The 534,060-nt window shown below is 40.3% G+C and overlaps 5 protein-coding genes and 4 long non-coding RNA genes across 12 annotated transcripts in view; 5 read left to right on the forward strand and 4 right to left on the reverse strand.

Moving 5' to 3' along the window:
- Positions 1–2,558, reverse strand: part of LOC141282048 (uncharacterized) — a 13,796-nt gene extending 11,238 nt beyond the window's left edge. The window contains exon 1 of the long non-coding RNA XR_012336590.1: positions 1,768–2,558. This is a non-coding gene — a long non-coding RNA (uncharacterized lncRNA). The remainder of the gene's footprint in view (positions 1–1,767) is intronic.
- The window catches only part of chst10 (carbohydrate sulfotransferase 10), a 149,112-nt gene extending 140,783 nt beyond the window's left edge, over positions 1–8,329 (forward strand). The window contains exon 2 of the mRNA XM_065254847.1: positions 4,910–8,329. Coding sequence (XP_065110919.1) covers positions 5,072–6,841 — 1,770 coding nt within the window. The 5' untranslated portion in view covers positions 4,910–5,071 and the 3' untranslated portion in view covers positions 6,842–8,329. The remainder of the gene's footprint in view (positions 1–4,909) is intronic.
- Positions 8,330–23,907: 15,578 nt separating this feature from the next.
- On the forward strand, positions 23,908–34,560 carry LOC135736078 (uncharacterized). 2 transcript variants are annotated; one of them, XR_010527760.2, is made up of 4 exons: positions 23,908–24,063; positions 25,075–25,210; positions 26,648–26,741; positions 34,336–34,560. It is a non-coding gene; the product is annotated as an uncharacterized lncRNA (long non-coding RNA). The 2 variants fall into 2 exon arrangements; XR_012336662.1 differs by having other exon boundaries at positions 25,133–25,210.
- An 8,928-nt stretch (positions 34,561–43,488) lies between these two features.
- On the reverse strand, positions 43,489–47,103 carry LOC135736060 (uncharacterized). Its single transcript, XM_065254852.2, has one exon. It carries the CDS (start codon positions 47,052–47,054, stop codon positions 45,474–45,476), a length of 1,581 nt encoding a protein of 526 aa, XP_065110924.1. The 5' UTR covers positions 47,055–47,103; the 3' UTR covers positions 43,489–45,473.
- Positions 47,104–67,945: 20,842 nt separating this feature from the next.
- On the forward strand, positions 67,946–70,215 carry LOC135736093 (uncharacterized). The gene is made up of 3 exons (XR_010527778.2): positions 67,946–68,712; positions 69,357–69,431; positions 69,577–70,215. It is a non-coding gene; the product is annotated as an uncharacterized lncRNA (long non-coding RNA).
- A 20,549-nt stretch (positions 70,216–90,764) lies between these two features.
- Positions 90,765–180,149, reverse strand: pspc1 (paraspeckle component 1). Its single transcript, XM_065254861.2, has 7 exons — positions 179,671–180,149; positions 146,512–146,813; positions 146,141–146,236; positions 145,845–146,041; positions 96,955–97,039; positions 94,424–94,527; positions 90,765–92,996 (listed from the first exon to the last, which is right to left on the reverse strand). The coding sequence occupies exons 1-7, from the start codon at positions 180,028–180,030 to the stop codon at positions 92,986–92,988; spliced, it is 1,155 nt and encodes a 384-aa protein (XP_065110933.2). The 5' UTR covers positions 180,031–180,149; the 3' UTR covers positions 90,765–92,985.
- A 5,749-nt stretch (positions 180,150–185,898) lies between these two features.
- Positions 185,899–436,596, forward strand: dis3 (DIS3 exosome endoribonuclease and 3'-5' exoribonuclease). Its single transcript, XM_065254845.2, has 21 exons — positions 185,899–186,244; positions 232,051–232,208; positions 233,551–233,744; positions 233,901–233,974; positions 234,059–234,226; positions 246,444–246,605; positions 246,806–246,922; positions 313,796–313,933; positions 319,345–319,491; positions 322,709–322,825; positions 322,925–323,026; positions 323,148–323,212; positions 323,329–323,413; positions 323,487–323,614; positions 323,705–323,791; positions 337,242–337,398; positions 338,047–338,261; positions 426,344–426,512; positions 426,601–426,759; positions 428,176–428,298; positions 436,265–436,596. The coding sequence occupies exons 1-21, from the start codon at positions 186,026–186,028 to the stop codon at positions 436,331–436,333; spliced, it is 2,853 nt and encodes a 950-aa protein (XP_065110917.1). The 5' UTR covers positions 185,899–186,025; the 3' UTR covers positions 436,334–436,596.
- Positions 436,597–481,862: 45,266 nt separating this feature from the next.
- LOC135736083 (uncharacterized) lies at positions 481,863–486,641 on the reverse strand. The gene is made up of 3 exons (XR_010527766.2): positions 483,815–486,641; positions 483,590–483,664; positions 481,863–482,255 (listed from the first exon to the last, which is right to left on the reverse strand). It is a non-coding gene; the product is annotated as an uncharacterized lncRNA (long non-coding RNA).
- A 587-nt stretch (positions 486,642–487,228) lies between these two features.
- Positions 487,229–498,371, forward strand: LOC135736087 (uncharacterized). 3 transcript variants are annotated; one of them, XR_010527771.2, is made up of 4 exons: positions 487,229–490,467; positions 490,585–490,623; positions 497,620–497,730; positions 497,856–498,371. XR_010527771.2 is itself a non-coding variant. In XM_073814424.1 (2 exons), the coding sequence occupies exon 1, from the start codon at positions 492,770–492,772 to the stop codon at positions 495,146–495,148; it is 2,379 nt and encodes a 792-aa protein (XP_073670525.1). In that variant the 3' UTR covers positions 495,149–497,730; positions 497,856–498,371. The 3 variants fall into 3 exon arrangements, 1 of the variants encoding a protein (XP_073670525.1); XR_010527770.2 differs by having other exon boundaries at positions 487,231–491,658; XM_073814424.1 differs by lacking the exons at positions 487,229–490,467; positions 490,585–490,623 and having other exon boundaries at positions 492,770–497,730.
- Positions 498,372–534,060: the final 35,689 nt, after the last annotated feature.

Below are 534,060 nucleotides of genomic sequence, written 5' to 3' on the forward strand. Positions count from 1 at the left end.
GAAACTCACATTTACATGGAATTGTGATACATTTTACTTTTAATTGTCCCCAGGAGTGAGTGCTGGTTTGACAGTGGTAAACTGTTATCATGCCACAATCCTGAAGGTTTATAACCCAAACAAGAGCCCTTCAACACCTCACACCATACTGATTTCATTTAACTGAAAAACTGTAAAATGATGTACAGACGAGTTCAAATTGTAAAAACAGTAGTAAGAAAACTAATAATGTTTAACTAGTACAATCGTCACTTATAGTTTTGTCATATGATGATGATATGTTGTTTCATCTTTCAGGTGTTTGTTGAAGTATTTTGGCACAACTGTTTATTCCAATCTTTAATCAGCCATACATGACAAAAGTTTTTTGTTCTTGTTTATTTTAGTTTAACTCATCACACTAATTTATGCAAACATAAATTGTAAGATTTCATGTTTTCAGGATTCAAGTGCACAACACATTGCGATTACTGTCTCAACTCGTTCTCTGATTTATCTAGAATATCTACAAAGTAACGATTGTTAAGATCTTCATGCACAGGGCTTACCCACAGAGTGTTTGCTCTGGTCTCATAAAAACAACCATTTCACTCAAAACCTATGGCTTCTCTGTCTTAATGTCATCAATTTATTATTTTGTCTACATCATCACCAAAATGTTTCACTATAAGAGTGTGCAAACTGTTTTACTTCGGTCTAGATTTTTATAGAAAGCTTCAGAAAATGTCGGGGTGCTAACATTTACAAGAATGATGAAGCATTTTACCTTTAAATGGTCCAAAGAGTATGCCCTGGTGTACAAGTACTATCTTTGTTGCAACCATCAAGAATATTATGTTCGTAACAAGAATTATATCAAACATATGTTGCGCCAGTGGCGGAGCTAGACTTTTAAAACAGGGGTGGCAAAGGGGTGGCGAGGTATTATTTTGGGGGGTCAATATACAAAGTGTTCAAGTACACTGTATATAGATTAAATTAAAGTTGTTTATTTTCCAAAATGTACACAATTATATATGTATTAAGTATACAGCAAAAATAGAACAACTGGGATCTGTTTGGACCTGATCTGCACCTGACTTTTGCTTCTTTAGAAAGAAGTTGGTAATATCGTCCCTATAGTTACACACCTCATGAAGAAACCAAAATTTTGAACAATTTGCTTGTTATTATTTACCATAAGTACACCGTTACTAATAATACAAATATTAAAATAATACACTACGACAAAATCTGAGTATATTGAGGTCTAGCCTATTTGACAACACAAGGAAAATTGCTTACAGACATCTAGACATGTTATGTTAAGGGAGGAGGGAACTATTTTCCGTTAACTTTAATGTACTTATGTAAATAGACTTCTGTCCCTCACATTAAGCTATGGAATGGCTTCAGATGACTTTGTGAAATTATAATCCAACCCTCTCAGACCCAAGTCACCCAAACTGACGTTTAAAAAGCGTGAGGCGCCGAAAAGCGCGCTGTTTACAACCCTGCTCTATATCCACGGTCGTTTTATTAAGTTCAATATGCTGCATTACACGTGACAATATGAATAAGCCTACCCGATTGTTGCTGAACATTTGCTAACGACAAGTTTTTTATTGTTTTAAGCATCTTCACGCAGGCGTGACAGTATTAGTCAGTTTCACAAGACTAGTAATGCTCATTGAAGTATTAATGCTAAGCACTACAGTGCAATGTCTTCCTTACTTCCCGTTAAAACAGTACTTCGTTTAATTTAATACCAATAAAAGCCGTACATACCAGCAAAACGCTCTTCATCGATCATGTGCGTGTTGGCGCGTTATGTTTTGGAGTACGAAGGAGCTGCGTGTCAGCTTAACCAATAGGCTTGTTCGACGTCATGCGGCGCCGCGAGAATAGACAGCTGCATTACGTCAAAGTACCGCGAGAGTGATTCGCGAAATCATACGGAGGAGTTTGCTTTTAAATCGCTCTCGCGGAACTTTGACATCATCCGGCAGTCGGTTCTTGCGGCGCCGCATGAAGTCGAACAAGCGTAATGAAAAGATAGCAGCAACTAGTGATGGGTAAATGAAGCATCGAATCAAGCACCGATACTTCCCTTACTGTTTCGAACCATGATTCGAAGCCTCAACGAGGGTGTCGAAAACAGCGCCATCTTTTGGTTAATAAAACATATAGCACTTGCTTCTGGAAAAAGCTCTGTCAGTGAAGCAACAAGCTGATGAAATTCAGAAGAATATTAATATTATGTGTACAAATAAAGCTTAGACAACATGTGTGTGAATGGTCAATATAATAAATGTATTTACTCATTAAAGGGTGGCAATAAATTCCAGTTTGAGTTAACATTCACATGATTCAATACTGTATTGTACAGAATAATGTTCACACGCACATAATAACACACGCGCACACAAGTATAAGTAAATACAATACTATATATACAATAGTATGTGGGACCAAAATGTGAATAAGGCAAATACATACCTGTCAAGTATCCCGTTTTGGCCGGGAAAGTCCCGTATTTTACCCTCCTTTCCCGCCGTCCTCCCGTATTAGTTTTTTCCCGTAAATCTCCCGTATTTTAACCTCCGTTTTTACAAAAATAATAATGCCCGGGCGGAGTAATAAAAACATTCCCAATCTGAGCTCTGTCACTAGCCTCACGCAAAAAATCCACAGATTCCGCTAATCCACTTCGTGTTTTCCCGCCCGCTCCGCAGCATCTCTGCGTCCACTCTCTGCCTGGAGAGCGAAGACGACAGTTTCTGAAGTTCGTTGCATTAACAGGTAGATTTATTACATTATATCAGTTGTTAAACCGCAGAATTACAATTTTGGAAGTATTTCGTCCTGTAATGATTTGCTGTCGGTGTTCTAAAAGTGCTTACAACTTAGCAAGCAAACTACAACAAAATAACCACATTCTAACGCTTGTCTAATGGATTTAATGTTCCCGATCAGATCTAAGTTAATATAAACACGAAATATGCTGTTGTTGGCACACTTTGTAGACAAAAAAAAAACAAAAACACAAATGCCTTCACAAAATAAAGACAGAGAACGGAAAGGGAGGCTGCTATAGGCATTTCAACATTGCAAACATGGATTCAAAGCTTTATCAAGCCAGCATAAATCATAAATATTTATTGTCACACTTTAATTCTTGTTATTTATTATATATCCCATTATAATCACTTGTAACCACTTGTCTAGGTTAATGCTATAACACATATAATACTTTATTAAAACATACTAATAGTACCATCCCCCTTAGTGCCCTTTTTGGTTTGGGCCACTGCTCCATCTAGCATTTTAATTTTCTAAATGACTGTTCTCATTACAAAGAAAAGTGAATGGTTTATAAATAATTTTGCCATTTAAGGTATAATGCAAAATAAGTTAAATTAAGGCTTTTCAACCTAATGTCAGTGAGTTTTGTACAGATGCAAATTTGTGTGTATAGTATGTACAGTATGAGTGTGACTTATGAAATGTAGTTTTCACAGAGCTGTGTGTTTCACTAGTTTTCTTGCTAATAAATTAGTTTTAATTTTAACACAAATATCGGCACACTATGGTTTAAAAAAATTATCCGGCCCTCACACATCGTGCCGTTATTTACCATCCGGCCCTCAGCGTAAAATGAGTTTGACACCCCTTATATATACCATTTTGTGTTGTCATTTAGGCTATAGCACCAGTCTTAAAATGTAAGGGATACTGGAGCTTGTTGCGTTGGTAGGACTGCTCGCGGTGGGCACCGGGAAAATTTCCCTTATTTTCATATCCAAAACTTGACAGGTATGCAAATAACTCATAAAAAACCTCTAGAGTTCGAACCTTCTGACACGCAAAGCGAAGCGCGCACGTGACTGAGCAGAAAGTGAAGCTTCGTTTGTCATTGGTCACGTGATTTCAACGTTAACAACACAAGCTTCGAATCAAAGCTTCATCTGACACGCCCACTTTTGCTCGACACAAGCTCCGAAGCCTCGCTTCAAATGTAACATCACTAGCAGCAACACCACGCTTGTGCGTGCTGCGTGGGATGCATTCACGTCCGCTGGGAGATTTGAGAAATGTTCGTAAAAATCAAACAAAGTAATGTTTTCAGCGGGGTGGCAACAGGGGTGGCAAGGACTTCGTCTGGGGTGGCAATTGCCACCCCAAATAGCCCTCTGGCTCCGCCACTGTGTTGCGCGTGTTCTAAACGATGATATTGCAGAGAAACTATTCAAAAGAGAACCAACTTTAACGTAATTTTATATGGCCCCTCGATTTTAAAAAACAGCAATAATGTAATATCCGATGAAAAAGATGGACTTTATCTCCGCATTGAGAGAGAGGGGTGTTCCAGAGGAGAACCTGACAAAAATGGAGGAAGATAAGGCAAGTTGCGATATGATTAATGTTAAGTGTTGTGGTTTTTGGAATCCTAAGCTTGAGTACGCACGTTAGCGTTAATAACACTGAATTCAGTTTTTACTGTAAACGAAGATCAAATGTAAGCTCTTGACTGTCAGTTTTTTGTAAACTAGATCTGCTGTAAGTTTCGAGACGTTTCACAGCTCATTGTACTATGAATATGTACGTGGGTTAGGCTAATAGCCCTTACGAAAATTAACCATATTTTTACTTAAGTTAAAACCAAAAAGCCATAGTTACTGTAGTAAAACCATGGTAACCACGGTTATTTTGAGGTTACTATGGTAAGTGTAGTACAATGGTTGCTGATAGTAATCTATACACCAAAAATGGTTACTACACTTTTACCACAATAAAACCATGGTTAATTTTCGTAAAGGATGTAATTACTATATTCATAATGTTAAAAATCTAGCATATTAATGCTCTTTCATCTTTCCAGCTGGATGCATGCATACAACACTAAAAATGTTATGTTGATGTGTTTCAGATTGATCCTAATGTTGCCAAACTACTGAATGATAAAGAATTGTCAAAGTATATTCCTCGATATGGTGACAGGGTCTTTGCACAAAACTGGCTGGAGTTTAATAGAGAAGAAAATGGAAATGAAGAAAGAAAACAGAAATTGATTAACCGATTGAGAGAAAAAATGAATCTACCAGCAATTTCCAATCAGAAAAAAAAGTATGGACATGGCAATAAAAATGCTGAAACCAAGACAAGGAAAATTGAGCTTGGCTGGATGCACTACCAAAATTGTAGCTACAAACAGGTAAGAAGACCCAATGGAGGTGGAACACGAGAAATTGTTGTTAAAAAAGAAGACACTGTGTCATATGTTCTGGATATTGGAAAAAAACTTTTTTTTCCTGAAGGTGAATCAACAAAAGGGAATGCTGATGATTCAAACTTTATGTTGTGTGTCAGTGGCTCTGAAGAACCACTTAAAGAAAACCAGACAATTGTCAGCTTGTACGAGGCAACACATTATAAAATCCTTAGACTCTACGTGTGCACAAGACTCAGAGATCAGGATTGTGATCAGAGTAAAGAAAATGACAGACATTTAACATTAAAGCAACCCCAGCTATCCTCCACCCCAGATGTAGCTCCGAGTACCTCATGTCAATATCTGCACACTCCTCCCTCTACGTCTATGAACTTAAATGATGAAGATGAGGTGGTGGTGTTTCTGGGTAATGATTTAGACACTTCCTTTGACATGGTCTCTGACACGCTTGTATACTCACCTGTACATGTTGATCATGTGGTGACTGACACATTTCTTGAAAGTGTTCCATCTGAGTCAGGTTCAGTCTGCATCCTAGAAGAGGTCATGCCAGTAACAGAAGATCCACTCCAGCCAACTGTCTCCCAGGAACCAATAAACAATTACACATTCTTTGAAAATCCTAGAAATGTGACTGAAAGTGAAACAATTGTTGTACGCAGAGTTCACTGTGTACATGATATGATTCAGGCTTTCTCAGACAAAAACATACTAAACGCCAATATAACATTTAAACGTGTACTTGAAAATGGTGAGGAGGAAGCAGGCATTGGAGATGGAGTGTTCCAAGACTGTCTTACTGAATTCTGGGAGACATTTTTTGCAACAAGGACTTGTGGAACAACGTATAAGATACCCACTTTGCACCACACATATCAAGACAGAGAGTGGGAAGCTGTTGCACGAATTTTTGCCATTGGATGGCTGCGCTTTGGCTACTTGCCTATTCAGCTTGCACCTCCTTTTCTCAAAGAAGCACTTTCCCTTCCATCATCAGAGACCAGTCTAATGGAGGTGTTTTTCAATTACATTAGCCCAACAGAGAAGGATGTCTTAAGTGAAGCGCTTCAAGACTTCCAAAGTGCTGACATGGATGAGGTCCTAAGTGTACTTAGCAGTCACAACTGCTCTGTGCTTCCAAATCAAAATAATCTTCAAAAAATAATTGAAGAAATTGCACATAAAGAGATGATGCAGCAACCAGCTTACATAATAAAGTGTTGGCAACCCATTCTGCAATCTATTGGGGAGACCATGACTGCAGAAAAACTGGACCAGATAACTGAAAATCTCCAACCAAAAGCAAGAAGTGTAGCAAAGTCAATTAAATTCCCACCAACAATGTCTCCATCTGAAACAGCTGTATCACATCATCTCCTGCGATTTGTTAGGGAAAGAGACCAGAGAGAGCTTGGTCTTTTTCTCAGATATTGCACAGGGTCCGATTTATTTCTTTCCAAGACAATTCAAGTAACATTTAAAGAAATGAATGAGTTTTCAAGAAGGCCTATTGCCCACACTTGTACACAACAACTGGAACTGGCATGTGACTACAGCACCTATGCAGAATTTAGGTCAGAGTTTTCCTCAGTGTTAAACACTGGAGTTTGGATAATGGATATGATATAGATGCATACATACAAGTGTTTAGGCTGAAGTGCCAGCACCAAGAGTGTTTAGTTTATTGTTTTTTCATCTTAATACATTATATCCTGTTAATGAAGTTTCTGTGAACATTTATTGTTAATGGAACAATGTGGTTTTATAGGGGTTTTCCAATGTTGTACTATTTCTCAGTATAATGTTTCATACTAGTGTTATGTGTTATTAAGCTAATGAAGTTTTATTTGCCAATGAAGTTTTATAAAGCTAATGAAGGTTTATTTGCAGCAACTGAATATTTTTTTATGTACTAAACCATCCTACACTGAAAGTAGTTTTTGTGTTTAAACATTTTATTGTTTTATTTCTAATAGGAATAATTTTATTTTGACTGAAATAGCAGGCCTATGTTTGTATTTTCCGATCAGTCTTTTTCATTTACAGTATACACGGGTATCTGTAATAATCTGTCTTTTTAAGCAGAACAGTTGCACTTGAATTGTTTTATTTGCATCAACTCATATGTTTGCACATATTTTTGTTTTAAGTTTTTATAATAGGGTGCAAGTAACATTTTAATGTTTAAACGTATAAATCCTGTTTTCAAAGGCTTTTCCAGTAATGTACGTGTGTACATCAGGTAACTCATATGTTATCGAAGCAATACATTTGCACAAGAATTGTTCAGTTTGCTTTAACTGATTTATATTTTTGTACACTACAAACTGTGTATGGATCTTTCAGTTGCTTTTATTAAAACTCTTTAATTTGCCCTTTGTTGAAATTACTTTGCTATTGCTTTAATAACATATAAAAATGAAACGTTTCTTTTAATGAAATACAGCTAATGAAAACATTACATGACATAAGAATGACTACATTTTATACACATACACTTTTCATGATTGGTCTTTTTCTCAGATATTGCACAGGGTCGTAAGGGTGTTGTACTATTTCTCAGTATAATGTTTACATAGTGTTAAGCGTTATTAAGCCATTGAATTTGTATTTGCCAATGAAGTTTTATAAAGCTAATGAAGCTTTATTTGCAGCAACTGATTATTTGTTTATGTACTAAAGCATCCTACACTGAAAGTAGTTTTTATGTTTAAACATTTATATTGTGTTTATTTCTAATAGGAGTCATTTTATTTTGACTGAAATAGTAGGCCTATGTTTGTATTTTCCGATCAGTCTTTTCCATTTACAGTATATGGGTATCTGTAATAATCTGTTTTTGAAGCAGAACAGTTGCACTTGAATTGTTTTATTTGACTCAACTCAACTCATATGTTTGCACACATGCAAGTAACATTTTAATGTTTAATATAAATCCTGTTTTCAAAGGGTTTTCCAGGAATGTTTGTGTGTACTTCAGGTAAATCATATGTTATCGAAGCAATACATTTGCACAACAATTGTTCAATTTGCTTTAACTGATTCATATTTTTGTAAACTACAATCTGTGCTGTGTATGGATCTTTCAGTTGCTTTTATTAAAACTCTTTAATTTGCCTTTTGTTGAAATTACTTTGCTATTGCTTTAATTACATATCAAAATAAAATGTTTCTTTTAATGAAATACAGCTAATGAAAACATTATATACATGACATAAGAATGACTACATTTTATACACATACACTTTTCATGATTATGCCATATAAGCATCATCTATATACCTAAAAGTTCTCTAATCAGAGGGCGAATATTTTTATAGAGTCTCAATGCCTCTGGAGCTGTTGCACTTGGTTGTAAATTATTCTCCTCCATAACAAGAACACAGAGGTCATACAAGTCACGGTCACAGGGTATGTCTGATTTCCACAGGCAGACATTTTCATTGATGATCACATCCATTTTTTCAGGATCTATAGGATTCAAGTAATCTTTTGATAGATACAGTTCTGGTAAGTTGTACATGAGGAAGGGTTTCCCATGTTGCAAGTCACGGCCATTGCTACGTCGAATTCGGTGGTTGTTCCACATGTTTACAACAGTGTCCAGTTCATCCTAAAAACAAAGCACATTAGGGATAAATAGAGTAACCTAGTACAATGATACAAACATACTTTGATACTTTGACCAACAATTTGTAAATATCATACATTTTTATATTGAAAATTATTAATCTGGAAATTTGTAAGTAAACAAAACTCTCACTGGTACATTGCGCCTTACGAAGCAAAAATATATCGCAATATACTAGAATTTATTGCAATGCATTCAAAAATATATTTCAATGTATCAGAAACTTCCTCACATATTTGAAAATATATAGAAATATATGGATGGACAACCTATTGCTATATATTGATTCATATATTAAAATACATTGATATACAAACAAAACGGTATTACATTATTGCATGTATGTTTATTGAAACAAAGAATTTTTTATGAGTTAAGCAAGCTCATGCGTAGGTTTAGAGAGGTTGATTAACAATAGTCAAAATCAAATTTTTGCATGACATTCATTATATTTTACATTATATAGCCATATGGATGGACCATATATGACTATGTATTGATTCATATATTGTAAAATGTACACTCTTAATCTTTTGTCTTTACATAAACAATGAAGTAAATATCACTTAATATTTTTTTTTTTTTTTTTTTGACCAATGCTCAAAAAGTTTAGTTTATTTAACTTTTTAATGTACAAAATTACTAGTTTGTTATGTGAGGAATACCCATAATCCTTTGCACCTGAATATTTTGATTGTTTTCTGCTTTTTCACAGAATAAAAATTTATAAGAATTTTCACAAATTAAATTTTTGTTAATAAAATGTCATAGAGGTTTAAGCTCTTATATTATTGATGTTGTTTTGTTGTAAATTATAATTATGTGAAGTCACCGCTCAGGTGATCATTGTTTTCAAACGCTGTTCAGCACATATGGGACCCTATTTTAACGATCTAAGCGCATTGTCTAAAGCGCACAGCGCAACGTGTAAATGGGCGTGTCCGAATGCACTTTTGCTAATTTAACAACGGGAAAAATGGTTTGTGCGCCCAGCGCATGGTCGAAAAGGGTTGGTCCTTTTTTTTAAATGAGTAATGAGTATTTTGGGCGTAACATGCAGTAAACCAATGAGAGTCTCAGCTCTCATCCCCTTTAAAATCCCCTGGCGCTATGTGTAATCCCTATTTAGAAGACGGACTTTGTAAACTGAAAGGGCCCTATTTTAACAATCTAAGCGCATTGTCTAAAGCGCACAGCGCAAAGTGTAAGGGCTCTATCTTACACCCGGCGCAATGCAGCGCAATGCGCGACGCAAGTGTCTATCGCTAGTTTCCACCCTAATTTTCACGTTTAGCGCCGGGTTGTTTAAATAGCAAATGCATTTGCGCCCTCTTTACGCCCATGGGCGTTCTGGTCTGAAAAACGAGGTGTGTTCACGCGCATTGTTGGCGCGTTGCTATTTTGAGGCAACTATAATAGACTACGCCATTGACCAACAAAAACCTAGTCTAAAGTCAATGGCGCAATATGTTTTATGTTATTTAAAGAGCGCATTAGTAATATGCGCCTATAAACGGGAGGACAACGCGGGTTTGCTTATCACAAAGTACATGAATGCGCAGCAGCACAAAAATGCTTTTAAATATGGAAGATTAAAGGATTGAATGTAAAAGATTATTATTGAGTCTCTTGGACATAAATGAGGAATTATGAGACGTTAAAAGGCACAAAGAGCTGCTTCACCTGTAGCCTGGTAAGTAAATAAATGCTTTGCTTTAAACAAATGCATCTGTTTTTAAATGTTTTTAAATGCTACCTCACGGATTTATTGTATATGATGACTCTGTACTTGTGGATATGGTGAGATGAGAAACATTTTTAAGTAATGCTAAAAAAACTCTTTGCTAAAAAACGCTGTCCAAAGTGCTGAAACGTGAGGATAGCCGTTTGTAAATTCTTTATCTCCTGTTTGTTACAAATAAAGTATTTTTAGAGCACAAACCTTATCTAACATAATTGTAAATTATTTTTTGATGATATTGGATAGCCATACATTTAAAGCAATTAAAAGCCTGCTTTTTTACTTCCATGACTAAAAGAAAACGGGTTTTAAAGGTTTTAATAAAAAAATTAACAATTTCAATACAAGTGAAAAACAACACAATTTTTTTTAACATTAATCTTAAACTGGGGATCTTCTTCCTCCGCTTAGTTGTTCAGTTTACAAAGTCCGTCATCTAAATAGGGATTAGACATAGCGCCAGCGCAACAGGCTTTTAAAGGGGATGAGAGCTGAGACTCTCATTGGTTTATTGAACGTTACGCCCAAAATACTCCCATTACAATAGGACCAACCCTTTTCGACAATGCGCTCGGCGCACAAACGATTTTTCACGTCGTTAAATTAGCAAAAGTGGATTCGGACACGCCCATTTAGACGTTGCGCTGTGCGCTTTAGACAATGCGCTTAGATCTTAAAATAGGGCCCTTAATGAGCGTGTCCGAATGCACTTTTGCTAATTTAACGATGGGAAAAATGGTTTGTGCGCCAAGCGCATGGTTGAAAAGGGTTGGTCCTATTGTAATGGGAGTATTTTGGGCGTAACGTGCAGTAAACCAATGAGAGTCTCAGCTCTCATCCCCTTTAAAATCAAGTTGCGCTGGCGCTATGTCTAATCCCTGTTTAGATGACGGACTTTGTAAACTGAAAAACTAAGCGGAGGAAGAAGATCCCCAGTTTAAGATTAATGTTAAATAATTGTGTTGTTTTTCACTTGTGTTGAAATTGTTATTGTGTATACCAGGTTTTTGTTGGTCAATGGCGTAGTCTATTTTAGTTGCCTCAAAACAGCAACGCGCCAACAATGCGCCTGAACACACGTTTTCAGACCAGAACGCCCATGGGCGCAAAAGGGAGCGCAAATGCATTTGCTATTTAAACAACGCGGCGCTAAACGCAGTGTTCGAATTATGTCAAAGCTTATGGGGGGTCCCCTATCTAAGCCCCACCCCCTGGCCAAGCCCCACCCCCTTATCATAGGGTCGCTGTGATTTCACAAAGTAAGATGTGATCGTCCTTGATCAACAATCATCTGATCATGGTTTTAATCAAACAAACCCCAAATTACCCTTAATTCAAACCCTAAACATTTTTACCCCTCAAATTAGTGTGAAACACTGGCAAGGCCAGGAATTTTACACAGAATAGGGGTAAAATAGGGTGGACCTCATTCTTAAATTACATAATTTTACTATATAGTAGTGGTTAAATGGATTACATTGCGTTTTTGAGTCATAGATCGAATACTTTTCAGATCAGCAAAACTGGGGGTGGGAAAATAACATAAGAACAAGTTAAGAAATTATGAGCATAAAAAATAGAAAATAACAAAGTTACAAATAAAGTAAGATATATTTAGGTACATAAATAGAATCAAATGAATAATAACACTGTCTTCTTCATCGTATAATTAATCTTTTTTTAGATACAGAAGTGATTTTCCTTTGTTTTCTGTTGTTTAATTAATATAAATGACAGAAACACAAGCAGATAAGAACTGCTACTTTCAGACCAACACAAACATCTGATTTCTTTCTGAATTGATTGCACTCACTTTAAAACATAACTGAATGTTTTTATGAGAATAGGTGCCAAGACTGTGGTATTTCAAAATAATTTTGTGTTTGCATGCTTTAGGAAACGTGTGACTCCATGCGTCCGCTTATGAGTGTTGCGTCCATTTAAGTTTGTGTGCGCGTCATTGTCTTTGCGCACATACTGTACATTAGCTCACTTCAACATCTTGTGCTCAAATTGTTTAAAATCGCGTGCATGTTAACATTTGCAAGGTTTAAAAAAAACACATGCGAAAGATACTGTCTATAAATATAGTTATTTATTTCTGAATGATGCGTATTTGAGCGATAAACAGGGCCAGCCGAAATCTGCGGACTTTTTTTGCTTTATCTCTGCAAATGTTTTGGAAAAATCTGCGGAATTCTGCGAAATGATTTTAAATGTTTTAAAAATTATATTAGATAATTTAAGCTATAAATATTACAAAATTGCATCTAAAAGAATTACTTTTAAGGCTTACAATGAAAATGAATACACCAAAGCAATGAGTCCTCTGAATTAAACCGGACCAACATGAAGCAGATAATGTGCATGTCAAGATAGAATTATAGTTTGTATAAAAAATGACATGTATTAATACGTTCTCATTATGAATTAAGCACGTATGAAGATAATTTCATCATTTTTACAACGCAATGTAAACTTCATATTTAACATAACAAGAGAATTCATCTTGTAAAGTAAACGGATTTGAAATGATGATGTGCTGCTGAGTGCCGACTCACATAGATGACAATTACAAGTAGGATCTGCTTAACTTAGTGATAGTTTTATTTAATCTTAAATATCAAATGGTTTGTGCTCTCTATCATTAACAACAATTACAGCAAACACGCGCAGGGTTTATGTAATTGTCAATGCCGCTCACAAATGTGCGAATGTATGGCTATGTATGTGTGCTTGTCATCAATGACGGTTGGTCACAAACACGCTCAAGTGCAGTTTATTTGCCCTGGTGTGTTAAGTATTAAAGAGACTATCATTTATTATCATTTAAGGGTGATTTCTTCTGCTTTCCAGCCGTCAGTCTGAGAGGATAGCTTTGCCACTGTTTGTCTGTCAATTCCTCCAGAAAACAGCATGAGGCGCACTTGCGAGTTTATTTATTTCAGACAGAAGTCATTTGAATTAGTTTATTGCGAAATTGGGACAAATAAAGACAGTTTCGCTTTGTGACACGCAACATGAGAATTTTAAATTCATGTAGTATTTTAATTTTAATAAAAACCAGGGGACCCCCCTACTTTATATTTTTGTGCTTTATGGGGGGTCCCTTAGGGCTTATAGGAGGTCCGGGACCCCCCCCAGACCCCCTTCAATTCGAACACTGGCTAAACGTGAAAATTTGGGTGGAAACTAGCGAAAGACACTTGCGTCGCGCAAGAGCCCAAAAACTAAGCGGAGGAAGAAGATAATAATTGTAATAAATAATTGTGTTGTTTTTCACTTGTATTGAAAATTTTATTTTATATTAAAACCTTTAAAACCCGTTTTCTTTTAGTCATATAAGTAAAAAAGCAGGCTTTTGATTGTTTTAAATGTATGGCAATCCAATATCATCAAAGTAGGCTATGGAAGAAAAGGTTTATAATCTAAAAAATACTTTATTTGTAACAAACAGGAGATAAAGAATTTACAAACGGCTCTCTGCGCGTTTCAGCACTTGGACAGCGTCAGTTTTTTTAAGCATTACTTAAAAATGTTTCTCATCTCATCATATCCACAGGTACAGAGTCAATAAATCCGTGAGGTACCATTTAAAAAAAAACATTTACAAACATATGCATTTGTTTAAAGCAAAGCATTTATTTACTTACCAGGCTGCAGGTGAAGCAGCTCTTTGTGCCTTCTAACGTCTCATAATCGGTCCTCATTTATGTCCAATAATTTATCTACTCAATAATAATCTTTTACATTTTAATGCTTTAATTTTTAATATTTAAAAGCTTTAGTGCTGCTGCGTATCCACGTGTGTGATTAGCAAATCCGCGTTGTCCTCCCGTTTATAGGCGCATATTACTAATGCGCCCTTTAAATAACAAAAAAAAAAACATATTGCGCCATTGACTTTAGACTTTAGACCAGGGGCCTCATTTATAAAAGTGCGACGTAGGAACTATCCTACATTTCATCTAAGACCATTTCTGAAATGATCGTACGTGTGATTCAGAGAAAAGGAGTGTGCGCACAAAAAAACATGTGTACGCCTCTTTTCCAGATGTGCAGTTTATAAATCACAAATTATCTTAAAATTGTGCGCAGCCGAATGCTCTTAGAACTCCGCCTTGTAAACGCCCCTAATTTAATTCATTAGCATATAAATATTAAATTATCAAAGGCCAAATTCTCTGATTACAATGGCAGTGGTAAAAAAAAAACATCTTTGTTGTTGATTGCTTAAGTTTTTAATATTTCTAAATTCTAACATGGAAACTTTATTGATATCACTCGAGTTAAGGCGATTATTAGTGGACCTTAGTACACTGTATTAGTGGAATACATTTGTTACAGCATTTATTCATCTTTGTTAATGTTAGTTAATAGAAATAAAGGTTTTGTCCATGTTAAAAAAATTGAATTCGCATTCACAGTGCATTAACTAACGTTAACAAGATTTTAATAAAGTATTAGTAATTGTTGAAATTAACATTAACAAAGATTAATAAATGCTGTATAAGTGCAGTTCATATATTAAGTTATTAAGTTATCAAGTATTAAGTTATTAAAACATTTAAAAAGTAATTGAGCAATAATGAAAATTATACAAATATTATTGCACATCGGCTGAAGATCATTAGCCTAAACAAGCTTCTGCTACAAATTCGAGTCATTCTATAGGTGACATTTCAGCACTTGACGAATGGATAGCGACTCATAAGTAGCACTTAAAACCCACCTGCGAGCGATCGTTTCACGTGCATCTTTGGAAAACGCACATAAATGAACAACGAATGTTCGTTAAGTAGCTCGTAGAAAACGCTCTTAAGTGCTAAGTTCAATCGTTATCGGGGAAACCCAGCCCTGATCTGATAGACAAATTCATATCCAGCCCTGCCTTATTTCATTTCAGATGCCGGTTTCACTCGGATATATACGTCACCACGTGGAAAATAAGGCAATCTTCCGTTTCATGGCGACTTTAAGTATACACCTAAATAATATCTGTAAATTTTACACAAAATTTCTGTTTATTTTTTAGTTATTTATTTTGGTTTGTCCAACTAAAAAAAACACCCAAGGGTTGAAGTGACATAAAGAGATTTTATAAAGGTATTTTAATGATTTAAAGCCACTGAATAATTTTTTACAGTGATTACTGCGTCACATTAATGTCCCAATATGTTTTTTTAAATTCTGGGCAGGAATTCATAAAACTGAATATGTATATGACTCATTAATAAGGTATCTAGTGATTTTGATCTTTTAATAACACTGTATTTAATGCATAAGCATGCAAATTAAGTGTCATAATGTCCCAAGGTTTTTTTAAATACTGCGCAGGAATTAATAAAACTGTATATGTAGTATCACTCTTTAATAAGGAATACAGTAAACTTGATCTTTAAATAGCACTGTATTAATGCGTTAAGCTTTACATTAATGTCCCGATGTTTATTATTATAACCGTTTAGGAATTAAAAAAATGCAAGACCCAAGATGTATGAATTTGATCCTTATATAGCATTGTATCAATGTGTTAGCTCTATGTCCCAATGTTTTTTATGAAATTCTGGGCAGGAGTTAATAAAACTGTATATAGGCTATATGACCCATAAGGTGTATGAATTTAATCCTTAATAGCACTGAATGCATTAAGCTGCGACGAGCGTCACTATTCCGATGATTTTAATAAAATTCTGGGCAGGAATTTATAAAACTGCATGTAGTATGCGTCAATAATAATATGTAGCCTATAGTAAATTTGATTTTTAATTTGATTCTTCGAATTGGGACGGCCTTACTGACTTAAAGGGCGTGTTGAAGGGTAAATTCATATTTTCTCATTTTATTAGGTTTACCTTATTATTTTAGTGGGAGGACGAAGGCTAAAATATCTTTTAATCCATTTAAACCATATTTGGTAACAAGGAAGCCCCACCCTCTTGATAATCTTCGATTAAGTTTATTGAGGCGGTTTGTCTATACATTTAATTACAGTAATTTTAAAATTCAAAACGGTATTTAAGTCGCAATTTGTTAATTTGTTAAATACGAATAGGCTAGTCGTTTTTACTTTTCGAATAATAAGCTATAAATGACTCTCTTGTCTAATACAATTTAATACCAACAACATAGGCGTGTGCTATGATAAGTTGTTTTATAAGTTATATAAATTGTAATAACCCTTACGTAAATTAACCATGGTTTTATTGTTGTAAAAGTGTAGTAACCATGGGGTTTTGGTGTATTGATTGTGGCTACCCCGGGTTTACAGTAACCATGTTTTTTTTTGTGTTTAACCATGGTTAATCTTCGTAAGGGAAATAAGCAAGTTAAACAATGTGCAGTTACCTGAATTAATGAGAGAAAACAAAACTGTACAAGGCCTTTGTCAGTTGCATCGCCAGTGAAATCCCCAGTTGATTGCAGCTCTTTGAACATGTCCATCCAATATTCTGCATTTTGCCGTCTGTATATACCCCACCAACTTTCTATTCTTTGGTTCGCCTGGCTTGTTCCTTGAAAGACACAAGGTCCATGAACACTTCCCGTCGAATCTTCACGGAGAAACTGCTGAAGCCTGTTAACGTGTACATTTTCAGTACCAAAATCTGACCTGATTATTTGAGGACAACCGACTCTTTCAGCAACGGCACGGATATAATACCCAGCAATTACTCTTGGGTTGTTATTGGTGAAGTAGGCTTGCATCCATATGATGTGCCTTGAGAAACCATCAATGCAGCCATTAATTCCTATGCCATAAGGCTTTATCTTGTCATATGAATCCAAATGCCACAGATAGTTAGGGCCAGGTACTCGGTAATGTCGCCTCCGCAACCTTCTACCTCTTCTTTCCTCCACACCTAATGGATCCAGACTTAACTGTATATCGCTCACCATTTCTCTGGTCAGCCGCAAACCATTTAAACAGCATCTTTCAAACATCATTCTGTAACCATGCAGACGTCCCGGTCCCTCAAGTTGACTGGCAATGAACCTGACAACACGTTCAGGGTCGCTATATTGTCTTCGACGATAAAGATGTAAACTTGACAGCCTCCTTCTCAAATGTCGAACACTAATGTGAAAATTGTCAATCACTGACAGACACAAAGCAATTTCAGCTTGAGTGAGTCCCTGATCAAAATAGTAACGAATTTGTTCATCCATGTTGATTTCGCTTTTGTCGCCTTCCAAACAACAAACACGTTCTGAGTGGTTGTTATCAACTTATAATCTCGAGATCACGAGAAAATTAGGTTGTGATCACTAGAAAACAAACTTTTGTTATCTCGAGATCACGAGAAATTTAAGTCGTGATCACGAGAAAACAACTTTTGTTATCTCGAGATCACGAGAAAATTAAGTCGTGATCACGAGAAAACAACCGTTGTTATCTCGAGATCACGAGAAATTAAGTCGTGATCACGAGAAAACAAGCAAGAAAAAAAAATAATAGTGCATGTCCTCTCTCGGCTTCCGTACAATAGTGATTTCATCTATCTGGAAAACTTTTAAAAAATATACGCACATGAGCTCAAATAGTAAAATCAGTTGCAAGATATACTATTAATGCGCAACTAGTACATTGTATAAACTGTTAGTTTGTATAAATGACATGTCGCGTTTATAGGGGTTGATGACATATTTTAGACGCAAGTTGTTTATTCTAATCTTTAAACATTGTGTATGACAAAAGTTGTTCTGACTGAACTGACATTAAGGAACGGTACTGAAATGCTAAAACTAGGTAGATACAACTTCAACACAATATAGATGTTTTTAATCTATTGGTACCGATTTTAAATGTGTCCAAACTATTTCAAACATTACTAAGTTGTAGATGTTTGCATCTTAATTTACAAGGTTTTTAACAAACAAACACACGTTCCTGTTTTGTCTTGCTCTGTTTCATAGCATTGCAACTACATACGTAGGTACACCGCATTATGTTGAAAGGATTACTAAGTTAAAGCTAAACAATCTTTATTATGCTATAGACGTATATTTTCTATGTAATTGATGAATTTACATATTCAAACATTAAATTTTTCCTATATTTACTGTTTCACGGTGAAGGTTTTAGTGAGTAAATCTAAAACACACGTCACTGTGTTGCTGTGTTCCCTTAATCGTCTAGCAACAATTTTCAAGAGATTACCAACATGTATGATGTGCTAACTGTCAGGGGATCTGAGATGTACTTTATTATTTTCTGAAGTAATTAAAAAGTTAAATCTAACACTTACTGCACAATAACTTAAGCGATAAAGAGTTTGACAAATGTTACATAACCTATAGAAACGAAACAAACTGAATTACAAAGTCACTGACATAAAGTTTACACTTACAAAGAAAACAAATCACGCAGATGTTTAAAGTGAAACAAGATTTTATTTCTCAGCAAGTAAAAGAAATACATCATATGTCACCAATGTAGCGTAGAAATGTATACACATCACAACGTTTTTCTCAAGGATGTGAGCATCCGTCGGCTCATTAATTTCACAAACAGCAGTCCGATCATTATTTGATATTGTAAAAACACACACAAACCACATAGGTAAGAGTTTTCACAGATGCTACAGAGCGCCTTTAGCTTTTTGTCAACAAGTTGCAACAGAAGTATCACGACGTTTGCTTTTATGATCTTGAAACCATCAGTCTGTGGAATCGATCTCGCAAAGTGTATTGAGCAGACTGTTGTTACAGTGCAACCACACTGAGTTGTGAGGAAAGTCAGGGTGCGATACCACAGATCCATGCAGAACTCATCCAGCCATTAATTGTCAGCAGGCATCGCAGGGGCCTTCTTGAGGGCACAGGTCCATTGGAACATCATCAGGCATTACTGGAGACGTACAAATGGTGTTGTTGTAGGGTGATGGACCTCCATCAGGCTTTGCAGGGGACGGATTGGCACCAGGCATTGGACGGGCCTTCTTGAGGGCACAGGTCCAGCTGTAGGTTCTCTCATCCTCATAATGCTCTGGTGTGGGTAGCGCAAATGTGTTGGTGTAGCAGTAGGAGTTCATCGTTTCTTGAAACTTGTTAAGCGAATACGTTGAATGATCCAAACTTGAACCGTTTTAATGAATGTAATAGGTAGGCGGAGATAGGAGTCCTGGAGTTAGGGACACACCTCTCTGGGTGGAACAACTTCACTTTAAACATCTGCGTGATTTGTTTTCTTTGTAAGTGTAAACTTTATGTCAGTGACTTTGTAATTCAGTTTGTTTCGTTTCTATAGGTTATGTAACATTTGTCAAACTCTTTATCGCTTAAGTTATTGTGCAGTAAGTGTTAGATAGTTAACTTTTTAATTACTTCAGAAAATAATAAAGTACATCTCAGATCCCCTGACAGTTAGCACATCATACATGTTGGTAATCTCTTGAAAATTGTTGCTAGACGATTAAGGGAACACAGCAACACAGTGAAGTGTGTTTTAGATTTACTTACTAAAACCTTCACCGTGAAACAGTAAATATAGGAAAAATTTAATGTTTGAATATGTAAATTCATCAATTACATAGAAAATATACGTCTATAGCATAATAAAGATTGTTTAGCTTTAACTTAGTAATCCTTTCAACATAATGCGGTGTACCTACGTATGTAGTTGCAATGCTATGAAACAGAGCAAGACAAAACAGGAACGTGTGTTTGTTTGTTTAAAACCTTGTAAATTAAGATGCAAACATCTACAACTTAGTAATGTTTGAAATAGTTTGGACACATTTAAAATCGGTACCAATAGATTAAAAACATCTATATTGTGTTGAAGTTGTATCTACCTAGTTTTAGCATTTCAGTACCGTTCCTTAATGTCAGTTCAGTCAGAACAACTTTTGTCATACACAATTGTTTAAAGATTAGAATAAACAACTTGCGTCTAAAATATGTCATCAACCCCTAAACGCGACATGTCATTTATACAAACTAACAGTTTATACAATGTACTAGTTGCACATTAATAGTATATCTTGCAACTGATTTTACTATTTGAGCTCATGTGCGTATATTTTTTAAAAGTTTTCCAGATAGATGAAATCACTATTGTGTGAGGTCTTCAAAAAGATTTATGTTTCTAAACATTTAGGATTGTGAAGTGATTATAACTGTTTGTTAGAAACACTGGGTACAGCTTGCTGTTTTTTAAAATCAAGGGGCCATATAAAATTACGTTAAAGTTGGTTCTCTTTTGAATAGTTTCTCTGCAATATCATCGTTTAGAACACGCGCAACATATGTTTGATATAATTCTTGTTACGAACATAATATTCTTGATGGTTGCAACAAAGATAGTACTTGTACACCAGGGCATACTCTTTGGACCATTTAAAGGTAAAATGCTTCATCATTCTTGTAAATGTTAGCACCCCGACATTTTCTGAAGCTTTCTATAAAAATCTAGACCGAAGTAAAACAGTTTGCACACTCTTATAGTGAAACATTTTGGTGATGATGTAGACAAAATAATAAATTGATGACATTAAGACAGAGAAGCCATAGGTTTTGAGTGAAATGGTTGTTTTTATGAGACCAGAGCAAACACTCTGTGGGTAAGCCCTGTGCATGAAGATCTTAACAATCGTTACTTTGTAGATATTCTAGATAAATCAGAGAACGAGTTGAGACAGTAATCGCAATGTGTTGTGCACTTGAATCCTGAAAACATGAAATCTTACAATTTATGTTTGCATAAATTAGTGTGATGAGTTAAACTAAAATAAACAAGAACAAAAAACTTTTGTCATGTATGGCTGATTAAAGATTGGAATAAACAGTTGTGCCAAAATACTTCAACAAACACCTGAAAGATGAAACAACATATCATCATCATATGACAAAACTATAAGTGACGATTGTACTAGTTAAACATTATTAGTTTTCTTACTACTGTTTTTACAATTTGAACTCGTCTGTACATCATTTTACAGTTTTTCAGTTAAATGAAATCAGTATGGTGTGAGGTGTTGAAGGGCTCTTGTTTGGGTTATAAACCTTCAGGATTGTGGCATGATAACAGTTTACCACTGTTAAACCAGCACTCACTCCTGGGGACAATTAAAAGTAAAATGTATCACAATTCCATGTAAATGTGAGTTTCTGAAACTTTCTATAAAAATGAATGGTGTAAACTCAAAAATATGACATACAGTATAACAAATAACGGATAATTAATAAATACGTTAAGAAGGTTTTAAAGGTAAATGCATGTTTTTTATGAAATCTGAGAAAGATATACAGAAGAAAGTTGACATGAACAGATCAAAACTATGAAAACAAAAGATTGTCTAAATAAATACAGCTAAAAACAGCAAAGACATAGGTTTGGTGAAAGTGTTCAGATGAATAACGTTCCTGGTTTGTTTCCAAGATGAATTTTGGGACTTTGGGGGCGGGACATTGACTGATGTCTCCGCTTCTGTGATTGGTTGTTTGATTTGATTAGTGACACGCATGATCTCTTGTTCCACTATCCGTATCTAGTCAATCTAGGTAGAAAAGACACGTTTATATGACCATTATGTCGGAGCACGTAATTTTAATGATTGCAAAACCAAACAACATTGCCAATTTTATTATGTTTACTGTTTATCATCTATACTGTAGGCTACTGACATTGTCAGGTCACATAGTTGGTTCGGACTTAGCATTAGCAAACTTTAGTATAGTCCTGTACAAAACTTTATAAAAAAAGGTGATATTATCTAACAATTGTAATTTTAGTGTACCTTATCAGCATGACAAAGACTGTACATGTATAGCATTTTCAGTTGGGCTGTGTACAAATAAAAGAAATAAATGTAAGATAGTTAAAAATGTCAAATGGAACAGTAAGATTTTTTTAAATATACAAAACAAAAGGTAACGCTTTAGATTACAGCCCGGAAAGTACTGCGTAAGTACAGCGAATTTACAGCGTATGTTTCTGTAATTATAGTGTACTTATGAAGTAGGTACGTGTAATTATAAGGGAACAATTTATAATATTGGTGGAATAAAGGGGTAACAACCAGGATATATGCAGTAAAGTACTGTGTAAGTGCAGTGAATTTACAGCGCAAGTTTCTGTAATTATAGTATACTTATGAAGTACTTACGTGTATTTATAAGGGAGCAATTTATAATATTTGGGGAATAAAGGGGTAACAACAAGGATATATGCAGTAAAGTACTGCGTAAGTGCAGTGAATTTACAGCGCAAGTTTCTGTAATTATAGTATACTTATGAAGTACGTACGTGTATTTATAAGGGAACAATTTATAATATTTGGGGAATAAAGGGGTAACAACCAGGATATATGCAGTAAAGTACTGCGTAAGTTCAGCGAATTTACAGCATACATTTCTGTAATTATAGTATACTTCCCAGCGGGCACCTTGATGTCAATTTGACGTCAAATATTAGGCAAGATTTGATCAAGATGCTGCAAAGCATCATTTCAAAGTTAGATTATACATTAAGTCCTTCTGGTGGTTAATTTGTGAAAATATGAGTTTTATTCCATACTGAAATTGATTATGTAAGTATACGGGCCAACATGTTTGACATTGAATTGACGTCAAATCAACGTCATGTTAGGTGTTCAGTTGATGTCAAATTGACATCAAATTGATATCAATGTAAATTTAAAATAATAAAATAATTAACTGGGGCCTCAAAATGCATCCATTTGGCACATATGTTTTGAATCATATGTTGTTGGAATTCTGCATAAAAGTGGACTTCTGCAACTTCTGTGGGTAAAACAAATAAACAAACAAAAAAAAACTATTTATGTGAATTACTGATAATGAAATAATTAAGCGAACAGTAATTATTATATTTGACAAAAAAGGGCAGCATTTTTGCTGTAACCCCACATGAAGTACTTATTTTTTTTTAATCATTTTTTATTTTTAGTGATATTATATACTTTAAAATTAAAATACATTTGCTGTAATTGATAATGAAATTGTAATACCCTATAATGTAAGCATATAAAGTATTACAACTACATGGTAATTTATGGAAAATTTACATTAGAGTTTTCATAGTGAAAATGCTACATATTTTTAAATTATTTAAATTTTCTTGTCTTTAACTGATAGATGCAATGCTAGGGTTCTTAAAAAAATCATATTTGTTTAAAAAAAAAAAATTTTTATTATGAAAAATGTAGGACCTACAATGCCTATTTATATTCTCTATTCCTAATACCACCTGTAGATGGCGCCATAGCTTTTGGACATTCTTGGGTTTCTCTGCAGCTAAAGAATGGACTACAACAATTTATTTATTTATTTTTGTATGTAAATTGATGCAAACCTAGGATGACAATGTTATACATGTATACACGGAAAAACATAAAATAAAAAATATTTGGAAGATTTATGACGTTGATGACCGTTGAAACGCACGTCATCACGTCAGGCCAGCTGTGAGGGAGGGAAGTCGAAGCAGCTCGAGAAAGTTGGCGTTTTTATCAGGTAAGTAATAAACATCTCATGAAATAAAACATAATTTGGTGACTTTAAAAACTTAGAAGATTGTATTTTGATTAAATATTTGACGTTGCAATGATTAATTTGTTCTTTTTGTGAATTGAAATTACCCGTTAGTTAATGTAACATTACTGTGAAGGATTCTGAGGTAATTTAACAGAGTTAGATCCATTAAGCAGATAACTTGTTTTTTTTTTAAATGTCTACGATTTTGAAATGTCGCGAGGAATGTTAGTTTTACAGTTTTTGTTCGTACTAATAACAGTGATTCAAAAAATTGTCCACTAAAGTTGGATGCGAAATTAATATGACGTAGCGTAGGCAACATCATTGTTTTGCTTTATCAGTGCAGTTGGATCGTTGAATCGGTAAGTTAGGCTATACTGTAACTGTACACAGCGAGTTCCCCAGTACGACGTTCTCGCACACGAATGACATTTGAACCGCTTCATTTAAGCTATTGATTTTTTTCAGTCATATGTCGTGTTGGTAGTAAAAAATCTTGTGAAAGTGGTGAAAAAGGTAGTAAATTCATCTCTATGATTCCTGAATATACCCTGATTGAATCATTTAAAATAAACCACAGAGATTGCAAGATGTGAATGAGCTTTGATCATTTAGTAAAACTGGTTAATTCAGTTGGCCATTGTGGGCTAAAAAGTTAGTTAAAGGTGATAAAAAGCTTTATTTTATTAAAAACATTCCTATTTGGTAAAATAATTAATGTTTTATATACATTTTTACTTAATAATTGTCATTTTAATCAAATTTTATTAGAAATAATAAGTTGAAGTCACTTTGGGTAAGCCACTTTAACGTACGGTAGGCCTACGTGTGTGTACTAGTTAAGATCAGGATGACACCACCCCCGCCTCCTTTTGTGCCAGGAAAAACCCTGAAAATAAACCTTATGAATGTAAATGACAGTTTTAGGAGATGTAAGCTGCTGCTCATTCCCCCTGATATTTAACACCCTGTCTCTCTTGTCTTTGTCAGATCGTTTGTTTGGAGTCTCTGTTTGTTCCAACCATTGTGTTCCTTCATGCTCCTCCAGAGACTACTATCCGGATTGTCCGTGCCAGTGTTGTGACTCTTGCATCTTTCACCGTGTGATGTTGTCCGGGGCCCGAGGGTGAGTGGGTGCTCTGAATCTCTCCCTGTGATTTGCTTATCCAGGGTTTTTTCCTCTCCTTGTATGTTAGCCTATATGTGCTGTTTGGTGTAACAATGGACCGAGTTCCACATAGGGCTGTCGCGGTAACCGCAATCCTGTATTTCCGCACTGCTGAGAAGCTTAACCGCATGAATGACACGTAACCGCAACAACCGCGCTTTTCACATTAAATTCATATATAGCTATGCCCTTCTTGTTTTTCACATCATACATGTATAATAAAGGCCAAATAGATTGTCAAGAGTTAAGAGAGTAACTTGTTTTTCGTAAATTTCAATTCAAAATGTAATACTATACTATTCATATTTCGTTAAATCATACAGTGAATGTGTGAAAGAAGTGAAACTAAGATGACAGAATAGCTGCGTCGTCTGCATCTAGATGTAGTTTTAAAGATTAAAATTACTTTAATTTAACTGATCAACACAAATACAAAGCACCATAATATAACTGATTGCTTACCAGCATTAAAACCACTTAAAATAAAAACATTTAGTTTTTTTCTTTGTGTATCTACAGCGTCCGCTCCGTGGATGAGGAAACTGCAGCCATTAACGCCGGTTGCTTTATTATTAACTGACTGAACACTTGACTCTTACCTGGACATTTAGATATTAAAGTTTTTTGTCACCAGTCTCTGCCTGAAACATTACAAACATTGATGATCATCTGCCGACCTGATTGTTTCTGCACGTCCTCTATTTTACAGAGAGTTTGCTTAATTAACGGCTTTTCGTTCAGTCCGCGTGAGCTAAACATTTTTGTTCTGTAATTTGTTCTCGCATAGGCTATATTTCTACATATTTTTCGACCAATTTACACTCGGGATATAATTTAAGTTGTTATAGATAGCATTTAAGCTTGATCTGAAATTATGACAAATCAGTCTAAAAATGATCTATCCAGATTAAATTAGCCAAAACAATGATTTATTCGTTTTCATACTTAATAGATACACGTTAATTTATCTACTAATATACTATTGAAATTGCCATAAATAAATATTCATTGCCTTCTATATTGCATTCGTTTTGTACATTTACAGGTGCATAAATACGGTCTAATTTACATGTATTTTTAAGACACTGCTTTGTTTTGTATTTGCCGATGCTATGTAAATTTGCACTTAAAAAAACTTCTTGTTAAGAAATTGTTCTTCAATTTATTTTAGTTTTTTCAAAAAATATATTTATATAATAGTATAGCTTGTTAATCTTTTTCTCATAACGGAAAGACATTTAAAACCGCATAGCGCGCTAGTGAGCCACGCAAAATCACTGCAAGGGAAATTCCTTCACCACGACAGCCCTAGTTCCACATCTTTCCCCTCACCAAACACATAAATACGATTACTGTTATCATGTATATAATTGGTTGTCTTTTTTCTTTTATCAGAGTTCTTACAAACAGATTGATGGCAACAATGTACATGGATGGTTCAGGGGTGAAGAAGGCCTTTAAAAAACACGGCTATGTTGTGTTATAATAGGTACTACATTACTTCTTTTGTATGATTAGATGATGTACTGTTGTGTGTCTATTCAGTGTTACCCATTGTGCGGCAGACTTTTATCCATCACAGATGCACAGTGGCTATACTGTAGGGGTGTAATAATTAATTGTACAATTATTATGCCCAGTTCCCTTTCAATACGGTTCACTTCGCATTGCGTCAGTTTAGCTGATGCTATGGGGGGAAACTCCTGTTTACTCCGTGACTGAAGCCTATTGGTTAACGTCTGTACAAAGTACAGACCAATGACGTTTGAACCCGCGCGTGGGATGCACACGTCCTTATATAAGCGCGGTTCAATCGTCAGGAGCTCATTATTTTCTCCTTCAGCGCGAACCTCTCGCTGCTCCAAAGAAAAGAAGAAGCCTTACCTCGCCGTTGACAAAAGCCCTGCAGCGGAGTCCAGGCCTAGCATCTTCCCCTGCCGTTTTCCGGCTGAGAACAGAAGATAGCAGAGTCCAGGTCTAGCGTCTTCCCCTGCCGCTTTCTGGCCAAGAACCGAAGATAGCCTTCGCTTGCCGTGGTACGAGCCCTGTGCAGCGGACACATGCCTGACGAGGTCTCCCCTGCGGCCGCCCGGTAAGATCAATATTTTTAATATAAAGCTATAAGCTAAAAGAGCAGGCGCTGTTGTAATAGCGTCCAGCACAGCGGCTCGGTGAGCCTCTCTGCTATGAATTTCCTCCGAGCGCGTTACTGGTCTGGCACCTCCCACGCCGGGACCGCGCTTATGCTTTGGTTGTCTTATCCATGTTTCGTGCTCCCCCTGCTGTTCCTCTCTCGCCGAGATGAACACATGGCGAGCCATGAGACTAGATGGATGCATAGACAAGCACACACGGACTAACCCCCCTGTGTTCTGTCACACCGCAACCGTTCATGCTTACAGAGTCCCTTCGCTCCTCACACATTCAGTGGCGAGATCTCTGGCACATATATTAATCCCCCGAGTGCATCGGGTGATACCGTTCATACGACGCATGGCTATTCTGTCTGTGTTGCTGCTCCCCTCTGCCGTTCCTCTCTTGTTGAGATGAACAAGCGGGGAACCGTAGAACTGGATGCATACGACAAGCAAACACGGGCGGTCTGCCCCTGTTCTCTGTCATAGCACAGCCACTCGTGCTCCACGCTCGCGGAGTCCCTCGCTCCTTTCCCCACAGTGGTGAGGTCTCTTAACGGCTTAGTTAGCACGCGGTATTACGGCTCACTGCCTCTAAATGCAGCTGTCTAGTGTTCAACGATTACAGAGCTTCATGCCCCTCCCCTCCTGGAGCGGCACGATCTCATTCGTCTGCTCGATACGGCGGATTCGCCGCTATTGGAGCACCAAGAACACTCATTATAAGAGAGCTTCATGCCCCTCCCCTCCTGGAGCGGCACAATCTCATTCGTCTGCTCGATAAGGCGGACACGCCTCTATTGGAGCGCTAAAACACTTATTATAGAGCTTTACTGGCCTGAGCCTGTCTCACTTCGGATAGCTCACTGTTCGTCTGCCCGGTCATTTCTCTCTGGTTTAGACGGAATCAGAGGCAGAACGAATTTGTTTATAATATACTGAGGCCTGAATACCTCCCTTTATTCAGTCCCGTCCTATATCAGTGCGCTGAATATTGGTACATTCTTATATACCCGGTTTTTCTGCCCTTTTAATAAACTGCAAAACCGCGGGCCTCACGGCAGACTTCCTCTCTGCGATGGGTTCAGTCTGACATTAAACCACCTAGACATACTGCTCTGCTCCGTGAGCCGTTCGGTCACCGTCACTACTGAGGCTTGTGCACCTGAACGGCTGAGCTCTGGTCTCCGCAGCACAGCTGCATCAACAGAGAACGAAACTGTCTGGGAGAAAGGGTTAAGTCGCGCCTCGGCTGGACTGCCCTGAAATGTTTTCTGTGTGCTGTTTATCAAAACATACTGTGTAATACTGTCGGTTATGCGACCTCACTATAGTGGCGAACGGTATTTAATTCCTCTAAAAAGAGTAATTTCCGTGCTTAGTATACTGTGTATATTGACACCCACGGTTGTACGGTGTCTCTAAACACTTTATCGCCTTACTAACAAGCAATCAGTAATACGCACACATGGCCCGCTGTCCATAATTTTTATCGACGCTTGCCGAAAAAACCCCGGATTGGCCATATACTGTGTATTGACACCCGACGACTGTACGGTGTCTCTAACACCTTTCTGCCAAATTCGCTCGCAGCCGAAAAAACCCCGGTTTGGCCATATACTGTGTATTGACACCCCACGACTGTACGGTGTCTCTAACACCTTTCTGCCAAATTCGCTCGCAGCCCGCCTCAGTTTCTCCGCTACGATGCTGATGGCGCAAACGAGCACGGTCTTACGGCTGTTATTCTCTCTTCCTAGAAAGACGACAGCCTCAGACTTTTGCATGGCTCCAAGCGTTTGAATCGCGCCCTCTCCGGACGGCCACTCAAAGGCTTACAGCCAAGCGGTTTATGACGTTTTTCGTCCATATAGCTGATTTATATTAGCGGATCCGAAGACGCTCACACCTCCGCTCCAATACTCGGAGATATTAAGGGTAATATCAACCTCAAGTGAGCTTGCTACCCGCCACAATAAGTTTCAAAGCTCAAAGCGCGCGCACAGTCAGACGCGCGCGGCATCTCGTTTAGGACGGACACACGTACCCCTCTAACGAGCCTCAGAAAGCTGAATATCGTGGCATTCTGTTCATAAGTCCACTTCAGTTTGACTAAGCAAAGGTCCCGCCCCGAGCTGACGGCCGGGACGCTTATGCTTAAGTTACACACGGCTGCATGAAGTGCTGTCATTACGAGCTAGCCCAGCATCTGCTGTGGGTTGAACACGCTTTACGACGGCAATCAGCCTTCGGCGCGTGGAACGCCGTTTGTCTCATATCAATCACCTTGTACTGCGAATACGGTACATTTAAGGGGATGATTTAGCACTGCAGCACTCTCGACCGTGTTATTGTGATAATGCGGTCGGGCAAACTACGGTGGTTTCATTATTTACCGAACCAGACTGAGATCTCACCCCCTGAACAAGCTGACGAGTCATCTCCTTTATAAACTCATTGCATCGCTTTATAAGCTATGTTCAATCAGAGTGATACGCATCTCATGCTTAAACTACCAAGATTCAAAATATTAACCTGCCTTATGACACATTGACGCAAGCTGCTAGGACCCCTTTCACGAGGCGTCCTTATCAAAGTCTGATTCATTCTGTCTAGTGACATTGAAAGTCTAAACCCCCCGCGAATCGTGGGTGGAACACTTTTCTCCTCACTACAGAGGCACGGCGGCTCTCTCCCCTACCTATATCTATGTGGCCGTGATAACAGCGAACCATGCTTTTACGGCTGGCCATTCACTTTATTCATAAGCCTGTCATTTCTCAGATGCGGACGGTGCCCGAGGCACAGCGCTCTGGAACTGTCCAAGGTCCTGTATGACAGATACGTCTAACGTACATCAGACGATCAGCTGTTCATCTGCGTCACAGATCACTCACTAGAGCACCTGTCAATACAGGTTATTTATGGATCGTTGACGTTATCACCTCCCGTGACAATTATGCTCACTTGTCTTAGAGCATGGGCATGGTCTTAGAGGTTTCTCATTTGACAATTGTGACACGGCCGGCTGGTCCCCGCCGTCCACATTGTCAGTTTACAGCTTCGACATCCCTGCTTCGCGCACTACTGAGGTTTGTTGCATTAAAGGTGCGCCCATTAGCTCACCTGTATGCACGATATGGTTTTTAATTATATGCGTCCACTGTGCGCTTAGAGAAGCTCACATGTACACGCTATAACATTTTGGTATACAATAAGATGCGCTTGGAAAAGCTCACCTGTATACACAGCTGTGTTATGCTTTGTGACACATACATTGTTGTTCATCCGTGTACGTTCACGATGCGTTGGGTGCCCACCGTTACGTTCATCAATCATATCTGTACACATTCACGGCGCGTTCTGTGCACTGATTTATCTATACGCATTCACGGTGCACTGAAGAGTTCACCCGTGTGCGCACAATTTATTATCAGAACACATGACGGCGCGCTCGAGAATCTTGCCGGCCTGTGCATTATAACACTCTGATTCATCTATATGCATTCATGATTTATTCAAGTGTTCACCTGTGCCCGGGCAATTTATAGTCAATACACATTTACGGCGCGCTTGGAAAGCTCACCGATCTGTGCACTATAATACTACCTATATGCATCCCGATGCGCTCGAGGGCGCACCTGGGTTCACACTATTGTGATATCTGTATAATCCAACGCTACGAACCGTTCTGCCGCATATTATAGTCAGATCGGCCGTTCGTGAGCTTCGCAGATCACTCACTATACGTATGTCTGTTGCTAACAGTGGTTATTTAGATGGATCGTTGAAACCATCGCACTGGCTCACGCCCCTCTATGAAATATGTCCTATATAGAGCCCACTCTGTGCGAGTTTGGCTTCTTCATGAACTTGGTCTACAGGGGTATCTATATTTGATATCTGCTACACGGCCGGCTGGTCTTCGCTGTCTACGTTGTCAGATTGTACAGCTTAGACGTCCCTGCCCTACGAGCCAGGTTCTCTCGGCTCAATCATGCACGCTCATGCGTTTTATGTGTACACCACGGTGCGCTCAGCGAGCTCACCAACGTGACTCTGAATTTACTTATCTCGCACAGCCGCGGCGCGCTCGGTACCTCGCCGTCTTGTGCTATGTTATGTGCCCCCGGTGCGTTTAAAACCCCACCGTGTGTGCGTCAACAATTTATATGGTGCTTACACATTTGCTTTAAAGCGGTGAATATGCCGGGTATAGGGCCACACGCAGTGTCTCTCCGGTAAGGCACTTCAGTACGTTGTGTATGCACGGCGTGATGGGATTACGTTCCCCCATAGCGTCAGCTAAACTGACGCAATGCGAAGTGAACCGTATTGAAAGGGAACGCTTAGGTTACTCACGTAACCCCGGTTCCCTGAAATAACGGGAACGAAGCATTGCGTCTCTTGCCGTGCTACAAACGTCTACTCAGCGAGTGTTATTCGGCTGCGCGCTTCAGTCGAATAATAAATGAGCTCCTGACGATTGAACCGCGCTTTTATAAGGACGTGTGCATCCCGCGCGCGGGTTCAAACGTCATTGGTCTGTACTTTGTACAGACGTTAACCAATAGGCTTCAGTCACGGAGTAAACAGGAGTTTCCCCCCCATAGCGTCAGCTAAACTGACGCAATGCTTCGTTCATGTTATTTCAGGGAACCGGGGTTACGTGAGTAACCTAAGCGTTTCTCAATAAGTTATGGTCAAATGCTGCCACATCCAAAAGCCAGAGGGCGCTCTCATGCATAAACTCAAAATATGTTATATATGTTATTTATCTACAAATGTTCAGACAATATTAAAAGCACAGGTTTTAAAAGTGTGAAATCTGTTATACCTATGCCACCTTTAGTTAAAGGTCACGTTCTTCTATATCCCTTTTTTTAAACCCTAGTTAGTGTGTAATGTTGCTATAATAGCATTAATAATACTTGTAAAATGATGAAGCTCAAAGTTCACTCCCAGGTGATATATTTTCTTTAACAGAATTCCTCTGAATACCTCAAAGCCTACAGCGAACGGCCGGTTTGGACTTTAGCCCTCTACTTCCGGCTTTAATGACCTCAGTAGAATTTTTTTTTTTACTAAACTCCGCCCACAGGAATACGTCAGTCATCTGCTTAGCTAACGGCAAGCTATGCTGCTATCGAATCACAACACACTAAACAAACTACACAATCAGATAGGGCTGGGCGATAAATCGATTTTATCGATTAACTCGAATGTGTAGTTTAACATCGATTTGTTTGAATTAAATCGGTTTCCTCTTTAACATCCGCTAACACTCCCCTCTGTGCTCCCGTAGTTCCGAGTGGGCTCAGCCCTCCCCCGCACGTTTGCCATAGAGATACCAGGGCTCGCAAAATTTTTTAATCCCTGATAGCCCTTCGGGCAGGCACTCTTTCATTTTTGGTAGCTCGAAATGAATTCAAGTAGCCCGAATAAAAAATACACTGTTTAATGTAGAATATTGATAAATCCTGATTTCCATGTAAGCCAACTATTTCTGCCCATCCCCAGCTAACAATTTGGTACTCAAAACGTTCCCCTAACATTAGTTTTTGGTTTCTAGAATGTTATTTTCCAAGGTTTTTGTTTAATAGCAAGGAATGTTTTCTTAAAGAAAATAAACATTCCCCTACTGTTATTTTTAGGTTATTTTAACATTCCCCTAACGTTAGAATAATTGAATGTTATATTACTGAATGTTATATTATATGAATGTATTATAACACAGGTTATTTTTAATTTAATTTAATATAATAAAATACCTCAACACATATTTAGATAACATGGTATTTTATCAAATATATAAACAACCAGTGACTTTAACACAATATAGAAGACTTAAAACAGATATTTATTAAAAAGGAATAAACATTTAATTCCCTTTAGGTTAACAGATCTTACCATAGCCGTTTATTTTCACTAGAATAATGTTAGACTCTGAATTAAAACGAAATGACAAACACACATTCTATTCGCTTTAGGTAAATGTAATATCTTACCACTGCTGTTTAGTCACCTATTAAAAGCTTCTAACATTATATTCTCTTAATAGCATAGACGTGTCAAATCGATCGGAAATCACTCAAATATATTTTCCTTCTCATATATTTAAGTTACTACCTGAAGAAAGAAAAAAGAAACGCTAAAACAATGTTATTCTATGAGGTAATTTTTTTTTAAATGACTTGAGTTTGCGCTGAGCACAAGAGCAGGCAGGTGCTTGTGAAGAGTGAAGCCGGGAGAAGCGCGTGCAGAGGGTCGCGTGCAGAGGGTGAGCATGTCACGCTTTCTGTTTGTGTCACTGTCACGTATTGGTTACTCAACTTTTTTGTCCTAATTTCTAACCATTGTCGCTTCGGTTTAGGGTTAGATTTACATAAAATTACATCCTTACCTAAACAAACTCTAACCCCAACAGGTGAAATCTGGTTAAAGTTTAGAAAATATAAAAGAATAAGCCTTGTATCTTTTTTTTTATAAACCAATACTTAAAGTGACAAATACTTAAAGTGACATATAACACAAGCACCAAATCTAACCCTAAACCGAAGCGACAATGGTTTGAAAATAGGACAAAAAGTTGAGTAACCAATACGTGACAGTGACACAAACAGAAAAGCATGACATGCTCACGCTCAAACACGGCAAAGCATGACATTTTCACGCTGGTCCATGCGTGAAATAGTCACGTAATTTCGTGATATAGAGTTGGTGTGTCTGTCTGTCTGTCTTGCACTGTTGATGCTTTAGAGTTTCACCCATTCATTCATGCTGTGCACTTTTTTATATCGTGGCTGATTTATAAATTGTACACACACAAAAACATTTTTTTTTTCATATTTTCCCATTCATTTCCTATTATTGTACTAGTGTAACAAGTTTTTTCTTTTTTGACATTCTGCTAAATATATAAATATTTCTCTACTTGTGTGATTACAGGTGGCAATTGCATCAGAGGGAGAAGACTTCACAGTGCCTCCCTATACATGGATGTCAGCTGACGTCAATCACTTGTCTTCCGCCATTTTGAGGACCTGAAGTGGTCGCAAAAGAACTAGAAGCTATGCCTTCAATATGCTGTGAGCATCAAAATCGCTATTTTAACAACACTAAGAAGGCTCAACACAACATGATATTTTGCTCGAAGTATCGCCTATGTCTCTACACGTGAACTCGAGCATTGAGAACATTGTTTGTGAACACAGAGTTAACTAAAAAGAAGGTTTTGAACAACTCACTTTGGATGATTTGGCGTCCGCTCGCCGGTTTCTTCCCAGTCAAGATGTATCGATCTCCAATTGCAACGTAAGGAGGGAGGAGAGTAAAGATGATATCTCCTAAAGCATAGTTCCTTAAAAATGCACGGATAAGTCGTTGTTTTGTTGCAAGTGAAAAACAATATTGACCTTCTAGTTGAAAAAGGAGCCTTATATGAGATTCATTCATTCGCATTCGGAAATCGATTATTTACGTCTGGCAGAGATGACGAGCGGACACCATAACAGCCAAAGTCAGTTGTACAAAACCTTTCTTTTTAGTAAACTCTGTGTACAAAAACAATGTTCTCAATGCCCGCGTTCATGTGTAGAGATCCAGGTGATACTTCGAGCAAAGTTTCATGTTGTGTCGCGCCTTCTTATGTTGTAAAATAGTGGTAGTTCGGTAGCAGCGGACAGCGGCTGGAAGAACGCATCAGGGATCGAGAAGGCATAACACCCTAACCAAGATATATATTTTTTTAAAGTAGCGTTTATTTTCATGACAGTCAAGATGCGACATGTTGTCTTTCGTAGCCCTTTACTGTATCCGTAAGAATCATAGACAGTAAAAGATAAGAAATCCGTAAGTCGTAGCAAGGTAGCCAATGCTTGTCAATAGCCTACTGGTACTCGGTAGGTCCTCAAGATGGCGGCATGACGTAAAAGGTCACATGACTGAAATCTATCTATACTGCAGGGACAACCTTGCAGTCATATGCAAAGGATTTGCTGAAATTTCTTTCATCCTGCCCCCAGCTGAAATCGAAAATTGAAAAAATGAAGGCAGCAAACAAGCTGTTGCCTATAAAAAAACTAATTTAGGGGTTCATTATTTTCAAATAATTAAATTGATGTTCTTTTGTTAAATTGTTCATTCATCATTAGTTGTTTTGACAGTTTCTTGTTATTCTTTTAAAATTGTTAGTATTTAATATGTTATAGTTTGGATAAATATTTTTGTTTTAAATAAACTTGTTTTGGGTTAAATTAAGGTGTTTCTACTATGCTTTTAAATTTGTAATTTAGTTCTTTGTTGATAACTTTGGCTGAAATTAGGTTTATCTACACCAGTACTCTAGTATTGAATTTACCCTATAACTACACAGAACAAGGGGGTAACAAGTGCCACTTTAATTTACAGCCCGCAGATGTCGTACTTAATCTGTAACTACGTGAAACAAAGGTGTAACAAGTGGCACTTTAATTTACAGCCCGCAGTTGTCGTACTTACTCTGTAACTACCTGAAACAAAGGTGTAACAAGTGCCACTTTAATTTACAGCCCGCAGATGCTGTACTTACTCTGTAACTACAGGAAACAAAGGTGTAACAAGTGCCACTTTAATTTACAGCCCGCAGATGCTGTACTTACTCTGTAACTACGTGAAACAAAGGGGTAACAAGTGCCACTTTAATTTACAGCCCGCAGATGCTGTACTTACTCTGTAACTACAGGAAACAAAGGTGTAACAAGTGCCACTTTAATTTACAGCCCGCAGATGCTGTACTTACTCTGTAACTACGTGAAACAAAGGGGTAACAAGTGCCACTTTAATTTACAGCCCGCAGATGCTGTACTTACTCTGTAACTACAGGAAACAAAGGTGTAACAAGTGCCACTTTCATTTACAGCCCGCAGATGCTGTACTTACTCTGTAACTACGTGAAACAAAGGGGTAACAAGTGCCACTTTAATTTACAGCCCGCAGATGCTGTACTTACTCTGTAACTACAGGAAACAAAGGTGTAACAAGTGCCACTTTAATTTACAGCCCGCAAATGCTGTACTTACACTGTAACTACGTGAAACAAAGGGGTAACAAGTGCCACTTTAATTTACAGCCCGCAGATGCCGTATTTACTATGTAACTACATGAAACAAGGGGGTAACAAGTTTGACTTAGACTGTAACAACACAAAATATTGTATATTTACACAGTAACTACAGAAAATAGTTCTAGTTTTGCTTGCTTTGCTTTCACTATAGTTGCCTTGCCTATTTTTAATTTTGCTTGATGACCCAAAAAATTCCTGTACTCTTTTTCTTAAGGTAAGTAACCTTTGTAATATTAAAAATATAGGAATTTATAACTTCGTCACAATCCCCATTTCCATACTCTACCATCTGCATTCCTGTGCTTACTGATAGTGATCGCAGACTATTGTCACAGCTGTTTATTCAATACAGAGGGGGTTAAAGGTGTTGTCTTCTGATTGGTCAGTTAAAAATGTGTCATGTTAGGTTTAGTCACATGGTCAAGGGATAGAGAATAAAGGTCTTGGTTTTCATGAGCTCTGGGCTTTTGGCATTTGCCTTTTGCTTGCTTCCCTCTGCTTTTCTTCTTTACCTGAGTTCTCGGGTTAAGGCCATTAAGATTCCAGTTCTAAATGGTGATTCTCTTTCATCTAAACTTTCTTTCTTTCTCTGTTCTCTATCTTATCAGGTAATATCTCACATACATTGGAAACAGTTAATTGTTTGTATTAAGTACCCTTTCATGCATTTATAGTGTAATCATTTCAATTGTTACTTTAAGTCAGTACTGTTACTAAACCTTTTCATTTACAAATCTGTTGTTTAGTTTTGATTTAGTGTTAATACTTAAACGCTAGATATTGCAATTTATTTATTTACTAGCAATGCTCTCCCACATATCTTGCTATTATATCTGCACTTACCCACATGGAAAAAACATATATAAACATATATGTTTCAATATAGGTTTTGATATAGGTTTTACATATATGTGACATATATAAAATTGGCCGTTTTCCTATATTATATGTACATATATGTATGGTGTATGACTATGATTGAATGAAGACCCAGCGTACGTTACAACCATCTCAGAGGTCTCTTCTGAATCAGCGCAGTTTGTGGAATCCATGTGAAAGCAGATGACGCCAGTGTGATCACCACGCACCAGCTATATGTGGAAAAGAGTATGATCAAGCCAATTCAGTGAATGTGTTTTCTCGCTAAATTACTCTCAAACATAAAATTGTTTTGCATGTAGCCTACGCCATATCACGTAGGCCTAATATTTGAATCGTTAGCCAGAGGTTACTTACTGTATAAATAATTTGTAATTTCCCACGTCTTTAGCATAATATGTAATATTACATAATGCCATGTTATATTAAAATAATTAGCCCTTAGTTATAACATACTGCATATATTATTTGTATTTTTCCTGGTTGTTACCCCTTTGTTCCCCAAATATTATAAATTGTTCTTTTAAAATTACACGTATGTACTTTATAAGTATACTATAATTACAGAAATGTATGCTGTAAATTCTCTGAACTTACGCAGTACTTTACTGCATATATCCTGGTTGTTACCCCTTTATTCCCCGAATATTATAAATTGTTCCCTTATAAATACACGTACGTACTTCATAAGTAAACTATAATTACAGAAACTTACGCAGTAAATTCGCTGTAGTTACGCAGTACTTTACTGCATATATCCTGGTTGTTACCCCTTTATTCCAAAAATATTATAAATTGATCCCTTATAATTACACGTATGTACTTCATAAGTAAACTATAATTACAGAAATGTATGCTGTAAATTCGCTGTACTTACGCAGTACTTTACTGCATATATCCTGGTTGTTACCCCTTTATTCCCCAATATTATAAATTGTTCCCTTATAATTACACATACCTACTTCATAAGTACACTATAGTTACAGAAACATACGCTGTAAATTCGCTGTACTTACGCAGTACTTTCCGGGCTGTAATCTAAAGCGTTACCAAACAAAATAGTAAAGGTGTAAAGAATATGTAAACAAAGATTACCAGAAATGATACATACAAACACCAACTCACTATAAAGAAATTATGGACTGCTGTGTTGGTGTGTATAAATGTGTATGTGTATATGTTTATATAAAAAAAACAAAAAAACTAGATACTAGTTTTGTTTAATATATTAGTTTTATTCTGTATCTTTTCAGGGTTCAAAATAGCATTTAATTTTACTTTGTTGTTGTATTTGAGTTTCCCAATGAGTTTCATTTGCCATAATATGGTTGTTAAATTATCTACATATTAAACAACAAACAAAATGAATACCTTAAAATGAGCATTATTGTTTGGTTATGTTTGGACCCTTAATAAAATTAACCATGGTTTTATTGTAGTAAAAGTGTAGTAACCATGTTTTTTGGTGTATTGATTACTATCAGCAACCCCATGGTTTTACTACACTTAACATGGTTTAACTATGGTTTTTAAAAACCATGGTTATCAAAACCATGGTTATTTTGTGGTTACCATGGTTTTACTACAGTAACCATGTTTTTTTGGCTTTAACTGTAGTAAAACCATGGTTCATTTTTGTAAGGGGAGCTTATTGCATGGTTTAAACAAGACTAATGTTTTAACATAAATTACCTACTCCGACATAATGGTCATATAAACGTGTCTTCTCTACCTAGATTGACTGGATACGGATAGTGGAACAAGAGATCATGCGTGTCACTAATCAAATCAAACAACCAATCACAGAAGCAGAGACATCAGTCAATGTCCCGCCCCCAAAGTCCCAAAAGTCATCTTGATCGAGCGAGCGCGTGTGGTGCAGCTGTGAGAGCATAGAGAGAGTCGAGCGAGCGCTCATCCAAGCCTTTGCTCGCGTGACTACATTTGTGCGCGCTGAGCGGAGGTGCCCTCTCGCGAGGACGCTTTTCCGCGCGCGAACTGTATTCTGCGCACTCGCGGGAACGCTTTTCCGCGCACGGATAGTGTTCTGCGCGCTCGCGAGGACGCTTGTCCGCGCGCGAATAGTGTTCTGCGCGCTCGTATCTCGCGCTCGCGCGTGGTTTTTGTGCGCGCGACTTTTGGGTCTGATTAAACGCCATAGTACCTGATTAAAAATTGTTGGTGACAATTTGAAACCCATGGGTAACTTAGCATATGAATATTGTTTACCAGCATAAGTAAATACAAACAAATATCTACTTTCCTCAGCAATTGGTACACTGAAGAATGCAGAACATAGATCAATCACAGTGAAGTATTTGGCATCAGGGGGGACGTTTGTTAGCAGAGTGTGTGGGTTTGGCACATCAACCTGACTATCCTCTACTATGTCATTTATTGCTCATAGATCATGTAAAAGGCGCCATTTAGTTTTGTTTGCTTTAATTACAGGATAAATTGGAGTGTTACAATACAACAGCTGTTTGTTTCAAAAAGTACTCCAGCTTTCACTAGTCCTTCAATGGTATCTTTTATACCTAATTCAGCCTTTGGGCGTAATGGGTATTGTGCTTTCCTGGGAAGGCAAGTGTTTGGTTTAAGCTTCACTTTCACTGGGCTGGCTGATTTCACCAAGCCCACATTTCTTTCACTTTTGGACCATAGCTCTGATGGGACTTGTCGTTCTACATCCTGTGGTAATTCAGCAGTATAACGCTCTTCTGTTTCAGGTTTTGTCATCATTTTAATTTGTTTCTGTTGATTAATAATTACTTCCTGAGGAATTCCCAACAGTGAGGTTCCATACAGAATTTTAATGTAATTTTTATCAGCAGAATGAAAAATCAATGGATTTTCTGTTGTCTCCCATTGACTTTGTGTAGCCTTTTTCAGCATAGGCCCAACCTATTTTGTTTTCCAATTTTCCCCTACATATAGAGATATGTGTGGTAGAGAATCTGCTATGGTAAACCATTTGTTTGTGAAGTCATTCTCAATTAAGGTTATAGCTGCTCCCTGTTTACCTATTATGATAGAATCTGAAATTAACTCAATTTGTTGCCCTTTGGTTTCTTCCTGCCATCTCATTTCAAGTTCTGTACTTCTTAAAGGGTCAAACATCATTGTACAATGGAACTGAGATTTTGGTATTTGTGCATCAGGAATCTGTGCTTCAATGAATTTACCCCACTTATCAATTGCTTGTGTAAGAATTTTGATTGATCCTGACCAAAAGGTCAGCCCTTCCTGGGAACACAGCATGGATGCCTGAGAGTGCAGTGTGTGTGCCCTGTAGGTGCCCGAGGCAGCAAGGACATCAAAAGAGAACTTTTGCAACACAACAACTTTCCTCCAGGACTCACGGCAGGGGACCAAGACCCCCAAAACACCCCTCTCGGGAACCAGAACTTTATCTCGATTACAGGAGACTCCCTGGAGAGTTACACTTGATTTTCAAACACCACATCTCCATACAAATGATGGACCTGCAGACAAATGTCTGACCCCTCTACCCCTCCTTTCCTTGTTACCTCCTCAACACAGGACAGTCTACAGCACACCAGATGATTATGTGTAAGAAAGGTCATATCAAATGTAAATAACAGTGGAAAATATTCATGTTTCATTTCATTACAAAGGTTTTATTGCGACTGGTACACAGGTCTCATTCTCACATCAATAAAACAAATAGTAAAAAGGTTTAATAGAGTGTAAGGGATCCCAGGTTTCGGAAGGGGAACAAAACTGCAATCGTTCCCCGGTTTCGGACACAATATGTCTGAGAGCGTTGCTAGAGTATGAATATATTGAATTGCCATATGGAGGGTTTAAGTATTAACACTAAATCAAAACTAAACAACAGATTTGTAAATGAAAAGGTTTAATTACAGTACTGACTTAAAGTTACAGTTGAAATGGTTACACTATAAATGCATGAAATGGTAAATAATAATACAAACAATTGACTGTTTCCAATGTATGTGAGATATTACCTGATAAGATAGAGAACAGAGAAAGAAAGAAAGTTTAGAAGAAAGAGAACTGGAACCTAGGCCTAATGGCCAGAACCCCAGTGAAGAAGAAAGGAAAGGGAAAAGGCCAATGCAAAAGCCAAAAGCCAAAGCAAAAGCCCAGAGCTGATAAAAACATTGACCTTTATCCTCTATCTCTTGACCATGTGACTAAACCTAACTTGATACATTCAAATTGACCAATCAGAAGATCACCTTTAACCCCCACTGTACTTGACCAAACCCAACATAATACATTCAAACTGACCAATCAGAAAACCACCTAAAACCCCCACTGTATTGGATAAACAATTGTGACAATAGTCTTTGATCACTATCAGCATAGGGGGCTGTGACAAGTTGTGACCAAGTAATAAATTCCTATATTTATTTTTAATCTTACAATCCGCCCTTTGGCAACATGGGCCATACGTAGAAAGATCCATGATGACACAGTTCATAAGATTATGCTTTCAGTTGTGTGGAGTGGTCATCTTCAGACTTATTGTCCAAACTGGTTGCTGGTTGATGAGACTTGAAGACGTTCTTCTCCTTTCAGCCCTGCATGAAAGGCTTCATCGAATGGAATTGCACCTTTCATAGTTATGCAGATTTCCATCGATACTTCACACCTTCACAAGAACAGGCCCTGAAGGGGGTCTTCACTTTTGTCCTTCTCTTTGAGGCAACACCCAAAATGTGAAACAGCAGGAATCCTGTGATTTAAGCAAATGGCACAACATACAGCAAAGCATATGGCATTTGTTACTCAAGTTTTAAATGGTCAGATTGGTCTTCAACCTTAAATCCCTGTCAAATACATCAAAACATGGTCAAGGTGAGAATAAAAGAAAAAATAATAAAAGCTCTTACATTGTTTTTGGAAACATGTACATGAAATTGTTCTTTTTAAACTTAGCAAATGTTATTTTTAACAACCCACTTTGTCAGTAGGAGCAACAACAACAATATATTTAGTGTAACCAAATACATGATATTAAAGATATTAATTTTCCAGTATAACCAATATAAATAAATTGAACAAAATGAGAACAAAGAACATGACAGTTTTAAATGTCTTGGATAAAGAGCAAATTAAATGTAAAACATAATAGCAAAATTAATGAAATTATTACACATAGAAAATAACTCTTTATCAAGATTTCAGTATTTGAGACATAAAACTAATCAAACTTTTTGAAAAGAAACCAAAATAGATGCTTGACATCAGACATTTTAACATAATGACTGATGTGAGGCGAATTATGTTTTCTATGTGTGAATTTAACTAAGGCTATGTGTGAATACCATGCTGCAACAAAGGTGAGAAAGATAAAATTGTGATGCAAATTTGGTCCTGTTGTTAAAACAGGGAGCCAGTTTGATATTATAAGTATGAGATTGTAATCTGGCTCTGTAAATTTCTCACACCAGTATTTTTAGTTAGGAAGCATGGTAAAAGTGCTACTGGATCTTGTTGTGAGGTAAAACATTTTCATTAATGCAATTATATAACACAATGTAGCCACATGGCATTTTTGTGCTCCTCTTTAGGGTCTGACTGCAGCTATACAGGGAATAGCAGAGTTTACCACTTAGGAGACAAATCTTTCAACATAGAAACACATACAACTTGAAACTGGTAGACAATTTCAAGAGCAAAAGTTAATCCATTAACACAAGACAACTGGTCTAGAATACATGTAGCTTCAACAACCTCTCACTTAAATGTTTTGTCAAACACTTACAGTGGAAACAGTCAAGTGTTATAAGAAATTAACTTCATTAGCCTATGTGTACATACAGTACAACAAACAACTAGAATTTGTGTTCTATAGAAACAACAATGCATTACGAGCAATTACAAATCAGAAAATGCAAACAGGATCATCTATGAGAATGTTAAACACATGCTAACTGGCTGCTAAGCCACTAGCAAGTGAGGTTAACAGCTGGAGTCCTTGCATGAACAATGCAGTCAACTCAGAAAGAGTTTTACCAGCAAAACCAGATTGTTTATTGTGAGAATCCTGGCTTATTGGTATGCCCATCAGATGATGCAAGTCAAATGGTGCAATAAAGTCTCTGCCCCTTTTGGGGTCAGTAATGGTGTGAGACAAGGGGGGATTTTGTCCCCAATTTTATTCAATCTTTACATGGATGATCTATCAGAATGTTTGAATGCCTATAAAACTGGGTGTATGATTGGGAATATGTGTGTGAATCATATTATGTATGCAGATGATCTTGTGGTGTTTAGTCCTAGCAGTGCTGGTCTTCAACAGCTTTTAAATATGTGTTCTGAGTATGGTCTTAAACATGATATTTTATATAATCCTGATAAGAGTGTGGTTATGATCTGTAGAACTAAGGAGGATAAAAGTATAACATTTCCAGTCTTTAAGCTGTCTAATAAGAGTCTTACTGTATCTGTGAAAGTAAAATACCTTGGTCATTTTATCACAGAACATATGACAGATGATGAGGATATAGAAAGACAACGGCGTATGATGTATATGCAGGCGAATACACTTTTACGTAAGTTTAGTTTCTGTTCAGATGAGGTGAAGGTGTCACTTTTTAAAGCATTTTGCACTACACTCTATACTGCTCACCTGTGGTTTAACTACAGAACATCAAGTTTACAGAAGCTGCAGGTAGCGTATAATGATGCTATGAGAATCTTACTTAAGAAACCTAGATGGCATAGTGCAAGTGAAATGTTTGTGAGTGTTAGAGTAATTACTTTTAAAGCACTGCTACGAAATCTCATCTATAGATTTATCTGCCGGCTAAATTATTCTAATAATGAGATTATTGTGGGTCTATCTAATATAAGTGTGAGTACTACACGATATCAGTCAAAGCTTTGGAGACATTGGTATTGTTGTATTCTGTAGCTATTTATTGTGTGGGTTGATGTGTGGGTTGTTTATCTTGTTTTAATGTCTTGTCTGTAGTATTCTTTTGTTTTATCTGGACCCCGAGTCTGTAATAAAGATTGATTGATTGATTGATTGTTTACATCTGCCCTTAGAAAGTGATTTCCTACATTTTAAATAATAAGGTGGAGGTCTGCCCCTGCCCAGTGACCAGCATTTCTCCTCTGTATGGCCTATTTTGTGACAGGAACTACAAAGCCTGTTCATTTTGCCACCGGGTCTGTAGCTTGGTTCTACTGGAGTTTCAGGAGGTCTGTGACTCTCTAATGCTTCATTCACATCATGCGGTTCTGTTCCAGCATGTTGATGCATCACCCCAATTGCTGAAATAGGAACACTTTTCTGGGTTCTGGAAAATACATTCTCTTTAGTACAAGTAGCATCTTTTTTAGTCCCATTGCTGTTAAGCGTTTGGGGAGACCTAGTGTCTCGCACAATTAGTTTAGCCCTTACATCTGCAATAATGTCTTTATACTTCTCACACTGTTTAGCCAGGGCTAACTGCTCAGATGATAGTTGATCTATCTGAGTTTGAAGATTTTGGATCTTTGCCTCTGACTTTTGTAATTCAGCATTTTTGGTTCCCAATTCATCACTTTTATCATTCAGGATTGACTTAATAATTCCAGTATTTTTACGTAGCTGCTTGCACGTCATGAAATTCAAAGCCTCAATGGTGTCAGCATGTTTGGATTTTCTTTGTTCAACACCAACCATGCGCCACCATGTGAGAATATCATCAGTGGTAGCGTAGTAATCCAGACCCTTTCTATATAATTTATAAAGTGTAGATTCAACTTTCTCGCTCCATAAATCAAACAATATATCATTACTGAAGTTATTCCCTTCCATCCCCGAGGAGATAATCTGAAATAATCTCTAACTGTACAACAATGTTAGGACTATTTAAGGTCCTTCTTATTTCCGTTTCATACAATTCATGCAAATGGAGATTTAACTAACCATGCCATGAAACAATGAAAACAGACTTACCCACTGTGTGGTCAGAAGGCCTTTAACCCATTCACAGGATTAACTGTGATAAAGTCCTCATTTAGTTGATCAATCAAAGTAAAACTCAGAAAACTCACCGCAAGGGATCCCCGTACCCGCTTGGCCCCGCGGGAAAATTGTAATAGGGTACCTGCGGGGTCAGACAAAGCCAAGAATTTTTTTTTTTTTTCTTTGGAACACAGGTATCTGCAGTGGGCTGAGGGCAATAGCAGCGTGTGTGGATTCCTGTGTAGATTGGATGAGATGCCTGAAGTAACAGCACTGGAAAATGGTGAAGGTGAAGATCAGGGCACTGCCAATGGCACACCCCCGGAACACCCAGTCCCACCAGGTGTGTGTGTACTGTGCCGACCGAGTGGATGAACTGGATAACAGTTGTGCAGTCTTTCGTGCTAGGTTGATCTCAACCTGCGCTTGGTTGAGGTGGTATTCAGTTTGCAGGATCAGTCTCTGTGTTAGCTCCATCGTGTCAACCACAGCTTGGGTACCTTGTTCATAGAAAGTGTCATCCCACCATGGTGAAGTCTCTGTGTCCAGTGGCACTCTTCCTAAAATGTTGACTTGACCCATCGAAAAGTCCTCTGTTACTTCCAAGCAAAACGAGTGATTAGCAGAGCAGGCCAGTCCTCCGTAGGTAAAAGAGTTCATCTCACTGACCACGCACCACTGTGAATGTGACACCTGGATAACATCATAGTAACCATGCAGTGACTGAACGTTTATAAGTTTGGTGTCATTGGGGGAGAAAGGTTGCAAAGTGTTACATGTACAGATAACATAATTGTGCGTTTCATGGCAACATGTGCGACTGGTAAACAAGGTCTCAGTACCCTTTTGTGTCATGTATCCAGTGAGGTGATCCCATTTAATTACCTGATCCTTCACTACCACGCCCATAGAGCGTATGGTAGTGGAATTTGGAAAAACCTGATCTGGGTGTATTAAAGGAAAACTGACGAAAAACCCAATACATCCATTACATTCATTTCCTGTAAACATCATTATGGTGGATAGTAATTCAGAATATCTTACATTTTTCATTTTTTCTGATTCATACCACCTATGTAGATCTAAGATCTCTATAAGGTCATTCAAAACATGCCTAGGTGTCTTGTACAGACGAAGGTCAAGGATTTCTTGTCTAGCAGCAGTGAATAGATCTTGTGCATATGTCCTACAGGCTAAGTCACGTTCGATGGTACGGGTCTGATTGAATAATGTGTGGCTGATCGCAAGAAGCGCCTGCGCTTCGGATCGAACCGCTTTTATGATATTTTCATTGCTATTTGTGATATGCTGAAAACCAGTGGCCACCTGGTTTGCCAACCATGTTGAGTATTGTGATTGTTTGGTTATTTTGTAGTTGTTGGCAATGGAATTAATTGAGCCGAAGAGACCCGCTATGTTTCCGAGCAGGTCTCGTTTCGAGCGTGCAGGTGAGATTTGCACGGCAAGTCTGTTTTTGTAATCAGAAATTAAATCATCGATTCGTGACTGTAGCCATGCATATGTCTTGTCATTTTTATCACAGTGATTAACATAAGCAGATAAAATGTTGGAAATATTGTATGATACATGTGTCATTACTAGATTTACATCATGAAATAATGTCTTGTTAACATTCCCTTTTATCAGTCCACCAGGAGGAATAGGATATAGTTTCGGACATTTCTTTGGTTTGCTATATCCACAGGTGGTTAAATTAAAACAATGATTCATTATCCATGTGCAATTCTGTGGCCCAGTGTAATTATCTGGGTCATTGACACATTTTCCCACGCAATACATGCCTTCTCTCCGGCTAGTCCATACAAAGGCTTCGGGTTGATTGTTATCAGGTACATATGAAGTTACATCGAATTTATATTCGGTATAACTCATATGTGTATTGTTGATTGTCTCAGTGTGTGTGCACCTATATATTGCGGGCTCTAAATCTTTGGTTGAATAACAAATTTTAGGATCTAATCCATTGTTGGTTTTTTCATAGAGAGTGCGCATGCTCCCAATTTTTGCTCCTGGCTCTGCTTTAAGTTGATACCAGGCTGTTATGTTGTGGAAAAATGTGGGTGCCGGTGTGTCACCTGAAATGTTTACTATAGGGAGATGGTCGGAGCCTACTTTACAGCAAATTTTTGATGTGCAATTTGGTTCCGGTACTACTCCGGGAGGCCACGTGACTAGTTTTCTGGTTAAAAGTGTACTGAAAAATGTGGATGACCTCTTTGTGTATTTCCATACCCATCTCCCGCATTCCACTGTGTGTGTGAGTGAAACCCTTTGACCCAGCTTGATGCAAGCGGGTCCAGAAATTTTCCTCTCGTCCGGTCTCCATGGGATTGCTGCAGCCACCCTAGGAGATGAAACAGAGAAAAATGTTAATAATTATTGATTAGCGGAACCTTTGAAGATTTTGCACTGGGACATGTGGTACCATCTCAACTTCCCCTTGACACTTATGGCCACACAGCTATTGCATATAGCTTTTATCTCATGTGGTCCATGCCACCTGGGTGTGAATGGACCCTGTTTTACAAACACCCGTATCATGATCATATCACCCTCTGTAAATTTGATTTCAGAGGTTGGGTTAAATTGTGCATCATTCATAAGGTCCGACTGTTGCTGTTTTAAAGTGGTTTGTGTTTGTAACACTGCCAGTCTTTGTTGTAGTTGTGTTAGCACAGTCTGTTGTTTTGCAAGCACGAGGGGTCCCAGATCAGCTGGGGTGATTTCTGGGTCGATGGGTAGTTTCATGACTCTGCCTGTCATGAGTTCGAACGGGCTGATGCCTGTTGCTTTGGATGGGGTTGCTCGCAAAACTGTCAGAACTGTTGGCAGTGCATCAGTCCACCTGTTTTGATGCTGCATTATTTGTTTTGAGATGTTCTCTTTAATCGAGCGATTTGCGCGCTCTACCATACCTGAGCTTTGCGGCCTGTATGGAACATGAAATCTTTGTTTGATATGTAGCATTTCACATATTTGTTTCATTACCTGACCTGTGAAGTGTGTTCCTTGGTCCGACTCAATCTGGGTTGGTGTTCCCCAAATTGGGAGGATTTGATTTGCCATTACTCGTGCCACCGTTCGTGCGCTGTTGTCGCGAGTTGGAATCGCGTCCACCCATTTTGAAAATTTATCAATTATGACGAGACAATAGCGATATCCCCCTTTGGCAGTGGGTAATGGGCCAATAAAATCTAGCTGTAAGAATTCCCATGGCCCTTTGGGTGGTTCTGGGCGACACAATTTTGTACGTCCAGTTCTACCCTGGTTGATGGTGGCACATACGAGGCATGTGTCACACCATCTCTCAATGTCTGATGCCATTTTTGGCCACCAGAAGTTTCTCTGTATCAGCTGTTGTGTTTTGGTAGCTGATACATGTGCATAATCATGGTACAATTTGATCACTGGTTTCTGGAGGGCCTCTGGAATTATGTATTTCCCATCTCTGAGAACCATACCTTCTACGATGCTGATTAATTGATCCTGCTGCAGTTGCGGTACAAGTTCTCCGTCTGACAACCATAACTCTTGCTGGTATTGTTTTAAGTCAATGGGAGCAACCTGTATCGCACTCACAGAAGGGGCAATCAGCTCGTCGGGCTGCCATTCACTCCCTTTAATGGCTGCAAGTTTTGCAAGTTTGTCAACGATGTTGTTATTTTTAGCCCATCTATTTCTCTCGCCATTAACTCGCTCTGCCTTGTCCAGCTTTGTTTTTCGTACGTAAACGCTTCAATTTGTGCCCTTAGTTTTTGTAATTCGTCTGAGCGCTCTCGTTCGATTTCTCGGATACTTTCAATTGTTCGCTCGCTTTTGGTTATAGTTGCCAAATCGTTGCGACGCATCAGGTAAACAATAGCGAGGGGAGTCTTTTTGTATTTTGATTTCGTTTCCAGTTTACGGCCCTCGGTAGAATACCAGGATACGATTTCATTATTGTTCCATGTGAGATTTAGTCCCTTCTCTTTTAACAGAACAAGGGTGTTTTTCAGTTTTAGCGCGGCGGTTTCCATGATTTCCTCCTCTACACTGCTTCTATAATGTCCCTGTGAGTCCATGTTTCCTCTAATTCTTGTACCCCACCGGATTTCTACGGTCTCCGGTCTAACAATGGGCTTGCCGGCCCGTTCTACAAATGGTGTCTAGATTGAGTGTGCAAACTTTCCCTCAACACTTCTAATAGGCAAAAGGAACGAACTTACCACAGCAGCTGTAGACAGGGGAGAAGGAGATCAAACCTCATATCTTCCGTGGGAATCCAAAACTGAATAGTCGCGTCGGAAAGACGTCACTCGCCTGTGCAGGTATAGTCGCGTCGGAAAGACGTCACTCGCCTGTGTAGGTAGAGAGATCACGTCCGGGATCACCACTTTGTAAGGCCCTTTTTTCGGGTCCGCCCACAGGTCCAACGACGGTAGCCAATGGCGCGGCAGAAGGGATTCTTACGTGTTACTGTCTTTCCTTCACCCAACAGAACAGAATTGGTTATAGACATTTGTTTACAAACAAATATGAATTAATATACATTACCTCGGTAATTCATCTGACTCCTTGATGAAACATTTAAGAATTTGTTTGTGATTAATAAATTTGGATAAACATTTGGTCATTCTATTTACTCATGTTGACATTGAACTCATTCATTCGATTACCGATGTCATATCAGCCCACATCGGCCGTTGTGTGGATTCTGAAACACAAACTCAACCACGCCAGCGGTCCTGACTTATATAGCCCTCGTATATTAATCACAAATATACTCAACTTAGTTAGGGTTAAATAATTTAACTTAACCGCACCAGAGGTCCTGACTTATATAGTCCTCGAATAATCATTACAATTACCCACAACTTAGCTAGGGTTTAAATAATTAGTCTATCCGTGTAACCAGAGGAAATGGTTGAAGCAACTGCCCCATGCTGGCGTGCCCTTAATTATCATTAGAAAATATTATGCAACCCAGCCAACTATATCCAACTTAATACAGAACTCAAAACTATAATTATAGTAGAGATACTGATCAGAGGTCCTGACTTATCATCTGATAGTCCACATATAGTAAAGTAATGGCTGAACCTCTTAGTTCATCGGTATAGATAATTAGCATGAATTTATACCCCGGTCGTAGATCTATGGTGACAAAGGATATCGTAATACTTATAGTAACTTAGAATAGTCAATGATACAGAGAAATTAGAATGAATACAAATGTAACAATTTATTTACCAGGTAACCGACACAATAATTCAAAGTCAATTCAGTCAATAATTCAATAATCAATTCAATCAATATAGCATATAAACAATTCAAAACCAACTCAAACAAAATAATACATTGATAAATCACGTAAAACATTCGATAATATGAAAGCAAATATTCAATTCAAGTAATATAATACACTGACCAATCATACAAAATAACCTTAATGGTACGAAATGAGAAAGTTTGAAAATGTTACCTGGCGATGCAAACTACACACAGCGATCGTGCGGGATATCTGAATACAGATTCCCTGAAATGTTTTTCAGCTCTCCTTATATACCCAGATAGAATAAACATTATGTAAACATTATTTATCAATGGAAGTTTGCAGTGATTGGTTCTTACAAACCTATGGGAGGCACCTCGTCCTGGATACATTTGTAGTGGGGTGTACGCCCCTTGGGTAGAGTTAAGTTTTCTTAACTCTTGTAAGAATTTTGATTGATCCTGACCAAAAGGTCAGCCCTTCCTGGGAACACAGCATGGATGCCCGAGAGTGCAGTGTGTGTGCCCTGTAGGTGCCCGAGGCAGCAAGGACATCAAAAGAGAACTTTTGCAACACAACAACTTTCCTCCAGGACTCACGGCAGGGGACCAAGACCCCCAAAACACCCCTCTCGGGAACCAGAACTTTATCTCGATTACAGGAGACTCCCTGGAGAGTTACACTTGATTTTCAAACACCACATCTCCATACAAATGATGGACCTGCAGACAAATGTCTGACCCCTCTACCCCTCCTTTCCTTGTTACCTCCTCAACACAGGACAGTCTACAGCACACCAGATGATTATGTGTAAGAAAGGTCATATCAAATGTAAATAACAGTGGAAAATATTCATGTTTCATTTCATTACAAAGGTTTTATTGCGACTGGTACACAGGTCTCATTCTCACATCAATAAAACAAATAGTAAAAAGGTTTAATAGAGTTAAGAAAACTTAACTCTACCCAAGGGGCGTACACCCCACTACAAATGTATCCAGGACGAGGTGCCTCCCATAGGTCTGTAAGAACCAATCACTGCAAACTTCCATTGATAAATAATGTTTACATAATGTTTATTCTATCTGGGTATTTAAGGAGAGCTGAAAAACATTTCAGGGAATCTGTATTCAGATATCCCGCACGATCGCTGTGTGTAGTTTGCATCGCCAGGTAACATTTTCAAACTTTCTCATTTCGTACCATTAAGGTTATTTTGTATGATTGGTCAGTGTATTATATTACTTGAATTGAATATTTGCTTTCATATTATCGAATGTTTTACGTGATTTATCAATGTATTATTTTGTTTGAGTTGGTTTTGAATTGTTTATATGCTATATTGATTGAATTGATTATTGAATTATTGACTGAATTGACTTTGAATTATTGTGTCGGTTACCTGGTAAATAAATTGTTACATTTGTATTCATTCTAATTTCTCTGTATCATTGACTATTCTAAGTTACTATAAGTATTACGATATCCTTTGTCACCATAGATCTACGACCGGGGTATAAATTCATGCTAATTATCTATACCGATGAACTAAGAGGTTCAGCCATTACTTTACTATATGTGGACTATCAGATGATAAGTCAGGACCTCTGATCAGTATCTCTACTATAATTATAGTTTTGAGTTCTGTATTAAGTTGGATATAGTTGGCTGGGTTGCATAATATTTTCTAATAATAATTAAGGGCACGCCAGCATGGGGCAGTTGCTTCAACCATTTCCTCTGGTTACACGGATAGACTAATTATTTAAACCCTAGCTAAGTTGTGGGTAATTGTAATGATTATTCGAGGACTATATAAGTCAGGACCTCTGGTGCGGTTAAGTTAAATTATTTAACCCTAACTAAGTTGAGTATATTTGTGATTAATATACGAGGGCTATATAAGTCAGGACCGCTGGCGTGGTTGAGTTTGTGTTTCAGAATCCACACAACGGCCGATGTGGGCTGATATGACATCGGTAATCGAATGAATGAGTTCAATGTCAACATGAGTAAATAGAATGACCAAATGTTTATCCAAATTTATTAATCACAAACAAATTCTAAAATGTTTCATCAAGGAGTCAGATGAATTACCGAGGTAATGTATATTAATTCATATTTGTTTGTAAACAAATGTCTATAACCAATTCTGTTCTGTTGGGTGAAGGAAAGACAGTAACACGTAAGAATCCCTTCTGCCGCGCCATTGGCTACCGTCGTTGGACCTGTGGGCGGACCCGAAAAAAGGGCCTTACACTTGCTTAACATCATTCTCAATCTGTCCTAACCAATACACATTCGTTTTTGGCTCAGAGATCATCATTTGAGTTCCTTTTATGTCTACGTACACTTCCTCTGTAGAACACCAAATTTGAAGACCTAATTTGCACAATGCGTCTCTTCCTAAAAGGTTGGTTTGGTCGGGTTTGATATCAGGATTGGTAAGGTCACACGGTTGTTTTTAGTTTGTAGACAAATTGGAGCGGTCATTGGAATTAACTGCATTTGTCCCGAGAATCCTTTTGTCTTTACAAATTTTCCAGACATGGGGAGATGTGAAGCACAATTTGAATTTACACATGTATAAACCGCTCCTGTGTCTACCATCATGGGTATGTTTTTGCCTTCTACATCAACCTGTAAAATTGGTTCTTGATTTGCATTAGTGGTTGAAATTGGTAACTGACTCTCCCCAATAGGATTCTCTGGGCATCCCTAAAAATCTGCGTTTGTGCCTACCCAGGGGTTCACAGGACCTCGCACAGACCGCTGCCAATTCTTCCACCTTCTACCCCCAGGGGACTGTGGCCACGGATTGCTCGGGCATGCACTCTTGATATGTCCTCGCTGTCCACACCCCCAACAGTTTACTTCAGGAAATCTGCCTATTCCTCTCCTGTCCCCTTGTGGTGGATTTCTTTTCCACCCCATCGGCCCTGGCGGTTGAGTATATACATTGATGACGAGCATGGGGGTCTGGTGTGCATTAGGAGGGTTTGTTGTGGGCAGAGTCGGCTGGACAGCTGGTGGAGGAGAAGTCACAGGAGCCATCACTGACATCTGGCTGGGTTCGTCTTTCTGTACTGCTGCTTGAATCTTTCTCTTGTTTTTATTTGAAAGTTCTTCCAGCTGTAACTGTGTCAGTTTTCTTCGCAGTTCTTTCTCTTGCATTTTCAGCTTTTGTTCATTTTTTTCTAAATAAGTCCACAGCATGAGACACATGGTCACAAAACTCTTTGTGTGATTTAGAGTTTAGACCTACCACATCTTCTAGTTTGCTTTTTACAGTCTATGGCATAGCATCCACTATGGCAGTTCTGAAAAGTGTGGTCATCAGAGGATCCCCCTCGGGGTCTCCCTCAGTCTCTTGTTTCCATATCTTTAATTGTCTTTGAACGTAAGTGATGGGATTTTCTGTTTCCCCCAGTTCCTCCCCCTTCAATGCTTTGGGGTCGATTCTGGTTCCATATTCAGTTCGTACAACTCGCCACACTGCGGGGCGGTACACATCAAAAACAATCCCATCCATGTCGTAGGAATTCATGGCTCTGTGTAAATTAGCGTCTTGAAGGATTTGATCAGTTTTAGCTCCCCCTACGATTTTCGCTAGGAGGGCTTTGATGTCTCCTACTGCAATCAGCTTCCCAGCTAATTCTTCCTCCAAAATTCTGATGAACTTACCAGCCCCCTCGTGGATGTCCGGGAGTCGGTTGACAAGGCCCTCAAGATCTTGTGAGGCCCAAGGCACGTAATTTCCCTGCGCTCCTTTAATTAAAATGGGGAGCTGTTTTGTTAAAGGTCACAGTGATTTTTCTTCATGACCACTTTCCCTCATCAACCAGGGACTCCGCTCCCTCTTCTCCCTCCCTGCTCTTTTCATATGTTTCATCAAATAAACATTCTTCTTCACTTTCTGCTCTTTTTGGTAAGTTCTCTTTTTTACTCTCTTCTTTTTTCTTTTCTGCCTGCTCATATGATTGCTTTGCACTTGGTGTTTTTATTTTAATATTGTGTTTTCATCTTTTCTAGTGCTGTTCGTGCTTGTTTGTAACAGTCTAACTGTAATGTTTTTTTCTTTTGTTGTAATAGCTGACTTGGTTTTAGGTCTTACAACTTGCTCTCTCTCCTCTTCCTTCTCTTCCTCATCATCTTCTATCTCCACAGTTCCCTTCATCTGCATCTCACCCAAAATCCCAACAGTTCCCTTGAGCAATGGAAACTGACCCTCAGAGGTCAAATAAGGAGGGGGGTCTGCATATTTTTGTTCTTTAGCCTTGGTTTCTTGTTCCACGTCTTTCAACAGCCTTCTGGCCTGTTTTAAATGTTTACGCAGACTTTCCCCTTCTTTTTTGAACAATGCTAACACCTCTTGCTCCCTTTCACGTTTTTCTTCTCTTTTTTGTTCTTCTTACTCATCTCTTTGGTTTTGTAATTTTTAACCAATGTTTCTCCTCACACAATGCCACATCAAAAGTCCCCTCTTCTGGGAATCTGGTGACCATGTTTTTTGTATGTTTTTGCCATTTTTTAGACAGTTTATTTATAAGATCCTTACACAATGGATACTTTGATCCCAAAGTTTCAACAGGACTGAATGCCATGTCTTTATTTTATAACACAAAAAAACCTTAGAACACTTTGTGGGTTTATTGAATTTTATACGTTCAATTGTTTATTCTCCTATATTCTCCCACAGGTTTTTATGTCTTGAAAGGAGATTGTATAAATAGTTTTCATATCCAAAACATGTCAAGCAACAATATCAGCCTTCTTTATTTCTTATCCAAACCTTTATTTTTCATACAGAAACTTTGTTTTGACCAAACCTTCAGTAAGAAACTCGGCATTCGTATCGATCCCTTTATTTATTTGGGCTCCATTTATTTTTAGGGCTCATTCATGCACTATAACCCTTTATTCATAGGGTATAAAATGCAGTCAGACTGTTATCCCTTTATCCTACAGGGCTTATCTATCATACTTATCCCTTATAGGGCTTATCAAACATTCACCTTACACCCACCAGACAGTATTTACACTCCCCCCTTTTTCAGCCCTAGGGACTGTCCAAGGGAAATGCTCTCACTGCCTTTTAGATGCAAGGTTTATATTACACCCACTCACTCACACACTGCAGCTTGCAAACCCACTCAAAATTCACACACACACACACACACACACACACACACACACACACACACACACACACACACACACACACACACACACACACACACACACACACACACACACACACACACACACTCACTCACTCACTCACTCACTCACTCACTCACACACTCACACACTCACTCACACACTCACACACTCACACACTCACACACTCACTCACACACTCACACACTCACACACTCACTCACACACACTCACTCACACACACACACTCACACACACACACTCACTCACACTCACTCACACACTCACTCACTCACTCACTCACACACTCACTCACACACTCACTCACACACTCACACACTCACTCACACACTCACTCACACACTCACTCACACAATCACTCACACACTCACTCACACACTCACTCACACACTCACTCACTCACACACTCACTCACTCACACACTCACACACTCACTCACTCACTCACTCACTCACTCACTCACTCACTCACTCACTCACACACTCACACACTCACACACTCACTCACACACTCACACACTCACACACTCACTCACACACTCACTCACTCACTCACTCACTCACTCACACACTCACACACTCACTCACTCACTCACTCACTCACTCACTCACTCTCACACTCTCACTCTCTCACTCTCACACTCTCTCACTCTCACACACACACACACACTCTCACACTCACACTCTCACACACTCTCACACACTCTCACTCACTCTCACACACTCACTGTCACACACTCTCACTCACACACTCTCACTCACACACTCTCACTCACACACTCTCACTCACACACTCTCACTCACACACTCTCACTCACACACACACACACACACACACACACACACACACACACACACACACACACACACACACACACACACACACACACACACAGAGTACTCCAAACACTTAACACCGAAAAACCACACAGGTTAACTTATACGCCAAAACCATGATTAATAAACAATATACAGATAAACACTGTATATCAACTTGTAATATTGATAAACACTTCCTCAACACAATATTACCTTATGTGCCAATAACACTTCCACCAACATGACACATAAACAATATACAGATAACACTTACTCAACACTGTATATTACCTCATACGCTTTCTCTTCACTTAAGAATCTGTCAATTCACTATGATCATAAAAGCCCCAACTCATCAGTAAGTCAATACAGATTCATGCATGCATACCTTTGTTAAATTATACCCTTGAAATCAAAACCTATTTCACATATATGGTTCTTAAATTTAGAAGAGCTTAAATGTCTCACCACTTTGGGCAATTCTGGCAAACACCACAAACCTAATTAATAAGCAAAAAGTGCTTACCTTAGTTTATGGCCATTCTTGTTTGTGTTGTTCGTCAGGTGGTTCGGTATTTCAGCCCTTTTCTATCCTGTTTGTGACGCCAAAATGTTGTGGTTTCCCCGTTTCTCGAATGAAACAGTCTTCAGTTTTAGGTTTTGATTTCAAAGATGGACTTTATTGTTAGCGAAATAAAGCCGTGAGGAGATCTTGCAAGATCCACTAAAGTTTTACTGTACCACAAGTGGTATATATATATATGGTGGCAACCCCACCCCCATAAATGTGAACTCCATACATGTACTCCATACATGGTCTAATATTCAGAAACATATGGTTTGTATCATATAGAAAACATATGGCATCACTTTATCAAGATCCCATTCCTGGGACAGTACGTCTTTTGTCTCGGCCCTCAGCATGTAGACCCTCACCATGTACATGAACAGACAGCAATGCATGCTGGTAAATTTCCTACACATACACACACACACACACACACACACACACACACACACACACACACACACACACACACAGGTAAACTAAGTGATACATATAACTGGTTATATTCATATAGAAAAACATAATGGTAAAGTAAGATTATACTTAATTCCTTTATATTCGGATTAAAACAAACTTCGTCAGTACCACACACTTATCATGTATATACAATTTGTAAGTACAGTAGTGTTTCTGGTTAGTTACAGTATACATACACTATAAGTATGTATCTGTTATTACCCAGTACTTATCTAGAGTTACATAATAACTACCAAGTATGTACCACTAGTAAGTACAGTAATGAAACCAATGAATTACCATGTAGATACCTAAAAGTAAGTACCACACATTTGTCGGTTAAGTACAACTTATTTACCATAAATGTAATCTGTAAGTACACGTCCTGTAAAATAAAGTGCTACCGAAAAAGTAGTGGCAAGCCACCTCCACACATTCTTAGTGAATAATAGTACGTATGAAAAGTTCCAATCAGGTTCAGGCCCCACCATAGCATAGAGACAGCGCTGCTTAGACTCACAAATGACCTCCTTTTAACGTCCGATCGTGGTGAAATCTCAATCCTTATATTACTAGACCTTATTGCAGCCTTTGACACAATAGATCACACAATCTTACTCAATAGACTAGAAAACTATTTTGGCATCAGTGGTCAGGCACTGGCCTGGTTTAGATCGTATCTAACCAATCGCTATCACTTTGTTTATGTAAATGAGCAAGAGCCCTATCACTCCCTGGTTAAATACGGTGTACCGCTGGGATCATTTTTAGGTCCTATCCTGTTCTCGTTATATGTTACCTCTAGGAGACAATATCAGGAAACACAAGTTTTCACTGCTATGCAGATGATACCCAGCTTTACATCTCCTCACATCCCAGCAAAACACACCCGTTTTCTAAGCTAACAGACTGCATTAGCGATGTTAGTGACTGGATGGCACGTAACTTTCTTAAGCTCAAGTCCAATAAGACAGAGATACATATTATTGAACCGAATTGCTACAAACATAATATGTCTAGGGATGGGTACCGAAACCCGGTATTAAACTGGCCCCGGGGCTAAATTATGAAAGACCGTAGTATCATTAAGATCTGACGCTATCGGTTCTGCTTTCGGTCCTGGAGAAAAAATTAAAATAAATGTATTAAGTATTTTTGCTTAATAATGTTTTCGTGCACATTTTATCTCACCAAACATTTCTAATTTGTGATAAAATCAAGACGTTTGTCTGTGAGATCAGAGAGATCTCTCATGCGCGCCACGGAAGCTGTCTGTCACACACACATACACAACAACGAGCGTGGCGCACGGCCGCATGCACATGCATAACAGTTATGCATTCAACATATTTTCTACTTGTTTTAAAGAATAAAGAAAAATCAGTATGTAAACATTTATTTGGCAAAATGCTCAGCACTTCAAGTTAGTTTAAAAAATAGCCTCCATATAAATATCTTATTTAGAGTATTTTTTCTGCAGCTTTCACGCTGGTGCATTAACAATTATATGTACATTATTTAGAAATGATATCCAGAAATTAATTTGTAATGATGAAATGCAGACACATAATTAACTTAATCATGTGAACATAGGTTCATGATCAAATGTTAACATTGGCCAAAGTACCGATAAGAATACTGTTAAAGTACCGGACCGTTAAGCAGTATCGGTAAGAGTAGTAATACCGTTAAAACCTTAACGATACCCATCCCTAAATATGTCAGATTACAAGTTGCCCATGGATGGCTGCACTGTGGTGCCATCTTCCACGGTTAAGAACTTAGGTGTGATGTTCGACAGCAATTTATCCTTCGATAGTCATATCGCCAATGTCTGCCGCACAGCATTCTTCCATCTTAGAAATATCTAATAAATATGCCATATGCTGTCTGCATCAGATGCAGAGAAGCTTATTCACACTTTTATGACCTCTAGAATAGACTATTGTAACTCGTTACTCGGGGATGCCATGCAAATCAAGTAAACAAGCTTCAGCTAGTTCAAAATGCCACTGCAAGAGTGCTTACTCGATCTAAGAAGTATGACCACATAAGCCCAATTCTGGCATCTTTACACTGGCTACCAGTTAAATATCCCATACAATTTAAAATATCACTAATCACATACAAAGCCTTAACTCTCTGGGCTCTAAGGGGTTTTTAGGGCCCAGGGAAAGTTTTGACATGCACTGACATTTGTGCTTTTTTCAGTTGCTTAAAAACATATTAATGGCAAAAGTCTCACAACACTATGTTCAGCACAAACTGGGCTACAATATTATATAATCAACATGTATGTACATGTTTATATTTTTGAGAGAAAAATGTTTATGCGTGGTTTTTGAAAAAAAGCAAAATTTTTAAGTCACTGATATAAGTCCACAAAACTCATTCTAAACATGTTTTCCCAAGACTTTTCAAAACAGGATCTAGTAGTCTAGAGTTTTTTCTTCAAAATGATGTGAAAATCATTCTGCCTACTCATTCACATAAAACAATATATTGATTTACAATTTTTAAGACACGTTTGCTTGGGAAAGGCTGTATGCGTGGAGGCGGGAAAGCTCCTGAATAATCAGTGATTGACAGCTGAGGAACAAAAGAGTTGAATAATGAGCCACATAATGAGCCTTGTAGGAATGTTCAACAGGAATGTAACTTTCTCTGTAGTAAAACCATGATAAGGTTTACTTTTCAATATAATGTAAATACACACACACACACACACACACACACACACACACACACACACACACACACACACCCACATATTATATATTAGGGGTGTAACGATACACCAATTGCACGGTTCTGATCGGTTTACGGTTTTTGAGCCACGGTTCGGTCCGATTCGGTTCGGTTTGCTGTGGATGTAGGGTTCCTGTCAATGCTAAGGAACAATAGATTAACTTAATAACAACAACAAAAATAACTTGACGTTTTCTTTATTAACTTTGGCAAACAAACTTAAAATCAATTAAACTTTAACTTTACTAATGCAGGACTGTAATTAGCTGTTTATCAGGTGATGAATATCATTCCTTAGCTTAAATGCTGAAAATGTTACTGTTGAAGTCAACAAATGCATGAAATAAATGTACTATGAATCTGTAAATCTGAGAATAATGTAGGTTTATTATCAGTAATGAACTAATCAAGGTAATCATCACACACACGCACGCAGGCGCATACACACACACCAGAGGTCGCGTTAGACTTTCACTTTTAAAAATTCTGCCATCACTTATTATTCGTCATTTCATGCTTTAATTATAAAAATTGTTTTTGTTTACATGTTTATTTTTAATCATGGACTTACAAAAAAGGCATTCAAGTTAAAATGTGTTTAATTATTTGTGAAGAAGAGAACAGATAAACGGACACCATGCATCACTTTACATGTTTAACATCATGAAACTGATGAATTAATGTTTTTTTTCTCACAGTGACAACGGAGGCGATTAAACACACGAACTTGTGCTGAACAGGCAAAAATAAACAAATCAAATCTCTGTTGCGATTAAAATAGCAACAAACGTGTAAACCCCGTGTTTCTACCTCAGACAGATGACGTGTTGTTACATTTTTACTTTTGTTCTGGAGAATGATCTTGCGCTGTTTTATTTCACTTTGCGATCTGACACGCAAGCACACACACACGCGAACGCAAAGTACACGCACACAGGTACGACAGATTGTGTGTGATTTGTCTATGACACGAATTCCATTCCTGTACTCCACTGGAAACCCAAAATGTTCCCACACAAGAGACTTAAATGTGTCCGGGGGATTCTGCAATCTCAGGCGGAGCAGCCATCCTGTGACCTGCGCTCACTCCCAAGTCACGTGACATGACATGCACTTGGAAAACAGAAACTTTGGAATATACTATTTAGAACAGCATTTAAAAAAGCTCTTATTAGTCGTTACTAATACAATTTAATCAAATATATGCAAATATTTTTTTAAATAAATAGATTAGTTAGTCAGAGATAAGTGACGTTAACCTCAACAATGGGCAGCAGGAGGCGTGAGAGTACCGCGACACGACACGGGAGGTTCGCGATTCGTATCGTGGGTGGTGTATCGCGATCGTTCGGTTCGGTTCGTAATATCGTTACACCCCTATTATATATATATATATATATATATATATATATATATATATATATATATATATATATATATATATTCTATTGAAATAATTTCTATTAATTTCACAAATTACCTTTTAAAAACCATAGTAGCCTAATCATGGTAAAGGTACTGTTTGGCCATCGTAAAATTAACACAGGGTTAGTGTTTGGTTGGCCAGCGAGATGTTTACTTTTGTGCAGTAAAAATCTCAAAATAAGGACTGCCTATCGTTGTTTGGACTCTTATTTGTGTTTTTGTAATTATTATAGTAGAAACACAACAAGGGACAAGCGTGATAAACTTATCAATGTTTGTTTATAGCCGCCGCCATTACCCCATGTGTTGATCATGAAAGCAGTGAATGTGTGCACATGCGAGTGATCCTGTGTTTAATAAACTTGAAAAATAAAGCGTCTGGAGATACTGACACACATACGCAAGTAAATAAGGATTTAGATGTCATGTTTGGTGCAATCGGGTAAAACAACAAGGAGTGGAGAGACTAGATTGTGGAGAGACTGGATTGTGGATTGCGTATCCATTGACTGCAGGAGGCACGAGTCATGCATATGGATGTTTCTGCTCGTTCACTTCAATGGCGCAGGGGTGTGGCGATCTCATCTCATTACAGATAAACAGATAACAGGAAAAAAACGATACCTCTCCTCCTTCTCAGACAGTTTACACCGAATGACAATATATGTTTTCGATCTCACTTACATCAATTAAAAGCTGACATTCCAAGCATTATGTAGACATTTAACTTTTGTTTCTATGACAAGTATCGTTAAGTTACAGTTAATTTTTCTGACGCGTTTCTGAAAGGACTTCACTGACGGAGAGAGAACAAAACGCGCATCATGTTTATTTTCTTAATTTTGTGAAAAGCACAACATTCTGTTTTTATTGGGAGTGGATAGAAAACAAATAGACACTTTAACGTTTTAAATGATGTATAAATCATATCTGTATGTCAAAAAACAGTAATTTAAATCTCTTTGCGGAGTGATTGAAAAATAAAGAGTTTGCGGCGCCCGCGCCGCAGTCGACCCCAGAGTGTTAAATGGCCTAGCACCCTCATGTCTTAGAGAATTACTATAATAATACAATCCGTCGCAAAATTCTGATCACTTGATTATCCCTAGAATATCAAAAGTGTCTAAAGGTGGTAGATCATTCCTCCTTAGCCCCTAAGCTTTGGAATGATTTACCAACCGATGTCCGAGAATCAGACACAGTCGATAACTTTAAATCTAGACTTAAAACTTTTCTCTTCAACAAAGCATTCACATAATTTGTCTAGTAAAGGTACTTATCTCGCAATAGTTATTTTTTACAGAACAAAGCACTCACATACCTCATCTGGGTAATCAGAGGCGGTCTTAACATAGACCAACCTAATAAATAAATAAATAAATACCCTTATCAGCATGAACTAAATTTAGTTGACTAAATATGCAAGGTAAATAACGTCTCTGTTACGTATGTAACCCTTATTCCCTGGAGGAAGGGAATGGAGATGTCACAATGTGACAGACGAATTGGGAACCAAACTACTTCGAGAAGCTACTGAAGGTACGAAAGCATATGAAGCTGATGGGGCATTTTCGGGGGTCTTCTAAAAAGAGCACCAAACAACAAACAGGTTCCACTTAAGTGAATAAGCGTCTCTCGTAGACGGCGCTCGCGCTGCAGTGATGATATTAGATAACGCTTGTGGTAAATCAATCAGAACCTCCACATCTCGTCCAGAGACCACACGTGGAGGTTCCATAACGTGCTCCCTCCTTGAAAAAGAAGGTCCTTGCTCAAGGAAATCCGCCAGGTAGGGGCTGTCGTGAGGAGCATGAGTTCAGGGAACCAGTTCCTGGTGGGCCAATAAGGAGCAACCAGTAAGATGTGCTCCTCGTCCTCGCTGATTTTGCACAGATTTTGTGCGAGAAGGCTCACTGGGGGAAACGCATATTTGCCAAACCCCGTGGCCAGCTGTGTGCCAGTGCATCTGTAAGGATGATAAAAATGATGTAATAAATTGAACAGGTTGATTAAAGTCAAAAGATACTTTAAATGTAGATTAGTAATACATTGTTTTTTTTTGTAAATATGTGTTTAAAATGCTGTTTATTTACTTCCATAACATTTTGTGGAAATGCACTTTGAATTACAATATACAGTGTTTGACCGTTTACATAAGTTTCACTTCCTTCTGTTGTAAGTTTAATTATCAGATTGTGATCGATTGCAAATGCCTAGTTCAGCCTGTGTGTCAATAATCCATTGCTGTTTGAGTAAAAGAGGCTAAAGAGATTAACACGATAAAAAGAGGATTTGTGTTAAAATTATGTTTTATTTACTTCAATAACACTTTGTTGAAATGCACTTTAAATTACAATATACAGTGTTTGCTTGTTTACATGAGTTTCATTTTCTTTTGCCATAAGTTTAATTACCAGTTTTTGATCGATTGCTAATGCCTCGTTCAACCTGTGTGACAAACATTACAACATTGGACGTGGCTGAAGCTGCATCGTGTCCGTGTCATATTTTTCTATTTCCTCTTCTACAGAGGCGTAACATTTGAAGGCACAGCTGGGATTGGTGTGCAGCGTGGTTCGGCGTCTCCAACAGATGTCCCCGGCCATCACACATCCCTTTTAAACAACACAGAGCATCAGAAAGCAGCTGGTGAATTAGCGTCAGTGGTATTCCGATTGTCTTGGGCAGCTTGCATGTAATCTGAGGTATTTCTGCATACCAGGAGAGCTGCTAATACTACCTAAAGATTGAAAGGTACCACTTCATTGCTAACACACACACACTCAGCTGGAGAGATGGAGTCGACAGGGTTAGAGGAGTTACAGCTTGAGGTAATAAGGGCGCTGTGTCTGTTACCCCGAGAAAGTTTGGTGGAGCTGTGTGACTATCTAATCATTGCCGGAGCAGAGTTTGAACATGTTATCAACAAGGGCCGAACTGCTCTCATCACGCTAATTTTAAACCACATACAGAGAGAAGAGCTAGATGAGCTTGAGGATAAAGGTATGGCTGACTTACTCTATCTTCAAGACAAAATGTCTGAGCTCCAGATAGTTGATAAAGCTGAAACACCAAAGCACGTAGGCGAGCAACAGAATGGAATTAAGGCCCTGCAGCTTCAATTAGTAAGCACACAGAAACAAAATGAAAACCTTAAGCCAGAAACAAAAGGAATTAAAAGCATTACCCCAACCAGACAGTTACCACAGAGTGTAGCCCATAGTCCTGCACCTCACCCATGGCAAAAGGACTTTAACTCTTTCCCCGGCATTGACGAGATATCTCGTCAATTAAGAGAAAACGCTTCCCCGCCAATGACGAGATTTTCCGTCTTTCCGCAATACCGCTATTCCGCAACTTTTTATAACCGGAAGTATTGTCCTATGGCAAGCTGCTGCATGTCCGTGTCTGTTTTAAAGATCGCTCTGAATAGGATCTCTATGAAAAGTCTGTCACAAAAATGGAATTATCTCTGCTTTTTGCTCAAAATGTGGTGTTTTTGCAAAAACCTACCCATATTCAAAAGCTGATTGCAAAAGAACCACTAAAGGTAGGATGAAACGGGGTTTTTTGTTTGAAAGCAGAGGGTCTGTTCTTTCATTTGGTATATTGTATGTTTATATATTTAAAGAAGAACATTTTCTGGAAGGCATTAAACTTTGGTGAAAATCATGAAAAACGCTGGCGCTGGCTGGCAACTTTTTAAAAAAACGCTGGCGGTGAAAGAGTTAAGATAGCTGGCCAAATCGTTGAGCCCAGTCAGAAAGACAAGCTGACTTTTTCCAGTTTAGCACGTCAAATTGAACATGGCTTTAGAAAAGGGTTTCCCGAACTGGAGATAGTAGATGCAGTGATAAGGGCGAAATCCCCAGGCATGCAACTCCGCAGCTATTCAGAAGGCAAAACCAACCTGACCTTACCCAATGACTGTGATGTCATTATCAAGAGAAAAGTGCAACCGACCTTTATAAGCAGTTAACCTCAGAGGTGCAGGGCATCAAAGAAACCCCACAGAACTTCTTTATTCGCACCTTCGACCTGAGACGAAAACATTTTGTTCGCTTTGCAGGAATCTGAGTCAGGTCTCCAATATGACCCTGGTTTAGTGCAGAAGATGTTTCTTCACACAGTGTTGACTGGCCTGCAGAATGACAACATCAGGCGGGATCTTCAGCCTTATTTGGAGCAAGAGAGGCAGAACAAGAAAAAATTGTCAGGACAGCAAAGACCTGGGGCCAGATTCACGAAAACATTCTTAAGACAAAAAATAAGTAAGTTCTTAAGATAAATTATAAGAAGTGCATAAGAATGTTCCTAAGTGCAATTCTCAAACATTTCTTAAGAAGTTCTCAATTTTTTTCTTAAGAATATCTTAAATTTGTGTCTTAAGAATAAAATGACAAGCTTTTATATGAATTAAGATACTCTGCTAATGAGGTAACAATACACTTATCCATTACTACCTTGCGATCATTAATGCGATACAAACGAGTGATGCATTAAGACTACTACAGGATGTTATTCGCTGTTGTAACAAAGGCAGCTACTATTAAGGCGATGCGGTGCGTAAATATAATTCCATAATATCCCAATCGGTCCGTCATGCGTGTCGAGCGCTCTGGGTATGCGTGCTTCACTCTCCGTGCCCACGGCTTCGTCTCCCGCGACACGCGCTCACGCGTCAAAAGACGGACACGGAGGGTGAAGCGTGTCCGCGGTTTCGGAGCCCTCGACTCACATGACGGAAGGATTACCGGTTCGCCTCTCGCTTAGAGCGACTTTTAGCTGTTAAGTAATTTCACAATGAATTTAGGCTATTACGGAGGAAGTTAAATGTTTGCTAATATTATCACTAATACTTATTTGTGTTTCATGACATATTACTGAGTAATCCAATAAACTTCATTATATGAGTGTGGAATTCCTCTTTAAAGGGACACAAGGCAGCATTTTTATGTTAATAAATCATCTTCATAAGTCGGTATATGGTTAAATGACTCATTACATGACGAATGAAGACTCTCTCGCCCGCCCCTACCGTCTGTAGGAAGAATACCCCACTTGCAAGTTCGCTGTATCCGACCCGGTGTCCTTCAGTCTCGTATAGTCTTAGATATAGAACGCATTTACTCCCAGACACTAGGGGGAGCTAGTAGAGAGATAATACTCAGACTTGCCTTGTGTGCCTTTAAACTAATCTATGTGATTAAATTGCCATTTCAGACTACAAAATACAACATGTCACATTTAAAACAATCACATTAACTTATAACACATCTTACATTTTGAGATTTAAGACTACTGTAAGGTTATCCTAACTTTAAGATGTTATTTAAGACAGTTTATTTTTCAAGAATTGGAATTCTTCTTAAGTTTTTTCTTAAGAACATACTTAAGGAAAAAAATAAGAACTTTCTTAAGAAGCTTTTTTGAGAATCAAAATATTCGTAACTTTTTTCTTAAGCTTGAATTTAACCCCCTGGGGTCCAAAAACGCGGGGCTGCGTTTTGACGCATTTTTTCCTGTTTCCTGTGACATCCACTTAAAATACTCCGTCATTCATAATCATACACATACATGTAATACGTCATTAGAAACTGTGAAGTGTCTACTTTAATGTGAGTGCCTTCATAATAACAACAAAACCGTGTGCTTTTGGCAAATAAAGAAAATAAACAGGGAGTGCATTTCGACATCTCTGTCTCCTTGACCATCTTCCTCAAACACGTTACAAACATGAACTGATAACTCCGCCAATACTTGTCACACGAACATGATACATATGTCTAAAGAAAGCCTGAAATGTCTAATTTTACATGATGTAATTAAAATCTGAAGAACTCATTGTCTGTTTGTGTAATCGACATGTAAGTAAAGAGAGGTACAGTTTTTCTGGCTCGACCTCATTAGCACTAATGTGATCCCACCTACCCACGTGCGCGCCATTCATATGGAAATTACCTGATGCGGGCTATGCAAACAAGATCAACGCCCCCAAACAATTCTTCAAGAAGCAGCAAGTTTTGACAGTTTCATTCACTTATCGATGCGCTGGGAAGATGACACGCTTTACAGGTGAGGAGCTCTACAGATCCTCCTGGACAGCGAGGAAGAGTTCACGGTTTCTTCAGACGAAGAGCAGGACTCCGACGATGAATGTTTGTATTTTGAAGAGCGACTTGATCCAGCTGAGGATATAATTTCTGAAGAGTAAGTTTTACCTACATTTGTTGAAATGTTGTGTGATGTAAACTTTTATATACTGTATACTGACTATTTGCAAGCAGATATTCATAATGACTTTATATAAACGTCTCGTAACTTGTATTTACATAAAAATTATAGTTCTTACATTAAACCGTATGCTGATTAGTGTAATGTGAATATGTTATAAAGCAATATCACTACTATAACTATAGTGTTCATGCCGACTTATCAATAAGGCTTCTTTACGTGATTATTTGCTCGGGTGTAACAATGTGCTGTAAATGCGCCCGAAGATATGTCATGCGTTAAACAGTATGATTGTATGGTGTAATGTAAATATACAATATGTCATAAAACAATATCACTATTTTGACTAGTGTTTATGCCTCAACAAGTCTTGTTTACGCGACTATCTGTTCGGGTGTAAATGTATCGATGCAGTATCGATGTGCTGTAAATGTGTCCGGAGATATGTAATGTGTTAATGTTTAGCCATAAATATGTCCGGTAATGGCCCGTTAACAAAGATATACAGCATATCTATGTACCCAATTATCTTATCTCAACTATGCTTTACCGCCTTAGTATTGCTTTATAAGTTTGTTACTGTGGAGAATACATTATATTAATTATTAAAAACTTTTGTAGGAATGTGGCAGCATCACTCTCCTCTTCAGCGGGCATTTGCAGAAATGCGACGGACATTCATACAGGGTAAGTCACATTTGCGGGATTTTCTGTTTTATTAGTAGACTATTATGTTTTGCTTAGTAATTTGGAAAATACAAGACGCACGGGGGCATGCAGAAACGAACCCGAAATTCATAAAGTGTAAGTTACATTTACCGGCTTTTCTGTTCTCAATATTAGTATTCCTGATGTGTTGCTTGATTTTTTTATGCATACAACTATGAACCTTTTTTTTCTTTTATTCATTCACAATATTTGTATTACTGACATGTTGCTTGTATTACTGACATGTTGGATGTTACATGATAACAGTAAATGTGCCCGGAGATTGTCATCATGCGGCAAATATGCATGTATCTGTTCGGGTGTAAATGTTTCGATGTAGCCTGGTATTGATGTGCTGCAAATGTGCCCGGAGATATGTCATGTGTTAATTTTTAGCCATAAATATGTCTGGTAATGGCCCGTTAACAAACATATACAGCGCATCTCTGTACAATTATCTTATCTCAGCTCTACGGCTTTACTGCCTTAGTTATTGCTTTATACGTTTGTTACTGTGGAGAATACATTATTAATTAGTAAAAAAAAATTCTCAATATTAGTAATAATGCTGTGTTGCTTTGTAATTTAAAAAATACATGATATTAATTAAGATATGTTTTCAGGAATGTGTCTGTAACACCAACTTCGTCTGGTACTCGCACGAGGGCACGCAGATACGCAACTGGGAACAATAAAGAGTACGTAAACATGTACCCATTTTTCTGTTATGCCTGCACTATTAGTATTACTGATTTGTTGCTTAGTACTTTGGAAAATAATATTTTTATTTTATATTTTGTTTTACATTTTTCTAACCCAAACCATTTATTTATTTATTAACAGATTTACCACTGACAGTGATAAGGCACCTGTTGCAAAGAGAGTCAAGACCAACATCCAGGCAAGCAGCAGCAGGTCCATTCTGTCATGGAAAACAGAGGCTGATATTGATGTGGTTCCACACACTTTGCGTTTCTTTCCTGCACGGGAACCTGGACATCAGCTGAGTCATGCAGACGCACACACACCCGAGTTTCTTCAAAATGTTTTTTCCGGAGGATGCAGTTTCAAATCTAAGCCATAACACCAACGCTCAGGCTGCCAGGGTAACAGCAAATGGTTGCAAGTATAAATGGAAAGATGTCAGCGTCACTGAAAGCTAACGCTACATTGGACTACTATTTTATATGGCCATGGTAAAGATGATCTCCATCAGGCACTACTGGAGACAGGACGATGTTTTCTTTTCCTGCCAGAGTAATGTCAAGAGAGAGATACCGCACTATTTCATGGAATGTGCACATGAGTCACCCAGAAGACGACAAACATGTAATGTTCCATTGTGTGTTCAGTTAAATAGGAACTGTTTTGAACAATGGCACGACAACATTTAACTCCATTCTCAAAGAGTTACAGTGTGTGATGGTTTACAAATGTATACCTTAATTTTTATATTGTGAAGTATTTTTAGATGCACATCAAACTGTACATTCATAGCTGACATTTAGAATAATTTTCTTTTAATTAGAGCCATATTGTACTGGTCATACAGAATATTGTTACATGTATTGTTACTTTATTATTTATAATTACAATAAAGCTTCTTAACTCTATTGTATTGTTCATGTTTTTAGCAGTTTTTGCAACCCTATAAGACTTTTATTTTACTAATTTCAGATAAAAATAAAGTCTTTTGAACTTTATTGTAACCTATTTTTTTAAACTACAAGCAAAATATTCTCTTTTTAAGTCTCCCCACATTCATTCTTTTGTCCCAACATTCCTCACTGAGCCATTAGGGGGTTGGGTCTCTGGTGTGAAATACATCAATATTCATAACTATTGACCCTCCCTTGCATATTGCTTTTACACAGCAAAAGGTGTCTTACAAAAGTTAAATCAATGTATTGTTTCATGTGAGTGAGTGGGTTAAATGGTTTTTACATCTTTTTGTAGCAAATTCTCTACTCTACAAGAGTAGATAACTTTTTTGCTTGTTTACAAATGTTTAGGATGTGTTCCTTGGCCTTATTTCAGCAACTTTTTGTTTTCTTTTTTTACTAACCACGCATAAACATCGTTTACTTAAAAATACAAACATGTACATACATTAATCTTACATATTATTATAGCACAGTTTGTGCTGAATACAGTGTTATGTGATATTAGCCTTTAATGTGTTTTAAAGCAACTGAAAAAAGACCAAACGTGAGAGCATGTCAGAACCTCTGACAGTGTCCCAAAAGGGTCGGACCCCAGAGGGTTAAGATAAAAATGGCAGTTAAGAAGATTTTTCTTCTTAAGAATGTTTTGTGAATCCGGCCCCTGTTACCATCCATTCAGTCCAGTCCAGCGATGCTCCGGCTGAGAAGAATGAAAATCCACCAACCCAACAAAAGTCTAAAGTTTCCCCGTCAGTTCTTTCCCAGCTTGAGGAAATTAAAGCTGAAATGGCTCTGTTAAAAGATCTTAAAGCTGAAGTTTCTCACATTAAGGAGTCCATGCACCAGCCCCAGCACATGGTGCATCAGGACCATTTTCAGGTCAGCAAGTGCAGGGCCCGGCACAGGGATTCTGGTTTACTGTGGACCCCAGACGTCGAGAGGGAACTGCTCAGTATCAGCAAAGGTTCGCCCCACAGCCCAGCTTCCCCTCATCAGATCGTGGCCAAAGGAGAAAATGTTTTGGTTGTCAACAAAGTGGAGCCGAAGATTATTGCACGCACTGTTACAGGTGTGAAAGTAGCGAGCACTTTCTGGTGGGTTGTCGAGCAAGGGGACGGAGACAGTTTGGAGATGAGCCTTTAAATGGGGGAAGGTCACTCGCACGGGACAGGGAGTGACCAGTAATGCAGCGATGTCCCAGCAATGTGTGAATTCGAGACATGGGGATGAAAAACTAATTCTGAAGCAAAGTGCATCCTGTAAGAAAATGCTGTACTGTTCTACGCCATGTCAAGTCGATAATGGGACAGCACACAAAAGAGAATGTCAAGCACTCTCATGTATAACTACAAACACCACTCCAGAAAGGGAAAGAAAGGCTAAAAGGGCACCATTGGTAGGGGAAAAGCACATGGTTGATTGCTTTATCCAAGGCCAAAGTGTTCAGGCTTTGTGGGACTCAGGCTCCCAAGTGACCATAATTGATGAGCTATTGAAAGAAACATACCTGCCAGATGCAAGACTAAGAGACATAATAGAAATTCTGGATATAACACAGACTTTTGACATACAGGCAGCAAATGGGGAGAGTATGCCATACACAGGTTGGGTCGAGGTAAGTTTTAGATTAGCTTCAGGGAATGCATCCAAAACAGAAGTTATTGTTCCCACACTGGTATTGAAGGGTGGAAAGCTTGTTCAACCCATCATTGGGTCTAATGTGATTAAGATCATCATTGACAGTGAACTGAAACAGTTAAACACTACTGACAGGGAAGGGTTAAGTAGAACAGTAAGGGCAGCCTTTCCTGAGCAAGCAGCGGCTTTTGTAGAGCAGGTAACTGCCGTTGGACAGAGGGACTCGAACTATGTGACATGCTCTTGAAAGTAAACAAGGGCAGCAAAAAACCCTCTATTACTTTAAGTGTGCAGAATATTACAGATCATGACATGATGTTAGCAGAGAAAACCGTAATGGGGACTGTCCAGCAGGTCCAAGCAGCCTACCCTGCCTCTATACTAGAGGGGCCCCGCCCTCCACCTTCAGCTACAACAAATCACATCAGAACTGATAACACTCAGACTACAGGCAATGTTTGGGATCAACCTGTAGACCTGGAACACCTCAGTGAGTCAGAACGTGAGGTAGTGAGTAAGATGTTACGAGAGGAATGTGCTTCCTTTTCAAGAACGGAGGATGATATTGGTTGTATAGAAAAACTTCAACTCAGCATCTCCCTGAAAGACACTGAGCCTGTCGCAAAAGCATACCACTCTGTGCCTAAGCCACTTTACCTTGAAATGAAGGACTACTTGAATGACCTCATCGCTCAGGGTTGGGTGGAGAAGTCTAACTCGTCATACGCGTCACCAGTCGTGTGTGTTCGGAAAAAGGATGTGAGTCTCCGACTGTGTATAGACTTTCGTGAAGTGGACAGAAAGACCCTCCCTGACCGCCAGCCCCTCCCCAGAGTGCAAGACATAATGGATGGCCTAGGAGGAAATTCGTGGTTCTCCCTTTTGGACCAAGGCAAAGCGTACCATCAGGCCTTTATGGCGAAGGAGAGCAGACCCATAACCGCTTTTGTCACACCATGGGGTCTTTATGAATAGATCAGGATCCCCTTTGGGCTGATGAATACTCCAGCTGCCTTTCAGCGTTGTATGGAAGAATGCTTGGAGGGGCTGAGGGATGAGATCTGTATCCCATATTTAGATGACACCCTGGTCTTCAGTAGAACCTTCGAGGATCACGTTGAGAATGTGAGAACAGTGTTACAGCGGCTACAGCAGCATGGGATAAAGTTGAAACCAAGTAAGTGTGAAGTGTTTAAGCGTGAGGTCCGCTACTTGGGGCACATTGTGTCTGCTGAGGGCAGTAAGATGAATCCGGCAGATACTGTGGCTGTTAGGGCCTTAAAGGAAAAGAGGCCACGGACTGTGAGAGAATTGAGAGCCATCATGGGGCTACTGAGCTATTACAGGCAATATATTAAGGACTTCTCCTGCATAGCCAACCCTCTTTATGCCCTAATGGAATTAGACCCTGGTCCAGATAAGCAGAAGGACGGGAACGCCAGGACAAAAAGAGTGAAAGGAAAGTTTAAAGGGACACCATCACACAAGCCAATAACATGGACTGAAAACCATCAACACATATTGGAGAGGTTGATTGACTGTCTGGTTGAGCCACCAATACTTGGAATTCCAGACTTCAACAAATCATCCATTCTACACACAGACGCTTCACAGCAAGACCTGGGTGCAGTGCTTTATCAAGAGCAGGATGGGAAGCTTTGTGTAATAGCCTATGCATCTCGCACACTGACCAAAGCAGAAAAAAACTACCATCTACATTCAGGGAAACTTGAATTTCTGGCTTTGAAGTGGGCTGTTACAGAGCGCTTTCGAGACTACTTGATCAGTTCATCTTGCACTGTATATACGGACAACAACCCACTCACATACGTGGTATCAACGGCCAAGCTGAACGCAACAGGACAGAGGTGGGTTGCTGAATTAGCGGACTTCGACATAACAATAAAATATCGGCCAGAGAGAACTGTTATGCTGATGGCCTTTCAAGAATGCCCTGTGACATAGAGACAATGATTGAAGAATGCTCAGAGGAAATGTCCTCCCCTTCTGTGCAAACAACAGTACAAGCTGTGGAAATGAATGTTTCACACACTGTTTGGTCCATTATGGCTACTGGATGTACGGAAACGGATGAAGACATGCCTACACCCCTTTCAAGAGCAGCTCTCTGTCAAGCTCAAAAAGATGATGAAGATATTGGCCCCATCATCGCCTGTAAACTGTCAAATGAAAGACCTGTAGGAAAGCAGTTAAAATCATTCAGTGCACAGAGCAGGTGTCTTCTCCGTGACTGGGAGAAACTCAGCTTTGACGGAGATGGGATACTTAATAGAAAGACGGCAACCAAGACACAACTTGTTCTCCCTGAAATATACAAGTCAACAGTTATGAAACAGCTCCACAATGACATGGGACATCAAGGTGTGGAACGCACAACATCACTTGTTCGGGATCGCTTTTTCTGGCCACACATGCAGAGAGAGATTGAACACTATGTCACTCAAAACTGTACCTGCCTTAAACCCTGTAGAGAAACAAGAGCTCCACTCACGCCGATTGTCACCACTCAGCCATTCGAGCTTGTATCCATTGACTTTCTACACCTTGACAAGTGTAAAGGTGGATATGAATACATATTGTTAATTGTAGATCATTACACACGCTTTGCACAAGCCTACCCCACCACATCGAAATCTGCAAAAACTGTATTTTTTTGATATTTAATGATTATGCGCTGAAGTTTGGGTTCCCCCTGAGGATCCAGGATTGTTTGCACAGCTGAAGAGGAACTGTGGAGTAATGGGCTCAAGAACAACGCCGTACCATCCACAAGGTAATGGGCAGGTGGAGCGCCTGAACAGAACGCTACTGCAGATGCTGAGAACGCTCACAGAGAGGCAGAAGTCAGATTGGAGAGAGTCATTGCCCAAGCTTATTTATGAGTACAACAGCACTCGATGTGAAGTCACAGGTTTCTCCCCCTTCTACCTCCTGTTTGGGAGATCACCGAGATTACCTGTGGATTTATTATTTGGCTTGACACCAGAGACTGGGACTGCTGATCATGAGGAGTATATGAAAAGGTGGAAAGAACAGATGCAAGAGGCTTATGAGATCACAACGGCAAATGCAAAAAAATGTGCAGAAAAAAGTAAACTAAATTATGACAGCAAAGTGAAGAGTTCTGTATTGCACAAAGGTGACCAGGTTCTCGTCAGGAATTTGACACCCAGGGGCGGATCAGGGAAGCTCCGAAATCATTGGGAGGATTGCATTCACAAAGTTATCCGTCAGGTGGGTAAAGACATGCCTGTATATGAAGTAATATCAGAACAAGGCAAAGCAAGAGGACGTAGGATATTGCATTGTAACCTGCTGTTGCCATGTGACCATTTGCCACTGGAAATACAATTGAAACCAACTAAAGCAAAAAGACAAATAAAAGCAGGGACCAGTAAAGGAACGGAGCAAAAGCATCAAGGAGCAGACGTTGAGGATAGTGATGAAGATGACTATGGATACTATTTGCCCAGAGATCAGCCTTTCCCTATGATCCAGTCCGATGTAGACACAGACAGTCAGGATGCTGACAAGGAAGCTGAACAACTTTCACAGGATGCTGAACCTCAGCAACAGGACATTTGCCAGTTGAAACAGGTTATTGGAGATACACTGACAGAGAGAGACATGTCAGGACAACAGGAGATTATTGCTCAAGAGGACACTGCTTTGGAGGAGAAACCGTCCATAGTGCAGTCACCTGTTCAAAGTGGAACCCACTGTGCACATGAACAGCTATATCAGCGACAAATCAGGTAGAGACGGCCTCCAAGAGTTTTCACATATGACAAGTTGGGCAATCCTGGTTGTTACAGCACCGGACTCACAAGTGACACCATGCATTGGTACCCACCAGCACCTTATAGAGCAATGCAAGTGGCAAGTGCATGGATGACTCCAGGACAGCACTTTGGCTACCAGCCTGTTATGGTACCAGGGTACTGAGTGTGAAACATACTTACCTATACACCTACACTATACACTCATTGATGGACTGTTGAGCAATCAGAGTGTGAAACATACTTACCTATACACCTACACAATACACTCATTGATGGACTGTTGAACAATCTGAGTGTGAAACAGACTTACCTATACACCTACACTATACACTCATTGATGGACTGTTGAACGTTCTGAGTGTGAAACATACTTACCATACACCCACACTATACACTCAATGATGGGCTGTTGAACGTTCTGAGTGTGAAACATACTTGCCATACACTTACACTATACACTCATTGAAGGACTGTTGAGCAATCTGAGTGTGAAACATACTTACCTATACACTTACATTATATACACATTGATGGACTGTTGAATAATCTGAGCATAAACTAAGGGACAGGCCGAGAGCTAACATGTGCACTACACACACTCCGGGACTTTTGAATAAGCTGAGTGCTTGTATGTACTGTTTAATTGCCTTCCTCATTACCCATCCGTTGGTTGGGATGTCGAGGACGACATCTGTGTTGAAGGGGAGTATGTAAGGATGATAAAAATGATGTAATAAATTGAACAGGTTGATTAAAGTCAACATTGTTTTTTTGTAAATATGTGTTTAAGATGCTGTTTAATTACTTCCATAACATTTTGTGGAAATGCACTTTAAATTACAATATACAGTGTTTGACCGTTTACATAAGTTTCACTTCCTTCTGTTGTAAGTTTAATTATCAGATTGTGATCGATTGCTAATGCCTAGTTCAGCCTGTGTGTCAATAATCCATTGCTGTTTGAGTAAAAGAGGCTAAAGAGATTAATACGATAAAAAGATGATGTGTGTTAAAATTATGTTTTATTTACTTCAATAACACTTTGTTGAAATGCACTTTAAATTACAATATACAGTGTTTGCTTGTTTACATGAGTTTCATTTTCTTTTGCTGTAAGTTTAATTACCAGTTTGTGATCGATTGCTAATGCCTCGTTCAACCTGTGTGTGGAGCGTGCGGCTGAAGTTCGTCCATTACAACATTGGACGTGACTGAAGCTGCATCGTGTCCAGATTCATTTTTCTATTTCCTCTTATACAGAGGCGTAACACATCTACACTGAGTGAACTGTCGGTTAGAGAATAAAACCTTGAAGAAAATTCAAGAAAATTCCTTGAAGCTCTGAAACAAAACGAACAAGTGCAAGATATACAGCCCACAACTCGAGGCAATTGATGTGCCAATGGAGCTGGGGAGCCTGTCGAACGTGACCCCCCACCCCATGGTGGAGGCATGTGTGCATAAGACCGCATGCCTGGAGACCTGTTTCAGGGGCACATTAGCTCGGAGAAATGCTGGGTCTGACCCTGGAGTGAAAGTGAGATGGCAGGGTGGTGTAATGATTACACGATGTGCACCACTGTGCCACACTCTCCTCTGGACTCGGACGTGAAGCCAACGTTGAAGCGGTCTCATATGGAGTAGCCAGAGCGGTGTCACGTTCGCTGCTGCTGCCATATGCCCCAGATCATATTTCTGTGGCATATGGCAAATCATATTTCTTCTGGAATAATGTATGCAGTATCCATCTATCGCGAGTGTGGGGGAGAACCATGAGTCTGATGTTGTTAAAACAAAAAGGGATTTTAATTGACAAAAACAGGTAAAGAACTACTCTACCCAATATTTAAGTGAGATAACGATTAGACAATAACTGCAGCGGTCATCATGAGACGGGGAACCCCGCTATTACAAGTTGTGTTCCACGTCAAGCTGTGCTGCAAAAAAAAAAGACACCAAAGTAAAGCGATAGCGATTCGAGAATTTATACGGAAGTTTGCTTTCAAATGTTCTCATGGCACTTTGATGTCATCCACCTGTCAGTTCCTGTGGTGTAGCATGAAGTTGAAGACACGTGTAAATGATCACTATTAGAACCCATGTACCAATGTTCAGATATGTTCTTCTAAAAATATTTTAAATTAATATGCATCATCATCATAACCTGTTAATATCTGCTGTTTTCAACTGCCATACGCAAAGCTGCCCTGTCTATATATGGACAAAAATTACATCCTTCTCATTTTCAGCGGTAATAAACAAAACCTATTGAATTGACTATTAGGTATCTGTTAACGGCTGGCTAAAACTGACGCTAACATTATGGCATAAGGAAGCTCTGTGAGTATAACATTACCTTTCTTCTAAAAAATAATGTGTAATTGTCTGCCCATTTTCTCACACTCTCTCTCTGGCCTCTGTAGCCTCTCTTTTAGTTTCTGATGTCCAGATTTATATTTCCTTGTCAAAGACATCTTTAATTTGGCAGTTTATCATCTGATCTCACTCAGTAGCTACGTCTACATGGACACCTTTTGCCTCAATCGGGAGAAAATCATTCTGATTTACAAATCCTATCATAGCGTTTACATGAACATTTAATAATGTGATCGGATTGATGCATGTGTTTATATGACACAAGCTTTAAATCAGATTTGATCATTTGCCATGCGCATGTCACAGGTAGGGGTGGACCCAGATGTAAATAAGGTCACGCCCCTTTCTCCACCTCGAGGAGATTCCCAAAGCCACCCCAATGACCAGACACACACAGTATGCATAATATTAAAATACACTTTATTTAATTTACTTAAAATAAAATAAATAGGGGAGAGAGGGAGGGGAACTTAAAATAACGGCCTCTTCAGGCTCTCATTATCTCTCTCTGGCAGGGGTTCACGCAGTTCCTTTCTCAGGTCGTCCACTCGCTCTCTTCCTTCCCTTTCCACAGGCATCGTCGTAAGTACAGGTTTTCACTCTGTTTCTCCTCTTCTTATTCACTCCCTCTCTCCTTTTCTCTCCACAGGTATCGACTTGGACACAAAGCACAGTCAATTTGCTTTACGATGGCTCTCACCTCTCAGCTGGACTCAGCGTACCGTAAGTACAGGCTTTCACTCTGTTTCTCCTTGGAATAATCACTCTCTCTCCTCTTCTCTCCACAGGTATCGACTTGGACACAAAGCACAGTTAGTTTGCTTTACGATGGCCCTCACCTCTCAGCTGGACTCAGCGTACCGTAAGTACAGGTTTCTTCTCTGTCCTTCCCTCCACAGGTATCCGCTTAGCGAAACGTCTGATGGAGTAAGTTGTCCCTACGTGGCGTCGGGGGCGAACCCTCTCGACGGCTGTGTGGTGGCAGGGGGGTGGAAATACTCAACGTCTCACCGGGCCGAGCGCTTCAATTTCCTACTGCCGTCAGGTGTTCGAACGCTGGACAGGGGCGCCCCTTTGTAGAGGCCACGGGACGATGAGAATCACTTCACCTCACTCTCTGCAATAATAAGACTTTCACAGTTTACAGTGTTAAGTAGTAGTAGCCACGAATCGTACTCACGATGCTGCTGCTTCTCCAGCTCTTCGTTGGCGCTCACACCACCCACCAAATGTCTAGGCGGGACAGGATCGTCTCGGGGCACCGTGCTAATTTTCTAAGCTCTGAAACACGCTCACAACATATGCAGGATTAAGTCAAGCTAGGGCCAGCAGCCTCTTGGTCTTCCTGTAGCGAAGTGCGTGAAAGCGGGGGTCTATCAGACAAGACACACAGCAGTCCACAGCAACCCACAGCAATATACAACACCACGTCAAACTTAAAGGTTTTCACAACACAAAGGACTCACCCACCACGCTCAGTGCACAAAAAGGACTCCCGTCTTCCTTTGCTTCACTCTAGTCAGGTCTGGCGATGGATAATGCGGCCCAGCTAACGATGTCGTCGTTGTGACTGCTTCAGTCAAATATCCACTCGGCTCACCCACCACGCTATAATAGGGGTAGGGCCGTTCTCTTTCTCCTGAAGAGAACTAGCATATACCAGGTCAATACAACAATCACTTTCACTTGCTCTGGTACTTACAGCGTTTGTCGGTTTACACATCCACTTTCACTTCGTCTCAATCCGTCATACGTTCGTTCTTCTCATCACCTTTAAGGTTTACAATGTCCTCACCATTTACTGTTCCAGCACTTAAAAGGTCTCCTTCGGGGTGCTCCTTTAAAAACATCCACGACTGGCCTCTCTTTCGCCTCTCGTGGCTCCTGTCCTCTTTCCGCGCGCTCGTAGCGCAGCCCGGATCAACAGAGCCTACGGCAGGGGTCGGCAACTGGCGGCCCGCGGGCCAATAGTGGCCCGCCAGCAATATTTTCTGGCCCGTCTGATTATTTTGAAGTCCGTTTTTTTATAATTTTTTTTTTTTTTATCAAATACTACTTTTATTTTACAATAACAGTTTACAAAAATGGCCCCGTGTATCATTCCTTCATTCATTTTTTTTTAAATCAAAACCAAAAAGAAAATAAAGAAAAACGACTTGTTTTCTATTATTTATTTCCTGAACTAAAGTCAAATCAATTTCCGAATGTGCGCTCAGATCAAAAATAAAAAAAATGAATGAAAACGGGTTCGGACAAATTTTATTTGAACACCTTAGCAGACATTTACCAATGAAATAATTTTAAACAGATCAGGTACTAACAGATTACATTTAAATAAGGGTTTTAATAGCAACCATGCTTTCCATTAGGTCTCATTCGCTTACAGTCCGACTTTTGAACTTTTTTCATTATTATTTTTCGCGTATAACACACTGATAAATAATATGTATTAGATAAAAAATATTTGCACTAAATGCTGCACAAAACTCTTCCTCTAGCCCAGAGGTCTAGCCCAAAAATGCGTATAATAGCTACGTAATAGTTTAATCTTAACGGGCCGCTGTTTCTCGTTCTCTTTCTCTACCAGCGCATCCGCGATCATAACTATAATAATGGCAGAGGTATGAATTCATGAATCATTTGCAAATTTACCTCGCAAATCATGTCAATGCGTCACGCGTGAAGACATCTCCGTGACATCGCAAATGACTGAAAAGTAATTGCAGGCTTTTAGAAACCACAATAAAATATGATACAAAATAAACTCTTTTACTGCAGTAATATTTTAACTAGTTCACTTTTAACGTAGATTTGAAAGGAAACAGTCCTGTGTCAATCACTATTTAAAACATGTGGTAAACGTAAACGGGAGTCTCCATGCCTCCGCGCATAACTGCAACTCCTCCTTCTCATCTTCTCATTCACTACTCATTTTTTTTCTTCTGTTCTGTTACTTGAACTTGGGACTCGAGCCCGACCAAATGGGCAGTCAAATTCGTAAAAAATTAAAAATCCGCCAAAATATGGTTTTACATGTCTATTAAAAGCCATTATTAATTTTCCTAACGCACCGTTCTTTGATCTTTGCCTCCGTTTAAAACGTTATTGGCAAAGGAGCAATTTGTTTTGGACAGCAACTCTGCAACCAACAATGGTTTCGGTTTATGCTGGTTAGAAATTTGAGTGAGAGGCTTTGTCCTATTTAATTTATTATTTATATTACATTATTTTTTCTCTGCTGACAGTACAATGTTAAAATAATATTTATATTGGCACGAACACAATTTTGGTATAGCATTTATAATTGTTATAGGTTACTTCATCTCTCTCTTTTCGTTAGAGACATTTGAATGTGAGATTCTGGAAACGAGATCTAACGTTAAGTTTTGCGGACCCGTCAGGTCGGGAAATAAAGCAAGTGAACACAGAGTGTATTTTAAGCGGTTTACTGAATAGAATCTTGTGGGAGCTGGACAAAAAAAAAACAGTCCAGCGCAGACCTCCATTAACCTTAGGTCCCGTATAAATATTAATAAAAAAGGAATAAAGTTCAAAAGTCGGACTTTAAGGGTCTTTCATGAGAGCATAAATGCCTGTATGTTACCACTATAGTAGCCTACTTGTTTTTTTTTTTAAATGTTTTTATTGATATATTATGCCTGTAAAGGTGTTAAATAAAAAATTTGTCAAATCCAGTAATTCATTTTTTGATCTGAGCACACAATCAGAAAACCCGTGGTGGTTATTTTTTCATTGTTTTTTTTTTTAATTTGAAAAACGAATGATACACGGATCCATAACCATGTTTTTAGCTATTTTTAATGCTGTCTTTTAAATAGGAAATAAAGACATTGTTTCTTGACAAAAGATCAGATAGCCTATACTAGGCTAATTCAGAATAAGACACGTAAGTGTGGGAACAGCAGCTGGCCCGCCATCTACTGGCTAAAAAAAATAATGGCCCGCGGCCAAAGTTACTTGCCGACCCCTGGCCTACGGGCTCTTCAAAAGGTGCGTGTCTTTGTTTCTGCCTTTGGCAAATGAGCTTTCCCCCGTGTCAATTCCTTCTCGTGTCCATCGCTCTTTTACTTGTGTTCCTGTAGAGCTATTTATGGGTCTCATCAACCCCCAGCCTCCAATCACCATCCGCTGCATAATGTGTTTCATCTGTGGCTTGTAAAGCCCTAATTTCGTTGCCCTGGAAACCAGGAAGTGAGAGAGTGCATCGTTAATGTAGCCTGGGCGGAAACCATCCGGGCGGAACCAAACTTCCCTAACTTTGGTTCCGCCCCTGAAAAGATCGTCACCTTGTGACACGCACATTGCACAAATATAGATTCGCACTGTTTCAAGATGCGCATACAATATTCTCACTGTGCGTCTATTTCAGGTCATAATTTATAAAAAATTAACACTTTGTGCTGTGCTGATTATAAACCAGCAGCAAAAACCCATTCACGTGTGCCCCAAAAGCGTATTTGATTTCACGTGGTACTGCAGAGGCCCTCCACGAGAGCGAGTCCAAATACACGCATTTGTGAATCAGAGAATAAATCATGGACTGACCGGACAACACTGTATCACTTCATGTGACTTCCTTCAACAACAAAAGCTCACAATCTTTGTGTCTTACTTCATTACGCCAATTCTACATCATTGCACATGCACTCCAGTCCAGTTGGGGGCGGAAATGCATCTTTTGGCAAAGTGGGTTTGCCAACCGCTATTTAAAAGTAACAAAGAAGATTGCACAGGCGCAGAGCATGCCAGTTTCAGTTATCAATCCGATGAAGTGTTTACATGTCCTTTTAAGCGGATTACAAGAGGCCACCCTCTCAAGCCGATTAGATTTTTAATCGGCTTGGATCTTTTTATTCTGATTGAGGTGTTTATATGGAGCATTTTCATTCGGATTGAACATTTAAACCAATTAAAATTGTCCATGTTAACAACGTGAGCTACTGTAAGAATGTAATGTACTTTAATATCTCGTTGTACTACGGTAAATATAAAAATATACACTGTAAAAAACAATTCAGTGACTTTGTAAATATCACTAAAATAAATTATTAAAAAAACGTAATAAAATCTCTTTATGTCACTAAGTTGATTTTATGAGTTGGACAAACCAAAATAAATGACTAAAAAATAAACAGATATTTTTGTGTAAAATGTACAGATATTATTTATTTAATGGATCAAATAAAATAAGTATTTAACTAACAGATTATTTCTAATAGATATCCTTAATATTTGTTGTAAATTTGAATCAATATATTTGAGAATTTCACACTTACATATTTTTGTTTTTAAAACTGTAATAATTGCTCATTTCAAGTTAAAATGGTAAATATGGTAAATGGACTGCATTTATATAGCGCTTTTAACAGACCTATGGCCATCCAAAGCACTTTACAATTAGCCTCACATTCACCCATTCACTCACACATTCATACACCGACAGCGGTGTCAGCCATGCAAGGCGCCAGCCAGCTTGTCGGGAGAAGCTGGGGTTAGGTGTCTTGCTCAAGGACACCTCGACACTTGGTCCGGTGGAGCCAGGGATTGAACCACCAACCTTCCGGTTTGTAGACAACCTACATGAACCACTAGGCCACTGCCGCCCATAGGTATTTAACATCAACAAAAATTTTTGTAAATTTCATGCATAACTTTAACCATGATTAACTCAATATTTTTGGTGAAACATTTATTAAATTGTATTATCTGAGTAAATGTAGGCAAAAAAATTTAGTAAATCCTGAAAAATCCTGGTAAGTGTTGAGTTTATTAATATTTACACTTGACAACTCACAGTTTCTGACACCACAACGGACGTTCGCTTTAAATAGCGTTAGTTTAGTCAGACAAAGTTTCTTCCAGATGTAAAATATGCATTTGCAGCCTATGTTAATCGTTAAAGATTTGAGACAAATATGTTATTTAATGTTAAACTAAGTGGCGCTCTGTGGCAGCGTCCAGAGTCACAGCGGACAGCCGTTTAAATAAAATTATCTTTGTTGCAGGTACAAGTGCAGTGGTCCACCTGTCTGGGTTCAAGAGGTGATTCTGCATGCTGTGAATTTGAGAGACCTATCAGAGTTTATTCAGCTGATTGTTTTTGTAACATGTATAATGTACATGTATAATGTTTGCCATTTTCAATAAAATAACGTGTACAAATTGCTTTGTTTATCATTGATAATTGATGGTTCAGTATGAAATAAATTTATAACATTAAGTAAATAAAACAAATTTGTTGTAGTTAAATAATATTCACAAAATTTTCAGCTACATCTAAGTAATATTTTTTATTATATATACTAAATTTTTTAGTAGACTTCACTAGGATTTTTTGTTGATTTGCTTTAATATTTTTGATTCCATCTACTCAATTTAATTTGTGAAAGGAAATTAATGTCATTTTTGAAATCTACTTGATTTCACAGCTTTCAAATTTACTCAAATTTTTTAAGTGTAAAAATGTTTCACTAAAAATATTGAGTAGATCATAGTAATAGTTTTTACAGTGTAGGTGGGCAATGAAAATCATTAAAACTAGTTGCATTTTATTAGCTAACGTTACTGATCTAAAGTGTATTCGTAGAACGGACTTCACAAATCTAACGTCAAGCACATAGTAAGCTTACCTGAAACCGACCACTATAACTTCCTTAACCTCTTTCAGTATAAAGCAGCTATAAATAAGATTTAGGGAGGGATCCAACAACTTATACTTACATAAACATTAATTAATCAGCCTCAAATCCCATGAAAATGATAGACAATAAAGTAGGCGTTGTGATTTTTATATAAACAACAAAAACTCAAACATACATTGTACCCCAAGATTGAATAAAGAAAGAACAACAAAAGTATATACAAAAAAACAACAAAGTACACAGGACCTGACTCAGCTATAATTCACACAACTTGGTTTGTTGAAGATGATATGACATGAATGAAAGTCTTATCTGAAGACCAATGAAGAGCAATGCAGTCATGTAATGCTGAAGATCTTAACCAGACCCAAAGCAAGTGCTAGGCAGTCCAACATGTAATTAATCCATACAGGAAAAAGTCATATCCTCATAATTATTGTTCTGTAGCCCCTGAGCTCCACATGCCAAAGTGTATAAAAGGAATTCAAAGAAGTCCTCCTTTTTCTCTCCACACACTGCATGTATATAGTAGGTATGCTAGTGGCAACAAAGAGTCCTTCTAAAATTGAAGATATAAACTTAACATTAACACACCCAAAAAAAAACACATACATGTATTAAACATGAATCCCTACAAAACTAAATGCCTAGAATAACGGAAGAAAAAGGAAACACTCCTTACTTTGATTGAGCTTAAAACCCCAACGTTTCCCAATCAGGACTCAAAATGGTTTGCAGTAGCACAACAGCCATGCTGCTTCTGATCCACAAATCTGACTTACTCTACTACCACCTAGCATAAATACAAATAGACACTAGAGCACCATAGTGCCCCTAATGGTGGGTAGTGGTATTTCCTAAAAAAAAAAAACATAGTAGCAGGACTAAGCCTGTTACACCACCTTTTCAACACCCGGAGTGATTTCAAGTTACTGTAACATCATTGCCAAACCATTACTCGGGATAAGGGTGTTTCCCCCGTCGGCTTCCCGTCCATTAAAATGGGTAAAAACAAACATAAAGGCTCTTGAGTGAACTTTTTAAGTTTAACGCCTTCAGCCACTGCCTCAGCTGCAAATCATCTTTATGTGGCCGGAAGTACGTTGACAAAATGAGTGCAATGGTGCCGCCCTTGTTGTCGTGAAAAAATAACGTCAATAAAATGGTGGTGTGACGTCATGATTGACAGCTGTGATATGTGCATTCTGGGAGAGCGAGGGCGTGGCCTTGATTTTGCAGCTTTACTACCTGCTCACTATTGCGCTGGACTGGTCCCGAAATCGCTACTGCGCAGACTCAAGATGTCAGCGCTGTATCGGCACACTGGTGGCTTTACTTTTCACCAATGGAAGAGAGCGAACGGGCGTCGTCCATCTTTTTTACAGTCTATGGTCTCAACAAACGAACGTGACTCTAGCAAAAGTGCGTGGGCCCTTAGAATTCTCCTAACTTCATCCCTTAGTGGTGCCCATAGATATGTACACTAGATGTCGCCTTGGCTACGGCAGATCATTGGACCGAATGCGTCAAACAGAGCTGCCATCTTGAAACAGGGGAATCCCGCATCAGCGTCATTGTAGGCAATGGTGTAACGGAAATAAACTCACCATAAATCGTCATGAATGCGATTTTCTTCATTTTCTTTTGGTTCGTTTCAACAGTCAGACATATATTTAGCATTGGGTCAAGAAAAAAGTAAAGTTTTAAAATTTTGAAAATCGACTTTTTCTAACTGTAATGCATAGTGCTAGTAGCCCTAACATCCATACGCAGCACAAAGTCCGGCATCGTCCATGAATTTGAAGTACAGGCGGAGATAGCAGCTTTACCCAGATACTTCCTATGACAAGACCCCTGTCCTAAGATGGCGGCGGTTTTGACGCATGCTCAGAACCCCAAGGCGACATCTAGTGTATATATCTATGAGTGGTGCCCCTGTAGGCGCCTATTTTCTCCTTTGATAAACAAAAATGTTTCTATTGACAAAAGTATGGCACAGCTGTATACAGTGCCGCTGCTAGCCATTTTGGTGCCCTAAGCATAATTCCTTTAAAATGCCCCCCGACCGTGAGAATTTTTTTTTTTTGCCAGTTTAACTTTTTATTACCAAACATATAAATTAATAGCAGAAAGTAAAATCTATACAGCTTTAGTCAACAAACACTACACATTTGAAAGTGCAAACTTTTATAGAATAGCAAAATAGAAAAAAATAATAATCCAGACATGTTTTCCCAAGTACAATGTCACTTTAAATAAATTACATTAATAAATAAATTAAATAAACACCAATAAGTAAACACGAATGCTCAATATTCTTAAATAAAACAAAGATTTAGAGAAATAAGTGTCACAGTAATGTTTGCTTCATATCATACATGGTGACATTTTATATTTTTATATATTTAACAGTCAGGAATTGTTAGCCTACCATGTGCACTGACTGCTAACATTAACTTATACTGAGAAAGTATTAACCAGCATCACATCAAAATAAACCACAAAATAAACTACTGCTCAATATCTAAAGAACCGTTGTAAAGAAAGTAACAGCTGCCGTCAGTTATTTGTAAAATGCATATGCATAGGTAATGTTTTACAGTAAAATCTCAATTTAGCTTGCACTGAAGTTATAAATTATAACAACATAGTTTCCTAACATTAATGTCAGCACAGCAAGTTCGAGGCGCATTACGATTAGCAGCAGCTGCAGCACATGCGCATTTCCCTTAGGAGTGAATGATAAAACATGATGGACTTACCTGCAAGTGATGCACGGGCATCATCCCGCAGTTTCTTCTTTTTTCCGATCATGACTCCTGCTGTCTTTTCGGGGCCATTTCCGATAGTTTAGTGTCTGGCCGTTTCTCAATCCGAAGGCTGCAGCCTACGCGAGGTCGCATATGCAGGCTGCATACGTCATCAAGCCTGGTTTATTTCACTGAACATTACATTAGCAAGTCATAAGCATATTACAACAATTTACGATGAACTAAGAATAATAGTCAAGTTTATAATTGTTAATATTACGAAATAAAAACGTTTTGATGACGTATGCAGCCTGGAAATGCGACCTCTGGAGGCTGCAGAATTCGGATTGAGAAACCGTCTCTGTCAAACTTCGTCAGGCGCCCGCGCGATCAACCTGCACGGACCATCAAAGGCTGGGGGGCATACTTTCTATACTAGAGCAATTAAATTATCTCGTTCCCCCTTTTTTGTGACATATACATGGATAAAAAGTGCCAAATAATATTTCTACAGGCTAATGAAATTCTATCAGCATTATAATTTTTTTTCATTAGGCTATTATTTTGGTGCCCTCTCAGGACCTGGTGCCCTACGCACAGCGCGTGATGCGCGTTATGGGAGCGGCGGGGCTGGCTGTATAAGTACAATGTGAGAGGTTTTTCACATGTGTTTTATTCATTAATACACCACTTAATATAGACTAATCAAAATCTTTCATAAAAATAATCTTTTCATAAAAGTTGTTTACCTTGTCTTTGTTGAATAATGGTAGTCTACCCGCATTCACGAACATACAAAAAGTGCTACACATGTTAAACATCTCAGTCTCATAGAAATTCCTCTTTTAGAAATGTCAGCCAGAAAACGGCCGAATCTGAAAAACTGATGCTTAAGACATCACAGGCATCTGACTGCCCCTCCACTTTAAAATAATTGGCTACATTTTTTGAGTGGCAGCAAAGTCAGCCTATCAGTAATGAGATTGCAAGTTAAGCCAGTAGGGGGAGCCAAATAGGTGCAAACCACTTGTTTAAAATCCCCCATCCTAATAGAGCTATCTGAGAGAGGTTTTAGGAAGCTTCTAAGGCATTACAGACCCAAACAAAAAATTTTTTGTCTACATGTCACATCACAGAACAAGGATAAATACCCCGTTTAATCACTCTATGTCACCTTTCAAATGTTGACTAGTATATTTAATATTTTGCATATTTGTTTAGCAGGTAGTAAATACACTAAATGTTGATTTCAAATAATAAAAACATTTTAAATTAACAAAATATTTGGGTAATTTTGCTGGAAATGCAGAAACAAGCCATAACTTAGTTTTATTGGTTACGCTTTGGTAGATACATTTATAATTTCTATTATTTTACCACTATTATTGTTAGACCCCATTCACACAGACCTTTGGTCCCAGAAAATACCCGTAAAATTGCCAGACAAGCATCTGTGTGAACACAAACACATCCCGTATATCTTCTAGGATCGTTGTCGGAAAAAGGACCTAGTCCGATACACAGAGAACAAGAAGCCGAAACAATGCCGTGATGGGCGTGTCGTAGTGAGGATGTGCGCGTCATCACAACAAAAGCTATGGTTCAGCTCCTTAAATTTAAAGAGATAACATGCATATAAACATTCACCATGAGAAATGTTGCAAACTAGATTGAAGCAGTTATCAGGAAATTATAAATGAGACGCATAAACAATGACGCACGTGCCGTAGTGAGGACACGTGTGTCATGGCAACATGAAGTTGGTTCAACTCTTTAAAATGAGGGATTTACAACATTCATGATGAGAAATGTCAGCAAACTGGACTGAAGCAGATATCAGGTAAGTTAGCTCGCCACTTACTGCATTTGAAACGGAGATCATTCAGCAGAATAAAAGAATTTCGCGTCACGTTATAATAAACAAAAATGCCCGCAGGTCATCCCAAAAAGATATATCATTCAGCTCCTCAAAATGCGGGTTTTAAATGCATATTAACAATCACGATGAGAAATGTCTGAAAACTGTATTAAAGCAGAGATCAGGGAGCTTGTCAAATATCCACTCAGAAGCTGAGATCATTCACCAGCATAGAACTGTGCGTTCACGCGCTCCTTGTGCACACGAGTGGTTTCTGGAGAGAGAAATAATAAATAATATGCAAACTTCAGACGCTGCGTAGAAGAGAGGGCAGGACTTTCAACAGGTCACGTGTCTTTCCGGAACCTTGCAGATGCCGGCTATTCATGGCAGTGTGAATGACCAAAAAAATCTAACGATCCCAGAAAAATCCAGGATGCATTTTCCGTGTATTTTCCGGAATGTCTGTGTGAAAAGGTCTTTACTAATATAAAAGAACTCTGGAGGCCGCAAAAGTGTGTGGGCTCCTAGAATTCTCCAATAACCCATCCCCCCCTTAGTGGCGCCCCGTAGGCGAGTCCTGTCTTAAGTGGATCAAAACCTTTCATAAAAAGTTTTCTTTAAATCAATACCCAATACTGTTTTAAGAAAACTTTGATGAACATATTGATCCAGTCTTAATGTTATCTAGTATACAGTATTTTAAATTTTGCATATTGTTTAGCAGGTAGTAAATATACTAAATGTTAATTTTAAATAATAAAAACATTTTAAATTAACAAAATTTTAATTAATAAAAAAGGTTAACTGTGTTGCCAGAATTAGCCAAAAGGCTATTTTACATCTGTTGTCCCTGGACAGATCGCATGATGTCACACCTAAAAAGATAAAAATATTATAACCATACATACAATTTTAATACATTAAAAATGAAAAATATGAGTACAAGTATACAAAAAATAAATACAAATAGTAAATATAAACGTTGACTCGGCACTTTACACGTGAGTGACGATAACACAAGTGGCTCAAGCAAACTTACAGGACAGGAAAGATGTAGTGCTGGCAGTCTTGTTTACTTATTAGCCATTTCTTTAACACACCTGAAGCAGCTAATTTAGGTCTAACTAGGCATACTAGAAACTTTTAGGCAGGTGTGCTGAGGCAAGTTGGAGCTAAACTCTGCAGGACACCGGCTCTCCAGGACTGAAGTTGCCCTTCCATGATCTAGGCGTTTAATCTGTAAAGTTTTATAAAATAATCATCCGGGAAATCTCATGTAAACATGTCAATTTATTACTGGGAAATAATTTTTTGTTGAAAACCTCCAGTTTAAAAGGAAACGTGACAGAGCTTGTGCTAAAACCAGAGCTAATATCTGATGGGTTTTTCAATACTGGCACAGAGATGGCATTTTCCTCTGAACATGCAAGATATCAGCAACGTATTTATGTTGAGCTACACGTCACATACAACATGACAGATCTGCTCTAATGCAGTAAACAAAGACATCATTCATCAGTGCAGAGTAGTATCTGGGGAAAAGCATAACACATGTGCAGAAAATTACAGCAAAAAGCTGCAATTTTATGTTTCAAACAGAGGGGCAATATACAGGCTAAAGTTATGGATTGCAGCTTTAGATTTGATCCTAACCTGTAGGGACAGTTTTAAACAATAACAGTGGTGCCTGTAAACCCGTTAACAAGACTATTGTATTAACAATTACAGTATGCTAATGTTTCTAGCAAATAATTTCTAAAAAAACAAAGCTTGCATGCTACCAACATTTTAAAACATTTACAAATGTATATGTTATTGCAATTTGGGATGTTATGCTGACAAGACACTAGGGATGCTCCGATCGATCGGCCAATAATGGCATTAAATGACTTGATCCGTACTCGCTAAATTTGCCGATCTCATAAACCGATCTTTCTATTTACTTTTGTCATCATAGGGATCCTGAATGCAGCTGCAGTTAGAGAGCATTTTTACGTAGTGCGAGCATTTTTATAACCCGTTGCTCATGTGCGATGTGCAGATTTGAATTTCTCTCTTTGCCTTTACAGAGATATGTGTATTTTCTAACAGATATCTATCGTGGACAATTGCATCCTCATTCCAAGAGTTTATTATTTGCATGCGTTTTAAAGTTTTGACCGTTTAAACTTTCTTTTTCCTCACAGCTGCTCTTGTCTGCGTACACCTGCCATACCTGTGCATACACACAGTAGCCTGTCATCAGTGCACCTGAATAGAGCAATCTCTCTCTCTCACGTCTTAAAGCTACAGTATCCTAATTCATCTCTGAATAAAATCACTCTCTGCTCTTGACTTAGGAACTGTTATATTTCATACGAATGCGTGTATATTTAATTTATACACTAAAGACTGCAAAGTATTTAATTTTCATTACTTTTAAGAGACATTAACCTTTTTAAAGAAATAGCCTTTATCTCTTTGCAGAATAAATATGTGTTGTGCTTATTTATTTGATTCTCTATTAACACAACAATATACCTAATTACTGCAAGTAATATAACAAAGGCTACATCTGTGGTATGACTATCTAGAAAAAAATGTTACAGTCATTAAAGGCGCTCTAACAAATTCACACGTTTTAAGCAATAAAACATTTGTTGTTACATACAGCAAACATCTCCTCACTATCTGCTAGCTGCCTGTCCCCTGAACACACTGTAAAAAGACGCGGTCTCTGTTGACAACCCAGACTCCACAAACGGCAACAAAAACATAGTGGCGCAGCATAACAAAACATAACAAACGTGTTCCAGCCAATAAACGACAAGAAGGATTTGGGGGTGGGGTTTGGGGGGTCAGTGCACATGCGGAAGCATGGAAGGGAGAGGGAGGGGCAAGGGGGAGAGTGAAAGAGAAGGGAGAGGAAGGGGGAGGAATTAGCTACGCTCCGTTTTGTTTGACAACACTTCGAACATCAACAAGAAGTGACGTCACACAGATTCGTTTAGAGCGCCTTTAAAGAGATTGCATATCAGCTTAAAAAAAAAATCGGAATCGGACGATCACGAAGATAACAAATCTGTAATCGTATCGGCTGCAAAAATTAGATCGGAGCATCCCTACAGGACAGACAATTACAGTGTCACACTATGCATAACACAATGCACAATTACAAAGGGCTGACAATTACATTAGGATTTCAGGCTAACTTTGTCTATTTTAATAAATTAACTGATGCTGTAATAAAAAAATTAAATATATGCAACACATGAAAATTTTATTGGAAATAAAATTTTACTGCAGGTAGACTTTTAACCCTAATTAATTGCTAAATGCTATTTTAAAGTCTCACTGTTTTATTAAAAATAAAAAATAAACAATACTAATAACCAGTTTTGAGTCCATCACTAATGTAGATAGAAAAAAACTGTTTTGTCAGAATCTGTGTTGACTCAAAGATATGTAGAGATAGGCATCATTTTGTTTGTAGTCCAGTTTTTTTATGTAGTGTAGCTGTTATTTTGCACCTTGAGAAAGAAAAAAAAGATATAACTGCATCTGCACCTAGTTGACAATACAAATAAAAAACAAGTATTTAAAGGAGCAGAATGTTTTTTACTGTACTGTCCTTGTATAAATAAAGGATAATAGATATCTGTTGCTCTGAAAAACAATGCTATAGACTAGGGCTGGGCGGTATGACGGTATATTCCGTTACCGCGGAATAAAATGTCAGACGTAACAGATTTTTCTATTCCGTCTATTCCGCGGAATGCAAATAAGTGGGCGTGGCTAACTCTGCCCTCCAGCATGTTAGACTGAGTGTGACGGAGAAACATGTAAAATAGTTCACTTATAAAAAATGAACAAGTGTAATTTTTATAATAAGTGCCAGTGAATAGTTCACTTATAGTTCACTTATGCGCAGGTCACGCAGCGAGACTCTTGCTTGCTCGCTCTCGCTCTCCCTCTCGCGCGCGCGCTCTCTCTCCTCATGCAGCAGCCGGCCGGTCTCTCGCGTGCAGAGGTCTCTCTGGGCAAGCGCAAGGAGCTGCGACGCCATTTTCTGAACTTTAAGCATGCTAAGACAAAACTCGCGTTTATATCAGTGACACGTGCGATGATGGAGTGATGTAGTTTGACGCGCCATTTGCTTGTACAAACATATTTGATCGGAAAGACGAGAAAGAGATGCAAGTGTTGAGGTCTAATAGAAAGTAAAGGGCGTCAAGACCTTAAAACAAACTTTATGATCATCACATCATAGCACCTGTCACATTTATAATATCTAGAGCTTCTTCTCTCATATACAGGTATTTATCCTGTCTGTAGGTTTTTGCATATATTTATACCTGTTCATTTTACATATTGCATATGTTTAATGTAATGTATGCATAAATACAAAATACAATGAAGCCATACTATAGCTTCAATAGTCTATAAAGTGAATTACTCAATTAAAAACAAGATTCAATGCTCATATTTTAAAACTGTGGTGAGCATTAAGTTAAAAGCTATAGTGAGTGGTGTATTTCTGTACATTTTTATCATTAAAAAACAATATAAACTGAAAAACATGTATACCGTGAAATATTCCGTTCCGTGAAATAAAATGACTCATTCCGTGGAATAGATTTTTGGTCATTCCGCCCACCCCTACTATAGACAGTTAATCTCTATTTGAATGCACACAACCTTCGAAATGAGCCGCAGATTGAGTTTCACATGAGCAGGTTAGTATTTGCAAACAACAAAAACTATGCAAACATAAAAATTGGCAGATAAACATGCAGTTTAAGGCTTTATGCTTTCCATCAACAGTTGCGATCCTGTAGGTCGTTTTCAATATTTTGAATTAAGACTGCGATGCCAAGTTCAACCTCTAGATGTCAATAATACATACTGCTCCTTTAAAGATCAGAATGAAAGTGAAGCTTTTGTCCTGTACTCACACCCTCTGTGAAACTGGGCTTAAATCCATCTGGTATGCATCTCATGTCATCCTCCTCTCTATGGCGATTTATCTCTTCCTCACGTCTACGTCTTTCTTCCTCATGCCTGAACATACATAACTCAATACATAAGTGCAAATGCTCAGAATACAATCATAATTTGATATTTGAAGAAACATTTTCCACTGAACATTATTGTAAATGAAAATAATAAATAATATTATTAGGGTCCAAGCAATGACAGCAAATTATTACCTTTTTGAAAACGTGAAAAACTTTCACTCAATAAATGTACAGGTTGTGTGTAATGGAATGGGTCTGAACATAATACACATCTCTTCAGGGAGAGAGCACTGGCAAATGTGATAAGGGAGGGACAACTCTCATTTACTGCTGGAAACAGGAAGTGGAATGGAAGTTTGTAACCATATTAACGCAAATGGCAATTTGCTAAATGCTGATGCATACACATTCAGCAGGCGTGAGCTCAAGTTCTAAGTCCACTCCTGATGGAAAACAAATTGTTTTATTTCATTTTTATTTAACAATAAGTGACTTTAATCCATTAATCAATAAATACGCTCTATATGATGTTGGTAAATTCACTATTGTTTTCTTCTGTTTGCAAAATAATTGAATCCGGTCCTTTGAATTATTTGAAAATAATGCACACCTTTGGTGAATGGCGTGCCACATTACCACCTTGGGTGTGCATTATTCTCAAATAATTCAGCAGCCCGTCGTTAATTATTCCTTAAAGGAGTAATCCACTTTATAGATGGGGCCCATTGACTTACCATAGTATTTTTTTCCTACTATAAAAAGTAAATGGACCCCATCTTTAAAGTGGGCTACTCCTTTAAGTAGAATCAAGTAATTGTTTTTTGTTGTTTGCTTTTGTTGTTGTACTTTAGGGAAAATACATTCACATGAGTAAATCGTTTGACCGCTCATTACTAGGAGGCTCCTATTGACTGCTAGATAGCATCAGCTAGCCATAACGTTTTTTTTTTAATACGTCACACAGTCCGTTGCTTATTGGTTGTTTGTCTATCCAATTGAGTGCAGATAGATTTTTTGTTCGGTTGAGACACCACCATAATCACAGCCCAGTGGAGAGGGTATCAGACTAAAATTCTGACTAGAATTGAGTATGACAACGTCAGACTAGACAGACACTAAATTGTGCCGCCAACCCGTTGCTCATGTGCAAAGTGCAGATTTGGATTTCTCTCTTTGCCTTTACAGAGATGTGTGTATTTTCTATTAGGATGTGCTCCGGTCTAAACAGCGCGAGGTGTCTTAATATCCCCATCAAACAGCGTATACAACCGATATCTATAGCAGACAGTTGCATCCTCATGCCGAATGTTTATTATTTGCATGCATTTTAAAGTTTTTACAGTTTAAACTTAAATTTTAATTTTACACCCTGCACACACACACTCACACAGCAGCCTGTCATCAGTGCACATGTACAAAGGGATCTCGCTCACGTCTTAAAGCTACAGTAACCTATTTCATCTCTGAATAAAATCACTCTCTGCTCTTCACTGTAGAATTGTTGTACTTCACACAAATGCGTGTATATTTAATTCATACAGTAAAGACTGTGAAGTGTTTTAATGTACAATAAATATACAAATAAGGCAGTATTATGGACATAAATTACAGATTTTAAATACTATCAGCATGATATACAGATAAGTGTACTACTATACAGATGGATTAAGTAAAAGTATGTATACTATAGGCATATGAACATAATTTACACTATTGCAGTGGACAGTAAAGTGCATAGAAAATGTTTCAGTGTGCAAATGGATTACTCAGATCATACTAATTATAAGTTCTGTTTTGCTTAGTTTTTTGTTAGGAGGTTTTGCTGTCAGTGGACTCATGTGCGATTGCATGTGAACGAGACCCAACATTTGATCTTTTTAGGGTAATTTTTCAGCAAAAAGAATTGTGATTAATTGGAATTAAATGACACATGTAAAAAAAATAATGATGAAGAAAACATACACAAGCTGTCACTGGTTACATTTTCAAATAGTATACCTTTGTACATACGTAGAGTGCATATTAGTACCTTATAGGTAAATGTTGGTACAAGATGTATACATACACTGTAAAAAATCAACACATATTTTTATGTTACTTCAGCTTAAAGAAATGAGTTGAAAATATAGACATTTAATTGATTTTATAAGTTGTCAACTTTTTTGACCAAAACTTAAAATAGTAGGTTTTAATTGACTTAACTACATGCCACATTTTTTTTTACAGTGTATCTGTACCTAAATTGTACACATTAGGACATTTTAAAGCCTACTGCCCCAGTAAAAGCTTTTATAGCATTTCTTCTGAGTGTAGGGCCCAGAAATTACTCAAGTCCTGCCCTGCTTGGACCCTTATAAAAGAAATATGAAAATCCTTACAAATACAATAGGGTTCCAGAACTTCATGCTAGGAACCCTAATTAATATCATTAGTATCAAGTCGTGGGGCCTCCTTGAAATCACAAGCATACCTTAGCTCAATCTGCTTGCGTTTCTGCAGCTCCTGATTTCTTAGCTCCTCCAAGAAACGAAGCTCCTCTTGACGTCTCATGAGATCTGTTCAAAGTTCATAGAAATATTGTCTGATTATTCCATAATTTATGTTAATAAAAAGTGCTGGAATCGTGATAAGCCTCAACTATGTAAAACGTCTAAACAAGTTAACAAACATTTAGGAAAAACAAACATTTAGGAAACATTAAGAAGTATTGTTAACGCTTTAACTTATGTTAATGAATAACCTTTCATGCATCATAACTTTCATGCATCAGGTAACATACCAACAAAACACATTTTCCCTGTATTTATTAATCCAGTGGTTCATAAACTGCGACAAGTGTACTGTCAGATGAATGCTGTAGAGAGCATTGTAAAAATATAAATAAAAATAGGTGGTTCCGTTAAATTGCTGTTAATTTTCAGCCAAAATTTAACAGTATCATCTTGTTATGCTCAAAAACAGTGCATTCATTTTTTTACAGTTGGCAAAATCAAGATGTTATTTAACAGTATTTTGCAGTATTTATTTCACAAAGAAAAAAACAGGATTTAACTATATTTTTGGAACGCAAACTGAAGTGAGCACAAGTGAATTTATGCGTCTTTGTCCTGCGAGTTAATAGGTGAGTGAACTTTAGCTTTTCTTCTTAAACAAAATATGAAATTGCAAGTTGTGAAAATAGCTGTTATAATTGTGTATGCTGGAATTGTAATAATTTTATGCAACAGTTTCAGGGATTAACAACTAGTGGAGCTGGATTTGTAGATTTCCCGATTATGGGGTGAGTTTAAATCAAACTTTTCTTTAAAATAGTTGCATGATAACACTATAAACTCTTTTAAAGGTAAGCTTTTAACACAGTTGCAATGAAAACCATTGCACATTATGTCTTTGTAACAAGCCAAAGTGATTGGCAGTTTGTTTGCTAATATTAGCATGCTTTATTTTGAAACCTGAAAAGTAGACAAAACTTTAATTTTAGTGCTGTCGTGCTTGCAAGTTTGGGTAAGCTTGTTCTGTTTTGAACATAACTTTATTTGGAGTGGAGCTATTGTTTATTCTTTTATGTTAGTTATATTTTGCATCCATCCACCTTTCACAGACCCAAATTGTTATCCTTACAAAATGAAGTCACATGAATTTCACATGTGCAAATTCACATGTAAAATGTGTGTTTTTGGAACTCACACAGGATTCACACAAAAATTTTCCAAAAACACACATTTCACATGTGATCACGTTAAATGTTAAATTCATGCGTTTTTTTGTAGGCAGGATTTATTAATAGAATATTATAATATGAATGTTTCAGTGTCACTGTTTTGTATTGTATCGTAATGTACTTAAAACGGTACAGAAACCTAATCAACATTTTATTGTGATGAACACACCAGCACACATGCACAGACACCAGCACTCAGAAACACAGGCGCGCACACACACAGGTGCACACAGACACAGATATGCACTCACACTCTACACAGGCACATGCTGACACAGGCACGCACAGACACAGGCAGACACAGGCACGCACAGACACAGGCATGCACAGGCACACACAGACAAAGACACCTCTACAAAGACACCCACAGGCATGCACACAGGCAAATATGCATAGGCACACTCTGACAGAGGTAAACATAGCACACAGGCATACACGCATAGGCACACTCTGACAAAGGTACATATAGCAACAGGCATGCATGCACCGACACGTACAGGCACACACAGACACAGGCATACACTGACACAGGAACTGATACTGGCGCACATGCAGGCACACACAGACATCGATGCACAGGCACACACAGACAGGCGCGTACACACACACAGATGCATGCACAGTCAGTCACATGCACACACACACACGCTTAGGCACGCACAGATGGAAATACGCTAATACAAGCTAAGGCACACACACACAGACATAAGCACACAGCACACGGACAGACATACCCAGGTGAAAAAGCAGTACACTTCCATAGTTAATATACTAAAAATTCTTCTTTAGTACTTCTTAAGATAATCTTAAGAACATCTAAGTGTACTTCTCTATGCTTTTTTGAAACACCATGAATATGAACTAAAATTTGCTAAGAATGTATTTAAAAATGTATTTAAGTACCAACTGTAGTAAACTTGAACACATCTTTGTATGAACATGGGGTTCAAGTTTAATAAGTGTTAACTAAAGAAATTTTTAATACAATAATAGTATGTTAAAAGCCTATGTTAGTTGATATTCATGGCGTTTCAAAATAACACAAGTACGTACACTTAAATAATCTTAAGAAACAATAATTTTTTTGTGTATTAAGTACAAAATTATCTTGTAAAAACAGAGCACTTTAAGTACATTATGAAAATGTACTACTTTTCACCTGGGCACAAAGGCACAACCACACATACAGGCACACACACTTCCTTAAAGTTGTAGTGTTCAGAGCTCTTTAGTTTGGAAAGCATTGTCAAACATGGTGATAAGAAGTGCTTTCTTTTTTATTATCTCTTTTATTGTTTTATTTGACAGAAAGAGACAGGTGATTTTACTAGATGATATATCCTGTCAATATGACCTGTGCTACTAAAATCCATGCAGACACAGAGAAACCGCATGTTTAATGAAAGAAAAGACTTGTGGAATAGACTTGGCTATGTTAATATCATGTCAGTGAGTTATTAGTTTCCCCTACAATGATTCTCAATGTACACATTTGTTTTTCAGCCGGTTTACTGGGATATATCTAGCATGAGAATGGCATCAAAGAAGGACGAGTCCAGTCGAAGTGGACAGGAAAGGTCCCCCAGAACAAGAAATCAGTCAATACCCATGTTGCCAGTATACTTAAGAAAATAATGTACTTTAAGTGCACTCTTAGAAAGGATGTGTTAATTTTTTACACATCATTGTGCGGTAAGCTTTTAACACATGTGTAATTTTAACACATTATGTGTCATTTTGTGTTGATTTTGTGTTACATTATATCACATGTTGTGTTAAAAGTAACACAAAATGTGTTGTTTCAATAATGACACAGAGATGGGTGGATTCTGGGACAACGCATTTAGTGTGTTGTCCCAGAATTAACACTAATGTGTTGTTTTTAACACATTCGTTCTAAGAGTGTGGGACATTATAAAAGTAAACCTCATCATTCACTCACTCACACACACACACCACACACACACACATACGCCTTTATCTTTTTCAGATGTTCTTTTTTGAATGCCTACATTTTGAATTTATTCTTCATTTTCAGTAAGCATTCACTTAGTTGTTCTGAGGTCACTTTTTCAGCTTTTTATACATGTAGGTTTATTCTGCCATATAGTTGACTTGCCATAGTTGAGTTTAGTGCATTTACTTACTGACCACTTGAAGTGTTTGATTTTATTTAGATGGCTGAAATTGTTGTCTGTGTTAAATGTGTTTTAGGCTTTTTGCAACTATTTTGTCAAAGGTGTAATAAAGACAGTATTTTAAATGGACACTGCATTATTTGTGGTTATTTATGTTTTAAAGGCCACATTTGTAAATTGTATAAAAATGTATTTTATTGTAACACTGCTAAGGGATAATACATCAAATCAGAAGGTTTTAAAAATACTTACAACTTTTTAGCCTTTTTTATTAGCTGTCCATTACTCAGCTGACTATACAATAAATTATATACTTGTACTGTAGTTGACAGTAAATAATAACACCATTTGAGAAGTATAAACTTTGCTCAACCATACATGCTTTTGACAGTATTTTTACTATTTACAAAATAACAGCTTAAAAATTGTGCCGTAAAATAACAGCAATCAACTGCCAGCACGGTTGTCAGCAAGAAACTGTGTTTTCTGTTGCTGAAATTTATAGTTGTTTGGAGTTTTTGTAAAACAGCAAACAACTGCAAAACTTTAAATGGCACAATTTTTAACAGTGGGAACCAAAGAATGCTGTAGTAGGATAATTCACACTAATATGACAACAAATTCTGATGATTTTACAATTTGCAAACAGTTGCCAAGACAACAAAGGCAAGCACCCCTGCCAACACCATGTAGCAGAGCACAACATACTTGCAGCAGAAAAACTTTTTACTTGTCTCATATAAACAAAAAAACATACATCCTATTTTTCATCTTATTAACCTCAAAATGCAGATCTTGTGTATGTAAATGCATTTTGCAACATAATGCAGACAGAAAGTCTTCTCGTTGCTTCATGAAATAAAGATTGAACCACAACAGACACATACTGTAGACTATTTTATCTATGTCTTTACTGCCTTTCTGAACATTCAACGTGGGAGTTGCATTGTTGTCAATCGGGTTGTCAGAGAGCTATCATTTCATCCAGGGCTTCACATTAACCCCCTGGGGTCCAAAAACGTTGGGCTGCGTTTTGACGTGTTTTCTCCTTATCATGGCAGAATCAACTTAAAATACTTCATCATTAATAATCATACACTTACGTGTTTGACATCATTTAAAACTGTGAAACTCCATGAATACTCGTCACACAAACATGATACACAAATAATATCCAAAGAAAGCCTGAAATGTCTACTTTTAAACAAGCTAATTACGCTACGCCCACATGCGGTACACCCTGTTCACATGGTAATGAACAGATGAACAGTACAAACAAAGAGTAGAGTTTTATCAGATTTAAAGACTTTACCGCATGTTTGAATCATAAACTTTATACTCACACATGAGGTATCTTCATTTATTTCAGTCATAGAGGAAGATAAGCGTTTATCTTTAACATTAACTTTACCTATGAAGAAGAACAATGAAAGGCGTACTGGAGGAGGATATATTCCAGAAAGCAAGTAATTTATCCTCATTTATATTGGCTATCATGTAATATGCTTATGGCTTGTGCAGTTCAGCCCACATAAGCGACCTCAGCAGACTGCACGCTTCGGATTGAAAAACTTTTGCATTGTTTACAAACGAAGATGCGTGAAGTCACGTAATGGCGGATAACTGTTACATGCTGTACAGGGTTAAACACAGTAATTCCATTTCGTATCCTTCATGGCAACTTTCAGTAAAGTTATTTATGTAAGCTTCTGTGGTATTTCTGTGGAGAGTTTATGCTAACAGCTGTTTATAACTCTCTTACAGGTCTGCATCCCTCTCATCAGTACAAAACTATGTAGTGGGAAAACATTCATACTTTTTGGACATAAAGTTATATGGTAACATGAGCCTCATGAAGTTTACAGCTCTGTTGTGTATCAGTTTCTTAGTTTATACAAGTTAAGTTTTTGAATAGGGTTTGTTTCCAAATAAACTGAAAATGTCCCACTGACCGTCATTTCTATTTTGATTATATTGTTAACTTCTTACATCACAAACAAACATGTATATATTTATTTTGTCTTCACTTTCTTTACTGTAGTTCCCTCTCACATGCAAGTCTTTTGTTGCTCAGCTATCAATCAATCCTTCTTGCATACGGCCCCTCTAAACAAAAAGTGTCTTACAATTTCTAAATCAATATATTGTTTTATGTGAATGAGTAGGCAGAATGATTTTCACATCATTTTAAAGAAAAAACTATAGACTTCTATATTCTGTTTGGAAGTCTTGTGAAAACATGTTTAGTATGGGTTTTGTGGACTTATATCAGAGACTTAATATTTTTTCTTTTTTAAAAACCACGCATAAACATTTTTCTCTCAAAAATACAAACATGTACATACATGTAGCTCATATAATATTGTAGCCCAGTTTGTGCTGAACACAGTGTTATGAGACACTTGCCATTATTATGTTTTAAAGCAACTGAAAAAGACCAAATGTAAGAACATGTCACAACCTCTGCCAGTGTCCCAAAATGGTCGGACCCCAGAGGGTTAAAGGGGCAATAAATCTGTTGATTTTATTGTTATAACGGTTGTCTGAGGTCTACTTATGATGTTTGTATGGTTTTTACATTCAAAAACATCAAAACAATAAGTAATAGGCTATTTTGTAACATGGATTAGTGGCTTTCTGGAGAAATGGTTTGTTTGAAGGGGCGGGCCGCATTGAAGACCTGGACGTAAATGCCCACTGCTATGATTGGATAGCTTTATTCCCTGTCATTACATGTGGGGAAATGTTTTAAAAACATTAATGTGTAAAAATAGCAGCCGAACACATATATTTTTGAGCAACAAAAGATTTTGGGTGCTAAAGATGATACACATAAATGACAATCCGTATTGTAAAGTAGAAAAAAAACTTTAAACTTGACGTGACGTGACTAAATTACCGTATTCAACACAGTAAGCGCGCAATAGAATCTAAACCGCGGCTGATAAGTAATTCGGTTTGTGCTTGTGAGGTTGCTCTTAGATGCACATACCGTTACATACCACAGTTATATGATAAAAATGCTTTGTCGAGTGTTGGACCTTTTAAACGCAACTTGTCTAAATTACCATATACAACATAGTAAGCAGGCATCAGAATCTAAATTGCGCCTGGCAAGTCCTTCCTTATCACTAACTTTGTTTCTACCGTTATATTACAGTCGTATTGTTAAGTGTTGCACCTTTATTAATCGTTTAATATTTTTAGTAAATTAAAACAGTCAAACATACGAGTTTAGACACGGATGTTACAACAGGACATCTCTTAAAAAGCAATAGTGAAATGCAGTACCGCTATCTTAAAGAAAGTAAAATGTTTTAGTTACTGTGTATACCAGGGCTCTATGCTAACCTTTATCCCAAGGAGTACATGTGCTCCTAAATAAAAATATTTAGGAGCACACATAGAAATTTAGGAGCACAGTGAATAAAGTTGATTAAACTGCTCAATTCATATGGATTAGTTTTACATACTGTCTTCATTGTATAAATTAAATATAATTATTATTTTTAGAAGTACAGAAGTGATTTTCTCTTTGTCTTGGGTTGTTTAATTAACATTAATGGCACAGAAGTAGGTTAATTGAGGTTACTTTAATTGAGGTCTCTTTAAGACCATGGACTGGTTTCTGACTCTTATCTATACATACACTTAAGACTTAAGCAAATGTTTTTATTCAAGAACAAAAAGATTTTATGTTCGTTTGCTCTAGGTGTGTGGACTTTTGAGTAGGCCTGCATGATTCATCGTTTTTGAACCGAAATCGCGATTTGAAGGGGTGCGATTTTCGAATCGCAAGAGCTGCGATTATTTTGATTCAGAACTATCAAATATAACAATCATCTAGTACGCAGTTTTTGACAGTTTGCTTCATGCGCATTTTACGTTTGATGCAGTTTAACCAATAGAGGGCATTGTAATACTGATGCGCTAACTGAACTTCAAATAACGCCATTTGGAAAACATGAGAACGCGAGCAGCAGTTCAATCCCCAATAAAGTGTAGGGCCCTATGATTTCCGCGAGGCGGAATAATCATACACTTACGTGTTATACATCATTTGAAATTGTGAAGGGTCTTCTTTAATGTGTGTATATTCACAATAACAACAAATCTTTGTGTTTTTGTCAAATAAAGACATCTCTGTCTCCAACAGCTGTCTCTTGAAGAAGTTTGTTTTAATCCAAATATAAAGGAATTAAATCCATAATCTAAAGCAAATATGCGTCTTCTTTTACGTTTATATATATATTTAATTAATTATATGGGTTATGGGTTATATGGAAAACATTGTGTTCAGTACCTCAGATTAGATAAATGGGAGAAGAGAAGGCAGTCTCCTGTGGCTGTTTGAACACATTAAACCACATGTACATTTACACTACAAAAGCTTGGCAAGCCGACCGGACGTGACATGGGGGCGTGGCAGCATTGTCTAAAAATCGCAATCGTTACACCCTTACTCTTGGCTGTTGAAGTTAGAGTGTACACCATGGTGAGATCAAAAGAGCTATCTGAGGTCTACAGAAAGAACATAGTGGAAGCTTATGAGTCTGGAAAGGGATTAAAAAAAATAATCTCAGATTTTGAAATCAGCCATTCCATTGTCCAGAAAATAGTCTACAAGTGGAGGACATTCAAAACAACTGTCAACATGCCCATTTATAAAGCGTGCGTACGCACAAAACGGGGCTAAAAACATGCGAAAGCCACTTCCCACGCAAAGGTTGTGATCTATAAAGTAAAACTTGACGGCAGAATCTCTGACCCATGCGTACGCACATTCTGGAGACAATTAATGGGAATTGGCGACACAGATGGCAAGAAAGTGAACTGAAATCAGATTGAAGAAAGTAAATATGGCAAGTACAATTATAAGTATTGATAACACAAACACGTTTAATTTCACTCTATATATATGTTAGATCCACGTTATCATGACAGTGAAATCCAGCAGTGTTATTTGTGCTTGTACTGAGGGATAATTGTTTCATATACATCTTGTAAAATTCAATCTTAAATCAAAAATCATTTTAAATATTTAATCAGCGCTGTCTCACGGTCACATTGTAATGTACATTGTCATGTAGCTGTCCATCAATGTAAACAATGTGCAAAGTGGTGGAACCAAAAAGTTCTAAAGTAGGAAGTCGACTCTGAATCGCTGAAACAAGTCGTTATATGGATTGGATCTCCTGCCTGACTTTTTCCACGTCACACAAACGCTTCCACGTCACACGAGATACTAATCTCCGCCTACAGCCTTATCTGCGGGAGTAACAAAAACTATGACCTGCCCACAGCTAGTTAGTGTGTAAACATGATATCACGCTGTGTTTTCAGTTTGTGTTGTTTTCACTACCAAAGGAGACTTTTTCAAGGAGGGATATACTAGACGTGTCTGGCTATAAAGAATCAGTGTTTAAAATAAATTTTTAACGGAGGAATTTAGACGTTTGGCAATGAAAGATGGTTCAAGACTCACTTTATTTGGAACAACGTGTCTCCTTACCACAACCTGTAAGTATGATTATAGCTTCATACTTGCTTAAATGAGTGTAAAATGTTTATTGTCGTTTTAATTGCTTGGATTAATGATGAATGATGTCGTTGTTTAAACTCTATATACTGTCAGAGTCACGATAGCAAGCGGTTAACGTAACGTATGCTCACTTAAGGTTTAGCTATGACCCGGTTAGTTTACATAAATGCTTAAATGAGTGTAAAATGTTAGTTACTATCGTCGTTTATACTGCTTGGACTAATGATGAATGATGTTGTTGTTTAAACTCTATAACTTATACTGTCAGAGTCACGAAAGCAAGCGGCTTATGCTGCACTTATGGGTTTGCTATGACCCGGTTAGTTTACATAAATGCTTAAATGGGTGTAAAATTGTTCGTTTCTATCTTCATTTTTATTGCTTGGATTAATGATGAATGATGTTGTTGTTTAAACTCCTAATTTACTGTCAGAGAGTCACGTTAGCAAACGGCTAGCGCATGGTCACTTACCGTTTTGCTATGACCCGGTTAGTTTACATCAAGGCTAGTCAACTGACGGCCCGCGGGCCAAGTGCGGCCGCCAATCATTTTTGTCTGGCCCGCTGGTCACATTTGCCCGTTTCTCAATCGGAAGGCTGAAGACTCCAAAGGTCGCATGTGCAGACTACATACGTCATTAAGTTTAAGTTAACTGAGCATTAAATTCACAAATCATAAGCATAATACAACTTTTTACGATTAACTAAGGATAATAGTCAACTTTATAATTGTTAAAATTCTGAAATAAGACTTATGGCTGACATAACACAAGACGTTTTTGCCAATCTAATGTTAATCTTGCTTATATATAGAGTAGTATTTCATCATTCATATGTCCAAAGAGTCTTTCGTTTTGGCAGATTCGTAAAAGAAAAAACAGCCTTTCCGATTTTTGGAGTAAAAGGTCGAACACTTGAAGGTGTGCGGTTGGATTTACAGCCGACATAGATGGAAATCAAAATTTAAAAAAACTTTTTTTTAAAAATAACCAGCCTTACATTATAAATATGATCCAGAATTGGATACTTAGTCAGTAATGGACGGACAGGAACAATAGCAGCAACGATTACAGCAGGACGTCTCTATCAGGTAATTAATCCTTGCTTGTGTATCCGCTATTTTAATAAAAAAGCAACATAATCCAGTTTTTAACTGCATTTGCCCGTTTTAAAAGGTGTAAATGTTGTAAATGCAATACAAAGTGCTGTTGTTGGTGTTGTTTACATTACATGCACGTATGCGCGATTGCAAACAAAACACGTGAGATTTTGAATTACTTACGTCTGTGACTCCTAAACGGGGTCTTTTGAAGTTTTGACCGTTCCAATAGTTGTAAAAAATGGAAAATCCGGCGTCAAACTGAGCCTTGTTTGTAAAGCAGTCCTCTCCGAAATACAGCCAGGGAACAAACAAACTCATTCGCAATTACATTGCTGTCCGGGAAAAACTAACTGCATCCACTGTTGTCTTACGACAGGGAAAGCTAAATAAGGTTTTCTTCTCCTTACATCCAAAAACACACTTCTTTTGTCGAACTATCTTGCTAAAACAAAGTTGTCGCGTGCTGTGCACTGATACCGGTGACTTCTACTCGACGGAGCAATGCTAATGCGCGTTCTCGCTCTCACTTGACGTGCAGGGCCAGCGTGCTTTTCTGGGGGAAAAGGCCCATAAAAGGAATATGGGGTCAATCAGTCGTAACGGATACCCCCGTTTGAAAAAAACTTTAACTTGTAGGAAAAAGGAGGTGTGAGTTTGGCTCAGAGATACTCTGTTACAAGCTCAACTGCTTTTTTGACACTTTGCTTATGTTTAGCATGAGGACTACAACTCTTAAACTGTGTTAATAAGTCAGAATGCATGAAATAGCATTAAACCTCCCCTTTAATGACGTATGCAGCCTGGAAATGCGACCTCCAGAGGCTGCAGCCTTTGGATTGAGAAACGGCCATAGTCTGATTTAAATTCAGCGTGGTTACTTTTACCTTTCCACTGTACATGACAAATGACGGCCGAAAACACGGAAAGGGAGTCAGAAAGGGGCAGGGTGGGGTGCCAACCGTCTGGTGCATAATTATCTGATCTAATTCGAGCTTTGGATAAATTAAAGAAAATAAACTTGTGCGACTTTATCGCATGTGACACGCCGACCAGAAGTGATGTAGTTCAGTGTTCCAATCAAAACTGTGTGCAAAGTAAAATTATTAATTATTTTTTGTTTCAATTATTGGTAACACTTGAAGACTTTAAAAATTACTGATTACTGGTAAGTAAATTATTAACTATAAATATATTCGTAAGATTAAAGGTTCTTGCGCTGGATTGAGCTTCTCTCCCATGACAGATTTACGATTAAACTGCAATTTCATTACGACTGCCACTAGGGGGCGAACTCCCGACAGTTATATCTATATGTAATGTACAGTGGAAAGGCTGTTTAGAATATATATCTATAAAATATAAAAAAATATTGCTTGGATTAATGATGAATGATGTGTATTGATGTTAATAATGTCTTCTCAGTAAATCATGTTAACACTAGGTCAATACATGTTGCACTATTGTTGGTCGTGCCACTGATCTGTGGTCTGTGCAGAGACTCTGTCAGTTGACCAATCAGAGCAGAATAGGCTACTGAAAGGTGGGGTTTAGGCAGACTGAGTCGTTGAACGGCTTCACACTAATTGTTTGGGGATCTCTGAGAAATGGGGTAATTTTAAATTTATATTTTGAGAAAATGACAGTGTTTTTTGACCTTGCATGCATTTAAACCTGTTGTCCGGGACTTATAAACAGTGATAGGATGCTTACAATTGTCATCTTACTGGCTCTTTAATTACATATTAAGTATCCTCCGTAAGAGCTGTATTTTGCTATATATATATGGTCTCTATTGGCACATAGTTGAAAGAGGACAAGTGCAGAGGGAATGTCAATATACAGGGCACAGAAGTATGTTGTTATCCTCCCCCCTTTTTCTTACAGCCCGTGTTTATTCAGAGTATGGCTGAGCGCTGAGTATCCTCCGTAAGAGCTGTATTTTGCTATATATATATATGGTCTCTATTGGCACATAGTTGAAAGAGGACAAGTGCAGAGGGAATGTCAATATACAGGGCACAGAAGTATGTTGTGCTGATTGGCAGCTCGCTGCCCGTCAGCGGCCATTGGACACAACATCTGAAAACATTAAGCATAGCCAACACATATTCCCGTCATCACCCGAAACAGATGGGGGGCGTGAATGTGTGTGTGGTGTGTGATGCGGTACCATCACTGATTATACGAAGAGCAATAAATGTAGCCTGGATAACAGGCACAAGTATAACTCTCTGTATACGTAACGTTTCTTCTTGTATAATTTTTGCGCAGCTTAGATACATTAATGGTGTATTGCTGCCCCCCTCAGTACGTCCGAAGAATAGCAGGTCCGTGTGTACGTATGACGCTACGCAAAATAGCTCGCGTAGGGACGTGGCCGAAATGCGCGCGTTGCCGCGCCCACAGCGGGGATGTCACGTGGTACAGCCTGAGGCAAGCGTATGTTATGTTAGGCCAGCCGCTGTGCTAGTGGCCGAAAGTGAAAAATCAGCTAGAGCGCACTGTATCAAACAAAGTAGCCAAGAAATTAACATAACGTTACATCCATACAAGTGTGACAGACGGCCATGTCGCAGGTGAAGGTCTTATGAAAGGAGCCGTCTGCACGCTGTGCTCGCACGCGACCGGTCCCGAAGGGGGTCTGTTCATGCTAGCACTGGCCGAAGTGCGTTCAATTACAAAGCAGACACCAGGGTGGGGGTCTAATCATGTAAGGGGAGCGGCCGAAGCGTGCTATAAGTACAGGACAAACACATATGAGAGGGTATTGCAACGGTAAATGTATTGTGCACACTGTGGCATATTCCGCACTGCGTAGGTGGGGAAAGGAAGCCTTGTGGCTTTCCCACGTCCGTAACCTCGGAATACCCTGGGGGTACGAGGCTAAAAGGGCGGACGTGATGTTCTCCTCAGTTTAGCAACATTGCCACCAACGGCGCTCTGGCGGCGGTGGTTTGCTGCCGAGAACGCAGTTATTCGATATATCTCGGAGTCCATAAGATACACGGTCCTTCACTCAAGGAGCGAAACTCAAATCCTTGTAAAATTCTGCCGGAACGCGTGTAAGGGACGCGATCCTTGCGTCCCTCACAAGTGCGACAATCTACGGCGAGACGCTTCAGTCACGGTGAAGAGAAAGAATCTGAGTATTTTGCCGCCTAAACAGGCTATATAGTAGCGGAAGTCCCACCCCTATAAGGCTGTCATGGGCGGCATTGGCCAGTACACTGGCGTTGTTCATTAAAAGCTTCAGAGAAACCGGAAGAGGGAGGAGTTTCCCATAGCGTCAGTGGACGCAATGTCGAGTGACCGCTCTCGAAAGGGAACTGTATGAAGACACATTTTTGCCTATTACACTAAAATAAATATTTACTCACACGTGTACAAGTTAATGCAAGTCTGTTAGGTAAAAGGAAATTACTATTTATGTTTTTACATTTAAATTATTCATTTTTATATGTCTGCTTTTGTATAGCAGAGGAGAACGCTTGTGCTGCTGGAGAACTGTCCGCATATATCAGACACGTAATATTAGGATCAGCATTCAGAAGGTGATTTGCATTGACTATTTATGGTTAAAAATGGGCGTTTATAGGGGGTGATATGAGGCAGATTCACGTATGCACACTTTCAGGTGATCTGTGATTTACAAAAGGAACATTGCTTGCTGGTATGCGCTATTTTTGGCTTTTGTGAATACGTAGACTTTTAGTAAGGATCCTATGCACAGTTTTATAAATGAGGCCCCAGGTCCAAGCAAGTTCACCCCGAGAGCAGACCGCAAGATGCATAAAGAGATCACAAAAAACCCTAAAATGTCATCACAGGACCTACAACAGGCTCTTGCTTTTTGAATTGAGGAGTGGGGCAAACTTTCCTAAGACCGATGTCAGAGACAGGTAGATGACTACAAGAAGCGTTTCATTGAAGTAAATTCAGCCAAAGGGGGTAACAATCGCTATTAGTGGACAGGGTGTTCTAACTTTTTCCTTAATTAGAATACACATTTCTTTCAAATCTTTTGTTTAACCCTCATATTATGTTCCGGGTCAATTTGACCCGTTTTGATTTTTAAGCTGTCGGATAAACCAGTTAACCTGTGATTTTTTTTAAAAATTGTGTGACTTTGAAAAGTTTGGACATGCTGATATGTTTTGAAGTGTACCAAAATAATTTTGAAAGGTGCGAAGCCCTATTGCAGGGGTCGGCAAGTAACTTTGGCCGCGGGCCAATATTTTTTTTAGCCAGTAGATGGCGGGCCAGCTGAATAAAAAAAAAAAAAAAATTATTTTGTTTTTATTTCCTATTTAAAAGACGAAAGACGGCATTTAAAATTGCTTAAAACATGGTTGTTCTGCTGTTTCTTTGTCTGTTTGCACCCGCAATAGGCCTATAATCATGGAATATGATGGGTCCGTGTATCATTCGTTCAATCGTTTTTTCAAATTAAAAACAAAAATAAAAAAATGAAAAAAAAACAACAACTTGTTTTTCCATTATTTATTCCTGAACTTAACACCTTTATAGGCATATATCAATGAAATCATTTTAAGCAGATCAAGTACTATAGTGGTAACATTTTACAGGCATTTATGCTCCCATAAAAGTCTCTTACAGTCCAGCTTTTGAACTTTATTTCATTAGGGCTCGAGCACCGAGGAGCAGGCCAGAATGGCCTGCACCGAAAGGTGCAAAGCCCTATTGGTTTTGCTAGAATTGTTGTTTTTTATTTTTTATTTTTTTTCAACACTTTTGGACATTTTGGATGCCTTAACATTCTCGAAAACTCTTTAAATTTGGCACAGACGTCAGAGTCATCCGTGATCGCAGAAAACCAAAGACTGGAACACGGGCGTGGCAAGGGGGCTCTGTAGCGCCCCCTGTAATGCAAAAACAAACAGGAGTGCGCAGATCGGGCAAACATGTACGCACATGTACGAGAGTTGGTACGCATATAGATCTCATCGACCCAAACAACTTTCGCCCTCTAACATTTTAGCTCCGCCCAACAGGAAGTCGGCCATTTTGGATTGTTTAAAAAATGCATGCGGTGAACTTTTTAATACTCCTCCTAGAGGATTCATGCGATTGACACCAAACGTGGTGAACATGATGCTGAGACATTGGACTTGCTAAATTGCGAAGGGATTTTTGATATCTCGAACGATGTTGCCATGGCGAGGCGACAAATCTATGGCGAATTCAGAGAAACAGGAAGTGTTTAATATCTAAAGCAAAACATGTCTTATTGGGATGAAACGCAGTGTGTATGTTCAGCCAATGATTCCGATCACATCGATGTGCCTATTGTGAGTCTCGGGTATAGCGCCACCAACTGGCACCAGGAAGTGTGGCAGTCACAAAAGGTGGATTTTTTGACAGTTCCATGCGATGTTCTTTTAAATACTCCTTCTAGGGAAATAATGTGATTCACACCAGAAGTTGTCAACATGATGCTGAGACATTGTAGATGATAAATTGCGAAGGAATTTTGGACATCTCAAACGCTGTTCCCATGGCAGCGCGTGAAACTTTTCTTTTATTTCAGGCATATTTAAGGCTCTTGGTGTGCTTAGATTGACTTCAAATTTGGCACACACATCAGATTTGTCGGCTGTTAAGTGTTGACAAAAACGTCAGTTAAAGGTCTATTTAATGGCTCACTAGCGCCCCCGTTTGTCTAAAATGTGGGGTTTCTTTTACCTACAGTACCTAAATGGGTCAGTAGCAGCATGATATTTACCCACTTGATGCACTTGCCCACCGTGCATCGTTTTCTCGGAGGCACCGTGTAGCGGTAAACAAACGTGCGAGGGCCCGCCATTGCTGCTTGCAGCTATATTTTTTAATTATCATTTATTCGGGACACACACATACACACCTAAGGTTTAAGGAGGTCTGCGCGGGACTGTTTTTTTTTTGTCCAGCTCCCACAAGTTTCTATTCAGCAACGCTTAAAATACACTCTGTGTTCACACGCTTTATTTCCCGACCTGACGGGTCCGCAAAACCTAAATCTCGTTTCCAGAATCTCAAATTCAAATGTCTCTAACTGAAAGAGAGAGATTAAGTAGCCTATAACAATTATAAATGCTATACAAAAATTGTGTTCGTGTCAATATAAATATTATTTTAACATTACATTACATGTACTGTCAGCAGAGAAAAAATGTCACAGAAAAAATAATGAAATATAAATAATATAAATTAAATAGGACAAAGCCTATCACTCAAATATCTAACCAACATAAACGGAAACCATATTGCCCTACTTACAAATGAAGTAAGCTATTTTCTGCCAAACTATTTCAAACATAATTGCACAAAAATAATGTTGTTGGCTGACAATGGTTTCATTACCAAACAGCTCCTAAAGCTGTACAGGTGGTCATAATGAAGTGTGGATACGCTGTCACAGGAGGTCTATTGTCAGTCAGACCACCCGCTCCGTCCAAAGTGTAGGTACCCCAGAGTTCCGCTACCGTCTTTATACTTTAAAATTTCATCATGCGCCGCATGAATCCATTTGGGCGTTTCATACAGTATGCAGCGGGGAAATCGCCGCGTGGCTACGGCTTTTCTCAAGTAGGCTAGTGGAAGAGTTTTGTGCAGCATTTAGTGCAAATATGTTTTATCAGGTAATACATATTATTTATAACGAATAAATAATAATGAAAAAAGTTAAAAAGTCGGACTGTAATAGAATAAAACTGGCGCATGGTTGCTATTCAAACCATTATTAAAACGGTTGTAATCTGTTACCACAATAGTACCTGATCTGTTTAAAATTATTTAATTGGTATATGTCTGCTAAGGTGTTAAATAAAAATTTGTCTTAACCCGTTTCATTAATTTTTTCTATTTTTGATCTGCGCGCACAATCAGAAAATCAGAAAACGAGTCGTTAGGCCTATTTGTTTTTTTCATTTTAGTTCAGAAAATAAATAATAGAAAAACAAGTCGTTTTTCTTTATTTTCTTTTTGGTTTAAATTTAAAAAAACGAATGAAGGAATTATAGGAGCCATATTTGTAAACTGTTATTGTAAAATAAAAATAGTCTGATAAAAAAACGGACTTCCAAAATAATCCGGCGGGCCAGAAAATTTTGCTGGCGGGCCACTCTTGGCCCGCGGGCCGCCTGTTGCCGACCCCTGCCCTATTGTTTTTGCTCGGATTATTAGGGTCCGAGCACCGAGGAGCAGGCCAGAATGGCCTGCACCGAAAGGTGCGAAGCCCTATTGTTTTTGCTCGGATTATTATTATTTTTTATTATTAGGGCCCGAGCACAGAGGAGCAGGCCAAAATGGCCTGCACCGAAAGGTGCGAAGCCCTATTGTTTTTGCTCGGATTTATTATTATTATGGCCCGAGCACCGAGGAGCAGGCCAGAATGGCCTGCACCGAAAGGTGCGAAGCCCTATTATTTTTGCTCTGATTATTATTAGGGCCTGAGCACCAAGGAGCAGGCCAGAATGGCCTGCACCGAAAGGTGCGAAGCCCTATTGTTTTTGCTCTGATTATTATTAGGGCCAGAGCACCGAGGAGCAGGCCAGAATGGCCTGCACCGAAAGGTGCGAAGCCCTATTGTTTTTGCTCGGAATATTAGGGCCCGAGCACCGAGGAGCAGGCCAGAATGGCCTTCACCGAAAGGTGCGAAGCCCTATTGTTTTTGCTCTGATTATTTGCTCGAATGGTTCTGCCATGGCAAGGCGACAAAGTTGTGGCGAAATCAAAGAAACAGGAAGTGTCTAATATCTAAGGCAAAAAATTTCTTATTGTGATGCCATGCAGGATGTTTGTTCGTCTGAAGATTCCGATCACATCGATCTGCCTATTGTGACTCCCGGGTATAGCGCCACCACCAGGCGCAAGGAAGTGTGTCAGTCACAAAGGTGGATTTTTTTTGACAGTTCCATGCAATGTTCTTTTAAATACTCCTCCTAGAATGTTTATGGTATTGACACCAAAAGTGGTCAACATGTTGCCAAGACATTGTAGATGATGAATTGCGAAGGGATTTTTGATATCTCGAACGCTGTTGCCATGGCAACCTGTCAAACTTTACTTTCATTTTTAAGGCATATTTAAACCTTACAATCCCATGCAGTAAACTTTTAAATACTCCTCCTGAGGAAATAATGTGATTGACTCCAATAGTGGTCAACATGATGCAGAGACATGGTAGAAGATGATAAATTGTGAAAGGATATTTGATATCTTGAACGTTGTTTTTTTTATTATTAGGGCCCGAGCACCGAGAAGCAGGCCAGAATGGCCTGCACCGAAAGGTGCGAAGCCCTATTGTTTTTGCTCAGATTTATTATTATTAGGGCCCGAGCACTGAGGAGCAGGCCAGAATGGCCTGCACTGAAAGGTGCGAAGCCCTATTGTTTTTGTTCGGATTATTATTAGGGCTGAGCACCGAGGAGCAGGCCAGAATAGCCTGCACCGAAAGGTGCGAAGCCCTATTGTTTTTGCTCGGATTATTATTAGGGCCCTTTATTTGCAGCTATATTTATTATTAATATAGCTGTAAGCAGCGATGGCGGACCCTCGCACGTTTTTTTACCGCTACACGGTGCGTCCGAGAAAATGATGCACGGTGGGCCAGGGCATCAAGTGGGTAAATATCAGTGGGCTATTTATGTTGCTACTGACCCATTTAGGTACAGTAGGTAAAAGAAACCCCATATTTTAGACAAACGGGGGCGCTAGTCAGCCACTAAATAGACACGCCTTTATCTGACGTTTTTGTCAACACTTAACAGCCGAAAACTCTGATGTGTGTGCCAAATTTTAAGTTAATCTAAGCTTGCCAAGAGCCTTAAATAAGCCTGAAATAAAAGTAAAGTTTGAAGCGTTGCCATGGAAACGGTGTTCGAGATGTAAAAAATTCCTTCACAATTTATCATCTACAATGTCTCGGCATCATGTTGACCACTTCTGGTGTCAATCGCATGAATCCCATACGAGGAGTATTTAAAGGTTCACAGCATGTAACTGTCAGCCTTAAATATGTGTAAAAATGAAAGTAAAGTTTGACACGTTGCCATGGGAACAGAGTTTGAGATATCAAAAATCCCTTCGCAATTTATCATCTACAATGTCTCTGCATCATGTCGACCACTTCTCGTGTTAATCGCATGAAAATCCTAGAAGGAGTATTTAAAAGTTAACTGCATGTAACTGAAAGGCTAAAATATGCCTTTAAAATGAAAGTAAAGTTTGAAGCATTGCCATGGGAACAGCGTTTGAGATATCAAAAATCCCTTCGCAATTTATAATATACAATGTCTCGGCATCATGTTGACCACTTTTGGTGTCAATCTCATGAAAATCCTAGAAGGAGTATTTAAAAGAACATTGCATGGAACTGTCAAAAAAATCCAGCTTTGTGACTGACACACTTCCTGGCGCCTGGTGGTGGCGCTATACCCGAGTCTCACAATAGGCACACCGATGCGACCGGAATCTTCAGACGATCAAACACCCCGCATGGCATCACATTAAAAATTTTTTTGCCTTAGATATTAGACACTTCCTGTTTCTCTGATTTCTCCACAACTTTGTCGCCATGCCATGGCAGAACCGTTCGAGATATCAAAAATCCCTTCGCAATTTAGCAAGTACAATGTCTCGACATCATGATCACCACATTTGGTGACATTCGCATGAATCTTCTAGGAGGAGTATTTAAAAGTTCACCGCATGCACTTTTTAAACAATCCAAAATAGCCGACTTCCTGTTGGGCGGAGCTTAAATGTTAGAGTGCGAAAGTTGTTCGGGTCGATGAGATCTATAAGCGTACCAATTCTCGTACATGTGCGTACATTTTTGCCCGATCTGTGCATCAATGTTTTTTGTTGCATTACAGGGGTGCTACAGAGCCCCAGTGCCACGCCCGTGTTCCAGCCTTTGGTTTTCTGCGATGACGGACGACTCTGACGTCTGTGCCAATTTTCAAGAGTTTTCGAGTATGTTAAGGCCCCCAAAAAGTCCAAAAGTGTAAAAAAAAAAAAAAAAAAAATAATAATAATAAAATATAGCTGCAAGCAGCAATGGCGGGCCCTCGCACGTTTTTTTACCGCTACACGGTGCGTCCGAGAAAACAATGCACGGTGGGCAAGGGCATCAAGTGGGTAAATATCAGTGGGCTATTTAATGTTGTTACTGAGCCATTTGGGGACTGTAGGTAAAAGAAAAACGCCACATTTTAGACAAATGGGGGCGCTAGTGAGCCACTAAAGAGAAACGCCTTTGCCTGACCTATTTGTCCACTCTGAACAGCCGACAACTCTGATGTGTGTGCCAACGTTTAGGTTAATCTAAGCACGCCAAGAGTCCTAAATATGCCTGAAATAAAAGTAAAGTTTGTGGCGTTGCCATGGGAACAGCGTTCAAGATATCAAAAATCCGTTCACAATTTATCATCTACAATGTCTCGGCATCATGTTGACCACTTTTGGTGTCAATTGCATGATTATTCTAGAAGGAGTATTTAAAAGAAAATCGGCGTCAACTTAAAGGCTTAAATAAGCCTTTAAAATGAAAGTAAAGTTTGACGCGTTGCCATGGGAACAGCGTTTGAGATATCAAAAATCCCTTCACAATTTATCATCTACAATGTCTCAGCATCATGTTGACCACTTCTGGTGTCAATCGCATGAATATTCTAGAAGGAGTATTTAAAAGAACATCGGCGTGAACTTAAAGGCTTAAATAAGCCTTTAAAATGAAAGTAAAGTTTGACGCGTTGCCATGGGAACAGTGTTCGAGATATCAAAAATCCCTTCACAATTTATCATCTACAATGTCTTGGCATCATGTTGACCACTTCTGGTGTCAATCGCATGAATATTCTAGAAGGAGTATTTAAAAGAACATCGGCGTGAACTTAAAGGCTTAATTAAACCTTTAAAATGAAAGTAAAATTTGACGCGTTGTCATGGGAACAGCGTTCGAGATATCAAAAATCCCTTCGCAATTTATCATCTACAATGTCTCGACATCATGTTGACCACTTCTGGTGTCAATCTCATGAATATTCTAGAAGGAGTATTTAAAAGAACATCGGCGTCAACTTAAAGGCTTAAATAAGCCTTTAAAATGAAAGTAAAGTTTGACGCGTTGCCATGGGAACAGCGTTTGAGATATCAAAAATCCCTTTGCAATTTATCATCTACTATGTCTCCGCATCATGTTGACCACTTCTGGTGTCAATCGCATGAATATTCTAGAAGGAGTATTTAAAAGAACATCGGCGTGAATTTAAAGGCTTAAATAAGCCTTTAAAATGAAAGTAAAGTTTGACGCGTTGCCATGTGAACAGCGTTTGAGATATCAAAAATCCCTTCATAATTTATCATCTACAATGTCTCAGCATTATGTTGACCACTTTTGGTGTCAATCGCATAAACATTGTAGGAGGAGTATTTAAAAGAACATCGCATGGAACTGTCAAAAAAATCCACCTTTGTGACTGACACACTTCCTGGCGCCTGGTGGTGGCGCTATACCCGGGAGTCACAATAGGCACATCGATGCGATCGGAATCTTCAGACGAACAAACACACCGCGTGTCATCACAATAAGAAATTTTTTGCCTTTGATATTAGACACTTCCTGTTTCTCTGATGTCGCCATAAATTTGTCGCCTCGCCATGGCAACACCGTTCGAGATATCAAAAATCCCTTCGCAATTTAGCAAGTCCAATGTCTCGACATCATGTTCACCACGTTTGGTGTCAATCGCATGCATCCTCTAGGAGGAGTATTTAAAAGTTCAACGCTTGCATTTTTTAAACAATCCAAAATAGCCGACTTCCTGTTGGGCGGAGCTTAAATGTTAGAGGGCGAAAGTTGTTCGGGTCGATGAGATCTATATGCGTACCAACTCTCGTACATGTGCGTACATGTTTGCCCGATCTGCGCAACAATGTTTGTTTTTGCATTACAGGGGGCGCTACAGAGCCCCCGTGCCACGCCCGTGTTCCAGCCTTTGCCAGGTCGCAATGACGGACGACTTTGACGTGTGTGCCAAATTGCAAGAGTTTTCGAGTATGTTTAGGCACCCAAAAGGGCCAAAAGTGTTAAAAAAAAAAAAAAAAAAAAAAATATATATAGCTGCAAGCAGCGATGGCGGGCCCTCGCACGTTTATTTACCGCTACACGGTGCGTCCGAGAAATCGATGCACGGTGGGCAAGGGCATCAAGTGGGTAAATATCAGTGGGCTATTTAATGTTATCACTGAGCCATTTGGGCACTGTAGCCAAAAGAAACCCCACATTTTAGACAAACGGGGGCACTAGTGAGCCACTTAAGAGACAAGCCTATGTCTGCCATTTTTGTGCACACTTAACAGCCGACAACTCTGATGTGTGTGCCTACTTTAAGGTTAATCTAAGAACGTCAAGAGCCTTAAATATGCTTGAAATAAAAGCAAAGTTTGCAGCGTTGCCATGGGAACAGCGTTCGAGATATCAAAAATCCCTTCGCAATTTATCATCTACAATGTCTCTGCATCATGTTGACCACATCTTGTGTCAATCGCATGAAAATCCTAGAAGGAGTATTTAAAAGAACATCGCATGGAACTGTCAAAAAAATCCAGCTTTGTGACTGACACACTTCCTGGCGCCTGGTGGTGGCGCTATACCCGGGAGTCACAATAGGCACATCAATGGGATCGGAATCTTCAGACGAACAAACACCCCGCGTGTCATCACAAGAAGACATTTTTTGCCTTAGATATAAGACACTTCCTGTTTTTCTGATTTCGCCACAATTTTGTCGCCATGCCATGGCAGAACCGTTCGAGATATCAAAAATCCCTTCGCAATTTATCATCTACAAGGTCTCTGCATCACGTTCACCACGTTAGGTGTCATTCGCACGAAACCCCTAGGAGGAGTATTTAAAAGTTCACCGCATGCATTTTTTAAACAATCCAAAATAGCTGACTTCCTGTTGGGCGGAGCTAAAATGTTTGAGTGTGAAAATTGTTTGGGTCGATGCGATCTATATGCGTACCAACTCTCGTACATGTGCGTACATGTTTGCTTGATCTGTGCCCCAATGTTTGTTTTTGCATTACAGGGGGCGCTACAGAGCTCCCTTGCCACGCCCATATTCCAGCCTTTGCATGAGCCTAGTGGCACGTGACTTTGACATCTGTGCCAAATGTCCGTTGTTTTCGAGCATGTTAAGGCACCCAAAGTGCACGCCAAGAGCTTAAATATGCCTGAAAATGAAAGTAAAGTTTGACGTGTTGCCATGGGAACAGCGTTCGAGATATCAAAAATCCCTTCGCAATTTATCATCTACAATGTCTCAGCATCATGTTGACCACTTTTGGTGTCAATCGCATGAAAATCCTAGGAGGAGTATTTAAAAGTTCACCACATGCAACTGTCAAGAAATCCACCTTTTGTGACTGCCACACTTCCTGGTGCCTGTTGGTGGCGTTATACTCGAGACTCAAAATAGGCACATCGATGCGATCGGAATCTTTGGCCGAACATACACACTGCGTTTCATCCCAATAAGACATTTTTTGCTTTAGATATTAAACACTTCCTGTTAATCTGAATTCGCCTTAGATTTGTCGCCTCGCCATGGCAACATCGTTTGAGATATCAAAAATCCCTTCGCAATTTAGCAAGTCCAATGTCTCAGCATCATGTTCACCACGTTTGGTGTCAATCGTATGAATTCCCTAGGAGAAGTATTTAAAAGTTCATGACTGACACACTTCCTGGCGCCTGGTGGTGGCGCTATACCCGGGAGTCACAATAGGCACATTGATGCGATCGGAATCTTCAGACGAACAAACGCCCTGCATGGCATTACAATAAGACATTTTTTACCTTAGATATTAGACACTTCCTGTTTCTCTGATTTCGCGACAACTTTGTCGCTTCACCATGTCAGAACCGTTCGAGATATCAAAAATCCCTTCGCAATTTAGCAAGTACAATGTCTCGACATCATGATCACCACGTTTGGTGTCAATCCCATGAATCCACTAGGAGGAGTATTTAAAAGTTCAACGAATGCATTTTTTAAACAATCCAAAATAGCCGACTTCCTGTTGGGCGGAGCTTAAATGTTAGAGGGCGAAAGTTGTTCGGGTTGATGAGATCTATAAGCGTACCAATTCTCGTACATGTGCGTACATTTTTGCCCGATCTGTGCATCAATGTTTTTTTTTTGCATTACAGGGGGCGCTACAGAGCCCCCGTGCCACGCCCGTGTTCCAGCCTTTGGATTTCTGCGATGACGGACGACTCTGACGTCTGTGCCAATTTTCAAGAGTTTTCGAGTATGTTAAGGCCCCCAAAAAGTCCAAAAGTGTTAAAAAAAAAAAAAAAAAAAATAATAATAATAAAATATAGCTGCAAGCAGCAATGGCGGGCCCTCGCACGTTTTTTTACCGCTACACGGTGCGTCCGAGAAAACAATGCACGGTGGGCAAGGGCATCAAGTGGGTAAATATCAGTGGGCTATTTAATGTTGTTACTGAGCCATTTGGGGACTGTAGGTAAAAGAAACCCCACATTTTAGACAAACGGGGGCGCTAGTGAGCCACTAAAGAGACACGCCTTTGTCTGACCTATTTGTCCACTCTGAACAGCCGACAACTCTGATGTTTGTGCCGACTTTTAGGTTAACCTAAGCACGCCAAGAGTCCTAAATATGCCTGAAATAAATGTAAAGTTTGGGGCGTTGCCATGGGAACAGCGTTCGAGATATCAAAAATCCCTTCGCAATTTATCATCTACTATGTCTCGGCATCATGTTGACCGCTTTTGGTGTCAATCGCATGAATATCCTAGAAGGAGTATTTAAAGGAACATCGGCGTCAACTGAAAGGCTTAAATATGCCTTTAAAATGAAAGTAAAATCTGACGCGTTGCCATGGGAACAGCGTTTGAGATATCAAAAATCCCTTCGCAATTTATCAACTACAATGTCTCAGCATTATGTTGACAACTTCTGGAGTCAATCACATTATTTCCTCAGGAGGAGTATTTAAAAATTTACCGCATGCAGCTGTAAGGTTTAAATATGCCTTAAAAATGAAAGTAAAGTTTGACAGGTTGTCATGGGAACAGCGTTTGAAATATCAAGAATCCCTTCGCAATTTATCATCTACAATATCTCGGCTTCATGTTGACCACTTTTGGTGTCAATCGCATGAATATTCTAGAAGGAGTATATAAAAGTTCACTGCATGCAACTGTACGGCTTAAATATGCCTTTAAAATGAAAGTAAAGTTTGACACGTTGCCATGGGAATAGCGTTCGAGATATCAAAAATCCCTTCGCAATTTATCATCTACAATGTCTCGGCATCATGTTGACCACTTCTGGTGTTAATCGCATGAATATCCTAGAAGGAGTATATTAAAGGAACATCGGCGTCAACTAAAAGGCTTAAATATGCCTTTAAAATGAAAGTAAAGTTTGACGCGTTGCCATGGGAACAGCGTTTGAGATATCAAAAATCCCTTCGCAATTTATCATCTACAATCTCTCGGCTTCATGTTCACCACTTTTGGTGTCAATTGCATGATTTTTCTAGAAGGAGTATTTAAAAGAACATAGCATGGAATTGTCAAAAAAAATCCAGCTTTGTGACTGATACACTTCCTGGCGCCTGGTGGTGGCGCTATACCCGGGAGTCACAAAAGGCACATCGATGCGATCGGAATCTTCAGACGAACAAACACCCTGCATGGCATCACAATAAGATATTTTTTGCCTTAGAAATTAGACACTTCCTGTTTCTCTAAATTCGCCATAAATTCGTCGCCTCGCCATGGCAGAACCGTTCGAGATATCAAAAATCCCTTCGCAATTTAGCAAGTACAATGTCTCGACATCATGATCACCACGTTTGGTGTCAATCCCATGAATCCACTAGGAGGAGTATTTAAAAGTTCAACGAATGCATTTTTTAAACAATCCAAAATAGCCGACTTCCTGTTGGGCGGAGCTTAAATGTTAGAGGGCGAAAGTTGTTCGGGTCGATGAGATCTATATGCGTACCAACTCTCGTACATGTGCGTAAATTTTTGCCCGATCTGTGCATCAATGTTTTTTTTTGCATTACAGGGGGCGCTATAGAGCCCCCGTGCCACGCCCGTGTTCCAGCCTTTGGATTTCTGCGATGACGGACGACTCTGACGTCTGTGCCAATTTTCAAGAGTTTTCGAGTATGTTAAGGCCCCCAAAAAGTCCAAAAGTGTTAAAAAAAAAAAAAAATAAAAAAAAAAAAAAAATAATAATCCGAGCAAAAACAATAGGGCTTCGCACCTACGGTGCAGGCCATTCTGGCCTGCTCCTCGGTGCTCGAGCCCTAAATATAGCTGCAAGCAGCGATGGCGGGCCCTCGCACGTTTGTTTACCGCTACCCGGTGCCTCCGAGAAAACGATGCACGGTGGGCATGTGCATCAAGTGGGTATATATCAGTGTACTATTTCATGTTGCTACTGACCCATTTAGGTACAGTAGGTTAAAGAAACCCCATATTTTAGACAAACGGGGGCGCTAGTCAGTCACTAAATAGACACGCCTTTATCTGACGTTTTTGTCAACACTTAACAGCCGACAAATCAGATGTGTGTGCCAAATTTAAACTTAATCTACGCTGCCAAGAGCCTGAAATATGCCTGAAATAAAAGTAAGTTTGACGCGTTGCCATGGGAACAGCGTTCGATGTGTCAAAAATTCCTTTGCAATTTAACATCTTCAATGTCTCAGCATCATGTTGACAACTTCTGGAGTCAATTGCATGAAAATCCTAGAAGGAGTATTTAAAAGAGCATCGCATGGAACTGTAAGGCTTAAATATGCCTTTAAAATGAAAGTAAAGTTTGACAGGTTGCCATGGGAACAGCGTTCGAGATATCAAAAATCCCTTCGCAATTTATCATCTACAATGTCTCTGCATCATGTTGACCACTTCTTGTGTCAATCGCATGAAAATCCTAGAAGGAGTATTTAAAAGAACATTGCATGGAACTGTCAAAAAAATCCAGCTTTGTGACTGACACACTTCCTGGCGCCTGGTGGTGGCGCTATACCCGGGAGTCACAATAGGCACATCGATGCGATCGGAATCTTCAGACGAACAAACACCCCGCATGGCATCACAATAAGATATTTTTTGCCTTAGATATTAGACACTTCCTGTTTCTCTGATTTCGCCATAAATTTGTCAGCTCGCCTTGGCAGAACCGTTCGAGATATCAAAAATCCCTACGCAATTTATCATCTACTATGTCTCGGCATTATGTTGACCACTTTTGGTGTCAATTGCATGATTATTCTAGAAGGAGTATTTAAAAGAACATCGGCATCAACTGAAAGGCTTAAATATGCCTTTAATATGAAAGTAAAGTTTGACGCATTGCCATGGGAACAGCGTTTGAGATATCAAAAATCCCTTCACAATTCATCATCTACAATGTCTCAGCATTATGTTGACCACTTCTGGAGTCAATCACATTATTTCCTCAGGAGGAGTATTTAAAAGTTTACCACACGCAGATGTAAGGTTTAAATATGCCTTCAAAATGAAAGTAAAGTTTGACAGGTTGCCATGGGAACAGCGTTTGAGATATCAAAAATCCCTTCGCAATTTATTATCTACAATGTCTCAGCATCATGTTGACAACTTCTGGAGTCAATTGCATGAAAATCCTAGAAGGAGTATTTAAAAGAGCATCGCATGGAACTGTAAGGCTTAAATATGCCTTTAAAATGAAAGTAAAGTTTGACAGGTTGCCATGGGAACAGCGTTCGAGATATCAAAAATCCCTTCGCAATTTATCATCTACAATGTCTCTGCATCATGTTGACCACTTCTTTTGTCAATCGCATGAAAATCCTAGAAGGAGTATTTAAAAGAACATTGCATGGAACTGTCAAAAAAATCCAGCTTTGTGACTGACACACTTCCTGGCGCCTGGTGGTGGCGCTATACCCGGGAGTCACAATAGGCACATCGATGCGATCGGAATCTTCAGACGAACAAACACCCCGCATGGCATCACAATAACATATTTTTTGCCTTAGATATTAGACACTTCCTGTTTCTCTGATTTCGCCATAAATTTGTCAGCTCGCCTTGGCAGAACCGTTCGAGATATCAAAAATCCCTTCGCAATTTATCATCTACCATGTCTCGGCATTATGTTGACCACTTTTGGTGTCAATTGCATGATTATTCTAGAAGGAGTATTTAAAAGAACATCGGCATCAACTGAAAGGCTTAAATATGCCTTTAAAATGAAAGTAAAGTTTGACGCATTGCCATGGGAACAGCGTTTGAGATATCAAAAATCCCTTCACAATTCATCATCTACAATGTCTCAGCATTATGTTGACCACTTCTGGAGTCAATCACATTATTTCCTCAGGAGGAGAATTTAAAAGTTTACCACACGCAGATGTAAGGTTTAAATATGCCTTCAAAATGAAAGTAAAGTTTGACAGGTTGCCATGGGAACAGCGTTTGAGATATCAAAAATCCCTTCGCAATTTATCATCTACAATGTCTTGGCATCATGTTGACCAATTCTCGTGTCAATCGCATGAAAATCCTAGGAGGAGTATTTAAAAGAACATCGCATGGAACTGTCAAAAAATCCAGCTTTATGACTGACACACTTCCTGGCGCCTGGTGGTGGCGCTATACCCGGTAGTCACAATAGGCACATCGATGCGATCGGAATCTTCAGACGAACAAACACACCGCGTGTCATCACAATAAGACATTTTTTGCCTTTGATATTAGACACTTCCTGTTTCTCTGATTTCGCCATAAATTTGTCGCCTCGCCACGGCAGCACCGTTTGAGATATCAAAAATCCCTTCGCAATTTAGCAAGTACAATGTCTCGGCATCATGATCACCACGTTTGGTGTCATTTACATGAATCCCCTAGGAGGAGTATTTAAAAGTTCATCGCATGCATTTTTTAAACAATCCAAAATAGCCGACTTCCTGTTGGGCGGAGCTTAAATGTTAGAGGGCGAAAGTTGTTCGGGTCGATGAGATCTATAAGCGTCCCAATTCTCGTACATGTGCATACATGTTTGTCCGATCTGTGCAACAATGTTTGTTTTTGCATTACAGGGGGCGCTACAGAGCCCCCCTGCCACGCCCGAGTTCCAGCCTTTGCCAGGTCCTAATGGCCGACGACTCTGACGTCTGTGCCAAATTCCAAGAGTTTTCGAGTATGTTAAGGCACCCAAAATGCCCCAAAATGTAAAAAAAAAATAAAAAAAGTAAAAAAAAAAAAAAAATAATAATAATAAATCCGAGCAAAAACAATAGGGCTTCGCACCTTTCGGTGCAGGCCATTCTGGCCTGCTCCTCGGTGCTCGAGCCCTAATAAAAAAAAAAAAAAATAATAATAAATTCGAGCAAAAACAATAGGGCTTCGCACCTTTCGGTGCAGGCCATTCTGGCCTGCTCCTCGGTGCTCGGGCCCTAATAATAAAAATAATAATCCGAGCAAAAACAATAGGGCTTCGCACCTACGGTGCAGGCCATTCTGGCCTGCTCCTCGGTGCTCGAGCCCTAATAATCCGAGCAAAAACAATAGGGCTTCGCACCTACGGTGCAGGCCATTCTGGCCTGCTCCTCGGTGCTCGAGCCCTAACAAGCAGCAATGGCGGGCCCTCGCACGTTTTTTTACCGCTACACGGTGCGTCCGAGAAAACGATGCACGGTGGGCAAGGGCATCAAGTGGGTAAATATCAGTGGGCTATTTAATGTTGTTACTGAGCCATTTGGGGACTGTAGGTAAAAGAAACCCCACATTTTAGACAAACAGGGGCGCTAGTGAGCCACTTAAGAGACACGCCTATGTCTGACCTGTTTGTGCACACTTAAAAGCCGACAACTCTGATGTGTGTGCCAACTTTAAGGTTAATCTAAGCATGCCAAAGACTTAAATATGCCTGAAATAAAAGTAAAGTTTGCGGCGTTGCCATGGGAACAGCGTTTGAGATATCAAAAATCCCTTCGCAATTTATCATCTACAATGTCTCGGCATCATGTTGACCACTTCTGGTGTTAATCGCATGAATATCCTAGAAGGAGTATTTAAAGGAACATCGGCGTCAACTGAAAGGCTTAAATATACCTTTAAAATGAAAGTAAACTTTGACGCGTTGCCATGGGAACAGCGTTTGAGATATCAAAAATCCCTTCGCAATTTATCATCTACAATATCTCGGCTTCATGTTGACCACTTTTGGTGTCAATTGCATGATTATTCTAGAAGGAGTATATAAAAGTTCACTGCATGCAACTGTAAGGCTTAAATATGCCTTTAAAATGAAAGTAAAGTTTGACACGTTGCCATGGGAACAGCGTTTGAGATATCAAAAATCCCTTCGCAATTTATCATCTACTATGCCTCAGCATCATGTTGACCACTTTTGGTGTTAATCGCATGAATATTCTAGAAGGAGTATTTAAAGGAACATCGGCATCAACTGAAAGGCTTAAAAATGCCTTTAAAATGAAAGTAAAGTTTGACGCGTTGCCATGGGAACAGCGTTTGAGATATCAAAAATCCCTTCGCAATTTATCATCTACAATCTCTCAGCTTCATGTTGACCACTTTTGGTGTCAATTGCATGATTTTTCTAGAAGGAGTATTTAAAAGAACATAGCATGGAACGTCAAAAAAAATCCAGCTTTGTGACTGACGCACTTCCTGGCGCCTGGTGGTGGCGCTATACCCGGGAGTCACAATAGGCACATCGATGCGATCGGAATCTTCAGACGAACAAACACCCCGCATGGCATCACAATAAGATATTTTTTGCCTTAGATATTAGACACTTCCTGTTTCTCTGAATTCGCCATAAACTCGTCACCTCGCCATGGCAGAACCGTTCGAGATATCAAAAATCCCTTCGCAATTTAGCAAGTACAATGTCTCGGCATCATGATCACTACGTTTGGTGTCAATCCCATGAATCCACTAGGAGGAGTATTTAAAAGTTCAACGCATGCATTTTTTAAACAATCCAAAATAGCCGACTTCCTGTTGGGCGGAGCTTAAATGTTAGAGGGCGAAAGTTGTTCGGGTCGATGAGATCTATATGCGTACCAACTCTCGTACATGTGCGCACATTTTTGCCCGATCTGTGCATCAATGGTTTTTTTTGCATTACAGGGGGCGCTACAGAGCCCCCGTGCCACGCCCGTGTTCCAGCCTTTGGATTTCTGCGATGACGGACGACTCTGACGTCTGTGCCAATTTTCAAGAGTTTTCGAGTATGTTAAGGCCCCCAAAAAGTCCAAAAGTGTTAAAAAAAAAAAAAAAAAAAAAAAAAAACAAGCAGCAATGGCGGGCCCTCGCACGTTTTTTTACCGCTACACGATGCGTCCGAGAAAACAATGCCCGGTGGGCAAGGGCATCAAGTGGGTAAACATCAGTGGGCTATTTAATGTTGTTACTGAGCCATTTGGGGACTGTAGGTAAAAGACAAACCCAACATTTTAGACAAACGGGGGCGCTAGTGAGCCACTAAAGAGACACGCCTTTGTCTGACCTATTTGTCCACTCTGAACAGCCGACAACTCTGATGTGTGTGCCAATGTTTAGGTTAATCTAAGCACGCCAAGAATTCCTAAATATGCCTGAAATAAAAGTAAAGTTTGGGGCGTTGTCATGGGAACAGCGTTCAAGATATAAAAAATCCCTTCACAATTTCTCATCTACAATGTCTCGGCATCATGTTGACCACTTTTGGTGTCAATTGCATGATTATTCTAGAAGGAGTATTTAAAAGAACATCGGCGTCAACTGAAAGGCTTAAATATGCCTTTAAAACGAAAGTAAAGTTTGACGCGTTGCCATCGGAACAGCGTTTGAGATATCAAAAATCCCTTCGCAATTTATCATCTACAATCTCCTGGCTTCATGTTGACCACTTTTGGTGTCAATTGCATGATTTTTCTAGAAGGAGTATTTAAAAGAACATAGCATGGAACTGTCAAAAAAAATCTAGCTTTGTGACTGACGCACTTCCTGGCGCCTGGTGGTGGCGCTATACCCGGGAGTCACAATAGGCACATCGATGCGATCGGAATCTTCAGGCGAACAAACACCCCGCTTGGCATCGCAATAAGAAATGTTTTGCCTTAGATATTAGACACTTCCTGTTTCTCTGATTTCACCATAAATTTGTCGCCTCGCCATGGCAGAACCGTTCGAGATATCAAAAATCCCTTCGCAATTTAGCAAGTCCAATGTCTCGACATCATGTTCACCACGTTTGGTGTCAATCCCATGAATCCACTAGGAGGAGTATTTAAAAGTTCAACGCATTCAGTTTTTTAAACAATCCAAAATAGCCGACTTCCTGTTGGGCGGAGCTAAAAATCTTAGAGTTCGAAAGTTGTTCGGGTCGATGAGATCTATATGCGTACCAACTCCCGTACATGTGCGTACATTTTTGCCCGATCTGTGCATCAATGTTATTTTTTTGCATTACAGGGGGCGCTACAGAGCTCCCTTGCCACGCCCATATTCCAGCCTTTGCATGAGCCTAGTGGCACATGACTTTGACATCTGTGCCAAATTTCCGTTGTTTTCGAGCATGTTAAGGCACCCAAAGTGCACGCCAAGAGCTTAAATATGCCTGAAAATGAAAGTAAAGTTTGACGTGTTGCCATGGGAACAGCGTTCGAGATATCAAAAATCCCTTCGCAATTTATCATCTACAATGTCTCAGCATCGTGTTGACCGCTTTTGGTGTCAATCGCATGAAAATCCTAGGAGGAGTATTTAAAAGTTCACCATATGCAACTGTCAAGAAATCCACCTTTTGTGACTGCCACACTTCCTGGCGCCTGGTGGTGGCGCTATACCCGAGACTCAAAATAGGCACATCGATGCGATCGGAATCCTTGGCCGAACATACACACTGCGTTTCATCCCAATAAGACATTTTTTGCTTTAGATATTAGACACTTCCTGTTTCATTGAATTCGCCATAAATTTGTCGCCTCGTCATGGCAACACCGTTTGAGATATCAAAAATCCCTTCGCAAATTAGCAAGTCCAATGTCTCAGCATCATGTTCACCACGTTTGGTGTCAATCGTATGAATTCCCTAGGAGAAGTATTTAAAAGTTCATGACTGACACACTTCCTGGCGCCTGGTGGTGGCGCTATACCCGGGAGTCACAATAGGCACATCGATGCGATCGGAATCTTCAGACGAACAAACACCCCGCATGGCATCACAATAAGACATTTTTTACCTTAGATATTAAACACTTCCTGTTTCTCTGATTTCGCCACAACTTCGTCGCCTCGCCATGGCAGAACCGTTCGAGATATCAAAAATTCCTTCGCAATTTAGCAAGTACAATGTCTCGACATCATGATCACCACATTTGGGGTCATTCGCATGAATCCCGTAGGAGGAGTATTTAAAAGTTCAACGCATGCATTTTTTAAACAGTCCAAAATAGCCGACTTCCTGTTGGGCGGAGCTTAAATGTTAGAGGGCGAAAGTTGTTCGGGGTCGATGAGATCTATATCCGTACCAACTCTCGTACATGTGCGTAAATTTTTGCCCGATCTGTGCATCAATGGTTTTTTTTGCATTACAGGGGGCGCTATAGAGCCCCCGTGCCACGCCCGTGTTCCAGCCTTTGGATTTCTGCGATGACAGACGACTCTGACATCTGTGCCAAATTTCAAGAGTTTTCGAGTATGTTAAGGCCCCCAAAAAGTCCAAAAGTGTTAAAAAAAATAAAAAATAAAAAATAAATAAAAATAATAATCCGAGCAAAAACAATAGGGCTTCGCACCTACGGTGCAGGCCATTCTGGCCTGCTCCTCGGTGCTCGGGCCCTAATAATAATAAATTCTAACAAAACCAATAGGGCTTCGCACCATTCGGTGCAGGCCATTCTGGCCTGCTCCTCGGTGCTCGAGCCCTAAATATAGCTGCAAGCAGCAATGGCGGGCCCTCGCACGGTTTTTTACCGCTACACGGTGCGTCCGAGAAATCGATGCACGGTGGGCAAGGGCATCAAGTGGGTAAATATCAGTGGGCTATTTAATGTTGATACTGAGCCATTTGGGGACTGTAGGTAGAAGAAACCCCATATTTTAGACAAACGGGGGCGCTAGTGAGCCACTTAAGAGACACGCCTATGTGTGACCTGTTTGTGCACACTTAACAGCCGACAACTCTGATGTGTGTGCCGACTTTTAGGTTAATCTTAGCAGGCCAAGAGCCCTAAATATGCCAGAAATAAATGTAAAGTTTGGGGCGTAGCCATGGGAACAGCTTTCGAGATATCAAAAATCCCTTCGCAATTTATCATTTACAATGTCTCGGCATCATGTTGACCACTTTTGGTGTCAATCTCATGAATATTCTAGAAGGAGTATTTAAAAGAACATCGGCGTCAACTGAAAGGCTTAAATATGCCTTTAACTCTTTCACCGCCAGCGTTTTTAAAAAAAGTTGCCAGCCAGCGCCAGCATTTTTTCATGATTTTCACCAAAGTTTAATGCCTTCCAGAAAATGTTCTTCTTTAAATATATAAACATACAATATACCAAATGAAAGAACAGACCCTCTGCTTTCAAACAAAAAAAACCGTTTCATCCTACCTTTAGTGGTTCTTTTGCAATCAGCTTTTGAATATGGGTAGGTTTTTGCAAAAACACCATATTTTGAGCAAAAAGCAGAGATAATTCCATTTTTATGACGGACTTTTCATAGAGATCCCATTCAGAGCGATCTTTAAAACAGACACGGACATGCAGCAGCTTGGCATAGGGAAATACTTCCGGTTTTAAAAAGTTGCGGAAGGGCGCCACCTGGTGGATAATAGCGGTATTGCGGAAAGACGGAATATCTCGTCATTGGCGGGGAAGCGTTTTCTCTTAATTGACGAGAAATCTCGTCAATGGCGGGGAAAGAGTTAAAATGAAAGTAAAATCTGACGCGTTGCCATGGGAACAGCGTTTGAGATATCAAAAATCCCTTCGCAATTTATCATCTTCAATGTCTCAGCATCATGTTGACAACTTCTGGTGTGAATCACATTATTTCCTCAGGAGGAGTATTTAAAAGTTTACCGCATGCAGATGTAAGGTTTAAATATGCCTTAAAAATGAAAGTAAATTTTGACAGGTTGCCATGGGAACAGCGTTCGAGATATCAAAAATCCCTTCGCAATTTATCATCTACAATGTCTTAGCATCATGTTGACAACTTCTGGTGTGAATCGCATTATTTCCCTAGAAGGAGTATTTAAAAGAACATTGCATGCAACTGTCAGGCTAAAATAAGCCTTTAAAATGAAAGTAAAAAGTTTGACGCGTTGCCATGGGAACAGCGTTTGACATATCAAAAATCCCTTCGCAATTTATCATCTACAATGTCTCGGCATCATGTAGACCACTTCTGGAGTCAATCGCATGAATATTCTAGAAGGAGTATTTAAAAGAACATCGGCGTCAACTAAAAGGCTTAAATATGCCTTTAAAAGGAAAGTAAAGTTTGACGCGTTGCCATGGGAACAGCGTTTGAGATATCAAAAATCCCTTCGCAATTTATCATCTACAATGTCTCGGCATCATGTAGACCACTTCTGGAGTCAATCGCATGAATATTCTAGAAGGAGTATTGAAAAGAACATAGCATGGAACTGTCAAAAAATATCCAGCTTTGTGACTGACGCACTTCCTGGCGCCTGGTGGTGGCGCTATACCCGGGAGTCACAATAGGCACATCGATGCGATCGGAATCTTCAGACGAACAAACACCCCGCGTGTCATCACAATAAGATATTTTTTGCCTTAGATATTAGACACTTCCTGTTTCTCTGAATTCGCCATAAATTCGTCGCCTCGCCATGGCAGAACCGTTCGAGATATCAAAAATCCCTTTGCAATTTAGCAAGTACAATGTCTCGGCATCATGATCACCACGTTTGGTGTCAATCCCATGAATCCACTAGGAGGAGTATTTAAAAGTTCAACGCATGCATTTTTTAAACAATCCAAAATAGCCGACTTCCTGTTGGGCGGAGCTTAAATGTTAGAGGGCGAAAGTTGTTCGGGTCGATGAGATCTATATGCGTACCAACTTTCGTACATGTGCGCACATTTTTGCCTGATCTGTGCATCAATGTTTTTTTTTGCATTACAGGGGGCGCTATAGAGCCCCCGTGCCACGCCCGTTGTCCAGCCTTTGGATTTCTGTGATGACGGAAGACTCTGACGTCTGTGCCAAATTACAAGAGTTTTCGAGTATGTTAAGGCACCCAAAAAGTCCAAAAGTGTTTAAAAAAATAAATAAAAAATAATAATAATAATAAAAATAATAATCCGAGCAAAAACAATAGGGCTTCGCACCTTTCGGTGCAGGCCATTCTGGCCTGCTCCTCGGTGCTCGGGCCCTAATAATAAATTCTAACAAAACCAATAGGGCCTCGCACCTTTCGGTGCAGGCCATTCTGGCCTGCTCCTCGGTGCTCGAGCCCTAATAATAATAAAAATAATAAATCCGAGCAAAAACAATAGGGCTTCGCACCTACGGTGCAGGCCATTCTGGCCTGCTCCTCGGTGCTCGAGCCCTAAATATAGCTGCAAGCAGCGATGGCGGGCCCTCGCACGTTTTTTTACCGCTACACGGTGCGTCCGAGAAAACGATGCACGGTGGGCAAGGGCATCTAGTGGGTAAATATCAGTTGGCTATTTAATGTTGTTACTGAGCCATTTGGGGACTGTAGCTAAAAGAAACCCCACATTTTAGACAACGGGGCGCTAGTGAGCCACTTAAGAGACACGCCTATATCTGACCTTTTAGTGCACACTTAACAGCCGACAAATCTGATGTGTGTGACAAATTTGAAGTCAATCTAAGCACACCAAGAGCCTTAAATATGCCTGAAATAAAAGAAAAGTTTGACGCGTTGCCATGGGAACAGCGTTTGAGATGTCCAAAATTCCTTCGCAATTTAGCGTCTACAATGTCTCAACATCATGTTGACCACTTCTGGTGTTAATCACATTATTTCCCTAGAAGGAGTATTTAAAAGAACATCGCATGCAACTGTCAGGCTAAAATAAGCCTTTAAAATGAAAGTAAAAAGTTTGAGGCGTTGCCATGGCAACAGCGTTCGAGATATCAAAAATCCCTTCGCAATTTATCATCTACAATGTCTCAGCATCCTGTTGACCACTTTTGGTGTCAACCGCATGAATATCCTAGAAGGAGTATTTAAAAGAACATCGGATGGAACTGTCAAAAAAATCCACCTTTGTGACTGACAGACTTCCTGGCGCCTGGTGGTGGCGCTATACCCGAGACTCACAATAGGCACATCGTTGCGATCAGAATCTTCAGGCGAACAAACACCCCGCTTGGCATCACAATAATAATTTTTTTGCCTTAGATATTAGACACTTCCTGTTTCTCTGAATTCGCCACAACTTTGTCGACTCGCCACGGCAGCACCGTTGGAGATATCAAAAATCCCTTGGCAATTTAGCAAGTACAATGTCTCGACATCACGTTCACCACGTTTGGTGTCAATCCCATGAATCCTCTAGGAGGAGTATTTAAAAGTTCACCACATGCATTTTTGAAACAATACAAAATATCCGACTTCCTGTTGGGCGGAGCTAAAATGTTTGAGTGCGAAAGTTGTTTGGGTCGATGAGATCTATATGCGTACCAACTCTTGTACATGTGCGTACATGTTTGCTCGATCTGTGCCCCAATGTTTGTTTTTGCATTACAGGGGGTGCTACAGAGCTCCCTTGCCACGCCCATATTCCAGCCTTTGCCCGGTCCTAATGGCCGACGACTTTGAGGTCTGTGCCAAGTTCCCGGAGTTTTCGAGCATGTTAAGGCACCCAAAGTGCATGCCAAGTGCTTAAATATGCCTGAGAATGAAAGTAAAGTTTGACGTGTTGCCATGGGAGCAGCATTCGAGATATCAAAAATCCCTTCACAATTTATCATCTACAATGCCTCAGCATCATGTTGACCACTTTTTGTGTCAATCGCATGAACATCCTAGGAGGAGTATTTAAAAGAAAAAGGCATGGAACTGTCAAGAAATCTACCTTTTGTGACTGCCACATTTCCAGGTGCCTGTTGGGGGCGCTATACCCGAGACTCACAATAGGCACATCGATGCGATCGGAATGCTTGGCCAAACATACACAATGCGTTTCATCCCAATAAGACATTTTTTGCTTTAGATATTAGACACTTCCTGTTTCTCAGAATTCGCCATTAATTTGTCACCTCGCCATGGCAACACCGTTCGAGATATCAAAAATCCCTTCGCAATTTAGCAAGTCCAATGTCTCAGCATCATGTTCACCACGATTAGTGTCAATCGTATGAATTCCCTAGGAGAAGTATTTAAAAGTTCATGACTGACACACTTCCTGGCGCCTGGTGGTGGTGCTATACCCGGGAGTCACAATAGGCACATCGATGCGATCGGAATCTTCAGAAGAACAAACACACCGCATGGCATCACAATAAGACTTTTTTTGCCTTGGATATTAGACACTTCCTGTTTTTCTGAATTCGCCATGACTTTGTCGCCTCGCCATGGCAGAACCGTTCGAGATATCAAAAATCCCTTCGCAATTTAGCAAGTCCAATGTCTCGACATCATGATCACCACGTTTGGTGTCAATCCCATGAATCCCCTAGAAGGAGTATTTAAAAGTTCACTGCATGCATTTTTTAAACAATCCAAAATGGCTGACTTCCTGTTGGGTGGAGCTAAAATGTTAGAGGGCGAAAGTTGTTCGGGTCGATGAGATCTATATGCATACCAACTCTCCTACATGTGCGTACATGTTTGCACGATCTGTGCACCAATGTTTTTTCTTGCATTACAGGGGGCGCTACAGAGCCCCCGTGCCACGCCCGTGTTCCAGCCTTTGTCTGTTCGCAATGACGGACGACTCTGATGGCTGTGCCAAATTTCAAGAGTTTTCGAGTATGTTAAGGCACCCAAAATGCCCAAAAGTGTTAAAAAAAATAATAATAAAAAATAAAATATAGCTGCAAGCAGCAATGGCGGGCCCTCGCACGTTTTTTTTACCGCTACACGGTGCGTCCGAGAAAACGATGCACGGTGGGCAAGGGCATCAAGTGGGTAAATATCAGTGGGCTATTTAATGTTATCACTGAGCCATTTGGGCACTGTAGCCAAAAGAAACCCCACATTTTAGACAAACGGGGGCACTAGTGAGCCACTTAAGAGACAAGCCTATGTCTGCCATTTTTGTGCACACTTAACAGCCGACAACTCTGATGTGTGTGCCAACTTTAAGGTTAATCTAATTACGTCAAGAGCCTTAAATATGCTTGAAATAAAAGTAAAGTTTGCAGCGTTGCCATGGGAACAGCGTTCGAGATATAAAAAATCCCTTCGCAATTTATCATCTACAATGTCTTGGCATCATGTTGACCACTTTTGGTGTCAATCGCATGAAAATCCTAGGAGGAGTATTTAAAAGAACATCGCATGGAACTGGCAAAAAAAATCCACCTTTGTGACTGACAAACTTCCTGGCGCCTCGTGGTGGCGCTATACCCGAGACTCACAATAGGCACATCGATGCGATCGGAATCTTCAGGCGAACAAACACCCCGCTTGGCATCACAATAAGAAATTTTTTGCCTTAGATATTAGACACTTCCTGTTTCTCTGATTTCGCCATAAATTTGTCGCCTCGCCATGGCAGAACCGTTAGAGATATCAAAAATCCCTTCGCCATTTTAGCAAGTCCAATGTCTCGACATCATGTTCACCACGTTTGGTGTCAATCCCATGAATCCACTAGGAGGAGTATTTAAAAGTTCAACGCATTAATTTTTTAAACAATCCAAAATAGCCGACTTCCTGTTGGGCGGAGCTTAAATCTTAGAGTGCGAAAGTTGTTCGGGTCGATGAGATTTATTTGCGTACCAACTCCCGTACATGTGTGTACATTTTTGCCCGATCTGTGCATCAATGTTATTTTTTGCATTACAGGGGGCGCTACAGAGCTCCCTTGCCACGCCCATATTCCAGCCTTTGCATGAGCCTAGTGGCACGTGACTTTGACATCTGTGCCAAATTTCCGTTGTTTTCGAGCATGTTAAGGCACCCAAAGTGCACGCCAAGAGCTTAAATATGTCTGAAAATGAAAGTAAAGTTTGACGTGTTGCCATGGGAACAGCGTTCGAGATATCAAAAATCCCTTCGCAATTTATCATCTACAATGTCTCAGCATCGTTTTGACCGCTTTTGGTGTCAATCGCATGAAAATCCTAGGAGGAGTATTTAAAAGTTCACCTTATGCAACTGTCAAGAAATCCACCTTTTGTGACTGCCACACTTCCTGGTGCCTGTTGGTGGCGCTATACCCGAGACTCAAAATAGGCACATCGATGCGATCGGAATCCTTGGCCGAACATACACACTGCGTTTCATCCCAATAAGACATTTTTTGCTTTAGATATTAGACACTTCCTGTTTCATTCAATTCGCCATAAATTTGTCGCCTCGCCATGGCAACACCGTTTGAGATATCAAAAATCCCTTCGCAATTTAGCAAGTCCAATGGGTCAGCATCATGTTCACTACGTTTGGTGTCAATCGTATGAATTCCCTAGGAGAAGTATTTAAAAGTTCATGACTGACATACTTCCTGGCGCCTGGTGGTGGCGCTATACCCGGGAGTCACAATAGGCACATCGATGCGATCGGAATCTTCAGACGAACAAACACCCCGCATAGCATCACAATAAGACATTTTTTACCTTAGATATTAAACACTTCCTGTTTCTCTGATTTCGCCACAACTTTGTCGCCTCGCCATGGCAGAACCGTTCGAGATATCAAAAATCCCTTCGCAATTTAGCAAGTACAATGTCTCGACATCATGATCACCACATTTGGTGTCATTCGCACGAATCCCCTAGGAGGAGTATTTAAAAGTTCAATGCATGCATTTTTTAAACAGTCCAAAATAGCCGACTTCCTGTTGGGCGGAGCTTAAATGTTAGAGGGCGAAAGTTGTTCGGGTCGATGAGATCTATAAGCGTACCAATTCTCGTACATGTGCGTACATTTTTGCCCGATCTGTGCATCAATGTTTTTTTTTGCATTACAGGGGGCGCTACAGAGCCCCCTTGCCACGCCCGAGTTCCAGCCTTTGGATTTCTGCGATGACGGACGACTCTGACGTCTGTGCCAAATTTCAAGAGTTTTCGAGTATGTTAAGGCCCCCAAAAAGTCCAAAAGTGTTAAAAAAAATAAAAAATATAGCTGCAAGCAGCAATGGCGGGCCCTCGCACGTTTTTTTTACCGCTACACGATGCGTCCGAGAAAACGATGCACAGTGGGCAAGGACATCAAGTGGGTAAACATCAGTGGGCTATTTAATGTTGTTACTGAGCCATTTGGGGACTGTAGGTAAAAGAAAAACCCCACATTTTAGACAAACGGGGGCGCTAGTGAGCCACTAAAGAGACACGCCTTTGTCTGACCTATTTGTCCACTCTGAACAGCCGACAACTCTGATGTGTGTGCCAACGTTTAGGTTAATCTAAGCAAGCCAAGAGTCCTAAATATGCCTGGAATAAAAGTAAAGTTTGACACGTTGCCATGGGAACAGCGTTTGAGATATCAAAAATCCCTTCACAATTCATCATCTACAATGTCTCAGCATTATGTTGACCACTTCTGGAGTCAATCACATAATTTCCTCAGGAGGAGTATTTAAAAGTTTACCACACGCAGATGTAAGGTTTAAATATGCCTAAAAAATGAAAGTAAAGTTTGACAGGTTGCCATGGGAACAGCGTTTGAGATATCAAAAATCCCTTCGCAATTTATCACCTACAATGTCTTGGCATCATGTTGACCAATTCTCGTGTCAATCGCATGAAAATCCTAGGTGGAGTATTTAAAAGAACATCGCATGGAACTGTCAAAAAAATCCAGCTTTGTGACTGACACACTTTCTGGCGCCTGGTGGTGGCGCTATACCCGGGAGTCACAATAGGCACATCGATGCGATCGGAATCTTCAGGCGAACAAACACCCCGCTTGGCATCGCAATAAGAAATGTTTTGCCTTAGATATTAGACACTTCCTGTTTCTCTGATTTCGCCATAAATTTGTCGCCTCGCCATGGCAGAACCGTTCGAGATATCAAAAATCCCTTCGCAATTTAGCAAGTCCAATGTCTCGACATCATGTTCACCACGTTTGGTGTCAATCCCATGAATCCACTAGGAGGAGTATTTAAAAGTTCAACGCATTCATTTTTTAAACAATCCAAAATAGCCGACTTCCTGTTGGGCGGAGCTTAAATCTTAGAGTGCGAAAGTTGTTCGGGTCGATGAGATCTATATGCGTACCAACTCCCGTACATGTGCGTACATTTTTGCCCGATCTGTGCATCAATGTTATTTTTTTGCATTACAGGGGGCGCTACAGAGCTCCCTTGCCATGCCCATATTCCAGCCTTTGCATGAGCCTAGTGGCACGTGACTTTGACATCTGTGCCAAATTTCCGTTGTTTTCGAGCATGTTAAGGCACCCAAAGTGCACGCCAAGAGCTTAAATATGCCTGAAAATGAAAGTAAAGTTTGACGTGTTGCCATGGGAACAGCGTTCGAGATATCAAAAATCCCTTCGCAATTTATCATCTACAATGTCTCAGCATCGTGTTGACCGCTTTTGGTGTCAATCGCATGAAAATCCTAGGAGGAGTATTCAAAAGTTCACCATATGCAACTGTCAAGAAATCCACCTTTTGTGACTGCCACACTTCCTGGTGCCTGTTGGTGGCGCTATACCCGAGACTCAAAATAGGCACATTGATGCGATCGGAATCCTTGGCCGAACATACACACTGCGTTTCATCCCAATAAGACATTTTTTGCTTTAGATATTAGACACTTCCTGTTTCATTGAATTCGCCATAAATTTGTCGCCTCGCCATGGCAACACCGTTTGAGATATCAAAAATCCCTTCGCAATTTAGCAAGTCCAATGTCTCAGCATCATGTTCACCACGTTTGGTGTCAATCGTATGAATTCCCTAGGAGAAGTATTTAAAAGTTCATGACTGACACACTTCCTGGCGCCTGGTGGTGGCGCTATACCCGGGAGTCACAATAGGCACATCGATGCGTTCGGAATCTTCAGACGAACAAACACCCTGCATGGCATCACAATAAGATATTTTTTGCCTTAGAAATTAGACACTTCCTGTTTCTCTAAATTAGCCATAAATTCGTCGCCTCGCCATGGCAGAACCGTTCGAGATATCAAAAATCCCTTCGCAATTTAGCAAGTACAATGTCTCGACATCATGATCACCACGTTTGGTGTCAATCCCATGAATCCACTAGGAGGAGTATTTAAAAGTTCAACGAATGCATTTTTTAAACAATCCAAAATAGCTGACTTCCTGTTGGGCGGAGCTTAAATGTTAGAGGGCGAAAGTTGTTCGGGTCGATGAGATCTATATGCGTACCAACTCTCGTACATGTGCGTAAATTTTTGCCCGATCTGTGCATCAATGTTTTTTTTTGCATTACAGGGGGCGCTATAGAGCCCCCGTGCCACGCCCGTGTTCCAGGCTTTGGATTTCTGCGATGACGGACGACTCTGACGTCTGTGCCAAATTTCAAGAGTTTTCGAGTATGTTAAGGCCCCCAAAAAGTCCAAAAGTGTTAAAAAAAAAAAAAAAAAAAAAAAAAAAAAATAATAATCCGAGCAAAAACAATAGGGCTTCGCACCTACGGTGCAGGCCATTCTGGCCTGCTCCTCGGTGCTCGAGCCCTAATAAAAAAAATAAAAAATAAAAAAATAATAAATTCTAACAAAACCAATAGGGCTTCGCACCTTTCGGTGCAGGCCATTCTGGCCTGCTCCTCGGTGCTCGAGCCCTAATTTAAAAAATAATAAATCCGAGCAAAAACAATAGGGCTTCGCACCATTCGGTGCAGGCCATTCTGGCCTGCTCCTCGGTGCTCGGGCCCTAATAATCCGAGCAAAAACAATAGGGCTTCGCACCATTCGGTGCAGGCCATTCTGGCCTGCTCCTCGGTGCTCGGGCCCTAATAAATCCGAGCAAAAACAATAGGGCTTCGCACCTTTCGGTGCAGGCCATTCTGGCCTGCTCCTCGGTGCTCGGGCCCTAATAATAATCCGAGCAAAAACAATAGGGCTTCGCACCTACGGTGCAGGCCATTCTGGCCTGCTCCTCGGTGCTCGGGCCCTAATAATAATCCGAAGGAAAACAATAGGGCTTCGCACCTACGGTGCAGGCCATTCTGGCCTGCTCCTCGGTGCTCGGGCCCTAAAAATAATCCGAGCAAAAACAATAGGGTAGGTAAAAGAAACCCCACATTTTAGACAAACGGGGGCACTAGTGAGATACTTAAGAGACACACCTATTTCTGACCTTTTTGTGCACACTTAACAGCCGACAACTCTGATGTGTGTGCCAACTTTTAGGTTAATCTAAGCACGTCAAGAGCCTTAAATATGCCAGAAATAAAAGTAAAGTTTGCGGCGTTGCCATGGGAACAGCGTTCGAGATATCAAAAATCCCTTCGCAATTTATCATCTACAATGTCTCGGCATCATGTTGACCACTTCTGGTATTAACCGCATGAATATCCTAAAAGGAGTATTTAAAGGAACATCGGCGTCAACTGAAAGGCTTAAATATGCCTTAAAACTGAAAGTAAAGTTTGACAGGTTGCCATGGGAACAACGTTTGAGATATCAAAAATCCCTTCGCAATTTAACATCTACAATGTCTCAGCATCATGTTGACAACTTCCGGAGTCAATCGCATGAAAATCCTAGAAGGAGTATTTAAAAGAGCATCGCATGGAACTGTAAGGCTTAAATATGCCTTTAAAATGAAAGTAAAGTTTGACGCGTTGCCATGGCAACAGCGTTCAAGATATCAAAAACCCCTTCCCAATATTTCATCTACAATGTCTCGGCATCATGTTGACCACTTTTGGTGTCAATCGCATGAAAATCCTAGAAGGAGTATTTAAAAGAACATTGCATGGAACTGTAAGGTCTAAATATGCCTTTACAATGAAAGTAAAGTTTGACAGGTTGCCATGGGAACACCGTTTGAGATATCATAAATCCCTTCGTAATTTATCATCTACAATGCCTCGGCATCATGTTGACCACTTCTCGTGTCAATCGCATGAATATCCTAGAAGGAGTATCCTAGAGAGCGAAAGTTGTTCGGGTTGATGAGATCTATAAGCGTACCAATTCTCGTACATGTGCGTACATTTTTGCCCGATCTGTGCATCAATGTTTTTTTTTGCATTACAGGGGGCGCTACAGAGCCCCTGTGCCACGCCCGTTGTCCAGCCTTTGGTTTTCTGCGATGACTGAAGACTCTGACGTCTGTGCCAAATTTCAAGAATTTTCGAGTATCTTAAGGCAGCCAAAAAGTCCAAAAGTGTTAAAAAAAAAAAAAAATAATAATAATAATAAATTCGAGCAAAACCAATAGGGCTTCGCACCTTTCGGTGCAGGCCATTCTGGCCTGCTCCTTGGTGCTTGGGCCCTAATAATAATAAAAAAATTAATAATCCGAGCAAAAACAATAGGGCTTCGCACCTTTCGGTGCAAGCCATTCTGGCCTGCTCCTCGGTGCTCGGGCCCTAATAATAATAAATTTGAGCAAAAACAATAGGGCTACGCACCTACGGTGCAGGCCATTCTGGCCTGCTTCTCGGTGCTCGGGTCCTAACAATAATCCGAGCAAAAACAATAGGGCTTCGCATCTTTCGGTGCAGGCCATTCTGGCCTGCTCCTCAGTGCTCGGGCCCTAATAAATCCGAGCAAAAACAGTAGGGCTTTGCACCTTTCGGTGCAGGCCATTCTGGCCTGCTCCTCGGTGCTCGGGCCCTTATTACAGAATTATTTTCAGAAAAAATATAATTGAAGTGTAATTAAATTGTTTAGTTGGTCTCAAGTCCCATTGAATAACATGGGGGAGGTGGGGTTTATGACCTATACTAGGACCAGTCACTGGGGGGCAATTGAGACGTTTTGGCTTCACTTTACAGGGTCTGTGCGGCACGCTTGGGTAAGAGTATAAACTCCACCTTTACACTGCCATCCAACAGACAAAGATGGAAGTTGTGTTTGACCGCATGCTGCGCAGACCAATCAGCATATAACAAAGTAAAGCGTGAGAGATAGTTATGCTTATTATTAGGCTTTTAAATGGCTCTTCTGGAACTTTGATGTATTTGAGCCATAGACTGTAAAAACAGACGTAGTGTCTTGTAACATCACTCATAGGTTTGTGAAGAGCTTTTTTGAAGCCAACAGTAAGTGGGTTGCCTGCTGTCGCTATCTTGGCCATGCGCAGCACTCGTGGATAACCGGAAATGGTTAAAGAAGCGGGACCTGGGTGAAACTGAGTTGGCTGGTTGCTGCCCCGCCTAGCTTGACTCTGGTGACAGCAGTAACAGTTCACCCGTCACTCAAGCGGCCACGCCCTTAATTATGAGAGATCAAAAGGTTGTCCCTCGATTTGAGGACAATGTTTTTTCATAGGAAATGACTTCTAACACGAACCTTCAGAGCAATCTTTAGGCTTTCATTAATAAAACTTTATTTTTTCATTTTGCAAATGTGCCCTGCGGTGGTGTGCACGTCACAAATTATTAAAAAGATAAAGTACAATCTCGCCCAGTAAGATGTCTTCAGGTTTGTGTTAACGCAAACAGCCAGCAGATGTGGAGTTAATGCGCTATTTGCAAGGGAACAGGGCAGGAAATTGATATCAGTGATGACTTGCTGGCTTGGGGCGGAACAATAAAGTAAGATATTGGCCGTTTCTCAATCCGAAGGCTGTAGCCTCTGGAGGTCACATTTGCAAGCTGCATACGTCATCAAGACTGTCTTGCTTCATAACATTAACAATTATAAAGTTGACTATTATTCTTTGTTAATCATACATTGTTGTAATATGCTTATGACTTGCAAATGTCTGAAAATAATAAACCAGGCTTGATGACATATACAGCCTGCATATGCGACCCCCGGAGGCTGCAGCCTTTGGATTGAGAAACGGCCGTTCTCTCTTGGTCACTCAAAGTTGCGAAAAAGTATCAATCTGCGCTACCAGTAGAGCTGAAGATCTTTGCCCGAACCCGACGGGATCCGTCGGGACCCGACGGGCTCGGGCGGGTTCGGGCTTCATTTCTAACATTTTACACGGGCTCGGGGCGGACTCGGGCTTCCGCTCCGGCTTTGTGAGGTAAATGAGCGGTCAAGTTCAAATCAGTAGCGCAGGATCGCGCTGAATTCATTTACAGTGGATTTAATGATTTTCCTCATCAAAAACATGTAGCCTAATCTTGGTGAGTAGGTTTTTCAATGTATAACTAAATATTAATCGAGTCTTACATAATTTAGACAGAGGATATAGACTAATGTTGGCAGTAATGGAGAGAAGTGCCGACGCAAATCCCGCGGAGCCTGCCTCTTAATTTCGTTATTGCCAAATACCCATCTTAATTCAGAATGTATTATCTTAATTTAATTCGTTAAGAAATAATAATTTTATTGGCATATTTATAGTGTATTGCATAAGCCTATTTAGAATGAGATGTTACAATGTTACATATTACTTATTTCTTTGTTTCAACTTCCAAGTGGCGTGTAGATTATTAGTCATGAATAAATAATGTTAAAACCTGTGTAAATTTCTCATTCTTGACAAAAGCTGTGTGTGTGCGCACATTTAAATAATGTCGGGCTGTAAACAGGTTCGGGCTTTTAAAAAGCTGTCAATCTAAATGTACGTTCGGGTTCGGGCTGCATTCTGTCGGGCTCCGGACATTTCGGGCCCGATTACAGCTCTAGCTACCAGTACACCATCAGAACGCGTTTTCAGCCCGGCTGGAAACATTATAACCCCAAAAAGGTTTCTCACTTCTTGTTTCATGAGTGAAAGTGCTACAATAAACACGCAGATATGCGCCGATCACCTGGGTGCTCCGGGGCTTGGCTCAAGCAGCCACCGAAATGGCCAAGCACATACGCAGTTACTTCACATTTACTTCAAATGTCGCATCTAAAACCATGCAGAAAACGTGACCGTGCTGCTTTCCTCCTCTTCAAAGCGCGTGGGTGCTTCAGAGCTTCTTTCGTTGCTAAGTAACCTAAGCATTGCTTGACGCAGTGTCGAGCACCCACCGGTGGAGAAAGAATTTGGCGCCTATTAACACGCACATTTGCCATCCTTATCAATCTAAAATCATTATGAGTCGAAGTCGTTTATAACCAGCATTTAAAAAGCAACACTCGTTAAACAAAATCATTTAAAATATTCTTTATCATCATATACCTGAAACAATTTGAAGAACAGCAATATAAATATTCCTGCAGACATTTCCTGGAATAGCATTTGTAATGCTGCTACTTCTGTGGCACAAAAGGAGTTTCTGCAGGGAGAGCGCCCCCCTGGCTTTGGGATGTGCCAGGATTTCACCATAATTCATTAAAATTCATTCATTGAGAAAACGCGCATTTGCATGATTAATCGTTACAGCCCTACTGGCCACAGTTTTATTTTTATGTTAAATAGAAAAATCATAATTTTCATAAAAATTTCTATTTTAGCTGTTCGAAAATGAAAAACTAAAGTGAACCAACACAATGTTATATTTTGCATAGAACATTAAAAAAGTTGGAAATAAGCTTACAATTATTTTCAAAAACTTGTCAATAGGGTTGTGTAAATGCATGCTACCTTGTCTCATCATCATAAGCTGATGCTCATGTTTGACAGCCTCCATTTCAGCCTCCAGTTTCTTCTTGGCCTCTAGGATGTTTCGCTCTACCAGTTCCTTCTGCTGTTTCTCAATCTCATCCAGAGCCTTCCAGCGTGTTGAGTACTCAAACTCAAAGGTGCCTGGCTCTGCAAAGTGTGGTGGGTGCTCCCTTTCCCTATATTACACATAGAGATTGTTAATTTGGTTAATCCACTGAGATCCTTTACTTTCAATATGGAACACACATAAAAAATTAAATAGATTAATAACACACTTGTGATATTGTGCTGATTTCTGCAATAGCTTTTCTGGAAGCCCATCCTCATCATCAAACTGTTCTTTTGGCTCAAGAATGACTGGACGAGGAGACCTAATAAAAAAAGTTTTAATTTCCACATTGTAACATGTAATGAGTGTCTGGTGACAAAGTGCCAAGTTAAATAAAACGTAAAATTTTTTGAGACCATTTAAAGAAAAATGTTTTGGCATTCTGCACTATTCATTAAAAAAAACATTACTAAGTTCTTTAGAACATGATTACATTACATTTAAAAGTACCATTGATACACTGCAGAAGTTATGATACTTCTTTATACCAAAATATTTTTTATGTTACAACTTTATTCTTGAAATTGTATTTATTACGTTGTAAGCAGAAGGGCTCCATCTGCACAGTGATCCAAAGCTTTCCGGGCAGCAGACTTATTGGCAAATTCCACAATACCCGTGCCTGTGGGTTGGCCGTGGTCATCAACAATAACAACTGTGCGATCTACTGGACCAAACTGAGAGAAGGCTTGTTCCAGCAACTCATTAGACACCACTGGAGAAAGGTTTCGTACTGTAAGTGTAGCTCCATGAGTTGCAAAACGGATATGAATATTCCTGTTCTTTAGTACTGTGCCATCCAACTCAGCCTTAGCAATTTCTGCTAGTGTCCTTGTCTCCTAAACAATCAAAGAGGTGAAAATTAAAAAACAACAACATAGTACTTGTTACCACAAATATATGAATATAAAGTTGTCAATTTATAGACAGTCTTCTTCTGATCTCATTCTGATATCCTTAGCTTTTCACAGTAATTCTGGTAAATTACCATAAAATCACCAGAATGACTTTCCCAGCTAACAAACTTTAGTTTATAAAACCTTCTTCAAACATTAATTTTTTGTTTCCCAAACATTATTTTTCCAGGTTTGTTTTTGGTTATAATAATAATTAATAATAATAATAATTCCTTACATTTATATAGCGCTTTTCTCAGTACTCAAAGCGCTTTACATATGAACGGGGGAATCTCCTCAACCACCACCAATGTGCAGCATCCACCTGGATGATGAGACGGCAGCCATATTGTGCCAGAACGCCCACCACACACCAGTTTATTAGTGGAGAGGTTAGCCAGCAAAGTTTTCTTTATGAAAAAAGAACGTTATTTTTAACTTAGTATGTTCTCCTAACTTTAGGTGAAAAACATTGATTTACTTTAGGGTACTAGATCTTACCACAGCAGTTAGCCACCTCTCCATTATTACAACATTCAAAAGCTTCCAACATCATATTCTCTTCATATATATGTGTCAAATCGATCGGAAATAACTTAAATATATATATTTGAATTATGAATTTCTGCCTGGCAACCAAAATGTATCTACGCCCTGCCCGTCGGGCTATCTTAGGGAAGAAAAATATTTGAATGTTTTAGCTTTCTGTTAGATTAAGTTAGGTAATTATATTGTGTGTAATCCGGCATTGTCTTGTCAGTCATTACTATCCTCACATAATAAATGAAACTGTCAGGAAATGAAGAAAAATCATAATTAAACCCATTATTCCTTTGGTGTAAACGTCTTAATTAACTTAAATATGTGAGAAGGAAAATTTATTTGAGTGATTTCTGATCGATTTGACACGTCAATATGAGGAGAATATTAGAAGCTTTTGATCATTATAAAAACGGTCAGGCGATTAAACAGAAGTGGTAAGATTTGTTAACTCCCTGGGGTCCAAAAACGCGGCCCTTTGGCGTGTTTTCTCCTTATCATAGCAGAATCAACATAAAGTCGCCATGAAACGGAAGTAGCGATTGCCTTATTTTCCCCGTGGTGACGTATATCCGAATGAAACGGCTTTTGAGATGAAATAAGGCAGGGCTGGATTTGAATTTGTCCATCGAGATCTGATTGGATCGTTTGAAGTTGGGTCGTGTTGCTAATTGCTAATCGCTGCAATCTTCTCCCGGACCCCGCCCACCTGCCATACTTTTGACCGGAAGTGAAGAGAGATCGTTTTGAGGAGGGGATGAGATTTGCATTTTTGATTAGAGATCATGAGCACACACAATTTTTTTTAAAATAATGAAGCTCACAGATAAGTCATTTGTTAATAATACCACAATATTAAAAATATATATATAGTTTTTCATTTCAATTTCATTGTGACTTTAAATACTCCATCATTAATAATTATACACTTACGTGTTTGACATCATTTGAAACTATAAAGGGTCTTCTTTAATTTGTGTACAACAAAACTTGGTGTTTTTGTCAAATAAAGAAAATAAACAGGGTGCGCATTCAGACATTTCTGTCTCTGCCAGCTGTCTCTCAAAACACGTTACAAAAATCAATTGAAACTCCGCGAATACTCGTCACACAAACATGATACACATATCCAAAGAAAGCCTGAAATGTCTACTTTTAAACAAGCCCTTTATAAACTAAAACAAATATTGCCCGTTTATATAATCTGCATTGAGGTAAAGAGAGTACAGTTTTTCCTGGCTGACTTTATTATCTCTAATGAAAAGCTTTTGCATTGTTTACAAACAAGGATGCGTAAACTCATGTAATGGCGGATAACTGTTACATGCCGTACAGTGTTAAACACAGTAATTCACTTTCGTATCCTTTAACTTTCAGTAAGCACAGCAGGATCTTTTAAGTGTGTGCTATAATATGATTCCATATATTGTTTACATGCAACGCAATTCCATACATTGTGCTTTACACGCGTTGTTTACGCGGAGATGCGAGTACCTGCGCACATGGACGCCATATGCGATGTGTTTTTAAAGTTCATACGCGCTTACAGAAACGCATTAAAACATTGTTAAAAACAGAAGCTAGACGATCAGTCGATGGGCATCTGAAAACAGCTTTTTATATAACTAATCACTGCAGATGTTTATCTGAGATGTTCTGAATTTTGTTTATTTACATGATAGTTTATCTGAATGTAGTGCTATCAGTGATATTTACCCATCAGTTATGTATGTAAGCTTATGTGGTATTTCTGTGGACAATTTATGCTAACAGCTGTTTACAACTCTTTTACAGGTCTGCATCCCTCTCATCAGTACAAAACTATGAAGTGGAAAAACATATTCACACTTTTTAGACAAAGTTATATGATAACATGAGTCACATGAAGTTTACAGCTCTGTTGTATATCAGTTTCTTAGTTTATACAAGTTAAGTATTTGAATAGGGGTTGTTTCCAAATAAACTGAAAATGTCCCACTGACCTTCATTTCTATTTTGATTTCATTTTTAACTTCTTAATAAACCAAAAACAAACAAACAAACAAACAAACAAACATGTATACATTTCTTTTGTCCACACATTCTTTACCGTAGTTCCTTCTCACATTCCTGCCTAAAGGCTCATTGTGAGAGTATTTTGTTTCCTCAGCTGTCAACCAATCCTTCTCGCATATGGCCCCTCTAAACAAAAAATTGTCTTACAATTTCAAAATCAATATATTGTTTTATGTGATTGAGTAGGCAGAATGATTTTCACATCTTTTTAAAGAAAAAACTCTAGACTACTAGATTCTGTTTAGAAAAGTCTTGTGAAAACATATTTAGTAAGGGTTTTGTGAACTTGTATCAGTGACTAAAAAATTAAGCTTTTTCAAAAACCACGCAGAAACATTTTTTCTCTCAAAAATACAAACATGTACATACATGTAGCTCATATAATATTGTAGCCCAGTTTGTGCTGAACACAGTGTTATGAGACACTTGCCATTTTTATGTTTTAAAGGGCAAGTTCGGTATTTTACACATACATAAAGTCTGGATGACAACATACAGAATATAAACGGGACTTTTTACCTTTGTGTTGACATAATGATCGCAAATCAAATCCAGTCTGTTTCAGATGTGTGAATAACCCATGAAAACCATTAATAGAATCCATCCAATGACCATTTTTGTCCACAAATGCGTATAATCCATGAAACATAGATATATAGTCTGTTGTTTACATCTGATTTCGCATAAACGTCTTTTAATAGAATATAATAAACAATCTGAGTACTATTTAAGTCGTAACACTGTATATGAGATTACATTTAGGTTCTGGTAAACATATAAACACGCGTTAAAACTTTGTTTTTAAAAGTAGGCGGGAGTATAATACATAATATCAAACAGCGCTGTCAAAAATCGTAAACTGCTTGTTCCTCCAATGACTTCATGGAAAATATTGATAGACAGAACGTATATCCAATTAGATAACGAATTAGGGATGTTAACAATTAATCGATGTTCGAATTAAATCGATAAAACTAAACGATTGTCGAAAAAGCAAGCATGTGTGTGTGGCGCCTGCGCAAAGCACATACACAGCTGGTGAAAAAAATTCAACAAGCGCGAAAAAGTTACTGAAAAGATACTGAAAGCAAAGACCCTCTTCAGGGAAGCCTACAAGATTAGCATAGCAACCCTGCTATACACAGGAAAGGAGACCAGAAGCCGTTTTTAATAAAAAGATTAAAATGTAAAACTTAAATTCTGGCAAGAAACTGTTAAATGTAAACTGTAACTAACTGTCGTTACACTCTGAACGCCTGCAACATATCATCATCATTATTGACTGGCTGAGGCGCTACACGCTAAACATTGTTGCGGGTTTTCTAATGGAAGGTTGAAATCTTCATAATATAAGCATCTTTGCTCAAAGTACGCCGCAGGTCTAAAGCTGAGGTGACGATGGGAAAAGTGCCCTTCGTGTGCTTCTTGGATATAATTACAACAAGCGGTATATCAACAACTCAGAAAGTTAGGTGAACAACTAGAAAAATAACACTTGATGATAATGAAACTTATTTTGTCATGGACACACGGACTTTCATCTGACTGTGCGGAGTGCCTGTTATTAGGCAGAGTTTACTGTGTCTATTAGTCATTATATTTCATTACGATTTAAATTGATGATTTTTATCAAAACACCAACTACATTGACTCATTTTACAATCCCACTAGCATGTTATTTAGACAAAATAAAATATTTTAATTTGCGTGAGGAAGCTGGCATTCTTACGCACACTTTTATGTCACTGGCTATATGCCACTGCTGTAATGGCTTTTTGCACTATTACTATTAACGATTATTTGATTGATCGTTAATTTAAATGATCATAGAATATGGGAAATTGCATAATTTGATATCCCTATAAGGAATCCAACAATCTTTGTGTGACGTTTTATTTCCTGGTGTGGAAACTGCATTTTATATGCAAACCTAAGGATAAATAATAATTTCCGTGAGACATGATAACTATATGTAGGATATCAATGATGACAACACCCCAAAACCCAGAAAAATTTAGTTTTTCATAATATGGGCACTTTAATTTTGCATAATACTTATGCAATGTTTTTTTTAATTTAAAACAATTGAAATGAGATAAGAAATTACTGCCTCTTTAATCCAACAAAAGATTATAGATAAAATTTATAATTGACATTACTTAAATAATGCAGTATTTAATTCCTTAAAATGAACAAATACATTGCATGAAGTTACCTTACTCGGTAAAAGCTTGTTTCACTTTCTTAAAGATAAAGTTAAAAATATATTACTAGAACAAAATAGATTTTATCTTTTCTTCCATTTTGTCTTCGTAAAAACAATACAAAAACCATTACAAATGCACAGTGCAAGACTAAATATGGAGGAATTTATTACTCTGTCACAACCCCCATTTGCATCATGTACCATGTGTATTTCTGTACTAATTGACTGTTGGCTGAGTGGTTTAACCAGAACAGTGGGGGGTTAAAGGTTGTCTTCTGATTGGTCAGTTTGAATGAATTATGTTGGGTTTGGTCAAGTACAGTAGGGGTTAAAGATGGTCTCCTGATTGGTCTGTTTAGATGTATCATGTTGGGTTTAGTCACATGGTCAAGGGATAGAGCAGTGTTTCTCAACTCCGTTCCTGGAGGCCCAATGCTTTGCACATTTTGTATGTCTCTTTTATCTGACAGACTGAGTTCAGTTCATAGAGATCTCTTCTTATGAGCTGATGATTTGAATCAGGTGTGTTAAAGAAGGGAGACCATATATAGGCCTTCAGGAATAACGTTAAAAATCACTGGGATAGAGTATAAAAGGCAATGTTTTCAGCAGCTATGGGCTTTTGATACTTTTTCTTTGGGCTGGTCTCCATGAGGTCTGCTCTTGGACTCGGCTCATTCTCTATCCTTATCTTCTTCACCTGAGTTCTTGGGTTCAGGCCATTAGGCCATTATTCAAGTTCGTAATTGTGACTCTCTTTCTTCTAAACTTTCTTTCTCTGTTCTCTATACTATCAGGTAATATCTCACTTATTAAACCTTTTATATTATTAAAAGGTATAATAATATATTATATATAGCAGTGTTGTTGTAGAAATATCCATATTTAAAACTTTATTAACGTAAATAAATACCTTCCGGTAGTGCCGCCATCTTAGACTCCTCTGTATTCAGGAGAGAGTATTAGCGTAGTGTACACACTTTTCTTAGTGACGTGTGACAAATTCGGAGGGCGGTGGCACAGAGCAGCAGCAGGACATATGCAAATTCGGAGGGCGGTGGCACAGAGCAGCAGATGGACATATGCAACTCGGACAGCTTGGGGGTGAGTAAATCATGGGTTTAATATCATTTTTGGCCGAACTATCCCTTTAAGCAATAATAGTAAACTGACAAGCAGAATTTGTTATAATAGCGGGGTACTTTATTTAGGCCTACATATGAAGTTTATATCAGTGCACAAACAGGTGTATTTAAAGACATCTCCTCCCGTCGGATTTCAACATCCATGGCTTCTGTCGTCTCATCATCATCATCTTCGTTTCATCTCCTGCTCTTGCATCTGTTGCTGTGTCATCTCTCATATACAAAATAATAACTCCTGGATGATAAACTGAAAGCTTTACGTTGGCATTTTTCTGTAAAACGAACACAAAAGAATAAAGCAGCACATCTGTGACGTTTTGTATAAAGGGTTTGAAAATACACATACAGTATACTCACATATAAAGTTTTCTACATTCATATAAGAGTTAAATTAATCTCCAAAATACCAGAAAGCATGGCTATGACTAATATAATAAAACCATGGTCAGAGGTGGGTAGAGTACCCAAAATCTGTACTCAAGTAAAAGTACAAGTACTTATATAAAAATGTACTCAGGTAAAAGTAAAAGTATCAATCTAATTATTTACTTGAGTAAGAGTAAAAAAAACTACTCAAGTAGTTAGTTACTCGTTACTTCCGATCTGATAGAGAAGTAGCGCAAAAGCACTGAATTTCAGACTACTTGGAGGGTTTTCACAAACCTCTCCTTAAAAGTCTCATTGTTCTGCTTATATACAAGTAAAGCGCCTATCTCAGTCCTGCAATGGGTACATTAACATCACATAACGTGTTATTTGAAAAAAATCTCAAACACACACAGATGTTTTCTGACGGTTAACTGTATTTATTTTCATGTTCACAACACAAACTTGTCAGCATCTGCCTTTAAACATGCGAACAGTAAACAAATAAGAAGGTGTGTGTCTGTTTGTTATCATGTTTTATATGAATAGGTTATTTTTATTGCCATTTAAGTGCAATTACTGAACACAAACAGGAGCTTGATAAAAATTATCATTTTAGAATTTCAAATGGAACTTATCTGTTTTTGCAAATCAACTCTAGATTTATTATAATATATTATACATGTTTCTTTAAAATCAAACTTTTTTCTTTTAATTTTATTCATTCATTCTTTAGGAAGGATTTAAATAAAATACAGTCCCGTTTTTATTTGAATGTATTTTCTACACATTAGTGAGGTGTCTGGATTTGTGTATAAATGCAAGACGTCCTTACATTATGCTGTTCAGTTTGTTTAGTTGTGGGAAAATGATATGGAAATGTGCAGATGTGAACGTGCTGTTTGTATGGTTTAACTTACACTAGGTTTTGTCATCGCTTGCACAAGAGTGCATATGGCAAAAAAAACTCGGACAGTGTGTCACATAATAGTGTTCAAATAGACATTGACACTTACCACGTTGGATCTTGAATTCCTTTACGCTGAGATGTCAGCTCGTTTATTGAACAAAGCACGCATCGCATTATGAAACTATTCTTTTTGACCTCTTGGAGTGAAAACATAGACCGAACTTGAAGCCACGCATGATCTGCCTCCGATATCTCGCACAGCGCACACGCACCCTCATCTGCTTCTCCTATCATGTATGTGCGGTCGCGCGCGCGCGCGCTAAAGGGTGACCGTGCGGTCGCGCGCTAAAGGTTGACGCAGCATGTCTCGCGAAACTTTCGAACACTCCCTATAAACTTTAAAAAAATATATATTCATTAATTATTACCATTTGACATTAGCGCAGTAACGCCGCCGAATGTAGCGAAGTAAAAGTACAGTTTTTTCCCTAGAAATGTACTTGAGTAAGGGTAAAAAGTACCCATCCTTAAATTTACTCTAAAAGTACTAGTTACCCAAAAAATGTACTCAAGTACATGTAACGAAGTAAATGTAATTCGTTACTACCCACCTCTGACCATGGTTACTTTTTCTAAAAGGGCTGGCCAAAAAAATTCAACAGATATGAAAATATACAAAAAAAAATAAACACCCATGTAAGACACTTATGCAATCGTTATTTGTTTTGTATTTTAAGTGTTTTGTATGCAAACGTTATGTAGCAAGTAACTCACCGACTGTAGATACCATCGTGACTCGAGTGATCGCTTCTTTAATACATGGATGATACGATGATCCAACACACATCTTTAATTTCTCAGCACTGTTGCACTTTAAACACTTTTATCCTGTGCCCGAAACTTTATAAACTTCTCCCGAACCTGTACCAGTGTGCGCCGGATCCTTAGCATGTCGAGTTCGGCGTTGTAATGCGTCTTTGTTTTTAAAGATGCAGATCATTTTCTTCAGTCCGAAGTAAAAACATAGCGGGCATCTTCCGTTAAACAGTAATTACTGGTGATAGGGCTGAAACGATTCATCGAGTAACTCGATTCAAAAAAATCCTCTCGTTAAATTCCTATGACGCGCACTACACGCGCAAAGATCTGATTCACACGGACCGTTGTTCAATGTTCAGGAAGCACATCATAGCGCGTGATACATTTTGAATTTAGTTGGCGCGATGGCGGAGAGTAAATATGTCCATAAACGGCAGAGAGAGAATGTCTAAAGTTTGGGATCATTACATTCTTATCATTACATTACATTCAGCATCTGAACCGAAAACATCAACTGCTGTTTCACCAAGCGTCTCTGAAACAAGGTAACGTAGCTTTTGCTGATTTTAATCCCATACTGTATTTGTAGCGATGTCGTTATGCAGTTTAACTAGATATGATGTTTAGCTTTGATGTTTTTAAGTAGTAAACATTCACGTTCAATTGCAAGAGAGTATAGCCCAAAAATAGAACCCCTTCACACACATGCACGCTGGTCTCTCTCACACGAGTCAGACCGATCTTGCAATGTATCACAAATGCTTAAACTTTTATGTAGCCACGCAACAATAATTTCAGCCACATGCATTCACTGTATACAGCGGGACGTGATGTTGTGATTTTTCGAACGGATTCTTAACCTAAAATGCTACGCAATGCAAGTGATGCAAACCAAATGCAGCATTCTATTGAAAATGAATGTATGTATTTCTGCCATACCAAAATGCAATGAAGCAACTGAACGTCTGACTGGGCTGTCACTCTTCCTCATGCACAGAACGCGTGCACACACACACACAAACACAGGTGCACGTGCACCCACACACACAGGTTGTTACCATAGCAAATAGGCTCACCCCAGAAATTATATATTATTTGTTGTTAGTAGCCTAATGGTAAATGCTGCAGGTGTAGAAATGTACATAAACCAGATATTTACTTTGATGTCAGGGCTAGATTACAGCATGAAACCTGTTGTGAATATTAATAAATTAAAGTGCTTAAACTTGTTTAACTCTGTGGACCATGTACCGGGTCCAGAATTATCTTATTTTGACTTAATATAAAATATTCCTTTAATTTTTAATGGTCTGTCATGGACCCAGTACCACATATGAGATTCTGTTTGAAAGCTTAGACTCTCTTCTTTCTGCAGATATGCATCACTTTGAGATATGTTTTACTGTAAGAAAGTTATTTACACTTAATTTACACTATCACCCCCGACAATTTTTTATATGATTTAATATTCACATATTTCATATTTTTCAAGTATGACAAACATGGGCAAGTCTTATATCAAATGATATTTTTGCTCTCTTATCAACACACATCCAACAATCGTTGAATGAATAATAAGGTAAAAAATGGTCTTTAATAAACATATGGGAAACTTGAGTGTGGACTGCCTCAGATAGCACATATAGACACAAATGATACACCATCTTTTATCTTAGGTCCTACTCTAAAAAATGAGTCCATTCACAGCATTTTCTTTGGTTGTGTGCATAATTAATCCCTTGCTATTTATTATATGTGCAAAACAAAAAAATTAATATTTATATGAAAAATTTATTTTCGCACCCTTCAGTAAAATAAGAATAACTTTTGAATGCGACATGCTAAAGAGTTCATTCTTTTTTTGGGTGTTTACTGTCTGCTGCTGGTAACAACCAGAACTGTCTGCAGTCTGCTAGAGCACCCAGAACCAGAGTTATACACTATCAAAGACAGTATTTACAACATAAAAAGAAAATTTGGATGATACATTTTTTTATGTAACTTCAAAGGGTTTTCTGCAAAATGATATAAAGATATTGCATTTATTCCACTGTATGTGGTTATGGGAGCACTTTAAATGTTTTTAGGCAGAAATTGTATACAAAAAGGGTATTATTCTTCCCATCAGTTGTAGTAAAATAACTTTTGCATTTATTATGATAGAGAAAAAATTCCTTTTTCCTCTGTAAGCTGGAATCAAACAAAACTGTCTGCAGGTTTCGTTACCACTCAGGGCCAGAGTTATACACTTTTAAATACAGACTTTAGAAAAAAACATCAAAAAGCGCCTATTTATTTTTGTGTTTATTAGAGGACTGACAACACATATAACCATGTTGAGCACTTTTAACAGTGTTTTATGTAATTTCAAAGGGTTTCCTGTAAAATGATACCAAACTTTTGTATGTGCACCTCTGCTTGTGGGTATGAGAAGCTTTGGAAATTGAGTAGGCCAAATCCAGGCGGAAATCCCCAAAATAGCCTCAGAGTGTAAGAGGTTGGCACTGGCACTTATAAACACTAAATGGGTAAAAATGAAATAAATGGTCTTATTTTTTGGAGCCAAATGTCAATACCTCTGTTTTTTTTAGAAATAAAAGCCAAATACTTGAACATTTTACAGCCACGTCATTTTCGTTATGCATTATTTGTTTTGGTTGTTTAAAAACACAAAAATTTTTATCCGATTACTAGATTAGAAAATGACGTTTCAAGATGGCGCCGTTGTGTGTGGCACGCCGTCTGTCGTTCCGCTTTTTGTTTGTTTGTCTATATGTTTTAACTTGTTTAACCTGCTTTACCGTGCAGCAATGTTGTCCTTCATCAGTGTTGACTTATAATCGTGAAACTCTTTTGAACCTACAAAACACATTTAACGCGCAGCCATATCAACCTCAGGACGGAAATTATTATACACCTCCTCCACCACTGTTATCTTCCATTCTACCTGCGCCGCTGGCCTTGCTCTCTACCAACCTGGAGACGGAGACGACGCCGGGGAAGACGGGCTGGCATCGCGGTTAAGCTGAGGCTGGGGTTGCTGAGGCGTGGAGAGTTTCCTCTCACTTCGTGTCGAGCTGTTCGGATACGCTTTTTTGATCCGTTTCGAAAATGGAATATCCCTTTGGTTCAGACTGTACTGGCTCCGGTGTCATATGTTCAGCCTCCACTCCTATCTCCTGGTTTCCATCGTAGAGGAGTATGTTTGAAACATCTTCGCTCGTTACCTCGTGAAATGGAGAACGTAAAATCTACGAGTCCCCTGAAGATGAGGATGGCCTTAATAAATTCCAGATCGGTCACAAACAAAACATTTATTCTAAACGATCTGTTCTCTGCGAAATCATTGGATTTTTTATTTCTCACTGAGACCTGGCTCTGTCCTGGAGATTTGAGCCCTTTTTCCGAACTGTTGCCGACTAAATGCCGGTATTTTAACTCCCCACGGATGACCGGTCGGGGTGGTGGGCTTGCTTCTATCTACAAAGAGCATTTCACTTGTCGCACGGTAGTAAGTAACAGCTACAGCAGCTTTGAACTTCAGGTGTTCTGCCTTGAACTAAGCGACCCACTACTGATTGCTGTTGTCTACCGACCACCGAAATATAACACCAACTTTTTAACAGACTTTGCAGAGTTCCTTGGTGATGTGACTCCTAAATACGACCGGCTTCTCATCCTGGGTGATTTTAATGTGCATTTATGCTGCATGAATGATCATTTGGCTAAGGAGTTTTTTCAAATCTTAAATGCTTTTGATTTTATCGTTGAGGTTGATATTTCTACTCACAAAGGTGGCCACACTCTTGACTTAGTGCTCCAGCACGGAGTTTATATCACTGATTTGGAAATTTGCGAAAATGGTTTCTCCGATCACAAGACTGTTATGTTTACTGTGCCCTGCCCTGCGGCGGTACTTACAGTAACGTCTCGTGGCAGCTTTTCACGCTACATCAATGATGCTACAAAATCAGCTTTCCTATCGACTTTTCACGAAGTGATGCCATCTCCTGCTAATATCACTTGTGACATTAGCGCTGAAGAGCTTCTCTCAAGGCTTAACTCCACCTGTTCTGATGTGTTAAACACGGTGGCCCCCCTAAGGATTGCTCGACCTAAATCGCATCTTGAACCCTGGATTGATGAATCTATTCGTTGTCTTAGACGATGTTGCAGAAGAGCGGAACGAAAGTGGAAAAAGGACAGGCTTCAGATCTCTTATGAAATTTTAAATCATTCTCTTCATAAATATCAGAGGGAAGTGAAAAAAGCCAAATGTGGATACCTATCTCATATTATCAACAAGAACTACTCTAGACCAAAGACCCTTTTTAATATCATTAATGCCACTCTAAATCCATCAGTTGGTCTCTCTCCTGGGGTTACGTCCCCATCATGTGACGAGTTTTTATTATTTTTTGAAGACAAGATAAGGACTCTCAGGCAGGGTATAATTCCCTTGTCTAATACTACAACTATTGCTACTTTTAACCATATCTCAAATGTCACTGCCTTCCTAAATGAGTTTAACTCCATTACTGAGTTAGACTTGCTAGAAATAGCTAAGCAGCTCAAGCCCTCTGGATCACCGTTGGACATTCTTCCTGCTTCTCTATTTAAACAAATTTTCACGGATATAGCTCCCTATCTGTTGATCATAATTAATCGTAGTCTAGAATCAGGGATTATGCCTGACTGTCTAAAGCATGCAGTGGTTTATCCACTGCTTAAAAAATTGAACATGGACTCATCTGCTTTGATAAACTTTAGACCTATCTCAAACTTGCCATTCATCTCCAAATTTTTGGAAAAAATTGTGTTTTCACAGCTACAGAGTTTTTTAGTTGAGAAGTCAACTTTTAGTTGAGAAGATTTCATGTGACTCTGGTGATTTTGCAGTACTTGTGCTTCTTGATCTAACAGCTGCTTTTGACACAATTGATCACACTATTTTAATTGATCGCCTTGAAAACTATGTCGGTGTAAGAGGTACAGCCTTAAAATGGTTAATATCATATCTAACAAACAGGAGTTTCTTAGTTAAGATGGGCGAACATTATTCTAGTAAAGCCAATCTGTTTTTGTGGTGTTCCTCAGGGCTCTATTTTGGCTCCACTACTTTTTTCTCTGTATATGCTTCCCCTAGGGTCCATCTTTAAGAAACATTGCATATCATTTCACTCTATGCAGATGATACGCAGGTTTATTTGCCTGTCAAACAAAATTCTGCAGGATTAGGGTCTTTGATAGCTTGTCTAGAGGAGGTTAAGGCATGGCTTTCATTGAATTTTTTAATTTTTAATGAAACAAAAACTGAAATCATTGTGTTTAGTCCATCTGAGTCATCAATATCTAAAAACTTGGATTTAGGAGGGTTAAACTCTTACCTGAGACCCTGGGTAAAAAATTTGGGCTTTATTCTAGATGATAATCTAAAGTTTGATCGCCAAATAAATTCTGTTGTTAAAACCTGCTTTTACCAGCTGCGTCTGCTTGCAAAAGCAAAGCTGTTTCTCTCCTTTAAGGACCTTGAGAAATTAATTCATACTTTCATTTCATCTAGGCTTGACTATTGCAATTCACTTTACTTGGGGATTAGTCAGCAAACACTGTCCCGCCTGCAAATTGTCCAAAATGCAACAGCAAGATTTTTGTGTGATGTAAAAAAGAGGGAGCATATTACTCCTATTTTACGCTCATCATTGGCTTCCCGTGGTTTTCAGAGTTGAATTTAAAGTATTACTCCTAGTTTATAAATCCATAAATGGCTTAGCACCCACCTATTTGTCTGATCTTTTGACCGAATATAACCAACCCTCCAAGATCTCTTCGATCGTCTACTCAGGCTCTATTACATACTCCAAAATCAAGACTAAAGTGTAGGGGAGATCGAGCTTTTTACAGTGCGGCTCCAAGGCTTTGGAACAGCTTACCTGTTAGCTTAAGACAGGCTCCATCTCTCCTTACTTTTAAATCTAGACTCAAAACTTTTTTATTCTCAAAAGCCTTTGAGGAAAATTTTAATTAATGTGATTTTATTTTATTTTTCCTGTGTCTTTTATTTATTGATGTGATTTTATCTTATTTTCTCTTCTGTCTTTTATCTATTATTTTATCTATTTGGAAAGCACATTGGTCAACAGCTGTTGTTTTAAATTGTGCTATATAAATAAATTGTCATTGTCATTGTCATAGATTAATCGATCGATTCAGTGCTAGATTAATCGATTACAAAAAGAATCGATAGCTGCAGCCCTAACTGGTGATCCCAATTATTTTTAAAGTTTCAAATCTGTAGTTTAATGTGCAGACAGATCAATGCGCATCTTGCCAGAGACTCAGATAAACTCCGCCTTTGACCTTTACCCACTTCCCTAGACCCGAGAAGCCTGCTCTGGCCCAAGGTATTCAGCAGGCCAGAAAAGCCAGGCCTTAAGCCCCAACGAAGCACGATCATGCCCCGGAAGTGACAATGCAAACGCGACAGGCCTTGGCAGGCACTGGCACGCCCGCTTGAAGGCCGATAGTGCAAACACGGCTACTCAGGTCCAGAACTTTCTCTCTCTTAATAATTATTTTATCATCAAGCAGTCTATTTTCTGTCATTTCTGCATGCTTTTAAAACAAAACCAAAAGTGAATGAAGACGCTACTTTGCTTTAGATTATGGATTTGGGACGATATACACCTCACAAAAAACTTACAGATAAAGATAATTTTTAGGGCTGTCACTTTTCGTTCGAAAATCAATTGCACAATCGATCGGACCAACCAAAAAAAGTTTCGAAAACGAAAATAGGCAATCGATTTTAACCAAATATGTACACTATTAATTTTAAAAGAATTAAACAGTTAAAAATATAGATGTAACAAAACTCACAAACAGCAGAAAAAGAAAATAAAGAATTCCGAAAGGTGTGCGAAAGCTAGACAGAAAATACCCAGCAATTTTACGCACCTATAGTTTCACGCTTTCAATCGCTGCATCTAGTGTTTTGCAAAGAAAATGGAGGACAACGTCAATAAACCTGTGCAACACAAGAGAGCGTCGAAATTGTGACCTTACAGGAGATGATGAGTTAAGACAAGGGGCCACCCTTGCGAGTTGACAGCGACCCGCTTTTGTGATGGAAGATTGGCAGTACGAAATACGCAGCTGGCAACGAAGTACCCGAGTTTCCCTGGGACATCAGTGCAGGCAGAGTGCGTCTTCTCAACAGATGGACATATAGTGAATGAAAAGCGCTCTGCTCTTGACCCCTAAAATGTTGATCGACTTGTTTTCCTGACCAATAATTTGTAATAGCCCTAGTCTTTTTGCGCATTTCATTATGCCTGCCTAGTGCCGCCTAAGTGTCGGTTACGTTTAATAAAAAAATACACAGCATGTTCTCAACTTCAAGTAAGTCCATTTAAAGTTTCATTTTTGAACAGTTGTTTGAAATGGATCGAATCATTATTTAAAATAATTTTTGAATTGCCTAAATCATAAAAGCAGCCGTTTGAAGCATGCAGTAATGTTTTTCATTTATGGCAGCAGTCCACTCTGCATATTTTTTTAAAAGAATGTTGCACTACTGTTGCTGTTTTTTATTCTGCACGAAACTTAATGACAATGAATAAGAAATATTGCTGACTTGTGCGTTTCAGGCGCTCTCTTTACATTTGTCTGTTATTTGGCGTTGAAAATGGAAACGTCTTTTTTAGACATGGAAAATCGATTTTACAATCGATTCAATGAACACTTATATATTAAAAATCGAAAATAATTTTTTCACAAAAGTGAAAGCCCTAATCATTTTAGATGTTTAATGACCATTTAGAGCATTGGATTCGCTAGATGAGAGCCTAATGTTCTTATTTTTATGAAAACCTCCAACTCATCTAGACAGCGCAGGTCACTTGCTGTGTCTCAATTCATCCAGCTGTGGGCTTGACAAAGGATCAAACAGAAACTGCGTGTTGCATTAATCGAGCGTTAATAAAATTAGTGGCGTTAAAATCCATCGCTTTTAAAAGACTCCACGATGTTTGTGAACAACAGACTTTCAAATTTAAATTAGCGTCTGAAGGGTTGTGACTTAGAAGATAACAATGAGGTTAGTTAGCGCCACACGCAGCTTAGGAGTAGGTTGTACGCATATGTCTGAGCGAATGCTGGAAATAGACAGGCGAGCAGACAGGCGGCAAAATAAACACATTAATCGATCCTCTTGCGGACGCATCAATGCATTGAATCAGCGCCTGTAAATCGATGCAGCGATACAAAATCGATTAATCTTTACACCCCTAGTGGACATGCACCTACGATGACAATTTCAGACCCCTCCATGATTTCTAAGTGGGAGAACTTAAAATAGCAGGGTGTTCAAATACTTATTTTCCTCACTGTATATTAAAAAGCTGTCCCTTGTGGTTAAATTGTGCTAGTTTAACCTCATTCAAGTTAGTGACTAACTTATGACGACATATGTTGAGTGATGTATCAACTACCCCATTCACACAGACCTTAGGTCTCAGAAAATACTCGTAAAATTGCCAAACAAGCGTCTGTGTGAACACAAACACATCCCGTAAAAATCGTTGCCGGAAAGAGATCACGGTAAGATACACTACAAACCCTCTGTGTGAACAAGAAGCCGAAACAATGCCGTAATGGGCATGTCACAGTGAGGACGCGGGCGTCATCACAACAAAGGTTATGTTATTGTTCAGCTCTTTAAAACGAGAGATCAACATTCACAATGAGAAATGTTGTAAACTAGATTGAAGCAGTTATCAGGAAATGATAAATGAGATGCATAAACAATGCGCATGCCGTAGTGAGGACGCGTGCATCATGGCAACATGAAGTTGGTTCAACTCTTTAAAATGAGGGATTTACAACATTCACGACGAGAAATGTCAGCAAACTGGACTGAAACAGATAATCAGGTAAGTTAGCTCGGCTCTCACCATAACCAAGCTGAGGCGGCGATCAAGAGTATCGCGTCACATGCTCATTTGAGCTTATAATAAACAAAAATGCCCGTGCGTCATCCCAAAAATATCGCTCAGCTCCTCAAAAAGGGGGTTTTAAATGCATATTAACAATCACAATGAGAAATGTCTGAAAACTGTATTAAAGAAGAGATCAGGGAGCTCGTCAAATATCCACTCTGAAGCTGAAATCATTCACCAGCATACGGCGCGTCACGCGCTCCTTTATAGTCTATAGTCATAAACAAAAATGCACAAGAGTGGTTTCTGGAGAGAGAAATAATAAATAATGGGCAAACTTCAGACGCTGTATAGAAAATAGAGCAGGACTTTAAACAGGTCACGTGTCTTCCCGGGACCTTGCAGATGCCGGCAAATCAGGGCTGTGTGGTAGGTACATGCCTAAGATTCACCCTGAGACTAAAGTTTTGATTAACAAGAGGCTGAAGACTAGCCTGATGTTGTCTAACTCAATTCTAGTCAGAATTCAGGGCTTGACATTAAGGCTTGTCCGCTACAAGTGTAAGAGAAAGGACAAGTGTAAGAGAAAATTAGTTGTCCGTCTGGACAATTTAATTTCAAACAATGTTACTTAACGTTATGTGCGGTTAACTACAGAGCAGAACACGCAGCGCAAACACCGAGCGGAATATTGAACAGAGAGTGCAGCGTGCCGACACACACACACACACACGTTACACCTTGCTGTTGTTAAACAAGCTGCGCGCGCATGAAACCTGATCGCCTAACACGGAGGGGCGGGACGGCATGTAGTGGAAAGTGAGGTTTCTTCAGGCTCCGGCGTGAATATAAATGACAGACACTTCAACCGCAGTCCGTATTTTTTCTCTTCTAAAGTTCGGTAAAAACACATAATGGGCTTAAAATCTTGTTTAAGAATCTGTTTTATAATAAGAATCTCTCTTTCAGCGTGCCTACGTGTGTGTGCGCCGCGCGACAGCCGATTTGAATCTGACAGAGTTCGTCACTGTACATTAAAAAATCCCACACAAACATTACAGCGTAAATGCTAGGATTAAGATTGATTTTATATATAACGGATAATCTGGATACATTTACCCTAATACGTTTTTTAAAACATGGGAATGTTTTAATGTTTTGCTTTAGTGTTTTAATGTCAGACAATCATTGAAATGTGGGAAAAATGAAGAGAAAGGCAGCAGATATAGCATCCTTCTTCAGAAAGAGTAGCAAGAAGCAGCCAAATGAATCTTAGTAAAATACATTTCAGTGGCCTACAAAATTCACGTGATTTTCTGGTCTCTATAGTTTTTTCAGCAATGGGAGATATAAATTCTGGTTTCAAAGTAAATTTCAAAAGTTTTATTTGATTAAATAGTTTTAAAAAAAACTTGAGGTTGAATTATGACTATAAATTGTATGTTAATCTCAATTCATTTTTAATTGAAATTAAAGTATTGTAGCAATTGTATGTTATACATCATTGTGATTAATGCACCTATAATACTTATTTTAAGGTTGGATGATAGAGATTTTATGTGCCACCCCAGAGTTACTGCTGGCCCCTGCCTGGCCACCCCTATGAAAAATCCCTGCCACCGCCACTGATTAGCAAAACACAAAAAATACATTATATTATAAATCTTTACCCGGACAAGTGACTTTTGTGCATGGACAAGTGAAACATAAATTTACTTGTCCAAAGGACAAGTTCCTCAAAAAGTGAATGTCAAGCCCTGGGATTTGATTCTGATACCGCTCCATTGGGCTATGATTATGAGGCGTGTCTCAACCAAAAAAATGCCTCTGCACTCAATTGGATAGACCTATGACCAATCAGAGCAACGGAGTGTGTGACGTATGTTGAAATGACGTCTTTTGCAGCCTGACCCAACTGCTACTTATTTCGCTACAATGACACTAACATTGTGATTATACTAAGTCTGAGTTAGCGAACGTACATCAACACCTACTATGTTTACAACATTTCATTTATACCACAAGATTAAGTATTTAAATATAGCTGCAAGCAGCAATGGCGGGCCCTCGCACGTTTTTTTACCGCTACACGGTGCCTCCGTGAAAACGACGCACAGTGGGCACGTGCATCAAGTGGGTAAATATCATTGGACTATTTCATGTTGCTACTGACCCATTTAGATACTGTAGATAATAGGGGTGTGCAAAAAAATCGATTCACATTTGAATCGCGATTCAAGCTTTGCCGATTCAGAATCGATTCATAGAATTCCAAAAATCGATTCATAATTTTTTTTGTAATGCCGTGTTACTATTGTCCTGAAATGAGTTTATCTCAGTATTCCCATGAATGGCACTGCGTCGTATTCACACTGACGCCCGCACACTCGTCACAGTCTTTCCCACACATTGCTGCTGCAGCGCTGCCCAGTTATATTAACAAGTGCCCAAGTATATCTGGCATCAAATTTTGTCTTTTTTGTTTTTACGTGATGATGACACGCTTTAATAATGACATTTTGTGTGAGACATGATGAGTTCGGTGTGCGTTCACGTGCTCTCTGTTTCTCAATGAATTATGCGACTGCGACGCGAACAAGCTCATGTCACATTGTATCCTTCATGTTTCTGAACTTGAGCAGAGTTTTACTATTAGAGGACTTCACGGAGCACCCGCGGCCCGTATGGTTCTGGGTTTGTATTTGAAATGGTCAGTCGGGTCCGGGTCAGTCATAGTTAACCCTTTAGGCGCCAGAGGTTTTTTCCTAAAACGTTTAATTTTGACATGTTACTTTCAAAAGGCTATATCTTAAACGTGATAAGAGATAGAGACTTTATGTAAATTAGAGAAATATTAAGGATGATACACTTTATGGAGGGGAATAAAATGTCCCATTAAATTTGCATATTATGACGTCATATGTGGCAGCCATCTTGAATTTTTATGAAAAGTCACATGTTTGAATTATAAAATGCAGCACTTCTTTCCCCCAAAAATGTCCCTAACCTTCTGTATGCTATATTGCACAATACTGAATACTCAGGTAAATACTAAGTAGTAAACAAACTGATCTGCGCGTCGATAGACTAACGTTATGCATAATGGCTCCTCCTCTGCCCCGTGTAACACCGCCTCTGCTCCTGCTACGAGCCGCATGGCCAGATCTGCCTCGCATGCGCCCCGAGTGGAGAGAATTTGCACAGCTGGGACTATTGCCTTTACTGTCGCCGTGATTGTGATGAGGTACACGGGACGGAGCACTGGAAGTCGGCCGCTCGCCCGACAGACTCCCAGGGCCCGCTCGGGAAGACGCAGCTCGCTCTACATTGCTTGCACGGTAAAAAGACTGGACGCGCATATTACCTCCAGCCTCATTCCCCACACCTGTAACACGCTTGCTAACCCGATGAATTCTCCGACCCCGTGTAACATTCCCACCACTGACATTGGGCAAAGGATTCATCATGTGCTTGGTGTATAGCTACACTTTCACTTTGCCAGCTGCATGATTGCAAAGCAGGGGCGCGTCTGAATCGTGGTCACTAAATGAATCACCAGCATCTTCTGAAGGCAGATATTCCCCTTCAGAATCATTGTCAGCGAATATAAGACCCAACACTTCATTGCAGGTAAGCTTTTTTGATGCCATTTATATGATCATGTATTGAAAAAACTCGCTGAGGTTATCGCTCTGATAAAATGACTCACTTGCACACTAGCTATGCTGTTGCGCACTTCAATGCGCTCTTGCTCTAAGAGTTTGTATAAAAGCATGCTGTTTTTCTGAGTCCGGTATAAAGTATGACATGTCTGCCATCTAGTGGAGGGGGAGGATGAACGAAATTTGACACCCTATGTGACAAAATCGGCAGTTACATTCAGTGACGCATCTTGTCGACAAAAGTCGACCGTGGCGCCTAGAGGGTTAAATTACTTCGGGTCCAAAGTCTGATTAATATTTTGTATAAAACCTGAGTCGAACGGAGAATGGCCGTGAGCGCTACCGCGCTAAAGCTCGCGTGCAGTTTCAGCATGCCGACGGTTTCTATGGCGATAAAACTGGCTCTTTTCTATTATTTTTAATAAACCATTTATTTTCTAAAATTTATTGCACTGAACGAGCAAAGCTCAAGCTGACTCAATATTTACAAAACGCAAAGCTGAAAGGTGCGAAGCCCTATTGGTTTTGCTAGAATTATTAGGGCCCGAGCACCGAGGAGCAGGCCAGAATGGCCTGCACCGAATGGTGCGAAGCCCTATTGTTTTTGCTCGGATTTATTAGGGCCCGAGCACCGAGGAGCAGGCCAGAATGGCCTGCACCGAAAGGTGCGAAGCCCTATTGTTTTTGCTCGAATTTATTAGGGCTCGAGCACCGAGGAGCAGGCCAGAATGGCCTGCACCGAAAGGTGCGAAGCCCTATTGGTTTTGTTAGAATTTATTATTATTTTTAGGGCTCGAGCACCGAGGAGCAGGCCAGAATGGCCTGCACCGAAAGGTGCGAAGCCCTATTGGTTTTGTTAGAATTTATTTATTTTTTTTTATATTTTTTTTTTTTAACACTTTTGGACTTTTTGGGGGCCTTAACATACTCGAAAACTCTTGAAAATTGGCACAGACGTCAGAGTCGTCCGTCATCGCAGAAATCCAAAGGCTGGAACACGGGCGTGGCACGGGGGCTCTGTAGCGCCCCCTGTAATGCAAAAAAAAACATTGATGCACAGATCGGGCAAAAATTTACGCACATGTACGAGACTTGGTACGCTTATAGATCTCATCGACCCGAACAACTTTCGCCCTCTAACATTTAAGCTCCTCCCAACAGGAAGTCGGCTATTTTTGATTGTTTAAAAAATGCATGCGTTGAACTTTTATATACTCCTCCCAGGGGATTCATGCGATTGACACCAAACGTGGTGAACATGATGTCGAGACATTGGACTTGCTAAATTGCGAAGGGATTTTTGATATCTCGAACGGTTCTGCCATGGCGAGGCGACAAAGTTGTGGCGAAATCAGAGAAACAGGAAGTGTCTAATATCTAGGGCAAAAAATGTCTTATTGTGATGACACGCGGGGTGTTTGTTCGTCTGAAGATTCTGATCGCATCGATGTGCCTATTGTGATTCCCGGGTATAGCGCCACCACCAGGCGCCAGGAAGTGTGTCAGTCACAAAGCTGGATTTTTTTGACAGTTCCATGCGATGTTCTTTTAAATACTCCTTCTAGGATTTTCATGAGATTGACACCAGAAGTGGTCAACATCATGCCGAGACATTGTAGATGATAAATTGCGAAGGGATTTTTGATATCTCAAACGCTGTTCCCATGGCAACGCGTCAAACTTTACTTTCATTTTAAAGGCATATTTAAGCCTTTCTGTTGCATGCAGGAAACTTTTAAATACTCCTTCTAGAATATTCATGAGATTGACACCAGAAGTGGTCAACATCATGCCGAGACATTGTAGATGATAAATTGCGAAGGGATTTTTGATATCTCGAACGCTGTTCCCATGGCAACGCGTCAAACTTTACTTTCATTTTAAAGGCATATTTAAGCCTTTCAGTTGACGCCAATGTTCTTTTAAATACTCCTTCTAGAATATTCCTGAGATTGACACCAGAAGTGGTCAACATGATGCCGAGACATTGTAGATGATAAATTGCGAAGGGATTTTTTATATCTCAAACGCTGTTCCCGTGGCAACGCATCAAACTTTGCTTTCATTTTCCAGCATATTTAAGGCTGACAGTTACATGCTGTGAACCTTTAAATACTCCTCGTATGGGATTCATGCGATTGACTCCAGAAGTGGTCAACATGATGCTGAGACATTGTAGATGCTAAATTGCGAAGGGATTTTTGATATCTTAAATTCTGTTCCCATGGCAACGTGTCAAACTTTACTTTCATTTTTACACATATTTAAGGCTGACAGTTACATGCTGTGAACCTTTAAATACTCCTCGTATGGGATTCATGCGATTGACACCAGAAGTGGTCAACATGATGCTGAGACATTGTAGATGATAAATTGTGAAGGAATTTTTGACATCTCGAACGCTGTTCCCATGGCAACGCGTCAAATGTTACTTTAATTTCAGGCATGTTTAAGGCTCTTGGCGTGCTTAGTTGAACTTTAAATTTGGCACACACATCAGAGTTTTCGGCTGTTAAGTGTTGACAAAAACGTCAGGTAAAGGCGTGTCTATTTAGTGGCTGACTAGCGCCCCCGTTTGTCTAAAATATGGTGTTTCTTTTACCTACTGTACCTAAATGGGTCAGTAGCAACATGAAATAGTCCACTCATATTTACCCACTTGATGCCCTTGCCCACCGTGCATCGTTTTCTCGGAGGCACCGTGTAGCGGTAAAAAAACGTGCGAGGGCCCGCCATTGCTGCTTGCAGCTATATTTTTTTTTTTTTTTTTTAACACTTTTGGATTTTTTGGGGGCCTTAACATACTCGAAAACTCTTGAAAATTGGCGCATACGTCAGAGTCGTCCGTCATCGCAGAAATCCAAAGGCTGGAACACGGGCGTGGCACGGGGGCTCTGTAGCGCCCCCTGTAATGCAAAAAAAAACCTTGATGCACAGATCGGGCAAAAATGTACGCACATGTACGAGAATTGGTACGCTTATAGATCTCATCGACCCGAACAACTTTCGCCCTCTAACATTTAAGCTCCGCCCAACAGGAAGTCGGCTATTTTGGACTGTTTAAAAAATGCATGTGGTGAACTTTTAAATACTCCTCCTAGGGGATTCATGCGAATGACACCAAAAGTGGTGATCATGATGTCGAGACATTGTACTTGCTAAATTGCGAAGGGATTTTTGATATCTCGAACAGTTCTGCCATGGCGAGGCGACAAAGTTGTGGCGAAATCAGAGAAACAGGAAGTGTTTAATATCTAAGGTAAAAAATGTCTTATTGTGATGCCATGCGGGGTGTTTGTTCGTCTGAAGATTCCGATCGCATCGATGTGCCTATTGTGACTCCCGGGTATAGCGCCACCACCAGGCGCCAGGAAGTGTGTCAGTCATGAACTTTTAAATACTTCTCCTAGGGAATTTATACGATTGACACCAAACGTGGTGAACATGATGCTGAGACATTGGACTTGCTAAATTGCGAAGGGATTTTTGATATCTCAAACGGTGTTGCCATGACGAGGCGACAAATTTATGGCGAATTCAATGAAACAGGAAGTGTCTAATATCTAAAGCAAAAAATGTCTTATTGGGATGAAACGCAGTGTGTATGTTCGGCCAAGGATTCCGATCGCATCGATGTGCCTATTTTGAGTCTCGGGTATAGCGCCACCAATAGGCACCAGGAAGTGTGGCAGTCACAAAAGGTGGATTTCTTGACAGTTGCATATGGTGAACTTTTAAATACTCCTCCTAGGATTTTCATGCGATTGACACCAAAAGCGGTCAACACGATGCTGAGACATTGTAGATGATAAATTGCGAAGGGATTTTTGATATCTCGAACGCTGTTCCCATGGCAACACGTCAAACTTTACTTTCATTTTCAGGCATATTTAAGCTCTTGGCGTGCACTTTGGGTGCCTTAACATGCTCGAAAACAACGGAAATTTGGCACAGATGTCAAAGTCACGTGCCACTAGGCTCATGCAAAGGCTGGAATATGGGCGTGGCAAGGGAGCTCTGTAGCGCCCCCTGTAATGCAAAAAAATAACATTGATGCACAGATCGGGCAAAAATGTACGCACATGTACGGGAGTTGGTACGCATATAGATCTCATCGACCCGAACAACTTTCGCACTCTAAGATTTAAGCTCCGCCCAACAGGAAGTCGGCTATTTTGGATTGTTAAAAAAATGAATGCGTTGAACTTTTAAATACTCCTCCTAGTGGATTCATGGGATTGACACCAAACGTGGTGAACGTGATGTCGAGACATTGTACTTGCTAAATTGCGAAGGGATTTTTGATATCTCGAACGGTTCGCCATGGCGAGGCGACAAATTTATGGCGAAATCAGAGAAACAGGAAGTGTCTAATATCTAAGGCAAAAAATTTCTTATTGTGATGCCAAGCGGGGTGTTTGTTCGCCTGAAGATTCCGATCGCATCGATGTGCTTATTGTGAGTATCGGGTATAGCGCCACCACCAGGCGCCAGGAAGTCTGTCAGTCACAAAGGTGGATTTTTTTGACAGTTCCATGCGATGTTCTTTTAAATACTCCTCCTAGAATGTTTATGCGATTGACACCAAAAGTGGTCAACATGATGCCAAGACATTGTAGATGATAAATTGCGAAGGGATTTTTGATATCTCGAACGCTGTTCCCATGGCAACCTGTCAAACTTTACTTTCATTTTAATGGCATTTTTAAGCCTTTCAGTTGATGCCGATGTTCCTTTAAATACTCCTTCTAGGATATTCATGCGATTAACACCAAAAGTGGTCAAAATGATGCTGAGGCATAGTAGATGATAAATTGTGAAGCGATTTTTGATATCTCAAACGCTGTTCCCATGGCAACGCTGCAAACTTTACTTTTATTTCAGGCATATTTAAGGCTCTTGGTGTGCTTAGATTAACCTTAAAGTTGGCACACACATCAGAGTTGTCAGCTGTTAAGTGTGCACAAAAAGGACAGATATAGGCGTGTCTCTTAAGTGGCTCACTAGCGCCCCTGTTTGTCTAAAATGTGGGGTTTCTTTTAGCTACAGTCCCCAAATGGCTCAGTAACAACATTAAATAGCCCACTGATATTTACCCACTTTATGCTCTTGCCCACCGTGCATCGTTTTCTCGGACGCACCGTGTAGCGGAAAAAAAACGTGCGAGGGCCCGCCATTGCTGCTTGCAGCTATATTTATTATTTTATTTTATTTTTTTTATTTATTTTTTTAACGTTTCGGGCCAATTTGGGGGCCTTAACATACTCAAAAACTCTTGAAAATTGGCAGAGATGTCAGAGTCGTCGGCCATTAGGACCCGGCAAAGGCTGGAACTCGGGCGTGGCAAGGGGGCTCTGTAGCGCCCCCTGTAATGCAAAAACAAACATTGGGGCACAGATCGGGCAAACATTTACACACATGTACGAGAGTTGGTACGCATATAGATCTCATCGACCCAAACAACTTTCGCCCTCTAACATTTAAGCTCCGCCCAACAGGAAGTCGGCTATTTTGGATTGTTTAAAAAATGCATGCGTTGAACTTTTAAATACTCTTCCTAGAGGATTCATGGGATTGACACCAAACGTGGTGAACATGATGTCGAGACATTGGACTTGCTAAATTGCGAAGGGATTTTTGATATCTCGAACGGTTCTGCCATGGCGAGGCGACAAATTTATGGCGAAATCAGAGAAACAGGAAGTGTCTAATATCTAAGGCAAAAAATATCTTATTGTGATGACACGCGGGGTGTTTGTTCGTCTGAAGATTCCGATCGCATCGATGTGCCTATTGTGACTCCCGGGTATAGCGCCACCACCAGGCGCCAGGAAGTGTGTCAGTCACAAAGGTGGATTTTTTTGACAGTTCCATTCGATGTTCTTTTAAATACTCCTCCTAGAATGTTTATGCGATTGACACCAAAAGTGGTCAACATGATGCCGAGACATTGTAGATGATAAATTGCGAAGGGATTTTTGATATCTCGAACGCTGTTCCCATGGCAACGTGTCAAACTTTACTTTCATTTTAAAGGCATATTTAAGCCTTTCAGTTGACGCCGATGTTCCTTTAAATACTCCTTCTAGGATATTCATGCGATTGACACCAAAAGTGGTCAACATGATGCGGAGACATTGTAGATGATAAATTGCGAAGGGATTTTTGATATCTCAAACGCTGTTCCCATGGCAACGTGTCAAACTTTACTTTCATTTTAAAGGCATATTTAAGCCTTTCAGTTGACGCCGATGTACCTTTAAATACTTCTTCTAGGATATTCATGCGATTGACACCAAAAGTGGTCAACATGATGCGGAGACATTGTAGATGATAAATTGCGAAGGGATTTTTGATATCTCGAACGCTGTTCCCATGGCAACGTGTCAAACTTTACTTTCATTTTCAAGGCATATTTAAGCCTTAAAGTTGCATGCAGTAAACTTTTATATACTCCTTCTAGAATAATCATGCAATTGACACCAAAAGTGGTCAACATGATGCCGAGACATTGTAGATGATAAATTGCGAAGGGATTTTTGATATCTCGAATGTTGTTCCCATAGCAATGCCACAAACTTTACTTTTATTTCTGGCATATTTAAGGCTCTTGACGTGCTTATATTAACCTAAAAATTGGCACACACATCAGAGTTGTCGGCTGTTAAGTGTGCACAAAAAGGTGAGACATAGGCGTGTCTCTTAAGTGGCTCACTAGTGCCCCCGTTTGTCTAAAATGTGGGGTTTATTTTACCTACAGTCCCCAAATGGGTCAGTAACAACATTAAATAGCCCATTGATATTTACCCACTTGATGCCCTTGCCCACAGTGCATCGTTTTCTCGGACGCACCGTGTAGCGGTAAAAAAACGTGCGAGGGCCCGCCATTGCTGCTTGCAGCTATATTTGTTTTTATTTTTATTTTATTTTTTTTTCAACACTTTTGGACATTTTGGGTGCCTTAACATTCTCGAAAACTCTTGAAATTTGGCACAGACGTCAGAGTCATCCGTGATCGCAGAAAACCAAAGACTGGAACACGGGCGTGGCAAGGGGGCTCTGTAGTGCCCCCTGTAATGCAAAAACAAACAGGAGTGCGCAGATCGGGCAAACATGTACGCACATGTACGAGAGTTGGTACGCATATAGATCTCATCGACCCGAACAACTTTCGCCCTCTAACATTTTAGCTCCGCCCAACAGGAAGTCGGCCATTTTGGATTGTTTAAAAAATGCATGCGGTGAACTTTTTAATACTCCTCCTAGAGGATTCATGCGATTGACACCAAACGTGGTGAACATGATGTCGAGACATTGTACTTGCTAAATTGCGAAGGGATTTTTGATATCTCGAACGGTTCTGACATGGTGAGGCGACAAAGTTGTGGCGAAATCAGAGAAACAGGAAGTGTCTAATATCTAAGGTAAAAAATGTCTTATTGTAATGCCATGCGGGGCGTTTGTTCGTCTGAAGATTCCGATCGCATCAATGTGCCTATTGTGACTCCCGGGTATAGCGCCACCACCAGGCGCCAGGAAGTGTGTCAGTCATGAACTTTTAAATACTTCTCCTATAGGGAATTCATACGATTGACACCAAACGTGGTGAACATGATGCTGAGACATTGGACTTGCTAAATTGCGAAGGGATTTTTGATATCTCGAACGATGTTGCCATGGCGAGGCGACAAATCTAAGGCGAATTCAGAGAAACAGGAAGTGTTTAATATCTAAAGCAAAAAATGTCTTATTGGGATGAAACGCAGTGTGTATGTTCAGCCAATGATTCCGATCACATCGATGTGCCTATTTTGACACTATTGCATTTAATAAAAAACCCGATTATTTTAACTACTTTTATTATGCGTGAAGATTAGGTGACGCATTTCTGCTCGCCTGCTAGTGGAGGTCACGTGTTTCCTGTGGAGCTCCACTTGACCGTAGTCTGCAGCCAGACCCTTCTCAATCTTCCCGTCCTCAAAATGTTGTGGGCGGGGCTAAGATTGGCTGGCACCCAGGCTAGCTGAAGACCAGATCCACTACTGATGTGGCAGACACCTTCAACTACTTAAAGGCACACCATGGAACGTTTTGGCCACTAGGGGGTGCTAGACACATATTTTTCACGTCTAGCGCCCCTAGAGCCCACAACCGCCGCAGCACTGTCGCAAAGGAAAAGACAACTACTCTTTAGGTCACAAAGTATGCCTTCCAGCATGTCATGTGTCATATAATATAATTTCATGGGTTTTATTTTCATCAAACGCAAAAAAAAATCGCGTAGCTCACGTCTACAAGCCAGTTGTAACGGTGGTCGCTTGGTTAAAGTTTATATTAAAAAAAAATATTGCCCTAAAGGGGAATCGAACCCGGATCGCGCGTGTCGTAGGTCCATGACGTTACCAAGGCACCACAATGTCACAAGATATAAGTCTCCCTCTAAACTCTCCAAGTAGCCTCCAGTAAAAAAAATAGTGCTCAGACTCCAGACAGGACTTATATATGCAAGCATTAACATTACTTACTAGTACAAAAGCATGAGGGCCAAGTCAGCATTGGTCAGAAACCCCTCCTCTTCTTTAGTTCACTCCAGCGACCGAAACTCCAAGTTTAAAAGTACGAGTAAAAGCAATACAGACCCGTCAGGCTGTGGTGGACATGTCATTCAACCTATTTTAATTCGATGTACCATCACAAGGGTCTTGAAAATATATTATGAATATATATTTGTAGAAACACCTGCCAATTAATTAATCAATTACTATATATATATTAGGGGTGGCACGGTCCATGAAAAAAATCCGAACCGTTCGGTTCGCTTGTCTCGGTTCGGAGCGCATGTGTACCGCACGGTTCAACGGTTCATGGCATGCGCAATGTAGTCTCATGTAGAGCCCTGCAAGCCCGTCGGGGCCCGACAGGCTAAGCCCATTTGGGCCGGGCTCGGGCCGTTTTTTTTTTTTTACAGACCGGGCTCGGGTCGGGCTTATTTTAACGTCTCTCCTCATTGTGTGTGTGTTTGCGTCATTGCGTGTGTAGCAGAGACAGCGCGCATCTGAGGCTTACATTAATGGGTTTATCCTTTAAACGTTACTTTTGCTACGTTTACTCATTTTCATTTACACACCACCGTTTTAAATAAACATAAACGACCCTCATAAACGGATTCGTTCGCAAAAGCTGCAGACCTTGTTTTAGTTTGAGAACTCAAGACGTTGCGCTGCAGTGTAAATGAACGTAGATGGAGTCTTATGTAAACGAACAGCTCATGTTAATGTGACAGGCGCTGTCAGTGACAGCGCATCATTTTCAAAGTAAAAATTATTTTTATTCAGGTAAATGGAGGTTTGCAACGGAGGTTTTGCCAAAAATAGTAAACATCTATACCAACCAGCTATTATAAACGCTATATCAGATTGTTTTATGTATCCTTATAGATAATGTCTGTTTTATATTTATGTTTGAGTATTGTTAGGTTTGAATATTGTTGTAATGTTGTTGTTGTTTTGTTTAAATTTATTTAGCTTATTACGAAAGATAGACCGTAATTTTAAACGCCATACGCTTTGTAAAGATTAATTTGAAGGGAGAATTGTAATGGGTCAGACATTATTTTCGAGTTTAATTTAAGTTTTTCTTGCTACTTTAAAATGAATTTCGTTTCATATAATTTGTCTCTTAATTTTAATCGATGTTTTGTTGATAAGTTTTGTGAATATAAATGAATAAAAACAAAAAAACAACGTCATATTAATATTTAATGCTCGTTTAGCCGATTGCGCTTTTTGCTAGCGGAGGACGTGCACGGACCTCGCACACTTTTAAAAATTAACGTCATACAAATTTTTATTTATTAATTGCACACTGAACAGCGACAGGTAAGGGAAGATAAGTTATATAGTGTTTTTCTGAAGAATACAGTCAGTTCGTACAAAAATTTTCAAATGGACTATAAGATCATAAATATGAACTGTGAACAATGAGCTATTAACTCCCTACATTAAAGCAATAAGCATTTCTGTAGGCTAAAGCTATACTTCACCTCTTATTAGGCATCCGAGAGAGAGCGCGCAGCTTAAAAGTGATTGATATTGGTCTCGGGTCAGGTCGGGCTGAAAAAATTGCATGCATTGTCGGGCTGGGGTCGGGTAGGGCTTGAACACTTCGGGCCAGGGCCGGGTTAGGGCTCGAGTTTTTGGCCCGTGCAGGGCTCTAGTCTCATGCCCTGTATGTGACCTCAGATAGCGTGTTTCCCTTTCGCGCGAAAGAAGAGGTGACTGGTTTGGAGTATAAGTACTGCAGGTTATGTTACGTGTAGAAATGGCAAGTGGGACAACACATCCTCATCCCATGGCGTCAATATTTGACGCCACTTGACCATGCGTCAATATGTTACGCGGAGGGTATACCCTTCGCGTCATTTTTTGACGAACTGGGGACTTCAATACTATTAGGTACGCGAAATTAAACAGTTGTCGCCTGACATTGGGGTTAGGGATAGGTTTGGGTAGGGATGTCATTATGTAAATCTAACCCTAAACCGACGCGAAAATGGTAAGAAAATGGTACGAAAATAGGAAAGAGAATGCAACGGACTCAATAGTATTGAAGTCCCCAGTTCGTCAAAAAATGACGCGAAGGGTATACCCTCCGCGTAACATATTGACGCATGGTCAAGTGGCGTCAAATATTGACGCCATGGGATGAGGATGGGCTGAGTGGGAGAGAAAAGGAAGTCTGCCCGCAGTTGGAGGATGCGCCAGCGTCGTATAAGTTTGGTGTGTGGAAACATATTTTTATTTCATGTTACTTATGATGACAGCGGAAATAAAACAATAGATAGAACTGCAGTCTATGGGTTGAATATGCTCCAACAGCCACAGGAGATCGCCTTCTCTCCGACCATTTATCAAATCTGATGTACTGACAACAATGTTTTACGTCTTTTTATATTCAGCGCTATTTTTAGCCTTTCATTGATAAAATTAAAGCGGCTGATTTCCGCGTAGTTTCATTTTGCTAGCGTGTGAAAGTTGCGCGATCTTATTTCAGAAATTGCCCCTCAAAGTAATCAGGACAGAAGTGGTCAAAAGTGGACAAAAGAGACTTAAAGAGATTTTAATATTACAGGTGCAAAGGTTATGTTTCTCTCTCGTCCACATAAACTCTCAGTATTAAAGCAGCCTCTCAGTGATAAATCTAAGAGCTACACTGAAGTTGGCATTTTAATAAATGCAAGTTATCTTTGTGTGCTAAAAATGCACATAAAGTTCATGTAGATGGCAATACACATTCTCTTTTTTGCCAATTAAATGAAAAGCATGTTGAAATCATCAATGTCTTCCCTCTTGCTCTATCAAAATCTCATCTGGCTTTCCTCAGAGATGGTACAATGTGCTTAAAGTCAAATTCAGTTTGTGCATGATTACATGATATAACTTTTTTTAATACTGTATCCTAAATTATGGATAATTAATACATTAATAAGATAATAAATTTCTGGAGTGTTAAAAATTTAAAGAAAAAATAACAACAAGAACCGTACTGAACCGTGAACCGTGACCATAGAACCGTGATACGAACCGAACCGAGGGTTTTGTGAACCGTGCCACCCCTAATATATATATATGTGTGCTGGGAAAAGATTAATAGCGATTAATCATCGCATTCAAAATAAAAGTGATTTTTTGCATAACGTGTATGTGTACTGAGTGTAATTATTATGTTTATTTAACCACACACACACAAACATAGTAATTTCAGATTTATATATCTAATAGATAGATCGATAGATCGATAGATAGATAGATAGATAATATAAAAATATACACATGTAAATGTTTCTTAAATACATACATACATGAATGTGTGTGTATTTATATATACATAATAATTAGACACAGCACACACTCATATTTTATGCAAAAAAATCACTTTTATTTTGATTGCGAATAATCTGGACATTTTTACATTCCTGACACGTTCGAAAATAACATTCCTAGAATGTATAATTGTTCAGAAACATCTTAAACATTTTAACGTTGTAAGAACATTCCAAATCACCGTTCCCACGAACAAAATAGGTTGTTTGGAAAACGTTCTCGCAACATTATGTTTGGATTTCATACATGTCTTATAATGCTGATAAAGTGCTTTACCAGGCGTATAAAGCCGAATCCTCTGTCTTTGTTGATGTGCACCTCGTTGGTCTCACCATATTTAAAAAAAAGTTCCTTGAAATCTTCTTCAGTTATATCCGTCGGGAGATTACCGACAAACAGTCGGCATCTCTGAGTAAATGTTTTCTCTCCGGGTTTTCTATAGCTTTTAAGTTCAATTGTCTCTTTCGGTGGAGTTTCGGTGTCTAATGCAAGACCGGGTTCCCGTGGTGAGTGAGTTTTAGCATCCATGTTTCCACTACTGTCATATGGAGATTCTGCGTCGAGTTTTGCATTCTGGAGTTTCGAGGATGGAACACAATTTTGTACATTAACCTGTTTCGGATCGTAGTTTGACATAGCTCCGAAGTAAGTTTCCTTTCATCAACACAATTAATCAGTACGTGCAACTCCACTCTCAAGCAGGAAACACGTGACCTCCACTCTCGAACAAGAAATACTTTGCTGTGTCTGAAACAGCTCCCTCTTCCCCTATATTTGGAATGACAAGTGAGTCCCACTCGGAAACGGCAGCTACAGACCCCCGCCCAGAGACACGCATTCTCAGACCCCTCGTTTTTCGAGACAGCGCCCCCTGCTGTTTGGAAGATCGTATAACACCCTTATCCAAATGGCATTGAAAACAATAGGATGCAATATTATGGTCTCGTTTTATTTAAAGTTATCCAAATAAATATAAAAAAATTGAGTTCCCTGCTTAATGCATGTGCCAAAAAACTCTGTTTCCTCTGACTAACAAATTACCCAGTACTCTGCAGTACCCAGTACTTTTTTGAGCGTGAGTGTAATTGAAAGAAAATAACTGATGGAAGGGACACAATTACAGATAGAACTATATTCAGAAAAATATTATGTGATATTATAAAATGGTCTTATTAACATTATATCACCCTAACATTACAAAATCTGTTTTTTGATATTTTGAATGCGAATCAAAACTTAAATAAGAATAGACGAAACACCAATAATAAACAATGCTGTACTTTATTGAACAATTACCTAAACATCATCTTGCTGTAAACAGAAGAAACCGAAGAAAAAAGGAAGAAAGAATTGTGTTATAGTAACTTTACTTTTCATCTTCAATTGCATTAAAAAGAACTATTCATTTATAAGTCACTTTGGATAAAAGCGTCTGGTAAATGAATAAATATAAAATAATGTAAATGCATAAGTAAGTAATTACTTCCTGCAGGTGATTTTTTTCCTTCTTTTTTCAGTCTTTTGGAAACTGCTCTACAATACAATAAAAGATGAATGCCATTGTCAAAAATATTGTGTAATAACAATACCTAGAGTGACAAGAAGGGCCACAGAGGAACACCTCCTCAGCTTCCTGCCAGGATAATGCCTGCATTTCACATAGGCCATGGATGATGGCCTGTCCATATAATGCATCAATTAATTAATATAAAAACATTGCATATATGACAACAATAGAAACAATCCAATTGACACACATGTTTGGGCCTACTTCAGGATAAAGAAAACTACAAATAAACTCCACTTCATTCTTGAAGTTCAGTTGAGTTTAGATTTATAAACCAGAGCTTTGAGGTATTGAAAAATAATAGCACACTGCTGCTCACTGTCCATGGCACACATGGCTTTAGGGGGAACCACTTTGATGGTAATCAAAATCACTGCAGCATTTGTGAAATTTTGGAATTTCTGGAAGTGAATTCCCCCTTTGAATTGTTATATCCACCTTTAAAAAAAGAGAGAAAGAGTCAAACTCAAATTCAAATTTTAAGACCACCCCACAGAGTCCTTTAAAAGAACCCAAACAAAAGGCCAAATGACACATTCTAGCTCACATAATAATACCATAGGCTGGTTAATAAATAGTGTAGGCATAGTAAATTTGATTATTAGTCAATTGTATGAGCTGTATAACTGTATAAATAGCTGGCTACAAATTTATATCACAGTTAAATTGATATTGATTCATTTTAATACTTACTTTTTTAAGAACTCATATAAGTAGTCTACATAAATTATATAAAGTAAAATAATTACTCCTGCATTAATTAAATAAATTTATAGTTTTAGGAGAAAAGGTAATTAAAAAAGGTCAAACGGTAAATCTGATTAAATAATTAATGGTAACATTCTTTGATATTAACACACTTTGGGGTTGTTTCCCTAACAGGGATTAGTTTAAGACAGGACTACTAGTCACTACCCTGCTGAAAAAAAACAGCATCAAACCAGCATGGGAATTATGCTATGCTGCTTTAGCTGGTGGTCACCAGCATACCAGCACCAAAACACAACATATGCTGGTCTTGCTGGTATGACCAGCATGGGATGCTGGTGCTAATGCTGGTTTGGTGCAGGTTTAGCTGGTGCTAATGCTGGTTTGGTGCTGGTTTAGCTGGTGCTGATGCTGGTTTAGCTGGTGTTCACTAGCAAACCAGCACCAAAACACAACATATGATGGTATGCTGTTTTTTTCAGCAGGGTAGGCCTTAGTTTAATTAGAAAATATAACTAGTTTGAACATGCCTTATTAAAAACATTAGGCTACTTGTGTACATTTTGAGGCCAAGCAATAGCCACTGATGTATTTTAAGACTTGTAAGTGCAAGTTGTTTCAGTTTGGGCACTGGGCAGCTCTTGTATTTATTTTAGTTGATCCCTGTCCGAGAAACTGCCCCTTAATGTATTTAATTGGTCTACTTTAATGTCAACTAATTGTAATCGAATTTTTACAATGGCTTGTCTAAGGTTAAAAGCTAACGTATTTAGCTATAAATATTTTTTGGGAAAAAGGCGAAAAACATATATTATCTGCTCAAATTTTGAAACAATCTATCTTTAAAAATATTAAATGTGCTATTGTATCGATGGGCTAAAGTAGTTTGAATAAAAAAACAATTCGAATGAGTTTTCGCTTAATAAAATTGATGATACTCACGTTTCTTGTCACGCTGTCTCGAAAAACGAGGGATCTGAGAATGCGGGTCTCTGGGCGGGGTCTGTAGCTTCATAATATTGACTATAGACGGGTTGCACGGCGACGTCACTAACTGGTTGCGCGCGCAACCGAGGGGCAGAAAGAAGAGACGTGCATTGTGTTGTATGCTAGTAGCGGTGTCTGTAAGTCAAAATGCCAAGGAATTTTTGCGTGGAAAATAGTACCAACAGAGTCAGTGCTGGGTGCCTGATGTTAACATACCAGTAGATGCGACTATTACGTTACTAGCATTATAATTATAAAATTATAATTCATACATGTATCACAGTAACACTGCAAAAATAAAGACAGAAAAACAGATACAACTAAAATCAAGTCTTATTTATGTACAAACATTAAAGAACGCTTCAATAATTAAGGTTGTTGCAGTAGCAGATCAGCTCACCAATCGGTCTTTCTGCCCCTTGGTTGCGCGCGCACCCTGCAATGTTTGTAAACTGCCTGCACAAGCGGAGGCTGCAATTTCGGGACCGCAGTCATAGGACCGCAGTTATAGGACCCTAGGTTTTTAGTGACAACGCCACCTAGCGAACTAGAGTACCAACAAAGATGGATGACAAGCAGAGTGTGAGTATCAAGTGTGAATCAATTTTTATTTGAACATTAAATACAATCGTGATGCATTTCATTGGAAAGTTAACATAGCCGATTAACATAGTGATTGTGATTTGCTAAATAGTCTTGCATATCCATCATACGTAATATGGCAAGGCACGTTTATTTGTGTAGCACATTTCATACACAGAGGTCATTCAACGTGCCTTTTATATAATAATGCTGTAAATAACTTGTTAGCACATTCGTTTAATTAAACTGTTGCATAAAAGCTTGTGTTGACTTAGTGACAGTAACGTTACAAGAAAACTGTATTACGCTGGTTGTAAAAACTTGTTAGTTAGTTACTCGTTTTTTTTTTTATTAGTTAAAATAATATAAATATGTTTTAACTGTCACATGATCACAGTCAGCCTTTTTGACGTTACCACACAATACATGTTATGAGTATGTCTCTTCATGTAGATGTGGTTTTAATGTTGATTGAGATATGTGACATTTTTATAGTCAGACATAACAGTAGGCCATCATAATAATTGACTGTTAAAATACCATGTGTTAGATTGTGTCATGTACTGTGTACTGTACTGTGTACCACTTTTTAACAGCATTTTTGTTAATCAGTGATTATGTTCTTTATGTACTATTTCAGTGAAGTGGAGGAATTTAATCAAATCATAGACAAACAATTGAAAAAAAGAGGGGAGAGCATCCAGTTGCTGCTGCATACATCACAATGTGTGCTTTAAATATTTAATATTTATATTTATCTATCTCTCTCTATTATTATTTTTTATCTGCTCAGATGTGCTTTATTGACATGAATGTTTCAAGAACCTTTGATCCTGTAATGAACACTATGCAATACTAATATATAACATTACTTGGTATGAAGATTGATATAATTTTGTACCGTATATAATGTGTGTGCTCTGTGGTGACTAAGATCTTTAAAGTTTGAAATCAAAAATTAAAGAGTTGTTGAACATGTTCAACTAAATGTTCCTGGTTTCATTCATTTCTTTATCTTTCTCTCACTTAGGAGTCAGTGAAGACGTTGTCCATGCAGTTCTTATGTTGTTCACATCATTAATAAATTTGGGTAACACTTTACAATAAGGTTAATTAGTTAACATTAGTTAACTACATTAATTGCATGGACTTATACAGCATTTATTAATATTTGTTAATGTTAATTTCAACAATTAGTAATACTTGATGGTTGGTTAATGAATTGTGAACTAACATGAAAAAACAATTAAACGCTTTTATTAGCTTAATTAAAGATTAAGGTTAATAAATACTGTAACAAATGTTTTGCTTATGGTTTGTTCATGTTAGTTAATACATTAACTAATGTTAACTAATGAACCTTATTGTAAAGTGTTACACTATTTTTTTGTGTGTGTTAAAATTCAACTGTTGCAATATATAATTTTATAAATACAAAAATTTTAAATCTACCCCCAGAGTCATCCTTGTGTATTCCCTCTGTACTTGAATATGTGATTGACTAAAAAGGCTAAAGTACACGATTCCTTGTTTATTTTACTCGATGAGTTATTAAATAATGCAACGTAGAGCCAATAATTACTTAACATTCCTAAAAATCAGATTTAATTTAAATAAAGAAAGCAGTATTTGGGTGTAATAAACCTTTAAAAACATCTAAAACTTTAAAAGTAGTTTAAATTGGGTGAAAATATGCATTTGTGGCACTTTTTTCGAGTAGCATCTGCCTGCACCACCAGAGGCTACAGTTTCGCTAGATGGCGCTGTTAAAAAAAACAAGGGTCCTAAAACTGCGGTCCTGAAACTGCGGTCCTGAAACGGCGGCCTCCGCTTGTGCAGTCAGATAATGTTGCTCTATATGGGGAAGCATCTATGATGGGGAAGAAGCAAATGAAAATGAGTGAGCGCTTTCGGACACTGATGTAAATACCAAGATTTTTTATATTTTTTTTATTGGAATGTCAAATGTACACAAAAACATGAGTAAATACCATGATGCGTTAGAGAGCTGTCGCAGAGATTCGTCATAAACCCTAACCTGTGAGGCTTTATTGAACATTGTACTGTGAAACGGTAACGTCTACTTTCATACTGTTTGTCACATTTGTCATGTGTATTGTATAATAAAGATAACAAAACAACGACTTGTATTATTTATTACTGTTGTTTATTATATTTAATAAAAATGTGTATTGTAAAAAATATGTAAGTATTAGTATAAAATAACTTACCACACAAACTAACAAAATTGGATAAATGTAAATGTGTGGCATTGAATGTACCCTCAAAGTCAGAGTGCATTGTGTTCAAAGAGCAGTGAGGGATTGAAATAAATTCTTCACTCAGGTTTCGGACATCCCTACAAAATGGCCGACACGCGATATAGTGCACTACTTAGTGGATAGGGAGCGGTTTCAGACACAGCTCTAGCTTATGTATACACCATTGCGCATGATCTAGTCCTACCATAAAACATCAAATGGACAGCCAGTATCTTTCAGAGAGTTTCGAAGTGTACAACTAGTGTACAATTAAATCTACACATTCTTTGTGTTTTAAGATTTTTGATATTTGGACATTCTTCAATGTAATGTATTTTATTGGATTTGTATGATGTGAACTAACAAGGACTGATCCTACGTTGCACAAGTCTAACTCCGGAACAATAATTAGTTGACACCCTGGTTACACACACGTGCGTTAACAGTGTGGTGTTTGTGGGGATACGCTTCTAAACGGCACCGTAGTTACTGTAACGTTAGATATCTACTGTATAAAAGCTGGAACATGTTGAAATCTAAAACGTTTGTAAAGAAAACTCGTTCTGGTGGAGTGTTGAAGATAGTGCGCGAACATTACCTACGAGATGACATCTGGTGTGGAAGTGAAGTTTGTAGGGAGTGCAAAGATGAAGCCCCAGTTCTGCAGGAGGATGCATGCTTAAAGAGCAGCCTGTGCCCATTTTCCCACTACTTAATCCCAGACACCAATGTAGTTTTACATCAGGTATGTGATTTTCTTTATTTTGACCATCTGTCGCACGTGACTTGCAGGGATCAAAATTATTTGGTAACACTGGTGCTCCCAACTTTAAAGAGTTAGGCGCACCAGCAAAAATGTAGGTGCACTTATACAAAAATTATGAAGCATCACAACTACAATTTATAAGTTAATAGATTTATTTTATTAAAAATTAAACACCACAACTGGGCTTTACCCATCCTATGGCCATGATTTGAAATTTGGTCTTTTTATGCTGCATAGATTCCTAAAATAATACCCAAATGCTGTTTAAATAATATAGCAGCAATAATATTTTAACAATTACAGGTAACATAAATATAATTTCAATAGAAAATCTAGCAAACACGGTAAACATTAATTAATTGTGACATTACAAAAAGTGACCCTTATATAGAAGGCTAATTATATTGGCATTGATAACTGCATTACCAGGATGCTATAGAGGGTTTTCACCGACGTCACGTTCTGGGCGGTAACCCGGATGCGCGGCCATTGTGGAGGCACTCGGTGTAAAGAACTGAACGGAGTACAATGGAATATTATGCGCTTTGGATACTTTAAGTGAATGTAGATATGTCTAAACAACAGAAAACGCATCCAAGATGCAAAGGCATATAGGGAAGGACTTGGACCACAAGAAAAGGCACGATATTTCGAGAAATTACAATTTATAGGCGGTGCAGATCCCTACCAGCTCCCTCTTCTAGGATCCGTGACGACCCGGCGATTCTTCCTTCAGTTGCATATCCCGATATAAGTTAGTGAACTACCTAGTTTTCATGCAGAGCCCATATGTCAATGTCAGCTTTATTTATATAGCAAATTTAAAATAGCCAGTGTCCTACCAAAGTGCTTTACTGTAAAAAAAGCACAGTAAAAAATAAAAGCAATAATTGTTTTTACCATTTACTATTAAAAATATTATTATCATTACAATAGAAAATTTGTTATGAGCAATTAAGCACACTGGCATTAAGGCATTGCAGCGCAAATTTTATTTGTGTTTAAGTACATTTTGTGCATACACTAAAGTACATATTAAATACTCTTTAAATAAAGCACAACAAGTAGAAGCATAATTGTTTTATACTTTATGTACTCCAATCATATTTCTAATACAATACTACTCTTTTTCCTGAGCTTTACCAACCACAAGCGCCGCTCCTCTGTTAATTTCTTGCATTCCTTTCCCTGGTTTTTAATAACTTTTGGAAGTCGATAATAATCGAAATGTTTTTCTCAATATGTACTGTTAGTACCATCTCAAACACGGCAATAATTAACTATTTTCCTTGACGACGTTCGGCATATACATCAGTGTCTGCTCTGTTGTAATGCGGAGTGCCTCCAATATGGCGTCTTCCGCTCTGATGACGCGCTGTGAAAACCCTCCATTACTACTAAATAGGCAATGTTTTTAAAAATATACCATCAGCATTGTCGTGTTCCACCTTAACATGGAATACAAGGATGTTTGTCGGATGTCCCTCAAGCAGGATGCGGACATACATCATAAAAACACTATTTGATAGACAGTTCGGTGTCTCCATCAATAATGAACACATTTGTCACGACACTTCTTGTGTTTTTGGCACTTTCGCCATGTTTAAGCACAATCTCGCGCTTGAAATGTGTGGATTCCGCTACCAACGCCGTTTTACCAACAACCTCCGTTTCACAGGATTTACAGTAATCACAGTAACATCGAGCCATTTTCATAGAGGAGCCACTCGTAATCTTTAAGCCACTCTCTCCGAAAGGTTTAACGTTAAGCCTCATTTTCCAGTGGTGAAGTTGCATTTAAATTCAGACCGTCGTTATGAATTAATACAGTAGTAAGATTGGCTGTAGTCTAAGGTGACCAGATTTTTTTAATGAAAACCGGAGACATTTCCTAGTTCAATGATCAAAATATGATTAAAATCTCATTTGTTGTTATCTATGAATTAAAAATGGGGACAAAACCTTTTTTTGAATATTTTTGTCTTTTTATTGTTCACTGCAAAACAATGTTGGCAGATATTTATAGCTTCTTTTAAGCATACATTTTATGTTTTTGGTCTAAAAACTAGACTTGTTTTCTTATGTCATTCATCTCATTAAGAAAATGCATCCTGATTTAAGAATTAATATTTTACTGAAAACAAGAAAAAAATATTTTTTTATGATTAACATTTTATTGATTTTCAGGCACTTTTCACAATACAACATAACGCATCTGTATCAAATTCACATTTTCACAACCCTATCCCCACCCACACAAGAGGTCCCCACTAGAGCTTGAGGTCACTACTTGGCTATACAATTCACTATAATAAGAATTACTTCCAGCACATAATAATGAAAAAAGGGACAAAATAATACCATTACACACACACAAAAAAAAATTAAAAAAAATAAAATAAAAGATAATATAATATTAATAATGATACTAATTACTGCCCCCTTTCCAAATAAGATAAATATCTAGACCATTTCTTTAAATAAAAATTTTAATTATATACAAGAAAAAAATATTAAGTAAAAAGTTTTTTTTGCAGGGTTTCTAATTAAATAAATTGAACAATTTCTGTAGCCTAAATCAAATTTTTTTCTTTTATACAATGCACATATATGACATACCTGATCAAATTTACTTCAAAAGTGCTAACATACTTCAGCTGATTTCATAGCATTGTAAATGTGAAGAACTGGAGGAATAATAAGAAATGCTCAGTACCTACCATGCTCTACCATCAAATCACTTCATTCGTTTATTACTTTAATTTAACATGAGTAGTTATTTTAGTACCTTAAACCCCCCAATAATTTTGACTGTTTTCATATATATCTTATGAGATCTCGATTGATGAACTTAACGAAGCTTTCTCATGTCTCCTAGTAAATTCTTCTTTGCTAAAGCAGTGACGTGCGATCAAGTAATCAGTGTGACTTGCGCCCCCCTCTGCTGGTAAAAATAATCATTACATGATTGCTCCGGTCTGGTACTTCAAAGGCTAATGATCGGGTGATTCAGTGTATTTGCTGGTTGTTTTTTGGACGTGCTGTAAAACGGGGACATTTCCGGAGACAGAACACCAAAAAAACGGGACTGTCCCCGGAAAACGGGGACGTCTGGCCACCTTACTGTAGTCGGCTCGTTCTCTTTATGCTCGCGGTTCGTTTTTTCACATTTTCGCGCTTTGCATACCAACGTAGCACTGCAACAAGGAAGATTGACATTCATATTAGCCAATCTGCGCTCTTCATTAAACACGAAAATTGGTGAAATTTGATTGGTTATGTAATGTTGGAGAGAACGCTGAACATGGAACAGCACACAGCATACACAATCTAAATCAAGTCACACCACAACGAAATAGGCAGTCGCAAAAATGCTCCCAAATATATTTTAAGGTCGCACGCACCGATTAAATTTCGGTCGCAAAACAGTCGCAATTTCGAGCCCTGTGGCTTGACTTAATTGCCCAGTTGTTTGTTGCCTCAATTCTCTCAATAATTTTACCAATGGCTGTGATTTGAGTTTTTGAATGAGAGCAACTTGGGAGTTGACTAGAAGTGATGTGTATTTTGGGAACGAGCGACTTCCCAAAACTATCCACTAGCTTCTTGTCTCTATGGCAATATCAGCTACTTTGTAAAAAAGGTACATTAAAGATCAAATCCAAACTGAATTAAAGCTGCAAGCAGCGATGGAAGGGCCCTCGCACGCATGTGCACTGCCACCCTATGGCCTTAGTAAAGCATTGAACCAGGGGGAAATTAATTAAAGTGGGTAAATATAGGTGGATATTCAAAGGAAAATTTATGTGCCACAATGCCTGTGTGCAGTAGGTGGTGCTATGACTGAACCTGATTATTGTTAAATTGACGTGTTCAGGCCGGGACCCTTAACAAACGTGTGAAGTCTGGGGCAGATCGAACAATGTATGCCTGAATTACAACAGCTTCCTGTTTCATGAAGAAACATCACACTTTGCCAGGCTGCCACGGACTTCAACGAAAAGTCAAGATTTTCACTATTTATCATCGCAAAGGGCTTAAGATCAGTCTGTGCAAATATGATGATGATTTGATTAAATCTCTGAGAACAGTAAATCACAAGGCAAAACATGGCATTTCCTGCTACCTCTAGGTGGCGCTATGACTGAAGCTAAATATTGGCATTGAAATGTGTTCAGGCTAAGACTCTTATCAAACATGTGAAGTGTGGGGAAGATTGGACATTGTATGCCTTAGTTATAACAACTTCCTGTTTCATGGCGAAAACGCTGAACTTTGTCAGGCCGCCACTGACACACCTTCCAACGAAAAGTCAAAAGTTCCGCAATTTAACATTGCAAAGGCCTTTAGATGAGATTGACCAAATATGATGACGATCTGACAAAATCTCTAGGAGGAGTTTGTTAAAGTACGAAGCCTGGAAATGACAAAATTTGCACAGAAATCACAGCAAAAATTAAAAATGGCTGACTTCCTGTGAGGTTTAGAGCTTCGCTCCAAGAGACTTTTTTGTAGGTCTTGGGGTGATATATGACCCTACCAAATTTCGTATCTGTAGGATTTTCGTAGTGGCGGGGCTGTTCTCTTGAAATTTTGCAGGTGGTGCTATTGAACCATTTCTGCACGCCCACTTCTGGCGCCTATGCCACATGTAAATTTTTGCCAATTCTGACGTGTGTGCAACGTTTTATGACTTTTTGAGCTTGTTTAGCCTGTCAAAATGCGATTCATTTAGCGATACTTTGCCAGGCCGCCACGGACACGCCCTTTAATAAAAAGTCAAGGTCATCGCTATTTATCATCACACAAGGTCTTGAGATTAGACTGATGAAAAATGATGTTGATATAATCAAATCTCCAAGAGCAGTAATTCACAGCATATAAGATGGTATTTCCTTCTGCCTCTAGGTGGCGCTATGACTGTTACTGAATTATGCCATGTTGATGTGTTCAGGCCGGGACCTTTATCAAACGTGTGAAGTTGGGGGCAGATCGGACCATGTATGTCTGAATTACAACAGCTTTCTGTTTCATGGCGAACCATCACACTTTGGCAGGCCGTCATGGACACGCCCTTCAACGAAAAGTCAAGATCTTTGCAATTTATCACCGCAAAGGGCTTAACATCAGTAAGACCAAATATGATGATGATTTGATTAAATCTCTAAGAGCAGTAAACCACAGCGTAAAACATGGTATTTCCTCCTACCTCTAGGTGGCGCTATGAGTGAAGCTGAATATTGGCATTGAAATGTGTTCAGGCCAAGACCCTTATCAAACGTATGAAGTGTGGGGCAGATTGGACATTGTATGCCTGAGTTAGAGCCACTTCCTGCTTCATGGCGAAAATGCCGAAATTTGTCAGGCCGCCACGGACACACCCTCCAACGAAAAGTCAAGATCTCCGCAGTTTAACATCGCAAAGGCCTTAAGATAAGACTGACCAAATATGATGATGATCGGATTAAATCTGTAGGAGGAGTTTGTTAAAGTATGAAGCCTGGAAATTACCAAATTTGCACAAAAATCAAGGCAAAAATCCAAAATGGCCGACTTCCTGTGAGGTTTAGAGCTTCACTCCAAGAGACTTTTTTGTAGGTCTTGGGGTAATATATGACCCTACCAAATTTCGTTTCTGTAGGATTTTCGTAGCGGTGGGGCTGTTCTCTTGAAATTTTGCAGGTGGCGCTATCGAGCCATTTCTGCACGCCCACTTCTGGCGCCTATGCCACATGTAAATTTTTGCCACTTCTGACGTGTGTGCAACATTTTATGACTTTTTGAGGTTGTTTAGCCTGTCAAAATGCAATTCAATTAGCGATACTTTGCCAGGCCGCCACGGACACGCCCTTTAATGAAAGTCAAGGTCGTTGCTTTTTATCATCACACAAGGTCTTGAGATTACACTGGTGAAATATGATGTTGATATGGTTAAATACCTAGGAGCAGTAAGTCACAGCGTCAAACATGGTATTTCCTGCTGCCTCTAGGTGGCGCTATGAGTGTTACTGAATTATGCCATGTTGATGTGTTCAGGCCTGGACCCTTATCAAACGTGTGAAGTCAGGGGCAGATCGGACAGTGTATGCCAGAATTACATCAGCTTCCTGTTTCATGGCGAAACATTACATTTTGCCAGGCCGCCACGGACACACCCTCCAATGAAAAGTCAAAAGCTCCGCAATTTAGCATTGCAAAGGCCTTTAGATGATACTGACCAAATATGATGATGATCGGATTAAATCTCTAGGAGGAGTTCGTTAAAGTACGACGCTTGGAAATGTCAAAAAATGACAGAGAAAATTCAAAATGGCTGACTTCCTGTGGGGTTTAGAGCTTAGCCCCAAGAGACTTTTTTGTAGGTCTTGGAGTAATAGATGACCCTACCAAATTTCGTGTCTGTACGTTTTTCGTAGTAGGGGGGCTGTTCTCTTGAAATTTTGCAGGTGGCGCTATCGAGCCAATTTTACACGCCCACTTCTGACGCCTATACTACATGTACATTTTCGCCAATTCTGACGCGTGTGCAAATTTTCATGAGTTTTCGGGTATGTTTAGGCCCTCAAAAATGCGATCCATTTCGGAGAAGAAGAAGAAGAAGAAAAATAATAATTAAAACTGCAAGCAGTGATGGAAGGGCCCTCGCACGCATGTGCACCGCCACTCTATGGCCTTAATAAAGCAATGAACCAGGGGGATTGAAATTTCAGTGGGTAAATATAAGCGGATATTCAAAGGAACTTTGAAGTCCCACACCTCCTTTGTGCAGCAGGTGGCGCTATGATTGTATTTGATTGTTGTAACATTGATGTGTTGAGGCCAGGACCCTTGTCAAACGTATGATGTCTGTGACAGGTCGGACATTGCATGCCTGAGTTACAACAGCTTTCTCATGGAGAAACATCACTCTTTGCAAGGCCGCCACGGACACGCCCTTCAACGAAAAGTCAAGATCTTCGCAATTTATCATCGCAAAGGGCTTAAGATCAGTCTCACCTGATATGATAATGATTTGATTAAATCTCTGAGAACAGTGAATCACAGCGTAAAACAAGGCATTTACTGCTACCTCTAGGTGGCGCTAGGACTGAAGCTGAATATTGGCATTAAAATGTGTTCAGGCCAAGACTCTTATCAAACATGTGAAGTGTGGGGCAGATTGGACATTGTATGCCTTAGTTATAACAACTTCCTGTTTCATGGCGAAAACGCTGAACTTTGTCAGGCCGCCACGGACACACCTTCCAACGAAAAGTCAAAAGCTCCGCAATTTAACATCGCAAAGGCCTTTAGATGAGATTGACCAAATATGATGACGATCTGACAAAATCTCTAGGAGGAGTTCGTTAAAGTACGAAGCCTGGAAATGACAAAATTTGCACAGAAATCACAGCAAAAATTAAAAATGGCTGACTTCCTGTGAGGTTTAGAGCTTCGCTCCAAGAGACTTTTTTGTAGGTCTTGGGGTGATATATGACCCTACCAAATTTCGTTTCTGTAGGATTTTCGTAGCGGCGGGGCTGTTCTCTTGAAATTTTGCAGGTGGCGCTATCGAGCCATTTCTGCACGCCCACTTCTGGCGCCTATGCCACATGTAAATTTTTGCCACTTCTGACGTGTGTGCAACGTTTTATGACTTTTTGAGCTTGTTTAGCCTGTCAAAATGTGATTCATTTAGCAATACTTTGCCAGGCCGCCACGGACACGCCCTTTAATGAAAAGTCAAGGTCGTTGCTTTTTATCATCACACAAGGTCTTGAGATTACACTGGTGAAATATGATGTTGATATGGTTTAATACCTAAGAGCAGTAAGTCACAGCGTCAAACATGGTATTTCCTGCTGCCTCTAGGTGGCGCTATGAGTGTTACTGAATTATGCCATGTTGATGTGTTCAGGCCTGGACCCTTATCAAACGTGTGAAGTCAGGGGCAGATCGGACAATGTATGCCTGAATTACATCAGCTTCCTGTTTCATGGCGAAACATTACACTTTGCCAGGCCGCCACGGACACGCCCTCCAATGAAAAGTCAAAAGCTCCGCAATTTAGCATCGCAAAGGCCTTTAGATGATACTGACCAAATATGATGATGATCGGATTAAATCTCTAGGAGGAGTTCGTTAAAGTACGACGCTTGGAAATGTCAAAAAATGACAGAGAAAATTCAAAATGGCTGACTTCCTGTGGGGTTTACAGCTTAGCTCCAAGAGACTTTTTTGTAGGTCTTGGAGTAATAGATGATCCTACCAAATTTCGGATCTGTAAGTTTTTCGTAGTGGGGGGGCTGTTCTCTTGAATTTTTGCAGGTGGCGCTATCGAGCCATTTTTACACGCCCACTTCTGACGCCTATACTACATGTACATTTTCGCCACTTCTGACGCGTGTGCAAATTTTCATGAGTTTTCGGGTATGTTTAGGCCCTCAAAAATGCGATCCATTTCGGAGAAGAAGAAGAAGAAGAAGAAGAAGAAGAAGAAGAAGAAGAAGAAGAATAATAAACGGAGCAAAAACAATAGGGTCCTCACACCCTGGTGTGCTCGGGCCCTAATAAACGGAGCAAAAACAATAGGGTCCTCACACCCTGGTGTGCTCGGGCCCTAATAAACGGAGCAAAAACAATAGGGTCCTCACACCCTGGTGTGCTCGGGCCCTAATTAAAGCTGCAAGCAGCGATGGAAGGGCCCTCGCACGCATGTGCACCGCTACCCTATGGCATTAGTAAAGCAGTGAACCAGGGGCATACGAATTAAAGTGGGAAAAAATAGGTGGATATTCAAAGGAAAATTGATGTGCCACACCGCATGTGTGCAGCAGTTGGCGCTATGACTGTACCTGATTATTGTTATATTGATGTGTTCCGGCCGGGACCCCTAACAAACGTATGAAGTCTGGAGCAGATCAAACAATGTATGCCTGAATTACAACAGCTTCCTCTTTCATGGTGAAACATCACTTTGCCAGGCTGCCACGGACACGCCCTTCCACGAAAAGTCAAGATATTCGCAATTTATCATCGCAAAGGGCTTAAGATCAGTCTGACCAGATATGATGATGATTTTATTAAATCTCTAAGAGCAGTAAATCACAGCGTAAAACAAGGCATTTCCTGCTACCTCCAGGTGGCGCTAGGACTGAAGCTGAATATTGGCATTGAAATGTGTTCAGGCCAAGACTCTCATCAAACATGTGAAGTATGGGGCAGATTGGACATTGTAAGCCTTAGTTATAACAACTTCCTGTTTCATGGCGAAAACACTGAACTTTGTCAGGCCGCCACGGACACACCTTCCAACGAAAAGTCAAAAGCTCCGCAATTTAACATCGCAAAGGCGTTTAGATGAGATTGACCAAATGTGATGACGATCTGACAAAATCTCTAGGAGGAGTTCGTTAAAGTACGAAGCCTGGAAATGACAAAATTTGCACAGAAATCACAGCAAAAATTAAAAATGGCTGACTTCCTGTGAGGTTTAGAGCTTCACTCCAATATACTTTTTTGTAGGTCTTGGGGTGATATATGACCCTACCAAATTTCGTATCTGTAGGATTTTCGTAGTAGGGGGGCTGTTCTCTTGAAATTTTGCAGGTGGCGCTATCGAGCCATTTCTGCACGCCCACTTCTGGCGCCTATGCCACATGTACATTTTTGCCACTTCTGATGTGTGTGCAACGTTTTATGACTTTTTGAGCTTGTTTAACCTGTTAAAATGCGATTCATTTAGTGATACTTTGCAAGGCCGCCACGGACACGCCCTTTAATGAAAAGTCAAGGTCGTTGCTTTTTATCATCACACAAGGTCTTGAGATTACACTGGTGAAATATCATTTTGATATGGTTAAATATCTAAGAGCAGTATGTCACAGCGTCAAACATGGTATTTTCTGCTGCCTCTAGGTGGCGCTATGAGTGGTACTGAATTATGCCATGTTGATGTGTTCAGGCCGGGACCCTAATCAAACGTGTGAAGTCAGGGGCAGATCAGACAATGTATGCCTGAATTACATCAGCTTCCTGTTTCATGGCGAAACATCACACTTTGCAATAGGGCTGAAACGATTCATCGAGTTACTCGATTTACTCGATTCAAAAAATTCCTCGAGGCAAAAATTCTGCCTCGAAGCCTCGTTAAATTCCTATGACGCGCACTACACGCGCCGAGATCTGATTCACACGGACCGTTGTTCAATGTTCAGGAAGCACATCATAGCGCGTGGTACATTTTGAATTTAGTTGGCGCGATGGCGGAGCGAATATGTCCATAAACGGCAGAGAGAGACTGTCTAAAGTTTGGGATCATTACATTATCATTACATTCAGCATCTGAACCGAAAACATCCACTGCTGTTTCACCAAGCGTCGATGAAACAAGGTAACGTAGCTTCCGTTGATTTTAATCCCATACTGTATTTGTAGCGATGTCGTTATGCGGTTTGACTAGATATGATGTTTAGCTTTGATGTTTTTAAGTAGTAAACGTATTCACGTTCAATTGCAGGACAGTATAGATTAAAAAAGAACCCCTTCACACACACGCATGCACTACAGGTGTGTGTACCAAAAAACGGCACCACAGTGCAATCATATATGGGCAACTTGTAATCTGACATATTCTGTTCAATAATAATAATCTCTGTCTTATTGGAGTTTAGCATAAGGAAGTTATTCTCTCTCACGCGAGTCAGACCGATCGCGCAATGCATCACATATGCTTAAACTTTTATGTAGCCACGCAACAATAATTTCAGCATGCATTCACTGTATACAGCGGGACGTGATGTTGTGATTTTTCGAACGGATTCTTAACCTAAAATGCACCGCAATGCAAGTGATGCAAACCAAATGCAGCGTTCTATTGAAAAGTAATGTATGTATTTCTGCAGTACCAAAATGCAATGAAGCAACTGAACGTCTGACTGGGGTGTCACTCTTCCTCACGCACAGAACGCGTGCACACACACAAACACAAGTGCACGTGCGCGCATACACACAGGTTGTTACCATAGCAAATAGGCTCATCCCAGAAATGATATATATGTTAAAAGCCTAATGGTAAATGCTGCAGGTGTAGAAATGTACATAAACCAGATATTTACTTTGATGTCAGGGCTAGATTACAGCATGAAACCAGTTGTGCATATTAATAAATTAAAGTGTTTAATTGTTGGCACTGGCACTTATAAACACTAAATGGGTAAAAAATTGAAATAAATAGGCTTATTTCTTGGAGCCAAATACCTCTGTTTTTTTTTTTTAATAAAAGCCAAATGCTTGAACATTTTACAGCCAAGTCATTTTCGTTATGCATTATTTGTTTTGGTTGTTTAAAAACACACAAAAAAAGTATCCGATTACTCGATTAATCGATCGATTCAGTGCTAGATTAATCGATTACAAAAAGAATCGATAGCTGCAGCCCTATTTTGCAAGGCCGCCACAGACACGCCCTCCAACGAAAAGTCAAAAGCTCCGCAATTTAGCATCGCAAAGGCCTTTAGATGATACTGACCAAATATGATGATGATCAGATTAAATCTCTAGGAGGAGTTTGTTAAAGTACGATGCTTGGAAATGTCAAAAAATGACAGAGAAAATTCAAAATGGCTGACTTCCTGTGGGGTTTAGAGCTTCACTCCAAGATACTTTTTTGTAGGTCTTGGGGTGATAGATGATCCTACCAAATTTTGTGTCTGCACGTTTTTCGTAGTGGGGGGGGGCTGTTCTCTTGAAATTTTGCAGGTGGCGCTATCGAGCCGTTTCTACACACCTAGTTCTGACGCCTATACTACATGTAAATTTTCGCCACTTCTGACGCATGTGCAAATTTTCATGAGTTTTCGGGTATGTTTAGGCCCTCAAAAATGCGATCCATTTCGGAGAAGAAGAAGAATAATAATAAACGGAGCAAAAACAATAGGGTCCTCACACCCCGGTGTGCTCGGGCCCTAAATATAGCTGTAAGCAGCGATGGCGGGCCCTCGCACGTTTGTTTACCGCTACACGGTGCCTCCGAGAAAACGATGCATGGTGGGCATGTGCATCAAGTGGGTAAATATCAGTGGACTATTTCATGTTGCTACTGACCCATTTAGGTACAGTAGGTAAAAGAAACCCCATATTTTAGACAAATGGGGGCGCTAGTCAGCCACTAAATAGACATGCCTTTATCTGACGTTTTTGTCAACACTTAACAGCCGAAAACTCTGATGTGTGTGCCAAATTTAAAGTTCAACTAAGCACGCCAAGAACCTTAAACATGACTGAAATTAAAGTAAAGTTTGACGCGTTGCCATGGGAACAGCGTTCGAGATGTCAAAAATTCCTTCGCAATTTATCATCTACAATGTCTCGGCATCATGTTGACCACTTCTGGTGTCAATCGCATGAATCCCATACGAGGAGTATTCAAAAGTTCACAGCATGTAACTGTCAGCCTTAAATATGCTGGAAAATTAAAGCAAAGTTTGATGCGTTGCCATGGGAACAGCATTTGAGATATCAAAAATCCCTTCACAATTTATCATCTACAATGTCTCGGCATCATGTACACCACTTCTGGAGTCAATCGCATGAATATTCTAGAAGGAGTATTTAAAAGAACATCGGCGTCAACTGAAAGGCTTAAATATGCCTTTAAATTGAAAGTAAAGTCTGACGCGTTGCCATGGGAACAGCGTTTGAGATATCAAAAATCCCTTCGCAATTTATCATCTACAATGTCTCAGCATTATGTTGACCACTTCTGGAGTCAATCACATTATTTCCTCAGGATATAATAATCCGAGCAAAAACAATAGGGCTTCGCACCTACGGGGCCCTAATAATCCGAGCAAAAACAATAGGGCTTCGCACAATTCGGTGCAGGCCATTCTGGCCTGCTCCTGGTGCTCGGGCACTAATAATAAATTCGAGCAAAAACAATAGGGCTTCGCACCATTCGGTGCAGGCCATTCTGGCCTGCTCCTCGGTGCTCGGGCCCTAATAAAAATAATCCGAGCAAAATCAATAGGGCTTCGCACCTTTCGGTGCTCGGCCCTAATTATTTAGTTAATCTCAAATTGTTGTAATATGCTCACGGCTTGCGAATGTAATGCTCATTTAATGATCTGAAATAAACCTTGATGACGTATGCAGCCTGAATATGCAACCTCCGGAGGATGCAGCTTTCTGTTTGAACCTTTTACAAGGTGCATGCAATATATTTGTCTTTTACTGCGTTTGCTTTTTTGTTTGGGTTTCCAATATTATTCGTTTGGGAACTTGTGTGAAGTCTGAGACGCGTTGTGTTTGTCTGTTGATCATTGTCAGATGTGAAGTCTCAGCAGATTAAACCGTCACTCAGAGTGTACATGATTTAAAGGCCCTCTAAGCGACTTCACGCGTTTTAGACCATAAAACATTTTTTGTTACATACAGCAAACATCTCCTTACTATCTGCTTGCTGCCTGTCCGCTGATCAAACTGTAAAAAAACGCGATCTCTGTAGAGAGCCAAGCCTCCACAAACTTCAATATAAATACAGTGGCTAAATCTGCACCACGAAACATAACAAAGTGTTCCAGCCAGGAGGAGTTAACTACGCTTAGTTTGTTTGAAACACATTTCAAATATTAACACACAGATTCGCTTGTAACGCCTTTAATGTCTGAATGTTCTTGCTCAAAAATGACAGTGGCTGTATCATTTCTCATGTATAGAAATGGACATGTTAAATATTAAAATGATTTAAACATTGTTTGGCTAAAAATAAGCGTTTCTCTCCGTTTAAAGTGAAAGTGAAGATAGCGTCTGCGAGACGAGTCCACTATCGCCCCCTGCAGGCATTTGTTATAATACATACATAATGCTTTTTATTTATAGGCCACAAATGTAATGTGTTTGTTAATGTTGTTTAAGTAACTTGGTTTTAATACTTTATTTGAACCAATTATTATTGCATCTTCGTTATTATGCAATTTTAAAGGCTACTGCTCACTTGGGTCTATTTTTATTACCCAAAAATAACAAATTACTTCATTATCAGTTAGCAAAATAATTGTTAGGGACAGTCCTTGATTAGTTAAAACTTTTAAAAATAACATGATTTCAGTTTCTTATTCATTTATTTAATCATTGAGGAATTTTTAAAAAGTGTAAAAATCTCGTCTCGTTCTTGGGAACCCAATCTCATGTCTCTTCTCGTGGATTAAGTGTCTAGTCACACCCCTATGAACTTGTAATGCGCGTGGCTCAGAGATTTCCTTGCACTTGAGATTTTATTATTCGTGCAGTGAGTGAGTTGGTACCGTTCCCTGGCATGCTAGAAATATCAGAGCACCTGGGCATGACAGGCTTAAATTAATGGGTTCATGTTAAATGAGGTTGCGGCCGTGACAGTATTTGTGTGTATTTAATTGAACATTTTCTGTAGACACCAAGTACTTAAACTTAGTAGTTAAATAATAATAATCAGACACATGCAAAAAATAAACCCCTATATATGTTCAATGAACCGTCTCTCCCCCTTGTGCGGAAAGCTATTTTTTCTCTAGAAGCCCTTGAACATAGGATGGTAGACAGTAAATTATGATTTACAATGACTTTTGTGTATAGTTCATATCATACACCATTATGCACTTCTGTAACTTTCACCAGCGAAATAAATTAATAATGAAAATATAAAAAAGTGCGGTGATGACGATGATGACCTCAGCATGCTGTAGGCATCTCATTACTGCGGTGATGCGGTGACACGGTTATTGTCACAGACCTAGCGCCACCTAGTGGCTATTTCCAAAAACGCATCAGAGTTTCGTCTCTTGTTCTTCTATATACTCTGATAAATTTTTAAACTCTTGTTATTTGTGTGTTTTCAAAGCTTTGATTGTGTTTACAGTGCGCAATATAACATCTGTTCATGTTTCATGTGTAAAAAAGCAGTATTTTTCACACAATTTACTTCTCTGTATAGCGCTGTTTTCACTGTCCTAAAAACAGGCTGATGTCTTCCTTGTTGTATGAAGTCCCTCCTTCAGAAATATGTAACGAGTTCTGATTGGGATGGGTGATATGGCCTAAAATCCATATGGCGATATACATTGTTGCCTCTTGCGATAGCGATATGTGTTGCAATATATTCATTTTAATAGACTTGTTTAAGAACAGGTTATTTAGACTCTTAGGAAAGCCAAACTGCTAAATGTATTTTTTTACATAAGTAAACCATTATGGCCCTGGTCATTTCAATCCATTGCAGGCTCTTCCTATTATTAAGGAATACCTTTTGAAAATGACTGTTGGATTGAGTTTTGGATCAGTTCCTATTTTTTCTGTCCTGCGTTTTTTGTACAGGATCTTGCGGTTGAATGCTGGTATTCAACGACATGTTTAGTTTTGAGGTGGTAGAATAGATTAGTCGTGTTACCTCTCTTAGCTGGAACTTTTGCCCGACACACTCTACAGCAGTGGTGTCCAGACTTTTTTGTGTGGGGATCTACTTTTAAAATGATAAAGCCAAAAAGATCTACCTGCTAAAAAACACAGTTAATTATTTGTATAACACTTTAAATGGTTGTAGGACTATACTGCATATATCTCTACATTGAATTTAGGGCTGTCACCATTACTCTATTCTTTTTGAGGATTTTTTTAAAAAATCCTTGAGTACATGTCGAGTACTCCTTACAATAGAGGAGATGCGGTTTAGTGAAACAAACTAGAAAATGACAACAGTATCAGAATCATACAAATCAGCTCTAAAATGCCTCTCTCTCTTGTTTGCTCATGCACTCACACACATACATACAAACATACACACACACACACACACACACACACACACATGGTGCGCGTGGATCAGCTCCTTTGTGAAGGCAAGAATGCGCATCCTGGTAAATTTTGGAAGTTAGACAACTGAGCTGCAGCGGCCTGGCATAAGATTTATAAAAACACTAGGGGTGGGAATCGCTTGGACCCTCATGAATCGATTCAGAATCGATTCTTAGGGTCCCGATTCGATTCAGAATCGATTCTTGACGTACTAATTTGCATATCTGTGACGTCATTACGTCGCATTTGCTTTCAAAGCCAGGTTAATGTTTGCGCTTTTGCTAGTCTCTGAACTGTCATATACTGTACTTTAATGCAACTAGGGATAAATAATGTCATTCTTATATACATACATGTCCTGTTTCTGTTGTAAGACATTAAAACCAGTAAAAATATTAATTTAACGTGACATATTAATTCTATATGTTAACCGGCATTAACTTCCACGAACGTTAAGCGTCTAATCATCATCATTATACACAGTGATTGGCAGTATTACTGTATTTATATAATGCAGCGCACCCAGCGACTGAATAACAAACTATGTGCATATTTTTACAGAAGTATATTCATGTTATATCTAAAAATTCAGCGGATGGTTTAGGGCAGGGGTGTACAATACGTCGATCGCAAAGGCAATGCCGGTAGATCGCACAACTGCTGCTCCACGCGCAAAATTGTCATTATGGTCTTTTGGAGTAATTGTGAAACATGCGGGTCTTTTTCAGTTGCTGCGCCTTTCTTCTCAAATGTGTTTTGCCATGCCACTGCAGCTCAGTCGTCTTTAACTTCCAAAATTCACATGGATGCGCATTCTTGCCTCATGCAGTTGCTGATTCACACGCACGGTGTGTGTGAGCGAGCAAACGAGAGGGAGAGAGAGGCAGCGTAGCGCTGATTTGTATGCTTCTAATACTGTTTGTTTCACTAAACCGCATCTCCGCTATTTTAAGGAGTACTCGACATGTACTCAAGGATTTTTTTTAAAACTCCTCAAAAAGAATAGAGTAATGGTGACAGCCCTAAATTCAATGTAGAGATATATGCAGTATAGTCCTACAAGCATTTAAAGTGTTCTTTCTCTTCTGCTCTTGTAAGCTCGGCTATGCGCTCTTGCAGGGCGCGCTCTCTTAAGTTGTCCGTGTGCATCACCGCTCCCCCAGTTGAGTTCCGCCTTTTGGTTCTGATAACATGACGTTATTTTGTAAACTAACATTTAAGAATCGATTCTTGACATTTGTGAATCGATTCAGAATCGGCCCAAGTCCGAATCGCGATTCATCTAAGAATCGATTTTTTTGCCCACCCCTAAAAAACACATTTGAGAAGAAAGGCGCAGCAACTCAAAAAGACTACCGGCATTGCCTTTGCAATCGACTGGTCATTCGAGATCGACATATTGGACACCCCTGCTCTACAGAGTATATTTTCCTGCTGCTTGTTGGACGGCTTGAATCAAAATCCAAATAATAGATGTCGCATCTGTCTTTTTCACGAGCTCCTCTGTTTTGCTGACGCATGTTTATTCAAAACGACGAATATGATGATGCGTTGCAGCCGGCTGCAGCTTTAAATTTCACGGGTAGATTGCGTTGTCAACATGCATTATCGCGATTAAAATATCTATCGCATGCCATTTTTCTGTATTGTTTTTTTTTTATCGCATATCGTTTGTTTCGCCCATCCCTAATTGTGTAGTTTGTTTAGTGTGTTGTCAGGCCAGCTGCCGTTTGTCCCCCCCTGTCGGCGGGCGTGGTGGTGTGATTCGATAGCAGCTTACCTTACCGTTAGCTTAGCTGGCGACTGGCGTATTCCTGTGGGGGGAGGTTAGTCAAAAAACTGTTCTACTGAAGTCATTAAAGCAGGAAGTAGAGGGTTGTAGTCCAAACCGGCCTTCGCTGTAGGCTTTGAAAGGGGACTTCTGTTAAAGAAAATATATCGCCTGGCAGTGCACTTTGAGCTTCATCATTTTACAGTTATTATTTATGCTATTATAGCAACATTACAAACTAACTAGGGTTTAAAAAATGGGATCAGAAAGAACGTGACCTTTAAATTAAAATACGTATGCTTTTATCCCTTAATTGCAATATCACTATCTACAAGATACATCCCCAGCAAACAAAACATTGCAATAACGTTTAAAAAAAGTAATCTGAACATCACCCTGCAATGTTTAAGAAACGTTATTAATACCTCTCATGTTGCACGTTCACCCGAAACATTAACAGAAAGAACGCATTTATCATCAAACTTGTGAGCTCTCCTTCTGGAGGTAGACTTGAACTGTAGGTTCTGCCAAATCTTAAATCCAAATGTAGTATCCAAAGCTGCGGGTACTCGTAACTCTTCAGCTCCGCCCACCGCACGCCTTCAAGTGTTTGTCCTTTACCGCTAAAAATCGGAAAGCCTGTTCTTTCTATACGAAAGACTCTTTGGACATATGAATGATGTAATACTACTCTATAGGTAAGCAAGATTAACATTAGGGGCCCTATTTTAACGATCTGAAACGCAAGTGCGAAGTGCAATGCGCAAGTGAGTTTGTGGGCGGATCTTGGGCGCTGTTGCTATTTTCCTGGCGTGAGAAATAACTCTTGCGCCGGGCGCAAATCAATAAGGGGTTGGTCTGAAGTAGGTTCATTATTCATAGGTGTGGTTTGGGCGTAACGTCAAATAAACCAATCAGAACGCTATCCAACATTCCCTTTAAACGCAAGGGCGCAAGTTCCGTGGCGGGTTGCTATTATTATGACGGATTTACCAGGCGCACGCCAGGAGCGGTTCACAGCCGAGGAGACCGACGTCCTTGTACGGGGGTATCCCAAGCTTGCCAGCATAAGTCGGGCACGCCGTGTAACGGGAGGTGGATCTGCCTCAGGACCTGACGCCAGCAGAGGACATCGCTGCGTCCACCCTCACCGCTGAAAGGGTTTGGGGGCTTTGAAATCAGACCCAAGAAACGCAAGGTCCAACCCCAAAGTAGACTAACAAATCAAGTTCATATACATTAAGGTTTCTTATGAAAACATTTAAATTATTATTTACATAAAATAAACGTAATACAGCCACACAACAAACTTATGAAAATATTAAAATATTTTCATAAGTTTGTTGTGTGGCTGTATTACGTTTAAGTTTAATCGTTATTTGCATGAGAATTTTTTAACGCAGCCACACAATACATAAAAACTATCACCACAATGCTCACCACTATAATATAAAAAGTAACCCAGTGTTTTAAGCTATTTTATTTTCATTTTGAAGTGCACTGTATGTTGGTACATGTTAGGGGTGCACGATTCAGAAAATTTCACGAGTCGATTCCGAATTTTTAGCCTCGAGATTCAATTCAAAATCAATTCTCGATTTTTAAAAATGATTCACAGTATGTATATGTAGTTTACTTTTTCCTATGTGACTGATTGTAGTAGATATACAATTTTAAAGAATTAAATTAAATGTAGTTTGATATTACTTTGTCTATATGCAAAAATAAAAACTAATATGAAGCAATTTGATGACCCCTTTTATCAAACTCTGTTAAAGACAATAATATAGTATATTAATGATAGACATTGCAGGTCTATAGATTATAAATGTGACTGGTGTTATAATGGTTATTATTTCTATTAGATAGAGCAGAAGCAGGAAAAGTGCCTCTCTTTCTATTTCTTTCTTGCCGATTAAAAAAAAAGCTAAATCCACTCATTATTTCAGATTCAAAAGTCTACTCGCTGTCCCAGTGACAGGGGACTTTACATTACAGCTTTGCGTTTTGTAAATCTTGAGTCAGCTTGAGCTTTGCTCGTTCAGTGTAATAGGTTTAACATTAGCATTGTTTTTTGCTACCATCCCTTTGCAAACTTTTTAGATAATACTAATAATAGTTTAAAAAAATGGGAGAAAGAAAACGTCTCGGTTACTATCGTAACCTTGGTTCCCTGAGAGACGGGAACGAGACATTGCGTCCGCTGACGCTATGGAAACTCCTCCCTCTTCCGGTTTCTATTAAGCTTTTATTGAACAACGCCAGTGTACTGGCCAATGCCGCCCATGACAGCCTTATAGGGGCGGGACATCCGCTACTATATAGCCTGTTTACTCAGATTCTTTCGATTGAACGAACAGTAAAGCTGATCTGAGCAGTGACACGGCGGCTTACGCAATGTCTCGTTCCCGTCTCTCAGGGAACCGAGGTTACGATAGTAACCGAGACGTTCCCTTTCGAGAGCGGTCACTCGACATTGCGTCCGCTGACGCTATGGGGAATGTATTCAAACACGCCGTGAGAACAGTGAAGAGCAGCTCTAGTGAAGCTTACTCAAGTCTGTGCGCCGCAATGCTTAGCTGAGTCGGTGCACAATCCCCGCCCAGTCTGTGTAAGCCAACGCACAGTAGAGTGGATGCCTGAGTCTCTAGGGACTCAATCAAAAGCTTATTGCAGTGGTACAGCAGATAAGCAACCTGTAACATTACAACAGCAACGGCTAGGCCGACCCAACGTGGGAGGTAGCAAGCATATCCGCGCAGAGTATTTGCTGGTATTAACAGATGATGCACGATGGCCAAGATAGCTAACGTGAAAGTACAAAGAAGAAGCAAAAACGTGGCTCCATATTAATACATCAGCTGTACTGGCAATCCAGTACAAACTATGAATAGGCGTCGGATAGTGCGACTGCCGAATTAGAATAACACCGCTATGCCAGTGTGGCAGTAATGCACTGCCCTCATTAGCACCTAATGATCCAGTGAACCCAGCTGGATCCCAGCAGCTGACTGCTTAGGTGGAGCAGGGAAATTTCTTAGAATGAGCTGGGCAGGTCACAGCAATCGTTAACGAATGCCACAGTCCATCTCTGAAGCATAAAGAGTTTCTCTAACAGTAATGTCAGAGCAGAGTGCTTAGATAAATGTATAACACGCCTTCCGGGCACAGCTCACATCAGCTAGATGGGAAGATAGAATACAACTGTCTATGCTCTAACTGCGCTGAGGGTGGTTTTGGCACATAGTCCCTTAAGGGCATAAACAGCCCATGACGGCACTAAAATAAGCAAATGATTGGCCACTTCTCTAACTTAAGAGAATTAACTGTGCCTGGCCACTGCGCGCCCAAGGCACCAGCATGAAATGCAGCGATAGCTGCATGAAAACCCTTGGGGTAGACAGCCCACTTCTCCTTCATCTGCTCACTGCTGCAAAGATAGAACGTTCGACACGTAACAGTGCACCGGGTCATAGTCATTGCTTCACACTGACAGGCGCTACGTGAAGAGGGCGTCTTGTAGAAAGGGCTCGCTGTCCTTACTGATTTTGCGTGTATAAGCAGCAAAACCAAATTGGGGCAACACGTCACCGCTGGCACTTGGCCGTGCACAACGTGTTTCATACAAAGCGCAACTGGGATAACGACAAAGCTTACACTTTCCACCATCATGTACCTATTCATTACGCCCAAACCAATCTCAAACAGTCTAAGTCCTTAACAGCCCATAAGTCTGTGTCGCATTTGCGGCAGCCAGGACATGAGCTGCTTAATGAAGAGCAGGCGCAAATTGCTGTCTGGTACAGTAGGTGGTGCGCTGTGAACTTGTAAGCCGGACAACCACAGAGGCGTTCGTGTCTCGGGTGGAATATCTCAGAGCAGACTTATATCCAGAGTGCTCCTGAGAGGGACGGGCTCGCATAAAGCCCGTGTCCGTATCCCCAACCAATCACATAGCGTAAAGCTGGCATGCACACCGTGCTTATATGCTCACACGCATGCATGCAGAAACCACTTTAATCAAAGGAGTGTGTCTGTGGCTGGTTGGTACAATCCCAAACGGGCAATAAGATAGCAGGATGCGCATTTCGCTCAGCTAAGAGGGAACAGCGTTACACCCTGTGAATGTGTGCGGGTCTACATAAAACCCGCTATAAGCACCACCGCCGCGGCTAGTAGTCTCCTATCGCAACAGAGGTCGTAGTCTAGGGTGAGAGGATAGTGGCTGCACAAGCTGTTCTACCTCTCTCGTCAGGTAAAAACTATATTACCCGTTCGTAAACTCCAGACTCAGTACCGGCACGCTGCGCCGATTGTGCGACAGGTCTGCACAGCTGGGGTCGTCTGTGTCGAATCAAATTGGCAACGGCTCTGGGTAATAGTATACACAAATAAAGCGGGTGTTCATAATTCTCTCCCTTCTGTATCACAGCGGCGTTATCCAAGGGAGGAATTGAGTGCTGCACAGGGTAAGGTAATGGGCTAAACATTGCCGAACGATCGGGATGTTGTAGCTCCATATTGACATGTTTGCAATGGCTCCGATCACACATGTGGGTGCCCATTATAGTATATGTTGTCAGCTGTGGAACAAGCCTGCTGCTTAACATAGGTGTGTGCGCCACCGATCATATGGAGATGTTACAACCCATGACAAACCATAATAGCGCAGAGCGGGCCATATGTGCCTGAGAGGCTGCTGTAGGGCCACAGGGGCTGTGTGTTCAGACACGCACTGATGGCTGACCAGTCAAACCTGTCACAGCTCACTGCTTGGATGGCTGGATGCAGGATACAAGTGCAGATTCGACTCCACGCATCTGGGACATTTCTGTAACGGATTGCAGCGCACAGGATTCCAGTTACATATTGTGTGGCATAAAGCAATGGTGTGTTACACAGAGCCATGGAAGAACAGAGCTTGGTTCTGCAATAGCACCGAGCGAGGAGATACACTCCTTATACGCTGGAACAGATAGTAACCGCTTGTCTATGCGTGTTGGGTGCCAGTTACATACTGTGTGCTTTGAAGCAAGGTTGCCATTTAATAGAGTTTGTTAACGGCTGTACAGTGATGTTGCAAACTCCTGAACTGTACCACACAGTGCGCAACACAGACGTGTGTGAATCATCTAGCGGAGTGATCCGCTGAAGGGCACCGGCTCACTAGCCGCACATAGAGCCATATAAAAACCTAGTCTGGGTCTGCAGTGGCTCGCTGCTTTGTGCAGGGTCGGATGCAGAACCCGAGAGGGAAAGAGAGACACTTCCTTAAGAATGAAAAACTTAGTAACAGGTCGCCACGCGCACGCAGGGAGTCAGATACCATGTGTGTTTGTAGTGAGATATTGCCCGAACACTGCACGGATGTGTAAGGCATGATAGTAATCCTCTGTTGGTACAGCGACATAACTCTAAAAGTTTACATCCACATCGGCTCACCGCCTTCATCCAGGGAGCTAAGAGCAGGATGAGTGAGGAGAGAGATAGCCTCTCTATTCAATGCCAATATACATAAATAGCCAGGCGTGTAGGCTGCTATTAATAATGTGTATATATACAAATATACGTATGTATATATAACGTGCAATGCAGTACAATGAACCTCTATTCAATGCAAATATACATTAATAGCCAGGCGTGTAGGCTGCTATTAGTAATGTATGTATGTATATATATGTATATGTATATGTATGTAAGTGTATATATATATATACACGTATGTATATAGTGCAATGCATAAGTATAGAGCAACGTTGCCACCAATCGGGGGCTTGCGAGATGCATTGTGCACTGCTGTGTGTGTGTGTGTGTGTGTGTGTGTGTGTGTGTGTGTACCTGGTAATTATCACGTTGTGGGGACCAATTGTCCCCACAAAGATAGGAATACCAGTGTTTTTGTGACCTTGTGGGGACATTTTGACGTCCCCATGAGGAAAAAGCTTATAAATCAAACAAGAAGATGTTTATTGAAAATCTAAGGTACAAGAAAAGTTTTTGTGATGGTTGGGGTTAGGGAATGGGGCAGGTAAGGGGAATAGAATATACAGTTTGTATGGTATAAAATGCATTACGTCTATGGAATGTCCCCACAAAACATGGAAACCAGAGTGTGTGTGTGTGTGTGTGTGTGTGTGTGTGTGTGTGTGTGTGTGTGTGTGTGTGTGTGTGTGTGTGTGTGTGTGTGTGTGTGTGTGTGTGTGTGTGTGTGTGTGTGTGTGTGTGTGTGTGTGTTGTTCTCGGTTCAGTACGGTTCTTGTTGTTATTTTTTCTTTTAATTTTTAACACTCCAGAAATGTATTATCTTATTAATGTATTAATTTTCCATAATTTAGGATACAGTATTTAAAAAAGTTATATCATGTAATCATGCACAAACTGAATTTGACTTTAACTCTTTCACCGCCAGCGTTTTTCATGATTTTCACCAAAGTTTAATGCCTTCCAGAAAATGTTCTTCTTTAAATATATAAACATACAATATACCAAATGAAAGAACAGACCCTCCGCTTTCAAAAAAAAACCCGTTTCATCCTACCTTTAGTGGTTCTTTTGCAATCAGCTTTTGAATATGGGTAGGTTTTTGCAAAAACACCATATTTTGAGCAAAAAGCAAAAATAATTCAATTTTTGTGACGGACTTTTCATAGAGATACCATTCAGAGCGATCTTTAAAACAGACACGGACATGCAGCAGCTTGCCATAGGGCAATACTTCCGGTTTTAAAAAGTTGCGGAAGGGCGGTATTGCGGAAAGACGGAAAATCTCGTCATTGGCGGGGAAGCGTTTTCTCTTAATTGACGAGATATCTCGTCAATGGCGGGGAAAGAGTTAAGCACATTATTGGGACCATTCCTGAGGAAAGCCAGGTGAGATTTTGATACAGCAGGAGGAAAGACATTGATGATTTCAACATGCTTTTCATTTATTTGGCAAAAAAGAGAATGTGTATTGCCATCTACATGAACTTTGTGTGCATTTTTAGCACACAAAGATAACTTGCATTTATCAAAATGCCAACTTCAGTGTAGCTCTTAGATTTATCACTGAGAGGCTGCTTAAGTACTGCAGAGAGTATATGTGGACGAGAGAGAAACATAACGTTTACACCTGTAATATTTAAATCCGTCTCTTTTGTCCACTTTTGACTACTTCTGTCCTGATTACTTTGAGGGGCAATTTATGAAATAAGATCGTGCAACCTTCACACACTAGCAAAATGAAACTACGCGGAAATCACCAGCTTTCGTTTTATTAATGAAAGGCTAAAAATAGCGCTGAATACGAAAAGACGTAAAATGTGTTCAATACCTCAGATTAGATAAATGGTCGGAGAGAAGGCGATCTCTTGGGGCTGTTCGAACACATTCAACCCATAGACTGCAGTTCTATCTATTGTTTTATTTCCGCTGTCATCATAGGTAACATGAAATAAAAAAAAATTCACTCACCAAACTTATACGACGCTGCCGCATCCTCCAACTGCGGGCAGACTTCCTTTTCTCTCCCACTTGCCATTTCTACACGCAGTTACTTATACTCCAAACCAGTCACCTCTTCTTTCGCGCAAAAGGGAAACACGCTATCTGAGGTCACATACAGGGCATGAGGCTACATTGCGCATGCCATGAACCGTTGAACCGTACGACACACACGCGCTCTGAACCGAGACAAGCGAACCGAACGGTTCGGATTTTTTTCATGAACCGTGCCACCCCTAGTGTCGAGACAGATCGCTGTGCGAAGCGAGCGGCCACACTCAATACACTCGGTCTGTCCCCATTGCTCTGCAGCTCGTGTGTAACGGATGCATTTAGTGAGCGGGGTTGAGAGTTGTGCATTGCGTTTCAATACGGATCGTTACGCGGTGCGAAGGATCACGCCCGACATTATCCTCCCCCCTTTTTCTTTGCAGCGCGTGTTTAATGGGCACATTCAGAGTATGGCTGCGCGCTGAGTATCCTCCGTAAGAGCCGTATATTGCTATATATATATATGGTCTCTATTGGCACATAGTTGAAAGAGGACAAGTGCAGAGGGAATGTCGATATACAGGGCACAGAAGTATGTTGTGCTGATTGGCAGCTCGCTTCCCGTCAGCGGCCATTGGACACAACATCTGAAATCATTAAGCATAGCCAACACATATACCGTCGTCACCCGAAACAGATGGGGGGCGTGAATGTGTGTGTGGTGTGTGATGCGGTACCATCACTAATCATACGAAGAGCAATAAATGTAACCTGGATAACAGGCACAAGTATAACTCTCTGTATACGTAACGTTTCTTCTTGTATAATTTTTGCGGCAGCTTAGACGCATTAATGGTGTATTGCTGCCCCCCTCAGTATGTCCGAAGAATAGCAGGTCCGTGTGTACGTATGACGCTACGCAGAATAGCTCGCGTAGTGACGTGGCCGAAATGCGCGCGTAGCCGCGCCCACGGCGGGGATGTCACGCGGTACAACCTGAGGCGAGCGTATGTTATGTTAGGCCAGCCGCTGTGCTAGTGGCCGAAAGTGAAAAATCACCTAGAGCGCACTGTATCAAACAAAGTAGCCAAGGAAATAACCTAAAGTTACATCCATACAAGTGTGACAGACGGCCATGTCGCAGGTGAAGGTCTTATGAAAGGAGCCGTCTGCACGCTGTGCTCGCACGCGACCGGTCCCGAAGGGGGTCTGTTCATGCTAGCACTGGCCGAAGTGCGTTAAATTACAAAGCAGACACCAGGGTGGGGGTCTAATCATGTAAGGGGAGCGGCCGAAGCGCGCTATAAGTACAGGACAAACATATATGAGAGGGTATTGCAACGGTAAATGTATTGTGCACACTGTGGCATTTTCCGCACTGCGTAGGTGGGGAAAGGAAGCCTTGTGGCTTTCCTGCGTCCGTAACCTCGGAATACCCCGGGGGTATGAGGCTAATAGGGCGGGCGTAACGTTACCGTGGAAGGCACGCGACGTTCTCCTCAGTTTAGCAACATTGCCACCAACCGCGCTCTGACCCGGACCCGACTGACCATTTCAAATACAAACCCGGAACCATAGGGGCCGCGGGTGCTCCGTGAAGTCCTCTAATGTTAAAACTTTGCTCAAGTTCAGAAACATGAAGCATACAATGTGACACGAGCTTGTTCGCGTCACATCCCAATTCATTGAGAAACAAAGAGCACGTGAACGCACACCGAACTCGAATGTCGCACACAAAATGTCATTATTAAAGAGTGTCATCATCACGGAAAAACAAAAAAAGACTTTATGTTTGCCAGATATACTTGGGCACTTGTTAATATACCTAGTCAGCGCGCCCATAAGTAAATTCAATGTGTGGGAAACATTGTGACAAGAGTGTGCGGGCGTCAGTGTGAATTCGACGCAGTGTTATTCATGGGAATACTGAGATAAACTCATTTCAGGACAATAGTAACACTGCATTACAAAAAAATATATGAATCGATTTTTGGAATTCTATGAATCGATTTTTTTTTTTGCACACCCCTAGTACATGTAGTAATACAAGTGCTCTTAAGTGAAAATGTTGATTTTGGCAGATGTTAAAAACTGCTAAGGTTTTTTTGTAAAGAAACCTGTTAGGTGTTTGTAACTCCATAAATAATTTTATTTTCTTTGAATTTGACAGTAGCCTTTTTGTCCCCACAAACATACACTGTAAAAAATTTCGCCGTAATTTTATGGTAAAGTACTGGCAGCTGGGGTTCCAGCAGTGCACCGTAATTTTACGGTTTCATTACTGTATTCTAAATTATGGCTGTTCTGTAAATTAATAGTAAAATACCGCCAGCATGTTTTAGCTGTGTACCGTAATCCTGCGGTTTCATTACCGTATGCTAAATTACGGTTGTTCTTTAAATTTACGGTAAAATACTGGCAGCAGGGTTTCCAACTGCATACTGTAATCCTACTGTTTAATTACGGTATTCTAAATTGCTGCTTTGTAATTAAATAATAGAATGGCAAAGATAAGATGAGGAACCATAAAATTACCAAATGGGTGTGCAAAAATAACCCAGTCTATAGACATATTTAAACAAATTCAAGTTTTTTTATTATTTTTACACATCAATTTTGAGGTCATTGAAAAAACTTTTGTAAAAACTTGGAAAAAAATGGGCCAGGAACATTCCACAAAGAATGACTAGCTCTTAACAGGAACACGTCAGGTAGTCTGAAAGATAAACATAAAAAAAACTTTGTAAGCAGTGTGTTAAAAGTAAATTTAATACTACACGTGGCAGTAATAGTGTGTTAAAGGGATAGTTCCCCCAAAAAGGAAAATTCTCTCATCATTTACTCACGCTCATGTTGTTACAAACCTCATTAAATATTTTTGTTCTGATAAACACGAAGGAATATATTTTGAGAAATGTTTGTAGACAAACCGTTCATGAGCCCCATTCACTTCCATAGTATTCTTGTTTCCTACTATGGAAGTGAGTGGGGCTCATGAACGGTTTGTTTACAAACATTACTTAAAATATATTCCTTTGTGAGTGCAAAAGTGAGTACACCCTAAGTGATTCCGGTAATGACGCCATCTTGGACTCAAGAGTAACTGCACAACATACCCATGTCAATGAGTGCTCACTACGTTAAAACTCGTGTGAATCATGTGAGTCCAAGATGGTGCCGTTGCCGGAAGCTAGTTATTACAGTTTATAAAGTTTAAAAAATATTTCTTACACAATCACAACCATTACCCCAGAAGACCTTTATTAACCTATTGGAGCCGTGTGGATTACCTCTTTGAAGGATGAATGCACTTATTTGGGGTTAAAAGTCAGAAAATGTTCCCTGATCCCTGGACATTAAGGGTGTCACGATTTCGATTTTAAATCGAAATCGATCGAAATTAAGTAACAGCTTCGAACTTCGAATTAAAAAATGGGATCGTCGATGCTGCCACGCCCCCTCATGTCACGTCCGGTCGGCTTGCCAAGCGAGGGAAAAAAACTCTCAGAGATGCCTTTAAAAACATCTGTCCAGCGGAACGTGATCATATTTTAAACACGAGGGATGCTACAACTCCTTGAAATGCATATCATAAACAGGATTACTACCTAGTGATCTGACTTTGGACAGAGCGCAGCTCTCTGCACGTGCATGAGAGTGAGGGAGGCGCAAAGATGCAGCGGGTTATATTTTAAACAAAAGGGATAGTTTGCCTCAGCTCGCATGAAACACAAAGAAATGGACAAATACATAAGGATTACTACTTTAGTTTATGTTTAGACTTCTGACAGATGCGAGAGCGCGTGCACGTGAGACAGAGAGAAGTGCAGCTGCTTATTATGCAGGATTTATTTCAGATGCTATGAGTCCAAGACACGCGCATTAAGTCCATGTGCGTGCAAGAAGGAATCCTCTCTAAGCTCTCGCGTTAAGTGAAGCCCATAAACCCCCATGCGAGTTGTGCAATGTGCATGTTAATGTTAAACTATAATAATAATAATAATAAATAATGGCATATCATTTTTGTCTTAAAAAAAAAATGTAAAAACCGAGAATCGGATCGAATCGTGACCTTAGAATCGAAAATGTAATCGAATCGAGGATTTGGAGAATCGTGACACCCCTACTGGACATTTACTTAAATAACTCTAGCATCGGCTCGAAGTTAAAGCTATAGTTCATCTTAAAATGTTTTTTTATGTTTATCAGCTTACCCCCAGGCCATCCAAGATGTAGGTGACTTTGTTTCTCCAGTGGAACACAAATGTAGATTTTTGAGTCCAACCGTTTCAGTCTGTCAGTTGTATAATGCAAGTTGATGGTAACACAATCTGATAGAGAAAAAAAATCATGCACAGACAAATCCAAATTAAACTATGTGGCTCATGACAACACATTAATATACTAAGAAATGAAACAGTTGGTTATGTGTGAAAAACCGAACAGTATTTATATCATTTTTTTAACCTCAAATGGCACTTTTCCATTGCATAGTACCCAACGGTTTGGTTTAGTTTGGGTCGGGTCAGCTTACCACTTGGGTGCAGTACGTAGTACCCAATACTTTTTTCGTACCACCTCGGTTGGGGTTCCAAGCAACCCGAGCTGATACCAAACGTGACGCGAAAACACAGTAGATCACTGATTGGTCTGAGAGAATCATCACGTCATCGCTATAATGTAAAAGATTAGCTTTACCTCAGTGCTAGCTTGCGCTGTCTCAAGCAAACATGTTGTCATCTGCTCTGCTATAATTTCCCAAACTCCCATTTAGCGATGAAAAATATCCACAGGTTGAGAATCAGTGACACCATAACAGTTTTTTCCAGACTTGCAGTTTGTGGCGGAACATTCGCGACGAGCCCGTCAGCATTATATATGCTTAAATGCAACTTGAATGAGGCTCAGCGGAGCGCCGTCGACTGACGCCACGGGTCGGGTGTTTGAACAGAAACTGTCATGTGAGACAGAGGTAGTTATAAACGCGATGTGCAAACATCTATTTGTGGTGGCCAATTTTAATTTTGTGGTGGACTGAGAAATAAATAAATGTATGGGAATGTACAGCGACGCTCTCACTTGTATGATGTCAAAGCGAAGGCAGCCCAAATATAACGACACGCCTATAATCCCTCCCACTCCAAAGTGATACTAAACTCGATGGAAAAGCTAACCACGCCAAAAAGGAAGGTGAGCTAACCCAACCTAAACTAAACTAAACCGTGGGGTACTATGCAATGGAAAAGCGCCATAATACAACACTAACCCCAGAGCAATAAGCGCATTCACATTACCTTCTTATTCATCTAATGTTTAATAGCGGGTTGCCACCTACTGTATCGGGTGCACAGCATGAGGGCACATATACACTATATGGGGCTCCCGATACAGTAGGTGGTGGTATGCACCTATGAATGTGTTTCGCAACCTGCTATTAAACATTGCAGTGAGCAAACACATTTCTCATGATGATGACGACTCACCTGCAGAGTTTTTTTGTAGATCTAGTCTCGAATAAGCCATGTGACATGGAACCGGCATTTGCAGACATATTGTTAGGAAAGGTAAAAACTGAAGTTAATATCAAGTTAGACACCTGCGTCCATATTTATCAAGCTTCTCAAAATGCCATTTTACTAGAGTGCTGAGAATACATGAAATGTACTCCTACTTTCAAACTTAAAGGGATAGTTTACCCAAAAATAAACATTTTGTTATCATTTACACAGCCTCAAAGCCTGTTTGAGTTTCTTTATTTTGTTGAACACAAAAAAGATATTTTGATAAATGATGGTAAGCAGACAGTAGACTGTACCCATTGACTTCCATAGTATTCTACTGTGCGCTTCATCATTTATTAAATTATCTTCTTTTGTGTTCAACGGAGTAAAGAAACTCAAACAGGCTTTGAGGCTGTGTAAATGATAACAAAATGTTTATTTTGGGGTAAACTATCCCTTTAAGTTTGAAAGTGATTTGATTTGTGTGAATGAGCTGTGTTCTGACTTCGCTCAAACTGTACATCAAGTCAAAGTGAGGTCTGACTATTTCATTAGTTATTGCCATTTAATTTATCCATTGCATTATAAAGACCAACATGCTATTTCACTTTTGAGCACTTGACTTGTGTTTGATTCTGGTGGCTGTGCAAATTAGGGGTGGCACGGTCAAACAAAACCCTCGGTTCGGTTTGTATCACGGTTTTACGGTCACGGTTCTCGGGTTTTACGGTCACGGTTCTTGTTGTTATTTATTTCTTTTAATTTTTAACACTCCAGAAATGTATTATCTTATTAATGTATTAATTATCCATAATTTAGGATACATCATTAAAAAATTTATATCATGTAATCATGCACAAACTGAATTTGACTTTAAGCACATTATTGGGATATTACCTGTAATATTTAAATCCGTCTCTTTTGTCCACTTTTGACTACTTCTGTCCTGATTACTTTGAGGGGCAATTTATAAAATAAGATCGCGCAACTTTCACACGCTAGCAAAATGAAACTACGCGGAAATCAGCCGCTTTTGTTTTATCAATGAAAGGCTAAAAATTGCGCCGTTCGCAGAAAAGACGTGAAACAGTGTACCTCAGATTAGATAAATGGTCGGAGAGAAGGCGGTCTCCTGTGGCTGTTCGAACAAATTCAACCCATAGACTGCAGTTCTATCTATTGTTTCATTTCCGCTGTCATCATACGACGCTGGCGCATCCTCCAACTCCGGGCAGACTTCCTTTTCTCTCCCACTTGCCATTTCTACACGTAACATAACCTGCAGTACTTACACTCCACACCAGTTACCTCTTCTTTCGCGCGAAAGGGAAACATGCTATCTGTGGTCACATACAGGGCATTAGGGTTACATTGCGCATGCCATGAACCGTTGAACCCTGCATCACACACACGCTCCGAACCGAGACAAGCGAACCGAACGGTTCGGGGTGGCACGGTTCACAAAACCCTCGGTTCGGTTCGTATCACGGTTTTATGGTCACGGTTCTTGGTTCAGTACGGTTCTTGTTGTTATTTTTTTCTTTTAATTTTTAACACTCCAGAAATGTATTATCTTATTAATGTATTATTTATCCATAATTTAGGATGCATCATTAAAAAAGTTATATCATGTAATCATGCACAAACTGAATTTGACTTTAAGCACATTATTGGGACCATCCCTGAGGAAAGCCAGGTGAGATTTTGATACAGCAAGGGGGAAGACATAGACGATTTCAACATGCTTTTCATTTATTTGGCAAAAAAGAGAATGTGTATTGCCATCTACATGAACTCATGTGCTTTTTTAGAACACAAAGATAACTTGCATTTATCAAAATGCCAACTTCAGTGTAGCTCTAAGATTTATCATTGAGAGGCTGCTTAAATACTGCAGAGAGTATATGTGGACGAGAGAGAAACATAACGTTTAAACCTGTAATATTTAAATCCGTCTCTTTTGTCCACTTTTTACTACTTCTGTCCTGATTACTTTGAGGGGCAATTTATGAAATAAGATCGTGCAACTTTCACACGCTAGCAAAATGAAACTTTCGTTTTATCAATGAAAGGCTAAAATATCGCTGTTCGTGTGTTCGCAGAAAAGACGTGAAACAGTGTACCTCAGATTAGATAAATGGTCGGAGAGAAGGCAGTCTCCTGTAGCTGTTCGAACACATTCAACCCATAGACTATCTATTGTTTTATTTCCGCTGTCATCATACGACGCTGGCACATCCTCCAACTCCGGGCAGACTTCCTTTTCTCTTCCACTTGCCATTTCTACACGTAACATAACCTGCAGTACTTACACTCCACACCAGTCACCTCTTCTTTCGCGCGAAAGGGAAACACGCTATCTGAGGTCACATACAGGGCATGAGGTTATATTGCGCATGCCATGAACCGTTGAACCGTGCAACGCACAAGCGCTCCGAACCAAGACAAGCGAACCGAACGGTTCAGATTTTTTTCATGAACCGTGCCACCCCTAAAGGACGCATTACATTTATTGAAATGCATTACATTAAATGAAACCAAAAACAAACAGTTGGAAATTTCGAAGCGATGTTTTAAAAGAGAGAAAGAGAGGCTGCGTTTACACTTTGCATTAACATGCGACCTGTATCCGGATGTTCTCCACATACACATTGAAAAGACAAGTGTAAACGCGTTTGTGTTCGGAATGTTATCCGATCTGTGTGTCCTGATGCAGAGGTAGTCGAGGACGCTTTGTGATCGGATCTCAGTGTAATGTAAACGCAATCCAGCCATCGTATCTGCATTTGCAGGCCAACGTCACACAAAACCCCGCCCACTATCATCTTCTCTCACTGACAGCTATAAAATATAAATAAAAAATAAATAATAAACCGTTATGTCATGGAGCGCAGGCAAGAGACGCAGTTATATTTGTGGAGAAATGCTAGCTAGCTTAAACGTATCTTGAAATAAATCGATATACAAACGCATTTTAACACTGCTGAGTGTATGTAACTTATTCAGTCATATGTTTAACATGTTTCCACTATTTATGGAGTGATTTAATATTTAATGGCAGAATTGAACAGAGCCGGACAGTAACGGAGTACATTTACTTGAGAACAGTACTTAAGTACAATTTTGAGGGATCTGTACTTTACTTGAGTATCATTTTTGAGGAGTACTCATGACTTTACTCAAGTACATTTGAGAGGCAAATATTGTACTCTTTACTCCACTACATTTCTATCCATAACCATAAGTACCCTCAATTTGTTGTTTCCCTTTTCTCAAACGTGATTGGATTGTGCATGCGCCACTGATTGGGACAGCCTATCAGCAATCGTCTTCAGCTTTCTGTCAAAGTCACCATAGTCAGATTTAGATAAGAGACAAAACCACGGACGAAACAATGTATGAAGACGCAGCAGGTCCATCCCAGAATGTGCCAACCCATGGTCCCACCTCGCCAGACTATTTCAAATTTCAAGTTAATGATAGTTTTCACTTAAAGTGTTTGCTGTGTTTACCAAAACTTCATCACCGCCTACAAAAATTCAACCCCTTGAGCGGCAGGGATCACTGGTGATCCCGGATTAGTGTTGTTCAAGATTAATTACTCGTCAAAACATCACACTCTTACTTGATCTGGACAAACTCAGCATCACAAGACTTCAGCTTCGACATTTGACCACTGTTTATGATTAAACTAGTTTGCAGTGACATAAATGTGTTAATTTATGCCAGGAGTGCAAAATAAATAATCTGTAATGTTCGTTATTTTGAATAGAAATTGATGTTTGATTAAGTGATTAAGACACTTAACATGATTAAGTGTCACATGTTAGTAAAATATTTAGTCATACAGAATAACATTTCTATTTATTTCCTACTGAATTATGCGATCTGAAGAGCTCAAAGAGTGAACGAAGCGATATGTGTGTCTCCTCTTCCTGATTTGTGTCAGATTTGACCTCAGACCTCTATGACTTGCTGTAGCTACAGCTGTCAATCATCTCACATGGTTCAACTTGCACTGTGGCAGTACTAATGCAATATTTAAAAATTTACTCTTGTACTCTTGATACTCAAGTACTTTTAAAAACGAGTACTTTTTACTTTTACTTGAGTAGACATCTGACTGTAGTACTTTTACTTGTAATTGAGTAAAATTTAGCAAGTGGTATCTGTACTCTTACTCAAGTAATGAAGCTGTGTACTCTGTCCGCCTCTGGAATTGAATATATTCAGTCAGCAGTTTCTATCTCATTTAACAAATTTTTAGTTACTTGAAAACACGTACAAACCATAATAACATTAACTAAATACATTTATTCAATGTTGGTTTTATACAAAGTAAGTTACTTATAAATGTGTTTGTAAATTACATTACTATACGCACTATAGAGGGAGACATGAACAGTAAATTTAGGAAATTGTTAGCTGTTTTAGTTAAATCATATTCGTAAATCATAAATCAAAAACGTATAAATTCAGGCAGACTAAAAAGTCGGGATGGTCATCCTAATGATTTACACGGATTTTGTTGTTGATGAAAAGCATGCGGGTGAAAGTCAAGTTCAGGTAACGTTACATCGACTGAAATGTGAATCCTGGCGCGGACGTTGCAGATAAACAAAGATAAAGCCTTTAAAGATAAAAACATCACAGTTTTTGGGTTTTTCTAGTTATTCTTTGCTGTTTGCTTCTCAGTAACACAGTACAATACGGGATTGCGGTTACCTTGACAACCCTATCATGTGGCTAAAGACAGCTGTAGCCATCCGTGATTGACAGCTATTCACCCAGCGCGTCTCCCTGAACGGGATCCGATCACACATCCAGATACAGAAGCCACATTTATGTGACACATGTAAACGCGCCGTGTCCAGATATGCGGATGATTGGATCTGCGTGAACGGATCACCGAGATCACATGTTAATGCAAAATGTAAACGCAGCCAGAGAGAGAGAGAGAGAGAGAGACGCACTTTAAAGAGAGACGCACTAACGTCTCTCGCTCGCTCTCTCTGCAAGTGTAACTGTGTTACTATGGTTACCAATGTTTATGGTAGCGGATTAATTTCTAACTGTAATCAAACTGACTGGAACTAACTGTGCATTAAACGGTTCCCTTTCAAGAGCGGTCACTCGACATTGCGTCCGCTGACGCTATGGGAACTCCTCCCTCTTCCGGTTTCTCTGAAGCTTTTATTGAACAACGCCAGTGTACTGGCCAATGCCGCCCATGACAGCCTTATAGGGGCGGGACTTCCGCTACTATATAGCCTGTTTAGGCGGCAAAATACTCAAATTCTTTCTCTTCACCGTGACTGAAGCGTCTTGCCGTAGATCGTTGCACTTGTGAGGGACGCAAGGACCGCGTCCCTTACACGCGTGCCGGCAGAATTTTACAAGGATTTAGAGCTTTGCTCCTCGAGTGAAGAACCGTGTATCTTATGGACTCCAGATATATCGAATAACTGCGTTCTCAGCAGCGAACCACCGCCGCCAGCGCGCCGTTGGTGGCAATGCTGCCAAACTGAGGAGAAAGTCGCGTGCCTTCCACGGTAGCGTTACGCCCGCCCTATTAGCCTCATACTAGGCTTGCCGCGATAGTCGGTGAAACGGTGATAACCGGTGCTTCAGCCTCTCACCGATTATATCACTTGCCCACCGCGACACCTTCTTTTACCGTCGTTTTGATATTTTCGTGTAATTAAATCAATTAGTTTCATTAGAGAGAGCAAACACTTACAACTGAATGTGTCTGTTGTCTGAATTCAGCGGAGCTGAACGCGCGTCACGTCACAGAGCAGCAGGTGTCAGATTTCATTTATTTCTGTCAGAGTTTGCAAGGCGAGCTGACTGACCAGATGATGACAGAAGCCGCGTGCTTACTCGTTTTTGTTATAGTAATCATATATGATGTTTAATATAAGCGAGATCGTTTTGTTGTTGTGTTTTTCATCAAGAAAAATATTAAACCCATCATTCAAGCAGCGCTTTTATGGAGAAGTAGCCGGTTGCTCTGCTTGGGACTGGCGGGTTCATTGTACCTGCGTACATTGACTCAAGCACTTAAAGCAACACTAAAGAGTTTTTGCTCTTTGCTCACCCTACAGGTTAGAAGCGTAATTGTTCATTAGCACTTGGATTGTAGGTCTGCCGTAAAGCAAGTTTTTGTAGTTTTCCTGGAACTACAGGACCACTACCCGACGGTTGGAAACTTCTTTGGTGCGGTTTTGGCCAATAGAGGGCTGCAAAGAGAATGTGAAAGTGCCATTCACCCTGTTTTGAGTGGATGAACCACTGAAACTTTTTTGGAAACGTTATTTTAAGGTAAAAAAAAACTCTTTGGTGTTGCTTTAAGTAAACCAGCTGTTGCACTCGCATTGCACGCAAATTCATAGGCGATTTAACGCAGCTTACGCAAGCGCTGCATTTAAACAGTTGCGTAATTCAAAAGTGAAAGTAAAATGTGCACGTCTGCATGCGCATTTATAAGCCCCTCCCACTCGGTGATACCGGGATCACCGAGTTTGTGACGCGCCGATTAACCGGTGGGAAAATTACGTCACCGCGGCAACCCTACCTGATACCCCCGGGGTATTCCGAGATTACGGACATGTGAAAGCCACAAGGCTTCCTTTCCCCACCTACGCAGTGTGGCATATGCCACAGTGTGCACAATACATTCACCGTTGCAAATACCCTCTCATATGTGTTTGTCCTGTACCTATAGCGCGCTTCGGCCGCTCCCCTTACATTAACAGACCCCCACCCTGGCATCTGCCTTGTAATTTAACGCACTTCGGCCACTGCTAACATGAACAGACCCCCTTCGGGACCGGTCGCGTGCGAGCACAGCGCCCAGACGGCTCCTTTCATAAGACCTTCACCTATACTACTGCGACATGGCCGTCTGTCACACTTGTGTGGATGTAACGTTAAGGTTATTTCCTTACCGTCTACTTTGTGTGATACAGTGCGCTCTAGCTGATTTGCACGTTTCGGCCACTAGCACAGCGGCTGGCCTACCATAACATAAGTGCTTGACTCAGGCTCTACCGTGTGACATTCCCCGCCGTGGGCGCGGCTACGCGCGCATTTCGGCCACGTCACTACGCAAGCTGTTTTGCGTAGGGTCATACGTACACATGGACCTGCTATTCTTAAGACGTACTAAAGGGGGCAGCAATACACCATTAAAGTGTCTAAGTTGTCGCAAAAAATTACACAAGAAGAACCATTACGTATACAGAGAGTTATACTTGTGCCTGTGATCCAGGTTACATTCATTGCTCTTCGTATGATCAGTGGTGGTACCGCATCACACACACATTCATGCCCCCCATCTGTTTCGGGTGACGACGGGAATCTGTGTTGGCTATGCTTAATGCTTTCACATGTTGTGTCCAATGGCCGCTGACGGGCAGCGAGCTGACAATCAGCCCAACATATTTCTGTGCCCTGTATATTTACCCTCTGCACTTGTTCTCTTTCAACTATGTGCCAATGGAGACCATTTATATAGCAATATACAGCTCTTATGGAGGAAACTCAGCGCGCAGCCATACTCTTAATGTGCCCGTTAAAGACGCGCTGCAAAGAAAAAGGGGGCAAGATAATGTCGGGTGTGATCCTTCGCACCGCATAGCCATCCGTCTTCAAATGCAATGCACAACGCTCAACCCCGCTCACTAAATGCATCCGTTACACACGAGCGGCAGAGCAATGGGGACAGACTGAGTATAACGAAGTGTGTTGAGTGTGGCCGCTCGCTCCACACAGCGATCCGTCTCGACACACACACACTAAGCAGTGCACAATGCATCTCGCAAGCCCCCGATTGGTGGAAACATTGCACTATGCATTGCACTATATATATATATATATATATATATATATATATATATATATATATATATATATATATATATATATATATTTCACACACACACACATATATTTAACCATTACTAATAGCATCCTACACGCCTAGCTATTATATATATATATATATATGTGTGTGTGTGTGTGTATATATGTGTGTGTGTGTGTGTGTGTGTGTGTGTGTGTGTGTGTGTGTGTGTGTGTGTGTGTGTGTGTGTGTGTGTATATGTATGTATGTATGTATGTGTGTGTGTGTGTGTGTGTGTGTGTGTGTGTGTGTGTGTGTGTGTGTGTGTGTGTCAACGGCTGTACAGTGGTGTTGCAAACTCTGTATGTACTGCATTGCATATGTGTATATATATATATATATATATGTATATGTACATACAGAGTTTGCAACACCACTGTACAGCCGTTGACAACCTCTATTAAATGGCAACCTTGCTTCAAAGCACACAATATGTAACTGGCACCCGACAGGTGCAAATATCAGGAGCACTCTGGATATGAGTCTGCTCTGAGATATTCCACCCGAGACACTGCTGTGCTGGTGACGAACGCCTCTGTGGTTGACCGATTGGCTTACAAGTTCACAGCGCACCACCTACTGTACCAGACAGCAATTTGCGCCTGCTCTTCATTAAGCAGCTCATGTCCTGGCTGCCGCAAATGCGACACAGACTTAAGGGCTGTTAAGGACTTAGACTGTTTGAGATTGGTTTGGACAGATGAATCAGTACATGATGGTGGAAAGTGTAAGCTTTGTCCTTATCCCAGTTGCGCTTTGTATGAAACACGTTGTGCTCGGCCAAGTGCCAGCGGTTACGTGTTGCCCCAATTTGGTTTTGCTGCTTTTACACGCAAAATCAGTAAGGACAGCGAGCCCTTTCTACAAGACGCCCTCTTTACGTAGCGGCTGTGACGGTGTGAAGCAATGACTATGACCCGGTGACCTGTCACGTGTCGAACGTTCTATCTTTGCAGCTGTGAGCAGATGAAGGAGAAGTGGGCTGTCTACCCCAAGGGTTTTCATGCAGCTATCGCTGCATTTCATGCTGGTGCCTTGGGCGCCCAGTGGCCAGGCACAATTAATTCTCTTAAGTTAGAGAAGTGGCCAATCATTTGCCTATTTTAGTGCCGTCATGGGCTGTATATGCCCTTAAGGGACTATGTGCCAAAACCACCCTCAGCGCAGTTAGAGCTAGTGTTGCTTTCGTCAACGAAAAGTATGACAAAATATCCTCGTCAACGAACCTTTATCACGTGACGAAAACGAGACGAGACGCAACGTAAATGCTGGTCATGTGACGAAAACTATAATAAAATGTATAATACCATATTGTTGACGAATAAAAACGAGACTAAAAGTGGTTTACTAAATAAAAACTATGCTAAAATGTGTCTTCATTTTCGTTGACCAAAACGAGACGAGACGAAATGTTATAACGTTATTTCGTCTAGCCATCTCCTGGCACCCCGCCACCTGACTTCAAATTATCATGTGTGTTCAATGGCGCTCTGCAAATCGATCCGCAAAAATATGTAAACGTACCGCGAGAGCGATTAGAAAGCATGCAGAGTAGTCTGTTCTCGCGATGCTTTGATATCATACGCAATCCGTTTGCGCAGTAACACGCGACACGTCACGTTTGATGGCCAGCTGCGCCCGCGAATACACCGCCGCATCAAGTCTTCAAATGGAAACGAAAAGTCCAAAATGAAACCCGTGCATCGTTTTCAGGTGAGTTCACAAGGCTGTTAATATGTATAGCGTTGACTGCTGCCACCGCGAACTCATCTGTGTGATTTAAATAATATAACAATGTACCAGTTTGCATCTTCAGTCGTTTAAATGACATGTGCTGCGTTGTTTTTTGAAGCATGGTAAATATATATATGCTAAAGACATTGTTTTATAACTTATATGCTACCAACAAGGGTCTGTGTCCTTATTTATTATTTGAATTAACTAAACTTGCTTAACTGAATGCTTGAGTGTTAAATCAATCAAACAGCTGTTTTATTAAGAACATAACCATACATACAAACTTTTGCTTTTGTTAATAGACATCTGATGTTTTTTTAAAGCTGGCTTTTAATTTACTTACAAGAAAGATATTTAGTAATTCTCCCAAATTGCTTGGATTTATACTGACACGTAAAATTAGCTTTGTCACATTATAGTGCCATTAGCTACACAAATACAGATATACTATATTGCATATTTGTATAATTGTAGTTTGTGTTGCTGTCAAAATACAATTATAAATGATAACAATAGCATTTTAATAAAGTGCTATAGCATTTTAATAAAGTGCTATTCTCACACATAGCCTACTATAGTTGTGATTTTGTTGTAGTTTTTTAACTAAAGGTGACACCACCGTAAAAGTCAGCTTATGGCACCCATCTGACCAGCAGTGGCCCTGTGTGTGTGTTTCTGCTTAGACTACTCTGTTTTGATTATGTAGACCAGTGGTCACCAATCCTGGTCCTGGAGGGCCGGTGTCTCTGCAGAGTTTAGCTCCAACCCTAATCAAACACACCTGAAGCTCCTTACTTAGCTGCTTCAGGTGTGCTTGATTAGGGTAGGACAGGGCTAGTCAACTGGCACCTTTGGCAGTTTCTCAATCGGAAGGCTGCAGCCTCCGGAGGTCGCATATGCAAACTGCATACTGTATGTCATCAAGTTTAAGTTAACTGAGCATTACATTCACAAATCATAAGCATATTACAACAATTTACGATTAACTAAGAATAATAGTCAACTTTATACTTGTTAAAATTCTGAAATAAGACTTAATGACGTATGCAGCCTGGAAATGCGACCTCCGGAGGCTGCAGCCTTCGGATTGAGAAACGACTATAGTCTGATTTTAATTCAGCGTGGTTACTTTTACCTTTCCACTGTACATGACAAATGACAGCCAAAAACACAGAAAGTGAGTCAGAAAGGGGCTGCCAACCATCTGTGGGTGCTTTATTATCTGATCCAATTCGAGCTTTTGGATGCGTTAAAGAAAATAAACTTATGCGGCTTCACCGCATGTGACCCGGCGACCGGAAGTGATGTATTTCAGTGTGTTCCAATCAAAACTGTGTGCAAAGTAAAAATTATTACTTTTTTTGTTTCACTTTATCAGTAACACTTGAATACTTTAAAAACAATTGATTACTGGTAAGTAAATTATTAACTATAAATATATTCGTAGATTAAAGGTTCTCTCCCATGACAGATTTACGATTAAACTACAATTTCATTACGACTGCCACTAGGGGGCGAACTCCCAACAGTTATATCTGTAATGTACAACGGAAAGGCTGTTTAGCCTATATATCTATAAAATATAAAAAAAGAAAACATGTAGTGCAATTTTAGTCATTAGGAGTGGCTATATGTTGTGAATACTTGACATGTCACAATTACTGAAAGTTAAACAGTTATAAACAAAATATGTTTAAGAGTGTTAATCTTTTACACTTTTACTATTAACATTTGACTCTTACATGTTGCAATTGTTTCTAAATATTAATAAAGAAAATATGAGTTTTCAGTAATTAAAAGGCAACACACCGGATACAAGAAGTGTGCATTTGTTTTGAAAATGCATGCTTTTTAATATGTTTTTTATATACTATAACAAAAGTAACAAAAACAACACACACATATATATGGTAAAAGTAAAAAATATGGGTAAAAGTTTGGCTGGCCCTCGTCATATTTACAATTTTAAAATCTGGCCCCCGAAGAAGAGTAGTTGAAGACCCCTGGGGTAGGAGCTAAACTCTGCAGAGACACTGGCCCTCCAGGACCAGGGCCCGGTTGCATAAAGCACCTTAAGTTTTTCCCTTAAGTATGACACTTAAGGGGTAAATTCCCCTTAACTAGTGTAAGAGAATAATTAAAGTGTTTTGCATATAATCCCTTAAATGGTTCTCTTAGGTAAAGGTAATCGTAAAGTGTTTCATGACAGCGACCCCGGTTTGTTGTTATAAAATACAATTGTTGCCATGGAGATGCAACAGAAAAAATAAAATTATAAATAATAAAATAAAATTAAGTAAAATATATATCTTCAAATCAAGTAAATTCCAATCAGAGCATCTTCCATGTCTGAAATGAATGTATTCTTATATCTATAAGGTATAATATAATGATAACTTTTTTTAATGGGTTTGGCTAAAAGAAAATTTTGGTTTTGTCTATACTACTGCTAGGTACTTATACTATATTGACTGGGTTCAATAGAATTGCATTACTAAAAAGAGACTAAAATACAATTTTCATTGACTAAAACTAGACTAAAAATGTAACCAGTTTTCGTCGACTAAAACTAGACAAAAATAGTCAAGGATAATTCTGACTAAAATAAGACCAAAATGCCCAGACTTTTAGTCGACTAAAACCTGACTAGACTAAAAAGAGTATGAACTGACTAAAACTAATAAAAACTAAAATGTCAGCTTGACACAAAGACTAGACTAAAACTAAAATTAAAACAGGCCGCCAAAAACAACACTGGTTAGAGCATAGACTGTTGCATTCTACCTTCCCATCTAGCTGATGTGAGCTGTGCCCGGTAGGGGTGTTATACATTTATCTAAGCACTCCGCTCTGACATTACTGCTAGAGCAACTCTTTATGCTTCAGAGATGGAATGTGGCATTCGTTAACGATTGCTGTGACCTGCCCAGCTCATTCTAAGAAATTTCCCTGCTCCACCTAAGCAGTCAGCTGCTGGGATCCAGCTGGGTTCACTGGATCATTAGGTGCTAATGAGGGCAGCACATTACTGCCACACTGGCATAGCGGTGTTATTCTAATTCGGCAGTCACACTATCCGACGCCTATTCATAGTTTGTACTGGATTGCCAGTACAGCTGTATTACTGCTGATGTATTAATATGGAGCCGCGTTTTCGCTTCTTCCTTGTACTTTCACGTTAGCTATCTTGGTCATCGTGCATCATATGTTTATACCAGCAAATACTCTGCGTGGATATGCTTGCTACCGCCTACGTTGGGTCGGCCTAGCCATTGCTGTTGTAATGTTACAGGTTGCTTATCTGCTGTAGGGCTGTAATAAGACCTACATGCAGCCTGTGACTGTATGCATTCTGTTCTGAATGAGCTTTTGATTAAGTCCCTAGAGACTCAGGCATCCAATGTACTGTGCGTTGGCTTACACAGACTGGGCGGGGATTGTGCACCGACTCAGCTAAGCATTGCAGCGCACGGACTTGAGTAAGCTTCACTGGAGCTGCTCTTCGCTGTTCTCATGGCGTGTTTGAATACATCCCCCATAGCGTCAGTGGACGCAATGTCGAGTGACCGCTCTCGAAAGCGAACGTCTCGGTTACTATCGTAACCTCAGTTCCCTGAGAGACGGGAACGAGACATTGCGTAAGCCGCCGTGTCACTGCTCAGATTCTTTCAATTGAACTAACAGTAGAGCGGATCTGAATATTTTGCCGCCTAAACAGGCTATATAGTAGCGAAAGTCCCGTCCCTATAAGGATGTCATGGGCGGCATTGGCCAGTACACTGGCGTTGTTCAATAAAAGCTTCAGAGAAACCGGAAGAGGAAGGAGTTCCCATAGCGTCAGCGGACACAATGTCTCGTTCCCGTCTCTGAGAGAACCGAGGTTACGATAGTAACCGAGACGTTTTAATGCACACCTTCCAGCCAATCAGAATCAAGTATTTAAACAGACCATGGTATAATCAACTTTTATAATTTTTTTTATTTAGGAGCACATGTATGGAACAGGAACTGTCTGCCTGAGTTCTAGGGGCTGTTTACACTTGGTATTAAAGGGGACAGAGAATGAAAAACCATTTTTACCTTGTCTTTATTGAATAATGGTAGTCTACCCGCATTCATGAACATACAAAAAGAGCTAGACATGCTAATCATCTCAGTCTCATAGAAATTCCTCTTTTAGAAAGTCATACAGAAAACGGCCCAATCTGAAAAACTGATGCTTATGACATCACAGGCATCTCACTGCCCATCCACTTTAAAATAATTGGCTACATTTTTTGAGTGGCAGCAAAGTCAAACAGTAATGAGATTGAAAGTAATTAAGCCAGTATGGGAAGCCAAATAGGTGCCAAACCACTTGTTTAAAATCCCCCACCCTAATAGAGCTATTTGAGAGAGGTTTTTAGGAAGCTTCTAAGGCATTACAGACCCAAACAAAAATGTTTTTGTCCACATGTCACATCACAGAACAAGGATAAATACCCCGTTCAATCATTCTTTGTCACCTTTAATATGTGTTTTCATCGATCAGATCACAAGTGGATGAGAGAAACACATCACGTTTACACCTGGTATTTAAATCCGTCTCTTTTGTCCACTTTTGACGGCTTCTGTCCTGAAAACTGTGAGGGGGTGGTCTGTGAGACGGTGGGCGAGTCTCTCTGCTGTCATTAAAACGCGAGCGGGAGTAATTATGAGTTTATATGGACGCGAACTAATATTAAGTCAGAGTCCGCTGCTTGTTTAGCAAGTAAACATGCTGCACAGTGTTTTGTACGTTTATATGTTAGAGCTTTCTCTGAATTTTCAGCGCAATTGATGAAATAGGATCGCGCAACTTTCACACGCTTTCAAAACGAAACTACGGAGATCACCCGCAGTAGTTTTATCAATGAAAGGCTAAAAATGGCGCTGTTCACCTTGCGTTCACGCCAGGAGTCAGAAAAGACGTAAAACTTGTGTTTAGTACCTCAGATTAGATAAATGGGCGGAGGTAAGGCGTTCGCGTGTGACTGTTCGAACACATTCAACCACATGTGCGTTTACACTACAAAAGCAATCCGATTGAAAGGGGTTTCGTCTACCTTTAAATGTGGTTAAAAGTGGTCGAAAGTGGACGAGCTTAAAACGTTTTGAACCCCGTTTACACCTGGCATTAACATCGTCCACTTGTGATCCGATCAATGAAAACGCATGTTAATGCCAAGTGTAAACAGCCTCCTAGCAATTTCCTGTTTCAGTCAAGGGAGAGTGACTTGATGCTCCATACATAATCATTTGCGCAATAATACATTTCTAAATATCAAATATTAAAATAAAAGTTTGTACTTATCAGTTTTGTAGTGGCACTAATGCGATAGCTAAAAAAAGAACACCTGCAGAAAATATGGTCACAAAATGTGACAATTTGGTCGCAGTCTGGAGCCCTGAGTTTGCTTTCCAAAAAGGGTTGATCCAGGAATTGAGAAACGATCCTTACCTCCAGATGGTTACACAGAAATAGCTTTTGCAATAGCTTAATTTATTTCACTTTGGACTACATTTATTTGTAAAATGGTAATGAACTGACATGGTACTCATTTATTTACAGATTGAGATCCTTGAAGACCCTCTGATTAGAAATGTCATCATCCTTCAGACAGTTTTACAAGAGGTGAGACACAGGAGCGCCCCAGTCTATAAAAGAATCAAGGATGTTATTCATGACAAGGAAAAGCATTTCTACACCTTTACCAATGAGCATCACAGGTAACACATAAACAACTTCATCTTAGCATAGCAGTCATATTTATAAACTGACTTGGTTTGTTTTCATATAACATAGGGCTGGACGATATGGCCAAAATTTTTATCGTCTGTATACTTCTAAATTTCGGTCGATACGATTAAACAAAAAAAACGATAACGATATGAATGTTATAAAAAGCCTTGAAGTAAACTGCAAAGAATACCCAAAACTAATGTCTGTACATACAAACTTCTAAACAAATGAATTGACCAAGTCTATGAAGTATTCTCCTATAAAACTATATAATATTTACAAAAATAAAAATGGTATAACTAAATTGATTTTTATTTGTATTTAGCCTTCATACAAAATTAAATGTAAACTCACTGTCAAATAATCAGACTTTAGGGCTCACCTTTAATATTAATAAGGTTCATCTGAATGTCAGTCAGTGATAAATGCTGTAATGCAGGGGTTTCAACTAATGGATCATTTTAATAACACATTCTTTAGTCACAGTATTAACTTTCATAGTTCCATAATTTTGATCAATTTACTATTATAGTAACATGTGGAAAAATATAATTAAATAGCCTAGGTAAAAGTGACCCTAAAACTTTTGAATGGTAGTAGGCTATTTAATGATAGCCTACATAGATAATTGGTCAGAAACATTTATATCAAAGCTCTATTTGTAATTGCATAGCAAGCTACATAATCATATATTAGATACTAGCATGCTACATCATATACTCATAACGAGACAAATAGCTGCCTACATACTTTTATCTATTGCACGTTTCTTCCCCCCTTTTTTAACATGTGAACCTGATTTTTCTCATCCGTAGTTCAGTTTGTGTTTTACGTCTCCTCTTCTCCCTCCCTATATGGTGTCACAATTGGAAGCTGTGACTTGACCAAACTAACCCCGCACCTCCTTCTCGTATTCTGAGTGACATTTCTTCTTTGGGCGAACACCAGATTCATTGATCTCATAATAACAATGATATGATTTGACGCGAGGCACAGATGAGTGATTTAAATACGATCAGGCATTACGTTTTCCGGAATGCGCGGCTCATGGTTGCTTAGCTGCGAAAGACGCCGCGCCCTCTGAAGGAAGAAGCGCATTGACCGGCGTTTAACCGGTGTGTTTTTAGACGTGACATGCGAACGGCCACATGACGCTGTAATACATGTCGAAATATCGGAAATGTGTTTAGAAGCCATATCACCGTTATTGATAAAATATATACCGCAACATATATTGATATTGAATTATTGTCCAGCCCTAATATGACATCTCAAGCCCTTTGTTATTGTTAGGATGATGAATATGGCTCATATTATTTCTCTTTCAAGGGGTACCTTTATTGATCGCGAGCAAGGAGAGAGCGCTAACGATCGCAATGATCGAGCCATTCGTGTTGCTACTACATGGTACACAGACCACCTTGCCAAAGCAACCCATGATGGCACCCTAAAAGTGGTTATGCTGACCAATGATTGTGCCAACAAAGAAAAAGCAGAGCAGCATGGTTTACTAGTGTACAAATGTAAGAACCAACTACCTAGCCTCTTTAATTTTTGCCTTTGATGTCATGTAAAGTCATTTTTAAATTCAAGTATTTATTCTGTATGAGAGAATATTGCTGTAGATTCATAGAAAATAACATTCTTGATATCTGTTATATATTTGATTATTTATGTAGGTGAGGAGTACGTCAAAAGCTTGATTGGCCACCCTGAGCTTGTGGACAGACTGGCATTAACATCTGATGATCAAGTGAGTAGCTTTTGATTGTACATCATGTTTTGTACATTTGCTTGTTTTGTTATGTTATGATTTCTCTTTATTGGTTCTCTTTAGAATGACATCACTGGCAGTAAGTCGCTGTTTTCAGAGCACCTGCCATTATCCAGGATCCAGGCTGGCATTAAGAATGGTATATTCCTTCAGGGCACATTCCATGCAAATAGAGACAACTATTTTGAGGGTACGGTCTCCATACAGCGAGATGACAAAGGTATAACTGAGGTAAGCATGTTATCATAAATAGAGGAAAATTAACTTTTAACTTAAATTAAATGGTATTTACTACCCATTTTGTTTATTTTGTAAGTGAAAAAAGGGTCTCTAGTCAGAAAAAATAGAAGTACAGTGTTGCTCAAGAACAGCTTGAGCATAAGGAAAATTGGTCTTTGTTTTTATGTATTATTTTGTAGTTCCGTTTGTTTCTTTTGTGATGGCGAGCCAAAGAAAATATTCACCTTGACATACAATACAATTATTTTTGGGCGATATGCCCCATTTTGAGATCGTCCTATCGTCAGCCTGTGAGATCGGCGATACACGATAGTATCGTGGGGCAGGGGAGTAGTTTACTAATTTATTTATGTGTTCATGTTTTACTCCTTATAACAAGTCACTTGATTGGTGGACAAAAAAGAACAAGAGCAACACCGTCATGACCTTCTTAAAACTGATGCCATTAATGCGAGCGCAGCATGAGTGGTCTTCTATGAGCCAAATAGTGTGCACGTCACTCCTCTCTTTGTCAAGTTATATTTTCTATGGTTATGGTGGCATTTGGATATCTGGTTAGCATTACAAGGATCTGTGGTGGTAAAGACTGGGTGCGCATTTGACGTCTTGTTGAGCTGCGCAGACCGGCGTAAGACATCAGTACCATGTATAATTCTAAAGCAAACCAATAAGTCTGCTGCTAAAGTGCACCCGTGCCACACCAACCCTGCCATTCCGCACAACGCTGTGAAGCCAAAATCACCTTACATCACTGAGGCAGTAATTTTTGGATTCACTTCGCAGGGAACTACACTGCGACCAAAATGGTTGCATATGCGACCTTTTGAACTGCCATTGCGACCGTAATTTTAAATGGGTCGCAAATGTGCTACCTAATGTTTTAGACAATATGCTATGATTTACTATGAGCATTTATTAAAACAGAAATGTGGATTTTAAGAATGCGTTTTATAACGTGCTCTGAGCCTTCAACACGTTGGCTTCATTTTGCGTGAAAGCACGTCGTGTCTCTCCCTATGAGTGTGTGTTCGCGTGCTCTCTGTTTCTCAATGAATTTGGTGCGACGCGAAGCAAGCTCAGTGTCTTCCATGTTTCTGAACTTGAGCAGAGGTCTTTCTTCACTGAGGATGCGGGACCCGCATGGTTCCGGGTTTATATTTTAAATGGTCAGTCGGGTCCGGTTAGGACCTAGTTTAATTCCTTTGGGTCCCAAGTCTGATTAATATTGTGTGTATAACCCGAGTCGATCGGACAACGGCCATGAGCGCTACCGCGCTAAAGCTCGAGTGCAGTTTTAGCGTGCCTCCGGTTTCTATGGCGATGGTTCTTGTTACGACCATGCGCTGCATTTTCTTTATCACATTTTTTTAAATAATCTTATTATTAATTAACCACATCTTTTCTAAAACCATATCCAAATTTAAAAAGTTTGCACAGAGATTGTAGCAAAAAGCAGTGCTAATGTCAAGCCCATATTGCACTGAAACGAGCAAAGCTTAAGCTGACCCGGGATATAAAAAACGCAAAGCAATGTAAAGTCTGTCATCGGGACAGCAAGTAGACTTTTAAATCTGAAATAATGAGTGGATTAAGCTTTTTTAGTCGGCAAGAGAGAAATAGAAAGATAGAACATAAGCAGTAAAAGTGCCCATCTAATAGAAATTATAACCATCATAACATCAGACACATTTATAATCTATAGACCTGCACTGTCTATTAATATACTATACATAGTATTGTATTATATTGAGTTTGATAAAAGGGGTCTAATTGCTTCATATATCAGTGCAAAAACAGTAAGTGTTTTCGTGGTTCTTTGACAAACAGTGTCAGCTTTGTCAATGGCAAAGAAAGTTTGGGGTGGTTAGATTAATGAAATATAATGTGAAATAAATATTAATTTTCAATAAATCAGTATTGTATTGTGTTGTGTCACACATTATTAGTTCTTCGTCACATGTATAGTAGACCATTATTTGTCAGTGGGTAATGACCGGCTACCACCACAAGTAAATTTCAGATCTGTGGGAAACACTGCAACGTTTAAGAAAACAAGAAGGTATGTGGTTTAAAGAGCCACACAGATCCAAAATCGAAACTTACCTTTATTGCAGTGTGTCATGTAGCTGTCCATCAATCTAAACAACGTTTAAAGTAGTTAAACCAAAAAGTGCACGATTAATAAAGTTATTGGCTTCTAAAGTAGGGAATCGACTCTGAATCGCTGAAACGAGTCGTTATAGGGAGTGAGTCTTCTTCCTGATATTATCCATGTCACACGAACTTATCCACGTCACATGAGATACTAATCTCCGCCTACAGCCTTGCCCGGGAGAAACGAAAACTATGACCCGCCCACAGCTAGTTTGTGTGTGAGTGTAAACATCAGCTCATGCTGTGTTTTCAGCTTGTGTTGTTTTCACTACCAAAGGAGACTTTTCAAGGAGGAATATACTAAACGTGTCTGGCTGTGAAGAATCAGTGGTTAAAATAAATTTTTATCGGAGGGATTTAGACGTTTGGCAATGAAAGATGGTTCAGTACCCACTTTATTTGGAACAACATGCGTCTCCTAACCACAAACTGTAAGTATGATTATAGCTACATACTTGCTTAAAAGAGTGTTAAATGTCTATATTCGTTTTTATTGCTTGGATTAATGATGAATGATATCGTTGTTTAAACTCTAACTTATATACTGTCAGAGTCACGATAGCAAGCGGTTTTGCTATGACCCGGTTAGTTTACATAATGCTTAAATGAGTGTAAAATTGTTAGTTTCAATCGTCGTTTGTATTGTTTGGATTAATGATGAATGATGTTGTGTGTTTAAACTTCTAATTTACTGTCAGAGAGTCACGTTAGCAAACGGCTAACGCATGCTCATTTACGGTTTTGTTATGACCCGGTTAGTTTACATAAATGCTTAAAAGAGTGTAAAATGTCTATATTCGTTTTTATTGCTTGGATTAATGATGAATGATATCGTTGTTTAAACTCTAACTTATATACTGTCAGAGTCACGATAGCAAGCGGTTTTGCTATGACCCGGTTAGTTTACATAATGCTTAAATGAGTGTAAAATTGTTAGTTTCAATTGTCGTTTGTATTGTTTGGATTAATGATGAATGATGTTGTGTGTTTAAACGGTTAATTTACTGTCAGAGAGTCACGTTAGCAAACGGCTAACCCATGCTCATTTACGGTTTTGTTATGACCCGGTTAGTTTACATAAATGCTTAAAAGAGTGTAAAATGTCTATATTCGTTTTTATTGCTTGAATTAATGATGAATGATATCGTTGTTTAAACTCTAACTTATATACTGTCAGAGTCACGATAGCAAGCGGTTTTGCTATGACCCGGTTAGTTTACATAATGCTTAAATGAGTGTAAAATTGTTAGTTTCAATCGTCGTTTGTATTGTTTGGATTAATGATGAATGATGTTGTGTGTTTAAACTTCTAATTTACTGTCAGAGAGTCACGTTAGCAAACGGCTAGCGCATGCTCATTTACGGTTTTGTTATGACCCGGTTAGTTTACATAAATGCTTAAATGAGTGTAAAATGTTAGTTTCAATCGTCGTTGTTATTGCTTGGATTAATAATAATGAATGATGTGTATTGATGTTGATAATGTCTTCTCAGTAAATCATGTTAGCACGAGGTCAATACATGTTGCACTGTTGTTGGTCTGTGCCACCGATATGTGGTCTGTGAGACTGATCTGTGATCTGTGCAAAGACACTCTGTCAGTTGACCAATCAGAGCAGAGTAGGCTACTGAAAGGTGGGGTTTAGGCAGACTTGAGTCGTTGAACGGCTTCACACGAATCGTTTGGGGATCTCTGAGAAATGGGGTAATTTTAAATTTATATTTTGAGAAAATTACAGTGTTTTTTGACCTTGCATGCATTTAAACCTGTTGTCCGGGACTTATAAATAGTGATAGGATGCTTAAAATTGCCATCTTACTGGCTCTTTAAAAGATGGCAAGTAAAATAAAAAGCATATCTGTATGCAATACAGTTTCATTATTGTTCATTATTATCCAGAGCGCCTTGATATAACTTGAAAAAAATATGTGCGACCAAATCATATTTTGCGCAAGTAACTGAAAAAGTTGGTAGCACAAGTGCCACCAGTGGAAAAGGTTAGTGTAGTTCCCTGCTTCGGTAAGATGAAAATCCAGTCAGTCAGGTGCAAAAAATGTACAGCGCCGTCACAAGTTAACTTATATCATCTCATATTTATACATAAAATGTAGGGATACACACACGAGCATTACATCTTGACTAAGAACAGGTGAGAGGATGATACGATACAGGTAATCGCTAAAATGATAGTAAAAGACTTAAATATGCTTAATCTTATAAAGCTTGTGCTTTGACTGGATCAGGAGTCAGGAGTTAAACTTTCTGCTCAGTACATATTTTCGTTTAAGTCTTGCATTTTGTGCAGATATGTGCACGTTATGTAAAAAATTTATCTTGTATATAAAGCTTAATATTCTGTAGTGTGTGTCATATCTAGTAAGCGCTTAAGTTTGTTCTTATTAACTCTTTAGTTTCACTTCATCACGCAGCTTTTTCTATAAGAGGTTTGTGTTAAAAACATTTCATTCATTAATGGATAATTCCGGTATTTAACACTTTGAGTCTCATTTCTGGTTTGTTTTGGATGAACTACAGTGATGGAGACTGAATTTTTGGCAATGGGTTGTGTCTTGACTTTTTGACTCATTTAGAAGCGTCTCTTGACTTCTTCGGAATGGAAGTCAACGGCCATGCACAAACATGTCATTACAACAACACTTAATGTTCATTTTTAAAGCTGTGCTACTCACCGAGTGGTTTGTGGTGTTCGTTGATGATCAAAAACAAATATATCGGTGCAATGTATGATTTCAATCCGTGTTATTCGCTATAGTGGAACAATTTTTTTCAGATACCTCACAACCGCGTATATACTTCCGCGTTATATTTGAGTCTGAAGCGTTAGCACACTCCCGACCACTTGTTGGCGACAACCACTTTGCCGTACAAGGACGCTGAACGGAACTCGTCTAGCGTATAGACCGGGTGTGCCTCATAAGCCTCGAAAAGTGAAGCCTCTGGCTCTTTGATCGCCCCCTGGTGGCTGGCTGCAGTACAAGTCATAAACCTCGCCCTCTCCATTCAAACGAATGGGACTCTGCTCTAAATAAAAAAAATTATTTACACTTCCAATAAAAGTTTCCGAAAGATGGTTTTGGTCCTTTCAAGTAGTTTTTATCACGCTGGTATATGTTCAAGTCTTCATTATTGTGGTAAGTTTCATTTAAGCATGTAATTTGATGCAATAGAAACGGGGAGTGACGTTATGATTGGGGTGGTGGAATTGGTCGCGCGGGCGTTTGGGCGGAAGTTTGATACCGCGGCTCCACCTCTGGCTCCACGGACGATTCCTTCTGCTCATGCCTTGGCTCCAAACTGACGTTTTTACGTAACATGGCGGCGACCGTGGTCGGACATTTTTGGCTTTAATTCATTACAATGGTGGGAGGCGACGTCGCGTCGTCCATCTTTTTTACAGTCTATGGTATAGACAGTCTAACGTATAGACAAGTTAACGCGTCAAATCGCGGGGGGCGCCATTACTCTACACACATGCATTTCATTTCCGCCGGAAGTGGTTTGCGCAGCGTCTGCCAGTGTAAACACAGCGATTTGGGAACATGGTTCTACTACTTTGACTGGAGATTGCGTTACTCTCCCCCACCCGAATTCAGTGCAGAACTGGGAGGATAACATGACGACGTGGCCCAGCATAACATACAGCAAGATTTGCTCCTAACTTCATGCAATTCATGGCAATAGATGGAAAAGCAATGGACAATCTGAAATCCTCCAAGGCATGAACTGGATCTAATATCATCATGAACCGAACACTTGTTTATTAATAAACAATGAAAATGTCTCAATGAAATATTTTACATATTCATTACTTTTGCTGGTTCTTTGAGATAGCTTTTAGGTGCTGTTTATATGAACGTGTCAACACTGCATCAGCACCGAAAAAATTGAGAGCAACAGAATAAGATTTGTTTGACTTATCGCGCTTATTGCGGTTTGGAAAGAAACTGCTTGTTGCAGTACATTTTAATTATAGTGATTTGTCATGAAACATTGATGGAGCAGCAAAATGACATGACAAAGTAATTTTTTTAAATGGTGTTTATTACGTTTTGGAAAAGAGCTCTTCGTATATAAAATGAACACACACATATAGAACATATTCCAATTCCCAAGATATTAAATAAGCAAATCAACAGAGGTGGACACTACTTGAGTATTTTTACTTTCTACAAATTTTACTTTCAAAGTAAATTTTCATGTATTTGTATTTTATCAGTGTTTTTCTTTGGAAAACATACATTCCAAAGCATATTATCATAATTTTTACTCCACTACATTTCATAATTTCAAGTTTTTGGTTTATATTTAATATTTAAGTACATTAAACATCTAGAATTATTTTTACTTTTACTTAACTCTTTCACCGCCATTGACGAGATATCTCGTCAATTAAGAGAAAACGCTTCCCCGCCAATGACGAGGTTTTCCTTCTTTCCGCAATACCGCTATTATCCACCAGGTGGCACCCGTCCGCAACTTTTTAAACCCGGAAGTATTGCCCTATGGCAAGCGGCTGCATGTCCGTGTCTGTTTTAAAGATTGCTCTGAATGGGATCTCTATGAAAAGTTCATCACAAAAACCGAATTATCTCTGCTTTTTGCTCAAAATGTGGTGTTTTTGCAGAAACCTACCCATATTCAAAAGCTGATTACAAAATAACCACTGAAGGTAGGATGAAACGTTTTTTTTTTTTTTTTTTTTAAAGCAGAGGGTCTGTTTTTTCATTTGGTATATTTTATATTTATATATTTAAAGAAGAACTTTTTCTGGAAGGCATTAAACTTTGGTGAAAATCATGAAAAACGCTGGCGCTGGCTGGGAACTTTTTTTTAAAACGCTGGCGGTGAAAGAGTTAAGTAAAAAGTACTTTTGTGTACTTGAGTAAAAGTACACAATTTTTATGTAATTAGGTATTAAATACATTTTAATATGCAATATTAAAGCAATACACAGTATGATTCTATGCTTAAGAATGTAGTGAACATTTATTAGTAAAGTAAATTTTTTCCCAAGACAAACACTCTGATAAAGCACAGATGCTTGGAAAATTTACTCTAAAGTACTCAAGTAGTGTCCGCCTCTGTAAATAAATAATAAACTCTTTTTACTATATATCTCTAGGTCCGAGTTGGTATCAGGCTTGCGAAAAAATTTAAAACAATGGAGCGCATGGACATTGCCTTTTTGTAGCTGGTTTGTGGTCGTAGCACTCACTATCTAACCACTCGTTCAGGTGCTTTCTCGAGTGTTTGCAACCAACTATCGCACACGTCGTTCCCGAACCACTTTTCTTCATGTTGTAATCCTCTTTGTCACTGCGATATCAGTGCTTTGTCAGCACAACAGAGCTAGCTAGCAAAACAAACCCAGCCCGCCAGAACAGAAGTGGGTTGCATTGATGGGAGGAGTTTAAGACGTAGACAGTCACAATCGAGCTCAACTTCAAACCTAAGGCTGGTCACTGAGCCATCAAATATGGGAAAATTTTCTTCTGAGAGAAACCGAGCGAATAAACTACAACCACATGTAAACAGACCCCTTTTCTGTTTCCGACGGCGGAGTGACATTTCAGCGAGCAATGCGTTAAATGCCAAATAAGACACGACAGAAACTTCGCTACACTACTTGTTTTTAATCATCAACGAACACCACAAACCACTTGATGAGTAGCACAGTTTTGAAAATGAACGTTAGGTGTTGTTTTAATGAAATGTTTGTGCATGGCCCTTGACTTCCATTTTGAAGCAGTCAAGAGACGCTTCTAAACAAGTCAAAAAGTCAAGACACGACCCATTGTCAAAATTTCAGTGTCTATCACTGTAGTTCATTCAAAACAAACCAGAAATTAGACTCAAAATTTTAAATACCAGAATTATCCTTTAATAATCTAGTATGTGTTTATTGGTTTGTCATAGTTTCTTCAAAATTAAGTTTTATTTGAGTGTTTTTAATAAAAATATTGGTTGATACATACTCCCCCGCCCCCAGTTAATTGATTACTGTTTTTTCAGACCTATGGATTAATTGAAATGAAAAAAGACATGCATGCACATCCCTAATATGTAAGGTCTTTACACACCACTGAATACATAGTTGTGTATATTTTATTCCATTTCTGTCAATAGATCTTCCTAAAGTTTACACATTGAATGGTAATGCATTGTTTGATTGGAATGTATGACCCCATGCCAGTCAAAACTAAATTATTTTGGATATAATAAACTCCCTTTATTAGCGCTACGTTTTACTAAATGTGGAGAAAAGCTCTTTCACATCCTCCATTGTGCAGTTCACTAATTGATCGCTCATTGATCATATTTTCAGTTTTGAAACTTACAGGATGTTCATTTAAGTATGATGACCTCTCATATAACAAATTATGAAGTTAAAATTGATTGTTTGATTCACAGCTCCTTTAAATGCACAAATCATATCTGTATGTCCAAAATCAGCAGTGTAATCTAAGTCTCTTTTGGCGCTTTTCCATTGCATAGTACCCCACGTTTTAGTTTAGTTTGGGTCGGGTCAGCTCACCTCACTTTGGCGTGGTTACCATTTCCATCGAGTTTACTATCACTTCGAGTGGGAGGGATTATAGGTGTGTCGTAATATTTGCGCTGCCTACTGCTGTGACATCATACAAATGAGAGCGTCGTTGCACATTAATTTATTTCTCAGTAAAATTAAAGCTCCACTGTGTAGGATCTACTCCCATCTAGGGGTGAAATTCTATATGACAACCAACTGAATATTACTTTCTAGCCCCCCCCCCCCATTGGGAGTGTGTTTTTACTCGTACAGTGGCCGTGTTATGCCAAGGTTAACATGGCTTCCAGTACAAAGCAAAGGCAATGAAAAATAAAGAACAATTTGCAATGTCCTTTGCCTGTGATCCGTCATAGGACACAGATTTATGTTAAACGTTGAAAAAGTCAGATTTTTATGATATGTCCGCTTTAAAGGGACACTTCACCCATTTGCATAAAGCTTTGCATAGTTAGAACCCCAGTCATGTTTTTGAATGGTCGTGCATCATTACCTCAGTTGTCGCTCAGACAGGAGAAATACAAATTTCAGTGTTGCACTTCCTTCTTTCAATGATGTAATAATCATCATTTTGCATCATTGAATGAAGGAAGTACCATATCTTTGTTGAGGGAGTGAGACTACAAACACCCCTTTTCTCGGTCAAATAGGCACCAAATTCTAAATCTATGTTACATTTGAAGAGTTTGAATCCAAAACGCAATAAATCCATTTTGACAAATTTCGGTAAAAACATGTTTTCTATACCAAGAAAGTGAAAAGATGAAAACCACTATTTTCTGTTACAAACTTTCAAATAGCATATTTAGGTTATAAAAACATAAAAAATTTTAATCCATAACGATTTTCAAAGATTTATTATAAAAACTGATTATTTTTTCCACAAAATGCAATAAATCCATGACAAGTTTTTTTCAAAATGCTATAAATCTATTGAATCAATATATAAATGTGCATTCATCTTTGCCATTTTATATTCATTTAGTTGACTAGTGTTATACACTGATAAAAAAATAAACATTAATGGCATTAGTCAAAACACTTACTTTGTCATATTAAGAACACTGTCATTGCTGCGGTTATACTTGACGTTGTCGCTTAACATTTTTCACAGCGATCAGCTGTCAAATGTTTTGGTTCTGCTTGATTTTCGTTGACTTTGAGTAAAATTATGGAAAGTTCTTCATAAGATCCCCTGGGGTCAATGTGTTAGCATGACAGAGCTTGATGCTGTCGGGAGAACAAGCACCCGTCTCCCGAGTGCATCTTGCGTAAATTATTAGATGTTGATGGCTTACGTTTCTTTACCGTTACAGAAAACCATCACAGGTTTATCAATGCCATTAAAGTAATATTTTGTTTGTTTGTTGATCACAAAGTAGATGAGGAAAACTAGGACTCTGTGTACTCAACGCGCCGCCATTGTTTGTTTACATTGCGTGGAATGGTGCACTGTAATGTGTGGAGCGGATTTATTGCATTCTGTGGAAAAGGAGTGGCGTTTATCGCGTTTTGGGAAAAAAGGGAGAAATGATGACAGAATAACACGGCAGATATTGGATTTTGCGTAAAATTAAGAATTTACTTTTAAATACTGACCTGATATAATACTGATTCTGGCAGTAACTCATTTTTTTCAAAAATGGTGTTAATTGCATTTTGGAACCAAACTCTTAATTTCGACTACAAATATAACACACTTTCAATAAAGATTAATGTTTCTATGGGTGAAATGCTCCTTTAAATCACATACAAAAAGCAACCATAAACGTAGCTTTGACACTTCTTTTTTCATCGACGCGAGGAAAATATATAGGGGCTGTTACACTTGGTATTAAGATATATTTTCGTCGATCGGATCACAGGTGGATGAGAGAGACATATCACGTTTACACCTGGTATTTAAATCCGTCTTTTTTTGTCCATTTTCTACCGCTTCTCTCTAGATTACTGAGGGGAGGGTCTGTGGACGAGTCCCTCTCCTGTCATTTAAACATGAGTGGGAGTAATGACGGGTTTAAATGGACGCGAACTAATATTATGTAAGAGTCCAATGCTTATGTTTTAGGTAAACATGTTACACAATGTTTTGTCTGTGTAACATTATATGTAAAAGCTTTCTCTGATATTGGTGAAATAAGATCGCGCAACTTTCACACGCTTGTAAAATGAAACTAAAGACGCGCAGATCAGCTTTAGTTTTATCAATGAAAAGCTAAAAATAGCACTGTGACGTTACACCATGTGTTCGTGCTAGAGTTCAGAAAAGATGTAAAACATTGATCTCAGTACCTCAGATTACATAAATGGGCGGAGAGACGGCGTGTGGCTGTTCGAACACATTAAACCACATGCGTATTTACATTAACAACAGTTATGCATAACCATGGTATTAGCCAAGCAACTATAAATCTTCAAGTTAACACCATAGACTGTATAGATTTAAACAAATATGCTGAATTTCCGGAGCGTCGTTATGAATTAATACAGTAGTAATATTGGCTGTAGTCGCCTCGTTCTTTTCATCAACGGCTCGCGGTTCGTCTTTTCACATTTTCGTGCTTTACGTACCAACGTAGCATGGCAACAAGGAATGATTGACATTCATATTAGCCAATCTGCGCTCTTCATTTAACGCAAGAGCTTAATGGTGAAATTTGATTGGTTATGTAATGTTGGAGAGAACACTGAACCTGGAACAGCACACAGCATACACAATCTAAATCAAGTCACACCATAACAAAATAGGCAGTCGCAAAAATGCTCCCAAATATATTTTAAGGTCGCACAGCTTAAATTTCGGTCGCATATGCGATCAAAACAGTCGCAATTTCGAGCCCTGGGTACTACGTGCTGCACCCAGTGGAAAAGCTCCCAAAAGTAAGCTGACCCGACCCAAACTAAACCAAACCGTGGGGTACTATGCAATGGAAAAGCGCCATTTATAGAGAGATTGAAAAATAAAGAGTTTACGGCGCCCGCACGACCCCAGAGAGTTAATAAGAAAAAAGGCCTTGTAAGATGAGGGTAGAGCATCATTCCCTATCTTCTTTATGCTAAATTGACAATTTTTTTCTTCAGATTATGACATAATAAAGTAAAAGGACATCTAAAAAGATGTCTTCACTTTTAAAATGTCACTTTTTAGACTTGGACAAAGACTCTATTTTCTTTTTATGTCTGACAACAGAAACAAAAAATGTGTAAATGAGAACAGCTTTTTTCAGCATTTGGTGGTTTTAAAATCCAGTACTACATGTAATAGTTCAAAGTAAATGCAAGTACGAAGTGATGAAAGTGCTAATTAGGGTGTGGCATCATCCAGCACCATTATCTCACAAAGTCCTGTGGGAAACACTGGGAACATAATTTCATACATCAGAAATAAATTGTATTGGCAAAAGTGGGTGTTAAATATAAGAATTAAGCCAGGTGACAGACTCATGATCTTTAATATATGGTAAGATGTGCTTATATTATGGCAGGTTCTGCTTCAAGGGCTTCAGAACTTAAACCGGGCTGTGCATCAAGATGTGGTGGCTGTTGAACTCTTTCCAAAGGAACGCTGGGCTGCTCCCTTATCTGTTGTACTACAGGATGATGGTCCAAATGATGAAGATGCTGAGGAAGATGAGATTAAGAATACGGTATCGTCACATAGTTATCTGTTAATATTATTACTAATAATTGACCACAAAGTACATTGCAACAAGAGTGTAGTGTGTTTGGTGGATTAAGATTCATCCCACTGTAATATGGTTCTGAATTTTTAACAAGGTTGTACTGTTTTGTGACCTTTATGTAGCCTCTGTAACATATTTTGTGTCCATTTGTTGTTCTGTTGTAGACAGTGAGTATAGCATCAGACTCTATTGATCTAAAGCCCACTGGACAAGTAGTGGGCATTATAAAGCGGAACTGGAGGCCTTTCTGTGGGATGCTGTCTCAGTCACAGATCAAAGAGGTAACTGTTGTGTAAGCCAGTATTTTCTTTGCTGTGTTAGGATGTCAAATAGTGCTTTTCCACTGCATGGTAGGGTCACCACGAATTTGCTCAACACACTTTACTTTGGCTCGGTTTGCTTTGCCTCGGTTTTGGTCTTCAAAGTGGGTGGGACTTATTGTTCACTTATTTTTGTAGTTGCGCTGCCTCTACTGCTGTGACATAAGCGCGACTTGTCGACTAATTATTATTCCACGAGGAGAGACTTGGTCGAGGCATGACGTGGAGTTATCATTTCTAGAGAGTAATAGATGAACCAAAGTTGGCTCAAACACTCAATCAGAAAACATTCAATCAGACCAAAAAAGGTCTATCAAAAATATTGTGAATAATTGAAAAGCTCTAGTTTTTCATAATTTTGGGTTAGCTAAACATTAGTTTTCAGATTTTAAATTCCTGGGCAGCTGTTTATAATTTGCAGGTGTGCCTATATACAGTCATGGCCAAAAGTGTTGTCACACTTTGTAAATATGAGCAAAGAAAACTATAAAAAGAATCTACGATATTTTTTCTTTTAAGCTTTTATTAAAAAAGAATCACAAAAATATAATGTTTCATTGAAGTTAAACAATTGAAGGTGGGGGGGGGGTTACATTATAAAAATTAATGTTTTTCTCTTATATACACTGGACACAATTTTTTGCACCCATAGAAATTTTTATGAGTACAATTTCTCTGATGTATATTAACATTTTGATATATTTTTTAGCAAACCATGGTTAAACATAATGTTGTACAGTCGTGGTTTCCTGTTTCACGAGAGAATAAATATTAGGTAACACAAACCCCAAGTCCCCTTAATCATTCATCACAGTAGTTAAATCGAAAGACTATAGTTCTGATTTGCGGAAAAATTGAGCCCTGCGAAATAGAAAGTGGCTTTAAGGGAATAGCTAAACCATAAAAACATCTATTTCCACAATCAGGGAAATAATGAACATGTTTTAAATGTCTGGAGATGTTGCAAATCTGCCTGAAAGAGGACGTGTGTGTCTACATCGTCTTGCTCAGCAATAGGGCTGTCAATCTTCCTCTATTATCCCATTTGAATTTAATTCATTATTATTTTTCAATATACGATTTATAATCGATTATTTAATGCTCTAAATTTGACTTATTAATATTTACTATGTATCCATCTACACACACTGTAAAAACGGGCTTATGCATTGCCAATGCCACTTTGAGCTCGTAGTTGACTTGTTTTAAATTATGTCCACTAGAAGGCATTGCAGTATTACTAATAAACATGTAATTATTTACCAACAGGTGATAGCTTTCTTGCTTATAAATGATTAAACTTAGACACAAAATTAATAAAGTTGTCAACTTTAATAAACATTTTCATTGTCAACGCAACAGTTCTCTTTGTTCTCGTATGAGGGCTTCGTAGATTGCATCATTAGTTATACAATACTTCCACCACGACAGTGGATCGCTGTCGGTGGGTAGTGGGGTCTCACTCTCGTAGATCAGCATTTCTTGTTGCAACATATTTCCAATGTCCAAGGAATGCCTACCACCCGATGCGTCTGCGCCTAGGAGATAAACATTCCCAAAAAGGTTGGCCATAGCACTGAGAGCGGTTTTCTCCACTGCTCTGTTCTCGTCTTCCTCATAGCCTTCCTCTGCAATCGCTATCAGCTCCGGTTTAACTTTCTCACGTACCTCCTGCTGCTGGTCTCATTCCAAATGAATTAGCCGATGGAAACGCGGTTCGAGATAGCTAGCGGTATTTAACAGCATAAATGGGTCTTTGTTGTGAATTTTTTTTTATATCCAAATCCAATAGTAGTTTTAACATTCGATTAGTATTATTTTTTTTTATATTCAAATTATATTCGATTACTGAAATTCGTTCCAACAGCCCTACTCAGCAAGGAGAATAATTTGAGTTGACAAAGACTCTCCAAGGACCACAGATGGAGAACTTCAGAAATCAGTTGAATCTTGAGGCCAGAAAGCTTTAAAAAAATAAAAATGTAGCGAATGGAGGGATTACGAAATAGTGTTGTTTAAAACTTTGTTTTAAATCATCATTTTGATAATGATAAGTTATTCATTAAGAATTACAATGGTTAATTTAGATTTTTTTCTCCACCACCCTGTTAAGGGAAATTATTGTTTATCACTATTCCAATTCAGGGAATTGTTGATTTAGCTCAAATGCAAATACATAAAATTAATCGCCTATATATATATATATATATATATATATATATATATATATATATATATATATATATATATATATATATATATATATATATATATATATATATATATATATATATATATATATATATATATATATTGGAGGATTTAGCAGAATGAATCATAACAATTAATTGATTAATTCGTCCAGCAAATATATCCATAATTGTACATCAATTCTGAGAAACGTTAAGCGTGAGGTAGCATTGATCGAAAAGTAAAGTGACTTTGACTTTAATCTAAACTCAGAGTCATCCATGGATAAATATGCATGTTTATTTGACTACTCTACTGGGATTAAATGAGACATGGACTATGGACAAACACAACATTTACCATTTAAGGGTGAGCGAGATAGTTAAGCCTGATTTATAGTCATGTGTAAGCTCTATGGTGTAGCTACGCCGCAGGTTATCCGTAGCCTGTGCGTAGCTCTGCGTAGCCTGACGTGCGGCTCGCAAAATTTTTAACAGCGCGTCAGTTCTATGCGGACCGCAAGCGCTGTGATTGGTCCACCAGAACCCCTCCCGTCAGGTAAAAAAACTGCGTCATAGGTATTGTTAGGAGTGAAGAGTAATTTAACTCAAACTGCAACAAAAGTCGCTGTTTATTTACTTCCATCATTGCTGGGCTTCTCAAATCATACACAACAAGTTGCTGTTTCTTCTTCATTTGTGGATTAACTTGCCAAGCTGCTTCTTCTTTGATGGTCGCGTTGCTACTGTGGTTACACGCGAGGATACTGCCTACCAGCGGTCTGGTGTGTGTTTGCACATCGACGCGGACAACGACGCAAAAGTATAAATGAAAACCGACACAGAACTGGCGCCGCTACGCCGTAGGACCTACGCCCAACAGGGCTGCACGATTAATCGAAAAAGTGTCACAATCTCGATTCATACATAAATGCGATCTTCTTTCTAAATGATGGTGATCATCTCGCATATATTTCCCTGTATTCAGATGCTGCATTCACATGTTCACGTATTTACATTACAATCCAGGATGCTATATCAGTCAAACTTGCTCACAGTGTAAAACCAAACCCTATTCATTCACCAATCAGACACAATCGTTTCTCTTCTCTCTCCTTATTGGCTGCATGGCCGTAGCTACCATTGAGGACACCGAGGTCATGTCCTCGGTAGTTTTTTCTTGAAGTTTCGTTTCATTTTGATGTGAAAATAGCCGACGAGACAATCCTTGCATCTACGGATCATCACGTGCAGTGATGGAAATAACGGCGTTATATATAAACGTCGTTTCCTTACAGCGTTACTGACATTAAAATGCTGCGCATTAGTATAATTAATCTCACTGAAGCGAGTAAACTCTCATCATTAGACAGGCAATGTTTTTTCTCTTGCGTGTGTTGAGGGGTGGGAAACACAGAACTGATTGGGCTGTGTATGTTAGAGGGGGTGGGACAACCACATAATCAATGATGATTGGCTGAATTTCCATCGTTAGCCAACCAGAAGCAGGATTAGCTCATACAGTATATACATGCACAGTCCGAGCAGTGTCGTGTTGCCAACTTGTTGATGACTTTGTCGCTAGGTTTAGCAACTTAAAAAGCGAAAAAGGACAAATCTAGCGATCTTTTCTGTCGTGGTTGGAGACTGACGCGAGAAGATGTATCATTCTCTACACTCAACGAGCAGCAGGTGCTGCTAGACAATCACAAGCAGCCCGGTCCTCACGTGCAGTCCGCCAGAGTCCCTCACACCCGCAACGACAGAGCGATGGCAAGTACAACAAGCTCAAAGGTAGCGGTGGCAAACACAAAGTATAATAAGCACTGCTTCTATACAAGAATAGTATGCAAGAAAGGCAAGAATGTTTGTGTAACATGCAACGTAAGAAAGAGTCTCTCCACGTCTGTAATTCTAATCTAATAAAGCAAATGAAAATGAAAAGGCTGTAACAAACTTAACTATCATTTGGAAAGCCAGCAAAAGATGAGCAGAGAAGGAGGGAAGATGAGAAAGTTAAAGGTTATGCAGCAAATAGCCTACAATATGGGATGCAATACGGCTACCACTGAGATTAAAACCTACACTACTGCTCAAAAGTTTAAGGTCACTTAACTAAAATGTTAACTATGGTCTTAAAATCATTAAATCTGAAGGCTTATGGTTAAATGCTTGAAATTACATTTGTAGACAAAATATAGCTGTGCCAAACAGATTAATTTTTGTTATTAGAACCAAAAAAATATATTTTTTGAAATAGATGACTTACACTGAATATTGAAGAAAAAGCAGCCACTAAGAGCCCTTATTATATATAAACTCCTTCTATACTCTTAAAAATTCATCCTAAATTGAAAATTTAACAAGCTTCTTGAAAAAATGACACAGTTTTGCAGTTTCTAGGCAAAGGGTGACTTGCACTTCAGATGATGAAATGTAACCATTGATTTATTTTGGATGCTTTTAGTCACCAACAAAATTCTCACAGACACAGTTACATTTGTGCTATGTCGTAGTTTGGACATGTTTATTATTATTCTGTAATATGGAAAAAATGTAAATAATAAAAAAATGTCCTCGGTATTTGAAAAATCCTGGCTACGGCCTTGATTGGCTGCGTTCCATTGTCACTCGCGTGACGTATAACAAAGCAGCAGACCAGACACATCATTTATTTGGTGGATTTGGAGTGGCAATTTTCACACAAAAGAGAGGAAAAACGATCGCCACTGTGGAAAATCCTGGTGGCGACGGACAGAGGGACAATGCAAAAATATTTGTTCTGAAAAAAGGCAAGGAAATGCGTCTGGTTGTTTCTCAATCGGAAGGCTGCAGCCTCCGGAGGTCGCATATGCAGGCTGCATACATCATTAAGCCTGGTTTATTTAAGTTAACTGAGCATTAAATTCGCAAGTCATAAGTATACTACAACAATTTGCCATTAACTAAGAATAATAGTCAACTTTATAATTGTTAATATTCTGAAATAAGACTTGAAGACGTATGCATCTTAGAAATGCGACCTCTGGAGGCTGCAACCTTCAGATTGAGAAATGGCCCCTGTATCACTGCCACAAGTTCTCCATCAGAAAGTTGTAACACGACTGCGTTTCTCCCTGATGCCTCGAAATGTTGATCGTTTAGTGTTTTAAAGGTTTTTTTTTAAGGTTGGTCAGTTTGATGTGCTATTTATTCTAATTATTTTTATTTATAAATGTTAACATTGTTTTTTTTTTAATTACTCATCTCAAGGGGTCTAAAATAATGAAAAGAGACTTTTAAGACACTTTATTGTAACTGAAAGTCCTGTGTAGCACATTTTTTTCTTGAGTGCAATAAATATTTTTTTTTCGAAAAAAATTAGAATCGTTTGAGAGAATCGTGATCTCAATTCACATGGAGAAAAACCGTGATTCACATTTTAGCATGAATCGTGCAGCCCGAACGCTCAACTATAACGAGCCCTTTATGGTGAGTTAGAGAGAGTGAGTTAGTAAGATAGAGAAAGACTCTGCATAAAACCAACATTTAACCTCATTTAAAAAGGCTTTTCTTAAATGCAGCTATATTCTATGATTTAGAACCTTTTTGCATACTTGCGTGGTGAAATGCGTGTGCGTGTGAAAGTCTCAGAGGTGGAAAGTAACGAATTACATTTACTCATGTTACTGTAATTGAGTAGTTTTTTTGTGTACTTTTACTTTTTTGAGTAGTTTTTAAAAATCTGTACTTTTACTTAAGCATGATTTGTTTAAAGTATTGTACTTCGCTACATTTTAAATCATATCCTTTACTGAGTAAAAAAATGCAAGGTGATAAAGACGCCACAGATGATTGATTTATGGGCGGGGGAACGCGCTAAAAGAACCATGAAGGTTATTCACGGACGAGACAGGCGCACGCAAATGCAGACCCTCAATTCAATTCTTATGAAAGAAACCCCTGGCCATATTTAAGCGACTTTCCACTGACGCGAAGCGATTGTTTCATTCCTATGAAAGGGAGGATTCATGCTGTTGAGTAAGGAATGGCCAACTGGGTTTTTACCAGTTATTTGCACAACACGTTTTTAATACTACGCGCATACCATTTTATTTTCCGAGGTCTAGCAGCTTCGCGTCAAGTCAAATACAACTTAAGAACGTCCTCGAGAATGCGCAATTTATTAACCATTAGAGAGAGAGAGAAGAATAACCCCTCGTTCAGACAGCCTGCGACGTTATCGCTGTGTGTCGCCCGTGGCGTTTTTTAAATCTGCTTGTCATAAACAAACGAGTACCATCCACGCCAGTAACTGACGAGAGAAGGATGACATGAACTCCACTGCTTTTTTCTCATTGGTAGTCGCTCCCGAAATTTGCTAGACATTTGCATAAAGTTAAACTTTTCTTAACTTTCTCGCGTCGCTGGACACACCCATACGGCCGGCAACGGTCACTTTCGCTCGTGTCGCCGGAAGTCGCCCGGTTTTCATTAAAATGAATGGGTTCTCGTCGCTCTGCTACTGCTGGTCGCTGTCTGTCTGAATGGGGTGTAAAGGTCTTACATCAGGTACCCAGGTCAGGGAAGCTAGAAGACAATAAACGTGTAAAGGATAAAAGTATATAGCCATGGCACTTGAGAAATTCGAGACGAAAGGGACTCTTCTTGCCAGCTGGGGAGACAATAGGGCTCATTTACATCTAATTTAGCTAAGCCATACCCCCTGTAAAGCCGTTTTGAGATACAGAAGTTCTAGCATCATATGTAGTATTTTATGACAGAAGGCCTGATGACAACATGCAAAAATTAGCATGACTTTTTACCTTTGTGTTGATTACAAGTCGAATCCAGTCTGTTTCAGATGTGTTAATCATCCAATGACCATTTTTGTCCGCAAATGCTTATAATCCGTGAAATATAGATATATAGTCTATTGTTTACATCAGATTTCGCATGAACGTCTGGTAATAGAATATAATATACAATCTGAGGACTATTTACATCGTAACATGTAAGGGTATATGAGATTACACTCCGGTAATTTACGTTCTGTTAAACACATGAACCCGCCTTCAAAGTTTGTATTTAAAATAGAGAGGTAGTGTAATAGATAATCCAAACAGCTCCATCGAAAACGTGACGTCCTTTAGGGATGTAACCAATCTCTCGCTCGTTCCTCCATCAGCCAATGACTTCATGGAAAATATTGATAGACAAAACATGTAGCCAATTATATAACGAATTCAACGATCTCTGTGTAACTTATGTGTGTTTGGACTCATGCTGCACTGCAAGAACTGACAGAGACTTGTACTTTGACGTCATCCGACTGCGGCGCCGCATAAAGTCAGTGACGCGGCTGACGTACGACGCGGCTGACTGTAATTTTTCCGCCCCAGTTTCTTTTCTTTTTCTTTTTTTGTGCACCCGAGCTTCGTTTACAGTCTGGGGAGACGCACACTTTAAGTTTGAAAAAAAAAACCTTAGCAAACATGTCTGAGGAACAGGGCAGCCGCGTCACTACAGTCACGTGACTTCACGCTTGAGCCAGAAGAGAAGACAATGCTGAATAAAGTCGTAATTATTGCTATTTTTGGACCAAAATGTATTTTCGATGCTTCAACACATTCTTACTGACCCACTGATGTCACATGGACTACTTTGATGATGTTTTTATTACCTTTCTGGACATGGAAACCATACGTAGATTTTCAATGGAGGGAAAGAAAGCTCTCGTACTAAATTTAACGTTAAACATCTTAAACTGTGTTCCGAAGATAAACTGAGGTCTTCCGAGTTTAGAACGACATAAGGGTAAGTCATTAATTACATTATTTTCATTTTTGGGCGATCTATCCTTATTTAGTGGTCACGCTGTTCCCTTTGGGGGTGGGGGCGAAAACACAAGCCGCTTATACAGTATGTAAATATACACACAGACAATGACGCCCCTCCGGAAAAACATATCACATATTTAAATCTTAAGACATTTGTTTGTGGATAGTAAAATACATTTGTAACGTGCATAAAGTTCACCTGTAAATGTGCGTGTATTTTTTATTATTTCAAGTCTAATTTCAACCCATAATGCAGTGGCGGTAAAGCCTGCAATTTGCAAGTTTGTAGTGGCACTGTTATAGTTATTAGTATCTGCTCTAGAGTTCGGTGTGAAACATGGCAGGGATTTATAGATAAACAGTGCATAATCACCATCTATGTGTCTATAGAGGCCTATGGCTAAGAAGCAGAATAATAATAATAATAATACTAACAATAACAATAGGTGTCTTAGCACCTTCGGTGCTTGACCCCTAAATATAGCTGCAAGCAGCAACACGGGGTCAAGCACCTTTGGCGCAATGCACACAAAGCACAGCAAGCAGACAAAGCACAGCAAGCTCACAAAGCACAGCAAGCACACAAAGCATAGCAAGCTCACAAAGCATAGCAAGCTCACAAAGCACAGCAAGCACACAAAGCACAGCAAGCACACAAAGCACAGCAAGGTCACAAAGCACAGCAAGGTCACAAAGCACAGCAAGGTCACAAAGCACAGCAAGGTCACAAAGCACAGCAAGCACACAAAGCACAGCAAGGTCACAAAGCACAGCAAGCTCACAAAGCACAGCAAGCTCACAAAGCATAACAAGCACCATAAAGCGCATCAAACACGCAAGGCTCATGAATCATAGACCAGAACCACCACAATGCAGAGCAACAACAGCAAACTTGGAAAAATAGAACACATGTGAACTACAGACAGGTTGAGAAGAATTGATGAGGAAGAACAAAATACCTGACTCAGGGGGGATTTGAACCCAGGAACTCAGAATCTCAATGCATATGATTAACTAGATGCACCACTCAGTTGACACACAAAGCATAGCAAGCTCACAAAGCACAGCAAGCTCACAAAGCAAAGCAAGCTCACAAAGCACAGCAAGCTCACAAAGCACAGCAAGCTCACAAAGCACAGCAAGCACACAAAGCACAGTAAGCACACAAAGCACAGCAAGCACACAAAGCACAGCAAGCACACAAAGCACAGCAAGCACACAAAGCACAGCAAGCACACAAAGCACAGCAAGCTCACAAAGCACAGCAAGCTCACAAAGCACAGCAATCATAAAAAGCACTGCAAGCACACAAAGCATAGCAAGCACACAAAGCACAGCAAGCACAGTAAGCTCACAAAGCACAGCAAGCTCACAAAGCACAACCAGCACACAAAGCACAGCAAACTCCCAAAGCACAGCAAACTCCCAAAGCACAGCAAGCACACAAAGCACAGCAAGCACACAAAGCACTGCAAGAACCACCACAATCCAGAGCAACAACAGCAAACATGGAAAAATAGAACACATGTGAACTACAGACAGGTTGAGAAGAATTGATGAGGAAGAACAAAATACCAGACTCAGGTGGGATTCATACCCAGGAGCTCAGAATCTCAATGCATATGATTAACTAGATGCGCCACTCAGTTGACACAGATCATTGGGCAGAAGAAAAGAGATCAGAGAGCTACAAGGATTAACACATGTCAAATTAATTTATAACCCCTAGGTGGCGCTGTACTCTGACTTCCCAGGTAACTTCAGGACATCATGTCAAAGCTCCTTACGAATTTTTGCGCGGATATCTCAAATAGTTAAAAAAAATAACAATTTATGTGAAATTTCAAAATGGCGGACAGGCGGTTTGGTCAAACCCGGCATAATACACATCGACAGATGCGGCATGAGGTAAGCAATCCATAGACATCAAGATCAATTTTCTGACAAACAGTTCAGAAGTTATGGGCAAAAATAGCCTATTTTATTATCTCATGACCCATAGGTGGCGCTGTCACCAAATTTGGCATGGTCCCCAAGTTCATGGTCCACATAAGGGTACCAAATTTCATTTCAATTGATTAAAGAATGACCGAGCTACAGCTTCAGAACCATTTTTGCGTCAACCTCGTTAAGTTTGTGCATTTATTACTTTTGAATGAAGATAAATATAAAAATTCTGTTCAGTCATTTCTATGCGTCTCACTCCAATGATCACCTGTGCCAAATCTCATAAGAATTGAACCACATTTGAAGGAGGAGTAGCGAAAAAACGAAATACTGTACATTTCAAAATGGCCACTACTGTAATGGGTGGAGTCTTACTGTAAAGTATCAAATTCAATAAGTGGGATGAGAGCAATCACGTGTACTAAGTAGAATTTTCATAGATCAAATGGTTCAACAATTATAACAGTTTGAACATTGAATTTTTGCACTACTGGTGGCGCTATAGAGTTACTGCTAAAGACCCCATTTTTTTATCAAATGACTATTTATGATCACCACTACAACTGTGCCAAATTTCATAATTTTCCTATGTATGGTTCATAGGGCTGCCATAGAGGCCTATGGCTAAGAAGCAGAATAATAATAATAAATATAGCTGCAAGCAGCGATTCGGGGCCAAGCACCTTTAGCGCAATGAGCACCCAAAGCACAGCAAGCAACATAGAAGGTATCAATAACCCAATGCTCACTGACCACCCAAGGTGCATCAAGAACACAAAGCGCAGCAAGTACCCAAAGCGTTGCAATGACAGAGCAGAACCACCGCAGTGCAGAGCAGCAACAGAAAACATGGCAAAAATAGAACATATGTGAACTACAGACAGGTCAAGAAGAATAGGTGGGAAAGAACAAAACTTTAATAGAAGAAACTAACACCTGCCTCAGGCTGGATTCAAACCCATGAACTCAGGATCTCTATGCATACAACTTAGACAGATGTGCCACTCAGTAGACACAGCTCAAGGAGCAGCAGAAAAGAGCTTACATGCCATACAAAGAATTCAGAAGTCATAAGCAGTTCTATAAGAACTGTTATAGTTTATAACCCCTAGGTGGCGCTATTCTCTGATTTCCTCAGGACATCATGCCGAAGCTCCCTACCGATTTTTGCCCCGATATATCCGATACTTCAAAAGTTATAGCAAATTATCACAAATTTCAAAATGGCGGACAGGCGATTCGGTCAAAGCCGGCATAATACATATCGACAGATGCGACATGACCCAAGGAATCCGTAGACACCACGATCATAATTTTCTGACAAACGATTCAGTAGATATGGGCAAAAATAGCTTTTTTTCATATCTCATGACCCATAGGTGGCGCTGTGACCAAATTTGGCATGGACCCACAGTTCATGGTCGACATGAAGTGTACCAAATTTCATCTTGATTGATCAAAGAATTACCGAACTACAGCTTCAGAACCATTTTTGCGTCAATCTCGTTAAGTTCACGCATTAATAACTTTTGAATTAAAAAAAAATCAAAATTCTGTTCAGTCATTTCTATGCGGCTGACTCCAAAGATCACCTGTGCCAAATCTCATAAGAATTGAACCACATTTGAAGGAGGAGTAGCGAAAAAACAAAATACTGTACATTTCAAAATGGCCGGTACTGTAATGGGTGGAGTCTTAATGTAAAGTATCAAATTCAATAAGCGGGATGAGAGCAATAACATGCACTAAGTAGAATTTTCATAGATCTAATGGATCATAAGTTATAACCATTTTAATATTTAATTTTTGAGATAATGGTGGCGCTATAGAGTTACTGCTAGAGACCCCATTTTTGGCCACATGACTATTTATGACCACCACTACAACTATGCCAAATTTTATCATTTTCCTACATACGCTTCATAGGGCTGCCATAGACTCCCATTGGACAAGAGTAAGAATAAATATAGCTGCAAGCAGCGATTCGGGGCCAAGCACCTTTAGCGCAATGAGCACCCAAAGCACAGCAAGCAACATAGAAGGTATCAATAACCCAATGCTCACTGACCACCCAAGGTGCATCAAGAACACAAAGCGCAGCAAGTACCCAAAGCATTGCAATGACAGATCAGAACCACCGCAGTGCAGAGCAGCAACAGAAAACATGGCAAAAATAGAACATATGTGAACTACAGACAGGTCAAGAAGAATAGGTGGGAAACAAAACTTTAATAGAAGAAACTAACACCTGACTCAAGCTGGATTCAAACCCATGAACTCAGGATCTCTATGCATACGACTTAGACAGATGTGCCACTCAGTAGACACAGCTCAAGGAGCAGCAGAAAAGAGCTTACATGCCAAACAAAGAATTCAGAAGTTATAAGCAGTTCTATAAGAACTGTTATAGTTTATAACCCCTAGGTGGCGCTATTCTCTGATTTCCTCAGGACATCATGCCGAAGCTCCCTACCGATTTTTGCCCCGATATATCCGATACTTCAAAAGTTATAGCAAATTATCACAAATTTCAAAATGGCGGACAGGCGATTCGGTCAAAGCCAGCATAATACATATCGACAGATGCGGCATGAGCCAAGGAATCCGTAGACACCACGATCATAATTTTCTGACAAACGATTCAGTAGATATGGGCAAAAATAGCCTTTTTTCATATCTCATGACCCATAGGTGGCGCTGTCACCAAATTTGGCATGGACCCCCAGTTCATGGTCGACATGAAGTGTACCAAATTTCATTTCGATTGATCAAAGAATGACCGAGATAGAGCTTCAGAACCAATTTTGCGTCAATCTCATTAAGTTCACGCAATAATTACTTTTGAATAAAGATAAATATCAAAATTCTGTTCGGTCATTTCTATGCGGCTCACTCCAAATATTACCTGTGCCAAATTTCATAAGAATTGAACTAAATTTGAAGGAGGAGTAGCGAAAAAACGAAATACTGCACATTTCAAAATGGCCGCTACTGTAATGGGTGGAGTCCTACTGTAATGTATTAAAAACAATAAGCATGAGGAGAGCAATCACGTGTACTAAGTAGAATTTTTATAGAGCAAATGGATCACCAGTTATAACCATTTGAACATTGAATTTTTGCACTGCTGGTGGCGCTATAGAGTTACTGCTAGTGACCCCTTCTTTGGCCACATGACTATTTATGACCACCACTACAACTGTGCCAAATTTCATCATTTTCCTACATACGGTTCATAGGGCTGCCATAGACTCCCATTGGGGAAGAAGAAAAATTTACTAACAGAAACAATGACCAATATAGCTGCAAGCAGCAACGCGGGGTCAAGCAGCTTCAGCGCAATGAGCACCCAAAGCACAGCAAAAACCACACGACGCAGAAAATGCGCAAAGCGCAGAAAGCGCGCAATACAGAGCCCAAACCCGAAGCAAAGCAAATGCAGAGCAGAACCACTGCAGTGCGGAGCAACAACAGTAAAGATGGCAAAAATATAACACGTGTGGAAAACCAGACAGGTCGAGAAGAACGTGTTAAAGGGAACACAAAAGGAAATCTCAATAAGTGAAAGTAAGAGCTGGGATTCGAACCCATGACCTCAGGTTCCCAAAGCAACGCACTAACCGCATGCGCCACTGAGTAAACGATTAAACCACTGAGTTGGTGTGTCCAAGCTATAGAATAGAGATTTAGAGCTGTAAACATTGATATCCAGCAATTACCAAACGTGCAGAAATAACAACAGAGAGCACAAATAACTGAAATACAATGTATTGTATGAAAATCACAAAACTTAAGTGAGAAAAAAGTTAAGACAAAATATCACTGCACATGGGGTTTGAACCCATGACCTCAGAATCTCATGGCATGTGGTTAACCAGATGCGCAACTCAGCTAACACAGCTCAAAGGGCAGCAAAAAACAGCTTAGGTGCTTCAAGGATTGACGTGTGCCAATCAACACAGATGCAGAACTGACAGTGCAGAGCAGAACTATCAGAAATACAATGTATATGGGAATCAAAAAGCTCAAATGAGATTGAAGACAAGAACATCATTCTGTATAGTAATGCTATACAATGTAATATACAGTCACATTAATTTACTATGACAAATAGACAACGTCACAGGCACGGTCAACTTTGGAGTGGTATTTCTAAGAAAGAGAACAGAATATCAAAAATCTGTTCGGTCATTTCTGTGCGGATTGCTCCAAACATTATACGAGCAGTACCTGGCATAAAATAAACAACATTTGTAAAAGGAGTAGCGAAAAAATAATCTACCATATGCTTTACAATAACACATGAACAGAATGTTGGAAAATGACAAACGAGGCATCGTTGCAATCGGCATAAACCAGTGAATACAATTTCACAAAGAAATTAATATCAGACAAAGTATTCAGAAGTTACAAGCAGTTCCATGAGAACTGTTATAGTTTATAACCCCTAGGTGGCGCTGTATTTGACTTCCCAGGTACCTTCAGGACATCATGTCGAAGCTCCTTACTAATTTTTGCGCGGATATGTCCAATAGTTCAAAAAATATAACAAATTATGTGAAATTTCAAAATGGCGGACAGGCGGTTCGGTCAAACCCGGCATAATACACATCGACAGATGCGGCATGAGGTAAGCAATCCATAGACATCAAGATCATAATTTTCTGACAAACAGTTCAGAAGTTATGGGCAAAAATAGCCTATTTTATTATCTCATGACCCATAGGTGGCGCTGTCACCAAATTTGGCATGGACCCCAAGTTCATGGTCCACATTTAGTGTACCAAATTTCATTTCAATTGATCAAAGAATGACTGAGCTACAGCTTCAGAACCATTTTTGCGTCAACCTTGTTAAGTTTGCGCATTTATTACTTTTGAACAAAGATAAATATCAAAATTCTGTTCAGTCATTTCTATGCGGCTTACTCCAAAGATCATCTGTGCCAAATCTCATAAGAATTGAACAACATTTGAAGGAGGAGTAGCGAAAAAATGGAATACTGTACATTTCAAAATGGCCGCTACTGTAATGGGTGGAGTTTTACTGTAAGGTATTAAAATCAACAAGCATGAGGAGAGCAATCACGTGTACTAAGTAGAATTTTCATAGATCAAGCGGATCAGAAGTTATAACCCTTTGAACATTGAATTTTTGAACTGCTGGTGGCGCTATAGAGTTAGTACTAGAGACCCCATTTTTGGTCACATGACTTTTTAAGACCACCACTACAACTGTGCCAAATTTCATCATTTTCCTATGTACGGTTCATAGGGCTGCCATAGACGCCTATGGCTAAGAAGAAGAAGAAGAAGCAGAATAATAATAATAATAATACTAACAATTACAATAGGTGTCTCAGCACCTTCGGTGCTTGACCCCTAAATATAGCTGCAAGCAGCAATTGCGGGGTCAAGCACCTTCAGCGCAATGAGCACCCAAAGCACAGCAAAAACCACACGACGCAGCAAATGCGCAAAGCGCAGAAAGCGCGCAATACAGAGCCCGAACCCGAAGCAAAGCAAATGCAGAGCAGAACCACTGCAGTGCGGAGCAACAACAGTAAAGATGGCAAAAATATAACACGTGTGGAAAACCAGACAGGTCGAGAAGAACGTGTTAAAGGGAACACAAAAGGAAATCTCAATAAGTGAAAGTAAGAGCTGGGATTTGAACCCATGACCTCAGGTTCCCAAAGCAACGCACTAACCGCATGCGCCACTGAGTAAACGATTAAACCACTGAGTTGGTGTGTCCAAGCTATAGAATAGAGATTTAGAGCTGTAAACATTGATATCCAGCAATTACCAAACGTGCAGAAATAACAACAGAGAGCACAAATAACTGAAATACAATGTATTGTATGAAAATCACAAAACTTAAGTGAGAAAAAAGTTAAGACAAAATATCACTGCACATGGGGTTTGAACCCATGACCTCAGAATCTCATGGCATGTGGTTAACCAGATGCGCAACTCAGCTAACACAGCTCAAAGGGCAGCAAAAAACAGCTTAGGTGCTTCAAGGATTGACGTGTGCCAATCAACACAGATGCAGAACTGACAGTGCAGAGCAGAACTATCAGAAATACAATGTATATGGGAATCAAAAAGCTCAAATGAGATTGAAGACAAGAACATCATTCTGTATAGTAATGCTATACAATGTAATATACAGTCACATTAATTTACTATGACAAGTAGACAACGTCACAGGCACGGTCAACTTTGGAGTGGTATTTCTAAGAAAGAGAACAGAATATCAAAAATCTGTTCGGTCATTTCTGTGCGGATTGCTCCAAACATTATACGAGCAGTACCTGGCATAAAATAAACAACATTTGTAAAAGGAGTAGCGAAAAAATAATCTACCATATGCTTTACAATAACACATGAACAGAATGTTGGAAAATGACAAACGAGGCATCGTTGCAATCGGCATAAACCAGTGAATACAATTTCACAAAGAAATTAATATCAGACAAAGTATTCAGAAGTTATAAGCAGTTCCATGAGAACTGTTATAGTTTATAACCCCTAGGTGGCGCTGTACTCTGACTTCCCAGGTACCTTCAGGACATCATGTCGAAGCTCCTTACTAATTTTTGCGCGGATATGTCCAATAGTTCAAAAAATATAACAAATTATGTGAAATTTCAAAATGGCGGACAGGCGGTTCGGTCAAACCCGGCATAATACACATCGACAGATGCGGCATGAGGTAAGCAATCCATAGATATCAAGATCATAATTTTCTGACAAACAGTTCAGAAGTTATGGGCAAAAATAGCCTATTTTATTATCTCATGACCCATAGGTGGCACTGTCACCAAATTTGGCATGGACCCCAAGTTCATGGTCCACATGAAGTGTACCAAATTTCATTTCAATTGATCAAAGAATGACTGAGCTACAGCTTCAGAACCATTTTTGCGTCAACCTCGTTAAGTTTGCGCATTTATTACTTTTGAACAAAGATAAATATCAAAATTCTGTTCAGTCATTTCTATGCGGCTTACTTCAAAGATCATCTGTGCCAAATCTCATAAGAATTGAACAACATTTGAAGGAGGAGTAGCGAAAAAATGGAATACTGTACATTTCAAAATGGCCGCTACTGTAATGGGTGGAGTTTTACTGTAAGGTATTAAAATCAACAAGCATGAGGAGAGCAATCACGTGTACTAAGTAGAATTTTCATAGATCAAGCGGATCAGAAGTTATAACCCTTTGAACATTGAATTTTTGAACTGCTGGTGGCGCTATAGAGTTAGTACTAGAGACCCCATTTTTGGTCACATGACTTTTTAAGACCACCACTACAACTGTGCCAAATTTCATCATTTTCCTATGTACGGTTCATAGGGCTGCCATAGACGCCTATGGCTAAGAAGAAGAAGAAGAAGCAGAATAATAATAATACTAACAATTCCAATAGGTGTCACAGCACCTTCGGTGCTTGACCCCTAATAATAATAATAATAATACTAACAATTGCAATAGGTGTCTCAGCACCTTCGGTGCTTGACCCCTAAATATAGCTGCAAGCAGCAATTGCGGGGTCAAGCACCTTCAGCGCAATGAGCACCCAAAGCACAGCAAAAACCAGACGACGCAGCAAATGCGCAAAGCACAGAAAGCGTGCAATACAGAGCTCGAACCCGAAGCAAAGCAAATGCAGAGCAGAACCACTGCAGTGCGGAGCAACAACAGAAAAGATTTCAAAAATATAACACTTGTGGAAAACCAGACAGGTCGAGAAGAACGTGTTAAAGGGAACACAAAAGGAAATCTCAATAAGTGAAAGCAAGAGCTGGGATTCGAACCCATGACCTCATGTTCCCAAAGCACAGCACTAACCGCATGCGCCACTGAGTAAACGATTAAACCACTGAGTTGGTGTGTCCAAGCTATAGAATACAGCTTTACAGCTATAAACATTGATATCCAGCAATTACCAAAAGTGTAGAAATGATAACAGAGAGCACAAATAACTGAAATACAATGTATAGTATGAAAATCACAAAACTTAAGTGAGAAAAAAAGTTAAGACAAAAAACCACTGCACATGGGATTTGAACCCATGAACTCAGGTTCTCAAAGCACAGCACTAACTGCATGCGCCACTGAGGAATCATGGGTTGAAAGGCTGTGGAAAAGAGGCTTCAAAACTGCAAACATTGACATGCCAATCACTGAAAGGGCAGAAATAACACAACAAAGCAAAAATAAACAGAAATACAAAGTGTAGGGCAATCAGATAACTTAAATGGCACTGAATTCGTGAAGAACATTTTGTACAATAATGAACAACATGGGCAAATTTTGTCAGATTCTTTTTAATATGACAAAGGGACAGCATGACAGGCACGGTCCGCTTTACAGAGGTATTTCTCAAAAATTTGACACTCAGCAGAAAAATCTGTTCAGTCACGTCTGTGCGGATTGCTCCAAACATTATACAAGCAGAACCTGGCATAAAATAAACAAAATTTGTAAAAGGAGTAGCGAAAAAATCATTTACCATATGCCTTACAATAACACATGAACAGAATGATGGAAAATGACAAACAAGGTATTGTTGCGATCGGAAAAAAAACAGTAAATAAAATTTCACAAAGAAAATGTATATCAGACAAAGTATTCTGAAGATATAAGCAGTTCTATAAGAACTGTTATAGTTTATAACCCCTAGGTGGCGCTGTACTCTGACTTCCCAGGTACCTTCAGGACATCATGCCGAAACTCCCTGACTATTTTTGCACGAATATGTCCAATAGTTCAAAAGATATAACAATTTATGATCAATTTCAAAATGGCAGACAGGTGGTGTGGTCAAACCCGACATAATACATATCGACAGATTCGGCATGAGCCAAGGAATCCGTAAACACCAACATCATAATTTTCTGACAAACAATTCAGTAGTTATGGGCAAAAAAAGCCATTTTTCATATCTCATGACCCATAGGTGGCGCTGTCACCAAATTTTGCATGAACCCCAAGTTCATGGTCCACATGAAGTGTACCAAATTTCATTTCAATTGATAAAAGAATGACCGAGATACAGCTTCAGAACCATTTTTGCGTCAACCTCGTTAAGTTTGCTTATTTATTACTTTTGAACAAAGATAAATATCAAAATTCTGTTCGGTCATTTCTGTGCGGCTCACTCCAAAGTTCACCTGTGCCAAATTTCATAACAATTTAACCAAATTTGAAGGAGGAGTAGCGAATAAACGGAATACTGTACATTTCAAAATGGCCGCTACTGTAATGGGGGGAGTTTTCATGTAAGGTATTAAAAACAATAAGCATGAGGAGAGCAATCACGTGTACTAAGTAGAATTTTCATGGATCAAGCGGATCAGCAGTTATAACAATTTGAACATTGAATTTTTGCACTGCTGGTGGCGCTATAGAGTTAGTACTAGAGACCCCATTTTTGGTCACGTGACTTTTTAAGACCACCACTACAACTGTGCCAAATTTCATCATTTTCCTATGTACGGTTCATAGGGCTGCCATAGACGCCTATGGCTAAGAAGAAGAAGAAACAGCAGAATAATAATAATACTGACAATTCCAATAGGTGTCTCAGCACCTTCGGTGCTTGACCCCTAAATATAGCTGCAAGCAGCGATTCGGGGCCAAGCACCTTTAGCGCAATGAGCACCCAAAGCACAGCAAGCAACATAGAAGGTATCAATCACTCAATGCTCACTGACCACCCAAGGTGCATCAAGAACACAAAGCGCAGCAAGTACCCAAAGCGTTGCAATGACAGAGCAGAACTACCGCAGTGCAGAGCAGCAACAGAAAACATGGCAAAAATAGAACATATGTGAACTACAGACAGGTCAAGAAGAATAGGTGGGAAAGAACAAAACTTTAATAGAAGAAATTAACACCTGCCTCAGGTGGGATTCGAACCCATGAACTCAGGATCTCTATGCATACGACTTAGTGGATGCGCCACTCAGCAGACACAGCTCAAGGGGCAGCAGGAAAGAGATTACAGAAATGCAAGCATTGACATATGCCAATCACCAAAGATGTAGAAATGACACCGCAGAGCAGAAATCACAGAAATACAATGTATATGAGAATCAAAAAGCTCAAGTGAGATTGAAGACAAGAAGAACATTCCGTAGAGTAACGCTATAAAATGTAATATAAAGTAATTAACTATGACAAATAGACAACATCACAGGGACGATCAACTTTACAGAGGTTTTTCTCAAAAAAATTCCTAGGTGCAAAAAAAATCTGTTCAGTCATTTCTGTGCGGATTGCTCCAAACATTATACGAGCAGAACCTGGCATAAAATAAACAAAATTTGTAAAAGGAGTAGCGAAAAAAATCATTTACCATATGCCTTACAATAACACATGAACAGAATGATGGAAAATGACAAACGAGGTATCGTTGCAATCGGCATAAACCAGTGAATACAATTTCACAAAGAAAATTAATATCCGACAAAGTATTCAGAAGTTATGAGCAGTTCTATAAGAACTGTTATAGTTTATAACCCCTAGGTGGCGCTGTATTCTGACTTTCCAGATACAATCAGGACATCATGCCAAAGCTTCCTACCGATTTTTGCGCCAATATATCCAATACTTCAAAAGTTATAACAATTTATGACAAATTTCAAAATGGCGGACAGGCGGTTCGGTCAAACCCGGCATAATACACATCGACAGATGCGGCATGAGGTAAGGAATCCGTAGACACCAATATCATAATTTTCTGACAAACGATTCAGAAGTTATGCGCAAAAATAGCCTTTTTTACTATCTCATGACCCATAGGTGGCGCTGTCACCAAATTTGGCATGGACCCCCAGTTCATGGTCAACATGAAGCGTACCAAATTTCATCTCGATTGATCAAAGAATGACCGAGATACAGCTTCAGAACCAATTTTGCGTCAATCTCGTTAAGTTCACGCATTAATTACTTTTAAATAAAGAAAAATATCAAAATTCTGTTCAGTCATTTCTATGCGGCTCACTCCAAAGATCACATGTGCCAAATCTCATAAGAATTGAACCAAATTTGAAGGAGGAGTAGCGAAAAAACGAAATACTGTACATTTCAAAATGGCCGCTACTGTAATGGGTGGAGTCTTACTGTAAGGTATTAAAAACAATAAGCATGAGGAGAGCAATCACGTGTACTAAGTAGAATTTTCATAGAGCAAATGGATCATGAGTTATAACCATTTGAACATTGAATTTTTGAGATGATGGTGGCGCTATAGAGTTACTGCTAGAGACCCCATTTTTGGCCACATGACTATTTATGACCACCACTACAACTGTGCCAAATTTCATCATTTTCCTACATACGGTTCATAGGGCTGCCATAGACACCAATGGCTAAGAAGAAGAAAAAAGTACAATTCCAATAGGTGTCTCAGCACCTTCGGTGCTTGACCCCTAATAATACTAACAAATATAGCTGCAAGCAGCGATTCGGGGCCAAGCACCTTTAGCGCAATGAGCACCCAAAGCACAGCAAGCAACATAGAAGGTATCAATCACCCAATGCTCACTGACCACCCAAGGTGCATCAAGAACACAAAGCGCAGCAAGTACCCAAAGCGTTGCAATGACAGAGCAGAACCACCGCAGTGCAGAGCAGCAACAGAAAACATGGCAAAAATAGAACATATGTGATCTACAGACAGGTCAAGAAGAATAGGTGGGAAAGAACAAAACTTTAATAGAAGAAATTAACACCTGCCTCAGGTGGGATTCGAACCCATGAACTCAGGATCTCTATGCATACGACTTAGTGGATGCGCCACTCAGCAGACACAGCTCAAGGGGCAGCAGGAAAGAGATTACGGAAATGCAAGCATTGACATATGCCAATCACCAAAGATGTAGAAATGACACCGCAGAGCAGAAATCACAGAAATACAATGTATATGAGAATCAAAAAGCTCAAGTGAGATTGAAGACAAGAAGAACATTCCGTAGAGTAACGCTATAAAATGTAATATAAAGTAATTAACTATGACAAATAGACAACATCACAGGGACGATCAACTTTACAGAGGTTTTTCTCAAAAAAATTCCTAGGTGCAAGAAAAATCTGTTCAGTCATTTCTGTGCGGATTGCTCCAAACATTATACGAGCAGAACCTGGCATAAAATAAACAAAATTTGTAAAAGGAGTAGCGAAAAAATCATTTACCATATGCCATACAATAACACATGAACAGAATGATGGAAAATGACAAACGAGGTATCGTTGCAATCGGCATAAACCAGTGAATACAATTTCACAAAGAAAATGAATATCCGACAAAGTATTCAGAAGTTATGAGCAGTTCTATAAGAACTGTTATAGTTTATAACCCCTAGGTGGCGCTGTATTCTGACTTCCCAGAAACAATCAGGACATCATGCCAAAGCTTCCTACCGATTTTTGCGCCAATATATCCAATACTTCAAAAGTTATAACAATTTATGACAAATTTCAAAATGGCGGACAGGCGGTTCGGTCAAACCCGGCATAATACACATCGACAGATGCGGCATGAGGTAAGGAATCCGTAGACACCAAGATCATAATTTTCTGACAAACGATTCAGAAGTTATGCGCGAAAATAGCCTTTTTTCCTATCTCAGGACCCATAGGTGGCGCTGTCACCAAATTTGGCATGGACCCCCATTTCATGGTCGACATGAAGCGTACCAAATTTCATCTCGATTGATCAAAGAATGACCGAGATACAGCTTCAGAACCAATTTTGCGTCAATCTCGTTAAGTTCACGCATTAAATACTTTTAAATAAAGAAAAATATCAAAATTCTGTTCAGTCATTTCTATGCGGCTCACTCCAAAGATCACATGTGCCAAATCTCATAAGAATTGAACCAAATTTGAAGGAGGAGTAGCGAAAAAACGAAATACTGTACATTTCAAAATGGCCGCTACTGTAATGGGTGGAGTCTTACTGTAAGGTATTAAAAACAATAAGCATGAGGAGAGCAATCACGTGTACTAAGTAGAATTTTCATAGAGCAAATGGATCATGAGTTATAACCATTTGAACATTGAATTTTTGAGATGATGGTGGCGCTATAGAGTTACTGCTAGAGACCCCATTTTTGGCCAAATGACTATTTATGACCACCACTACAACTGTGCCAAATTTCATCATTTTCCTACATACGGTTCATAGGGCTGCCATAGACACCAATGGCTAAGAAGAAGAAAAAAGTACAATTCCAATAGGTGTCTCAGCACCTTCGGCGCTTGACCCCTAAATATAGCTGCAAGCAGCAACACGGGGTCAAGCACCTTCGGCGCAATGCACACACAGCACAGCAAGCACACAAAGCACAGCAAATTCACAATGCACAGCAAGCACACAAAGCACAGCAATTACACAAATCACAGCAGGCACACAAAGCACAGCAAGCTCTTAAAGCACAGCAAGCACACAAAGCAAAGCAAGCACACAAAGCACAGCAAGCTCACAATGCACAGCAAGCACACAAAGCACAGCAAGCTCACAATGCACAGCAAGCACACAAAGCACAGCAATTACACAAAGCACAGCAAGCTCGCAAAGCACAGCAAGCACACAAAGCACAGCAAGCACGCAAAGCACAGCAAGCACACAAAGCACAGTAATCTCACAAAGCATAGCAAACTCACAAAGCACAGCAAGCACACAAAGCACAGCAAGCTCACAAAGCACAGCAAGCTCACAAAGCACAGCAAACTCACAAAGCACAGCAAGCACACAAGGCACAGCAAGCTCACAAAGCACAGCAAGCTCACAAAGCACAGCAAGCTCACAAAGCACAGCAAGCTCACAAAGCACAGCAAGCTCACAAAGCACAGCAAGCACACAAAGCACAGTAAGCACACAAAGCACAGCAAGCACACAAAGCATAGCAACAAAAAAAGCACTGCAAGCACACAAAGCACAGCAAGCTCACAAAGCACAGCAAGCTCACAAAGCACAACCAGCACACAAAGCACAGCAAACTCCCAAAGTACAGCATGCACACAAAGCACACAAAGCACAGAAAGCACAGCAAGAACCACCACAATGCAGAGCAACAACAGCAAACATGGAAAAATAGAACACATTTGAACTACAGACAGGTTGAGAAGAACTGATGAGGAAGAACAAAATACCTGACTCAGGTGGGATTCAAACCCAGGAACTCAGAATCTCAATACATATGATTAACTTGATGCGCCACTCAGATGACACAGCTCATGAGGCAGCAGAAAAGAGATTAGAAAGCTACAAGGATTAACATATGTCAAATTAGTTTATAAACCCTAGGTGGCGCTGTATTCTGACTTCTCAGGTACCTTCAGGATATCATGTCAAAGCTCCTTATCAATTTTTGCGCAGATATGTCCAATAGTTCAAAAAATATAACAATTTATGTCAAATTTCAAAATGGCGGACAGGTGGTTCGGTCAAACCCGGCATAATACACATTGACAGATGCGGCATGAGGTAAGCAATCCATAGACATCAAGATCATAATTTTCTGACAAGCAGTTCAGAAGTTATGGGCAAAAATAGCCTATTTTATTATCTCATGACCCATAGGTGGCGCTGTCACCAAATTTGGCATGGACCCCAAGATCATGGTCCACATGAAGTGTACCAAATTTCATTTCAATTGATCAAAGAATGACTGAGCTACAGCTTCAGAACCATTTTTGCGTCAACCTCGTTAAGTTTGCGCATTTATTACTTTTGAACAAAGATAAATATCAAAATTCTGTTCGGTCATTTCTATGCGGCTCACTCCAAAGATCATCTGTGCCAAATTTCATAAGAATTGAACCACATTTGAAGGAGGAGTAGCGAAAAAACAAAATACTGTACATTTCAAAATGGCCGCTACTGTAATGGGTGGAGTCTTACTGTAAAGTATCAAATTCAATAAGCGGGATGAGAGCAATCACGTGTACTAAGCAGAATTTTCATAGATCAAATGGTTCACCAATTATAACAGTTTGAACATTGAATTTTTGGAATACTGGTGGCGCTATAGAGTTACTGCTAAAGACCCCATTTTTGGTCACATGACTATTTATGACCACCTCTACATCTGTGCCAAATTTCATCATTTTCCTATGTACGGTTCATAGGGCTGCCATAGACTCCCATTGGGGAAAAATAATAATAATAATAATAATAATAAATATAGCTGCAAGCAGCGATTCGGGGCCAAGCACCTTTAGCGCAATGAGCACCCAAAGCACAGCAAGCAACATAGAAGGTATCAATCACCCAATGCTCACTGACCACCCAAGGTGCATCAAGAACACAAAGCGCAGCAAGTACCCAAAGCGTTGCAATGACAGAGCAGAACCACCGCAGTGCAGAGCAGCAACAGAAAACATGGCAAAAATAGAACATATGTGAACTACAGACAGGTCAAGAAGAATAGGGGGGAAAGAACAAAACTTTAATAGAAGAAATTAACACCTGCCTCAGGTGGGATTCGAACCCATGAACTCAGGATCTCTATGCATACGACTTAGTGGATGCGCCACTCAGCAGACACAGCTCAAGGGGCAGCAGGAAAGAGATTACAGAAATGCAAGCATTGACATATGCCAATCACCAAAGATGTAGAAATGACACCGCAGAGCAGAAATCACAGAAATACAATGTATATGAGAATCAAAAAGCTCAAGTGAGATTGAAGACAAGAAGAACATTCCGTAGAGTAACGCTATAAAATGTAATATAAAGTAATTAACTATGACAAATAGACAACATCACAGGGACGATCAACTTTACAGAGGTTTTTCTCAAAAAATTCCTAGGTGCAAGAAAAATCTGTTCAGTCATTTCTGTGCGGATTGCTCCAAACATTATACGAGCAGAACCTGGCATAAAATAAACAAAATTTGTAAAAGGAGTAGCGAAAAAATCATTTACCATATGCCTTACAATAACACATGAACAGAATGATGGAAAATGACAAACGAGGTATCGTTGCAATCGGCATAAACCAGTGAATACACTTTCACAAAGAAAATTAATATCCGACAAAGTATTCAGAAGTTATGAGCAGTTCTATAAGAACTGTTATAGTTTATAACCCCTAGGTGGCGCTGTATTCTGACTTCCCAGATACAATCAGGACATCATGCCAAAGCTTACTACCGATTTTTGCGCCAATATATCCAATACTTCAAAAGTTATAACAATTTATGACAAATTTCAAAATGGCGGACAGGCGGTTCGGTCAAACCCGGCATAATACACATCGACAGATGCGGCATGAGGTAAGGAATCCGTAGACACCAAGATCATAATTTTCTGACAAACGATTCAGAAGTTATGCGCAAAAATAGCCTTTTTTACTATCTCATGACCCATAGGTGGCGCTGTCACCAAATTTGGCATGGACCCCCATTTCATGGTCGACATGAAGCGTACCAAATTTCATCTCGATTGATCAAAGAATGACCGAGATACAGCTTCAGAACCAATTTTGCGTCAATCTCGTTAAGTTCACGCATGAATTACTTTTAAATAAAGAAAAATATCAAAATTCTGTTCAGTCATTTCTATGCGGCTCACTCCAAAGATCACATGTGCCAAATCTCATAAGAATTGAACCAAATTTGAAGGAGGAGTAGCGAAAAAACGAAATACTGTACATTTCAAAATGGCCGCTACTGTAATGGGTGGAGTCTTACTGTAAAGTATCAAATTCAATAAGTGGGATGAGAGCAATCACGTGTACTAAGTAGAATTTTCATAGATCAAATGGTTCACCAATTATAACAGTTTGAACATTGAATTTTTGCACTGCTGGTGGCGCTATAGAGTTACTGCTAGAGACCCCATTTTTGGTCACATGACTTTTTAGGAGCACCACTACAACTGTGCCAAATTTCATCACTCTACTACTTACGGTTCATAGGGCTGCCATAGACTCCCATTGGACAAGAGTAAGAATAATAATAATAATAATACTAACAATTGCAATAGGTGTCTCAGCACCTTCGGTGCTTGACCCCTAATAATACTAACAATTACAATAGGTGTCTCAGCACCTTCGGTGCTTGACCCATAAATATAGCTGCAAGCAGCGATTCGGGGCCAAGCACCTTTAGCGCAATGAGCACCCAAAGCACAGCAAGCAACATAGAAGGTATCAATCACCCAATGCTCACTGACCACCCAAGGTGCATCAAGAACACAAAGCGCAGCAAGTACCCAAATCGTTGCAATGACAGAGCAGAACTACCGCAGTGCAGAGCAGCAACAGAAAACATGGCAAAAATAGAACATATGTGAACTTCAGACAGGTCAAGAAGAATAGGTGGGAAAGAACAAAACTTTAATAGAAGAAATTAACACCTGCCTCAGGTGGGATTCAAACCCATGAACTCAGGATCTCTATGCATACGACTTAGTGGATGCGCCACTCAGCAGACACAGCTCAAAGGGCAGCAGGAAAGAGATTACAGAAATGCAAGCATTGACATATGCCAATCACCAAAGATGTAGAAATGACACCGCAGAGCAGAAATCACAGAAATACAATGTATATGAGAATCAAAAAGCTCAAGTGAGATTGAAGACAAGAAGAACATTCCGTAGAGTAACGCTATAAAATGTAATATAAAGTAATTAACTATGACAAATAGACAACATCACAGGGACGATCAACTTTACAGAGGTTTTTCTCAAAAAAATTCCTAGGTGCAAAAAAAATCTGTTCAGTCATTTCTGTGCGGATTGCTCCAAACATTATACGAGCAGAACCTGGCATAAAATAAACAAAATTTGTAAAAGGAGTAGCGAAAAAATCATTTACCATATGCCTTACAATAACACATGAACAGAATGATGGAAAATGACAAACGAGGTATCGTTGCAATCGGCATAAACCAGTGAATACAATTTCACAAAGAAAATTAATATCCGACAAAGTATTCAGAAGTTATGAGCAGTTTTATAAGAACTGTTATAGTTTATAACCCCTAGGTGGCGCTGTATTCTGACTTCCCAGATACAATCAGGACATCATGCCAAAGCTTCCTACCGATTTTTGCGCCAATATATCCAATACTTCAAAAGTTATAACAATTTATGACAAATTTCAAAATGGCGGACAGGCGGTTCGGTCAAACCCGGCATAATACACATCGACAGATGCGGCATGAGGTAAGGAATCCGTAGACACCAAGATCATAATTTTCTGACAAACGATTCAGAAGTTATGCGCAAAAATAGCCTTTTTTACTATCTCATGACCCATAGGTGGCGCTGTCACCAAATTTGGCATGGACCCCCATTTCATGGTCAACATGAAGCGTACCAAATTTCATCTTGATTGATCAAAGAATGACCGAGATACAGCTTCAGAACCAATTTTGCGTCAATCTCGTTAAGTTAGCATTAATTACTTTTAAATAAAGAAAAATATCAAAATTCTGTTCAGTCATTTCTATGCGGCTCACTCCAAAGATCACATGTGCCAAATCTCATAAGAATTGATCCAAATTTGAAGGAGGAGTAGCGGAAAAACGAAATACGGTACATTTCAAAATGGCCGCTACTGTAATGGGTGGAATCTTACTGTAAGGTATTAAAAACAATAAGCATGAGGAGAGCAATCACGTGTACTAAGTAGAATTTTCATAGAGCAAATGGATCATGAGTTATAACCATTTGAACATTGAATTTTTGAGATGATGGTGGCGCTATAGAGTTATTGCTAGAGACCCAATTTTTGGCCAAATGACTATTTATGACCACCACTACAACTGTGCCAAATTTCATCATTTTCCTACATACGGTTCATAGGGCTGCCATAGACACCAATGGCTAAGAAGAAGAAAAAAGTACAATTCCAATAGGTGTCTCAGCACCTTCGGTGCTTGACCCCTAATTACAATAGGTGTCTCAGCACCTTCGGTGCTTGACCCCTAAATATAGCTGCAAGCAGCGATACGGGGTCAAGCACCTTCAGCGCAATGAGCACTCAAAGCACAGCAAAAACGGCACGACGCAGCAAATGCGCAAAGCGCAGAAAGCGCGCAATACAGAGCCCGAACCCGAAGCAAAGCAAATGCAGAGCAGAACCACTGCAGTGCGGAGCAACAACAGTAAAGATGGCAAAAATATAATATCAGACAAAGTATTCAGAAGTTATAAGCAGTTCCATAAGAACTGTTATAGTTTATAACCCCTAGGTGGCGCTGTACTCTGACTTCCCAGGTACCTTCAGGACATCATGTCGAAGCTCCTTACTAATTTTTGCGCGGATATGTCCAATATTTCCAAAAATATAACAAATTATGTGAAATTTCAAAATGGCGGACAGGCGGTTCGGTCAAACCCGGCATAATACACATCGACAGATGCGGCATGAGGTAAGCAATCCATAGACATCAAGATCATAATTTTCTGACAAACAGTTCAGAAGTTATGGGCAAAAATAGCCTATTTTATTATCTTATGACCCATAGGTGGCGCTGTCACCAAATTTGGCATGGACCCCAAGTTCATGGTCCACATGAAGTGTACCAAATTTAATTTCAATTGATCAAAGAATGACTGAGCTACAGCTTCAGAACCATTTTTGCGTCAACCTCGTTAAGTTTGCGCATTTATTACTTTTGAACAAAGATAAATATCAAAAGCGTTGCAATGACAGAGCAGAACCACCGCAGTACAGAGCAGCAACAGAAAACATGGCAAAAATAGAACATATGTGAACTACAGACAGGTCAAGAAGAATAGGTGGGAAAGAACAAAACTTTAATAGAAGAAACTAACACCTGCCTCAGGCTGGATTCAAACCCATGAACTCAGTATCTCTATGCATACGACTTAACAGATGCGCCACTCAGTAGACGCAGCTCAAGTGTCAGCAGAAAAGAGCTTACATGCCAAAGAATTCAGAAGTTGTAAGCAATTCGATAAGAACTGTTATAGTTTATAACCCCTAGGTGGCGCTGTACTCTGATTTCCTCAGGACATCATGCCGAAGCTCCCTACCGATGTTTGCGCCGATATATCCAATACTCAGGGGCGGATCTAGAAAATTATTTATGGGGTGGCAAGGGGGTGGCATGAGAACTACAAGGGGTGGCAATGAAGTAAGCGTCCTTGCATGGTTGTCGTGGATTCAAGAAATTATATACTGTATATACTATTTTCAGTGAACACTGGACCTCAAATTTTTATAACATTAATAAACGCAACAACAAATGTTCCTATAAGTACCCAAGCAGTTACCTTTAGCATCTCTGTAGCACCCTTTGTCTTAATACCAAGTTAATACATACAGCTTATCAATATCTAAAAACACTGACTGGTTGAACATAATGGTATAAAGACAGTTATATAAATAAAATAGGATTGCCTAGTTTATATTCATGTAAAACATATTTGAAAGGCAAACATCTCTTTCTCTCATAACCCTCTTCTTTAATCCTTTCACTCACTTCATGATGGATTTCTGTCTTTTCACTTCTTTTTAGCTCTTTGCCATCCATATGTTTCTTTCCTTCATGACTTCATCTACTCCTCTCCCTTCCACAACATATTTTTCTGTTTTATTTGTACCTTCCACTCCCATAGTATTTGACTTTTCTATTATTTTTGGTAAAAAGAATGGATATCAGCCTTTCTTTTCATAGTATCCTGGAAAATGCTGCATTAAGTTGTCTTTCAAGCTTTCTAAACATACACAACACTGAATAGTTTTGTCTCCTTAACGAAGACAAATAAAAACATTAGACTATATCATAACGAGTGATTTCATATGCACGTATGGAATATTTTGATTGCTGCAGTAGCTAAGACATGACGGGCTAACTCTAGAAAGAACTGCTTAAAATATATTTACTGCTTACACAAACCTGCAGTTCAGTTGTTTTAACTACCAAGCAACTACCTCGTGCAATATTTAACATCAGTTTAATTTTTGTATTTTTATCCTGATGCAACATTTATCTATAAATATGACCGTATTTAGTACTCTGATTTGCTGATGTGATGCTCAACTTAATCACTTTGGGCCAGTTGTTCAAAAAGTTTAATCTGGATCAAAATCATCCGGATTTGGAAATCACATTTTTTCCTATTCAGGATCAGGTAATCCGTCTTACTTTTATGCCGGTTTTTCAAAGCAACATTGGATTGGATCACCCTGATCCAGATACACAGTTTTCAAGATTACCAAATCCAGATTACCTGTGCTCTAAATGGGACAACATATCACAACATGTGCTACCAGCTATGTGAAGAACAGGTAGAAGAACCAATATGGGATCACTGTAAGAGTTTTTAATTTTGAGACAAAACACAAAAATAACATAAACATCCATTTATAATTTCTTTTATGAACCCTTATCTTAGTCACCAAAAATAAAAAAACAAATATACATTAACAAATACATTGTGGACGCACAAAGGACGCTTCAAGTGTCTTTTCTGAGCTCCTGTGACTGCTGGCTCTACCAGTGAGGGTCGTATTTCAATAATACAGTAGGGCTGAGATCCAGAATGAATGTTTCCTCTGCATTAGGAGGAACTGGCTCACTTTCCTTTACAATCGTAGGCTCACCATCCCCTACAACACCTTGAATCCCATGCAGAGCTTTATAGTTTTCACCTCCAATAATGTCCAGAACCACATCTGTGTATTCATCAACACTGCTCATTGCAAAACAAGATGTGCAATTGAGCTTTTAAATGGAGTTATGAAGAGACACTTTGCATGCCTTAACTACTTGCGAGTGGAACCACAGGGAGCATGCAACATAATACTAGCGTGTATCGTCCTGCACAACATCGCTACCAGGTGCAATGTCCCTCCCTGTGATGATGTTTATGATGCACCTGAGCCGTTTGAAGAACCAGACCAACCTCTGGCATTCTGTCAGAATGAGGGACTGAATGGACGTATAGTAAGGGATGCAATTGTTAGACATTGTTTTTGACAGGCTCATCTCTGATGATTGTTTCTTTGAAATTAATATACGGTGATGAATGACATAAAAACTGAATATATTATTTTTGTTTGTGATTGAAATCTGTTTGGGGGATTATTTCATATTTCATAATTGTTAATTTACTGAATAGCTTAATTGTTAGCCTATATCTACTTTATCACTGTTACAACGGTTACACAAGTCAAGTGCAAAATATAAATAAAAGTATATACACTAAATGAAACAAATGTGTTATTTGACCAATTTTAAAGTTTTTCTACATTTCCCTCCTGGAATCCAGCTTTAAATCCTACCCCCTGTTGGGATCAGGATAATCCAGTTTTTTTGGATCAAAGTTATCCAAATCCTACTGACAAGTTTTGAACAACACAAACTGAAGGTTTGATCCAGATTTAAACTAGGATTGGATTCTGTGATCTAATCTGATTTCAGATTCCTTCTTTCCCTTTTGAACAACCCATTTTCAAGATTTGATCCAATCCAATAACCAAAATCCGATCAGATTACCTTTGAACAACTGGCCCTTTAAGACACTAAAGCGAATTTGTTTTGGCAGCATGTGATGATGTGAGGTGGTTTATTAGATCAGAATTCCTCGCTACAGACGTGAAGAGACTCTTTCTTCATGGGCATAAGTTGCACGTCCATGATCATTCTTGCCTTTCACCTCAACGATGGAAAAGTAACGTTTGTGCTTTTTATACTTTGTGCTTGCGTCCGCTACCTTTGTTTTGAGATCGTTGTACTTGTCATCGCTCTGTTGTTGCGGGTTTGTGCGACTCGAAAGGGATGGACTGCAGCGCGAGAACCGGGCTGCATGTGAGTGCCTTGGATGGGGCGATGCATCCTTTCACCGCAGTTTCCAAACGTCTCCAACCACGCCAGAAAAGATCGCTGGATTTGTCCTAGTCGCTTTTTTAATAAAGTCGCTAAAGGGGTCTAAAAAGTTTCTTAATCTAGCGACAAAGTCACCAAGTTGGCAAATCTGCGCGGACTTTTTTTTACACTGTAAAAGACTTTCTGCTCGGACTGACTGCATGCTTGTGTATGAACTCTGCTGCCTCTGATTGGCTAACGATGGAAATTAAGCCAATCACCATCAGCTATGTGGTTGTCCCACCCCGCCTAAGACACACACACCAATCATCGTCAGATATGTGTCTCCCACCCCCAAACACACGCAGAGAAAAACTACATTGCCTTTCTGGTTAAAAGAGCCTACTCGGGTATAAATTATATATATTAGGATACCCGCGCTGGGGTGGTATATGGGGTGGCAATGCTTTTATTTAGGGTGGCAACTGCCACCCCGTGCCACCCCGGTAGATCCGCCCCTGCCGATACTTCAAAAGTTATAGCAAATTATCACAAATTTCAAAATGGCGGACAGACGGTTCGGTCAATCCCGGCATAATACACATCGACAGATGCGGCATGAGCCAAGGAATCCGTAGACACCAAGATCATAATTTTCTGACAAACGATTCAGAAGTTATGCGCAAAAATAGCCTTTTTTCATATCTCATTACCCATAGGTGGCGCTGTCACCAAATTTGGCATGGACCCCCAGTTCATGGTCGACATGAAGTGTACCAAATTTCATCTCGATTGATCAAAGAATGACCGAGATACAGCTTCAGAACCAATTTTGCGTCAATCTCGTTAAGTTCGCGCATTAATTACTTTTGAATACAGAAAAATATCAAAATTCTGTTCGGTCATTTCTATGCGGCTCACTCCAAAGATCACCTGTGCCAAATCTCATAAGAATTGAACAAAATTTGAAGGAGGAGTAGCGAAAAAACGAAATACTGTACATTTCAAAATGGCCGCTACTGTAATGGGTGGAGTCTTAATGTAAAGTATCAAATTCAATAAGCGGGATGAGAGCAATCACATGCACTAAGTAGAATTTTCATAGATCTAATGGATCATGAGTTATAACCATTTGAATATTGAATTTTTGAGATGATGGTGGCGCTATAGAGTTACTGCTAGAGACCCCATTTTTGGCCACATGACTATTTATGACCACCACTACAACTATGCCAAATTTCATAATTTTCCTACATACGCTTCATAGGGCTGCCATAGACTCCCATTGGGGAAGAAGAAAAATTTACTAACAGAAACAATGACCAATATAGCTGCAAGCAGCGATTCGGGGCCAAGCACCTTCAGCGCAATGAGCACCCAAAGCACAGCAAGCAACATAGAAGGTATCAATGACCCAATGCGCATTGAACACCCAAGGTGAATCAAGAACAGAAGTACCCAAAGCGTAGCAATCACCGATCAGAACCACCGCAGTGCAGAGCAGCAACAGAAAACATGACGAAAATAGAACATATGTGAACTACAGACAGGTCGAGAAGAATAGGTGAGAAAGAACAAAACTTTTATAGAACAAATTAAAACTTGCCCCAGGCGGGATTTGAACCCAAGAACTCAGAATCTCTTTGCATGTGACTAACACGATACGCCATTTAGTTGACACAGTTCATGAGGCAGCAGAATAGAGTGTTCAGAGATGAAAGCATTGACAAATGCCAATCACCAGAGAAGCAGAAATGACACAGCAGAGCAGATATAACAGAAATAATATAGCTGCAAGCAGCGATTCGGGGCCAAGCACCTTTAGCGCAATGAGCACCCAAAGCACAGCAAGCAACATAGAAGGTATCAATAACCCAATGCTCACTGACCACCCAAGGTGCATCAAGAACACAAAGCGCAGCAAGTACCCAAAGCGTTGCAATGACAGAGCAGAACCACCGCAGTGCAGAGCAGCAACAGAAAACATGGCAAAAATAGAACATATGTGAACTACAGACAGGTCAAGAAGAATAGGTGGGAAAGAACAAAACTTTAATAGAAGAAATTAACACCTGCCTCAGGTGGGATTCGAACCCATGAACTCAGGATCTCTATGCATACGACTTAGTGGATGCGCCACTCAGCAGACACAGCTCAAGGGGCAGCAGGAAAGAGATTACAGAAATGCAAGCATTGACATATGCCAATCACCAAAGATGTAGAAATGACACCGCAGAGCAGAAATCACAGAAATACAATGTATATGAGAATCAAAAAGCTCAAGTGAGATTGAAGACAAGAAGAACATTCCGTAGAGTAACGCTATAAAATGTAATATAAAGTAATTAACTATGACAAATAGACAACATCACAGGGACGATCAACTTTACAGAGGTTTTTCTCAAAAAAATTCCTAGGTGCAAGAAAAATCTGTCCAGTCATTTCTGTGCGGATTGCTCCAAACATTATACGAGCAGAACCTGGCATAAAATAAACAAAATTTGTAAAAGGAGTAGCGAAAAAATCATTTACCATATGCCTTACAATAACCCATGAACAGAATGATGGAAAATGACAAACGAGGTATCGTTGCAATCGGCATAAACCAGTGAATACAATTTCACAAAGAAAATTAATATCCGACAAAGTATTCAGAAGTTATGAGCAGTTCTATAAGAACTGTTATAGTTTATAACCCCTAGGTGGCGCTGTATTCTGACTTCCCAGATACAATCAGGACATCATGCCGAAGCTTCCTACCGATTTTTGCGCCAATATATCCAATACTTCAAAAGTTATAACAATTTATGACAAATTTCAAAATGGCGGACAGGCGGTTCGGTCAAACCCGGCATAATACACATCGACAGATGCGGCATGAGGTAAGGAATCCGTAGACACCAAGATCATAATTTTCTGACAAACGATTCAGAAGTTATGCGCAAAAATAGCCTTTTTTCCTATCTCATGACCCATAGGTGGCGCTGTCACCAAATTTGGCATGGACCCCCATTTCATGGTCGACATGAAGGGTACCAAATTTCATCTCGATTGATCAAAGAATGACCGAGATACAGCTTCAGAACCAATTTTGCGTCAATCTCGTTAAGTTCACGCATTAATTACTTTTAAATAAAGAAAAATATCAAAATTCTGTTCAGTCATTTCTATGCGGCTCACTCCAAAGATCACATGTGCCAAATCTCATAAGAATTGAACCAAATTTGAAGGAGGAGTAGCGAAAAAACGAAATACTGTACATTTCAAAATGGCCGCTACTGTAATGGGTGGAGTCTTACTGTAAGGTATTAAAAACAATAAGCATGAGGAGAGCAATCACGTGTACTAAGTAGAATTTTCATAGAGCAAATGGATAATGAGTTATAACCATTTGAACATTGAATTTTTGCAATGCTGGTGGCGCTATAGAGTTACTGCTAGAGACCCCATTTTTGGTCACTTGACTTTTCAGGACCACCTCTACAATTGTGCCAAATTTCATCATTTTCCTATGTACGGTTCATAGGGCTGCCATAGACACCAATGGCTAAGAAAAAGAAAAAAGTACAATTCCAATAGGTGTCTCAGCACCTTCGGTGCTTGACCCCTAAATATAGCTGTAGACAGCGATACGGGGCCAAGCAACAATGGTCCTGCAACACGCAACGAAGCTGAAAGGACATGCAATTGAAGAATGCAATGTAGCAGATATGTATGGGAACTATCAGCACACAGGACTCAGAGATGAGAATGAACATAATGAAAAAAAAAAAATTTGAAGTATAATATTTATGTGCATGTTGAAAGAAGGACCGATTAGTCCAATGCTGACCTAGAAAACAATTGAACCACTAAAGCATCATACATGTTACACATGAGACTTAAACCAAAAGAGCACAAACGAAATAATACCTCTTAAAATAATAAAGTAAAATACAAATAATGAATTGAAGCTTTTGACTCTAAAGTAAGAGACTTCAATTGCTGCCCTAGACAGGATTTGAACCCATGATCTCCAGGTGTCATGCCTGTCACTCATCTGGTTGAGCTACAGGGGAGACATAAATACAGACAGCTGCTTAAGTTAGATTGCTGAAGTGACAATGTGTATGTTCAAGTTTGGAGAGATTTTTCTCAAGAAGAGAATATTTTTTAAAACCCCTGTAGGTAGTCAAACCTGTTCGAACATTTGACTCTACATGACACAAATTTGTCAACCATTTTGATTGCCGCCGTATGGTGGATTTGATCCCGCAACCTCTGGATTTCATGCCCATCACGCATTTGGTTGAGCTACTGGGAAGGCATAGTTTACCCCATCAAATATTCTCCATAGAAGTTTAGTTGATTAAATGGTTTAAAAGTTATTCCTGTTGACAAATGTATTACTTTTGAACAAAGATAAATATCAAAATTATGTTTGGTCATTTCTATGTGGCTCGGTCCAAAGATAATCTGAGCCAAATTGTGTAACAATTCAACAAACACTGCAAAAGTAGTAGCAAAAAAACTGAATACTGTACTTTTCAAAATGGCCGCTACTGCATATTTGAACTGGTGATGATGCTTGGCCACCAAATTACTGCAAGCCGTGCAGAACATGGAAAACAGACTGGTTGAGAATAATAGGTGAGAATAAACTCAAAACAAATATTAATAGAAAAACATAACACATGCATCAGACGGGATTCGAACCCTCAACCTCTGAGTTTTGATGCATGCGTTTAATAGACTGCGCTACACAGGCAGTGTAGCCAGCCAAGCTTTTCAGAGCTGCAAACATTCAAATGGCACAATCAAGGAAGGTGCAGACATGACATTGCAGAGCAGAAATAACAAAATTACAATTTATATGAGAATCAGATAGTTTAAGTGAGAACAGTTAAAGTTAAAGTCAAGAAAAACATGTTGTATAGGAATGCACAACATGTTATAATACAGTCATAATAATTTTAATGAGACAATGTCACAGGGACAGTCAACTTTGGACAGGTATTTCTCGGGAATGGCAGAGAATATCAAAAATGTGTTTGGTCATTTCTGTGCGGATTGCTCCAAAGTTTATGTGAGCAGAGCCTGGCATAAAAAAGACTTAATTTGCAAAAGTAGTAGCGAAAAAACTACTTCACATATGCTATGAAATAAGACATGAACAGAATGTTGAAAACTGACAAATGAGATATCGTTGCAATCGACATAAACCAGTGAATAAAAATTCACAAAGAAAATGAATATCAGACAAAGTTTTCAGAAGTTATGGGCTGTTTTATATAGTTTATGAACCCTAGGTGGCGCTGTCTTCAGATTTCCCAGGTACCTTTAGGACATCATACCAATGCTTCCTACCGATTTTTGTGCCGATACATTATATAGAATAATAGTTATCCCAATTTAAAACAAAATTCAAAATAGTGTACAGGCGGTTTGGTAATTTCTGGCATAATATATATCGACAGATTTGTCATGAGCCAAGGAATCCATAGACACCAAGATCATAACTTTCTATCAAACATTTCAATAGTTATGGGCAAAAATAGCCATTTTTCATATCTCATGACCCATAGGTGGCGCTGTCCTCAAATTTGGCATGGTACCCCAGTTCATGGTCCTTATGAAGGGTACCAAGTTTCATTTCAATTGATCAAAGAATGACCGAGATAATGACTCAGAACGAATTTTGGGTCGACATCGATAAATGTACGCATTTATAACTTTTGAACAAAGATAAAAATCAAAATTCTGTTTGGTCATTTCTCTGCGGCTCCATCCAAAGAAAATTTGAGCCAAATTGTGTAACAATTCAAGAAACACTGCAAAAGTAGTAGCAAAAAAACTGAATACTGTACTTTTCAAAATGGCTGCTACTGCATTTTTGAAATGGTGGTGGCGATTGGCAACCAAATTATGACAAGCAGTGCAGAACATGGAAAACAGACTGGTTAAGAATAATAGGTGAGAATTAACTCAAAACAAAATCTTATTAGTAAAACATAACACATGCATCAGGTGGGATTCGAACCCTCAACCTCTGAGTTTTGATGCATGCATTTAGTAGACTGCACTACACAGGCAGTGTAGCTAGCCAAGGTTTTCAGAGCTACAAACATTCAAATGGCACAATCAAGGAAGATGCAGACATGACATTGCAGAGCAGAAATAACAAAATTACAATTTATATGATAATCAGGTAGTTTAAGTGAGAAGAGTTAAAGTTTAAGTCAAGAAAAACATGTTGTATAGGAATGTACAACATGTTATAATACAGTCATAATAATTTAATATGACAAAGAGACAATGTCACAGGGACAGTCAACTTTGGAGAGGTATTTCTCGGGAATGGCAGAGAATATAAAAAATGTGTTTGGTCATTTCTATGCGGATTGCTCTAAAGTTTATGTGAGCAGAGCCCGGCATAAAATAGACTTAATTTGCAAAAGTAGTAGCGAAAAAACTACTTCACATATGCTATGTAATAAAATATTAACAGAATGTTGGAAACTGACAAATGAGATATCGTTGCAATCGACAGAAACCAGTGAATATAAATTCACAAAGAAAATGAATATCGGACAAAGTTTTTAGAAGTTATAGGCTGTTTTATATAGTTTATAAACCCTAGGTGGCGCTGTTTTCAGATTTCCCAGGTACCTTCAGGACATCATACCGATGCTCCCTACCGATTTTTGTGCCGATACATTATATCGAATAATAGTTATCACAATATATGACAAAATTCAAAATGGTGGACAGGCGGTTTGGTAATTTCTGGCATAATATATATCGACAGATTTGTCATGAGCCAAGGAATCCATAGACACAAAGAGCATAATTTTCTATCAAACATTTCAAAAGTTATGGGCAAAAATAGCCATTTTTCATATCTCATGACCCATAGGTGGCGCTGTCCTCAAATTTGACATGGTACCCCAGTTCATGGTCCTTATGAAGGGTACCAAGTTTTATTTCAATTGATCAAAGAATGACCGAGATAATGACTCAGAACGAATTTTGGGTCGACATCGATAAATGTACGCATTTATAACTTTTGAACAAAGATAAAAATCAAAATTCTGTTCGGTCATTTCTATGCACCTCGGTCCAAAGATTATCTGTGCCAAATTGCGTAACAATGCAATGAACGCTGCAAAAGTAGTAGCGAAAAAACAAAATACTGTACTTTTCAAAATGGCCGCTACTGTAATGGGTGGAGTCTTAATGTAAGGTGTTCATTGTAATGAGCGTGAGGAGAGCAATCAGATGTACTAAGTAGAATTTTTGTTGATCAAATTATTCTAGAGTTATAACCATTTGAATATTGAATTTTTGAAGTGTTGGTGGCGCTATAGAGTTAATGCTAGAGACCCCATATTTGGTCACATAACTATTTAAGACCACCACTACAAGTGTGGCAAATTTTTTTCATTTTCCTATGTACGGTTCATAGGGCTGCCATAGACTCCCATTGGGGAAGAAGAAATATAATAATAAATATAGCTGCAAGCAGCAATTGCGGGGCCAAGCACCTTCAGCGCAATGAGCACCCAAAGCACAGCAAAAACCACACGACGCAGCAAATGTGCAAAGCGCAGAAAGCGCGCAATACAGAGGCCGAACCCGAAGCAAAGCAAATGCAGAGCAGAACCACTGCAGTGCGGAGCAACAACAGTAAAGATGGCAAAAATATAACACGTGTGGAAAACCAGACAGTTCGAGAAGAACGTGTTAAAGTGAACACAAAAGGAAATCTCAATAAGTGAAAGTAAGAGCTGGGATTCGAACCCATGACCTCAGGTTCCCAAAGCACAGCAGTTACCGCATGCGCCACTGAGTAAACAATTAAACCACTGAATTGGTGTTTCCAAGCTATAGAATAGAGATTTAGAGCTGTAAACATTGATATCCAGCAATTACCAAAAGTGCAGAAATGACAACAGAGAGCACAAATAACTGAAATACAATGTATAGTATGAGATTCACAAAACTTAAGTGAGAAAAAAGTTAAGACAAAATATCACTGCACATGGGATTCGAACCCATGACCTCCGAATCTCATGGCATGTGGTTAACCAGATGCACAACTCAGCTAACACAGCTCAAAGGGCAGCAAAAAAACAGCTTAGGTGCTGCAAGGATTGACATGTGCCAATCAACACAGATGCAGAACTGACAGTGCAGAGCAGAACTAACAGAAATACAATGTATATGAGAATCAAAAAGCTCAAGTGAGATTGAAGACAAGAAGATCATTCTGTATAGTAATGCTATACAATGTAATATACAGTCACATTAATTTACTATGACAAATAGACAATGTCACAGGCACGGTCAACTTTGGAGTGGTATTTCTAAGAAAGAGAACAGAATATCAAAAATCTGTTCGGTCATTTCTGTGTGGTTTGCTCCAAACATTATACGAGCAGTACCTGGCATAAAATAAACAAAATTTGTAAAAGGAGTAGCGAAAAAATCATCTACCATATGCTTTACAATAACACATGAACAGAATGTTGGAAAATGACAAACGAGGTATCGTTGCAATCGGCATAAACCAGTGAATACAATTTCACAAAGAAATTAATATCAGACAAAGTATTCAGAAGTTATAAGCAGTTCCATAAGAACTGTTATAGTTTATAACCCCTAGGTGGCGCTGTACTCTGACTTCCCAGGTACCTTCAGGACATCATGTCGAAGCTCCTTACTAATTTTTGCGCGGATATGTCCAATAGTTAAAAAAATATAACAAATTATGTGAAATTTCAAAATGGCGGACAGGCGGTTCGGTCAAACCCGGCATAATACACATCGACAGATGCGGCATGAGGTAAGCAATCCATAGACATCAAGATCATAATTTTCTGACAAACAGTTCAGAAGTTATGGGCAAAAATAGCCTATTTTCATATCTCATGACCCATAGGTGGCGCTGTCACCAAATTTGGCATGAACTCCAAGTTCATGGTCCACATGAAGTGTACCAAATTTTATTTCAATTGATCAAAGAATGGCCGAGCTACAGCTTCAGAACCATTTTTGCGTCAACCTCGTTAAGTTTGCGCATTTATTACTTTTGAAAAAAGATAAATATCAAAATTCTGTTCAGTCATTTCTGTGCGGCTCACTCCAAAGTTCACCTGTGCCAAATTTCATAACAATTGAACCAAATTTGAAGGAGGAGTAGCGAATAAACGGAATACTGTACATTTCAAAATGGCCGCTACTGTAATGGGTGGAGTTTTACTGTAAGGTATTAAAAACAACAAGCATGAGGAGAGCAATCACGTGTACTAAGTAGAATTTTCATAGATCAAGCGGATCAGCAGTTATAACCATTTGAACATTGAATTTTTGCACTGCTGGTGGCGCTATAGAGTTAGGACTAGAGACCCCATTTTTGGTCACATGACTTTTTAAGACCTCCACTACAACTGTGCCAAATTTCATCATTTTCCTACGTACGGTTCATAGGGCTGCCATAGACTCCCATTGGGGAAGATGAAGAATAATAATACTGACAGTTCCAATAGGTGCCTCAGCACCTTCGGTGCTTGGCCCCTAAATATAGCTGCAAGCAGCAACACGGGGTCAAGCACCTTCGGCGCAATGCACACACAGCACAGCAAGCACACAAAGCACAGCAAGTTCACAATGCACAGCAAGCACACAAAGCACAGCAATTACACAAATCACAGCAGGCACACAAAGCACAGCAAGCTCACAAAGCACAGCAAGCACACAAAGCACAGCAAGCACACAAAGCACAGCAAGCACACAAAGCACAGCAAGCTCACAAAGCGTAGCAAACTCACAAAGCACAGCAAGCTCACAAAGCACAGCAAGCACACAAAGCACAGTAAGCACACAAAGCACAGCAAGCACACAAAGCATAGCAACAAAAAAAGCACTGCAAGCACACAAAGCACAGCAAGCTCACAAAGCACAGCAAGCTCACAAAGCACAACCAGCACACAAAGCACAGCAAACTCCCAAAGCACAGCAAGCACACAAAGCACACAAAGCACAGAAAGCACAGCAAGAACCACCACAATGCAGAGCAACAACAGCAAACATGGAAAAATAGAACACATTTGAACTACAGACAGGTTGAGAAGAACTGATGAGGAAGAACAAAATACCTGACTCAGGTGGGATTCAAACCCAGGAACTCAGAATCTCAATACATATGATTAACTTGATGCGCCACTCAGATGACACAGCTCATGAGGCAGCAGAAAAGAGATTAGAAAGCTACAAGGATTAACATATGTCAAATTAGTTTATAAACCCTAGGTGGCGCTGTACTCTGACTTCTCAGGTACCTTCAGGATATCATGTCAAAGCTCCTTATCAATTTTTGCACAGATATGTCCAATAGTTCAAAAAATATAACAATTTATGTCAAATTTCAAAATGGCGGACAGGCGGTTCAGTCAAACCTGGCATAATTCACATCGACAGATGCGGCATGAGGTAAGCAATCCATAGACATCAAGATCATAATTTTCTGACAAACAGTTCAGAAGTTATGGGCAAAAATAGCCTATTTTATTATCTCATAACCCATAGGTGGCGCTGTCACCAAATTTGGCATGGACCCCAAGTTCATGGTCGACATGAAGTGTACCAAATTTCATTTCAATTGATCAAAGAATGACCGAGCTACAGCTTCAGAACCATTTTTGCGTCAACCTTGTTAAGTTTGCGCATTTATTACTTTTGAACAAAGATAAATATCAAAATTCTGTTCGGTCATTTCTATGCGGCTCACTCCAAAGATCATCTGTGCCAAATCTCATAAGAATTGAACCGCATTTGAAGGAGGAGTAGCGAAAAAAACGAAATACTGTACATTTCAAAATGGCTGCTACTGTAATGGGTGGAGTCTTACTGTAAAGTATCAAATTCAATAAGCGGGATGAGAGCAATCACGTGTACTAAGTAGAATTTTCATAGATCAAATGGTTCACCAGTTATAACAGTTTGAACATTGAATTTTTGGACTACTGGTGGCGCTATAGAGTTACTGCTAAAGACCCCATTTTTGGTCACATGACTATTTATGACAACCTCTACAACTGTGCCAAATTTCATCATTTTCCTATGTACGGTTCATAGGGCTGCCATAGATGCCTATGGCTAAGAAACGGCAGAATAATAATAATAAATATAGCTGCAAGCAGCAACACGGGGTCAAACACCTTCGGCGCAATGCACACACAGCACAGCAAGCACACAAAGCACAGCAAGTTCACAATGCACAGCAAGCACACAAAGCACAGCAAGCACACAAATCACAGCAGGCACACAAAGCACAGCAAGCTCACAATGCACAGCAAGCACACAAAGCACAGCAAGCTCACAATGCACAGCAAGCACACAAAGCACAGCAAGCACACAAATCACAGCAGGCACACAAAGCACAGCAAGCTCACAATGCACAGCAAGCACACAAAGCACAGCAAGCTCACAATGCACAGCAAGCACACAAAGCACAGCAATTACACAAAGCACAGCAATTACACAAAGCACAGCAAGCTCACAAAGCACAGCAAGCACACAAAGCACAGCAAGCAAGCACGCAAAGCACAGCAAGCAAGCACACAAAGCACAGTAATCTCACAAAGCACAGCAAACTCACAAAGCACAGCAAGCACACAAAGCACAGCAAGCTCACAAAGCACAGCAAACTCACAAAGCACAGCAAACTCACAAAGCAAAGCAAACACACAAAACACAGCAAGCTCACAAAGCACAGCAAGCACCCAAGGCACAGTAAGCACACAAAGAACAGCAAACTCACAAAGCACAGCAAGCACACAAAGCACAGCAAGCTCACAAAGCACAGCAAGCTCACAAAGCACAGCAAGCTCACAAAGCACAGCAAGCTCACAAAGCACAGCAAGCACACAAAGCACAGTAAGCACACAAAGCACAGCAAGCAAACAAAGCATAGCAACAAAAAAAGCACTGCAAGCACACAAAGCACAGCAAGCACAGCAAACTCACAAAGCACAGCAAGCTCACAAAGCACAACCAGCACACAAAGCACAGCAAACTCCCAAAGCACAGCAAGCACACAAAGCACACAAAGCACAGAAAGCACAGCAAGAACCCCCACAATGCAGAGCAACAACAGCAAACATGGAAAAATAGAACACATTTGAACTACAGACAGGTTGAGAAGAACTGATGACGAAGAACAAAATACCTGACTCAGATGGGTTTCGAACCCAGGAACTCAGAATCTCAATACATATGATTAACTTGATGCGCCACTCAGATGACACAGCTCATGAGGCAGCAGAAAAGAGATTAGAAAGCTACAAGGATTAACATATGTCAAATTAGTTTATAAACCCTAGGTGGCGCTGTACTCTGACTTCTCAGGTACCTTCAGGATATCATGTCAAAGCTCCTTATCAATTTTTGCGCAGATATGTCCAATAGTTCAAAAAATATAACAATTTATGTCAAATTTCAAAATGGCGGACAGGCGGTTCAGTCAAACCTGGCATAATTCACATCAACAGATGCGGCATGAGGTAAGCAATCCATAGACATCAAGATCATAATTTTCTGACAAACAGTTCAGAAGTTATGGGCAAAAATAGCCTATTTTATTATCTCATAACCCATAGGTGGCGCTGTCACCAAATTTGGCATGGACCCCAAGTTCATGGTCCACATGAAGTGTACCAAATTTCATTTCAATTGATCAAAGAATGAATGAGATACCGCTTCAGAACCATTTTTGCGTCAACCTCGTTAAGTTTGCGCATTTATTACTTTTGAACAAAGATAAATATCAAAATTCTGTTCGGTCATTTCTATGCGGCTCACTCCAAAGATCATCTGTGCCAAATCTCATAAGAATTGAACCACGTTTGAAGAAGGAGTAGCGAAAAAACGAAATACTGTACATTTCAAAATGGCCGCTACTGTAATGGGTGGAGTCTTACTGTAAAGTATCAAATTCAATAAGCGGGATGAGAGCAATCACGTGTACTAAGTAGAATTTTCATAGATCAAATGGTTCACCAGTTATAACAGTTTGAACATTGAATTTTTGGACTACTGGTGGCGCTATAGAGTTACTGCTAAAGACCCCATTTTTGGTCACATGACTATTTATGACCACCTCTACAACTGTGCCAAATTTCATCATTTTCCTATGTACGGTTCATAGGGCTGCCATAGACTCCCATTGGGGAAAAATAATAATAATAATAATACTAACAAATATAGCTGCAAGCAGCAATTGCGGGGTCAAGCACCTTCAGCGCAATGAGCACCCAAAGCACAGCAAAAACCACACGACGCAGCAAATGCACAAAGCGCAGAAAGCGCGCAATACAGAGCCCGAACCCGAAGCAAAGCAAATGCAGAGCAGAACCACTGCAGTGCGGAGCAACAACAGTAAAGATGGCAAAAATATAACACGTGTGGAAAACCAGACAGGTCGAGAAGAACGTGTTAAAGGGAACACAAAAGGAAATCTCAATAAGTGAAAGTAAGAGCTGGGATTCGAACCCATGACCTCAGGTTCCCAAAGCAACGCACTAACCGCATGCGCCACTGAGTAAACGATTAAACCACTGAGTTGGTGTGTCCAAGCTATAGAATAGAGATTTAGAGCTGTAAACATTGATATCCAGCAATTACCAAACGTGCAGAAATAACAACAGAGAGCACAAATAACTGAAATACAATGTATTGTATGAAAATCACAAAACTTAAGTGAGAAAAAAGTTAAGACAAAATATCACTGCACATGGGGTTTGAACCCATGACCTCAGAATCTCATGGCATGTGGTTAACCAGATGCGCAACTCAGCTGACACAGCTCAAAGGGCAGCAAAAAACAGCTTAGGTGCTTCAAGGATTGACGTGTGCCAATCAACACAGATGCAGAACTGACAGTGCAGAGCAGAACTATCAGAAATACAATGTATATGGGAATCAAAAAGCTCAAATGAGATTGAAGACAAGAACATCATTCTGTATAGTAATGCTATACAATGTAATATACAGTCACATTAATTTACTATGACAAATAGACAACGTCACAGGCACGGTCAACTTTGGAGTGGTATTTCTAAGAAAGAGAACAGAATATCAAAAATCTGTTCGGTCATTTCTGTGCGGATTGCTCCAAACATTATACGAGCAGTACCTGGCATAAAATAAACAACATTTGTAAAAGGAGTAGCGAAAAAATAATCTACCATATGCTTTACAATAACACATGAACAGAATGTTGGAAAATGACAAACGAGGCATCGTTGCAATCGGCATAAACCAGTGAATACAATTTCACAAAGAAATTAATATCAGACAAAGTATTCAGAAGTTATAAGCAGTTCCATGAGAACTGTTATAGTTTATAACCCCTAGGTGGCGCTGTACTCTGACTTCCCAGGTACCTTCAGGACATCATGTCGAAGCTCCTTACTAATTTTTGCGCGGATATGTCCAATAGTTCAAAAAATATAACAAATTATGTGAAATTTCAAAATGGCGGACAGGCGGTTCGGTCAAACCCGGCATAATACACATCGACAGATGCGGCATGAGGTAAGCAATCCATAGACATCAAGATCATAATTTTCTGACAAACAGTTCAGAAGTTATGGGCAAAAATAGCCTATTTTATTATCTCATGACCCATAGGTGGCGCTGTCACCAAATTTGGCATGGACCCCAAGTTCATGGTCCACATGAAGTGTACCAAATTTCATTTCAATTGATCAAAGAATGACTGAGCTACAGCTTCAGAACCATTTTTGCGTCAACCTCGTTAAGTTTGCGCATTTATTACTTTTGAACAAAGATAAATATCAAAATTCTGTTCAGTCATTTCTATGCGGCTTACTCCAAAGATCATCTGTGCCAAATCTCATAAGAATTGAACAACATTTGAAGGAGGAGTAGCGAAAAAATGGAATACTGTACATTTCAAAATGGCCGCTACTGTAATGGGTGGAGTTTTACTGTAAGGTATTAAAATCAACAAGCATGAGGAGAGCAATCACGTGTACTAAGTAGAATTTTCATAGATTAAGCGGATCAGAAGTTATAACCCTTTGAACATTGAATTTTTGAACTGCTGGTGGCGCTATAGAGTTAGTACTAGAGACCCCATTTTTGGTCACATGACTTTTTAAGACCACCACTACAACTGTGCCAAATTTCATCATTTTCCTATGTACGGTTCATAGGGCTGCCATAGACGCCTATGGCTAAGAAGAAGAAGAAGAAGCAGAATAATAATAATAATAAATATAGCTGCAAGCAGCAACACGGGGTCAAGCACCTTCGGCGCAATGCACACACAGCACAGCAAGCACACAAAGCACGGCAAGCTCACAAAGCAGAGCAATTACACAAATCACAGCAGGCACACAAAGCACAGCAAGCTCACAAAGCACAGCAAGCACACAAAGCACAGCAAGCACACAAAGCACAGCAAGCTCACAATGCACAGCAAGCACACAAGCACAGCAATTACACAAATCACAGCAGGCACACAAAGCACAGCAAGCTCACAAAGCACAGCAAGCACACAAACCACAGCAAGCACACAAAGCACAGCAAGCCCACAAAGCACAGCAAGCTCACAAAGCACAGCAAGCACACAAAGCACAGCAAGCTCACAAAGCACAGCAAGCTCACAAAGCACATCAAGCACACAAAGCACAGCAAGCACACAAAGCACAGCAAGCAAACAAAGCATAGCAAGCTCACAAAGCACAGCAAGCACACAAAGCACATCAATTACACAAATCACAACAGGCATACAAAGCACAGCAAGCTCACAAAGCACAGCAAGCACACAAAGCACAGCAGGCACACAAAGCACAGCAAGCACACAAAGCACAGCAATTACACAAATCACAGCAGGCACACAATGCACAGCAAGCTCACAAAGCACAGCAAGCACACAAAGCACAGCAAGCACACAAAGCACAGCAAGCTCACAATGCACACCAAGCACACAAAGCACAGCAATTACACAAATCACAGCAGGCACACAAAGCACAGTAAGCTCACAAAGCACAGCAAGCACACAAAGCACAGCAAGCTCACAAAGCACAGCAAGCACACAAAGCACAGCAAGCACACAAAGCACAGCAAGCACACAAAGCATAGCAAGCTCACAAAGCACAGCAAGCACACAAAGCACATTAATTACACAAATCACAGCAGGCACTCAAAGCACAGCAAGCTCACAAAGCACAGCAAGCACACAAAGCACAGCAAGCACACAAAGCACAGCAAGCACACAAAGCACAGCAAGTACACAAAGCATAGCAAGCTCACAAAGCACAGCAAGCACACAAAGCACAGCAAGCTCACAAAGCACAGCAAGCTCACAAAGCACAGCAAGCACACAAAGCACAGCAAGCTCACAAAGCACAGCAAGCACACAAAGCACAGTAAGCTCACAAAGCACAGCAAGCTCACAAAGCACAGCAAGCACACAAAGCACAGCAAGCACACAAAGCACAGCAAGCACCATAAATTGCATCAAAAACGCAAGGCTCAGGAATCATAGAGCAGAACCACCACAATGCAGAGCAACAACAGCAAACATGGAAAAATAGAACACATGTGAACTACAGACAGGTTTAGAAGAATTGATGAGGAAGAACAAAATACCTGACTCAGGTGGGATTCGAACCCAGGATCTCAGAATCTCAATGCATACGATTAACTAGGTGCGCCACTCAGTTGACACGGTTCATTGGGCAGCAGAAAGAGATAACAGTATAATATCAATAAGAATTGTAATAGTTTATAACCCCTAGGTGGCGCTGTACTCTGACTTCCCAGGTAACTTCAGGACATCATGTCAAAGCTCCTTACCAATTTTTGTGCGGATATGTCAAATAGTTCAAAAAATATAACAATTTATGTTAAATTTCAAAATGGCAGACAGGTGGTTCGGTCAAACCCGGCATAATACACATTGACAGATGCGGCATGAGGTAAGCAATCCATAGACATCAAGATCATAATTTTCTGACAAGCAGTTCAGAAGTTATGGGCAAAAATAGCCTATTTTATTATCTCATGACCCATAGGTGGCGCTGTCACCAAATTTGGCATGGACCCCAAGATCATGGTCCACATGAAGGGTACCAAATTTCATTTCAATTGATCAAAGAATGACTGAGCTACAGCTTCAGAACCATTTTTGCGTCAACCTCGTTAAGTTTGCGCATTTATTACTTTTGAACAAAGATAAATATCAAAATTCTGTTCGGTCATTTCTATGCGGCTCACTCCAAAGATCATCTGTGCCAAATTTCATAAGAATTGAACCACATTTGAAGGAGGAGTAGCGAAAAAACGAAATACTGTACATTTCAAAATGGCCGCTACTGTAATGGGTGGAGTCTTACTGTAAAGTATCAAATTCAATAAGCGGGATGAGAGCAATCACGTGTACTAAGCAGAATTTTCATAGATCAAATGGTTCACCAATTATAACAGTTTGAACATTGAATTTTTGGACTACTGGTGGCGCTATAGAGTTACTGCTAAAGACCCCATTTTTGGTCACATGACTATTTATGACCACCTCTACATCTGTGCCAAATTTCATCATTTTCCTATGTACGGTTCATAGGGCTGCCATAGACTCCCATTGGGGAAAAATAATAATAATAATAATAAATATAGCTGCAAGCAGCGATACGGGGTCAAGCACCTTCAGCGCAATGAGCACCCAAAGCACAGCAAAAACGGCACGACGCAGCAAATGCGCAAAGCGCAGAAAGCGCGCAATACAGAGCCCGAACCCGAAGCAAAGCAAATGCAGAGCAGAACCACTGCAGTGCGGAGCAACAACAGTAAAGATGGCAAAAATATAACACGTGTGGAAAACCAGACAGGTCGAGAAGAACGTGTTAAAGGGAACACAAAAGGAAATCTCAATAAGTGAAAGTAAGAGCTGGGATTCGAACCCATGACCTCAGGTTCCCAAAGCAACGCACTAACCGCATGCGCCACTGAGTAAACGATTAAACCACTGAGTTGGTGTGTCCAAGCTATAGAATAGAGATTTAGAGCTGTAAACATTGATATCCAGCAATTACCAAACGTGCAGAAATAACAACAGAGAGCACAAATAACTGAAATACAATGTATTGTATGAAAATCACAAAACTTAAGTGAGAAAAAAGTTAAGACAAAATATCACTGCACATGGGGTTTGAACCCATGACCTCAGAATCTCATGGCATGTGGTTAACCAGATGCGCAACTCAGCTAACACAGCTCAAAGGGCAGCAAAAAACAGCTTAGGTGCTTCAAGGATTGACGTGTGCCAATCAACACAGATGCAGAACTGACAGTGCAGAGCAGAACTATCAGAAATACAATGTATATGGGAATCAAAAAGCTCAAATGAGATTGAAGACAAGAACATCATTCTGTATAGTAATGCTATACAATGTAATATACAGTCACATTAATTTACTATGACAAATAGACAACGTCACAGGCACGGTCAACTTTGGAGTGGTATTTCTAAGAAAGAGAACAGAATATCAAAAATCTGTTCGGTCATTTCTGTGCGGATTGCTCCAAACATTATACGAGCAGTACCTGGCATAAAATAAACAACATTTGTAAAAGGAGTAGCGAAAAAATAATCTACCATATGCTTTACAATAACACATGAACAGAATGTTGGAAAATGACAAACGAGGCATCGTTGCAATCGGCATAAACCAGTGAATACAATTTCACAAAGAAATTAATATCAGACAAAGTATTCAGAAGTTACAAGCAGTTCCATGAGAACTGTTATAGTTTATAACCCCTAGGTGGCGCTGTATTTGACTTCCCAGGTACCTTCAGGACATCATGTCGAAGCTCCTTACTAATTTTTGCGCGGATATGTCCAATAGTTCAAAAAATATAACAAATTATGTGAAATTTCAAAATGGCGGACAGGCGGTTCGGTCAAACCCGGCATAATACACATCGACAGATGCGGCATGAGGTAAGCAATCCATAGACATCAAGATCATAATTTTCTGACAAACAGTTCAGAAGTTATGGGCAAAAATAGCCTATTTTATTATCTCATGACCCATAGGTGGCGCTGTCACCAAATTTGGCATGGACCCCAAGTTCATGGTCCACATTTAGTGTACCAAATTTCATTTCAATTGATCAAAGAATGACTGAGCTACAGCTTCAGAACCATTTTTGCGTCAACCTTGTTAAGTTTGCGCATTTATTACTTTTGAACAAAGATAAATATCAAAATTCTGTTCAGTCATTTCTATGCGGCTTACTCCAAAGATCATCTGTGCCAAATCTCATAAGAATTGAACAACATTTGAAGGAGGAGTAGCGAAAAAATGGAATACTGTACATTTCAAAATGGCCGCTACTGTAATGGGTGGAGTTTTACTGTAAGGTATTAAAATCAACAAGCATGAGGAGAGCAATCACGTGTACTAAGTAGAATTTTCATAGATCAAGCGGATCAGAAGTTATAACCCTTTGAACATTGAATTTTTGAACTGCTGGTGGCGCTATAGAGTTAGTACTAGAGACCCCATTTTTGGTCACATGACTTTTTAAGACCACCACTACAACTGTGCCAAATTTCATCATTTTCCTATGTACGGTTCATAGGGCTGCCATAGACGCCTATGGCTAAGAAGAAGAAGAAGAAGCAGAATAATAATAATAATAATACTAACAACAATTACAATAGGTGTCTCAGCACCTTCGGTGCTTGACCCCTAAATATAGCTGCAAGCAGCAATTGCGGGGTCAAGCACCTTCAGCGCAATGAGCACCCAAAGCACAGCAAAAACCACACGACGCAGCAAATGCGCAAAGCGCAGAAAGCGCGCAATACAGAGCCCGAACCCGAAGCAAAGCAAATGCAGAGCAGAACCACTGCAGTGCGGAGCAACAACAGTAAAGATGGCAAAAATATAACACGTGTGGAAAACCAGACAGGTCGAGAAGAACGTGTTAAAGGGAACACAAAAGGAAATCTCAATAAGTGAAAGTAAGAGCTGGGATTCGAACCCATGACCTCAGGTTCCCAAAGCAACGCACTAACCGCATGCGCCACTGAGTAAACGATTAAACCACTGAGTTGGTGTGTCCAAGCTATAGAATAGAGATTTAGAGCTGTAAACATTGATATCCAGCAATTACCAAACGTGCAGAAATAACAACAGAGAGCACAAATAACTGAAATACAATGTATTGTATGAAAATCACAAAACTTAAGTGAGAAAAAAGTTAAGACAAAATATCACTGCACATGGGGTTTGAACCCATGACCTCAGAATCTCATGGCATGTGGTTAACCAGATGCGCAACTCAGCTAACACAGCTCAAAGGGCAGCAAAAAACAGCTTAGGTGCTTCAAGGATTGACGTGTGCCAATCAACACAGATGCAGAACTGACAGTGCAGAGCACAACTATCAGAAATACAATGTATATGGGAATCAAAAAGCTCAAATGAGATTGAAGACAAGAACATCATTCTGTATAGTAATGCTATACAATGTAATATACAGTCACATTAATTTACTATGACAAATAGACAACGTCACAGGCACGGTCAACTTTGGAGTGGTATTTCTAAGAAAGAGAACAGAATATCAAAAATCTGTTCGGTCATTTCTGTGCGGATTGCTCCAAACATTATACGAGCAGTACCTGGCATAAAATAAACAACATTTGTAAAAGGAGTAGCGAAAAAATAATCTACCATATGCTTTACAATAACACATGAACAGAATGTTGGAAAATGACAAACGAGGCATCGTTGCAATCGGCATAAACCAGTGAATACAATTTCACAAAGAAATTAATATCAGACAAAGTATTCAGAAGTTATAAGCAGTTCCATGAGAACTGTTATAGTTTATAACCCCTAGGTGGCGCTGTACTCTGACTTCCCAGGTACCTTCAGGACATCATGTCGAAGCTCCTTACTAATTTTTGCGCGGATATGTCCAATAGTTCAAAAAATATAACAAATTATGTGAAATTTCAAAATGGCGGACAGGCGGTTCGGTCAAACCCGGCATAATACACATCGACAGATGCGGCATGAGGTAAGCAATCCATAGACATCAAGATCATAATTTTCTGACAAACAGTTCAGAAGTTATGGGCAAAAATAGCCTATTTTATTATCTCATGACCCATAGGTGGCGCTGTCACCAAATTTGGCATGGACCCCAAGTTCATGGTCCACATGAAGTGTACCAAATTTCATTTCAATTGATCAAAGAATGACTGAGCTACAGCTTCAGAACCATTTTTGCGTCAACCTCGTTAAGTTTGCGCATTTATTACTTTTGAACAAAGATAAATATCAAAATTCTGTTCAGTCATTTCTATGCAGCTTACTCCAAAGATCATCTGTGCCAAATCTCATAAGAATTGAACAACATTTGAAGGAGGAGTAGCGAAAAAATGGAATACTGTACATTTCAAAATGGCCGCTACTGTAATGGGTGGAGTTTTACTGTAAGGTATTAAAATCAACAAGCATGAGGAGAGCAATCACGTGTACTAAGTAGAATTTTCATAGATCAAGCGGATCAGAAGTTATAACCCTTTGAACATTGAATTTTTGAACTGCTGGTGGCGCTATAGAGTTAGTACTAGAGACCCCATTTTTGGTCACATGACTTTTTAAGACCACCACTACAACTGTGCCAAATTTCATCATTTTCCTATGTACGGTTCATAGGGCTGCCATAGACGCCTATGGCTAAGAAGAAGAAGAAGAAGCAGAATAATAATAATAATAATACTAACAATTACAATAGGTGTCTCAGCACCTTCGGTGCTTGACCCCTAATAATAATACTAACAATTACAATAGGTGTCTCAGCACCTTCGGTGCTTGACCCCTAATAATAATAATAATAATAATAATAATAAGAAAACCATCAATTGCAATAGTGGCCTACCGCCCTGCGGGCTTGGCCCCTAAATATAGCTGCAAGCAGCAACACGGGGTCAAGCACCTTCGGCGCAATGCACACATAGCACAGCAAGCACACAAAGCACAGCAAGCTCGCAATGCACAGCAAGCACAGCAAGCACACAAAGCACAGCAAGCACACAAATCACAACAGGCACACAAAGCACAGCAAGCTCACAAAGCACAGCAAGCACACAAAGCACAGCAAGCACACAAAGCACAGCAAGCACACAAAGCACAGCAAGAACCACCACAATGCAGAGCAACAACAGCAAACATGGAAAAATAGAACACGTGTGAACTACAGACAGGTTGAGAAGAATTGATGAGGAAGAACAAAACGTCATGACTCAGCTGGGATTCGAACCCAGGAACTCAGAATCTCAATGCATGTGGTTTAACTAGATGCGCCACTCAGTTGACACAGTTCATGAGGCAGCAGACAAGAGATTAGAGAGCTGAAAGGATTAACATATGTCAATCACCAAAGATGCAGGAAAGACACAGCAGAAGCACCACAATGCAGAGCAACAACAGCAAACATGGAAAAATAGAACACATGTGAACTACAGACAGGTTGAGAAGAATTGATGAGGAAGAACAAAACGTCATGACTCAGGTGGGATTCAAACCCAGGAACTCAGAATCTCAATGCATGTGGTTTAACTAGATGCGCCACTCAGTTGACACAGTTCATGAGGCAGCAGACAAGAGATTAGAGAGCTGAAAGGATTAACATATGTCAATCACCAAAGATGCAGGAAAGACACAGCAGAAGCAGAAATAACAGAAATACAATGTACATGAGCTCAAGTGAGATTGAAGACAAGCAGATCATTCTGTATAGTGATGCTATACAATGTAATATACAGTCACATTAATTTATTACTATGACAAATAGACAACATCACAGGTACGGTCAACTTTAGAGTGGTATTTCTAAGAAAGAGAACAGAATATCAAAAATCTGTTCGGTCACATCTGTGCGAATTGCTCCAAACATTATACGAGCAGAACCTGACATAAAATACACAAAATTTGTATAATGAGTAGCGAAAAAATCATTTACCATATGCCTTACAATAACACATGAACATAATGTTGGAAAATGACAAACGAGGTATCGTTGCGATCGACATAAAACAGTGAATCCAATTTCACAAAGAAAATGTATATCAGACAAAGTATTCAGAAGTTATAAGCAGTTCAATAAGAACTGTTATAGTTTATAACCCCTAGGTGGCGCTGTACTCTGACTTCCCAGGTACCTTCAGGACATCATGTCAAAGCTCCTTACCATTTTTTGCGCGGATATCTCGAATAGTTCAAAAAATATAACAATTTATGTGAAATTTCAAAATGGCGGACAGGCAGTTTGGTCAAACCCGGCATAATACATATCGACAGATGTGGCATGAGGTAAGCAATCCATAGACATCAAGATCATAATTTTCTGACAAACAGTTCAGAAGTTATGGGCAAAAATTTTCCTATCTCATTACCCATAGGTGGCGCTGTCACCAAATTTGGCATGAACCCCAAGTTCATGGTCCACATGAAGTGTACCAAATTTCATTTCAATTGATCAAAGAATGACCAAGCTACAGCTTCAGAACCATTTTTGCGTCAACCTCGTTAAGTATGCGCATTTATTACTTTTGAACAAAGATGAATATCAAAATTCTGTTCAGTCATTTCTATGCGGCTCACTCCAAAGATCACCTGTGCCAAATCTCATAAGAATTGAACCACATTTGAAGGAGGAGTAGCGAAAAAACAAAATACTGTAGATTTCAAAATGGCCGTTACTGTAATGGGTGGAGTCTTACTGTAAAGTATCAAATTCAATAAGCGGGATGAGAGCAATCACGTGTACTAAGTAGAATTTTCATAGATCAAATGGTTCACTACAGGGGTGACCCCGAATAGTCGAAGATTCGATGCATCGATAGGAGAAGCCTGATTCGACTACCAATCTCATAGTCGAATCGTCGCAGATGTGTTATGAAATGAGGATCATTCAATTTTGGCCGTATGGGTGCACACATTATCTGATTTCACATATAACAGCTTTCTCACAATATATGAATATACTGCATATTATGATAATGCTGCAAATAATATGTGAAGTAGCAGCTTTCAATAAATATTTTTTTAATGCGTTAATAAATCCAACAACCCCTGTGACCGGGCTTCACGTCCATAAGAGGTCTCTATGTTAATAAAGCCTTGCCTCTTTGTTTCGACATTTAAAAGACAAAGCTGGCAAATTAAACTATGACTTTCGTTCTTTTAATAATTTCTATATTTTATTTTATTTATAAATCACTTTGGGTTATCTGATTTAACTATTTGGCTTGTGTTTTGTTTCCGTGCACTTGATGCATTTTGCATATTTGTTCTGCACTTTGTTACTTCTGACCTTATTTTATAAAAAAAATTGTATTTATTATAAACGTAAATTCCGATCTAATTTAAGTATGTAAATTTTGGATAGCTTTTCGTTGTATCGATGTTGCGCTATTGCGTGCTGGCCATGCTTGCGCATGTAATTTAGCCGAACGGGCTAGGTGCTCTGCATGCGTCTCATATTTAGGAGTTCATCAAACTAAACATTAAAAAGCGGATGTTTTTCGACGAGTATAAGTTTTTAAAATGTATTTAAAACAGAGTGGTTATATTGTCTATCTTAAATTTAGACTACAAAACAGGTAAGCCGTTTTTTTATTTCGGTGATGAAACGGAAATTAGTATCTGCACCGAACCTATTTCTGCCTGACACGAATGTCTTTCTTGTGATTTAATATTATGGTCAGTCGGTGTTCACTTTCAAATGATAGCAAAGAGATTCCTGAAATAAATAATATCATCCGGTCTTTCTGTATCTAAAGTGAATACAGAGATGATCAAAGTCAAAGCAAGCAAGCAGGTATTTCTGTGCTAAATAATAACGCGTAGTGTCTATAAAATCATTAATTTCAGTGTTTTTCTTGTTATAAATTAAAGTTTAATGAATTGTATATAAAGATTAGTTTTTATCATTTACAGTCACAATCACAAATTATTTGTCATTTCTCATTTATCGTTTTTTTTTTGTCATGACTGCTTTGACGCGCTATCTCCAAATTAAATAAAAACATTTAATTGTAGCCAGAGTTTCCAAGGCAGGATCACCTTTGTTATTTTTTTAGGTTTAGTTATCAAATGTATTTTTGTGTGATGTTCTGTAGATCGTTGCTTTAAAATGTTATGAGGAATAATTAAACAAATGTTGCCTTACATTTTACCTTAAATATATATATATATATAAATGCATCCTCAGTTTTGTCTTCGTTTATTACTTGAAAGACAGTTTTGGTCTCTTTATCAGACAGTTGTTTATGTGTGCTGCTTGTGAAAGAAAATAAAAGTTACCAATTTGTACCTGGTCTGGCCCCCTCCCAACCCATGCACACAAACATAGATGATTCGACTATCGGTCGACTATGGAAAGATTCGAAAATTCTGATTCGAATATGTAAATCCTTAGTCGAGGACACCCCTAGTTCACTATTTATAACAGTTTGAACATTGATTTTTTGCACTGCTGGTGGCGCTATAGAGTTATTGCTAGAGACCCCATTTTTGGTCACATGACTATTTATGACCACCTCTACAACTGTGCCAAATTTCATCATTTTCCTATGTACGGTTCATAGGGCTGCCATAGACTCCCATGGGACGATAATAATAATAAATATAGCTGCAAGCAGCGATTCGGGGCCAAGCACCTGTAGCGCAATGAGCACCCAAAGCACAGCAAGCAACATAGTAGGTATCAATAACCCAATGCTCACTGACCACCCAAGGTGCATCAAGAACACAAAGCGCAGCAAGTACCCAAAGCGTTGCAATGACAGAGCAGAACCACCGCAGTGCAGAGCAGCAACAGAAAACATGGCAAAAATAGAACATATGTGAACTACAGACAGGTCAAGAAGAATAGGTGGGAAAGAACAAAACTTTAATAGAAGAAACTAACACCTGCCTCAGGCTGGATTCAAACCCATGAACTCAGGATCTCTATGCATACGACTTAGACAGATGTGCCACTCAGTAGACACAGCTCAATGAGCAGCAGAAAAGAGCTTACATGCCATACAAAGAATTCAGAAGTTATAAGCAGTTCTATAAGAACTGTTATAGTTTAAAACCCCTAGGTGGCGCTATTCTCTGATTTCCTCAGGACATCATGCCGAAGCTCCCTACCGATTTTTGCCCCGATATATCCGATACTTCAAAAGTTATAGCAAATTATCACAAATTTCAAAATGGCGGACAGGCGATTCGGTCAAAGCCGGCATAATACATATCGACAGATGCGGCATGAGCCAAGGAATCCGTAGACACCACGATCATAATTTTCTGACAAACGATTCAGTAGATATGGGCAAAAATAGCCTTTTTTCATATCTCATGACCCATAGGTGGCGCTGTCACCAAATTTGGCATGGACCCACAGTTCATGGTCGACATGAAGTGTACCAAATTTCATCTCGATTGATCAAAGAATGACCGAGCTACAACTTCAGAACCATTTTTCCGTCAATCTCGTTAAGTTCACGCATTAATAACTTTTGAATAAAAAAAAATATCAAAATTCTGTTCAGTCATTTCTATGCGGCTCACTCCAAAGATCATCTGTGCCAAATCTCATAAGAATTGAACCACATTTGAAGGAGGAGTAGCGAAAAAACGAAATACTGTACATTTCAAAATGGCCGCTACTGTAATGGGTGGAGTTTTACTGTAAGGTATTAAAAACAACAAGCATGAGGAGAGCAATCACGTGTACTAAGTAGAATTTTCATAGATCAAGCGGATCAGCAGTTATAACCATTTGAACATTGAATTTTTGAACTGCTGGTGGCGCTATAGAGTTAGTACTAGAGACCCCATTTTTGGTCACATGACTTTTTAAGACCACCACTACAACTGTGCCAAATTTCATCATTTTCCTATGTACGGTTCATAGGGCTGCCATAGACGCCTATGGCTAAGAAGAAGAAGAAGAAGAAGCAGAATAATAATAATACTAACAATTCCAATAGGTGTCACAGCACCTTCGGTGCTTGACCCCTAAATATAGCTGCAAGCAGCAATTGCGGGGCCAAGCACCTTCAGCGCAATGAGCACCCAAAGCACAGCAAACACCACACGACGCAGCAAATGCGCAAAGCGCAGAAAGGGCGCAATACAGAGCCCGAACCCGAAGCAAAGCAAATGCAGAGCAGAACCACTGCAGTGCGAGCAACAACAGTAAAGATGGCAAAAATATAACACGTGTGGGAAACCAGACAGGTCGAGAAGAACGTGTTAAAGGGAACACAAAAGGAAATCTCAATAAGTGAAAGTAAGAGCTGGGATTCGAACCCATGACCTCAGGTTCCCAAAGCACGGCACTTACCGCATGCACCACTGAGTAAACAATAAACCACTGAGTAAACAATAAACCACTGAGTTGGTGTGTCCAAGCTATAGAATAGAGATTTAGAGCTGTAAACATTGATATCCAGCAATTACCAAAAGTGCAGAAATGACAACAGAGAGCACAAATAACTGAAATACAATGTATAGTATGAAAATTACAAAACTTAAGTGAGAAAAAAAGTTAAGACAAAAAACCACTGCACATGGGATTCGAACCCATGACCTCAGAATCTCATGGCATGTGGTTAACTAGATGCGCAACACAGTTAACACAGCTCAAGGGGCAGCAAAAAAACAGCTTAGGTGCTGCAAGGATTGACATATGCCAATCAACACAGATGCAGAACTGACAGTGCAGAGCAGAACTAACAGAAATTCAATGTATATGAGAATCAAAAAGCTCAAGTGAGATTGAAGACAAGAAGATCATTCTGTATAGTAATGCTATACAATGTAATATACAGTCACATTAATTTACTATGACAAATAGACAACGTCACAGGCACGGTCAACTTTGGAGTGGTATTTCTAAGAAAGAGAACAGAATATCAAAAATCTGTTCATTCATTTCTGTGCGTATTGTTTCAAACATTATACGAGCAGTACCTGGCATAAAATAAACAAAATTTGTAAAAGGAGTAGCGAAAAAATCATCTACCATATGCTTTACAATAACACATGAACAGAATGTTGGAAAATGACAAACGAGGTATCGTTGCAATCGGCATAAACCAGTGAATACAATTTCACAAAGAAATTAATATCAGACAAAGTATTCAGAAGTTATAAGCAGTTCCATAAGAACTGTTATAGTTTATAACCCCTAGGTGGCGCTGTACTCTGACTTCCCAGGTACCTTCAGAACATCATGTCGAAGCTCCTTACTAATTTTTGAGCGGATATGTCCAATAGTTAAAATATAACAAATGTGAAATTTCAAAATGGCGGACAGGCGGTTTGGTCAAACCCGGCATAATACACATCGACAGATGCGGCATGAGGTAAGCAATCCATAGACATCAATATCATAATTTTCTGACAAAAGGTTCAGAAGTTATGGGCAAAAATAGCCTATTTTCATATCTCATGACCCATAGGTGGCGCTGTCACAAAATTTGGCATGGACCCCCAGTTCATGGTCCACATGAAGTGTACCAATTTTCATTTCAATTGATCAAAGAATGACCGAGCTACAGCTTCATAACCATTTTTGCGTCAACCTCGTTAAGTTTGTGCATTTATTACTTTTGAATAAAGATAAATATCAAAATTCTGTTCGGTCATTTCTGTGCGGCTCACTCAAAAGATCACTTGTGCCAAATTTCATAACAATTGAACCAAATTTGAAGGAGAAGTAGCGAATAAACGGAATATGGTACATTTCAAAATGGCCACTACTGTAATGGGTGGAGTTTTACTGTAAGGTATTAAAAACAACAAGCATGAGGAGAGCAATCACTTGTACTAAGTAGAATTTTCAAGAATTAGATCAAGCGGATCAGCAGTTATAACAATTTGAACATTGAATTTTTTCACTGCTGGTGGCGCTATAGAGTTACTGCTAGAGACCCCATTTTTGGTCACATGACTTTTTAAGACCACCACTACAACTGTGCCAAATTTCATCATTTTCCTATGTACGTTTCATAGGGCTGCCATAGATGCCTATGGCTAAGAAGAAGCAGAATAATAGTAATACTAACAATTCCAATAGGTGTCACAGCACCTTCGGTGCTTGACCCCTAATAATAATACTAACAATTACAATAGGTGTCTCAGCACCTTCGGTGCTTGACCCCTAATAATAATACTAACAATTCCAATAGGTGTCTCAGCACCTTCGGTGCTTGACCCCTAATAATAATACTAACAATTCCAATAGGTGTCTCAGCACCTTTGGTGCTTGACCCCTAAATATAGCTGCAAGCAGCAACTCGGGGCCAAGCACCTTCAGCGCAATGAGCACCTAAAGCTCAGAAAGCACCAATCGCACAGCAAGCACCACCCATGGCTCACACAGGCTTCGAACCCATGACCTCAAAATCTCAATGCATGGGTTTAACTTGATGCACCACCAAGTCGACATGGTTCAAACAGGCTGCAGCAATGAGCTTTAGAGCTTCAAATATTGACATACTGTAATCACTGAGGGTACAGAAATGACACCACGGAGCAGAAATAACGAAAATTCAATGTATATGAGCATCAAAAAGCTCAAGTGAGAACAAAGACACAAATAAAATTCTGTATAGTACGGTTCATAGGGCTGCCATAGACGCCTATGGCTAAGAAACGGCAGAATAATAATAATAATAATACTAACAATTCCAATAGGTGTCTCAGCACCTTCGCTGCTTGACCTTTAATAATACTAACAATTCCAATAGGTGTCTCAGCACCTTCGGTGCTTGACCCCTAATAACAATTCCAATAGGTGTCTCAGCACCTTCGGTGCTTGACCCCTAATAATACTAACAAAAACAATAGGTGCCCCAGCACCATAGGTGCTTGGCCCCTAATAATAATAATAAGAAAACCACCAAACGCAATAGTGGCCTGCCGCCCTGCGGGCTTGGCCCCTAATGAGGAAAACTTCCATGGGGAATAAAAAGGTTTACACATAATAAAGACAGCTTCCAGGTTAGGGCAGCACATCTTCTTTAACAGTGTCACATCTGTACACCAGCCTACATTGATTTAAAAGCATAATCCACCTCCTCTAGTTTTCTTGGATAACTGCAACGTGGTCAGTTCTGAACAGCTGAAAGCCCGTTAGTTATTTAGTTAGGAACCCGAGGAACCCTGTCACCTGTTATTAAGGATAAGTGTGGAAAGCTAGGTATTTTGCATAACCAGTGGTGTAGTCTACGTGATACGCAGGTATACGCCGTATACCCACTAGAAATTGGCAAGGATTTCCGTATACCCACTAAAAATTGCGTGAGGATGCGTAACAGCATGGGTTTGTGACATTTTTAAACTTTTAGTCATAATATAGATGTGAAGCACTGACCATTAGCATGCTACACTTGCTACTTTAGCGGGTTGAAATACATATTAGGCTATATACTTCCTGCCGAACTGCGCGATCCGATCGGCGTATTAATTTCTATTAAATCAAATTACTATAGTGACGCGAAAGTGACTGGGGAGCAGACTGGTGTGGCGCCACAGGCGAGTGACAGCAAAGCACCGCGAGAGCGACTCCATTTATCACATGGAGAAATCTGCTTTGAATCGCTCTCGTGATACTTTGACATCACCTCTGCTTAGCGCCAAATGAAGTCGAACCTGCAGTGTAGCTGCTCACGCGACACTGTAAACAAACAGTCCATGTGGAGTGCTGCAACATAAAATCCATAGAGTTTACGACGCACATGTGAGTACAACATTTGAATCATCAGTCCAGTTTATTAGTTTATCTGGAGGTTAGGCTCCAAATGCAATAAAATAAGCCCGTGATTATATCCTGATGGTTTTTAGCTGCCTTCAGTTCCTCTGCATGTTTGCTTGTGCTGCAGTGTTAAACTTTTCTTCTCTGTGTTCATTTATATATCTGCGTTCAAGATCATCTTGACAAGATGTATATGAGCTTAAACTTCTGTGAGGAAATTCATGTCTGCGTTGATGTTCAGTTCAGACTTGCAAATATTAGGCTACATGATGGTCTTGTAATAATAATTAAGTATAAGCCTATTTTCATTTTTAGACAATGCTTATATTGTATGCAAAAAATAAGCTTTAATGTCAATGACTATGCAAATTAGAGTTAATTCATGGTCATCTTAAATGTGTATAAATTAAAAACATTTACATCATTAAATTACACATGGTAATGTTATCAATAGTTGTCAGATAAAAGCTATTGAAAGAGTGAATATTTTTTTCTCCTTCAATGCATGTGTTAGCCACGGATTGAAGATTGTAAACAGTTTATTTAATTTTAATAAACAGTTAAGTAACTTTTGTCCCCGAGTTAGATGTTGATTAACACTAAACCAGTCTAAAAATCAGTCCAGTTTCCCCAGCTGTAAACCCATTGGCTCTAAAGTCTTTTTTTTTCTTATAATAAACTGACATGTTGAGAACACATTCATTTTATGTGTTTATGAGTACACTTTCAGAATGCTCTTAGTTACATGAATATCTATACTGTATGCATCTGTGAGTGTGGTGGTGCTTATGAGGTGTCGCGCTAGGACAAGTGAGCATAAGGGTGAGAGGGAAAAATCACAGTATACTCACTACAAAAATCTAGACTACACCACTGTGCATAACTATATTATTATATTAATTATTGTAGATCAAATATAAATTTATCTTGAGAATACAGATAATCAATATGGTTTTAAAGTCGCAATGAAATTGAAATGAAAAACTATATATGTATTTTTAAAAGTGTGGTATTATTAACAAATGACTTATCGGTTAGCTTCATTATTTTTTTAAAATTCGTGTGTGCTCATAATCTTTAATCAAAAATGCAAATCTCCTCCCCTCCTCAAAACGATCTCTCTTCACTTCCGGTCAAAAGTATGGCAGGTGGGCGGGGTCCGGGAGAAGATCGCAGTGATTAGCAATTAGCAACACGACCCAACTTCAAACGATCCAATCAGATCTCGATGGACAAATTCAAATCCAGCCCTGCCTTATTTAATCTCAAAAACCGTTTCATTCGGATATACGTCACCACGGGGAAATTAAGGCAATCGCTACTTCCGTTTCATGGCGACTTTAAGCCTCAGCACAGTACTGATTTATGTATTTACGCTTTGAATGAAATTATAGAACAGTAGGAATCAAAACTCCACTGTAATACTTGGCTTTATTCTATGGGTCCGTTGAATGCTTGAATCTGATTGGCTGATGAACGTTCTGAGGTGTGCAATGATTTTCTGGGAAACGCACAGTGAACGTAGTTCCAGGCAGCTCTCTTGACCGCATTAAAATTCATATCACTTTGCATAGTTAAACTGTAATAATAACGGACTAACAAAAACAACATGACGGACAATTTTCCGAGACAATAACAGCACTGTTTAGAGACGCACAGAGGTAGCCTCGTTCACACAATCTCTCGCCCTCTCTCGTTCGCTCCCCCCCTCTCTCTCTTTCTCTCTCTCTCTCTCTCTCTCTCTCTCTCTCTCTCTCTCTCTCTCTCTGTCTCACTCTCTCTCTCTCTCACTCTGACGTTTTGGAACAAGCAAAAGAGCTGTTGGATGAGACGCGGAAGAAATAGTCTTACTCACAATAGTGATTTAAGTACAAAAACTGGACAAATCCCTTGAAATATATAATGTGATCGATGTTTTGAGGTGTGGTAACCATAGTATAAGCGGAGTAATTGACTCCGGTACGTTAAAATGCGTCGTGGCCGCATCACTTCCTCGGGTGTACATTGTTTTTCTAATAATTCAACCCGCCTGTTGTCAATTATTTCTTACTTATTGATGCCTCCAAAGCATTTGATAAGTCATAAAATGTTTTTTAATAAACTTTAACAAAGAGGGGTGCCTAATACCATTTTGAGAATCCTGGTATTCAAATCAAAATATGCAGATAAAACAGGAAAGTTGTGTCAGACCCATTTAAATTGAGCAATGGAGTATGGCAAGGAAGTCTACTTTCACCAGCTCTCTTTAACATTTATATAAATGACCTGTCAAAAGACCTAAATGACTGTATGTATGGTTGGTAACTCCTTGTTAAATCACCTTATGTATGCTGATTACTTGGTAGTTTTCTCCACAAGTAGTTTGGGTTTATACTATTAAATATATGCTCGGATTATGGGGAAAAAGTATGATGAAAAAAGTGTTGCAATGATTTGCAGGACCAGAAAACACACACAGACCTCGAGTTTCCAGATTTTTATTTAAGTGTTAAGTACATGGCTGCACTGAAACAAAATATTTGGGACATGTCATTAATGATGATTTGAGTGATGAGAAGGATATGTATAGGCAGTGTCGTATGCTATGCACTCAAGCAAATATGATGATGAGAAAATTTCATATTTTGTTCAGATCAGGGAAAAATAAACCTATTTTAGAACTTATTCCTTCCTTTTTTACTGCACCTTTGTGGATTAAGTTCAAGATAGAGAGTCTTTATAAACTGCAGTTAGGTTACAATGATTGCATTGTTATTTTTGACCCATGATGAGTAAAAATTGGACCGAACACATGCTGGGTTAAAAATTACTCTATGCTGGATTAAAAATGACCCAATGTTGGGTTTGTTGTTATGCAACCATAGGGTATTATAACCCAGCAGTTGTGTTAAAACAACCCAGCATTGAGTCAATTTTATTCCAGGGGTGAGTTCTATCCAATATTTACCCATTATGGGTCAAAAATTACCCACCCATTTTTAGAGTGTATCAGACCTATATGCGGAAGCATTGGTTTAATTGCCTTTATAATTTTTAAAATGTATTTTAAATACTTGTTGTCCTTTGTTGTTTTTATTATGTGTTCTTTTTTGTTATTGCTGTATTTGTTTGTCAGTGTTATATTTTTTATGGACTTGGAGTCTGGAATCAATTATTCATTCATTCATTCAGAAATGTATTTGATGCATTGCATGAATTGACTCATTTGTTCTTTCACATTAGGCAACGAGACACCTTTTCACTCCAGCAGACCGGCGAATCCCACGGATTCGTATTGAGACCCGGCAAGCTGCCACACTAGTGGGTCAGAGAATTATGGTTGCCATAGATGGCTGGCCCAAAAACTCTAGATACCCAAATGTAAGCTCAGTATACTTTATTTTTTACTTTACAAGCTTGTTTTTTAAAGATTGTTTTAAATAATTGTCTTTTATTATGTTCCATTTAACCATTTTTTTCAAATGCAAAATCATGATTGAGTTTGCCTTAAATGTATTTGTTTCTGTTGTGTTCCATCTAGTTGTTAATAACGCACCCTCTTAAATTCAATTCAATTTTATTTATATAGTGCTTTTCACAATTGTTTAATTGTTTCAAAGCAGCTTTACATTAATAAAAAACAAGAAAACTTGGCGTGACTGATCTGAAGCACATGTAATACATAATCAATAATTTGATGATATAGGCTGGATGCCGTGTGGACCAGGGGTATAAGAAGGCATCCCACACAAACACATTCACTACCAAGTGCCGAAGCAAGTGCCTACAGGGATACAGGGAGTATGGCATGGAGACGCATCGTCTCCCCTTCTGAGGGAACCAGGGTCACATACGTAACCTGAGAGGTTCCCTTTTGAGGAACTCGAGCTGCGTTGTCATAGCAACGCTTTGGGGAACGAGTTGCCCACGCTTTCATACTACCAAATGCTTGTAGCATGTATAACTGAACACAGTCAAGGCAAAAGAACCTGGGACCCTAAAGAGGGGTCTAGGTCTAAATTATGAAATCTGACAAAGGTGAGCGGTGAAGACTATCACATATGTCCTGGAGGGAGGCACCTGACCCTAAGGCCTCAGAGGCAGCCATAACCTGGGTAGAATGGGCCCTCACAGCAATGGGTAAGGGTATGCCCTGATGTTCATAAACCAGTGAGATGGCATAGTCTGCTTGGTGGCTGGTAAACCTTTTCTGGGTGAACCAAAGCACACAAATAACTGCTCGGACTTCCTCCACTGAGCAGTCCTGTGAATGTATGTATCCAGTGCTCACACAGGACACACCAAATTCAGCTTCTCCTGGTCCGCGCTCCTGAATGGGGGAGAACAAAGGGCCTGCAGAACAATGGGCTTCGGCACATTGTTCAGTACCTTAGGAACATAACCTGGCGTTGGGTGTAGAAAAGCCTTAGCCATCCCTGGTGCAAACTCAAGACCTGCAGGGGATACTGACAGGGCCTGAAGCCTGAAGGTCCCCCACTCACTTTAAAGAGGTAATAGCAGAAGGAACACAGTCTTAAAGGCCAGAAACCTATCTGGAGAAGTCTCAAGTGGTTTGAACAGAGCCGACGAGAGCCCTTCCAGCACGACCGCTAGGTCCCAAGTAGGCACCCTAGTGCGGCTAACAGGTCGCAACCTGCAAATGCCATGAAGAAAGTGAGCCACTAATGGGTGTCTACCCACTGATGAGTCTTCCACAGGAGAATGGTGGGCAAAAACTGCTGCCATATAAACCTTAATGGTTGAGGGAGTAAACCCATTAGGAAAACGCTCCTGGAGAAACCTCAGCACTACATCGACGGGGCAGTTAACTGTGTCTGTCAGATGAGCTGAGCACCAAGAGGTGAAAATTCTCCACTAAAGGGAATAAAGTTTCCCTGTGGGGGGATCAACACGACCAGGGGGGAGGCATACAGACCTAGCCTCGGCCATGTCGGCACCATGGAAAACCACAGTGGGCAATGTATGGTGTCCTGGGATGCAAACAGATCTACCTTTTGTGCATCCAAATCTCTTCCAGATGGGTGTAGAAAAGCCACAGCATTATGGTGGGCAGAGACTGCTGCCACCTAAACCTTAAGGGGTGGGAGGAGTTAACCAAGCAGAGAATTGCTCCTGTAGAAACCTCAGCATCACGCCGATGGGGCAGTTGACTGGGTTTGTCAGTTGAGCTGAACACCAAGAGGTGAAGTTTCTCCACTTAGGGCCTAAGCTTTCTCCTTGAGGGAGCTCTGGAGTAATGATATGGTATCCACAACCTCTGTTGGGAGCATGACATCCTTCCAAAGGAGTATGGTAGGCAGAGACTGCTGCCACCTAAACCTTAAGAGTGGAAGGAGTTAAGCCAGCAGAGAATTGCTCCTACAGAAACCTCAGCATCACATAAACAGGGCAGTTGACTGGGTTTTTCAGGATTAAAGTATGGTCTTCACAACCTCAAGGCCGGGTTATACTTTTTCCACGTCCGCGCAGCTTTCCAAGTATACTCCCCGTGGCTACACGCGGATGGCCACGTTGGACACGTATACGCAATACAAATAATTTCATATTCAAATTATTACTCTACCAGGCTATCAGGGCAGCAATGATTTGCAACATTTACAGTACATAAAAAAATAGGATAGATAAAGAAAAGTAGGGGATACACCACTGTTTAGAACAACCATAAAACAAAGAACAGAAATCAAACATTATGGTGACAAAAATGCTCCACAGCTTTCTGTTCTTGGAAGAAGTGAAAATTAATGAAAAAAAGCAGATGGGGTGTGCGCAAATGTTTTCTATAGCCTTTGTGTAATTGTTTATAGTGTAGTGTCCTGTCTCAACATTTTCATTTTCATCCGTATGCAGACTGTCCGCATGGTCCTCAAATTTTGGGCAACACGCGGACGGTGTGCGCAGACGGCTACAGACCCTTCAGATAACGAAAATGATGTCATGCGGACGGCACGCATACACTGACGTCCCTAGCATACCTTCGACCTCAGTTGGGAGACCTGAGCCTACGTGCCTGGTCCCCTCAGAGGCCTAACCGACAGCTACCATATCTCTGGCAAGTTTCCTCCAGAACTTCTGTGGTAGAGTGATTGGGAAAAAGAAGAGAAAGCCACATTGGGCAGTGTGCTGTGTCCTGAGACACAAACACATCCACCTCTGCACGTCCAAATCCTCTCCAGATGTGGTTCACCATATCTGTCTGGAGTCTCAACTCCGCAGCAATGGGGGTTGACCTACAGGGCATCTACCATATGTAGGGCTGGGTACCGAACGTCGATACTTTTATGGTATCGAATGAAAAACTTCGATACTTTGAGTATCGAAAAATGATTTATCTTTCGATGCCAAATTTCGATTCCAAACGCGGCTGTGTCTGTGAGCCTGTTCTTGCGTGTAAGGACCTAAAGCGCCGGCGATTGGCTGTCCACCACCACGTGACAGGAAGGATTTCTGAAAATACCTGCAGTTCACCTCGCAGTCACCCAATACAAGTATAGAAAGGATACAATATGAGAAGAAAGTCTTTGTGACAGTCTTACCAATAGAGTTAGCGCAAGCATGGCCGTGTTGTCTCCGTGAAAGGCACGTCAACCAAAACGGCACCTAAAGTGACGAGGGGTTTCAATTTAAAGCCTCGCACAGCCTGTGTCTCTGCTTGATTTACTCGCGCATGGTTCCGCATGGCAAGGCTTTGCGCGCGCGTCTCCCACAACAGTCTCGACAAGGTGTTTAAACTTGACCCACGCGCGCAGCTTGTGTCTCTCAATGCTTATGAAATACTCGCACCTGTCTCTCCGCATCGCAAAGCCTTCATGCTCTAGTCTCGCAAAATGGACGATGCGTTTAAACCTATTTTTTACAGTCTATGGGTTAAACTTGATGCACATGCGCAGCCCAAAGCCTGGCTCGTTATTTAAAACAAACTAAAATTCCATTTAACTGGTTTGCTAATTTCCCTTGAATGAAATGACATTGAAAGCATTTTCTACTCATTTTAAAAATCCCAAATGTATTTAATATTTTGATAATTATGAAGTTGAGTATTGTTTACAAAAAACAAACATGCATACAAATCTTCCCAGGAAAACTCAGTCACCCATTTAAATATTTTAACTTTTTGTCAAAGTTGCAGCTATAATGAACCCACAAATACTGTTAGTCCAAGCTAAATACCATTTTACATTTCATAAAATAAAGCAGTGTTAATTATATTCTTAATTTCTTAATTTTTGTTTCCTTATTTTCATAAAAAAAACTGATAAATGTGTCTGCTGGCGCACCCCTATCCAAAAACCACAACCAGTTTTATTAATGTTACCCTGAGTGAGAAGTGTTACCAGAATTTGTTTTAATTAAAGTGGAAAAAAGTTGTGTGTTTAATGTATTTTTGTTAATGTTTCAATGGATTTTAAAACATGGTATCGAAAAAAGTATCGGTAGGAAACGAAACGGAGGTATGGAAATTGGCACCGGATCGAAAGATTTTAAACAATACCCAGCCCTAACCATATGCAAGTGGCCCTGTGATCTAAACTGTCGTCAATGAGCACAGTTTGTCCAGAGACCACAAATGCCATTATCCCAAAATAGATAATGTAGTGATTTTGGCCTTTTGGTCTGCACGGCATCCGGCATCCAACCATCGAATTATTGATTATGTGTTACACAAGCATTGCTATGGCGACGCAGCTAGAGTTTCTTGAAAGGGAACCCTTTTATAAAAAAAAAAAAAAACTTGAAAAAGAGCCAGACTTAGCTGATCCTAGAGCATAAAGTATATATTAAATACTATATTATAACATTTTATGGGAATTTAAAAATTTTAAGTAAAAGTTAGAGGAAGCGGTAGGTTGTCACTGGGCAGACTTAGGGGCCAGTCACACCAAATACGTTTTAATGTGTGTTTTTTTTGGTCACTTTTAATAAAGAGCAGTATGGTGCTGCTTTTTATATTGCTAGGCAACCACCGATTCAGCTGTCTTGTCAATCAAATATTGAAGCGTGAGCGCTCTTTTGCTGTTAACTGGCATATTAGCAGAAACTTTAAAATGAGAATGCTTGCTCTGACCTTGTTTGAGGGTTAGAGGTGTACAAACATGCGAGACAGGAGACAGTGCGTGAGTTGAGTCCGTTGATCCAAACAACTGTAAACTTCCGTCACCACAGCGAAAGACCCGACCCTCCCCTCATTCGATTGGACAGTAAAAAGACGTGAATGACGTTGGGTGCTTTTTCCGCTTTCAGCGTTCCCTCAAAAGCGCGGGATCCAGCCGGCTGCAAAAACCTCAAGGGCGTTTTGCGCGCATAAACAGCGTGAATACACTCACTGCCCACATAATATAATTCAAAAAAGTCACCTGCAACTGCCATAAACGCGTTTGGTGTGATCGGCCCCTTAGGTGATCCAGCAGAAAAAAATACTATATATTAAGTACTATATATTAAAAAATAAGCTTTCATAAGAATTGAAAAGTTGAGGAAGTTAAAGGTAAGGGTCATCGGCTGGGCATCACGATGATGGGAGGACTTTTAATCAGTGGTATAATGAGCTTCACGGCAGCATAAACTGGGTCTGTTAGTCTCAGTATCCTTGGGTTCGAGGAAAAGAATAAACTAAATCCTATTAGCATAGGGGCCGCTCACATAAAATGCAAGTATCAAACAGTATAATGGATGAATGTGTGCTCTGTTCTGAACAAGCTAACTTTTGTGACATAAGTATAAATCTCAGGATAACTTTTTTTGTTTTTAAATATATTCATTTTCATGTTTCGTAGGGTCACTTTGTAAAAAGCTTGGGTACTGCTGGGGATAAAGAGACAGAGACAGAGGTGCTTCTTCTTGAGCATGATGTTCCTCATCAGCCCTTTTCCCAAGCTGTGCTTAACATCCTACCCAAGATGCCATGGAGCGTAACTGAGGAGGTACAGAAAAGCAAATAGATTAAATGATCTGACCCTAAAGTATTTTTTCTGACATCAGTTTGTTAACATCTAACTGAAAAAGCCATGGGGCGCAGAGAGCTTACTCAGCATGTACCGGATCTTATTGTTGACAAGTATCATCAAAAAAGGTTTACACCATGAGACACTGTAAAGACAATAATCAACAAATGCAAAAATATGGCATACCAGTAACATTACTAAGATCAGGATATCCACCTAAAATTGATGAGAAGACCAGGTAAGAAAACTGGTAAGGGAGGCTGCCTAGAGGCCTACAGCAACATTAAAAGAATTGCAATGATATCTGGCAAGTACTGTTTGCACCCTGCATGTGACGACAATCTCCTGAATTTTTAATTTGGGCTATGAGACATAAAAAAACACAGCACATCATCAAAAGAACACCATTCCCACAGTAATGCATGCTTTGTAGCTGCTTTTCTTCAGTTGGAACTGGGGCTTTAATCAGGGTGGATGAAATACTAAATAGGTCCAAATACTCATCAATTTTGGCCAAAAACCTTAAGGTCTCTGCCAGAACTCTTAAGATAAAGAGGAATGTCATCTTTCAACATAATAATGGCCTGAAGCACACCTCCAAAGAATGTTTTATTAATAAAGTTCGAGAGCAGCACGTTCAAATAATCTGCCAAACCATCCCAATTTGAAGAAACCTACCCATATTTGAGAGGTGATAAAAGGAGAACTAAAGAAGGTAGGATGAAACTTTTTTTAAAGCAGAGGGTCTGTTCTTTCATTTATATATTGTTTGTTTATATATTTAAAGAAGAACATTTGCTGCAAGGCATTCAACTTTTGTGAAAATCTAAAAAAAAAATGCTGGCACTGGTAACTTTTTTTTAAAAACGCTGGCGGGGAAAGAGTAATTTTTTTACATTACAAAAACCTGCTAGGGGGTGTAGACTTTTTTATATCTATGGTATAAAGCAGACCTGCAAACTTGTCGCTTTTCGGCGACAATCGCCGTTTTCTTGGGCAATTGGGTCATTCACGTGAATCGCATAGAACCGGAGAGTTTTTTTTAGGTGTGGGGTGGGGGGGGTCGGAAGGCTGCCCTTTATCTGAATGCCATGCGGGCTAGAATTGCCAAACATTATTGGATAATTCTTATACTTGACATTTCTCTGGGCCAATCGGAATCTTAGCATGCTTTCCTCTGGGCCAATCGGAATCTTAGCACTTCCTTCAGAATCTTGAAGACAGCGCGGTCCTTTGGATGAGACACACCTGGCTACCGAGCGAGTCTGATGGACACTTTTAACGTGAAGGAACCATCTTATTTGAGGTAGGTCAACTTTTTTGGACCAAAAACGACAACTATTTGTTTGCTTGATTTAATTAGCGTTAGCTACAGCTTATATTGTATTTTTAGGAACGAGTCAACGCCGAGTAATGCACAAACGTAGACCTTGCATAAAGTTTGCCTATGCTTCGAACAAAATGACTAATGTTAGCTAACTTAGCAGGACGATTGTTAGCTAGGCTTATCGTTACCTGGGTGTTCTGCCCGGAGTTCCGAGATATACGGCTACTAATCAAATTATGAGCTAACGTTTCCCTGAGTAACTTATTCTCATTATGGTGGCTGTGGTGCGCCCTTGCGCAGGCAGTCATTTGTGATGTGGGTAAATGTGACTGTTTACACAACAGCTGATGCAAGAGTAATGTTAAAGGAAAACCCACCCTTTTTCAATATTTTCCTATGTTTTTACCTCAACTTAGACTAATTAATACATGCCTATCTTTTTCAATGCATGCACTTAATCTTTCTACATCGCGTTGTGAATGTTTTAGGATTTAGCCTAGCCCCATACATTCCTGGTGGCTGTATACCTGGTAAACAGTAATTTTTAACAACATAGGGCTGTTTAGATAAAACAATCTGGCGAGCGTGTTGTCCTAGGATAATACACCAACAGCCAATTTCTGTATAATAAAGGGCTACATTTTGCATCAAAGTCTGTCAATGAAATCTTTACATTGTATTGTTAGTTGAATTTACATTATGAACACTAGCACTTTGAGATTGTTTATTCAATGTAAGGAGCCCTACATATAAAATTCATTATTATTATAATTATTGAACAGAAATGTATTTTGATATTCACTGCATATAAGCCATACAGTATGGCGACACGTTGTTTTATCATATTAGTCCTATGTATGATAGTTTGCAAGGTTATATTTTAATGATTTTAATTTACTTTCAGGCAATGGTTCTGGGCACTTTGGTGGAGCACTCACTGCCATCCACAATGGCCTGTCATCGTCAACCTTGCGCAGACGCCGGCTGAGGACAAAGTGGCTCTGTCGCACGAAGCTTTCAGGAACATCAGCAAAATATATTTTTTTCATTTCTGTCTGTCTCTTGTTGTTTTTAATTTCAGTGTCATGCTTCACAACACCTCCAGGCGTTTCCGTGAGTTGTAAATAAAAACATTTGTAAAATATTAAATGTGTCATTCTCTTTAAGCTTCAAGGATGTTTTAACATTGTTTTTTTGATTAAAGTATGCTGATTTTTGTTAAGTCACGCTCAGAATCATATTAAAATCACAAAAATATAGAGCTGGGGTAACCCTAACACCACGCCCCCAACCCCCCCACCCCCGTGCGTGCGACACTGTCACCTTTTTTACTCTGAGGAGTTTGCAGGTCTGATAAAGTTTCCAAAAATAAATAAATATTTTTTATCTTTTACAACAAAAAATTACATTGTTCAAGGGTTAAGGTTTAACCCTTTCTTATGGGAGTATGCAGCAGAAAGTAGCCCATCACACTGAGGCAAAATGTCTGAATATGATTCAGCAGTTGTCAATTACATTTCTGTAAATTACATTAGATTTGTTTTACTTGGAAAACCCTTCTATTCAAAGTTGACACAGCCTCCAATATACGAAGCAATTTAGTATATTATTTGTTTCTTTTATTTTTTTATTCAACTGGGAACAAGTGGAAAACATTCCATATTAAAATTGGAGCGGACAAAAGCAAAACACATTAAAAATGTGGATATTGTGGTTGGGAAAGGGACTAATTGTAAATGTTGCAAGCGGGAGCGGAACAAGATTTTTTTTTGTAGTAGTAGTGGGAGAGAATCTTGCGGAAGCGATATTAAGTTTTTCGTCCTGCAAAGACCTCTAATCGAGTATTTATGGTATTGTGTTTTTCTATAGGACATGAAAGTCCGAGCAGATCTCAGACACCTGTGTGTGTGTAGTGTTGATCCTCCTGGCTGTACAGATATTGATGATGCTCTTCATTGTCGGGAACTGAAGAATGGAAACTTGGAGGTTGGATGCTTGTTTGAAAATATGATAAGAAAAAAAAAAGTAATAATATATATATATATATTTATTTGTAGTTTGTTTTTATAATAAAAAAATTTTCAGGTTGGTGTTCACATAGCAGATGTCAGTCATTTTATTCGACCAGGAAATGCACTAGACCAAGAGGCAGCCAACAGAGGTACCACAGTCTACCTTTGTGGGAAGGTACATACATCTTGCATGGCTATATGCTGTGGCACAAATTATTGAAGGAAAAATTTGAATGCAGTCACTTTGAATGTTTATTTTCATGACCAGTGCTTCTTTTATTGTTGTTTTCTTTTAGAGAGTTGACATGGTCCCTGAACTGCTTAGTTCCAACCTGTGTTCTCTCCGGGCAAACGTTGAGAGGTAACCCAGTCATTTTAGTGCGCTTTCTGTGAAAAATCAGCTTTATAAATATTTTACTTTCTATTTTAATTAGAGACAACTTTAAAACCATTGTTGTCTGATGATGACTTCCTCAGGTTAGCATTCTCATGTATTTGGGAGATGAACTACCTTGCTGAAGTTATTAACACTCGCTTCACAAAGAGTGTCATCAACTCCAAGGTGTGCATCTAACTTGCATAAATGGTTTTAAAACAATAGTGTACACTTTACTAATGTGTTATTGTTACTTTAGGCCTCACTTACATATGCGGAAGCTCAGATGAGGATTGATGACCCCAACATGAATGATGACATAACAAAGAGCTTGCGGTCTCTTAACAAACTGGCTAAGATCTTAAAGCGGCAGAGGACTGATAAAGGGTATTAAATATTTGTTTGTTATCTACATCTGTAATTTTTAAATGCACTTACATAGTTTATAAATGTTTGTTTTGTTTAACATTTTTCCAGAGCACTGAACCTCACTTCTCCTGAAGTGCGTTTCCACATGGACACTGAAACCCATGACCCCATAGATTTGCAGACCAAAGAACTAATGTGAGTGGTATATTACTTCCTGCACACATCTGTTTTAGATTTTTAACTGTCTATTGATTATTTTAAAACTGAATGACATAATCTTCACCTTTGTTTCCATTTCTGTTTGCAACATACTATAAAATGATGTTATCTGCAGAATAGTTTACATCGTCATGCTGTTTTGCATGGAAGAATTTAATGTCTCCTTTCGAGAGTGTTCACTTGACATTGCATCAGTCACTAATGCTATGGGAACCATGGCAACCTCTCAGAATGTTGAAATCTTATTGAATAATGTCAGTAGAATAATTGGTCAGTTTCGTTTTAGCAGAGGTGGGAGTAAGTCACACATGTGCAAGTCACAAGTAAGTCTCAAGTCTTAACCTTCAAGTCTCAAGCAAGTCCGAGTCATTTTTTGTAAGAGTCGAGTCAAATCAAGTCACTGCTTTATGTCAAGCAATTCAATTCAAGTCGTAGCTTGAGTCAAGCAAGTCACTGACAAGTCATACAAATGTTTGATGATTTAACTAAATGCAGTGTTTCCGCTATATACATTCAACCGTGGCGGCCCGCCACTCCTAAAACATCCCCGCCATGCCTGCGGTTGTGGATAGAAGGGATACAGCAAACGAAATCTCGTTGGATGAGCACTGTTTTATCCTAATCCTTTAACCAAACCCAACTCTAAACACAAAATTTCACATGATTGTAGGATGTATTTGTATCTAATTTAGCCAGAACCGCTGTTTTCATCCTAATAATCCTACCTCCAAATCTAATCCTTAACTTTTCGGCATTTGCTGTATCCCTTCTAGACAAAACCCACAGCGGCAGCTCGCAAAAAGCTACCGAAATGTCCGCTCTGCGAGACTGGCTGTCTAGAAATAAATTCCTTTCTGGATTTGCGTTGTTCACTCATTTATAAATAAATATCCTAAAATATCATAATTTCCTCCATGGGTTTAGTTTCATGCACGAATAGATTTAAATCAACAGAGGATTATTAAGCTACGTTTCTGTTTTGAGAAATAATAATAAAATAAATAAGCCTATACGAAATATGTTGCACTTAAATAATTATTAAATTGACTAAACGAATAAAAAAGTATTTGAGTTTCTGTTCTTTTTTGTGACGCGCTCTAAAACCAAACCAGCAGAAAGCACGTCATGTTTTTAATGATTATAAATAAGCACAAGGTTTTCCTTATTGTGAGTTTACACAAATAAAAATACATCATTTGAAGTTTCGAATGTTGTTTTACTTTTATCTTTATGACTATAAATTTAGGGTAATTTAAGCTGCAAGGTCATCACGCATATGATGTTTACCTGCGCATATCTACACCAACACAGCGCAGGGCTGCGAGAAAAGACATTATTAAACTTTTGATTTAACATATTACGAGTTTTTTGGACATTCATTTGGAATCACTGTACTCATATTATCAACTTATCTGGCCATTAGTTATTCAGTATAGGCTATAAGCGCAGCGCGCTGCTGACCGCTCAGCTGTCAGTCAATCGTCTGTGCTTTAGATCGACACTCACAAAGTTTCACATTAAATGATAAGATATTTGTCCAAAAACAAAAGGCTAAATACTGAATACTACTTATATGCGACTGCAAGACATTAATAGTCGAACCTGTTTGTAAGGAAACTTACATTATTCCCTTGGAAGAGAAGAACGTTGGTAATAGAAACTTGAGGCAGACGGTGAGACTTTTTATCTGTTTTCAGACGAAACAGCAGGGTCGGGGTACCCGCGGGTGAACCGCATAATATTTGATCTAACGGGTGTAATAGGCTATTCGCGTGTCATTTGTGTTGTAGATGCAGGTCGGGACTCAATAGACAAGAGTAAAATGCGGGTCTAACATCCAAGACCAAAATTTGACTCGTTTTTAAATGTCCCGTGCTTATTAGGGCTCGAGCACCGAGGAGCAGGCCAGAATGGCCTGCACCGAAAGGTGCGAAGCCCTATTGGTTTTGTTAGAATTTATTATTTTTAGGGCTCGAGCACCGAGGAGCAGGCCAGAATGGCCTGCACCGTAGGTGCGAAGCCCTATTGTTTTTGCTCGGATTTATTATTAGGGCCCGAGCACCGAGGAGCAGGCCAGAATGGCCTGCACCGAAAGGTGCGAAGCCCTATTGTTTTTGCTCGAATTTATTAGGGCCCGAGCACCGAGGAGCAGGCCAGAATGGCCTGCACCGTAGGTGCGAAGCCCTATTGTTTTTGCTCGGATTTATTAGGGCTCGAGCACCGAGGAGCAGGCCAGAATGGCCTGCACCGAAAGGTGCGAAGCCCTATTGGTTTTGTTAGAATGTATTTTTTTTTTGTTTGTTTGTTTTTTTTTTTTTTTTAACACTTTTGGACTTTTTGGGTGCCTTAACATACTCGAAAACTCTTGAAAATTGGCACAGACGTCAGAGTCGTCCGTCATCGCAGAAATCCAAAGGCTGGAACACGGGCGTGGCACGGGGGCTCTGTAGCGCCCCCTGTAATGCAAAAAAAAACATTGATCCACAGATCGGGCAAAAATTTACGCACATGTACAAGAATTGGTACGCTTATAGATCTCATCGACCCGAACAACTTTCGCCCTCTAACATTTAAGCTCCGCCCAACAGGAAGTCGGCTATTTTGGATTGTTTAAAAAATGCATGCGGTGAACTTTTATATACTCCTCCCAGGGGATTCATGGGATTGACACCAAACGTGGTGAACAAGATGTCGAGACATTGGACTTGTTAAATTGCGAAGGGATTTTTGATATCTCGAACGGTTCTGCCATGGCGAGGCGACAAATTTATGGCAACATCAGAGAAACAGGAAGTGTCTAATATCAAAGGCAAAAAATGTCTTATTGTGATGACACGCAGTGTGTTTGTTCGTCTGAAGATTCCGATCGCATCGATGTGCCTATTGTGACTACCGGGTATAGCGCCACCACCAGGCGCCAGGAAGTGTGTCAGTCATAAACTTTTAAATACTTCTCCTAGGGAATTCATACGATTGACACCAATCGTGGTGAACATGATGCTGAGACATTGGACTTGCTAAATTGCGAAGGGATTTTTGATATCTCGAACGGTGTTGCCATGGCGAGGCGACAAATTTATGGCGAATTCAGAGAAACAGGAAGTGTCTAATATCTAAAGCAAAAAATGTCTTATTGGGATGAAACGCATTGTGTATGTTCGGCCAAGGATTCCGATCGCATCGATGTGCCTATTGTGAGTCTCTGGTATAGCGCCCCCAACAGGCACCTGGAAGTGTGGCAGTCACAAAAGGTGAATTTCTTGACAGTTCCATGCAGTGTTCTTTTAAATACTCCTCCTAGGATGTTCATGCGATTGACACCAAAAGTGGTCAACATGATGCTGAGGCATTGTAGATGATAAATTGCGAAGGGATTTTTGATATCTCGAATGCTGCTCCCATGGCAACACGTCAAACTTTACTTTCATTCTGAGGCATATTTAAGCACTTGGCATGCACTTTGGGTGCCTTAACATGCTCGAAAACACCTGGAATTTGGCACAGACCTCAAAGTCGTCGGCCATTAGGACCGGGCAAACGCTGGAACACGGGCGTGGCAGTAGGGCTCTGTAGTGCCCCCTGTAATGCAAACAAAATATTGGTGCACAAATCGGGCAAACATGTACACACATGTACGAGAGTTGGTACGTATATAGATCCTATCGACCCGAACAACTTTCACAATCAAACCTATTAGCTCCGCCCAACAGGAAGTCGGCCATTTTGGATGGTTTCAAAAATGCATACCATGAACTTTTGAATACTCCTTCTAGAGGATTCATGGGATTGACACCAAACGTGGTGATCATGATGCCGAGACATTGTACTTGCTAAATTGCGAAGGGATTTTTGATATCTCGAACGGTTCTGCCATGGTGAGGCGACAAATTCATGGCGAAATCAGAGAAACAGGAAGTGTCTAATATCTAGGGCAAAATTTTTTTTATTGTAATGACACGCGGGGTGTTTGTTCGTCTGAAGATTCCGATCGCATCGATGTGCCTATTGTGACTCCCGGGTATAGCGCCACCACCAGGCGCCAGGAAGTGTGTCAGTCACAAAGGTGGATTTTTTTTTACAGTTCCATGCAATGTTCTTTTAAATACTCCTCCTAGAATGTTTATGCGATTGACATCAAAAGTGGTCAACATGATGCCGAGAGATTGTAGATGATAAATTGCGAAGGGATTTTTGATATCTCGAACGCTGTTCCCATGGCAACGTGTCAAACTTTACTTTCATTTTAAAGGCATATTTAAGCCTTACAGTTGCATGCAGTGAACTTTTATATACTCCTTCTAGAATAATCATGCAATTGACACCAAAAGTGGTCAACATGAAGCCGAGATATTGTAGATGATAAAATGCGAAGGGATTTTTGATATCTCGAACGCTGTTCCCATGGCAACACGTCAAACTTTACTTTCATTTTTAAACCTTACAGCTGCATGCGGTAAACTTTTAAATACTCCTCCTGAGGAAATAATGTGATTGACTCCAGAAGTGGTCAACATAATGCTGAGACATTGTAGATGATGAATTGCGAAGAGATTTTTGATATCTCAAACGCTGTTCCCATGGCAACGCGTCACACTTTACTTTCATTTTAAAGGCATATTTAAGCCTTTCAGTTGACGCCGATGTTCCTTTAAATACTCCTTCTAGGATATTCATGCGATTAACACCAAAAGTGGTCAACATGATGCTGAGGCATAGTAGATGATAAATTGCGAAGGGATTTTTGATATCTCGAACGCTGTTCCCATGGCAATGCGTCAAACTTTACTTTCATATTAAAGGCATATTTAAGCCTTTCAGTTGACGTCGATGTTCTTTTAAATACTCCTTCTAGAATATTCATGCGATTGACACCAGAAGTGGTCAACATGATGCTGAGACATAGTAGATGATAAATTGCGAAGGGATTTTTGATATCTCGAACGCTGTTCCCATGGCAACACAGCAAACTTTACTTTTATTTCAGGCATATTTAAGGCTCTTGGCGTGCACTTTGGGTGCCTTAACATGCTCGAAAACACCGGGAATTTGGCACAGATGTAAAAGTCACGTGCCACTAGGCTCAGGCAAAGGCTGGAATATGGGCGTGGCAAGGGAGCTCTGTAGCGCCCCCTGTAATGCAAAAACAAACATTGGGGCACAGATCGAGCAAACATGTACGCACATGTACGAGAGTTGGTATGCATATAGATCTCATCGACCCAAACAACTTTTGCACTCAAACATTTTAGCTCCGCCCAACAGGAAGTCGGCTATTTTGGATTGTTTCAAAAATGCATGCGGTGAACTTTTAAATACTCCTCCTAGAGGATTCATGCGAATGACACCTAACGTGGTGAACATGATGCCGAGACCTTGTAGATGATAAATTGCGAAGGGATTTTTGATATCTCGAACGGTTCTGCCATGGTGAGGCGACAAATTTATGGCGAATTCAGAGAAACAGGAAGTGTCTAATATCTAAGGCAAAAAATTTCTTATTGTGATGCCATGCAGGGTGTTTGTTCGTCTGAAGATTCCGATCGCATCGATGTGCCTATTGTGACTCCCGAGAATAGCGCCACCACCAGGCGCCAGGAAGTGTGTAGGTCACAAAGGTGAATTTTTTTGTCAGTTCCATGCGATGTTCTTTTAAATACTCCTTCTAGGATTTTCATCCGATTAAGACGAGAAGTGGTCAACATGATGCCGAGACATTGTAGATGATAAATTGCGAAGGGATTTTTGATATCTCAAACGCCGTTCCAATGGCAATGCTGCAAACTTCACTTTTATTTCAGGCATATTTAAGGCTCTTGACTTGTTTAGATTAACATTAAAGTTGACACACACATCAGAGTTTTCGGCTGTTAAGTGTGCACAAAAAGGTCAGACATAGGCGTGTCTCTTAAGTGGCTCACTAGCGCCCCCTTTTGTCTAAAGTCTGGGGTTTCTTTTAGCTACAGTCCCCAAATGGCTCAGTAACAACATTAAATAGCCCACTGATATTTACCCACTTGATGCCCTTGCCCACCGTGCATCATTTTCTCGGACGCACCGTGTAGCGGTAAAAAAAACGTGCGAGGGCCCGCCATTGCTGCTTGCAGCTATATTTATTTATTTATTTTTTAACACTTTTGGACTTTTTGGGTGCCTTAACATACTCGAAAACTCTTGTAATTTGGCACAGACGTCAGAGTCGTCCGTCATCGCAGAAATCCAAAGGCTGGAACACGGGCGTGGCACGGGGGCTCTATAGCGCCCCCTGTAATGCAAAAAAAAACATTGATGCACAGATCGGGCAAAAATGTGCGCACATGTACGAGAGTTGGTACGCATATAGATCTCATCGACCCGAACAACTTTCGCCCTCTAACATTTAAGCTCCGCCCAACAGGAAGTCGGCTATTTTGGATTGTTTAAAAAATGCATGCGTTGAACTTTTAAATACTCCTCCTAGTGGATTCATGGGATTGACACCAAACGTGGTGATCATGATGCCGAGACATTGTACTTGCTAAATTGCGAAGGGATTTTTGATATCTAGAACGGTTCTGCCATGGCGAGGTGACGAATTTATGGCGAATTCAGAGAAACAGGAAGTGTCTAATATCTAAGGCAAAAAAATTCTTATTGTGATGCCAAGCGGGGTGTTTGTATGTCTGAAAATTCCGATCGCATTGATGTGCCTATTGTGAGTCTCGGGTATAGCGCCACCACCAGGCGCCAGGAAGTGTGTCAGTCACAAAGGTGGATTTTTTTGACAGTTCCAACGATGTTCTTTTGAATACTCCTCCTAGAATGTTTATGGGATTGACACCAAAAGTGGTCAACATGATGCTGAGACATTGTAGATGATAAATTGCGAAGGGATTTTTGATATCTCGAACACTGTTCCCATGGCAACCTGTCAAACTTTACTTTCATTTTAAAGGCATATTTAAGCCTTACAGTTCAATGCGATGCTCTTTTAAATACTCCTTCTAGGATTTTCATGCGATTGACTCCAAAAGTTGTCAACATGATGCCAAGACATTGTAGATGATAAATTGCGAAGGGATTTTTGATATCTCGAACGCTGTTCCCATGGCAACGCGTCAGATTATACTTTCATTTTAAAGGCATATTTAAGCCCTTCAGTTGACGACAATGTTCTTTTAAATACTCCTTCTAGAATATTCATGAGATTGACACCAGAAGTGGTCAACATGATGCCGAGATATAGTAGATGATAAATTGCGAAGGGATTTTTGATATCTCGAACGCTGTTCCCATGGCAACGCGTCAAACTTTACTTTCATTTTAAAGGCTTATTTAAGCCTTTAAGTTGACGCCGATGTTCTTTTAAATACTCCTTCTAGAATATTCATGAGATTGACTCCAGAAGTGGTCAACATGATGCCTAGACATTTTAGATGATAAATTGCGAAGGGATTTTTGATATCTCGAACGCTGTTCCCATGGCAACGCCCCAAACTTTACATTTATTTCAGGCATATTCAGGACTATTGGCGTGCTTAGATTAACCTAAAAGTCGGCACACACATCATAGTTGTCGGTTGTTAAGTGTGCACAGAAAGGTCAGATATAGGCGTGTCTCTTAAGTGGCTCACTAGCATCCCCGTTTGTCTAAAATGTGGGGTTTCTTTTACCTATAGTCCCCAAATGGCTCAGTAACAACATTAAATAGCCCACTGATATTTGCCCACTTGATGCCCTTGCCCACCGTGCATCGTTTTCTCGGACGCACCGTGTAGCGGTAAAAAAACGTGCGAGGGCCCGCCATCGCTGCTTGCAGCTATATTTAAAAATAAAACTGCAAGCAGTGATGGAAGGGCCCTCGCACGCATGTGCACCGCCACTCTATGGCCTTAGTAAAGCAATGAACCAGGGGCCGGATTCACGAAAACATTCTTAAGACAAAAAATAAGAAAGTTCTTAAGATAAATTATAAGAAGTGCGTAAGAATGTTCCTAAGTGCAATTCTCAAACATTTCTTAAGAAGTTCTCAATTTTTTTCTTAAGAATATCTTAAATTTGTGTCTTAAGAATAAAATGACAAGCTTTAAATGAATTATACCCTGCTAATGAGGTAACAATAAATTTATCCATTAATCTTTTGACTACCTTGCGATCATTAACGTGATACGTTCGCTGTTGTAACAGAGGTCAGCTAGCATTAAGGCGGTGCGGTGCGTAAATATAAATCCATAATGTCCCAATCGGTCCGTCATGCGGGCCGACCGCTCTGAGTGTGCGTGCTTCACTCTCCGTGACCAAGGCTTTCGTCTCCCGCGACCCGCGCTCACGCGTCAAGAGACGGACGCGGAGGGTCAAGCGTGCCCGCAGTTTCGGAGCCCTCGACTCACATGACGGAGCGATTACCGGTCCGCCTCCCGCTTAGAGCGACTTTAAGCTGTTAAGTAATTTCATAATGAATGTAGGCTATTACGGAGGAAGTTACATGTTTGCTAATATTATCACTAATACTTATTTGTGTTGTATGACATATTACTGAGTAAGCTATTAAACTTCATTATATGAGTGTTGAATTCCTCTTTAAACTAATCTATGTGAAGTAAACTGATAAAATTGCCATTTCAGACTACAAAATACAACATGTCACATTTAAAACAATCACATTAACTTATAAAACATCTTACATTTTGAGATTTAAGACTACTGTAAGGTTATCCTAACTTTAAGATGTTATTTAAGACAGTTTATTTTTCGAGAATTGGAATTCTTCTTAAGTTTTTTCTTAAGAACATACTTAAGGAAAAAAATAAGAACTTTCTTAAGAAGCTTTTTTGAGAATACAAAATATTCTTAACTTTTTTCTTAAGCTTGAATTTAAGATAAAAATGGCAGTTAAGAAGATTTTTCTTCTTAAGAATGTTTTGTGAATCCGGCCCCTGGGGGATTGAAATTTCAGTGGGTAAATATAAGCGGATATTCAAAGGAACTTTGAAGTGCCACACCTCCTTTGTGCAGCAGGTGGCGCTATGATTGTATTTGATTGTTGTAACATTGATGTGTTGAGGCCAGGACCCTTGTCAAACGTATGATGTCTGTGACAGGTCGGACATTGCATGCCTGAGTTACAACAGCTTTCTCATGGAGAAACATCACTCTTTGCAAGGCCGCCACGGACACGCCCTTCAACGAAAAGTCAAGATCTTCACAATTTATCATCGCAAAGGGCTTAAGATCAGTCTCACCTGATATGATAATGATTTGATTAAATCTCTGAGAACAGTGAATCACAGCGTAAAACAAGGCATTTACTGCTACCTCTAGGTGGCGCTAGGACTGAATCTGAATATTGGCATTGAAATGTGTTCAGGCCAAGACTCTTATCAAACATGTGAAGTGTGGGGTAGATTGGACATTGTATGCCTTAGTTATAACAACTTCCGGTTTCATGGCGAAAACGCTGAACTTTGTCAGGCCGCCACGGACACACCTTCCAACGAAAAGTCAAAAGCTCCGCAATTTAACATCGCAAAGGCCTTTAGATGAGATTGACCAAATATGATGACGATCTGACAAAATCTCTAGGAGGAGTTCGTTAAAGTACGAAGCCTGGAAATGACAAAATTTGCACAGAAATCACAGAAAAAATTAAAAATGGCTGACTTCCTGTGAGGTTTAGAGCTTCGCTCCAAGAGACTTTTTTGTAGGTCTTGGGGTGATATATGACCCTACCAAATTTCGTTTCTGTAGGATTTTCGTAGCGGCGGGGCTTTTCTCTTGAAATTTTGCAGGTGGCGCTATCGAGCCATTTCTGCACGCCCACTTCTGGCGCCTATGCCACATGTAAATTTTTGCCACTTCTGACGTGTGTGCAACGTTTTATGACTTTTTGAGCTTGTTTAGCCTGTCAAAATGCGATTCAATTAGCGATACTTTGCCAGGCCGCCACGGACACGCCCTTTAATAAAAAGTCAAGGTCGTTGCTTTTTATCATCACACAAGGTCTTGAGATTACACTGGTGAAATATGATGTTGATATGGTTAAATACCTAAGAGCAGTAAGTCACAGCGTCAAACATGGTATTTCCTGCTGCCTCTAGGTGGCGCTATGAGTGTTACTGAATTATGCCATGTTGATGTGTTCAGGCCTGGACCCTTATCAAACGTGTGAAGTCAGGGGCAGATCGGACAATGTATGCCTGAATTACATCAGCTTCCTGTTTCATGGCGAAACATTACACTTTGCCAGGCCGCCACGGACACGCCCTCCAATGAAAAGTCAAAAGCTCCGCAATTTAGCATCGCAAAGGCCTTTAGATACTGACCAAATATGATGATGATCGGATTAAATCTCTAGGAGGAGTTCGTTAAAGTACGACGCTTGGAAATGTCAAAAAATGACAGAGAAAATTCAAAATGGCTGACTTCCTGTGGGGTTTAGAGCTTAGCTCCAAGAGACTTTTTTGTAGGTCTTGGAGTAATAGATGATCCTACCAAATTTCGTATCTGTAAGTTTTTCGTAGTGGGGGGCTGTTCTCTTGAAATTTTGCAGGTGGCGCTATCGAGCCATTTTTACACGCCCACTTCTGACGCCTATACTACATGTAAATTTTCGCCACTTCTGACGCGTGTGCAAATTTTCATGAGTTTTCGGGTATGTTTAGGCCCTCAAAAATGCGATCCATTTCGGAGAAGAAGAAGAAGAAGAAGAAGAAGAAGAAGAAGAAGAAGAATAAACGGAGCAAAAACAATAGGGTCCTCACACCCTGGTGTGCTCGGGCCCTAATAATAATCAGAGCAAAAACAATAGGGCTTCGCACCTTTCGGTGCAGGCCATTCTGGCCTGCTCCTCGGTGCTCGGGCCCTAATAATAATCAGAGCAAAAACAATAGGGCTTCGCACCTTTCGGTGCAGGCCATTCTGGCCTGCTCCTCGGTGCTCGGGCCCTAATAATAATCCGAGCAAAAACAATAGGGCTTCGCACCTTTCGGTGCAGGCCATTCTGGCCTGCTCCTCGGTGCTCGGGCCCTAAAAAATAATAAATTCGAGCAAAACCAATAGGGCTTCCCACCTTTCGGTGCAGGCCATTCTGGCCTGCTCCTCGGTGCTCGGGCCCTAAAAATATAGCATAATGGCGGGCCCTAGCAAGTTTTTTTACCGCTACACGGTGCGTCCGAGAAAACGATGCACGGTGGGCAAGTGCATCTGTGGGAAAATATCAGTGGACTATTTAATGTTGTTGCTGACCCATTTGGGGACTGTAGGTAAAACAAACCCCACATTTTAGACAAAAGGGGGCGCTACTGAGCGACTTAAGAGACACACCTCTGACCTGTTTGTCCACACTTAACAGTTGACAACTCTGATGTGTGTGCCAAATTTGAAGTTAAATATGGCTGAAATTATAGTAAATTTTGATGCGTTGCCACGGCAACAGCATACGAGATGTCAAAAATCCCTTTGCAATTTATCATCTCCAATTTCTCAGCATCATGTTGACCTCGTTTGGTGTCAATCGCATGAATCCTCTAGGAGGAGTATTTAAAAGTTCACAGCATGTAACTGTCAGCCTTAAATATGCTAGAAAACGAAAGCAAAGTTTGACACGTTGCCATTGGAACAGCATTCGAGATATCAAAAATCCCTTCGCAATTTAGCATCTACAATGTCTCGGCAGCATGTTGACCATTTCTGGAGTCAATCACATTATTTCCTTAGGAGGAGTATTTAAAAGAACATCGCATGGAACTGTCAAAAAAATCCACCTTTGTGACTAACACACTTCCTGGTGCCTGGTGGTGGTGTTGTCACAATAGGCACATCGATGCGATCGGAATCTTCAGACGAACATACACCCCGCTTGTCATCACAATAAGACATTTTTTGCCTTGGATATTAGACACTTCCTGTTTGTCTGATTTCGCCATAAATTTGTCGCCTCGCCATGGCAACACTGTTCGAGATATCAAAAATCCTTTTGCAATTTAGCATCTCATTGTCTCGGCATCATGTTACCACGTTTGGTGTCAATCGCATATATCCTCCTTTTGTAAACAATCCGAAATGGCAGACTTCCTGTTGGGCAGAGCTAAAATGTTTGAGGGTGAAAGTTGTTTGTACATGTTTGCCGATCTGTACACCAATGTTTGTTTTTGCATTACAGGGGGCGCTACAGAGCCCCCTGCCATGCCAGAGTTCCAGCCTTTGCCCGGTCCTAATGGCCGACGACTCTCTGCCAAATTTCAAGTTTCAAAAATTGTTCAAAATTTAGAGTTTTCGAGTATTTTAAGGCCATTCTGGCCTGCTCCCCGGTGCTCGGGCCCTAATAAGTAAAATGTAAAAAAGATGGACATCAGATGGACATCAGTGGTTATATGTACATATAGATTCATTGTTTGGTTGAAATTATTGCTAGGGACAACTCAGTGTTCCCTGCATATATGTCCCTAGCGTCCCTACCCAAATCAATGCCTTTGCATTATGAAAAATGTGAAAAAACGAGATTTACAAAATTGTGAACATCATACTGCCATAGTGTGAAATAATATGTAATCCATAAAAAAGTAACAGTAGTCTGATTAAGAGTATTTAAAATGTAGTTTAATCTAAGTAATCTATAAGTACTTGATTTTTTGGAATCTTATTAGGTAATCCAGATTACATGTAATCCGTTTCTACCCAGCTCTGGTAGCCTACATTTTACATAAAAATATCTGTTCTATTTCTAGTTATTTATTTTGGTTAGTCCAAAACACTGACTGCCTATGCCAAGAAAGGTATTAAATGTATTATAAGCTCTGAGTTCTCTTAGCGACTGCACTTTGGTTAGAAGTTGTGTATTGTGTTTCACCCCAAGTTTCGTGTAGCTGGAGCTCTGCTTTTTTGGAGCTGATCTTTGCTGCTTTTATGGCAGGATTGTATATGATTCCCATAGCGTCAGTGACTGACCCAGGGTCGTCTGAAGAATCTGTTTCTGTCAATTATCTTACTGTCATGAACCCATTTCTCTGAGAAAAGGCATAAGTTCGTTGCTCAGATCAGGGGAGCCTGTGAGTATTTGCATGCGATTTGCAAACTGAAATGACATAAGCCAGTATTTAGAGGAGAATCTGTGGTTCGCATAGAGTCACCAACTGACACAATATCTCGTTCCCATCTCTCAGGGAACCAATGTTTTGATAGTAACCAGAGACGTTTTGAGAAATCCCCATGATTACCGAGATCACCATATCAGAGCACATATCTTTTCAGGTTGAAAAACAAAATTAGTTAGACTGCTTTTGCGATGAACAGACATTTCTTATCAAATGTTCTTTTGCAGTTCATATATAACAAGTGATCATCTTTTTAATATTGTAATATTGAATAGTATTATTATCTCACATTATGAGCTTTTTTCTATATGCGTTTGGTTGAAGGTTTACCTGTGAATTTGTGATTCGTGTTTCAACAGGGAGACTAATTCAATGGTGGAGGAGTTTATGTTATTAGCAAATATATCTGTAGCACAGAAGATATATGATGAGTTCTCTGAGTGTGCTCTACTGAGGAAACATCCTTCACCACCACCATCTAAGTTTGACATCCTCATCAAGGCTGCTAAATCAAAGGTGTGTGCTTGGTAGTTATTTATTCTTCCCATAACATTACCAAACAAATACATGAAATTAAATTTAAAGTTGATCCTTTAATTTGAATTCAAGAGGGTTGTGAAGTGTTTAAAACCAACCTTAAACCCCAGCTATAAAAATGCCTTATGCTTTATTGTCTTTTTCCTCAAAACATTATAATTTTAAAACCCTTTTGACTGGCAAAACAGTGATCTAATAATTGCAAAACACCAGCTTCAAACCCAGTTAGCTTTAGAAATAGGGTTTATTTAGAATTTATTTTCAGGGGCATTTTAACATTATGGTTGGTAATATTTAAAATTGCAAAAAGTTTCTATGACAAATTACTACAGATTATATAATAGTTAGTTCTTATCCTTGATTCTGATCAAGGATTTAGCTTGTTCAAACTTCGCATCATTAACAGTGCTCCCTAGCTGTTTTAAAATCACTGTAAACACTGTTTCTTGGTTCTTATTGATTTAGTCTACTACTCATAAATAATTAAAACTGTAATGGTTATAATGTATAACTAGACGAACCTAGAATAGATTATAAGACATATTATATATTTATAATAGATAATTAAAAATGTATATAAACAGGAAATAAGGGACTAATTCCTCTGGCCAATTTTTCCTGTTCTAGGACATTGTCATCCACACAGATTCAGCCAAAGCTCTTGCTGATTCCCTGAACAATGCAACAATTGAAAGTTTCCCATACTTCAACACCTTACTAAGGATTCTGGCCACCCGCTGCATGATGCAAGCTGTGTATTTCTGCTCTGGCATGGACAGTGATTTCCACCATTATGGCCTGGCCTCACCCATATACACACACTTCACATCACCCATCAGGAGGTGAGGCACACTAGTCTGTTTATATCTTTTATATGTGTAAGGTTAGTGTATTAAAAATATAAATACCACAAATTAACGGTGTTTCATTCATGGCATTCAGTAGATGCCGCTGTAACATGACAGAAACCACTTTGTAACAGTGATTCCTAAAATATATGGAAACTCTGTAAAGAGAGTGGGTGTATTCACGCCCGCCGACAGGGGGGGACAAACGGGTCTGTTGTCCCGTGCCCAGGGTGGGTGGGGGGCCCAGAACTGGAACCTTTGGAATAATTGAAAAAAATGGGCATATTTGTGGAAAAAAAATCTATTATTTGAGATACATAATAACTTTTTATTTGTTTTCTTCCTGTACTTAAAATAGTGGTCAAGAACCCCCCCGCCCAACACAAGAATGGTTTGGCCACTGATCAAAATTTTATGATGTCATATGATTTGAAGTTCAGTACGCTCAAAATGTCCGGTCAGACTCAGCACATAGACTCAGTTCTGCCACTGCGCTGGTGCGTGTGCACTGACGCGAAGGGAATAATGTGTTTCCAAGGGGCATACTCACCAACGCAAGTTCAACAATATGCGTGAGCAGTTTACATACAAAGTCAATACAAAGACCCAATCAGACGCGTCCTTGGATGGGGCGATACGAATGACGCTAATCGGGCAACCCAATTGCCGCAAAAACGTTTTTTTTTCCCTTTAAACGCGTCTTCGTGGAAATATGCAGCTCAAGCGGAAAAGCATAGAACTTCAAGAAAGCGCTCTCACGCAGGATCATTTGACATTGTAGAGAAAGAGAGAGAGAGAGAGACAGAAAGCGCGCGCGAGAGAGAGAGAGCGAAACAGAGGTAAGAATGGTGCCCACTTCGAGAAACATGTGTAAGAAACGTGTAAAGGATTAAAGTATGTATGTCACTCATCTAATTACAGTATGTTAACTGGATAACTCTGGATATAACTCATTGTATAAAATAATGTATTTTGATTACACAAATCAAACCTGTAGTGATTGTTTTACTACTGTATAGCTGCTGACCAGCATAGGGAGTCTCTATGGCTAATTATAAGACATGATGATACAGTGTTGTACCTTTTCTTTTAACTGAGTCTTTTGGGCATCTTATGCCTATAATTATTCAAGGAGGTTGATTCTTTTAACTTCCTTTAAAGTTTGATCAATTGTGCATAATGACATGTGCAACAAATGGAAATAGGGTGTCAAACTCATAGATTTGCATCATTATGTTGGCTTGACAAAGCCAACATACTGTTCTTCGATCTAAGCTTATTATTAGTGGTGCTTGCATTTATGCAAAGCATCACTATTATTATTGCTCAGGGATATTATTATTATGTTGGCTTGACAAAGCCAACATACTGTTCTTCGATCTAAGCTTATTAGTGGAGCTTGCATTTATGCAAAGCATCACTATTATTATTGCTCAGGGATATTATTATTATTAGTGGTGCTTGCATTTATGCAAAGCATCACTATTATTATTGCTCAGGGATATTATTATTAGTGGTGCTTGCATTTATGCAAGGCATCACTATTACTATTGCTCATTATTATTAGTGGTGCTTGCATTTATGCAAGGCATCACTATTGTTATTGCTTTCGGTTATTAGTGGTGCTTGCATTTATGCAAGGCATCACTATTGTTATTGCTTTCAGTTATTAGTGGTGCTTGCATTTATGCAAGGCATCACTATTGTTATTGCTCATACTTATTATTAGTGGTGCTTGCATTTATGCAAGGCATCACTATTACTATTCCTCAGGGATATTATTATTATTAGTGGTGCTTGCATTTATGCAAAGCATCACTATTATTATTGCCCATACTTATTATTAGTGGTGCTTGCATTTATGCAAGGCATCACTATTACTATTCCTCAGGGATATTATTATTATTATTAGTGGTGCTTGCATTTATGCAAGGCATCACTATTATTATTGCTCATACTTATTATTAGTGGTGCTTGCATTTATGCAAGGCATCACTATTGTTATTGCTCATACTTATTATTAGTGGTGCTTGCATTTATGCAAGGCATCACTATTACTATTCCTCAGGGATATTATTATTATTAGTGGTGCTTGCATTTATGCAAAGCATCACTATTATTATTGCTCATACTTATTATTAGTGGTGCTTGCATTTATGCAAGGCATCACTATTACTATTGCTCATACTTATTATGTTGGCTTTGAAAAAGCCACACCCCTAGCAACCAAATTTGAGCACCCTAGCAACGGAATAAACAAAGCCTTATATCTTCGCATCAGAACATTGTAGAGACACTATTACTATTGCTCATTATTATTAGTGGTGCTTGCATTTATGCAAGGCATCACTATTGTTATTGCTTTCGGTTATTAGTGGTGCTTGCATTTATGCAAGGCATCACTATTGTTATTGCTTTCAGTTATTAGTGGTGCTTGCATTTATGCAAGGCATCACTATTGTTATTGCTCATACTTATTATTAGTGGTGCTTGCATTTATGCAAGGCATCACTATTACTATTCCTCAGGGATATTATTATTATTAGTGGTGCTTGCATTTATGCAAAGCATCACTATTATTATTGCCCATTGTTGGCTTTGAAAAAGCCACACCCCTAGCAACCAAATTTGAGCACCCTAGCAACGGAATAAACAAAGCCTTATATCTTCGCATCAGAACATTGTAGAGACACTATTACTATTGCTCATTATTATTAGTGGTGCAGACCCTATGAAGACCCTAGCAACATAATAAACAAAGCCTTATATCTCTGGATCTGAACATCGTAGAGACACAGAGGTTGGACCGTTTTACTTGTGGCTTGAAGTGTAATCATTATGGGATACCAATTTTCTCCCTAGCAACCAAACTTAGTACCCTAGCAACGGAATAAACAAACCGTGTGTCTCAATTCGTTCCCTAGCTCCCGAGGTCGTGAATCAGTATATCGTGTACACAGGTTCGGGCACTGGTAAGGACCCTAGCTCACTTCACATTGGGACAATGTTCACTTATTTTTCTGTCACGTGGCTGCTTAAGCGCGTTGTGATTATTCACAGCTGTTACTCATCAACAACCGGCAAAACCAACATCTCTCTGACTTAATTTTAAAAAACAGTACATTGTGGAAAATGCTGTCATTATTCTCTTACATATCTGTGCATAAAATTGGAGGCATATAATTACATTTTAAATGTAATAAATATATTTACAATTTTAAATAAATATTATTATTTTAAATATTGAGTAGATTGTGGTCCCTTACTGTGTAGCAATGTGTGTTTATATTTACAACTAAAACAAACGTTTGTCTTTATAAAAGTTCTGTTACATTTCATAAAGTTTATTGAGTTGGATCACGTGATGTTCGGGTGGCGAGCGTCAGAAAAGGTCACGTGATTTCCGGTTAGGGAACATAGGGAACATCGATGCTCACTGGTTTTTGCGTTGCATTGTGGGAATTTTTAGGGAACGAACGTTCCAGTGCACTGAACGGATTTTGCGATTGAGACAGCCCTTAAAATGGCCGACTCCCTGATCAGTGCCCTGACTACTGAACAAGGGAGCTGATTGAGACACACGGAAAGCCTTATATCTCCGCTTCAGAACATCATAGAGACACGGGGGTTGGACCGTTTTACTTCTGGCTTGAAGTGTGATCATTATGGGATGCCAATTTTCTCCCTAGCAACCAAAGCATCATGCTAGCTTCATGCTAATCATGCTAGCTTCATGCTAGCTTCATGCTAATCATGCTAACATCATGCTAACTTCATGCTAATCATGCTAACATCATGCTAGCTTCATGCTAACTTCATGCTAGCTTCATGCTAGCTTCATGCTAATCATACTAGCTTCATGCTAATCATGTTACATCATGCTAGCTTCATGCTAACATCATGCTAGCTTCATGCTAATCATGCTAGCTTCATGCTAGCTTCATGCTAATCATGCTAGCATCATGCTAGCTTCATGCTAATCATGTTAGCTTCATGCTAATCATGCTAACATCATGTTAGCTTCATGCTAATCATGCTAGCATCATGTTAGCTTCATGCTAATCATGCAAGCATCATGTTAGCTTCATGCTAATCATGCAAGCATCATGTTAGCTTCATGCTAATCATGCTAACATCATGTTAGCTTCATGCTAAATCATGCTAGCTTCATACTTAAACATACTAATAGCCAGATAGCCTACTAAACTAAACTTCTGTCAAACCATTTTAAACGTTCAGGCTACGCTTTGTCAAGCCAACATAAAGTTTGTCAACAAACTTTTCTATCTAGTTAGTGGTGCTTGCATTTATGCAAAGCATCACTATTACTATCTTGCATACTTATTATTATTATTAGTGGTGCTTGCATTTATGCAAAGCATCACTATTACCATCTTGCATACTTATTATTATTAGTGGTGCTTGCATTTATGCAAAGCATCACTATTACTATCTTGCATACTTATTATTATTAGTGGTGCTTGCATTTATGCAAAGCATCACTATTACTATCTTGCATACTTATTATTATTAGTGGTGCTTGCATTTATGCAAAGCATCACTATTACTATTCCTCAAAGATATTATTAGTGGTGCTTGCATTTATGCAAGGCATCACTATTATTATTGCTCATACTTATTATTATTATTATATCTTATTCTTATGTCTGCACATTTTTCGGCGCGTAACTCGTCCCGCACGGTTTGCCACAGTCCCATGAAAGAGGGCTCAAATCGACCGGATTATTAAGGAGAGGTGTGCTATGACTTTTATAAGCGATCGGGTGCAGGATTTTCGAAAGGGGGGCGAAAAACCACCCGAAAAATCCCATTGACTTAACATTGGGCTGAACTTTGACGGGTCATAGCTCCGCTTGAGGATTTTGTAGAAACACGTAGGTTACAACATTTGAAGAGGGTGATAGACTCTGTAAGAACATACATCACATAGGGGTGTAAGCTGTACCCCTGGGGTGTAAGAGGCACCCGAAAATGCCCATTGACTTATAATGGGGCAGGAAACATGCCCATATAAGGGAATAAAAAAGTTCCAGATGGGATATCTTCGCTTTACAATGTCGTAGAGACACGGGGGTTGGACCGTTTTACTCATGACTCAGAGTGTAATCATTATGGGATGCCATTTTTTTCCCTAGCAACCAAATACAGTACCCTAGCAACAGAGTAAACAAAGCCTTATATCTCCGCACCAGAACATCGTAGAGACACGGGGGTTGGACCGTTTGACTAGTGACTCAGAGTGTAATCATTATGGGATGCCAATTTTTTCCCTAGCAACCAAATACAGTACCCTAGCAACAGAGTAAACAAAGCCTTATATCTCCGCATCAGAACATCGTAGAGACACGGGGGTTGGACCGTTTGACTAGTGACTCAGAGTGTAATCATTATGGGATGCCAATTTTTTCCCTAGCAACCAAATACAGTACCCTAGCAACAGAGTAAACAAAGCCTTATATCTCCGCATCAGAACATCGTAGAGACACGGGGGTTGGACCGTTTGACTAGTGACTCAGAGTGTAATCATTATGGGATGCCAATTTTTTCCCTAGCAACCAAATACAGTACCCTAGCAACAGAGTAAACAAAGCCTTATATCTCCGCATCAGAACATCGTAGAGACACGGGGGTTGGACCGTTTGACTCGTGAATCAGAGTGTAATCACTAGTGGATGCCAATTTTTTCCCTAGCAACCAAATACAGTACCCTAGCAACAGTGTAAACAAAGCCTTATATCTCCGCATCAGAACATCGTAGAGACACGGGGGTTGGACCGTTTTACCCGTGACTCGGCATGTAATCACTAGTGGATGCCAATTTTTTCCCTAGCAACCAAATACAGTACCCTAGCAACAGTGTAAACAAAGCCTTATAACTCAGCATCAGAACATCGTAGAGACACGGGGGTTGGACCGTTTTACTCGTGACTCGGCATGTAATCACTAGTGGATGCCAATTTTTTTCCCTAGCAACCAAATACAGTACCCTAGCAACAGTGTAAACAAAGCCTTATATCTCTGCATCAGAACATCGTAGAGACACGGGGGTTGGACCGTTTTACTCGTGACTCGGCATGTAATCACTAGTGGATGCCAATTTTTTCCCTAGCAACCAAATACAGTACCCTAGCAACAGTGTAAACAAACCCTTATATCTCCGCATCAGAACATCGTAGAGACACGGGGGTTGGACCGTTTGACTTGTGACTTAGAGTGTAATCACCAGTGGATGCCAATTTTTTCCCTAGCAACCAAATACAGTACCCTAGCAACAGTGTAAACAAAGCCTTATATCTCCGCATCAGAACATCGTAGAGACACGGGGGTTGGACCGTTTTACTCGTGACTCGGCATGTAATCACTAGTGGATGCCAATTTTTTCCCTAGCAACCAAATACAGTACCCTAGCAACAGTGTAAACAAACCCTTATATCTCCGCATCAGAACATCGTAGAGACACGGGGGTTGGACCGTTTGACTTGTGACTTAGAGTGTAATCACCAATGGATGCCAATTTTTTCCCTAGCAACCAAATACAGTACCCTAGCAACAGTGTAAACAAAGCCTTATATCTCCGCATCAGAACATCGTAGAGACACGGGGGTTGGACCGTTTAACTCGTGACTCTGAGTGTAATCACTAGTGGATAGTGGGTTGGAACGTTTTACTTTTGGGTTGGAGTATAATCATATATTGTCCCGAGAATTTTGCCACGGCAAGCACCACTTCACATTTTCTTCAGGAAATGTACCTATCTAGTTATTATTATTATTCTTTTTCTGGACACTTTTTCGGCGCGTAACTCGTCTCGCACGGTTTGGCTTAGTGCCATGAAAGAGGGCTCAAATCGACCGGATTATTGAGGAGAGGTGTGCTATGACTTTTATAAGCGATCGGGTGCAGGATTTCCGAAAGGGGCGCGAAAAACCTCCCGAAAACGTCCCATTGACTTTACATTGCGTCGAACTTTGGCAGGTCATAGCTCCACTCTAGGATTTTGTAGAAACATGTGGGTTACAGCATTTGAAGAGGGTGGTAGGCTCTGTAAGAACATGGATCACATTGGGGTGTAAGTTGTACCCCTGGGGTGTAAGAGGTGCCCAAAAGTGCCCTAATGGAAAGTCAATGGGGCGAAAATCCCATAGACTAACATTGCCAAAAAAATTTGACAGGTCACAGGTCCAAGTGAGGATTTCATAGAAACATGTGGGTTACTAAAATTGAAGAGGGTGCTAGACTCTGTCAGGACGTACCCCACAATGGGGTGTAAGGTTACCCTAGCAACCGTTTTGGGCACCCTAGCAACATCTCCCATAGACTGCCATTATAAAATGCCCAGGTGGATATCTTTGCAGCACAGTGTCATAGAGACATGGGGGTGGGCTCATTTTACTTAGGCATCCAATCAGTATCTTAGGATCCTTAAAGACTAACTAAGCCACGCCCCTAGCAACCACTTTTGAGCACCCTAGCAACATAAAATTCAAACAGTTATATCTCGGCATCAGAACATCGTAGAGACACGGGGGTTGGACCGTTTGACTAGTGACTCAGAGTGTAATCATTATGGGATGCCAATTTTTTCCCTAGCAACCAAATACAGTACCCTAGCAACAGAGTAAACAAAGCCTTATATCTCCGCATCAGAACATCGTAGAGACACGGGGGTTGGACCGTTTGACTAGTGACTCAGAGTGTAATCATTATGGGATGCCAATTTTTTCCCTAGCAACCAAATACAGTACCCTAGCAACAGAGTAAACAAAGCCTTATATCTCCGCATCAGAACATCGTAGAGACACGGGGGTTGGACCGTTTGACTCGTGAATCAGAGTGTAATCACTAGTGGATGCCAATTTTTTCCCTAGCAACCAAATACAGTACCCTAGCAACAGTGTAAACAAAGCCTTATATCTCCGCATCAGAACATCGTAGAGACACGGGGGTTGGACCGTTTTACCCGTGACTCGGCATGTAATCACTAGTGGATGCCAATTTTTTCCCTAGCAACCAAATACAGTACCCTAGCAACAGTGTAAACAAAGCCTTATAACTCAGCATCAGAACATCGTAGAGACACGGGGGTTGGACCGTTTTACTCGTGACTCGGCATGTAATCACTAGTGGATGCCAATTTTTTTCCCTAGCAACCAAATACAGTACCCTAGCAACAGTGTAAACAAAGCCTTATATCTCTGCATCAGAACATCGTAGAGACACGGGGGTTGGACCGTTTTACTCGTGACTCGGCATGTAATCACTAGTGGATGCCAATTTTTTCCCTAGCAACCAAATACAGTACCCTAGCAACAGTGTAAACAAACCCTTATATCTCCGCATCAGAACATCGTAGAGACACGGGGGTTGGACCGTTTGACTTGTGACTTAGAGTGTAATCACCAGTGGATGCCAATTTTTTCCCTAGCAACCAAATACAGTACCCTAGCAACAGTGTAAACAAAGCCTTATATCTCCGCATCAGAACATCGTAGAGACACGGGGGTTGGACCGTTTTACTCGTGACTCGGCATGTAATCACTAGTGGATGCCAATTTTTTCCCTAGCAACCAAATACAGTACCCTAGCAACAGTGTAAACAAACCCTTATATCTCCGCATCAGAACATCGTAGAGACACGGGGGTTGGACCGTTTGACTTGTGACTTAGAGTGTAATCACCAATGGATGCCAATTTTTTCCCTAGCAACCAAATACAGTACCCTAGCAACAGTGTAAACAAAGCCTTATATCTCCGCATCAGAACATCGTAGAGACACGGGGGTTGGACCGTTTAACTCGTGACTCTGAGTGTAATCACTAGTGGATAGTGGGTTGGAACGTTTTACTTTTGGGTTGGAGTATAATCATATATTGTCCCGAGAATTTTGCCACGGCAAGCACCACTTCACATTTTCTTCAGGAAATGTACCTATCTAGTTATTATTATTATTCTTTTTCTGGACACTTTTTCGGCGCGTAACTCGTCTCGCACGGTTTGGCTTAGTGCCATGAAAGAGGGCTCAAATCGACCGGATTATTGAGGAGAGGTGTGCTATGACTTTTATAAGCGATCGGGTGCAGGATTTCCGAAAGGGGCGCGAAAAACCTCCCGAAAACGTCCCATTGACTTTACATTGCGTCGAACTTTGGCAGGTCATAGCTCCACTCTAGGATTTTGTAGAAACATGTGGGTTACAGCATTTGAAGAGGGTGGTAGGCTCTGTAAGAACATGGATCACATTGGGGTGTAAGTTGTACCCCTGGGGTGTAAGAGGTGCCCAAAAGTGCCCTAATGGAAAGTCAATGGGGCGAAAATCCCATAGACTAACATTGCCAAAAAAATTTGACAGGTCACAGGTCCAAGTGAGGATTTCATAGAAACATGTGGGTTACTAAAATTGAAGAGGGTGCTAGACTCTGTCAGGACGTACCCCACAATGGGGTGTAAGGTTACCCTAGCAACCGTTTTGGGCACCCTAGCAACATCTCCCATAGACTGCCATTATAAAATGCCCAGGTGGATATCTTTGCAGCACAGTGTCATAGAGACATGGGGGTGGGCTCATTTTACTTAGGCATCCAATCAGTATCTTAGGATCCTTAAAGACTAACTAAGCCACGCCCCTAGCAACCACTTTTGAGCACCCTAGCAACATAAAATTCAAACAGTTATATCTCGGCATCAGAACATCGTAGAGACACGGGGGTTGGACCGTTTTACTTGTGACTAGGGGTGTAACAATTGGGTACATCATTGGCCACTCCCAAGCCACGCCCCTAGCAACCAAATTTGAGCACCCTAGCAACCGAACAAACAAAGCCTTATATATCCGCATCAGAACATCGTAGAGACACGGGGTTTGGACCGTTTTACTTGTGACTCGGAGTGTAATCACTGGGCACATCATTGGCCACTCCCAAGCCACGCCCCTAGCAACCAAATACAGTACCCTAGCAACAGAGTAAACAAAGCCTTATATCTCCGCATCAGAACATCGTAGAGACATGGGGGTTGGACCGTTTTACTTGTGACTCGGAGTGTAATCACTGGGCGCATCATTGGCCACTCCCAAGCCACGCCCCTAGCAACCAAATACAGTACCCTAGCAACAGAGTAAACAAAGCCTTATATCTCCGCATCAGAACATCGTAGAGACATGGGGTTTGGACCGTTTGACTCGTGACTCGGAGGGTAATCACTAGTGGATGCCATTTTTTTCCCTAGCAACCAAATACAGTACCCTAGCAACAGAGTAAACAAAGCCTTATATCTCTGCATCAGAACATCGTAGAGACACGGGGGTTGGACCGTTTGACTCGTGAATCAGAGTGTAATCATTATGGGATGCCATTTTTTTCCCTAGCAACCAAATACAGTACCCTAGCAACAGAGTAAACAAAGCCTTTTATCTCTGCATCAGAACATCGTAGAGACACAGGGGTTGGACCGTTTGACTCGTGACTCGAAGGGTAATCACTAGTGGATGCCAAGAGGTGTTAAGCCACGCCCCTAGCAACCAAATATGAACACCCTAGCAATGGAATAAACAAAGCCTTATATCTCTGCATCAGAACATCGTAGGGACACGGGGGTTGGACCGTTTGACTTGTGACTCGAAGTGTAATCACTAGTGGATGACATTTTTTCCCCTAGCAACCAAATACAGTACCCTAGCAACAGAATAAACAAAGCCTAATATCTCCACATCAGAACATCGTAGAGACACGGGGGTTGGAGCGTTTGACTCGTGACTCGAAGTGTAATCACTAGTGGATGCCAATTTTTTCCCTAGCAACCAAATACAGTACCCTAGCAACCAAATAAACAAAGCCTTATATCTCTGCATCAGAACATCGTAGAGACACGGGGGTTGGACCATTCTACTTTTGGCTTGGAGTATAATCATAAATTGTCCCCGAAACTTGCCACGGCAAGCACCACTCACATTTTCTTCAGGAAATGTACCTATCTAGTTATTATGTTGGCTTGACAAAGCCAACATACTGATATTGTATTTAAACTTATTAGTGGTGCTTGCATTTATGCAAGGCATCACTATTACTATTCCTCAGGGATATTATTATTATTATTATTATATTTTATTCTTACATCTGCACGTTTTTTCGGCACCTAACTCGTCCCGCACGGTTTGTCGTAGACCCATGAAAGAGGGCTCAAATCGACGGGCTTATTAAGGACACGACTGCTATGACTTTTATCAGCGATCGGGTGCAGGATTTTCGAAAGGGGGGCGAAAAACCACCCGAAAAATCCCATTGACTTAACATTGAGCCCAAATTTGACGAGTCATAGCTCCGCTCGAGGATTTTGTAGAAACATGTAGGTTACAACATTTGAAGAGGGTGGTAGACTCTGTAAGAACATATATCACAATGGGGTGTAAGTTGTACCCCTGGGGTGTAAGAGGCGCCCAAAAGTGCCCCAATGAAAAGTCAATGGGGCGAAAATCCCATATCCTTAACATTGCAAATACTTTGACGGGTCATAGGTACGAGCGAGGATTTCGTAGAAACATGTGGGTTACTAAATTTGAAGAGGGTGCTAGACTCTGTCAGGACGTTCCCCACAATGGGGTATAAGGTTACCCTAGCAACCATTTTGGGCACCCTAGCAACCTATCCCATAGACTGCCATTATAAAATGCCCAGATGGATATCTTTGCACCACAGTGTCACAGAGACATGGGGGTGGGCTCATTTTACTCAGGCATCCAATCAGTCTCTCAGGATCCTTATTGAGGTATTAAGCCACGCCCCTAGCAACCAGTTTTGAGCACCCTAGCAACATAAAATTCAAACAGGTATATCTCGGCATCAGAACATCGTAAAGACACGGGGGTTGGACCGTTTGACTCGTGACTCAGAGTGTAATCACTATGGGATGCCAAATTTTTCCCTAGCAACCAAATACAGTACCCTAGCAACAGAGTAAACAAAGCCTTATATCTCAGCATCAGAACATCGTAGAGACACGGAGGTTGGACCCTTTGACTCGTGACTCAGTCTGTAATCACTATGGGATGCCAAATTTTTCCCTAGCAACCAAATACAGTACCCTAGCAACAGAGTAAACAAAGCCTTTTATCTCCGCATCAGAACATCGTAGAGACACGGGAGTTGGACCGTTTGACTCGTGACTCGGAGTGTAATCACTATGGGATGCCAAATTTTTCCCTAGCAACCAAATACAGTACCCTAGCAACAGAGTAAACAAAGCCTTATATCTCCGCATCAGAACATTGTAGAGACACGGGGGTTGGACCGTTTGACTCGTGACTCGGAGTGTAATCACTATGGGATGCCAAATTTTTCCCTAGCAACCAAATACAGTACCCTAGCAACAGAGTAAACAAAGCCTTATATCTCCGCATCAGAACATCGTAGAGACACGGGGGTTGGACCGTTTGACTCGTGACTCGGCGGGTAATCACTAGTGGATGGCAATTTTTTCCCTAGCAACCAAAAACAGTACCCTAGCAACAGAGTAAACACAGCCTTATATCTCCGCATCAGAACATCGTAGAGACACGGGAGTTGGATCGTTTTACTTTTGGCTTGGAGTATGATCATATATGTTCCCCAGAATTTTGCCACGGCAAGCACCACTCACATTTTCTTCAGGAAATGTACCTATCTAGTTATTATGTTGGCTTGACAAAGCCAACATACTGATATTGTATTTAAACTTATTATTCTTCTTCTTCTTCTTCTTCTTCTTCTTCTTCTTCTGAGACTAAAATTTCTGCGGCTAACTCGTCCGACAGCTTTCAAGCTACATCCACGAAATTTTCCACGGACATTCTGACTGGTCTAAAGAAGTGTGCTATATCTTTTTGACGGGATCCGACTTACAGAATTCCTAAAACGGGACATTAAACTTCGGAAAAGTCCCATTTACTTAACATTGCGACAAACTTTGACGGGTCATAGCTGCAAGCGAGAAATTTGTAGAAACTTGTGGGTTACCACTTTTCAAGAGGCTGGCAGGCACTGTGAGAACATACCTCACATTGGGGTGTAAGCTGTACCCCTTGGGTGTAAGAGGACCCCAAAATTCCCCATTGACTTATAACGGGGCAGGAAACATGCCCATATAAGGGAATAAAAGCGTCCCAGATGGAATATCTTCGCTTTACAGTGTCACAGAGACATGTGGGTGGGCTCATTTTACTCAGGCATCCAATCAGTCTCGGAGGATTCTTATTGAGGTATTAAGCCACGCCCCTAGCAACCAAATATGAGCACCCTAGCAACATAATAAACAAAGCCTTATATCTCTGGATCCGAAAATCATAGAGACATGGGGGTTGGGTCTTTTGGTCATGTTAGCCTTATGCTAGCTCCATGCTAAGTCATACTAGCTTCATGCTAGTTTAGTGCTAGCTTTATGCTAATTTCATAATAAATCATGCTAGCTTCATGCTAATTCATGTTACCATCGTGCTAGCTTCATGCTAATTCATGTTAGCATCGTGCTAGCTTCATGCTAATTCATGTTAGCATCGTGCTAGCTTCATGCTAATTCATGTTAGCATCGTGCTAGCTTCATGCTAATTCATGTTAGCATCGTGCTAGCTTCATGCTAATTCATGTTAGCATCGTGCTAGCTTCATGCTAATTCATGTTAGCATCTTGCTAGCTTCATGCTAATTCATGTTAGCATCGTGCTAGCTTCATGCTATTTCATGTTAGCATCGTGGTAGCTTCATGCTAATTCATGTTAGCATCGTGCTAGCTTCATGCTAATTCATGTTAGCATCGTGCTAGCTTCATGCTAATTCATGTTGGCATCGTGCTAGCTTCATGCTAATTCATGTTAGCGTCGTGCTAGCTTCATGCTAATTCATGTTAGCGTCGTGCTAGCTTCATGCTAATTCATGTTAACGTCGTGCTAGCTTCATGCTAATTCATGTTAGCGTCGTGCTAGCTTCATGCTAATTCATGTTAACGTCGTGCTAGCTTCATGCTAATTCATGTTAGCGTCGTGCTAGCTTCATGCTAATTCATGTTAGCGTCGTGCTAGCTTCATGCTAATTCATGTTAGCGTCGTGCTAGCTTCATGCTAATTCATGTTAGCGTCGTGCTAGCTTCATGCTAATTCATGTTAGCTTCATGCTAATCATGCTAGCATCGTGCTAGCTTCATGCTAATCATGCTAGCATCGTGCTAGCTTCATGCTAATCATGCTAGCATCGTGCTAGCTTCATGCTAATCATGCTAGCATCGTGCTAGCTTCATGCTAATTCATGTTAGCATCGTGCTAGCTTCATGCTAATTCATGTTAGCATCGTGCTAGCTTCATGCTAATTCATGTTAGCATCGTGCTAGCTTCATGCTAATTCATGTTAGCATCATGCTAGCTTCATGCTAATTCATGTTAGCATCGTGGTAGCTTCATGCTAATTCATGTTAGCATCGTGCTAGCTTCATGCTAATTCATGTTAGCATCGTGCTAGCTTCATGCTATTTCATGTTAGCATCGTGGTAGCTTCATGCTAATTCATGTTAGCATCGTGCTAGCTTCATGCTAATTCATGTTAGCATCGTGCTAGCTTCATGCTAATTCATGTTGGCATCGTGCTAGCTTCATGCTAATTCATGTTAGCGTCGTGCTAGCTTCATGCTAATTCATGTTAGCGTCGTGCTAGCTTCATGCTAATTCATGTTAACGTCGTGCTAGCTTCATGCTAATTCATGTTAGCGTCGTGCTAGCTTCATGCTAATTCATGTTAGCGTCGTGCTAGCTTCATGCTAATTCATGTTAGCGTCGTGCTAGCTTCATGCTAATTCATGTTAGCGTCGTGCTAGCTTCATGCTAATTCATGTTAGCTTCATGCTAATCATGCTAGCATCGTGCTAGCTTCATGCTAATCATGCTAGCATTGTGCTAGCTTCATGCTAATCATGCTAGCATCGTGCTAGCTTCATGCTAATCATGCTAGCATCGTGCTAGCTTCATGCTAATTCATGTTAGCATCGTGCTAGCTTCATGCTAATTCATGTTAGCATCGTGCTAGCTTCATGCTAATTCATGTTAGCATCATGCTAGCTTCATGCTAATTCATGTTAGCATCATGCTAGCTTCATGCTAATTCATATTAGCATCATGCTAGCTTCATGCTAATTCATGTTAGCATCATGCTAGCTTCATGCTAATTCATGTTAGCATCATGCTAGCTTCATGCTAATTCATGTTAGCATCATGCTAATTCATGTTAGCATCATGCTAGCTTCATGCTAATTCATGTTAGCATCATGCTAGCTTCATGCTAATTCATGTTAGCATCATGCTAGCTTCATGCTAATTCATGTTAGCATCATGCTAGCTTCATGCTAATTCATGTTAGCATCATGCTAGCTTCATGCTAATTCATGTTAGCATCATGCTAGCTTCATGCTAATTCATGTTAGCATCATGCTAGCTTCATGCTAATTCATTTTAGCATCATGCTAGCTTCATGCTAATTCATGTTAGCATCATGTTAGCTTCATGCTAATTCATATTAGCATCATGCTAACGTCATGCTAATTCATGTTAGCATCATGCTAGCTTCATGCTAATTCATGTTAGCATCATGCTAGCTTCATGCTAATTCATGTTAGCATCATGCTAGCTTCATGCTAATTCATGTTAGCATCATGCTAGCTTCATGCTAATTCATGTTAGCATCATGCTAGCTTCATGCTAATTCATGTTAGCATCATGCTAGCTTCATGCTAATTCATGTTAGCATCATGCTAGCTTCATGCTAATTCATGTTAGCATCATGCTAGCTTCATGCTAATTCATATTAGCATCATGCTAACGTCATGCTAATTCATGTTAGCATCATGCTAGCTTCATGTTAACTTCATGCTAATCATGCTAGCATCATGCTAGCTTCATGCTAATCATGCTAACATCATGCTAGCTTCATGCTAATCCTGCTAACATCATGCTAGCTTCATGTTACTCATGCTAGAATCATGCTAGCTTCATGCTAATCATGCTAGCATCATTCTAGCTTCATGCTAATCATGTTAGCATCATGCTAAATCAGCCTAGCTTCATACTTAAACATACTAACAGCCAGATAGCCTACTAAACTAAACTTCTATCAAACCGTTTTAAACGTTCAGGCTACGCTTTGTCAAGCCAACATAAAGTTTGTCAACAAACTTTTCTATCTAGTTATTATGTTGGCTTGACAAAGCCAACATACTGATATTGTATTTAAACTTATTATTATTATTCTTCTTCTTCTTCTTCTTCTTCTTCTGAGACTAAAATTTCTGCGGCTAACTCGTCCGACAGCTTTCAAGCTACATCCACGAAATTTTCCACGGACATTCTGACTGGTCTAAAGAAGTGTGCTATATCTTTTTGACGGGATCCGACTTACAGAATTCCCAAAACGGGACATTAAACTTCGGAAAAGTCCCATTTACTTAACATTGCGACAAACTTTGACGGGTCATAGCTGCAAGGGAGAAATTTGTAGAAACTTGTGGGTTACCACTTTTCAAGAGGCTGGCCGGCACTGTGAGAACATACCTCACATTGGGGTGTAAGCTGTACCCCTTGGGTGTAAGAGGCCCCCAAAATTCCCCATTGACTTATAACGGGGCAGGAAACATGCCCATATAAGGGAATAAAAGCGTCCTAGATGGAAAATCTTCGCTTTACAGTGTCATAGAGACATGGGGGTGGACTCATTTTACTCAGGCATCCAATCAGTCTCTCAGGATCGCCCCATAGCTATTAAGCCACGCCCCTAGCAACCATTTTTGGGCACCCTAGCAACATATCCCATAGACTGCCATTATAAAATGCCCAGATGGATATCTTTGCAGCACAGTGTCACAGAGACATGGGGGTGGGCTCATTTTACTCAGGCATCCAATCAGTCTCGGAGGATTCTTATTGAGGTATTAAGCCACGCCCCTAGCAACCAAATATGAGCACCCTAGCAACATAATAAACAAAGCCTTATATCTCTGGATCCGAAAATCATAGAGACATGGGGGTTGGGTCTTTTGGTCATGTTAGCCTTATGCTAGCTCCATGCTAAGTCATACTAGCTTCATGCTAGTTTAGTGCTAGCTTTATGCTAATTTCATAATAAATCATGCTAGCTTCATGCTAATTCATGTTAGCTTCATGCTAGCTTCATGCTAATTCATGTTAGCATCGTGCTAGCTTCATGCTAATTCATGTTAGCATCGTGCTAGCTTCATGCTAATTCATGTTAGCATCGTGCTAGCTTCATGCTAATTCATGTTAGCATCGTGCTAGCTTCGTGCTAATTCATGTTAGCATCGTGCTAGCTTCATGCTAGTTCATGTTAGCATCGTGCTAGCTTCATGCTAATTCATGTTAGCGTCGTGCTAGCTTCATGCTAATTCATGTTAGCATCGTGCTAGCTTCATGCTAATTCATGTTATCATCGTGCTATCTTCATGCTAATTCATGTTAGCTTCATGCTAGCTTCATGCTAATTCATGTTATCATCGTGCTAGCTTCATGCTAATTCATGTTAGCGTCGTGCTAGCTTCATGCTAATTCATGTTAGCATCGTGCTAGCTTCATGCTAATTCATGTTAGCGTCGTGCTAGCTTCATGCTAATTCATGTTAGCGTCGTGCTTGCTTCATGCTAATTCATGTTAGCGTCGTGCTAGCTTCATGCTAATTCATGTTAGCGTCGTGCTAGCTTCATGCTAATTCATGTTAACGTCGTGCTAGCTTCATGCTAACTCATGTTAACGTCGTGCTAGCTTCATGCTAATTCATGTTAGCGTCGTGCTAGCTTCATGCTAATTCATGTTAGCGTCGTGCTAATCATGCTAGCATCATGCTAGCTTCCTGCTAATCATGCTAGCATCATGCTAGCTTCATGCTAATCATGCTAGCATCATGCTAGCTTCATGCTAGCTTCATGCTAATCATGTTAGCATCATGCTAGCTTCATGCTAATTCATGTTAGCATCATGCTAGCTTCATGTTAATTCATATTAGCATCATGCTAGCTTCATGCTAATTCATGTTAACATCATGCTAGCTTCATGCTAATTCATGTTAGCATCATGCTAGCTTCATGCTAATTCATGTTAGCATAATGCTAGCTTTATGCTAATTCATGTTAACATCATGCTAGCTTCATGCTAATTCATGTTACCATCATGCTAGCTTCATGCTAATTCATGTTAGCATCATGCTAATTCATGTTAGCATCATGCTAGCTTCATGCTAATTCATGTTAGCACAATGCTAATTCATGTTAGCATCGTGCTAGCTTCATGCTAATTCATGTTAGCATCGTGCTAGCTTCATGCTAATTCATGTTAGCATCATGCTAGCTTTATGCTAATTCATGTTAGCATCGTGCTAGCTTCATGCTAATTCATGTTAGCATCGTGCTAGCTTCATGCTAATTCATGTTAGTATCGTGCTAGCTTCATGCTAATTCATGTTAGCACAATGCTAATTCAGGTTAGCATGATGCTAGCTTCATGCTAATTCATGTTAGCATCATGCTAGCTTCATGCTAATTCATGTTAGCATCATGGTAGCTTCATGCTAATTCATGTTAGCATCATGCTAGCTTCATGCTAATTCATGTTAGCATCATGCTAGCTTCATGTTAATTTATGTTAGCATCATGCTAGCTTCATGCTAATTTATGTTAGCATCATGCTAGCTTCATGCTAATTCATGTTAGCATCATGCTAGCTTCATGCTAATTCATGTTAACATCATGTTAGCTTCATGCTAATTCAGGTTAGCATCATGCTAGCTTCATGCTAATTCATGTTTGCATCATGCTAGCTTCATGCTAATTCATGTTTGCATCATGCTAGCTTCATGCTAATTCATGTTAGCATCATGCTAACTTAGTGTTAAACATGCTAACATGGTAACTCTTGGTATCATGTTTACGGAAAGTTATAATCCTAAACTAAACTTGTTTTAAATTTCTCTCAATCTGTTTTAAACGTTCAGGCTAGGCTTTGTCAAGCCAACATAAAGTTTGTCTTCAAACTTTTCTATCTAGTTATTCTTCTTCTTCTTCTTCTTCTTCTGAGACTAAAATTTCTGCGGCTAACTCGTCCGACAGCTTTCAAGCTACATCCACGAAATTTTCCACGGACATTCTGACTGGTCTAAAGAAGTGTGCTATATCTTTTTGACGGGATCCGACTTACAGAATTCCTAAAACGGGACATTAAACTTCGGAAAAGTCCCATTTACTTAACATTGCGACAAACTTTGACGGGTCATAGCTGCAAGCGAGAAATTTGTAGAAACTTGTGGGTTACCACTTTTCAAGAGGCTGGCAGGCACTGTGAGAACATACCTCACATTGGGGTGTAAGCTGTACCCCTTGGGTGTAAGAGGCCCCCAAAACTCCCCATTGACTTATAACGGGGCAGGAAACATGCCCATATAAGGGAATAAAAGCGTCCCAGATGGAATATCTTGGCTTTACAGTGTCATAGAGACATGGGGGTGGACTCATTTTACTCAGGCATCCAATCAGTCTCTCAGGATCGCCCCATAGCTATTAAGCCACGCCCCTAGCAACCATTTTTGGGCACCCTAGCAACATATCCCATAGACTGCCATTATAAAATGCCCAGATGGATATCTTTGCAGCACAGTGTCACAGAGACATGGGGGTGGGCTCATTTTACTCAGGCATCCAATCAGTCTCGGAGGATTCTTATTGAGGTATTAAGCCACGCCCCTAGCAACCAAATATGAGCACCCTAGCAACATAATAAACAAAGCCTTATATTTCTGGATCCAAACATCATAGAGACATAGGGGTTGGGTCTTTTGGTCATGTTAGCCTTATGCTAGCTCCATGCTAAGTCATACTAGCTTCATGCTAGTTTCGTGCTAGCTTTATGCTAATTTCAAAATAAATCTTGCTAACTTCATGCTCATCATGCTAGCTTTATACTAATTCATGTTAGCATCATGCTAACTTCATGTTAATTCATGTTAGCATCGTGCTAGCTTCCTGCTAATCATGCTAGCATCATGCTAGCTTCATGCTAATCATGCTAGCATCGTGCTAGCTTCATGCTAATTCATGTTAGCATCGTGCTAGCTTCATGCTAATTCATGTTAGCATCGTGCTAGCTTCATGCTAATTCATGTTAGCAACGTGCTAGCTTCATGCTAATTCATGTTAGCATCGTGCTAGCTTCATGCTAATTCATGTTAGCATCGTGCTAGCTTCAATGCTAATTCATGTTAGCATCGTGCTAGCTTCATGCTAATTCATGTTAGCATCGTGCTAGCTTCATGCTATTTCATGTTAGCATCGTGCTAGCTTCATGCTAATTCATGTTAACGTCGTGCTAGCTTCATGCTAATTCATGTTAACGTCGTGCTAGCTTCATGCTAATTCATGTTAGCGTCGTGCTAGCTTCATGCTAATTCATGTTAGCGTCGTGCTAGCTTCATGCTAATTCATGTTATCTTCATGCTAATCATGCTAGCATCATGCTAGCTTCCTGCTAATCATGCTAGCATCATGCTAGCTTCATGCTAATCATGCTAGCATCATGCTAGCTTCATGCTAATTCATGTTAGCATCATGCTAGCTTCATGTTAATTCATGTTAGCATCATGCTAGCTTCATGCTAATTCATATTAGCATCATGCTAGCTTCATGCTAATTCATGTTAGCATCATGCTAGCTTCATGCTAATTCATGTTAACATCATGCTAGCTTCATGCTAATTCATGTTACCATCATGCTAGCTTCATGCTAATTCATGTTAGCATCATGCTAATTCATGTTAGCATCATGTTAATTCATGTTAGCATCATGCTAGCTTCATGCTAATTCATGTTAACATCATGCTAGCTTCATGCTAATTCATGTTAGCATCATGCTAGCTTCATGCTAATTCATGTTAGCATCATGCTAGCTTCATGCTAATTCATGTTAGCATCATGCTAACTTCATGCTAATTTATGTTAGCATCATGCTAACTTCATGCTAATTTATGTTAGCATCATGCTAGCTTCATGCTAATTTATGTTAGCATCATGCTAGCTTCATGCTAATTCATGTTAGCATCATGCTAGCTTCATGCTAATTCATGTTAGCATCATGTTAGCTTCATGCTAATTCATGTTAGCATCATGCTAGCTTCATGCTAATTCATGTTTGCATCATGCTAGCTTCATGCTAATTCATGTTAGCATCATGCTAACTTAGTGCTAAACATGCTAACATGGTAACTTTTGGTATCATGTTTACGGAAAGTTATAATCCTAAACTAAACTTGTTTTAAATTTCTCTCAATCTGTTTTAAACGTTCAGGCTAGGCTTTGTCAAGCCAACATAAAGTTTGTCTTCAAACTTTTCTATCTAGTTAGTGGTGCTTGCATTTATGCAAAGCATCACTATTACTATTCCTCAAAGATATTATTATTATTATTCTTCTTTTTCTGGACACTTTTTCGGCGCGTAACTCGTCTCGCACGGCTTGGCTTAGTGCCATGAAAGAGGGCTCAAATCGACCGGATTATTGAGGAGAGGTGTGCTATGACTTTTATAAGCGATCGGGTGCAGGATTTCCGAAAGGGGCGCGAAAAACCTCCCGAAAACGTCCCATTGACTTTACATTGCGTCGAACTTTGGCAGGTCATAGCTCCACTCTAGGATTTTGTAGAAACATGTGGGTTACAGCATTTGAAGAGGGTGGTAGGCTCTGTAAGAACATGGATCACATTGGGGTGTAAGTTGTACCCCTGGGGTGTAAGAGGTGCCCAAAAGTGCCCTAATGGAAAGTCAATGGGGCGAAAATCCCATAGACTAACATTGCCAAAAAAATTTGACAGGTCACAGGTCCAAGTGAGGATTTCATAGAAACATGTGGGTTACTAAAATTGAAGAGGGTGCTAGACTCTGTCAGGACGTACCCCACAATGGGGTGTAAGGTTACCCTAGCAACCGTTTTGGGCACCCTAGCAACATCTCCCATAGACTGCCATTATAAAATGCCCAGGTGGATATCTTTGCAGCACAGTGTCATAGAGACATGGGGGTGGGCTCATTTTACTTAGGCATCCAATCAGTATCTTAGGATCCTTAAAGACTAACTAAGCCACGCCCCTAGCAACCACTTTTGAGCACCCTAGCAACATAAAATTCAAACAGTTATATCTCGGCATCAGAACATCGTAGAGACACGGGGGTTGGACCGTTTTACTTGTGACTAGGGGTGTAACAATTGGGTACATCATTGGCCACTCCCAAGCCACGCCCCTAGCAACCAAATTTGAGCACCCTAGCAACCGAATAAACAAAGCCTTATATCTCCGCATCAGAACATCGTAGAGACACGGGGTTTGGACCGTTTTACTTGTGACTCGGAGTGTAATCACTGGGCACATCATTGGCCACTCCCAAGCCACGCCCCTAGCAACCAAATACAGTACCCTAGCAACAGAGTAAACAAAGCCTTATATCTCCGCATCAGAACATCGTAGAGACATGGGGGTTGGACAGTTTTACTTGTGACTCGGAGTGTAATCACTGGGCACATCATTGGCCACTCCCAAGCCACGCCCCTAGCAACCAAATACAGTACCCTAGCAACAGAGTAAACAAAGCCTTATATCTCCGCATCAGAACATCGTAGAGACACGGGGGTTGGACCGTTTTACTTGTGACACGGAGTGTAATCACTGGGCGCATCATTGGCCACTCCCAAGCCACGCCCCTAGCAACCAAATACAGTACCCTAGCAACAGAGTAAACAAAGCCTTATATCTCCGCATCAGAACATCGTAGAGACACGGGGGTTGGATCGTTTGACTCATGACTCGGAGGGTAATCACTAGTGGATGCCATTTTTTTCCCTAGCAACCAAATACAATACCCTAGCAACAGAGTAAACAAAGCCTTATATCTCTGCATCAGAACATCGTAGAGACATGGGGTTTGGACCGTTTGACTCGTGACTCGGAGGGTAATCACTAGTGGATGCAATTTTTTTCCCTAGCAACCAAATACAGTACCCTAGCAACAGAGTAAACAAAGCCTTATATCTCCGCATCAGAACATTGTAAAGACACGGGGTTTGGACCGTTTGACTCGTGACTCGGAGGGTAATCACTAGTGGATGCCATTTTTTCCCCTAGCAACCAAATACAGTACCCTAGCAACAGAGTAAACAAAGCCTTATATCTCCGCATCAGAACATCGTAGAGACACGGGGGTTGGATCGTTTGACTCGTGACTCGGAGGGTAATCACTAGTGGATGCCATTTTTTTCCCTAGCAACCAAATACAGTACCCTAGCAACCGGATAAACACAGCCTTATATCTCCGCATCAGAACATCGAAGAGACACGGGAGTTGGATCGTTTTACTTTTGGCTTGGAGTATAATCACTAGTGGATGCCAATTTTCTCCCTAGCAACCAAATACAGTACCCTAGCAACCGGATAAACACAGCCTTATATCTCCACATCAGAACATCGTAGAGACACGGGAGTTGGATCGTTTTACTTTTGGCTTGGAGTATAATCATATATGATCTCCAGAATTTTGCCACGGCAAGCACCACTCACATTTTCTTCAGGAAATGTACCTATCTAGTTAGTGGTGCTTGCATTTATGCAAAGCATCACTATTACTATCTTGCATACTTATTATTATTATTAGTGGTGCTTGCATTTATGCAAAGCATCACTATTATTATTCCTCAAAGATATTATTATTATTATTCTTCTTTTTCTGGACACTTTTTCGGCGCGTAACTCGTCCCGCACGCTTTGTCGTAGACCCATAAATTAGGGCTCAAATCGACCGGCTTATTGAGGAGAGGTGTGCTATGACTTTTATAAGCGATCGGGTGCAGGATTTCCGAAAGGGGGGCGAAAAACCACCCAAAAAATCCCATTGACTTAACATTGCGCCCAACTTTGACGAGTCATAGCTCCGCTCGAGGATTTTGAAGAAACATGTGGGTTACAACATTTGAAGAGGGTGGTAGGCTCTGTAAGAACATGGATCACAATGGGGTGTAAGTTGTACCCCTGGGGTGTAAGAGGTGCCCAAAAGTGCCCCAATGAAAAGTCAATGGGGCAAAATCCCATAGACTTACCATTGCAAAAATTTTGACGGGTCATAGGTCCGAGCCAGGATTTCATAGAAACATGGGGGTTACTAAATTTGAAGAGGGTGCTAGACTCTGTCAGGACGTCCCCCACAATGGGGTGTAAGGTTACCATAGCAACCATTTTGGGCACCCTAGCAACCTATACCATAGACTACCATTATAAAATGCCCGGATGGATATCTTTGCACCACAGTGTCATAGAGACATGGGGGTGGGCTCATTTTACTCAGGCATCCAATCAGTCTCTCAGGATCCTTACAGACTTACTAAGCCACGCCCCTAGCAACCACTTTTGAGCACCCTAGCAACATAAAATACAAACAGTTATATCTCGGCATCAGAACATCGTAGAGACACGGGGGTTGGACCGTTTTACTTGTGACTAGGGGTGTAACAATTGGGCACATCATTGGCCACTCCCAAGCCACGCCCCTAGCAACCAAATTTGAGCACCCTAGCAACCGAATAAACAAAGCCTTATATCTCCGCATCAGAACATCGTAGAGACACGGGGTTTGGACCGTTTTACTTGTGACTCGGAGTGTAATCACTGGGCACATCATTGGCCACTCCCAAGCCACGCCCCTAGCAACCAAATACAGTACCCTAGCAACAGAGTAAACAAAGCCTTATATCTCCGCATCAGAACATCGTAGAGACACGGGGGTTGGACCGTTTTACTTGTGACTCGGAGTGTAATCACTGGGCACATAATTGGCCACTCCAAGCCACGCCCCTAGCAACCAAATACAGTACCCTAGCAACAGAGTAAACAAAGCCTTATATCTCCGCATCAGAACATCGTAGAGACACGGGGGTTGGACCGTTTTACTTGTTACTCGGAGTGTAATCACTGGGCACATCATTGGCCACTCCCAAGCCACGCCCCTAGCAACCAAATACAGTACCCTAGCAACAGAGTAAACAAAGCCTTATATCTCCACATCAGAACATCGTAGAGACATGGGGGTTGGACCGTTTGACTCATGACTCGGAGGGTAATCACTAGTGGATGCCATTTTTTTCCCTAGCAACCAAATACAGTACCCTAGCAACAGAGTAAACAAAGCCTTATATCTCCGCATCAGAACATCGTAGAGACATGGGGGTTGGACCGTTTGACTCGTGACTCGGAGGGTAATCACTAGTGGATGCCATTTTTTTCCCTAGCAACCAAATACAGTACCCTAGCAACAGAGTAAACAAAGCCTTATATCTCCGCATCAGAACATCGTAGAGACATGGGGTTTGGACCGTTTGACTCGTGACTCGGAGGGTAATCACTAGTGGATGCCATTTTTTTCCCTAGCAACCAAATACAGTACCCTAGCAACAGAGTAAACAAAGCCTTATATCTCCGCATCAGAACATCGTAGAGACACGGGGGTTGGATCGTTTGACTCGTGACTCGGAGGGTAATCACTAGTGGATGCCATTTTTTTCCTTAGCAACCAAATACAGTACCCTAGCAACAGAGTAAACAAAGCCTTATATCTCCGCATCAGAACATCGTAGAGACACGGGGGTTGGACCGTTTGACTCATGACTCGGAGGGTAATCACTAGTGGATGCCATTTTTTCCCTAGCAACCAAATACAGTACCCTAGCAACAGAGTAAACAAACCCTTATATCTCCGCATCAGAACATCGTAGAGACACGGGGTTTTGACCGTTTGACTCGTGACTCGGAGTGTAATCACTAGTGGATGCCAATTTTCTCCCTAGCAACCAAATACATTACCCTAGCAACAGAGTAAACAAAGCCTTTTATCTCCACATCAGAACATCGCAGAGACACGGGGGTTGGACCGTTTGACTCGTATCTCGGAGTGTAATCACTAGTGGATGCCAATTTTTTCCCTAGCAACCAAATACAGTACCCTAGCAACAGAGTAAACAAAGCCTTATATCTCTGCATCAGAACATCGTAGAGACACGGGGGTTGGACCGTTTTACTTTTGTCTTGGAGTATAATCATAAATTGTCCCCTGAAATTTGCCACGGCAAGCACCACTCACATTTTCTTCAGGAAATGTACCTATCTAGTTATTATTATTATTCTTCTTTTTCTGGACACTTTTTCGGCGCGTAACTCGTCCCGCACGCTTTGTCGTAGACCCATAAATTAGGGCTCAAATCGACCGGCTTATTGAGGAGAGGTGTGCTATGACTTTTATAAGCGATCGGGTGCAGGATTTCCGAAAGGGGGGCGAAAAACCACCCAAAAAATCCCATTGACTTAACATTGCGCCCAACTTTGACGAGTCATAGCTCCGCTCGAGGATTTTGTAGAAACATGTGGGTTACAACATTTGAAGAGGGTGGTAGGCTCTGTAAGAACATGGATCACAATGGGGTGTAAGTTGTACCCCTGGGGTGTAAGAGGTGCCCAAAAGTGCCCCAATGAAAAGTCAATGGGGCAAAATCCCATAGACTTACCATTGCAAAAATTTTGACGGGTCATAGGTCCGAGCCAGGATTTCATAGAAACATGTGGGTTACTAAATTTGAAGAGGGTGCTAGACTCTGTCAGGACGTCCCCCACAATGGGGTGTAAGGTTACCATAGCAACCATTTTGGGCACCCTAGCAACCTATACCATAGACTGCCATTATAAAATGCCCGGATGGATATCTTTGCACCGCAGTGTCATAGAGACATGGGGGTGGGCTCATTTTACTCAGGCATCCAATCAGTCTCTCAGGATCCTTACAGACTTACTAAGCCACGCCCCTAGCAACCACTTTTGAGCACCCTAGCAACATAAAATACAAACAGTTATATCTCGGCATCAGAACATCGTAGAGACACGGGGGTTGGACCGTTTTACTTGTGACTAGGGGTGTAACAATCGGGCACATCATTGGCCACTCCCAAGCCACGCCCCTAGCAACCAAATTTGAGCACCCTAGCAACCGAATAAACAAAGCCTTATATCTCCGCATCAGAACATCGTAGAGACACGGGGTTTGGACCGTTTTACTTGTGACTCGGAGTGTAATCACTGGGCACATCATTGGCCACTCCCAAGCCACGCCCCTAGCAACCAAATACAGTACCCTAGCAACAGAGTAAACAAAGCCTTATATCTCCGCATCAGAACATCGTAGAGACACGGGGTTTGGACCGTTTTACTTGTGACTTGGAGTGTAATCACTGGGCACATCATTGGCCACTCCCAAGCCACGCCCCTAGCAACCAAATACAGTACCCTAGCAACAGAGTAAACAAAGCCTTATATCTCCGCATCAGAACATCGTAGAGACACGGGGGTTGGACCGTTTTACTTGTGACTCGGAGTGTAATCACTGGGCACATCATTGGCCACTCCCAAGCCACGCCCCTAGCAACCAAATACAGTACCCTAGCAACAGAGTAAACAAAGCCTTATATCTCCGCATCAGAACATCGTAGAGACACGGGGGTTGGACCGTTTGACTCGTGACTCGGAGTGTAATCACTAGTGGATGCCATTTTTTTCCCTAGCAACCAAATACAGTACCCTAGCAACAGAGTAAACAAACCCTTATATCTCCGCATCAGAACATCGTAGAGACATGGGGTTTGGACCGTTTGACTCGTGACTCGGAGTGTAATCACTAGTGGATGCCAATTTTCTCCCTAGCAACCAAATACATTACCCTAGCAACAGAGTAAACAAAGCCTTTTATCTCCACATCAGAACATCATAGAGACACGGGGGTTGGACCGTTTGACTTGTGACTTAGAGTGTAATCACCAGTGGATGTCAATTTTTTCCCTAGCAACCAAATACAGTACCCTAGCAACAGTGTAAACAAAGCCTTATATCTCCGCATCAGAACATCGTAGAGACACGGGGGTTGGAACGTTTTACTTTTGGGTTGGAGTATAATCATAAATTGTCCCGAGAATTTTGCCACGGCAAGCACCACTCACATTTTCTTCAGGAAATGTACCTATCTAGTTATTATTATTATTCTTCTTTTTCTGGACACTTTTTCGGCGCGTAACTCGTCCCGCACGCTTTGTCGTAGACCCATAAATTAGGGCTCAAATCGACCGGCTTATTGAGGAGAGGTGTGCTATGACTTTTATAAGCGATCGGGTGCAGGATTTCCGAAAGGGGGGCGAAAAACCACCCAAAAAATCCCATTGACTTAACATTGCGCCAAACTTTGACGAGTCATAGCTCCGCTCGAGGATTTTGTAGAAACATGTGGGTTACAACATTTGAAGAGGGTGGTAGGCTCTGTAAAAACATGGATCACAATGGGGTGTAAGTTGTACCCCTGGGGTGTAAGAGGTGCCCAAAAGTGCCCCAATGAAAAGTCAATGGGGCAAAATCCCATAGACTTACCATTGCAAAAATTTTGACGGGTCATAGGTCCGAGCCAGGATTTCATAGAAACATGTGGGTTACTAAATTTGAAGAGGGTGCTAGACTCTGTCAGGACGTCCCCCACAATGGGGTGTAAGGTTACCATAGCAACCATTTTGGGCACCCTAGCAACCTATACCATAGACTGCCATTAAAAAATGCCCGGATGGATATCTTTGCACCACAGTGTCATAGAGACATGGGGGTGGGCTCATTTTACTCAGGCATCCAATCAGTCTCTCAGGATCCTTACAGACTTACTAAGCCACGCCCCTAGCAACCACTTTTGAGCACCCTAGCAACATAAAATACAAACAGTTATATCTCTGCATCAGAACATCGTAGAGACACGGGGGTTGGACCGTTTTACTTGTGACTAGGGGTGTAACAATTGGGCACATCATTGGCCACTCCCAAGCCACGCCCCTAGCAACCAAATTTGAGCACCCTAGCAACCGAATAAACAAAGCCTTATATCTCCGCATCAGAACATCGTAGAGACACGGGGTTTGGACCGTTTTACTTGTGACTCGGAGTGTAATCACTGGGCACATCATTGGCCACTCCCAAGCCACGCCCCTAGCAACCAAATACAGTACCCTAGCAACAGAGTAAACAAAGCCTTATATCTCCGCATCAGAACATCGTAGAGACACAGGGGTTGGACCGTTTTACTTGTGACTCGGAGTGTAATCACTGGGCACATAATTGGCCACTCCCAAGCCACGCCCCTAGCAACCAAATACAGTACCCTAGCAACAGAGTAAACAAAGCCTTATATCTCCGCATCAGAACATCGTAGAGACACGGGGGTTGGACCGTTTTACTTGTGACTCGGAGTGTAATCACTGGGCACATCATTGGCCACTCCCAAGCCACGCCCCTAGCAACCAAATACAGTACCCTAGCAACAGAGTAAACAAAGCCTTATATCTCCGCATCAGAACATCGTAGAGACATGGGGGTTGGACCGTTTGACTCGTGACTCGGAGGGTAATCACTAGTGGATGCCATTTTTTTCCCTAGCAACCAAATACAGTACCCTAGCAACAGAGTAAACAAAGCCTTATATCTCCGCATCAGAACATCGTAGAGACATGGGGTTTGGACCGTTTGACTCGTGACTCGGAGGGTAATCACTAGTGGATGCCATTTTTTTCCCTAGCAACCAAATACAGTACCCTAGCAACAGAGTAAACAAAGCCTTATATCTCCGCATCAGAACATCGTAGAGACACGGGGGTTGGATCGTTTGACTCGTGACTCGGAGGGTAATCACTAGTGGATGCCATTTTTTTCCTTAGCAACCAAATACAGTACCCTAGCAACAGAGTAAACAAAGCCTTATATCTCCGCATCAGAACATCGTAGAGACACGGGGGTTGGACCGTTTGACTCATGACTCGGAGGGTAATCACTAGTGGATGCCATTTTTTCCCTAGCAACCAAATACAGTACCCTAGCAACAGAGTAAACAAACCCTTATATCTCCGCATCAGAACATCGTAGAGACACGGGGTTTTGACCGTTTGACTCGTGACTCGGAGTGTAATCACTAGTGGATGCCAATTTTCTCCCTAGCAACCAAATACATTACCCTAGCAACAGAGTAAACAAAGCCTTTTATCTCCACATCAGAACATCGCAGAGACACGGGGGTTGGACCGTTTGACTCGTATCTCGGAGTGTAATCACTAGTGGATGCCAATTTTTTCCCTAGCAACCAAATACAGTACCCTAGCAACAGAGTAAACAAAGCCTTATATCTCTGCATCAGAACATCGTAGAGACACGGGGGTTGGACCGTTTTACTTTTGTCTTGGAGTATAATCATAAATTGTCCCCTGAAATTTGCCACGGCAAGCACCACTCACATTTTCTTCAGGAAATGTACCTATCTAGTTATTATTATTATTCTTCTTTTTCTGGACACTTTTTCGGCGCGTAACTCGTCCCGCACGCTTTGTCGTAGACCCATAAATTAGGGCTCAAATCGACCGGCTTATTGAGGAGAGGTGTGCTATGACTTTTATAAGCGATCGGGTGCAGGATTTCCGAAAGGGGGGCGAAAAACCACCCAAAAAATCCCATTGACTTAACATTGCGCCCAACTTTGACGAGTCATAGCTCCGCTCGAGGATTTTGTAGAAACATGTGGGTTACAACATTTGAAGAGGGTGGTAGGCTCTGTAAGAACATGGATCACAATAGGGTGTAAGTTGTACCCCTGGGGTGTAAGAGGTGCCCAAAAGTGCCCCAATGAAAAGTCAATGGGGCAAAATCCCATAGACTTACCATTGCAAAAATTTTGACGGGTCATAGGTCCGAGCCAGGATTTCATAGAAACATGTGGGTTACTAAATTTGAAGAGGGTGCTAGACTCTGTCAGGACGTCCCCCACAATGGGGTGTAAGGTTACCATAGCAACCATTTTGGGCACCCTAGCAACCTATACCATAGACTGCCATTATAAAATGCCCGGATGGATATCTTTGCACCGCAGTGTCATAGAGACATGGGGGTGGGCTCATTTTACTCAGGCATCCAATCAGTCTCTCAGGATCCTTACAGACTTACTAAGCCACGCCCCTAGCAACCACTTTTGAGCACCCTAGCAACATAAAATACAAACAGTTATATCTCGGCATCAGAACATCGTAGAGACACGGGGGTTGGACCGTTTTACTTGTGACTAGGGGTGTAACAATCGGGCACATCATTGGCCACTCCCAAGCCACGCCCCTAGCAACCAAATTTGAGCACCCTAGCAACCGAATAAACAAAGCCTTATATCTCCGCATCAGAACATCGTAGAGACACGGGGTTTGGACCGTTTTACTTGTGACTCGGAGTGTAATCACTGGGCACATCATTGGCCACTCCCAAGCCACGCCCCTAGCAACCAAATACAGTACCCTAGCAACAGAGTAAACAAAGCCTTATATCTCCGCATCAGAACATCGTAGAGACACGGGGTTTGGACCGTTTTACTTGTGACTTGGAGTGTAATCACTGGGCACATCATTGGCCACTCCCAAGCCACGCCCCTAGCAACCAAATACAGTACCCTAGCAACAGAGTAAACAAAGCCTTATATCTCCGCATCAGAACATCGTAGAGACACGGGGGTTGGACCGTTTTACTTGTGACTCGGAGTGTAATCACTGGGCACATCATTGGCCACTCCCAAGCCACGCCCCTAGCAACCAAATACAGTACCCTAGCAACAGAGTAAACAAAGCCTTATATCTCCGCATCAGAACATCGTAGAGACACGGGGGTTGGACCGTTTGACTCGTGACTCGGAGTGTAATCACTAGTGGATGCCATTTTTTTCCCTAGCAACCAAATACAGTACCCTAGCAACAGAGTAAACAAACCCTTATATCTCCGCATCAGAACATCGTAGAGACATGGGGTTTGGACCGTTTGACTCGTGACTCGGAGTGTAATCACTAGTGGATGCCAATTTTCTCCCTAGCAACCAAATACATTACCCTAGCAACAGAGTAAACAAAGCCTTTTATCTCCACATCAGAACATCATAGAGACACGGGGGTTGGACCGTTTGACTTGTGACTTAGAGTGTAATCACCAGTGGATGTCAATTTTTTCCCTAGCAACCAAATACAGTACCCTAGCAACAGTGTAAACAAAGCCTTATATCTCCGCATCAGAACATCGTAGAGACACGGGGGTTGGAACGTTTTACTTTTGGGTTGGAGTATAATCATAAATTGTCCCGAGAATTTTGCCACGGCAAGCACCACTCACATTTTCTTCAGGAAATGTACCTATCTAGTTATTATTATTATTCTTCTTTTTCTGGACACTTTTTCGGCGCGTAACTCGTCCCGCACGCTTTGTCGTAGACCCATAAATTAGGGCTCAAATCGACCGGCTTATTGAGGAGAGGTGTGCTATGACTTTTATAAGCGATCGGGTGCAGGATTTCCGAAAGGGGGGCGAAAAACCACCCAAAAAATCCCATTGACTTAACATTGCGCCAAACTTTGACGAGTCATAGCTCCGCTCGAGGATTTTGTAGAAACATGTGGGTTACAACATTTGAAGAGGGTGGTAGGCTCTGTAAAAACATGGATCACAATGGGGTGTAAGTTGTACCCCTGGGGTGTAAGAGGTGCCCAAAAGTGCCCCAATGAAAAGTCAATGGGGCAAAATCCCATAGACTTACCATTGCAAAAATTTTGACGGGTCATAGGTCCGAGCCAGGATTTCATAGAAACATGTGGGTTACTAAATTTGAAGAGGGTGCTAGACTCTGTCAGGACGTCCCCCACAATGGGGTGTAAGGTTACCATAGCAACCATTTTGGGCACCCTAGCAACCTATACCATAGACTGCCATTAAAAAATGCCCGGATGGATATCTTTGCACCACAGTGTCATAGAGACATGGGGGTGGGCTCATTTTACTCAGGCATCCAATCAGTCTCTCAGGATCCTTACAGACTTACTAAGCCACGCCCCTAGCAACCACTTTTGAGCACCCTAGCAACATAAAATACAAACAGTTATATCTCTGCATCAGAACATCGTAGAGACACGGGGGTTGGACCGTTTTACTTGTGACTAGGGGTGTAACAATTGGGCACATCATTGGCCACTCCCAAGCCACGCCCCTAGCAACCAAATTTGAGCACCCTAGCAACCGAATAAACAAAGCCTTATATCTCCGCATCAGAACATCGTAGAGACACGGGGTTTGGACCGTTTTACTTGTGACTCGGAGTGTAATCACTGGGCACATCATTGGCCACTCCCAAGCCACGCCCCTAGCAACCAAATACAGTACCCTAGCAACAGAGTAAACAAAGCCTTATATCTCCGCATCAGAACATCGTAGAGACACAGGGGTTGGACCGTTTTACTTGTGACTCGGAGTGTAATCACTGGGCACATAATTGGCCACTCCCAAGCCACGCCCCTAGCAACCAAATACAGTACCCTAGCAACAGAGTAAACAAAGCCTTATATCTCCGCATCAGAACATCGTAGAGACACGGGGGTTGGACCGTTTTACTTGTGACTCGGAGTGTAATCACTGGGCACATCATTGGCCACTCCCAAGCCACGCCCCTAGCAACCAAATACAGTACCCTAGCAACAGAGTAAACAAAGCCTTATATCTCCGCATCAGAACATCGTAGAGACATGGGGGTTGGACCGTTTGACTCGTGACTCGGAGGGTAATCACTAGTGGATGCCATTTTTTTCCCTAGCAACCAAATACAGTACCCTAGCAACAGAGTAAACAAAGCCTTATATCTCCGCATCAGAACATCGTAGAGACATGGGGTTTGGACCGTTTGACTCGTGACTCGGAGGGTAATCACTAGTGGATGCCATTTTTTCCCCTAGCAACCAAATACAGTACCCTAGCAACAGAGTAAACAAAGCCTTATATCTCCGCATCAGAACATCAAAAAGACACGGGGGTTGGACCGTTTGACTCGTGACTCGGAGGGTAATCACTAGTGGATGCAATTTTTTTCCCTAGCAACCAAATACAGTACCCTAGCAACAGAGTAAACAAAGCCTTATATCTCCGCATCAGAACATCGTAGAGACACGGGGGTTGGACCGTTTGACTCGTGACTCGGAGGGTAATCACTAGTGGATGCCATTTTTTTCCCTAGCAACCAAATACAGTACCCTAGCAACAGAGTAAACAAAGCCTTATATCTCCGCATCAGAACATCGTAGAGACACGGGGTTTGGACCGTTTGACTCGTGACTCGGAGTGTAATCACTAGTGGATGCCAATTTTCTCCCTAGCAACCAAATACATTACCCTAGCAACAGAGTAAACAAAGCCTTTTATCTCCACATCAGAACATCGCAGAGACACGGGGGTTGGACCGTTTGACTCGTATCTCGGAGTGTAATCACTAGTGGATGCCAATTTTTTCCCTAGCAAGCAAATACAGTACCCTAGCAACAGAGTAAACAAAGCCTTATATCTCTGCATCAGAACATCGTAGAGACACGGGGGTTGGACCGTTTTACTTTTGGCTTGGAGTATAATCATAAATTGTCCCCTGAAATTTGCCACGGCAAGCACCACTCACATTTTCTTCAGGAAATGTACCTATCTAGTTATTAGTGGTGCTTGCATTTATGCAAGGCATCACTATTATTATTGCTCATACTTATTAGTGGTGCTTGCATTTATGCAAAGCATCACTATTATTATTGCTCAAAGATATTATTATTATTCTTCTTTTTCTGGACACTTTTTCGGCGCGTAACTCGTCCCGCACGCTTTGTCGTAGACCCATAAATTAGGGCTCAAATCGACCGGCTTATTGAGGAGAGGTGTGCTATGACTTTTATAAGCGATCGGGTGCAGGATTTCCGAAAGGGGGGCGAAAAACCACCCAAAAAATCCCATTGACTTAACATTGCGCCCAACTTTGACGAGTCATAGCTCCGCTCGAGGATTTTGTAGAAACATGTGGGTTACAACATTTGAAGAGGGTGGTAGGCTCTGTAAGAACATGGATCACAATGGGGTGTAAGTTGTACCCCTGGGGTGTAAGAGGTGCCCAAAAGTGCCCCAATGAAAAGTCAATGGGGCAAAATCCCATAGACTTACATTGCAAAAATTTTGACGGGTCATAGGTCCGAGCCAGGATTTCATAGAAACATGTGGGTTACTAAATTTGAAGAGGGTGCTAGACTCTGTCAGGACGTCCCCCACAATGGGGTGTAAGGTTACCATAGCAACCATTTTGGGCACCCTAGCAACCTATACCATAGACTGCCATTATAAAATGCCCGGATGGATATCTTTGCACCACAGTGTCATAGAGACATGGGGGTGGGCTCATTTTACTCAGGCATCCAATCAGTCTCTCAGGATCCTTACAGACTTACTAAGCCACGCCCCTAGCAACCACTTTTGAGCACCCTAGCAACATAAAATACAAACAGTTATATCTCGGCATCAGAACATCGTAGAGACACGGGGGTTGGACCGTTTTACTTGTGACTAGGGGTGTAACAATTGGGCACATCATTGGCCACTCCCAAGCCACGCCCCTAGCAACCAAATTTGAGCACCCTAGCAACCGAATAAACAAAGCCTTATATCTCCGCATCAGAACATCGTAGAGACACGGGGTTTGGACCGTTTTACTTGTGACTCGGAGTGTAATCACTGGGCACATAATTGGCCACTCCCAAGCCACGCCCCTAGCAACCAAATACAGTACCCTAGCAACAGAGTAAACAAAGCCTTATATCTCCGCATCAGAACATCGTAGAGACACGGGGGTTGGACCGTTTTACTTGTGACTCGGAGTGTAATCACTGGGCACATCATTGGCCACTCCCAAGCCACGCCCCTAGCAACCAAATACAGTACCTTAGCAACAGAGTAAACAAAGCCTTATATCTCCACATCAGAACATCGTAGAGACACGGGGGTTGGACCGTTTGACTCATGACTCGGAGGGTAATCACTAGTGGATGCAATTTTTTTCCCTAGCAACCAAATACAGTACCCTAGCAACAGAGTAAACAAAGCCTTATATCTCCGCATCAGAACATCGTAGAGACACGGGGGTTGGACCGTTTGACTCGTGACTCGGAGGGTAATCACTAGTGGATGCCATTTTTTTCCCTAGCAACCAAATACAGTACCCTAGCAACAGAGTAAACAAAGCCTTATATCTCCGCATCAGAACATCGTAGAGACACGGGGTTTGGACCGTTTGACTCGTGACTCGGAGGGTAATCACTAGTGGATGCCATTTTTTTCCCTAGCAACCAAATACAGTACCCTAGCAACAGAGTAAACAAAGCCTTATATCTCCGCATCAGAACATCGTAGAGACACGGGGTTTGGACCGTTTGACTCGTGACTCGGAGGGTAATCACTAGTGGATGCCATTGTTTCCCCTAGCAACCAAATACAGTACCCTAGCAACAGAGTAAACAAAGCCTTATATCTCCGCATCAGAACATCGTAGAGACACGGGGTTTGGACCGTTTGACTCGTGACTCAAAGGGTAATCACTAGTGGATGCCATTTTTTTCCCTAGCAACCAAATACAGTACCCTAGCAACAGAGTAAACAAAGCCTTATATCTCTGCATCAGAACATCGTAGAGACATGGGGGTTGGACCGTTTGACTCGTGACTGGAAGTGTAATCACTAGTGGATGCCAATTTTTTCCCTAGCAACCATATACAGTACCCTAGCAACAGAGTAAACAAAGCCTTATATCTCCGCATCAGAACATCGTAGAGACACGGGGGTTGGATCGTTTGACTTTTGGCTTGGAGTATAATCATAAATTGTCCCTTGAAACATGCCACGGCAAGCACCACTCACATTTTCTTCAGGAAATGTACCTATCTAGTTATTATTATTAGTGGTGCTTGCATTTATGCAAAGCATCACTATTACTATCTTGCATACTTATTATTATTATTAGTGGTGCTTGCATTTATGCAAAGCATCACTATTATTATTGCTTTCGGTTATTATTAGTGGTGCTTGCATTTATGCAAGGCATCACTATTATTATTGCTCATACTTATTATTATTATTATATCTTATTATTCTTATGTCTGCACACTTTTTCGGCGCGTAACTCGTCCCACACGGTTTGTCGTAGACACACGAAAGAGGGCTCAAATTGACCGGATTATTGAGGAGAGGTGTGCTATGACTTTTATAAGAGATCGGGTGCAGGATTTCCGAAAGGGGGGCGAAAAACCACCCGAAAAATCCCATTGACTTAACATTGGGCCGAACTTTGACGGGTCATAGCTCCGCTCGAGGATTTGGTAGAAACATGTGGGTTATAACATTTGAAGAGGGTGGTAGGCTCTGTAAGTCAATACATCACAATGGGGTGTAAGCTGTACCCCTGGGGTGTAAGAGGCACCCTAAATTTCCCATTGACTTATAATGGGGCAGGGAACACGCCCATATAAGGGATTAAAATCGTTCCAGATGGGATATCTTTGCTTTACAGTGTCGTAGAGATAAGTGGGTGGGCTCATTTTACTCGGGCATCCAATCAGTCTCTCAGGATCATCTCAGAGCTATTAAGCCACGCCCCTAGCAACCACTTTTGAGCACCCTAGCAACATCTCCCATAGACTGCCATTATAAAATGCCCAGATGGATATCTTTGCAGCACAGTGTCATAGAGACATGGGGGTGGGCTCATTTTACTCAGGCATCCAATCAGTCTCTCAGGATCCTTACAGACTTACTAAGCCACGCCCCTAGCAACCACTTTTTAGCACCCTAGCAACATAAAATACAAACAGTTATATCTCGGCATCAGAACATCGTAGAGACACGGGGGTTGGACCGTTTTACTTGTGACTAGGGGTGTAACAATTGGGCACATCATTGGCCACTCCCAAGCCACGCCCCTAGCAACCAAATTTGAGCACCCTAGCAACCGAATAAACAAAGCCTTATATCTCCGCATCAGAACATCGTAGAGACACGGGGTTTGGACCGTTTTAATTGTGACTCGGAGTGTAATCACTGGGCACATCATTGGCCACTCCCAAGCCACGCCCCTAGCAACCAAATACAGTACCCTAGCAACAGAGTAAACAAAGCCTTATATCTCCGCATCAGAACATCGTAGAGACACGGGGGTTGGACCGTTTTACTTGTGACTCGGAGTGTAATCACTGGGCTCATCATTGGCCACTCCCAAGCCACGCCCCTAGCAACCAAATACAGTACCCTAGCAACAGAGTAAACAAAGCCTTATATCTCCGCATCAGAACATTGTAGAGACATGGGGGTTGGACCGTTTGACTCATAACTCGGAGGGTAATCACTAGTGGATGCCATTTTTTTCCCTAGCAACCAAATACAGTACCCTAGCAACAGAGTAAACAAAGCCTTATATCTCCGCATCAGAACATCGTAGAGACATGGGGTTTGGACCGTTTGACTCGTGACTCAAAGGGTAATCACTAGTGGATCCCATTTTTTTCCCTAGCAACCAAATACAGTACCCTAGCAACAGAGTAAACAAAGCCTTATATCTCCGCATCAGAACATCGTAGAGACACGGGGGTTGGACCGTTTGACTCGTGACTCGGAGGGTAATCACTAGTGGATGCCATTTTTTTCCCTAGCAACCAAATACAGTACCCTAGCAACAGAGTAAACAAAGCCTTATATCTCTGCATCAGAACATCGTAAAGACACGGGGTTTGGACCGTTTGACTCGTGACTCGGATGGTAATCACTAGTGGATGCCATTTTTTCCCCTAGCAACCAAATACAGTACCCTAGCAACAGAGTAAACCAAGCCTTATATCTCCGCATCAGAACATCATAGAGACACGGGGGTTGGATCGTTTGACTCGTGACTCGGAGGGTAATCACTAGTGGATGCCATTTTTTTCCTTAGCAACCAAATACAGTACCCTAGCAACAGAGTAAACAAAGCCTTATATCTCCGCATCAGAACATCGTAGAGACACGGGGGTTGGACCGTTTGACTCATGACTCGGAGGGTAATCACTAGTGGATGCCATTTTTTTCCCTAGCAACCAAATACAGTACCCTAGCAACAGAGTAAACAAACCCTTATATCTCCGCATCAGAACATCGTAGAGACACGGGGTTTGGACCGTTTGACTCGTGACTCGGAGTGTAATCACTCGTGGATGCCAATTTTCTCCCTAGCAACCAAATACATTACCCTAGCAACAGAGTAAACAAAGCCTTTTATCTCCACATCAGAACATCGCAGAGACACGGGGGTTGGACCGTTTGACTCGTATCTCGGAGTGTAATCACTAGTGGATGCCAATTTTTTCCCTAGCAACCAAATGCAGTACCCTAGCAACAGAGTAAACAAAGCCTTATATCTCTGCATCAGAACATCGTAGAGACACGGGGGTTTGACCGTTTGACTCGTGACTCGGAGTGTAATCACTAGTGGATGCCAATTTTCTCCCTAGCAACCAAATACAGTACCCTAGCAACCGAATAAACAAAGCCTTATATCTTCGCATCAGAATATCGTAGAGACATGTGGGTTGAATTGATTTACTTTTGGCTTGGATTATAATCATATATTGTCCCCCGAAATTTGCCACGGCAAGCACCACTTCACATTTTCTTCAGGAAATGTACCTATCTAGTTATATCTTATTCTTATGTCTGCACACTTTTTCGGCGCGTAACTCGTCCCGCACGTTTTGTTGTAGATACACTAAAGAGGGCTCAAATTGACCGGTTTATTGAGGAGAGGTGTGCTATGACTTTTATAAGAGATCGGGTGCAGGATTTCCGAAAGGGGGGCGAAAAAACACCCGAAAAATCCCATTGACTTAACATTGGGCCGAACTTTGACGGGTCATAGCACCGCTCGAGGATTTTGTAGAAACATGTGGGTTATAACATTTGAAGAGGGTGGTAGGCTCTGTAAGAACATAGATTACATTGGGGTGTGAGTTGTACCTCTGGGGTGTAAGAGGCACCCGAAATTTCCCGTTGACTTATAATGGGGCAGGAAACATGCCCATATAAGGGCATAAAATTGTTCCAGATGGGATATCTTTGCTTTACAGTGTCGTAGAGATAAGTGGGTGGGCTCATTTTACTCGAGCATCCAATCAGTCTCTCAGGACCATCTCAGAGTTATTAAGCCACGCCCCTAGCAACCACTTTTGAGCACCCTAGCAACATCTCCCATAGACTGCCATTATAAAATGCCCAGATGGATATCTTTGCAGCACAGTGTCATAGAGACATGGGGGTGGACTCATTTTACTCAGGCATCCAATCAGTCCCTCAGGATCCTTACATAGGTATTAAGCCACGCCCCTAGCAACCACTTTTGAGCACCCTAGCAACATAAAATTCAAACAGTTATATCTCTGCATCAGAACATCGTAGAGAAACGTGGGTTGGACCGTTTAACTTGTGACTCGGAGTGTAATAACTAGCCACATCATTGGCCACTCCCAGGCCACGCCCCTAGCAACCAAATATGAACACCCTAGCAACAGAATAAACAAAACTTTATATCTCCGCATCAGAACATCGTAGAGACACGGGGGTTGGACCGTTTGACTTGTGACTCGAAGTGTAATCACTAGTGGATGCCAATTTTTTCCCTAGCAACCATATACAGTACCCTAGCAACAGAGTAAACAAAGCCTTATATCTCCGCATCAGAACATCGTAGAGACACGAGGGTTGGACCGTTTGACTCGTGACTCGGAGGGTATTCACTAGTGGATGCCAATTTTTTTCCCTAGCAACCAAATACAGTACCCTAGCAACCAAATAAACAAAGCCTTATATCTCTGCATCAGAACATCGTAGAGACAAGGGGGTTGGACCGTTTTACTTTTGGCTTGGAGTAAAATCATAAATTGTCCCTCGAAATTTGCCACGGCAAGCACCACTCACATTTTCTTCAGGAAATGTACCTATCTAGTTAGTGGTGCTTGCATTTATGCAAAGCATCACTATTACTATTCCTCAGGGATATTATTATGTTGGCTTGACAAAGCCAACATACTGTTCTTCGATCTAAGCTTATTATTATTATTATTATTATTATTATTATTCTTCTGATCCCCAAAATTTTTGACTGTAACTCCTCCTAGAGCTTTCAAGCTACATTCACCAAACTTTCCAAAAGTCTTCAGACTGGTCTGACTTAGCGTGCTATGACTTTTCTAACTGATGGGACCTACCGAATTCCTAAACGGGGCGCTCAAACACCCCAAATTTTCCATTGACTTAACATTGCGACAAACTTTGACGGGTCATAGCTGCGAGCGAGAAATTTGTAGAAACTTCTGGGTTACCACATTTGAAGAGGCTGGCAGGCTCTGTAAGAACATGCCTCACATTGGGGTGTAAGTTTCACCCCTGGGGTGTAAGGGGCACCCAAATTTCCCCATTGACTTATAATGGGGCAGGGAACATGTCCATATAAGGGAATAAAAGCGTCCCAGATGGAATATCTTCACTTTAGAGTGTCGTAGAGACATGGGGGTGGGCTCAATTTAGTCAGGCATCCAATCAGTCTCTCAGGATCGCCCCATAGCTATTAAGCCACGCCCCTAGCAACCATTTTTGGGCACCCTAGCAACATATCCCATAGACTGCCATTATAAAATGCCCAGATGGATATCTTTGCAGCACAGTGTCACAGAGACATAGGGGTGGGCTCATTTTACTCAGGCATCCAATCAGTCTCGGAGGATTCTTATTGAGGTATTAAGCCACGCCCCTAGCAACCAAATATGAGCACCCTAGCAACATAATAAACAAAGCCTTATATCTCTGGATCCGAACATCATAGAGACATGGGGGTTGGGTCTTTTGGTCATGTTAGCCTTATGCTAGCTCCATGCTAAGTCATACTAGCTTCATGCTAGTTTCGTGCTAGCTTTATGCTAATTTCATAATAAATCTTGCTAACTTCATGCTAATCATGTTAGCATCATGCTAGCTTCATACTAATTCATGTTAGCATCATGCTAACTTCATGCTAATTCATGTTAGCTTCATGCTAGCTTCATGCTAATTTATGTTAGCATAGTGCTAGCTTCATGCTAATTCATGTTAGCTTCATGCTAGCTTCATGCTAATTCATGTTAGCATCGTGTTAGCTTCATGCTAATTCATGTTAGCATCGTGCTAGCTTCATGCTAATTCATGTTAGCATCATGCTAACTTCATGCTAATTCATGTTAGCATCGTGCTAGCTTCATGCTAATTCATGTTAGCTTCGTGCTAGCTTCATGCTAATTCATGTTAGCATCGTGCTAGCTTCATGCTAATTCATGTTAGCATCGTGCTAGCTTCATGCTAATTCATGTTAGCAGCGTGCTAGCTTCATGCTAATTCATGTTAGCATCGTGCTAGCTTCATGCTAATTCATGTTAGCATCGTGCTAGCTTCATGCTAATTCATGTTAGCATCGTGCTAGCTTCATGCTAATTCATGTTAGCTTCGTGCTAGCTTCATGCTAATTCATGTTAGCTTCGTGCTAGCTTCATGCTAATTCATGTTAGCATCGTGCTAGCTTCATGCTAATTCATGTTAGCATCGTGCTAGCTTCATGCTAATTCATGTTAGCATCGTGCTAGCTTCATGCTAATTCATGTTAGCATTGTGCTACCTTCATGCTAATTCATGTTACCGTCGTGCTAGCTTCATGCTAATTCATGTAACGTCGTGCTAGCTTCATGCTAATTCATGTTAGCGTTGTGCTAGCTTCATGCTAATTCATGTTAGCGTCGTGCTAGCTTTATGCTAATTCATGTTAGCTTCGTGCTAATCATGCTAACATCATGCTAGCTTCCTGTTAATCATGCTAGCATCATGCTAGCTTCATGCTAATTCATGTAAGCATCATGCTAGCTTCATGCTAATTCATGTTAGCATCATGCTAGCTTCATGCTAATTCATGTTAGCATCATGCTAGCTTCATGCTAATTCATGTTAGCATCATGCTAGCTTCATGCTAATTCATGTTAGCATCATGCTAGCTTCATGCTTATTCATGTTAGCATCATGCTAGCTTCATGCTTATTCATGTTAGCATCATGCTAGCTTCATGCTTATTCATGTTAGCATCATGCTAGCTTCATGCTTATTCATGTTAGCATCATGCTAGCTTCATGCTAATTCATGTTAGCATCATGCTAGCTTCATGCTAATTCATGTTAGCATCATGCTAGCTTCATGCTAATTCATGTTAACATCATGCAGGCTTTATGCTAATTCATGTTAACATCATGTTAGCTTCATGCTAATTCATGTTAGCTTCATGCTATTTCAAGTTAGCATCATGCTAGCTTCATGCTAATTCATGTTAGCATCATGCTAGCTTCATATTAATTCATGTTAGCATCATGCTAGCTTCATGCTAATTCATGTTAGCATCATGTTAGCTTCATGCTAATTCATGTTAGCTTTATGCTAATTCATGTTAGCATCATGCTAGCTTCATGCTAATTCATGTTAGCATCATGCTAGCTTCATGCTAATTCATGTTAGCATCATGTTAGCTTCATGCTAATTCATGTTAGCGTCATGCTAATTTATGTTAGCATCATGCTAGCTTCATGCTAATTCATGTTAACATCATGCTAGCTTCATGCTAATTCATGTTAACATCATGCTAACTTAGTGCTAAACATGCTAACATGGTAACTTTTGGTATCATGTTTACGGAAAGTTATAATACTAAACTAAACTTGTTTTAAATTTCTCTCAATCTGTTTTAAACGTTCAGGCTAGGCTTTGTCAAGCCAACATAAAGTTTGTCTTCAAACTTTTCTATCTAGTTATATTTTATTCTTACATCTGCACGTTTTTTCGGCACCTAACTCGTCCCGCACGGTTTGTCGTAGACCCATAAATTAGGGCTCAAATCGACCGGCTTATTGAGGAGAGGTGTGCTATGACTTTTATAAGCGATCGGGTGCAGGATTTCCGAAAGGGGGGCGAAAAACCACCCAAAAAATCCCATTGACTTAACATTGCGCCCAACTTTGACGAGTCATAGCTCCGCTCGAGGATTTTGTAGAAACATGTGGGTTACAACATTTGAAGAGGGTGGTAGGCTCTGTAAGAACATGGATCACAATGGGGTGTAAGTTGTACCCCTGGGGTGTAAGAGGTGCCCAAAAGTGCCCCAATGAAAAGTCAATGGGGCAAAATCCCATAGACTTACCATTGCAAAAATTTTGACGGGTCATAGGTCCGAGCCAGGATTTCATAGAAACATGTGGGTTACTAAATTTGAAGAGGGTGCTAGACTCTGTCAGGACGTCCTCCACAATGGGGTGTAAGGTTACCATAGCAACCATTTTGGGCACCCTAGCAACCTATACCATAGACTGCCATTATAAAATGCCCGGATGGATATCTTTGCACCACAGTGTCATAGAGACATGGGGGTGGGCTCATTTTACTCAGGCATCCAATCAATCTCTCAGGATCCTTACAGACTTACTAAGCCACGCCCCTAGCAACCACTTTTGAGCACCCTAGCAACATAAAATACAAACAGTTATATCTCGGCATCAGAACATCGTAGAGACACGGGGGTTGGACCGTTTTACTTGTGACTAGGGGTGTAACAATTGGGCACATCATTGGCCACTCCCAAGCCACGCCCATAGCAACCAAATTTGAGCACCCTAGCAACCGAATAAACAAAGCCTTATATCTCCGCATCAGAACATCGTAGAGCCACAGGGTTTGGACCGTTTTACTTGTGACTCGGAGTGTAATCACTGGGCACATCATTGGCCACTCCCAAGCCACGCCCCTAGCAACCAAATACAGTACCCTAGCAACAGAGTAAACAAAGCCTTATATCTCCGCATCAGAACATCGTAGAGACACGGGGGTTGGACCGTTTTACTTGTGACTCGGAGTGTAATCACTGGGCACATAATTGGCCACTCCCAAGCCACGCCCCTAGCAACCAAATACAGTACCCTAGCAACAGAGTAAACAAAGCCTTATATCTCCGCATCAGAACATCGTAGAGACACGGGGGTTGGACCGTTTTACTTGTGACTCGGAGTGTAATCACTGGGCACATCATTGGCCACTCCCAAGCCACGCCCCTAGCAACCAAATACAGTACCCTAGCAACAGAGTAAACGAAGCCTTATATCTCCGCATCAGAACATCGTAGAGACACGGGGGTTGGACCGTTTTACTTGTGACTCGGAGTGTAATCACTGGGCACATAATTGGCCACTCCAAGCCACGCCCCTAGCAACCAAATACAGTACCCTAGCAACAGAGTAAACAAAGCCTTATATCTCCGCATCAGAACATCGTAGAGACACGGGGGTTGGACCGTTTTACTTGTGACTCGGAGCGTAATCACTGGGCACATCATTGGCCACTCCCAAGCCACGCCCCTAGCAACCAAATACAGTACCCTAGCAACAGAGTAAACAAAGCCTTATATCTCCGCATCAGAACATCGTAGAGACACGGGGGTTGGACCGTTTTACTTGTGACTCGGAGTGTAATCACTGGGCACATAATTGGCCACTCCAAGCCACGCCCCTAGCAACCAAATACAGTACCCTAGCAACAGAGTAAACAAAGCCTTATATCTCCGCATCAGAACATCGTAGAGACACGGGGGTTGGACCGTTTTACTTGTTACTCGGAGTGTAATCACTGGGCACATCATTGGCCACTCCCAAGCCACGCCCCTAGCAACCAAATACAGTACCCTAGCAACAGAGTAAACAAAGCCTTATATCTCCACATCAGAACATCGTAGAGACATGGGGGTTGGACCGTTTGACTCATGACTCGGAGGGTAATCACTAGTGGATGCCATTTTTTTCCCTAGCAACCAAATACAGTACCCTAGCAACAGAGTAAACAAAGCCTTATATCTCCGCATCAGAACATCGTAGAGACATGGGGTTTGGACCGTTTGACTCGTGACTCGGAGGGTAATCACTAGTGGATGCCATTTTTTCCCTAGCAACCAAATACAGTACCCTAGCAACAGAGTAAACAAAGCCTTATATCTCCGCATCAGAACATCGTAGAGACACGGGGGTTGGACCGTTTGACTCATGACTCGGAGGGTAATCACTAGTGGATGCAATTTTTTTTCCCTAGCAACCAAATACAGTACCCTAGCAACAGAGTAAACAAAGCCTTATATCTCCGCATCAGAACATCGTAGAGACACGGGGGTTGGACCGTTTGACTCGTGACTCGGAGGGTAATCACTAGTGGATGCCATTTTTTTCCCTAGCAACCAAATACAGTACCCTAGCAACCGAATAAACAAAGCCTAATATCTCCACATCAGAACATCGTAGAGACATGGGGGTTGGACCGTTTTACTCGTGACTTGAAGGGTAATCACTAGTTAATGCCAAGAGGTGTTAAGCCACGCCCCTAGCAACCAAATATGAACACCCTAGCAACGGAATAAACAAAGCCTTATATCTTCGCATCAGAACATCGTAGAGACAAGGGGGTTGGACCGTTTTACTCGTGACTCGGAGGGTAATCACTAGTGGATGCCAAGAGGTGTTAAGCCACGCCCCTAGCAACCAAATATGAACACCTAGCAACGGAATAAACAAAGCCTTATATCTCTGCATCAGAACATCGTAGAGACACGGGGGTTGGACCGTTTTACTCGTGACTCGAAGGGTAATCACTAGTGGATGACAAGAGGTGTTAAGCCACGCCCATAGCAACCAAATATGAACACCTAGCAACGGAATAAACAAAGCCTTATATCTCTGCATCAGAACATTGTAGAGACATGGGGGTTGGACCGTTTGACTCGTTATTTGAAGGGTAATCACTAGTGGATGCCAAGAGGTGTTAAGCCACGCCCCTAGCAACCAAATATGAACACCTAGCAACGGAATAAACAAAGCCTTATATCTCCACATCAGAACATCGTAGAGACACGGGGGTTGGACCGTTTGACTCGTGACTCGAAGTGTAATCACTAGTGGATGCCATTTTTTTCCCTAGCAACCAAATACAGTACCCTAGCAACCGAATAAACAAAGCCTAATATCTCCACATCAGAACATCGTAGAGACAGGGGGGTTGGACCGTTTGACTCGTGACTCGGAGTGTAATCACTAGTGGATGCCAATTTTTTCCCTAGCAACCAAATACAGTACCCTAGCAACAGAGTAAACAAAGCCTTATATCTCTGCATCAGAACATCGTAGAGACACAGGGGTTGGACCGTTTTACTTTTGGCTTGGAGTATATTCATAAATTGTCCCCCGAAATTTGCCACGGCAAGCACCACTCACATTTTCTTCAGGAAATGTACATATCTAGTTAGTGGTGCTTGCATTTATGCAAGGCATCACTATTACTATTCCTCAGGGATATTATTATATTTTATTCTTACATCTGCACGTTTTTTCGGCACCTAACTCGTCCCGCACGGTTTGTCGTAGACCCATGAAAGAGGGCTCAAATCGACCGGCTTATTGAGGAGAGGTGTGCTATGACTTTTATAAGCGATCGGGTGCAGGATTTCCGAAAGGGGGGCGAAAAACCACCCGAAAAATCCCATTGACTTAACATTGCGCCCAACTTTGACGAGTCATAGCTCCGCTCGAGGATTTTGTAGAAACATGTGGGTTACAACATTTGAAGAGGGTGGTAGACTCTGTAAGAACATACATCACATTGGGGTGTAAGTTGTACCCCTGGGGTGTAAGAGGCGCCCAAAAGTGCCCCAATGAAAAGTCAATGGGGGAAAATCCCATAGACTTAACATTGCAAAAACTTTGACGGGTCATAGGTACGAGTGAGGATTTTGTAAAAACATGTGGGTTACATTATTTGAAGAGGGTGGTAGACTCTGTAAGAACATGGATCACAATGGGGTGTAAGTTGTACCCCTGGGGTGTAAGAGGCACCCGAATTGTCCCATTGACTTATAATGGGGCAGGAAACATGCCCATATAAGGGAATAAAAAAGTTCCAGATGGGATATCTTTGCTTTACAATGTCGTAAAGACAAGGGGGTGGGCTCATTTTACTCAGACATCCAATCAGTCTATCAGGATATTCCCAAAGCTTTTAAGCCACGCCCCTAGCAACCACTTTTGAGCACCCTAGCAACATAAAATTCAAACAGTTATATCTCTGCATCAGAACATCATAGAGACATGGGGGTTGGACCGTTTGACTAGTGACTCGGCGTGTAATCATTATGGGATGCCAATTTTTTTCCCTAGCAACCAAATACAGTACCCTAGCAACAGAGTAAACAAAGCCTTATATCTCCGCATCAGAACATCGTAGAGACACGGAGGTTGGACCGTTTGACTCATGACTCGGAGTGTAATCATTATGGGATGCCAATTTTTTCCCTAGCAACCAAATACAGTACCCTAGCAACAGAGTAAACAAAGCCTTATATCTCCGCATCAGAACATCGTAGAGACACGGGGGTTGGACCGTTTCACTAGTGACTCGGCGTGTAATCATTATGGGATGCCAATTTTTTCCCTAGCAACCAAATACAGTACCCTAGCAACAGAGTAAACAAAGCCTTATATCTCCGCATCAGAACATCATAGAGACACGGGGGTTGGACCGTTTGACTCGTGACTCGGCGAGTAATCACTATGGGATGTCAAATTTTTCCCTAGCAACCAAATACAGTACCCTAGCAACAGAGTAAACAAAGCCTTATATCTCCACATCAGAACATCGTAGAGACACGGGGGTTGGACCGTATGACTCGTGACTCAGAGTGTAATCATTATGGGATGCCAAATTTTTCCCTAGCAACCAAATACAGTACCCTAGCAACCGGATAAACACAGCCTTATATCTCCACATCAGAACATCGTACAGACACGGGAGTTGGACCGTTTGACTCGTGACTCAGAGTGTAATCATTATGGGATGCCATTTTTTTCCCTAGCAACCAAATACAGTACCCTAGCAACAGAGTAAACAAAGCCTTATAGCTCCGCATCAGAACATCGTAGAGACACGGGGGTTGGACCGTTTGACTCGTGACTCAGAGTGTAATCATTATGGGATGCCATTTTTTTCCCTAGCAACCAAATACAGTACCCTAGCAACAGAGTAAACAAAGCCTTATATCTCCGCATCAGAACATCGTAGAGACACGGGGGTTGGACCGTTTGACTCGTGACTCAGAGTGTAATCACTATGGGATGCCAATTTTTTCCCTAGCAACCAAATACAGTACCCTAGCAACAGAGTAAACAAAGCCTTATATCTCCGCATCAGAATATCGTAGAGACATGGGGGTTGGACCGTTTGACTCTTGACTCGGAGGGTAATCACTAGTGGATGCCACTTTTTTCCCCTAGCAACCAAATACAGTACCCTAGCAACAGAGTAAACAAAGCCTTATATCTCCGCATCAGAATATCGTAGAGACACGGGGGTTGGACCGTTTGACTTGTGACTTGGAGTGTAATCACCAGTGGATGCCAATTTTTTCCCTAGCAACCAAATACAGTACCCTAGCAACAGCGTAAACAAAGGCTTATATCTCCGCATCAGAACATCGTAGAGACACGGGAGTTGGATCGTTTTACTTTTGGCTTGGAGTATAATCATGTATGGTCCCCAGAATTTTGCCACGGCAAGCACCACTCACATTTTCTTCAGGAAATGTACCTATCTAGTTATTATTATTATTCTTCTTTTTCTGGACACTTTTTCGGCGCGTAACTCGTCCCGCACGCTTTGTCGTAGACCCATAAATTAGGGCTCAAATCGACCGGCTTATTGAGGAGAGGTGTGCTATGACTTTTATAAGCGATCGGGTGCAGGATTTCCGAAAGGGGGGCGAAAAACCACCCAAAAAATCCCATTGACTTAACATTGCGCCCAACTTTGACGAGTCATAGCTCCGCTCGAGGATTTTGTAGAAACATGTGGGTTACAACATTTGAAGAGGGTGGTAGGCTCTGTAAGAACATGGATCACAATGGGGTGTAAGTTGTACCCCTGGGGTGTAAGAGGTGCCCAAAAGTGCCCCAATGAAAAGTCAATGGGGCAAAATCCCATAGACTTACCATTGCAAAAATTTTGACGGGTCATAGGTCCGAGCCAGGATTTCATAGAAACATGTGGGTTACTAAATTTGAAGAGGGTGCTAGACTCTGTCAGGACGTCCCCCACAATGGGGTGTAAGGTTACCATAGCAACCATTTTGGGCACCCTAGCAACCTATACCATAGACTGCCATTATAAAATGCCCGGATGGATATCTTTGCACCACAGTGTCATAGAGACATGGGGGTGGGCTCATTTTACTCAGGCATCCAATCAGTATCTCAGGATCCTTACAGACTTACTAAGCCACGCCCCTAGCAACCACTTTTGAGCACCCTAGCAACATAAAATACAAACAGTTATATCTCGGCATCAGAACATCGTAGAGACACGGGGGTTGGACCGTTTTACTTGTGACTAGGGGTGTAACAATTGGGCACATCATTGGCCACTCCCAAGCCACGCCCCTAGCAACCAAATTTGAGCACCCTAGCAACCGAATAAACAAAGCCTTATATCTCCGCATCAGAACATCGTAGAGACACGGGGGTTGGACAGTTTTACTTGTGACTCGGAGTGTAATCACTGGGCACATAATTGGCCACTCCCAAGCCACGCCCCTAGCAACCAAATACAGTACCCTAGCAACAGAGTAAACAAAGCCTTATATCTCCGCATCAGAACATCGTAGAGACACGGGGTTTGGACCGTTTTACTTGTGACTCGGAGTGTAATCACTGGGCACATCATTGGCCACTCCCAAGCCACGCCCCTAGCAACCAAATACAGTACCCTAGCAACAGAGTAAACAACGCCTTATATCTCCGCATCAGAACATCGTAGAGACACGGGGGTTGGACCGTTTGACTCGTGACTCGGAGGGTAATCACTAGTGGATGCCATTTTTTTCCCTAGCAACCAAATACAGTACCCTAGCAACAGAGTAAACAAAGCCTTATATCTCCGCATCAGAACATCGTAGAGACACGAGGTTTGGACCGTTTGACTCGTGACTCGGAGGGTAATCACAAGTGGATGCCATTTTTTTCCCTAGCAACCAAATACAGTACCCTAGCAACAGAGTAAACAAAGCCTTATATCTCCGCATCAGAACATCGTAGAGACACGGGGTTTGGACCGTTTGACTCGTGACTCGGAGGGTAATCACTAGTGGATGCCATTTTTTCCCCTAGCAACCAAATACAGTATCCTAGCAACAGAGTAAACAAAGCCTTATATCTCCGCATCAGAACATCGTAGAGACACGGGAGTTGGATCGTTTTACTTTTGGGTTGGAGTATAATCATATATTGTCCCGAGAATTTTGCCACGGCAAGCACCACTCACATTTTCTTCAGGAAATGTACCTATCTAGTTATTATTATTCTTCTGTTCATACTTTTTACCAATGTAACTCCTCCCAGAGCTTTCAAGCTACACCCACAAAACTTTACAAAACTTTTAAGACTGGTCCGTAGATGGGTGCTATGACTTTTCTAACTGATGGGATCTACCGAATTCCTAAACGGGGGCTCAAACACCCCAAATTTTCCATTGACTTAACATTGCGACAAACTTTGACGGGTCATAGCTGCAAGCGAGAAATTTGTAGAAACCTGTGGGTTACCACATTTGAAGAGGCTGGCAGGCTCTGTAAGAACATACATCACATTGGGGTGTAAGTTTCACCCCTGGGGTGTAAGAGGCATCCAAATTTCCCCATTGACTTATAATGGGGCAGGGAACATGCCCATATAAGGGAATAAAAGCGTCTCAGATGGATTATCTTCACTTTAGAGGTTCGTAGAGACATGGGGGTGGGCTCATTTTACTTAGGCATCCAATCAGTCTCTTAGGATCATCCCATAGCTACTAAGCCACGCCCCTAGCAACCATCTTTGGGCACCCTAGCAACATATCCCATAGACTGCCATTATAAAATGCCCAGATGGTTATCTTTGCAGCACAGTGTCACAGAGATATGGGGGTGGGTTCATTTTACTCAGGCATCCAATCAGTCTCTGAGGATTCTTATCAAGGTATTAAGCCACGCCCCTAGCAACCAAATATGAGCACCCTAGCAACATAATAAACAAAGCCTTATATCTCTGGATCCGAACATCATAGAGACATGGGGGTTGGGTCTTTTGGTCATGTTGGCCTTATGCTAGCTTCATGCTAAGTCATACTAGCTTTATGCTAGTTTTATGCTACCTTTATGCTAATTTTATAATAAATCTTGTTAACTTTATGCTAAATCATGTTAGCATCATGCTAACTTCATGCTAATTCATGTTAGCATCATGCCAGCTTCATGCTAATTCATGTTAGCATCATGCTAGCTTCATGCTAATTCATGTTAGCATCATGCTAGCTTCATGCTAATTCATGTAAGCATCATGCTAGCTTCATGCTAACTTCATGCCAATTCATGTTAGCATCATGCTAGCTTCATGCTTATTCATGTTAGCATCGTGCTAGCTTCAGGCTAATACATGTTAGCATCGTGCCATCTTCATGCTAATTCATGTTAGTATCGTGTTAACTTCATGCTAACTCATGTTAGTATCATGTTAGCTTCATGCTAATTCATGTTAGCATCATGCTACCTTTATGCTAATTCATGTTAGCTTCATGTTAACTTCATGCTAATTCATGTTAACATCATGTTAGCTTCATGCTAATTCATGTTAGCTTCATGTTAGCATCATGCTAACTTCATGCTAATTCATGTTAACATCATGCTAATTCATGTTAGCATCATGTTAGCCTCATGTTAATTTTTGTTAGCATCATGTTAGCTTCATGCTAATTCATGTTAGCATCATGCTAGCTTCATGCTAATTCATGTTAGCATCATGCTAGCTTCATGCTTATTCATGTTAGCATCATGCTAGCATCATTCTAATTCATGTTAGCATCATGCTATTTCTTGTTAGCATCACATTAGCTTCATGCTAATTCATGCTAACTCATGCTAAGTTAGTGCTAAATCATGTTAACATGCTAACTTTTTGTTAAATCATGTTTACGGAAAGCTAGACTACTAAACTTAACTTGTTTTAAGTTTCTCTCAAACTGTTTTAAACGTTTAGGCCAGGCTTTGTCAAGCCAACATAAAGTTTGTCTTCAAACTTTTCTATCTAGTTTAAAAATCAGATGCTCTTTTTAAAATATTTGGGGTCAACCTTTAAAGCTGAAACTTATCAAATCCAGAGGTCCAGAATGTCATTGAAACACACCAGTGGCTTTGCTGTCATCAGTATTAAACATGTTACCCCTCGAAGTACCCCTCCCCACAGAGCCCCCCCACATAACAAATCCCAATTTAACCCCTGTGTATAACCTGCTGCTAAAACATGCACATAAAGAAGTTTTGACGGATAAAACAAGAAGACAATAAACTCAGTTGGGATTATATATGGTCTGTCTGTGTTTTTCCAGTCATGTCAGGTATTTTAATAACCAATACAGTCTATTTATTATAATGCAACCCTTATAAACATAGCCTTTAGCTCTGTAGAATACAATAACTTTATATTATAGTTTCATTTTATGATCCAAAGCCACATCAGCTCACATATGGTTATTTAAAACACTCGACTTCTGTTATAAAGTGAGTTTGTAGCAAAAACATGGTTTTAATCCCACTCTTTGTTGTGTTTTGATGGTTTGCTAAGCTAAGTTTATGCTTTTAGTGCATAGGCTTCATGAACTGTATCTAATTTTAGTTTGGGTATGACTTTTTGGGGTTTTCAAAAGAGGGGGTTGACGTTCAACTGGTTTTAATAATAATGAGTGCATTTACACTGAGTCTATTTTTGCTGCGCTGATCATGCTTAATTAAAGTGAAACACACTTTTAATGGACAAAATAAATATGATTTCACACAAAAAGTGTTTTGACAAGAACTGCAGTAGGCTATGTCAGAAAAGAAAATGAAGGCATTTAAAAAGTAAAAAGTAGGTTGGACGGGGGCCCTCTAAGGCCTCGTTTACAATGTCAGTGAAATGTGACCCAATTCCGATTTTTTGCTTATATGTGACACAGTTCGGATCTGTTCTATGGCAGTGTAATAGAGATGCGCGGTTGGCGGTTACAGCCGCGGACTCCGCGGATAAACCGCGGATCGGGCGGATGACGTGACGAAAAATAATATTTTAATTAGATTCGGGCTGGTGGCGGATCGACTGCTTGTTAGCTGTGTCCTTCTAAGCATGCAACCTTAAAAGGTGAGCACTCTGTCTTTCAGGGTGGCAGCCTCAGAAGTTCTCAAAGAGAACTGAAATGAGACGGTCTAGCCTTCTGAGGACCCATAATTTGCGTCACCTGTTGCACGCGCCCCCAGTAGCCCCCACCGCGCCTGTCAGCAGAAAACAGCGGAGACATTTCTGACTTATTAAAATAAATATGTAATCAAAAATATTAATTTATTTTAGAAAATATGACACATTGATGTAGATTAAACTATTCAACAGTATATCAAATAATCAACCTTATGTTGCAAATATACGCAACATAAACAGAATAATATTAACACAAAACATAACTTATAATACTAAAACAGTGACAAGAAAAAGTTTTCTAATACACTTTTATTTAATAAAGGTTTTAATTGTTTGGGATAGCCTCGGCATGTTAAGAATCCATTCGTTCTATCATTAACAGCGCAGAGAAATGAGGACGCATTTTGACATAGCTCTTATCAACGCCTCAAAAAATGAGAATTAAAAACAAAGGAAATAGAAGGGCAGAAAAGGTTTGCCTGGAATAAGTTTTACAAAGTGGTAAATCAGGATGACACCAGTGCAGACTATGTAATTTGTGCGTTTAATTTAGGCATTACTGATTTATTTATTTATTTTTGTCCCGTGTGCGCCGATCGGAGACTGAGTTCACTGCTGATATTCTAGAGCTTTCTAGTCTCGCGGCTGTCATCACATCGCCCAGTCAGCGGATGGCGGGCGGGTGCGGTTTTGAAAACTGGTCAGAAACGTTGGTGCGGATGGATGGCGGACGGATGATGAGTTTTGTGATGCGGTTGCGGATGAAATAATAGCCCATCCGCGCATCTCTACAGTGTAAACACGAAAAAAACGCATACATTCGGATATTTTGAGATCCGTTTCAGGCGTCTTTCATATGTGGAAATAAATCAGATATAAATCAGATATGTGCCTATGCGACTGCAGTGTAAACGGGCAGATCGGATTTTCTGAGGCATTACGTTCTGTACATCATTAAAACTGCGACAATTTAGTACTTCCCTGCGGTTGGAAAAAAGGATAATGACACCGGCACGGCACATGATTATTATACAGAATTATGCTGCACTCGGTGTAAATAATTTCCTGACTTACAACATTCACGTAAATGTGAAAGTCGTAAAGCTTTGAAAATACATAGGATTCAAGTTGCATTTCTTCCCTTAACTTTTTATATTGCTGTAGTTTTATATGGATAAAAAAAGAAAAACCAATAATTTCTTTAAAAAAATCTAAGGATCTCTAGATCTATTTATGTAATAAGGCAGGTAAAATGTTTTTCGTCTATTCGTTTTTGTTAAACCTTCTCCTTTATATAAGCGAGTCATTTCAGTAATTTATTGTTGTTCTGTTATAATAAAATAATAATAAAGAAATACTAAGCATTCGTAGTAATGGAAAATTATGTCTTTCATTTATTTGTGTTAGAACGCAGATACCATCCGTCGAATTTGTTTTATTAATAAACAAGCTGTTTAGCGAGTTTGTCATTGTACTGTTTTATTAGGGCTCGAGCACCGAGGAGCAGGCCAGAATGGCCTGCACCGTAGGTGCGAAGCCCTATTGTTTTTGCTCGGATTTATTATTTTTATTATTATTAGGGCTCGAGCACCGAGGAGCAGGCCAGAATGGCCTGCACCGTAGGTGCGAAGCCCTATTGTTTTTGCTCGGATTATTATTTGTATTTATTTTTTTTATTTTTTTTTTTTTAACACTTTTGGACTTTTTGGGGGCCTTAACATACTCGAAAACTCTTGAAAATTGGCACAGATGTCAGAGTCGTCCGTCATCGCAGAAATCCAAAGGCTGGAACACGGGCGTGGCACGGGGGCTCTATAGCGCCCCCTGTAATGCAAAAAAAAACATTGATGCACAGATCGGGCAAAAATTTACGCACATGTACGAGAGTTGGTACGCATATAGATCTCATCGACCCGAACAACTTTCGCCCTCTAACATTTAAGCTCCGCCCAACAGGAAGTCGGCTATTTTGGATTGTTTAAAAAATGCATGCGTTGAACTTTTAAATACTCCTCCTAGTGGATTCATGGGATTGACACCAAAAGTGGTGATCATGATGCCGAGACATTGTACTTGCTAAATTGCGAAGGGATTTTTGATATCTCGAACGGTTCTGCCATGGCGAGGCGACGAATTTATGGCGAATTCAGAGAAACAGGAAGTGTCTAATATCTAAGGCAAAAAATATCTTATTGTGATGCCATGCGGGGTGTTTGTTCGTCTGAAGATTCCGATCGCATCGATGTGCCTATTGTGACTCCTGGGAATAGCGCCACCACCAGGCGCCAGGAAGTGCGTCACTCACAAAGCTGGATTTTTTTTGACAGTTCCATGCTATGTTCTTTTAAATACTCCTTCTAGAAAAATCATGCAATTGACACCAAAAGTGGTCAACATGAAGCCGAGAGATTGTAGATGATAAATTGCGAAGGGATTTTTGATATCTCAAACGCTGTTCCCATGGCAACGCGTAAAATTTTACTTTCATTTTAAAGGCATATTTAAGCCTTTCAGTTGACGCCGATGTTCCTTTAAATACTCCTTCTAGGATATTCATGCGATTGACACCAAAAGTGGTCAACATGATGCTGAGGCATAGTAGATGATAAATTGCGAAGGGATTTTTGATATCTCGAACGCTGTTCCCATGGCAACGTGTCAAACTTTACTTTCATTTTTAAGGCATATTTAAGCCTTTCAATTGACGCCGATGTTCCTTTAAATACTCCTTCTAGGATATTCATGCGATTGACACCAAAAGTGGTCAACATGATGCCGAGGCATAGTAGATGATAAATTGTGAAGGGATTTTTTTTATCTCGAACGCTGTTCCCATGGCAACGTGTCAAACTTTACTTTCATTTTTAAGGCATATTTAAGCCTTTCAGTTGACGCCGATGTTCCTTTAAATACTCCTTCTAGGATATTCATGCGATTGACACCAAAAGGGGTCTACATGATGCCGAGACATTGTAGATGATAAATTGTGAAGGGATTTTTGATATCTCGAACGCTGTTCCCATGGCAAAGTGTCAAACATTTTTCTTTCATTTTAAAGGCATATTTAAGCCTTACAGTTGCATGCAGTGAACTTTTATATACTCCTTCTGGAATAATCATGCAATTGACACCAAAAGTGGTCAACATGAAGCCGAGACATTGTAGATGATAAATTGTGAAGGGATTTTTGATATCTCAAACGCTGTTCCCATGGCAACGCGTCAAAGTTTACTTTCATTTTAAAGGCATATTTAAGCCTTTCAGTTGACGCCGATGTTCCTTTAAATACTCCTTCTAGGATATTCATGCGATTAACACCAGAAGTGGTCAACATGATGCTGAGACATTGTAGATGATAAATTGCGAAGGGATTTTTGATATCTCGAACGTTGTTCCCATGGCAACGCCACAAACTTTCCTTTTATTTCAGGCATATTTAAGGCTCTTGGCGTGAGTAGATTAACCTTAAAGTTGGCACACACATCAGAGTTGTCAGCTGTTAAGTGTGCACAAAAAGGTCAGATATAGGCGTGTCTCTTAAGTGGCTCACTAGCGCCCCTGTTTGTCTAAAATGTGGGGTTTCTTTTACCTACAGTCCCCAAATGGCTCTGTAACAACATTAAATAGCCCACTGATATTTACCCACTTGATGCGCTTGCCCACCGTGCATCGTTTTCTCGGACGCACCGTGTAGCGGTAAAAAAACGTGCGAGGGCCCGCCATTGCTGCTTGCAGCTATATTTTTTTAGGGCCCGAGCACCGAGGAGCAGGCCAGAATGGCCTGCACCGTAGGTGCGAAGCCCTATTGTTTTTGCTCGGATTATTATTATTTTTTTTTTTTTTTTTTTTAACACTTTTGGACTTTTTGGGGGCCTTAACATACTCGAAAACTCTTGAAAATTGGCACAGATGTCAGAGTCGTCCGTCATCGCAGAAATCCAAAGGCTGGAACACGGGCGTGGCACGGGGGCTCTATAGCGCCCCCTGTAATGCAAAAAAAAACATTGATGCACAGATCGGGCAAAAATTTACGCACATGTACGAGAGTTGGTACGCATATAGATCTCATCGACCCGAACAACTTTCGCCCTCTAACATTTAAGCTCCGCCCAACAGGAAGTCGGCTATTTTGGATTGTTTAAAAAATGCATTCGTTGAACTTTTAAATACTCCTCCTAGTGGATTCATGGGATTGACACCAAACGTGGTGATCATGATGCCGAGACATTGTACTTGCTAAATTGCGAAGGGATTTTTGATATCTCGAACGGTTCTGCCATGGCGAGGCGACGAATTTATGGCGAATTCAGAGAAACAGGAAGTGTCTAATATCTAAGGCAAAAAATATCTTATTGTGATGCCATGCGGGGTGTTTGTTCGTCTGAAGATTCCGATCGCATCGATGTGCCTATTGTGACTCCCGGGTATAGCGCCACCACCAGGCGCCAGGAAGTGCGTCACTAACAAAGCTGGATTTTTTTGACAGTTCCATGCTATGTTCTTTTAAATACTCCTTCTAGAAAAATCATGCAATTGACACCAAAAGTGGTCAACATGAAGCCGAGAGATTGTAGATGATAAATTGCGAAGGGATTTTTGATATCTCAAACGCTGTTCCCATGGCAACGCGTAAAATTTTACTTTCATTTTAAAGGCATATTTAAGCCTTTCAGTTGACGCCGATGTTCCTTTAAATACTCCTTCTAGGATATTCATGCGATTGACACCAAAAGTGGTCAACATGATGCTGAGGCATAGTAGATGATAAATTGCGAAGGGATTTTTGATATCTCGAACGCTGTTCCCATGGCAACGTGTCAAACTTTACTTTCATTTTTAAGGCATATTTAAGCCTTTCAGTTGACGCCGATGTTCCTTTAAATACTCCTTCTAGGATATTCATGCGATTGACACCAAAAGTGGTCAACATGATGCTGAGGCATAGTAGATGATAAATTGCGAAGGGATTTTTGATATCTCGAACGCTGTTCCCATGGCAACGTGTCAAACTTTACTTTCATTTTTAAGGCTTTTTTAAGCCTTTCAGTTGACGCCGATGTTCCTTTAAATACTCCTTCTAGGATATTCATGCGATTGACACCAAAAGTGGTCAACATGATGCCGAGGCATAGTAGATGATAAATTGTGAAGGGATTTTTGATATCTCGAACGCTGTTCCCATGGCAACGTGTCAAACTTTACTTTCATTTTAAAGGCATATTTAAGCCTTACAGTTGCATGCAGTGAACTTTTATATACTCCTTCTAGAATAATCATGCAATTGACACCAAAAGTGGTCAACATGAAGCCGAGATATTGTAGATGATAAATTGTGAAGGGATTTTTGATATCTCAAACGCTGTTCCCATGGCAATGCGTCAAAGTTTACTTTCATTTTAAAGGCATATTTAAGCCTTCTTAGTTGACGCCGATGTTCCTTTAAATACTCCTTCTAGGATATTCATGCGATTAACACCAGAAGTGGTCAACATGATGCTGAGACATTGTAGATGATAAATTGCGAAGGGATTTTTGATATCTCGAACGTTGTTCCCATGGCAACGCCACAAACTTTCCTTTTATTTCAGGCATATTTAAGGCTCTTGGCGTGAGTAGATTAACCTTAAAGTTGGCACACACATCAGAGTTGTCGGCTGTTAAGTGTGCACAAAAATGTCAGACATAGGTGTGTCTCTTAAGTGGCTCACTAGTGCCCCCGTTTGTCTAAAATGTGGGGTTTCTTTTACCTACAGTCCCCAAATGGCTCTGTAACAACATTAAATATCCCACTGATATTTACCCACTTGATGCGCTTGCCCACCGTGCATCGTTTTCTCGGACGCACCGTGTAGCGGTAAAAAAACGTGCGAGGGCCCGCCATTGCTGCTTGCAGCTATATTTAGGGCCCGAGCACCGAGGAGCAGGCCAGAATTGCCTGCACCGTAGGTGCGAAGCCCTATTGTTTTTGCTCGGATTTATTATTATTTATTTATTTTTTTTTTTTTATTTTATTTTTTTTTTACGTTTCATGGCAATTTGGGGGCCTTAACATACTCAAAAACTATTGAAAATTGGCAGAGATGTCAGAGTCGTCGGCCATTAGGACCCGGCAAAGGCTGGAATTCGGGCGTGGTAAGGGAGCTCTGTAGCGCCCCCTGTAATGCAAAAACAAACATTGGGGCACAGATCGGGCAAAAATTTACGCACATGTACGAGACTTGGTACGCATATAGATCTCATCGACCCGAACAACTTTCACCCTCTAACATTTAAGCTCCGCCCAACAGGAAGTCGGCTATTTTGGATTGTTTAAAAAATGCATGCATTGAACTTTTAAATACTCCTCCTAGAGGATGCATGCGATTGACACCAAACGTGGTAAACATGATGCTGAGACATTGTACTTGCTAAATTGCGAAGGGATTTTTGATATCTCGAACGGTTCTGCCATGGCGAGGCGACGAATTTATGGCGAATTCAGAGAAACAGGAAGTGTCTAATATCTAAGGCAAAAAATATCTTATTGTGATGCCATGCAGGGTGTTTGTTCGTCTGAAGATTCCGATCGCATCGATGTGCCCATTGTGACTCCCGGGTATAGCGCCACCACCAGGCGCCAGGAAGTGTGTCAGTCACAAAGCTGGATTGTTTTGACAGTTCCATGCGATGTTCTTTTAAATACTCCTTCTAGGATTTTCATGCGATTGACACAAGAAGTGGTCAATATGATGCCAAGACATTGTAGATGATAAATTGCGAAGGGATTTTTGATATCTCGAACGCTGTTCCCATGGCAACCTGTCAAACTTTACTTTCATTTTAAAGGCATATTTAAGCCTTACAGTTCCATGCGATGTTCTTTTAAATACTCCTTCTAGGATTTTCATGCGATTGACACAAGAAGTGGTCAACATGATGCCGAGACATTGTAGATGATAAATTGCGAAGGGATTTTTGATATCTCTAAAGCTGTTCCCATGGCAACGCGTCAAACTTTACTTTCATTTTAAAGGCATATTTAAGCCTTTCAGTTGACACCGATGTTCTTTTAAATACTCCTTCTAGAATATTCATGCGATTGACTCCAGAAGTGGTGTACATGATGCCGAGACATTGTAGATGATAAATTGCGAAGGGATTTTTGATATCTCGAAAGCTGTTCCCATGGCAATGCGTCAAACTTTACTTTCATTTTAAAGGCATATTTAAGCCTTTCAGTTGACACCGATGTTCTTTTAAATACTCCTTCTAGAATATTCATGCGATTGACTCCAGAAGTGGTGTACATGATGCCGAGACATTGTAGATGATAAATTGCGAAGGGATTTTTGATATCTCGAAAGCTGTTCCCATGGCAATGCGTCAAACTTTACTTTCATTTTAAAGGCATATTTAAGCCTTTCAGTTGACACCGATGTTCTTTTAAATACTCCTTCTAGAATATTCATGCGATTGACTCCAGAAGTGGTGTACATGATGCCGAGACATTGTAGATGATAAATTGCGAAGGGATTTTTGATTTCTCGAACGCTGTTCCCATGGCAACGCCCCAAACTTTACTTTTGTTTCAAGCATATTTAGGGCTCTTGGCGTGCTTAGATTAACCTAAAAGTCGGCACACACATCAGAGTTGTCAGCTGTTAAGTGTGCACAAACAGGTCAGAAATAGGCGTGTTTCTTAAGTGGCTCACTAGCGCCCCGTTTGTCTAAAATATGGGGTTTCTTTTACCTACAGTCCCCAAATGTCTCAGTAACAACATTAAATAGCCCACTAACATTTACCCACTTGATGCCCTTGCCCACCGTGCATCGTTTTCTCGGACGCACCGTGTAGCGGTAAAAAAACGTGCGAGGGCCCGCCATTGCTGCTTGCAGCTATATTTAGGGCCCGAGCACCGAGGAGCAGGCCAGAATGGCCTGCACCGAATGGTGCGAAGCCCTATTGTTTTTGCTCGGATTATTATTTTTTTTTTTTTTTTTTTTATTTTTATTTTTATTTTTTTTAACACTTTTGGCCATTTTGGGTGCCTAAACATACTCGAAAACTCTTGCAATTTGGCACACACGTCAAAGTCGTCCGTCATTGCGACCGGGCAAAGGCTGGAACACGGGCGTGGCACGGGGGCTCTGTAGCGCCCCCTGTAATGCAAAAACAAACATTGTTGCGCAGTTCGGGCAAACATGTACGCACATGTACGAGAGTTGGTACGCATATAGATCTCATCGACCCGAACAACTTTCGCCCTCTAACATTTAAGCTCCGCCCAACAGGAAGTCGGCTATTTTGGATTGTTTAAAAAATGCATGCGTTGAACTTTTAAATACTCCTCCTAGAGGATGCATGCGATTGACACCAAACGTGGTGAACATGATGTCGAGACATTGGACTTGCTAAATTGCGAAGGGATTTTTGATATCTCGAACGGTGTTGCCATGGCGAGGCGACAAATTTATGGCGACATCAGAGAAACAGGAAGTGTCTAATATCAAAGGCAAAAAATGTCTTATTGTGATGACAGGCGGTGTGTTTGTTCGTCTGAAGATTCCGATCGCATCGATGTGCCTATTGTGACTCCCGGGTATAGCGCCACCACCAGGCGCCAGGAAGTGTGTCAGTCACAAAGGTGGATTTTTTTTGACAGTTCCATGCGATGTTCTTTTAAATACTCCTCCTACAATGTTTATGCGATTGACACCAAAAGTGGTCAACATGATGCCAAGACATTGTAGATGATAAATTGCGAAGGGATTTTTGATATCTCGAACGCTGTTCCCATGGCAACCTGTCAAACTTTACTTACATTTTTAAGGAATATTTAAACCTTACAGCTGCATGCGGTAAACTTTTAAATACTCCTCCTGAGGAAATAATGTGATTGACTCCAGAAGTGGTCAACATAATGCTGAGACATTGTAGATGATAAATTGCGAAGGGATTTTTGATATCTTGAACGCTGTTCCCATGGCAACGCGTCAGATTTTACTTTCATTTTAAAGGCATATTTAAGCCTTTCAGTTGACGCCAATGTTCTTTTAAATACTCCTTCTAGAATATTCATGCGATTAACGCCAGAAGTGGTCAAAATGATGCGGAGACATTGTAGATGATAAATTGCGAAGGGATTTTTGATATCTCAAACGCTGTTCCCATGGCAATGCGTCAAACTTTACTTTTATTTTAAAGGCCTATTTAAGCCTTTAAGTTGATGCCGATGTTCTTTAAAATACTCCTTCTAGAATATTCATGCGATTAACACCAAAAGTGGTCAACATGATGCTGAGGCATAGTAGATGATAAATTGTGAAGGGATTTTTGATATCTCAAACGCTGTTCCCATGGCAACGTGTCAAACTTTACTTTCATTTTAAAGGCATATTTAAGCCTTACAGTTGCATGCAGTGAACTTTTATATACTCCTTCTAGAATAATCATGCAATTGACACCAAAAGTGTTCAACATGAAGCCGAGATATTGTAGATGATAAATTGCGAAGGGATTTTTGATATCTCAAACGCTGTTCCCATGGCAACGCGTCAAATTTACTTTAATTTTAAAGGCATATTTAAGCCTTTCAGTTGACGCCGATGTTCCTTTAAATACTCCTTCTAGGATATTCATGCGATTAACACCAGAAGTGGTCAACATGATGCCGAGACATTGTAGATGATAAATTGCGAAGGGATTTTTGATATCTCGAACGCTGTTCCCATGGCAACGCCGCAAACTACTTTTATTTCAGGCATATTTAAGGCTCTTGGCGTGATTAGATTAACCTTAAAGTTGGCACACACATCAGAGTTGTCAGCTGTTAAGTGTGCACAAAAAGGTCAGATATAGGCGTGTCTCTTAAGTGGCTCACTAGCGCCCCTGTTTGTCTAAAATGTGGGGTTTTTGTTTTACCTACAGTCCCCAAATGGCTCAGTAAAAACATTAAAAATAGCCCACTGATGTTTACCCACTTGATGCCCTTGCCCACCGGGCATCATTTTCTCGGACGCATCGTGTAGCGGTAAAAAAACGTGCGAGGGCCCGCCATTGCTGCTTGCAGCTATATTTTTATTTTATTTTTTATTTTTTTTAACACTTTTGGACTTTTTGGGGGCCTTAACATACTCAAAAACTCTTGAAATTTGGCACAGACGTCAGAGTCGCTCGTCATCGCAGAAATCCAAAGGCTGGAACACGGGCGTGGCACGGGGGCTCTATAGCGCCCCCTGTAATGCAAGAAAAAACATTGATGCACAGATCGGGCAAAAATGTACGCACATGTATGAGAGTTGGTACACATATAGATCTCATCGACCCGAACAACTTTCGCCCTCTAACATTTAAGCTCCGCCCAACAGGAAGTCCGCTATTTTGGATTGTTTAAAAAATGCATTTGTTGAACTTTTAAATACTCCTCCTAGTGGATTCATGGGATTGACACCAAACGTGGTGATCATGATGCCGAGACATTGTACTTGTTAAATTGCGAAGGGATTTTTGATATCTCGAACGGTTCTGCCATGGCGAGGCGACGAATTTATGGCGAATTCAGAGAAACAGGAAGTGTTTAATATCTAAGGTAAAAAATATCTTATTGTGGTGCCATGCAGAGGGTTTGTTCGTCTGAAGATTCCGATCGCATCGTTGTGCCTATTGTGACTCCCGGATATAGCGCCACCACCAGGCGCCAGGAAGTGTGTCAGTCATGAACTTTTAAATACTTCTCCTAGGGAATTCATACGATTGACACCAAATGTGGTGAACATGATACTGAGACATTGGACTTGCTAAATTGCGAAGGGATTTTTGATATCTCAAGCGGTGTTGCCATGACGAGGCGACAAATTTATGGCGAATTCAATGAAACAGGAAGTGTCTAATATCTAAAGCAAAAAATGTCTTATTGGGATGAAACGCAGTGTGTATGTTCGGCCAAGGATTCCGATCGCATCGATGTGCCTATTTTGAGTCTCGAGTATAACGCCACCAACAGGCACCAGGAAGTGTGGCAGTCACAAAAGGTGGATTTCTTGACAGTTGCATGTGGTGAACTTTTAAATACTCCTCCTAGGATTTTCATCCGATTGACACCAAAAGTGGTCAACATGATGCTGAGACATTGTAGATGATAAATTGCGAAGGGATTTTTGATATCTCGAACGCTGTTCCCATGGCAACGCCGCAAACTTTACTTTTCTTTCAAGCATATTTAAGGCTCTTGACGTTCTTAGATTAACCTTAAAGTTGGCACACACATCAGAGTTGTCGGCTGTTAAGTGTGCACAAAAATGTCAGAAATAGGCTTGTCTCTTAAGTGGCTCACTAGTTGCCCCCGTTTGTCTAAAATGTGGGGTTTCTTTTGGCTACAGTGCCCAAATGGCTCAGTGATAACATTAAATAGCCCACTGATATTTACCCACTTGATGCCCTTGCCCACCGTGCATCGTTTTCTCGGACGCACCGTGTAGCAGTAAAAAAAACGTGCGAGGGCCCGCCATTGCTGCTTACAGCTATATTTTTAGGGCCCGAGCACAGAGGAGCAGGCCAGAATGGCCTGCACCGAATGGTGCGAAGCCCTATTGTTTTTGCTCGGATTTATTATTATTAGGGCCCGAGCACCGAGGAGCAGGCCAGAATGGCCTGCACCGAATGGTGCGAAGCCCTATTGTTTTTGCTCGGATTATTTTTTTTTTTTTTGTTTGTTTTTTTTAACAGTTTTGGGCACTTTGGGTGCCTTAACATACTCGAAAACTCTTGAAATTTGGCACAGACGTCAGAGTCGTCTGTCATTGCGAACGGGCAAAGGCTGGAACACGGGCGTGGCAAAGGGGCTCTGTAGCGCCCCCTGTAATGCAACAAAAAACATTGGTGCACAGATCGGACAAACATGTACCCACATGTACGGGAGTTGGTACGCATATAGAACTCATCGACCCGAACAACTTTCACCCTCTAACATTTAAGCTCCGCCCAACAGGAAGTCGGCTATTTTGGATTGTTTAAAAAATGCATGCGGTGAACTTTTAAATACTCCTCCTAGAGGATTCATGCGAATGACACCAAATGTGGTGATCATGATGTTGAGACATTGTACTTGCTAAATTGCGAAGGGATTTTTGATATCTCGAACGGTTCTGCCATGGCGAGGGCGACAAAGTTGTGGCGAAATCAGAGAAACAGGAAGTGTTTAATATCTAAGGTAAAAAATATCTTATTGTGATGCCATGCGGGTAGTTTGTTCGTCTGAAGATTCCGATCGCATCGATGTGCCTATTGTGACTCCTGGGTATAGCGCCACCACCAGGCGCCAGGAAGTGTGTCAGTCATGAACTTTTAAATACTTCTCCTAGGGAATTCATACGATTGACACCAAACGTGGTGAACATGATGCTGAGACATTGGACTTGCTAAATTGCGAAGGGATTTTCGATATCTCAAACGGTGTTGCCATGACAAGGCGACAAATTTATGGCGAATTCAATGAAACAGGAAGTGTCTAATATTTAAAGCAAAAAATGTCTTATTGGGATGAAACGCAGTGTGTATGTTCGGCCAAGGATTCCGATCGCATCGATGTGCCTATTTTGAGTCTCGGGTATAGCGCCACCAACAGGCACCAGGAAGTGTGGCAGTCACAAAAGGTGGATTTCTTGACAGTTGCATATGGTGAACTTTTAAATACTCCTCCTAGGATTTTCATGCGATTGACACCAAAAGCGTTCAACACAATGCTGAGACATTGTAGATGATAAATTGCGAAGGGATTTTTGATATCTCGAACGCTGTTCCCATGGCAACACGTCAAACTTTACTTTCATTTTCAGGCATATTTAAGGTCTTGGCGTGCACTTTGGGTGCCTTAACATGCTCGAAAACAACGGAAATTTGGCACAGATGTAAAAGTCACGTGCCACTAGGCTCATGCAAAGGCTGGAATATGGGTGTGGCAAGGGAGCTCTGTAGCGCCCCCTGTAATGCAAAAACAAACATTGGGGCACAGATCGAGCAAACATGTACGCACATGTACGAGAGTTGGTACGCATATAGATCTCATCGACCCAAACAACTTTTGCACTCAAACATTTTAGCTCCGCCCAACAGGAAGTCGGCTATTTTGTATTGTTTCAAAAATGCATGTGGTGAACTTTTAAATACTCCTCCTAGAGGATTCATGGGATTGACACCAAACGTGGTGATCATGATGCCGAGACATTGCAGATGATAAATTGCGAAGGGATTTTTGATATCTCGAATGCTGTTGCCATGGCAATGCGTCAAATTTTACTTTCATTTTAAAGGCTTATTTTAGCCTGACAGTTGCATGCAATGTTCTTTTAAATACTCCTTCTAAGGAAATAATGTGATTCATGCCAGAAGTGGTCCACATGATGCTGAGACATTGCAGACGCTAAATTGCGAAGGAATTTTGGACATCTCAAACGCTGTTCCCATGGCAACGCGTCAAACTTTTCTTTTATTTCAGGCATATTTAGGACTCTTGGCGTGCTTAGATTAACCTAAACGTTGGCACACACATCAGAGTTGTCGGCTGTTCAGAGTGGACAAATAGGTCAGACAAAGGCGTGTCTCTTTAGTGGCTCACTAGCGCCCCCATTTGTCTAAAATGTGGGGTTTTTCTTTTACCTACAGTCCCCAAATGGCTCAGTAACAACATTAAATAGCCCACTGATGTTTACCCACTTGATGCCCTTGCCAACCGTGCATCGTTTTCTCGGACGCATCGTGTAGCGGTAAAAAAACGTGCGAGGGCCCGCCATTGCTGCTTGCAGCTATATTTTTTATTTATTTTTTTTTTAATTCTTTTTATTTTTTTTAACACTTTTGGGCATTTTGGGTGCCTTAACATACTCGAAAACTCTTGAAATTTGGCACAGCCGTCAGAGTCGTCCGTCATTGCGAACGGGCAAAGGCTGGAACACGGGCATGGCACGGGGGCTCTGTAGCGCCCCCTGTAATGCAAGAAAAAACATTGGTGCACAGATCGTGCAAACATGTACGCACATGTACGAGAATTGGTATGCATATAGATCTCATCGACCCGAACAACTTTCGCCCTCTAACATTTTAGCTCCGCCCAACAGGAAGTCAGCCATTTTGGATTGTTTAAAAAATGCATGCAGTGAACTTTTAAATACTCCTTCTAGGGGATTCATGGGATTGACACCAAACGTGGTGATCATGATGTCAAGACATTGTACTTGCTAAATTGCGAAGGGATTTTTGATATCTCGAACGGTTCTGCCATGGCGAGGCGACAAAGTCATGGCGAATTCAGAAAAACAGGAAGTGTCTAATATCTAAGGCAAAAAAAGTCTTATTGTGATGCCATGCGGTGTGTTTGTTCTTCTGAAGATTCCAATCGCATCGATGTGCCTATTGTGACTCCCGGGTATAGCGCCACCACCAGGCACCAGGAAGTGTGTCAGTCATGAACTTTTAAATACATCTCCTAGGGAATTCATACGATTGACACCAATCGTGGTGAACATGATGCTGAGACATTGGACTTGGTAAATTGCGAAGGGATTTTTGATATCTCAAACGGTGTTGCCATGGCGAGGCGACAAATTTATGGCGAATTCAGAGAAACAGGAAGTGTCTAATATCTAAAGCAAAAAATGTCTTATTGGGATGAAACGCATTGTGTATGTTCGGCCAAGGATTCCGATCGCATCGATGTGCCTATTGTGAGTCTCGGGTATAGCGCCCCCAACAGGCACCTGGAAGTGTGGCAGTCACAAAAGGTGGATTTCTTGACAGTTCCATGCGGTGTTCTTTTAAATACTCCTCCTAGGATGTTCATGCGATTGACACCAAAAGTGGTCAACATGATGCTGAGACATTGTAGATGATAAATTGCGAAGGGATTTTTGATATCTCGAATGCTGCTCCCATGGCAACACGTCAAACTTTACTTTCATTCTCAGGCATATTTAAGCACTTGGCATGCACTTTGGGTGCCTTAACATGCTCGAAAGCACCAGGAATTTGGCACAGACCTCAAAGTCATCGGCCATTAGGACCGGGCAAACGCTGGAACACGGGCGTGGCAGTAGGGCTCTGTAGTGCCCCCTGTAATGCAAACAAAATATTGGTGCACAAATCGGGCAAACATATACGCACATGTACGAGAGTTGGTACGTATATAGATCCTATCGACCCGAACAACTTTCACAATCAAACCTATTAGCTCCGCCCAACAGGAATTCGGACATTTTGGATGGTTTCAAAAATGCATACGGTGAACTTTTGAATACTCCTTCTAGAGGATTCATGGGATTGACACCAAACGTGGTGATCATGATGCCGAGACATTGTACTTGCTAAATTGCGAAGGGATTTTTGATATCTCGAACGGTTCTGCCATGGTGAGGCGACAAATTCATGGCGAAATCAGGGAAGCAGGAAGTGTCTAATATCTAAGGTAAAAAGTGTCTTATTGTGATGACACACTGGCTGTTGGTTCGTCTGAAGATTCTGATTGCATCGATGTGCCTATTGTGTGTCTCAGGTATAGCGCCACCACCAGACGCCAGGAAGTGTTGCAGTCACAAAGGTTGATTTTTTTGACAGTTCCATGTGATGTTCTTTTAAATACTCCTCCTAGAATGTTTATGCGATTGACACCAAAAGTGGTCAACATGATGCTGAGACATTGTAGATGCTAAATTGCGAAGGAATTTTTGACATCTCGAACGCTGTTGCTATGGCAACGCTTCAAACTTTACTTTAATTTCAGGCATATTTATGGCTCTTCGCCTGCTTAGATTAACTTTAAATTTGGCACACACATGAGAGTTGTCAGCTGTTAAGTGTTGACAAAAAGGTCAGATAAAGGCGTTTCTATTTAGTGGCTCACTAGCGCCCCCGTTTGTCTAAAATGTGGGGTTTCTTTTACCTACAGTACCTAAATGGGTCAGTAGCAACATGAAATAGTCCTTTGATATTTACCCACTTGATGCACGTGCCCCACCGTGCATCGTTTTCTTGGAGGCACCGTGTAGCGGTAAAAAAACGTGCGAGGGCCCGCCATCGCTGCTTGCAGCTATATTTTATTATTATTATTTTTATTATTTTTTTATTTTTTTTAACACTTTTGGACTTTTTAGGAGCCTTAACATACTCGAAAACTCTTGAAATTTGGCACAGACGTCAGAGTCGTCCGTCATCGCAGAAATCCAAAGGCTGGAACTTGGGCGTGGCACGGGGGCTCTATAGCGCCCCCTGTAATGCAAAAAAAACATTGATGCACAGATCGGGCAAAAATGTACGCACATGTACGAGAGTTGGAGCTCTTAGCAGCGGACACATGTCTGAAGAGGTCTCCCCTGCGGCCGCCCGGTAAGATCAATATTTTTTATATAAAGCTATAAGCTAAAAGAGCAGGCGCTGTTGTAATAGCGTCCAGCACAGCGCCTCGAGTGAGCCTCTCTGCTATGAATTTCCTCCGAGCGCGTCGCCGGTCTGGGACCTCCCATGCCGAGACCGCTCTCATATGCACGGTTGTTCTATCTATGTTACGTGCTCCCCCTGCTGTTCCTCTCTCGCTGAGACGAGCAAGCAACGAGCCGTGAGACTAAGATAGATGTATAGACAAGCACACACGGGCTATCCCCCCTGTGTTCTGTCACAACGCAACCGTTCATGCTTTACACTCACAGAGTCCCTCGCTCCTCCCACAGTCAGCGGCGAGATCTCTTTCAGTGGCTCAATGAGCTGGCATGCTCCTATGAATTCCCTCCGAGTGCATCGCCGGGTGGAGACCGTTCATACGATGCATGGCTGTTCTATCTGTGTTACATGCTCCCCTCTGCTGTTCCTCTCTCGTTTAGATGAACAAGCGGTGGAGCCGTGGAACTAAGATGGATGCATTGGACATGCAAACATGGGCGGGTCCGGCCCCTGTTCTCTGTCATAACACCGGCACTTGTGCTCTACGCTCGCGGAGTCCCTCGCTCCTCCCTCCTCAGCGGCGGGGTCTCTTTCGGTGGCTTATTAGAGTTAGCACGCGGTTTTTCGGCTCCCTACCTTTAGTGCAGCTGTCTAGTGTTCAGCGATTACAGAACTTCACGCCCCTCCCCTCCTGGAGAGGCGCTATCTCATTCGTCTGCTCGATAGGGTGAACACGCCGCTATTGGAGCACTAAGAACACTTATTATAAGAGCCTAACCGGCCTGGGTCTGTCTCACTCTGGTAGAGCTTACAATGTTTTTCTGCCCTGTCATTTCTCTCTGGCTTAGACGGAATCAGAGGCAGAATGATTTTGTTTGATAATATGCTGAGGCCCGAACACCTCCATTTATTCAGTCCCGTCCTATATCAGTGCACCTGAACGGCCGAGCTCTGGTCTTACTCGCAGCATAGCTGCGTCGACAGAGAACAGACTGTCTGGGAGAGGAAGGGTTAAGTCGCGCCTCGGCTGGACTGCCCTGAATTTTTTTTTGTGTGCTCTGTTTATCCAGAAACATACACATGTTATACTGTCGGTTATGCGACCTCACTGTAGTGGCGAACGGTATTGAATTCCTCTCTTAAAGCAATTTCCGTGCTTACTATACAGTGTATTGACACCCCACGGCTGTACGGTGTCTCTAAACACTTTTTTGCCTTACCGACAAGCAGTCAATATACGCACACATGGCACGCCGTCCATAATTGTATCGCGCTAGCCGTCAAACCCCAGTTTGGCGATCCATTCCCAGGACACCAGGCTGGATTCTGAACAATAATTCAGACGCTTTCTCACTGAAATTCACTCGCAGCCCACCTCAGTTTTTCCGCTACGATACTGACAGTGCAAGCGAGCACGGTCTTACGGTTGTTATTTTTACCTGCCACAATGACTTTCGTTTATGACACTCGGAAAGCGAGCTTAACACCAGAGCGCGCTCACAGTCAGACGTGCGGCATCTCGTTTAAGGCGGGCTCACGTACCCCCCTAACGAGTCTGAATATCGTGGCATTCTGTTCATAAGACCACTTCAGTTTGACTAAGCAAAGGTCTCGCCCCGAGCTGACGGCCGGGACGCTTATGCTTTGCGTTACACACGGCTGCATGAAGTGCTATCGTTACGAGCTCGTCCAGCATCTGCTGTGGGTTGGACACGCCTTGCGACGGCAATCAGCCTTCGGCGCGTGGAACGCCCGTTTGTCACATATCAATCACCTCGTACTGCACATGCAGTCCATTTAAGGGGGTGATTTTAGCACTGCAGTACTCTCAACCGTGTTATCTGTGATAATGCGGTCGAGCAAACTACGGTGGTTTAATTATTCACCGATCCAGGCTGAGATCTCGCCCCCTGTACAAGCTGACGAGTCATCTCCTTTATAAACTCATTGCATTGCTTTTATAAGCTATGTTCAATCAGAGTGATACGCATCTCGTGCTTAAACCACCACGATGCAGACATATTCCCCTGTTACGTCGGGCATGTGGAGACTGCATTCGTGAGACACGACCTACATGCCTTATGACACGAGTAGCTAGGACCCCTTTCGCGAGGCGTCCTTATGCAAAGTCTGATCTGTCATTATCTGGTGACGGCGAAAAGTCCAAACCTCCGCAAATTGTGGTGTGGAACACTTTTCTCCTCACTACAGAGGCTCGTGCATGGCCGCTTTCTCCCCCTACGCTAATATCTATGAGGCGGCAGTAACAGCGAACCAAGCTTTTACGGCCGGCCATTCTATTCAATTCACAAGCCTGTCATTTATAAGATGCGGACGGTGCCAGAGGCACAGCGTTCTGGAACTGTCCAAGGTCCTGAATGACAGATACGTCTGACATACATCAGACGATAAGCTGTTCGTCTGCTTCACAGATCACCCACTAGCGCACCTGTCAACACAGGTTATCTATGGATCGTTGAAGTTATCACCTCCCTTAACAAATGATGCTCACTCGTGGTTAAACCTACTCCATGTGTGGATTAGCTTTACCTCAGGCATAGTCTTAGAGGTTTTTCATTTTGACATTTGTGACACGGCCGGCTGGTCCTCGCCGTCCACGTTGTCAATTTTACAGCTTCGACATCCCTGCCTTGCGTGCTACTGGGGTTTGTTGCATTAAAAGGTGCGCCCGTAAGCTCACCTGTATGCACGATATGTTTTTTAATTATATGCCTCCACCGTGGGCTTAGAGAAGTTGTTCATCTGTGTACGTTCACAGTCCGTTGGGTACCCACCGTTACGTTCATCAATCATATCTGTTACGTTCATCAAACATATCTGTACACATTCATGGCGCGTTCTGTGCACTGATTTATCTATAAGCATTCACGGTGCACTGAAGGGTTCACCTGTGTACGCACAATTTATTATCAGGACACATGACGGCGCGCTCGAGAATCTTGCCGGCCTGTGCACTATAACACTCTGATTCATCTATATCAAGTGTTCACCTGTGCCCGCGCAATTTATTCTCAGTACACATTTATGGTGCGCTTGGGAAGCTTACCAACCTGTGCACTATAAAATTAACTATATACATCCCCAATGCGCTCAAGGGCTTTCTTGGGTTCACACTATTGTGGTATCTGTATATCCCACGCTATGAACCGTTCTGCCGCATATTATAGTCAGATCGGCCGTTCCGTGAGCTGCTCAGATCACTCACTAAGTATGCCGGTTACTAACAGTGGCTATTTAGATGGGTCATTGAAGCCATCGCACTGGCTCGCGCCTCCCTCAATGAGCTATATCCTATGATGATTAGAGCCCACTCTGCGTGAGGTTGGCTTCATCATGGGCTTGGTCTACAGGGGTATCTATTCTTGATATCTGAAACGCGGCCGGCTGGTGTTCGCCGTCTACGTTTGTCCGATTTTAAAGCTTAAAAGTCCCTGCCCTACGAGCGCAGGTTCTCTCGGCTTAATTATGCACGCTCATGCGTTTTATGTGTACACCGCGGTGCGCTCAGCGAGCTCACCAACGTAACTCTGAACTTACTCAAATCTCGCACACTCGTCGCGCTCGGTGATCTCGCCGTCCTGTGCTATGTTATGTGCTTCCCGGTGCATTTAAAACCCCACCGTATGTGCGTTAATATTTTATATGGTGCTTACACTTTTGCTTTAAAGCTGTAATTATGCCGGATGTAGGGCCACATGCAGTGTCTCTCTGGTAAGGCACTTCAGTCTGTTGTGTATGCACGGCGTGATGGGATTACGTTCCCCCATAGCGTCAGCAATGCGAAGTGAACCGTATTGAAAGGGAACGCTTGGGTTACTCACGTAACCCCGGTTTCCTGAAATAACGGGAACAAGCATTGCATAGCTGGCCGTGCTACAAACGCCTATGCAGCAAGCTTCATTCGGCTACGCACTTCAGTCGAATGCAAGTGAGTTCATGGCGCTCTTTCGGACTATTATAGGGCATAGTCCCGCCCTTTTTCGCGGGCTCGAACACCATAGGTCTGTACATTTTACAAACGTTAACCAATAGGCTTCAATCATGGAGTAAACAGGAGTTTCCCCCCATAGCGTCAGCAACTGATGCAATGCTTGTACCTGTTATTTCAGGGAACCGTGGTTATGTGAGTAAGCGTACAAGCGTTTTACTGGATACATTCAGTTCGAACGCTACTTGTTTTCGCTTCAGTCGGCAAAATGTCCAAGAAATCTAAATCTTTTGTCTGTCTGCATTTTACAAAAAAAGGTCACGACGTTTGGGTTCGCACGCTCGTTATTGCTATATACTGCACTATTACCTCTTTACACAAGTGTAAAATTTCACATAGTAAGGGATATTGGAGGTTTAATTTTGATTTGCTTGTAAATGAGGGATTTGTGCAAATCTAAAAGACTTAATTAGAGAAATTGAAAATAGTAATGACTTCAGTTCTCATAAAGCCAGATGGGAGTTCCTTAAATGTAAAATTTGTGAATTTTCTATAAACTATAGTAGGGATGTGCATTTATGTTGTTTTTTATTTCGATTAATCTATAGGTCTGAAGAATGAGTACTCGATTAACTGGGGGCGGGGCAATCAAAGGGGCGGGGCGTATACGTCATGGTGAAAATTTTAATATTTTTATTAAAAACACTCAAATAAAACTTAATTTTGAAGAAACTATGACAGAACAAAGAGCACATACTAGATTATTAATTAATTAAATGTTTTTAACAGAAACCTCTAACAGGAAAAGCTGCGTGATGAAGTAAAACTAAAGGGTTAATAAACACAAACTGATGCGCTTTCTATATGACGCACTCTACATAATATAAAGGCTTATATACAACATAAATGTATTATACAACATGCATATATCTGCACAAAATGCAAGACTTAAACTAAGTTATGTACTGGACAGAAAGTTTAACTTCCATTGTGGATGTGCACCATAACAGTGCGCTTTAAAACACGTCCAGTCAAAGCACAAGCTTGATAACATTAAGCAGCTTTTGCTATCATTTTAGCGATTAGCATGGTGTCGTCCTCTCACCTGTTTTCAGTCAGGATGTATGCTCGTATGGCTCTCTGGTATCTCTTGACATTTGAAGAGATGATATGAGGGAACTTGTGATGGCGCTGAAACAAGTTACATTTTGCATCTGCCTGAGTGTGTTTTCATCCTACCGAAGTGAATCTCAAAATTACGGCATCCTTTTAAACCAGGAGTGGGGAACCCTGGGTCCTGGAGGGCCATTGTCCTGCAGAGTTTAGTTCCAACCCTCATCAAACACACCTGAATTTAATTTCCAAGTAATCCTGAAGACTTTAATTAGATTTTCAGGTGTGTTTAATTAGGGTTGGAACTAAACTCTGCAGGACAGTGGCCCTCCAGGACCAGGGTTCCCCACCCCTGTTTTAAACCATAGTGACTCGCCTCGTGATGTGAGGTGTGTTCAGATTCACAGCATTGCGCGATCGGCGGTTGCTGTGGCGTGGTTGCACAGACTTAATCTGTTTGTTTTTTAATAATGCATGTTGTTAACTTTACTGATGTCATACGCCGGGGTGCGTAGCTCAACACAACGTCAACCACGCGCACCTAGTCTTTACTACAACTGGCGCTTGTAATGCTAACCAGACATCCAAATGCCGCCATAACCACAAATAAATGCATTAAAAAACAAACCCACATGATCATCGTTTTCGTGATCGATCATAGATGCCACGTTCGAGTACTCGAGCAAAACGCTTGCCAAAATAAAAAGACAAAATGAACACAAAATTATATCTTTACTGCAGTAAAGTTCACCGAGTAGCTCAGAAAAAGGTAATTTTATTTATTTTCAAACACAACTGGACAATTTCTACATTAAAAAAGCTAAAGGTGCATACATTCGCTCAAAAGCCAAATGGATAGAGGAGGGAGAGAAAAGCATGTTCTATTTTTGTAGGTCAGAAAAAAAGAAGGCAATCAAAAAACAGTATTGTTTCCCTAATGGTAAATAATGTTGAAAATACTAAACCTACAATAATAAGCATAAAAATCCATAAATTCTACAGTGACTTGTATTTGTCAAATTTTTCTTCAAAGGAGTGTGATGACTTTTTTTAAGATTGACAATGAACTAAGAGATCTTTATGATGCACAAATATGTATGGAAGAACTCGATTTAGCTGTTCAGAAACTCAAGTCAAACAAATCACCTGGTCCCGACTTCCTTACAGGAAAAAATTAAAATTATTTGAAAATGTTACTATTTAATGCTCTTATTGAATCTATTGGAGATGGTTCCTTGGTTCCAGTGCCCGGTTGCAGGAAACTCCTTAAGTGAGGGTTTCCCTGAGGGAGAAAAAACCCTGAGGTAAGGGATTTATTTAAGAGCGTTGCAACAAAGGTCTTAACTGTCACCCTTACCTAAGTGTTTATACTAAGTATTTTACGGTAGTCTCTGCCAAAACACGGCAGCGGAGAAGCGGTTGCTATAGTTACAAAATCTCACAGCGTAAACAAATCAACGCATGCAGCTCAACAGACGGCATATTTGTGTACAATGAAACATCGCAAATAACAGACTGTAAAGTGCCGCATGTATAGAACCTGAAAGTAATTCAAACTGGAAACACTTTAGATTGACGGACGATCAAACCGCTATTCTCCTAATAAATTCAATTCAATTCAATTCAATTTTATTTATATAGCGCTTTTCACAAAAGTCAATTGTTTCAAAGCAGCTTTACATAAATAGAAGCAGTGAAAAGCACAGAAAAACGACAGATAGCACAACAAAATACATGATAGCATGAGCAGTTAAATTTGCTGCGGCTATGACTCAATATTATAAGTGCACGTATTACTAAAGCAACGTATAGAAGAGGAAGCTAGGTAAAGCCCAAAAAGGCTGCCTCCCCGGGGTGAAAAACCCCCTAGGAGAAAAAAACCCCGGGCTTTTATCCGAGGAAAAATAAGTCCTAGGAGGGAAAAACCCTTGGGAGAACGGAAATGGAGATTTAGCGGAGATTAAGCGGTTCTGCCGGTGATCGTTGGTCAGGCATCAGCTGGGCATAACGTTGAAGGACGGCCAGTAGATCAGAGGTGTGCCGACTTTCACATATACCGGGACTGGGTCTGTTTGTCTCGTTGTCCTCGGGTCGAGGACGAGACAGGGAGAGAAAAACAAAATCGTATTAGCGTAGCGGCCGTTCATATATATTGAAGTGTCACACAGTGATGTGGTTTAACTCAGCTTAGTTCCAGACAGACTAAATATTGCGGCATAATTATGTTATCCACAGTTGAGGATTTAGCAAATTGGGGGCCCAATGCGAGGATATATATGGTAAATAAGGGTCACCTTCCGATCTTTAAGAGAAAATGAAACCTGACGACCCGTTTGACTAAGGCCTAAAGCCCCACTGTCGTCGTTAATGCAGGTTCAGTGGCAAACGGGTCTATATTGTATACCATTTACAGGACCAGGAGAAAACGCCAAAAAAAAAACAAACATCGCAACCCGACCATACGTGCTAACCCGTTTGACTAAGGCCGGAAGCCCCACTGTCGTCGTTAATGCAGGTTCAGTGGCAAACGGGTCTGTATGGCATACTATTCACAAGACACACGAAAGCGCGAAAAACGCAACCCGACCATACATACCAACCCGTTTGACTAAGGCTGGAGGCCCCACTGTCGTCGTTAATGCAGGTTCAGTGGCAAACGGGTCTGTATGGCATACTATTCATAAGACTTACGATAGCGCCAAAATCGCAACCCGACCATACGTGCCAACCCGTTTGACTAAGGCTGGAGGCCCCACTGTCGTCGTTAATGCAGGTTCAGTGGCAAACGGGTATGTATGGCATACTATTCACAAGACACACGAAAGCGCAAAAAACGCAACCCGACCATACATACCAACCCGTTTGACTAAGGCTGGAGGCCCCACTGTCGTCGTTAATGCAGGTTCAGTGGCAAACGGGTCTGTATGGCATACTATTCACAAGACACACGAAAGCACCAAAATCGCAACCCAACCATACGTGCCAAACCGTTTGACTAAGGCCGGAAGCCCCACTGTCGTCGTTAATGCAGGTTCAGTGGCAAACGGTGGCAAACTATTTAATGCAATTCATTTTAAGTGTTCATGCAGAAAAGGTTTTTATTTATTTATTTGGTTGGTCTGTGTTATGACCGTGAGTGCTTTGTTCCGTGAAAATAACTAGGGATAATCAATAGGCCAGAATTTTGCGACCGTAGTGTGCGTGATGGATTGTATTCTGATAGTAATTCTCTAAGATATGAGGGTGCTAAGCCATTTAAAGCTTTGTAGGTGATTAGTGATATTTTAAATTGGATGCGATATTTAACTGGTAGCCAGTGTAAAGATGCCAGAATTGGGCTTATGTGGTCATACTTTTTAGATCGAGTAAGTACCCTTGCAGAAGCGTTTTGAACTAGCTGAAGCTTGTTGACCTGATTTGAATGGCATCCCCCGAGTAGCGAGTTACAATAGTCTATTCTAGAGGTCATAAAAGCATGAATAAGCTTCTCTGCGTCAGATGTAGACAGTATATGGCGTATTTTTGAGATATTTCTAAGATGGAAGAATGCTGTGCGGCAGACGTTGGCGATATGACTATCAAAGGATAAGTTGCTGTCGAACATCACACCTAAGTTCCTAACCGTGGAAGATGGCACCACAGTACAGCCATCTATGTGCAATTTGTAATCTGACATATTATGTTTGTAGCGATTTGGTTCAATAATAAGTACCTCTGTCTTATTGGAGTTGAGCTTAAGAAAGTTATGTGCCATCCAGTCACTAACATCGCTAATGCAGTCTTTTAGCTTAGAAAACGTGTGTGTTTCGCTGGGATGCGAGGAGATGTAAAGCTGGGTATCATCCGCATAGCAGTGAAAATTTATGTTATGTTTCCTGATAATGTCTCCTAGGGGTAACATGTATAACGAGAACAGGATAGGACCTAAAACTGATCCCTGCGGTACACCGTATTTAACCAGGGAGTGATATGACTCTTCCTCATTTACATAAACAAAGTGATAGCGATTGGTTAGATATGACCTAAACCAGGCTAGCGCCTGACCACTGATACCAACATAGTTTTCTAGTCTATTGAGTAGGATTCTGTGATCTATTGTGTCAAAGGCTGCACTAAGGTCTAGTAATATAAGAATTGAGATTTCACCATGATCGGATGTTAATAGGAGGTCATTTGTAACTCTAAGCAACGCTGTCTCTGTGCTATGGTGGGGCCTGAATCCTGATTGGAACTTTTCATATGTACTATTATTTGTCAAGAATGTGCGTAACTGGCTTGCCACTACCTTTTCTAATATTTTCGAAAGAAAAGGGAGATTTGAGATTGGTCTAAAGTTATTAAGTTCTCATTGGTCAAGCTGTGGTTTTTTAATCAGCGGTTTAATAACTGCTAGTTTGAAAGCTGTTGGAACGTATCCTATTTCTAGCGATGAGTTAAAGATATTTAGAACCGGGGTTGACACTACAGGGAATACTTCTTTAAGTAGTTTTGTGGGAACGGGGTCTAATATACAGGACGATGATTTGGATGATGTGACTAGTTTAGAGAGCTCATCTATTGTAGTAGGTTTAAATGAATCAAGATGTTCGTATGGTAGTCTAGTGTTAAGTGAACTAATGGGTAGAGTGGTGGCTGCCTGGGTAGCTACGATGTTTTCCCTAATAGCCGAAATTTTGTTAGAAAAGAAGTTCATGAAGTCGTTACTATTGTGTTGAAGTTTACTATTGGTTTCTGTTTGTTCTTTGTTTCTAGTCAGTTTCGCAACTGTGCTAAAGAGGAAACGAGGGTTATTATGATTCTCATTCATAAGCTTGCTAAGATATGTAGATCTGGCGGTTTTAATAGCCTGTCTGTAGTGTTTAACACTCTGTTTCCATGCTGCGCGCCATACTTCTAACTTTGTGCTTCTATAATTTCTTTCCATTTTTCTAGCTGCCTTTTTAAGGGCTGCGGTGTGATGGTCATACCATGGAGCTGGCGGTTTTTCTTTGAATCTCTTTTTTCGAATGGGAGCAACGGCATCCAATGTGTTAGAACAGACATTGTTTAGGTTTTCTATTTCAATATCTAGATCGTCACAGTTATCTGCTACATGTTTCATTTGGGACAGGTCTGGAAGAGTGCTTATAAAGCTATCTTTAGTGGTGGAAATTATTGTTCTGGCTAGTCGGTAGCATGTTGTAGATTGAGTGATCCTATCTAGAAGTACAGTGTATGACACAAGGTAATGGTCAGAAACTGCATCACTCTGAGGTGATATTTCGACGTCATTAATATTGAGTCCGAGTGACAGAATTAAGTCTAATGTGTGCTTACGAGTATGCGTTGGCCCTGTCACGTTTTGTCTAATATTGAGAGAATTTAGAACATCTATAAACGCACGTCCTAATGCGTCTTTTGGGTTATCCACATGGACATTAAAATCACCAACAATAAGAGCTTTATCTACAGTGACTACAAGCTCAGATAGGAAATCTGCTATTTCATTAAGGAAATCTGCATGGTGGCCCGGTGGTCTATAGATTGTCGCTAAAGCAAAAGAAAGCTGTTTGTGGTTACGATCAGTTATTTCCATATTTAACAACATTACTTCAAATGATTTAAATTTTAGCTCAGATTTTTGGTTTACTTTAAAAATTGTGTTGTATATTGTAGCTACACCACCCCCTCTCCCCTTTAATCGAGGTTAGTGTTTATAATAATAGTCTTGTGGGGTGGATTCATTTAAACTAATGTAGTCGTCTGCTTTAAGCCAGGTTTCTGTTAAACAGAGTACATCTAAGTTTTGGTCTGTAATTATTTCATTGACAATAGGTTCTTTATTGGTAAGCGATCTAATGTTAAGAAGGCCGCATTTTAACATTCGAGATTCATCTGTTAATGTATTGTTTTCTAATTTTATTTTAATCAGATTTGTACCAGATGTAACAAGCGGTGCCCTGTATTTATTTGTTCGGGGAACAGATACAGTTGAAATGTGCTGATATTTCGGTAAGATTGACTCGAAGTGCTGGGATATAAGTGGTCTTGACATATCACGGCAGCTAACAGATGGACGGTTAAGCCGATCCGTCTGTTTCCTGACCTGGGCCCTGGATAGTCAGACTATAATGCGCATCACTTTTCTCGAAGGGATTATTTCGAACGTTAGAAATGCGCGTTGGTACTTCATTTTCTTAAATAAACATAAAATCAGCCATCGCGTGTGACGTTAAGGGACCTCTTATAGTCCCTTAAATTTTTAAGGGAAAATGGGACTTAAGGACTTTCTAGCAACGCATAGCAGACCCTTAAGGTAATACTTTAGCATTTAAGGGTAAATACTTACTGACAGCCTTACGGTTCACTTAAGGGTTTTTCTTGCAACCCAATTTTTATTAAGGGGACCCTTAACCTTATATTTAAGGGATTTCTTAGCTTAAGGACTTTCATGCAACCGGGCTCTGATCCCCAAATCAGATAAAGATGACAGATTCTTAGATAATCTCCGCCCAATCACTTTACTTAACGACTACAAAATTTTCACGCATGCACGTTTTTGTCAATCAATTGACAAAAAGGACTTTATGGAGTAATTCATTAGGTTCACTCGAGATTTCTTGAAGGAACATCCATTCACAATAATGTAAGACTAGTAATGGACAGTGGCGGCTGGTCAGTATGGGGCGCTGCCCCCTTAAAGGTGGTCAGAGAGGAAAGCTACTTTTACATGTTACCAAAAAGTTAAATATATAGTGCAAATTAAAACAAAATAAAATCATTTAGCTGTACTATTTGACTGTTAGTCATGTTATAATTTATTTAAAAAATAAAATCAAAACTGAGTTTGTTTTGTGTGTGTATTTTAGGTCCAAGGATATCTCCTTTCAAACATGATTAGTAAATGCACAAAACATAAATTAATGATAATTATTTTAATTTACTGACAACCCTAAATCATTTTATGAAACTGGCAGTCCTGGTCCTTCATTCTGATTGGTTGAAACGCATTCTAAGCTGTGATAAAATACCCCGATAACCCCATGGTTCAGACCGCATTACATATTTTTTTAATCATATTTAGAAAATTTCTACAATTGCACAATTAATTGTGATAACTTATCCAGATAACAATAATTATTGTTGAGTTATCTCTTCAATGAAGAGAAAATGCTTCTCTGAGTTTTTTTTTTTACCTCAAATCCATATTTCCGCTATTATCCACTATGTGGCGATCTTACCCAACTTAAACACTGACGCATTCACTAAAAACTCCGTGTTAAGGTTTTGATCATCACTCTGAATCTTATCTCTTATTAAAAGTCCTTCACAAAAATGGAATTATCTCAGCTTTTAGCTCAAAATTTGAGAGGTCATAAGAGAACTAAAAGGTACGATGAATTTGTTGTTGTTTGATAGTGGCGGGTCTGTGCTTTCATATTATATATCATGTTATTATGTTTATTTAAAGAAGAAAATTTTTCTGGAAGGTATTAAACTAAAACTGAGTGGCAACTTTTTTTTAAAATGCTGACGGGGAAATTTAAGCATGCTTCCAAGCATATTTGATCCACACTTCAAGGGTTGCACAATTTAAATGTTAATGTATAAATTAGATGAATGTTGATTTATGAAAATAAACACAACAGTCTTTAATCATATTTTCATTTTGTCTTTGCTGGGTCTGTGTTGCTAGGGAACTGCGCTCTCTTGCAGCCACACTTGATTCTGAGAAACTACTTTGTTTGGTGGAAGAGTAATATTTGTACTAATATAATTACAACTTATATGCTGTGTTTTATTTTATGAAATCCTTCATGAAACTCCGCTTCGCATCGTTTCTAACAACTCCCTTTAGTTGTTATAAAATGCACTGATAACCCACTGCCTCTTATTCCTTTATGAACAACATATTTACAGTTATATTTAATTTGTAGTCTAAATTGCAAGATTGCAAGAAGTGGTTTGCACATCGTGGATAAAATTGTAAAATTAAAAATAACTAAATGATTTCCTTACCTTTCCTTGTGGTTATTGAAATGTTGGATGAAATTTGAGGTTGTGGTGGACGTTTCAGATATTATTGCATTAGAAAAATTGTGCATATGGTGAATCTTTTTATTTACACATTCTAATTCAACAGAGGCGGACGCTACTTAAGTATTTTTACTTTCTACATAAAAGTAAATTTTCAAGTATTCGTATTTTATCAGTGTTTTTTTTTTTTGGAAACATACACTCACCTAAAGGATTATTAGGAACAGGGTGCGATTTGCCGGGGGGGATGCGTGGAATTTCCCCTTTTCTGATCAATGTATCCCTGCCTCTGCTTAATTATTTTTATCCCCGGTGGGGATCAATTTATCCCCCCCTCAAAGTGATCAGTGCTACTACACTAGTGGCGAGACGGATCACAAAACTTATCACGGATTCGTGGTTTGATTAAAGTCAATTTTATTTTCAAATGCGCTACTTTGGCTGGCTCTGATACAACTGCCTCGCAGCCTCTCTGTATTCACCACTCTGCAGACTTGCTCAATGTCCCGCCCACGGCGCTATCTGATTGGTTACACACCCGGTTACACCTCACGAGTTATAGCCTATCAACACACACAGGCAGAGGCGTCATGCCCATTCAAACTGAGGGGGCACGTGCCCCCTTGGTTTTTTGAGCCAAATGGATTTTGCATGCAACCTGAAAATCAAACAAGCGTCCATCAATCGGTAACTTGTCTTTTAATCTGTTTAATATGCACAATATTATTAATTCTGTGCCGCATCCTTGTCACTTTTCAGAGATTTTTGCCGTCATGATAGTTTTTTGAACATGTTACATTACTTTCTGGCGGCAGGCGCTGCAGTCAGAGCAGCCGCAGAAGTCATCAGCGTGAGCGCGCTCACAAGCTTTCATGTGGCTGCTGCATTTGGCTGTCTGAGGAATTAAAACGTGCAAGAAACGCTCACAACATTTTCAAACCCCAGTACGGTAATGTGCAGTTAACCTCCTCTGTGTAAAAAATGTATGGTTTAAAATGTGACCTTATCGACAACGCCAAAGTTCGCCAGAGTTCACGTGGGCGCGGGATCACACATGCTCACATATGAGGTAAAATTTAATGCAAAAATTCGTTCCTCCAATCATTTTATCTAAACATATAGATATCTAAACATCCAGGGCACGAAGCTCCTTTTCCACCACATCCCAAAGATGCTCTATTGGGTTGAGATCTGGTGACTGTGGGGGCCATTTTAGTACAGTGAACTCATTGTCATGTTAAAGAAACTAATTTGAAATTATTCAAGCTTTCTGACATGGTGCATTATCCTGCTGGAAGTAGCCATCAGAGGATGGCTACATGGTGGTCATAAAGGGATAGACATTGGATAGACACTAAGGGGCCTAAAGTGTGCCAAGAAAACATCCCCCACATCATTATACCACCACCACCAGCCTGCACAGTGGTAACAAGGCATAATAGGTTTATGTCCTCATTCTGTTTACGCCAAATCTTGACTCTACAATCTGAATGTCCCAACAGAAATCGAGACTCCCAACAGAAATCGAGACTCATCAGACCAGGCAACATTTTTCCATTCTTCAACTGTCCAATTTTGCTGAGCGCGTGCAAATTGTAGCCTCTATTTTCTATTTGTAGTGGAGATGAGTGGTACCAGGTGGGGTCTTCTGCTGTTGTAGCCCATCCACCTCAAGGTTGTGCGTGTTGTGGCTTCACAAATGCTTTGCTGCATATCTCGTTTTGTAACGAGTGGTTATTTCAGTCAAATTTGCTCTTCTATCAGCTTGAATCAGTCGGCCCATTCTCCTCTGACCTCTAGCATCAACAAGACATTTTTGCCCACAAGACTGCCGCATACTGGATGTTTTTCCCTCTTCACACCATTCTTTGTAAACCCTAGAATGGTTGTGCATGAAAATCCCAGTAACTGAGCAGATTGTGAAATACTTAGACCTGTATGTCTGGCACCAACAACCATGCCACGCTCAAAATTGCTTAAATCACCTTTCTTTCCCAATCTGACATTCAGTTTGGAGTTCAGGAGATTGTCTTGACCAGGACCACACCCCTAAATGCATTGGAGCAACTGCAATGTGATTGATTGATTAGATAATTGCATTAATGAGAAATTGAACAGGTGTTCCTGATAATCCTTTAGGTGAGTGTACATTCCAAAGCATATTATCATAATTTTTATTCCACTACATTTCATAAGTTTTTGGTTTGTATTTAATATTTAAGTACATTAAACATCTAGTATTTTTTTTACTTTTACTTAAGTAAAAAGTACTTATACTTTTACTCAAGAAAAGTAAAAAACACATTTTTTATGTAATCAGGTATTAAATCAATTTTAATATGCAATATAAAAGGAATACACAGTGTGATTATATGCTTTAGAATGCAGTGAAATTTTTTTAGTAAAGTAAATTTTTCCTAAGACAAACACTATGCTTGGAAAATGTAACTAAAATTCTCAAGTAGTGTCCACCTCTGGAATTCAGTGTCTTACAAGCAAAAAGTCCCCCACCTCTGCACAGCTCATTTGCATCTAAAAGGACAAACCCTAAAATGGCACGCTTACACAACGATTACGTATTTCTGGTTACTGTGAGAAAGGTCTATTGCCCGCTTCAATTTGTTCCTGTTATATTGTTGAATATTACGTTGTCTCTAAAAATATAATGTCTGTTCCTACATTTTTGAGCGTGCCCCTTATTTTTTTTATTGGAGCACAAGTGCTCAGAAAATTAACGGTTACAGTAGAGCCTTGGATGGCTGCCATTGTTTTCCCTCACTGGGGACATAGGCACATATAGAGCTTGGATCAGGCCCAACAAATCAAGCCCGACCCTACCCGGGCCCGAGCACGTTGTGTCCGAGCCCGGCCCGGCCTGACACGTTCACTGTAATTATGTGCCCGAGCCTGATTTAAACACGACCATTTATAATATTTGGGCCCTTATAACCAGGGGTGGCGCAAGATTACGCAGTTGCTTTGTATATTATAAAAATACTATTAATAAATGAGCAAAAATTGGCCACTCAATATTAATTATTGATTATTGATTATTTAAATTATCATAATTAAAAATTTTATGTTTAAGCACAACATTCAGCATTCAATCAAATATTCTTCAAGATTAATTATTAATAATATTACTTTAACATTATGGTTATTTCAACATAATATGTGTGTGAGCAAGCAAGATGTGCATTTTTGTAAATTCGGTGAGAGCATGTGTTACGAGCTTTAAATGGTGTAAGTGTGACCGTGGCGTGCCGGTGCCTCCATGTCATTATTATATTGTCTGCTATATTGCTTTTTATGTATTAAACCCAGGCAATTGGTTGTTGAAAAATGTATTAAAATTAAGATACAAATTAGACTAAACGAAATTCACTTTAAAGAAAACCTTCTTCGAAATTTAACAGACTTGAACCTAAATGTGCTTATTTAATGGCTAAAACATGTAGGCTACAGACTCTTTTTGTACAAATTGTAGCACATTCATTTAATTCTGAAATTTGCACATGTAAGTTGAAAGGCATTTGTTTGTGCATAGTAAAACGTATCTGTAACATTTATCAAGTTCATAATTGTGCGTGCATTTATTAATTATTATCTTAATGAATAATATGACAAGGAAGAAGCGTGTAAACGGCGTTGTTTGTTTATTCCGAAATAATTTAATGGATCGTAAATGGATCTGAAATTCCGAATGAAAAAACTTAATGTTTCCATACCTGTGATTTTCCTCCAAACTTGCTCAAAGTTAATTCTCCTGTTTTAATTTTTTTCTTTGCTTCTTCAAGCTCCATGTTGCACTTAAGCTAATACTACAGTGCGCACAGCAGGTGTGATGCGTCACAGGTGCGAGACTGTGAGTGGGAGTGGATGAAACGCTGGGCATAACGTGACATGCTTTATCGAGTCCGGGCTCGGGCAGAGCTCTAAGCTCTAGGCACATATGCTTATGGAACAAACAAAATTCTGTTTTTTTCCTCTGACGGCATTCTTTAGAAGCATAGCTTCTTCATTGGTTAGTGCATTTTGTTGTACAACAACTATTAAGTATTTAGGGTAAACAAAAGAAATCACTTACTACTTAACCTGCGGACAATTGCAGATAAGTGGGGCGTTCCCCCAAGTGAGTGATGTCACATGAAAACTATCAATTAACCACATTTTACTAAATTGTATTTGTTTGAATCCATTTTTTAGATATGCTGATATCATGGTTCATCGTCTGTTAGCGGTGGCTATTAATGCGGACAGCACATACCCTGATTTGATGAACAAACACAGGCAGTCAGCCCTATGCAACAACCTTAACTACAGGCACACAATGGCCCAGTATGCACAGAGAGCCTCTGTGGCATTCCACACTCAGGTAAATGACCAAAACTAACTTTAAAACTAAAACTTTTTTAACTACAGTAATGTTCCTTAACATGGTGTCCGTCTTCTTGACCCTTTAGCTGTTTTTCAAGAATAAGGGAATCATAAATGAAGAAGGATTCATTCTATTTGTAAGAAAAAATGCTATCATCGTCCTCATTACTAAATTTGGATTTGAGGGCACTGTGTTCTTTGAGAACAAGGACAAACCTTATCCTCATCTAAGCTTTGACTCAGAGGTACGTGTGATTTACGTCTGATCAATTTGTGAAATTCATAGCCAGCCTAAATTAGCTTTACAGATCATATTTATCTGATGTTTCTGTATCAACATTTAGGCTGGGTACACACCAAAAGATAATTGGGCTGATTTTGGCCAGATTTCCCCCCTTCCGACAATCCTAGCTATGTCCCTAGTATCGCAATGGTTCTACAGATTATTTTATCAGATTGTCCCTTCGTGTGAGGTGTTTTAAGAGTGTCTGAACCTGCTCGGAACGACGTCTGAGCCACGTCTATTGCGAATCAGAAATCTTGATGTGTGTGGGAAATCCCGGGAATCCTGAGGACAAACGCGAGCACGCTATTGAGATTATCACGTGAAACGAAACCATATCCAATCAGACAGCGAGATAAGGGAAGACACACAAAGGCCGCTTCTCAATCCGTAGGTCGCATTTCCAGGCTGCAAATACATCATCAAGCCTTATTTTAGAATATTAATAGACTATTATTATTAATTGACTATTATTCCTAGTTTATCGTATATTGTTGTAATATACTTATGACTTGCAAATGTAATGCTCAGTTAACTTGAATAAACCAGGTTTCATGACGTATGCAGCCTGCATATGCGACCTCCGCAGGCTACAGCCTTTGGATTGAGAAAAAGTTGATATAGACAGCAGAGATGGAGGATCAGCTTGTTGATTTGTGGCAACAGCAGGAATGTTTATACAACGTGTCTTGTAAAAATTATTCCAAGCACTATCATTGAAATGTCTTCCTGCATATCGTCCGCCATGCTTATTCTGAAGTTTCGCAAGATTTTGTGGGATTTCCTGTGTTCACAGTAGGGATGCATCGATACCGATACTGGTATCGGGTATCGGCCTCGATACCACATTTTCTAAAGTACTCGTACTCGTTAAAAGTCCCCCGATACCAGGGATCGATACCACGGTCTGAGAAATGTCTATGTTTGAGCGGCGAGTAAGGGGTTAATTTTCCCTGTTGTGTTGTCCAAAGAGGCAGAGTTTACAACAAACTGGAAAACTAGTCACTTGTTTTTTTGTTAAATTATATGACTAAAGCTGTTACCTGTAAATTTGAATCATGTTTTTTATTAAGTACTCAGTATCGGTATCGGCAAGTACTGAAATGCAAGTACTCGTACTCGTACTCGTATTCCAAAAAAGTGGTATCGGCGCATCCCTAGTTCACAGTCGAGACTCTGGTTAAAAATCTGTTTGTGTGTTGTGTGCTGTCTTTGACAAATAATGGGACACCACACACTATAGGAGCAAAATGGTTAAATATAGGATTTTTTATCCTCATGTTTGTGGTCTATCACATTTTTTAAATCTTTTAAGATGTAAAAAATATTTTGGTGTGTACCCAGCCTTAGTGATTAATTCCTGCTCTTTTTCTCTCAGAGTCCCACACTAACAGTGGAGGGACACACCTTTCACATGTTTGATAAAGTCAAAGTGACTATCAGCCTTGACGCTTTCAACATCCAGCACCAGAGGATCAGAATGGCACTCATTGAACCAGTGGTATGTTATTTTAAATAATCTTGGCATTTGATTATAAATGGCATGTAAAATAAAATGTATGCCAAACTGTATAATCAAATAAACCATAATTTTGGTAATTTTGTTTGTATTTAGCAGCTTTTTACTGGTGCTAAAACTTATTTTGAAACATTGTTTATTTAACCCTCTGGGGTCCGACCATTTTGGGGCACTGGCAGAGGTTTTGACATGCTTTTACATTTGGTCTTTTTTCAGTTGCTTTAAACATATTAATGGCTAATATCACATAATATTGTATTCAGCACATGTGCTAAAATAATATAAGAAAATTATGTTTATGCCTGGGTAGTAAAACTAAAAAAAACAAAGTTGCTGAAATAAGGCCAAGAAACACATACTAAACATTTTTCTTCACCAACAAAAAAGTACTGGATCTTGAAGAGTTGGGAATTTGCCACAAAAAGATGTAAAAACAATTTTACCCACTCATTGACATGAAACAATATATTGATTTAACTTTTGTAAGACACTTTTTGTTTTGTAAAGGCAATATGCAAAGGGAGGGTCAATGGTCATGAATATTAATGTAATTCACACCTGGAGATAAAGACCCAACCCCCTAATGCCTCAATAGCCGCTTTTGCACTATCGGGCCTGTGCGAGCCAAGGCTTCAAACGGCCTCAAGGAGCCAATAGCCTCCGACCTCCAGATGCGTAGCCAAAATCAAGACGCGTTTGCATTGTCAGGCCAATAGCGTGGCAGCGCTTCAGAAAACCCCGCCCTTAATATGCCTACCTGGATCTAACGTCACACAACTCCGCCTGTTTTACTGTGAGGAAGTCACTTCAATCTGACAGGAGATGGGAGTTAGATCGCATCATCACACAACAAACATAATGAAAATAACTGAGGCAGCTGTTTGCACGGTGAAAGCAAAGATAAGAAGATAGAGATGTTTGCTCCATCCGCGGTTTTACTCTTGAAGTTTATATTGGCTGCAAATGAGCAATCTCACGACGAGAAAATATCAGATAAGCAGTAAATTTTACGAAGTAATTACACATCTGCTCATCTACCTAATGTGGATTAAACTATATACACAATATTTTAAAGAACATAACGACACATGCTGCTCCTGTATTTATTTTAAAATACCGGTATGCACATGTGTCTGTAACACTAGCGTAGCCAGGATTCACAGTGTAGCCGAAAATGCATCTGTTATCAAAATAGACAAACACACTACTACACCAGCTTCAATATATCACCTTTTAATAAGAACAAAAGCTTGTATGGGCCCTATTTTATCAATCTAAGGGCAATGTGCAATAAATCAATAAGAGTCTCATCTCTTATCCCCTTTAAAAGCCAGTTGCGCTGGCGCCATCCCGATTCCCTATTTTGGCGGAATTTGTAAACTAAAAAACTAAGCGGAGGAAGAAGACGACCAGTTTAAGATTGATATTAAAAAATTGCGTTGTTTTTATTTGTAATTAAATTGTTCTTTTTTGGTATTAAAACCTTTAAAAATCGTTTTCTTTCAGTAATTGAAGTAAAAATAGCAGGCTTTTTGCTTTAAATGTATGGATAGCCCAGATGATCAGTGTAATCTCAAAGAACAATTTACAAATATGCAAGAAAAAGTTTGTACTTTAAATTTTTTTTATTTGTAACAAACAGGAGATAAATAATTTACAAACGTGCCGTTTCAGCACTAGAACAGCGCCGTGGGTGTTTTGAAATTTAAGCAAAACATAAAAACGGTTCTCATCTCATCATATCCACAGGTACAAAGTCATCATATATAATAAATCTGTCAGGTAGCATTAAAAAAATTCTAAATAAATGCAATATTTGCATTTGTTTTTTAAACCTTTAATTACTTACCAGGCTACAGGTGAAGCAGCTCTTTACGCCTTCTAACGTCTCATAATCTGTCCTCATTTATGTCCAAGTATAATTCTCTCAATTCTCGCATCCATGTGATAAGCAAATGCGCGTTGTCGTTTTGTTTATAGGCGCATATTACTAACACGCTCATTAAATAACAAAAGCATTATTGTGCCATTGACTTTAGAGCAGGTTTTAGTTGGTCAATGGCGTAGTCTATTTTATTTGCCTCAAAATAGCAATCCACCAACAATGCGCCTGAACACACCTCGATTTTAGACCAGAAGGCTTATGGGCGCAAATGTTATCTGGAAAGACTTTTCTTTTTTTAGCTGCTGAACCAACATCTCATGTTCAGAATCCTCAACGGTGATGTTAAAGGGTGCACCAGCAAGCTGTAATAAAGTCTTCTTACCGAAGGTGTTCGACTAAGGCAATGAAGCAGCGGCAGCTCTCATTATTCCGTACGTGTCAGCCTTAAACCGGGTGTTCATTTCTATAATGTGTGGTGGGGAAGGGTCGAGAAGGCTGTTCGAAATGCGCTATTTATTGCTCTACTATTTACAAAATTAACTTATTCCTTATCATAATAGCAAACAAGAGTTTAAAAAAATATGATTTATTTTCTAGTTCAAGTATAGTGATAATTGCAACATAATTTACTCATTAGGATAACTAATAAGCCTTACTGGATAGGCAGGTGGGTGGGCCAAGGGTGCCCCCCCCCTTATTATAGGGTTGCTGTGATTTCACAAAGTAAGATGTGATCCTGGATCAACCATCAAAGAAGCCCCAAAATACCCTTAACTCAAACCCTAAACATTTTTTATTCCTCAAATTAGTGTGAAACACTGGCAAGTCCAGAAATTTTAAACAGAGGTGAAATAGGGTGGACCTCAATGACTTCTTTCAAATTACATAATTGTACTATATAGAATTGGTTAAATGGATTACATTGAGGTTTTTTTAGTCATAGATCGAATAATTTTCGTATCAGCAAAATAAAATAAGAACAAATTAAGAAATTATGAGCATATATAAAAATAGAAAAGAATAAAGTTACAAATAAAGTTAGATCTAACAGTAGTATTTAGGTACATAAAAAGAATCAAATAAACATTAACACTGTATTTTTTTATATAAATTAAATAAAATTAATCTTTTTAAAGACATAGAAGTGATTTTCCTTTGTTTGCTGTTGTTAAATTAATATGAATGACACAAACATAAGCAGTTAAGAACTGCTACTTTCAGAAACAAAGATCTGATGTCTTTCTTAACTGTTTGCACTCACTTTAAGACATAACAATGTTTTTTATGAGAATAGGGGCCAAGACTGTGGTATTTCGAGATCGTTCTGTGTTTGCATGCTAGGAAACGCGCGTGGCGCGCCTCCGTGTGTCCGCTTATGATTTGAGTATGTGTGTGCGTCATTGTCTGTTCGCACACAAAACAGCTTACTTAAACATTTTGCGCTCAAATAGTTTAAAATCGCTTGCATGTTAACATTTGCAAGGTTTAAAACCACACATGCAAAAGATAAGCTTTCTATAAATAGTTATTTATTTCTGAATGATGCGTATTTGAGCGATTATAAAGAGACTATCATTTAGGCTATTATCATTTATGCGTGATTTCTTCTGCTTTTCCAATAAAATATTTTGTGTTTCTTTTGACTGGGGGACCAGCCTCGCCACTGGTGTGAAATAATAGTTTTGAGAAGATTTAAAAATAAAAAACTAATCCTTAAGATTTCTAAAGATTCTTACCATCAATGAGGTGAAAAAAATCCACAACTCGTCTGTCAATTCCTCCAGAAAACAGCGGAAGGCGCACTTGAGAGTTAATACTTATTTCAGAATGAAATCATTTGAATTAGTTTACTTTGTGGCAACATGAGAATTTTAAATTCATGTAGTATTTTAATTTTGATAAAAACCAGGGGACCCACCAGGGGGTCCCTCAAGGCTTATAGGATGTCCGGGACCCCCCCAGACCCCCTTCAATTCGAACACTGATTATAGTTCTATGGCGATGTAAACACACACATTAAAAGAGGTGTGATATCTTTAATCATGAAAATGTAAATAGTTGGACATCACATGAAACACAAAGTAACTGTCAAATAGCTATTTCAATAATGTTTCAATCAATAAATACTTTTGTCTAAGAACTGCCTCGGATAGCTGAATAGCACTGAAAATAGCTTTACTTGTATCTCAAAAATCAAAATGTTTAAGAAATCAATAAAAAATTTGCTCGTTAAGGATCAACTCTGAATATACACAAGTATTTAAAAAGCTATGTTACAGTGGTTAAGTTAATGATGATTATTTTTACCATTTTGTTGTATCTTAGCATTTATGTGTTTCATTAGGATGTGATCCTTATTAAGCAATAATAGTAAACTGACAAGCAGAATTTTTAATAATAGCGGGGTACTTTATGTAGGCCTACATATGAAGTTTATATCAGTGCACAAACAGGTGTATTAAAAGACATCTCCCTTTGGATTTCAACATCCATGGCTCCTGTCGTCTCATCATCATCATCTTCTTTTCATCCCCTGCTCTTCCATCTGTTGCTATGTCATCTCTCATATCCAAAATAAAAGCTTCTGGATGATAAACTGACAGCTTTACGTTGGCATTTTTTCTGTAAAACGGACACAAAGAATAAACCAGCACATCTGTGACGTTTTGTATAAAGGGTTTGTAAATACACATACAGTATACCCATATATAAAGTTTGCTACATTCATTTGAGTTAAATTAATTTTTTCTAAGTTACCAGAAAATATGGCTATGACTTATATAATAAAACCATGGTTACTTTTTCTAAGGGCTGACTAAAAATATTAAACAGATATGACAATATAACACAAAAAAACAAAATAAACACCCATGTAAGACACTTATGCAATAGTTATTTGTATTGTATTGTACTGCAATAATTTTATTTTGCCATAATCTGACCATCAGTCGCAAGGCCATACAATTTTAAGTTGGCCTTGCAATAGGGTGGACCTGAAGGCCTACATCTAATTTAAAATGAATTTATTTTACAATATAGTACTGGTTAAATGAATTAAATTATGGTTTTTGAGTCATGGGTTGAATAATTTTCAGATAAGCAAAAAATTGATGTGGGAAAATAAAATAAGAACAAATCAAGACATTACAAGCATATAAAATAGAAAAGAACAAAGTTACAAATAAAGTAAGATCTAACAGTATTGATTAGGTTGAAAAAACAGTATCAAATTAACATAACACTGTTTTTATTCTATAAATTAAATATAATTGATCTTTTTAAAGCTATAAAAGTGATTTTCCTTTTGTCTTCTGTAGTTTGATTAACATAATGACTCAAACATATGCATTTCTTATGAGACGAACTGTCCCTTTAACAACGGAGAAGCGATCACTGACACATGATCAACTGCTCACTTATAATAAACGACTGTTTTTATGAGAATACTTGCAGAGACTGTGGTATTACAATATAGTATGTGTGTATATCTCCTGTCAAGCCCAAAAAAATATGCGTTTGCTTTGCGTGATTTTTGAAACGCGCGTTGGGCGTGGGCTTTTGAGTTTGTGCGTGTATGCGCACTGAAAACAGTTCACTTTAGCATCTTTGTCGCTCAAATAGTCTAAAATCGCTTAAATGTTACTGTAAACTTTCTTATTAGCAGTATTAATAATAGTATGTTCTTATTACAGCATTTCATGCAATATTTTGCAGTTTCACCATATTTACATTTAAGTACTTACAGCCGTAGACCAATGACTTACAAGCGAGGAGTACGTCCATAATTCGTTCCAATCCATTCCAACAAAAATATTTTAGGTCACTTTGCAGTGTCAGTCTGTGTAGATATGTTGTTTTAATTGGTTGATGCCTTACAATTCCACAATGATAGTTTTACAGCGTTTTGTGTTGACTTTACGTCCCGAAGGCAGTCGCTCTACGCATCTTCAACAAGCTTGTATGACGAAGAACACAGAAATGCAGATGACATCACAGTACCACGAGAGCCGTTCGAAAGCAGACTTCCTTATGGCTTCTCGATTCACTCTCGTAATACTTTGATGTCACCTGCCTGCCTGTCGGGTTTTGCAACGCAGCATGAACTCAAACAAATCTAATGTGTGGGATACATGTTGGATGACAGCGAAGGGCGCGTCTACAAACAACGCGCGCATCCCCCCCCAAAAAAAATGTTTTCTCATTGAATCTACATGATTCACGTGGGTCACCTTTTTTGGCTTCAAAACGGCGAATTTCGCCGAAAGGTGAGGGATTTTCATGCCTGAAACGTCATGTGGCTCATGTTACTATACTGTATACCTTTAAGTCCAAAAAGTGTGAATATGTCTTTCCACTTCATGGTTTTGTACTAATGAGAGGGATGCAGACCTGTAAGAAAGTTAAACAGCTGTTAGCATATTTCTACAGAAGTACCACATAAGCCTATATACATAACTGATGGGTAAATATCACTGATAGCACTCAATTCAGATAAACTATTATGTACATTAACTACATTCAGAACATCTCCTAAGATGAACATCTGCAGTGCTTAGTTATTTATGTTTTCAGATGCCCATTGCCTGATTGTTTATAGCTTCTGTTTTAACAATGTTTTAATGTGTGTGTTTCTGTAAGGGTGCATTCACACCAGACGTGTTTACATGTTAAGTCAATGCAAAGACGCAAATAGGCCTCCTGCGGCGCGGTAAGTGTGGAAGGCGCATTCCACATACATTGAACGTTGTCGCGTGATCTGCACAAGTTGAATAATCTGAATTTTGGTAGATATTCGCGCCGCGTTGACCAATCAGGAGCTAAATGCAGGCGCGTAAATGTCTCGAATGACTAGAATTTCACTCGTGAATGAAGAGAGTAAACTCAAAATTTTCAAGTATCAAACTACATCAAAATAACTTGTTTTTGTTGCCTCTTCCGCGGCTGGTGTGAACGCACAGTAAGTGCATATAAACTGTTTCTAAAACATATAGCATTGCGTCCACGTGCACGAGTCCTCGTGTCTCCTCGCGCGTAAACAATGTGGTGCTTTGTTAACAATGTGGTTTACCAAATGAATAGCGGGTTCTGCCGGTGGGCATGACCTCATTACAAATATTGAGGTCAGCCTGGAAAAACGGTACTCTCTTTACTTCAGTACAGATTATATAAACGGGCAATATTTGCTTTTGATTATAATTTTTTTGTCTAAAAGTACATATTTCTAAAGGTACAAAGTATTCACAGAGTTTCAGTTAACTTTTATAAAGTGTTTTGAGAGACAGCTGGGGGAGACAAAGATGTCTAAATGCGCACCCTGTTTATTTTCTTATACTTCACAAAAACACAAAGATTTGTTGTCATTGTGAATGTACACAAATTAAAGCAGACCCATTGCAGTTTAAAATGATGTATAACATGTAAGTGTATGATTATTAATGATGGAGTATTTTAAGTTGATTCTGCTTCGATGAGGAGAAAACACGTCAAAACGCGGCGCCGCGTTTTTGAACCCCAGAGTGTTAAAATATTTGAAGTACTTACGGAACATTCACACGGGCCGTAAGCGTTAACGCTTGACAGAAGGCTTGTCTGAAGTGTGGCCAACAGCCAATCACAGTGGCCGCAATACATGCTCCGGTCTTCCATAAACATAATTGGCTGGCTCAGTCTAGGTTATTTGCATAAGGTAATCTGATTGGCTGACGCACGCGTTGCCGCTTGAAAAGTTGAAAAATGTTCAACTTCTGCCGCGAGCAATGGCAGTGACGCGACGCCGACGGATCCACAATTCAGTCCGGCAACGCATGATGCCACCCATTGAAAGTGAATGGGAACAGTTAACACTTACGCCCCATGTGAATGCACCATTAGTGTACAGAGTCCCATCGTACAGAGTCAAATCTTAATAGCCGTTATAGATGGAGGACATGTTTAAAGCTCTGGCAAGATTTTGATAGTTTGTATAGGCATTGACCATTAATAACAAAAAGAAAATGTTATTGTTTAAAATGTAGTGGTTGATTTGGATGTAAAGTTCTGTTTTATGTGTTTTGTCACTTTCAGATCCCTGGGATTAGTGTATCTTTGCCCGAGACTGAACCAGAGGCCAAAAAACTCAAGCTGAACTGCTAACACCTCATCTTGCTACTCAAAGAAAAATTTTAATTGGCTATACGTAACCAGAAAAGCTGTTTCTGTTCATAGTTTTTTCACAGGAACCCTGAAATATAGTTAAACATGACTTTACTTGAAATGTACTTGTACTACATTCTAATGAAGCCATTCCCTGCAGTGCACTATAGAATTCAAGTATGTTCTGGTTTTGTCATCTCTGCATGATGGATCAGCAGTTTATTGTCAGTAAAGAAATAAAAAATAAATGTAGTTTTTCTTAAAAAAATTGAAAAGTTTTCCAATAAAAACAATTATTTAGGGCCCGAGCACCGAGGAGCAGGCCAGAATGGCCTGCACCGAAAGGTGCGAAGCCCTATTGTTTTTGCTCGGATTATTATTAGGGCTCGAGCACCGAGGAGCAGGCCAGAATGGCCTGCACCGAAAGGTGCGAAGCCCTATTGTTTTTGCTCGGATTATTATTAGGGCCCGAGCACCGAGGAGCAGGCCAGAATGGCCTGCACCGTAGGTGCGAAGCCCTATTGTTTTTGCTCGGATTATTATTAGGGCCCGAGCACCGAGGAGCAGGCCAGAATGGCCTGCACCGAAAGGTGCGAAGCCCTATTGTTTTTGCTCGGATTTATTATTAGGGCCCGAGCACCGAGGAGCAGGCCAGAATGGCCTGCACCGAATGGTGCGAAGCCCTATTGTTTTTGCTCGGATTTATTATTTTTTTTAATTTTTTTTTAATTTTTTTTTTACGTTTCGGGCCAATTTGGGGGCCTTAACATACTCAAAAACTCTTGAAAATTGGCAGAGATGTCAGAGTCGTCTGTCATTGCGAACGGGCAAAGGCTGGAACTCGGGCGTGGCAAAGGGGCTCTGTAGCGCCCCCTGTAATGCAACAGAAAACATTGGTGCACAGATCGGACAAACATGTACCCACATGTACGGGAGTTGGTACGCATATAGAACTCATCGACCCGAACAACTTTCACCCTCTAACATTTAAGCTCCGCCCAACAGGAAGTCAGCTATTTTGGATTGTTTAAAAAATGCATGCGGTGAACTTTTAAATACTCCTCCTAGGGGATTTATGCGAATGACACCAAATGTGGTGATCATGATGTCGAGACATTGTACTTGCTAAATTGCGAAGGGATTTTTGATATCTCGAACGGTTCTGCCATGGCGAGGCGACAAAGTTGTGGCGAAATCAGAGAAACAGGAAGTGTTTAATATCTAAGGTAAAAAATGTCTTATTGTGACGCCATGCGGGGTGTTTGTTCGTCTGAAGATTCCGATCGCATCGATGTGCTTATTGTGACTCCCGGGTATAGCGCCACCACCAGGCGCCAGGAAGTGTGTCAGTCATGAACTTTTAAATACTTCTCCTAGGGAATTCATACGATTGACACCAAACGTGGTGAACATGATGCTGAGACATTGGACTTGCTAAATTGCGAAGGGATTTTTGATATCTCAAACGGTGTTGCCATGACGAGGCGACAAATTTATGGCGAATTCAATGAAACAGGAAGTGTCTAATATCTAAAGCAAAAAATTTCTTATTGGGATGAAACGCAGTGTGTATGTTCGGCCAAGGATTCCGATCGCATCGATGTGCCTATTTTGAGTCTCGGGTATAGCGCCATCAACAGGCACCAGGAAGTGTGGCAGTCACAAAAGGTGGATTTCTTGACCGTTGCATATGGTGAACTTTTAAATACTCCTCCTAGGATTTTCATGCGATTGACACCAAAAGCGGTCAACACGATGCTGAGACATTGTAGATGATAAATTGCGAAGGGATTTTTGATATCTCGAACGCTGTTCCCATGGCAACACGTCAAACTTTACTTTCATTTTCAGGCATATTTAAGCTCTTGGCGTGCACTTTGGGTGCCTTAGCATGCTCGAAAACAACGGAAATTTGGCACAGATGTCAAAGTCACGTGCCACTAGGCTCATGCAAAGGCTGGAATATGGGCGTGGCAAGGGAGCTCTGTAGCGCCCCCTGTAATGCAAAAACAAACATTGGGGCACAGATCGAGCAAACATGTACGCACATGTACGAGAGTTGGTACGCATATAGATCTCATCGACCCAAACAACTTTCGCACTCAAACATTTTAGCTCCGCCCAACAGGAAGTCGGCTATTTTGTATTGTTTCAAAAATGCATGTGGTGAACTTTTAAATACTCCTCCTAGAGGATTCATGGGATTGACACCAAACGTGGTGAACGTGATGTCGAGACATTGTACTTGCTAAATTGCGAAGGGATTTTTGATATCTCGAACGGTGCTGCCGTGGCGAGTCGACAAAGTTGTGGCGAATTCAGAGAAACAGGAAGTGTCTAATATGTAAGGCAAAAAAATTCTTATTGTGATGCCAAGTGGGGTGTTTGTTCGCCTGAAGATTCCGATCGCAACGATGTGCCTATTGTGAGTCTCGGGTATAGCGCCACCACCAGGCGCAAGGAAGTCTGTCAGTCACAAAGGTGGATTTTTTTGACAGTTCCATCCGATGTTCCTTTAAATACTCCTTCTAGGATATTCATGCGATTGACACCAAAAGTGGTCAACATGATGCCGAGACATTGCAGATGATAAATTGCGAAGGGATTTTTGATATCTCGAACGCTGTTGCCATGGCAATGCGTCAAATTTTACTTTAATTTTAAAGGCTTATTTTAGCCTGACAGTTGCATGCAATGTTCTTTTAAATACTCCTTCTAAGGAAATAATGTAATTCACGCCAGAAGTGGTCCACATGATGCTGAGACATTGCAGACGCTAAATTGCGAAGGAATTTTGGACATCTCAAACGCTGTTCCCATGGCAACGCGTCAAACTTTTCTTTTATTTCAGGCATATTTAGGACTCTTGGCGTGCTTAGATTAACCTAAACGTTGGCACACACATCAGAGTTGTCGGCTGTTCAGAGTGGACAAATAGGTCAGTCAAAGGCGTGTCTCTTTAGTGGCTCACTAGCGCCCCCATTTGTCTAAAATGTGGGGTTTTTCTTTTACCTACAGTCCCCAAATGGCTCAGTAACAACATTAAATAGCCCACTGATGTTTACCCACTTGATGCCCTTGCCCACCGTGCATCGTTTTCTCGGACGCATCGTGTAGCGGTAAAAAACGTGCGAGGGCCCGCCATTGCTGCTTGCAGCTATATATTTTTTTATTTTTATTTTTTTTTTAACACTTTTGGACTTTTTGGGAGCCTTAACATACTCGAAAACTCTTGAAATTTGGCACAGACGTCAGAGTCGCTCGTCATCGCAGAAATCCAAAGGCTGGAACACGGGCGTGGCACGGGGGCTCTATAGCGCCCCCTGTAATGCAAGAAAAAACATTGATGCACAGATCGGGCAAAAATGTACGCACATGTACGGGAGTTGGTACACTTATAGATCTCATCGACCCGAACAACTTTCGCCCTCTAACATTTAAGCTCCGCCCAACAGGAAGTCGGCTATTTTGGACTGTTTAAAAAATGCATGCATTGAACTTTTAAATACTCCTCCTAGGGGATTCGTGCGAATGACACCAAATGTGGTGATCATGATGTCAAGACATTGTACTTGCTAAATTGCGAAGGGATTTTTGATATCTCGAACGGTTCTGCCATGGCGAGGCGACAAAGTTGTGGCGAAATCAGAGAAACAGGAAGTGTTTAATATCTAAGGTAAAAAATGTCTTATTGTGATGCCATGCGGGGAGTTTGTTCGTCTGAAGATTCCGATCGCATCGATGTGCCTATTGTGACTCCCGGGTATAGCGCCACCACCAGGCGCCAGGAAGTGTGTCAGTCATGAACTTTTAAATACTTCTCCTAGGGAATTCATACGATTGACACTAAATGTGGTGAACATGATGCTGAGACATTGGACTTGCTAAATTGCGAAGGGATTTTTGATATCTCAAACGGTGTTGCCATGACGAGGCGACAAATTTATGGCGAATTCAATGAAACAGGAAGTGTCTAATATCTAAAGCAAAAAATGTCTTATTGGGATGAAACGCAGTGTGTATGTTCGGCCAAGGATTCCGATCGCATCGATGTGCCTATTTTGAGTCTCGGGTATAGCGCCACCAACAGGCACCAGGAAGTGTGGCAGTCATAAAAGGTGGATTTCTTGACAGTTGCATATGGTGAACTTTTAAATACTCCTCCAAGGATTTTCATGCGATTGACACCAAAAGCGGTCAACACGATGCTGAGACATTGTAGATGATAAATTGCGAAGGGATTTTTGATATCTCGAACGCTGTTCCCATGGCAACACGTCAAACTTTACCTTCATTTTCAGGCATATTTAAGCTCTTTGCGTGCACTTTGGGTGCCTTAACATGCTCGAAAACAACAGAAATTTGGCACAGATGTAAAAGTCACGTGCCACTAGGCTCATGCAAAGGCTGGAATATGGGCGTGGCAAGGGAGCTCTGTAGCGCCCCCTGTAATGCAAAAACAAACATTGGGGCACAGATCGAGCAAACATGTACGCACATGTACGAGAGTTGGTATGCATATAGATCTCATCGACCCAAACAACTTTCGCACTCAAACATTTTACCTCCGCCCAACAGGAAGTCGGCTATTTTGGATTGTTTCAAAAATGCATGCGGTGAACTTTTAAATACTCCTCCTAGAGGATTCATGCGAATGACACCTAACGTGGTGAACATGATGCCGAGACCTTGTAGATGATAAATTGCGAAGGGATTTTTGATATCTCGAACGGTTCTGCCATGGTGAGGCGACAAATTTATGGCGAATTCAGAGAAACAGGAAGTGTCTAATATCTAAGGCAAAAAATGTCTTATTGTGATGACACGCGGGGTGTTTGTTCATCTGAAGATTCCGATCGCAGCGATGTGCCTATTGTGACTCCCGGGAATAGCGCCACCACCAGGCGCCAGGAAGTGTGTAGGTCACAAAGGTGAATTTTTTTGTCAGTTCCATGCGATGTTCTTTTAAATACTCCTTCTAGGATTTTCATGCGATTGAGACGAGAAGTGGTCAACATGATGCCGAGACATTGTAGATGATAAATTGCGAAGGGATTTTTGATATCTCAAACGCCGTTCCAATGGCAATGCTGCAAACTTCACTTTTATTTCAGGCATATTTAAGGCTCTTGACTCGTTTAGATTAACATTAAAGTTGACACACACATCAGAGTTTTCGGCTGTTAAGTGTGCACAAAAAGGTCAGACATAGGCGTGTCTCTTAAGTGGCTCACTAGCGCCCCCTTTTGTCTAAAGTCTGGGGTTTCTTTTAGCTACAGTCCCCAAATGGCTCAGTAACAACATTAAATAGCCCACTGATATTTACCCACTTGATGCCCTTGCCCACCGTGCATCGTTTTCTCGGACGCACCGTGTAGCGGTAAAAAAAACGTGCGAGGGCCCGCCATTGCTGCTTGCAGCTATATTTAGGGCTCGAGCACCGAGGAGCAGGCCAGAATGGACTGCACCGTAGGTGCGAAGCCCTATTGTTTTTGCTCGGATTTATTATTAGGGCTCGAGCACCGAGGAGCAGGCCAGAATGGCCTGCACCGTAGGTGCGAAGCCCTATTGTTTTTGGTCGGATTATTATTTTTATTTATTTTTTTTTTTTTTTTTTTTTTAACACTTTTGGACTTTTTGGGGGCCTTAACATACTCGAAAACTCTTGAAAATTGGCACAGATGTCAGAGTCGTCCGTCATCGCAGAAATCCAAAGGCTGGAACACGGGCGTGGCACGGGGGCTCTATAGCGCCCCCTGTAATGCAAAAAAAACATTGATGCACAGATCCGGCAAAAATTTACGCACATGTACGAGAGTTGGTACGCATATAGATCTCATCGACCCGAACAACTTTCGCCCTCTAACATTTAAGCTCCGCCCAACAGGAAGTCGGCTATTTTGGATTGTTTAAAAAATGCATGCGCTGAACTTTTAAATACTCCTCCTAGTGGATTCATGGGATTGACACCAAACGTGGTGATCATGATGCCGAGACATTGTACTTGCTAAATTGCGAAGGGATTTTTGATATCTCGAACGGTTCTGCCATGGCGAGGCGACGAATTTATGGCGAATTCAGAGAAACAGGAAGTGTCTAATATCTAAGGCAAAAAATATCTTATTGTGAAGCCATGCGGGGTGTTTGTTCGTCTGAAGATTCCGATCGCATCGATGTGCCTATTGTGACTCCCGGGTATAGCGCCACCACCAGGCGCCAGGAAGTGCGTCACTAACAAAGCTGGATTTTTTTTGACAGTTCCATGCTATGTTCTTTTAAATACTCCTTCTAGAAAAATCATGCAATTGACACCAAAAGTGGTCAACATGAAGCCGAGAGATTGTAGATGATAAATTGCGAAGGGATTTTTGATATCTCAAACGCTGTTCCCATGGCAACGCGTAAAATTTTACTTTCATTTTAAAGGCATATTTAAGCCTTTCAGTTGACGCCGATGTTCCTTTAAATACTCCTTCTAGGATATTCATGCGATTGACACCAAAAGTGGTCAACATGATGCTGAGGCATAGTAGATGATAAATTGCGAAGGGATTTTTGATATCTCGAACGCTGTTCCCATGGCAACGTGTCAAACTTTACTTTCATTTTTAAGGCATATTTAAGCCTTTCAGTTGACGCCGATGTTCCTTTAAATACTCCTTCTAGGATATTCATGCGATTGACACCAAAAGTGGTCAACATGATGCTGAGGCATAGTAGATGATAAATTGCGAAGGGATTTTTGATATCTCGAACGCTGTTCCCATGGCAACGTGTCAAACTTTACTTTCATTTTTAAGGCATATTTAAGCCTTTCAGTTGACGCCGATGTTCCTTTAAATACTCCTTCTAGGATATTCATGCGATTGACACCAAAAGTGGTCAACATGATGCCGAGGCATAGTAGATGATAAATTGCGAAGGGATTTTTATATCTCGAACGCTGTTCCCATGGCAACGTGTCAAACTTTACTTTCATTTTTAAGGCATATTTAAGCCTTTCAGTTGACGCCGATGTTCCTTTAAATACTCCTTCTAGGATATTCATGCGATTAACACCAGAAGTGGTCAACATGATGCTGAGACATTGTAGATGATAAATTGCAAAGGGATTTTTGATATCTCGAACGTTGTTCCCATGGCAACGCCACAAACTTTCCTTTTATTTCAGGCATATTTAAGGCTCTTGGCGTGAGTAGATTAACCTTAAAGTTGGCACACACATCAGAGTTGTCGGCTGTTAAGTGTGCACAAAAATGTCAGACATAGGCGTGTCTCTTAAGTGGCTCACTAGTGCCCCCGTTTGTCTAAAATGTGGGGTTTCTTTTACCTACAGTCCCCAAATGGCTCTGTAACAACATTAAATAGCCCACTGATATTTACCCACTTGATGCGCTTGCCCACCGTGCATCGTTTTCTCGGACGCACCGTGTAGCGGTAAAAAAACGTGCGAGGGCCCGCCATTGCTGCTTGCAGCTATATTTTTTTTTTGTTTTTTGTTTTTTTTGTTTTTTTGTTTTTTTAACACTTTTGGACTTTTTGGGGGCCTTAACATACTCGAAAACTCTTGAAATTTGGCACAGATGTCAGAGTCGTCCGTCATCGCAGAAATCCAAAGGCTGGAACACGGGCGTGGCACGGGGGGCTCTGTAGCGCCCCCTGTAATGCAAAAAAAAACATTGATGCACAGAACGGGCAAAAATTTACGCACATGTACGAGAGTTGGTACGCATATAGATCTCATCGACCCGAACAACTTTCGCCCTCTAACATTTAAGCTCCGCCCAACAGGAAGTCGGCTATTTTGGATTGTTTAAAAAATGCATTCGTTGAACTTTTAAATACTCCTCCTAGTGGATTCATGGGATTGACACCAAACGTGGTGATCATGATGTCGAGACATTGTACTTGCTAAATTGCGAAGGGATTTTTGATATCTCGAACGGTTCTGCCATGGCGAGGCGACGAATTTATGGCGAATTTAGAGAAACAGGAAGTGTCTAATTTCTAAGGCAAAAAATATCTTATTGTGATGCCATGCAGGGTGTTTGTTCGTCTGAAGATTCCGATCGCATCGATGTGCCTATTGTGACTCCCGGGTATAGCACCACCACCAGGCGCCAGGAAGTGTGTCAGTCACAAAGCTGGATTTTTTTTGACAATTCCATGCTATGTTCTTTTAAATACTCCTTCTAGAAAAATCATGCAATTGACACCAAAAGTGGTGAACATGAAGCCGAGAGATTGTAGATGATAAATTGCGAAGGGATTTTTGATATCTCGAACGCTGTTCCCATGGCAACGTGTCAAACTTTACTTTCATTTTTAAGGCATATTTAAGCCTTTCAGTTGACGCCGATGTTCCTTTAAATACTCCTTCTAGGATATTCATGCGATTGACACCAAAAGTGGTCAACATGATGCCGAGGCATAGTAGATGATAAATTGCGAAGGGATTTTTTATATCTCGAACGCTGTTCCCATGGCAACGTGTCAAACTTTACTTTCATTTTTAAGGCATATTTAAGCCTTTCAGTTGACGCCGATGTTCCTTTAAATACTCCTTCTAGGATATTCATGCGATTAACACCAGAAGTGGTCAACATGATGCTGAGACATTGTAGATGATAAATTGCAAAGGGATTTTTGATATCTCGAACGTTGTTCCCATGGCAACGCCACAAACTTTCCTTTTATTTCAGGCATATTTAAGGCTCTTGGCGTGAGTAGATTAACCTTAAAGTTGGCACACACATCAGAGTTGTCGGCTGTTAAGTGTGCACAAAAATGTCAGACATAGGCGTGTCTCTTAAGTGGCTCACTAGTGCCCCCGTTTGTCTAAAATGTGGGGTTTCTTTTACCTACAGTCCCCAAATGGCTCTGTAACAACATTAAATAGCCCACTGATATTTACCCACTTGATGCGCTTGCCCACCGTGCATCGTTTTCTCGGACGCACCGTGTAGCGGTAAAAAAACGTGCGAGGGCCCGCCATTGCTGCTTGCAGCTATATTTTTTTTTTGTTTTTTGTTTTTTTTGTTTTTTTGTTTTTTTAACACTTTTGGACTTTTTGGGGGCCTTAACATACTCGAAAACTCTTGAAATTTGGCACAGATGTCAGAGTCGTCCGTCATCGCAGAAATCCAAAGGCTGGAACACGGGCGTGGCACGGGGGGCTCTGTAGCGCCCCCTGTAATGCAAAAAAAAACATTGATGCACAGAACGGGCAAAAATTTACGCACATGTACGAGAGTTGGTACGCATATAGATCTCATCGACCCGAACAACTTTCGCCCTCTAACATTTAAGCTCCGCCCAACAGGAAGTCGGCTATTTTGGATTGTTTAAAAAATGCATTCGTTGAACTTTTAAATACTCCTCCTAGTGGATTCATGGGATTGACACCAAACGTGGTGATCATGATGTCGAGACATTGTACTTGCTAAATTGCGAAGGGATTTTTGATATCTCGAACGGTTCTGCCATGGCGAGGCGACGAATTTATGGCGAATTTAGAGAAACAGGAAGTGTCTAATTTCTAAGGCAAAAAATATCTTATTGTGATGCCATGCAGGGTGTTTGTTCGTCTGAAGATTCCGATCGCATCGATGTGCCTATTGTGACTCCCGGGTATAGCACCACCACCAGGCGCCAGGAAGTGTGTCAGTCACAAAGCTGGATTTTTTTTGACAATTCCATGCTATGTTCTTTTAAATACTCCTTCTAGAAAAATCATGCAATTGACACCAAAAGTGGTGAACATGAAGCCGAGAGATTGTAGATGATAAATTGCGAAGGGATTTTTGATATCTCAAACGCTGTTCCCATGGCAACGCGTCAAAGTTTACTTTCATTTTAAAGGCATATTTAAGCCTTTCAGTTGACGCCGATGTTCCTTTAAATACTCCTTCTAGGATATTCATGCAATTGACACCAAAAGTGGTCAACATGATGCCGAGACATTGTAGATGATAAATTGCGAAGGGATTTTTGATATCTCAAACGCTGTTCCCATGGCAACCTGTCAAACTTTACTTTCATTTTAAAGGCATATTTAAGCCTTACAGTTGCATGCAGTGAACTTTTATATACTCCTTCTAGAATAATCATGCAATTGACACCAAAAGTGGTCAACATGAAGCCGAGATATTGTAGATGATAAATTGCGAAGGGATTTTTGATATTTCAAACGCTGTTCCCATGGCAACGCGTCAAAGTTTACTTTCATTTTAAAGGCATATTTAAGCCTTTCAGTTGACGCCGATGTTCCTTTAAATACTCCTTCTAGGATATTCATGCGATTGACTCCAGAAGTGGTCAACATGATGCCGAGGCATAGGAGATAAGAAATTGTGAAGGGATTTTTTATATCTTGAACGCTGTTCCCATGGCAACGCGTCAAACTTTACTTTCGTTTTAAAGGCATATTTAAGCCTTTCAGTTGACGCCGATGTTCTTTTAAATACTCCTTTTAGAATATTCATGCAATTGACACCAAAAGTGGTCAACATGATGCCGAGACATTGTAGATGAGAAATTGTGAAGGGATTTTTTATATCTTGAACGCTGTTCCCATGGCATTGCCCAAACTTTACTTTTATTTCAGGCATATTTAGGAATTCTTGGCGTGCTTAGATTAACCTAAACATTGGCACACACATCAGAGTTGTCGGCTGTTCAGAGTGGACAAATAGGTCAGACAAAGGCGTGTCTCTTTAGTGGCTCACTAGCGCCCCCGTTTGTCTAAAATGTGGGGTTTGTCTTTTACCTACAGTCCCCAAATGGCTCAGTAACAACATTAAATAGCCCACTGATGTTTACCCACTTGATGCCCTTGCGCACCGTGCATCGTTTTCTCGGACGCATCGTGTAGCGGTAAAAAAACGTGCGAGGGCCCGCCATTGCTGCTTGCAGCTATATTTTTTATTATTATTATTATTATTTTTTTTTTTTTAACACTTTTGGACTTTTTGGGGGCCTTAACATACTCGAAAACTCTTGAAAATTGGCACAGACGTCAGAGTCGTCCGTCATCGCAGAAATCCAAAGGCTGGAACACGGGCGTGGCACAGGGGCTCTGTAGCGCCCCCTGTAATGCAAAAAAAAACATTGATGCACAGATCGGGCAAAAATGTACGCACATGTACGAGACTTGGTACGCTTATAGATCTCATCGACCCGAACAACTTTCGCCCTCTAACATTTAAGCTCCGCCCAACAGGAAGTCGGCTATTTTGGATTGTTTAAAAAATGCATGCGTTGAACTTTTATATACTCCTCCCAGAGGATTCATGCGATTGACACCAAACGTGGTGATCATGATGTCGAGACATTGGACTTGCTAAATTGCGAAGGGATTTTTGATATCTCGAACGGTTGAGCCATGGCGAGGCGACAAAGTTGTGGCGAAATCAGAGAAACAGGAAGTGTCTAATTTCTAAGGCAAAAAATATCATATTGTGATGCCATGCGGGGTGTTTGTTTGTCTGAAGATTCCGATCGCATCGATGTGCCTATTGTGACTCCCGGGTATAGCGCCACCACCAGGCGCCAGGAAGTGTGTCAGTCACAAAGCTGGATTTTTTTGACAGTTCCATGTTATGTTCTTTTAAATACTCCTTCTAGAAAAATCATGCAATTGACACCAAAAGTGGTGAACATGAAGCCGAGAGATTGTAGATGATAAATTGCGAAGGGATTTTTGATATCTCAAACGCTGTTCCCATGGCAACGCGTCAAATTTTACTTTCATTTTAAAGGCATATTTAAGCCTTTCAGTTGACGCCGATGTTCCTTTAAATACTTCTTCTAGGATATTCATGTTATTGACACCAAAAGTGGTCAACATGATGCCGAGACATTGTAGATGATAAATTGCGAAGGGATTTTTGATATCTCAAACGCTGTTCCCATGGCAACGCTTCAAACTTTACTTTCATTTTAAAGGCATATTTAAGCCTTTCAGTTGACGCCGATGTTCTTTTAAATACTCCTTCTAGAATAATCATGCGATTGACACCAAAAGTGGTCAACATGAAGCCGAGACATAGTAGATGATAAATTGCGAAGGGATTTTTGGTTGTCACGAACGCTGTTTCCATGGCAATGCCGCAAACTTTACTTTTATTTCAGGCATATTTAAGGCTCTTGGCGTGATTAGATTAACCTTAAAGTTGGCACACACATCAGAGTTGTCGGCTGTTTAGTTTGCACAAAAAGGTCAGACATAGGCGTGTCTCTTAAGTGGCTCACTAGTGCCCCCGTTTGTCTAAAATGTGGGTTTTTTTTAGCTACAGTCCCCAAATGGCTCAGTAACAACATGAAATAGCCCACTGGTATTTACCCACTTGATGCCCTTGCCCACCGTGCATCGTTTTCTCGAACGCACCGTGTAGCGGTAAAAAAACGTGCGAGGGCCCGCCATTGCTGCTTGCAGCTATATTTAGGGCCCGAGCACCGAGGAGCAGGCCAGAATGGCCTGCACCGTAGGTGCGAAGCCCTATTGTTTTTGCTCGGATTATTATTTTTATTATTTTTTTTTTTTTTTTTTATTTTTTTTAACACTTTTGGACTTTTTGGGAGCCTTAACATACTCGAAAACTCTTGAAATTTGGCACAGACGTCAGAGTCGCTCGTCATCGCAGAAATCCAAAGGCTGGAACACGGGCGTGGCACGGGGGCTCTATAGCGCCCCCTGTAATGCAAGAAAAAACATTGATGCACAGATCGGGCAAAAATGTACGCACATGTATGAGAGTTGGTACGCATATAGATCTCATCGACCCGAACAACTTTCGCCCTCTAACATTTAAGCTCCGCCCAACAGGAAGTCCGCTATTTTGGATTGTTTAAAAAATGCATTTGTTGAACTTTTAAATACTCCTCCTAGTGGATTCATGGGATTGACACCAAACGTGGTGATCATGATGTCGAGACATTGTACTTGTTAAATTGCGAAGGGATTTTTGATATCTCGAACGGTTCTGCCATGGCGAGGCGACGAATTTATGGCGAATTCAGAGAAACAGGAAGTGTCTAATATCTAAGGCAAAAAATATCTTATTGTGATGCCATGCGGAGGGTTTGTTCGTCTGAAGATTCCGATCGCATCGTTGTGCCTATTGTGACTCCCGGATATAGCGCCACCACCAGGCGCCAGGAAGTGTGTCAGTCACAAAGCTGGATTTTTTTTGACAGTTCCATGCTATGTTCTTTTAAATACTCCTTCTAGAAAAATCATGCAATTGACACCAAAAGTGGTCAACATGATGGCGAGAGATTGTAGATGATAAATTGCGAAGGGATTTTTGATATCTCAAACGCTGTTTCCATGGCAACGCGTCAAACTTTACTTTCATTTTATAGGCATATTTAAGCCTTTCAGTTGACGCTGATGTTCCTTTAAATACTCCTTCTAGGATATTCATGCGATTAACACCAAAAGTGGTCAACATGATGGCGAGACATTGTAGATGATAAATTGCGAAGGGATTTTTGATATCTCAAACGCTGTTCCCATGGCAACGCTTCAAACTTTACTTTCATTTTAAAGGCATTTTTAAGCCTTTCAGTTGACGCCGATGTTCCTTTAAATACTCCTTCTAGGATATTCATGCGATTGACACCAGAAGTGGTCAACATGATGGCGAGACATTGTAGATGATAAATTGCGAAGGGATTTTTGATATCTCGAACGCTGTTCCCATGGCAACGTGTAAAACTTTACTTTCATTTTAAAGGCATATTTAAGCCTTACAGCTGCATGCAGTAAACTTTTAAATACTCCTCCTGAGGAAATAATGTGATTGACTCCAGAAGTGGTCAACATAATGCTGAGAGATTGTAGATGATAAATTGCGAAGGGATTTTTGATATCTCAAACGCTGTTTCCATGGCAACGCGTCACACTTTACTTTCATTTTAAAGGCATATTTAAGCGTTTCAGTTGACGCCGATGTTCTTTTAAATACTCCTTCTAGACTATTCATGCGATTGACACCAAAAGTGGTCAACATGATGCCGAGACATTGTAGATGATAAATTGCAAAGGGATTTTTGATATCTTGAACGCTGTTCCCATGGCAACGTGTCAAACTTTACTTTCATTTTAAAGGCATATTTAAGCCTTTCAGTTGACGCCGATGTTCTTTTAAATACTCCTTCTAGGATATTCATGCGATTGACTACAGAAGTGGTCAACATGATGCTGAGGCATAGTAGATGATAAATTGTGAAGGAATTTTTGACATCTTGAACGCTGTTCCCATGGCAACGCGTCAAACTTTACTTTAATTTTAGGCATGTTTAAGGCTCTGGACGTGCTTAGATTAACCTTAAAGTTGGCACACACATCAGAGTTGTTGGCTGTTAAGTGTGCACAAACAGGTCAGACATAGGCGTGTCTCTTAAGTGGCTCAGTAGTGCCCCCGTTTGTCTAAAATGTGGAGTTTCTTTTACCTACAGTCCCCAAATTGCTCAGTAACAACATTAAATAGCCCACTGATATTTACCCACTTGAGGCCCTTGCCCACCGTGCATCGTTTTCTCGGACGCACCGTGTAGCGGTAAAAAAACGTGCGAGGGCCCGCCATTGCTGCTTGCAGCTATATTTTTTATTATTATTATTTTTTTTTTTTTTTTTTAACACTTTTGGACTTTTTGGGTGCCTTAACATACTCGAAAACTCTTGAAAATTGGCACAGACGTCAGAGTCGTCCGTCATCGCAGAAATCCAAAGGCTGGAACACGGGCGTGGCACGGGGGCTCTGTAGCTCCCCCTGTAATGCAAAAAAAAACATTGATGCACAGATCGGGCAAAAATGTACGCACATGTACGGGAGTTGGTACGCATATAGATCTCATCGACCCGAACAACTTTCGCACTCTAAGATTTAAGCTCCGCCCAACAGGAAGTCGGCTATTTTGGATTGTAAAAAAAATGAATGCGTTGAACTTTTAAATACTCCTCCTAGTGGATTCATGGGATTGACACCAAACATGGTGAACGTGATGTCGAGACATTGGACTTGCTAAATTGCGAAGGGATTTTTGATATCTCGAACGGTTCTGCCATGGCGAGGCGACAAATTTATGGCGAAATCAGAGAAACAGGAAGTGTCTAATATCTAAGGCAAAAAATTTCTTATTGTGATGCCAAGCGGGGTGTTTGTTCGCCTGAAGATTCCGATCGCATCGATGTGCTTATTGTGAGTCTCGGGTATAGCGCCACCACCAGGCGCCAGGAAGTCTGTCAGTCACAAAGGTGGATTTTTTTGACAGTTCCATGCGATGTTCTTTTAAATACTCCTCCTAGAATGTTTATGCGATTGACACCAATAGTGGTCAACATGATGCCAAGACATTGTAGATGATGAATTGCGAAGGGATTTTTGATATCTCGAACGCTGTTCCCATGGCAACCTGTCAAACTTTACTTTCATTTTTAAGGCATATTTAAACCTTACAACTGCATGCGGTAAACTTTTAAATACTCCTCCTGAGGAAATAATGTGATTGACTCCAGAAGTGGTCAACATAATGCTGAGACATTGTAGATGATAAATTGCGAAGGGATTTTTGATATCTCAAACGCTGTTCCCATGGCAACGTGTCAAACTTTTTACTTTCATTTTGAAGGCATATTTAAGCCTTTCAGTTGATGCCGATGTTCTATAAAATACTCCTTCTAGGATATTCATGCGATTGACACCAAACGTGGTGATTATGATGCCAAGACATTGTAGATGATAAATTGCGAAAGGATTTTTGATATCTCAAACACTGTTCCCATGGCAACGCGTCAAACTTTACTTTCATTTTAATGGCATTTTTAAGCCTTTCAGTTGATGCCGATGTTCCTTTAAATACTCCTTCTAGGATATTCATGCGATTAACACCAAAAGTGGTCAACATGATGCTGAGGCATAGTAGATGATAAATTGTGAAGGGATTTTTGATATCTCAAACGCTGTTCCCATGGCAACGTGTCAAACTTTACTTTCATTTTAAAGGCATATTTAAGCCTTACAGTTGCATGCAGTGAACTTTTATATACTCCTTCTAGGATATTCATGCGATTAACACCAGAAGTGGTCAACATGATGCCGAGACATTGTAGATGATAAATTGTGAAGCGATTTTTGATATCTCAAACGCTGTTCCCATGGCAACGCTGCAAACTTTACTTTTATTTCAGGCATATTTAAGGCTCTTGGTGTGCTTAGATTAACCTTAAAGTTGGCACACACATCAGAGTTGTCAGCTGTTAAGTGTGCACAAAAAGGACAGATATAGGCGTGTCTCTTAAGTGGCTCACTAGCGCCCCTGTTTGTCTAAAATGTGGGGTTTCTTTTACCTACAGTCCCCAAATGGCTCAGTAACAACATTAAATAGCCCACTGATATTTACCCACTTGATGCCCTTGCCCACCGTGCATCGTTTTCTCGGACGCACCGTGTAGCGGTAAAAAAACGTGCGAGGGCCCGCCATTGCTGCTTGCAGCTATATTTAGGGCTCGAGCACCGAGGAGCAGGCCAGAATGGCCTGCACCGAAAGGTGCGAAGCCCTATTGTTTTTGCTCGGATTATTATTTTTATTATTATTATTATTATTTTTTTTTTTTTTTTTTTTTTTTAACACTTTTGGACTTTTTGGGTGCCTTAACATACTCGAAAACTCTTGTAATTTGGCACAGACGTCAGAGTCGTCCGTCATCGCAGAAATCCAAAGGCTGGAACACGGGCGTGGCACTGGGGCTCTATAGCGCCCCCTGTAATGCAAAAAAAAACATTGATGCACAGATCGGGCAAAAATGTGCGCACATGTACGAGAGTTGGTACGCATATAGATCTCATCGACCCGAACAACTTTCGCCCTCTAACATTTAAGCTCCGCCCAACAGGAAGTCGGCTATTTTGGATTGTTTAAAAAATGCATGCGTTGAATTTTTAAATACTCCTCCTAGTGGATTCATGGGATTGACACCAAACGTGGTGGTCATGATGCCGAGATATTGTACTTGCTAAATTGCGAAGGGATTTTTGATATCTCGAACGGTTCTGCCATGGCGAGGCGACGAATTTATGGCGAATTCAGAGAAACAGGAAGTGTCTAATATCTAAGGCAAAAAATATCTTATTGTGATGCCATGCGGAGTGTTTGTTCGTCTGAAGATTCCGATCGCATCGATGTGCCTATTGTGACTCCCGGGTATAGCGCCACCACCAGGCGCCAGGAAGTGCGTCAGTCACAAAGCTGGATTTTTTTTACAGTTCTATGCTATGTTCTTTTAAATACTCCTTCTAGAAAAATCATGCAATTGACACCAAAAGTGGTCAACATGAAGCCGAGAGATTGTAGATGATAAATTGCGAAGGGATTTTTGATATCTCAAACGCTGTTCCCATGGCAACGCGTCAAATTTTACTTTCACTTTAAAGGCATATTTAAGCCTTTCAGTTGACGCCGATGTTCCTTTAAATACTCCTTCTAGGATATTCATGCGATTGACACCAAAAGTGGTCAACATGATGCTGAGGCATAGTAGATGATAAATTGCGAAGGGATTTTTGATATCTCGAATGCTGTTCCCATGGCAACGTGTCAAACTTTACTTTCATTTTTAAGGCATATTTAAGCCTTACAGTTGCATGCAGTGAACTTTTATATACTCCTTCTAGAATAATCATGCAATTGACACCAAAAGTGGTCAACATGATGCTGAGACATTGTAGATGATAAATTGTGAAGGGATTTTTGATATCTCAAACGCTGTTCCCATGGCAACGCGTCAAACTTTACTTTCATTTTAAAGACTTATTTAAGCCTTTCAGTTGACGTCGATGTTCTTTTAAATACTCCTTCTAGGATATTCATGCGGTTAACGCCAGAAGTGGTCAACATGATGCCGAGACATAGTAGATGATAAATTGCGAAGGGATTTTTGATATCTCAAATGCTGTTCCCATGGCAACGCCCCAAACTTTACTTTTATTTCAGGCATATTTAGGGCTCTTGGCTTGCTTATATTAACCTAAAAGTTGGCACACACATCAGAGTTGTCGGCTGTTAAGTGTGCACAAACAGGTCAGACATAGGCGTGTCTCTTAAGTGGCTCACTAGTGCCCCCATTTGTCTAAAATGTGGGGTTTCTTTTACCTACAGTCCCCAAATGGATCAGTAACAACATAAACTAGCCCACTGATATTTACCCGCTTGATGCCCTTGCCCACCGTGCATCGTTTTCTCGGACGCACCGTGTAGCGGTAAAAAAACGTGCGAGGGCCCGCCATTGCTGCTTGTTATTATTTTTTTTTTTTTTATTTATTTTTTTTTTTTAACACTTTTGGACTTTTTGGGGGCCTTAACATACTCGAAAACTCTTGAAAATTGGCACAGACGTCAGAGTCGTCCGTCATCGCAGAAATCCAAAGGCTGGAACACGGGCGTGGCACAGGGGCTCTGTAGCGCCCCCTGTAATGCAAAAAAAAACATTGATGCACAGATCGGGCAAAAATGTACGCACATGTACGAGACTTGGTGCGCTTATAGATCTCATCGACCCGAACAACTTTCGCCCTCTAACATTTAAGCTCCGCCCAACAGGAAGTCGGCTATTTTGGATTGTTTAAAAAATGCATGCGTTGAACTTTTATATACTCCTCCCAGGGGATTCATGCGATTGAGACCAAACGTAGTGAACATGATGTCGAGACATTGGACTTGCTAAATTGCGAAGGGATTTTTGATATCTCGAACGGTTCTGCCATGGCGAGGCAACAAAGTTGTGGCGAAATCAGAGAAACAGGAAGTGTCTAATATCTAGGGCAAAAAATGTCTTATTGTGATGACACGCGGGGTGTTTGTTCGTCTGAAGATTCTGATCGCATCGATGTGCCTATTGTGACTCCCGGGTATAGCGCCACCACCAGGCGCCAGGAAGTGTGTCAGTCACAAAGCTGGATTTTTTTGACAGTTCCATGCAATGTTCTTTTAAATACTCCTTCTAGGATTTTCATGAGATTGACACCAGAAGTGGTCAACATGATGCCAAGACATTGTAGATGATAAATTGAGAAGGGATTTTTGATATCTCGAACGCTGTTCCCATGGCAACGTGTCAAACTTTACTTTCATTTTAAAGGCATATTTAAGCCTTTCAGTTGACGCCAATGTTCTTTTAAATACTCCTTCTAGAATATTCATGAGATTGACACCAGAAGTGGTCAACATGATGCAGAGACATTGTAGATGATAAATTGCGAAGGGATTTTTGATATCTCGAAAGCTGTTCCCATGGCAACGCCCCAAACTTTACATTTATTTCAGGCATATTTAGGGCTCTTGGCCTGCTTAGATTAACCTAAAAGTCGGCACACACATCAGAGTTGTCGGCTGTTTAGTGTGCACAAACAGGTCACACATAGGCGTGTCTCTTAAGTGGCTCACTAGCGCCCCCGTTTGTCTAAAATGTGGGGTTTCTTCTACCTACAGTCCACAAATGGCTCAGTATCAACATTAAATAGCCCACTGATATTTACCTACTTGATGCCTTGCCCACCGTGCATCGATTTCTCGGACGCACCGTGTAGCGGTAAAAAAACGTGCGAGGGCCCGCCATTGCTGCTTGTTTTTTTTTTTTTTTTTTTTTTTTAACACTTTTGGACTTTTTGGGGGCCTTAACATACTCGAAAACTCTTGAAAATTGGCACAGACGTCAGAGTCGTACGTCATCGCAGAAATCCAAAGGCTGGAACACGGGCGTGGCACGGGGGCTCTGTAGCGCCCCCTGTAATGCAAAAAAAACATTGATGCACAGATCGGGCAAAAATTTACGCACATGTACGAGACTTGGTACGCTTATAGATCTCATCGACCCGAACAACTTTCGCCCTCTAACATTTAAGCTCCGCCCAACAGGAAGTCGGCTATTTTTGATTGTTTAAAAAATGCATGCGTTGAACTTTTATATACTCCTCCCAGGGGATTCATGCGATTGACACCAAACGTGGTGAACATGATGTCGAGACATTGGACTTGCTAAATTGCGAAGGGATTTTTGATATCTCGAACGGTTCTGCCATGGCGAGGCGACAAAGTTGTGGCGAAATCAGAGAAACAGGAAGTGTCTAATATCTAGGGCAAAAAATGTCTTATTGTGATGACACGCGGGGTGTTTGTTCGTCTGAAGATTCTGATCGCATCGATGTGCCTATTGTGATTCCCGGGTATAGCGCCACCACCAGGCGCCAGGAAGTGTGTCAGTCACAAAGCTGGATTTTTTTGACAGTTCCATGCGATGTTCTTTTAAATACTCCTTCTAGGATTTTCATGAGATTGACACCAGAAGTGGTCAACATCATGCCGAGACATTGTAGATGATAAATTGCGAAGGGATTTTTGATATCTCAAACGCTGTTCCCATGGCAACGCGTCAAACTTTACTTTCATTTTAAAGGCATATTTAAGCCTTTCTGTTGCATGCAGAAAACTTTTAAATACTCCTTCTAGAATATTCATGAGATTGACACCAGAAGTGGTCAACATCATGCCGAGACATTGTAGATGATAAATTGCGAAGGGATTTTTGATATCTCGAACGCTGTTCCCATGGCAACGCGTCAAACTTTACTTTCATTTTAAAGGCATATTTAAGCCTTTCAGTTGACGCCAATGTTCTTTTAAATACTCCTTCTAGAATATTCATGAGATTGACACCAGAAGTGGTCAACATGATGCCGAGACATTGTAGATGATAAATTGCGAAGGGATTTTTTATATCTCAAACGCTGTTCCCATGGCAACGCATCAAACTTTGCTTTCATTTTCCAGCATATTTAAGGCTGACAGTTACATGCTGTGAACCTTTAAATACTCCTCGTATGGGATTCATGCGATTGACACCAGAAGTGGTCAACATGATGCCGAGACATAGTAGATGATAAATTGCGAAGGGATTTTTGATATCTCGAACGCTGTTCCCATGGCAACGTGTCAAACTTTACTTTCATTTTAAAGGCTTATTTAAGCCTTTAAGTTCACACCGATGTTCTTTTAAATACTCCTTCTAGAATATTCATGAGATTGACACCAGAAGTGGTCAACATGATGCCGAGACATAGTAGATGATAAATTGCGAAGGGATTTTTGATATCTCGAACGCTGTTCCCATGGCAACGCCCCAAACTTTACATTTATTTCAGGCATATTTAGGACTCTTGGCGTGCTTAGATTAACCTAAAAGTCGGCACACACATCAGAGTTGTCGGCTGTTAATTGTGCACAAACAGGTCACACATAGGCGTGTCTCTTAAGTGGCTCACTAGTGCCCCCGTTTGTCTAACATGTGGGGTTTCTTTTACCTACAGTCCCCAAATGGGTCAGTAACAACATTAAATAGCCCAATGATATAACCCACTTGATGCCCTTGCCCACCGTGCATCGTTTTCTCGGACGCACCGTGTAGCGGTAAAAAAACGTGCGAGGGCCCGCCATTGCTGCTTGCCGCTATATTTATTATTATTATTATTATTTTTTTTTTTTTTAACAGTTTTGGGCACTTTGGGTGCCTTAACATACTCGAAAACTCTTGAAATTTGGCACAGACGTCTGAGTCGTCTTTCATTGCGAACGGGCAAAGGCTGGAACACGGGCGTGGCAAAGGGGCTCTGTAGCGCCCCCTGTAATGCAACAAAAAACATTGGTGCACAGATCGGACAAACATGTACCCACATGTACGGGAGTTGGTACGCATATAGAACTCATCGACCCGAACAACTTTCACCCTCTAACATTTAAGCTCCGCCCAACAGGAAGTCGGCTATTTTGGATTGTTTAAAAAATGCATGCGTTGAACTTTTAAATACTCCTCCTAGAGGATTCATGCGAATGACACCAAATGTGGTGATCATGATGTTGAGACATTGTACTTGCTAAATTGCGAAGGGATTTTTGATATCTCGAACGGTTCTGCCATGGCGAGGCGACAAAGTTGTGGCGAAATCAGAGAAACAGGAAGTGTTTAATATCTAAGGTAAAAAATATCTTATTGTGATGCCATGCGGGTAGTTTGTTCGTCTGAAGATTCCGATCGCATCGATGTGCCTATTGTGACTCCTGGGTATAGCGCCACCACCAGGCGCCAGGAAGTGTGTCAGTCATGAACTTTTAAATACTTCTCCTAGGGAATTCATACGATTGACACCAAACGTGGTGAACATGATGCTGAGACATTGGACTTGCTAAATTGCGAAGGGATTTTCGATATCTCAAACGGTGTTGCCATGACAAGGCGACAAATTTATGGCGAATTCAATGAAACAGGAAGTGTCTAATATCTAAAGCAAAAAATGTCTTATTGGGATGAAACGCAGTGTGTATGTTCGGCCAAGGATTCCGATCGCATCGATGTGCCTATTTTGAGTCTCGGGTATAGCGCCACCAACAGGCACCAGGAAGTGTGGCAGTCACAAAAGGTGGATTTCTTGACAGTTGCATATGGTGAACTTTTAAATACTCCTCCTAGGATTTTCATGCGATTGACACCAAAAGCGGTCAACACGATGCTGAGACATTGTAGATGATAAATTGCGAAGGGATTTTTGATATCTCGAACGCTGTTCCAATGGCAACACGTCAAACTTTACTTTCATTTTCAGGCATATTTAAGGTCTTGGAGTGCACTTTGGGTGCCTTAACATGCTCGAAAACAACGGAAATTTGGCACAGATGTCAAAGTCACGTGCCACTAGGCTCATGCAAAGGCTGGAATATGGGTGTGGCAAGGGAGCTCTGTAGCGCCCCCTGTAATGCAAAAACAAACATTGGGGCACAGATCGAGCAAACATGTACGCACATGTACGAGAGTTGGTACGCATATAGATCTCATCGACCCAAACAACTTTTGCACTCAAACATTTTAGCTCCGCCCAACAGGAAGTCGGCTATTTTGTATTGTTTCAAAAATGCATGTGGTGAACTTTTAAATACTCCTCCTAGAGGATTCATGGGATTGACACCAAACGTGGTGAATGTGATGTCGAGACATTGTACTTGCTAAATTGCGAAGGGATTTTTGATATCTCGAACGGTGCTGCCGTGGCGAGTCGACAAAGTTGTGGCGAATTCAGAGAAACAGGAAGTGTCTAATATGTAAGGCAAAAAAATTCTTATTGTGATGCCAAGCGGGGTGTTTGTTCGCCTGAAGATTCCGATCGCAACGATGTGCCTATTGTGAGTCTCGGGTATAGCGCCACCACCAGGCGCAAGGAAGTCTGTCAGTCACAAAGGTGGATTTTTTTGACAGTTCCATCCGATGTTCTTTTAAATACTCCTTCTAGGATATTCATGTGATTGACACCAAAAGTGGTCAACATGATGCTGAGACATTGCAGATGATAAATTGCGAAGGGATTTTTGATATCTCGAACGCTGTTGCCATGGCAATGCGTCAAATTTTACTTTCATTGTAAAGGCGTATTTTAGCCTGACAGTTGCATGCAATGTTCTTTTAAATACTCCTTCTAAGGAAATAATGTGATTCACGCCAGAAGTGGTCCTGTAGAAAATTTAATGAGATCTTTTAGGTCATTGGAAGCTCCTCCCACCAAGGACAGCTGGAGCCTATATGAACTCAATTAGTGGACTCTTTAATTGTGTTGGGTAGTGCAGCAGTTCAGACTCTCCTTTGATTCCTGATGCATTTCTCTGTGGTGCTTTAGCTGTGTGTAATGTAAGTTTTGTTATCTTTACCTGTTTGTTTGGAATATAGTGTACTGTTTATTATATAATATGGATTTATCTAATTCTTTATTATTATTTGTCTTTAAGTTAAACAACCACAGCATATCACAGCCACAGCACAGCAAAGCCATTACCACAGCTGTGTCACATGAAATCTGTACTGGCATTTGGTGAAATAAAATGTTGAAATGGAAATTGCTTCAGCTTCATGGTGTTTTAACTGACACCCCATTTGGGATGCTCTACCTCCAAACTAGCAGAAACTAAGAGTCTTTTACATGGTCCTTCGAGCCGGATAGAGCTTTCCAATGGACCAAGATCTGATAAGTAGCCAATGCCATGTACCACCTCGTCGTCAGTCTTCAAGGCAGACTAAACCTCCAGCCTACCTTGAGGATTATGAGCGGACTTTCCCCAGTTCCAAGTCCAAGCAACAAAGCCATCCAGTTTCATCAGTCCCAGCCCAAACTAGTAGTGGAAATGCAGCAGAGAATTATTCTGAGCCACGTGACCCTGTTTTAATGGAGATGAAACAGTTGAAGGAGTTTGTCATGGAATTGGGCCAAAGTGTAAAGCAGATATCAAGTAAAGTTAATCGTATGTGTTCTCCAAGAAGTTCATGGTCATCTGAAACAAGTAGCCCACAGTCATTACCTTCACCTAAGACATATCCCCCACTTCCTGCTATTACGGTGACTGAGCCAGCTGCAGCATTAGTACAAGAGCTGCGAGAATGTCTACAGGAGAGACATAAAGCGCAAGCTATTCCTGGGAGAAATTCACCTCCATGTGTGAGTAGACAGTCTACTTTACCTCCACCTCCTCCCTCTATGATACCAACTCCTCAATCTCAATCAAGTGTAAATATGAATGCTCCGCTATTGAACCCATCTCCTTGTAATGAGAATAATGTTAACCCTTTGTTGTCAAGACCATTACCTTCTAGTCAGAGTTCTCATTTTGCCCATTTGCATGCTATGGATGGAAATGTACATAATTCTGTCAATCAGTTTATGCCCTCCATATTACCTGTTCACGATTCCTGGACTGATATGCATCAGCCTTCATCAGTACATACCCATGCTGATAGATCAGTAATGCAGCCGCCAATACCTCATTGGGCAATACCTCCTCCATTTATTGGCCCAGTATATCCTGGAATCTGGCCACCCAGTTATATATACCCTAACCCTTCATCAGTTCCATTAAATGCACCTAATTATCAGCGTCCTCCAAGTGTTCCAGCTCCTATGCAGTGTTCAGTGCCTCAAGTTTTGTCCATTCAGCCATCTCAAGTAGTAAATAATCACCCATCTGTACCATGTACAGTGCAACCCAGCAATGCTCCGTTAAATCCAGTCAGTATATCAGATAATGGGTTAGCTGGTCAGAACATAGCCCGATCTACTTCCCAGGATGTTCAGTCTCAATCATTTCCAGCTGTTATCCCTAGTCCATCCTGTCCAGTCAATGTGAGTTCCAACATGCAGTTGCTGCCGGATAACCAAATGTCTCATATTTCACAGCCTTTAGGACCATATCCTGTATTAAGTCCTCAAGTAGATTTGAGACCAAGAGCCCAGATGAATTATGCTGCAAGAACTTCTAGAATTGAGGGCCCTTCCTTTCCATATTTTTGTAAAGAGGATCCCAAACAATTCATCATGTTGAAGATGGCTATAGAGAACTTGCTTCCACAGGATGAAACTGAAGAGTACAAGTTTCACATTCTCCTTGACCATTTAAAATTGGATTCAGCACGTAATTTAGCTTTGGCATATTCTCATCACCCTCAGCCATATACTACAGCCTGGACAGCCCTCCAGCAGAAATATGGTCAGCCACATCAACTTGTCCTCAGGGAAATTGCTGATATTATGAGCCTTCCTATAATTAAATCTGGTGACTCACAAGCCTTCAGTAGTTTTGCAGTGCGCATTCGTGCTTTAGTGGGAATGTTACAGTCTTGGGGCCAAGGTGAAGGAGCAGCAGAGTTAGCATGTGCTTCTCATGTGCAGCAGTTACTGAGTAAACTTCCCCCTGAACAAGTTGCTAATTTTGTTCGACATAGTAGAATCACCCAACCAGGAGAATCTTATGATCTGGTGAGCTTTTCTTCCTGGCTTCAAGAGGAAGCAGATTGTCAAGCTATAGTGGTGCAGGTTGGTGCTGCTAAAAGAAGTTGTGACCAGCCTATGAGGGAAAGAAAGCCAACAAGACCGTATCTACCAACTACTACTATTCTTCATGGAGTAAGTACTGACCAAGTGAAAACTGCTCATTGTCCTCCTCACACTAGTCAGTATTCCAGTTCATATAAGGCAAAGGATTTCTGGAAAGCTCTATGTCCATTTTGTAATAGTAATGACCATCATCTTAGCAGATGTCAAGAATTCAGCCAGCTTGATTTGCAGACTATGCGGAAGTGGATTAGGGAGAAACAGTGCTGCTGGAGATGTGGTAGAGGTCATCGTGCTTCTCAGTGTGATCTGAAGAAAGGCTGTCCTAAATGCAAGGGTAAACATTTGGGAGTTCTACATGAAGTAAATCAGAAGTCAGATTCCGGTGTTTTCCTACTAAGTCGACCAAGCTGCTCACCTAAAGTCCTTCTGAAAGTTGTAAAAGTCAAACTAAGTCATAATGGTAAATGTATGGAGACTTATGCTATTTTGGATGATGGCTCTGAAAGAACAATGCTTTTACCCCTGGCAGCTCAGCGATTAGGATTGAAAGGTACTGCTGAATCACTGGTCCTTAGAACTGTCCGCCAAGATACAGAGATCCTTAAAGGGGCCAATGTTGATTTCACCATTTCTGCAGTAAGTTCCCAGAAGAACTATCAGATTCAAGGAGCCTTTACAGCTCACCGACTAGCACTTCCTGAGCAGTCATATCCCATTTCCAGCCTTCTGAGACAGTTTAATCATTTACAAGGACTACCACTGGAGAACTTTAGCAAAGTTCAGCCTATGCTTCTGATTGGTGCTGATAATCCTTATCTTCTGGCTCCAGTAGAGAAAGTACGTTTTGGCTCACAGAAGGGACCAGCTGCAGTTCATACCCCATTAGGATGGGCTCTACAAGGGCCAATACCATTCAATCAGTCAACTAAGACTGAAACGCAGTGCCTCTTCCTTTCTGGAGCTCTTCCCTCAACACAGCTACAACAGGATGTGGAACGCTTATGGCAAGTGGATGTGTTCCCCTATAGGAGTGAGAAGGCCAAAATCCGTTCTAAACAAGATCAGTATGCCCTAAACTGTCTTGAACAGTTGACAACAAGAGAGCTTGTGGATAATGTTAACAGGTATGTTACCCCCCTCCTTCGTTCAAAGAATGCACCCTTGTTTGATGCTCCTAAGGAGGCTGTTATGCCATCTCTCCGAAGAACAGAACGCCAACTGACTCATAACCCTGAGAAAACCATGATATATGAAGCTGAGATCCAGAAATTAATTGAAGCTGGCTATGTTAGAAAGCTGAGTTCTGAGGAAGTTTCCCAAAGTCGTGAATCCTGGTTTGTACCCCACCATTTAGTTGAACACAATGGGAAGCACCGGTTAGTATTCAACTGTTCCTATACCTTTAAAGGAGATTCCCTGAATAGTCACCTGTTACCTGGCCCAACCTTAGGCTCATCTTTGCTTGGTGTCCTCCTTCGCTTCAGACAGTATTCTGTGGCCATTAGTGGAGATATCAAGTCTATGTTCCACCAAGTCAGACTGCTGCCTTCAGATAAACCCCTCTTGCGTTTCTTGTGGAGAAATATGAGAAGGAATGAACTGGCTGATGTATATGAATGGCAAGTTTTACCTTTTGGAACAACTTGTAGTCCTTGTTGTGCAACTTATGCATTACAGAAGCATACAAGAGACTTGCCAGACGATTGTGTGGATATCAGAGAATCCGTTACTAGGGCTTTCTATGTTGATAACTGTCTACAAAGTGTCCCAGATATTCAGAAAGCAAAGGAGCTCGTTCTGAAGCTACGGTCCCATTTGCAAGATGGAGGCTTTGAAATCCGACAATGGGCAAGTAATGTGCCAGCAGTGGTTGAAGATCTTCCTGCTGATGCTAAATCTAATAGCACTGAGTTATGGTTGAGCCAGGACTGTGTGGATCCAAGTGAAGGGACTTTGGGATTAGTCTGGCACTGTGCAAAGGATACTCTAGGCTATAGACATCGTCCTGTTGACTATAAGATTCTTACCTTGCGTAATGTATATAGGGTCCTTGCAAGTCAGTATGACCCTATAGGATTTCTTACACCCTTCACTACACGAGCCAAAGTCCTCCTTCAACAACTGTGGAATAAAGAAAGGCAATGGGATGATCCAGTTTTACCTGAAGGGATTAAGGAAGCATGGGCTGCATGGGAAAGTGAATTACCTGCCATTACCTCAATTGAACTGGTAAGATCTTATGGACCTACTGAAAAGGAGGGGAACTCTATTAGGAGAGAGTTGCATGTATTTTGTGATGCCTCTGAACAAGCCTATGGGTCAGTAGCGTACCTGAGAATTGTTAACAACAAGAATGAAATTCTTGTTTCCTTCATGATGGCCCGATCAAGAGTTGCCCCTCGTAAGCCAATTTCTATACCACGTCTTGAATTATGTGCTGCCCTTACTGGTGCTCAGCTGGCCCATTTATTACACACCGAACTTGACCTGCTCATTCATCAAACAATCTTTTGGTCTGATTCCACGACTGTACTGAATTGGATACAATCTGAGACATGTCGCTACAAAGTATTCGTTGCTAATCGTATTACTGAAATCCTTGAAACATCTTCTCCTGAACAGTGGCGATATGTTGAGACGAACCGCAATCCAGCTGATGATATTACTAGGGGCAAGTGCCTTGCTGAGCTAGCCAAGCAAAATCGTTGGAGTCAAGGTCCTTCCTTCCTTTATGCTGATCCTGAACAATGGCCAAAATTGCCTGTTAAGATTGATTCAGTGGATACTACAGAGTTGAGGAAGACATTGTTTTGTGGTCTTAATAATACCAAGGACAAACCTTTAGCCTTGGATGTTCAGCAATATAGATCATGGAATGAGCTCATTAAAGCTATGGCAGCCTACCCAGAAAATTCCTCCCTTGATAGAGCTCAGATTGAAATCCTTTTGTTGCAGCAGGCCCAAATGAAAGATTTTCCAGAGGAGTATGCTGCACTGAAAGAGGGTAAGAGCATTCCATCTAGTAGTCGACTATATAACCTTGCACCTGAATTCGATTCTATTGCTGGAGTTATTAGAGTTGGTGGACGACTTCGACACAGTAAAGATTTGGCCTTTGATGTTATCCATCCCATAATCCTTGATTCTAAGAATGAGATCACTCAACTCCTTATTGCTGATGTTGATGCTAAATTGGGTCATCCGGGAGCAGACAGAGTTTATGCTCATCTCAGGTGCTATTATTGGATTTTAGCAGGAAGACAAGCTGTGAAAAAGTATCAAAGGACTAAGTGTCTTGAGTGTGCTAAATGGAAAGGTAAACCTTTAACACCTAGGATGGCTGATCTCCCCCCCTCTAAGCTCAATCTATTTAAACCTCCGTTTTGGTCTACAGGGATGGATTGTTTCGGACCACTTATGATCAAATCTGGTCGTAAGACTGAAAAAAGATGGGGATTGCTTTTCAAATGTCAAACAACTAGATGTGTTCATTTAGAATTGTTAACCAGAATTGATTCTGACAGTTTCTTGATGGCATTACGTCGCTTTGTTGCTCGTCGAGGAAAACCATATGAAGTGATCAGTGATCAAGGAACTAATTTTCATGGGGGTGAAAGTGAGTTGAGAAGTGCCTTTGACCAGTTATGTCCAGATGTACAGGAAAGATTGTGGGATCATCAGATCAAATTCATTTACAATCCCCCTTATTCACCCCATTTTGGAGGAACATGGGAGAGGGAAATTCGATCTATCAAATTTGCTCTTCGAGCTACTTTGGGAAGTCAAGTGGTTACGGAAGAGGTTTTGCACACAGTACTGGTCGAAGTTGAAGAAATTCTGAATTCTAAACCTCTGGGATATGTTTCTTCTAGTCCTGATACCATGGATCCTGTCACTCCTAATTTGCTCCTCATGGGGCGGCGAGATGCTTCCTTACCCCAGGTTATTTATGCAGATTCTAACATGTTGACTCAAAGAAGATGGAGACACAGCCAAGTCCTGGCAGATCAATTCTGGAACAGTTTTATTAAGAACTACTTACCAAATTTACAAGTTCGCCAGAAGTGGCAGAAGGATCAGGATAATTTGCAGAGATCAACTGTTGTCATGGTCTTAGACCCTCAACTCCCTCGTGCATTATGGCCAATTGGTAAAGTACAGAAGACATTCCTGGGAAAAGATGGCCGTGTAAGAGTTGCTGAAATTGAGATCAAAGGCAAATCATATGTACGACCTGTTCACCGCCTTATACCTTTACCACTTATTGAAGATTGAATTTGTCATGTCATTGGAATTTTCTTGAGTTTGAAAATATGATATCATATTTTGGGGCGGCTATGTAGAAAATTTAATGAGATCTTTTAGGTCATTGGAAGCTCCTCCCACCAAGGACAGCTGGAGCCTATATGAACTCAATTAGTGGACTCTTTAATTGTGTTGGGTAGTGCAGCAGTTCAGACTCTCCTTTGATTCCTGATGCATTTCTCTGTGGTGCTTTAGCTGTGTGTAATGTAAGTTTTGTTATCTTTACCTGTTTGTTTGGAATATAGTGTACTGTTTATTATATAATATGGATTTATCTAATTCTTTATTATTATTTGTCTTTAAGTTAAACAACCACAGCATATCACAGCCACAGCACAGCAAAGCCATTACCACAGCTGTGTCACATGAAATCTGTACTGGCATTTGGTGAAATAAAATGTTGAAATGGAAATTGCTTCAGCTTCATGGTGTTTTAACTGACACCCCATTTGGGATGCTCTACCTCCAAACTAGCAGAAACTAAGAGTCTTTTACAGGTCCACATGATGCTGAGACATTGCAGACGCTAAATTGCGAAGGAATTTTGGACATCTCAAACGCTGTTCCCATGGCAACGCGTCAAACTTTTCTTTTATTTCAGGCATATTTAGGACTCTTGGCGTGCTTAGATTAACCTAAACGTTGGCACACACATCAGAGTTGTCGGCTGTTCAGAGTGGACAAATAGGTCAGACAAAGGCGTGTCTCTTTAGTGGCTCACTAGCGCCCCCATTTGTCTAAAATGTGGGGTTTTTCTTTTACCTACAGTCCCCAAATGGCTCAGTAACAACATTAAATAGCCCACTGATGTTTACCCACTTGATGCCCTTGCCAACCGTGCATCGTTTTCTCGGACGCATCGTGTAGCGGTAAAAAAACGTGCGAGGGCCCGCCATTGCTGCTTGCAGCTATATTTAGGGCCCGAGCACCGAGGAGCAGGCCAGAATGGCCTGCACCGAATGGTGCGAAGCCCTATTGTTTTTGCTCGGATTATTATTATTTTATTTATTTATTTATTTTTTTAACACTTTTGGCCATTTTGGGTGCCTAAACATACTCAAAAACTCTTGCAATTTGGCACACACGTCAAAGTCGTCCGTCATTGCGACCGGGCAAAGGCTGGAACACGGGCGTGGCACGGGGGCTCTGTAGCGCCCCCTGTAATGCAAAAACAAACATTGTTGCGCAGATCGGGCAAACATGTAAGCACATGTACGAAAAATGGTACACATATAGATCTCATCGACCCAAACAACTTTCGCCCTCTAACATTTAAGCTCCGCCCAACAGGAAGTCGGCTATTTTGGATTGTTTAAAAAATGCATGCATTGAACTTTTAAATACTCCTCCTAGAGGATGCATGCGATTGACACCAAACGTGGTGAACATGATGTCGAGACATTGGACTTGCTAAATTGCGAAGGGATTTTTGATATCTCGAACGGTGTTGCCATGGCGAGGCGATAAATTTATGGCGACATCAGAGAAACAGGAAGTGTCTAATATCAAAGGCAAAAAATGTCTTATTGTGATGCCATGCGGGGTGTTTGTTTGTCTGAAGATTCCGATCGCATCGATGTGCCTATTGTGACTCCCGGGTATAGCGCCACCACCAGGCGCCAGGAAGTGTGTCAGTCACAAAGGTGGATTTTTTTTGACAGTTCCATGCGATGTTCTTTTAAATACTCCTCCTACAATGTTTATGCGATTGACACCAAAAGTGGTCAACATGATGCCAAGACATTGTAGATGATAAATTGCGAAGGGATTTTTTATATCTCGAACGCTGTTCCCATGGCAACCTGTCAAACTTTACTTTCATTTTTAAGGCATATTTAAACCTTACAGCTGTATGCGGTAAACTTTTAAATACTCCTCCTGGGTAAATAATGTGATTGACTCCAGAAGTGGTCAACATAATGCTGAGACATTGTAGATGATAAATTGCGAAGGGATTTTTGATATCTCAAACGCTGTTCCCATGGCAACGCGTCAGATTTTACTTTCATTTTAAAGGCATATTTAAGCCTTTCAGTTGACGCCAATGTTCTTTTAAATACTCCTTCTAGAATATTCATGCGATTGATGCCAGAAGTGGTCAACATGATGCCGAAACATTGTAGATGATAAATTGCGAAGGGATTTTTGATATCTCAAACGCTGTTCCCATGGCAACGCGTCAAACTTTACTTTCATTTTAAAGGCTTATTAAAGCCTTTAAGTTGACGCCGATGTTCTTTTAAATACTCCTTCTAGAATATTCATGAGATTGACACCAGAAGTGGTCAACATGATGCCGAGACATTGTAGATGATAAATTGCGAAGGGATTTTTGATATCTCAAATGCTGTTCCCATGGCAACGCGTCAAACTTTACTTTCATTTTTTTATGGCATATTTAAACCTTACAGCTGCATGCGGTAAACTTTTAAATACTCCTTCTGAGGAAATAATCTGATTGACTCCAGAAGTGGTCAACATAATGCTGAGACATTGTAGATGATAAATTGCGAAGGGATTTTTGATATCTCAAACGCTGTTCCCTTGGCAACGCATCAGATTTTACTTTCATTTTAAAGGCATATTTAAGCCTTTCAGTTGACGCCAATGTTCTTTTAAATACTCCTTCTAGAATATTCATGAGATTGACACCAGAAGTGGTCAACATGATGCCGAGACATTGTAGATGATAAATTGCGAAGGGATTTTTGATATCTCAAACGCTGTTCCCATGGCAACGCGTCAAACTTTACTTTCATTTTAAAGGCTTATTTAAGCCTTTGGGTTGACGCCGATGTTCTTTTAAATACTCCTTCTAGAATATTCATGAGATTGACACCAGAAGTGGTCAACATGATGCCGAGACATTGTAGATGATAAATTGCGAAGGGATTTTTGATATCTCTAACGCTGTTCCCATGGCAACGCGTCAAACTTTACTTTCATTTTAAAGGCATATTTAAGCCTTTCAGTTGACGCCGATGTTCTTTTATATACTCCTTCTAGAATATTCATGCGATTGACTCCAGAAGTGGTCAACATGATGCCGAGACATTGTAGATGATAAATTGCGTATGGATTTTTGATATCTCGAACGCTGTTCCCATGGCAAAGCCGCAAACTTTACTTTTATTTCAGAAATTTTTAAGGCTCTTGACGTGCTTAGATTAACCTTAAAGTTGGCACACACATCAGAGTTGTCGGCTGTTAAGTGTGCACAAAAAGGTCAGACATAGGCGTGTCTCTTAAGTGGCTGACTAGTGCCCCTGTTTGTCTAAAATGTGGCGTTTCTTTTACCTACAGTCCCCAAATGGCTCTGTAACAACATTAAATAGCCCACTGATATTTACCCACTTGATGCCCTTGCCCACCATGCATCGTTTTCTCGGAGGCACCGTGTAGCGGTAAAAAAAACGTGCGAGGGCACGCCATTGCTGCTTGCAGCTATATATTTTTTTATTTTTTTCAACACTTGAGCTAATTTGGGTGCCTAAACATACTCGAAAACTCTTGAAACTTGGCACACATGTCAGAGTCCCGTACCACTAGGCTCATGCAAAGGCTGAAACACGGGCGTGGCACGGGGGCTCTATAGCGCCCCCTGTAATGCAAAAAAAACCATTGATGCACAGAACGGGCAAAAATGTACGCACATGTATGAGAGTTGGTACGCATATAGATCTCATCGCCCCAAACAACTTTCGCCCTCCAACATTTAAGCTCCGCCCAACAGGAAGTCGGCTATTTTGGACTGTTTAAAAAATGCATTCGTTGAACTTTTAAATACTCCTCCTAGTGGATTCATGGGATTGACACCAAACGTGGTGATCATGATGTCGAGACATTGTACTTGCTAAATTGCGAAGGGATTTTTGATATCTCGAACGGTTCTGCCATGGCGAGGCGACGAATTTATGGCGAATTCAGAGAAACAGGAAGTGTCTAATATCTAAGGCAAAAAATATCTTATTGTGATGCCATGCAGGGTGTTTGTTCGTCTGAAGATTCCGATCGCATTGATGTGCCTATTGTGACTCCCGGGTATAGCGCCACCACCAGGCGCCAGGAAATGTGTCAGTCACAAAGCTGGATTTTTTTTTACAGTTCCATCCGATGTTCTTTTAAATACTCCTTCTAGGATTTTCATGCGATTGACTCCAGAAGTGGTCAACATGATGCCGAGACATTGTAGATGATAAATTGCGAAGGGATTTTTGATATCTCTAACGCTGTTCCCATGGCAACGCGTCAAACTTTACTTTCATTTTAAAGGCATATTTTAGCCTTTCAGTTGACGCCGATGTTCCTTTAAATACTCCTTCTAGGATATTCATGCGATTAACACCAGAAGTGGTCAACATGATACCAAGACATTGTAGATGATAAATTGTGAAGGGATTTTTTATATCTCGAACGCTGTTCCCATGGCAACGCGTCAAACTTTACTTTCATTTTAAAGGCTTATTTAAGCCTTTAAGTTGACGCCGATGTTCTTTTAAATACTCCTTCTAGAATATTCATGAGATTGACACCAGAAGTGGTCAACATGATGCCGAGACATTGTAGATGAGAAATTGCGAAGGGATTTTTGATATCTCAAACGCTGTTCCCATGGCAACGTGTTAAACTTTACTTTCATTTTAAAGGCTTATTTAAGCCTTTAAGTTGACGCCGATGTTCTTTTAAATACTCCTAGAATATTCATGAGATTGACACCAGAAGTGGTCAACATGATGCCGAGACATTGTAGATGAGAAATTGTGAAGGGATTTTTTATATCTTGAACGCTGTTCCCATGGCAACGCCCCAAACTTTACTTTTATTTCAGGCATATTTAGGACTCTTGGCGTGCTTAGATTAACCTAAACGTTGGCACACACATCAGAGTTGTCGGCTGTTCAGAGTGGACAAATAGGTCAGACAAAGGCGTGTCTCTTAAGTGGCTCACTAGCGCCCCCGTTTGTCTAAAATGTGGGGTTTTTCTTTTACCTACAGTCCCCAAATGGCTCAGTAACAACATTAAATAGCCCACTGATGTTTACCCACTTGATGCCCTTGCCCACCGTGCATCGTTTTCTCGGACGCATCGTGTAGCGGTAAAAAAACGTGCGAGGGCCAGCCATTGCTGCTTGCAGCTATATTTATTATTATTATTTTCCAAAATGAATCGCATTTTTGAAGGCCTAAACATGCTCAAAAACTCATGAAATTTTGTACACGCGTCAGAAGTGGTGAAAATGTACATGTGGTATAGGCGTCAGAAGTGGGCGTGTAGAAATGGCTCGATAGCGCCACCTGCAAAATTTCAAAAGAACAGCCCCCCCACTACGAAAAACGTACAGATACGAAATTTGGTAGGGTCATCTATGACCCCAAGACCTTCAAAAAAGTATCTTGGAGCGAAGCTCTAAACTCCAGAGGAAGTCAGCCATTTTGAATTTTCTCTGTAATTTTTTGACATTTCCAAGCGTCATACTTTAACGAACTCCTCCTAGAGATTTAATCCGATCATGATCATATTTGGTCAGTACCTTTTAAAGGCCTGTGTGATGCTAAATTGCGGAGCTTTTGACTTTTCGTTGGAGGGTGTGTCCGTGGCGGCCTGACGAATTTCTGCATTTTCGCCATGAAACAGGAAGTTGTTCTAACTCAGGCATAGAATGTCCAATCTGCCCCACGCTTCACACGTTTTATAAGTGTCTTGGCCTGAACACATTTCAATGCCAATATTCAGCTTCAGTCATAGCGCCACCTAGAGGTAGCAGTAAATACCATGTTTTACGCTATGATTTACTGCTCTTAGAGATTTAATCAAATCATCATCATATTTGGTCAGATTGATGTTAAGCCCTTTGCGGTGATAAATTGTAAAGATCTTGACTTTTCGTAGAAGGGCGTGTCCGTGGCAGCCTGGCAAAGTGTGATGTTTCACCATGAAACAGGAAGCTGTTGTAATTCAGACATACATTGTTCGATCTGCCCCAGACTTCACACGTTTGTTAAGGGTCCCGGCCTGAACGTGTCAATATAATAATAATCAGGTACAGTCATAGCGCCACCTGCTGCACACAGGCGGTGTGGCACATACATTTTTCTTTGAATATTCACCTATATTTACCCACTTTAATTCATATCCCCCTGGTTCACTGCTTTACTAATGCCATAGGGTAGCGGTGCACATGCGTGCGAGGGCCCTTCCATCGCTGCTTGCAGCTTTAATTATTATTTTTTTTATTATTTTTTTAACACTTTTGGACTTTTTGGGAGCCTTAACATACTTGAAAACTCTTGAAATTTGGCACAGACGTCAGAGTCGTCTGTCATCGCAGAAATCCAAAGGCTGGAACACGGGCGTGGCACGGGGGCTCTATAGCGCCCCCTGTAATGCAAAAAAAAACATTGATTCACAGATCGGGCAAAAATGTACGCACATGTATGAGAGTTGATACGCATATAGATCTCATCGACGCGAACAACTTTCGCCCTCTAACATTTAAGCTCCGCCCAACAGGAAGTTCGCTATTTTGGATTGTTTAAAAAATGCATTCGTTGAACTTTTATATACTCCTCCTAGTGGATTCATGGGATTGACACCAAACGTGGTGAACATGATGTCGAGACATTGGACTTGCTAAATTGCGAAGGGATTTTTGATATCTCGAACGGTTCTGCCATGGCAAGGCGACAAATTTGTGGCGAAATCAGAGGAACAGGAAGTGTCTAATATCTAAAGCAAAAAATGTCTTATTGTGATGACACGCGGGGTGTTTGTTCGTCTGAAGATTCCGATCGCATCGATGTGCCTATTGTGACTCCCGGGTATAGCGCCACCACCAGGCGCCAGGAAGTGTGTCAGTCACAAAGGTGGATTTTTTTGACAGTTCCATTCGATGTTCTTTTAAATACTCCTCCTAGGATTTTCATGCAATTGACATGAGAAGTGGTCAACATGATGCCAAGACATTGTAGATGATAAATTGCGAAGAAATTTTTGATATCTCAAACGCTGTTCCCATGGCAACGCGTCAAACTTTACTTTCCTTTTAAAGGCTTATTTAAGCCTTACAGTTGCATGCAGTGAACTTTTATATACTCCTTCTAGAATAACCATGCAATTGACACCAAAAGTGGTCAACATGATGCCGAGACATAGTAGATGATAAATTGCGAAGGGATTTTTGATATCTCGAACGCTGTTCCCATGGCAACGCCCCAAACTTTACATTTATTTCAGGCATATTTAGGACTCTTGGCGTGCTTAGATTAACCTAAAAGTCGGCACAAACATCAGAGTTGTCGGCTGTTAAGTGTGCACAAACAGGTCACACATAGGCGTGTCTCTTAAGTGGCTCACTAGCGCCCCCGTTTGTCTAAAATGTGGGGTTTCTTTTACCTACAGTCCCCAAATGGCTCAGTAACAACATTAAATAGCCCACTGATATTTACCCACTTGATGCCCTTGCCCACCGTGCATCGTTTTCTCGGACGCACCGTGTAGCGATAAAAAAAACGTGCGAGGGCCCGCCATTGCTGCTTGCAGCTATATTTATTATTTTATTTTTATTTTTTAACACTTTTGGACATTTTGGGTGCCTTAACATACTCGAAAACTCTTGAAATTTGGCACAGACGTCAGAGTCGCCCGTCATCGCAGAAATCCAAAGGCTGGAACACGGGCGTGGCACGGGGGCTCTATAGCGCTCCCTGTAATGCAAAAAAAAACATTGATGCACAGATCGGGCAAAAATGTACGCACATGTACGAGAGTTGGTACGCATATAGATCTCATCGACCCGAACAACTTTCGCCCTCTAACATTTAAGCTCCGCCCAACAGGAAGTCGGCTATTTTGGATTGTTTAAAAAATGCATTCGTTGAACTTTTAAATACTCCTCCTAGTGGATTCATGGGATTGACACCAAACGTGGTGATCATGATGTCGAGACATTGTACTTGCTAAATTGCGAAGGGATTTTTGATACCTAGAACGGTTCTGCCATGGCGAGGCGACAAATTTATGGCGAATTTAGAGAAACAGGAAGTGTCTAATTTCTAAGGCAAAAAATATCTTATTGTGATGCCATGCGGGGTGTTTGTTTGTCTGAAGATTCCGATTGCATCGATGTGCCTATTGTGACTCCCGGGCATAGCGCCACCACCAGGCGCCAGGAAGTTTGTCAGTCACAAAGGTGGATTTTTTTGACAGTTCCATCCGATGTTCTTTTAAATACTCCTTCTAGGATATTCATGCGATTGACACCAAAAGTGGTCAACATGATGCTGAGACATTGTAGATGATAAATTGCGAAGGGATTTTTGATATCTCGAACGTTGTTCCTATGGCAACGCGTCAAATTTTACTTTCATTTTAAAGGCTTATTTAATCCTGACAGTTGCATGCGATGTTCTTTTAAATACTCCTTCTAGGGAAATAATATGATTAACACCAGAAGTGGTCAACATGATGCCGAGACATTGTAGATGATAAATTGCGAAGGAATTTTTGATATCTCAAACGCTGTTCCCATGGCAACGCGTCAAACTTTACTTTCATTTTAAAGGCATATTTAAGCCTTTTAGATGACGCCGATGTTCTTTTAAATACTCCTTCTAGAATATTCATGCGATTGACTCCAGAAGTGGTCTACATGATGCCGAGACATTGTAGATGATAAATTGCGAAGGGATTTTTGATATGTCAAACGCTGTTCCCATGGCAACGCGTCAAACTTTTTACTTTCATTTTAAAGGCTTATTTTAGCCTGACAGTTGCATGCAATGTTCTTTTAAATACTCCTTCTAGGGAAATAATGCGATTCACACCAGAAGTTGTCAACATGATGCTGAGACATTGAAGATGATAAATTGCGAAGGGATTTTTGATATCTCAAACGCTGTTCCCATGGCAACGCGTCAAACTTTACTTTCATTTTAAAGGCATATTTAAGCCTTTTAGATGACGCCGATGTTCTTTTAAATACTCCTTCTAGAATATTCATGCGATTGACTCCAGAAGTGGTCTACATGATGCCGAGACATTGTAGATGATAAATTGCGAAGGGATTTTTGATATGTCAAACGCTGTTCCCATGGCAACCTGTCAAACTTTACTTTCATTTTTAAGGCATATTTAAACCTTACAGCTGCATGCGGTAAATTTTTAAATACTCCTCCTGAGGAAATAATGTGATTGACTCCAGAAGTGGTCAACATAATGCTGAGACATTGTAGATGATAAATTGCGAAGGGATTTTTGATATTTCAAACGCTGTTCCCATGGCAACGCGTCAGATTTTACTTTCATTTTAAAGGCTTATTTAAGCCTTTAAGTTGACGCTGATGTTCTTTTAAATACTCCTTCTAGAATATTCATGAGATTGACACCAGAAGTGGTCAACATGATGCCGAGACATTGTAGATTATAAATTGCGAAGGGATTTTTGATATCTCAAACGCTGTTCCCATGGCAACGCGTCAAACTTTACTTTCATTTTAAAGGCTTATTTAAGCCTTTAAGTTGACGCTGATGTTCTTTTAAATACTCCTTCTAGAATATTCATGAGATTGACACCAGAAGTGGTCAACATGATGCCGAGACATTGTAGATGATAAATTACGAAGGGATTTTTGATATCTCGAACGCTGTTCCCATGGCAACGCCCCAAACTTTACATTTATTTCAGGCATATTTAGGACTCTTGGCGTGCTTAGATTAACCTAAAAGTCGGCACACACATCAGAGTTGTCGGCTGTTAAGTGTGCACAAACAGGTCAGACATAGGTGTGTCTCTTAAGTGGCTCACTAGCGCCCCCGTTTGTCTAAAATGTGGGGTTTCTTTTACCTACAGTCCCCAAATGGCTCAGTAACAACATTAAATAGCCCACTGATATTTACCCACTTGATGCACGTGCCCACCGTGCATCGTTTTCTCGGACGCACCGTGTAGCGGTAAAAAAACGTGCGAGGGCCCGCCATTGCTGCTTGCAGCTATATTTTTTATTATTATTATTTATTTTTTTTTTTTTTTAACACTTTTGGTCTTTTTGGGTGCCTTAACATACTCGAAAACTCTTGAAAATTGGCACAGACGTCAGAGTCGTCCGTCATCGCAGAAATCCAAAGGCTGGAACATGGGCGTGGCACGGGGGCTCTGTAGCGCCCCCTGTAATGCAAAAACAAACATTGGGGCACAGATTCGACAAAAATGTACGCACATGTACAGGAGTTGGTACGCTTATAGATCTCATCGACCCAAAAAACTATCGCCCTCTAACATTTAAGCTCCGCCCAACAGGAAGTCGGCTATTTTGGATTGTTTAAAAAATGCATGCGGTGAACTTTTGAATACTCCTCCTAGAGGATGCATGCGATTGACACCAAACGTGGTGAACATGATGTCGAGACATTGGACTTGCTAAATTGCGAAGGGATTTTTGATATCTCGAACGGTTCTGCCATGGCGAGCCGACAAATTTATGGCGAAATCAGAGAAACAGGAAGTGTCTAATATCTAAGGCAACAAATATCTTATTGTGATGCCATGCGGGGTGTTTGTTCGTCTGAAGATTCCGATCGCATCGATGTGCCTATTGTGACTCCCGGGTATAGCGCCACCACCAGGCGCCAGGAAGTGTGTCAGTCACAAAGCTGGATTTTTTTGACAGTTCCATGCGATGTTCTTTTAAATACTCCTTCTAGGATTTTCATGCGATTGACACAAGAAGTGGCCAACATGATGCCGAGACATTGTAGATGATAAATTGCGAAGGGATTTTTGATATCTCGAACGCTGTTCCCATGGCAACCTGTCAAACTTTACTTTCATTTTAAAGGCATATTTAAGCCTTACAGTTCCATGCGATGTTCTTTTAAATACTCCTTCTAGGATTTTCATGCGATTGACACCAAAAGTGGTCAACATGAAGCCGAGAGATTGTAGATGATAAATTGCGAAGGGATTTTTGATATCTCAAACGCTGTTCCCATGGCAACGCGTCAAAGTTTACTTTCATTTTAAAGACATATTTAAGCCTTTCAGTTGACACCGATGTTCTTTTAAATACTCCTTCTAGGATATTCATGCGGTTAACACCAGAAGTGGTCAACATGATGCTCAGACATTGTAGATGACAAATTGCGAAGGGATTTTTGATATCTCAAACGCTGTTCCCATGGCAACGCGTCAAACTTTACTTTCATTTTGAAGGCATATTTAAGCCTTACAGTTGTATGCAGTTAACTTTTAAATACTCCTTCTAGAATAATCATGCAATTGACACCAAAAGTGGTCAACATGATGCCGAGACATTGTAGATGATAAATTGCGAAGGGATTTTTGATATCTCGAACACTGTTCCCACGGCAATACCGCAAACTTTAATTTAATTTCTGGCATATTTAAGGCTCTTGACGTGCTTAGATTAACCTAAAAGTTGGCACACACATCAGAGTTGTCGGCTGTTAAGTGTGCACAAAAAGGTCAGACATAGGCGTGTCTCTTAAGTGGCTCAGTAGTGCCCCCGTTTGTTTAAAATGTGGGGTTTCTTTTACCTACAGTCCCCAAATGGGTCAGTAACAACATTAAATAGCCCAATGATATTTACCCACTTGATGCCCTTGCCCACCGTGCATCGTTTTCTCGGACGCACCGTGTAGCGGTAAAAAAACGTGCGAGGGCCCGCCATTGCTGCTTGCAGCTATATTTTTTATTATTATTTTTTTATTTTTATTTTTTATTTTTTTTAACACTTTTGGACTTTTTGGGGGCCTTAACATACTCGAAAACTCTTGAAAATTGGCACAGACGTCAGAGTCGTCCGTCATCGCAGAAATCCAAAGGCTGGAACACGGGCGTGGCACAGGGGCTCTGTAGCGCCCCCTGTAATGCACAGATCGGGCAAAAATTTACGCACATGTACGAGACTTGGTACGCTTATAGATCTCATCGACCCAAACAACTTTCGCCCTCTAACATTTAAGCTCTGCCCAACAGGAAGTCGGCTATTTTGGATTGTTTAAAAAATGCATGCGTTGAACTTTTATATACTCCTCCCAGGGAATTCATGCGATTAACACCAAACGTGGTGAACATGATGCCGAGACATTGGACTTGCTAAATTGCGAAGGGATTTTTGATATCTCGAACGGTTCTGCCATGGCGAGGCGACAAAGTTGTGGCGAAATCAGAGAAACAGGAAGTGTCTAATATCTAGGGCAAAAAATGTTTTATTGTAATGACACGCGGGGTGTTTGTTCGTCTGAAGATTCCGATCGCATCGATGTGCCTATTGTGACTCCCGGGTATAGCGCCACCACCAGACGCCAGGAAGTGTGTCAGTCACAAAGGTGGATTTTTTTTACAGTTCCATGCAATGTTCTTTTAAATACTCCTCCTAGAATGTTTATGCGATTGACATCAAAAGTGGTCAACATGATGGTGAGACATTGTAGATGATAAATTGCGAAGGGATTTTTGATATCTCGAACGTTGTTTCTATGGCAACGCCTCAAATTTTACTTTCATTTTAAAGGCTTATTTAAACCTGACAGTTGACGCCGATGTTCTTTTAAATACTCCTTCTAGAATATTCATGAGATTGACACCAGAAGTGGTCAACATGATGCCCAGACATTGTAGATGATAAATTGCGAAGGGATTTTTGATATCTCAAACGCTGTTCCCATGGCAACGCGTCAAACTTTACTTTCATTTTAAAGGAATATTTAAGCCTTTCAGTTGACGCCGATGTTCTTTTAAATACTCTTTCTAGAATATTAATGAGATTGACACCAAAAGCGGTCAACATGATGCCGATACATAGTAGATGATAAATTTTGAAGGGATTTTTTATATCTCGAACGCTGTTCCCATGGCAACGCCCCAAACTTTACATTTATTTTAAGGCTTATTTAAACCTGACAGTTGCATGCGATGTTCTTTTAAATACTCCTTCTAGGATATTCATGCGGTTGACTCCAGAAGTTGTCAACATGATGCCGAGACATTGTAGATGATAAATTGCCAAGGGATTTTTGATATCTCGAACGCTGTTCCCATGGCAACGCTGCAAACTTTACTTTTATTTCAGGCATATTTAAGGCTCTTGACGTGCTTAGATTAACCTTAAAGTTGGCACACACATCAGAGTTGTCGGCTGTTAAGTGTGCACAAAAAGGTCAGATAAAGGCGTGTCTCTTAAGTGGCTTACTAGTGCCCCCGTTTGTCTAAAATGTGGGGTTTCTTTTAGCTACAGTCCCCAAATGGCTCAGTAACAACATTAAATAGCCCACTGATATTTACCCACTTCATGCCCTTGCCCACCGTGCATCGTTTTCTCGGACGCACCGTGTAGCGGTAAAAAAACGTGCGAGGGCCCGCCATTGCTGCTTGCAGCTATATTTTTATTTTTATTTTATTTTGAACATGTAAATGGAATTACAGAATATAAATAATAGTAAAACAAAACAAAACACATGTTAATAATAAAATAAGAACTTCTTTTTTTTTCCAGTAAGAAAGATATAAAACAATTCAATTTACATGTACAAAAGGGAGTCGGAAGAAGTAAAACGTATGTACTTCTACCCCTTTGAACCCCTACTCTACTCAATGTTTAAATTTATAATCTCTAAATCTCTAAAGACAGTTTAGTTTGAAATTGCTTGATTGAGTTACTATTGCCAAATATCATGAATTTTGTTTTGCTCAAGTTTAATGATAACTTATATCAAACCACTGTTTTATTATTTTTTTAATTCTGAAGTGATTGTTTCCAGGAGTTGTTACAAATTATGCTCAGAACCAGAGATAAAAGTGTTGTCTGCAAAAACACAAATTTCAGTAGTTCAGATACCTTACATATATCATTTATGTTGAGAATAAATAATTTTGGTCCTATACTGACCCCTGGAGGACACCACACTTAATATCCAAGCAATTAGATGCATAATCTCCCAACTTCACAAATTGTTTTCTATCTTTTAAATAACTGCTTAACCAATTCAACTCTATCCCCCTAATCCCGAGCCTTTCCAGTTTATTGATTAATATTTCATGATTGTATCAAATGCTTTTTTCAAATCAATGAATACCCCAACTCCATATTTCTAATCTATGTATATAGAATTAGTACACTGTAAACCCTGATAAATTGAGACTACTCAAATGATTTGAGTAAAGTGATCTCTCAGTTTAATTGAATAATGGGGAAAATAACTCAATTTAATTGAGTTGCCCTAATGTGGTCTTTTCATTTAATTAACTTAAACATTAGAGTACAGCTAAATTTAATTTCCCATTTGTATAGTTATTTTCTTAAAAGTTAACACTTAAAAAAATAATTTAAACAAGATGTTTTTCACTTCAGCAGCTTTATTTGTGTATATTAATATTTAAACATATATTAACATTTCATTCAATTATAAAATGCAAGAATATTACTCGCATTAAAACAACCAAATACATTTCTTTAGAAATTTGCGTTTTAAAAGTGAAATTGACCATATAATAACAATTCTATAAGAATTCCAGAAGAACTCCATAAAGAACAACAGACATGTTTGTCATGCAACGTTGCTTAGGCTTCTATGGGGTGGTTTCCCGGACCGGGTTTAGATTAATCCAGGACTAGGCCTTAGTTATTTTAGGACATTTAAGAAGTTTTTACAAACAAACCTTACAAAAAACTATACTGGTGTGCATCTTGAGACAAAACAATGGCACTGATATATGTTAAAATATGTCAGTACAAGGTGTTTTGAAATTGAAGTAACTCAAACATGCATTTAAGTCTGGGACTAGGATAAGCCATGTCCGGAAAACCGCCCCTATAACAGTAAACTCATATGTTTGTCACATTTTCAACAGATACACTCATTATAGTCACCAAAATGTGAATCTGTATGGAGAATAAAAATGTTGTACATGTTGAAATTAAACACAATCATGATTGTCGTCTACAATAACAAAAAAATGCTCTCAACAGTAAGCTCATAAGACATATGAACAACTAAACACTTCTTATCTAAATTAAAAGGATAGTTCACCCAAACATTAAAGTTCTGTCATCATTTACTTGCTCTTATGTTGTAACAAGCCTGTAAATATTGTTTTGATGAACATAAAGGAAGATATTTTGAGGAATGTTTTTAACCAAACCGTTCATGAGCCCCATTCCCTTCGACAGTATGGAAAAAAGAATACTATGGAAGTAAATGGGGCTCACGGACGGTTTGGTTACAATCATTTCCCAAAATCTCTTCCTTCGCGTTATTCAGAACAAAGAAATTTATACAGGTTTGTAACAATATGAGAGTCAGTAAATGATGACAGAATTTTTATTTTTCAGTGAACTATCAATTTAATTTTTTACAGAAACCATGCTCACTACAGTAAGCTCATATTTTCAATGGTCCCATTTTAAAAAGACACATTAACAATCTTTAACATGTAAATCTGTCTATTACATTTAATTTAACCAAACAGCTGGTTTGCCAAGGTTTGTATTTAGGGTGCAGGTCTTTTTGTCCTATGGAAAGTAGAAGGCGCTGAATAATTCAAATGTGTACCTCAGTGACTCAGTCACATAGATTGTCAATCACCATTTTCCCTTCAATTACTATACTATACAAATGCAGACTGCTGAGGGGCTGCAGAGTCATCCCATCTTCAACTATTAGAATCCCCACTGATCATCTGAATAAACATTGATAAAGAAACATTAATAAATTAAGGTAAGGTTTGTGAACAAACTATGTAAAAATGTAAACAATCTTCATGTTGGTTTAAGAAAGCCTTGTATACAAGTTTAAGTTTAAATTCTTTAAAAGCTGTAAGTTTGAAGAAACTTGAAATCATGCTCCCCGTGAGCTAGCGTACAGCAGATTATGAGTTAGGGGTTGTGTACACCAAAACTTTTACGCCCGCGGCCGGCGCATGTTTTCAATTGTTTCCAATGGAAGCTCAACGTTTTTCAAATAAGCCGGCAGCTAGCGGGTTTTTTCCGCGCTGAAAACCGGCGCTCGGCGGTTTTTCCGCGCTCGGCGCTGAGAGTCTAGAGTTGAAAGAGATTCAACTTTGGGAGAAAAGCTCTGCTCGTCAATGTCAGTTCTCACACGGCCGCCCAATCACAGTGGAGGAGGGGCGGGACATTACCACAGCAACCAACCGGCTCGCAGCTGAAGTATCACAGCTACCGAAGCGCTCAGCTGAAGAAAGCTGGCACTCAGCGTCCTCAAGGCGTTTTCAGCCGCGTTTAAAAGTTTTGGTGTGTCCAGCCCCTTATGGGTTGTGTACACCAAAACTTTTATGCCCGCGGCCGGCGCATGTTTTCAATTGTTTCCAATGGAAGCTCGGCGTTTTTCAAATAAGCCAGCAGCTAGCGGGTTTTTTCCGCGCTGAAAACCGGCGCTCGGCGGTTTTTCCGTGCTCGGCGCTGAGAGTCTAGTGTTGAAAGAGATTCAACTTTGGGAGAAAAGCTCCGCTCGTCAATGTCAGTTCTCACACGGCCGCCCAATCACAGTGGAGGAGGGGCGGGACATTACCACAGCAACCAACCGGCTCGCAGCTGAAGTATCACAGCTACCGAAGCGCTCAGCTGAAGAAAGCTGGCACTCAGCTGAAAAACAGCTGGCATTCGGCGTCCTCAAGGCGTTTTCAGCCGCGTTTAAAAGTTTTGGTGTGTCCAGCCCCTTAGGGTTAGGATAGGTTTGCCAAAGAAACTTGCGTCAGTATTCACACAGCATCACATTTAAAACCATAACCGATAACATTTTTAAAAATCACATATAGGGACATTTCAGTAAATATGAGACGTGGTTCTAATCGAGAGTAGAGCTGCAATATCATGTTTACTGTAAATTAACATTGTCTGAGAAACATTAGAAAGGTTTGGCGATTGTGGCCGCTAATAAGTTCTCACAGAAACTTGATATTAACTTAAACCCGTTTATGCCTGGTCCATCAGTATGAAACAAAACTTTAAACAGGCAATAAAGTAAAACTTACAAGTGTGTTAAACATTTACATACCTGGGTACTTCAGGGGCATTTATCATGATGATCACCGACTCTCTTCACCGGATCCCCACCTGACAGCTGGCTGCGCTGCGAGAGGAAAACATGAACTTGAGCGGGAAATTCCGATATTCTTATAAAGTTAGCAACTTAAGCGTGTTTATAACTTGACCATCACTTTAACAGACAACTAACGTTAAGTATAATTTACACGAGTATTATTTTGTAATAGTAACCTACCAGTGTTTGTCCAATATGTCTCTCCATCGGATCCCCGCATGCTTGAGCCTGTGTGAGGAAAACGTGAACATAAGCGGGAAATTCAGATGTTCTTAAAGTTAGGAACTTATGTGTGTTTATAATCTACCAATCACTGTAAAAGCCAACTAAGTATAATTTAAACAAGTATTATTTAGTTGATGCATGTGCTGCTGTGGAAGAAACGTTGTTTATTAAACTTGAGCGGCAAATTCAATTGTTCTGATGGAAAGTTAGCAACATAAACTTATTTAAAATGGCCACTATAAAATAAAACTAAGAATAATTTACACAAGTATTATTTAGCAACCTACCAGCATACTGTGTCTCTCAACGAATATCTTGACTGACTGCGTTATGGGACGACTAGCCTTTAATGTTGCTGCCAACGTAAAACAGTACAGGTGTATACATTGCAAATAACATCAAAATAAATCATGTAAAAGCAGTTGAGAAAAGTTTATATATGCGTTTTATTCTCTGTACTTACCCAGTTTTAGTCCAGGCTCTTCTTTTGCTTCAGTCAGGCTTGCTGCTGCGTCAAGAATTGACCAATCAACGCTGAATGCGGATTTTCATGACCAATTAAATTACACAGCTACAGCAAATTATTAACTTAATAATTTAAGTTGATAGCACTTAACATTTTAATTCAAACGATTTTTGTTGCTAAATGAGTACAATAAACACATCTGTTTAAGTTCTGATGCTAAAACTTCATATTTTAAGTAATATCAAGTTGTGATAACTTGAATTAATTAGTAAGGGCAACACTGGGGTTTACAGTTTCATTTCTTTAATAAGTTCCGTTAAAGCTACACTCTTAAGAAATATGGTTCTTCAAAGGTTCTGAAATGATGGTGAAGGTTCTATATAGAACCATAGCTTACTGAAGAACTATTTTGTTGCCGATATGGTTCTTTGTCTTGACAAAAAGGGTTCTTCAGTTCCTGCCTTTCTTGATTTTAAATATAGTCAATTATTTTCAAACTGCCTCCTGATTATTTTCACCTGTGAAAGCCCTGAATCATCAGTCCTGCTGAACCACCTACAGACTAACAACACAAACAGGTAAGAGACTAAAATAATCATAATTTACTGTTAAAAACATTTTGAAAATTGAAGTTTTGTGTGTTCATATTGTAATTTATTTATTTTATAACAGGTAAAGTTTATATTGTACAGGGTCCCCGCGGGTCCTTAAAAAGTCTTGAAATGTCATAAATAAAATTTTGGATTTTTAAGGTCTGAAAATGCCTTAAAATCTGGAATTTCCACTAAGGAGGTCTTAAATTTCATATGGGACCTTAAATTTCATGTCAGACTCATCATCCAGTGTTTCCCATACATTGTTATATTTTTGTTATACATTGTCATACATTTTCTTTATGTATTAAAACGGCTTTATTCATTGTGTCGAGCACTCAGCGGCGCCTCTCTCGTGTGCGCGTGCTTTCTCTCATGCTGCATCGTGCAGCACTCGACAGCGCCTCAGGCTCTCACACATGGCACTTGAGGGAAAGAAAAAAGTTGGCAGTGTTTATTCTCGTATTTTATATATACGCAATCTACAATAATACTTTTAAAAGCGTTTATAACACAACCAGACGAGAAGAGCAACGGTAAAGCTACTGCATGAGACACGTAATGTAGCCAAAATCACCTCGTAATGTTATATCAGCTTTTAAATGTAAATGTATGGTGATTTTGTCACGAGGGTCGTGTTATTGGGTCGTGTTTAGTCACTATTTTTTAGTCAGTAACCCTATTAATATACACAGGGCTCTCTCACGCATTGACCGTGAGAAACACACATTTCAGTAAGTTCACACACTCACACTCCACACCTTGTATTTCTCACGCTGAGAAGTAAAAGATAAATATCCCATTTCCTGGACGTAATCATTAACCTGGTATAACCAGACTATCTCGTACATTCATTTCATTTGTACAGAGAGTCTGGCCACGCTCCATAGCAAAGCGTTACTTCCGTTAAGGAGGGTCCATTGTTGAAGTTTAAAACTATTGGATCTACCCAGAGTCACTCAGGACTGCCAAAGCCAATCGCTAACATGTGGTCGTGACGTATATCATGCACCGAAACCGTCCGGAAACAACAAGTCAGAATAATCAGACAAATAAAAGTTAGCAAACCTGGTTCTTGCTCCGGCTTTAACTTCTGTATATTCGGCAGTTTTGCAACAACGGACCGATTAGCTTTTCTCACGTCTTTCTCCGCTGCCATTACTGAACTACACCTCAAACTGACGCACGACCTCAACGTCATCGTTCTTAGCCACCCAGTGGCAGAACTAGAATTTTTTTAATGGGGTGGCCAGGGTGTGGCCAAAGGTACTTTAGGGGGTCCATAGTCCATAAAAGAAAATGACGTGTAATCATGTATCAAGAAAGCATAAATGAATCTTTTTATCGCATTATATGTAGACATAATAAGGGTGAATTTTAAATCTTTCTACTGTATTTCTTACATCTGATTTACTGTCTGTAAAAGGGATTCACTCAAAAATTAAAATTCTGTCATCATTTACTCACCCATATGTTGGTCGTAACCTGTATTTTATTTTAATAAACACAAAAGAAGATATTTTGATAAATGATGGTAAGCACACAATCCATTTAATCCCATTATGTTGTTTTTATTCCTACTATGGAAGTTAATGGTTAAAGGAATAGTCTACTCATTTTCAATATTAAAATATGTTATTACCTTAACTAAGAACTGTTGAATCATCCCTCTATCATCTGTGTGTGTGCACGTAAGCGCTGGAGCGCGCTGTGACGCTACGATAGCATTTAGCTTAGCCCCATTCATTCAATGGTACCATTTAGAGTTAAAGTTAGAAGTGACCAAACACATCAACGTTTTTCCTATTTAAGACGAGTAGTTATACGAGCAAGTTTGGTGGTACAAAATAAAACATAGCGCTTTTCTAAGCGGATTTAAAAGAGGAACTATATTGTATGGCGTAATAGCACTTTTGGGAGTACTTCGACTTGGCGCAGTAACACCCTCCCTCTCCCATTATGAGAGTGAGAAGGGGAGCGGACTTTTCAGGCGAGTCGAAGTACTCCCAAAAGTGCTATTACGCCATAAAATATAGTTCCTCTTTTAAATCCGCTTAGAAAAGCGCTACGTTTTATTTTGTACCACCAAACTTGCTCGTATAACTACTCGTCTTAAATAGGAAAAACGTTGATGTGTTTGGTCACTTCTAACTTTATCTCTAAATGGCAGCATTGAATGAATGGGGCTAAGCTAAATGCTATCGTAGCGTCGCAGCGCGCTCCAGCGCTTACGTGCACACACACAGATGATAGAGGGATGATTCAACAGTTCTTAGTTAAGGTAATAACATATTTTAATATTGAAAATGAGTAGACTATTCCTTTAACAGCTGTGTGCATACCATCAAAATATCTTCTTTTGTGTTCAGAAAAAATAAATTCGTACAGGTTTAGAACAACATAAGGATGTAAAAATGATGACAGAATTTTCATTTTGTGAAGTATCCCTTTAATGAAACAAAAGATCAGGAAATCTAAACTCCTTGATAAACCTTAAACTTACTTCAAATAGCAGTGCTCAACACAAAGGATGCTTGGATTAATCTTTATTTACGAAGATACAGAAGATGCAAAAGTTTTCTTTTTTCTTTTGATATTTAATTAACTTTAATGCAGATTTCAACAGGTTAGGATAAGACCGAATGCAATAAAATGTTTATTCATTTTAGACGTACAGTAACCAAATGTTTAGTATGGTTATCACCAAAACAGCTATTTTGACATATGAGCATTTGTCTGTTTAAGCAAAAAAGACGCGAACATGAAGTCGTTCAAGCTCTGGCTGTGCACGCGCATTATCGGATCTGCGCGTCGCGCTTTCAAGTTCAATGTGGCAATCCAGTCGAATTAACAATCATACAGTAGCCTACAAAGATCACGTCAAGAATGAAAACACGGTGCTGGGATTTGTTGTAAAAAGAATTGGCAAACTTAGACTTTATTCAGTCCAGAAGAAAATTACCACACTTCCAGCATATACGGTGAAATCATGTAGTATTAGCAATGTACGACTTCACTTACATCATTTTAAAGAGATTCCAAGCATTATGTAGACATGACATTTATCTTCTGATGATATGAAAAGTATTCAGTAATTTTTCTGACGCGTTTTTGAAAAGTAGTCACTGATGGAGAGATAACAGAACGCGCATTAGGCTATGTATATTTTCTTGAAAAGCACAACATTCAGTTTTTATAGACACACAAAAAATGACACTTTAACGTTTTAAATGATGTATAAATTATATCTGCATGTCCAAAATCAGCAGAGTAATCCAAGTCTCTTTGCGCAGTGATTGAAATATAAAGAGCTTGCGCCGCGACCGCAGGGAGGGTTAATATTCATAATGTTTCTTTTTAACAATGTGCTGCACTGCCGCACGTCGAAAATAAACAAAGCGATTAAGTGAAAGTAGCGCATTAAATTTGGGGTGGCACACGGGGTGGCCAGTGACATGTCAAGGGTGTCCAGTGCCACCCTGGACACCCCTCTGGCTCCGCCACTGTAGCCACCCCCATCTGTTCGCTGATTGGAGTGAGATGATTGGTCCTGCAGATTTTTGCAGGAGAAAACGAAACTCTATAGAGCAGTCCCAGACGTTCTGCTGAAGCGAAATGAAAAATAAGCGGAAGCACGTAGGAGGGCGGAGCCAGGCTACGAAATCATTGCCTTTGATCAAAGACACTGAGAGCTAATATTGGGGAATAAAGCCAAATTCGTGCTAAATTATTATTGATTCAGTCAAAAACTCCTTTGCAACAAAAAGATTGTTACCTGAAATTAAGAAAAGTAATAGAGGCTTCCTGAAATTAATTAATATAATAGAGATGCATTTCATTCTTATTGCCCTTTCATCATTAAATGTTCTGATGTGTACAGTAAGCTCAAGTTAAAAACATACAGTTCCATAATCTACTTAAAGTGCTCTATTTTCATGTACTAATTTTGTACTTAATATAGCCTAAAAAATTTTTTGTTCTTTAGTACATTAATATGAAATATGCTAAAATGTAATTGATTTAGGTACCACTTGAAATAAATTTGAACCCATCTTTGAATGAAAGATGAGTACAGGTTTACTTCAAGTGGTATACATTTTGGTTACACGAGATATGTTAAATGCATTTCAGTTCATATGAATGTAATCTCAAAATAACACAGATAATGTTTTTAAGATTATCTTAAGTAATAAAGTAGAAACTTTGTATTATGTACAAAACTATTTTGTAAAATTAGGGCACTTTAAAAGGATAGTTCACCCAAAAATAAAAATTCTGTCATTTTCTCACTCTCATGTTGTTACAAACCTGTATAATTTTTTTTTGTTCTTAAGAACACAAAGGAAGATATTTTGAGGAATGTTTGTAACCAAACCTTTAATGAGCCCCATTCACTTCCATAGTAGGATAAAGAATACTGTGGAATTCAATGGGGCTCATTAACATTTTGTTTACAAAACATTAGGTAAAATTAAACCGTTAGCAAAAACTTGAGAATCTGGTTGGGCTGAGGGGTCGCTGTCGCAAATACTCCTCTCCTGACATCTCACTCCAAACTTTTGGTAAAACTTGAGAGCCCTGATATACATGTCCGACAACAAAACAGATAATATGTAAAAATATAATTAAGTTGTGTTAAAATACATTATAACTCAATTAACCTACTTAAGTCTGTGTCATTAATGTTAATCAAACAACCCAAGACAAAGAGAAAATCCCTTCTGCTGCTCTAAAAAAAATAATTATATTCAATTTATACAAAGACTTTTCCTAATTTCCTAATTTTCCTAAGTTTTTTTTATAAATGTTTGTAATTTCTTAATTTGTTACTATATTTTTCCCACCCCTTTTTTTGCTGATCTGAAAAATTATCAGATCTGTGCCTCAAAAACTGTAATGTGATCTGAACACCCCTATTTTGTATTGTTCTGGGGATGTCCTCCATGTCTTTTTCAAAATGCTAAGAGGGGCCAGAATTTAGAAATTAACTGCAGTACCTTAAAGGCTGGTTTTTACACACACAGTCATCCATGTCAGGGCGAATTAGCACTTAGTATAAAAGTTGTCGTGTCCCTGTGATGTTTCTTGATTGTGGCTTAGGTGTGCCATGCTATGCTTTGCCACACAATTCTGTGTCATGTCGCGCTGAACATTTTCCTGTTTTTTACGGTTAAGTCTTACATTTTTATTTTAGAGGACTTAAAAAAGGTCTTAAAAGTCATTCAATTTGCTGTTAAAAAATTTGCAGATACCCTGTTGTAAGCTTCATTCCCTTTAAACCAGGTAAGCTTCATACTGTTTTAAATTATATTTAGGGGACTCTGCTTTAACAATGCAAGATTTAGGATAATGATTTGTTAAAGTATTAAAAAGCATATACATGTATATTGTACAGACGTTTATTAAACTAATTATGAAAAGAATGTGGTACAAAATGTGTTTAGTTTTTTTATTGATATTTCAAAGTTTTTGTATGCGAGGTAATCTTTCTGGGAGTACAGGCAGTTCATGTGACCGCTTGATATGAGAGACACATCCTGTTTTTAAAGGTGATGTATGCATGTTTCTTTCAATTCAGACATTAAAATAATAGTTATTTACTGTTTAAACATTTTGAAAATTAAAGTTTTGTGTGTTTTTATTGTACTTTATATCATTTATAACAGGTTAGCTTTATACTGTAAGCTTCATTCCCTTTATAACAGGTAAGGGTAAGCTTCATATTGTTTTAAATGATATATGTTGGGGACTCTGCTTTAACAATGTGTTAGCAATGCTGTGTTTAACTGGGTATCGCCCCTGGCCAATCTCTTCCATTAAAAAGAGGTGCAGAAATCCAGAGTATCAAACAGAACTTTAATCCAGTATGCAATATTGTGATGTTGATGAGTGTTTTAGTTTTCTATACAAAATACAGAAATAAACATATATAAATGTCAGGCAATTACACTCCTTATAAATAAAAAGGTGATATAAATGTACAATGAATACAAATATAACCTTAATCATGCTGTTATGAATCAAAAATAAGTTGCAGTCTTAATAATCATTACTGACCTAATTAAAGAGCACAAAATGTCGGACAAACGCCCATTATATGTAGGTAAATAGCCAATTAAATAAACAAGTCAAACAGTACTTTAAATATCTACCAAAACAGATTAATGTAGTTTTAGTGTAAGATACAATGATATTCATTTTACAAATAAACTATATCAATATCACGACTGAATAACGATCGCTATGGTAAACTGCTGCATCATGCATCGATTTAAATGAACACAAACTTAACAAGAAACTGCTATAAACATTCATGAGCATTATAGCAATTCAATCATTGATTATTATTGTTACTTACTTGGTCAATAACTCAAAACAGTGTTCAAATAACCAACAATCACAACGGGATGTTTGGCACATATTCAATGCGTGCTAGCAGCAGAACTGAATGACCTAGATTTTTTATCAAGTATATAATGCGTCCTACTGACCTATGACTTCGCAATACTGCCACCTACTGGTAAAGGCATGTAATATAGGAAACTTTGTACACAATGACTTTGGATAATCATTTGTTAAAGTGTTAAAAAGCATATACATGTATATTGTACATGACGTTTATTAAACTAAATATCAAAAGAATGTAGTACAACATGTGTTTAGGTTTTTTTTATATATTTCAGAGTTTTCGTATGTGAGGTAATCTTGCTTGATATGAGAGACACATCCTGTTTTTAAAGGTGATGTGTGCATGTTTCTTTCAATGCTGACATTAAAATAATAGTTATTTACTGTTAAAACATTTTGGAGATGTTTGATTTTGTGTCCGCCGGGGCGCGGACTTCTCGGAGTCGGGTTGTTTGGGAATGCAGCCCAAAGCGGGTGGTAAACTCCATCTAAGGCTAAATACCGGCACGAGACCGATAGTCGACAAGTACCGTAAGGGAAAGTTGAAAAGAACTTTGAAGAGAGAGTTCAACAGGGCGTGAAACCGTTAAGAGGTAAACGGGTGGGGTCCGCACGGTCCGCCCGGAGGATTCAACCCGGTGGTGCGCCGCGACCGGCTCCGGGTTGGCTTGGAAGGGTCGGGGGCGAAGGTGGCTCGGCGCCCCGGCGTCGAGCTTTACAGCGCCTCCCGCTCCGACTTTGCCGCTTCCCCCGGGGCCGTGGGCAGTGTCTCCGCGCCCTCTCTCCGCTGGTCGGCGGAGGGACGGGGCCCCTCGCTCTTGAAACACGGACCAAGGAGTCTAACGCGGGCGCGAGTCGGAGGGTGTCCTCGAGCCCCCGTGGCGCAATGAAGGTGAAGGCAGTGGAGGAGGATGTGACCTGGAACGCTGCGGAGTCAGTGGAGGACGAGGGGTCGCCTACTGAACGTTCCGGTACATCACCAAAGCGCAACTTACCACAACCTAAGCCCGTCTCACCAGGGTCTAAGGCTAATGATGGGATGGTGACTCTGATGCGCCAGTTCTTGGAGGCACAAGAGCGGAGGGAAGAGCGGCACATGCTGGAGCTTCGAGGTCTGCGGGAGATCATAATGCAGTCTGCACTTCCTGCTCAGTCAACGATGGACATGGGAAGTCTGCGTATGGATCTACCAACCCGGCAGCACGGAGAGTTACGGGTCATTATGATGCAGATCCTGATGTAGGCTCTCCGAGATTCCCTGCTCCCAATCAGCCGTTACAACGGGCAGAGCCGAAGATACCTGTCTTTCAACAAGGGGAGGACATCGAGAGTTATCTTCGATGTTTCGAACGTCTTGCTAAGACATGGAGGTGGCCTCAGGAGGAGTGGAGTTGTCGTCTGGTACCGCTGCTGACAGGGCAGGCGTTGGAGGCGTATCTGGCCATGGACGAGGACCAGGCGGAGCAGTACTCTGAGCTGAGGGAGGCACTTCTTGCAAAGTTTGACGTCTCAGCTGAGACGTATCGTCAACGGTTCCGGGCGGCTACAGTTCCTGCTGGTGAGTCGCCCACAGAGTCATATAACCGGCTGAAGAATCTCTTCAATCGTTGGGTGCGGCCAAAGGATCACACAAAGGAGGAGATCGGCGAGATCGGCATCCTCGAGCAGCTGCTCAGGGTTTTGCCCTATGATGCATGCACGTGGGTGAAGGAGCACGAGCCAAGATCAGGCCTGGAGGCGGCGAAGCTGGCACAAAGGTACCTGAATGCTCACCATGGTGGTCCTCGCACTCAAAACCCCAAAGGTACTGTACGCACTTTCACACAGAGTAATACTGATGCTGTGGCTCAGAGAAGTGGTATGGAGCATACGAGCACCCAGGGACAACACCCATCATTGGGGAAGGGGTTGATTTGTTTCTATTGCCAGCAGTCAGGTCACAAAGCATCTGTGTGCCCTGCACGAAAGGCAAAATTGACTGGTTATTGTTACGTTCCAAGGGAAGAGGACAATGTACGAGACTCTGTTGGGAACCTGAGAAATTGTTGTGATGTGACTATTAATGGACAAACCTTACAGGCACTTGTGGACACTGGGAGTTCTATATCCCTAATTAAACCATGTTATGTTCATAATGTTGATTATCTGATGACAACATCTGTGCAATGTGTTCATGGGGATATTAAGCAGTATCCTCAAGCTGAAGTTACTGTGGGTATTTCTGATCAAATGTTTCTATTGACTGTTGCAATAGTTGACAATTTACCTGCTGACATGATTCTTGGTAGAGATATACCTGTCATATATGATCTGTTACCAACCAAGAATGTGAATGTTTATGAGGATGCCATTGCTAACCTGTCATGTCCTGTGTTGACTAGAGCCCAAGCTAAGGCAGGTCTCCAAGCACTGCCAGACTTTGATGATAGTCTGCTGCAGGGTGGAACCAAGGGCCCCAGAAAGTCACGCCAACAACGGCGGTTTGAAAAGTACCTGGGTACACCAGTCGCTGAATCTTCAGTGGAAGGTCTCAGTATTGATGGCTGGGAGATCCCAGAGAATATTGTTGCTTTGCAAAGGGGTGATGTAACATTAAAACCATTGTTTGAAAAGGTTGAATGTGGGAAAAATGATAATGTGTGCAATGAGAGATATGTGGTGTTGAATGATGTGTTATATTTACAAACTAATGATGTAACACGTTTGATTGTCCCCACATGTTGTCGCCCTTTGGTATTACATCTTGCACACACAGTGCCCTGGTCCGGTCACCTCGGCCAACAGAAAACACATGCACGCATCTGTTCACGTTTTCACTGGCCTACATTATACACTGATGTACAAACATACTGCAATACATGTGCCATCTGTCAGAAGACCAGTATTGTATCCCAGCGGGGTCAAGCACCCCTGCAACCTCTCCCTGTGATCTCTGGTCCTTTCAGGCGAATAGCGATGGACATCGTAGGCCCCTTGGAGAAGAGCAGCAGTGGAAATCAGTACATCTTGGTGGTCAGCGATTACGCTACAAGGTACCCAGAAGCATTCCCTCTTCGGTCTATTACCACACCGAAGGTCATCCAGGCTCTGGTACAGTTGTTTTCCAGGGTTGGTATTCCAGAGGAGATTCTCACCGACCAAGGGACGAACTTCACATCGAAGCTGATGGGTCAACTGAATCGCCAGCTAGGCATCAAAGCAATCAGAACAACCCCATATCATCCACAAACCGACGGACTGGTCGAAAGATTCAACCAGACTCTGAAGAACATGCTGAGGAAGTTTGTTAACGACACAGGTAAAGACTGGGACAAGTGGCTACCGTTTGTTCTGTTCGCTTACAGAGAGGTTCCCCAAGCGTCAACAGGATTCTCGCCCTTTGAACTCCTATACGGCTTGCAGGTGCAAGGACCCTTAGACCTTCTGAGGAAAGGATGGGAAGGCACTACAAGTGGAGCTGAGGAGAAAGGGATAGTACAGTATGTACTGGAGATGAGAGATCGGCTTGAGCGATACCGAGAGGAGGCGAAGGAGAACCTACAAGAGGCACAGACGAAGCAGAAATTATGGTACGACAAATATGCACGGAAGCGCGAGTTCCTACCTGGACAGAAGGTACTACTCCTGTTGCCGACATCGGCCAATAAGTTGTTGACCAAGTGGCAAGGACCATACACTGTGATCCGAAGAATGGGACCGGTGACCTATGAGATACACCATCCAGACAAGGGTAAGACCAAGCAGACATATCACGTCAACCTACTAAAAGAGTGGAGAGAGCCAGCCGGTAAGGAAGCACCAGAAACATCATTGATGGTATAAGAGGTGGACTGTGTGGAGGAAGAACCTGCGGAGTCGATAGCCAAGAGAGGAGCGTCTGTGGTGGATCTGAGTCACCTAGAGGACCTCCAGCGTAAAGACCTGCAGTACCTCCTAGATCAGTTCCCTGCTCTCTTCCGCCAGAGGCCTGGGCGGACTGAGTTGGCTCAACATTACATCCATCTGAGCAACCCAACACCATCAAGACAACGGCCTTACCGGGTACCTGAAAGGCTTGTGGACCCACTGAAGAAGGAGGTGGAGCTGATGATGGAGCTTGGTGTGATTGAGCCCTCGACCAGTGAATGGTGCAGTCCAGTGGTCATCGTCCCGAAGAAGGATGGAACACTGAGAATCTGTATAGACTTTAGGAGGCTGAATGCACAGTCTCAATTTGATGCTTACCCGATGCCTCGGATTGATGATCTGCTGGAGAGGATCGGGAAGGCGAAATACATTACAGCCTTGGATCTCTGCAAGGGATACTGGCAGGTACCCCTAGACCCAGCATCACGACCGTACACCGCTTTTAGGACACCACTTGGGCTGCACCAATTCACCGTTTTACCATTTGGCCTTCATGGGGCGCCAGCGACCTTTCAGAGGCTGATGGACCGAGTGCTACAAGGCTGTGAAGGTTGGTCTGCTGCTTATTTGGATGATGTGGTCATCTACAGCAACTCCTGGGGTGAGCATCTGCAACATTTAAAGAGCACCCTACAGAAGATCCAGAATGCAGGATTGACCCTAAATGTGGACAAGTGTGAGTGGGCAAAGCAGGAAGCAAGATACTTGGGATACCACCTAGGAAATGGACAGCTGCGTCCTCAGGTGGACAAAGTGGAAGCCATAAGGAGGAACCCACGACGAAGAAGGAGGTGAGGTCTTTCTTGGGACTGATCGGCTGGTACCGAAGATTTGTATCAGACTTCGCCACTCTAGCAGTGCCACTCACAAACCTGCTTGCAAAAGGGATCAAGAATCCAATACCTTGGACGGAGGACTGCGAAAATGCCTTCGTCAAGTTGAAGGAGAGGATATGTGCTGATCCTGTGCTGCAAAGTCCAGACTTTACCCAGCGATTCCTCGTACAGGTGGATGCCTCGGCGACAGGCCTGGGAGCAGTTCTGTTACAGGGAGCAACAGGAGAAGAAAGGCCTGTCACCTACCTCAGCCGGAAACTGCTGCCACAAGAGACACGTTACTCTGCAGTGGAGAAGGAATGCCTCGCCATCAAGTGGGCCCTAGAAAGTCTCCGATATTACCTCTTGGGACGGGAGTTTGACTTGGAGACAGACCACAGGGCATTAACGTGGATACACTCCATGAAGGACCGAAACTCCAGGGTCACAAGATGGTACCTCAGCCTACAGCCCTATAATTTCAAGGTGCGGCATCGTCCTGGAAAGCAGAACGTGGTCGCCGACTACCTGTCTCGGTTCCCAGCCAGTGCGCGGCTTAGAGAGGGGGGGGGTAATGTGACGGAGGAGAACTAGCCCTCCCCGCTGGGTAATCATTACTGGCAACCACACACGCACACATACACACATCGCATTCACTTACCTCTCATAATCCATCCCGTTTCCCCGGCTGTCGAAGCTGTGAGTGCACGCACACTCTGATGGCATATGGACATGTTTACATACCACTCTTCCCCTCTGTTAGCATCCATAACTTGGACCCTTCATACACACACATTGTCTTTGCACCCACGATGTTTTGTTTGTTTGTTTTGGTTAGCTGCCTTCGGACTGACACGCTGTGCCGGCAAACCTGAGCGATCGAGCGGCGCGCGCTTATGACGTCATCAAAGTGCGCCGCGCCGGCGCAGTACACCCGAAGGTTGGGGAGTCCATTTATTTTGTTAAAGGGGTATTGTTATTTTTTGTATGTTAATGTTAAGTGTTTATTGCGTTTGATTTATGTATTAATATGTGTATTTAGCTTTTAAAAGATAAATGTTATTTTTATGTTTAAATGAATATGTGTATTTAAAATCCTTGAAGATGAAGGAGGGTTTTAATTAATTTATACTTACCTGTGAGTTAAGCTCCCGATTTAGGGGAGGAGTCTGGCCTATAAAGAGAGAGGCCAGACTCATCCAAAGCACTTGTTTACCAAGTCGACCAAAGTGAGTGGAAGTGGAGAAAAGTTGTTTGATATATTGTTGATATTTGCTTGTGTATACGTTTTCATCATTATTTTGCCTTTTTGTTTATTTATTTGGTTTTTGTTTTTTTTGTCTGCACTTGTAAATATAAATATATCACTTTTGGTTATCTTCTCATACACTTTAAATAAACTTCACCTTGTACGAAAGTACTCTTACAGTTTGGGCCATCGTTATTGTGGTATTTTGGGACATACCCACGTCTCAAAGCGAACTGGTGGTGTTCGCTTTATCACAGTGTGTTCTTGTGGCACATTTACTTGTGATAGCAGAATTACTTATTATTATTTTTGTTATGTTGTAGGTGGATCATAGCTTTAAAAAGTTGGATAGCTGCAGGTCGGCCATTGGCTTGATAACAGTGGTTTATGAATAAATCTTTCACCAACCATTCACGTATTTACCAATAAAACAGGTAGCTTGAGCAGAATCATATTAAAACTTCTGTCAAATCATGTTTTACAAACAGTATGTAAGCAAACTTCAGGCTAATATTAACTTTTTGTCTCCATGTCTTATCCTTTCACCCATGACTGACAGACCCAAATCTTGTTCGGCCTGATGCTCAACCTACTGTCCACCAAATGATGACAACTGCAAAGTGATGGGAGTCTGTGGTTTTCACAGCCTGTGTCTCAAGATCACCATGACAATAGCAGACCATCTCTTATCTTACTCTTATCTGACGAAATGTTCAACGTCACTGCCACAAAACAAAGAACATTGGATGGAGCATGTACTGTTCAATGAGCCAGCAAACAAATATGGACTTTTTTTGGCGAGATTCTACAAACATTGACACAATCCTATTGACTTTTATTTTTACAGTTAGTAATGTATTATTAACATCCCATTAATTTGTATTCTATGCCGTCTATCTGTTTGTGCTAAAGTGTTTTTATATCCGAATGTAATATGTTAATATTCAGTATTTATCATTTGCATGTTTTGATGTGGCATGTCATGATTTTAATGATTTCATGTAATTTTTGTTTGTAGTCATGTAGTTTTTGTCTTTGCCAAATTTATTGTTAAAGGAATAGTCTACTCATTTTCAATATTAAAATATGTTATTACCTTTACTAAGAAGAGTTGATACATTCCTCTATCATCTTAGTGCGTGCACGTAAGCGCTGGAGCGCACTGCTACACTTCGATAGCATTTAGCTTAGCCCCATTCATTCAATGGTACCACTCAGAGATAAAGTTAGAAGTGACCAAACACATCAACGTTTTTCCTATTTAAGACGAGTAGTTATACGAGCAAGTTTGGTGGTACAAAATAAAACGTAGCGCTTTTCCAAGCGGATTTAAAAGAGGAACTATATTGTATGGCGGAACAGCACTTTTGGGAGTACTTCGACTCGGCGCAGTAACACTCTCCCTCTCCCATTATGAGAGGGAGAAGGGGAGAGGATTTTTCAGGCGAGTTGAATTACTCCCAAAAATGCTGTTCCGCCATACAATATAGTTCCTATTTTAAATCCGCTTAGAAAAGCGCACGTTTTATTTTGTACCAGCAAACTTGCTCGTATAACTACTCGTCTTAAATAGGAAAAATGTTGATGTGTTTGGTCACTTCTAACTTTATCTCTGAGTGGTACCATTGAATGAATGGGGCTAAGCTAAATGCTATCGAAGTGTCGCAGCGCGCCCCAGCGCTTACGTGCACGCACTAAGATGATAGAGGGATGTATCAACTCTTCTTAGTTAAGGTAATAACATATTTTAATATTGAAAATGAGTAGACTATTCCTTTAATTTATTAAATATTCTAGCAGTTATTTAACATCTATATCTCATTTGTGAAGTGATTTGTCATATTTGCATAATAATTCATATATTTATTTTGATTGTGATTTTAATACACGCATTTATTATTGTATGACACCTCATGTAATGAAAAAGTGAAAATAAAAGTATTTTTCTGATGTCTTGAAGTTCTGTTTAAAACTGTTAAACCTTATAAAGAAAAAAAAAAATATATATATATATATATATATATATATATATATATATATACATACATAAACAAAAATAATCCTCCTGACAGCTGATAAATGAAATGGTTCTTTATAGCACCAATGTGGTTCTATGTAGCACTTTATATGGCAAGGTTCTATATAGAACCATCTAAAAAAGGATGCTGCTATTGTTACAAGCTGAAGAACCCTTATTGGGTACTATAGACCATTTCAAAAGATGTAAACAACACTGGTCCAGAAGCACTTCCTGTTTCCGTTTTTTAACACTAGATAAACGTTGGGATAAAATAAACCAACAGAACATATAAATCTGAATTAACTGAATTTAAACAAACATCTTAAAGATAATGATATATGTGAAATAAAAAATAACGGTCACAAACTGTAACAGGAAGTGTTTCTAGACCAGTGTTGTTTACATCATTTGAAATGGTCTATATAGAACCATTTTTCTTGAGTGTAGTGATGTTGACCTACTTTTTCTGAATCCATATTGACTGTCAGTGAGTAATTGGTAATTATAAATGAATTTATCCAATCTGTCATTGAATTGTTTTTCTACAATTTTCGAGAATTGTGGCAATAAAGTAACAGGCCTAAAATTTGTGAAGTGGTGTTTGTCTCCAGATTTGTATATGTACAAATATACGAGTATATGTAGTACTTTTGCTATTTTCATTTTTGTTGGAAATTGACCAGTTTAACATACAAATTAAAAATGAAAGTTTATGGTTTTGAAATCCCCTCGATCACATTCTTTACAGTGGTCTCAAACTCCCAGCCCACGGCCCATTTGCGGCCCGCCCTCCCCCTCTCTGCGGTCCACGGCACCTTTCAACAATATAACATAATCTGGCCCGCAGAAAGATTTTTATTCACTTTCTCACATGTCGCGTCTAAAAACGCGCGTTAAAACGAGTCAAGACGTTTCTTACTTTCTAAAGTCATAGATATCATATAGAGACTAGATGGGGACTGAGAAATACGGCCGCCATCTTAAACCGGTCGTACTCTTAGTTTCGTTGCGTGGCAGCAGATAAGATGCCAGAGCACTGTGGAGCATTTTCCTGTTCTAATCCGCGGACCATCGCAAATAGAGCTCGGGGAATTACTTTTCACAAGTAAGTTTTAACATTAGCGTACTATGGTTGTATTTTGTGAATAGAATATTGCCATACAATTGAGAAAGAGCCAGGATTATTGATATTACTGTACTGAAATCGAAAACTAGATAACGTTCGCTAGGCTATATTTACTGCACCAGCCGGTGTCCATCCTGCAGGGAGAGGTGTGGTAAAGTAAAGTAATAGTTAAAAGAGTTTCTCTGTTGTGAGTATTGTGTAGGTGCTATATAAATGTGTATTATTAGGGCTCGAGCACCGAGGAGCAGGCCAGAATGGCCTGCACCGTAGGTGCGAAGCCCTATTGTTTTTGCTCGGATTATTATTAGGGCCCGAGCACCGAGGAGCAGGCCAGAATGGCCTGCACCGTAGGTGCGAAGCCCTATTGTTTTTGCTCGGATTATTATTTTTATTATTATTATTTTTTTTTTTTTTTTTTTTTTTAACACTTTTGGACTTTTTGGGGGCCTTAACATACTCGAAAACTCTTGAAAATTGGCACAGATGTCAGAGTCGTCCGTCATCGCAGAAATCCAAAGGCTGGAACACGGGCGTGGCACGGGGGCTCTATAGCGCCCCCTGTAATGCAAAAAAAACATTGATGCACAGATCGGGCAAAAATTTACGCACATGTACGAGAGTTGGTACGCATATAGATCTCATCGACCCGAACAACTTTCGCCTTCTAACATTTAAGCTCCGCCCAACAGGAAGTCGGCTATTTTGGATTGTTTCAAAAATGCATTCGTTGAACTTTTAAATACTCCTCCTAGTGGATTCATGGGATTGACACCAAACGTGGTGATCATGATGTCCAGACATTGTACTTGCTAAATTGCGAAGGGATTTTTGATATCTCGAACGGTTCTGCCATGGCGAGGCGATGAATTTATGGCGAATTTAGAGAAACAGGAAGTGTCTAATTTCTAAGGCAAAAAATATCTTATTGTGATGCCATGCAGGGTGTTTGTTCGTCTGAAGATTCCGATCGCATCGATGTGCCTATTGTGACTCCCGGGTATAGCGCCACCACCAGGCGCCAGGAAGTGTGTCAGTCGCAAAGCTGGATTTTTTTGACAATTCCATGCTATGTTCTTTTAAATACTCCTTCTAGAAAAATCATGCAATTGACACCAAAAGTGGTGAACATGAAGCCGAGAGATTGTAGATGATAAATTGCGAAGGGATTTTTGATATCTCAAACGCTGTTCCCATGGCAACGCGTCAAAGTTTACTTTCATTTTAAAGGCATATTTAAGCCTTTCGGTTGACGCCGATGTTCCTTTAAATACTCCTTCTAGGATATTCATGCAATTGACACCAAAAGTGGTCAACATGATGCCGAGACATTGTAGATGATAAATTGCGAAGGGATTTTTGATATCTCAAACGCTGTTCCCATGGCAACGCGTCAAACTTTACTTTCATTTTAAAGGCATATTTAAGCCTTTTAGTTGACGCCGATGTTCCTTTAATATACTCCTTCTAGGATATTCATGCGATTAACACCAGAAGTGGACAACATGATGGCGAGACATTGTAGATGATAAATTGCGAAGGGATTTTTGATATCTCAAACGCTGTTCCCATGGCAACGCGTCAAAGTTTACTTTAATTTTAAAGGCATATTTAAGCCTTACAGTTGCATGCAGTGAACTTTTATATACTCCTTCTAGAATAATCATGCAATTGACACCAAAAGTGGTCAACATGAAGCCGAGATATTGTAGATGATAAATTGCAAAGGGATTCTTGATATTTCAAACGCTGTTCCCATGACAACCTGTCAAACTTTACTTTCATTTTTAAGGCATATTTAAACCTTACAGCTGCATGCGGTAAATTTTTAAATACTCCTCCTGAGGAAATAATGTGATTGACTCCAGAAGTGGTCAACATGATGCCGAGACATTGTAGATGATAATTTGTGAAGGGATTTTTGATATCTCGTACGCTGTTCCCATGGCAACGCCCCAAACTTTACTTTTATTTCAGGCATATTTAGGAATTCTTGGCGTGCTTAGATTAACCTAAACATTGGCACACACATCAGAGTTGTCGGCTGTTCAGAGTGGACAAATAGGTCAGACAAAGGCGTGTCTCTTTAGTGGCTCACTAGCGCCCCCGTTTGTCTAAAATGTGGGGTTTGTCTTTTACCTACAGTCCCCAAATGGCTCAGTAACAACATTAAATAGCCCACTGATGTTTACCCACTTGATGCCCTTGCCCACCGTGCATCGTTTTCTCGGATGCATCGTGTAGCGGTAAAAAAACGTGCGAGGGCCCGCCATTGCTGCTTGCAGCTATATTTATTATTTATTTATTTATTTATTTTTTTTTTTTAACACTTTTGGACTTTTTGGGGGCCTTAACATACTCGAAAACTCTTGAAAATTGGCACAGATGTCAGAGTCGTCCGTCATCGCAGAAATCCAAAGGCTGGAACACGGGCGTGGCACGGGGGCTCTATAGCGCCCCCTGTAATGCAAAAAAAAACATTGATGCACAGATCCGGCAAAAATTTACGCACATGTACGAGAGTTGGTACGCATATAGATCTCATCGACCCGAACAACTTTCGCCCTCTAACATTTAAGCTCCGCCCAACAGGAAGTCGGCTATTTTGGATTGTTTAAAAAATGCATGCGTTGAACTTTTAAATACTCCTCCTAGTGGATTCATGGGATTGACACCAAACGTGGTGATCATGATGCCGAGACATTGTACTTGCTAAATTGCGAAGGGATTTTTGATATCTCGAACGGTTCTGCCATGGCGAGGCGACGAATTTATGGCGAATTCAGAGAAACAGGAAGTGTCTAATATCTAAGGCAAAAAATATCTTATTGTGAAGCCATGCGGGGTGTTTGTTCGTCTGAAGATTCCGATCGCATCGATGTGCCTATTGTGACTCCCGGGTATAGCGCCACCACCAGGCGCCAGGAAGTGCGTCACTAACAAAGCTGGATTTTTTTTGACAGTTCCATGCTATGTTCTTTTAAATACTCCTTCTAGAAAAATCATGCAATTGACACCAAAAGTGGTCAACATGAAGCCGAGAGATTGTAGATGATAAATTGCGAAGGGATTTTTGATATCTCAAACGCTGTTCCCATGGCAACGCGTAAAATTTTACTTTCATTTTAAAGGCATATTTAAGCCTTTCAGTTGACGCCGATGTTCCTTTAAATACTCTTTCTAGGATATTCATGCGATTGACACCAAAAGTGGTCAACATGATGCTGAGGCATAGTAGATGATAAATTGCGAAGGGATTTTTGATATCTCGAACGCTGTTCCCATGGCAACGTGTCAAACTTTACTTTCATTTTTAAGGCATATTTAAGCCTTTCAGTTGACGCCGATGTTCCTTTAAATACTCCTTCTAGGATATTCATGCGATTGACACCAAAAGTGGTCAACATGATGCTGAGGCATAGTAGATGATAAATTGCGAAGGGATTTTTGATATCTCGAACGCTGTTCCCATGGCAACGTGTCAAACTTTACTTTCATTTTTAAGGCATATTTAAGCCTTTCAGTTGACGCCGATGTTCCTTTAAATACTCCTTCTAGGATATTCATGCGATTGACACCAAAAGTGGTCAACATGATGCCGAGGCATAGTAGATGATAAATTGCGAAGGGATTTTTTATATCTCGAACGCTGTTCCCATGGCAACGTGTCAAACTTTACTTTCATTTTTAAGGCATATTTAAGCCTTTCAGTTGACGCCGATGTTCCTTTAAATACTCCTTCTAGGATATTCATGCGATTAACACCAGAAGTGGTCAACATGATGCTGAGACATTGTAGATGATAAATTGCAAAGGGATTTTTGATATCTCGAACGTTGTTCCCATGGCAACGCCACAAACTTTCCTTTTATTTCAGGCATATTTAAGGCTCTTGGCGTGAGTAGATTAACCTTAAAGTTGGCACACACATCAGAGTTGTCGGCTGTTAAGTGTGCACAAAAATGTCAGACATAGGCGTGTCTCTTAAGTGGCTCACTAGTGCCCCCGTTTGTCTAAAATGTGGGGTTTCTTTTACCTACAGTCCCCAAATGGCTCAGTAACAACATTAAATAGCCCACTGATATTTACCCACTTGATGCGCTTGCCCACCGTGCATCGTTTTCTCGGACGCACCGTGTAGCGGTAAAAAAACGTGCGAGGGCCCGCCATTGCTGCTTGCAGCTATATTTATTATTATTGTTATTATTATAAGGTGCTGTGAGCTGCGTGATCCACCGAGCTTTAACAACCTAAGATGTCAACAGTCATGCACGTTGTGCGGGAGGATCTAGAACAGAGGATGTTTTCCTTCGTAGGGAGCACATTGAGGAGACACAGTTTGGAATCGACAACCATCAGTCTCACTTGTTGTCATTGGTTGTGTCTGTGTTTTTAAAAATAAGGCTCCACCATGTTGCCAAACTCACCTCTCTTGAACTACAGAAAGAAGCTCCGCAAAACAGTCCTCTTTCAGTGGTGTGTGTGTGTGTGTGTGTGTGTGTGTGTGTGTGTGTGTGTGTGTGTGTGTGTGTGTGTGTGTGTGTGTGTGTGTGTGTGTGTGTGTACCTGGTAATTATCACGTTGTGGGGACCAATTGTCCCCACAAAGATAGGAATACCAGTGTTTTTGTGATCTTGTGGGGACATTTTGATGTCCCCATGAGGAAACAAGCTTATAAATCAAACAAGATGATGTTTATTGAAAATCTAAGGTACAAGAAAGGTTTTTGTGATGGTTGGGGTTAGGGAATGGGGCAGGTAAGGGGAATAGAATATACAGTTTGTATGGTATAAAATGCATTACGTCTATGGAATGTCCCCACAAAACATGGAAACCAGAATGTGTGTGTGTGTGTGTGTGTGTGTGTGTGTGTGTGTGTGTGTGTGTGTGTGTGTGTGTGAGAGAGAGAGAGAGAGAGAGAGAGAGAGAGAGAGAGAGAGAGAGCTTTTTAACTTGTTTTTCACCTTATTAAAATATCTTATTTTACTGCAACTATCTGTTTCTGCATCTTTATCATATTTACAGTGTGTGATTTATAAAATATCTTATATACTACATCACATATTTTGATTTTGGATGTCTGCTCACTTTATATCTTGTATCAGAATATTATATTACTGTTAAGTGAATATTGTGAAATAGTGATATATATTATAACACTAAACCCCTAAATCTAAACCTAAAAAATCATGACAAGCTATATATATAATCAGAAAGCTCTCAGAATGTAGTTTTAACATTAACATTTAATTAATTTAATATTATTATTTTTATGTTGCGTATATTTCTAAGGTTGATTAATTTGATATACTGTTGAATAGTTTAATCTACATCAACATGTCATCCCAGCGGGCATATGACCGACCTTCAACGTTGAAATTTGGTTGAAATTAGGTCAGTTGTTTGTTCAACGTTGAAACAACGGTGAATGGTAAACTGTTGAAAAAGGTTAATAAAATGCTTAAAAATCAACATTGAAATTTGGTTGAAATAACGTCAGTTGTTTGTTCAACGTTGATTCAACGTTGAAACAACAGTGAAGTAAACGGTTGCAAAGAGACAATAAAATAATGTTTTATAATTTGTGAATCATTTAGAAAAAATGTAAAAACTCATTTTATGAAATTGATGAAAATATTTAAAGATGTAACAAATGAATATACAGGTAGCGATGTAATCTCGCGAGATTACACGAGACTGGACTGTTTTAACGGCTGTCTGCGGGAACGTACATACTGCCTTAGCGCACGTTAAGTAGTTACATTCAGAATTCAATACAAGGTGTTAACGTTTGTTTTTAAAGCATTACACAATCAAGCTCCTACATACATAAATGATATGTTGATCCCATATCGGTCTCAACGCCAATTACGATCTTCTCAGTATATGTTGCTAACCGTCCCTCGATCTCGATTGAGGCGTAGTGGAGATCGAGCCTTCTCTGTTGCGGCCCCTGCACTTTGGAATGAGTTGCCGCTACCACTGAAATCCCTGCCAAGCATGGAGACTTTTAAAAAGGGTTTGAAGACTTACCTATTTTATAAAGTGTTCGGTATCTGATAGGGTCTGGGAACTGTGAGTGATTATGTGTTTGATTTGTGGTGTCATGTGATGATGTTTTGTTTTGTTGTTTGTTTTTAGTATTATTGGAATTTATGTGTAATTTTAAAGCTGTTTTACACTTATGGACAGCACTTTGGTCCATTTTAATGGTTTTGAAAGTGCTTTATAAATAAAAGTTGAGTTGAGTTGAGTTGAGTTCTCTAAATACAAACCCCCTGCCCATATGTGAACCCTTACAAGTAGAGTTATCCAACATATGACATTAGAGGAAAATTAAGTGCATTAGCGGCCCAACACAACAGTTTCAAACACTTTAATCAATGTATAATTAAAATACGGACTTCCCTGCAGTGTCTAATGACACCCCGCCGTCACGTTGAGGATCCCTCTTTCTCTTTGCATCGGCAACAGGTATATGATTATGATTATGGCAACCAAGAGTCGTTTACATCACAATTCGGAAGTCTTTGCTCGTTTTCCACGGAGAGATAGTCCGAATTATTCCCCGCTACAAGCAAAGAGATAAATGGGCTCGCTATTCACAACCGAGAGAGTCTGCGCTTGTCATCCGCCACAGAGCGTGTCTTTAATTCCTTCAACTGCCGGCGTCCACCTATATGGTCCCTTTCCTCTCTATCTTATATTTCCCCCACTATCTAACTCCGGGCCAATAAGTGGACCCCCGGTTTTCTTCAGCGCCGGTGGTGCTAGCCAGCCACGAACGCCACAGTACGATCCCCTTTCTATTTCACGGACCCAGCTGGTTTTCATGTTTGTCTCTCTCTCGTGCCTTTTTCCCTCTCCCTTTTTAAAACCTTCGGCTGATCACTCCGCAGCTACAGGTGTGCTTCATTAACAAATTACACATGCTGTCAACAATGACTGACATCACTTAGTTCTTTCAATTTCACGTTACATTACCCCCCCTCATAAAACTGGACTCGTCCTCAAGTCCCTAAAAGGTTCCAATATAGTCCTTGAACCAAACAGGGGGTTTTCGTATACGCACTGGTCATGCCCCTTCAGTAATATGGTCTTTTGGATCTTCTACCACCTCTGGATCAAAAGATGGAGACTGTTCAGCAAGTACAGGCAAATCCCAGAGGTCACCCCCCTCCCTTATAAGGGGCGAAACAGGTGTAAAGGGTTTCCTAAGGGAGGAAGCTCCCTCCACTGCTGGAACAGCAGACCCTGACACATGTGCCTCTGCCGGCTGATCCGATACTCCAAGACTTGAAGTCACAGCAGGCCGGCCCGATACAACTGACCTCCCCGCAGCTGTAGATGATGCCATTGATGGAGACCCTTCTGGGACAGCAGACAGCACCGATGACTGAGGGTGTCCAACATCAGGAGGGAGATCCAATGGTCGTGACCGTCGAAACACCCAACTTGATCCGAACCGTAGACTCTTGTCTCTTTTCCTTCCGGTCGGAATAGGTGAGTTCTCTTGGTCAGCCACAGTCTCCACATGACCCCCATCAGATCCTGAAAAAACAGAACCAACAGGTTTCAACTGGTTGAAATGCACCACACTATTTTTCGTTTCGCCTTCTGGTTGTATACGATAGAGCACTTCAGATAATCACTCCACTATTCTGTAGGGTCCCTTAAATTGCTTCTGCAATTTTGGACTCACCCCCTTTCTCCTAGCTTTATTCTTTAACCACACTAACTCTCCCACTTCATAATACTGACACTGAGCTTTAAAATCAAAATAAATCTTCTGATGTTCTGAAGCTCTAGCCTGATGACGTTTCACTGCCTCCAGCACAGTAGAGAGACTTCCTGCTACCCTCTCCACATAACCGTTCACAGTTGAAAACCTCTCTTGTGATTCCACATTCATCATTATATCAATTGGTAATACCATCTCTTGACCAAATAGAACTTTATAAGGAGTAAAACCAGTACTAGAATGAACACTACTCCTATATGCCATCATCACATAGGGAAGCAGCACTTGTGTTGATTATCGTCGACATAAAAGGACAACATGGACAGCAAGGTGCGATTAAATCGTTCAATCATACCATCTGACTGTGGCTGGTATGGGGTAGTCCTTGTCTTGTTAATCCCCAACAACCGACACAATTCCCCAAACAAGTTGGATTCAAAATTTCTACCTTGGTCTGAATGTAAACTTCTAGGAGTTCCATATCGACAGACCCATTCTTCTACAAAGACTTTAGCTATTGTTTTTGCCTCCTGATTTGGGAGCGGATATGACTCGACCCACTTCGAAAAATAATCTCCTACCACTAACACGTATTTATTTTTCAGGGGAGTCTCTGGCAGGGGACCTAATATGTCAAGCTCTACTCGTTCGTAAGGACGAGATGTCACAGAAGGAATCAAAGGCGCACGGGGGGTTGGACCGGTGTCCTTATGAACTGCACACTCTGGGCACTTCTGACACCATTGCTTTACATCCTTATACCACCACGGCCAATAAAACCGATCTCTTACCTTTCCCCCTAACTTCTGCACCCCCAAATGACCCCCAGTTATCGTATTGTGTAACAGTCCCAACACTTTTGGGACCAGAGCTGCTGGAACAATCATTTGAGTTTTTGCTATCAACCCAGGCTTTGGAGGCAATACTCTTACTAATCCTGTCTCCTGAGCCTGTATCTGTTCCCAGACTAAAGCATACTTCTTAAGGGGGGGATGAGCACTCATCATTTCCTGTCTACTACTTCCCTGCTTTTTTAGTTCCCACAGTACTTTTAACTCTGGATCACCAAACTGAGCTCTTGACAAATCATAATCCTCCACCCCTTCTTCTCCAACCTGCCGATTTAGTCCAAGTTGTTCCTGATCTATCACACAACCTTGAACAGTGGGTGGTATTTGCACCTCACTAACACAATTGATAGTGGCCTCCTCTTTATACCCCGGCAGCCTCGACAAGGCATCTGCATTGCAATGGTTCTTCCCAGGGCGATGGACAATCTTATATTGAAAGGCTGCTAGTTGTTCCAGCAAACGGGCCAATTGGCCTTCTACACCTTGAAAGTTATGCAGCCACCGAAGGGAATTATGGTCTGTTCGTAAAAGAAACTCTTTTCCTAAAAGGAAGTGTTTAAAGTACTTTGTAAAGGTAACAACACTTAACAGCTCTTTCTTGGTGGTGGCATATTTACGCTCTTGCTTACTTAAAGCTCTACTTGCATATGCCACCACCCTCTCAAAACCCCCTATCTCTTGGGACAACACAGCCCCTATTCCAGCATCACTTGCATCAGTATCTAAAATAAAGGAGTGTTGGGGGCCTGGATAAGCTAGAATTGGCACGGTTATCAGACCTGATTTCAACTCTTTAAAAGCAATTTGGCAGCTCTCGTCCCACTGGAACCGCCTCCCTTTGTCAGTCAATCTATGTAATGGTCTGGCCACCTCTGCAAAACCCTTCACAAACCGCTTATAGTAAGACGCTAATCCCAAAAAGCTTCGCACCTCAGTCTGATTATTCGGCGCTGGCCAAGTTCGCACTGACTCCACTTTATTAGGATCGGCCATAACTCCCTCAGCTGAAATCACATGCCCAAGGTACTGTACCTGGGCAGCAAAAAGATTACATTTTGATGGCTTTACTTTGAGGTTTGCAGCCTTTAATTTAGACAAAACCTGGCTCAACCGCTGAAGATGTTCCTCAAAATTCTGTCCAAAAACAATGATATCGTCCAAGTACACTAGACATGTGGACCACTGTAAGTCACCCAAAATTAAGTCCATAAGTCTCTGAAATGTACTTGGACTGTTAGACAACCCAAAAGGGAGAACGTTAAATTTAAATAATCCCTGCCTTGTTATAAACGCAGTCTTAGGACGAGTTTTAGGATCCACTTCGACCTGCCAATATCCACTGGCTAAGTCCAAAGTAGAAAACCATTGTGCATGAGTTAAGCTATCTAACGCATCATCGATGCGTGGGAGGGGATATGCATCTTTTCTAGTGACATCAAGTTTACGATAATCGACACAAAATCGCAATCACCCATCTTTCTTCCTTAACGGGACAACCGGAGCGGCCCAAGGACTACAGGATGGTTGTATAATGCCCATCTCCTGCATCTGCTTCACATGATCAGCCACCTCCTGTTGTAAATGAAGCGGTACACGGCGGGGGGCAATTTTAATGGGTTTTGCATCTCCTGTATCAATTTGATGAAAAGTTTCATGGGTTTGCCCTAAGTCTGAATAATTCCTACTGAACACAAGGAGGTGATCACTCAACAATTTATGGATGGCCTGTAATTGGGTTGATTCTAAACCCCTTTCATTTAGCCCCAATTGCTGCATCAGCATATCAGCCGTCCACTCAGAAGGGTTAATGGCTTCATCTACTTGAATATCAGTACAAAGGGTTCCCATAGTCATTGCTTTTCTCAACATAAGCTCATCGCTCGTTACGTTGATAACTCTAATTGGTAGCACCCCGTTTTCTACCTTACACAACACGCAAGCTACCAAGACATCCCTACTTAGTTTCTCACATGGCTCTAACATTCCTTCAATACACTCTGATCCCATCCCCTCAATACTGCCAGGAATTATCATCTCCATTCTTGGGGGAACAGTCACATCCTGCCTTACTGACACGGTCCGGGTCTTTTGACCAGCATTTTCCAAATATAATGGAATACTGTTTCCCATTAACTTACAGCATGATGTACTCAAATCAATTACTGAACCAAATTTCATTAAAAAATCTGTGCCCAGGATTATTTCTTCTAAGGGTATATCGGCTACCAAAAACTCTGTGGCCAAACCCAACATCCCGATCTGACAAACAGTAGACCATTTACCCACAATGTCAATTTGTCCCCCATCCGCTACAGACAATCTACCCCTCCTACTTGGGCAGATATAAACACTCCCACACCCTGTTCACTACGAGAGACACTAATCTGTAGGCCAGTCGCATAATCAGGTAAGGGGGCAGGCATTTGGCCTGCTTTACCTGCCCCCTCTATTTTCCCTGTGCATAGGGGCATTCTTTTCTCAGATGACGATCACAGCCACACTCCCAACATGCATCACCACGACCTCGTGGGCCTCGATTAAAGCTCTGGGACTCAGAATAGGAAGGCCCCCTAGCAGGGGAGGCATTATTAGTTTGAGCTTTAGTAAGGTTCTGAATCGTTACCTGTAACGCTCTGACATCTTGGCGCAGGCTCTCTACAGTTTCCAACAAAATGGCCAATTGTCTATCATCCGGCTTATTATCAGACACCCCACACACTTTAGCATCAGTTGTAATATTACTGCGCTCTAACTCCCGAATAAGCTCGAGTTCTGTTACCAAATTTATAGCTGCTTCTAAAGAAGTTGGTCTAGCACTACGGAGCTGTATCCGCAGCTCACCTACCCCGATGTAAGCAATAAAATGTTCTCGTGCTAATAGATCTTGTGTAGTACCATCGGCTGCAGGATAAGACTTAGCCACCAATCGCCTTAAAGAATTCTCAAACTCTCGTGCAGTTTCCCCAGGCAACCTTCTTCTAGAAGAGAAACTAGCACGATTTCACTCTTCACTTTCACATGGATTAAAACATTTATTTAAAGTTGTCATTGTCATTGTCAAACTGTTGGGACCAATCTGACCAATCTGGTCGATTTACTGGGCTAAAGCTGTTACCAGCCCTACTACTGGCTGCTAAAGCAGAAAGTTCCTGGCTGGAATGTGCATCTTCTGCATTCTCCATTCTAAATATCCTATTCTTTCTCTACGTTAGAAAATGAATAAGATCCCACCGCTGCCACCAGTGTAATAAACCTCGTCCCTGAGGTACTGGGGAGCCTTAATTTATATAGGCTAAATAAACTGCCACCACCTTTAATTATAACCCGGTCAGGTCCGGGAGAGGAGAATGCCAAACACACAGCCAAACACAACTAGCAAAATATCACTTTATTCCAAAAATAGCAGCTCAGTAGCACTTGTTGACATATCTCTTTTCCTAATAAATATCATACGCTGGTCAGCTCAAACCATATCAAAATACACACTATAAAATCAACCCAGTAAATATAAATACACAGCACATTTGATTAGTGTCAAATCACAGCACACCTTTAAAGGTCTTCTCTAAATACAACCCCCCTGCCCATATGTGAACCCTTACAAGTAGAGTTATCCAACATATGACATTAGAGGAAAATTAAGTGCATTAGTGGCCCAACACAACAATTTCAAACACTTTAATCAATGTATAATTAAAATACGGACTTCCCTGCAGTGTCTAATGACACCCCGCCGTCACGTTGAGGATCCCTCTTTCTCTTCGCATCGGCAACAGGTGATCCTCTCATATGATTATGGCAACCAAGAGTCATTTACATCACAATTCGGAAGTCTTTGCTCGTTTTCCACGGAGAGATAGTCCGAATTATTCCCCGCAACAAGCGAGTTAAATGGGCTCGCTATTCACAACCGAGAGAGTCTGCGCTTGTCATCCGCCACAGAGCGTGTCTTTAATTCCTTCACCTGCTGGCGTCCACCTATATGGTCCCTTTCCTCTCTATCTTATATTTTCCCCCATTATCTAACTCTGGGCCAATAAGTGGACCCCCGGTTTTCTTCAGCGCCGGTGGTGCTAGCCAGTCACGAACGCCACAGTACGATCCCCTTTCTATTTCACGGACCCAGCAGGTTTTCTTGTTTGTCTCTCTCGCGTGCCTTTTTCCCTATCCCTTTTTAAAGCGTTCGGCTGATCACTCCGCAGCTACAGGTGTGCTTCATTAACAAATTACACATGCTGTCAACAATGACTGACATCACTTAGTTCTTTCGATTTCACGTTACAATACTTTGAAGTAATGAGACAAAGATTAATCTTTGTGGCTCTGAGGTGTTCCAAACTGTATGGTGTGGCAAAGGTGAGGAGTACAATGAAAAATGCATGGTACCAAAAGTAAAGTATGGTGGTGGCAGTGTTCTTCTGTGGGCTTGCATGAGTGCTGCAGGTGTCGGAGAGTTGAATTTTATAGATGGCATCATGAATACACAGATGTACTGTGAAATACTTAAAGAGAAGATGCTACCATCACTCTGTGCCGTTGGTCACCGGGCAATCTTTTAACATGATTGTGACCCAAAACACACATCTAGGGTCACTAATTCATTTTAGAAGAACCCCAGGTTGAGGTCTGGGGAGTTCTAAAAAGACAGGCAGAACATCATTCTCCATCCAGCATCCAGGATCTGAAAGAGGTCATTGTTCAAGAATGGAGAATAAAAGATGTAACTGTATGTTGTCAACTTCTTTATTCAATGTCTAGAATAATTAGTGCAGTTTTTTTTAAATAAGAATGGAGGCCATACAAAATATTAGATTGCTTTTTTAAAGACTTTTTGTAGGGTGTACTAATTTTTGCATCACCTCATTTGATTTAAATGTGTTATTTTTCGTATCCACACTGGAGAGAGGTAAGTGACTTTCACTCTTATGTTAGGAAACATAAATGTTTTATAAAACGTGTGTGTATAAATACAGCAAATTGGTCTCATATTTCCTAACAAATGTAGAAAAATCTTAATTTTCAAAGAAAGGGGGTGTACTCATTTATGCTGTGCACTGTGTATATATATATACAGCCCCGCCGCTCCCATAACGCGCATCACGCGCTGTGCGTGGGGCACCACGTGCTGAGAGGGCACCAAAAATAATAGCCTAATGAAAAAAAAATTATAATGCCGAAATTATTTCATTACCCTATAGAAATATTATTAGGCACTTTTTATCCATGTATATATGTTACAAAAAAAGGGGGAACGAGATAATTTAATTGCTCTAGTCTAGAAAGTATGCCCCCCAGCCTTTGATGGTCCGTGCCGGTTGATCGCGCGGGCGCCTGACTTTGACAGAGGCCGTTTCTCAATCCGAAGGCTGCAGCCTGCAGAGGTAGCATATCTAAGCGCATACGTCATCAAACGTTCTTATTTGGTAATATTAACGATTATAAAGTTGACTATTATTCTTAGTTAATCGTAAATTTTGTAATATGCTTATGACTTGCTAATGTAATGTTCAGTTACCTGAAATAAACCAGGCTTGATGACGTATGCAGCCTGCATATGCGACCTCGCGCAGGCTGCAGCCTTCGGATTGAGAAACGGACAATCAGTAGGCAACTTTTGGAAATGGTCCCGAAAACATAGCAGGAGTCAGGATCGGAAAAAATAAAAAAAGAAGAAACTGCGGGATGATGCCCGTGCATCACTTGCAGGTAAGTCCATCATGTTTAATCATTCCTAAATCAGGGAAATGCGCATGGGCTGCAGCTGCTGCTAATCGTAATGCGCCTCGAACTTGCTGTGATGACAAACTATGTTGTTATAATTTATAATCTCAGTGCAAGCTAAATTGAGATTTTACTGTAAAACATTACCTATGCATATGCATTTTACAAATAACTGACGCAGCTGTTACTTTCTTTACTACGTTTAGATATTGAGCAGTAGTTTATTTTGTGGTTTATTTTGACGTGATGGTGGTTAATACTTTCTCAGTAAAAGTTAACGTTAGCAGTCAGTGCACATGCTAGGCTAACAATTCCTGACTCTTAAATATATATAAATATAAAACGTCATTATATATGATATGAAGCAAACATTACTGTGACACTTAGTTCTCTGAATCATTGTTTTATTTAAGAATATTGAGTATTCTTGTTTACTTATTGATGTTTATTTAATGTAATTTATTTAAAGTGACATTGTACATGGGAAAAACATGTCTGGATTATTTTGATAATTTAAGTTTGGTAATTTTTTCTATTTTGCTATTTTATAAAAGTTTGCACTTTCAAATGTGTAATGTGTGTTGGCTAAAGCTGTAAAGATTTTACTTTCTGCTATTATGTTATATGTTTGGTAATAAAAAAATTAAACTAGCAAAAACAAACTCAGGGTCGGGGTGGGGGGCATTAAAAAGGAATTATGCTTAGGGCACCAAAATGGCTAGCAGCGGCACTGTATATATATATATATATATATATATATATATATATATATATATATATATATATATACACACACACACACACACACACACACACACACACACACATATATACACAGCATAAATGAGTACACCCCCTTTGGAAATTAAGATTTTTCTCCCTTTGTCAGTAAATATGAGACCAATTTGCTTTCTTTTTTCAGAATGTCACTGACCATCTTTTGTAAACAAAAAATAACTTGTTTAAATCAAATGAGGTGATGCAAAAATGAGTATACCACGATGAATATGTTAGCAAAAAATTAAATAAAGTGTAATTAACAGGAATTCACTAGGAAATGATGAATATAATGAATCATCACACAGGTGGCCACAGGATAACTGGCAATGGAAGGTGGTATTTAAAGCAACACTATGTAGTTTTTTTACCTTTAAATAATGTCTCTAAAATTATTTCAGTGATAGAACAACTTTTAACTGGACAAAATGTACTGTTGCTGCACCCTGGGCAGCCTCCTAGCTGCTACAAGCACACTCTGAAAGTGGCGGTGGAGGGTAGAGCACACAGCCCCGCCCCCCCCTGCCTGCAGAAGAGTGTCTGATACCAACCACGTGGGGGAGCTGTAAGTCATTTTTACATGGAAACTACATAGTGTTGCTTTAAAAGAGAAAATCTACTCTCATGTAATGGTGACAGAATAGCACCACATGGTAAAGAAATGTCTCAAGAGATGAGAAATAAAATAATTTCTTTGCACAAAATGGTCAAGGTTTAAAGATAATTAGTTAAGCATTGCTAATAAGTTTGAATACTGTCACAAAAGGGATCCAAAAATTTTAAAAGGATGGATTTGTGGGAAGCTCTCTGTGATGTCCAGGACGTCCACTGAATTTAACACCTCATCAAGAGTGTTTTGTGATGAGAGAGGTTGAAAAAAATCATCATGCAAGTTCAGCACGGTTGGCTAAATTGTGGGCTGATTGTTACATAGTGGTGGCCCATACGGGGGCGTTGAAAGATTTTAAAAGCTGTGTTGAGAAAAAAGTTAAAAGATGAAGACTAATTCTTTCAATGCTGCTTCTTTTAAAACATCTGCTGGTTTTAATGATGAACGGATTTTATGTAAATGTCAGTGTACAAAACTGCGTGCTGAACTATCTGAACCTAAGAACATTGTTTCAAAACTGGAGAAGGATTTTAAAGACTCTGTTGAAAGTCATTTTAATCATGAAGTGTTTTTTAGAGAAAGTGTGGATTTTAAAATCTGTAAGCTGGAGGAATGGCCACACTGGAGAGAGAGGTGGTCGAGTGTTTTAAGAGGAGGGACAACAAGTTGGCAAAAGAGCTGAAGAAAGAAAGAGCTTCAGTTGCTACAGTCTCTCCACCTGCATCGACTGCCAGACCAATGCCTCCCACGATCTCCCCTGGTATTCCTCCTACCAACAGTCCCACCATTTCTATTACTTCACAGACAGTCAACAGAGCCATGGACAGAGAACACGGTCCCACCTTACCACGTGGGCCAGATTTGCACTTCAACTTCTCCAACCTCCCCTTCTCCAGACACGAACTTTGCAGCACGCAGCTAGTGATGACATACTCCAGGGACTTTTATTCCTCCCTTTCGTGTGATCCTACAAGTCATTTTTTTATGTGATAAAAAGAACTTTGACTGGTGGCGAATCTGACATTTGCATCACTAAGGAGGAATTTGACTTTTTATTACAAATTAATCCAGTACAACCGGTATTCTACACCTTGCCGAAAATTCATAAAAAATGTAAAGGAATTATTCCAGGCCGTCCAATTGTGGCCGGCTGTCAATCTTTAACCAAACCAATTTCACAGTTTGTAGATTGGTATATTAAGCCAATTGTTTGTACAGTATACCCTCATACCTAAGGGACACTACTGATTTTCAGAGTAAACTGATGAATGTACTTTTATCAGATGATGATTTGTTATGCACTATGGATGTAACTAGCCTGTATACTAATATTCCACACGATTTAGGCCTATGTGCTTTGGAACATTATTTAAAATCTAGAGCTGTTGATAAGCCTCCAACAAAGTTCCTGTGGGATTTGGCACACATAGTGCTAACTATGAATTATTTTAAATTTGAGAACATTTTTTATTATCAGGTGAAAGGTACGGCTATGGGATCTCCATTTTCCCCTAACTGTGCAAACTTGTTTATGGGCAAATTTGAAACAGACTTTGTATATTCTTCAAGTAATATCTTTCATCACTGTTTGAAATGTTGGTTCTGATATATTGATGATATATTTTTCATTTTTAGTGGAACAGTGGAAGAACTTAATCAATTACATTTATTCTTAAATTCCAGGCTTGACTCCATACGATTTTCCTTGGAATACAGTATGTCTTCTATATATTTCCTTGATGTTAAGGTTTTTAGATCTACCAGACTTACGACAGTATTTCGTAAATCGACAGATAAGAACAATTTTTTACATTCTAAAAGTTACCATCCTCTATCTATAAAAAAAGTCTCTCGTATAGTCAGTTTTTGCGTATAAGGAGGATTTGTAGTACTGATGAAGAATTTGAAAACCTGGGCCCGTATGTATAAAGCCGCTCAGAGTAAAATTTTAGTCTTAAGTGTGTCAAAATTCTAAGAATGATGTCATTTTACTCTTATTTCTAGACTTAAGAAAATGTTTGATTTATAAAGCCTCCTAAGTGTTAAGACTAGGTCTCAGCTCCTAAATTATTTAAGAGAGCTGGAGAGGTCTCTTAACCTAGTTAATAGTAACAAGAGGGCAGCAGAGAGGCAGAGGACCATTCACTTTACAACAAAGAATGTGTTAGAATGACTTTAATTAAAATGTATTTCTATAGCACTTTTGAAAACAATTATTGTTGCATTGTTGCAGAGCAGAAAATGTACAATAAATACATGTTAGTAGTATATAGACAGTAGACAGGAATTAATATAACATTATGATATATAAAGAGTATAGGGTTTTTATACAATGTATATTATATTACACAATATAATATACAGTATAAGATGTATATTAGTAAAAAAAAGCACATTCAAGTGCTTGCACAGTACCAATAATTTTTATGGGATTATCAAGACAGCAATGGTATAATGTATATAAATTTGAATAATATACACTGTAAAAAGTTAAAGTTGGATCAAATTATTGATAATGCCTAAAATGTCATGTTTTTTTCAACTTCTCAGTTTCAATTTCTCAGTTTAAGTGAAATAATTAAAGTTAAAAATGTTTAAATATTAGGTGTTAACAGTTGAAGTAAGGTTTTTAAGTAGAGCCGCTTTTACATTTTACAGTTTATGATAGGTAAATAAAATATCATAAAATGTAAATAAAATCTACAATAAAAATGTGAAGTACAAGATTGCAGTGACATCATTACATGTAAAGTGATATTAGAGTATAAAACCCTGACCCAAAACATAATGTTAGCAATGTTAGCAGTGAGCAAGCCAAAGGTGAAAGTGACAAAGATGGCAAATATTACAATTGTGTTTAAGTGGAGAAATCCAACTTAACTTGATCATCTTGTTCAGGCTTGATCATCAAAGTATTTTTATCTAAGTGTTTGCAAACTTTAGTCTTTTCTTTATAAACAGCTTGTGAGTGAAGTTAAAATAATGTGATTAATCATCTTAATTTTTTTAATAACATTATGTTTGTCTATTTCATTAACATGTTAAAAACTTAATCAAAATGGTGCAAAATGGTTATTTGTAATATTGTTTAACATTTTTTGAAGTAAATTTAAATATATTAAAAATATATTAAAAATATCTAAATACTAATATAATTTGAATGTCTTCATGATTCATAAATGGTGTCACATGCTGCTGTGACTGTATAACATTGCCGGCTTTCTATTGGCTGATTCAGAGGTTAAGGGCGGCCATTTTAGGTTGAAATCATTGTAGTCCTCAGTTTGCAGCACTTAAGTCAGCACTTAAGAATGAGTCTTACACTTTACTAAAAGTTGCTTTCAGCTTCTTTATAAACGTCTTCTATTCTCAAACTGGTCCTACTCCTTACTAAGAATTTTTTGACACTTAAGTCATAGCTTAAGACTATTCTTAAGAGCATTTCTGAGATGTTTTATACATACGGGCCCTGGGGCCGTATTCACAAAGAATTTTAAGGCTAAAAGTAGCTCCCAACTGGCGAATTTAGGAGCAACTCCTAAAAATAATGGGCGTATTTCTCATTACTTTAGGACTCCTAATTTTTTTCACTAAAAGTAATTCATGAAGCATTTTAGCCCTGAAAGTAGCACCTAAGTCTGGGACAGCTTAAAGCTCACGTAACACACGCTGTTTCTGCATTTCTGATATTAATCTGGAGTACATATGGAGTAGTATGACATCCTTTATATCTCTGAAGAGTCTTTAGTTTAATCAGATTTATAAAAGAAAGATTAGCTTTACCGAATCTTTCCGATAACGTACGAAATAATGAAGGAGGAGGAGTTATAACACGGGAGGAGCGAGTACGAGTCATACAACACTATACAACACTGTTTTAACTTATGATTCACTACATGTTCGTGTCATTTATATAATATACACGCGCATAAGACAGAAGTCTTACTTACCACGTGTAACTCGTCATGACCCGGTTCTGAAAATACATCAAACACACACGCAAAACTCCGCTGCTAATCCGGATAATAAACTATATCCATTGTTTCCATAAGGCTGGATGTCTTCTCCTTACATCCAAAAACACACTTCTTGTTGTGCCATTGTTGACTTTTGAAATTAAACAAAGCTGAGTGGCGTGATAAGCTGTTAGCAAGCTCTAGCGTCTCCCGCTGACTGACGGCTGGGCGGGGTTTTCCGGGGGAAGTTTTCCGGCGGAAGCCCATATAAAGAAGTGATACGTATCGAAAACCCCTGAAACGTCAGTTAGAACCGTAATCGAAAAAAATTAGCCGAAACTTGTACGAACCCTGGCGAAGTGCATTCGGCACAGAAATACTCTGAAACACGCCCAACTGCATTTTTGACACTTTGCCTACGTTTAGCATGAGGAAACAACTCTATAACTGTGTTAATAAGTCAGAATGCTTGAAATACCATTAAACCCCCCCTTTAAAAAAAGTCGAGAGGACTCCTATTCACAAAGAATCCTAAATGGCTTAGGTGCTGTCTGATCCTCCTTAGCACGGACAGTTTCACCAACTCAAAAGCATTGCCTAGACTTGAAAGCACACTTTATGGAAGCAAATTGTTTATGACATTTGTTTTTTACAATTCATTACATTCATGACAAGCAGGAAGTTTTAAGAATTACATGCAACAATAATGACATTATGATATTATATATTTAATATTGTACACCAACCTGTTGCCATGCTTGCCCGTTTAAAGGCTGGAATCTCAACCCTTGACTGCGATTGTAATGCATACCACCGCCTCTCGCAGTTGTCCGAGTCCGCGACATAAGCAGGGATGCTGCATTGATCTGCAAACAAATCCTCTCCCCATGCGCGGGTTGATCCGAAATGAGCGTGTGCCTGCGGTAACGAGTCATCCAAAAATATTTTTTATGATATTCGGGTCGCGGTCGGTCGGGTCGTTTGAAATAAAAATGCCAGTTAACTATTTTAAACAATTACTAGCCTACTTTAAAAAAATGCGGGCCAGGGAGCGGTCGGTTATATATATATTTTTTTTTTTGCGGTCCGAATTGCGAGCGGGTTAGTTGAAAACGTTGGTCGGGTGCCGGTGTTTTGTTGTAGGCTACATATCTACCGCGCATCACTGTCTCCCACGTCTCACGCTTAGTTTTGCTTGATATCTGCCGAATTTCCCTTTTAATATGTTTCTTTTCCAGCACTAACTGGGACAGCAGCAGCAGCAGCAGTAGCTGATCCTGCGTCTAGTTGGGCTTTCTTTTCCGTTTTGGCGAGTTCATAATCCACCGTCATTTATTTATTACATTAGGCTTCTTCAATATGGGCAACATTTCCTTGCTTTAAGTAGTCTATTTAGGCTAATAGGATGTAAATTAATCAAGCAAGTGTTAATGCAATGTCATTTTTTATTATTAGGCAATTGGCGGTTTTCATTTGGGTATTAGCTACCTTGATTTAATTTAGTTTCATTCACGACTTTTCTTTTATACAGTATATGCATTTCGATGGCATTACTATTATTTTTTTGTGTAGGACACAGACATATTTTGATGTTGTAATTCCATGATTTGGTGCGTCTGTGTTATGTTCCGCATGACAGCCTGTCATTTAACCGGTAGCCAGTGAAGGTTTATCAATACAGGTGTTATGTGATCACGTTTTCTTGTATTTGTTAAAAATCTCGCTGCAGCATTTTGAACATACTGAAGACGAGTAACCAGTGATTCACTTATGCCTAAATAAAGAGCATTACAATAATCTAACCGGGTTGATAAAAAGGCATGCAGAACAATCTCCAAATCATTGTATAAAAGGATGGGTTTTAATTTGGTCAATTTCCTCAACTGAAAAAAAGATGATTTCACGACGCTATTAACTTGGCGATCAAAGCGCATTTCAGAGTCAAAAATTACACCGAGATTCCTTACATGGCTACACATATTATTGGTCAATAGTCCACAATTTCCAGCCGAACTATTCCCAGGCTGTTTATTCCCAAACATAATAAACTCAGTCTTATCATCATTTAATTGTAAAAAATTATTTGCTAGCCATCCCTTTACCTCAGTCAAGCACCTATGAAATTTACTTAGTGATATACCACCATCACACTCCAATGGAAAATACAGTTGTAAATCATCAGCATACAGGTGATAATTGATGTTATATTGCTTAAAAATGGAACCAAGGGGTATCATGTATAATGAAAACAAAGTCGGACCAAGAATTGATCCCTGAGGAACGCCCCAAGAAATTGTCGCTGATGCAGAGACATGGTTTCCAATTTTTACCGAACATGTCCTATCGTGCAAATACGACGAGAACCACTTAAGGGCCACGCCATTGATCCCTACATAATCTCTGAGGCGCTCTATTAGAATTGTATGATCCAGAGTATCAAAGGCTGCACTTAAATCCAACATCATTAAGGCAACATTTTTTCCAGAGTCTATACCTAACAAAATATCATTAGTCACCTTTAATAAAGCTGATTCTGTGCTATGTTTGGTCCTAAATCCAGACTGAAAAACATCCATTATATTATTTTCCATCAAAAAATCTGTTAGTTGATTATGGACAACTTTCTCTAAAATCTTATTCATAAAAGGCAATTTTGATATAGGTCTAAAATTTTTAAAATCCTGTGGGTCCAAACTCATTTTCTTTAAGACTGGTTCAATGACAGCATGCTTAAACCCTGTTGGTACAATTCCTTGAGATAAACTACTATTGATAATCAATAGTACACTGGAACCAATAGTGTCTACAACTTCTTTAAACAACCGCGACGGGAGAACGTCATTTAGTGAGGTAGTCGGTTTTAGGTGGAGTATTATTTTTTCCAACTGCGGTAATGTAATCGAATCAAATTTACTTAAACAATGAGATGACTTAATTTTATGAATTATATCACTACCAACAGGCCTAATATTCAATCGGATAAGAGCAACTTTATCGATAAAATATTTTAAAAATCTATCACACAGGTCCCTAGACCGGGTCGGGAAAATATTAAAAGACGGCCTCAGTACCTTATCTATGGTTGAAAATAATACCTTTGGATTGTGTGCATTATTTGCTATAATTCGTGCAAAATATGAAGATCTAGCAGCTTTAACAGCGTTTTGATAATTAGATAGAGACTCTCTAAGAATATCATAAGATACTTGCAATTTATCTTTCAGCCACTTACGCTCTGCATGCCGACAAATCCGCCTCAGATTCCGCGTCACATCATTTACCCACGGTTCTTTTTTAACTTTTTTACTTCTCTTATTAAAAGGTGCAACATTATCTAAAATCTCTGAACAAACACAATTAAAAGAATTGACCAATTCATCAGGACCCACAATGGGCAAAGATGTAGGCTCAATTTGAAAGGCCAAATCAGAAAAAGCAGTAGAGAATGCACTGGGTGTAAAAGTAGTGATAACCCTGGACATGATTGATGAAGATGGGTTACATGGTCCATTTGTTGCAGAAGTAAGATGAAACCTAATAGGCATATGATCAGAAATAGTACATTCTTCAACACAAATATTATCTATCATTATTCCCAAAGAAAACACCAAGTCAAGTGTATGTCCATGATCGTGAGTTGGACCAGTGACACATTGAGATAAGTTAAAAGAATCTACTAAATTCATAAATTCTTTAGTCATAGGTTTATCAGGACAACAAACATGAATATTAAAATCTCCCATAATCAAAATCCTGTCCGCGGATGGAACAATCATAGATAAAAACTCATAAAATTCATTCATAAAATCCTTATTATTACCTGGAGGCCTATATATCAAAGCACAAATCACTGGTGAGGACAAGTCAATCTTCATCAATTGCACTTCAAAACTCATGTAACTATCAACAGGCAATAACTTGCACTTCATCGTGCTCTTAAAAATAACAGCTAAGCCTCCGCCCCGACGATTATTCCTCGGAGTGCTTAAATAGTTACATCCATTAGGTAAAAGTTCAGCAAGAGGGCTCGTATCCACGTCATTTAACCATGTTTCAGTAACAAAAAGAAAATCCAGCCCCTGTGTTACATAATAGTCATTCAAGATGAATGTTTTGTTAACAACTGAGCGTGCGTTTATCACAGCCATAAGCACCATTGTTGATTCAACGGGCCGATTAAGAGAAGAACCCGCACTTAGGTTCGTTGTCCCAGCTCGTCTCACAGGGCGCAAATTAGAGAGTACAGCACCTCCGCATCTCATCTCCTTCCGTGTAATCCAGCGCAGTGGGTATGACATAACAGGCTGAACATATATCAGATAAGAAGGCTGCAACTCTGCCGTTGGTTTGACTCCATTGTTTAGGATCCTCTGTTTCCTAAGTTTTACTAAAACTCCAGCCCGTATGCCTCGTCTCCTACGGCGCCTTCTTTTCCAGCACACGCAGCCAGTTACCTGACAGACTTTCATTGGCGGCTGGAACGTGCATGGCTGTTCAGCGTAGAATTTCAAGTTCAAGTTCAAATCACGACTGCACATATCCAAAGCCGTAGATCGAAGGCTTAGCAACGTCAGGCGGTCATAGATTAGCTGTGAGCAATCCAAGCGATTGATAAAACATACAAAAACAAACAAACAAAAAACAAACATCCTAAATGTGGAGCGACGGCAAGCCAACAGACAACCTGGCGCCATCTTGTCTCAAGTTAAATTATGTGCACCTATTAATGAAAAGAGAAGACTTTTAAAGGTGTGCTGTGTGATGACGGGTTGTATGTTGTCATCACTATCCTTCTACCATGGTGTAGAACCTCACATTATGTGTATGGATACCTGTCTTTTTAAATAACCATTAAGCATTAACATTGGGTTCTGTGGGTTGTGTTTTATGTGCTTATCTTAATTTCTATCTGAGCACATGCAGTGCACATATGCTATGTGTTGTTCATTAATAGGTGCACATATTATTGATTAATGCTAAGCTGAGTACCTGCAACAGTAATCCCAATAATGTATAATGAAACACACTGAAGCTATTTTGAGTTTAAACACAATTTATTTCAATCAGAGTATATTAACAATGGCTATTGTATAGCATGTGGCATACTCACTACTTCCTGGTTATGTGACTCTGCCTTAGGGAGGGCGGGACAACTGTCTTGCATATTTATTCATTTGGGCCAAACCATTTTGTGGTGTAGGGGAAAATGAATAATGCCTTTTGTCTGGGTTTATGGACAATGCTTGTTTGATGCTGTTTATAGCAGTACATTTTAATGTTGGGTTGTTAAAGATTGTACTTTAATTTGCTGTCTATTGTGCATTTTATGTTTATGTATGTAAAATGTTGCAATAGTGATCCCTGAATTTGGTAGGGCTCATCAATTAGTAAGATTGGCCTAGGTTATTTAAGTCAGTCTGGGCAGTACACCTGGAGACAGAGGGTCGTGTGTTAAACTTAAGCTTTTTGCTGCATAAAGCATTGTTCTTTGTCGAGGTACTGACAAAGTTGGCACTGATTTGATTGCCTTTATGAAATGTTTTGCTGTTGATAATTTTCTTTTTTTTTGCACCTTTTTTGAATTTGTCACTCACGCCACACTGCGTCATATCGTTGTAATAAACAACTCTTGGAAATGAAGTTTGTGTGATCCAAGTCTTCCTACCACCTCCCCTTGGCCTCACTCGGGGCACATTACGACAAATGGTGGCAGCGGTTTTTTCAGTGCAGTAGAAGGCTTCAGGTATACACAAGGATGCCACCCAAGAAGCAAACAACGCAAAGAACAGTGGGTGAGGTTGAGGAGTTTTTCGAACTGGTTCCAGACCAAGGAGGTGCTGTGACTGAGGCAACCTCTTCTTCGATAACCGAGCCAACTGGAGCAAAGATGGAATGTCTGAGCAGGATGCTGGAAAGCTTCATGCAGTCTCAAAAGGATAGAGAGGCGCGGCTGGAAATGGAAGCACAGCGACAGGAACACAGATGGCGTGCTCTTCAGCATCAGTTCGGGCAATTACAGGCAGAGGTACAGCGAGAACGGCTGGAGTGTCAAGCATTGGGAGGTATGCCAGCGCAAGCCATCTCTTCGTCCTCCTTGCTACAGAACACAGACTTTCCCAATCTCAGAGACCATAGAAGGCAGAGCAGCCTCCAAGGAGATGATGTAGTACAATCACCAGTGCCATCTCAAGCAGCAGAGCCACCACATTGGATGGGCTGGCAAGGCCCAAAGATGTTACCGTTGCAAGAAGATGATGATATAGAGCACTACTTAACTACCTTTGAACAAATTGCTCAAACCTGTAGATGGCCGGTTCAGGACTGGACGCTGCACTTGGTGCCACTGTTATCAGGCAAAGCAAGAGCAGCCTACGTCGCGATGGAGCTCACAGATACTTTTATGTATGATAAGGTCAAAAAAAGCAATTCTGGACAAGTTTGAAATTAATGCAGAGACCTACAGACGTCGCTTTAGAGCAAACACACTTAAACAAGGTGAGACCCCCAAAGAGTTGCAGGCAAGACTGAAAGACCTTTATGACAAATGGATTACACCAAAGGACAAGACCAAGGAGGAAATAGGAGAGATGATTGTCTTGGAACAGTTTCTTAGAGTGATTAATCCTGAAATTAGAACGTGGATTTGTGAACACAACCCTACCTCCTCAAGACAAGCAGCCGAGCTGGCTGAAACTTTCATCGCGGCTAGGCAATCCACTTATCAACTGGGATACAGTCAAGGCAGTACCTACAATATGGCAGGTAAGTCTGGGAAAGTGGTCGGAGGTGGTTTACATTATAACTTCAGCAAAGGCCCTAGCTCCCAAACCCTAGGCCTTCCTCAACCTGACAGTAATGACTTCTCTGATATACCTCACAATATTGCTGAGTTGCAGAAACAGGATGTCACACTTAAGAGTCTATTTGAGAGAGCTACTACCTCGGACATAGGAAAATTTCAGGACAGAGATCACTTTATAGTCAAAAGGGATATGTTGTATCGTAAAACAGATGATGGTGACCAGCTAGTGATCCCCCTGTCAATGAGAGCTAAAGTGTTGCAAATAGGGCACTCCATTCCTTGGGCAGGGCACTTAGGCCAACAAAAAACCTTAGCAAGAATTGCAAGTAGATTTTATTGGCCTCATTTGTACATGGATGTGATTGATTTTTGTAAGTCCTGTTCAGAATGCCAGTTAACAGCCACAGTCAAGAAAGGGGATAGAGCACCCCTGGTTAGTTTACCCATAATTGATGTACCATTCACTAGAGTAGCTATGGATGTTGTGGGACCTTTAGAGAGGAGTTAATCAGGGAACCGTTATATCTTGGTGGTGTGTGATTATGCTACTAGGTACCCTGAGGCATTTCCCCTCAAAAAGGTAAAGACCAGGCAAATTGTCAATGCTCTAGTGCAGTTTTCTCGGGTGGGGATACCCACTGAGGTTCTTACAGATCAAGGTACAAATTTTACCTCCAGGCAGATCAGGGAAGTCTATTCAATGTTAGGGATTCAGGCCGTAAAAACCACCCCGTACCACCCCCAGACTGATGGGATGGTTGAGAGATTCAACCAAACCTTAAAAGCAATGCTTCGGAAGTTTGTCTCAAAGACCGGCTCAGACTGGGATCAGTGGTTGCCATATCTGCTTTTTGCCTATCGAGAAGTTCCACAAGCCTCAACAGGCTATTCCCCCTTTGAATTACTCTATGGCCGCCAGGTACGAGGACCACTGGACATTTTGAAGGAGGCCTGGGAGGGAGACATACCTAAAGAACGGACTAACATTGTCTCTTATGTCCTAAATATGAGAGAAAAGATGGACACTATGGCAGAGCTTGTTCACACTAACATGGCCAATGCCCAGAAACGGCAAAAAGCATGGTATGACCAGTCTTCACGGAAGAGAACTCTGAGTGTGGGCCAAAAAGTGCTACTGCTTGAAAGAAGAAGCAAGTCTTTCATATCAACCTTCTAAGACCCTGGCAGGACAGACCAGAGCCATTGTCAGACCAGCTGCTTGCACGGAAGGTGGAGGAAGAGGAAGAGTCTATTGAGCAATACTTCCCAACAGTCAAGGATTCCATGGTCCTTCCAGAGCTTGGACATCTAACATCAGAGCAGCAGAAGAACCTACGATCTTTGATTCCACAGGGCCTTTTCAATGAGAGGCCAGGCAGAACTGAGGTAATGAAACATGATATCTGGCTCCTTTCACCAGGTCCAGTACGACAGACATGTTGCAGGATTCCTGCAAGGCTTATCTCAGACTTGAAGAAGGAAGTTGAGACAATGTTGGAAATGGGTATAATTGAGCCTTCCAGGAGTGAATGGTGCAGTCCTGTGGTCCTGGTGCCGAAAAAGGATGGTACCCTTAGATTCTGCATAGACTTTTCTAGGTTGAATTCCATCTCTGCCTTTGACCCGTATCCCATGCCAAGGGTTGATGAACTAGTGGAACGCCTTGGGAATGCCAAATATCTGAGCACACTAGACTTATGTAAGGGATATTGGCAGATACCCTTAGCTGACAGTGTTAAGGAGCTAACTGCTTTTAGGGTCCCAAGTGGTCTCTTTCATTTTAGGGTCATGCCCTTTGGCCTTCATGGAGCTGCAGCAACTTTTCAGAGGACTATGGACCATGTACTAAGAGGTACAGAGGATTTTGCAGCAGCATATATTGATGATGTTGTTGTTTACAGCTCGTCATGGGAGGACCATTTGAAACACCTGGCTGCTGTGTTCTCCAAAATCCGTGATGCAGGATTGGTGGCTAATGCCACTAAATGCCATCTGGCAAAGCCGGAAGTGACTTACCTGGGGTATGTACTAGGGGGTGGAGTAATAAAACCCCAACTAGACAAAGTTGAGGCAGTGCGGTCATGTCCGCCTCCAACAACCAAGAAGCGGGTGAGGTCCTTTTTGGGTCTGGTAGGTTGGTACAGGCGCTTTATTCCCAATTTCTCTAGCAGAGCCGCTGTACTAACAGACCTCACTCGTAAGAACAGCCCTCAGAAGGTTGTCTGGTCTTCTGAATGTGAAGCAGCTTTTCAGGATCTTAAAGACTGTTTGTGTCAGGACCCAGTGTTACAAAGCCCCAACTTTGAACTTCCTTTTTGTGTGCAAACAGATGCCTCTGGGGTCGGGCTAGGAGCTGTACTGTTACAAGGCGACAGTGGAAACCGTAGGCCTGTGCAGTATATCAGTCGGAAGCTGTTTCCCCGCGAGGTAAACTATTCTACGATAGAGAAAGAAGCTCTAGCTATTAAGTGGGCCTTGGACACCTTGAAGTATTAGCTCATTGGCAAAGACTTTATCCTAGAGACTGATCATCCGGCATTACAATGGCTTCATAAAATGAAAGACAGCAATGCCCGCATTACACGCTGGTATCTTTCTCTACAACCTTTTAAATTTCAAGTGAGGTATAATGCTGGAACCCAGAATGTGATTGCGGACTTTCTATCCCGACACTGTGATTAGTGACGGGCTTAAGGGGGGGGGTATGTGATGATGGGTTGTATGTTGTCATCACTATCATTCTACCCACGGTGTAGATCCTCACATTATTATTATGTATGGATACCTGTCTTTTTAAATAACCATTAAGCATTAACATTGGGTTCTGTGGGTTGTGTTTTAGGTGCTTATCTTAATTTCTATCTGAGCACATGCAGTGCACATATGCTATGTGTTGTTCATTAATATGTGCACATATTATTGATTAATGCTAAGCTGAGTACCTGCAACAGTAATCCCAATAATGTATAATGAAACACACTGAAGCTATTTTGAGTTTAAACACAATTTATTTCAATCAGAGTATATTAACAATGGCTATTGTATAGCATGTGGCATACTCACTACTTCCTGGTTATGTGACTCCGCCTTAGGGAGGGCGGGACAACTGTCTTGCATATTTATTCATTTGGGCCAAACCATTTTGTGGTGTAGGGGAAAATGAATAATGCCTTTTGTCTGGGTTTATGGACAATGCTTGTTTGATGCTGTTTATAGCAGTACATTTTAATGTTGGGTTGTTAAAGATTGTACTTTAATTTGCTGTCTATTGTGTACTTTATGTTTATGTATGTAAAATGTTGCAACAGTGATCCCTGAATTTGGTAGGGCTCATCAATTAGTAAGATTGGCCTAGGTTATTTAAGTCAGTCTGGGCAGTACACCTGGAGACAGAGGGTCGTGTGTTAAACTTAAGCTTTTTGCTGCATAAAGCATTGTTCTTTGTCGAGGTACTGACAAAGTTGGCACTGATTTGAATGCCTTTATGAAATGTTTTGCTGTTAATTTTCTTTTTTTTTGCACCTTTTTTGAATATGTCACTCACGCCACACTGCGTCATATCGTTGTAATAAACAACTCTTGGAAATGAAGTTTGTGTGATCCAAGCCTTCCTACTGTAATAAGTAAAAGAGTTCCAAAGGCAGATATCACAGGGAATGAGTCTTTAATTAAGGTAACAAAGGCAGTCTGGAGATATCACACAGTACTGGAATGTAACAAATGATACTTGAGTCCCGATCTGGGAAAACGACACAGAAATATTCCCTGGAGCTGGCCCGGAGCGCAGCAGAGGATAAATGAGGTACGGAGAACACTCCTCAGCTTCACACGCAGCTGAACATCAAGCACTTAGTGGAAGGACTGGACAGGACAGACAAGACAAGACTGGGTGAGTTTTTCCTAGACACGACACGACAAGGCTGTTGAGATACAGAGAACATGTGTAATTCAATAATCCGACAAAGGGACTGCCCAAAACAGCCACCAGATAAATGCTAAGGGCAGAGTGGGAACAGGTGTCAAAGCAATCAGCGCAAGCGCAGATTGCAATGACATACAGGTGAGCGGGGAGAGAGGGAGAGAGAGAGAATGATGTCCAACTAAAAATGAAGGGGTGTATGCGAGTGATAGCGTGTGTGTGTGTGTGTGTGTGTGTGTGTGTGTGTGTGACAAAAAGGCAGACAGAGAAAACCAAATTCATGACAGTAACCTGCGGCGCTCGCGGGAGGGGGCTGACGGGACCGGTAGAAGTCATCAATGAGCGATCGATCCAGGACGTCCCGGGCTGGAATGCACCGCCTCTCCTCTGGACCGTAGCCCTCCCAGTCAACCAGAAACTGGTGGCCACGGCCCCGAGGACGAACATCGAGAAGTCTGCGGACTCTGTAAATAGAGTCCCCCTAATCAAGGGGGGGGGGGAGAGGGGGACGAGTGGGCACGTGAATGACTGGCTTAATACACGAAACATGAAAGACTGGGTGAACGCGGCGTAACCGACCGAATAGCTTGAGTTTAACCACGACAGGACTAATGACCTTGACAATGGAGAACGGACCAACAAAACGGGGCAATAGTTTGCGAGACGTCTCCTGAATAGGGAGATTACGGGTGGACAGCCAAACCCTCTGACCGCAGATATATCTAGGGGACCGAATTCTGCGGCGGTTAGCGGCTCGACGCGTGCGTTCTCTAGTCCGACACAATTTGGATCTCACTCTCCTCCAGGTGCGCTTACATCTCTTAATAAACACTTCGACAGACGGGACCGAGACTTGAGACTCCTGAGCAGAAAAAATAGGCAGCTGGTAACCAAGGCAACCCTCAAACGGAGAGAAACCGGTAGCGGATGAAGGAAGGGAATTATGAGCGTATTCAGCCCATGACAATTGATCGCACCATGACGCAGGGCTGGAAGCGGTAAGACTACGCAACATGCGACCCAAAATCTGATTTGTCCGTTCGGCCTGACCATTGGTCTGAGGATGAAATCCTGACGACAGACTGGGAGAAGCCCCAATCTGGCGACAGAACTCCCTCCAAAACTGAGAGGCAAACTGCGGGCCTCTATCAGACACAATGTCCAAGGGGAGACCGTGGATCTTAAAAACGTGATCCACCATAATCTGAGCTGTCTCCTTAGCAGATGGTAATTTAGGAAGCGGAATAAAATGGGCAGCCTTAGAAAAACGGTCCACGACAGTGAGAATAACCGTATTCCCAGCTGAGATGGGTAGACCGGTAACAAAATCCATCGCGATATGAGACCAAGGACGTGTGGGAATAGGAAGAGGTCTGAGAAAACCCGCCGGAGGGTTATTACTGGATTTAGTCTGGGCGCAAATGGAGCAAGCAGCGACAAACTGCCGGACGTCACGTTCACGAGTGGGCCACCAAAATCTCTGACGGATCGCGGCTAACGTACCTCTCACCCCCGGGTGAGCGACCAATTTAGAAGCATGACCCCAACGAAGGACTGACGGACGGACAGACTCGGGTACATATAAAGTCCCCTTGGGAGAGGGAAGGGGTCTCCTGATTTGAGAGAGTGCTCGCTTAACCGTCCGCTCCACCCCCCAGACGGCTGCCCCGACCACACAGCTTGAGGTAAAATCCCCTCATGGGTCGGGACTCCCTCTGGGGGGTCGAACTGCTGGGAGAGAGCGTCGGGCTTCTGATTCTTCGAACCGGGTCTAAAGGAAATAGAAAAATCAAACCGGTCGAAGAATAACGCCCAGCGAGCCTGACGAGCGCTCAGGCGCTTAGCCGAACGAATATACTCCAAGTTGCGATGATCCGTCCAGACAATGAATGGAAAACTGGCTCCCTCGAGCCAATGTCGCCATTCACCGAGCGCAAGACGGATCGCCAAAAGCTCTCGGTTACCAACGTCATAGTTGCGTTGCGCGGGGGAAAGACGGTATGAATAAAAAGTGCAAGGGTGAATGCGATCGTCCTGGGGGGAGCGCTGCGACAAGACAGCCCCAACCCCAATATTAGAGGCATCGACCTCCACAATAAATTGACGCTTAGGATCCGGCGTGATCAGGATAGGAGCGGAGGTAAAAAGTCTTTTGAGATGGGAACAGGTGTCAAAGCAATCAGCGCAAGCGCAGATTGCAATGACATACAGGTGAGCGGGGAGAGAGGGAGAGAGAGAGAATGATGTCCAACTAAAAATGAAGGGGTGTATGCGAGTGATAGCGTGTGTGTGTGTGTGTGTGTGTGTGTGTGTGTGTGTGTGTGTGTGTGTGTGTGTGACAAAAAGGCAGACAGAGAAAACCAAATTCATGACAGTACCCCACCCCCAACGAGCGCCTCTAGGCGCTCGCGGGAGGGGGCTGACGGGACCGGTAGAAGTCATCAATGAGCGATCGATCCAGGACGTCCCGGGCTGGAATGCACCGCCTCTCCTCTGGACCGTAGCCCTCCCAGTCAACCAGAAACTGGTGGCCACGGCCCCGAGGACGAACATCGAGAAGTCTGCGGACTCTGTAAATAGAGTCCCCCTAATCAAGGGGGGGGGGAGAGGGGGACGAGTGGGCACGTGAATGACTGGCTTAATACACGAAACATGAAAGACTGGGTGAACGCGGCGTAACCGACCGAATAGCTTGAGTTTAACCACGACAGGACTAATGACCTTGACAATGGAGAACGGACCAACAAAACGGGGCAATAGTTTGCGAGACGTCTCCTGAATAGGGAGATTACGGGTGGACAGCCAAACCCTCTGACCGCAGATATATCTAGGGGACCGAATTCTGCGGCGGTTAGCGGCTCGACGCGTGCGTTCTCTAGTCCGACACAATTTGGATCTCACTCTCCTCCAGGTGCGCTTACATCTCTTAATAAACACTTCGACAGACGGGACCGAGACTTGAGACTCCTGAGCAGAAAAAATAGGCAGCTGGTAACCAAGGCAACCCTCAAACGGAGAGAAACCGGTAGCGGATGAAGGAAGGGAATTATGAGCGTATTCAGCCCATGACAATTGATCGCACCATGACGCAGGGCTGGAAGCGGTAAGACTACGCAACATGCGACCCAAAATCTGATTTGTCCGTTCGGCCTGACCATTGGTCTGAGGATGAAATCCTGACGACAGACTGGGAGAAGCCCCAATCTGGCGACAGAACTCCCTCCAAAACTGAGAGGCAAACTGC

Source organism: Paramisgurnus dabryanus, chromosome 4 (genome assembly GCF_030506205.2).
Source record: "Paramisgurnus dabryanus chromosome 4, PD_genome_1.1, whole genome shotgun sequence".
NCBI classification, from domain to species: Eukaryota; Metazoa; Chordata; class Actinopteri; order Cypriniformes; family Cobitidae; genus Paramisgurnus; species Paramisgurnus dabryanus.

Excerpts from the sequence above, each read along its gene's own strand:
- LOC135736087 (XM_073814424.1), top strand. The coding sequence starts at position 492,770 with ATGGACGAGGACCAGGCGGAGCAGTACTCTGAGCTGAGGGAGGCACTT.
- pspc1 (XM_065254861.2), bottom strand. The coding sequence starts at position 180,030 with ATGTCAAACTACGATCCGAAACAGGTTAATGTACAAAATTGTGTTCCA. Across the intron at positions 146,814-179,670 it reads GATTCGGCTTTATACGCCTG|GAGACAAGGACACTAGCAGA; the intron begins GTAAAGCACTTT and ends TTGATTGTTTAG. Across the intron at positions 97,040-145,844 it reads GCTTATGATGATGAGACAAG|ATCTCATGAGACGTCAAGAG; the intron begins GTAGCATGCATT and ends AACTTTGAACAG.
- dis3 (XM_065254845.2), top strand. The coding sequence starts at position 186,026 with ATGTTGAAATCTAAAACGTTTGTAAAGAAAACTCGTTCTGGTGGAGTG. Across the intron at positions 233,745-233,900 it reads TGGTTTACTAGTGTACAAAT|GTGAGGAGTACGTCAAAAGC; the intron begins GTAAGAACCAAC and ends TTATTTATGTAG. Across the intron at positions 319,492-322,708 it reads CATGGAGCGTAACTGAGGAG|GACATGAAAGTCCGAGCAGA; the intron begins GTACAGAAAAGC and ends GTTTTTCTATAG.
- LOC135736060 (XM_065254852.2), bottom strand. The coding sequence starts at position 47,054 with ATGAATCATTGTTTTAATTTAACCACCTGTGGATATAGCAAACCAAAG.